Source organism: Arctopsyche grandis, chromosome 9 (assembly GCF_051622035.1).
Source record: "Arctopsyche grandis isolate Sample6627 chromosome 9, ASM5162203v2, whole genome shotgun sequence".
Lineage (NCBI taxonomy): Eukaryota > Metazoa > Arthropoda > Insecta > Trichoptera > Hydropsychidae > Arctopsyche > Arctopsyche grandis.
In genome coordinates this window covers 26802587-27379302 of record NC_135363.1, presented here as the reverse complement: position 1 = coordinate 27379302, position 576716 = coordinate 26802587, and the positions used below count along the sequence as shown (strand labels likewise).

Sequence of the window (576716 nt, the reverse complement as noted above, 5' to 3'; positions counted from 1 at the left end):
TTAAACATACATACACGTTCACACATACCGGTTATGAGAGCATTTTCGACATCAATTGAGCGCAAATGTAGGGAAACTTACACACAAGATAAAAGTTCTACTTCCGGTTGTCGTATTTTGTTCGAAATTTTTTTATTACTTAAAATCAGTATAATTATTATACACATTAAATATCAAGAAAATAAAAATAATTTAAAAGGTCAAAATAAAATAATGAAATATTGTTTTACAGAAAAATACTACTTCCGGTTTACGAATTCTAGCCACAACCTTATCAGCTCTAAGTTAGTACATAAAGTGTGGACAGAATAGTGGCCACAACATTTTTGATCTTTCTAGGAGGAAAAAATCCCACTTCCGGTTTATTTAACCCTCCAGATTTTTTTTTATTATCATCACATTGACACAAGAATTATAGTTGAATTTTTTCGTGAAGAGCACACATGTTTAAGGGGTCGAAAAAATAGTGGAAGAAAAATCGAACAAGAGTAAACTGCCACTTCCGGTTGACGGATGCTTACCAAATTTTATACGTAACTTTTACTTACGCTTAAACTTGTAGATATGAAATTTCAGTTCAATAAACCAAAAGGTTTCTGAGAAAAACATAAAAAAAACCCCCGATTCTCTAGAGTAAAAGTACTACCTCCGGTTCAGGTAAAAATATTACGTTATAAAATTTATAATTTCTATTACATGTAAAATAAAATTCAGTCCGATTGAGTTAGCGGTTTGGGAGATAATTGAATTCAAAAACTTAAAAAGAGGACACCTATTAGGGGAAGTACCATTTCCGGTCAACTTAAAAATTTGAAAAAAATTTACGTCGTATCGATAAGAATTTCAGTAACCGATACTAAGTTTCAGTTTGATAGAACTAACGGTGTTCAAAAAATCCCCAAAATACACCGACACACACACATTTTTTCTAGACGTTTCATTAACACGTGATCAGTGATCGCTTTTGAGTTCGAATCAGTCAAAATCTCTAGTTCGAATTTTCTTCTGCAAGCTTCATCTATTGTTACTACGTACACAGATAAAGTAAAAAGTTAAGATGCATCATCATTCTTATCATCTAAAATAAATCCCATTACTACCTGATAAGTATACTTTGCTCCGATTTGTTCCGGGAATCGTCCGTGTGGGGCATTTCCTAAATATTTATACAGCTCTCCTCTCGGTGAATATTCCAGAGCGAGGTAAATCCTCGAATCGTCGTGAAACCATGTGTACATTCTGAGTATATGAGGATGTCTGAAAGGAACATTGCAATAAGCAGTCTTGGGTAAAATGTAAAGATTATTTCAAACAACAAAATAGGCATACTTGAGCCGCGATTGAATTTCTATTTCTCGGAGCACTTGTCGCTCTATCGAATAATCGACCAACTCTTTTTTGAACAGAATCTTAAGGGCCACAATGTGATTGGACTGTTTTTCCTTTGCACAATACGCCCGTCCGAATTTACCTCGGCCCATTAAATAGCCCAGTTCAAAATCATTCATAGACCATTCGTAACTGAAAAAAAATACAACGATCGACTTAAAATCAGCGGCGACTAATACAATGGAAGAATTTATGAAAACAATTACAACACATACGGTTTATTGTAAGCTTCGTGGTTCATCATTTTTGAGATCATATTTTCACACATTGTTCTGTATTTTTCAGGAACATCTTTCACCAAATCGGTGATTGTCTCTTCAGACATGTCTGAAATTAAAATGATTTGTTCATACAATATTGTTATTTAAAAGGCTCAACTAATCAATTACTATAACTCTCTTTTGCCAAAATGTAGGTTGGCTGATTGACCACAGAATCGGGGAGAAAAGTTAAACGTAGACAAAGACAACAGATAGGTTGGATCATTTGATAAAAAAAAGATCTATCCTACACAAAAAAAAAAAAAAATTTTTTTACTCTCATCTTTTTATTTTTATGCAAATATTATATGTACTTAATCGCAATGTTTTCAATATATGTGGGGTTTTTTTTTTTAATTAAAAGACTAATATTCCATCATATTAAAAAACTCCTGATGTGGAGTTGGATCTTTTTTGCGAAACTGTGTGTATTCAAAGGAAATTCTCATATAAAAGCATCAACCAAGCCATTTCAGTATACAAATTCAAAATAAAATAAATATTCAAATAAAAAAAAAAAACAAAAGAATATACTGAATATATGAATATTCAATTAGACTCACTGATGTGATGGGTTGCGACGAAGTTCGAATACACAGCGTTGGTGGACTCGCTGTGGTTCGGTTTGTGGCTTGGATCGATCAGGCGTGGTTTAGTTGTTGACGAGAAAATTCGTTGCAAAACTGCAATGAAGATGATTAACGTGCAAAGAGATGAAGAAACGCGTGAGGAACGCAGCAGCCGTCAACACAGTTGGCAGTTGGCAGTTGGCAGATGGCAGTTCAAAAGTGAGAGGCGACAACAGGCAACGGTCTTCTCGCAGCTACCATTCGCTTCGAATCGAAAGCCGCCACCCAACGGTAAACTCAATAATACGAATTTCGTAACAAAATTACACTCCTTGTACAACAATGCATTATCGCCAATTGACGATAAACTTATATTATATATACGTATGTATATACAAGGTAAAACTGATAAATCATTCGCTCATTGGCTACGTCCACACTACCGATATCTACACCCGATATTTTCGAAATTTTCCATATCCAGTTCCCATATTGCAACCTGTGGTTGCTATTTAGGAACTGGTTATGGCAAATTTCGTAAATATCGGGTGTAGATATCGGTAGTATGGACGGCGCCATTGGCCTTTTTAAATAGCCGGCATATACAATAGTGGTGTGAGTTTGGGACTTGAAATTTCTCAACATTCGTTTTCTCAACTTTTACAAACTTTTTGGCGACTATATCTCGTTTTTGCTCCGACAGGAGTTGTATATGTAATATACAATTGCAATATATCATATATATATTGTATCGGTCTCCGTGACGGGTCGGAATGTGAAATGCCGGAAAACGCAAATATCGGAAGGCAAAGATCGAAAATCGAAAGATCAAAAAAAAGGGTGCATGGTAAACGGTACATACTCACTTAATTTGCGCGAGCAGGATACAACAGGAACAAGAGGAACAGGCTTTTCCTCCCGTATTCTGCGCGCGCACATTAATACGGGAGGAAAAACCTGTTCCTCTTGTTCCTGTTGTATCCTGCTCGCGCAAATTAAGTGAGTATGTACCGTTTACCATGCACCCTTTTTTTGATCTTTCGATTTTCGATCTTTGCCTTCCGATATGTGCGTTTTCCGGCATTTCACATTCCGGCCCGTGAGGTAGACCCATATTGTATTACTTATTTTTAATTTTAAAATTTGTTTATTTATTTTTCATTAGTGGTTTTACCCGGCTTCGCTCGGTATTTGTAATATAAGCCGCTTAAACATGACTAATCTGATAGTTTTATTTTATATAAATTTATTTGAATACTGATTTGTTTTTTTATTAAATTGACTGTCACAAACAAACGAACATATATACTGTCTCTTTCGAAATTATATGTATACCAGAATCCGGCGCATGCGCCCCCGGAGCTTTCGCCTCCGGCAGCGCCTGCGCCCTCGGCACCTTCGCCCCCGGGGACTTCGAATCCTTTGAAAAAAAATAAATCGATGACGTCACGGATATAAGAACCAACAATACATACATACAAAGTCTCTTTCGAAATGATATATTAGATTATTTGTTTACAATTCTTATAATGTTTATTGGGTTTGGTGATTACATCGCAAAAGTGAATTGCTTACAAGGATAACCGCCACAAAAGGCGCACGAAAATTCGGCGTACAGAAAACATGTTTTTTAATGATGATAATAAAAATCTCGTAAAAAAAGTATTCGCGCAGTTTTCTGTACGCCGAATTTTCGTACACTGGGAGATCCGCGCACGTGATTTTTGTAGCGGCGGTTATCCTGGTAGCAATTCACTTTTACAACGTAACCCGTTTACCATTTATCATGTTCTTTCTTGTTTTTTTTCTTTTCACGTGAATTATTTTTTTATTTAAATATTAGGTCACAGTGTCGTTTCGAGCAACTGTAAATACACTGAGGCAAAAAAATCTTTAAAAATAAAATAAAATAATATATTATATATAAAATTTTTATTTTTTTGGTTACACGTACGTATGTAATATCTTAAATATACGATAAATATTGTGAACATCCATAGGTTTTTAAACTATTAAAATGCCTTAAAAATATTTAAAAACGTTTAAAAATCAATTCTTACCAAATTTTTTTAATAGTTTATGTAAGCGTAATTTTCCATATAATTTTTTACTCTCGGTAATGGCGCGTTCTCACGAGTCAAGTCTGATTGAATGATTATAGTTGATCAACAAAAGTTGAATGAAATCTGTAGTGAAGAAATCTTTGTTTCAATAAAGTTGATCAAAGTATGTGTCAAATGATTGTCAACTTCGCTGTCAACTAGTCTCCCCACGCGTGTATGCGTTTTTTTTGGGGAATATATAATTATGCGATCTATTTTTATTTTATTCGTGAAACGTATCTTTTTTAAAACCAATACTATTTAAATTAATTTGCTCTCTTACTATTACTTACTTTTTTGTGTAGGGCTTTAAAAATGGACCATTTTTAGTTGAATTTTTTTTTTTTTTTTTATCCAATTGAATCAATTTCTATTGAAGCGTTTTAACAAAAACTGATTTAAGTCGTGTTCAACTCTTGTTGATCAACTATCATCGGTCAATCAAACTTGACCCGCGAGAACGCGCCATAAACGGATAAATTCGCACATGCAAAATAAAAAATCGTGAATAAGAGATATCTGACACTGTTAGTATGATAGTTCGCGTGAATAGCTCTCGATGGATGGAATTTTCGGGTGCCAGATGTTCCGTGATCGAGATTTTAGTGACGTGTGCGAGATCGCTTTGGGCGGAATTATCACCGAATCTACAAACTCGACATACACCGAAAAAGTCGAGAAAGTTTGTAGTCGATGGAACGGAACGGGAGTGCCTAAAGGACACAAATGATAGTTTTTTGACTGATGTTACAGGTGTTTTGTTTTTGAGATTTAAAATCCAATGAACCAACGATTTTAGCATTTCTCATGATTAGTGTCGACCCATGTTTATCAGGTATGGCCAAAAGGTAGAACGCGATCTTATTTACAGTTAAACACCATATATTAAATATAAATCTTGATTTCTATCGGTTATATTATATAAACACTCGCACGGCAATTTTCACCTTTTTACATCTAAATAAAAGAAAGACATATTTCGGGGACCACTAGTATTATACGATGTTTGTTGTATTTCCAGTTGACATCAGGGCAGTAAAAATTCTTACTATTTGAAAAAAAATTATTTTCCTCTTATATTATAGTATCCCATGGGTAAGTATGACAAAGGTGGTTATTATATTGGCGAGAGTAAAGAGATTGAAATGGCAATGGGCGGGTCACGTAGCTAGACGATAACGAATGATAAATTGACGAAAGAAGGCCACAGGGACGATAGGTGGATAAAATCAGAAAAAATTGTGGGATGAGATTGATGATAGTTGCCCTAAACAGAGACGAATGAAAGCGTGTTGAAGAGGCCTTCATCCAGCAGTGGATGGCGAATGGCTGTAAATGTTGAAGATGATGATGATACTATTCCAAAGAATCCAGTTTCTTTTCGAAGTCTAATTTCTCCCTTAAATCTCCGTTTAAAGCAAAGATAGATTTGTTTTTAATATTCAAAAAGAATCGGGAGAAAGGTGGTGTTCTGAGTATTTGCAAAATTTATTTTCATCGATACACAGGCGTAAAAAATGCGAAAGTCATTGGATTAAAATATAGGTATGTACGAAAAATGTAATCGCGATATGGGTATCATGATATGTGTATATATGTATGTACATATATTGTATGTTTAATAGTGTTCGGATAAAACCAGTGACGAAAAAATACAATAATTCCGTTCAGTAAATTGCAAACACGAAAGAACCGGTAACCAAAAGTCGCGGACATAAAAAAAACCGAACACTGAAAAAAGCGGACGTATAAAATGACGCACATGAAAAAGCCGCAAACCTCGATAATACCATATATGTACATACAAATGTATGTTTCCCTATTTTCATTTTACCTTTAGTGTTTCAAAACTTACCACATTTTTTTACAATTATGTATCTGGTCTTTTCGGTCCTCTGTTCTTTCGTATCCCCAATTTTCGTGTTCGGTTTCATCATAGAACCGATTTTTTACACACAAAAATGATTTATAATAAAAAAAAAGTTTTTAAAGAATTACGCGTTGGTTACACTGCATACATACAAATATAGGACGTTTAAATAAAAGCAAAACAAAGATTAAAATAAGTGGGGGATAAATAAAATTTTAAAATATTCAAAAAAGATTTGAGTCAAACAAAGCCGTCGCGATAGATCGGTTAAAAATATACAGCATTTGCAAAGCACAGTAACTGTCTAAAACATGTTAGTGGGACTCAAACCACAAGCTGATTGGCTAATATATGTATCTCACTGATGGTTTGGATCCCACCCAAACATAAAAAAGTATGTAAAGCTTCAATAGATTCATTAAAACAAAACGGTGCCACTTTAGTATGCGGTCTACCTTGGCATATCTACTTTAGTATGCGATCTACCTACACATTTTTACTTTAATATGCGGTCTCACTGTCTCAGTTCTCGCGTGTGACAGTGAGACTGAATAATACCAACCCTAACAACCTAATCTTAAATGAATAGGGCCAACCCTAACCTAACCTAACCTAACCTGACCCTTAAATAAATAGGTGTTGGCTGCTAAGATATATATTTTTTTGTGAAAATATTGATGAAATAAAATATATATTAGCAGCCAACACCTATTTATTTAAGGGTCGGGTTAGGTTGGGTTAAGTTAGAGTTGGCCCTATTCATTTAAGATTAAGTTGTTAGGGTCGGTTTTTTTTCTTCGCTGCTGACGATATTTTGATAGAAATGCTTCGACAACATTATGGGGCGACAAAAAAAAACAAAAAAAAATAATAAACAGGTCGTTGCTACGGTACAAAAATAAAAACGAGTTCGAATTTTCGCATGATCGAAAAACTTCATCTATTGTTACTACGTACATAGATACAGTAAAAAATAGTCGATTGCGATTCAAATGTAGATCACATGCTAAGGTAGACCGCATACTAAAGTAGCACCGACAAAACTACATCCATACAAAAAATAATAATAATAATAATCAGCACACCTTGAAACGTCAGTGGACCTTCGCCGGAACATTGTCATCTTAATATTAGAATTAGAAAATAAATCAACAAAAATATGGCACAATATATAAAACATTTGAAATGATTCAATATTCAAGTTTGGTGTGGTAGCGTTTGAAGCACCGGTTGTAAATACATAGAGGCACTTTGCATAAGTCACAAGAGATTTTCGTTTTCATGAGCTTCTGGCGTTTCTTCTGGGTATTGGCGCAACCGTGACACCAATCGTAGGGTTCTCGACGAAGCAGTTTCGTGCGACGAGACCGTTTACTCCCAAGTTTGCGTGCTTTGGGAAGTCCCAGGCGACGTCTAACCACCACAGCCCGAGTATGGCCATACCTTCCCTTCGGAACTGCTGGAAAATGTCGACCGACCAGACGACAAACCCTTCCGTCGGAGCATCCGCAACAGCACCGGGCATACTTATCCAGCATCTGATACCCCAAGTGCTCGAAGAATCTCGCAGATCGTTTCTCAGTCTTTTTTCCGATTTTGTAACACACTAGGGCGTTTACCAATGCCATATCGAAAATGCGCAACCCCAACTTCTTATGCCACTTCAGACTATGCAACTCTGAGCATTTCTTCAATTCGGCCAAAGGGGTCACTCGAGGCACCACGTCGGTATCCCAGTCGCAAAATGGCGGAAGATCCGAGTTCAGAGACGCGCGTCTGTGATTTTTATCATTCCAGACCAAATGCTTGGGCTCCCTGCTCTTCTTAATCCTGCGGCAAGTGTTAATCTTCTTCGAGCGGATGAATTCCAAAAAGTCTTTATTTGTATTCCAGGAGTCTACGTACAGGCTGTGTCCCTTGTCGAAATAAGGCTCGATCATGGGCATCAGTCGCTTTCCATTTATGCTCAAACCTGGACTATCCGGACTCTCCACCCCGCAAAATATGTCGAAGTTTAGAATGTAGCGCGTTTTGATGTCGTACGCCACGTACATCCCGACTCCGTATCGATTGCTAGGTATTGTCCTAGTGATGAAGACGTGGCCCGAGAAATAAACGTCCGCTTGGTCTATGGCTAGCTTCTCGTAAGGGTAGTAGTACTTTTGGAAGTTTTCCAAGATGATCTTGGCGAACGATTTCACCCTGTGAAGCATGTCGTTCTTATTCTTCTGGGGCGTGTTGGAGAACTGAAGCATTTTCAAAATACAAGAGAATCTGTGCAAGGTCATGAAACTCTTAAAGTTGAAACTTCTCGAGGGCGTAAATAAAGGATCGCCGCGAGTGATGTTCATGATTATGACGAGGGCTAAGAATACGTGCATCTCGTCTCGAGTTACGGGACTCCATTTTTTGAAGTCAGATTTGCTGGAGACCCTTTGATTGGTCAAAGTGAACTGGCAATAGGAGTTGGTAGCTTGGACCATCGTGTCCACGGCCTCGTCGGTGAAGAACAATTTGAAGTAGTCCAACTCGCGAGCGTCTTCACCCAGTCGAAGCGCGCGATCCTTCAGGCCTGAAGCGGTTTCGTCGAAGGGAAAGGTGTCCGTGTGTTCGGTGTCTTCGGGCGTGAAGTTCTCCAGTTTGGCCTCGAGCACCGTCTGCATGACGAGCTCGTCTGGCACGAACAAGTCGACCACGTGGGACTCTTCCGATAAGTACGACAGGTCTTCTTCTTCGTCGACGTCAGACGACATGTCTGCGGCGGCGAAGGGTCCGAGCGAACTGTCCGAGCAACTCAACTCCTCCATGTCGCTCTCACTCGCTTCACCCACTTGACTCACTCGACTCACTCGACTCACTCGACTCACTCGACTCACTCGACTCAATTCCTCGTCTCCATTGACAACGTCCCCGTTCATGACTGTCTTGTCTTGTCTTCTCTCTCGGTGTCCGAAGCGTATTCCGTACGGACGAGGATTTCCGCGCGCACTCGTCAACTTCACTTTCGCAGTGTGTCAGTGTTGCCAGCCGCGAAAAATGCATGGCCGCGTACCGTATTGCGACTTACGCGTCCCATTCAAATGTGCTATTTCAATGGCGCCGTCGACACCAACAGTATTTACTTCAATGCTTACAATATTTTCCGTATCCAGTTCCCAAATAGCAACAAATAGGAACTGGATATGGTTAAATATTGTAAGTAAAAACTGTTGGTGTCGCCGGCCCCAATGGCGTGTATTTAATTGATCAGTAATTTATTCAGCTTTTGATCAGTAAAAATAACTGACAATATAACCATAAAAGACGGTAATTGGACTATTCGTCACAAAGACAATTTTTGCCATGAAAATCGCGAATACACAATATTTGGCACTCAAGTTCTCGTTACTATGATAGTTATCGTTAGTATGATGGACTTTTCGGCTGCCAGATGTTCCGTTATAGAGATTTTAGTGACTTTGTGACGAGTAATTTGTGACCAGTAATCACCGAACGATAAAAGACATTTTAAGAAAGTGATTATATCAATTTCTTGTATTTTTTTAATGTTAAAACATTAATAATATAATTGTGATTGAAAATTATTAATAATATAGTTAATTGATTAATAATGTAATTAATTAATCGATTTATTAATGACATAATTATTTAATCAATTGATTAATAACATAATTAATTAATCAATTTATTAATGACATATTTAATTAATCAATTGATTAATAACATAATTAATTAGCCAATTGATTAATAACATAATTAATTAATCAATTTATTAATGACATATTTAATTAATCAATTGATTAATAACATAATTAATTAGCCAATTGATTAATAACATAATACATTGATTAATAACAGAATAAATTGATTTTGATTAATAACATAATACATTGATTAATAACAGAATAAATTGATTTTGATTAATAACATAGTTAATTGATAAATAATATAATTACTTATTGAAAATGTTGATAATTTTATTTTCATTTGTTCGAGATATTAATGAAAACATTATTTACATTTATCATACCTTCCTAAGTAAGTAAACATATATTTTAATTCAATAATAACGACGTCTACCAATATATATTTTTTTTTATAGCGTGATTAATTATTTTTACTCTGGCAACCCTCGATACCCGACAAAAAATTAAACTTCATGTAGTAAAGACAAGAATTTTTGAAATTATATATAGATGTCGTTAGTAAGCACAATCGGAAAATTCATTTTTATTTGTTATTTTTTTTACATACCTCCTTTACTTTTCATTCCATATATGTACATATATGTGCATAAACAAAATACAAAAGTACATATTTCTATCTCACAGTTGAGGTACATATGTATGTACTTTGAATTACTCGCAATACAATACAAAACTCGACGCTAGTTTACCACCTCTCTTTGCTCTGTCTAAACATAATTCTCAGGTACCTGTTCTGTTGACAACTAGCAGTTGTCAGACTTTGTTGTTTTTGTTGACACACGTGCACAAACCGAACAATAATGTACGACCTATTTTTGGCCGCACGTACCTGCCCATGTTTTTTTTTTATTATTATTATTTTCTCAAATCAACAGGTGATAAGTGGAGGAGTGCGACTCTTTTTAACTCAGGTATATACTCAGATACGACCTAACAGCCCTTTGTGTGTCACGAACCTGTACAAGAGCGGCATGAACCGATCTTATCTCATTGTACAACGCACGAAACATACATAAAAAAAAAATAATAATACGTAAAGTTATGTATGAATATGTTTTGGGGGAGTTTTTACTTTTATTTTTGAAAGCATAACTGGAGCATGCGTTCGATTTTGAATATTTCCCACACAAATGTGTATAAAAAACATACTGGTTTAGAAAATGCGAGTTCGTTGATATCGATATTAGAAAATAGGACACGACTACTATACAATAGATGTACTTTCTCTGGGTCGTTCGTCGTTGGGTGCTGCCGGTTTTCAATCTAACAATACGTACTAAAAACGTCTGACTAAAAAGAAGAAAATAAAACTATATATTTGTATGGACTTGTGTGTGTGTGTAACACGGCACGTGTGCATCGATTTCAAAATTCCAAACATGACACTTTGGATTTGTTTATGACGAATGCAGCGTTTTCTCGCTATGAACATAAATAAATACACCTGGTTCGGATTCGATTCTCGGAATACGTCGAAAGAATCATTTTACCATTTGAAAACGACTGAGGATGAATCGAATGTTTTTGAAAAGTCAGTAATTATATTCGTGTTCAAAAATAGGATTTAGAGATAATGCAGATACTTAGTGCATTATGTATGTAGCTGACTAACAAGTTTCACAATGCTCTCGGAAGGTGTGGCCGTGCCAATTCATCAAAAAAATAAGAATTCGATTATAATTTTATTGAAAATAGAAAACCAAAAGATGTACCCACAACAAGTTTAAAGTTAATGTACATATAGCTACCTACATAGTATAGTTTATTTCCAAGAACGGGGCTTTCTTTCCACAATTACGTACATATGTATGTACATACTACATATAAATTTTCGATGAATCTCAATATGTCGAAATCGAATCATCAGGAAGACCCAAAGTGGCTAATAGCTCGTTATTAATTTAAATGTGGATAGCTAAAAACAGAACAGGTGAAGCAAATTATTATGATTATATCTCCAATTACATATTTAGTTCTCATATTCCTATAGGAATTAATTTAACTTGCAACTAAAACAATTCTGAATTTTGTAAATTATTAAATAAATTAATTATCAACTGAAACATCTTAACAATTATTATTTTGAATAAAAATACCAATAATTTTATTTTACTACCGCCGCCTGTGTACAAAACTAAAGACTACATAGACGTCACCCCGATTTCAAATTCGCAAACTTCAATCGCGTCTTAAACGATATTTTATATCTATCGTATTGGTGGAGGATCCAGTTACTTATATTGATGACCAAAATGAGCAATATGGCAAAGTATGAAAACGATCGGATAAGAGGCAAATTTTTTCCTGAATTGTAATCGTAAAGGAAGTTTGTAAAAAATTATAAATCTTTTATCAGGTCTAAATTAGAATACGCTTTTTGGTATATGGAATCGTCATTTTAAAAAGTGTGCTATGTGTATTGAAAGGGTACAAAGGAGAATTACTAAAATACCTTCCGAATTTAAATCCCTAAACGAATCCTCCGAACTTACAATACATAAATAAAGTTGTTTTCTGCATTTCCATTGTTACTAAAATGCGAAAAATATTCTATTAGCGTACTGCTTTTACCATCTTATTATTATTCTTTAGAATATGGGTTCTTTAATGTGTCAGGTGCTTCTATGTACATAATACTTAAAAAATTTAGAGGAATTCAAATTTTGGCTAATATAACGCAATATCAATAGGATTTTAAATATAAATTTATTAATAACTGGTGCTGTAAGTACGAGCTATGTCAACAAACAATGCATGCGAAATATATGGTTTCCATCATCTCCCTTGTTGTGTTTTGCTCTAACAACTATAATTTCCCATATTATGATGTTTTTTTAGTGTAATGTACATACTTGTATACATATTGAAATCGTACAATGGGACACTTGTCCCACGGTTATCTAATGTGGTAGTGGTTACACGTTGAAGAAAACCGTTCAAGCAGACTTTTGACCGGTGGGTTCGGTCACGCTGGACGGGCACCGAGTGACCAGGCGAGGAGATCCAGACGAAGATCTGCAACCAAGACCAGGTCTTGAAAGGGGCGAGCTGCCGTGACGGTCACGGAAGACCCAACACATCTTCGGGTCTCTTCGAAAGACTTGAATACGTGTCAAAAAGCGAAAGCACAGCCAATTATCAAATACATTGTTTCAAACCTAGTCTCTAGTATGACTAATGAAAACATTCATAAGCGAAATATAACGCCAAACATGTAAAAGGATATCTTAATGCATTCACTGCAAAAAATAATAATGAAGAAGCTCGTTTCAAAGGAATGGCAACGGGCGACCCTGGAAAACGAGAATCTCACAAGAGAACAAGGGCAGCCGTTTTAAACCCTTGTTCGTATTGAAAATATCGCGTGAGCCATTCATAAAGGCGGTCATTCACGAAGATATTTGTCGGCTTATAACTGTAGAGGTAGGACCGGAAGCGTGCCGTTCTTTGTTTATTGTTCCCCGTGCATTGCTCATTTTTATGATGAACCTTTGTTTTTTGCACTCTAGCTTTGTAGTTTGCTCTATTTCCTGGAAAAAGCACGCTTCCGGTCCTACCTCTACTTATAAGTAAGGGACGGCGGTCGGTTTCTATTTGGACAAAAAAATGGGTTCACCATTGTAAATTTCTGTTGTCAACCTTTTTTTTGCTCTCTAGCTTTGTAGGACAACAGTAATTGACAATAGTCAACCCTCTTTTCTGGGAAATGGAGACGCCACGCCGAACTCTACTTATAAGTAGTGAGCGGACCGGAAGCGTGCCGTTCATTGTAAATGGTTCGCCGTGCTTCGTTAAAGGTTCGCCGAACTTTTTTTTTGCACTCTAGCTTTGTAAATAGACCCAAAACGCCCCGATTTCTGGAAAAAGCACGCTTCCTATCCGCCCTTTACTTATAAGCTTTGGCGCAACCATGCGCACCATTGTTCATTTTTATGGTGAACCTTTTTTTTGCTCTCTAGCTTTGTAGTTTGCCCTCTTTCCTGGAAAAAAAACCCCCAAAAATTCGGTCCGCATAGAGCTAGGTCTTTTGTGTTCTATTATCTTTGCGACTGCCAGAATTTCTTTAAAGCCGTTGAATATTGATTGGTCATCGAAATAACAATGTCCTAGATGTGGGATTGGGGGTAAAAATACTATACATATTTTCATGAATGAACTTGAAACCGTTCAGACTCTCTTGTCGTCTGGTCCTGTTCAGCACTTATCGTTTTGGTGTTTTGTCTGTTTTTCTGGTTAATTTTTATTTTGATTAAAATTTTTAACACTACTCCGAATCAAAATGATTTATACAAATGCTGATAAAATTGAAGAGCGGCCGATTAAAGTTTGCACACAGGCAGCCGAACTCCTAGGCGCGGCCCTGCACCTGACCAATTGTGCTGTATTGTGTTGTGAACTAAAGACTTGTCTGTTGAGTGCAAGTTGCCAGTGGCTAAGAAACAACCACGACAAACAAATTTGACTAGTCTTGTCTGCAGAAAAATCACTGCGTGAATTCTTACCTTAGCGTAATTCCAAGCTTTGACGTTGAGTTCAAATCCATACAAGAAGCACCATATGCGAATGTCAAAAGCACTTTCTCAAGAAGACGCAGAACAGGTCGTCGAATAATGATCGGAAAGTTCAACGGCCAACGCGAGTGCGTCAAGTGCTGCTTTTTAGAAGACGACGAGGATGATTCACATCTTCGTCTGGTGCTGCTGCTGCAGCACCTTTGGAAAGTGGCCACGCGAAGAGAAATCCTGACACCGTTACGACCGCCCAAGAAGAGATCGATCACATGTTCACATCATCGTAAAACTTGATCACATAAGTGCAACCATAATCAACAGCACTTGCAGTTGATACAGCTAGCACTGAAAGGCGTGCTGTGAGAATTCAATTCGTAGCAAAACTATCGATGAGTTAGCAAGTATTGGGTCACTTGTTGAATTTGTATAGGTAGTAAGTCGCGTTTGAGCTGTTGTCGAACTCCTTGCTCTCGATTCGAAAAGAATTCGCTTGTGAAACATTTCGAAAGGCACCGCGAACTTATTGATCGGTGGATTCTGGGCGAAGAGTTACCGATAGAGCATATTTTGCAATGCGATTGCGAATTTCGTCACGAAACGAGGACTCCAACATGATAATTTGCCCCAAGCGGTGAATTGCAGACGAGAACGATCGACAGGTTGCAATCTGCTCCTTACTCCACGAGTTCTGTAAAAAGCTCTTGGGTTTTGGATGAAGGAAAAATATCAAAATGTATATGTATACATTCGAGTAGTTCTTTACTTTTTTTTCAATATAAATTTTTGTTCCAGATGTCTCAATCATACACTCAGTTGCAATTAAAATTTTGAGCCTCGTTTTTTTCTTATTAAGTTTTAATTAATTTTTTTCGTTATATAAAAATAAATAAACAAGTAAAAAGTAATACTGTTGAAATATGAAAATAAGATCCATCAAATATACATATGTATGTATGTATGTACATCAGTGGTTCTCAGGCGAAATTTTACCGTGGCCGCACACGTGATAATAGTGGTCTCATGGAAATTTCTGGTGGCCGCACCAACTTTAATCAAATAAATTAAAGTTACAAAAAAAGTGGATCAATTTATTCATAAAATAATTTTTTTTTTTAACATTTTGGTATCTATTTATTTAATAATAATGCAAATGGAAATTGCTCAATACTCCTTTCTTCCAATGCAAGCCGCATTGCTGCTTCTAAGTTTGCGTCTGTCAGCTGGTTTCTAAATTTGTTTTTAATAAAGTGCATTACACTTAATGATCTTTCGCAATATACGGCAGTGGGAAAAATAGACAATATTAATAAAGCAATTGTTGCCAAATTTTTATATTGGTTTGTTTCATTGTCAACGTATATTTCCGACCAAAATTTAAAATGGTTATTAAGTACTTGATCATGACTAATATCTAATAATGCATATTTTACGTTAGCCCAGTTAATTAATCTCAATACTGAAAATGATTTCAATCTATTTTGTAGTACTATTAAATTTTCATTTGTCATCATAATAAAAGGGGAAGATACAAAAGAAACAGTTTTAAAAAAATTTAGTTCTTCGAACCTTTTATCAAGTTCCAGATTCAGAGATTGAAGACACTCTTAATTTCATTTTTAAGTTGTGTCTGTCATCTTATCTATCAAATTACTTACAGAAGATAAAATTGAAAAATTGTCATTTTCAACTTCTGTCACAAGGCTTTTCGCTATATTTTTTTGTCAATTATGAGCTTGGTTTCTATTATTGTTAAGTTACTTTTTTGTAGTTTTTAAAATATGTTTATTTATTTTTAAATATTAGTATTATTTACTATTAATTAAGTCGCTGGTGGCCGCAGTAAAATCTACTAGTGGCCGCACTTGAGAGCCACTGATGTACATGCAGAGCCGTATAAATGATTTTAGCGCCCTTGGCAAATATCAAATAAGCTCCCTTTATGTCTTTTTTACAAGCCTCTTCTATACTTTATTTGATAACTAATTGGCAGAAACAAAATTAAAGAAATAATTATATTACGAAAATTATTCATTGTATTTAAATTACGTTATATAAAAAAAAAAAATTGTTTTTAAACAATAAAAAAGTAAAATATAAATTTATAATAAAACATTATATTTATTCGTGCTACTAATTTGACTATTCATAGATAAAATTTAAATGAAAAGAAAACGCATCTAAGTAAAGTTTTATTTTTCTCGCTTTTAAATTAGCAAGCTCATTAATTATACCGTCAAATTTTAAATCACTCATTAATTTATGTTCTATTGACAAAAGGCTTAAATAAAAAGTGCGCTCTTGACTAATTACTGATCACAAATAATTTTTGATTATTTATTTACTGAAACTTCTTTCGGTCGTTGGCATTGTCAGAAATATGCGTATTACTTGTATAAGATTCTTGTAACTCCCACTCGCTCAGTACATTCCAAATATCCATATGATAAACAGTGCACGGTTCTTTATTTTCAAATAACAATGTGCAAAGTGAAACTAATAATAAAAAGCTCTTAAAAACCTTGTAAAAATAGAGTTCTTCCGCAATCTGTCGAATGTACTGAAAGCGTTTTAACCCTCATAAAAGTAGATATAATTTGATGAAATCAATATCTTCGGGTTTCAGCTGCTCTTTGAAAAAAAATCTGCGTGAAAGGGTACCCAATAACTAACGCCCCTTTTAAGTGCGAGCTTTTGAATGAAACCTTTAAAATATTTTTCGTCGTAAGAAAGTTCTGCTTCTCGTTCCGAGCACCCTTTAAACTTTTGCGCCCTTGGCAAATGTCCCGTTACCAATACCTGGGTACGGTTCTGCATACATGTATTTTATACTTACAATTTAATATCATAAAATTAGAATGACTTTTATCAATTGTGAGAACAGTGCGGTTACGCGTTGCCCCAAAGCATCACACCAGTTTTAAAAAATAAAAGAAAGAAAATAACAAAATAAAAACAATAAAAATTCCAACCATTCGTTTCATTCAAATAGTCTCGTGTTGAATCTCAAGAAACTAACCAGCTCATCAACATGAAAATTTAACATTAAGGAACCGGATAGCCTTTACAAGAGACGAGTTATTGAAAGCAGGCGTTTTCACAGGAATAGGTTGTAAAAGTAAATTATGACTTTTCACAGGATGCGGCAAAGCTCTACCGCATTCAGGCGCCGAAATTTTAAATTCCAATAAAATCGAAGGGTTGTCGATTCTTATATTTGGAAATAGCAATAATTCTTCTCGAAGATAGTGAGTCAAAGCCTAGCATACCTTGTAAAAACTAACAACTAACGGTCCTACCTCATATATAGAGGTAGAACCGGAAGCGTGCTTTTTCCAGGAAACAGGGCGTTTTGGGTATATTTTACAGGAAACAGGGCAAAAATACAAAGCTAGAGAGCATAAAAAAAAGTTCATCAAAAAATGAACAAAGCACGGCGAACAATAAACAATGCATGGCTCAAAGTTGGTCCGCTCTTTACGATTTTTTTTTTTTTGATTTTTAAATGCTTTTTATTATTACGAAATTATGTTCACAATACATCTTATATCTATTTTAAGCTACTGATCTACTGATCATTTTCTATTTTACAATTTAATTTAATTTGGTTAGTAATCACAGTATTATATTATTCTAATGTTAATCTAAAGCATAATAGGAAAAAGAGTTCAAAAACCTATTTACAATCCTTCCTCTTTACGATATGATATCTCTTAAATGTAGGGTGACCATACGTCCCGTTTTGGCCGGAACAGTCCCATTATTTACGTGCTTTGCGTTCGTCCCGTCGTTTTTGTAAAATTGTTTGATTTGTACCGTTTTTGTCCTTCTTTTTTCAAATCAATATTTTCCCAAAAAACATAATATATATGTATGTATAATATGTATGTATGTACATAGGTATACAAATACAAATTAACAGGTTTACGATAATCGATGAACACCATCTTCTGGAAGTTAGCCTTCATACACACTCGTGCATTTGTATTGGAAAAAAGTCCAATATGCAAATGACCATTTCAGTTAATATTCCGAGCTGCAAATTCACCATGCTCAAAGACACGACTTCTCGGTATGGAATCTGATAGGCACTTCTCTACGTAGAAGTACCTACAAGTTGAACAATTGTGGTATCATCACGCCGCGGAACGAAACGTGTAATTTAGAAGAGCCGCTACGTCGCTCGTCCGAACGCAATTTGTTGTACTACCATTACCCGTAATGAAATACTAGACTACCAGAGCCAAAAGCGAGTCGTTGAATTGCCATCCACAACTACTACTACTACTATTACTACTGGTACTCGCTTACTTTGGGCTGGCACGTGTTCTGTTGACTTCTCGTTGCTCATCGTTGAAAAATGGCTGCGCGGTTCGGTGGTCACGCTCCTCCGGGCAACTCCCTTTTCCGTTCATGAATCTTGTGGATCGGTCTAGATTTGGAGGATGATTAATGGGTTGTTGGCTGGTGATTTTCCGTGTCGTACCCACGTTTCGTAGTGGCGTAATTAGCGCCGCCACTGTAGCTCCGTAGGGATTGACAAGTCCTTCCAAATTAATGTTTCGCATCAAAAGCAGGACTTTCATACTACATAATGTACTTTGAATTAAACGATGAGGTTGAGGAGGGAAAGGATTGATTTTGAATATTGAAATTTCTTATGTGTTTATTGGAGATGTATATACATACATATTTTGAAAGGTCCGAATAGTTGGATACAAGTCAGGAAAAGGAGGAAGAAGAAGTTCATATGTAAATGGTATAGCCGTATGAAAATGTATAATGTGAATCAAATATGCACTATCAAAAGGTAAAAAGAATCGGCTTTCAGTTCGAAAGAAGCCTTAAAAATACTGGCTAACCTTCGACGCAAAACAACACTACTCCAAATAATTAATGTTATCCAGTAAAAAGCAGGTGTTAAATTAATGAAAATATTGCTGTGTAGGATAGCACGTACTTATTTAAGTACGTGAATAAATTCAATTTGTCATTAGTTTTTTCTCGAAAATTAATAGACGTGTTATCATGTGTGAAAAGTCGAAATGTTTGAATACAACAGAAGAACTTTGAAGTTTTTCTTTATAAAACAAATGCGCATTTATCGTAAGCATATCATAAAATTTGTGTGAATTAAAAAAAATATTGTGTCATTAAAAAAAATATTGTGTCATTAAAAAAATAAATGTACAATTTAAAATAAAATAATTTTTAAAATATTTAAAAAAAAACAGCAACACAAAAAAATTATAAAACAAAATAACACATAAAAATAACACATATAAAACAAAATAACACATAAAAAGTTTTGTTTCAAAAATACTTTTCCATTGCTTTAAAAAATAATGAACCAGATACAAAGGTCTTAAGTTTTATTTGTATTAACAATATCATATTACTGAGTACTGGAAAATGTTAAAAATAATTAAAGTCCATCGCTTTAATTAAATCAGCATTTTAGTATCAAATGCGGGTGTTTGATTAGTCAAAATTTCATAGCAGAAAAATATAATTAATTCATTTCAACCTAAAAATTAATGAAATGCGCATTAACGTTGAGCATTAAAATTCTCGAATATAGGATCGGCAACATCTCAACCGGTAAAGTTGATAACTCTTAATAACTCGTGAGTAAAGAATTTGGGAAATAAACTACAAATTTTTCAATTCTACCTTTAGCTGCGCACTTTTTAATTGTTATTTAACAATTAAAAAGTTAATCGAATCGATCGAAACATTTTTTTATTTCATTAACATTTTTTATTATTATTTAATGCGCAAATGATTCGTTTTAAGTAGCAAAGTTTTTTTAAATGCACCTTTAAATCGTTCCCTTTTTTTAATATACATATGTATACATATGTATGTATGTAAATTTCTGAGCAAATAGTTTTGACAATGGTCGGTTAATGAGCTATCAGCTATTGGGCATGTGCCCAAGCACAAATTAATTGAATTGACTAATGCAAAAGTCCCACAAACTACCTCGGTAGTTTGAGTTTTTTGTGGATTTTCTTTTATGCAGATTTTCTTTTATGTCAGATTTTCGAAGTCAAAATATCTCCATTCAAAGTTTTTCGACTTTATCTAACTTAATTATTGAGACGGTTGCATTACAAAATCGACTTAACCTCCCCTTTATTATTGCAATATGTTGCTCATTGGCATTACTGACACTTTGGGATTGAAGAACCTGCTATGTCATAAAATTGTAAGAAAGTAAAAACAAAAATTACTCGATATGATGGAAAACACGATATTTTACATAGTTTCTAGAAAAATTTGACTTTGTGGCTTTGACTTTGTGTCGGAGGCACACGTATGTAGACACGTTAGTGTGGATTTGGGCTTTTCTAAAAGTCCCGAAGCGTCTGGGACAGCACGTCTTACGTACATACAAGAGTTCTTCCCTAAAATCTCTCATACGTGACTGGGAGACGAAGTCTGTAGAACAGAAACGTCCTGGAGCAAACCCGGTAAGTCCATCGGCCTCTGAATATAAAGAAATACCGTTTTCAAGCGTAAAATAGTTGAAAAATTAACCCTAAGCGTGCGGTAATAGACCGTTTCCGCTCGCATGTCCAAGATTGCTTCGTACTAAATGCGTTAACGCTTTTTCTAGCGTGAGATAAGCGAGTTTTTTTTTTCATTGTTGACAGATCAACACTGTGTTGCACAAGTCTAATAAAGTAATGAATCAAGTCTCCAAGTGAAACCGTTTCCTTTGAAAATGAAACGCGTTTCCTTTTCAGTTGGAATCTGTAAGTTTTGTCAACCTTAGCTAATCTTGCGCAATGTCCTCGTTAGACCTTTGATTGAGTCTCGAGTTTTACTCTCGACCACTCAGAATCTGAGGCTTAACGATGATGTTAATTATTATTAGTAGTGGTCGTGAGAGCCTCTCACAGGATGTACCAACCGCTTACCTCCACACAACAAACCCAGAGATAAGTTAATGTTTATTAGCGAACCGGTTTCAAGACCATCCTTGTGGTTAACTTAAGAAAATCATTCGATCGAAGGGGTCGTCAAACACCGACAAGATTATAGCTTTAATAAAAAAGAGAAATAGTCTTTGGTAAAAATGACCGTTGGAAAGGTTCAAAACATCTGATGGGATCAATTTGAGTGGATTCCTCAAGATCGGTAATAAGGACTCTAGGCGCACAAATAGGAGCAAAAAAAACTAAATAAAATGCGGCTCGTATAAAACCTCGACAATATGTTGACCGTATAAACATCGCCACAATCTCTGAGGTGACCACACAATTCCACTTTTGGGCTCAAATTGTGGTTGGTGTTGTTGTTGTTGGAATCAAGTACTGGCACTCGTGCAAGTGCACTTCAATCGATTAAGTGCTACGCGCCCCGTTTGCTAAAGAATCTTCTCATTCGAATGCTTCCCCTTTTTCATTACTTATGTTCCACCCCACAAATGGTGTATTTTCCCTTTTCCTGGAGTGAGTGTGCATGTCTAACATTCCTTATAATATTTACAACTCGGCAGCAATTTTCTTTATTGCTTTCATTGCACGATATATCGCCATACTACATATACATATCTATATATATTATACATAAATACATATGTACATATATACATGCTTTGCTGTATATATACATAGCTTCTGACGCATTTCATGCCGTTCCAAACTTCGAATATATGTATGTACATGTGATAATAATTTGATACTATTTTAAATATCACAATTTTTTAATAGAGAATTTCTGTGCTTGTAAATGAAGATAGCTGCCAAATTAATGCTTATGAGAAAAAACATATGATCCAGTTTGAAGTCTTAGAGCGGAAACACACTGAGACAGATAAATGTTATAATAATAGAAGGGCCTTACGAATAAATAATTGTTGTGAATATTACGCGGTACGTCTCTATAAATACGCTACAACGCACGGAATACAATCGGATCAATTTACTAATTCACTTATAAAAATGTATCCCATGTCGTTTATTGTGTGTTTTTGAATGCATTGTGCAATTTTTAACGATGCACTTGCCCATCTTGCGAGTAATATAAAAAAAAACAGAGAAGTTTTTATCGGACATACGTCGAGCAACCAAATACGACTGAAGCTAAAATTATTTAGGATTGTCTATGGACAATCGTCACTTGACAACAATATGACGCTTAAAGCCACTTTTATATTATTATAACATTTTTCTGCACTGAGAGGCACGTGCACGTGTTTTTTTTAAGATAGTTTTTTTGAACACGTAAAAAAACCACTAACACGCATAATGATTTTTTAGGTTACCTGACAACTCGTTCACAGATTTTGCGTAAACCGAGGACGCGCTCCAGGCATTACGTATACGGCCATCTCTTTCTTACCCCGTCTGTTCACCAAGATCTCGTTTAATATGCCATTACGTATGCAGCCATCTCTTTCACAGACCGTCTGTTATCGGTGAACAGACGGTTTGTGAAAGAGATGGCTACATACGTAATGGCATAGTAAACGAGATCTTGGTGAACAGACGGGGTGAGAAAGAGATGGCCGTATACGTAATGCCTGGAGCGCATCCTCGGTTTACGGAAAATCTGTGAACGAGTTATCGTGTCACCGATTTTTTATTGTATTGACATAGGTTTGACATGATCGATAACGGGGATTTGAATAATGTGTATTATAGAAATTTGGGAGAACTTATCGAAGATTGTACGAATTTACAATGAAGGAACGGTCTGTCAAAAAGTTTCAGTTTATAATAGGTCACCAGGTTCTAAGTAGGTACACCTAAATGACATTTACATACATGTTCATATACTCAAAACAATGTTTGTTTGAATTTAACCTTTTTTTTTAGTTAACATTTTCCAGTACTCCAGTAATATGATATTGTCAATACAAATAATATTTAAGACCTTTGTATCTGGTTCATCTTTCAACAAAAGACCCATCTTCTGAAGAGAATTCCTGAAATGTATTTGGGCGAAAACAAACAGCGATACACGTGGCACGTGGTTTTTTTTAGATACTTTTAAATATGCGAAAAAAATGAGCTGTGCCTTTGCACATATTCATGGAACGCCCAGCACGCCCTGTCCCAAAGTGACCCTCCGGAGTGTTTTCGGTAAAAATTTTATCCTTGCTTGACAGTGATCGATAGCGGTGTATCCCATATTTGAATAAATGTAGGAGACCACCCACAGCGGGGAGCCATGCACACGACGTGCCGTTCTTCCCTGTGTGATTTCGCCCTTAATCTATCCTACAATACCACATACATCAATGATGACCACGCAGGCTTTTTTTGGATGTGCATGGTTCATTTTTCCAGTATTAATTTACTGGCCTATTTTTTCTATATATGCGTTGTCAGAGATAAAATATAATACAATATGTATTTTAATAAAATGAATAAACATCTATCGTTTACTTTTTCTCTTTGCCAGGGAGGTTTATACCTACTTTTGTATTTAGGCTTGCACTTACATTTAATGATAATGGTCCGCCCGTCTGTAATAAACACTATTTCCTATTTTCAACTATTCGGCTCCTTTGAGATTATTATTAATAATAATGAACATCCCTGCTGGCAGCTAAATACTTAGAGAAAAAAGTATTTAGTTAACAGTAATTTCATACGAAAATAGTCCCAATGAACGGGAATAGCAGGTACTAATATAGCATAAGTATTCATTGCAGTTCTTTCCTTTCAAAAGATGTGACATGCGAGAACAATATCATTCTCTTGACTGTTATTCGTCTTTTATTAATCGAAAAAAAAGGTTCACGCCCGAAATATAAGCTTCGCTCAACATAACCAGCAGCGTGGTCTAGTGGTGAATGTTGAATTATTTCGTACTTGATGTTACGAGTTCGAATCCCCGCTAAGTCTCGCTGTTGGCCAGGGTTCCCGGAAAGGTTGCTCGAAAGCGGTACCCGCACGGGAAAATTTGGCTATTGTCGCAACCCACTATGGACAATTCGCCACTGCGATCCGCACAGAAACCGGTTTGAATTCTCGCCCGTCCCCACAAATTCTCGTACGCGCAAGTAGAAAATTTGACTGAAATACTATTGTCCCAAACGCCCATCCCCACCTATCGCCATATACACACCATTGAAAGTTCAACTGAAATACTTTTCGCACTCGCCGAAATTTTTCCCTAAGGCATACATATATGAACGCGTGAATTTTTACGAGAATTACGAGAGTGAATTTGGAAAATAATAATGATTTCTATATTTTACAATAAAATATAAACAATAATTAATTAAATTAGATTTAAAGTTTTTTGAAGGAGAATATTTTTAATTCTTTTGGGAGAAGTTAAGGTAAGGGGGTTGAGCAAATGAATATGTTTTTGTTATTGCACGAAATAAGAATAATTTTAATTGTGAGAAAGGATAATAATGCGACCTCTCTTCAAAAAAGAATGGTTCAATTTCTTTGAACACAAAAAATATTGAATTAATTTAACAAAAAGCTTTTTGAAATAAACGAGCTTCATAAAATTTACAGTTTCTTATCATCACCTTTTAATATTAATGAAAATAATGTCCAAAGTCTATCAAAAACCATAACAATGATTGTTCCAATGTACATATTATACGTGGGAAATTTTAAAAACAGTTGATTGAATTGTAAAATGAAATGACGAAAATTTTAAAATAATTTAAATATGTATTTGATTTTAAAAATAAATATTTTTAGATTTTAAGAACTAAAAAAAAACAACAAAAGTCGATTGCCGTGAAAATTTAGATGTAAAGTAGCTCCAAACCTCAACATGGAGAATACCAATTTTAAATCTGTATTTCAATCAAATTTAATTTTTCTGAAACGTTTTTAATGTCAAAAAATAATAATATAAAATGAAAACATTAATTTGACTTTATTAAAAAAAATATTTTGATTTGTATAAGAATTGATATGTATAATAAACAATTATGAAGAATAAAGGACATATGTATGTATTTTGATAACATAGCTAATTAAAATAAAAACCACCTAAAATACCAAAACTATAATTTTAAAAGCATCACCCGAGTTTATTATCATTTGCCAATAGCCCTTAAATATACTATGTACTTCAACTTTGGCTATTTCACACTATGGTAGTGTGAAAAAGCACATTCATATTTCAATTAAAATAAAGTTTGTGTTTGCATCCTTAAAGATCTGTCTTGAGATAAGCTTTTGCAAACAAAAAAAAATGGGCCGCTGTACGATGAACGATTATCGGTCATAGCAGGTATAAAAAAAATGCACCACTGAGAAACCAACAAGAAAAAACAAAAATAATCGAATTTCAATGTAATATATATTAATCAGTCTGGTTACTTCCAGACACCCCAAATGCCGAGCCACTGGACAGGATACGATGGTATTTGGCTGATATTAATTTCACCGCTAATTGTTGTTTAAAATACAAAATTGAAAATCAACTAGAATGTAAAATCGAATAAAAAATATAAAAAAGTAGTAAGTACATATGTTAATATTATAGTATCCTACCATAAAAATACTCGGCTAACTATAAACCACACAAACTAGTGACGAGAAAACAAACAAAAATTCACGCGTTCATATATGTATGCCTTAGGGAAAAATTTCGGCGAGTGCGAAAAGTATTTCAGTTGAACTTTCAATGGTGTGTATATGGCGATAGGTGGGGATGGGCGTTTGGGACAATAGTATTTCAGTCAAATTTTCTACCTGCGCGTACGAGAATTTGTGGGGACGGGCGAGAATTCAAACCGGTTTCTGTGCGGATCGCAGTGGCGAATTGTCCATAGTGGGTTGCGACAATAGCCAAATTTTCCCGTGTGGATACCGCTTTCGAGCAACCTCTCCGGTCACCGTTGGCCAGACCTTGATTTGTCTAGGTCGATCGTTTCTTATCAGAATTTGCCAATTTTTCTGATTTTCATTGAAACGATTCTTGTAAAATTGGCGTTTCCTTCCCCAATTTTCTGTTGCGAACCTTTAGTTATTGTTATATCTTAGATTTCGCCATATTGCTCACCATAGATGTCTCTGTGGTTGTTTATCGAATATAAAATTCGTATTGATACATGAAAGTTTTTCATCGTTATTTATCGTATTAATACGATGTTTGTAATACATATATACTGACCATAGATGTCAGATATTTAGATTTACATGTATCTATGTAATAATTATGTAGGCGCATTTGGGGCTTACCTGTTAAGCCTTCCTGGTATATTTGTATATATGTATGTGAACATATGTATGTAAAATAAAAATAAATAAATAAAGCCCGCGTGGCCACCACTACTATGCGTACATATTCTTGCTGAACCAATCGTGTAACATTTCCTTTTAAATTTTCTGCCCCTCATTAGGAACCGATCCATATTTCTAGGAAAACTTCATCTCAATTAACATAAACATCGATGTTTCTAAACCAAAGTGGTCTGGATATTGCAGTCACGCCACTAATAATGCACACATTCAACGGTCGGGTCAAAATATTGCGTGCACGAGTGCAATTTGCATCTGCGTTGCACCCGAACTAGTGCTTTGTTGATCGGTTGCACAACTATTACTACCCTGGTTAGGATCGGGATCTCGCACATTTGCACGGTTTGTTTGACGCGTATTTAATGGATGTCAACCGTACTTGTTCCGAGTTTACCGTTTGTTGGTCTGTGACATTTTGCCCCACCGGGCGAGTTAGATCACGCAACTGTTGCTTCGCGTTAAATTCGGATGAGCATGGGATCCAAGCGGCAGCTTGTCGAGGACCATTAAGCCTTTCATATGACACAAAACTTTTGAGTCATTGAACCAAATTCGGCAGTTTGTTACTTCTTCGAACCTAGTACCTACTTCTGTTGTGTGCAAAAAGCACGTTTCTTGACCGCTAGACCGCAATCATCGATGTTTAAATTGTATTCCATCTGTAATTCCACATCATGGAAGTGACTGAAATGAGCATTTACTTCGTACTTGAGATTTCAAGACCGCAATCCTACGCATAAGTTAGTCCCGCTGGATCGATGCTGTGCTAGTACGGTTAGTTTTCATTTTATAGACTATAAATGTTTTTATTGCTTACATATGAGGTTTCAGAGGCGTTTACGTGTAGTATGGGATTTTATGCTCTCTATCTAATATATAATTTCGATAACTTATACATATAGAAACATTTAAATCATCCATACATTAAAATTGACCGTTTCTCCTCTGTGATATGATTTAAGCTATTTACAAGTTTTGTATGGTAATTTTCTTGTGACCAATTTTCGTGCGACAGAAGATCCGCGCGAGCGATTTTCGTGCGAGCGGTTACCGTGTTAGCGATTCACATTTGAGAAGTAATCACTAGAGGTAAGACTAGAAGCGTGCTTTTTCCAGGAAACAGGGTGTTTTGGGTCTATTTTCCAGGAAACAAAGCTAGAGGGCATAAAAAAGGTTCGTCATGAAAATGAACAAAGCACGGCGAACAATGAATAATGAACGGCTCAAAGTTGGTCCGCTCTTTAGTAATCACCGAACCATTTATATACATACATACATATGATATATCAGTGGTTGCCAAGCGGGCTACTATCGAGCGTAGTTTATATTTTGGGCGAGAACATTTTTTTCAACTAATAAATGACGAATACCAATCAAGAAACTGATATCGTTCTTGTATATTTTGAAAATAAATAACTGGAATTAATATATATGGTATATTATTACCGGCTATGCCCGTTCATTGAGATTATTTTTGTATGAAATTACTTTTAACTAAATATTTTTTTCTCTAAAGAAGACATTATTTAACTGCTAGCTGGGATGTTCATTTTATTTTAAAATAATATTCTCAAAGGAGCCGAATAGTTAAAAACAGGAAATAATGTTTATTGCGGACGGACGGACCGATGTCATTACTAGACTACGGATAGAGAGCGTGTTTTTTCCAGGAATCGGGGCGGTTTGGCTCTATTTACAAAGTTAGAGCTATTTAAAAGGTTCAGCGAACCTTTAACAAAGCATTTACAGCAATTGAACAATAAACGGCGCGCTTTGGGTCCGGAGTCTAGTCATTACATATAAGTAAGTTTCAAAAACTATATACAAAATTAGGTATAAACCTCCCCGACAAAGAGAATGAGTGAAGTAAAAATATATGAGAGATAATAAGAGCCTATAATGCAAATTTTATAAGATATAGTGTGAAAAAGATAAAGCTATAAGCTAAAGCTATAGAAAAAGATAAAGATAAAGCTAAAGCTATATTTAAACAATTAAAATCTGACAAGACGAGTGGGTGGCGAAAAGGGAAAAAACGATCGGAATAGTGTGGATAAATCCGGCAATATGGACAATAGACGTCACCGAGAAAGATAATGGAGTATTTTCAAACGTGTCTATTAAGATTATTTTTCACCATCGTAATGGCGGAGTTGATTTCCACATATGTATATTGATGACCAAACCGAGCAAAATGGCAAAGTTTTAAAACGATCGGATAAGAACCCAAATTTCGTCAGACGAAATCAGACGTAAAATAGAAATCGAAAGCGAAGTAAGAAGAGGCTAGTAAAAATAGGCCAATAGGATAATACTGGAAAAATGAACTACGCCCAAAAATAGCTCGCGTGGCTACCAGTGGTATTTATGGATGTAATCCATGTACATAATTAATCATTAAGTTCAACGTTTTTAGTATTAAATAATATGTACATATGTAATGTTCTTACGTACATTAAACAAAATTGTAAACAAAAAGGAAAAGTTTATAGATTTATTATTCAAGAAAGCACAAAGTATTCTATGAACACTTACCAAACTTCTGGAATTGGAAAACGAAAAAATACCATTTTCATGAGTCACATCACACATATGTAAGTTGGGCGACTATTTAAGATTCATAGTGCGCGGGAGTAGACATCGAGGAACGTCTCGAAACAATGGAGGAAATGTTCACTAGTACATACCACCATTCAATTTATGGTAATTCCACGACCTGATCTCGGCTCTCCTGGGCGTGTATGTCGAATCGCAATCAACCTATACAATGGTGCTGTACTTTCAAGAGTCGAAATTGAATATGGGTCGGCTACAAAGGGTTAACATTCGACGCTTTTGTACTGCGCCCCATTATTCGCTCGCCGCATTCCGCATTCGCGATTTTTATTGCACTGTAGTTGTTGTTGTTGCGAAAATCGAGATCACGCCTCAAGTGCATGCTGTGTGCAACGACAATAGTAATTATTGCGGTTTTTGCGAGGTCAAGCGATCGCTTCATAACCATAAATACTTATTTGAATATGTTGGGTATTTCAACATATGAGTAAGTTTTTTTCACATACCACCGACATTTACCCAAGTCTCCTTTTCTGGGTTCGTCTGGGTTATATCATAGGGACGCTAAAAGTTTGATGAATACGTCAATTATTTACATTTGTGGTTGATGTACAATATATGTATGTATTAAAACGTGTGCAACTCTGTAAAACGTGTGACCAGGAATGGGGACACATCTGGTCATGGATCTCAAGGGAGAGTGGTCAGAGAATTCAGGGCGTAATAAAATATAATTTTAACACCATTGTTAGAATTTCGTAGGAGTGTCATAATTAGAGGTCGGAATCTGAAGGGGCCGGAAACGTGCCGCCTATTGTTCCATTTTTGTAAATCCTTTGTAAAAAAGGTTCGGCAAACCTTTAACAATGCATTTACAATCTTTGAACAATAAACGGCCCCTTCAGATTCCGGGCTCTAGTCATAATTAGACTACGGATATATAACGTGAATTTTCCAGGAATCGGGGTGGTTTGGCTCTATTTACAAAGCTAGAGTGCAAAAAAAGGTTCGGCGAACCTTTAACAAAGCATTTACAACGATTGAATTGAATTGAATTGGTCAAATATTGATTAGTCTCCGCTCTGGTATTTTTTGTTGCTCATAGAATCTAAGCGCCACTTATATTACATTCGGGTCTACCTCACGGGCCGGAATGTGAAATTACCGAAAACGCAAAAATCGGAAGGCAAAGATCGAAAATCGAAAGATCTTATGTCGAAAGATCAAAAAAAAGGGTGCATGGTACAAACTCACTTAATTTGCGCGAGCAGGATACAACAGGAACAAGAGGAACAGGCTTTTCCTCCCGTATTCTGCGCGCGCACATAAATACGGGAGGAAAAGCCTGTTCCTCTTGTTCCTGTTGTATCCTGCTCGCGCAAATTAAGTGAGTATGTACCGTTTACCATGCACCCTTTTTATTTGATCTTTCGACTTAAGATCTTTCGTTTTTTGATCTTTGCCTTCCGATATTTGGTTTTTCGTGCATTTCTAATTCGATCCCGTGAGGTGCACCCATAATACATGTGTAGATAGATGTAGAAGAATGTTTTTTTTTAAGTTTCCTTTGCTTAGTAGATTTAAAGTTTTGAATATAAAAAAAAGTATGAACATATTGATAAAAGTTCAAATTTTGGTACACGCTTCAACAAGATGTTCGCAATTGAACAGAATATTATGTTTGAAACTGCGTTGCCTTAAGCTGTCAGATCCTGTATGATCAACTGACTTTTATCTATAAGATTATAAACATTATATAATATAAAATATCACTGACCATCATACAAAAACACAATTGATACTGATTACACGTTGTAAGTGAATTAAACAATGAATACTTAATTGGAATGTTTCCGCTATATAAAAACACATGCCCAAATTATTACACGCACACTTGACAATAAATAACACGTGATTTGAATCACAATACGAAAATCACGGGCCACTAAAAAGTAATAGAATATTATATCATTTCCCCTATTTTTTAACCCTCTCTAGTACATATAATATGTATGTACAATACATACTAAGTAAGGACATTCAACAGATCGTCACCTATATATGTATATGTAGGTACACATTCAACAGATTGTTTTTTTTTTTTTTAAATAAATAATTTACAGCACGCCTAGTCATATTTATAGAACTTGTGATTTATTTAAAGTGCATTCGACTCATTCAGAGTGCAGTTGACACGCAAACCTCGCATACACACATGGGATTATCCGTTAATTAAATGAGCACGCTATTGTTTGTTTTCATGGTTTGCGCGAGTTGCATTGTGCAGAGTGACGCGTGCGTGCGCGGGGTGAAGCTGTCATCTGCGTGGTGCGCGAGAGCAATTGGTAACTTATGGGATTCACCCTTATTTATATTTATTTATTCGGCTACTGGCACCCCACTCTGTTGTCGTCTCGCTCTGCCGCACATCCGTTCCGTTCTTCCGTCTCGCTCTATCGCACTTGTCGCCCGTATAGCCCACTCCGCTCGACCGCGACCTAACCCACCCCAGTACAGGTGGAGTGTTTTTGAGTTATGCTCTTTTTGACTTTATTTGGTTTGTTTTTGGGTGAGTGATTCCACAGTTCAATTATGAACTGTGGAATTTGGGTCAACTTTGATCCGTACGAGTATTTTCAGTGCCGGCCTTACACCCTATGGCGCCCTCGGGAAATTTTTTCTAAACGCCTCTAGAAAATTGTGATAATATATATTGTAGACCGGAGATAAGTTACAATTTCAAATAATCAATTTAATTTTCGCCTTTAGCATTCTGATCTAAATATTTTTAGGGTCTTTGGCGCTCTAATTTTAAATTTTAAAGGGCTTTCGGTGCATGGAGTGGCGCATACTCGGTGGTGCATACTCGGCGCCCTCGGGCGCCACCTGACGCAGCTCCCCCCCTAAAATGAGAGCTGAATGAGGTTGATCTATTTGGTATTTCCCTACATCAATTCAGGTCTAACATCAAGAGAATCTTGACCGATTGATTCATTTCTTCTCCTATTCTATTTTTCCAATATTTTTATACTTTAGTTTAGTTATGTAATGTGCTATTTAATCATATTATAGCTTTCATTCTTTTCCTTTTCATTTGTTTATTTTGTATTTACCTTTTTCATTTTTTTTATATTTGTAAATTTCAATTTCTTCTTATATTCCATTGTTGTAAATCCTTTGTAAAAAAGGTTCGGCAAACCTTTAACAATGCATGTACAACCTTTGAACAATACGCGGCACCTTCGGGGTCCGGTGACTACTTATTACAAGACACCGGATAGTCACAGTGCTATCCATTGTTCCATTGTTGTAAATCCTTTGTAAAAAAGGTTCGGCAAACCTTTAACAATGCATGTACAACCTTTGAACAATACGCGGCACCTTCGGGGTCCGGTGACTACTTATTACTAGAGGTAGGATAGTCACAGTGCTATTCATTGTTCCATTGTTGTAAATCCTTTGTAAAAAAGGTTCGGCAAACCTTTAACAATGCATGTACAACCTTTGAACAATACGCGGCACCTTCGGGGTCCGGTGACTACTTATTACTAGAGGTAGGATAGTCACAGTGCTATTCATTGTTCCATTGTTGTAAATCCTTTGTAAAAAAGGTTCGGCAAACCTTTAACAATGCATGTACAACCTTTGAACAATACGCGGCACCTTCGGGGTTCGGTGACTACTTATTACATCTCTCTGCCTGGGACGTACCTACTTTACAATTTTGTGCCCGAATATCCTGTATTTGAATGTTTGCGTTTGGCATATTTTTCAATGAAACATTGAAACATGCTGGGGATATCGGAAGCAATTAATTAATTTAAAAAATACCGGTATTGTTATTTTTTATTTCGATAATACCGGTATTTTTGCATTCCCTACGTGCCACTGTGCACGTACAAGTTGACCACAGCCGATAGATCATGATCGATTGTGCAACCGCGACGTATCAAATATTCAAAGAGACGACCGCAGATGAAAATGGATACAGTGCGCGATATGCAATATATGGGAAGAAGGGGAGGATGTGAGCAGTGAGCAATGAGCAATGAGCAATGAGCACGTGTGCGTGGTGCGTGAGCTAGATTCTGTTTTACGCTTGGCGGTATAGTAGCGTACGGAGCGGCGCACTAGCGCCCCCGCCCCCGCCCCCGGCCGCCCCACCCCGCCCCTCCCCGCCCCGCCCGGACGCACAATCAATACGGAAATCAAATTCCGCAAAACGCGACCGGCTACCCCGGGGGGCGGACGGACGGACGGGAAGCCCCCAGGAGCCCCGGGCATGTGCGCTACGCCCCCTGGTGCCCCCCGACGCCTCCGCCCCCGAGCCCGCGATCGATCCGAAACAACCCCCCCCAACCCCCGATCCCTCGATCCCCCCACGCGAGCGCCCACGTCTCGACCGGAAGCCGCGTGTTTTTGTAAACAACAGTGATTCCGATTGTGTATGTTGTGAATGTGATTTATTATTTATCGATAGGCTGGTCGGTTAATCGCAGTGTTGTGTTCTCCTCGGCGAAAGTGTCTCCTCATATGGCCACTCAGATTATGCGTTACGACCCAATCAATCCACGTTTAAATAATTGCGTTTAAATATCGTGACAGTTCATTTGTTTTTATATGCGATTTTTTCGTTCAAATTTTTCAAAACACATACACAATTTTAACCAGTCTTGTGTAAAATTTTATAAAAGCATTCAAGAAAATGAATTATTTTTTTCATAAATGTGCTTCCTGTAATTCGTTTATCTTTCTCGTTCTTTAATATTCGCTTGAAATAATTGAATTATTTAGAAATTTTGGAAAAAAATGTAGTGGTTTTGAATTTGGAAAAAATTTATATAATACTAGTTGTTTTACCCGGCTTCGCTCGGTATTTGTAATGTAAACCGTTTGATTTTGATTTTTAAATGCTTTTTATTATTACGAAATTATGTTCACAATACATCTTATATCTATTTTAATAGCTACTGATCTACTGATCATTTTCTATTTTACAATTTAATTTAATTTGGTTAGTAATATAAACCGTTTAAATGTGGCCAATCTAATAGTAAACATTTTATTAAATTTATTTGAATAGATTTATTTTATTTAAATTTATTTGAATGTTCATTCGTTTTTCTACGAACCACCAATAGTTACATACTCTCATTGGAAATTTGCATTCGATTATATTTGTTTCGACCAAGACACTTCTTAATTCGGAATCGATTTACTATACATGTGCTGATGTGGTTCTGCAAAAAAGATCCAAATGTACATATATATGACGGTTACTGTTTCTATATTTTTATAAAACATGTTTGGCCAACTATATACATACAGAAAAAAATATATAAATATTGATTTTCCTCCATATTCTGCTGAAAAAAGTGTTTTATGGTTCGGTGTTTGCGTTTATGTTTAGCACTGAGAGGTTACCGGGTCCGATCCTGTGCTAATCTTTACATAATACTGCTGGTCAGATTTGGATATTTGTGACTCCAAGTCGGTTGTTTCTTATCGGAGTTTGCCAATTTATCTGTTGTTTCATTGTTGAAACAGTTCCTCCATCAAATTAGCCAAAACCATCCTAACCGCTGTCACAAATATCTGAATTTGATTTATGTACAATGTGTAGAAATTTATGTACAAGTCTAAATCCATGGATGTCTCTTTGGATCAATTAATTAATTGTTAATTTCGTGCTCTTTAGCTTCTCGAAATACAGAGATTTATTTAATAAAAATGCTGCAATGTTTATAATTAATTGTCTAGGAAGGAGCATTAGGCCTTCCGGGTATATATATACATATGAAAAAAAAAAAATATATATATATACACATAAATAAATGGCGAATAATATAATGTCCAATTTCCAGTGCGCAAAAGCTCAATACATATGTACAATATGATTATAATTTAAATTATTTAAATTATAATACAAATTTACTTTTGAAAATTAAATCATATAATTAAAATTGACTTTAAAAAACAAAATTTAGGATTTTTAAATCGTTCTGAAAAAACATTAGACTAAAGATACGTTAATTTTGAATGCTATTAGATATTGCATCAATCTACGGATTTTATTCGTATTTTTCATAATGCTCGCTGAATTTCAAACAGATTTCTAAAGTATACGTATGCAGTTTTATATTATTTCATTTAAGTTTTCTTATTCACTTAAAATACCTACGTTTGTACATTGCTATTGATACTATGTATCTCGGGGGCATTTTTACATTCCATTCGAATTTTTGTTAAATTAATATAATTAATCAATAAAATATACCTATGTACATAAGTATAGTCTATGCAGATGTCTAATGCGAAAACAACGTACAAATTACAATTGTAAATGAAACACATTCGTTGCCGAATGGAAATTATTCCGGATTTGTTTCGGAAAAGCGTGTCAATTTCCATTGAAAAGCCTCGAAAGCCAAACCAATCGACACGTCGTCTCACCGTGATTCGTTTAATGTTTCATAAAACACGTGCGAATTAATTAAGTACAAGCCCGTGTTTGTCAATAAAAGTTACGCAACCTGACGATTTGACAACTGTTGAATTGCGTGCAAATTTCCCTTCAACACACGCCGTATAATTTTAAACGCATTTAAACTACAAAGTTGTAATAAAATACTTTACCGCTAAATATAAATTAATATGTTTTATTACCACGTGTGGTTTTTGAATAAAAATAATACTAATTACTCGGGGGAGTTTCGTGGCGATCTATCGACCGAAATCTTCATGTCGAGATTATTTTTTCGGCATGTTGAAAAGCACGCACGGAGCGTTGGAAAATACATGGAAAATGAGTTAATTTTCTTTCGGAAAATTTTCGTGGCACGCGATTCGGCAATACGATATCGATTCGGCCGTAGTGTTGTCTTCGCGTGTGACGTTTTGTTTCATGAAAAGTAGGGGGTGTTCGGGGGTGTTTTTCACAAGGCGGGGAAGGGGTTAGAGGTGAAAAAGAACGATAAATTTTATGCCGAAATCCGCGTGCGACACTTACCCATTTACCATTATTTATGGCCGCGCCATGCTTATCGATAAATATTGTACGTTTCAATTAACTATGTGATTTTGGGAAATGTCGCAGCGTCGATAAATCTGTGCTTTAGGCCCATCTAATAGGGCTTATGTCTCACTATCTAGGATTATAAAATTTTGTCCATTTTGGCACTTTCCTGTTCATAGGCATAAACATTCTATAAAGGCTAATATTTTATTGTGATATTTGAAATTGATTTGATTATTTATACCCATCTCTTACCTTCACTATTGAAGGTTTTTTGCAAATTCAATCATTTCTGCACTAATTTGCAGAAAATCGAATGTGACCTAGCTAAATTTAGCTTGTGCGAAATGAACCCATCAGCTTGATTTGACTGATGCCAGTCCCGGCCCGTGAATATATGGCACCCCTAGGCAGATTGGTTTCAGCCCCACCCCCACCCAATCTTAAGATATTGAAGAAAAATATATTAAGAAAAAGACATTAAATTAAATTAAAATTTTTATTAAAAATAGACACGTTTTGAATTGAATGAATTGGAGGATTTTATAGACTAATATTCATTGGTGTATAATACACTAGATCCGCCCTCACGTGTTATACTGGTCTCCCTTTTGGCGCATGCAAAATACATGGCGCATGCACAGTTTCTCTTAGTAGGTAGGTAGGTACCGCTGCGTCGTAGGGAAACAAACCCAACTTCCCCGCTAGTTAAACCCCCCGCACCCCTCAGTTAGTGAAGACAAGATCTCCGACCAAAATCACACGTCAGGGCCCATCTATGTGTATTATACATCAATGCTAATATTTCTTCATTCGGATATAATTGGTTAATATATTTAATTTTGTGAAGTAAATCCATCCCTGACATATGTATGTACACATGTTTCAGCGGTATTTTATATAATATACAATTCCAAATTACCATTTGTAAGTTTTATTCGTGAGTCGTTGATATTTATTTATTTATTTATTTGGAAAATTTACAGTTTATTAAGTTACATAGATTGATAGTAAAAAAACATAATTATGTTAAGTAAACCATTAATAATTTTCACATATAGGTAAAAAAAAAAGAAAAGCTCAAACATTTAAAATAAGAAACAAAAATGATAATAGAGTAAGATAGTTAGAGAAAACAAAAAGAAAAAAATAGAAATAACAGTATAATAAAAATATCAAAATAATAAGAATAATAATATGATAAAAATTATGAAATAATAAAAATAATATAATATATAACAAAAAACAAAAAGACAAAATAAATACATCAAAATAAAAATTCATAATCACAATCGTAAATTTTCAATAAAATTAATCATCGAAAAACAAATTTGCAATAATCACTCTAGCTTGTATAGCATTAATATTAAATAAGTCAAACATAGAAATTGTTAAAATTAGTGTGTTGACGGTGGAGCTTGCACGCCAGATGAATGAGCTTCTTCCATAATTAGAAAAAGTATTAACATTATAATCAAAATTATATCAAAAGTATTTACAGTCAACTTCCTGCGTTCCTTATTAATTATAATATTTTACAATCAGTATTGTTACTCCCCGGCCGTGCAGATTGGTTTCAGCCAATTGGTAATGAAAACAGTAATTTAAATTCAATTGTGAATTGGTGAATTTTATACTATTTTATAGACTAACATTCCTCCATCCGAATATGATTGGTTAAGATATTTAGATAATTTCATGAAGTAAATCCATCCCTGACATATGTTTCATCTTTAAGTTTTATTCGTGATTCGTTGATATTTGTCAGTCAACCTGCGTTCCTCGTAGTATCTTATATTTACAATCAGTATTGTTACTTCGAGTAGAAAAATTCAGTTAAATATAAAATGTTTTATAAGTTCAATGAAATCTGAATAATTTATTTTTATTTTTTCAATTTAATAATCAAAAAAAAGAAAAATATGCTCGTCTCGCGGCGCCCCTAGGCAGGTGCCTAGTCTACTGCACCTTTGAGCTGGCCCTGGTTGATGCTAGCTTATTTACAAGCCTCATATCTAAAGCCCGGACCCTGAGGGGGCCGTTTATTGTTCAAATGTTGTAAATGCATTGTTAATGGTTTGCCGAACCTTTTTTACAAAGCATTTTACAACACTTGAACAATAAACGGCACGCTTCCGGTCCTACCTCTACTCATATTAGGTTGCTTTTTTAATAACTGAACAGATGTCTACATATTTGCTCGTAACTTTGATATACTACTTACATATGTATGTAAGTAATCTAATAGTAATCTTCACATTGTAAATTTAAAGCAATGATTAATTATATTGGTCCTCATCTTTCATTTGATCAAGACAGATAATAGACCAAGACAGATAAAGTAAAGGAAAATTTTGCATTTGCATTGAATGTAAAATTAAATACATTGTACTCCTGTATAATTTATTTTATAGAACTTTTTCGTGTGTTTAAAATGCTATCTTGTATCTATACGCCAAAAGAGAAAGAATTTCATAATTTTTTAATTTTAACAACCAAAGTGTTGAGGCCTAAAGCGAGGCCCAAAGCATCGGCGTCTTCGTTAATAATTTCGAGACTTGAGCAAAAGTTTAAGATGGAACACCTTATTAATCTTGAAAAATTAAAATTCAACACCTTTCCAGACTCGTTCCAAGCGTTTGAATATTCTCAGAACGTTTTAAACATAAATTTTAAAAAATGATAAAAAAGACACCCTTCAAAAATGAGCTCCTACAGTCTTTGTACAACGAAGCAGTCGATGTAAAGTTTGATACTATCATGCATAGTACCTATAGATACATATCAGAAATAGCTATCGGAAAAACTGAACGTGATAGTTCTACTTACCATATATAGGAAAACATCGAACACGTCACATTGATGGATCCGTTCACGAGCGGCCAGTGAATTTTTCCCAAGTTTTTCCTGGAAATGGTACATATTAGACGACTCTTGAGTTAACGACTTCACAGCCGACGATGTAGTTTCACATCCGGCCACCGCTGTGTCAACATTCCATCATCCGTTTGACAAGAGATTTAACAAAACCGCGACAAGGTGTGTCGCTCGATCCGACCACTTGACAATGGTGCTTGTGTTCGACAAAAAAAGTAATGGCGAATTCAATGCACGGAAACATTCCACGGATGGGTCTGATTTCGCGCATTATTATTATGGAGCAATTGACATTATTGTAGTGGTGCAGAACGTAGAAAGATGATGATCGAGAACCAACATACCCAATTTGTCTTCCATTGTCCCATTCGACGATTCTTCTCACGGCGAACGGTAAATTATGAAGATGGGTAAATCGGGTTAGTCGATTGCTAGATTGGGTTTATCTGCACATACATATTATACATAAGTACTGTGACTTTATAATGTCGCATTTATCTACATAGATGAAAACAGTTTTCGTTGGGTTCTAAGTTTAGACAAATCTCGGGGCGATGAGAGACAAATTTCCTCCTCTTAAATGCTGTACCGCTGAACTAACACGGAAAAGACTAATTGAAAAGTTCTTTTGCCTCGTTTATAGAAGCGTAAAAACGTTCTTCACGATTTATCGTACTTTCAGCTCAGAAGCTTTTTAATTTGTTTTCAACACAACCACTTGCCTGTCCTTTAATTTAAATATAAGAACTTAATTTTGAATATACGATCTTCTCATTTTGGAAGCTATTCCTTCATTTTTATTATCGAATTATACCTTCTTCATTTACTGCCACAAATTAGATTTAGAGTGTGAGATATACATACTATTTATTTACCCCTTTTTTAATGTGCAAGACGATTGTATATGTTACAGAGAAATTGTTATTGTCAGTGAAATTATAATTTCACTGACTTAGGTAGTGAGTACGGGGACGGGACAATTGGTTCAATTCCAAAAGGTTCAACGACACAATTTACCCGACAGTTGGTTCACTGCCAAAATGTACACGCGACAAAATCTTCATGCGACAATTGGTTCATTAACAAAATATTTCCACGAAAATAGCATTCACGCGATAAAATGTTCAAAAGTCCTCAAACATATCGAAAATTTTCGTATTTTAATAAAAAAAAGTAACTTTTTATTGTATTATACATACATATATATCGTGGATTTCATTGAATTATTTTAAATGTCAGGGGTTCACAACCGTATCCAATATTTTCTTATTTGAATTGAAAAATTTACTTTTTATCGTAATATGTTATTAAATTAATATAAAAAAACAGGTGTTCTCAACCGTATTCAACATATTCTTATTTAAATTGAAAAAAATACTTTTTAACCGTATTGCAGATGTCATTGAATTAGTTTATCAGGGATTCTCAACCGTATCCAATATTTTCGTAATGAACCAATTATCGCGTGTACATTTTGGAAGTGAACCAATTGTCGGGTACATTGTGTCGTTGAACCAATTTTTGCGGAACCAGTTTCAAAACAATTGGAAGACTGTAGGAACTTTTAGCACAATCGTTTGCGAAGGCAAACATAAAAGAGCCTTGTAAAAATATAATAATTTAATCGAACAAATTTTAATTCAAATATCGAACATAAACAAAATGTATGAACACCATCATTCACATCACTAGCAAGTCCGCTACCTAAATTCACAGCTCGTATCAATTTCTATCAGCATATCCTTCAGCAATCATTGAATTTCCTCTATTCTACTATATTGTATACATATGTAATATTAGATACCATTCATATGTCAACCATCTCATTTGGTTTTCTAATATTTCCTTCACGGTTCCAACTTATTTTTGCTCCTTTTTCAACAGCTGTCGTAAATACAAGAATAAAGAGGTGTATTCGAACACACACCCGTGAATATAATGATAACACCACCATCCATCGCACATAAAGACCAATTCGAACAGTAAATCGAATCGTGACCCAGTAGTAAAGGAATAGGACCCAGACCAATACAGTACAAAGGTGTCGCTCGGCGCTTAAGAACCATTTAACGTAGCTCTATCGATTTCTCAGATTTTGACTCGATCAATCATTCGTTTCACGACCCAAGCAAGGCAATGTGAACTTAATGACGCTTAGATGACACCGCGTCGTTCTTGTACTCCGCAGTTTACGTGCTTCACTTCTTTGTCCATTGTCGCAGGTGCCACTCCAAACGTGACAACGGTATTACAATCGGGCGAAACACACAAAACGGTTAGTGGCGAAACAATGGTGTGTTTTATCGTTCACGTACTGTGTTACTTCCAAATGAAGCTAACTAAACATTCGACGTTCAAATTTGAAACAAACGTTTCCATGGTGGGTAAAGGGGCATAGGTGATTGGAAGACGTATCTTAACAAACTTTTCATTGTACTTTTGGAATAATACTGTAGCTTGGTTCTAAAAGGAGGGCGATGTTGAAATATATCCATTCTTCTAAATATGGTCCAGGTTCAGTTGATTTTTTGTAAATACGCATTACATATTGGATAACTGTATTCACATTATAGCATAAAACTATAAAACAATCCAATCGTATCTACACACCTGTCTGACGGTGCATGAACTGACCATCCAAAATCGGTTAACTTGAGATCCCAATATTTGATGACTAGAATATTTTCAGGCTTCAAATCTCTGTGCATCATTTGATTCCAGTGGCAGTAATGGAGAGCTAAGGCAATCTGTACAACACAAAAAATAATAATTTAAACATAAATTCCGGTCCCTAAATAAAAAAAATTCGGATGTGACGAATCCACGACTATATCTATGTATTTGAGGAATATAAGAAGTGTACAAAACAAAATTCGATAATTAAACATACATACACGTTCACACATACCCTCTATAAGAGCATTTTCGATACAAATTGAGCGCAAATGTAGGGAAACTTATACAAGACAAAAATTCTACTTCCGGTTGTCGGATTTTGTTCACACTTTTTTTATTACTTAAAATCACTATAAATATGATACACATTAAATATCAACACGATAAAAAGTCAAAATAAAACAATGAAATATTGTTTAAAAAAAAAATACTACTTCCGATTTACAAATTCAGACCAAAACTCTAAGTGAGTACATAAAGAATACAAATATAAATTTTTAGCTTGAAACGTTCACGGGTTTGGAAAAAATCGTGACATTTTTGACATTTCTAAGAGGAAAAAATCCCATTTCCGGTTTATTAAATTTAGTGATTTTTTTTATTGTTAACACATTGATACAAAATTATACTAGATTTTTTTTGTGAAGAGCACACATGTTTAAGAGTCCGAAAAAAATAGTGGAAGAACAATCAAACAAGAGTAAACTGCCACTTCTGGTTGACGGATGCTTACCAACATTTAAACATTACTTTTTATTAAAATTAAAATTCTAGATATGAAATTTCAGTTCAACAAACCAAAAGGTTTCTGAGAAAAACATAAAAAAACTCGATTCTCCAGAGTAAAAGTACTACCTCCGGTTGAGGTAAAAATATGTGGGTATACAATTTATAATTTTTATTACATGTAAAAAATTAAACGATTATTATTATAACATTATAATTTATACTGTTATTAATAATAAACTGTCAAAAATTGTGATATCACCTCTTTTACAACAAAACTACCGAATAAAAGGTTTTCTTTCGTGCAATCCCACTCCAATCATCGCCGTCTCTTTCTTTCGGCGTTCTATTCTGCTATCTATTATATTATAATATATAGAGGCATGGGTTGCGCCAAATGCGACCAATTATCGAAAGCTGTCAAATTCGTAAGCTCAAAAGTATTTGTGTCATTTATTCTCTTGGACGAGTGTTTAAGGTTAACGAGCATCGCTTTTTGTCTTTTTTTTCTTTTAAGCGCGAGAACTTTTTCTCGACAAAGCGGCATATTCTTGTTATATTTTTTTCTTCTTGCTTACAAAATAAAAATAAAAAAAGAAACAAATAAGAGAAACTGTCGATGGAGAACGGTCTTTAAAACGTTTCTTAAACGACGGAACAAATCGGCTACCGCTTGCTTTGTCCAAATTCAAATTAGCCATTCTAGAATAAGTGGCTAATGCGTTCAGTAGTTAATTTTGTAGTATTGGCGCCTCTCGCTTGCTTAATAGCTAGGATGTGGTCAAGACATTCTTATAACTCAACTTTGATTCGTTTTTAAATTTAAACTTTGATTGCATTTCGTGAGTGTTTTAGCCTTTGATGGAAAAAAGTTTTGCTCGCAGTATCCTCGATCCATCGGCCGTGATTGTGTGTAATTTTTGTTATATCCTAAAACTTTTGTATGAATAAATCTGTCGAATCATTAGCGTGACTATTGCCGTACAAGGTTTATCTTAGTTTACTTTTATTGTTATTAAACGTTTTGGCTGTTGGGAGACTGCCAGGTAACGGATTCACATAACATAATTGTTCTTAAGAAAGAATAATTGTCGTTAGATTATACGTACATGTGTAGTTCGCATACATATATTAATTTTTACTCAGATATTTTTTTCTACTGAACCTTATCTAAGCTTCTGTGTGGCTCTCTATTTACTCCAATATATAAGTTCAGAGTGATTGGATAAAACTGCTTTTCTAAAGCCCGCATAGACATATCGCAATGTCACACCGTAATCTTCTAGAATTTTCGGAGCATTTTTTAAATTAAGGCCATTTTTTTCATCATATTAAAGAGTGCGGTATTTTATGTCAATTTTATTAAATATTTTGTGTGTGATTGTTAAGAGCAGACTTTTTTTTAACTATTATGTACAATTTAAATGCGCATTTTATAAAACAAATTCGTATTTATCGTAAGCTTTCATAAAATTTATTTGATTTAAAAATATTTAAATTTAAAAATATAAATGTATAATTTAAAAATAATATATGTAAAAAAAATTACATTATAAAACAATAAAAAAACACATAAAATGTCTGATTTTCCCTTAATATAATATTTGTACACTTGATAATTAGAAAAAAATTAATTAAAATAAAAAAACATGATAATTAGAAGAAATTACAAATCCATTATTTTAATTATGTAGGTCAGCATTTTAATATCGAATGCGAGCATTTGATAAGTTACTTTCGCAACAGAAAAAATAAAAGGCAACTTAAAATGAATGAAATGCGCATTAAAGATCTCGCATATAGGATCTGCAACGTCTCAATCGGCAACCATACAAGTTGGCCCACTCTATATAGTAGGTGTTAAATCTTAATAGCTCGCGAGTTAAGATTTTTTTTATTAAACTGCGAATTTATTGTATTTGAAATCAATCAACACGTTTTTCCCCACTTTTATACATTTTGCAAATAATTTCAATATTTCAATAAACACGTAGTAAAAATTCATAGTTTGTCATGTTTTAATATCCTTATGATCCTTATCATCGTTTAATAAACTTTTGTACTGAGAATATCGCTACATATAAGAGTAAAATCAAATTTCATAGAAATCTCAAAATCAGCTTTTTTTTGTCGCTCACTGTATTTATTAAAGCGCAATTTATGTTATTCTAATGCGCAAATGATTCGTTTTAGGGAGCAAAGCTTCATTTTAAATGTACCGTTAAATCTTAACGTAAAAAAATATGTTGTTGTTTAATATCTTGTTTTGAAAAGTGTAAACAATTGGGTTTATCTCATAGTAGTGTATGTAAGCTTGTTCTTAACGTTCATATGTATGTACATAGAAAAGTGGCTCAACTGAACAACTTAAGTCAGACAAAGCCACACAAGCTTGATGAAAGTCACACAAGCTTTAGTTCGATGCATTCTGGATTCCAATCCAGATCGACCACTCCAAATTCTCGACGCGCACTTGACAGTCGTTAACGGTAGACTCTTTTTATAAACGTTGCGTCTCCTGTTTACAAAATAATGAATTAGCCATCGAGAATTCCCAATTGAATCAATTGTGCCGGAACGCGCTCCGATTAACTGACCAGTCAGCCGTTCGCTCTACTTTTGGTCGACAACTTCTCCATGCCAGCGAGTACCCAGTAGGTAGTACTCGGTGTCTGGTCGAATTTGTCAAATCCCACTCATTTCGATCGAAATGCGCAGCATCATCCGAGCTAGCGAGTCGTCATCGGCATGACGGCAAGTGAAAATGTGCAGTGAACCGAATAGAATAGTGTCTAAAAATCTGACGTGTCAATGAAAATGCCTGGGTCGATGAACTACAACATGGACGGGGGTTGCATAGCGCTCAACTGCTTCTGGACGCTCTGGGACTGGTGAGTACCTTAATCTTACTTGGCCTTTTTAACTGATGAGAAATTTGCATGTCATGAAACTTTTATTGAGCTTTCTGGAGTTTGTTGAACTTTCTGTAATTTCCTCGCTCGCTTGAGGGTGGGAAACAATTCTGCGACAGGCTGCCAAATCTTCTTTTTGTGCTATCGATTAGCTGAAGGTTTTGGCATCTCCAAAGATGAGCTAGACCTTATGTCGTGGAACCGTTCTGAATGTAGAGAATGTTTTTAAATTGACTTAATAATTTTAATCTGGTCGATAGTACTGAACTTTATCACTTGGCTTATGCAGTAGATTTAATTTTATTGGTAAGTCAGGTACAATATTACAAAAGTACCCGAAATATTCGGTTGGAATAAATTTTCTATGGACAAGTATAATAGAAATTCTACTCAGCTGAGCCTATTTGCTACTTAAAAATCTAGCTATGTACATATCAGCGGCGTGCGGTCAAATTCTCTCTGTTTTCGTCGCACAGCCTTACTTACGTGTGTGCGAGCAGGACACAAGAGGATGCGGTATGACGTCACAGCATCCTCTTGTATCCTACTCGCGCAAATGTAAATAAAGCTGTGCGATAGAAACAGAGAAATTTCCACCGTACGCCACTGGTACATATGTATGTACCAGTATCGTGTTGTGGAAATCTTCCTATTTTTGTCGCACAGCCTTATTAACGTGAGCGCGAGTAGGATACAAGGATGACGTCATACCGAGTCCCCTTGTATCCTGCTCGCGCACACGTAAGTGTAGCTGTGCGATAAAAGCAAGGAGATTTCCACGGCACGCCACTGGTATGTACTTACACACATATGAGTATATGACAAACCGATTGAGTATTCTGTCATAGCATGGCAAGTAAATAAAAAAAGAACCACTTTTACATTGATGCATGGTTGGTATGAAAGTGGTTCAGCTGATCAATGCTTAAGTAAGTACATAACGAAGAACAAAAATGGAGACAATCAGTATGTGGCCAACACATATTCAATAAATAAAACACATTCAATACTGTCGCTTTTCGAGAACATTGTGAAGTTTGAGTTTGCTTTGTAATAAATTTAACTGAAAAATAATTTAAGAATGTGGTTGAAGTCGAATGATCAGTTCCAAAGACACTATTTCTGTTTGACTCATGTATAACAATTTACAAATTGTTATCACTTATTTTAATTCCATATGTCCAGAATCTCGCAAAGGCAGACTAAACGTATTACAGACCAGTATTTACAAATATTGTAACACATTACATTGAATGTTTTCTCCATTTTTTGAAATGAAGAAAAGTGGACTTACGCCAATTTCAAATATAGCGGCTCATCATCATTGTTAAAAAAATACATAATTAAAGTATTTTAAATTTAATACGACATTTTATAGTGGTCTGACTCATGATTAAGATTTAAACTAGCATATTATACAGCTAACGATCTTGCACCCACCAGGATGTCATCGATGGTTCATCGTCCTCTTCTTTCAATATAATAAACATTTCTTCTAGCGACCATTAAATTCAACCAGTCGGCTTAAGAGTGGTAATTTTGTCCATTTTAGCTTACCGTTTTGTCTAATTGAAACGACGCTAATGACTACAAATTGAACCCACAAAAACTGTATAAACGCCAACCTGAAGCCATAAGATCAAACAATCGAATAAATTCCCACCAATTAATCACCTGAAATATTGTTATTACAGATTTGTAACATCTCTACATCCAGTGTGTGTTTGTTTCGGTGTAAATAATCCATTATGATAATCTGTTTCCAGTTTGCGAGTCCCTCGTGCATCCGTAACGTGCAATTAGCCATTTGCTCCGGTAATTGAGCGTGAACGAATGATCATCTTTAATATGCTATAAAACGGTCAATTACCGTACAGTGGTTCACGCGTTATGAGAGTAATTAAATAATATATTCGGCATGTTTCTGCAAAATGCTCTATTGAATCTAGATAGTGGTAAATTTGGATAATTTTCCATTTCACATTCCCAACCAAAACAAAAAGTGAGCGCAGATCTCACCATTGGAGACCCAACCATTCAGTGCGACAATTAGTACATAGTTTCGTCTTTTGAATTATGTTATTGAAATAATTTCTAAATACATAATTCCTGGCGTAATCTCTTGAGGAGGTGCCATTTGAATTTAAGCGCTGCCACACACAATATATATCTATACTTCTCTATTTGTATAAAGTGCCAACCAGGTACATACATATACCTATACAATATTTTATTTTGCATATATATGTATATACCAGGAAGGCTTGACAGGAAGACCCCAATGCGCCTTCCTAGACAATTAATTACAAACAATGCACCATTTTTATTACTTAAATCACTGTATCGCGAGAAGTTGAAGAACACGATATGGATTAAGATTTTGTACATAATTTTTACAAATTGTACATAGATTAAATAAAGAAGATTTGTGACAGCAGGTAGGGTGATTTTTCTGCCAATTTTGAGGACCCCTTTTCAACAATGATCAGATAAAATTGGCAAACTCTGATAAGAAACGATCGACTTGGACTCACAAATATCCAAGTCTAAACAGCAGCATAGCGGGATCGAACTCAATAATCATTTGGTGCCAAACATACACATTACCACTGAGTCATACTGCTGGCTGTGTGGCTCAGTGGTAGTGTGTATGTTTTGATTTTTAAATACTTTTTATTATTACGAAATTATGTTCACAATACATCTTATATCTATTTTAATATGTAGCTACTGATCTATTGATCATTTTCTATTTTACAATTTAATTTAATTTGGTTAGTAATCATAGTATTATATTATTCTAATGTTAATGTACAGCATAATAGGAAAAAGAGCTCAAAAACCTATGTATATAGTAGTGTGTATGTAAATATGTATCTATGTATGTATCTCGACCTTTATAAGGATTTTATAGTCCCCTCCGTCAAAATAATTCCTTTTTAGATGATTGTATGAGAGATGTGGTCCCGTTGGAGGTGTAGCCCTGAAACCCTGCAGTAAAATTGCTCCTCGACAACATCCTTTCCTCTTATGTTTAATCGCCCAGAGGCGTAATTTTAACGGGGAAAGAACACAACTAGTTTTAATTGCATAAAAACAATCGAGCCACTGCCAAATTTCACAAAACAATGATATTTAGCAAAGATACAACCCGGTAGGTCTCTTCCATTTGATGGACTGTTAAGATTAAAAGCCCTCTAGTGCTGGGTGTTCCCTAGTGATAATGAAATGAGGTGCAATTATGTGTGTGTTTATCGAAGCTACTCTGTAAAGATAGATATTAGATGGGTCTACCCCACGGGATCGAATTAGAAATGCACGAAAAACCAAATATCGGAAGGCAAAGATCGGAAGTCGAAAGATCAAAAAAAAAGGGTGCATGGTAAACGGTACATACTCACGTACATACTCACTTAATTTGCGCGAGCAGGATACAACAGGAACAAGAGGAACAGGCTTTTACTCCCGTATTCTGCGCGCGCACATTAATACGGGAGGAAAAGCCTGTTCCTCTTGTTCCTGTTGTATCCTGCTCGCGCAAATTAAGTGAGTTTGTTCGTGAGTATGTACCGTTTACCATGCACCCTTTTTTTTATCTTTCGACTTAATATCTTTCGATTTTTGATCTTTGCCTTCCGATATTTGTGTTTTCTGTAATTTAACATTCTGGCTCGTCGCGTAGACCCATATTAGACACACCCTTCCTTATTGTGTGCGACGTACAAAAAGAGCCAATCTGCTGATAATATAATATTTTGTGGCAACCTCTTTGCAACTATCTTATTAATATTATTGGGCTATATACATGGATATGTATAATGGATATGTATAATGGATATATAATTGGTAGCGCTTAAAATTATACCGAATTATGTCCCAAAACGTTTATGTACAATGTAAAAAGGCGAACGAAAGTTGAACGATGAATAGTGCGAAATAATCATCATTATTATGATGATGAGTGTATAAAGTGGAGTTGATCGAAATGTGCCGCACGATTTCGTCGAGTTGACACAGTTTTCCAAACGAGCGGACAGATTTTTACGTTCCATCAGGTGCGGTGCGGTGCGATGCGAACGTGACAGAAATAAAGTGGATTCGAAGAAAAGCACCGGAAAAGATGAGTGTGGCAGAGGAAAAAACATAAACACAAAAATGGCGCGTAAAAGATAAACTGGTATCGAGCCGTTGGGAATTGCGAATATGCCTATGACATACAGTACGTATTCGAAGTGCGTATATACATATGTATGCAGTGGTGTAGTCGGGCAGGTCGCCGCCCTGGTACTTATTTTTGAGTTAGGTCGCCACCCTGGTACTTTGATATAAAAATTTGATTGACGAGTACAATTAAAAAATATGTTTGCTTATATTTCATATAACATTTTGTATACCAAATATTGTGACTTTCGACTCTCGAAAGACTCTCGTTTTAACATTTGGTGACTTCAAACGGGTCTACGTGACGAGATTTCTGTAATGCCACAATGGTCCAAACTTAAATAAATAAATAAAATAAACTGGTAACAAATTATAATTTCTCTAATGGGGGCTAGTAAATATGTAATTTCCGTACTGAAAATATAACTACGCCCAGTGAAAATGTAATTATGTAGATATCATTTCACTGAAACCTCAGTTTAATTTTATTTCACTGCTGTTATAATTACTAGAGATGGGATAGCCACAGTGCTATCCATTATTCGGCAAACCTTTAACAATGCATTTACAACCTTTGAACAATACACGGCCCCCTCGGGCTCCGGTGACTAAATTAATTACACTGTATGTACATTGTGATCGTTTTTTTCTTGATTCGTTATTATATTCGTTATTATATTCGTACATTATGTTGGCAGTGCTTTAACTGTGAATGTCGAATCAAAACGATTATTATAATACGGAGAGCGTTACTTACACACGCACACATTGATTTTGTGAAGTGGAATTTTATTTAATTCTCATATAAAGACAATTTAATATATTATCCCTATTGATTCAATTCAGATTCGTGTAAATACGAGTAAATACTAGTAAGAGCTTTTAGCTCGCAATTTTACCGATTTAAAATTCAGCACACTTCCAATTAACCCTTTTAAACGAAAATAAAAAATAGTGTGGGCAGTACACTATCCCACTTAATATCTTTCAATAGAAAATAATCAATATTAAATTGTATTAACAGTGGGAAAAAAATCCCAAATGAAAATACGTACTTTTGACTTTTGATTTGAACTGGATGACTACTTGGAGAGATTTGAAAGCTGAAAATAACTACAAATGAAAGATAAAATACCCGCCTATAGATTTTAATATTAATTTTGAACAGAAAATTGACAGATATTGAGACATAGATCGAACAACACGAAGATATAGAAAAATCGCGCGATTTAAAAAACACATATATCTCCAAATCTCAAGCCAATCAACATTTTTTATTACCAGATTCGTGTTCACTGGGCATAGATCTATAAGAAAAATTATATCTCGTTTCTGAACCAAAAAACAGTCGTCAGTTGTCGAATAGTGTAGTTAAGCAGATAAGTGGCTGTTAGTAGTTAGTACTAGTGTTGTACCGTTTTATGACTAATGTTATCACTGGTATCTTCTTCACTTGTAGTGTCACTCTCATTTTCTTCCTCTTGAGAAACAAAAGAAACGATATCTGCATCATCCATGCGTTTAAAACCTGGATCACTTAAATAATGATTGAGCCAATCATCGATGTTTTCCTTATTCATGTTTTCAAAACATTTTAAATTTTTCAATAATCCACATATTTTCAGATATATCATTCGCTTCTTTCTCTTCAGAATCCACTAAATCTGTTTCCATGTCAAGAAGAATCCTTCTCCATGATCAAACAAGTGTTACTGGCTTTACTTTTGACCAAGATTGTGTTATTCCGTGTATATTGCATCCATTTTCGTCATTTTTTTCCAGCAATTGATCAGGTTGTCATCTTTCTCAATAAGATTTTTCAGAAGACTTTGACAATAAACACGTTTCATTGTTGATATAATACCTAGGTCCATGTTTCATTGATGTCACATTAGGTAGCAACAATTTTGTAACCATAAGTCCATCGTTTGTCGGCAAGCACTTCCAGTACAAGCCTGTTTCATCTGCAATATACTCGTAGATTTGATCGGGATCGTACTTTAAAAATTCAATTTTCCGATATGACTATGGAGGAATTTTGGATTTCTGTCCAAGAGGAATGCATATCCAGTTCTCTACATGAGGGCATAACAATTTTTTTTGCAGTTTTCAATATCACATTTGTGTGAGCTTGGTTCTCAACAATAACTAATAAAAAGACTTACGAATTTAGACGAAGGATTGAGGGTAGCTATATCAAATATTCGACCTAATATTTCTGAAATCTGCAAGCTCAGGTATTACATTAATTGATTTTTACATCAAATAAATTCCATTTTGTTAAGGGTAATTTTGGTTACAGTTTTTCCGTATATGTATGTATATATCATTTCTTTAACTATTATGTATAGGTATTCCTCGACTTACGACAGAGATACGTTCCTGAATCTCGGTCGTAAGTCAAATCTATATATTATATAATATATGTATTTTTTTTTTTTGGTGAGTAGTAGTGATAAATAAAAAAGTACCAGGTCGGTGTTTAATTTTTACGACCCCCCCCCCCGCTTTTTTCGATACTTAAAAAATGTGTATCCTAATATTGGTAGTAGAAATATTTATAAAAAATCAAATGCTAATTAGCTTGAAAAGCCAATCAAAGTGGTCTGAATAAAGCTTATAATTTTTTGCAATATAATTTACAGTTCTGAAAATTCGGTTAGATGATTCGATTTCGGCATCATTCAGTGTCTCTAATTTTTTCAATGGATTGTTGGGCTGTTTTTAAAAATTTTTCTGCACTCATTTTTTCATACGTTTGAAGCGGTCTCCGTGACGAGCCAGAATGTTAAATTACAGAAAACACAAATATTGGAAGGCAAAGATCGAAAATCGAAAGATCTTAAGTCGAAAGATCAAAAAAAAAGGGTGCATGGTAAACGGTACATATGTACTCACGTACATACTCACTTAATTTGCGCGAGCAGGGTACAACAGGAACAAGAGGAACAGGCTTTTCCTCCCGTATTCTGCGCGCGCTCATCAATACGGGAGGAAAAGCCTGTTCCTCTTGTTCCTGTTGTATCCTGCTCGCGCAAATTAAGTGAGTATGTACCGTTTACCATACACCCTTTTTTTTTTGATCTTTCGACTTAAGATCTTTCGATTTTCGATCTTTGCCTTCCGATATTTGTGTTTTCTGTAATTTAACATTCTGGCTCGTCACGGAGACCGCTTCAAACGTATGAAAAAATGAGTGCAGAAAAATTTTTAAAAACAGCCCAACAATCCATTGAAAAAATTAGAGACACTGAATGATGCCGAAATCGAATCATCTAACCGAATTTTCAGAACTGTAAATTATATTGCAAAAAATTATAAGCTTTATTCAGACCACTTTGATTGGCTTTTCAAGCTAATTAGCATTTGATTTTTTATAAATATTTCTACTACCAATATTAGGATACACATTTTTTAAGTATCGAAAAAAGCGGGGGGGGGGTCGTAAAAATTAAACACCGACCTGGTACTTTTTTATTTATCACTACTACTCACCAAAAAAAAAAAATACATATATTATATAATATATAGATTTGACTTACGACCGAGATTCAGGAACGTATCTCTGTCGTAAGTCGAGGAATACCTATACATAATAGTTAAAGAAATGATATATACATACATATACGGAAAAACTGTAACCAAAATTACCCTTAACAAAATGGAATTTATTTGATGTAAAAATCAATTAATGTAATACCTGAGCTTGCAGATTTCAGAAATATTAGGTCGAATATTTGATATAGCTACCCTCAATCCTTCGTCTAAATTCGTAAGTCTTTTTATTAGTTATTGTTGAGAACCAAGCTCACACAAATGTGATATTGAAAACTGCAAAAAAAATTGTTATGCCCTCATGTAGAGAACTGGATATGCATTCCTCTTGGACAGAAATCCAAAATTCCTCCATAGTCATATCGGAAAATTGAATTTTTAAAGTACGATCCCGATCAAATCTACGAGTATATTGCAGATGAAACAGGCTTGTACTGGAAGTGCTTGCCGACAAACGATGGACTTATGGTTACAAAATTGTTGCTACCTAATGTGACATCAATGAAACATGGACCTAGGTATTATATCAACAATGAAACGTGTTTATTGTCAAAGTCTTCTGAAAAATCTTATTGAGAAAGATGACAACCTGATCAATTGCTGGAAAAAAATGACGAAAATGGATGCAATATACACGGAATAACACAATCTTGGTCAAAAGTAAAGCCAGTAACACTTGTTTGATCATGGAGAAGGATTCTTCTTGACATGGAAACAGATTTAGTGGATTCTGAAGAGAAAGAAGCGAATGATATATCTGAAAATATGTGGATTATTGAAAAATTTAAAATGTTTTGAAAACATGAATAAGGAAAACATCGATGATTGGCTCAATCATTATTTAAGTGATCCAGGTTTTAAACGCATGGATGATGCAGATATCGTTTCTTTTGTTTCTCAAGAGGAAGAAAATGAGAGTGACACTACAAGTGAAGAAGATACCAGTGATAACATTAGTCATAAAACGGTACAACACTAGTACTAACTACTAACAGCCACTTATCTGCTTAACTACACTATTCGACAACTGACGACTGTTTTTTGGTTCAGAAACGAGATATAATTTTTCTTATAGATCTATGCCCAGTGAACACGAATCTGGTAATAAAAAATGTTGATTGGCTTGAGATTTGGAGATATATGTGTTTTTTAAATCGCGCGATTTTTCTATATCTTCGTGTTGTTCGATCTATGTCTCAATATCTGTCAATTTTCTGTTCAAAATTAATATTAAAATCTATAGGCGGGTATTTTATCTTTCATTTGTAGTTATTTTCAGCTTTCAAATCTCTCCAAGTAGTCATCCAGTTCAAATCAAAAGTCAAAAGTACGTATTTTCATTTGGGATTTTTTTCCCACTGTTAATACAATTTAATATTGATTATTTTCTATTGAAAGATATTAAGTGGGATAGTGTACTGCCCACACTATTTTTTATTTTCGTTTAAAAGGGTTAATTGGAAGTGTGCTGAATTTTAAATCGGTAAAATTGCGAGCTAAAAGCTCTTACTAGTATTTACTCGTATTTACACGAATCTGAATTGAATCAATAGGGATAATATATTAAATTGTCTTTATATGAGAATTAAATAAAATTCCACTTCACAAAATCAATGTGTGCGTGTGTAAGTAACGCTCTCCGTATTATAATAATCGTTTTGATTCGACATTCACAGTTAAAGCACTGCCAACATAATGTACGAATATAATAACGAATATAATAACGAATCAAGAAAAAAACGATCACAATGTACATACAGTGTAATTAATTTAGTCACCGGAGCCCGAGGGGGCCGTGTATTGTTCAAAGGTTGTAAATGCATTGTTAAAGGTTTGCCGAATAATGGATAGCACTGTGGCTATCCCATCTCTAGTAATTATAACAGCAGTGAAATAAAATTAAACTGAGGTTTCAGTGAAATGATATCTACATAATTACATTTTCACTGGGCGTAGTTATATTTTCAGTACGGAAATTACATATTTACTAGCCCCCATTAGAGAAATTATAATTTGTTACCAGTTTATTTTATTTATTTATTTAAGTTTGGACCATTGTGGCATTACAGAAATCCCTGTAATGCCACAATGGTCGAAATATAATAAATAAGAGAAAAAACACAAATAAATTAGTCAACTTTTTTTTGCTCTCTTGCTTTGTAGGACAATAGTGTACCATTTTTTGTGTATAAAGTAATCCTGGCCGCCGATCTCGGTTTATAACTTCGGGTTGGGGAGGGGGGTGATACCCTGACTTACTGCACCAACCCTAGCGACGCCACTGGCCATTTTGTAAAGCACTTTAGTGAGCTACATATGTCTTTTGATTTTTAATAATAAATTTAATAAAAAAAAATGTATATGCATGTGTATATTTAAAAAAAAATGTAAATTTAAAATTCATTTTTGGTCAGCTGCCGTCGTCAACGTTGCTTTTGGCAAAGCGATAAAGAACAAAATCCAGATTTCTTTTCTTATTACAAAACTCTTAAACCCTTTGAAGAGTGTGTGCGTATCCAGTCGTCAGCGCCTAATTACGTCGGTCTTGTTTTTTCGAAAATTGTTTTTCATTTCTTCTTTTGTTTCGGGAAGGTTTCACTGATTCAGACATTATATGATAAAGAGTACATATGTACATATATTGTGTAACAATTTCATGTAAAGAGCGAGAAGTGTCGTGTAAACATTTATGAACCAGCTATCAACGGATGCGATTGATTGCTTATCTCAGTTTTTTCCTATCATCTATGTTGGCGTGTAATTTTTGCGCTGTGACGCCAACATTGACTTTGACCGGTGGCGATGGCATTCGATAGTTCTACCATTGGCCAATAGATGTCTACAGGTGTTTGAGTACTACTTAGCAGTGATGTACCTGTTTGCCATAAGAACCTGAAAAAAAGTGGTGACACTTTAGGACTGTACTCCACAGGATCATTTCTGTAGTACTTTCTTCACCGTCAAGCACGCTCCATAAGAGAGTGCACGAGTCACGATGACGAGGCGTGGCGCGGTTCCTTGAGCGTGAGGCGGGCTATGAAATGATTTTATCGATCATCTCATGGCTATCGATGACCGTTCACTGCCCGTTTGGATCACGGGTGGTTTTGGGAGCCGTCGCTGTCTGAGTGGCTTATTTTCTAAACATATTCTATCACACACTTAAAGACTAAAGATCACTTGTTTTATTTAGTACTTACCTCCTATACTTTCATAAAGATTACTTTGCACAAGTGAGAAACAAAAGTAAACACTTTTGACAGTTGACAGTTGGCAATCAATAGCGGAAGACTGCAACGTTGCCCCTTTTTACTTACCGCTTATTAATTTGTATCTATTCTAATCATTGAAGAAGTATACTTCAATGATTTTAATGCTAAAATCTATTGTTTCGAATGATCGTTTCATCCCGTTCTACAAACCTAACCTAACCAGTAGCGTGGTCTAGTGGTGAATGTTGAATTATCTCGTACTTGATGTTACGAGTTCGACTCCCGCTAAGAGCTCGCTATTGGCCAGACCTTGATTTGTCAAGGTCGGTCGTTTCTTATCAGAATTTGTCAATTTTTCTGATTTTCATTGAAACGATTCCTGTAAAATTGGCGTTTCCTTCCCAATTTTCTGTTGCGAACCTTTAGTCATTGTTATATCTTAGGTTTCGCCATATTGCTCACCATAGATGTCTCTGTGGTTGTTTATCGAATATAAAAAATTCGTATTGTTACATGAAAGTATTCATCGTTATTTATCGTATTAATACGATATTTGTAATATCTGACGATAGATGTCAGATATTGTTTAGATTTATATGTATCTATGTAATAATTATGCACAATACGAGATTGTTTAATGCACCGAAAATAATGTAAATTTTTAATGCACAAACATTTTTTTTAAGATACAAAGTATTTTTTTCAATGTAAAGTCAAATCGCACCCATAATTAATTATATGTTATGTTTAAGGGCCGGCGGTCGAGTTGCTTTTGCCCAAAAAAAAGAGTTCACTATTGTCAATTTCTATTGTTAACCTTTTTCCATGATCTTTTATTAGTATTTTCTTTATTACGTATGTATGTGTCAATCAATAGAGAGTAATTTGCTACATTCAGATTCCACACAATCACATTATACTCTATGTAGCTTGCTTCTCAGTAGCAAGAAGATAAACGGTTAGAGAATAACCTTGCATATCTCGAGACAAATTCATTCTATCTATCATTATCATAACAATTTATCTATCATTGCTTCCATTCTATTGGAATTCTGTTAAAATTAAATCTTTTGACACTTACTGATCAGATATTTTTCCACTGTACTCATTCAGTTTAAAGATAGTTTAAGGTAAAGATTCTAGATGAAATTTTTGCGTTTTATCATCATAATTCATGATAGGGCTAATGTACGAAAAGTGTCATCATTAATTAGTTTCATTTTAGTATTTGGGTGACGAATTTTATGCAAACAATACACCCAATGCAAACATGCGTTAGTTATGTACATACATATGTAGTAACACAAATAAATCATAAAGGTTTCGTACTTCGGTTTATTTAGCAATAATTCACAATATTTACATCTCATTAACAATAATTACACTATGAGCAAATAACCTCGTTGTACGCCTTTGCAAATTCTGCTACATAACAAACTGGCACTTCATCCAACGACACATTCATCATTTTTAACGGTTATTAAATCTCCATCAGTCGTTGGATGCGTATTATAATACACGTACCGCAAGTGCTACATCAAAAAGTCATTTGCAAAATCGGCTTTTGTACATAGATGATGTTGAAAAATAAAACACAAGACGACAAGAGATGTTCGATTAATTAACCGCATATCTTCCTCTATCGTGCGAATTCCAACCGCACGCATCCTCGCTTGTCTCGAAACGGTTCAACAATCAACTAAGCAACTTTCGATGGAACTTGTGAGTTTACGTCGCTAGAGCAACGATCTCTGCTTAGTATTCTAAATCCGAGTTTACTGTACGGAGATTTTTTTTTTCATGTCTTATCTCCTCTACGCGGAACCGGTTTGCACTTGGAAGAAACGAAATGAAATATGTTCCGCTTGTGGCCAGCACGTGGGTCACCCGTTACGGTTTGGAATTTCGGCGCCAAAAAACTTGAATTGTTTCGGAATCGATCCGATGCGAAAATTTGCCGTGGCGAGGAATAGCCATGATCGTCCTGCTTATCTCTTTTTGTCTGGGTGTGGAAAATCCATTGAATCAAGTCGCAATCGAGGATTTTGGGGTTGTTGTATAACCGAAGCTAACATGGGTCAATCCCAGATTAGTTACGTTGAATGTTTTACACCTGCTTCCCGTTCTACTTTTGATGGATTCTACATACATATGTACTTCCAAAAAATATTCGTTTGATTGCGTTATAATCATCACATGCGTCATAAGTTAGTTATCAAGCTTGAAGTTAATGATGATTTGATGTGTGAATCTCAATTTTAAAGGACGTCAAAATGTTTTCGATTCAAAATTAAGATGTAATGAAGAAAAAAATGAGTTTGAATTTTCTCACAATCACTCACATATACAGATGTAGCATTGACTAGTGATTAGGATATAATGCTTTCGAATAAAGTGGTCACGGGTTCGATTCCCACTGGTTGCTGCTAGCCAAACCTTAAATATGTGACTCCAAGTCGATCGTTTCCTATTATAGTTTTTCAGTTTATCTGAATTCTAGTCATTCAGCATCTCGATTTTTCGCTGATATGTATGTATAATTGCTACAAATTTGTCCATATATGTCTCTGTAGATTTTGATTGTATTTGCTTTGTATAATATTTACGTGTTCGAATGTACAAATGTTCGAACATAGATGTCGTGTTTAATGTAAAATATATAATAATCATGTATTTATAATTGATATTTATTATCTGTATAGTACACTCTGTAATGACGAGTTTGCATTATTGATTAAATAAAATAAAAATAAATAAATATGTAGATTAATCAAAAATAAACATAAATTTCGAGTTTTAGAATTCATTTAAAAACATAGTTTTACAATTGACAATTATCGAAGAGATCCAATAAATTGATAAACCAACTCCTCTCCAATTTTTGTACGAATGACATGTCACCAAACTCAATGAGTAAGTTCTTCTTTAAAAAACAAATTATAGATACTAAAAGCAAACAGTTGTGAAAAATATTGATATTGTTTCGAAATAGATTGAATTTTAAATGTTTTTACCCAAGGGAAGGCGGTCAAGTTGCTTTTGCCCAAAAAAAAATGGTTAACTATTTTCAATTACTACTGTCCAATAAAGCAAGAGAGCAAAAAAAAAGTTGACAATAGTGACCGTTTTTTTGGGCATATGCAACTCGACCGCCTTCCCTTATTTTTACCACTTATTTCGGGTTGACATGATACGAGTACACTCGGACCGGGGCGCTAATTTGTTCAATCGGACGTTACTCGGACGCTGCCACGTTACGAATGACCAAATTAGCAAACTCCCAAGTCTGAGTGTACTCGTATCGTGTCAACCCGGTATCAGCTTTTATTCAATATTTCAAATTGTATTTTATTCTAAACATATGTAGATATAGAAAACATTACATTTAACTCAATAATGTTAAAATACTATTATAATTGATGAAATTATATTTATTCTTACTTATGATATGTGATGCCATCATCTTTGTGTTCTCTTGAGTAATTGTAACACAATTTCACTGAACACGTTGGCATTTTCGAAAATGTCAATCAACCTTCTTACTTAGAAGCCAGCTAGCTACTGAGTTACTCAACAGGGTGACAAGTAGTCTTCGGCGGACGAATGCGCCGAAACGGGATCCTTTTGTCAATTTCTATTGTTAACCTTTTTTTTTGCTCTCTAGACAGAATAGAAATTGACAAAAGGATCCCATTTTTTCTGTGCTGGCGCATCCACGCGCCGCGCTCTAGTGCGTCACTAGCTTAGAGCGTCAGGCCCTATCTATGTTATTCTATATCTATGATCGTAGATATAGAATAACCTCATCCAGCAGCATAGCTCGGTCGTTAAGCTTCTGCCTAACACCGAGAGGCGCTGGGTTCGCTCCCATGAGCTGACCTCAATTGTATATGTAGTGCTGCTGGTCAAACCTGGATATTTGTGACTACAGGTCGATCGTTTCCTATCAGGGTTTGCCAATTTCCTCTAATTTCATCGTTGAAACGGTTCCCGATTAAAAATCTTTACTACCTACTATGTCACTCCTATTTGAGTATGATTAATGTCCAATCAAATTTATGTACAATTCATAGATGTCTCCTTAATTTGCGAGTTTTCAGTGTCTCGTAATTCAGCGACCTGTATAATAAAATTGCTGTATTGTTACAGCTAAAGAATAACCCTCATTTTGCACCATCGAGCCTACAAGATAAAAGGCTAAACCAACAAGGTTGAAGAGCATTTTAGACTTTTTCAACACCGGAAGATACACAAGACTGTTCCACCATTGAGTCGACAAGGACCCTCGAAAAACGAAAAAAAAACATCGAAGGTTCTATGTATACATACCTACCGAACACAAACACTACCGTCGGCTATGAATTGATCCTTTCGGCAACTGGGCAAGGCATATTGCCAAAATTTGCAGACAATAAGTTCCACTGTATATTTTTCCGCAAAAACCTGTGTGCAAGGATAAGCTGCGATAAAAATGGCCGTTGTAGAGATGTTAACGGCTGGTATTGCAGCAGCCAAGATGGGCGCGGCATCAGGTAGTCTCAGATAACTCTGTCTTTTTCTCGCTCATTGCCACCTGCATTCTTCTGTCCCGCTCTGTCCGGCAGCAATCCAGAACGCAGAGGCGCCTCGGACTCTTCCTTGCACTATTGACCCGCAAAGAATTTAGCACCAAACCCAAACGTGAACTTATACCTATATCTTATATATGCCAACCGTTCAATGAAAGTCTGCACCAGGGTAACCACATTTACCATTTAACAAGTCAATCCCAAATTAATACAAAGTACAACAAAGACTGGACAGATGTAGCCACTCTCCCTTCTCTCTCCAATAAATTATCCTTTTTTTTAAATACATTTTGATATAAAAAATATGTATAGAGATTAAATACAATTTCTGGTAATAGCCGTTAATTATTTTATCGCATATAATTAAGAGGGCTGGACACCAGCGCCTTGTCCAAACAAACGTACTATACTTCTCCCTACCTCAATTATGGCACTAGAGAAATTATTTTTTAATATGCTATGGATATCCACCATTGGGGTGCATCTATCGTTTTATTTTTTTGATTAATTATTTTTTATAGGAGCTAGGAGCCGCCAAACATCTATAAAATCGCCTCTTTTTTACACCCACGAAAAGAGTCTAGTGTGGTTATTTAACGGTCGATTTAAAAAAAAATACGCCGATAGATGCACAGAAAATATCTTTCTCATACCGATGATGATTTTTTTTTTAAAATTGATCCAGTTTTGGAGGAGAAAATAGGAGAATACGAAACCTCGATTTTGTCGATTTTTAATACGTATTATCTGGTGGAAGCGCAACTGTCGCATTCACTCAATATTGATATATATATATTGTCGCATTCACTCTATATAAACATTCATTCAATATATATATCGAAGAAAGGAACGGCAACAAAATTAAGGTGTACAGCCCTCTTAAGTACAAAGACAGACATAATATTGCATTAAAAATCGATGCAAATGTGGATTAGGTAGTTTGGAATTTGTTTATAACTAACCTCTTCTTAATTCAGAAACGATTTGGTCGTGTGACGAAGTTTGGGTTCTTATCCGATCGTTTTCAAACTTTGCCATTATGCTCTGTTTGGTCATCAATATAAGTGGAAACGACGTCCGCCATTACGATGGTGAAAAATAATCATAATAGACACGTTTGAAAATACTGCTTCTTCGTTCACGGTGACGTCTATCGTCCACACTGTCGCATTTGTCCACACTGCTCTGATCGTTTTTTTCCCCTTTTCGACCCCCTCTCGCTATGGCAGATTGAGCACTTTGTCTTACTCATGATCAAAGTTTACGGAAAGAATTGGTGATTTATCAATTAGGTTTTTTTATATACAATTATTTTCAGTATTAAATGTGCAAAAAAGATGCATTCGTAAGAGTGGTTACGCTGATGCCTGCTTAAGAGTAGTAACACAGACCAACAAAATCGTAATTAAACCTGCGAATGCTAACCAACACCGATCGGCGTTTTGCCAACAAGTCCATGGGCCTGAAAAACGCCGATAGGCGTTTAAATTTTGAGCATTTACAAAGTAAACAAGAATACTACCCGATAAGCCTTTCCAGGTACCAAAAAAATGCATTGAACATGGGTCGTGTAATCCGTGTCATTCATTTGTCAACGGTTATAAAGACTGGTTTACATTGGAATTTCTGAATTTATAACTTATCTTCGACGGTGGAGCGTGCTTTTGGAACAAAAAATGGGAGTTTTGGGGCTATTTTCCAGAAAAGAGGACAAAATACAAAGCTAGAGAGCAAAAAAAAAGGATCACCATAAAAATGAACAATGGTGCGCAGGGTTGCTTTTTTTAGGAAAAGTTACCACATACAGTTATCTAATCCACGAAGGTTTATTAACCGGTAAATACCGATATACCGGCGGTGGGAAAAATTATTTATATAAAATTTGACGGTAAATTGCAACCTCCACTTAAAACTTAAGAATGTTAAAGTTGTATTATTTTTGACATATAAAAAAATGAATATGGTTTTAAATTTATTTATGCTCATAAATATATGTATTTTCGCCACACACTTAAGAGAGCTGGACAGCAGCACCTTGTCCATACAAACGTACTATACTTCTCCCTTCCTCAATTATGGCACTAGAGAAATTATTTTTTAATATGCTATGGATATCCACCATTGGGGTGCATCTATCGTTTTATTTTTTTGATTAATTATTTTTTAAAGGAGCTAGGAGCCGCCAAAAATCTATAAAATCACCTCTTTTTTACACCCACGAAACGAGTCCAGCGTGCTTATTTAACGGTCGATTTTTAAAAAAAATACGCCGATAGATGCACAGAAAGTATCTTTCTCATACCGATGATGAAATTTTTTTAAAAATTGGTCCAGTTTTGGAGGAGAAAATAGTAGAATACGAAACCTCGATTTTGTCAATTTAAAATACGTTTTATCTGGCCGAAGCGCAACTGTCGCATTCACTCAATATATATATATTGATATATATTGTCGCATTCACTCAATATATACATACACTCAATATATATATCGAAGAAAGGAACGGTAACAAAATTAAGGTTTCGGGTGTACAGCCCTCTTAAACAGTCAATACGCATACGCTGACGTACTATTTTATTTGTGCTCTTGTTTTTTTATTTTATATTCCTTTTAACGGCACCACATTTGGCAGTTCGCGTTTACGTAGATATCTTCAGAGATTAGATAAGAAGAGGTGGGGCATTTATTGGGGGCGGTTATCTTTTCTTTTCGTGGAATTAAAATTCATCATGGATTTAACAGGTGTAAAAATGTGTGCAGCAGGCCACTAATGTATTCGTGACGAATGTGATGTTGATCCCTTCTATTACTTGAAATAAAAGCAAGTTTTACATATCGTGCGAAAGAGACGACACGAGACACGGCGCGTGCTCTGGTGGGATAAGACCGCCAATGATAGAGAAGCACGGTTTTTTGTGCACCGAACCACTAGTATTCTATATAATGCTTTTTTCTTATAATTTGAGATTAGAGCCCCTCCTCCGTCTTTAAGAGGGCTGGACAGCAGTGCGTTGTCCATACAAACGTACTATACTTCTCCCTACCTCAATTATGGCACTAGAGAAATTATTTTTTAATATGCTATGGATATCCACCATTGGGGTGCATCTATCGTTTTATTTTTTTGATTAATTATTTTTTATAGGAGCTAGGAGCCGCCAAACATCTATAAAATCGCCTCTTTTTTACACCCACGAAAAGAGTCTAATGTGGTTATTTAACGGTCGATTTAAAAAAAAATACGCCGATAGATGCACAGAAAATATCTTTCTCATACCGATGATGAAATTTTTTTAAAAATTGGTCCAGTTTTGGAGGAGAAAATAGTAGAATACGAAACCTCGATTTTGTCAATTTAAAATACGTTTTATCTGGCCGAAGCGCAACTGTCGCATTCACTCAATATATATATATTGATATATATTGTCGCATTCACTCAATATATACATACACTCAATATATATATCGAAGAAAGGAATGGTAACAAAATTAAGGTTTCGGGTGTACAGCCCTCTTAAACAGTCAATACGCATACGCTGACGTACTATTTTATTTGTGCTCTTGTTTTTTTATTTTATATTCCTTTTAACGGCACCACATTTGGCAGTTCGCGTTTACGTAGATATCTTCAGAGATTAGATAAGAAGAGGTAGGGCATTTATTGGGGGCAGTTATCTTTTCTTTTCGTGGAATTAAAATTCATCATGGATTTAACAGGTGTAAAAATGTGTGCAGCAGGCCACTAATGTATTCGTGACGAATGTGATGTTGATCCCTTTTAATACTTGAAATAAAAGCAAGTTTTACATATCGTGCGAAAGAGACGACACGAGACACGGCGCGTGCTCTGGTGGGATAAGACCGCCAATGATAGAGAAGCACGGTTTTTTGTGCACCGAACCACTTGTATTCTATATAATGCTTTTTTCTTATAATTTGAGATTAGAGCCCCTCCTCCGTCTTTAAGAGGGCTGGACAGCAGTGCGTTGTCCATACAAACGTACTATACTTCTCCCTACCTCAATTATGGCACTAGAGAAATTATTTTTTAATATGCTATGGATATCCACCATTGGGGTGCATCTATCGTTTTATTTTTTTTGATTAATTATTTTTTATAGGAGCTAGGAGCCGCCAAACATCTATAAAATCGCCTCTTTTTTACACCCACGAAAGGAGTCTAGTGTGGTTATTTAACGGTCGATTTAAAAAAAAATACGCCGATAGATGCACAGAAAATATCTATCTCATACCGATGATGAAATTTTTTTACAAATTGGTCCAGTTTTGGAGGAAAAAATAGTAGAATACGAAACCTCGATTTTGTCAATTTAAAACACGTTTTATCTGGTCGAAGCGCAACTGTCGCATTCACTCAATATATATATTGATATATATTGTCGCATTCACTCAATATATACATACACTCAATATATATATCGAAGAAAGGAACGGTAACAAAATTAAGGTTTCGGGTGTACAGCCCTCTTAAGGAAAAATTTAAGTTGTCCACCTGGACTAGACCACTATCCAACTAATCTGCGCTTCCAGTTATTTCTGCTTAGACATTATATAACTGTTTGGTTTGTTAAATTCAAGTTGTGTGTTCGTAGACACATTTGGGCTTTTTGTTAATAAGTGCGTCAAAATCGGTTTGGGTTGTGCGATTACGTGCGGCTTTTCGCATTTGCGGCTTAATCCGTAATTAGGCCGAGAAAGGGTTAACCTTTATGACCCCGACGGCGTATACTTTTACCGAGCGGAATGTTGTCCCTTGATACCTCTGAGCATAAACATACGAATCATAAACAACAATGTTGTATTACCGAGCGGTGATAAGTGGTATTGTGGTAAATGGGCGGGTGATTTTTAAAATATGTAAAAAGAAAAAAAAATTCTACACATTTCACAAGCATCGACATTTTCAGTATCATTAGGGATAGTGGGCTGATTAAAAATGTCAACTTAAGAATGTTTACACATATTGTTAACAAAATTATACACTCGTACAGCACATGTTTGCATACTGGATTAGGGATTGCAATATACCGTCAAAGTTCATAAAACGGTAAATGGTAAATGATTACCATTTACCGTTTTGCCACTACCGGTATGCCGGTATTTACCGGTAAATGAGTTTTTTTCTTAAAATGCACTTATTGGTCAATGGTTTTAGTCCACGTGGACCACTTTACTCTCATTGACAACATATGACATACATACATGTATGTATGTCGAATCGAAACGACTTTTATAGTACGGCGAGCGTTATCTCATACAGACAGACCGACAGACAGACGGATCAGCGATATTATATAATTATATGATATTATTTTTTCAAATATTTCATTTATTTATTTATTTTTATTTTCACATACATATATTTATTTATTTTATTAATTGAAAAATCAACAGACAGGATGTATATAGATATGTATAAAAAACAAATAGTAAATAAATAATATATGTAACATCCGAGTCCAATAATAGATTTTTACATAAATGAAAAAGATAAATATAAGGAAAACAAATTAAAAAGTAAATAATAAAGGCATGACAAAATATGTAGAACAATGCATAATTAAACTATAGTATTAAAATATTTGGAAAAGGTTATAAAATAGAATTTAAGAAGAAATTGAAATTTACAAATATAAAACAAATGAAAAAGGTAAATACAAAATAAACAAATGAAAAGGAAAAGAATGAAAGCTATAATATGATTAAATAGCACATTACATAACTAAACTAAAGTATAAAAATATTGGAAATATTGGAAAAATAGAATAGGAGAAGAAATGAATCAATCGGTCAAGATTCTCTTGATGTTAGACCCGAATTGATGTAGGGAAATACCAAATAGATCAACCTCATTCAGCTCTCCGTTAAACATACGATAAACGCGCTGCAGATAAAAATATTTTTGGCAATTAGTATTGAAAGGATCAAGTGAAAAGAGTGCAACCCGTCTAGAGTACCGAACTGGGATTCTGAAATTAACCTTATTCAGTAAATCATATATGTATGTACATCAGTGGTGTGTACAAGAGGAACAGATTGTTCCCCTTGTATCCTGCTCGCGCACATTTAGTAATGCTGTAAAACAATAAAAAGAAAGAGAATTGTATGTGAAAATAAAAATAAATAAGTAAATGAAATATGCGAAAAAATATTCACTCCAGGTTGACCGTTTCCTATGAGAGTTTGCCAATTTATCTGATTTTCATTGAAACGGTTCCAACAAATTGGCGACCTTACCCATTTTCTCGCAAATCTCGAGTTTTCAGCAATCTGGAATTTCGCTGAATTGTATTAAATGCTGCAAATGAATAAATCTGACCATTAATGTATCTATGAATGTTAATTCATGGGTCTACCTCACGGGACCGAAAGTGAAAAGCCTGAAAAAGCAAATATCGGAAGACAAAGATCGAAAATCGAAAGATCAAAAAAAATTATCTCTCTTTCTGTCATACAGCCTTGTTTAATGTGCGCGTGCAGATTCGGGAGGAAAAGCCTGTTTCTTTTGTTCCTGTTGTATCCTGCTCGCGCAAATAAAGTGAGGATGTACGACGAGGGGAGAGAGACTTTTACCGCACGCCACTGATATACCGTAACGGGCGATGAAAGGTGTCCACCTCGAAAAAACTAATATTTTCTTGTTTTTCGGACTGATTTTATTTTATTTTTTTGTTTATTAAAATTGAATTTATGAAGTTTGAAAGAAATTCAAGTAGTAATGCGAAGAAATTAAAACGAAACTACAATGTTATTCAAATTATTAGGAGTCGGTGATGTGTGGAAAGATTTAGTAGTGTAATAAAAAAAAAATTTTCATAAAACTTAAGTATTAATAAAAAATCACATTTCATTTATTATAATAATACTTATATATAAAAATTTATTTCAATATTTGATTGGCCCCACCCTTATTTTTTATAACAGCCTCAACTCTTCGAGGCATTGATTTAATTAAATTTTGAACATATTCATCTGTGATATCGTTTGTTCGGTGATTACTGGTCACAAATTACTCGTCACAAAGTCACTAAAATCTCTATAACGGAACATCTGGCAGCCGAAAAGTCCATCATACTAACGATAACTATCATAGTAACGAGAACTTGAGTGCCATATATTGTGTATTCATAGTAAATACTGTTGGTGTCGACGGCGCCAATGGCGTGTATTTAATTGATCAGTAATTTATTCAGCTTTTGATCAGTAAAAATAACTGACAATATAACCATAAAAGACGGTAATTGGACTATTCGTCACAAAGACAATTTTTGCCATGAAAATCGCGAATACACAATATTTGGCACTCAAGTTCTCGTTACTATGATAGTTATCGTTAGTATGATGGACTTTTCGGCTGCCAGATGTTCCGTTATAGAGATTTTAGTGACTTTGTGACGAGTAATTTGTGACCAGTAATCACCGAACCAACGATATCACAGATGAACATCTGGCAGCCGAAAAGTCCATCATACTAACGATAACTATCATAGTAACGAGAACTTGAGTGCCAAATATTGTGTATTCGCGGTTTTCATGGCAAAAATTGTCTTTGTGACCACCCCAATGTGACGAATAGTCCAATTACCGATAATCCCATATATATTTTATTTTTTCAATTAATTCTAATTTAGAGGGAAGGTTTTTTATTATTAATTTTAGAACCCATTATAGCCCACAGGTTCTCTAACAAAAACAAAAAAATAAATAAAATCGTTTATAAGTCCGAAAAACAAGAAAATATGAGTTTTTTCGAGGTGGACACCTTTCATCGCCCGCTACTGTATACACTAACCGTTTTTCATTTGTATGCATGGTAATCGAACATTTTCGACTTTTTAACATTCGATGCGTTGACGGTCACCACTATATGGACATACATATGCATATTGAATATTCACATTTATGTACGATATACATATGTACATACATATATAACATACATATTGGGTACGCCACTGCAAGTACGGGTTTATAAACCTCTCGGCTCTCGTTGACCGAAAGCCTTCGAGAGGCAAAGGGAGGGGGGTGAGGTGGGGAGGCGGGCAGGCGGGGGTGCACAACTGCCAAGGCAGAGGGGGGAAGAGGGGTCGAGCGGGCAAAGAAACGAGCGCGGGGAGGGAGGGGGTAAACTCGCAACTCGCAACTCGCCAGTTGTCACCGGACGTTCGAACCGGGAGGCTGTTCGCGTCGTGCGCGCGCGGTCGCGAAAAGAATTTCGCCTGCCGCACGAAACAAAAGTGAGAAAAGTTCGCGCGAAAATTTTACGATGTGCACAGTGGCGAAGGGCGCGCTTCCGCCACGCTCCAAATTCAAATCCGGCCGCCAATTTTGAATACAATAATTATTTTCGACCAAGTTTTTAAATCAAGGTATATTGTGCTTAATGTATACTAGTTAGTGTACGTGTGTCTATAAAATAAGTAGTGCGATTGAAGTTGCAATAGTTGCACTTTTGGTGCGTTTCCCGGAAGGGACCGTGCGCAGGTACAGGTACCCTGATGGCAGGTGCAGGTGCATCGACGTTCTCCCTGTGCTTCGTTTTGTTATTTTTTCGCGTCGGTTGCATTGCGCAATGGATTTATTTATTAATGCATTCGTTTTCCGCACCCGAATTTGCATTCTGCGTCTAGGCGGAATGCTCCATTTCGCAAGACCGTTGATGGAATTCGACCGGAAGTGGGGCTTTAGCGCTGTTTTGTTGACGTGCTTGTCGGAATTGAGATGCATTTTATAATATGTTTTATGTTCGTGCTAGTATTTATGTAGACGATATACGTACATATATAGTCAGGGCCGACGAGAGGGGGGGGGGGGAAGACCGGGGTAGAGTTCCAGGGCCCGGACTAGTCGAAGGCCTCATGTCAGGTCGTCCGACTGACTAATATTGATTTTTAATATTATTCGACGTACATCAAAATACATGTATTTATTTAATGCTAAATGTGTATTATTTTTCGATCCGGGCATACTTTGTGTACAAGTGAAATCGTGCCTGTTATATAATAATTATTTTAAAAAATATCAACCAACATATGAGACGTTACATTTGAAAGTGGCCGATATTAGGTTCCAAAAACACTATTTCTGTTTGACTTAATTCACAAATTGTTATCACTTCTTTTAATTCGATTTGTCCCGAATTAGGGGAAAGCAGAATAAACATATTACAGGCCACCATTATTTTTAAATATAATTAAAATTTCTCGAAACGAAGAAAAGTGGACTTTTGAAAAGCCACTTTCAATTACAACGGCTCTTCTTATTAAAATAGTTATTTTTCTATTAGTTCTGATATATTTTTCACGGTTCCCGGAAATATGCACTGAATAGTAGCGCAGTTTCGAGAAGTCATAATTTTCAAAGGCGCTCAAAAAGAACTTACTCAATAGAATTCCACAAAAAAATCGTGGAAGCTTTGTGTACCTACAGTGCTAATATTCGCTAGTAATCGATGGTAAACGGATCATTCCGCAAAAAGCGATCTTGCGCAAAACACTAAAATCTCGATCACGAAACATCTGGCTCTCGAATTTTTGTTAGTACAATATTTCGCGTGATACCTTTCGATTGATGGAGTTTTTGGTGCCAGATGTTCCGTGATCGAGATTTTAGTGCCTTGCGCGAGATCGCTTTTTGCGGAATAATCACCGAACCCTAATCGATAGTACTATTTATGTATGCGATTTCACCAAGTGATGAATTACCATACATATTGTGCCAGCTCTATACAAAATTTACGAATTTTTTTATGGCTATTTTAATCATTTGTTATCTGAAAACCGGAAGTTCAACTTTTCGTTGTGATATACTTGAATAGATGACCTGTTATCAATTGAACAAAATATAATGTTTTTTAACAGTTTCAATACATATACGTATATAGATCATTTCTTTGTCTTTATCAGTAACGAAAATATAAATTATAAAATTCACAGAAATGAATTCGTCTAGACTAGACAACCGGAAGTGGTTTTGAATAAATTTTTGTTAAATGTTCCGCAACAGGTACTAAAAAAAGCAGAGGCGTATCAATTTAATATTATTTCCATATATGTATGTATCATACATATGTAAATTAAAGGTCTATCTAATCTTCATGCTATTATTTATTTAAATTTTTGATATGCTTGCATTGGCGTGCCATTTTTTTGGGGGAGGAATTTAATACGACGTTCAATCTCTTTGTTTATTTTTTTTTGTACTGCAAAATACGTATGTATTGTATCACACATGCTCATTACAATTTTTTGTCATATACGAGTAAACAAATTGTCATACAAAGCCAGTTTAGCGCGTAGATTTTTTGTAAAATCTACAGCCATTCACCATCCACTGCTTGACGAAGGCCCCTCTAAAACGCTTCCATTCGTACAAACTATTTTCTCATTTTATCCACCCATCTCCCTTATGGCCTTCCTTGCATTCTTTCGCATTTTGTCGGGTACCATTCGAGCACTTCTTTCGTCCGTTCTTCTAATTATGTGACCTGCCCATTGGCATTTCAATCTCTACACTCTCTCCACTATTTCAACTTCCATTGTCATACTTCACACCCACTATATTTTCATTTTCAAATTAAATTTAGTATATAGTGACTTACTGGTTGCCCCTAGGTGTATGGCCGGAAACATGTAAACAGACTCATTAAAAAAAATACCACAAAAAATATAAATTAATACATATATGTGTATAATAGAATAAATTTAAAAATAAAACCATAACAATCGTTGAAAATATCAACATATCAATATAAAACCATAAGAATCGCAAGACTGTTGAGATGATCAACTGCCTTAGATATGTATGTATGTAGAAGCGAGTTCATTAAGATGTTAGTATATATAATAGTTAGTAACTTTGTCGGCCGACTAGTTGCGCGACACGAAAAAATGTATGGAAATGCGTGCGACAATCAAGTTGACGGGTGTAGCATGTCCCACCTACCTGCATGCATTAGTTTGGTCGCCCTCAACCTAGTCGCTCGCAAGTCGCACGGTGCGGTCCGGCCCGTAGGCGCTTACAGGTAGAAACAGAGTACGGGAGCGAAAACTCCTTCAGAATCGAGGGATTATGAATATCACCCCTCAGAATCTGTAAGGGGTGCTTGACAAGGCGACGCATCTTGTGCAAGCCAATGAATCAAAACCCAATGATCCCAGCACAAAAGCTCTAGGATACAAAAATGGGTATATTCCCAATTCCTTTGCGTTGCACCCTTTCGAGCTCCAAAGAACGAACGGCCTCCGAAGAAATCCAGATTCTATAATAGAATACTTCTAACCAGGGCGCTATACAAAACGCGCAAAACTGAAGAGTTATTCCGAGCATGCGTCGTTCCATACTTCTTTCAGTGTATTGGACATTCTGGCGGGTTTTTAACATTATTACCGGTATATTCACGGCCTGACACCCAGGTATTATTATTATTGACCTTATCTTCCACAACAACAATCCCAGAATGTAAAACAGCAATAAAAACGCTCGTCTAAACATTCTATCTACATAGTTTCGTTGTTTAGTTTTGTTTTGTGACACGTAACTCGTTTTAATCACGAGTATCCGGCACGAATCGCGAATATATGTACGTTGACAGCGGCGAGGTGCAGTTTTGCATTAGTGACTCACACGTATCCGGATTCTGTCAATGAAATTGACATTATTTTATTAGTTTTGTTTCATAGTTTTGGGCATTACGGCTACCGGCAATTTGTGTTTGAACGTTTTCGCTGGAAAACATTCTGAACGTATCGAACCGGTGTAAAATACGTATTGCAGGAGAAGGTGTGGCGTTTAGATAAAGTAACGGTTATTAGAAAGACAAGATTTATATATAACCTGATCGTTAAGTGCCGGCCTTGACGATTGACTAAAGTGTTCATTTTATACGAGCCGTCAAATTTCAAAGGATTTCGATATCCTCCATGGATTAAATGCCTTTCAATGTATTTTATAACTCATGTTGTCAGTTTAACATATGTATGCATATTTTGAACTATAAATCCTACGCCTACAAGGTATACGATTCGATTTGATAATTTATTCATTGGAAAAAAAAACAGCGATTTTTCACTCTTGTACCGAAAGGCTATTTAAAAGAAGTACTATTTTCTGAAATCACTGTATATGTATATGTAGATGTACTTCAAACAGTACTACGAATGTACAAAAGAATATTTACTTTTTGTAATATTAACGTGTGACGACACTGCACTGAATCTACTTCAACGTGCGATATCGCGCGGTCGTAAACCTTTTTTTTTTTTTTAATTTATTACGTTATTTATACCGGTATATAAAACGTTTTTGCAGAACATTCAACCAGTCGCAATAGTAGGCATGTATGTTTCCGTATAAGGATTGTTAGCTGCAGTGCAATTTCCGCTAATTAATTTTCGTGTTAGACTAATGGTTGATGCCCAATAAATTTATGAAAGATTTGCCGAATTACCCGGCGTTGCTCAAGCGGGGAAAAGTTAATTTTGTTAACTAGGGACGCTTGAATCGAGTCTATTTCGAATTTAGTCTATGCTAGATCTACAAGATAGTATATAAATCGATGGTTCTATATCGTCATCTTTATATAAAATTCTGTACAGTTATCACTAAAGAGCGGACCAACTTTGCGCCGTTCATTGTTTATTGTTTGCCGTGCTTTGTTCATTTTTATGATGTACCTCTTTTTTATGCTGTCTAGCTTTGTAGTTTGCCCTGTTGCTTGAAAAATAGACCCAAAACGCCCTGTTTCCTGGAAAAAGCACGCTTCCGGTCCTACCTCTAGTTATCAGTCTAGAGGTAGGACCGGAAGCGTGTCGTTATTTGTTTATTGTTCGCCGTGCATTAATTTTTATGATGAACCTTTTTTTTGCACTCTAGCTTTGTAGTTTGTTCTATTTCCTGGAAAATATACCAAAAACGCCCTGATTTCTGGAAAAAGCACGCTTCCGGCCCTACCTCTAGTTATCACTGTTATATTCTGTGCAGTCAAAATTATCTGTACAGTTTTGGATGTGGTGGATGGTTGGCGGAGAATAGCAAATATTCTAAATAAGTAGTTTGAGAATTGCCTGTAATTGTTCTGTAGGAAAAGTTGATATATAACATTCGGGGAAATAAATTATGATTGGAAAAACATTGATGGAATATTGTGGGGAATTTTTGCACTAGCGTGTCAAGTAGATTATTATATATGCACTCTCTTAATATCGATTAACAACAGACTTAAACTCCTCGGTAGTCTAAGCCCCAAATAATTGTTAGTTTTCTGATCAAATACAACGTACTCTCGATTATCCGGGTCCGAACTATCCATGCTTGAAATAAATTGAATTTTTCTTCAATTTCATTATTTTTTAATGTGAGTACGCGTCTGTTGCGATTTAGGCATTGGTTGGTTAGTGGGACTTATTCTTAGTATGTTCAGTTATTTATTTATTAATTAAGTTAAGTTTTTCCAATGCTCGTGTTGAAACTGCTGATAAATTCTGCATCGAATTTCGAAAATATTTGTAAATAGAAAATTTGCATCCCGATGAGATAATTTATAATGCAGATATTGGAAGTGTTTTCCAACGAAAAACCTTTCCATCTATATAAAAAGATAAAAAAAAATCTTCCTGTTGATTAATATGACCTAAAAGAAGCATCGATTGATAGAGAGATCTATGAGAGAAGATTGGTTCAAGACTAAATGGATTCCTGAAGTGAGGGATTTTTAAAAAAGTAAAGGGCTGCCATAGAAAGGAAAGTATTGTTAATATATAATGCTCCATCTCATCCGAATGAAAGTGTATTATGTATTATTAGTTTTTACTGTCAATTTTTACCGCCTAGTGTCTAATTCAACCCATGGACCGAGGTGTCATTTCATCAATGAAACGGCTTTGCCGTGTTAGACTTCTCAAAACTCTTGCTGGGGAAGATGATGAGTCATCATTGATGACTTCGAAAAATGTGAGTGTATTGGATGCTATACACGGAATAGCAAAATCTTGGTAGAAAGCAATACCAATAACACTGGTTCGATCACGGAGACACATTCTTCCTAATGTGGAAATAAATTTATTGGATTGTGGAAAGACCGAGGCGAGTGATATATCTGAAATAAACGGATTAATTTTTTATTTTTGATTTTTAAATGCTTTTTATTTTTACGAAATTATGTTCACAATACATCTTATATCTATTTTAATAGCTACTGATCTACCGATCATTTTCTATTTTACAATTTTATTTTATTTGGTTAGTAATCATAGTATTATATTCTAATGTTAATGTACAGCATAATTGGAAAAAGAGCTCAAAAACCTATTTACAATATTTTTATTGTCATTAACAATAGAAACGATATCCGAAATCGATACTTCAGATTATCCGTGTTTTTCAATTATCCAGCCGTGAACTCCCCAGGGGGGGTTATCTCGGATAATCGAGAGTAGACTGTATTGTACATATTTTGTCCATCCATTGATGAATAATAGAACAGGCTTTTCTTTCTATGAAGATTAGGTCGTACAACTTACGTGAATTATACATATGTCGACTTGCATCACTTGGATGACAGATCAGCTAAGAGATCGATGGAATCTGCACGTTAATATTTGCTTAGTGACCAATGAAGCGATGCACCTTTTTTTTCGATTCAAATAAATTTAATAAAAAAACAAACGAATATTCACTATTAGATTCGCCATGTTTAAGCTGTTTATATTACAAATACTGAGCGAAGCCGGGTAAATCAACTAGTAAACTATAATATGTTTAATAAATTGAATATATTTCGAATGAGTTAACAATGTTTCATTTTTATTACACCCAATTGAAGCGTTAAGTAAATATTATATGGAAATTGCAATTCTTATCAAAGTTTAAACAGGAGAGTTGCGATGAAATTTCGTATGTTTATTCGCACACACCTGCTTTGCAAACATTGATAAGGCGTAGATAAATATTCAATTTCTTCGCACCTACGTACATAAATACAATATGCAATATTAGAAAATACATAACTCGTCGGTTTCGAAGATAACGTCTATTTCACAAAACCGGGCGTAATAAAAAATCGTGTGTAATAATGTTCAATTACGTCTAAATTACTATTTTCGGGTCGTGTGTGTGAATTTTAATTTAGCCTTTTATCTTGAGCTTCGTCGTAAAAAAATCACCATAAAAACTGCAACAAAAACAGCATTTTCATTGTAGCAAATTGGGTGCTGTTTTGTTGACCCGCTTCACCTCGATCATCGCTAAATGTGAAGAGTAATTTGGTTACGATTACGTGTGAAGTTAACTAATCAATGTGAAATGTTAACAATCGCAATTTATTTATTGTGATTTTCCCTTTCAGACAGAGTGCATCGACTGGCAATCTAACATCGGACAATACGTCAACAATTGTCTCGATACAATCGCGTTTTTGAGTTCAATACAACAATTTGATCAAGTCATTTCATCATAAAGCGAGATACTTACTTGTTTCGGTAAATTTGTATATAAAGTTCAAGCTCCTGTCAGATATTTTTAGCATTTTTTAAATAAACTGTCTAAATTGAATTATAATTTGGCAACCGTTTATATACATACACTATCGTACCAAAATCATTTGGCATCCTAATGATTCGAATATTTTTAGATTAACTTAAATATGTTTATCTAGCAACCAATTATATGCAGCATACATAAAATGCAACGTGTAGTAATGAGGTAGTGGATATAGTGGATAGAGCGAAGAGATCGAAATTGCAATGGGCGGGTCATGTGGCTAGATGAATGGAAGAAAGAAGTACTAGAATGCTACCCGAGAGAATGCAAAAAAAAGAAGGGTAGACGAAATTATTGAAATTACGAAAATCGCAAGCAAAATCAAAACATATTTTGTTTCGAATCCATAAATCAACTAAAACCACCAACCTTAGCATAAAACTCATCCGCATTATTCAATTAATTTGGAAATGCTCTGCGTTGCTTTCTAAAAAAAACCTTCCCTTTCTCCATCATTGAACTGTCACCAGATGGTAATATACGTGTGAGAAATTGGTCGAATTCTCTCTAATTATAAAAGGAAATACTTGTTTTGAACTGTACGGCCTTGTTTATTTTGTAATTTACTTATAAGAACTCAAAACCAAACTGATTTCAAAGAAGAGGGTACGGTTTGTTCAATATATATCCCTAAATAACCATTTAACCATTTTTTCATAAAACTCAAAGACAGCAGTTGTATCAGTAGAAATATAGACGAAGGCATAGTACATTTTGGCATTGATGTATAATACACTAGATGGGCCCTGACGTGTGATTTTGGTCGGAGATCTTGTCTTCACTAACTGAGGGGTGCGGTGGGTTTAACTAGCGGGGAAGTTGGGAAAAAAAAAGGTTTTTTTCCCTACGACGCAGCGGTACCTACCTACCTACTGAGAGAAACTGTGCATGCGCCATGTATTTTGCATGCGCCAAAAGAGAGACCAGTATAAAGCGTGAGGGTGGATCTATGTGTATTATATATCTATGACATTTTGGTCTTTGTACTGTAATTTTTTGAAAAACTGATCAAGGACTCTTGACTAGATTTACCCTTTTCTATTTAGCTTGGTAAGTAGGCAGTCTTTGGATTTAGTTTTTTACTATTTAGAACAGCTAACAAATGGAAATTATGTAGTTTTCTTTCTACCAAGCTAAAAGAAATGAGTCATATGCAATATGTATACAGATACACAAATAGGCCAGGAGTGGATGAGTAATTCAAATTCCGCAATGGTTATTACCTAATAAATATGCACAACGCATTCGTGCCAGGACTTTAGTAGTAATTTGAGTTCGCATTCCAACCGTGCATTATCCCTGATCTGCTCTCTTCTCACGTTGTGCCAAGTGGCAGCAGGTGTTCTTCAGAGTAAACACAGCCCTGGAAGCATATGGCGTTTAAAAATTTACACTCCGACACATAGGTACACTTCCTGTCCCAGAACTGGTGCACCATACATTTCCACTGGGTCTGTTGTGATTCCGTAATGGCTTTCTCTCCCCTCGCCATCAAAACACCCCTCGAAAGTGCACCACACCCACAACAGTCCATTTCAGATCGAAATTTATTTGCCACTCTTATCTAGTGTGACTTAGTGAGTATGGCTCAGACGAAGCACTTCACCAACTTAAAGTCTACTTTGCTTTAATTCGAAACTCGGCGTATACCCAGTATGAATATATTATATCTATTTCCAAAGCTCAAACTGGATTTTGAACGCACGTACATGTCCTTGACCGACCCGCAAGTCCGCTGACCCAACGGATGCTGAGTTTTCGAATCGATTATTATTGCTATCATCCGTGGTCCTTCGAGGAAACAAAGAAATCTCTCGCTAATGTTTGAGCAACAGTTACCCGTGTGCTTTTTCTGAGAATGAATGAATAATCGCTGGATAAATAAATATGAATCTTGGCAATGTTTAAATTTAAACATTACCAGGTATAATTTCTTGGAATCTATTTGATGGATTTTTTTTTACAAGGCTCTTAGTTTCACTGTGCTTTTTTTTCTACTCAATTTGGAAGCTGCGTTAATTACTCACTTTTCAAACCAGCGTTCGTTAATTAATTACATGATTTTAAATACCATAAAAAGGGGTAAACTCAGTCTTGAGCTCAACAACAATTAGTAATATATTTACCTCAATTTGTTTCATTGAATTGAAGGGAGAAGATTTTAAGCCTGGTATATAAATACATATGTATGTAGTAGTTGACTGCTTGATTTTAAAGCCAAAAGTCATACTGCTATCGATTAGTAGTGTATACAAGCATTAATGTTTGCACACAAGGTTTCCACTGTTATTTGTGAATTTGAAATCAAGTTAGCCAAATACTAGAAAATAATTCAATAGTGTACTGTGGTCTCTACCATTTTCCATGTAGGGAAGTGGAATTTAGAAAAAAATTCCTACAAGATTGTCTAAAGATGACCCACATGTAAAATGTTAAGGTATAATATCTACATAGCTTTTTATCAAAATATACTAACAACCATCAAAAAAATTGAATACATTCAATTTCTTCTTTGATTTGAAACCAAGAGCTCTTAATCAGCAGTTAAATTTAGCTACGTTGTGGCTGACATTATACAGGCAGTATTAACCAAAACAATGGTATGACGAAGGCATATTTAATTAAATAATATTTTACCTGTCAGTTTGTTCTTATAAGATGACCGTTTGTAATTGTATTATTGTTTAGATTCAATCAAATAAGATATTATCCATTTTGAAATCTTCTCTAATTGCATTTCATTTTGGTGCATGCGATTGCATATTCGACGCCTAACGACCCACAATAAATCGACCCTCGGTATACGAAGATGCATCATTAGAAGGTCGAATGGACGCATGACTCACATGTACTCTAATGGAAGCTGTAACGTCATTCTGATAATATTGCAGTGTTTTTTTCAAATCTAATTGATCATCACATTCAGTTATTTTGCCCGCACAGTACAGTTATGTAGATTCTGAGCGAGTTCCTTTTATGGCGTCGAAACTGTTATTGGGTTATAAAAGGGACCCCACATGCAAAGTACAATACATATGATGTGGGTGGTTGAAATTTCATCCACTTAAATGCTTTCAGTCGGTTTGAGGCCATTTGGGGTTATCAACAAAGGATTTTTGTAAAAATGAGGTAAATCGCGTGACGACCCATTCCGTACTCGAGAAGCGAAGAATCAGAAACTCGCTTTTAGAGTGGTTGAGGGCGGAATTATACAATCCTTAATTATATACATAGTCGGTCTGGCACCACCGCAGTCTGAAACTGGTCACACACATCTGAGGTTAACCCTTCGGCTAACATTTTCGATTCGTGGCCCTGTTTCATTGTTGCCCGTGTGGGTTCTTGGAATGTTAACGACTGTGGGATGTGCCCGTGGCCTCCGAGGCACTCAGGTATCTCCCAATGCTCGTCCTGTATAGGCGAAGGTTGTACTTTGTAGAACGAGAGAGGTTCGACGAACTTGCACCGCTTTTAATTGCAACTTTGACCCTCCGTTGCGTAATCCAACCATATTCTCCTTCCAGATTTTTGTCCGTATCATTTTGCCGGTTTTTATGCACTTATGTAACATGATCTAACAGTGTGTCTTGGTTTTGTTGTCGCTCCTCTTCCAGTTTGCTGGCAATCTACTGTGCAATGCTGGGTATGGCGACCGATATGTAAAGAGTTTTGTACGCATGCAAGTCTTGTTGATTTGAACAAAGGATGAAGGTTGGCTCTGAACGTACTAACGGTAAATCGAATGATTACCATTTTAGACGATTGTCATGTTAGTTGTTTTTTCTTCCCGACTGGTTCTATGTAGTGTCGTTCGTTATCTGTGGTTTTTTTTTATTTCTTTTGGATGATAGGATTCTTTTGATTTTTGCCTTCTTTTGCGGATTAGATTGAATCCGCCCACTTGATCGATCGTGGATTAATGAGATATTCCGCTCTTATCGAACACGTCCAACTGGATCAGAGATAAATTGTCACCGGTGACAAACGACAGATACAGTTTTTTGCGCTAAAGCAATTAGGGAAGCATCCATCTCATTTTTTTACACACCTACCATGTCTGATTTTGACGTCTTCAATTAGACTTTCTCCTTATGTTATGTGTCTATGCAGAATTTACATAAACTTACTCGCGAAATTGAAAAAATATGTATATGTGGAGAAAGTTGCATGCTTAACAAAAATTGTTTTCAAATGTTTTATGCTTTTTATGATTGATTCACAAACCCGTTCCATGATTCACTTGATAGTGTCACCTTCTTGAACGCCGAGAGTTAGACCCAGACCTGAAGTCCAAATTGGAACACGCGAAGAATGTCCGAGGGTCATTCGGAATTTTTGAATCTGCTAAAAGTTCGAACATATCGAGAGGAGATCGTCGACCGGCTATTACAGCCGAAGCGAAAAAAACACCACTTGGTATTTGAGATTCGTCATCTGCTGCGATGCTTTTTTTGGTTGCTTCGATTTTGCTCATCCAGCTATAAAAGTGTTGAACTTGTTTTGTTTAATATAAATCACATCTACTTTGGGAGCTCACGACACGACACCCACCCGATGTATATCATTTAATAGTTACACGAGTTTCCAGGTGTTATGATTTGTTTCCCAAAACGTCTCAATCCACACTTGTCCTTCCTCATAATATGCCATTGTTCTTTTAGTCAAATTCTCACATCTAATTCGAATTTGCACGCTCATTACCCAGAAACACAGAAATGTTTAGTCCCAGTGTTGTTTGTTTCCCTTTCGTTTTAGAGCATTTTTACCAGTGGTTCCCACATCACGGTGCATCGTCGCTGCTCAAACCGTGCGAAGCGACCGCATTCTTCCATTTTCATTTTCACTTTTCTTCCGTTGCGATTTTTCTTCGCCTTTGAGCGGTTGCTCACCGACCTCAACACCCACAATAATTGCTGAGTTTACACGTCTGGGTAGACACCGATGAATTGCCTGCTATCCTTGTTTGGATTCCAAAGTGCTGCTGCAGCGATGAGGTCTTAATTTCAAGTGGAAGTGTTTACAATACAAACAGCTACTGCAATTCCACCCACTTTTCCTCACTTACCAAAATATATCAATCAACTACATGAAGAACTGTTTGATGTTCCGAAATGATAAATGTTTTATTCGAGTTTAAATGATATGCTTTCTTCTGTTGTTATTTTGTCATCGATAAATGTAATCGAGTTTTTGTTTTGAAAATAATTAAGTGTATCATAATTAGGGTGAATGATTCAATCACTCGACACATTACGACTTCAATGAATCTGTGAAGAAAACAATCTGAAAGTCATTGATTATGTTTTGAATGCGTGTAAATGAGATGAAAGTGAAATTATCTCATCAATTGTTTTTTTATGTTATAATTTTAATTAACCCAAATCGCATTTAATCAAATGTTTAGATAATCATTATTTTTCCCAGTACTTTTGTAACGACTGTGATGAAATATCTACATCATTTCTAATAACTAAAGCTCGGACCATGAGGGGGCCGTTTATTGTTCAAATATTGTAAATGCATTGTTAAAGGTTTGCCGAACATTTTTTACAAAGCATTTACAACAATTGAACATTAAACGGCACGCTTCCGGTCCTACCTCTACTAATAACTAGACTTCGGATAGAGACCGTGCTTTTTCCAGGAATCGGGGCGGTTTGGCTCTATTAACAAAGCTAGAGTACAAAAAAAAAGGTTGGGCGAACCTTTTACAACAATTGAACAATAGCATTTACAACGATTGAACAATAAACGGCGCGCTGTGGATCCGGCCACTACTAATAACTAGTCACCTGACCCAGAAGGTGCCGCGTATTGTTCAAAGGTTGTAAATGCATTGTTAAAGGTTTGACGAACCTTTTTTACAAAGGATTTACAACAATGGAACAATGGATAGCACTGTGACTATCTTACCTCTACTAATAACACTTGGCAATCAATTAGTATTTTTATACTAAACTAGTTGTTTTACCGGGCTTCGCTCAGTGTTAGTAATATAAACAGCTTAAACATGGCGAATCAAATAGTAAATATTCATTTGTTCATATCGAATCGTCGTCATAGAAACTTTGATTTGTTTTTCGATTACCAACAAACCTTATATACATATGTACATACAAAGATTATACAGTTCGTTTTAAACAAGTTTCGCTATTCTTTACTGTTTTACTTTTTTATTAATTCTGCTAATTACCTAATTTTATTAATTAATAATACGAATCTTCACCTACAGCCATTCACCATCCACTGCTGGATGAAGGCCTCTCCAACGCGCTTCCACTCGTCTCTGATTTGCGCAACTCTCATCCATCTCACCCCACACATTTTCCTAATTTCGTCTACCCATCTTCCCTGCGGTCTTCCTTCCTTTATCTTGACGTTCGATGTCTAATTTAATACGAATATTATAATAAATTTTGTCGATTTTTAGAAATAAGCCTGCTTAAAAAATTCCAATGATCACAGTTTTTGGCCTCTAGTGGTTCCTAAATAACATATGCTTTTTCTTGATCTGCGCCCCGACCACACGACTTGTATGAAAGTCTTCTAGGCTTCCTGGAGCATTCTTTTGCACTGCGATGATTTTTCATCATTCAAATTCTATGTAGCTCAAAAAAATGGTCGGGGATAGCTAAAAGCGGTCTCCGTGACGAGACAGAATGTTAAATTACAGAAAACGCAAATATCGGAAGGCAAAGATCGAAAATCGAAAGATCTCAAGTCGAAAGATCAAAAAAAAGGGTGCATGGTAAACGGTACATACTCACTTAATTTGCGCGAGCAGGATACAACAGGAACAAGAGGAACAGGCTTTTCCTCCCGTATTAATGTGTGTGTGCAGAATACGGGAGGAAAAGCATGTTCCTCTTGTTCCTGTTGTATCCTGCTCGCGCAAATTAAGTGAGTATGTACCGTTTACCATGCACCATTTTTACTTACTTCCTTTTTTTTTTATCTTTCGACTTAAGATCTTTCGATTTTCGATCTTTGCCTTCCGATATTTGTGTTTTCTGTAATTTAACATTCTGTCTCGTCACGTAGACCCAGCTAGAAGATACGTGTCGTCGAGTGTAAATATTTTTTTCCTATTTTATAATGCATTTTTTCACGTCCTCCTAAACTTATGAATCATCACGAAATTTATTACTTTATAGCTTTATAGTTTATTGCCTTATTGTATTATACATATAATATTAGAACTTCATGCTCTGCCTGTTTTTAATCATTTTTTTAAATCTTTAACTCATTTTAAGCTTTAACGCGATTGAGTTTTGTTCACATACAAGGAATCCACTTCAACGATCTGACTATTGAAAAGATCTCAAAATGAAATCCTTCTTCATCATTACGTTGCAAATGGTTGTCTTTTTGCTTCATTTTTTAAGTTGTCCAAATCCTTTTCAACCATTTTGCCTGCAATGGCGAGTTCGGCAACCTAATTTAAGCACATTTTTTCACCATTACCCTTTTTAACGTACTAAATGACAAGTTGAAGAGGGTTTCCATTTCCGATCTCAGATTAGATACGTATCTTTCCATTACCGCGCGCTTTTAGCACTATACGTACATAGATAGCAGTCCAACACATATAAATTGGTCGAGCCACGTTCAAACTTAAACCCATACTGTAGTATACTAATTTTTAATTTCCAAACTACGACCTACATACATACATATCTCCTACTTGATTAATTTATTATGTATGCATATTAATCGGATATTCAACCTTCGTATGTGTGCGTGCTTTCGCAACGGTGCAAGTGTTGTATGCGGTTATTACGAGGAGCACCCAGAAACTGGTTGGAACCTTAGCTCGAAGGAGCAGTTGCTTAATTGTTTCTGAATATCTGGGGAGGTAGATGTGTACTCTCACGTCGAATAGATTGAAGTTTTCAACGTGCTCTGTAACCGCACAATTACATCGTTTCAAATTCGATCGAGCCGGGGTACCCAAACTAGTTTTATGCTTGTATATTTAGACTGGCACACTATGGCGGACCCCATGGGTTTGCCAAAAATTTTGCATTGCGCAACTTATTCGGGCCGAACACGTGCTCGTTTCCATTAATATGTGCAATGTTTGATACTATTCTAATGGATTGTGATCGGTTCGTCTTGTTTTTGTTTTGTATTCTCGCGTGACACTAGAGGTCAGTCGGGCATTTGGCACGTCTGCTACATTTTATTTTATATATTCATTTCAATCTTCACGCACCCAGTGTTTAGCTCAATGTTTAGAGCACATACGCAGCAACTTCATCTCAAAAATTAAAAGATCCACATATAAATGTTTTAAAAGTATGAAGAGAATTATTTTTATAATTGTACTAGTGTTGTACCCGATGAAATATCATCGCATGAGTGTTGGCATATTAAGTTATTAAATAAAAAAAAAATAAAATAAATGTGTTGATCCTGTGTTCGATCCGTTCGCGGTCGAATTTTTTCAAATACCTTTTAAATATATTTAATTTGATAATTGTATTTAATTGTTTAATATGAAAAAAAACTGTTAAAAACTACCTACATATAAACAATATAAAACACCAAAAGAAAAATTAATTAATTAATTAAATAAATTTATAATAAATGACGGTTAGATGGCAATAGATGTCTATTTTCCTAGAGGAAACATTGGTAGCAAACAGTATATATAGAAGTTTTTTTCTTTTGTTATTATATTCGTACGATTTGTTGGCAGTGTTTTAGCTGTGTCGTTCATATGAAACGCCTATTATAGTACAGCGAGCGTTATCTCAGATACACAGACAGACAGACAAACAGAATAGCGATATTATATTATATATATGATATGATGTACACAGTGCCGGCCTTAAACCCGATGGCGCCCTCGGGTAATTTTTTCTAAGCACCCTTGGAAAGAACTTTCGCCTTTGGCACTCTAATCTAAAATTTTGAATGGCTTTTGGCGCTCTAATTTTAAATTTCAAAGCGCCTTTGGCGCATCATTCGGCGCCCTAACTTATTTGGCGCCCTCGAGCACCACCCGACCTAGCCCCCCCCCCCCTAAAACCGGCACTGGATGTACATATGTTCTATATGCCACATGTGTGTAAATACGCCTACCAAGCAAACACCTGCTTCATAGTTTTTAAATATAAACGTTTAGTTGTTCCATGAACTGTACGTTTGACCAAAATTTGGTTTAAAGTGTAATTCAATTTTGTCAATTTAGTTATATGATTTAATAATCTACTGTTACACTACTGCGTGTAGAACATGTGATAAACTTCTTCCATTCCTGTTCTTGTATATTACCTTATCTCCCCGTTTACCTTATCTCAATACTATTTTTGATAAGATTCAAGATAGCGAATTTCTCAAATGATTGTACGCCAAAGTACATATATATGTTGCACCAGTTGAAAGTTGTTTTTGGTACTTGGAAGTGTGTGTACTTACTCATCTCATAGGTGAGACCTAACATCAGGAGTCCTCTTTCAAAAACAACTCGTTGAGCAAGTGATCTTAGCCAGAGTGAAAGGCACACACTGCGATGAAAGGTCGCTCCATCATCAGACCAACTCGAGCCGACAACTTTTTTCTTCGTTTTCGTTGTACCATTCCCTGACAAGTGAGAGCGTCAAGGTTGATTAGGGAAACCAGAGATACTAGATATTCGTAAATCATTCCGAGTGTTTTCGAAAGAATATTGGGTGTATAGGACATGGTTGTTGAAAGTCGAAACACAAACTGTTGCCAAAAGTATTTTCGTACTACATTCACTTCACTCCTGACAGATTAACCAATATTTTTGTTATAAGCACGGCAGTTTTGTGGCATTTTGCAAACGTCAGCATTCCTGTAAAACTGTGTCATACGATAATTCACATCAGCACTTGTTTATTTTTGTTTTTTAACTTGAGCAATATTAAGTATTTTGGTGCTATAGCAGCATCAATACCTATGATATGTAAAGGCACTGCTTTTTGGATATCATACATATGTATGTAGGTACGTTCCAGTTTTATTGGTACTGTCCCAGTTTCAAAGTATGGTCCTGAAGTACCTTTTTTGTTTTGTCAATTGGTAAAAACTAAAATGTGCTGCCTCGGAAAATGACTTGACAGAATATTTGTAATCTTTGTGGAACTCGAATCATATTTTATTACATAAGAACACTGTCAGGTGATGATAAAACAGTTCTATGATAATGCTTGTGGTGAAATAAATGTATTTGTGGTTTGGCAAAGGCAACTCAAATTGTTTTGACAAATCCATCTTGATTGTGGATGTACAAAAGCGAGTACAATTGATATTGTCAGTGAACTTAAAATATTAAAAACAAATGTTGAGGAAAGGCGTTATTAGTAAATTTATCGGATGCGGTGCATCCGCTCTAAAATCGCCAGACAAATTGAACGACAGCTTAACGGACGGCTGCTTTAAATGCAATTCTCATCTTCTCGAATGATAGATTGCACATCAGATGACGAGTAACCTTTCGATGTGCGCAGATGCAATTATTAAAATGGTAATTATTAAAATTGAGTTGGATCTTTCGGGCGAGTTTAATAAGGCAAGATTCGATAAGTTCCGAATCTTGCCTTATTAAACTCGCCAGAAAGATCCAACTCAATTTTAATAATTGCATCTGTGCACATCGAAAGGTTACTCGTCATCTGATGTGCAATCTATCATTCGAGAAAACGAGAATTACGTTTAAAGCTGCCGTTCTGTTAATCTGGCGATTTTAGAGCGGATGCACCAAACCCAATTTATCCTATATAATCCTACAAAATTTACAAAATTATATGACTGATGTCTTTCTTACATTGAATTATGAGAAAAACAGTTTTGGTGGAGCAGGATCTTTTACTTGGACAAACAATGATTTAATTATGTAGGTGTGAAATTGTAGTAAATTTGAAATTATATTTTGAGCAAGTTGTCCTGGTTTGGGAAAAAATTATAAGGGTCAATGACAAGTCTCCATATACTTGGCATTGACCCTTTTAGTCGTGACCGATTGTGCACATGGTTCACGATTGATTGATGGCACGTATGTAAAGTTTAAATAACGCATCGAACTACAATTGCAACTTACAAACTGTGGTACCCGAAAATTTGAATACACTGTTTACACCTGAACATGGAACAACTGTCATTTGTCATTTTTACATTGCCATGTCGAAAACTGGTTATGACGTGGATCGAATACTCGCCGTAGTTTCCAAGCCCATTGTCACATTTTATATAGCCATTGTGCTATCTCGTTGATTATAGTGTTTTGAATTTAACACTGTCGAGTGAATTTGAATGGTCTAGTTTTTTTTTTTCATTATTTATAGTTATTATTTTTATACTTCATTTCACAAACTGCTTTCTCTCAAATTGCTGCTACCGTTTACTACATATAATATAGTAGTGGTCTTACATCGATTGTGACATTTCCTTGATTTTATTATTTAATATCTACAAATTGGAGTCGAGATATGTACTTAAATGTTAAGTGCGACCCGTTAAAAATGCTTAGTATTGCAAAAAATTTCACTTCTGCAGACTTAAATTCATTCCTGCTCCACTCCGTAGTTTTTCAAGTGCACTCTCCTGTAAATCCTTCACATACAAAAATGCGCTCCAGTTAAGTTTTCAGCTCGTGCTTAAGTGAAACCTAACGAGGCTCACACTACGTTCTATAGATGCAGTCAGTTTAGTCATAAAAAAAATCTGGCCCGTTTGCATATTTAAAAAATATTTTTAACTTAACTGCATTATATTTAATGTGTTTTCATTAGCAATCACTCGAGAATTTTATACTCGGTCATCACAATTAATTATATTTCAAAGGACTGATCATTGTGTGTGTGAGATGTATGTATATATGTACATATTATATTATGCGACACGTGTACCTTATGCGTGCGCACTGCTCGCACTTACACTGAGCGAAATCTACCCGAAGTCCCGACATACCTACCCTGTATACGTTCTGTGCTTCTGATACTTTAGTTCCGAATTTTGCCTCATTAAACTCGCCAGAAAGATCCGACTCAATTTTAATAATTGCATCTGTGCACATCGAAAGGTTACTCGTCATCTGATGTGCAATCTATCATTCGTGAAGTCGAGAATTGCGTTTAAAGTAGCCATCCAGTTAATCTGTGGTTATGTCTGTCTGGCGCTTGTCGATCGTTTGCACCGCATCGTATATTATATAATGTAGATTAGTGGTTAAGTTTGCAAACTGAATATGCTGTAATTAAATATACATATGTAATTATTAGTGCAAATTTACTATGTATAAAATCATGTGTTGAATTTTTATATCAAATATATATTTTTATCACAATCTTATGTATTTCCAACATTTTACCTAAAAGCCTTAAAAACTTGTCACTCATTCACTTTTGTTGCAAATCTCGATTACTTAATATTGTTATTTTATATACTCATCTCCATTGAAGTAGATTGGGTAGAAGCGCTCTCAGCTTCCAAAAATGTTGCTACAAAAACTCCGTGCAGACGGAGATTTCGGCTGTTTTGCTCAGTTGTTTGTTAAGCTCTGTAGCAGTAGGATCTCTTTGAAATAGGCTCTACTAGTGAAATTGTGTGGTAGTATTAGTTCGACAAAGTCCGAACAACTGTATGTGCACGTGCTAGATGTTCGGACCAGCCTCACTCATTGAAAAACAGGGCCGTACACCGTATTCTTTTTTAAAACTAATTATTACTTTATCTACATTGAAGTAGTATGCATAGAATTGCTCTCAGCCCCTAAAAATGTTGCCACAAAAAATCCGTGTGCCCGGAGATGTCAGCTGTTTTGTCCAGTTGTTGTAAGGGACGAATTTTTTTTCCTCACTCTTTTGTCTCTCTTCTGACTTTCCGTCTCTCTCTTCGATGGCTCGCTTTTAAGCGATACTTTTGTTAGGAATGACTATTCTATACATTATACTTCAATGCTCATCTCCCTTCGAATTTCAGAAACAATTAATTTTCTATGTGATTTTAATATTTTTACTTTGTTGTTTCAGGTTAGATCCACCGGTTCTAACGTCGTCTGCTTCAATGGACAGCATCAGAATGTCACCGTCTCCAGTACAAAATCGGACGACTCAGTCCGTAGTCCAACACCACCAGCAGACTAACCAGCAGGGTATGGAAATGCAGTACCAGCAGACCAACCAGTATATCCAGCCGTCGCCTAATGTACATCAGCCGCAGCTGAAAATGCAAAACAACATCGTCAACCAGCCACCGCAGAAGATGCAATTGCAACCTTTGGGACCAAGATCGCCCCTGCTTGAAAACCACCAAGAATTGTATGGCACGAAACAACCTAGCGAACTTTCGAGACAATACGCTCTCAGAGAGCAAATGCAAATGGCTCAACAGAGGGCAGAACAACAACAACAACAACAGCAACATCAACAGCATCAACAACATCAACAACAACAACAACAACAACATCAACAGCAACAACAACATCAACAGCAACAGCAACAACAACAACAACAACAACAACAACAACAACAACAACAACAGCAACAACAACAGTCTATTCCTCTTAGCAATTCTTCGTATTCGCTTCCAAGTCCCAATCAAGATCCTATCTTAAACGCTGTCATACCTCCTGGATTTAATGCTTCTGTTCATCAAGCTTACTTGCGTAGAAATCAACACCAATTCGATCCACAACAAATCTACCAGAACCACCAAACTATGTATTCTCCCACTAGTCCTAGAATGTACCAACCGTACACTACTAGAGTGCAATCGACAAATTATATACCGACAGGGCACAGTCACACTCAAATCCTTAGACAACAGTATAACGAATTGCAACAGATGAAATTACAGCAGCAGATACAGTACCAAACCCAGGCTCAAATCCAACAGCAGCAAACATTCGCCCAACGGCAAATCTTACACCAGCATTTGCACAGTAGACAACAGTCCCAAGTCAACCTATCGCAGTACGGAACGGTACCGAATATGATGCATAAAGACTCTCAAATGACTGACTCACAATACATGCGAAAAAATGAGGAATTGTCTCCAAATTCGGATGACTACGCCTACCATCACTCTCCTAATTCTAAACCGGTGCAGAAACAATTCATACAGTCGCCGATGAGCTATGGCACAAATAGAAACGAACTGGAAGTCAGCAGTCCGAGTTCAAAATCTCCGAGTGGATCCGAGAGTCGGAGGAGTAGTAGTGGTACAACCCAAGCTCTGAGGTCTCCAATTGCTCAAAGACCGCTATCTGCACCTGTCACAATGGCCGGGTGGTTATATAAGCAAGGATCTGAGGGATTGAAAGTTTGGAGGAAGCGGTGGTTCGTCCTGTCTGAATATTGTCTATTTTATTATAAAGGTATTCAAAATTATAAATAAATCATATGAGATGTTTTAGGTTTATTTTATATAGATATACTATTGTGGATTTGAATTTTAGGTCAAGAAGAGGATAAGCTCTTAGGATCAGTTCTATTGCCGTCTTATCAAGTTTCTGGGTGTACGCCTGATGATAAAGTCCTAAGGAAATTTGCTTTCAAGTGCGAGCATACGAACATGAGAACATACATTTTGGCTGCTCCCGATCGGGAACAAATGAATCGATGGGTTAAAGCGCTGACTATGGCTGCACTTATGCAGGAAGGAAGGTATGAAAGATGTTTAGTAATTGTTTTATCTTCATATCTATTTTAATTTGACACCAACTATATGTATATTATCCCAGTTTCTTATACGCTAATTATAAATCAACCGTATTAACTCAAAATGTACCCATATACTGGATATACATACAGATGTATATTAATCATTGATTCTTGATTTCAGTACTGCTGGGAAATTGACTCAAATAATGCATACTGCTCAATCTAATACCAATAACGATAGGAGAAGTAAAACTCCTAATAATATTGTTGATCAGGTAAATCAAGTTTTCCTATAACTTTTTGAGTTTTCTATACATATTACCATTTATTATAACGAAATTATTGTTTGGATTAGGATGAAATAGTACAAGAGTCAACTACTGGTATACAACCAACCTATGAAAATGCTCCACCAAAGCCCAGAAGATCTAATGAAGGATACAGCTCTCCGAGTCCTGAACGAGCAGTCAATAGGTAACTATATATGTACATATGTACTTAAATGTAATATGAGCATATTTTTTGGATTCAATTACGACAAATAAATCGTACGTTTCAGACGAGATCCCACCTACGATTCATCGAGAGATCTCAAAGGTCCAAATGGTGCTCCTCCAAATTCAAAAACATCAGATGCAATCTACGAACAAAAGCCGGGCACCAACAATGTAAGCAACTATGCAAGTCAGAGGCAATTGTCTAAATCGCCAGAGCCAATTTATAACGCTCACAACTTATCGCTACCTCTCAAAAACACAGCCACCAACCGATTAGAAAATAACAAATCACCATACAATTATCAAGACGCCACACCGAGCAAAGCAATAGAAAATAGCGACAATAGATTAATTCAAAAATCATCGGCCTATGTAGACAATAGAAATGTCAGTCACCAGCGAGATCATTCGTCATATAATTATCCGAAAGAGAAGCAGAACGTTTACGGCGAGTCTGGTTACCAAAAGATGATCCAGCAGCAGCAGGAGTACAAGGCAGAAGATTCTAGAGAGCAGTATATGCAAGATATATATCAGCAAAATGTATCTAATCATCCTGCTCCAATTGAACGGCAAGCCTTTGAACGAAGGACTCCTGATACGTACGGTAGATCGGCTGTAATACCTGGTTATTATAATAAAGGTAGAGCAGGGGATTATGAAGACGTTTACAACAATTCAGCCAACGATCAAAATTATATGGAGACGTATCAGAGACCTTTGAGTCCGATGGCGTACGAAGATAGAAAAATTTCTGCACAGATTCAAAATCAAAGATACGAATCTAGTAATAACGATAATGTAAGTATTATTGTTGATATAATTCAGCACTATAATTAAATACCCGTTATCTTTCGGTCCATATATTGTAATATGTATATTAGGTGAATGGGTTGGGTTATTGGTAATAAATTAAGATAAATAAATATTACCCGTTTGCCCGCGGCCGTCTTTTATGGAAGCTTTGGGCGACAAGTCTGTAGCGCGGCTGTCTTCCATAGAATTTCTGAACTTTGCACGGGATTTTGAGCCTTATATGCGTCTATTTCAACTGTTTTAAGGTTCAAAACTGGTTGAATATATTACTGAGAGTTGAATGCCATCTATTCAATTTGCTTAAAATGAATATATACCAGTCAAAATTAGTTTTTTGTGGAACCATACTGAAATCTCGTTTATGTGACGTCACGTCTGTTGAACAATGGCGACGATACGACTCAATTGTATGAAGAATGATTATTTGACAATTAAGCCAAAACTACGAGATATATTATGTATTTTATTGTTTAAAATAATAATTTATGTGTTAATTAACATATCTGGTTACTTGAGTAAATATTAAAATCTGCATTTAAGGTCGAAAACTCGATTGCCAAATTCGCGAAAAAGGTGCTGCGTACAGGGCTTGTTCGCTATATTTATTGCCACAGGCAAAGGGTTAATAGAAAGGACAGAAAAAAATTTGTTTCTATTGTGTTCTTTGTAATAGATGATTAATAGATCTTGCATTACAAATTTGTATGATTTCATAAATATTAAAAGATATCTTATATTATTTTCAGAGTCAAATTTATCCAACTTCGGCACCGCAAATGCGACAGAAGAAAATTCCGCACAATTACACAGCTCCAGTTCTTCCTTATAATACGGTTCCCCGACCTCACAGTGCAGATTTCTTAGAATATGAATCCAAAAATCCAGTACGTGATCCGGCAACCTCCAGCAAATACTCTTCGAATGCTAGTCGGCAACCGCCGAGACCGAAATCCAGCCTGGACATCAATAATTACGAGCACAATGGCGACAGTTACTACTACTCGGAAGCAAGTTACGCAGAGAAAATGCGACAGTCAGCTCATTACTTACGGAGTAAAACACCAGGCAATAGCATGGCAAACGTCAAACGAGGCAGTGTCAAATCTCCCGACTTTGTCAGTCAGCGTAAAATGTCGGCACCGACTTTCCGAGCCAGTGACATTGCCAGCTACGAAGCCGATTTGAGGATGGAGAGAGAACCGATCTACGGAATTAGAGATCAGAATAAGAACTTGAGCTCCGTGAGCGAGTTTAAAATACATGATGGCACCGGTTTGAATTCAAATTGGACATTACGGAACAAAAGCCTGTCTCACATACCTTTGCAAGATGATGTATATAATAGGAGTAACAGTGCCATGAGTGATGGATCTACAGCCAGTGGATTCAATAAGGAGTTGGTTAATGAAAACGGTGATTTGTTCATAAGATCGGCAAGTGCTAGGTTACCATCATCGGATCCCATAACTTCTAGGGATGGCGAACGTAAAGTTCAACAGGTATTCAATTACGTAGTGACATTTTTTTTTCCAAAAATGAATTGGTCTTATTTAGCTAGTGAATATTTAATTTTCAATTGAAGTGTTCGTTTTTAAGTTGTCTAATTGTCAAATTGTTTCCATCTTACTGTGCGAATGCTGACTAATTGGTGTTTCATGACTTTTCCAGCGTGAAGAGTCGATGAAGCGTCTGTTGGAATGGAAACAGAGAATGCTGCAGTCTCCATTGACTCGTAAAACAACGCCAGCTACGTTGTCGTTAGCTCGCAGTTTGAATCATACAAAACCGTTGACTCCGAGTCAGATCACCGGCGACCGATACAATGGTTCTGGTCAAACTTTCCCTAAATCCGTGACGAAGCATTCAAATCATAATGCTGCATATAATAGTTATTCATCTGATGATGAAGGTGAGTCCTTGATTCGTTTTTTCTTACATGTGATGATTATCCATAGCAAAGTGACCATTTTTGCAAAATTGATTTTAAGTGTTGAAATGGTCGATTTGCTCGTATGAGTAAATTAATTAAAACGTTCGAAACTTAATTCATTTTAGTTTTTATTTAAATAGTTTTTTTTTCTACTTAGATTTATTATTTATTATGAATTGTATTAATTTGCATGATTCGTTTAATTTTTTTGTTTTATTATTATTTTAAATACATCGGTGTAAACATTTGATTTTTTCTACGTCAAAATAATTCGATTTTTAACTTGATGCGTTGCGTTTATTCGAGGCCGTCTCGATAAGATGATGATAATCAGCAGGCCTGCTGAAGAGCTGTCAGTTTAGAATATATGGCCGATCGGAATCAAACTAACAGCCGATTGCTGATCACATATTAAGAACTCCATTAATGTTGCATTGCGTTTATTTGAGGTTGTCTCTATAGTGTGATATTGACAGTTATGTAAGACAGGTCTGATCCTGGAGCTGTCCATTTAGAAACCATGAGGCAAATTTGACTCAAGCTGACAGTAAATCATCTATTAATGATCAGTTCAATGAAAACATTAAGGTCATGTCTAATTTGCCCAAAAATCTGCAGTTTTTAAAGAAAACTGTTTCATTTGCAGTTGAAATAATTTTTCTTACATGTGAATATGTAGGATTAGGCCTTAATTAGAACCATCATTCTATCGTGACGGCCTCTGTTTATTTCAAAATAAATTACTAGTTATATTCTGAGCATACACTAATACAATATTTTTTAATTATTTTATTTTAAACATATACACATTGACATAATTAATTTACTTAATAATTTTTTTTATATTTCATAGTAGTAATATCTGATTTTGGTTTATTTGAAAGACAATCTTGACTGAATAAATATAGCTTTGCAAAATTTTTACCTTCCTGCCTGCTTGGGTTCTACTTACTAACACGGGTGGAAGATCAAGTTTACACGACGTCACTATATACTGGTTCAGGTTCAGGTGGACGGGTTCAAAATGTTTGTACTTTTATTAACTATTTTAAATTTAATCGTAGATAATGATAGTTATTTATTACTAACAATACTGGGATATGGTTTATAACTTATCTTATAAGTACTCTTGAGTGAATGGTATGTTGCGAATGTTGAATCAAACAAAAAAATAATAGAAAAATAACCGTAAATACTTTTTTTCATTGCTCTTGTACGATTAGAAGTCTGTATTTAATTGATAATCATAATAATAATAAATAAGATGGTGTATGAAGTGAGTTAATGTAATGTATGCCTGTCGGTCGGTTCAGAACGGTTGGCGGACAATATCGGGGGCGAACCGAGCACAACGGCAGGGCAAAGGCAGGCAGGAAGGTCCCCCACTCCCCCTCCATTACCCACCCCCATTTCCACCAACAAGCTTGATGCGGCGACTCTCACATGCACCCTTGACACAGAATCACAAAATCAACTCCCCAAAAGTGAAAGTAATTTTTCTCTATGTAGTGCAAATTTGACGGATACAAATAATCAAAACAATCAACAAACAAACGATACATCGATGGATCCTTCGACAGAAAATAAAACCAAAGACGAGTCCGATTTGGAATTGGAATACACAGACGCCGATTTGGACGAAATCCTAGATTTGTATAATGATCACGAAATATCTGAAGATGTGCCAAGCGGAAGAAAGTCAGCCGTAGATGAATCAATGCATACTAACAAAACGGGGGATGCCACTAACGAATCTATTATAAGTGAAACGTATCCCGATTACGAATTGTGTGAAATAAACCAATCATGTGTAAATTTGGAGGAAAATCCAGTACGAAGTAGGGCTTCAACTCCCCTTTGCACTCCGACGAATCCTGATCTGTGCGAGGATCACTATTTACCCATGTCTCCGAGAAAGGCGGTAATGAAATCGGAAGCGCCTCATATTGAAATAATTAAAAATTTAAGCGTGTTCAGCGGTGGTGCTAAGCAGCATGAGGATAATCCGTATGTTGAGATGAGTCAAGGTGGTGTAGAAAGTGCTTTCAGCAATGAAGAGACGCAAGCTTACGAAATCGTGTGCGTTTCTAGTGGTAGAGTTGAGCCTGTATACATGGAATTGAATAACCTTCCGGACAAGAATGTATTGAGCGACACTCCTAAAATTCAAGAGCCAGAACTTCCTGAAAAGAATAAAGAAACACCAGTTCCAAAGTCAATATTGAGAAAACAAAAATCGGATAGTAAACTGAATGTAAAAAGTTCTATTCGGACTGATGTTAAATCACCTTTACCTGATATCTTAATCGCGTCTCAGAATAAAGGGTTTTCGAATAAATCCGACAGTTCTGACGCAGACGATGAAGGCTCTAAGGACTTCTCCTTACACACCGCTTATTCTAGATTTAGTCTGTCTGATAATTTCCGACCAGCTTCATACTATTTACGATCCAAAAACTTGACTGATATGCAAGACAGTTCTGATAGTGAGATTTTATCACCACCACCGATACCAATGTCTCCTCCGCCGATTGAAGACTTAGAGGTATCCGACACGTCTCTTCAAAACATCAAGATTGAAGACCCCATTAAAGCGACTATAAACATGCCTCAAACGGAACTGCCAGAAAGAAAAAAGTCAACATCTTTAATGGACTACGGCAACACTCCATCCATGTACGATACCATATTCAAAGGAGAACGAGTCAAACGTAACCGAATAAGTCTTCCTGATAGTGAAAAAAGCTTCCGTAACTATAAAGATAACGAATGCAATCAGCGCTCCTCTTTAGATTTGAAATCAATTCCGCCTAGTTATAAAACAAGCGGCAATGCAGAGACCGATTCATTGTTGAGCTATAATGCCGATAGAGGCTCGTCGAGGATGTCAATAGAGTCTGATATAAGCAGCAAGTTTGACATATCTACCATCGGAGGTTCGTATCAATTAGAAGAACGACTGCATTCCGATACGGTGAGCTTGAACGAGTCCGAAGATTTTATAGAATTGCGCCATCCTCATCCGCCGTCTGATTTAGAATTGGAAAAGATGCTCAAAAGGCGACCCCTATCCGAAGAATCTTGCTTTGAGATCGAATCATTTGACGCACACTTGAACGACACGTCCGATGATATCAATTTAGATGAGTATTTAAACGGACTACAGTCTGGCAATCTTTTCACCGTTCAAAATGTATATCCTTTACAAGCTTTCAGCAGCGATCCTAACATTAGGGAATACCCTCTAGATAATAAAACAGTCAGTTATTTGAATGGCCGTATTGCTGCAATCAAAGAAGAAGTTCAATATGAAAACATAACCTTGAATGAACGTAGTAGAAGTAGGAATTCGAATGTATCGAATGCAACGAGTGATCCTGATACTGTTAATACGTTTCAAACTGTATATTCGGTGCAAAAACAACCGGCACCATCTCCGCTAGGGTCACCGTTGATCTCAAAGCACTCGTACAGAAGTGATAGTCGAAGCTCTCTTCCAATACAATCCACCATCAATACATCGTTGCAGAATCAAGACACTTCCAGTCACACTAGGCATTCCAGTTTTGAGCAACCGACGATATCATATTATTCCAAAAACACACCACTTACAGATAACGATGAGTCTCTTTTAAAGAATCTGAATCGGTTCAAAAATCATGACAATTCAGCTAATAAAGTAAATATATCAGAGATGACTAAAATAAAATCGTCGAAGAGTGCAGAAAATTTATACCTATCGGATTCACTTCAGAAGTCGTCGTCGAATTTAATATTCCACAACAGAGAAAACTCTGGTGAACAATCGGCACCATATTACTATTCTGATCTGTCGTCACAAGACAATTTAAACCTATCTGGCTCCACCACCGGTTCATACAGTAAAAATATACTCTCCGTCAGTAATAAATTGAATAATCAACGCAGAAAAGGACCCGTTGCTAGAAAGTGCGATATAAGTCACATTCACAATCCGATTCATTCAAGCGTAATGTACAATGACATTCCCGGACCTGACGATGCTCCAAATTTGATAGCGGCGGCTGCTCGTTGCGTGTCCGTTGAGTTTTTGAGCGCTGCGGATAAAATGGCAGACATTGATGATAAAAATATATACGAATCAAGTGCTTTGAAGCAACAAAAGGTTAAAGACTCAACGAATCCCCACACATTCGGCTGTAAGAATATATACCCAGCAACGCATGACAAGACAAGTACTAGCATTCAAAATTTGGATGAATCAACGTCTAGTAATAGATCTTGGGAGCAGATAATTCACAATGTTGTAAACCCATTGCCCCCAACTCAAGACGTTAGTGTGTTGACGCATTCGAATAATTTAACACCGAGACCATCGGATCAAGATAACAAAAATAATAAGTCTCCGACTAGTCAAAATGTGAAGAATTACGATGGGGAAATGATGTGGGATGAGGATGCACTGTGGCGGGAGAATCTCAGAAGAGTGTCACACCGTCATGCCAGGTCCTTGGATCATTTGGATTCGTTGGCGAGCGTTGAAAACATATCGGGAAGATGCAGCGTTGATCTCAAAACGATGCTGGTCAATTCGACAAATTCAAACGAAAGACCTCGGCATTCTAAAATCACACGGGAGGTGACGTATGTTAACGATAACGTGAAAACTCAGAGGACGTTGAAGCGAAAGCAGCATCGAAAGATCAGTTGTCAATCGGTTCAGTCGCTGCCGTCGGTCGACGCGACGAATGAAAATGATGTTTACGTCCAGCTCGCGCTAGACACGGATGAAAAAATGCACTTTCACGAGGCTTTGGACGACGGGGTGTACGAACAACTAACGGTAGACACTACTAAGTGTGAAAAGAATAACTTTGAAGAGAACCCAACTAACGGTGATGGATTTTTTTTGTTAGAAGACGATACTAAAAATGAAATTCGTAAAAAATTTGAAATAGATAGAGAAAAATTACGGCAATGGGATCTGATGTCGAGTGGATTGATGAAAAACGAGAGCTCCTGCGTTGAGTCTGAGCTAAATGGGGGGGCTGCGGAGGGAGGGGGCGCACACACTACCACCACTCCACCAGGTATCGCACTCACCTTTTATTTTCTTACATAAATACAACAAAATCAATCACAATGATCAATTTAAATGGAAACTTATTTTTATACTACGAGAAAGTTTATATGAACTTCATGCTTTGTGCATTCAAGTTGATGTGGTTTCATTTACGAAGACTCACCCCTCACCCTTCAGAAAACTTGCGCTAAAGCAAAGATCAGTACACGGTCCTAACAGTGGTGTCAACCCAATTTTGGAACAACGGGTTTCCAATTTTTATATATACTAATTGTTTTACCCGGCTTCTCTCGGTATTTGTAATATGAACAGCTTAAACATGGCTAATCTAATAGTAAACATTAATTTGTTTTTTTATTAAATTTATTTTCTATGACAACGATATTGATATCGTCGTCTTTGATTTGTTTTCGTTGCTCCCATTAAATCTTACATACATACAAAGTCGCTTTCGAAATTATATATATAACCAGCAGAATAGACCAGCGGTTAGCATATAATGCTTTGAACAGAGTGGTCACAGGTTCAAATCCCTCTGGTTTCTGCTGGCCAGACCTTGGTTTGTGACTCCAGGTCGATCGTTTCCTATCAGAGTTGCCAATTTATCTGATTTTCATTGCAAGGGTTCCAACAAATTGGCAACCTTAGCCATTTTCTCGCAAAATCTCTGCAAATATACAAAAAAATGTAGATGTTAGTTGATATGTATTTACTGAATTGTTTAAATTCCTGAAAATTTACAAATTTGACCATATGTAGATGCTCTGTGGATATTAATTGATATGTATTTATATACTTTGTATAATACTAATAATATTTGTATCGTATTTACAATATGTCTGGCAAGGAATGCGCATTGGGGTTACCTGTTAGGCCTTTCTGGTATAAATTAAAGATAAAATAAATATGTATGTATATATATATATATATATATATATATATATATATGAAAAAAATTGGAGCCTTCTACTTTCTTGGGTATATACAGAACGATGCAATAAAGTTTATGACTTTTATTAGGAAGGATGATTCCGAGTGCAGACTGGATATACATATGTATATAGAATAACATAATAAGTTATTCTATATCAATGCTGCAGACACATTGAACGGTTAACAGTTAATTTTGCTTGTGCATAACGGAAAAAAGGTCTTTTCTCTTTACTTTAATCGACTGCGACCTTTTCGAAGTTGTAACCGTCGAAAACAATTTTCAAGATTTGTATAATTTTTGATAAAAATTATATGAATTTTTAGATTTCTAACAACGGGTTTCCGGAAACCCATGAAAACCATTAGGTTGACACCACTGGTCCTATTGTGCGCATCCTTTCCATAGATTAGGAGTAGGCTTTCATAAAAGGAACGACCTCTAATATAAGGGAAATCTTAATGTCTTTAAAATATGATCACACTTAATTTTTGTTCACACTTAAGTTTTTTTCAAAACAAAAGTGCATTGAATGTATTTTTGAATTGTTTTTGTTTTTGGTAAATTTATTCATAACCTATATATTGCTCATTTTAAATCATTATGCTTATCTACAACCTCAAATATATATCGTATAAAGAAAATTATATAATATCATGATACTCCGAATACCAATTAAATCAATCGGTCTATACAAAGCCCGAGCCATTTGAAATTTCGTCCAAATTTAATGTTTCCATTTTAGCAGATCATTATGTACATTGAACACACCTCGTGCACACAATCAGACACCTATTCGATTCAAACTTTCATTTCACAATTCCAACACTGTTAAATAATTATGCGAAATCCTATGAAGTGTAAAAATTGTTAATTTTTGTAATATTGGTTAATTTCGTAATGTTAAGTACAGTTTGCAATATTTTAATAAGTTTGTACTTACATTACAATATTAATCATGTTTCTCAAACGTAACAACTCTGATGTAAATAGATAATAAATTGTGAGGCTGTGTAAAATCGTTGCTATTTCAATATTATAAATTGCTAAAATTTTACTTAGCGTCTGTTTCGATGAGTGGAGTAGAAAATGCTAGAGCTATGAACCACTCTTTGCCGACGAAGAAACCCTTCACTGGAAGCAATCCTTCTTTGGTTCGCACCAATTCTCGGGACATATCCATTCCCGTGAGGGCTGTGAGTCCTCGAGTGAGATCTTCGAGCGCTCAGCCATGGAACAGTCAGAGCAATCACGATTTTGATACGTGTAATGGACAAACGGTAATTTTTTTTTATTAAATTGTAATTTTTCATATATATAATACGAGATTTAATATGAATTGAATCAATTTTAGCCAATGCAAAATCACGTGATTGAAGATAACTGGTCGACGATGAGATCGCCTTCTTGGCAGAGCACACAACCTATCAGAGCCGTGAGTCCGAGGATTCGACGAGCTTCCGATGTAGATGACAGGGTTAATAATGTGATTCAATTTCATGTTTTATTTTTGTTCGATTATTTTTATTTTGGTTTTTTTTAAATTTTAATTAGACTAATGCACCCTTACCGAATACTTTTGGCACCGAACATGCTTTAAGCATGAACAATTTATCTGCCGGTGAACTTCTTGGAAGAACACACGAAGAACTTGTATTATTGCTGATACAACTCAGGCGAAAACATACGGCTACAGCAAATGCTATCGATCAATGTTGCACGCAAATAAATAGTGTTCAGGTTTATTATTATTTTTTTAGTTTTATTCTGTTTTAATTTTCTTTAAAAGAGGCTACAAATCTTGTCGCTATCATGACGGCCTATGTTACTAATTTATTCATCTTTTTTGTGTGATTTTTCAGAGTCGTATCAACATGAGCGAAATGATGGAGCACAAGCAAGAAAATCTTCAACGCTTGGAACAGTTGAAGCATCATCTCATGGAATTGGAGAAACATTACGAGAAGAGTAAACCGCTTGTACATTTAGTCGACAATATGGTGAAGTTGGGAACGTTGTACAATAGGGGCCCGGGAGGATCCGTTCCTTCCACTTTGGACCGACTGGAATACAATCAAATGATACGGGAACGGGCGTTGATGGAACAAGCGGCCGAACAGAGACGGTTATTATTCATTTTATTATGTGTTTCGTAATGTATAATCTATTCTTCTTCTTCTTCATGTGCCATGTCCTCCTATAACGTCGGCAACTATGTAGATGTCCCATTCTTATTTTGTCCATTGCTGCTCAGAATAGTGCTCAGGTGCTGAGGCCGTACCAATGCCAAAGATTCTTTAGCCATAATGTTTTCCGCCTGCCCCGACTGCGTTGGCCTACGATTTTCCCCTGGATTATTAGGCGCAGGAGATCGTATTTTTCGTTCCGCATCACATGGCCGAAGTACTCCAATTTACGCCTTTTCACACTTTTGAGCACTTCGACATGTTTTCCCATCAGGGCAAGCACCTCGGCATTGGTACGACGCGCCATCCATGAGATTCTCAGCATCCTTCTGTATGTCCACATCTCAAATGCCTCTAGTTTCTTGGATGTGGCATCCGTCAGGGTCCATGGTTCTGTTCCATACAGAAGGATGCTGAAAACGTAGCATCGTAGAAGTCTCAGTCGGAGTGCTATACTGAGATCACGTGTGGTTAGGACTTTTTTCAATTTCAAGAATGTAGCTCTTGCTTGCTCCACTCTAACGAGAATTTCCTTTCCACTTTCACACGTTTCACCCAGATAGCACCCAAGATATCTAAAACCATCCACTCTCTCCACCACGCTGCTATTGATCTGTAAATGAGAGCTGACCGTATTGTGCGCCGACTTGCTGAATATCATCCATTTGGTATTTTTTGTATTCAGCTTCAACCTCGCCCTAGAGCTATGCACAGCAACTGCGTCCAGTGTTGCCTGTAAGTCGTTGAAGTTCGTGGTCAGTAGTACTGTATCATCCGCGTACCGAATGTTATTAATTACTGTGCCATTTATTGTAATTCCGGAAACTATCTCTTCCAAGGCTTCAGCAATAATATTTTCTGAATATAAATTAAACAGTAGCGGTGATAGCACACATCCTTGCCGAACTCCCTTCATTATTCTTACGCTCTCTGTTGTATCACGTTCGACGCGTACTACGGCTGTCTGATTATAATCTATTGGATACGTTAATTTTTTGGTGATTTCTCCTAGGTGGGCCGAATCGTCGGAGAGTCTTCCGCGCGAGCATGTGGAACGGCGTGTGGAGGAGCTTCGTGCTATGGAGCGTTGGGTAGCCGGAGAAGCAGGCGCATTACGAGGACTGAAACAGGAGCGGGAAACGCTAAGCGGTCCTGCTTTGCAACAGGATTTATCTCGTGTGCATGCAATGCTTGCTATCAATTCTAAGGTAATTTCAATGTCTGATTAATTCCTCAGAGGACAGAGGTGAAGTGTTAGTAATACCAAATTGTTCAAAGCATTAGTTTTATAGTTCGAAACAAAATTAGGTTTATAATTGTATTTATACTTTTATAGTGTACTAGTTTTTTTACCCGGCTTCGCTCGGTATTTGTAATATAAACCGCTTAACCCTTTGAATTCTGACTAACGCTAATCGGCGTTTTGCCAACAATTCCACGGAACTGAAGAACGATGGGCGTTGTTTTTTGAGTATGTAAAAAATAAACAAGAATACTACCCGCTAAGCCTTTCCAGGTAGCATTGAAAAAATATGCATTGAACATGGGTCGTGTAATCTGTGTCAATGTTTATAAAGACTGGTTTACACCATAGGGTTATTATTAGAGGCAGGATAGTCACAGTGCTATCCATTGTTCCATTGTTGTAAATCCTTTGTAAAAAAGGTTCGGCAAACCTTTAACAATGCATTTACAAGTCTGGTGACTAGTTATTATATACCTATGATTGACGCACGATGAACAAAAGCGCACCCTAACTCAGGTATACGGGTTTTTTTGTACCTTAGGGCCGGGCCGCACCGCTCAACTCGCGAACAACTTGGTTGAGGGCGACCAGACCAATGCATGCAGGTAGATGGGACATGCCACACTCGTCAACTTGTTTGTCGCACACATTTCCATACATTTTTTCGTGTCGCGCAACAAGTCGGCAGACAAAGTTGCACGGTGCGGCCCGGCCGCAGATATACATACAAGATAACTGTATTTGTACATAGTTTTGAAGGATAGTGTTATGGTAACAACATACAGAAATAATAACTTAGATCAAGTTACAAATAACGAAGTTATGATTAGAACAAACGCGTATGTCGCAAAACTCGCAAAGTGTTCCTAATTTTTTGAGTAGGGACTGTACTAGTACGGCAACTATTATATTAACTCTTGCTAAATCATCTTACATGTTGCTTGTTATTTTTTGGCTATAGAAATTAGAACAGACTGTTGCCGGAAACGCTCGTCTCGAACAAGAGCTGATGGTCCTCAGACAAAAGCTACAACAACAGCAAATATTGAACAATGGACATAACTCCAATTCCAATTTGTCAATTAGCGATTCTGGGATCGATGCACGCACAGCAGCCGACGCCACAGCTCTTTTGGAAGACGGTATTTAAACAATTTAATTTGTGCACATAAACTTTAACCACACTGTGTTTAATTGTATATAATATGTATTAACGTCAAAGAATTGAGACGAGTGCAACAATTGGTAGGAGATCTTCAAAAGCAACGGCAGGAACTGAGTGTGGCTGTGAGGCAACTGACTGACAAATCTCAAAGCTTGGGCCTATTGACTCCATCACAGCAGAATCAATCGTTATCTATGGATACGATGAATGGATTAAAAGGTGTGTTTTTCTCCAATTTTATAACGTTCATATGATTTCCTCACATGAATAAATGGGATTCTTATATGTAGACTCATCTTGCAAAGTTCGCAACAATTCAATATGGCTCGAGACAGACCTTGACAATAATACTTTCGTCGAGCATGGAACCAGTGGTAATACATCAACGAAGAAATTGACCCCTCTATACATCGATACACAATCTAATACCAGTTTCTCGAACGATAACAAGGACAATGCACCATCTCCGATTGTCAGCGATGAGCTCAGTCAGAACAATATGTTCAGTGAGTATTGATTCTATCTAGCTGTACTTAAAATCACTACTAATTTAAAGACAAATATGATACTGTATTTTTAAATATTTTAACCCTTTGCCCGCGGCAATAAATATAGCGAACAAGCCCTGTACGCGGCACCTTTTTCGCGAATTTGGCAATCGAGTTTTCGACCTTAAATACAGATTTTAATATTTACTCAAGTAACCAGATATGTTAATTAACACTTAAAGTATTATTTTAAACAATAAAATACATAATATATCTTGTAGTTTTGGCTTAATTGTCAAATAATCATTCTTCATACAATTGAGACGTATCGTCGCCATTGTTCAACAGACGTGACGTCACATAAACGAGGTTTCACTATGGTTCCACAAAAAACTAATTTTGACTGGTATATATTCGTTTTAAGCAAATTGAATAGATGGCATTCAACTCTCAGTAATATATTCAACCAATTTTGAACCTTAAAACGGTTGAAATAGGCGCATATAAGGCTCAAAATCCCGTGCAAATTTCAGAAATTCTATGGAAGACAGCCGCGCTACAGACTTGTCGCGCAAAGTTAATAAATGGGTGTACACCTGTTTTAATAATTAATAAAATAATTCTTAATCTGTATAGTACACTTGTTGCATTGGAACAATCTTTTAGACGATTGTGCATGATTGATAGAATAAAAAAAAAGTATCACATTCGTGTAGTACAATTAATAAAAAGCGTTCTTTAGTATGATCATGATGTAATAATCAATGGTTCTTTATTTCTAGATAACTTAACGAACGTTGAAAAGCAAGAAATCAAAACGGTACGCATTGTCAAACGTGAAAGTGAAAGACGCCAACGGGACCGAGAAAGGTCTCTTCAGCCAGGCAATTCAGACTGGAGCAGTCAACAAACTGGAAGCATCCTCGATCAGTTAGTAGAAGAAGACGCACTCTCATCGTACCAAAACAGATCTACTTCATTGCCAAGAGGCTTCCAATCGAACCAATCACAAAGTTCTTACAGTTCCTCTTTATATGCACATGACACCATAAGTTCCAAATCCTACTTACCAAGCGATAGCAACACATCATTGAACCATCAATACAGATCTCACATGAACCCACCAAACACACTCTCGCTGACAAATGTAAACATCCCATTCGAGAACATGTCGGTATCGAGTGCGAATTCCAGCAACAAGTACCTTTCGAGTCCCTCGTTGAACAACAACGACTATCTAACCAACCATAAGGATACGTCAAATTACTACTCGAGTAAGTACGGCTATCCAGATCAGTACTCTACCAACTACGTATTGCCTAAAGACACTGTGTCACGTTCAATCCCATACTTGGATAGTCCTGTTGATATAAATCGACCGTTGACAAATGGACCGCTTATTTCGGAACCTATGAAAAATGGCAGTGTGAATAGTTTGACTAAAGGCAACGCAGAACTGTCTCCAGTTTTTACTAGCGAGGCTGCTAGACAGATTATCATCGAAATGGCTGGTGAAAAAAACGGGTTCGTTCAGAATAATAACGGATCCCAACATCGGAGACAAGTGCCTAAAGAGAAACGGCGACATTATACAGCTCCTCATGATGTAATTTCGAAGACTTTAGAAAAGTCTGCCGATGATGATATATTCTATCAAGAGGTATGATATGGCAGTGACTGTAGTGCTGTATTTAATAATTAAATTTATAATCTAATAATTGTGAATGTTTAGAAATGGTGGAGAGCTCGCGATGACGTTGATATGGAGCGTGTTTTAAGGAGTGGAGGAATTACTGGTAATAAACATGGTCCACCACCTTTAGTCGCCCCACCGGATGTGGTTCGTTCTACGCTGCCATCTGGACCTCTTCCAGAGCATTATTCAGAACACACTATTGACCGATTGCTTGCGGCTCCAAATAAAATACTGATTCCAGAACGTTATATACCGGAACAGGTAATGATCTCATAAAAATCTGACCCACATCTGTAATATTTTAACAATTGCAACTTTGATCTATCTTTATACATAGAAGTCAATGAACCTTTGTTATGAATCAGGGGTACTACTTTAGTATGCGGTCTACCGTCACGTATCTACTTTAGTATGCGATCTACCTTCACATTTTTACTTTAATATGCGGTCTCAGTTCACGAGTGTGACACTGAGACTGAATAATACCGACCCTAACAACCTAATCTTAAATGAATAGGGCCAACCTTAACTTAACCTAACCTATCCTGACCTTTAAATAAATAGGATAAGATATCTGTAGGAATCTAGCACAACTTGTGCTATTACGAATCAAAACCTGTGATCTCATACATTTCACACCAATCATCGTCGCTCCTGTACAAACATGCACAACTCAAGGGCAACGTCCCCTTCGACCATTCCATAAGAAAGAGTGCATCGCTCGATCGTAAAACGAACGAAACCCAACAGTGATGTCATCAGGAAACTGTAACACGTGTCCTAATAAGTCGTTTACACGTGGCACACGACCCCATTCTCAAACGAACGACGTCCTGGCGCTGACCCCATAGTTATAAACCAAACGTGTACCGAAGACACGTGCCTCGAAAACAGGTCAACACGTGTCCTGGAAACGAAGAAAAAGCATCTGCACACGGCACGCTTCAAGCCAGAACGTATATAAAGCGACGCACCAGCTCCCAACACCAGAGCGAACCTCTGGAGTTCAACCAGCTCACTTCTCCGAAGCTCAACCTCTTCGTACATACAATAACCATTATAACAAATTGAACAAAAATAAACGATCCTCTTACAAACACAACCGGTGTTTTCTTAGTACCGCGTACTAAATTGGTGACACCGACTACTAAATATCTTTTTTTTTTTAAGTTTTATTTCATCAATATTTTCACAAAAAAAAAAAATACATATATATCTTAGCAGCCAACACCTATTTATTTAAGGGTCAGGATAGGTTAGATTAAGTTAAGTTGGCCCTATTAATTTAAGATTTGGTTAAGAGATATGTATCTGCTGACGATATTTCGATAGAAATGCTTCAACAACATTATAGGGCGGCAGGAAAAAACAAAAATTGCAATAAACATTTCGTTGCTACAATACAAATAAAAAAAAATAGTCGACTGCGATTCAAAGGTAGATCGCATGCTGAGGTAGACCGCATACTAAAGCAGCACCAAATCAGATATATAACAATTGTTTAATGTTTTTTATTTAGGCTCCCGAGTTGTCTCCCGAGGAGCAAAAGAAACGTAAGGAAAAAGTTGAATCTATCAAAAAGATGCTATCAAATACTACTTCGTCTTCCATGGATCCTAATAAAGTAAACTGTTGTTTTGAATTTACTTGTATTTTATTATATTTTGAATTGATTTATTTATTTGCTGTGTTGTTTTTTTTATATAGAGTCCTGACGTTGAGGATAAGCGTCAGCGTGAGCATTTGCTACAATTAAATCAAATATTGGCCAAACAAGTGATGGAGATGAGTAAAATTGTCGCTGGTAAGGACACTTCACTGTTATGAATATCTAATTCGATAAAGCATGTTTTTGATCGTACTTTTTCCTAATGTCATTGAAGTTTTATCATTACTACTGTTGTTTTTTAATCGTTATATTACTAGAGAGTTCTATATTGTTATTCCTTGTAAATTTTGGGCGTGTGTTTGTATGCCAAATGTACGTTTTTCATTGTAAAATTATACTCTGCATACCTATTCATAGCTTGACGAGTGTAAGTGCATCACACTTAACTACATACTTAAATGATTCATTACTCGCTGCCCAGATTTTTAACGTTTATCTGTATTTAATTCGGATTTCTTTACACTTTGAAATATATTTTCCATATGGCAATGTTTGCTCACCAGCACTCACATTAATATTTTCATCATATATAACAATCAATCAAATATTTCACGCAAGAAGAAATTGAAAATGATGAGTTTACAATTTTCTCTTGGCATCTATCGGCACCGTCGCGATAGAATGACAGTTCATTTGCTATAATAACAGGCCCAGACCTAGACGTTTTATGAACCGATTGCTCTAGCCTACAGTTATTAGGTCATAATCGCGACAGCCTCGAGCCATTTTTTTATTAAAATATGGGGTAATATAATTCAATTTTTTTTTTCCAATCGTTTATGTGTGTTAAATATTTAATCCTCTTCTCGATGGTAGTATTATATTTCGTATTTAATGTTTCGAATCCGTCAATACGATATTTTAATGGTTGTGGCTATTTGCAGATACTATATCAGCAAATTATTGGCTATTTGCAGGTACTATCTCTGCGAATTATTGGCTATTTGCAGGTACTATATCTGCGACAGGCGCAAAGCCTTCTGCGCATGCGCGTGAACTGTCACTGTCAGCGTGTTTAATGTTAAAATTTTGTTTTAAACCTCTTAAAATTTAGTTCGAACTCTTAAAGTGACGTAGAGTAAAAAATATAATCCAAATTAGTTAATATTATTAATTGTTAGAAAATTATTATCATATACAACGTATAATACCTACATACAAGTACAAGCCGCGAACTAGCTAAATGATATAAATCTATTATAATAACGTGCGAAATTTATTTGCCTCGTGTATAATGAACGATTGATTAAACAAGTCTTGCATATATTAAATGTATGAAATTATAATCGGATTATAAGTTCACGCGCATGCGCAGAGGGCTTTGCCCCTGTCGCAGATATAGTACCTGCAAATAGCCACAACCTATTTTTATTTGAAGTAGATAGAAGTTTTATAAGCCGCAGCTTTGCTGTAAATTCGTATACTCTTCATTTTATATGCGAAACATTATTCAACCGTTATTTTTACACTTCAAATTAATAATATATAATTTTATTACTTTGCTCCTGTACGATATCGTTCTGAAAACATCTTGCGAAATTTTTCATTGGTGATTTTCAATTGTTTCAACGGACGGTGATTTTCAATTGTTTCAATTGTTTCAATGCCCCAATTAATTTTGGATACAATTGAGAATCATCAACTTTTGATATTTTATACAATAAATACAGAAATCTCGCCAAAGATTTCTGTGTTTAGTATACGAGGATATGTTGAAACGAGGCCTTTGCAATCTTAAACGTCAGGCTTCATTTGTAGAATACATAGTTTTGCAAAAACTCTCACTCAAATTCAAAGCCAACACAAACTTACCTTTTGCAGAACTACATATGTTTACTATGCTCACAAAGCATGTCGATTAGACTAATTAGTCCAATCGACTGATGGTTCTACAATTAGGCATTTTTTAACTGACGGGGCCTCGATTCACCACATCCTTCTGTATTTCATTATTACATACATATTATATGCGCATGATCCTTTTTTGCTTTTATGTGTTTGTGTTGTAATTTTTTCAAAATTAGGTACCGGAGTTGATAATCCGCAATCAGTGCCCGCACCGAGTTCGGCCAATCAAAATCCTAAATAAATAAAAAAAAATACATCCAATTATTGTTAGATTATTTGTCACCCATTCCACCATCACTACCACAACTGCTCCACCGCAAGTGCATTTAGCAAATAACTAATGCTTGGTTTTTTCATGTGATAAAAGCTTGACAAAAATTATGTGAGTTTTTTTACTATTATTATTATTTAATTATTATATACCTATAATATGTAGACGTTAATTTGAATATTTTTTCATGTTTTTGCTCCTATCTATATTTTTAATGTAGATTTTATTTCAACTTTATACAAACAATATAATTTATTCGCTCATAGGTAATGTACAACCATAGATGTAGAATAACCTAGATATGCCTTTACATACAAATTTCGTTGGAGATCTTGTCGCCATTAACTGAGGGGTGCGGGGGGTTTAACTAGCGGGGAAGTGGTGAAAAAACATTTCGACGCAGCGGTTGGCAGTGGTCAGCAACCAGTTTATGTACATATGTACATGCACTGAAGTTTTATTTTATTTATAACTTTATTTTATTGTACACTCCGCGTGACAGTAAGCCATATTAAGAAAAAAATATTTAGCTGTACACACTATATTAAACTACAAATGTATGTTACTATAAAAAACCATCATTGACTATTACAATATTTAAACATTAGTAACTTCCACAAGGATCAATTTTAAAGCTGACACTTTAATATTTAGTTCATTGTTTGTAGTTTTAAACTAAATGTCGATTTCTGAATTTCCTTCAGTGCCAACAAGATATACGCGTACATTTAGAGACACCTGTGGCAGAGGTTGTCGACCGCTGTTCCATCACTGCATATAACTAGAGGTAGGATAGTCAAAGTGCTATCCATTGTTCGGCAAACCTTTAACAATGCATTTACAACCTTTGAACAATACACGGCCCCCTCAGGCTCCGGTGACTACATATAACACTACGTACATCGCGCCGATATTTCATTATATGTTAAAATACTACTATAATTGAAGACATTATATATTAATTCTTACTTATGATATGTGATGCCATCCGCCTTTTTATGTTTTCTTGAATAATTGTAACACAATTTCACTGAATACGTTGACATTTTCGAAAAATGTCAATTGACCTTCCGACTTAGAAGCTAACTGGCTACTGAGAGAGAGTGTGCATGCACTGTACTTTTTTTTGTGTGTGCATGCACCAACAGGGTGATCGGCTTAGAGCGTCAGGGCGTATCTATGTATTCTATATCTATATGTACAACATAACTTATAAGAATTGAATACCAATTTTTGCTTTCCTACAAATTAATTTAATCATTACGTATTGGAAATGTTAAACATTTAAAATTTTGTTTCAGTCAAAGCTCTTGAGAAATTACCGGATGAGATTGAATGTAATTATGACTCTGAAGATCTATCACCTGAAGTTGAGCTGCCCTTGTACCAACAAAGAGACAACTTTTTCTCTTGAAGATAACAACAAAAAATAAATAAAATGAAAGCCATTGAACGAAATTGAACTGGATCTTTACGAACGAAACACGCGGTCTAAATGCATTTGCAACATTGTCATAACATAATCATCACGTTTGCATTAGTTTTAACCTACCAAAATGTAGACGAGTAGTCACGAGTGACTCACGAACACGAGAAAGTAGCATATTCTAAATTTCTCATGTGCGTTCATATGTATGTGTATCCAAATGTTAATAATTCACCGTTGAATCAATTTAGACATATCATCTTATCAATGTTTTTACACTTGGACGTCTTCAAGATGCCCGTGCAAAATACATAAATGCATGCAATCTGACTTATCATCGACACTGACAAATCAGTTACTTCCATTTTAAACTTAAATTTGATTCATTGCACGTTTGTGTGACGTTATTTGTGTATCCAAACTATTGTGATTATTATAATTATATAATATAATATAAAAATACAATGTATATCTGTAAGTGTATTTAAAAATTACATTAATAATTGTTACACGTAATCGTATCGGCCTTCATTGTTAGCATATTGAATACGTGCCGATCTTTCATTATATCATAATTACCAAAGAATGTATTATCAATAGTGAAATGTATCTATGTATGTAATATCGTATTTATATCGTCTTTTATTTAGTTTATTCATCTACTGATTTCAACCGATATACTTAATTAATTTATTGAAATTGTGAACTGCTCATTTTTTTACGGATATGCCACAGATGAATTGAATTTTATGTACTTATTGTCAAACTATAACAATAATCAATATCGCTAGCATATATGTATGTTATTACTTAATATTGATAATAGTGAATAGTGCTTATAATGCATCGTATCAATTATGTATTTAGTCGAAAATGTTTATAATCAAAAATAATACCATTCTGTCAATGATAGCGTCAATTTATAAATTAATTTTCATAGAATAAACCCTAGTAGAGTATGACTATCACTCGTTATTCGACGTTGAAGCGTCCTGATGACTTAATAATACTGTGCCGTCTCTGTTATGAAAGTGGTAAAATTTGAACAAAATCTAATTGTAGGAAATCAGACACATGATTCGTCTTTTATTATTTTCCACATAAAAAGAGAAAACCAATGGAAAATTAGAAATTTTCCACTGTGCTATCTTTTTTCCTATGTGTTTAATATTGGAGGTAGACCTAAAGTTGAGCGAACCGAATAACATTAGACCACTTTCATAAGAGTCATACTCCGGATAGAATTCCAGAGAAGAATATTGTATATCTACTAAACTTTACGACCTTTTCCAGGCCTTTATTAATATAAAATAAACATATATTAAATTCGAAAGATTGAAATCATTAAATATGATAATAAAAACTATCCTTAATACATCGTAAGACCATAACATATTAATATTTCTAGTCAAAATTGACTCACTAATTTATGTATGAACGGTAATTGGCCAGGATGTGTTGAATGGTTGGCCGCTTGGATTTTGAACTAAAATAATACGTACGAGTAGTGAATTTGAAACTACACTCTGGGCACACTGATGTGATTATCATTCTTTTAATTTTAAAATCCAAACGGCCAATTATTATGATAGGTTGTGGCTATTTGCAGATACTATATCTGCAAATGATTGGCTATTTGCAGGTACTATATTTGCGCATTATTGGCTATTTGCAGGTACTATATCTGTGACATGCGCAAAGCCTTCTGCGCATGCGCGTGAACTGTCACTGTCAGCATGTTTAATGCTAAAATTTTGTTTTAAACCTCTTAAAATTTAGTTCGAACTCTTAAAGTGACGTAGAGTAAAACAAATAACCCAAATTAGTTAATATTATTAATTGTTAGAAAATTATTATCATATACAACGTATAATACCTACATACAAGTGCAAGCCGGGAACCAGCTAAATGATATAAATCTATTATAGTAACGTGCGAAATTTATTTGCCTCATGTATAATGAACGATTGATTAAACAAGTCTAGCATACATTAAATGTAAGAAATTATAATCGGATTATAAGTTCACGCGCATGCGCAGAAGGCTTTGGGCCTGTCGCAGATATAGTATCTGCAAATAGCCAATAATTCGCAGATATAATACCTGCAAATAGCCAATAATTCTCAGATATAGTGCCTGCAAATAGCCACAACCATCATTATATACACAAAGGCCGGCCGATTGCTGTGATCTCTCCCTCGATATAAACACAATAGGCACGAACCTTCACATTGAGCAAAAACGATTCCTCAGTATTAGTATGATAATTTACAAAATCCAATGTCAATTTTAACGCACGATAATCAAAAATGTGTTAACATATGTACGCGTAGACCGAGCGGTCGATCGATTGGGCCGGTCGTCGTCAAACCCTTCGTCGATTCGAATAAATGTCTGATTAAAATGAGCTTATTTTTACACGTGTTATTTAACAAATGATCACCATCTACTTAATCACGCATCTCTGAACGATATTTGTGAAACATTGTCGTATTCAAACTTTTGTATTTTGTATACTGTGAACCAGTCAAATTTCTATGTACTAAAAAAATAAAATAAGCCTTCTGCATAGTTGACCGTCAGAAAGTAAGCTTCGAATAGTCGTTAAGTTGTGGTGTTTTGATTTTTTGCGGTGGCATAACAGCCTAAATACTTGCACAATGTGATATGGGTTTGGTGCAAACGATCGACAAGCGCCAGACAGACTGAATCACAGATTAACTGGATGGCTGTTTTAAACGCAATTGTCGACTTCACGAATGATAGATTGCACATCAGATGACGAGCATTGAAGTATAATGTATAGAATAGTCATTCCTAACAAAAGCGAGCCATCGAAGAGAGAGACGGAAAGTCAGAAGAGAGACAAAAGAGTGAGGAAAAAAAATTCGTGGAAGTTATCGTCCCTTGACGTTCAGGGACGCACGGGAACATACAGATGTTCGGACTTTGTCGAACTAATACTACCACACAATTTCACTAGTAGAGCCTATTTCAAAGAGATCCTACTGCTACAGAGTTTAACAATCAACTGAGCAAAACAGCCGAAATCTCCGTTTGCACGGAGTTTTTGTAGCAACATTTTTGGAAGCTAAGAGCGCTTCTACCCATTCTACTTCAATGATGACGAGTAACCTTTCGATGTGCACAGATGCAATTATTAAAATTGAGTTGGATCTTTCTGGCGAGTTTAATAAGGCAAAATTCGGAACTAAAGTATCAGAAGTACAGAGCGTATACAGTATAGGTATGTCGGGGCTTCGGGTAGATTTCGCTTAGCGTAAGTGCGAGCAGTGCGCACGCATAAGGTACACGTACAGTTAATCTGTGGTTCAGTCTATCTGGCGCTTGTCGATCGTTTGCACCGCATCGACCTACCCTGTATACATTCTGTGCTCCTGATACTTAAGTTCCTTATTAAACTTGCCAGAAAGATCCAACTCAATTTTAATAATTGCATCTGTGCACATCGAAAGGTTACCCGTCATCTGATGTGCAATCTATCATTCGTGAAGTCGAGAATTGCGTTTAAAGCAGCCATCCAGTTAATCTGTGGTTCAGTCTGTCTGGCGCTTGTCGATCGTTTGCACCAAACCCTGTGATATACATAGCTTCATTGTATTTACAAACACGTGTGTTATTAATGTTATATGAAGTTATGATTTCGGCGTGTTTCTAGTGCATTTGGATTCTAAAGTACGGTTAGTTAAATTATTAGGAATTTTGTCAACTCGATTTGTAAGCATATCATACATACATACTGTTTGAAACTTGCAATGTTGATTTTTCCGAGTCATAAAAGTCATAAATAGGGCGCTTTGACCGGCTGCTAGTTGGTATTGTGTCGTTTTTAATTTAGCGTTGGTAGTTTTTAGGCATAATGATGCACGCCTAGAGCAAATTTGCCGACACGGCCGTCTGTATTGACACTCGGGTGTCAATTAGCTTTAAATTTGTGTGCCGCGACACATCAGTTGAAATTAATTGCTTGTTCACACAATGCTTTGACGTTATAATAAATAATAATCTCAATTTAATTAAGTGCTTGATTGTTATAATCGAAACATTTACACCTGCACATATTGAGAGTGACCAATGGAGCGAAAGAATTGTTACTTTTTGATTTTGAACGAATGTATGTCATATTCTGATAATTGTTAATCCGATATTTCGATATGATAAAACGCTGTAACGTTACATCTGATGTACATACATACATATATTGTGTCGTTACAGCGATTTAATGCAATTAAGATTCTTAAATACAAAGATTTATAATTATATTTCATCAATGTATTTGGCGTGTATTCAATTGATCAGTAATTTATTCAGATTTCGATCAGTAAAAATAACTAAATTATCAGTAAATATTTCGAAATTATCAATGAGTATTCTGAGTGGTCAGTTGTCATATACTCAGTAATGAAACTAAATGTTCAGATAATAAAATGAAACGGTCGATAATGATTATAAGATGAGAAAAATAAAATGTTACATAAAAAAATACCGACCCTAACAACCTAATCTTAATGAATAGGGCCAACCCTAACTTAACCTAACCTAACCTAACCTTAAATAAATAAGTGTTGGCTTATTTACCGATCGTTTATTATATTCTACTGATCATTTACAATAAGTTACTGATCAAGTTTATAATTAATTACTGGTAAATTTCTCATTTTTTTACTGACCACAATTTGTTGCCTATGTATTTTGGTTGGTCTTAATTGCTATATCTGAAAATTCAAATCAAAAAGTGACTATTCTATAAGTTTAAAGTACGCCATGAAACTATATATTTATGTATAGTTATTATCTTAACATATAAATTATTAATTGTTGATTAATTATTGTTATAAAACACCCTAAAGTACAATCATGCAGATCATACCTATTTTCAATTGTTGACGTTGTTCTTCATTCAACCTTAAAGTGTGACTTATTTTACACTTTGTGTGTATATCTTTATATATATTATCATATACATGTAAAGAATGTTTAGGTATGTCTGTCCGAGGTCGTCGCGGCAACTCAAAACCGAGCCCGACTCCGGAGTTGTCAGAATGTTAGTGTACCCGGATTCAAGCCCAATGATTAGTCTACGGCGGCCTCGGTCTGTTTCGCTCTGACACCATTTCGTGGCACAAATAGAGAGTTACATATTTGCAATTAGTGTATTTTATAACCATATATGATGATTTACATACTGGTACGGTTAGTGAAATAGTGAGATCTTCCGAAGTAGTGATGCAAAGTCGACCAGTGTTTTTTTTTTGTTGATTTTTCGCACAGCTATGTCCATAAGTACTCCCTCCAGTTATACTTGTGAAATGTTACTGTATTTTAGACAATACTTTTTTACTAATTTTAACCCTAGGACTACTGACAAATTCAATTATTTCGACGGCCTATCGAATCATTGAGTAGTAGGTTTTTTTTTACATTTTGTAACTGTGGAGCTTAAATGGTAGGGAGAATGAAAGCTGCACCGATTGACATATTTCATATTAGAGCTTTAACATGTGGTAAATCGAACTCAAACCTCTATTATCGCCGGTTGCCAATTGTTGCCAAACGTTACGCAACTTGATGTCACAGATCAGCGGAAAGTTTTAATCAGATTTGTCACATGTTTTCGTCTCGGATTGGGCCTGACATTGAATATTACTGTCACTGTTGGATATTGCTCCATAAGTGACATGTTTATGACGAAACGTCAAATCTTATGTTGACTCGTATACTTTATTACTATCCGTTCGTTTTTTGTACGTATCGACAAAATCCATTCACATTGTGTCATATAGGATAATTTTTGTCTTATTTTGCATATTTTCATATAAATATGATTAATTATTATTAACATAATAATAATTATTATTATAATAGACGATTTCCTCGCAGTAGAGGGGATGCGTTGAATCGACGTACATATTTCACGATAATTTTAAGTCAAGTAGATCTCTACACGTTCACACGTTGAGTGTATTATATTATATTTATATATAATTATTATATATATATATATATATATATATATATATATATATATATATATATATACGAACATGAATTACCTACAAACACTGTATAGTACTGAGAATGTTTTTTAATTATTAATTTTTATTTTTATAATAGTGTTGTGCTCATAAAACAAAAGTCGTTTCGTCCACTTTATTTTTATCGTGTATGTTGACTGTACATTGTTGTAATATATTTGTATACGTATTGTATAAGTTTAAAGATTTGTTGATATACCTATATTATATTATTATATACAAACTTTTATTTTTATTTTATTTTTTTGTATTATAATATTAATTTGTACTTATAAACGTTATCGAGTGTCATAAATGTATTCCTGATTTATTTTGTTAATTGTATTTTTTTTTTTTTGTCTCGTTTTGTACAAAAATTATACCAACATCAAATGCCAGTTTTTTAAATTTAGTATTCAGTGAGCGTAACAATAAATATTTCATATACTTTATTACACACACAATAAAAAGAAACAAATAGAATATCTATATTTGCGTTGTTTCATTCCATAGCTGTAGCCTTTTCACCACTCTGTCCTTATTGATTCAATGCTTTGGGTACAAACTGTATCAATTTAGCCATTTTCCTGTTATAAATACTTCAGAAACAGCTATAAAAACAATTAATTGTAATTCCTAAAAGCCCTCAACTGAAGAAGTTTTTCAATAGAAAGGATACTACGATACTTGAATAAAAAATAATAACATTAAGCTATAAATGTATATGATAATGAAGCCTTACAACTAAAGAATGATTATCTTAAGTCGATTTTAAGAATGTTTCTCCAGCATATTGGTTATATTCAGGGCCACCGAGAGGAGTCCTGGGTTTTATTAAAAAAATGATAACTAAAATAAAGATCTTATAAATATATATATTTTTAATATGCGAAAAATCTATCAAAACTATTAAAAAAATACCTCTAAAAATTGGTTGTTATTTTTTTTAAATAATTTAATAAATAGGAATGATTTCAAATGGACACGGAGAATGCGTGGATCATAAAATAAACATAAGGCATTAAAGAAATACATATATTTTTTATATAAAATATCAATATCGGAAAGTCAGACGTCCCGAAACGGGGCCCCTCAAGTAGTCCGAGCCCTGGAATTTTACCCCCCTTCCCCCTCTCGTCGGCCCTGGTTATATTCATAGAAAGGTTTCCAGCTATATATATCTGTATGCAGTGGTGTCACCCTAATGGTTTCCATGGGTTTCCGGAAACCCGTTGTTAGAAATTTAAAAATTCATATAAATTTTGTCAAAAATTATACAAATCTTGAAAATTGTTACAACTTCGAAAAGGTCGCAGTCGATTACATAGCATGTAAAGAGAAAAGACGTTTTTTCGAAATATATATATGAATTGAAAAAAAATTGGGAACCGGTTGTTCCAAAATTGTGGTGACACCACTGTCTATATGTATGTATAATAATTAGAGAAGAATTGAATGGTTAATATGATGTAAAAAATGGCATTGTAAGGCAGGGAAGGTATGTTGACCGTATCCCGGCCTAAAGAAACACATGTTGTGTAGTTTGTAAGAGGATCGTTTATTTTTGTTCAATTGTTACAATGGTTATTGTATGTACGAAAAGGTTGAGCTTCTGTGAAGTGATCTGATTGAACACCAGAGGTTCACTCTGGTGTTGGGAGCTGGTGCGTCGCTTTATATACGTTCTGGATTGAAGCGTGCCGCGTGCAGATGCTTTGTCTTCGTTTCCAGGACACGTGTCTTGGGGACACGTGTTGACCTGTTTTCGAGGCACGTGTGCTCGGTACAAGTGTGGTTTATAGCTATGGGGTCAGCGCCAGGACGTCGTTCGTTTAAGAATGGGGTCGTGTGCCACGCGTAAACGACTTTTCAGGACATGTGTTACGGTTTGTTACGAGGAATGTTTTTAAAAGTTTTTTAAAAACATTCCTCTTCTATAATTTGTATATAAAATTATTATTTTGAATAAAAATACCAATATTTTATTTTACTACCGCCATCTATGTTTAAAACTAAAAACTGGATAAACGCCAGGCGCTTTTCAGAAATTCAAATTTCAAACGCGTCTTACACGATATTTTTGCACCATCGTAATGGCGGAGGATCCATTTACTTATATTGATGACCAAAATGAGCAATATGGCAAAGTATGAAAACGATCGGATAAGAGGCAAACTTTTTCCTGAATTGTAATCGTAAGTGAAACGTAAAGGAGGTATGTAAGTAATAAAAATATAGAAATTAATCTAAAAATTACACCGACAATATAAACAATAAACATGCTAAGCCGTTCTCAAAACGTAAAAATTATCATCCAATGTGAAAATAGTCCGCTTATGGTCGAATCTGCTCGTTCGCCCTATCGATGCACTGCTATAGATAGTCAACCTATCTGTGGGGTCACAGATACGTATGTTAACTTTCAAAAATGTCAAATATATGTACATGCATGCACATATCCTTCAATTGTGATTGTAAAACTGCACAATAATAGCCTCTTTATCGACACAATAATCATATAACTTAACATAAAATAACTTGTGTGTACTTTATTTATGAAAACAACTAATTTTAAATAATTAAACAGTATATATATGCATTTCAAAACAATTGAACGTATGTATGTAAGTAAGCAACTCAATCAATTATTATTTTGAGTGACGGATCTTTTCTTAATAGTTTGCCATGCTAAGATCTTTGGCCATTTGGATGTTAAAGTTGGAAAATGAGAGCACTCACATTATCAAGTATATCTTTTGTCCCGTTGATGTTGATCCTGTTCACTACTAACTTACATCAATTTATTTATTTATCATCAATTGAGTTAGATATATTATTTTAATATAAATTGCCAACGAGTATTGCATGGTCGATAATTGTAGTGTTCCTCTAAAGCAGGCTTAAACTATTTATATGTATATATAAATCAGGGGTGGCTCGTCTTTAAGGGCACACAAATTTTTCATAACCAAAAAAGAAAATAAAATTGTAAATCGTTGGTGATTCACGAAGAGTGAATAAGTGTTTCTTTATCCCGGCACACCATGAGTTAAGTTGAACCGGTTCGTATTCAGTTTGGGGCAGTTGTTTATGTGCCGTGGTCCCGTGGTCGCCAGCTTCGATTTGCCTGTTACTCTGACGCTTGACAGTCAGTCAAAGCAGAGAAAAATGATCCGTATTTCCATATACATAGGGTCACTTTTAGTTGGCTGCGTGCAGGTCTCTTTGGGGTAGAATACGTCTATCTTTTCTATATGATTCGAAAAATACACGACACCATCAATGTATTACGATACTTCAACTATATTTTGCAGGGTGTGCTTAAATTATCAATGCTTTGATTTTAATCATTAAATATTTTTTGTTAATTATATTTTTGCTTTTTTAGAACACATAATGAACGGAATCACTAATTTGATAAAAAAAGGGACTTTGTCTTGCATAAAATGTGACTAAAAATATATTAAAAGTCGATTTTTTGGAAAAAAAAATGTATATGTAGGAGGGGGTGGCTTCAGCTTCCTCATGTCCCAGCCGTTTTTAAAGTCACGAGCCGCCCCTGATTAGATTGAATATTTGTTCGCCATGCAAATCCACAGTTTTCAACTAAGGAGCATCAAATTTGATACATAATTTCACGGCACCCCAACTTATATCACAGGCGAATGCAAATTGAAAAAAATCCCTTCAAAGTGCTTCAACCAGTGGTGTCATCTAAATTCGGTAGCAACAGGTTTCCAACATAAGATTCTTTCTATACCATACATAAATGATATGCTATAGAAACTGCAAATGTGTACGTAAACTTGATACTCAATAAATAGTTGTACTCATAAAATGAACTCCTCAATAGAGACTTGACTTGTAATAAATCAACCAACTCTGACTCCTTTTTATTATTTTCTATAAGGTATTATGGTATTTGTTAACCAAAGTCTCCAATTTCATCGAAGTAAACTAGTGCTACTCAAACTTTTTCAGCTGGCGGACCAGTATATATTTTTCAATAATTCTCACGGACCGGCATCATATTTTAAAATAAAAAGGTTATATATGTATATGGTTGAATACTTGTAAACAAATAAAAATAAAATAAAATCTAAGTAGTAAAATTGCTTTTATTGAATTCAAAGAAGTACAATATGTATATACTTAGACAGAAAAAAAATGAAAATAAAAAAAAAACTAATGAGATATACATATGAGCTTGTTTGTTATTAGATAACTTATCCAGTCGTGGTTTAATCGAAGACAATGCCACACGAAATGGATCATAAATAGCCACACTATTACGATGTTTTGTTTTAATTATACTCATGGTAACACAAACCAGTCTCGCAAAGGTAAGTTGATGCAAATGATAAAAGAGTTTTCACTGCAAGTTCATAAATATATGGGAATTCTACTTTTAATTTGATCCAAAAGCCTACAATTGAAGTTTGGTTTCAAAACATTTTTTTTAATTCTTGATTTGCAGTCAGATCAATTAGTTTATCTTCCAAATTAGGTGATATATCATCATTCCATGGCAAAAAAGGATTTCGTATCCATCCTTTTCATCTGGTGGAAAATAGAAATCGAATTACTCTGATAAATTTGTCAAATGACAACTGATTATATCGCGCAAAGACGTCATATTAAGCTCCTCTCCTCCTTCGTAAATAATATCAGCCAAATTGTGAAACATGTCATAGCAATCTTTTGAAACACGAATCTTCTTTGCTTTTAGTTTTCGTTTCAACCCATCTGTAATGTCTGCCATTGTGAAACAAGATGACATTCTACCTTGCATGGATAAGTTAAGGTCATTCAAAATGCAAAAAATATCTGTCATATAAGCTAGCTTGGCTATCCAGTCTATATTTTGAAATAGTTCTGACATAAGCTATTGTTTTATTTTTTTTAATTACGTCTTTCTCCGCGGACCAGTAATGGGCCGCGGACCATAGTTTGAGTAGCACTGAAGTAAACCCAATAATAAACTGAAATTTAATAATTTCTTAATAAATATCATGAATTTAAATTACATTATAAATAAAATCGTTGAATTGCAATTCTCAATTTTTATTTATTAAACTGATTTGTTTGTGTATGAAATTCATACACATACACGACGAATGTACTTAATTTTTATTTATACCTATTTCATTAGCAATAAAATTCAATAAATTACGTGACACGTCAATTTTTAGTGATTTTTTAAATTCTTTTAATTTTTAATATTTTGAAGATTGCTATTATTTTTATTACTAACAATTTTAAACGTTGGCAAGAAAAGCCGATCTCACTAAAATCGTTCAAGTCGGAGTCGGAGTCGAAGCATGAGGTAAAGTCAGAGTCGGAGTCAGTAAATTTTGAAGCGACTCTACAGCCGTGCTTTATAGGTACATATTTTCAATGTCTCATATCAAATAACAATTATTGAGATTTAAAACCCCTATTAATACATTTTAATAAACTACTAAACATTACATATGTGCACGTATACATCCATACATTGGAATTTGAATTGTAAATATATTTTTGAGCTCTTTTTCCTATTATGCTGTAGATTAACATTAGAATAATACAATACTATGATTACTAACCAAATTAAATTAAATTGTAAAATAGAAAATGATCAGTAGATCAGTAGCTATTAAAATAGATATAAGATGTATTGTGAACATAATTTCGTAATAATAAAAAGCATTTAAAAATCAAATCAAATACATTGGAATTTCAATAAATTGTGAACTATTGATGCGTAGGGGTGGGTGGAGGATCCAAGTAAAAGGCCAAAGTCGTATCACAGCATTTATTGATGATTAAGGAGATACACACTCTGGCAGTGCTCAGTCCAGAATGTCTTGATATCGCCTAAGTACCGCCTTATAAGGGGCAGGTCACTCAGGAAATTTTCGACGTCTGATTTGTTTACCTATTGTTATGGTCACGTACTCGGATATGTATTCCCACGACATTCGGTTCCACGGTACCAAGGTATCGGTCACTTCTGAGAAGGGACTAATAACAGCCAACTCGGTCGCCATTGTTTAGCCTACATGCACTTAGAGTCTAGATATAATCCTTGAAACCAATTATAACGGTCACATAGTCTCTGGGATGCTAATCCGATTGCAACTAACCGGCGGCTCTTTTTAGTATACGTAACACTATTATGACCACGATCAACGATTTATCACGCCTACTATATAACATCATTATTTTTTATGCTAATATGATTGAACTATTATCTTATTATATGTGATTGTTTTATATTCACGTCAATACTAATTAATTATCATTTTAAGTTATTATTCGTATAGACATACATACATGTGAATATACATAGGTATGTTGTTCAACAATCACAAATCCAACTTCCAAGTGTTATGAGAACACTCTCGATAGATGCGAGTTGCAATTTCTTGGGGCAATGCAGCTGATTTGGCAGTCGAATGCGAATACTGGTGTTGGTCGGTTGTGATCGGTTCGTTTGAGAATTACAATACGTTGCTGATTTTGTTATTGGCGACAATCATTAACAACAATGGCGTTAAACTGTGTTACGGCTAAGAAAGTCGTCAAGCGCGACCTCAACAGCAACGTTAGAAATTGTTTTGGAAGTAGGAAGAATTTCGGTGAGTGTCATTAATTCTGATAAAACATACATATTATATTATGTAGGTACACAAACACATTTCATATAAATCAAGTAGAATTTCAAAATTAAATATTGCTTACAGATACAGAAAAGTTTTCAGATAGTGTATTTCTTTAATCAATATTTCAAAAGAAATGCCATAAATGATCAGTTTCACGGTTATGTATATGAATAAAATAAAAATAGTTCGATTGAATTAGTATGAAAGCTGCAAAAACTTTTATTTAGTGTTCGGTAGGAAAGCTCGGGTGAAATTAAAAATCAATATTTTTCAGCTGTGTATTTTATTTATTTTTATTTTTATTTTATTTTATTAATTGAAAAATCAACAGACAGGATGTACAAAGATATGTATAAAAAAACAAATAGTAAATAAATAATATATGTAACATCCGAGTCCAATAACAGATTCTTTAAATGTATGATTAAATGTATAAAAAGATATGTTTTATGACTTCCATATTATTTAAAAAACATTTGTCGTTTAAGTAATAGAAATTGAATGCTTATTTTGATTAAAATAATACAATTCTTGCTTTTATACATACATATGTGACTTGAAATATCTAAATTTTTAAATCTGAACAAAAAGTAAATACACTGAATCATAAAAAAGTATTGAAAATTATTGAAAATTTTTAGTAGATATGTACATACATTCTTTACAAATTTATATGTGCGTTCATATGAATAGTGTGCATTATATATACATATATAATTTCCAGTCGAACTTGTACAATAGTAATAGGTCAACCATTTCCCATAACTTTGATATTAAATTAAAACAAATCAATATTGAGCAATACTAAATCGTTAATATTTATATAATGTATGTATGTACATATATAATAATCAATTATGTTGACATGTTCGATATTGCATCTTTGATACATCACCAGTCTGAATATTGGCAAATAATTACGGTTAAATTTTATTCTATTACATTATAATATCGAGCGGTGGTTGTTTACTGTTGAAGTTTACATATTAGGTTTGTTATTAATAAAGTTGATTATTATTTATTTTTATATTTTAAATATGCCAACATTGTATAGAGTGTATCGCCAACTCGTAAAAGCTGATAGCTGCACCCATTGTTAATTGTTAAGAATATCACTGGATGACCTACGGGTTCATCATATGGAAAAAATAATACACTGCACACGTCTGTGAACGATTGTTTAAACGTTGAACCCCATTAGCGTACAATCAGTTTGATACGAGGCAATGGTTTGTTGAAACAGCTGAAATTTCCAACAGGAAATTAGTAAATATATTTCCAACTATGTGAAAAACAACTTTACACACCAATGTCATTGCCGTCTCAATCGAGTCGGTATTGCTTTTCAATGAGAATTATATTGTACATTATTTGTTTTCCTTCTCGACAGATAGTAAGAGAGATGAAGTCGAAGCAATTAGAAGCAAGTTTCCTACTAAAATTCCGGTAAGAGTTCTAAATTTATAAAAGTAATTAAAAATCTTATATTAGGAATAGATTTAATTATAATATGTTATTGTAAATCATATAAATGTAAACATTCTATATACTAGTATTGCATAGAAAAAAACATATATTTAATATTATGCATATAATATGTATGATACATATATACATAAATACATACAGATGAATGTTTTTGATGCCTATTATCTAATTCGCCTTATTTTTTTGACTTGTTTTGATTGTATTTATCTGTGACCAATTCAGAAAAAAGAGAGTATGATGTTTATAACACTTTTTTCCCAAATACCAAATTAAATAAAGAAGAAAATAGTTTAGTTGTCCGTAGTCTCTAAAAATAAACGCCTTATAACAGTGATCTCTAAAAGAAAAAGCTTTGTCTTGTATATATCTACAAATTGATTATGTCGAATACGAATTCACCTTGAAACAATTCAAATCGTATTATAAATAATGGGTTTGGTGCAAACGATCGACAAGCGCCAGACAGACTGAACCACAGATTAACTGGATGGCTGCTTTAAAGGCAATTCTCGACTTCACGAATGATAGATTGCACATCAGATGACGATGTGCACAGATGCAATTATTAAAATTGAGTTGGATCTTTCTGGCGAGTTTAATAAGGCTAAATTCGGAACTAAAGTATCAGAAGCACAGAACGTATACAGGGTAGGTGTATGTCGAGACTTCGGGTAGATTTCGCTTAGTGTAAGTGCGAGCAGTGCGCACGCATAAGGTACACGTACAGTTAATCTGTGGTTCAGTCTGTCTGGCGCTTGTCGATCGTTTGCACCGCATCGATAAATAATACACCGATTTTTAAATGTAAACAACAATTGATTATAAACTTTGTAATGAATCAAAGATAGCTGTGCTTATGAACGAATTTTCCCAACAGCTCATCGTGGAGAGATATTACAAGGAAAGATCATTACCGACACTTGACAAGAGTAAATTCCTTGTGCCCCAAGAAATTACAATGTCTCAGTTTTTGGTCATCATTAGGAACAGAATGAAATTACTTCCCAACCAGGTAAGCCGAAGCATTGACAGTACATATGTACATATATCGGAAACATTTGCATTTTCCTATTTTATTGTTTTTATAAATAGTGTTCTACCTTTCGCTTAATACTACTTTTAATGTTCACCAGGCGTTGTATCTCCTCATTGCCAACCGCTCAATGCTGAGCATGAGTCATACGATGGCACAAGCATACACCGACTATGCAAGCGATGATGGCTTCCTCTACATCACATACGCATCACAAGAAATGTTTGGTGGAACATTTTATCACGTAAATTGAAATTGTTATTATATTATAACATTATATTATTATTCTTGCTCCGGAAGTACAGCTCCTTTAGAAAATCTTATACGACAGTACAGCTTTTCCTACATGGGCCAACTGTAGGGCTGCCAGATTTATTGATATCCAAACCGGGACATTTTAATTATATCCCCCCCCCCCCCCATATATACCATCCGAAAGCGTATATGTACATTTGCTTGTATGAATCTTTTTTACATTTTACAAAATATTTGGGCTCTGTGGCCTTAATTAACCCTTTGCCCGCGGCAATAAATATAGCGAACAAGCCCTGTACGCGACACCCTTTTCGCGAATTTGGCAATCGAGTTTTCGACCTTAAATACAGATTTTAATATTTACTCAAGTAACCAGATATGTTAATTAACACATAAAGTATTATTTTAAACAATAAAATACATAATATACCTCGTAGTTTTGGATTTATTGTCAAATAATCATTCTTCATACAATTGAGACGTATCGTCGCATTGTTTGACAGACGTGACGTCACATAAACGAGGTTTCACTATGGTTCCACAAAAAACTCATTTTGACTGGTATATATTCGTTTTAAGCAAATCGAATAGATGGCATTCAACTCTCAGTAATATATTCAACCAATTTTGAACCTTAAAACAGTTGAAATAGGCGCATATAAGACTCAAAATCCCGTGCAAAGTTCAGAAATTCTATGGAAGACAGCCGCGCTACAGACTTGTAGAAGGTACATAGGCACAGATATTAAAATAATGATAAAAAACTTAACATAGCGTAAACTTAACAAATTACATTTAAGATCCTTCATTTTATAAACTAGTTCTTTTATAACCTTTCTTTTTTCCAGTTTATTTAGTTATTTTTATTTAAATATTCAATGAAATTATTTATATATTGCCAAAGAAAATTGAAAAAAAAATTGATTTTATCAATCTCGTTTTTCTTGCTTTTTTTTACCATGGATGTGGATCCATGGTGAGATTGAGATTCGTGCAATTTTTTTCAGTTTCATAACTGCGGGGGACCGGTATATCTGAACAATGAGAGGTCAATAAGCAACCAGGCGCGTAACTAGTATGCCGCACGAGCATGCGGCACATGCGGGCCTTTTGAATTTCGGGGCTGGAAAGGTTTTTAAATAAAAATACTAGACAATTTTCAAATAAAAATCTTGGAAGTCGTAAAACTTTAAACTACGTATGTTACAAGGAAGCACTAGTTAAAAGTTTATACTCCAAATTTGATACGCAACACTTAGCCCCGGTACACACTCGGCGCTTTCAATTGAGCGCTTTTGAAGTGCGCGCTTCGAGATACTAGATATCGTATGAAAGCGTCCGAACGCGTACACACTGTGTCGAATTTTCGATACTTTTTACTCATTCTCACGACATTTAATAATTTTCCGTTATGCCGTTAGCCACGTCACTGTGAGCAGCTATTGAAAGCCGGTACATTTGACTGTCCCGAAAGGTCCTTTCGGGACGCCGGGATCAGGCGTGAAACCAGGACAATCCCGGAAAACCGGGACGTCTGGCAGCCCTAGCCAACTGGCCTATTTTTTATTTTAAATTCAGTCCTAGAACATTCCGAAACTCACTTAAGAGGGCTGTACACCCGAAACCCTAATTTTGTTGCCGTTCCTTTCTTCGATATATATATTGAGTGAATGCGACAATATATATCAATATATATATTGAGTAAATGCGACAGTTGCGCTTCGACCAGATAAAACGTATTTTAAATCGACAAAATCGAGGTTTCGTATTCTTCTATTTTCCCCTCCGAAACTGGACCAATTTAAAAAAAAAATTATCATCGGTATGAGAAAGATATTTTCTGTGCAACTATGCGCGTATTTTTTTTTAAATCGACCGTTAAATAAGCACGATGGCGATTTTATAGATGTTTGGCGGCTCCTAGCTCCTATAAAAAAATTACTAATCAAAAAAATAAAACGATAGATGCATCCCAATGGTGGATATCCATAGCATATTAAAAAATAATTTCTCTAGTACCATAATTGAGGAAGGGAAAAGTGTAATACGTTTTTATGGACAAGGCGCCGGTGTCCAGCCCTCTTAAGACCTCTCATTAACTCTTAAATACTAAAGGATTTCCATAGTTAACTTAGTTCCATATTACACTAGTGGTTTTACCCGGCTTCGCTCGGTATTTATAATATAAACCGCTTAAACGTGGCTAATCTAATAGTAAACATTTGATTAAATTTATTTAAATATTCAATTGATTTTTTATAAATTGAACGTCACGGATTCTATGAACCAAATAAACAAACATACATACATACATACAAAGTTCTGTTTCGAAATTATATGAAATTATATATCTATTCTGTATAAAATTGAAATTTGACTACATCTATATATGTATATAATTGAAAATTGACACTCCCCCTTTAGTTTATCGCCCCCCCCCCCTCTCTTTCGGTCGCAACTGATAAGATACATATGTATGTATGTATGTATGTACATGAGGTCGTATGTCAACTATTGGCAAATCATGTTGCTATGCAAAATATGCTTAGGAAAATAGCTTGAATCGATATCGTTGTGTTGCTTAGAAAAAGAACAATATTCCTTCGTGTAATACACAGTTTACATTATTTTCTTCCATTCAAAACAGATATTTTAAATACAAACACAAATTCAAAGATAGCAATGTTTTTAATTTAGCAGTGCAAATGTCTATTGCATTTAAATTTGTATATTTTTTCTCATGATTAAGTCGATTGGACACGTGTATGTGTGATGTATCATCGGTTTGGGTCAAAAGTACAACAAAACTTTCAACTATTGTTCATTCAATGCACTTTTATCTCGCTATAAATAGAATTGTAGGATTTTTACACCGTTTTGCTTTTCGTTCAGTGGAATTTTAAAGTTTGTTCGCCAAACAGATAACCCCGGGTTTATTTTGTAGACCGGAATCGATTGTCCAAGCGTATCATGAACTCACTAATGTATGAATATTTCTAATTACAGAAATCTTGAAAATGTGTTTTCTGAAGACGTCCATTGGAAAAGACTGAAACTTGAAAATACAATCATAATATACCCTTTTTTGTAACAGTGGTCGTATTGAAGCATTTTATTGTTGTATAAGTTTAATTTTACCTTTAGTATATTAATGTATTTTGTTAGTATTGTGATTCAATAATAAAAATATATTACTCGTAGTTGTGAAATATATTTTATACATATGTATGTATATTGTGCATTTACATTTGTGAGTTTTGTGTTCAGTTTTTTTTTAATTACTGTCTCTCATTAGGATTAATATTGATTTACTTATTTATGTTACAAAAATGTAATAATATACAATACACTCGGATACACAATCATAAAATTATTTCATATCTACTCTATAGAATTTATTTTATAATTTATTATTTAGACTCATATTTGGGTGTATATATATATATATATATATATATATATATATATATATATATATATATATATATATATATATATATATATATATATATATTTATATATATATATATATATATATATATTTATATATATATATATATATATATATATATATATATATATATATAAATATATATATATATATATATATATATATATATATATATATATATATATATATATATATACATACAACATACTAATAACATAGTTTATACTAAGTGCTAAACACATCATGTACATAAATAAATTTATTTATTATTTTAATTAATTATAAACCATCTGTTTCTTTTGCAGATGAATAATTTTGTCTATTGTGCTTTTATTTTCTTAAAATATAGAAAATAGTTTTTTTTATAACATCACTAGCATTGATTTTGAGAAGTTATTGTACAATGTACATATTTAATGATTTCTTTTATTCAATAAATATATTTTTTAAGCAATAACTGAATTTTTATTTTGTTAAGTGCTCGTCTTTAAGAGGGATATTATTTTTAAATGTTGATAAAATGCAATAGACGTTTATGTGATACTTTTATTAACCTTTGATTATATATGTATATATGTACATACATACTATATATGTACATATATAAATCTAATGACGTTTGTAAGATGCACCGAGTTGATAAACTCAGATAATGATCCAATTAAATCGTATCATTAACAATATAAATAATATCATTCGAAAAACGGAACTTTCAAATATTTTTACTGGGCCAATATCATATGAAATGGGAAGTAAAGAATTACAATTTAAATATGATAATACATAGATGTAAAATATATGAGAAGCACGTTAGTATAATTGTTAAATATAATGCTTAATAGATAAAAAATAAAAATTTTAAATTGGAAATCAAGAATATACTTACAGGTCTGTTCATGCCTATCTAGCACGAACCGGCAGAAGCAGGTACCCTGCAAGTATGGACAGTATTCTTGTTATGTATATGGACGCATTCATACTCATACGCGTCCATATGTATGTACCAAAGAATACTGTCCGTATTTGCAGGATAGCTGCTGCTACCGGTCCGTGCTGGATAGGTATGAACAGGCCTTAAGTCGTTGGTCACTTAAATTTTAAAATTTTAAAAATTAGGATTCCCGTGACATTATTGTGCGTATTCATTTAAAACATTCTTATTCTTACTCATTTGCTCAATTCTGGTCATTAATGTCATTTGGAATTTGATGGACGATCCGCCTCCACGCTTCCCGGTTCTGTGTCAAGTTGGAGGCAGCTTTAATTAAGAGATGATCCCGTCAGTTCTTTGATTTGGTCTGATCAGTCAGTTCTTTGATCTTGGGAGACTGTCCTCTCGCTCGCCTTCCCTCCAGCGTTCCGGTGACTACCAGCCTCTCCAGACTTTCCAAATTCTTCCTGGCAATATGGCCAAAGTAGAAAATAACCCTTTTCCAACATGTTGTGGAGAGTCTCTCTGAAACTGTCAGCTCTTTGAGAATGGAGATGTTCGTGCGTCTTGCGGTCCATCATGGACCGATGCTGCGTATTCCATGGACCGTCCAAGGGATACGCAGCATTCGTCTCCAACACCACTTTTAGAATCCATCCAGTGCCGGCCTTACACCCAATGGCGCCCTCGGGCAATTTTTTCTAAACACCCTTAGAAAAAACTTTCGCCTTTGGCGCTCTAATCTACAATTTTGTATGGCTTTTGGCGCTCTAATTTTAAATTTTAAAGCGCCTTTGGCGCATCGTGTGGCGCCCTAACTTATTTGGCGCCCTCGGGCGCCGCCCGACCCAGCCCCCCCTAAAACCGGCACTGAATCCATCTAGCATGTCCCTTTCTCTCTTTTTCAGTGTCCATGTCTCGACTCCATACAATGCATTGGGAAACACTAGAGATCGCATCAGATGGATTTTCGTTCTTGTTAAACATTAATGGACAACAAGTATCACAAGCAACGACTGCAATGTTTCCCTTAGTTGAGAGAGCTTCCTCTTTGTATATTTTTATTAAAAACAAATGCGAAAATAAATTGAACACAGCTCCAGATTTCAAGCAACACATACATTTTCGAAATTTGATTTCGTAAAACTACATTTGTTCCTCAAAACAGACATGAGGCTCTAAATATTTTCTTGATTTGTAATATTTGATTTTATGTTTATGATACCAATTATATTTATCTATTAATTATATTTATCACTTATAATTTAATTATAATTATATTTATTTATATTTATCACTTATAAAACACGATATTTGAAAACTAAATAATCTCAGTAGTATTCCTATTCTAAATTATCTATCAAATAAACTACTGTATGTTTTTTCAGCTATGAGAAGTCTCTCTACGAGAAGCATCAGAGTTTAATATCATTTTCCGAGCTAAATAGCCCTTAAATATAATAGTGCAACTTTGGTTATTTCACACTACGATGGTGTGAAAAAACTAAATGAAAAAACACATTAATATTTCAAAGTGTTTGAATCCTTGATATAAGTTTTTGAGAACAAAAAAATGATGGGTCATCATGCGATGAACAATTGTCGGTTCGAGCAGGTATAAATTAAATGCACCACTGAGAAATCAACAAGTAATAATCGATCTCTTTCGTAATTGTATATTTTAATCAATCTGGGTATTCCCAGACACCCCAAATGCCGAGCCACGGGACCAGAGCCTTGGTCAGCCCAACCCCCCTAAGGTAGGGACATGATTTGATGATATTTGGCTGATATTAATTTCACCACTAGTATTTGTGTAAAATACAAAATTGAATCGGTCTTCAGCGGTTCGAAATAGTTCTCCGGCACTCATATCGGTCCACATGTGCATTTATCGAAGTTAAGACATCTTCATCCTGCCAATCCATTTTCTACCTTATATTTTTCCCGTGGTTATCAAATGGAGAAATTCATATTTTGGACCCCGTATCATGTATCTGAGGTACTCCATCTTTCTCTGCTTAATGACAGAAACAAGTACCCTGCCTCTCCTTATCATTAGTCACCGGAGCCTGAGGGGGCCGTGTATTGTTCAAAGGTTGTAAATGCATTGTTAAAGGTTTGCCGAACAATGGATAGCACTGTGACTATCCTACCTCTACTTATCATACTGAAGACAGTTTCGTTTGTGACTTTTTTGGTCTATACCAGCGTTTCCCAACCTGTGATACGCGTACCACTTGGTGGTATGCGGTTGATGGTTGGTGGTACGCGAAAAAAAATCAGTAATGGTGGACATGCAGGAATGAATGATTTACAATCATAATAAGAGGTAAGTAAAAATAGAAATATTTTTTATATCTAATATATAATTTGGAAAGAGACTTTGTAAGTTTGTATCTTTGTTTGGGAACTTCGAAAACAAAATAAAATTTCCATGGCGACAATTCAATTGGTTGAATATTATATTTTTTTCGATTAAAATAAATTTAATAAAAAAACAAACAGTCGATGATCGAAAATCTGGCAATCGATACGTTTTCCTCAGATCCGGCATGGATTTTGGAGTGCATTTTTAAATTTAACGTGTTCACGCTCCAATAAATAAATAACTTCAATTTGATAAATGAAAACAGTTCGGTAATAATCTTTAATGTTCCAGATAAAATTGAAAGTACATATGATTAGAAAATTAGATTTTTAGAATTTATGTATCGAAAATGATCAAACTGAAGTATTTGAAACTTTACATAATTTCTTATCTGAAAACAAGAGTCGTATGTCTCGGGATATTTGTACGTGAAAAAATAATTGAATATTTAATAGGGCTGAAATCGTCTTTTACGCAGTGCTTCCCCAAACCTTTTAGAAGCAAACAATTTGATTTCAAACCCCTTTGATAATGAACATTTTCGGACAGCTACCAAGGAAAAAGAGAACTTGATTGAACTTTCAAATTATAGCATTTAAAAACTGAAATTCGAAATAAATAAGGTTATTAATTTTTGGCTAGGTATTAGTGAAGAATATAAACAGCTTTATGACATAGCGCTCAAATTCCTGTCGCCGTTTACTAGCACTGAACTGGTTAAGAGAGCTTTCTCTTCATATATTTTAATAAGACAAATATAGGAATTGATTGAATCCAGCTCCAGACTTAAGGGTAAATCTCGCATCATTTGAACCAAATTTAAAAAAGCTAAGTACAAGGATCTCAATTATATGTACCTTGTAATTTTGTGTTTTTATTAAAACAATCAATAATATTTTTATTATCAATACTAGAAGTATGACAAGATAGTAGATAAATATATTAAACTTTGAGCATATTATAATTGTTTCCACAAAATTTTTTTTCCATAAAATTACTTTCCAAAACAGATCTACATATATATTGCGTGTATCCTGTCTTCACATTCCTTACCATGCAAATACTATATATAATAATTACACTTGCAAAAACAAATTTCATGAAATACATACAATCATTTTTATATGGTGGTACAATTTAGCGTTATGTACTATCAAGTGGTACGCGAGTCCGCGTTTCGCGGTTGGGAAACGCTGGTCTATACTATAGACTCTATAGGACGGGAGGTTATGTTGTGACCGTAACCCGGCCTATGGAAATACGATTGTGTTTGTAAGAGGATCGTTTATTCATATTCAGTTCATACAAGAGGTATTGTATGTACAAAGGAGCTAGTTGCTCAGCTTCGGAGAAGTGAACTGGCTGAACTCCAGGGGTTCACTCTCTGGCGTCTGGAGCTGGTGCATCGGTTTATATATTGTAGTTCGATGCGTGCTGTCTTTGTCTTCAGGTCACGTGCTTTAGCTGTATGATGACATCACGTCCGGACGTCGTTTGTACACGAGCGTGGTACTTACATTTCGACGTTCCGCTCGAATTAGTCGCGGTATTTCAGAGGCATTTAAATGTCGTTAATTTTGGAACTGGGTGATAACATCGGCGCTGGACGTCGTTCGTTTAACCCATTTGAACCCAGAGCTCGCGTGAAAACACATGTCCCATGTGCCCAGGACTATTTTTTCGTTTATTTTCCAAAATCTTTGAGTTATTTCATGGGAAATATTTTTTATAGGATAGGGATGGATAATTAATTGATTTTTCAACATTTTTAATTTTTTTCAAGGTGGTGTCGTGAACGACCTTTGGGGCTAATGAAACATGTTTTTTAAAATAAAACAAAAATCACAATGGAGTCACATAATCAGTTATAATACTTTCTCACTGGTTATTATAAAATTAATTTTAAAAATAACAAACACGCATCTCTTCGATAAAATGATATTTTCAAATCGCATAACATAACACACGTAGGTACATATATTGTAACATATACACATCGTCAACAAAAAAAAGGGTGCACCCTTTTAAAAGAAGAAATGTCATAAACGAGATTTTGGGTTCAAAAGTCGTAAAAACAAAATACGTGAAGACAAAATAATTAATTATTACGATACGGTACAAAACATTTGTCATGCAATGGAATTTCACAGTTATCACAAGCGGAAAACGTTTTATTTTTACAGTGTCCACAATTTCTCCTTTTCTGTTTGACCAATATCAAATGTCTTCCAACTTCCTTTTGATTTTGATTAACTTTGCCGGGTCTAAATGGGACCAATTGTTTTCGTTTTTGACCATAACACTTGCACAACGTCTCTGTTACCTGTCTGATAAATCCTAATTTATCAAGTTTACAACCAAAACTTTTGCTAAGAATCCAAGCGTTATTCACAGCTACATCGATGTTCCAAAAAAGAATAGGCATGTACCATTTTTTTCCCTCTAATACTTATGTTATAGTTAGAAATATGGTTATCCATTTGATCAAACCCACCCATATATTTATTATACATATTTATACTAAATGGTTGATTGATTTCCACCCTACTTTTTTCTTTAACCGAATATCAGTTTCCAGGTGTGGTAATATGTATGTATATGGAATCCGGAAGTTGAGACTCGTCCCAATTATCAATTTCTTCCCGTATCTCTGCAGTAGTAGAATTGCATTCTCTGGAAAAAAATATGTGTCATTATCCCAAGGAGTCATATACGACTCCGTCGACTTTGATTTTTTTTTTCTTCAGGAATATGAGATATATAAACGCAATTTCTCTTATGCATATTATACAATAAGTCCTACTGTATTAGAAACATAAAGATAAATAAAAAATATGTAAAAATCAAAAACTTACGTATGTAACGCGACGTTCTCCCGAGTGTCCCGTCAGTTGGTAGCGGTAGTAATCTTTAGGTTGGCACCAGTACTTTACCGCGCCAAACACCATACCCCTCTCGAGAAGTATCGAGACGCGCTCTCTCTACATCCAGCCGTCAGCCGGGACGGACCTCCCTCCAGCATCTCCGCCGAGCGTCTTCAGAGACGCCCAGAGATCGCCATCTTGTGTCCACACGAGGCAGTACGGAGTTTGTCTCCTGCCTCCCCCCTCCCGCTGCTGTGACCCGACCGCAGAGCCAGCTTCCGGAGAAGCTGTTATCAACGCAGACGACTTGCAGTCAGGAACCTCCCCGACTATATACACATATATAACTATCCCAAGGTTAGTCCACGTTTCCACCTAACTCGACTCTTGGAAGAATAACGACGTATCACGCCCTCTGCATAAAGACCCGCGTAAATCCGTTCATTACACGTATGTTTTCTCTTCGACATATCTGCAAGTCGAAAAGCGCTCGATGTTATTCCCTCAAAACTCCAAAAGGAACTGATTTAATTTCGTGTGACTTTCTTAAAATTCATCACCAACATCTAACCAAGCGTAACGAAAGGCTTTTCGGCCGGTCTGAGTGATCCCTTTATTTTACGACGCAAAATTGTAAAATGCCGTGAACGACCGCGCTGGCATACATGGTGTAAGTTCATAACTGACCGCGTGGGTTCAAATGGGTTAACGAGCGAGTTGAAATCTTTCTCTTGGAATAGTCGAATGAGTCGTTGCCCTCGAGTACCAAAGATAATTCCAGGCGAGATTAGGTCTGCATGTTTGTACAGGAGCACGATGATGATGACATCGTAAGACTTGTGTGTTGTTTTGAAATATATCAGATCACTGACTTTGATTCGAAATAGCAAAGTTGTGATATATCACAACAACGTGGACCTATAGGAGTATACTCCTACAGGTCCATGGCATCTTGAGCATACATACATCTAGAAGATAGACCCACATCTCAAAAGCTTCGATGTGGATGATCGTCATAGTCTTCAGAGTCCACGTTTCGCATCCATATATCAGCACTGACCAGACGTAGCTCCGCGAATCTCGAACAATATATGTATAATACGAAATTGAATGTTGAAACCTAAAAATGTTCGCTAATCATAATTTTAACCAGTCTTGTATAGAATTTTATAAGAGCATTCAAGAAAATGTATTCATTTTTTCATATATGTGCATGATTCTTTGATCTTCGTTTAAAATAATTGAAGTATTTATAAATATGTTTTTGGAACAAATGGTCACGTCATTCTTAGACCAAAACTTTTGGCGCATATTTGTTATGTTTGACATTTGACAGTTGTGAAATGTCATTGAATATATTATATTATACGGACAAATGTGAAATAGTGAATCTACGATATAATTAATCACAATTAGATCTTGATTCTGAAATAATGTCACAATCTGTACTATCGTTACGCCTGCATAAAAGTGTCATTGAAAAATTGCGTGAAAATGGCTATTTGTATTATGAAGATATCGAAAAATCCACTGTTCCATGGGTCAAAAAAGTACTAGATGAAATTCAACACAACAACTCCAAATTTGAGCTGAATTCTGCTCTTCATTGTTGGCAGTTAAGTATATTTAAAAATGTGTACTTCACAGGCCACATTTGGGTCAATCACATTGTAGATAAGCTTACATGTTAACATTTGTAGGCTGAACTCATCAATGAGAGTATCGTTACAATGAGTCAATCTCTAGATAGAGCACTTGGCAACGGTATTCCTTTGGGTCGAATTGTGGAGTTATGTGGATTGCCAGGGAGTGGAAGAACCGAATTATGGTATGAATTTTACAGAATTATTTATGATTACTATCTTAATTAGGTCAAAAAAAAAAAATATATATATACTCTCAAATGCGAGTTTAACAACTTGAATGTTCTGTTTCAGTATCCAGCTTTGCGTATGCGTGCAAATTCCATCAGAACTCGGCGGACTCGAAGCTGAAGCAGTATACATAGATACATCCTCCAATTTTAGAACATCCCGACTTCTAGGTTTACTGCGATCGTGTTTTGAATTTTTTTATGATATTATAGATACACTTTTGTATGTATATAATTTTTGACGTATTTTAGAGATTGCAGAAGGTTGCAGAAACTACGTCTTTGAAAATATCGATAGTTTGCATGAAAGTTCATGGAATACAAAAGTATTAAAGGGTATTCATTATATGGAAACTTTCGGCGTATCTGAATTTTGCGCTTCGATCATATTACTAGAAGAGTTGCTACAGACTAATGATAAAGTATGTAATATTCTTCCCGATGTTAACCGTTTGCCCGCGGCCGTCTTCTATGGAAGCTTTGCGCGACAAGTCTGTAGCGCGGCTGTCTTCCATAGAATTTCTGAACTTTGCATAAAGATTTTGAGCCTTATATGCGCCTATTTCAAGTGTTTTAAGGTTCAAAATTGGTTGAATATATTACTGAGAGTTGAATGCCATCTATTCAATTTGCTTAATATGAATATATACCAGTCAAAATTAGTTTTTTTTTGGAACCATAGTGAAACCTCGTTTATGTGACGTCACGTCTTTTGAACAATGGCGATGATACGTCTCAATTGTATGAAGAATGATTATTTGACAATTAAGCCAAAACTACGGGATATATTACGTATTTTATTGTTTAAAATAATACTTTTTGTGTTTATTAACATATCTGGTTACTTGAGTAAATATTAAAATCTGTATTTAAGGTCGAAAACTCGATTGCCAAATTCGCGAAAAAGGTGCGGCGTACAGAGCTTGTTCGCTATATTTATTGCCGCGGGCATAGGGTTAAATCAACAGGAAATTCTCAGCTTTTCAGTGCACATCTGATTGTCTTCACCTCATATATGTATGCACCTATATAATAAATATTCAAATTTATGTATGTAATTTAACTGTTTTAAGATCAAACTGATTGTGATTGATAATATTGCTTTCCCGTTCAAAGCTGACTGTTTGGAAACGGATCGTACTGGTATATTGTGTCGTACCATAACTACGTTGAGAAAAATAGCTATACAGAAGAATATTGCAGTACTATTTTAATCATTTAAAATTATTATGTTCTTTGATACATCTTTGTTTGAATATGAATGTATTTTCAGGTCATTTTAACTAATGAAATGACTACTAGAATAGGAATCGGTGTCGTGGGAGCACTGGGCGGTGTGTGGGCTCACTGTTCTGGTATTCGACTCTTCATGGCACCTCCGCACGTAGCTGTCACGCATAATACTGGAAAGCCAGATTCTGTCGCCGAGATTAAAGTGAGTAATTCATCAATTTATGTATAAAATTAATTGATATTTCAAGTTTATTTCAAACGTTGAATCTTTGTGTGTATAGTACATATATACATATGCTATGGTCAGAAGGAAAATTCAAATAAAAATCTGAACTGGGTAATTAAACCCTCAAAAAGAAAACATGTATGGGATAAAAAGATATATATGTACATATTTTTACATTCATATATACTAGAAAGATGCTACACAAAATCCAATGCACTCAACGAAGTATGGAACGATGTATGCTTGACATAACGAGGGAAGACAGGAAGCGGAACACGTGGGTGAGAAGCATGACAAGGGTAGTAGACATAGTGGATAGAGTAAAGAGATTGAAATGGCAATGGGCGGGCCACGTGGCTAGGAGAAAAGAACGAAAGGTGGACAAAATAAGTGATTGAATGGTACCCGAGAGAATGCAAAAGGGTAAAAGGCAGACCGCATGGAAGATTGGTAAACGAAATTAGGAAAAGGTGCGGGGTGAGATGGATGAGAGTTGCGCAAAACAGAGACGATTGGAAGCGTGTTTGAGATGCCTTAATCCAGCAGAGGATGGTGAATGGCTGTAGATGATGATGATTTTTTATTTTTATTTTACATATATACCAGGAAGGCCTTACAGGTAAATCCCAATGCGCCTTCCTGGCCAATTACAAATACAAATGCAGCATTTTTTTTTTTATTATAAGTCGTTGAATTGCGAGACACTGAAAAAACTCGCAAATTAACGAGACATCTATGAATTGTACATAAATTTTTATTGTACATCAATCAAATTTCAAATAGTGGTGACATAGTAGGTAGGAAGGATTTTTTAGCCAATTTTTTTTCCGGGAACCGTTTCAACAATGAAATCAGAGAAAATTGGCAAACTCTGATAGGAAACGATCAACCTGGAGTCACAAACCCAGGTCTGACCAACAGCATACGCTGAAAAATTCATTTTCATTCAGGGATTGAACCCGGCACCTTCTTGACGGTAAGCAGAAGCTTAACGTCCGAGCTATGCTGCTGGCTAGAGCTATGATATACTAGGAAGACCTAACAGGTAAACCCCAATGCGCCTTCTTGGTCAATTACAAACAATGCAGCATTTTTATTACATAAGTCGCTGAATTACTACACTGAAAACTCGAAATTAACGAGACATCTTTGAATCTTGTACAGTTGTCATACTCAAATAGTGGTGACATAGTGTGTAGGAAGGTTTTTTAGCCAATTTAATGGAGGAACCGTTTCAACTCTAATAGGAAGCGATCAACTTGGAGTCACAAATATTCAAGTCTGACCAGCAGCATTGCAGATAATATACTAAGAATAAATTCTTTTCAATCGAGGTCAGCCCACGGGATCGAACCCGGCGACCTCTCAGTACTAGGCAAAAGCCCAAACACTAAGCCATGCTGCTGGCTATGTATGTATGGTAATCCTGTATCAAGTCATGTAAAAAGTGAGGTGGTATTTTATGTACATACATATATAACAGTTGGTGCCACTTTAGTATGCGGTCTACTTTAGCCTTTGAATCGCAGTCGACTATTTTTTTTATTTGTATCGTAGCAACGACCTGTTTATTATTATTTGTTTTTTATATGGCCAACCCTAACTTAACTTAACCTAACCTGACCCTTAAATAAATAGGTGTTGGCTGCTAAGATATATATTTTTTTTGTTTTATTTCATCAATATTTTCACAAATAAAACATATCTTAGCAGCCAACACCTATTTATTTAAGGGTCAGGTTAAGTTAGGGTTGACCCTAATCATTTAAGATTAGGTTGTCAGGGTCGGTATTATTCAGTCTCACTGTCACACACAAGAACTGAGACAGTGAGATCGCATATTAAAGTAAAAACGTGAAGGTAGATTGCATACTGGTAGTAGATATGTGAAGGTAGACCGCACACCAAAGTGGCACCCAACAGTTTTTATCACTTAACACGTTCAACCCGGCGTGTACCACCGGTGGCCACGCGGATAGTGCTATAGCAGACTATAATTTTACGGTTCAGCTTCATTGAGCACCCCAACACAAAAATTCCTATAAAATTCTAAAGATTTAGGAACAACTCATTATATAAAGTGATTTAATGCCGTCACGCGTAATTGGATGCCGATACGCGTGCCAGTGCCGCCACATGGGCAAATGTATGAAATCATGCGCCGGGCTGAATGTGTTCAAGTAATTCATATTTGTATTTTATACTTTTAGACGAAGTGAAAAGCAAGGATTCAATGTTGGAATAAATTAGTTATATATGTATATATTTAGTATGTATGTAGTAAAATACTTGCCATGATTCTTATTGTATCTTTCAATATTCTTATTACAGATAACAAAAGATGGGATAAGGGATTGCGGTTGAATTAATGAAAGGCGAACGTTTCTGACACATTTTATTCCAACATGCTAGTATTCTTGTGGTTCAACAATTTTTTGCAAATTCTATCAGCACCAATGAAAAGCACGTTGACACAGAGTGTATACAAAATAATATATTATATATAATATACATATATGTGTATATGTATGTAGATTCGTGCAATAAAATTTATAAAAATATGCTTGTTACCTCCAACGTTTTACGCTTCGAGAAAAAGCTCCCAACACTTTAACATACATAGTCAAATTTTACAATACATTAATATTTCAATGAAATACATAACATATGAACATTCTACTCTATAACATTTCTTTTTTAGTTAATATTTAAATTAGTAAACTTTTTGTCTTTGACAGAATGTTTAAAATAATACAATTTTAAATGGGAATTTGTTCAAAAGTTAAGTTTTGTTTACTAATTAAGAGCACACTGCGATGGCGGAAGATGTATCTATGAGGCGATTGTGATTAGCGCGTCTTTGAGGTCTCCGGAAAGATCATCCTGGAAACACAGCCATCCATCAAATACCATCCAGGTTCCAAAAGAGTACACACAGTAACCATCACAAACCTATCCGACTGCCTCAAATTTCAAAGGTGCATCCCCCTCCTCTCACACATGCATTTATAAAAATACTTAATATTTAATTTAAAAAAAAAAAAAAAACATAAGAAAATGCTGCTTAAAATTGGAATGGAAACCGTGACTAAATTAATTAGCCAACGTGACCAACAGTTGACTGATGTCTCCACCGACATCGTCCTGTAAATTAAGAATAAAATTCGAAGATATAATACTCCATATATATATAATAGGAATTGATCTACGTGTGTAGTTAAGAATTCGATTTTTGTTAACCGTTTCAGATCATGCAATTTAGTGATTTTCAGAACATGGGAAGAAAAGAAAATTAGCCGATGTCATAATAGACAAAGCAGTGCTTAAGGATAGGTTTGCGTCCGGTGGGATAAATTAGAATTACAACGACAGGGACAACGTACTAAATATAGTACAACGAAAACAAAATGAAATATATATATATAATAACCTGACTTTTAGAAGAAAATTACACATACAAAAAAGCCTTGATTACAAATATTACATAAATATCAGTTCCACACATTTGAGAGATTCAAAAATATTCAAAAAATACCACGCATTGACTCTTTAAATTTGAAAACCTTAAATGTTATGTACATAGTGAAAAATTTTGAGGCCGACATTTCTGAAACGTACGGTTGTTTTTACTCGACAAGTGTCAGCAAGACCCGCTTGTAATCTCCGGATGTGTCCCCCTGGAAAACGTCAACCAAATCAACCATCAGCTCACTCAAGAGCTCAAATTTTCAAAAGAAAATATACAAATACGTCGCATCATGCTTGCGATTTAATTAATAAACACATTGATTAATTAAAAATTATGTATAATATTAATTTTAATTTAAAATTAGAATAAAAAAATATTTAGCAAGGCTTTTTAAAATGCATTCAACAATAAAAAATTAGTATATGTATTTATATGTAATTTTAAATATTATTATTTATAGTGCATTCAAATAAAAACAAACAAACGAATAAATTTATTCAAAATCGCTAAATAATAAACAATGAAAAATAAATAGAGATTGAAAAGATTTAATTTCGAGCATTAATTAGCAGGAAAATGTTAATTTAATTTGATGAATTTTATTTTATTGTAGAATTATAGAGCATTTGCACCAAATGGACACAATCTCAAAGTCAATAAAATATATATTATATCAGAGAACCATTATGAAATAAAACTCAAAATGGCGTTTTATATATTTTGTGCTACTTTGAAAATATGCGATGATGTAATGGCGCTGTTAAGAACATATTGTACATTTTGAACGTAGTTGACAAAATTTACAATATGCTCTTAATATTGGTATGTACTTAAGTACATATGTTAGGAGATGATAATATAATATTATGATGACGAGTGTCAAACTACGAATTAAATAAATAGTACTCCTTTATTTGACGGCTGAGAAATAGTACTGATTAGAATGATAATCTTAACCGTTTGCCCGCGGCCGTCTTCTATGGAAGCTTTGCGCGACAAGTCTGTAGCGCGGCTGTCTTCCATAGAATTTCTGAACTTTGCACGGGATTTTGAGCCTTATATGCGCCTATTTCAACTGTTTTAAGGTTCAAAATTGGTTGAATATTACTGAGAGTTGAATCCAATCTATTCAATTTGCTTAAAATGAATATATACCAATCAAAATTAGTTTTTTGTGGAACCATAGTGAAACCTCGTTTATGTGACGTCACGTCTGTTGAACAATGGCGACGATACGTCTCAATTGTATGAAGAATGATTATTTGACAATTAAGCCAAAACTACAAGATATATTACGTATTTTATTGTTTAAAATAATACTTTGTGTTATTTAACATATCTGGTTACTTGAGTAAATATTAAAATCTGTATTTAAGGTCGAAAACTCGATTGCCAAATTCGCGAAAAAGAAAAAACCGCGTACAGGGTTTGTTCGCTATATTTATTGCCGCTGGCAAAGGGTTAATATGTATATTTTAACTCCACTTTAGTTTCTACATATATTGTACATATGTATATTAAAATCAACGAAAGTGATGTAAGATATGAGGTTGTTATTTCAGCCAGTACAATCCTAGCCATACAGTACATAAAGGAGTACCATATAAATAAATTTAAGTCTAATATTATGTATATGCAATATAGTTTGACATAAGACTCCAAGTCGCTAATACATCAATTCAAACAATCATGCAATGGTGGAATGTATTGGGTTAATTATGTTTCAAAACAATGAACATGTATACTCATCACACACAGAAGCATGCAATCACAAAAATTCGAATACTTTCCAATTCAAAGTATGTACTTCAAAGCAAAACCAAATAAAATGGTGTACTTACAGCGATCCAGCTTTCTACGGACTTTCCGTACTTCTCTTCGAACGCTTGTTTAATGTCTCCCAAATCGATTTCGGAGCGGCTGACGACGATACGAATCAGGGTCTTGTCTTTGGTTCCCATACCGGCCATTGAATCATACAAACGTTCGGCGAAATAGCCTACTTTGCTCTTTACACACTTGACTAAAAATAAAAATCAATTAATTAATCAACCTTCAACATATAATGTAATTTAATGATGAACCGTGTGGATTAGTCTACTAACCAATGCCCAAAAGCCCTTTTTCAATGCTTCCGGAGAATTCGGTTTTGATTGTCTCTTCGATATCCTTTCCGGTGATAGATTCATACTCCAAGAAGATCTTTTGTGAAGAAAACAATTAGCATTTAAATTGATAAATATGTATACGTATTGTATGAAATGTTGAAATCATACTTGTCTCAGTTGTTGGTAAGAGCGGGTGATGAGGATTGCGTTGAAGGTGGATTCGTCAGTGCCCCATTGACCATCTCCGGCGGATGCGAGAGCTTCGGCATCGGCAACGGCTGCTCCTTGATCGATACCTTGGTTCTCATCGCGGTTGGCCATGCACAGAGACACACACAAACGTTTGAAGTGGCCTGATGTGTCACCTTTCAGATCGCTCTCTAAAGATTTGCCGTACACTGAAAGAATATGCACACATCTGATAATGCATTCCTAATGTATATTAAGTATTAATTCAAAAATAGAAACTTACATTGTTCGTAAAATGCGGAAATGGTACGAATACCATAGTTGGAAAGTGTGCAGAGGATTTCAACGATAGCTTCTTCGTCGGTTCCCAGTCCGGAAATGGCATTGTGCAATTCCTTGGCGTAAAAGTGGGGCAATGGGGTCATCAGAGCGAGGATCACATCTTCGAACTTTCCACCGAGTTCGCTTTTCAATTCACTGATCAAATCCTATACAAAGTGACAATAGACAAAATGGTTAATATACAATTTATAACTTGAGAACTGTCATTTTTCGATACAAATAATCAATATAAAATTTAAATGTGAAAAAAACCCATAAGTTTCAACAAAAAGTCTTTCCAAGTTGTCTTGTAAGTTTTGAATATACTCAGATAACTTTTCGGTTGTGGTCACCAAATGTTAGAACGAGAGTCTGCTCACAATATTTGGTACACAAAAATGAAATATTATTTATTTATTTAATAATAGAATAGGGCTTAACTTAATATAAATAATAAAAATAAGATAAAAGAAAAAAATACGATATAAGAGAAAATACCAAAAGATAAAAATGAGATGGTAAAAAATAACTAAAAGAACACAAAAATATATTGGAAAAGAAGAATTACAAAAATCTTCAAGTTTTAGAAAGACTTCTAGCTTGTTTTTAAAAATATTAAGGTTTTTAGAATTTACTACATTGTTGGGAAGACTATTCCAAACTTTAACCACTCTGTTTGAAAAGAAGGAATATCTGATCAAAATTATTCGATTTTTCTTTTTGGAGTCTGAGAATGTGACTTCTAAGATGAGTGTTTTCATTGAACGCAATGAGTATGGACATAGGACAATTTTGATAATTATTTATTATTTTAAATACTTCAATTAAGTCGCCTCTTATTCTTCTCGTCTCAAGTGTTAATATTAGGTAATATTAGCCAAAATATATTTTAAATTTTACTCATTAAACAATTTTCATATCAATCAAAGTGCCAGGGCGGCGACCTGCCCCGACTACACCACTGATAATAACCACCTGTTATATTTTAATGGAAAAATCATTGACATTTATAATTGATAAAATTATCAACGGGCGTTGCTCCACAACCACTCAATCAGTTCAGCACAGCTTATATTAAACATATAAGCTGTGCTGAATGCTATATTAATATGTAGATATCAATAAATTATTATGATAATGAACTATATTTAGTTGCTTTTTATTTCATCAATGATTCCAAGAAGATTTTGAGCATTTTTATGCATTATATACGGTGTCACGACAAATCACTCACGGACAAAACACTCAATATAAAGCATTGTCAAAAATTTTCAATATAAAGCGTTGTCAAAAAACGAATATGGGTAATACACTCTTGTTGTCGTCACTAGGGATTACAATACCGAAAGAACCGATACCGGTGGTATCGGTACTTTCAGTATTCGAACTATATGATTTGATACATGTGTCGTTTCATGAATCAAAAACTATAAACCGTTGAGTGTAAAGTCCGTGAGTGATTTGTCGCAGAACCATTATATACATATGAAGGAACTTGTACCAGGCTTCACCTAAGTCAAAATAGAACTGCAATAATCAGATTAGATTATATGATAAGAATTGATGACACTAATGTTATCATACCTAGAGTTGGCGGTTTACTTCCACCATTTACACTTTTTTCAGATATAATTGTTGATATATTGTTGAAGTTTAAATCTTATATACCTTTCCGTTATATAATATTCCGTTTGTTACGGACATTATTAGCAAACTAACCAGTAGATTCTATGACAGAATTACTAATAACCATACTAACACACTTGTGAAGAGTCTCGGTGATTACAACAAAATGTCTATACCCTTCAGGTATAAACACAGATTACCTAAACACAATCTGCTTTAGGTCATCGACTTTATAGTCTTTATTATGTATTAGATGTATTATGAGCATTTATAAGGATTGTAAATAGGTTTTTGAGCTCTTTTTCCTATTATGCTGTACATTAACATTAGAATAATATAATACTATGATTACTAAGCTAATTAAATTAAATTGTAAAATAGAAAATGATCAGTAGATCAGTAGCTATTAAAATAGATATAAGATGTATTGTGAACATAATTTCGTAATAATAAAAAGCATTTAAAAATCAAAAAATACCTTTCCGTATGCGGTTTTGAAAGTTTCAGCGATTTCCAAGCGTTGAACGATGCCACGACGAGCTAAGACATCGATGATCGCCTTCTCGTCAGTTCCGAAGCCTTTCATGGCTTTGCGAAGCGTAGCAGCATCAGCTTCGGCATCGAAAGGATCAGCCGGATAGACAGTTGGAGTGCACTAGGAAAGATACACCAAACATTTCAATACAATAGCAAAAAAATCACACAAAAAAATCAAGGCCTTCATCTACAACATACAATCAAGAAGCGATTCAAGGTTCAAGCATTATGTCATGCCATGAGGCGTACAATTTTTTTTTTTTTTTGGACAGTGCTAAACAATTACAAAGTTTTAATATTATAAACATACACTTGTTTTGTTTGTATGTTAGCTTATATTCCGCACCTTGTACGGTGTACTGATTTACATGCCCACACCAAGCCCACATATTAGAATGCAGACTTAACTGAGACCTTAGTATTGTTCAATGAACGTCGGTCGTGCCATGTTCATCGATGACGTTATGGTGGATTCTCATTTTCTCAGTGCTTATTTATAGCTGAATACATGATCCGACACACTGTCAAGTGCTCAGTTCAAACACGGCACAAGAAAGAAGCACATGAGAAAATAAAAAGCAGATGCTTACGTTTATTATTAGAAATCGAAAACGAATAAGAATGAGTCCACCTTGACCGTAGTAACAACGTGGAATTTTCTTGTATAATATTTGTTTTGAATAAATTTTCCATAGCACAATCAAACTCATGCTGCATAATTTGCCAAAGGCGAATTGTTTGATCATTATGACGGCAATGACTCAAATTCTAGTGTAATTTGCCATGACACATTCTATGAACAACCTTTCGTTTTAAATACAAATTGAACTGTAGAGGCATATATATTAAGGATGAACAATTTTTTTTTCATTTAACCAGTCATAAAGTAATGGTATATGGATTGAAAGTGGTAACCATCGATTAAAAATGTATAAACATAACTGTAAAACTGATAATACCATTATAATTATGTAGGTGTGCGATTGCGGTGAAATACAACCACTCTTATCTGAATTACATCCTTTCCACGAGTATGAGTACAAATAGCAGGACAAGTGGTAATAAAATACACGCAAATATTTGTACAAGAATTTTCTGAGGTACATTTGCCAAGTAGACGTATTTTATCTACTATATATCTGTGCTCCGTTCTTTTTTTTCTACTGTTTTTGCACTTGCGAATAGTTGAAAGTATGTAAGTAAAAATTTAGCGCACTTGTGATAATTGTTAGAATCCATTTCCCAAATTGAATTCAAAATAGTAAAGGTAAATGCGAAGGTGAGGTCAATTATAATTAATCGTAGAGTATAATCGATTGTGTAAAGTCATTATGCCACCCACTGGGAATGACCATTTTGTAAATTAGTTCTTGCAAAATTCATTCAACGATGGATGTCAGGAAAAATTATTGAAATACACGCGATCCTCATATTTTTTTATGATAATGGTTGAAATATTTTGTATGAAAATAAGAAATTCATTCTTCATAAATGGAAAACGTACTGATCTTAGAAAACCGATAAAATAAAGATAATTGTTTTTTAACTGGCTCATAATACACATAAATAAATATAACTCATAAGTAATGAGTTATATCTAATATTATATGAGTCATAACATAAATATGTACATTACATAGTAATGTTCTGCGAAAAATGAATATGTTATGCAAACAGTTTTGAATCATATACCCTATGAAGATATTCTTTGATGAGATTGACTTACCTTGAACTGGAAATATTGCTGGGAGTCTGCCATCTTGATTGGTATTGGTGATGATCTGCAAGCAAACGAAAGAAATCATCAACAATGGTCTACACTCGAGTCATTTGACCTTGGGGCAAATGTACCGAATAGTATAAAGACGCCCATCCACAATACTGAGAATTTATATCCAATTTTGATACTACATATTTGCACATGAATTTGACAAGCGGCTGAAGGAGGTTCTAGGAGAAGGCAATAATTACTCGGAAGTCAATAAAAAAGTACAATTATTATTTTTACATATATTGTACAAATAATAATGAAAATGGATAACAAATAACACTAGAAAGTGTTATCAATTCGATTTTAGATTTGTGGGATTAGTTATTTAGTTTTCTAAGTAGTCCACTAGCAATTTTCAACTTCACTAGCAATTTTATGACTTGGAACTCTTACAAAATGCATATATGTACTACCTCACGGGACCGAAAGGTCGAAAAATCAAATATCGAAAATCGAAAGATAAAAAAATGGTGCCTCGTAAACGGTACTATGTATACATATATAATATATATATATATATATATATATATATATATATATATATATATATATATATATATATATATATATATATATATATATATATATACACATCTTACAAAATGCATATACTACCTCACGGGACCGAAAGTGAATAGGTCGAAAAAGCAAATATCGGAAGGCAAAGATCTTAAGTCGAAAGATCAAAAAAAAAGGGTGCATGGGAAACGGTACTATGTATATATGTATAATATATATGAGTGGCATGCGGTGAAATGATCTATTTTTGTCATACAGCCTTGTTTAATGTGCGCGCGCAGAATACGGGAGAAAAAGCCTGTTCCTCTTGTTCCTGTTGTATCCTGCTCGCGCAAATTAAGTGAGGATGTACGACGGGGGGAGAGAGTTTTACCGCACGCCACTGATATATATATACTAACCGTTTTTCATATGTATGCATGGTAAACGAACATTTTCGACTTTTTCACGGTCACCCACTATATGCATATAATATGTATAGTTATACTCTGTATAGGCACTGTACTCCAAATTATCGATTCACTAGAATCTATTTACATAATATGTAACGGAAAATATACTACAGTACGGAAGTTAGATTTAGTGAATGAATCGGGTTAAAATAAAATCAAAAATCAATCACACATACGTACATACGTACATATATCATTAAACCTTCTCATCTATCAAAGCCGACTTTTTATGTCCAAATATCAATTAACATGTATACCAGCACCTGCCAACAAATGTATGCGTAACATTCTTTACGATTTGTCTCATTGGATTCACAATGTATGACACATGGTCGTCATGTGCATTTCAGATGAGTTTCTTCGTAAGAGTTGAATCATATTTAATTTTTACTGCACACTAAACTCAGGTGCATGTAAATATGCATAAGTTAATTAGTTGTTAAACGTGTGCATTTTCACGAAATATGTTTTAAAATCGTTTTATTTTAGTCGTATCTAATTATGAAAACGCTGAGCGATAAACCAAACCTATACTAATTGACCGTTATTTACGTATGCATGTACATATGTATATAGTAACAAAAATAACATAGTAATAAAGTGAGTCATAACAGATATATTTCGTATTATAATTTTGACATTGGGGATCAGTTGACATTTGACACTGAAAAGTCATCAACGAAATTTGATAAATCGAATGTATTTTTGTATTGACAATTTTTTTCAATAGCTTCAAAAGAGAAACTAGACATTGTCCGAAATTAATCGAGTTTCTGTCTTTAATTTATGGACCGGGCTATTCATTCCGATTCATTTTGTCGATAACACCCACTAGCTGGTAAAGAAAGTTTCGGTTTCAACGTTTTTAGTGCCATATTTTCGTGTAACATTTTATATATAATATATCTACTTCAATAAAATCCCACGTTGAGTTAAATAAATAAATTCAATACAAAACTTTGATGACTTTGGTGAGGTGCTAATAGACATTATTCGCACGCCAATTAACTTTTCTACAAAAATTTTGTCGAAAAAACCAACTACATACCGTTGCCAAGAACAGATTAAGTGTCCGCACAAATCAGGTCAACTGAGGTCAACTCAAAAACTTTGCGCAAAGTTACACAATCTTGCAAAATGCACGAATTGACTGAAAATTTTACACTTTATACTTAGTTCAAATGTGTCATAGATTTAATAAAATACATAGGAAGCCTAATCTGAAGTATGCATAATATACTTTGAATTGTATTAAAACGGTTCGGTGATTATTCCGCACAAAGCGATTTCGCACACTAAAATTTCGATCATGGAACATCTAGCACCCAAATATTTGAACTTACGCGAACTATCATACTAACGAGAACTCGAGCACCAGATATTCCATATTCGTGGTAACGATTGTCGTGTGCGCGATCGCAATGTGCGAAATCATCCGTATATCATTAAATACTAATAAAATCAATTGAATAGACATAAACTTTCAATCTAAACCCCCTCAATGCTTTGCTACGATTTCATTTTTTGAGTCTTCATCAACTCAGAGTTTGTGCCGTAAAGGTCTGACCGCACTGTACGGCCGTCGACTGCTGCAGCACGACACAACACGGCAAAGTTGATACAAAAGGCAACTCTGTCGCGTGACGCGTAGTGCGTTATATCTCATACAATTTCATACAAACAATATTTGGCCGCACGCTGCCATTCGTGTCGCAGACGCATAGTGCGGTCAGACCTTAAGGGCCACCGCATTTATGTATAGAGATAAAACGAAATTTCTTTGAAAGTCTTTAAAATTGACTTTATTAGTATTAAAAAACAATTTGCCTCCTATGAATGTTATGGTATACGAATGATTTCAATGACCCCTACTTCAATTCGCTAGGTAGTATTAGTGCAAAACTTCAAAAGCGATAGTATCAGTGCATTAATTTATACATTCACTAAGCCTATACACGCAATTTCGAAAAATTAGCTACAATAAACAATGATTTTAATTTTGCAATTTAACTAATACGACTCCAAGAATATTTTATTTTTGTACAGTACAAAAGCAGACATGAAATTTTATGATAACCATACTAACATACTTGTGAAGAGTCTCGGTGATTACAACAAAATGTCTATACCCTTCAGGTATAAACACAGATTACCTAAACACAATCTACTTTAGGTCATCGACTTTAGAGATTCTTTAATTAATATTAGGTATTACATAGGTGTATTATGAGCATTTATAAGGATTGTAAATGGGTTTTTGAGCTATTTTTCCTATTATGCTGTACATTAACATTAGAATAATATAATACTATGATTACTAAGCAAATTAAATTAAATTGTAAAATAGAAAATGATCAGTAGATCAGTAGCTATTAAAATAGATATAAGATGTATTGTGAACATAATTTCGTAATAATAAAAAGCATTTAAAAATCAAAAAAAAATGAAATTTTATATTACACCATTACCTAACATTACAAATGAGAAATGAGCATTTTTTACTGAACAAAAATTACACTGATATTTAAAGATAATTTAAACTATAGAACTTTTTTTTAAATTTGCAAACAAACTTTAAAAAATAATTTAAATAAAATTACATACTAGTGTAATCAACAAACGATTATGTACTCATAAAACGATATAAATGTGAAGAATCAACTAAAATCGAACAAATTAAAAAAAAATCCGAGCGGAAAATGTGCAACGTGTGGGACGCGCATTACCGCAAAGCAAGACCGCAGAAAAAAAGAGCAACCAAATACTACATACATACGTGGCTCGAATGAGAGACGCCGGCACAGAAATAAAGAGCCAAAAAATGAGCTAACTACGCCAATTCAAATTACGCTATCCACTTCGAATTACACGACCATCAAACATGCACAGCATCGGAAAATCTACTCATTAAAAATCATATTAAATCCGAAATTGGAACTAGGCGCGGCCCAGAGAGGGCCGGTTTCGTCCGGTCTACCTACCGGCGAAACGAATATCATTGATTTAACACATACATCGCTACTAAATCCGATTAATTTCACAGCGAATGTGTTAAAGACTATATTGAGATGATTTTCCACTTCCCACAATACGGATACAAGTGATTTTCTCTTACCGATTTGCTTGAGAACAAAGTGCGGAGACTGCGAACCGAACCGCTCGTGAAACGCGACTGGGACAAAAGGAGTCGACTATAGTCGGTTTCGACACTGAGTATACTACGTTCGTGTGTCATGTGTAAAAAACTATATATGCAAGCTTGACTTGATGTTCCGGCAATTTCGATCAAGTAATTGTATTTTGGGAAACTCGTTTGGGGCTTACTGTGAATTTGACGTGTGTGATGTGTCATTGACATATTATTAAAAATACATATATCTATGTATGTCACAATTGTTTGTTGGTATGATCTTATCTATTGTGTTTGCTGTCGGTTGTTTCACTTATTCGAAGGGTTTTTTGGTTGTTGGATTTAAAGTTAAAAATATAAGAATATTGGGTCTACCTCACGGGACCGAAAGTGAAAAGCCCGAAAACGCAAATATTGGAAGGCATATTTACATATTTGCACATGCATTTGACTTGAAGCGGCTGAATGAGGTTCTAGGAGAAGGCAATAATTACTCGGAAGTCAATAAAAAAGACAAGAGCCAAAATTTAAATTCATTTTGCAATATATTTATGGAGGATGAACGAATGAGACGACTGGCATGTTAATGCACGTGTTTATTATATGACAGCTGAAGACAGAGTGAGTAGCGGCTGTCCGAACCCAGCCGGGTTGGTCCCCACTCGCAGGGAGGCAACCAAACTCGACCATGTCGTATAAGCGAGCCGCCACATCACTCCCCCCCCAGCATCAGCGATACCAAAATTACAAAGAAACAAATTTTACAAAAGAAAAAAAGTTATTGTTACACAAAGAGAAAAAAAATTATTGAGTGGGGAGAAAAAAATTGTTGACGTGGGTTATCCGCTGTGTACATAGGTGTACCGCCCTGAATGGTCGGTAGATTCGAGGGCGGTGACGTCGCGAGCAGGACGGTGGCTGGTCCGATGGTCGCGCCGATACGATGCTGCGGCGGCGCCGCTCTTCCGAGGCTGATGTCGGTTGGTGGGGCGGCGGGGGCGGCAGGGGCATCGATGTGGTTGATGATACTCCGAGCTGGACCGTGAGTCGTTGTGGCTCGTGGAGGTGTTGTAGCGCTACCGCCCGTCTCGGCGTGACGACGCTCGTGGGGACGGACGGGGCCTTGATGATGATGATGATGATGATGATGATGATGGTGCTGAGGTGGTGTATGTCTTGTGGTGCTGGATGACCGTTCTATGTGTAGTGGATCGCGCATGACTCCACATCCAGCTGTCAAGATCGTCGTCTCATTCGCTCCCCCATTTTTTTAAGCACCTGTCATCGACGTTGTGGCTGGACGTCGGTAGGTAGGTAGGTAGGTAGGTAGCCGTGTCTGCTCGTTTATTGTCACCCGCGGGCCGCGACGCGTGTTGATGGCGATGGGGGCGCGGCGGGTAGCTTCCCGCCTGGCTCGGCGAGGCAGGGATGAGCGGCATGTTGAAATTGATCGAGGCTGCGTGGCTCGATGTCGGGGGTCACCAGTATGGAGGATGAACGAATGAGACGACTGGCATGTTAATGCACGTGTTTATTATATGACAGCTGAAGACAGAGTGAGTAGCGGCTGTCCGAACCCAGCCGGGTTGGTCCCCACTCGCAGGAAGGCAACCAAACTCGACCATGTCGTATAAGCGAGCCGCCACATATTGTACAAATAATAATGAAAATGGATAACAATTAACACTAGAAAGTGTTATCAATTCGATTTTAGATTTGTAGGATTAGTTATTTAGTTTTCTAAGTAGTCCACTAGCAATTTTCCACTTCACTAGCAATTTTATGACTTGGAACTCTTACAAAATGCATATACTACCTCACGGGACCGAAAGTGAATAGGTCGAAAAAGCAAATATCGGAAGGCAAAGATCTTAAGTCGAAAGATCAAAAAAAAAGGGTGCATGGGAAACGGTACTATGTATATATGTATAATATATATGAGTGGCATGCGGTGAAATTATCTCTCTTTTTGTCATGCAGCTTTGTTGAATGTGTGCGCGCAGAATACGGGAGGAAAAGCCTGTTCCTCTTGTTCCTGTTGTATCCTGCTCGCGGAAATTAAGTGAGGATGGACGACGGGGGGAGAGAGATTTTTAACCGTTTTTCTAGTATGCATCTAGTAACTAACCGTTTTTCATATGTATGCATGGTAAACGAACATTTTCGACTTTTTAACATTCGGTCCGGTGACGGTCACCCAAGAATATTATTTGAACCCGGCACGCGTTATAATGCCACAATAACGCATGCAATTTTCGTTCCCGTTCCAGTTTTTGGGCGATTTTATTTTACAGAAACCATCGCGGGCATGCACACAATAATTCATGAAAGTTTCGTCGCAATCGTTTGAATGGTTGCCTCAATAACGCATTCAATTCCCGTTCCCGTTTTTGGGTGATTTTTTTACAGAAACCATCGCGGGCATTCACACAATAGCTCTTGTAAGTTTCATCGCAATCGTTTGAATGGTATAGGAACGCATACGTGACATCCAGGCAGACGTACAGACATTGATTTTTATATACATAGATTGACATTACTAAGAATACCTTGTTCATGCTCACTACTAACTAATGGCAATACAATATTTTTCTGACAAATGCAATTAGTTTCAAACCAAGTGGCCAACAATTATATATATCTTGTTTGGTTCGGTGATTATTCCGCACAAAGCGATCTAGCACACATCACTAAAATCTCGATCACGAAACATCTGGCACCTGAAAATACCATCCATACACGCAAACTATCATACCAACGAGAACTCTTTTCGTGGCAACGAATGTCTGGTGCGTGTTGATAAGTTTATTATTGTATTTTTAGTGTGAGTTAATTGGATTTAATAAACTCAATGAGGATATTATTTTTGAAAATACAAAATTGCGCAGAAAAACATGTGAAATTTGTCCAATCCACTGTCTTAGAATTCTTAACCCTTTGAATGCCGACCAACGTATCGAAATAATTTTCACACATTTAATTTTGATTAGATAAACCAGATAATTTATAATATTTACAATCACATAATTACATAATTATGTTATCGATATTGGGGCTTTTTTATCGAAAACATTTTGTATTTATTTCATAGTAATAAACAGATGAAATTGTAAACCAAAATTTCATTAAATTACATAGTGACGACCCATTGTAGCGACGGGTAATTTAAAATCGATTATTTTCTCGACAAAACAGTAAATAATCGATTAGAAACAGAACCTATTAGATTCTAGTTAGAATCAAATATTAGAAAAAAATATTCGTCCAGCTCACCGATGGTATTCATTTAAAATTTAAATATTCGTCCAATTATGCGTACTTGTAAAATCGATAAATACGCATGACGTCACCCTTCTAGAACAACTAAAAATTATATTAACCGACACTCGCCGAACGAACGAAGTGTACTTGTGACGACGGCCTTCTCTCATCGTCACGCCCTTCTAGAGATGACATCATCGCGGGGATACCGCAATACCGATGCTGAGGATACCTTCAGGATTCCATCATCAGCTCAAAACAAACATGCCTTGAAAATTAAACTTAGGTACCCACCGTGTACACGTATTCTCATTAACAAAACAATTTGAAATTAAACTACTGCCAATCAACATACCTATCCCAGTGGGGCCTCTGCCGAGATTTAGTATGATTTAGCTAAGTTTTGCACGCCATATTTAGCACAAGCTATAAAACTTATGGCAAATGTCACTGACTTGACATCTTCGTTATAATGTTTTGTGTCAAATAATTATAAATATGTATGTACCAAATATGTTAGATGAATTAGGATGGATGAGTATTAGAATTAGTCTAAATATTAGTACATTGTCTTTTGTTTATAAGTTAGATCATAAGTTATTGCCTAAGTATTTTGATGATTATATAATAAGGAATAGAGATAAACATTTTTATACTCGAAATAAGGACAAACTAGTTGTAAGTAGAGTAAGAAAAAATAAGACAGCTGGGGGTGTTTTTCACAGGGGTGTGCTCATGTATAATGCCCTCCCTGAGTGCATCAGGTCTGCTAAGACCATGGATGCATTCTTGCGAGGTGCGAAGAGACACCTCTGTGAGGGACAGTACATATAAGTTAATTATAAATTTTAGAGCTAAGTAATTAAGATGTATTTTTAAATTAGCTTGATAGCTAAAATAATATATAAATAAATAAATATATCAACAACTGTGATTTTTTTGTGTTGTATGTTGTATGTTGAATATGGAGAATGTAATTCGGAATTTCTATATTCATATCTAATAGGTCTCCGTGACGAGACAGAATGTTAAATGACAGAAAACGCAAATATCGGAAGGCAAAGATCGAAAATCGAAAGATCTTAAGTCAAAAGATCAAAAAAAATTGTACGTGAGTATGTACCGTTTACCATACACCATTTTTTTTTTTTTGATAAATTAGTTATAAAAGCTATTTAAATAAATTTATATAAAATAAAGATATTCAAATAAATTCGCCCCCCAGCCCCGAGGGGCACCGTAGGCTCCGTAGATTCTGTATACATATAATTTCGAAAGAGACTTTAATAAATAAAAACAAATGAATATTCAAATAAATTTATATAAAATAAAGCTATTTAAATAAATGTATATAAAATAAAGCTATTCAAATAAATTTAATAAAATGTTTACTATAAGATTAGTCATTATTATATTACAAATACCGAGCGACGCCGGGTAAAACCACTAGTGTAGTATAAATATGCATGTGTATTATGTAAATGTTCTTTCGATTAATAAATATATTTTCGATTAATAAATATCAAGTAGTTTTTTTCTATACCAAGAATATTGGTTTTTATATAAAAGTGAATCAAACTCGAAGCGGATGAAACAGAAAATTTTAGACGGTTTCGGCTCGTTTCAGATTGTCATCATATTATCATAACACCATATGTTTAATTTATTCCAATATTCAGCTGGGTATTTTCCCTTAGTATCTAAGTGGTAAATTTTGCCAAATTACACATACAAGTAGCCACAGATTAGATCCCAAAAATGGACCTAATGTCTATTTCACTTGTCTTCTAAATTTACTAAATTTACTTGTACTTGAATGTGTTTCCCAGGTGTTAAATTGTACAAAACTTATATTGTATGTGAATGCAATTATTCACTTTTAAAATGTTACTTACACTTAAACTTGTTATGGCTCTTTGTTTGCCTTTAATATCATGGAACATTATGTATTTATATATTTTTTTTTTGATTTTGTAATGTATTTTATTGTTTATAAAATATGTTCACAATACATCGTAAATATATTATAACAGTTTCTGATATATTGGTCATTTCCTATTTTACAAATTATTTATTTATTGTTAGTACTTATAGTGTTATCTTATTTTACTGTTGGTGTACAGCATAATAGGAAAAATGTTCAAAAACCTATAATAAACATGTATAAAAATAAAATGTGCAACACATTAGGTACATTTCAACAAAACACTTATGAATTTAGTATTTTCAACCTTTCACATAAACAGTCGTATCTAAAAAAAATCCCAAACTAATATTATTTGTAGAATAAAATTTGATTACAACCGCATGGATAAGGAACAACATTCTTAGGATAAGGAACAACATGGATAAAGAACAACCGCATGGATAAGGAGTCAAATTAATATGGCAGACCTAACTAAAGTTACTATGATACATCAGATTGGTTGAATGGACCTAATAGCCAATGGACACATCCTGCGTAGAAGAGTTGCGAATGATGAGCTCATTGACTTGCCACCAAATCTATTGAAAGACGACAAGAAAAGATCAAAGAACATAATGGAGGAGGATATGAATAAGACGTACAATGTGTTTAATCTACTGTTGACACTGTGGGGGGATTAATGCCATTTTTGAGATGCTTGGGGTGATTGGCGAGGTGGGGAAAGGATGGCGTCGTTTTGTCGCAGGAATGGCCAGAAATAAGGTCATTTAACGTGAAATTACCCATGCCACGTTTGGATCAATAGTTTGGGAGGCCACGACCTATACTCGTAAATAAGTCCAAGGGTATCCCTTTTGGTATTTCACGCAACGCTGCTGCTTTTTGAATGGACCTTCACGGATAAAAGAATTTGATAATTACATATATTACAGTTTTTTTTTATTTATTTATAGATTGCGTGTCTTGATTTTACGCGTTCGGATATAAGCAAGTAGTGAATCACACGTACATAAAAAAATACTAGAAAGTATGTTGTATGTAGTACTACGTTTTTTGTTTGGGTAATGACTTCAGCAGTTTGTTGTGATATGTCTCACACTGGAGTGTTCCTGAGGTCAACTCAGTTCAAATGTTTCCTTTAATTTTATGTTTATGTATGTACATATGTATGTACTTCGTTTCATTTACCAATACGTACATATGTACTTTCATTTACACTATGGAGATAAAGAAATAAACGCTTTTGCCATTGGTGATTGCGATCCAAATGTGGTATCCGATATACAGCGCAACTTCCAAGCCATCCAAAGTTGAAAAAACAAGCTTTTATATATTGCATAGCCGAAACAAACAATTTTTTTGAGTTGTATACCGTGTTTTTACGAAGAATTGCGAAAGAAACGTTGAAAAATGAAATGATCTATTGTTCCATAGTGCTTATACAGGTTTTTCATTCTAAATTGACCCTTTTTCATTTCAAATTGACCCCTTTTCAATGTCAATTTGAAATTAAAAAGGGTCGTTTGAAATGAAAAAGTTTTAATTTGAAGTGAAAAAGAGTCAATTTGAAATGAAAAACCCGTATAAATAAAATTAAGAATAATACAAATAATAAAATCTTCTCAGTCAGTATAAGAAGGTGATTTTTTTTGTCTTGATTGATGAGACGGAAAGATAAACCAACAATGCTACACACCAAATCATCGTCAGTTGCTTTGTTCAAATAAGTAGCTTAACGCTTAACCACTTTGGGATTTTTTCCCACTGTTAATACTATTTTATATTGAGGTTTTTCTATTGAAACATGTTTATTGGGTTAGTGTTCTGGCCACACTATTTTTTTTCGTTTAAAAGGGTTAGTTGGAAGTGTGCTTTAAATCGGTAAAATTGCGAGCAAAAAGCTCGTACTAGTATTTACTCGCATTTACACGAATCTGAATTGAATTAATAGGGATAATATATTAAATTATCTTTATATGAGAATTAAATAAAATTCCACAATCATATTTCGACTATTCTTGTGGATTAATAACAAAAATTCGTTTATTTTGTCGAGGTAAGCCAGTTATCAATAGTCTTTTGTTGAAAAAAAAAAATATTGTGGTCAGAACACTATCCCAATAAACATGTTTCAATAGAAAAAACTCGATATAAAATAGTATTAACAGTGGGAAAAAATCCCAACTGAAAATACGTACTTTTGACTTTTGATTTGAACTGGACGACTGTTTTGATTTATATTTATAGAGATTTGAAAGCTGAAAAGTACTACAAATGAAAGATAAAATACCCGACTATAGATTCCAATATTCATTTTGAACAGGAAATTGACAGATTTTGAGACATCGACCGAACAACACCAAGATATATAAAAATCACGTGATTTAAAAAACACATATATCTCCGAATCTCCGGCCAATCAACATTATTTATTACCAGATTCGTGTTCACTGGGCATAGATCTATAAGAAAAGTCATATCTCATCTCTGAACCAAAAAAAAGTCATCATTTGTCGAACAGTGTAATTATAAATTTTTGAAAATAGGGTAATTGTATGTACATATATACAATATCATTTAATTTTTAATGTCAAATATAAATTTAAATTCAATTTAGGATTTAGTTAATGGGAAAAATGTTTTTATAAAAAATTGCGAAATAAAAAAAAAATTTCACATGGGAAAAATTATATTGTATTCCCTCATAAAGTGTACATATAGAAAAGTTTTTTTTTTTTTCGCGTTTCGGTGCTTGCCGTGCGTGGGTGTCTATAGTGTTGGTGCTGGTTGTGGTTGGTGCTGGTGGCTGGCGGCTGGTTTTGATTGATCCTGTGCCTTTTCTGGTGCTGGTGTCAATTTCGCAAGCTGTGTTGTTATTTATTTTATTTTTTTATCTATTTTTCGATCTACAAGTGATGGTCGCTTATCTGTGAGTATTGTTGTAATTTATTATCGTCGGTGCGAGACCGTCGCTTAACTGCGGTATTGTTTCGTTTCGTTTATATACATATATGTATATATTGTTTATTCATTTTTTTTTACATTACTTATTGCTATTGATGTTGATTTTTTGACGGGCTGTTGTTTGTTTGTTTTTGTTTAAATTAATTTTTGGTCAATGGAGAAATCGGTCTCCGTTGATCTTGATGGACTGCTGGTTGCCACTCACACGGCATTGAATGAAATTTCTGTTGGGTTATGGACTGCTAAGCTGAACAATGAATTCAGGGAGAAGGTGATTGCTTCCTCGACTATCGTCAGGGATGCGATGCTTTGGAGCGCGAGTGTGCCGAATTGCGCTCCCGCGTTAATAATGCTAGTGTTGAGGGTGCGCGCTCGTTCGCCAGGGTCGCTGCTGGTCCTCCTCCAATATCTAGGCCAGGAGTTAGCGATCGGAGTTTGCCTGCGAGACCACCTAGACCTGCTGTATTGGTATACCCTAAGGAGACAACTTCGTCTTCGAGTTCCGAAGTTACCAAGAGTTTGTTAACCTCTGCGGTCAATTTGACCAATGAGGGTATAGGCGTTTGGTCAGTGCGTCCGATCAAAAGCGCTGGCATCGCGGTTTATCCACGTACGGCTCTAGAAGCCTCTAAAATGGCTTCTTCGATCACCTCAAATAGCAATTTGGGGTTAAAGGCCTCGGTACCTTCCGCCAGGAAGCCGCGTATCGAGATATTGGAGGTTCCAGGTGATATGTCTGACGGCGACTTGGTCTCGGAGTTGTTGAGGGTTAACGCTGTTGACTTCAGTGGCTCTGATGTCAGAGTCGTTAGAAGGGTAAAGCCTGGTTACAGAGGCACTGGTAGAGCGATACTGGAAGTTGTTCCTGCGTTGCGACATTTGCTGATCGCCGCCAAACGCATATTTTTGAGTTGGTCTTCTTGCCGTGTTAGGGACCATATAAGAGACTTTAGATGCTACAAGTGTCACGCATATGGCCATTTTTCTGCGAGATGCGCTGAGAAAACCTGTACCTGTTCGCATTGCGCCAATACTGGACACGAGAGAAAAGATTGTCCTAAACTAGCTGATAAACCGACTTGTGCCTCTTGTACGCGTCTCAAACGTGAATCCAAACATAGGACTGGTGGATCGGATTGTCCTCTGTTCCGACGCTTTATGGATATGGGAGAATGCTCGTACTGACTATGGCGCATAATTACAATTTTCGTTTCGGGCAAATAAACTTGCGAAGATCTCGTGCGGCTACAGCTCTTATCTCGCAGGTGTGTTTGGATCATCATATTGATATTTTGCTCATCCAGGAGCCTTATTCTACTGAGGGTAATATTCGTGGTCTGGGGCGACACGTCCGTGTTGTCACTGGACACAAATCTATGGAGTACCCTTGGGCAGCTGTTGCTTTGTTTTCTCCTAATATCTCTGTTCTCTCCTTAGACCACCTGTCTGGATCACATTGTGTTTGTGTAGAGCTGTCTCTCAATGGTTCTTCTTTTTATTCTATTTCGACTTATTTCCAACCATCCATCCCTGTTGATATCCATATTCAGACATTAGATAATATTTTGTGTCATCTGCGGCCTACTTCTAAAAAGATCATCATTGGTGGTGATCTTAATTCTTACTCCCCACTTTGGGATCCTTGCCCCACAAATGATAGGAGGAGATGCGTTTGGGGTAGCGCCCTTGAAGACTTTATCTGTCAAAACGATCTATATATCCACAACAACAGAGATGATATTCCGACGTTTGAAAGTCCTGCTGGCTCTTCTTATATTGATGTCACTTTGTCTTTGGGTTTAGATGCAGGTGATATGAAAGATTGGAGGGTTCATTCGGGAGAAACTCTGAGTGACCATAACTTAATTACTTTCGATGTAAACTTTGATAGTCCTATTAATTTTGTGTCTGGTTTGCCCTTACCTTTTCGTAACGGCACCAATCTATCTTGGATAAACTTCAAAACTCGTCTCTGTAATTTCTTTGACATATTTTCTGCTGCAAACAGTTGCCCTGATTTTTGTGCTCCCGATTTGTGTGCTTCTGCGATTAACCTTGCCACTATTAATATAGCACAAGATGTCTTTGGTAGAGTTGGTGCTGTAGGTAGGCGCTCTACTTCTTGGTGGAATGACTACCTGGCATCCCTTAAATCCTTAGTCAAAAGGGCTATACGTAAATTACGCTCGGCTAAGCGTCGTGGTGTTGGTCCAGATTTGTTAATGCCCCTTGGTATCGAGGTTAGAAGAGCTTCTGCACTTTTTAAGCGTCAAATTTTGGTGTCCAAAAAAAAGTCTTGGGAGAATTTTGTTAGCTCGCAAGCAGGGTCAGGACCTTGGGGACCAGCTTATAAGGCCATCACTAGGGACCCCGCTTTTATTATGTGTGGAGTTCGTAGTCCTCTTGATGGTCACCTTGCTTTATCTAGTAGTGAAGCGGTTAATAATCTTGTGAATGCACTTATCCCTGTTGATCGTTTTGACAATGATCTACCTGCTCACGTTCTTATACGTAATATTGCTTCTTATGTTACTGAGCTTAGTTGCTATGAAGACCTTCCGACTTCGGAGGAAGTTAGTGCGATTTTTAATAACCTGGCTAGGGGTAAGGCTCCTGGAGTTGATATGATAGGCGGAGATATTGCCAAAGTTGTTTGGTCGGTGGGTAATTTTGAACTTCTCAACGTTTATAGAAATTGTTTTAAATTTGGAACCTTCCCTAGTTGCTGGAAGGTTGGAAAATTGTTTGTCATTAAAAAGCACAATACTGATAGACTGGCTAGTGACCCTAAGGCTTATCGCCCTATCAGTTTGTTGCCTATTCTTGGGAAGGTCCTAGAGAGGTTAATTTCGAGTCGGCTCAATAGTTTCCTTGACGATAACTCTGTTTTATCCGGTGGTCAATTTGGATTTAGATCGGGAAAGTCTACTGTTGATGCAATTCGCTGTGTCTTGAGGGAGTCTTCGGACTCTCCATCCAAGTATGTAGTTGCTGTTTTGTTGGACGTTGCTGGAGCGTTTGATAATGCCTGGTGGCCCATGCTATTGATCAAGTTGCGTCTGCTGGGACTGCATCCGAATTTACTATGCTTACTGCAGAGTTACTTGTCGGATAGGAAATTGGTTTTCGAACTCGGAGGACAGGTTGGTTTCAGGGATCTCTCTATTGGATGTCCACAGGGCTCCGTTTTGGGACCTATCCTTTGGAACATTCTCATCAATGACCTCTTTACAATCAATTTGCCGGAGGGTTGCAGGTTGGTTGCGTATGCTGATGACATCGTGTTGTTAACGCACGCAAAGTCCCGTGTTGAGATGGAATGTAGAGCTACTGCGGCACTTCACCTTCTAGACGATTGGGCCATAATTAACAAACTTTCTTTCTCGCCCTCTAAGTCCAAGTGCTTACTATTAAAAGGTTCTCTTGTTAGAGCCCCTAATATCAAACTCGGAGACTGTAAGATCAAATTCGTCAACGAGTACACGTATTTAGGTGTTGTTCTCGATGTCGGGCTTACATTCAATGGTCATATTGGGAAAGCATTAGATAAAGCTAAGGTTTCCTTTGGTCGTATTGGTCGCCTTTGTGGTCGCTCTTGGGGTTTGGGTTTCCATGAAAAACGCTTGGTATACGATGCTGTGTTTGTGAACTCTTTGACGTATGCATCTAGCATTTGGGGTCATCGTGTCGAATTAAAGACGGTCCGTCGTACATTAAATAGTGGTCAGCGTTTTCCTCTGATCGCTCTTACCCAGGCTTATCGCACTGCGTCTACTGACTCACTACAGATTCTTGCGGGTACATTGCCACTTGACTTGGTCGTCCAAATAAGAGCTGCTCGAGAAAAACTTCGTGGTGGGTTAGATGCTTCCGTCTCAGGCGTCCTTTTCCGTGCTCCTAATCAGTCACAGTGCGATTATCCTCGATTCTGGCAAAGTTTGAAGTCTGTTATTTTAAATTGTGCTATTTCGGCTTGGCAACTTAGATGGGATTGTTCCTCTAAAGGTAGACAAACCTATTTGTTTTTTCCGAGGGTCACTTCGCGCCTTGAGCGTGATTGGCTGTCGCCTAGTTTTTGGACCAGTCAATTTTTAACTGGTCATGGCCACTTTAACGGCAAGCTCGCATCTATGGGCTTGGTATCTGAATCCTTTTGTCCGTGTTCTTTTCCGGAGCAGGATGCAGATCATATTCTGTGGTCCTGTCCTGGGATGGAGGCTGAGAGGAGGGTTCTGCTGGACAGCGTCAGGGGTTCTCTCATTGGCCCCCTACATCATGGGGATCTAATAATGAGTAAAGCATCGTTTAGAGCTTTCGAAAAGTTCGCGGAATGCTTTGGGAAGCTGTGTTCCCCTGGATGCTACTACTCCACTTAATTGCAAAAGCATTTATGTGTTGATTTATTATTATTTTTTTTTTTATATTATATTCTGTGAATGTGTGTGTGTGTGAGTGTGCGTTTGCTTTTTAGGTGAGTGTATGTATTTGTGGTTTATGTGTGTGTGTATGTGTGTGTGTGTATATATGTGTGTGTGTGTGTGTGCTTGCGTGCTTATGCACGCATAATCATGCGTACATGTATGTTTACTTGAGGTGTGCGTGCATTCGCACGGCACATCTCAGGTTTTGTTTCCTACCGCATGCGCGCTTTATGTGTTCATGCGTTGTTGTTAATTTTGTACTTGGTTATGTACAGTGTGGTTTTTTTATTAGAACAGTGATGTGCGGTTGTTCTTGTGCGATATTCATGAACAACCGTCTCGTTCTCCGACGAAAGGGTCTCTTGGACTGTATTCGTCGGGGGGGTGGTGGCCTCATGTTGAGGGCTTTAAGGGTCAAATTCCGTGACCTTTAAAGCGGGCTTAGTATAGAAAAGTGTTCCGCGTTGAAACCAGATCGCCAGATTGCGGCTTTGCAATTTTTTGTCGATTTACATTCTCACACAAAAATTGTTATTTCATTTAAACTTTTGTAACACGAAAAACATTGTCAAATAATAATTTTTCAATAAAAAAACAAATGAGATTATTTTCTAGAGAATTCAAAATGTGGTTTAATGTGAAAAATTTTGGTGATAGCTACTATGTATTTTATTTTTGTTTTCGCTTGTACTCATAATTATGATTTCGTTTTTTCAGGTAGATATATCGATTTCACCATTTAGTTCGCGATAATGGTTGAACATCCGGCATTTACAATAGCTGACGGACACACTGAAACTTCAAAATACAAAGAATTTTCCAAATCGATATGTTACAGTTCGATGTGGTGCAAACGATCGATAAGCGCCAAACAGACTGAACCACAGATTAACGACACGTGTACCTTATGCGTGCGCACTGCTCGCACTTACACTAAGCGAAATCTACCCGAAGTCCCGACATACCTACCCTGTATACGTTCTGTGCTTCTGATACTTAAGTTCCGAATTTTGCCTTATTAAACTCGCCAGAAAGATTCAACTCAATTTTAATAATTGCATCTGTGCACATCGAAAGGTTACTCATCATCTGATGTGCAATCTATCATTCGTGAAGTCGAGAATTGCGTTTAAAGCAGCCATCCAGTTAATCTGTGTTTCAGTCTGTTTGGCGCTTGTCGATCGTTTGCACCAAGCCCGTTACAGTTGAAGTATATCTTCCAGTTGTAATATATTTTGACTAGTTCGAATATATTCATTCTAACTCACGTAAGTTAATTGATATGGTGAATTACATTCCAACTGGTCAAAATATATTACAACTGTAAATACATTTCAACTATAAGTTCGTATAGTCGATCCGATGCGTGAGACTCACGAGAACAGAGCATGCTGTCGCCTTCGTGCAATGTGTAAAACAATTACTTTATTTTTTTAAATTGTTTCTTATTTAACTTAATAATATTATTACTGAAAGCTATATAATAATTCTTTAATAATATTACTGTAAGCTTTGCTGTCCATAGCATGACGTTGACAATTACTTTTATCATTTAAAAAATATAAATTTCCAGTATTATAAAATATATACGTATTCGATAAATAAATTAATAATATCAACAACTTGCGTATTTTATATTAAAATTTTATAAATATTTTTGTAAATATTTCAAAATACGAAACACAAACTCAAAACTAACAAAAAATAAATCTCTAATTCTACCGACCGCTAACACATGAACAATGTTGTATTTTTTGACCAAAAATGCAATGCGAAACTGAAACGAAATGTAATTGGCCATCGCACAGAGTGGTATTTGGCCTCAAAGGCTGGCAAAAATCTAAAATTTAAACTTCCACAAATTGAGTGTATGTTGGGGTCCCAAAACAGGTAGATGAATATGATGTTACATTGCGGAGTCCTTACCTGGGCTAAGCTCACTAGCCAAATGTCGTTGCAGTCGAATCCTGTCATTTGTGTGGTACACTGGTTTTTGTTCTTTTTTGTGATTACTTTTAACCTTTCCTTGTGATTATTTATATGTTAAAAGTGATTTTGGTGGAAAAACTGAGTATATACGTGTACGAATAAAGGTCTGTTCATACCTATCCAGCACGATCCGTATCCTGCAGGTGTCCTGCAAGTGCGGATAGTATTATTTGGTACATTATATGGACGTATATTCATACTCCATTCGCGCATGCGCATTTACGCATTCATGCGCGTCCATATATAATGTACTAAAGAATACTGTCCGTACTTGCAGGATTCGGGTCGTGCTGGATAGGTATGAACAGACCTTAAAGTGTTCTTCATTCTTGAAATAAACTTATAAATGAGATTTTCAAATTCTTATGAAGGTGCATTATATTTGTAGTATTATCAAGTTTTACTACATAAATATGTAAACGAGTGACTTGGACTCACAATAAAATACGGAAAATTTTGAATTGAAATGTATGCATATTAAAACGTCGATAGCAATTACATTGTATTACGATATTCTGCATATTTATACAGTTTGATGATCGATGAGACGTTGCATGTGAGGTTTGCTTTATAATTACATACATACATAAATGAAAAATATACAAAACACTACCTAGTATACAATACGTGTAAAACGAATATTTGAAATTTTATACAGACCGTTATGTTGACCTAAACACGGTGCATTGCGACGTGTGAATTCGCACTTCAGGGCTTTTCAAACTATCATAACATTCTAAAAATACAACTAAATATCTACTAAAATATTATATATCTCCAATAGTGATCAGTGGGTTTATATGAGAACCTTATATATAAAGTTATCATTCGCTAGAGAAAGGACTTTTCCTGTACTCCATTCAAACAACACACACCCATTAATTGTATCGGTCCAATATGTGTTCTATCTTAATTACAGTAGAACCTCGATTATCCGCACTAATTGGGGATGAAGGTATTCCGAATAATGAAAAATCCGGATGATCGAAAAAATCACAACTGACAGAGAAAGACGAGTACATTCAGTATGAATAATTTTTATTTGTCGACATTTACATACATATATACAAACATGAAGATCAATATTAAATTATTCTTTATTAAGAAATAGCTGTTCTTTTTGAAGCTGCCAAATCGCGAATACTTTTAAGACACATAAGTTGTCTCGAGTTACATTCTTCTTGGCTCTCAAACCACTTCATGGCAACATCTAAGCACTGAAAAGCTTCAGAACGTGTAGGACCGATATCCTCCTCGCAAATTTCCTCATCTTGTTCCACCAAGATAGATATTTCTTTAATTATTTCCTCATCGTTCAAAATTTGGAATGTGGAATCGTTCGCAATTTAACCACTCAATGACATCTTCTTCGTCACATTCACCACATATGTATGTGTTGAAAGTTGTGCTATTGCTCCCGTAATGTCTCGCATGTCACTTATTAATGCGTTACTGGATCATATGTACTGTTACGTATACTAAAAAGAGCCGCCGGTTAAGTGCAATCAGATTAGGCCATCCCTGACTCTGTGTGACCGTTATAATTGGTTTCGAGGATTATCTCCCCCGAATGCACTTAGCGGCGATAGCAGTACTCGGTCGCATTCCCGTGGAGTTCTTACAAGTAACACCGATACCGTGGGACTGTGTGTCGTGGGAATACATATCCGGGTACATGCCTAAACAATAGGGAAGTAACTGAATGCCCTGAGAGACCGGCTCCTTATAAGGCGGTACTTGGGCGATATCAAGACATTCTGGACGGAGCACTGCCAGTGCGTGTATCTCCTTTATCATCAATAAATGCTGTGACACGACTTTGGCCTTTTACTTGGATCCTCCACCCACCTATACGCAACAGTACTTGTGGCATTTTCAAAATTTTGACACCTTTAAAGAATTCCAACTTTCTGCTGCCATGTAGCATCATGCGAAGTAGCAAAATCGTAAAATTTGTGTTTGTTTTTAACGATCCGGATAATCGAGGTTCTACTGTACATAGCTTGACAGGAATGACGTTTAAAAGCATCTGAACTGTAAGAAGATTGAAATAAACATCTAAATACATAGTAGTAAATATTGAAAAGCATTGCAAAAAGCAGCATTCAATGCCTACGAGCACCTTCATTGTGCAAGCTGTGAGTCACGCCATAAAAAGTCGATGAAAAGAGCACCGCCATCGATGAAAATGGCGACACTTCCGTCGAAATTCAACCGTGACTCCATTTTCCTCGTCGAGTCTACTCGACCGCTACGCAGTGATGATGATAGTAGAAATCAGACCCCACCATGCGAGCTAGTTTCCAAGAACAAGACAAGACAATCGTGGAGCATGAGTCATGATATATGTATGTTATATGCATTGCGTGACGTCACGTCCTTGTGACCTAGTGTTAGTCCACGTCATCTATGACTATCAAAACAGTCATAATTTACTTGCACGTTGACTACGTCATCATTCTGCTGTGTGTGTAGAAGGCTAACAATGTTGGCTTATCGACGTGAGAGTTCAATTTGGTTCACCTTTGAAATGATAAATGATGGTTAGCGCCGAGGTCTCACGACGGCTCCAAATGCCGGATAAAATATCATAGACTAACAGTGTGCTACTAGTTTGTGTTGAAATGATGAAGAAACTGACCTTTTTATTCTTAATAATAATCGATGGCGAGTGACCTGATCCTTATGATGCTAATCTCCATGTGGGACTGAATCTTCAGTTTATTAACAGTATGATATTCTTGGGTTTCTAGTTAAGGTTAAGGTTTGGGAAAAATTTAAACGTCCATTTTATAAAATAAATGTGCATTTAAAAAAAATTGTGTTCATTTCTAAATTACGGATACAGGTTGCATTTGAGAGTTTGCTTTAATCACTGAAAAAAATATTTGCTACTTAAAATGTGGATGAAATGTGCATTAAAATGACAGATGAACTATATCGGCAACGTCGCGAATACCAAAATACGAAACAACGTTTGGTTAGGTTTTATTTATTTGTGGTTTGGTTCTATTTATTTAAGATTACATTTCACTAGCGAGAAACAAAAGTAAACACTTTTGACAGTTGACAGGTGTCAAAAGACTGCAACGTTACCACTTTTTGAATCAATTCCAATGCTGAAATCTATTTTTTTTAATGATCGTTTCATATTTTTTAATGTCCACTTTAAAATGCCAAAATATTTTATTCAATGCACAATACGAGATTGTTTAATGCACCGAAAACGCACAAACATTTTTTTTAATATACAAAGTATTTTTCTCCATGTAAAGTTAAATCGTACCCTTAAGGTTTTCACAGACCATCATTTTTGGAAGAAAATTAATATTTCTGGGATTCTTTGAAGTTCTTGGATGTGACAAATGCTTAGTGACTCATTTTGTTTGTCTTTTACCATTATTGCAAAAGTGTGAAGTCTTTGTCATGAATTAATAAGGCAATTTTAATAGTCAAAGTTGAAGAAAATACTACCTATAGTTACACTTCAAATGATATTTGCAATTTTTTAAGAATATTTTTTTTAATATAAACTATACACTCCTAAGGCAAAACAAAAAAAAAGTAGATATTGTATTAAATTAAAGCAATTTTTTTTTAATTTGTAGTATAACGTGACGTTTTCCCAGCCGTCCCATCAGGGCAACATTAGCCGATATAACATTAGCCATAAGGAGACGAGACGAGACTCGTCCATTCGCATTTCGGTCGTCACAGGGTACAGGCGTACCCCCCCCCCTCAATCTCTCCTGAGCCGTCTCCATCGCAGGCGTGCCCAGATATCAGCCATTTTGAGTTATCATAACTCCCTCCCCGAGTTCGTCACCTGTATCTCCACGCAGCTTCCTACCCCTGTGCGGGTTAACCTTTCCGTGGTAGCCAAGCGCTCCAGAAACCCCAAAAGAATCAGCCGCTGGAAGACAGACCAGGTGACCCGAGAGCCAGCTTCACAACAGCTATAGACGAGACGAGGATTCTAATCAGGAACTTCACGACAACTACAAGACATCCCAGGTTAGCCATTCTGTTCCCTTTGACCCCCCACACGGAACGAACAAACGTATCCCTGGACGACAGTAACTCTCCCAGTGAGAATTGTATTCCCGCGTAAAAAACGTTCTATCACAATAGTGATTCTTCATTGAAAAAAGGACTTAGAAAAAAAGGATGTAGAAATATTTAACTGAAAAGTAAAAATCTTCTGCCATAACTTGGCTTTTTCACTGCCGTCTTTTTTTATTGATCTTTGAAATTTTACCGAGTTAGCGTTGATTTTTTTTCAGACTTGCTCGAAGAAGTCAAAACTCACAAAATTTCAATAAAATATAAAGTTTGTTTATTGAAATTAGATGAGTTGCACATTTTATTGAATTTATGTCAGCTTAAAAGTCAATCTTTTAGTTCGATTCAATAATGGAAAAAATGTAGTAGTACAAAATGTCATAAGACCCATTAACCTTTCCACCGCGTACGACTACTATACATGTCTTAGCGAACATGCCCTCAGCGCGCGAGACACGCATAGATGTCTTGGAAGTTCCAACCTGTATAAGAGCCGTCTATTGTGTTAAAATTTTATAACTAGGTTCAAAATATTACTAAATGTATACTTTACCAAATTCAATAGATGGCAGTAGTCAAAAAAAAATATATAGATTGTAAAATTCAAAAAAATATTACAACCTATATTTAAAGTCGAAAACGCGATAACAAAATCCGCAAAAAAGCAGCCGCGTACAGGGCATGTTCGCTAAATTTGGTGACGCGGGCAAAAGGGTTAAGTATAAGTGATAACTTTTATAGGACAAGGCCTATCCTAAAGATCCCGTCGTTAATTGGCAACTTTTCAAATTGCACATATGGAAGCACTTAATATGTAGAACCTAGAAATGATGAATAACCTTCATCTACAAAATCAAATGAAAAAGTCTCAATGAGAGAACATACATATTGTGGACGATAAAACACCACAAGAAATGTAAACGAATTATTCCACTGAAACAAATTGAGTATGATTGATATTCAACAGAAACGCAAAAATTGAATATATATATATAATATTATTTTATTCCATTTCCATTTGATATACAAAAGAGTAACAATTATTAGGATAATTTGAATTAATTGTAACTAAACAGTATGAATTGTGGCGATCGTGATAAACATAAATTAGTTTATAAATTAAAAATAATGCATCTATTCAATATAAACGCGATCACAGTTAATGCAATTTTTCGATTATGTGAAAATGGGATATCATCATATACACGTATTCGGTCAGTTGAGTAGTTTGTTCATTTAGTCCTCCAAGAAGAAATATTGGCCGGCACGTTTCTGCTCCATATCCTAACATATGAATTTAAATATAGTAACATTGCTCAATATTAAAAAAATATACGTACAGAATACAATTGATATACCTTGACAGATGCAGTTTTATTAATCCTCGGTCGGAAATTATTAGGATCTCTTCTGAACGTAATACTGAGTAGTTCCAAGAAGCGATTCATACCATTGAGGAGCGTTTGGGGAGTGTGTGCCGTCGCATGAATTGACGGCAAACCTTCAAAGACAATAACACGATCGGCGAGATAAGTCGCCATTATGAAATCGTGCTCTACGACAAATCCGGTCTTCTTTGCGTGCAAGATAAATCTGGAAAATTTCAACACAACCATTTTAAAACATTAAATGCATACTTTTATAATATATAAATTAACAAACAAAACAAAAAAACAACCTTTTGATGACTTTAGCAGCTACTAAACGTTGTTCAGAATCGAGATAAGCAGACGGTTCGTCAATGAGGTACACATCGGCAGGCTTGCCGAGGCACAGTACGAGAGCTACACGTTGCAACTCACCTCCAGACAAGTTCTGGACTTCTTGATCCATGATCTCTTCGATTTTCATCGGCTTCATTACGTCAGTAATAAACTGTAAAATAAATGCAACACTTAGTAAAATGTCCAAACACTAATGATTATGCGAATAATAAAACAAACCTGAGGGTGAACATAGGCATCCCTAATCTTCTCATGCAACAGTTGACTCACTAAGCCTTGAGATTTGGGTGAAATTTTCTGCGGCTTGTAGCTGATGTTCAGTTGTGGTAGTTTTCCGGATCCTTGAAATAAATATAAAAGCATTATGCTTTCGAAGACTCAAATGTGTGAATTTGCGCAAAAAATCAATGTTATATACCGTCTACTTGTGCAGTGCTTTGAGCGTGCATCAAGCATTTTTGGAACACGGGGTCGAAGAACAGTTCGAACAGGTCGTTTTTAGCCATTGTTGATTATGTCAAATACTTCTTCACGCGCAATTAGGACAATATGCATAGTTACTAATTCGCACTACGTACATAACCTCGAAATTATTCAGTGCAATGGCGGACGACCGAGAAGTCGAACTGGTTGGGAGAATCGAAGATGTCGAAGTACCAGAAGACGTTCCCGATCGATTGATCGAGAATCCTTGTGCAATATTGGGGAGTGAATGGATTAAATGGGTGACGGCTGTCGGCCGCAGAAACTGACAGCGCATGTCACGTCAGTGTGGCCACTACTAAATTTTTCATATGGTTGGGGATTACATATTAAAAAAAACTTCGGATGTGACCAACCTATGACTTTATCGGTAATTGGACTATTCGTCACATTGGGGTGGTCACAAAGACAATTTTTGCCATGAAAATCGCGAATACACAATATTTGGCACTCAAGTTCTCGTTACTATGATAGTTATCGTTAGTATGATGGACTTTTCGGCTGCCAGATGTTCCGTTATAGAGATTTTAGTGACTTTGTGACGAGTAATTTGTGACCAGTAATCACCGAACCGACTTTATCTATGTATTTAACGGTAAACGAACTACTAGTCATATGCGAACCAGTCATATAAAATCGAAACGAAAAACGAACTACTAGTCATATAAAATCGGTCAACCAGTTTTCTCGTGACCGATTTTAGGGTGTGACCAGTTTTAGTGTGACGGGTGATCACGTGTGACCGATTGTCCTGTGACCGGTTCACATTTGACTAGTAATCACCAAACCGTATTTAACCCTCCCTCACCGAAGTGGGGAATGCAAGTGCCCCAATTTTTACGTTTTTCGTAATAACTATGTGGTTTTCAAAGGGTGACACGACAACTCGTTCACAGATTTTCCGTAAACCGAGGATGCGTATACGGCCATCTCTTTCTCACCCCGTCTGTTCACCAAGATCTTGTTTACTATGCCATTACGTATGCAGCCATCTCTTTCACAGACCGTCTGTTATCGGTGAACCTACTGTTCACCGATAACAGACGGTCTGTGAAAGAGATGGCTGCATACGTAATGGCATAGTAAACAAGATCTTGGTGAACAGACGGGGTGAGAAAGAGATGGCCGTATACGTAATGCCTGGAGCGCATCCTCGGTTTACGGAAAATCTGTGAACGAGTTGTCAGGTAACCTTTTCAAAGCTATACACCCTATATTTCTTGTATGCCTAGAATGAACTACAAGAAATTTATTTTAATAGATTTTGTATGATTTAGAAAAGGGGTACATCGTAAAAAAAATACATTTCTACGTTCCAAAGTATGATTTTAACCTTTCCTTACCGGTGATAGAAACATAGTCGACATTTACTCTAATTGTATGAATATCTCTTTAAATATACTAAATACAGAGTTCATATTTTGGGTATTCCTCAGCAATACATTAATGTATTAGATAGAATTATTATAATATACACGTATTTATCTGACGCAACAGAAAAAAATATTTTATCGAAGAATCGGGCATAATGCGCAAATGCAGTGTGTGTTATTACGTTTTTTCCTTCAGTCGTGTCCCGTTCTCGGTGCGCGCGTGTTGTTTTTTTAGTTTCGGAGCTTTTTTGTACCGTGTGGACCAGCACTTTATTTGTGTTTCTTGATTATTATATTGTAAATACGGTAATAATTATTTAATGTTATTTTTTTTTTAATTTGCTATGCTACATTGTATATTATATTTATATTTTCAAAGACAATTTTAATTTTTGAAAAAAATGGCTGAAAGAAATTTGATGAATGAAGAGGAATATGATAGCGATCTCGATTTTGAAATAAATGATAATTTTACTGATACGGAAGATTTTATTGAAGATATGGAAGATACAGATTCGGAATTAGAGGCCAGTGAAAATGAAGACGAAGAAGTGTATACATCGAATCATGGATTTCAATGGAATTCATTACCACCATCATCCTCAAGACGTAGAGAGTGCAATATTGTTACCGAAAATTCAGGACTTATAAATGGTAGCACTACTGTAAATACTATTAGAGAAATGTTCTCTTTGTTTATAAATTCAAATATGGTGAGAGAAATATGTGAACAAACGAATCGTCAGTTACATCGTACATCCACGAAGAATTGCTTGCATTCATTGGAATAATGCTTGCGTCTGGCAGAAATAGGACCCGAAAATTAAGCTTAAATGAATTGTGGACTAATGACAGCGCTTTTTGCCAACCATTTTTTACGGCATCTATGTCTCGGGATAGGTTCATCACAATATTCAGTCAAATTCGTTTTGACGACAAAGAAACCAGACAAGAAAGAATACACGTGTCGTCTGATAAATTAGAACCTATCAGGACAATTTTTAATAAATTTGTAGAAGAATGTAAACGTAATAATTCTCCAAGTTGCAACATTACTGTGGATGAACGTTTGGCTACCTATAGAGGCAATTGCCCATTCCGCGTGTATATGAAGTCGAAACCCGGTAGATATGGAATAAAAATGTGGGTATCGGCTGACTCTTCAACAGCATATATATTAAATATACAGGTTTATACAGGTATGGTTAATAATTGCCGAGAGATAAATCAAGGGAATCGTGTAGTGATGGATTAAGTTCAACCGCAATATGGCACCAATAGAGGTGTAACAACGGACAACTTTTTTACTTCGGTGGCATTAGCTGATAACCTTTTAGATAAAGGGCTAACTCTAACTGGTACCCTACGTAAAAATAAACGGGAAATTCCTAAAGAATTTTTACCATCGAAACATAGACTTTTACACAGTAGCTTGTTTGGTTTTACATCAACCAAGACATTAGTTTCGTATGTGCCAAAAAAAAATAAAGCAGTTTTGCTATTGTCTACTCAATTTCATGACAGTGAAGTGAGTAGTCATGAAGAAAAGAAGCCGGAAATAATAATGTTTTATAATAAAACAAAAGGTGCAGTAGATACCGGCGATAAAATGTTTTTATGGAGATGCTGGATATAGCTGCGCTAAATGCATATTTGCTATGGGCGCAGAAATATCCAGAATGGAAGGCGAATAACAGAAGTCGACGAAAATTATTTATTAGAGAACTTAGTTTGGAATTAGCTATGCCCAATATTGTATTTTTTTTATTTACGTTTACTTCTCATTTTTTTTTATCAATTTATGTATTTGTGTATTAAAATTATTATTGTGAAAATAAATACATGAAAAGTACATATAAACATATTTTATTTTATTTGATGAAAAAATTGAATATATTTTTACGCATAGGTTTTGGATCATCGCGTAATTCTGGCGGATGTGGCGTGATTTCTGATCAGCGAGTCGCGGAGTGGGGGCCTAGTGTTCGTCCTCACTTGGAGATGGGCGGCCTTCTGGGATTGTCGTTCACGCGTCTTCAATTTCATGCTTTTTAGATCGTTTTTAGCAGTATATTACCAATATTGATACATATATATTAATTTATATAGATACGGACTATTACTATAGTCATGAATAGAAGGAAAAATGGTTAAATATTCATATTTATCAGACTTTAAAATCACGAATTTCTAGAACGACTGAGTCGACATCACCGCTGCACGCGTATTTTTTTAGCACCGTAAGGGAAAGGTTAAGGCGGTAGCTATAAGTCATGTTTTTGACTGTTCGCTTGCATATTCTTGTTGATCGATGAATCAATGCGAGAGAAAGACACAGCTATATCTATAAGCTATTGTTTTCATCGCTTTCGACGCATGCCTATTTAGTCATGCAGTCGCCTGTTGGCCTTACCTATGTGCGTTTGCGTGTTGATGCTTGTCGTTATTTTTTAATGCAAAGATAGTCAAAAACATGCTATAGGACTAAAACTTTTTTATGTTGATGTATAAATTGATTAATAAGATATATATTGAACCCATTTGTATTGAGAAAAGCTGTATTACGATAATTAAACATACATACACGTTCACACATACCGCATTTTGGAAATAAATACGGAAAACGATACGGCATACTGAAATTTTGCTAAATTTAAAATTTCAACCATATACAGTTTAAATATTTTGTCTTAGACTACTCTAGGAATTCAAGAGTATAAACATCGTTTCAACATTATCATCATCATCATACCTGATTTCGCTAACGGTAAGTACTTTATTTTAATTATTTCTTGTAATCCTCTTAAAAAAAATCAGTTTTATTCTTGACCGAATATAAGTATAGTTTTCATTATATTTTTCGGAAAACTACGGAATCCTATAATAATAATGATAGTAGTAAAGGGACAAAAAATATATATATTGGTATACCTCTACTGAGATATAATTGTTTTAAGAATATTAATATTGACCTGTATTTATTTGTTAATTAATTTTAACTTCAGTTATCAAATTAAAATATGCTATTAATTTTTATAACATATATATTCATTCTGTTTTACTGTCGATATTTCATATTATTTAACATAACTTTTTTTTTAAATGATTTTGGACCCGGATTCGTCGGGTTTTCAGAAACTATTTGAATTTCAGAACACCAATAAGTCTAAATACAAATCCAAGTACCTATACGAAATATAAAATTTGGAATGCTTAAAATACTCAACGTTGAAGTCTTTCGAAGAGTACACAGACGTAGGAACCTCTCGACAATGATAAAGTGATAATAATATACAAATTATTATCTAAAATTGCTATCCCTATTGCAATAGTATCTGATTGATCAAAGTCGATCCAATCTAACATTACTTGTTATTTAACAGTGCGAAAACGTATGACATATGATATAATAATTTTAGATGACGGTGTTTAACATCTGATACGATTCATAGAAGGTGCAAATTAATTTACACAAAATACATTTGTATGAAATTTCTTCCGTAGAGAGTACACTTACCCTCTTCCGGTTCCAATTTTCCAGCCAGCATTCGAATGAAAGTCGTCTTTCCTGTGCCGTTTTCACCAAGCAAGACCAAAATTTCGGAATCGGAAAATTGTCCTTTGTCTACAGTGAGTTTAAAATCATTACCCATGGTTTTAACCATTCTGGGATATTCGTAATGCTTCATACGCTTAATCTAAATTATAAATAAAACATCATTAGCATATATGTTTGCATGAATAATTCAAACAAAACTTATATACATTACCTCTTCTTCTACGGCAGACTCGGACACCTTGAATATGAGCGATTCGGTACGGAATCTCATATTTTCAGTCGGCACATAACCGTCAAGGAAGATATTGATACCTGACCATTAAGAAAAGTATTAGTACGATTTGAAAAAATCCATTAATAAAATAAACGTAAATATATTCACCTTCTCGGACTGAGAACGGCATAGTAACAACACCGTACACTCCAGGCATTCCGTACAGGCAGCATATGAAGTCAGATAGGTAATCCAGGACTGACAAGTCATGCTCCACGACAATTACGAACCTAAATTAATATATTGATAGTAAATACACTGATTACATAGTTATATTGTGCGAAGAAATGCGACATACTTATCGGGATCGATCAACGATCGAATAGTTTCGGCAGCATTCAATCTCTGCTTAACATCAAGATATGAAGAAGGCTCGTCGAACATGAATATGTCTCCGGCTTGTATGCACACCATGGCGCAAGCGAATCGCTGCAATTCACCACCGGACAGTTCAGAAATTTGACGATCGCGAATGTGAGACAGCTCTGAAAATCGAATGTATACAATTCATTTTAAAACTAGATTTTGGCTTTTACTAGGATAAACATATTTATAGTCTGGGGTGTAAAATAGTATCTCGGAAACTAATTTTCCAACAAGTCAACTATTTTGATAGCACATCTAGATGGACGGTTAATTGCATGCTTTAATAAATAAAAATCCTCGAAGATTCTGAGAGTCCTGAGTAAGAAAGAAAACATCAATTAACCGTTTGCCCGCGGCCGTCTTCTATGGAAGCTTTGCGCGACAAGTCTGTAGCGCGGCTGTCTTGCATAGAATTTCTGAACTTTGCACGGGATTTTGAGCCTTATATGCGCCTATTTCAACTGTTTTAAGGTTCAAAATTGGTCGAATATATTACTGAGAGTTGAATGCCATCTATTCGATTTGCTTAAAATGAATATATACCAGTCAAAATTAGTTTTTTGTGGAACCATACTGAATCCTCGTTTATGTGACGTCACGTCTGTTTAACAATGACTACGATACGTCTCAATTGTATGAAGAATGATTATTTGACAATTAAGCCAAAACTACGAGATATATTACGTATTTTATTGTTTAAAATAATACTTTTTGTGTTAATTAACATATCTGGTTACTTGAGTAAATATTAAAATCTGTATTTAAGGTCGAAAACTCGATTGCCAAATTTGCGAAAAAGGTGGCCGCGTACAGGGCTTGTTCGCTATATTTATTGCCGCGGGCAAAAGGTTAAAATACTAATTGAAGTCTGTCTCAATAGATTTACAGTTTAGATATGAGCCGTTATATTTGAAAGTTGCATAAGTCCACTTTTTTTCATTTCGAGAAATATTTCGCAAAATATTGTAGCATATGCCAAAAGGAGCCGCCGTTATAATTGGTTTTCGAGGATTATCTCTAGGCTTAAGTACTGTCGGCTAACAATGTACTTAGTGGTCGGTAACGGCATTCGGCCAATTCCCACAAGAGTTCTCAGAGCTGACAGCACGAGACCGTGAGACTGTATATCTGGTACATGAATATAATAGGTAAATCAACTCGTCGAGGAAGATGCAGTGGGCGACCTGCCCTTTATAAGCAGGTACTTAGGCCATATGAAGGCATTCTGGACAGAGCACTGGCGGTGCGTGGATCTCTTTAATCACCCAATAAATGCTGTGAAGCGACTTTGGCCTTTTATTTGGATCCTCCACCCACCCCTATGCAAAAATATTAAATATAATGTTTTGCGTTTAAAAATATTTAAAAATACCGGTGGCCTGTAATAAGTTTATTCCGCTCTTCCAAGATCGTTGACAAATCAAATTAAACGAAGTGATAACAATTTGTGAATTAAGTCAAACAGAAACAGTGTTTTTGGAACTGAAAATTGGACTTCCGTCACTTAAAAATATAACGGCTTAACTCTAAATGAAAACAGCCACCACCTAATTGGCCAAGTGTTTTTAAATTTATCCAAATGGATTAAAATTCAAATATATATTACCAAGCATTTTACAAATTTGATGTTGATTTTTTCTCTCATCCTTCTTATCTAACAGTTGACCCACGGTGCCTTTGACGGCTTTGGGAATTTGATCCACGTATTGTGGTTTGATCAAAGCCTTCAAATGATCTTCAAGAATCTTCGTGAAATAGTTTTGAAGCTCAGATCCACGGAAATACGACAAGATCTCTGTCCAATCGGGAGGATCCTAGAAAACAAAATACACAAACACACATGAAGAATTTAGTATATATTCACATAATATTAGTTGTAGAAATGAATTAACTTACGGTAAATCGCCCCAAATTGGGCTTTTGCTTGCCAGCAAGAATTTTAAGAGCAGTCGACTTACCAATACCATTTTGACCGACTAAACCGAGAACTTCTCCCGGTCTCGGAATCGGTAATCTATGGAGTTTGAACGAATTTTTGGAATAGCGATGAGTAGTATGCTTTTCCAAATTCGAAGGTAGATTAATAATGGTAATGGCGTCAAAAGGACATTTCTGGAAAACAAATTAATTGATACATACTCATGTACATATTAAAGTTAAAAATTTTAAATAGTGAATGGTTTACTTTGACACATATACCGCAACCGATACACAACTCTTCGGAGATGGATGCTATTTTGTTATTGGGGGTGACTTCAATGCAAAGTTTACCCATGCGCACCACCGGACAACTCCTCTTGCACTCCTGCCGACACCTCTTGGGTTTGCATCTATCAGGATTAACGATGGCAATACGAGTTTGCTTATCCGTCTCATCGTTGGACCTGTTGCGAGACAAGGCTGAAATCATGATAAAGCCTACATCAGAGGTAAGTCAGTCTGTGGGGGGGGGGGACACTTTGAGGTTAGTGTGGGGGACGATAGTTGATCAATAAGATATCCTTTAGACGATGAAATTCCAGGTTTTGACAAAACTAAAATATTATATCTATATATACACTGGCGGTCACATAAATTGCATCACTTTGAATTTTACGATTTTCGGGTCGTAAAAGCTCTACCCCATTCTGGGTTCGAACTTTTCTTTATGATTTTATTTAAATAGACCCTCCTCGATATTTTGAACACCTCATTTTCAAGTGTGATTTCGAAGTGGAAGCAGCGTTGTTCTTAATCTACAAATAGTAGTGTCAAAACGCCATCAAACAACTTCGGAAAACAATGTGAAAATTTTAACTTTTTTCGAAATGTGGACTTTCAACAAGAGACATTTCAAGTCTGTTGGGATATTCTTAATCAAAAATTTCAAAAATACTGAAGAAACAAGAAACTGGCAGTGTGACAGTGTGTAAAGGCACCGGACTGACTCGGAAGATAAATTCACGGGGAGATCGTTTGCTGACACGCCAATCTATTGAATATCTTTTCAATACTGCTTTAAATTAAAGAACAGACATTTTAAAAGATTTTTCAATTAATATTAGTGTTGAAACTTTGCGGAGACGACTGAGAGAAGGTGGCTTTTACACTTGGAGACATGCAAAAAAGCCATTTCTCTCATTTAGATTGAAGGAGACACGTCTTCAATGAGCCAAAACTTATGAAAACTGGACATTTTTGTATTGACAGAAAGTGATACTCTCGGATGAGTCCAAGTTCAAGCTCTTTGGATCGGAAGGATTACAGTATGTTCGATGCTTAAGTGAAGAACGATACAACGAAAAGTATACTGTCAAAACAGTAAAGCACCCTCACAGCCAAATGGTTTGGGAGTATATTTCATACTACGGAATTGAAGAACTTTGTTTTAATAATGGTTTTGTGAATGAAGAAATGAACAAATCAATATTGGAGGAAAGTTTTGTCCCATCGATGGAAGAACATGTTTCATACTGCGGTGAAGGAATATTCCAAAACGTATCCGCACCATGCCAGCGATCAAAAACGGTAAATAAATATTTTATTTTATGCTTATGTATGTTATTAATAAAATTTAAAAATAAAAAATTATATGGTTTTTTATAGGTAAAAAAAAATATACAGAAAATGGGAGTTACGACGTTACCATGGCCTGGAAAAAGCCCCGATATGAACCTGATAGAATATTTGTGGATGATTATAAAACACCGATTAAGCAAAGTGAACATCTAAACTGCATAAAAATGAAAAAATAAAATTTATAATGAGTGGTACAATGAAATGCCGCGACGCATTATAGAAGAACTGATAAATTCCATGCCTGCTAAGATTAAGGAAGTCATAAACGAAAAAGGAGGGTCCACTAAATATTAAGTTTTATTTTTAAATGTGTAAAATATGATTAAAAATTACATTAAAATGAAAAAGTACGAAAAACAAATAAATTATTGTTTCAATTATCTCTCATGTATATAAATGTGTATATAAATGAATTTCTGTGTGTATGTCTCGAACAGGCTTCTAAACCACTTAACAGATTACGATAGAACTTTCAGCATTTGTTGTATGCATGTCCGGGAAGATTACTGTGAAAAAAAACGGGAAAAAAAAGGGAACGGAAACGGGAAAACCGGGAATGTGTGTCATTGCAACGCTATAATTTCAAATATTTTCGCGTCGCGACCAACGTGTTCGCTACCTGCGTTTTTCCGACAAATGGGAACGGGAACAGTTCTCTGTGGCTATTAATTGATATGTAATTATGTACTTTGTATAATACTAATAATATTTGTATCAAATGTTTCTGGCCAGGAAGGCGCATTGGGGTTACTTGTTAGGCCTTCCTGGTACAAATTAAAAATACAATGTGTGTAATAATTAAAAATAATATAAAAGAAATGTAACTATTGAAGTTTGGTACGGTGTAGTTATAGAGTTTAACACGGAAACGTTTTTTGTATATTTCTAATACAAATATTATTTTTCTTCATATAATTGCAGTGAAAAGTAGGGCATCGAACATAATCATATAGAAAGTAAAACAGTGCTGATAAATTTGGTACATTTATATATTAGTATACACACACACTGAACGCTAATGGAATGATATACAACAGTACGAAGATTTGTCGTGAAAATGATAAAAAAAAATATAATAAATTTAAATTGAGGAGTGAAATATAATTGATCTAAAATTGAATGACAAGCAAATGAATTGGCAATGTAAGTGAAGCTTAGCATTTTGTAAATGAATAACGAATGAGTGTGGTGTGAGTGAGGTGATGATGCGGAGAGAATTGTCCCATATGTGCACGACATAACCTCAAAGTGAACCGAGTGCGGGGGGCGTGCGGGGGAGGGGAGACGGGTCCCCTCTCCTCACTCGGAAGTGGTTACCTGTCAGCGAGCTGTCAGCGACCCGTCAGTGACCCGTCAACGACCCGTCAACGACCCGTCAACGTCAACATCCACTGGCAACGCGAGCTCACTCTGAAAGGGCCGTCTATTGCATGTGCATGTACAATTGTACACATGTCAATGGCAGCGTTAACACTAGCGGTTGATACCGCGGTATTTGACGGCGTGGAAACATACAGCGTGTTCCAATCTTTCACCAATCGGCGAGCCACACGACGCCCCTCCATAGCTCGCGCAGTACCCCTAGGATTGCCTTGGGGGGATGTCGTCGATATTTCAGAGAGCGTGTCGCGAACATATTTACGACATTTGCTCGGCTCATTACTTTATTCAATTATCTTTCTATTTACCCGGCTTCGCTCGGTATTTGTAATATAAACCGCTTAAACATGGCCAATCTAATGTGGCAGCTCCCCAGGTACTGGCCGTAAACCATCGTGTGATACCGCTTCTTCTGTCATAACAAAATGCAGTGCATACCATCACCTCATAACCACTTTATTGTTCAATTATCGTACTCTACTCATAACTGGTCATCTAAACACGCAACTTTTATTGTTCGCAGCACACCCACACCCACACCACAGCCTTCTACCAATCGAAACTCCAAGCGAGATGACATGACGAAACTACACCGTCACTTCTCTCGCCCTTCTCCATATATATGTACATATATACATATATGGGGGTGGTATATGAGTACAAATATATATATATATATATATATATATATATATATATATATATATATATATATATATATATTGATTAGGTAATATCGGACCATTTACAGAAGATAGAATATGTAAAATCAAAATTGTTTTATTTTAAAAAACGGACAGATTTATAGAATTCACAAATATCAAAATGTCAATATTGAAGTACCTACCTAGTTCGTTTTGTGACCCTCATTTATTAAAAAATGTTTCTAATTTATTGAAAAATGTGATTTTCAGGAAAGAGTTGAAAAAAATAGAGCAATCTAAAAGGTCGGGCTGCGGAGCTGATGAGATATATACATATACCATCATCCTCGACATTTCACGAACTGAGCTTTTTGGCCAACGTAGAAAAACCCGTGCTGACTATGATAATCATCTTGATTATATTACTACTTTTAGAAAATAATTTATTTATTAGGTACTATTCGACCACATCAACTTTAGTCTCGGCCCGATGATAGTAATTCGACAATGGACTGAAAACAATATTAAACACCATGAAGATGGCATGAGGGCGAAATCAGACAGCGGTGAATGTGGGACGTGGTTTTTTTAGATACATATAGAAAAAACGTGGCATTCATCGAACGCGTACATGGGATAGTTTAGAATTTTATAAAGAAAATAAGAAACTTTTGAATCAAATTAGCAGTGTATAAATAAATATAGCAACAGAGGTGATGAAATTGAGTGAGAATGAAGATGATTAAATTCAACAATTAATTTTTAAGCGCACTTTTTAAGTTCCTAACTACATATGTATATTCCGGTTATTATGAAAGTGGAATAAGTCATATAATATTTCCTTTGAGATAATTGGACTTTTGTGTAAATTTGTTTTAAAAATTATTGTGATACCTTAGCCTTATGGGGGTCTACGTGACGAGCCGGAATCTGATATTACCGAAAACGCAAAGATCGAAAATCGAAAGATCTTAAGTCGAAATATCAAAAAAAGAGGGTGCATGGTAAACGGTACATACTCACTGTATGACCGGCCTTATAGATATAATCTTTTCCCGCACAATTATAAAGAAAATTGTAAAATAAACATTTTTTTGTTAAATGTTCTCTTTTTTTGTCCATGACACTTGGCAACCCTAGCTTATGGTGATTTTCGATGATAGTGCGATATAACTAGAGGTAGGATAGTCACAGTGCTATACATTGTTGTAAATCCTTTGTAAAAAAGGTTCCGCAAACCTTTAACAATGCATTTACAACCTTTGAACAATACGCGGCACCTTCTGGGTCCGGTGACTAGATATAACCATGTCTTTGAATATATGTATATAAATATAATGTAGCATAGCAATATGAAAAATTATTACGGTAAATAATAATTACGGATCACAAATGAAATTATTTTATTTAAAAAAATCAATATAATACAAATATACATAAAAAAGAATAACAAAGATAGTAAAAAAATAAAAAGCAAGAAAGAAATATGTATAGTAAAAAAACAAGTAAATAATAATGATAATTATATAGGTTGACCTACCACGGTGTCTACAAGGTTACAAGGCTGTTCTTTTTTTCTCATCGAAGAAATACTGTCGAAACTCGTCTCTGACTGTTTTTGCATCTGACTTAGCATTTCGATTAAAAGAAGTGGAAAGGCTAGTTATTGTGTCTTTGTCTTCTTCTAATGCAATATCATCAGCTACTAATACATATGGAAAATTCGTCGTGGTGTTGGGCAATGGACATGGCTCTGGCAAATTTAATTTGCGTTGTTCATAGAGTTCCCAAAATTTCGTATAGAATAAAACTCCACCATCTGAGATTTTTCCGTTTGTTCCTACATCAATCATGATGAACTCTTTTCTCGCATTAACCAAAGCCATGAGGATAATGCTATAAAAGCCTTTATAATTGTAGTATGAGGGACCTGAAATTCGAGGTTTAATAATTTCAATGTGTTTGCCATCTAGACTTCCAATGCACCTGGGATTTCGATTTCAATTTCAATCGAAATGCATTTGCGATTTCGATTCATTCTGCATCTGTTGTTGGCATCTGAAAAATTTTAAATTATTTTTTTTTTTTTTCAGGAAGATTATTCTCAACAACACCAAAATGAAGTAGTACAAAAAGAGTCTTTGATATATTCGTCTCTTAATGATGACGATGAAGGTGCCGAAAATAACAAAGAATAGGCCGAACAAAAAAAATGAGCTGCTTGCACAAGCATGCACTATACTGTCTCGGCCCATTGTTGAATCTCCCCAAACTTCTTTCGATCTAATGTGTGCGTCCTGGATTGAGAGTTTAAAAGGCTTAAATCCGAAACTAAAATTAGATAAAGCACATGCCATAAACAATATAATATATGAAGCTCAAACGAAAAATTTGTATTATACTGAAATTAATAATTCATTATCTCTCACATCTTTATCAAACTCATCGCCACATGTTATCCACATACCCGAGAATACTAGCTTCAATTTACCCAAAATACAAGTAATAGAAGGGTTGGAACCATCAACACACATTACCAAACGTCCGCCAATTATCCACATTCCTAAAAATATTAAATACAATCCAGGTATATGAATAACAGAAGGGTTGGCTTCAAAAAATTTTATAAAACATCAAACAACATCACACATAAACATAATCATCTAGTCATCATTTATTTTTTACATACCTCCTTTATTATTGTATTTCATTATAATTTGTTTTTTTGTTTATGTAAAATGTTTACTATATAATAAGTAATATAAATAAAGTTTTTATATTACTTTGGTTTCTATTTTTACCTTTATATACTTCTTGATCATCGGGCCGAGACTAAAGTTGATGTGGTCGAATAGTACCTAATAAATAAATTATTTTCTAAAAGTAGTAATATAATCAAGATGATTACCATAGTCAGCACGGGTTTTTCTACGTTGGCCAAAAAGCTCAGTTCGTGAAATGTCGAGGATGATGGTATATATATATATATCTCATCAGCTCCGCAGCCCGACCTTTTAGATTGCTCTATTTTTTTCAACTCTTTCCTGAAAATCACATTTTTCAATAAATTAGCAACATTTTTTAATAAATGAGGGTCACAAAACGAACTAGGTAGGTACTTCAATATTGACATTTTGATATTTGTGAATTCTATAAATCTGTCCGTTTTTTAAAATAAAACAATTTTGATTTTACATATTCTATCTTCTGTAAATGGTTCGATATTACCTAATCAATATATATATATATATATATATATTTGTACTCATATACCACCCCCATATATGTATATATGCAGTGGCGGACTGGCCATACAAGCGTACATGCCCGATGGCATGTGGGCCCCACTATCCGTTAGAAAATATGGGCCCTCAGTAAAATTAAATAACTTTTTAACTATTTCACGTGTGTAAAAATGTATAGGATATTGCACTTTGGGACCTAGAGTTTGGGTATTTCAACAAAACAAATTTCTTACGATATACACAAACAACTAATACCTGCTTTTACGAGATAAACAAACAACTAATACCCAAGGATCGGTTAACTTTTTTTATTAGGCTCGAAATGTAAGTTTCAACATTTGCGTGGGCCCTTTTACCGGGCCCATTTCCAACCTCAAGGTTATGTAATATTTCCAACCTATGTAACAACTACCTAATGAAATAAAAATGGGAATAAACAAATTTCCGTGAATAATATAAACTGAATTGCTTAAAACAATTTTGATAGGACGATTCATCATCAACCAGCGATTTAAATTTACTTCATACATACTTTCAAAATAATATTTGATTATACTTCGACGATATAGTAAGATTAAGCCCCCCCCCCCCCCCCCCCCCAAGAAAAAGTTGAAATGACGTCCCTGATTGTTTTCTACCGAAAGTAAAAGCCGCTTTTATGCCGCAATCTTTTATGATGCATTCTATTTACCTAGGACAAGGATTAAAACGAAATATACAATGTAATTTATGGATCTATTTTGCTTTTGCCATTTTTCTTGTACCTAAATTTGTTTATTCCCATTTTTGAAAATTTTATTTATTTTTTGCCCTTGATTTTTAGCGTGATGGAAAGAAGAAAATTTTGTTATATGGGGGGGGGGGACAAATTTTTTTAACCCTGGGTGGGGCCCCCTTTGACTCCTGGCATGCACTGATTTCAGTCCCAGTCCGCCACTGTATATATGTACATATATATGGAGAAGGGCGAGAGAAGTGACGGTGTAGTTTAGTCATGTCATCTCGCTTGGAGTTTCGATTGGTAGAAGGCTGTGGTGTGGGTGTGGGTGTGGGTGTGCTGCGAACAATAAAAGTTCCGTGTTTAGATGACCAGTTATGAGTAGAGTACGATAATTGAACAATAAAGTGGTTATGAGGTGATGGTATGCACTGCATTTTGTTATGACAGAAGAAGCGGTATCACACCTTGTACCTGGGGAGCTGCCACATTAGATTGGCCATGTTTAAGCGGTTTATATTACAAATACCGAGCGAAGCCGGGTAAATAGAAAGATAATTGAATAAAGTAATGAGCCGAGCAAATGTCGTAAATATGTTCGCGACACGCTCTCTGAAATATCGACGACATCCCCCCAAGGCAATCCTAGGGGTACTGCCCGAGCTATGGAGGGGCGTCGTGTGGCTCGCCGATTGGTGAAAGATTGGAACACGCTGTATGTTTCCACGCCGTCAAATACCGCGGTATCAACCGCTAGTGTTAACGCTGCCAATAGCCGTCTACCGTAACATCTCCAACTACGGCCTTGTCCACTCTTCTTCCATATAATAATTATATTTTATTTTAATTCGTCCTTTCCGAAACCACCCGGTGAATTAAGCGGACGCAACATTAGTATATTATAATGTTAAGGCGACTATTCGTGCTGGTTTTATCAGTAGAGTACTGTAAGTATTGTGTGTATGAATCTGGCGAATCGTGAGATGAAACCAGGGCTGTGGAGTCAGAGAAGGATCATTTTAAGGTCTGTTCGTACTTAACAGCACTGCACGGCTTCAGCACTGCACGACTCCGTTTCAAATATGTCATTTTATTACATTTCTATTCATATCTACCTACACGTCGCGGTCATGTCACGTTCACAGCACTTTGGCCGAGTGCAAGGCAAAATCGGCTTACTTATACATTACAGGCCATGACGATACGGCGCAATATTGCTTACGTCGTATTGTCGAGTACTTACAATATGAATGAATACAAGTCAGCAAAAATGTTTCGGCGTTTATCGTACGAAAAATTATGTATAATCGCGTTGTTGTTGGAAGAAGAAGCTCAAGAAGGCAATAAAAAAGCACGGAGGCGTTTTGATGTGCATCCCATGTTAAAAAATAGAAAAACCGAAGGAAAGTTTTGGACACTTTATAAGGAGCTTGTGGATGATGGACAATTTTTTTTTAAATATTTCCGTTATGGGGATGGACGAATGAGACTGTGGCGGCTCACTATACGACATGGTCGAGTTTGGTTACCTTCCTGCGAGTGGGGACCAACTCGGCTGGGTTCGGAGAGCGCTACTCACTCTGCCTTCAGCTGTCATTAATAAAACACGTGCATTAACATGCCAGTCGTCTCATTCGTTCATCCCCCATAAGACGACGCATGTTAATGCACGTGTTTTATTTATGACAGCTGAAGGCAGAGTGAGTAGCCGCTCTCCGAACCCAGCCGAGTTGGTCCCCACTCGCAGGAAGGTAACCAAACTCGACCATGTCGTATAGCGAGTCGCCACACCGTAAAAAAATTATTATTTTTTTAAATATTTGCGCCAAACCCATGTCGAAAGATTGAACAGCTGTCAACTGTCACTATCGATACTTGGTCCAAAACAGCAAAGCGGCAGACTCATGGCACGTAATTCGCGTGTATATTTCCACGATGGCCAAAAAAACGGATACGATACGTTGACGGATGTTGCTGTAAGGTATGAACAGGAAATGTCGGGTACTGCTGTAAGCCTGCCGTGGCGTGAACGTGACGGTTGGTATGAATATATCCATACAAAATGTACCAAAGAATACTTTTCGTACGGCCGGATACCAACTGAAGTCGGTACGTGCTGACTAGGTATGAACAGACCTTTAAGCGTAGTCATAGTCGTATTTTTATTATTTTCTTTAATTAATAATATTACGGTTTGTGTAAACTGGTTCGGTGATTAAGTAAGTAAGTTTAACTAAGTTCAGTATTTAAGTTGGCAGAGGGAGCTGGTCGGCTTGGGAGGTCTTTGCTGCCTCCGTGATCGGGGAGAGTTTGCAGTCCGAAAGGGAAAGGAGACGCCGGGGCCCCGCTTCTGAGTCGTAGAACTCGATAAGAGCACCGCGACTTGAGGTGGGTCTCTGCTGTCTCCTGTGTGAGCCCATTGCGCAAGGCCAGCTGCTGTCTGGTAATGCTTAAGTGCGGGTCCGGCAGCAGCTGAAAGAGAGAGGGGTTTTTAGTGAGTAAGAATCTCACACTCCCCCTGGAATTTGGGCCGGGGGGGCCTATGCAAGGTTTTCCCCTCTCACAGAAAAAAGTATTTGATTTTTAAACGCTTTTTATTATTACTAGATTATGTTCACGGTTCAGTGATTACTAGAGGTAGGACCAGAAGCGCGCCGTCTATTGTTCCATTATTGTAAATGCGTTGTAAAAAAGGTTCGGCAAACCTTTAACAATGCATTTACAACATGTGAACAATGAACAGTGCGCTCTGGGTCCGCTCTTTAGTGATTACTAGTCATATGTGAACCACTCACAGGACAACCGGTCGCTCTAGATCGGTCACACGTGATCACCCGTCACACTAAAACTGGTTACACCCTAAAATCGGTCACGAGAAAACTGGTTGATCGATTTTAGGGTGTGACCAGTTTTAGTGTGACGGGTGATCACGTGTGGCCGATCTAGAGCGACCGGTTGTCTTGTGACCGGTTCACATATGACTAGTAATCACCGAACCGTGAACATAATCTAGTAATAATAAAAAGCGTTTAAAAATCAAATACTTTTTTTTACAAGGTTATTCTATGTTTCACTTCGCTAATCGTTCAGACAAAATTCCCACATTCTTCCATTCGTTTTGAAACTGCTATCTTGCCATCACGGTTTGGCCATCGATAGAAATTTATTTATTCTCATTGGTGCCTGCTATACTATCAATACATATTAATGATTCGGTGATTATTCCGCACAAAACGATCTTGCGCACGTCACTAAAATCTCGATCACGGAACTGGCACCCGAAAATTCCATCCATTGAGATTTACACACGTGAAATATACTAACGAATATTCTGGTGCCAGATAAACCATATTCGCGGCAAAGATTGTCGTTTGCGCGATCTCAATTTGCGAAATAATCCATTTACCATTATTAACGGTTTCACGCGTATCAAGATCCGTATTGACAGTGTAATATATTAGTAACGTGATAATCAGTAGTGTATCCAGGCTGGTTTTTAAATCATGATTCGTATTGACTGTGTAGCATGCGCCATTGATTTACTTGTGTATTAAATTTATACACATGCAATACTAAGGCAATAAGAAAAAGGCTATAGGAGTTAACCCATAGATATAGAATAATTCTATATACATATTAAGAATCGTTCTTTTATTCATTACTAAGCGATAACAATATATAACTTTGAAATCCAAATGGCTTATTAGAATGATATCAATAATTGAATGCTTCGGAATCGTTAGTCATCATATAATAGATCGTATTCTCACTAAAATAAATCGTACACATATATTTGAGAAATAAATCAACTGTATTTCGATATTTCGTTTACAGGTAAATAATAATAATTAAAATAAGAGATTAGAAATGAAACATACGGTGATCAACGCTTCGATTTCAATATATTACAAATTTATCATTATAACATTAATTGAATATCATTTGAATGAATACATACATACATAAATGTTAAAGAAATAAATTTGAGATAAAAAAAAAACAAAATTATCTCATAATAGAGTAAGTAAAAACCATAAACTAATAAATAAGCAAACGAAGGCAATTACTATTTTTTTTTACAGGTAAAATATTAAATGCTTGAGAATATTTTTGTACAGAGTACGGTTAATCGACGTCTAGATTTGCAGCGGGAGTCGGAGTCGAGTTGGGGGTTGCGTCGGCACTCTCCTCGTCTTGTTTAGCTTCCGGAACCCACAAACCGGCGTCCACGCATCTCTTCATATGATACGCAGCTTCTTCTTTGGGCATTTTAGCAATCGTCTCTTGCAACAATGGAATGTTCCTCTCGTTAAAACACTTTTGTAATTCCTGTATTTAAGACAAAAACAACAACAAACAAAATATTACTTTAACTCTAAGCAACCAGGAGTATTAGAGTCGATGTATGTACATAGTGGTATATTATATGTTTAACCTCTGGTAATTCCTCGAATACTTCTTGAGGATCGAGACCTCCAGGTCCGAGACGGGCTTGCCTTTCGGCTTCTCTTTCAGCTTCTTCCTGTGCAAGCGCTTCGGCAATTTTTTCTTTGGCGCGCTTTTCAATACGTATTTTAAACTGTCGTAATTCATCGTCGAATGATTCTTTATACGATTCCATAGCTACTTGGATCCTAAAAAATATAATTTTTTTAATAAGAATGTTTACATATTATAATATCTAAATCGTATTAACCGTTTGCCCGCGGCCATCTTCTATGGAAGCTTTGCGCGACAAGACTGTAACGCGGCTGTCTTCCATAAAATTTCTAAACTTTGCATGGGATTTTGAGTCTTATATGCGCCTATTTCAACTGCTTTAAGGTTCAAAATTGGTTGAACATATTACTGAGAGTTGAATGCCATCTATTCAATTTGCTTAAAATGTATATATACCAGTCAAAATTAGTTTTTTGTGGAACCATACTGAAACCTCGTTTATGTGACGTCACGTCTGTTGAACAATGGCGACGATACGTCTCAATTGTATGAAGAATGATTATTTGACAATTAAGCCAAAACTACGAGATATATTATGTATTTTATTGTTTAAAATAATACTTTATGTGTTAATTAACATATCTGGTTACTTAAATAAATATTAAAATCTGTATTTAAGGTCGAAAACTCGATTGCCAAATTCGCGAAAAAGGTGCCGCCGCGTACAGGGCTTGTTCACTATATTTATTGCCGCGGGCGAAGGGTTAAGCAGATCAAAAGTAATTTATAAATAGCGACATTTAAAACGGAAAGTGGAATTCAGAGCAGTGTTGTTTTAGTTCGAGGGAAAGATCGAATATCCTTTATAAATATAATGACTCATTTAACTCGGGATGTCCAAGAAAGAATTGCCAAAGATGGTTATTTTATGCAATACTGATATGCAAGACTTATACATATACAGGAGGTTGAGAAAATCTTAAATTGTGAAAGGCTGAACTCTTGATTCATTTTTGAATAAGGGAAACAGAAAGCGTTCTTAGAATGCTTAAAGAAAATTGATCAAAAAATACATTTTTCACAATATCAGTAAGTAATAGGGTAATGCCAAATACAGATAAGCCAATTTGTGAAAAGCTAGGCTATACACACAGCGGTATCTAATGTGGTATGTGGAAATTTAATCATTTTTATCTTCAATTTATACCAGGAAGGCCAGAAACATTGTACATTTGATACAAATATTATTAGTATTATTATACAAAGTATATAAATACATATCAATTAATATCCACAGAGACATCTATGGTCAAATTTGTAAATTTGCAGCATTTAATACAATTCAGCGAAATTCGAGATTGCTGAAAACTCGAGATTATGCGAGAAAATGGGTAAGGTTGCCAATTTGTTGGAACCGCTTCAATGAAAATCAGATAAATTGGCAAATTCTGATAGGAAACGATCGACCCGGAGTCACAAACCCAAGGTCTGGTCAGCAGAAACCAGTGGGATTTGAACCCGTGACCACTGTTCAAAGCATTATATGATAACCACTTGTCTATTGTGCTGGTTGATACATAATAATACAGTGGATTCCAATTGTAAAAGAGGATATATGAAGAATTCACGTAACAAAATGATAATATAATAGTAGTAGATATATAAAGAATTGTACTAGAATGTTAAAAAATTCATACTTAGTGAAGAACGATGATACACAAGCTCTAGGATCTACGCTAAGTTCTCTGGATAGTTCTAAGATATACTGCATGCAAATAGTTTGATGAGCTACGTGTTCCATTAAATCGTGTTTCTGAAAAATTAAAATGAAAGTCAGTACGGCGTTACGAGTATAGTTATTCAATCATAATGTAGATGGCTCACTTCTTCCATTTCTAAATTGATGCACCATATTACGAGGTAGTTGGCGGTCTCTTCGCACACAAGTTGATTGTGGTCTTGCAAGAACTTTTTAGAATCGTCGTACCGTCTCAGCATACCGAACTTCTTCAATAACTTTTCATTCTCTTTGATGAACTTCCGCATGTTCTCCTCCCGTTGCTCGTCGGTCAGATTCTCCGTGAGCTGTCTTGGCAGATTTTTATTTATGACCGTTTTCGTAAAGCCGGGGTTACTTATGGTGTCGACGTTCCAAGGCGTTGACTTTTCCTTCTTTTTCATCTCCTCCTCTTTGTTTGTGATTTGCTCGGCTTCCTTCTCGAGTTGCTTGAGAGCCTTCTGCAACTCGTCCATGTTAGTGGCACCGCTCTTTTCAGCTTCGGCCAGCTTCTGTTTTGTTTCCGATAGTTTCTTATTGTTTTGGGATTTGATTTTGACATGTTCGTCGGTTTCCTTTTTTTTTTCTTCCATTCGCTCCAAACGCGCCTGATGTCGCCATCGGAACAGCGAGCCGGTGTCGATGTTTGGATGCGTCTCGTCTTCATCGTCTGATATCTAAACATGTGCAATTAAAATACATTCAAAATGGACGTTAAATGATTTACAGTTCATATGGATTACCTGTATGCATAGTCGTCGGTGTAATATTGATAGATCCCGACTCGATTGTAAGACTTGTTTAATTATTTTAAAATGATCAACTGTTTGAGATGACAGTAAATCATGTCAAGAATGTATGATAAGGTAGTCTGATGCAGTTGGGATTGACCAAACAAAAATAAATAAATGGCTTCGATTAACCTCAAAGATAAGGTATGAGTCGGCAAGGTAGTCGGGGTTACGTACCTCGATGTCTTTCCATTTGCTGTAGTCGACCATGGCTTCGGCTTCAGCAGCAGCAGCAGCAGGAGCGGCAGCAGCAGCGACGACCCCGAAGACCAGCGCCAAAATCCAGAGGAGAGGAGTCCGCGTCCCGCCCTGACTGGTTTTCTAGCAAAATCGTCGGAATGCCAGCAACTGCAATCCACCACCAAGCGGTCAATTCAAGAATTAAATTACTTCAGTGACATCTATGCAATAGTTAGAAAACTTTCACGAATTACATATTGGTTGCAGTCTTTGCTCAATTTTATTGAAAAAACTAAAGCTGAAACGTTTCATTCGCTTGTGAGCATGGATCTGAACCGGAACCTAACTGAAAACTGAAATCCGGACTACCGTTATTTTTGCCGGAACGAAAACCGAAACCGAACCGATTTTTTTTCGGTTCGGTTAAATATTATATACATATATACAGTGGCGGCTCGTGGATAAGATATATGGGGGTGCTGCGGTTGATTAAAAATAAAAAAAATGTTTATTTGGATTATATTTTACTATTAACATCAAAATTATCACAATTAAACATTATATGAATTTTATTTCATTTAAAAATTGATTCTTCTGTCTTTTTTCCTTGAAAAAAGGTCATCACCTTTTCGTTAAATTTTTCACTGTTCATAATCATTTTTTTTTTCAATTGACGGCATAGACAAAGCCGTCAATCTTTCTTGAACCATTGTGTTTCTTATATACATATGTATGTCTTTATTCTATTTATTGATGAAAAACACCGTTCTGGCTCAGAGGTAGTTGAAGTTGTAAGCAGAATTTGAATAAGTTTTGTTATTTCCTTACGAACTTTGGATAAATTGATTGCAAAAATAAGTTTTAAAAATATTAATAAATCATTAATACTATGCATTTCTTTCCTTGAGTAAAACACTTCTAATTCAGTTTGAAGTTTTTCTTTATCTAGCATTGGATATGATTCAACGGTTAGTAGTAGATCTTCCATTGGCATTTTCTTTCAGTACTTTTCACAATTTTCTTTATTAAATAATATCACAGCTTTTCATTCATTAGAAAAAGTATATCTTGCTTTTATATCCTTAATAATAACATCGCACATATTTTTGGATTCTATAATATGTGCGATAATATATGCATCACATATTTTTGGTTTCTATTCGCTATAAGAATCTCGTATTTTTATAATGACATTAGTAAAACTTTTTAAGTTTTCTTTAATTGAAAATGCATCGATATTACTAGATTGCATCTGGTTATAAATAATTTCTACATGCGGCATTAACTTTTGAAAAAGTTCTGACTAAAATAAAAAATTGTATTCAGTAAATTGGAAGAATCTGTTATTGTTTCATCAGTATTTTCGGAAGAATATTTAAGTTCTTGAAAACATTGGCTCAGCTTCTCTTGATTTTGATTCCATCTTAAATACTTAAAGTGACGTGTGGAAGGAAGTGTAGAAACGTAGAAAGTGTAAGAGATGTAGAAGAAAAGGCAAAAGGTTCAGAAGAAATGAGGAAAAGTGAGGAGCGTGTCGAGCGCACACGAACGCAACAAGAAATATGTGTATAGCACTGTTGGGAGTGCAGTACGGACCAAGCTTCTAGCTGCCCCCGCGCCCCTCCTTCGCCCACTCGGCATATTCCATCGAAAACCGTACTGCACAAAATCATAAACGATGCCTCACTTTCTGATATTATTACCGCGATGTATGATCATTATTGGATGTATCGGTGTGCGGGCGAGCTTAATACACGCTTAAATAATATTGATATTTTCATATAATATACATACATTTATGTATATTTTAATATTATTTTTTTTTCAAATTCCTTGGGGGTGCTGCAGTACCGCAGTGCGTATGGACGAGCCGCCACTGCATATATGTATATTATACTTTGGGAATGATATAATTAATGGACATACATACAGGAATGTATATTAAAAATATGTTTTTGAAACTTTTAGAAAAATATAATATCGATATAAACAAATCTACTATGTTACAACAGACGATGGAGCTAATATGATCAAATTTGTCAACTTGTTAAAAACCTAAATAGACAAAGAAAACCTGAATATGTATTAATTATGAATGAGATTATGAAGCAAATATGCTACCTTCCAATGAGAACTGTTCTTTCCCTCATCTCATCGGAATAAAATGTGTGGCAGATACTTTACAATTAGCAATGAAAGGTTCTATTAATGATTCTAATTTAAATACAGTATATTCTCGATTATCCGGGTGCGGATTATCCGTGCTTGAAAAATAATAATTATTTTTTTTTAATTAATTTTTTTTCTTATACGACCGTAAACACGGGTATTATTTGAAACAAATGATGTCAACAGAATGTGTTTTTCGTTCCCTTTTTAAATGTCTTTTACTATTGCGTTAATTCTTTCAGTCGCTTTTGACCATTGAAGAAGTACATAACAAGTGCGTGTATTCGAGCAGATTTTTTCGTAACATACATATCTATGTTTAATTATTTTCAATTTCTGATGAATTCTGCATCGAATTTCGAGAATATTTGAAAATAGAAAATTTGTAACCCGATCAAATCTATAATGCATATGAAACAGGCCTGAACTGGAAGTGCTTGCTGACAAAAACGCTGGAGAAACGCTACTCAATGAGAGAAAAGTCCGATCTTGGACATAATTCGTTCAAAGAAAGGATAACTGTCATTTGTTGCAGAAACGCATCAGGACCTCATGAAATGAAACTTTTAATGATTGGGAAAGCAAAGAAACCTCGATCTTTTAAGGGAGCTAAAATGAAAAATCTTCCCGTCGATTATTATAGTCAGAAAGAGACATAAATGAACATGGAAATTTTTGAAGATTGGTTCAAAAAGAAATGGGTTCTAGAGGTGCAAGATTAAAAAAAAAATAAGGGATTGCTACAGAAAGCAGTATTGTTATTAGATAATGCCCCTTCTCATCCGAACGAAAGCATATTGTAAACAAACGATTAACTTATGTTTAAAAAATTTTACATCTTTGATTCAGCCCATGGACCAAGGTGTTATATCATCAATGAAACGTATTTATCGTCAAAGTCTTCTGAAAACTTTTGTTGAGGAGAATGACAAATTGACAACCTGATCAATTTCTGGAAAAAAATTTCGATATTGGATGCTATACAAGGCATAACATAATCTTGGTCAAAAGTAAAGCCAGTAACACTTGTTCGATCGTAGAGAAAGATTCTTCCTAACATGGAAACAGATTTAGTGGATTCTGAAGAGAATGAAAAAAAAAGATAAGTCTGAAATATGTGGATTATTGGAAAATTTAAAATGTTTTGAAAACGTGGATAAGGAAAACGTCGAGCAGTGGCTCAATCATGATTTAAGTCATCCAGGTTTTAAACGCATTTATGATGCAGATATCGTTTTTTTGTTTCTCAAGAGGAAGAAAATGAGAGTGACACTATAAGTGGAGAAGAAGACATAAAACGGTACAACACTAATACCAACTACTAACGGCCACTTATCTGCTTAACATTTCTTAATAAATAATGATTGTTAAAATTATGAATAAAAAATTTGTGTTCTAATATGATATTATATTCGAAACCAAGTCAAAATTTTAAGATTCGGATTATCCGTGTTTTTCAATTATCCGGGCCCTTCTTCCCCAGCATTAGCCCGGATAATCGAGAGTATACTGTACATACAATTATATGTAAATCTCGCGAGTTGTCAATGAACTCATTATACATATATATCATAGGGGTCTACGTGACGAGACAGAATGTTAAATGACAGAAAGCGCAAATATCGGAAGGCAAAGATCGAAAATCGAAAGATCTTAAGATTAATGTGCGCGCGGAGAATACGGGAGGAAAAGCATGTTCCTCTTGTTCCTGTTGTATCCTGCCCGCGCAAATTAAGTGAGTATGTACGTGAGTATGTACCGTTTACCATGCACCATTTTTTTTTTGATCTTTCGACTTAAGATCTTTCGATTTTCAATCTTTGCCTTCCGATATTTGCGTTTTCTGTCATTTAACATTCTGTCTCGTCACGGAGACCGATATCATAGATATCAATGAATACATTATAGTAAATTGGCTATCCAAAGTACGCGATTCAAACACATGTGAAAGTAAATACACCCATACATGTAAAAATGAACTTCTAGAATAAAACAAACTACTAGATTCTTTCTAAACTGTTGTCACACTTTTGTACCTAAAAGCAGGGCCCGATGAAAAGTTGGTAAGCCTAGAGAAAGTCAATTAAGTATGAATAAAAAAAAGTATGTTGTCTGCATTTTAGCTACATACATATATCAGAATTCATCCTCTATTCCTCAGTGCACCAGCGGCAAGCTGCACACGCTAGGAAATATTTTCTTTTGACATTTTAATTATGCATATGATCACAATAAGTTTTAGCGAAAAGCCATATAAATAGAGGTATATAGACAGTGTGGGTGTACATTAACTTGCTAATATTTAAATACAAGAGAACCGAAAACCGAAAACTTGAAACCGGAAGTGAGCCGATATATTTTTTTACCGGACCGAAACGAAAAAATAACGGTTTGGGTCCATGGAAAAAACCAAAGACTGAAACGTTTCATTTACTTGTGGGAATTCATTAATAAAAGCTTTTAAAAACATTCGAATTCTGTTTTAAATATCCATATACATATTAGATATATGTACCTGGCCTTGCCAAAATAATCTGGCGTCCTGTAAAAAAACAATCACCGCAAGTAATTAGAAGTTAAGCGACCCTTCGGTGACATAATTTTTAAAGACAATCATCAATAAATAATGGAACTAATAAACAATAGATCTTCGAATAAATTCAAAAAAAAAAATACTGGCATTAAATTTTAATTAGGATCGTACCAGCAGTCAAATTACACTGAGCAACGAAAAATCACATGTTTTTCTTACCGAAGCGGAAACTTACCAATCATTACTAAGTTTGACCCACTAAATTCGAATATGAAAATGATTTTTGTTGACTTCTTCTCATTTATGAGATATAAGCGTTTAAAAAAAAGCACTTACAGATTTTTGGTTTTTGCAGTATTTAACTCAAAATCTAGCTCTAAAAAAGCTCATAATATTACGGAAAAACTAATTATCAAATATTTTTGACTATTATTTGATAATTAATTAAAAATATTTTAAAGAAACAAATTATCACAATCAATATAAACACGTCTGACTATGGATTCGAATACTCACTTTTGGCACAGCAATACTAGATTTTGAGTTAAAGACTGCAAAAGCCCAAAATCTGTAATAACTGTGATTTTTTAACGCTTAACGAGAAGAAGCCAACAAAAATCATTGTCATATTCAAACCAAATGGGTCAAACGCTTATATCTCATAAACGAGAAAAAACCAACAAAAACCATTGTCATCTCAAATACATATATTTGGACTTCCAAAAAAGGTTTTTCGCCCGTGGTTCCATTTTTTTAAATAAGGTTTTTACTTTTTAAAAATTGCTACACAAATTCCCTGTCAAACAATCATGTTTTAAAATAATAATATATAAAGGTGTGACAAAAGTTGGGCTTTTTAAATTGAATTATTTTTAAATTACACTGAGCAATAAAAAATCACGTTTTTGAGTTACCAGAGCAAAGACTAACCAACCTTTACTAAGTTTGACCCACTAAATTCGAATATGATAATGAGTCCGACCGCAGAACTCTGTGAGGTGGATTACATGCCATTTCGCTTGCACCAACACTAGCCGCGTTACGAATATCTACACAACGAAAGCATTTCTATTGCAATTGCCGCTCGAGTTAGTACGTTTAGATAAAAAAAAATATTGAGATAGAAAACTAATCCTTATAAACGTGGTGAAATAAAAAAACCTGTCCAAATAAACGTAACATAGCACGGAGAAAAAATCCCTAAAAAATATATATTTTTGACTTTTAAAATTCGCTAGACAATTAATTGTAAGTATTTTAAAGCAATGAAATATCACAATCAATAGGAAAAACATCTGACTATTGATTCCAATGCTCACTTTGAGCATAGCAATACTATATTTTGAGTTAAAGACTGCAAAAGCCAAAAAACTGTAAAAATCGCGCATTTTTTTAAACGCTCATATCTCGTAAGCGATCACCAACCAACAAAAATCATTATCATATTCGAATTCAGTGGGTCAAAGTTAGTAAAGATTGGTTAGTCTCCGCTTTGGTATTTTTTTTTGTTGCTCAGTGTTATCAAGCGCTCCCATTCGTGAAAATTTCCATTTCGAGTCCTGAATTGGGATAATCAATTTTTGCTACAACTACGAAACCATTGACCTTCATAATTAGTGTATTTCTTGAAGTATTGATTTTTAAATAAGAAATTAAAAAGTTCGTTCTCACCTTGGAAAAATGATTGATTACTCTTCGAAGAGAAGTTTTTCGAATAATAGTTAATTATTGCATTATTAACAAAGGTTCCCATTAAAAACGTATCGCCTTACCAGTACAGCTAATGACCTTCATATACAGGCACTTAACAATAATAAAATATAATATACAATTTTATTTATATGAAAAAATAGTCAGACATGGAACAAATATGAAAATATTCATATGATTGAATTTTATTTTTAAATTTTGTCTTCTCAATTATTTCAAAAACAACATATTTTAAATTTAGAGCACCCTTATCAATCTAAATTTTTGATCCGGTAATTAAACTGCCACACCAAGTTCAGCTTTCTCATTCAATGTCACTAACCGACATCGGTGGTTAGTTAAGGTAAGATCAATTCGACAATAGACTCATTGCTCTGGCATTTGACTCCAAGTGTAGTCGATTTCTTCGAGATGTACAACAACAGAGTATCGATCATCGGAGACCGGGTGGCTCCGGAAAAGCCAAAAGTGGTTTTCTTGGATGTAAAACCGATAAGTTCACCTGAAGATAGAAGATTAACCGTTCCCAGTAAAGATACAGCATTCCAGGACCATGGCGGAAATTTTATGTCCCAGCCCCAAAGAGATATAGTATATGAGAACATTAAACCTGTTGTAATGATTTTGAGAGCTCTCGGAGTGCTACCGATCACACGGCCCAAGCCAGGACTTACCATCTTCGCCTTAGTAAGTCCAGCTATGGCTTACTCCTGTTTCATCTTCATTGCACTGATAGCTTACATAATATACATTTCCATGCACCGTGGCAAAGTGATGAAGTCGGCAGAGGGCAGGTTTGAGGAGGCCGTTATTGCTTATTTGTTCACCGTGCAATTGTTTCCACTCGTGATGATTCCTATAATGTGGTACGAAACGAAAAAAATCGCTGAGGTTTTAAATAGTTGGAGCGATTTCGAAATTTGCTACAGAAGAGTGTCGGGGAAATCGTTGCCATTGGGATTGAATAAACAGGCTTTTATAATAGCCATTGCAATTCCTTTGCTGTCCACGACTTCGGTATTTGTTACTCATGCTACTATGATACACTTTAAACTGCTACAGGTGAGCTTTGCTTGTTTAAATGTGATGATTATGAATGTTTTCATTTGTAACCATTGTTTTTTTTTTGTTGCAGATGATACCATATGTGTTTTTAGAAATGCTCACTTATATTCTTGGTGGGTATTGGTATTTGCTGTGTGAATCTCTAAGCTCGTCTGCTACAATTCTGGCAGAAGATTTTCAACAGGTATAAATAGATTCAATAGATACAATGGATTTTTGATACTTTTTGGGGACAATTTAAATGCACATTTTATGAAACAAATGTGCATTTATCGTAGGGATTTAATAAAATTTGTATGAATTAATAAAATAAATGTACAATTTCAAAATAATTTTAAATGTAGTAAACAGCAAAAAAATTATAGTTAAATTATATGCCAGCGGCATAGCTCGGTCGTTAAGCTTCTGCTTAGCATCGTGAGGTGTCGGGTTCGATCCCAGGCCCGGGCCTCGAGTGAAAATTAATTTTTCAGAGTATGCTGTTGGTCAGACCTGGATTTGTGACTCCAGGTTGATCGTTTCCTATCAGAGTTTGCCAATTTTCTCTGATTTCATTGTTGAAACGGTTCCCGGTAAAAATTGGATAAAATCCTTCCTATATACAATATGTCACCAATAATTTGTGTTTGAAAAACTTGCAAATCAATGAGACATCTATCAAATTGTACACAAACTTATTTATTGCACATTAATCAGTGTCTCGTAATTCAGAGACTTATGTATGTAATTAATAAAAAAAATGCTGCAATATTTGTAATTGGCCAGGAAGGCGCATTGGGGTTGCCTGTAATGCCTTCCTGGTATGTTTAAAAAAAAAGACACATTTAAAAGTCTTACGTTTCTTTAATATAGTATTTGTAAATAAAATACGAAATAAGACTAAAAACCATTAAAATAAATAAAAAATATTTAATCATTAGAAAAATTACAAATTTATTGTTTTAATTAGGTCAGAATTTAAATATTAAATTCAGGCATTTGGCTGAGCATTTAAGATCTCGCATATATCATAGGATTGGCAACCGTACAAGTTGGCCCACTCTATAATAGGCGTTTAATCTTAATAACTAAAGAATTTGTGAATTAAACTGCAAATTTATTGTACTTGAAATCATGCAAGTTTGTCAATTGTATCAGCTAAAGCTGAGCACTTTTTAATTGCTAAATGATCGAAACATTTTTTTTATTTCATACTATTGCTCAATGTAACATTTTTTATTTAATAGAAATATATTTATTTAATGCGCAATTTATTTTATTGTAATGCGCAAAAGATTCGTTTTACGGAGCAGTTATTTTTTTAAATGCACCGCTGAATCATACCCATACTTTTACCTTTCATTTGTGACTTAAATGGAATAGCATTAAAAGACAAATCACTACATCTACCGTCAATGAAAATTGCAGAGGTAAATTTGTGTATTAAATATTTTTATAACATTGTAGGCATTGAAACACATCGGTCCAGCATCTTCAGTATCGGAGTATCGTGCCTTATGGTTGCGTCTGAGCAAACTCGCCAGAGACACCGGCGTCGCCAATTGTTACACGTTCACATTCATCAACCTGTACCTTTTCCTCATCATCACTCTGTCGATTTACGGATTGATGTCGCAGATATCTGAAGGATTCGGAGTAAAAGACATCGGTCTAGCCGTGACGGCCTGCTACAGCATCTGCTTGCTGTTTTACATTTGCGATGAAGCCCATTACGCATCCCAAAATGTAATTAGACAACGGACACATGTTATATTTTCACTGTAATTTGATACATGTTATTTAATGGTGACCATTTCAGGTGCGTACTAACTTTCAAAAGAAATTACTTATGGTTGAATTGTCGTGGATGAATTCCGATGCACAAACAGAGATCAATATGTTTTTGAGAGCAACTGAGATGAACCCTTCCGCAATCAGCTTGGGTGGATTTTTCGACGTGAACCGTAATCTATTTAAATCCGTAAGTAATTTATAACATAACCTAACTAAGCATGATAGGGGAACACTATAGTTGCTGGCCACTTACATTAAAATAATACATTAACCTCAAATTGATATACTATTGCTGGACAACTACTTAGAGAGATTTGAAAGCTGAAAAGTACTACAAATGAAAGATAAAATACCCGGCTATAGATTCCAATATTCATTTTGAACAGGAAATTGACAAATTTTGAGACATCGACCGAACAACACCAAGATATAGAAAAATCGCGTGATTTAAAAAACACATATATCTCCGAATCTCCGGCCAATCAACATTTTTTATTACCAGATTCGTGTTCACTGGGCATAGATCTATAAGAAAAGTCATATCTCATCTCTGAACCAAAAAAAAGTCATCATTTGTCGAACAGTAATCTTAGCATGGCCAACAACTATAGTGTTTCCCATATTTGCGATTAAGACACAAAATTTTGTTGATACTCGGTCCAAATTGTTGAAATGGAGGCACAGTTCAATCTATCAATCTATCGTTTTCTTGAATGTCAGTTCTAAGGTTAGGCCTAGTTTAGCATTATATTGCAATGAACTCAGTTAGGTTAAAATCTTTGAGAATCCACATACTATTTAATATTAATTTGCTCATTTATCTTTTTGATAGTTGCTGGCAACCATGGTGACATACTTAGTTGTCTTGCTTCAATTCCAAATAAGTATACCAGAAGATACAAGCGTATCAACAAATATAACTATGGTGGACGAGGAAGCTTGAGCTACTGTATCGGCAAAAATTTGAATTTTTATACAAAATTAATTTTTCTACCCAGTTTTGCTCGTCATTTGTAATATAAGCTGCTTAAACATTGGCTAATCTATGTAATATGTAGTTGACATTCATTTATTTTTTTAATTAAATTTATTTGAATATTTGACGACAGCCAATCAGAAACGAATTTGACGACAGCCAATCAGAAACGAATTTGACGATAGCCAATCAGAATCGAATCAAACACATACAAGGAATGAATATAAGATTATAAATGTAATATTGAATTGAAACGACAGTCTTTAATGAAATATATTTTAATTGATCGTTATACAAATATCGATTTGATTTGCGTATCACATACGGAATATCTCGAACGTTAACATTATTTTAAACATAAAATTTATATTAATAATATCGCTCAATATGAGCTACACTTCAGATATAATTTCTAAGAAAAAAAAACAAATAAAATGGCACTGTTAGTGTTATAATAATAAAAAAATATGCACACACATACAGAGGTAGGCCGATGGTCGCAATGAATGAATCGGTCACATTAAGCAATGTCAAACAAACAAACAATTATGAAAACATGTAAAACAATGACTTCAGATTTGTATTAGAATGATGTCCATATGTACATATAAACGTCAATGTAAAATTATATATTTTAATTTAATTTTTACAATAAAACTATCTCAAATATATTAACATTTTTCTTTTAAATTTAATAAAAATCAATGATAATATCTAATCAATAATATTATATGTGTGTACAATTTTTCTGACATATTCTTTTCGGGTTTGGTGCATCCGATCGACAATCGCCAGACAGACTGAACGACAGATTAACTGGATGGCAGCTTTAAACGCAATTCTCGTCTTCTCGAATGATAGATTGCACATCAGATGACGAGTAACCTTTCGATGTGCACAGATGCAATTATTAAAATTGAGTTGGATCTTTCTGGCGAGTTTAATAAGGCAAAATTCGGAACTAAAGTATCAGAAGCACAGAACGTATATAGGGTAGGTGTATGTCGGGACTTCGGGTAGATTTCGCTTAGTGTAAGTGCGAGCAGTGCGCACGCAAGGTATACGTGTCGTTAATCTGTGGTTCAGTCTGTCTGGCGCTTGTCGATCGTTTGCACCGCATCGATTCTTTTCATATATTGGGAAGAGACTATAAAAACTGGCCATTTGTCTATTTAAGTAAAAAAAAAAATACACTAGTGAGAAGCTTGTGCGCCCATAATGGTGCTCTTGTCCTACGCTAATTGATAGCAGAATATAATTGAGTTCAAATTCAAGCCAGTTATTATGGTCTCTCTCATACATATTACATGATATATTTTACATTTTGTGTTAATAGATTATAATACTGTAAAGCCTCTTTTAACCGATTACATTATATTTACATTAAATTATTGTAATATTTATACATTATAAAAATAAGTGATCGTATTATGATTTACTCGTTATAATATGAAACTGTGTGAAACTTTCTATAAATACATTTACATAACGAAAAAGAATTATATGATCAGTCTTCAATTATAAAATATATAATCAATTTGTCAAAATCAATAGTACGGATTTGGACCAATTTATAGAAACTAGTTACTTTTTGCAAGCAAAATATTTTATTGTGGTTTATAATCGTTCTGTATTATGACAGCCCATAATAATAATTCTGATAAAACTTCATTTCCAATCGATGAGCGGCTATTGTGAGATTCAGTAAATGTTCATATAAGGCTTTCACCATAGACTGATCGCTCTAACAATAGACTAACCGAGACAACTCTACTTTTATAGCCGTGAGTTAAAAAAATCATCAAATCATCCGATTGCAGATTAAATGATGTTTGATCGAGTGCAGCGCCATAGTGACAAAAAAGAAAACAATCACGGTATAAATCAACATGTCAGTCAGATGGCGGCTTTACTTTAATTTAACAGATATTTTGGGTTAAAATAAGGTATGTTATTGGAAAAGAACTGTCACTTTTTATTATTCACAATGGCTTCAGTTCGTAACAAATAAATTTGTCGACAAGTTGAAATCATTTAAGTTTATGATTTTCAAAATGGCGTTTTACCCCACTTGAATGACTTTTTACTGGTCATTTCAAAGTCAAAAGCTTTTTCAAACTTCCGACCTCATACGAGATAATAATCTCATGGTTTTGGATGCGAAGACTAGACACTATCCGTACCCTTCAACGGCATAACCGATCGTCCCCGAGCAGATTGTCAATAAAACTTCTCCTGTTCGAGGTCCAAATTGTTCCGACAGTTGCCGTTCCCGTGAGCAGTGTTCGAATTCCTTTTCATCGTAGCTTCATAATCGGCGACTAACGATTTTGGATACAACTTGGGTGTCCCCATCATAATGTGATTCTTATCACTGTTGATATTGTTTGCTTTAGTCAACGTTCCAGTGCTGGGTGCTCCGGAAAACGAGGGTTTCCGTTTCTTAGGCACCTCCTTCAGTGGAATGCTGACGTAACTGTTTGGCTGTGACATGTAATGAGGGCTTGACGGGATTCGATTCCCGTGCATATTTCTGTGGCGCAGTTTGTATACATAGACGATCAAGAATACGGCGATGATGGTGGAGACGGTCGACAGAACGATGAGGATATTTGTAACATATGCTCGTTGAATGTTCCCGTTGGCCATTGCTAGGACGGGTTCAGGTCCGTACGCACCTGATGCGTTCAGATCTGAAAAGAAATGTAAGAATTTGTAATAACTGTGACATTATGCTGTACTGCGGTGGTTGCCATGTGCATAGTTTATATTTTAGGCGTGAACCTTTTTTTCGACTAATAAAGGACGAATACCAGTCAAGAAATTGATATTGTTCTCGCATCGTTTGAAAAGAAATAACTGCAATGAATACTTATGGTGTATTAGTACCTGCTATACCCATTCATTGAGACTATTTTTGTATGAAATTACTGTTAAAAGGGCTGGATACCCGAAACGTTAATTTTGTTGCTGTTCCTTCCTTCGATATATATATTGAGTGAATGTATGTATATATTGAGTGAATGCGACAATATATATCAATATATATATTGAGTGAATGCGACAGTTGCGCCTCGACCAGATAATATCTATTTTAAATCGACAAAATCGAGGTTTCGTACTCTCCAGTTTTCTCCTCCGAAACTGGACCAATTTAAAAAAAAAAAATCATCATCGGTATGAGAAAGATATTTTCTATGTTTGAGTGGTCGTATTTTTTTAAAAATCAACCGTTAAATAAACACGCTGGACTCTTTTCGTGGGTGTTAAAAAAGAGGCGATTTTATAGATGTTTGGCGGCTCCTAACTCATATAAAAAAATAACTAATCAAAAAAATAAAACCACAGAAACATGCCTATGGTAGATATCCATAGCATATTAAAAAATAATTTCTCTAGTGCCATTATTGAGGAAGAGAAAAGTGTAATACGTTTGTATGGACAAGGCGCTGGTGTACAGCCCTCTTAACTATGTAAATACTTTTTTCTGTAAGCAAGACATTATTTAGCTGCCAGAAGGGATGTTCATTTTATTTGAAAATAATACTCTCAAAAGAGCCAAGTAGTAAAGGAAATAATGTTTATTATTGAACAGACGGACCGATATTGTAACATGCAAGTGCAAGTCTAAATATAAAAGTTGATATAAACTACCCTGACAAAGAGAAAAAGGAAATAATGGTTCTTATTTACAATATTTAGCATGAAAATATTTACATTGTTATTGATTTATTTTATTGCAATACATGGTGCTTGTTTATTTATTTTATTAAAATACATATCATATTTTGTATTGAAAACCCCTATCCGCTGCATCTATATATATATATAAGAAATAGACCAATAGAATAATACTGGAAAAATGAACTACGCCCAAAAACAGCCCTCGTGGCGACCACTGCTGTACTATGAATGTGGTTTGGTTTAATTTAGTGAGATATTCATTTTTAAGATACTACTATTGTTTCCGTCCCATTTTTTTTTATATTCACATAATAATGGAGACTGAAATTGATCTATGTTTATTATTATGATATTCATAGAAATACTTACCATTGCCAATATCATCTTTGCAATCTCGATTTTGCTCAGAAAGTCCCTGACACGAATCGCTATCGGACAGATCGTTAATTAAACATTTTCTCGTTCTTCTCTGGTTATAGTCATCGCATTCTGACCATTCAGACCATTCACCCCAACCGGTCGAATCTGAAAAGATTTTTTCCATTATTATACATGAAGATAATTAACATATAATCAAAAATGTAAATCTATATCTAACCTATGCACGGCGGTTTGTCACACGGTTTGTAGTCTTCGTGATTACCCTCGCAGCCGTTGGGTAAGAAGCATATTCTAGATCGTCTTGATTGACTTTCGCCGCACGTGCCGGAACATTCAGACCAGTCAGACCAGCAACCCCAACCATCTAATAGATTAAAAAAATAATCGTAAGGAAAGTTTGTATTTATTTCAAAGATATTAGGAAAGCACGTACCGTTGCAAGAGTGAGTATTGCAAGCAGATTGTTTTAATGCGATTCCTTTGCAGCTTGAAGTTAAGCATTTGCGAGTAGATGTTCGGTAGCCTCCTCCACAACTAGCACTACAATCATTCCAAGAGCTCCAATCTGACCAACCGCTCGATGAGGAATTTGCTCCGCACGCACCGTCACTTGTACAAAATCGTTCTTCTTCCTTCGACGACAACATCTATACAAATAATGAGTTTAATAATAGGTTTAGCTTGAATGATATGTATATTGGAATATTTTTGAAATGTTACCTTAACTGGCTGAGTCGTAACTAGACCTTGCGCTTTACAAGTGAACTTGAATCGTTTTTCTACATAACCATCGTCAGTGTTATCTGAAAAAAGAAATAAAACTAATGTATTCAATCTGCATACAATAACATGCTTAACTAGTGTCCGAAAACTGTTATGATGATATTACTGAATTTAAAACAATGCTCACTTGATAATATGGCAACCCAAGGAGTCCACGCTGACAGTCTTTGAGTGTCACACGCTTCATTGTTGCAAGTTTCAGCTTCAATGGAACAACCGGGACAAGGTGGAGCACCTTCGCCAGGTGGAGGATTGTCACAACGGCGGTGTCTCCAACGTACTCCGCCACCACAAGGAGCTGTGCAGCGCGTCCAAGGACTCCAGTCAGACCATTTGCCTTCGACTATAGGAGCGACTGGTTCTATTGAAAGCGATACAAATTGATTATTTCATATTAAACACAACCTTTATATATTTTTCATTGAATGTGATGATGATGGTACCTGGACACGGTGGATTCTGAGTGCAGTATATCTCACTGCGATCAGGTCCGACGCAAAGTCGACCGCCGTGGAGAGGAGCCGGTGCTGCACAAGTTCGCCGACGCCATTTAACGGCGACTCCACAAGTAGCACTGCAAGCTGACCATCCTGACCACGCTGTCCAGCCTCCGTGGACTGTGCAATTGGTGACGCTGATTGACGCACCTGAATATTTTGAATTCAATTTTAATACATTTCTTCAGATATTAATACGTATATGGTAGAATGGTGCTTGATGTGTATATGATAGTTACCATCACACGATTTTCCGCCATTTTTAGGTGCAGGGTTGTTGCACTGCCTGGTTTGACATAAGCATTTGTCGTGACTATCTTGAGGAGTTTCATCCATTAAGAAGTTATTGTTTTGAATGCACACTTCCCATGTCGACCATGTTGACCATCCGCCATCCACTAAAATTATTTTTTAAGCATACAATCAGTATTTTTAATAAAGTTAAGTGACTTACAAAATAAGATAATAGTTTTGATTGACGACAAAGTATGCATCTACATATAAGAAATTTTAGCAGACTGATGCTGACTACAGAAATCGATTTTGAACCTTGACGAAGAATGTCAAATCCTGGATCAAGGCAGGGAAAATAAGATTTAGGGAATGATGAGATCAAATAAAAAGTGTAAATAGAAGGAAAACATTAACCCAATGCCGCGGCAATAAATATAGCGAATAAGCCCTGTACGCGGCACCTTTTTCGCGAATTTGGCAATCGAGTTTTCGACCTTAAATACAGATTTTAATATTGACTCAAGTAACCAGATATGTTAATTAACACATAAAGTATTATTTTAAACAATAAAATACGTAATATATCTCGTAATTTTAGCTTAATTGTCAAATAATCATTCTTCATACAATTGAGACGTATCGTCGCCATTGTTCAACAGACGTGACGTCACATAAACGAGGTTTCAGTATGGTTCCATAAAAAACTAATTTCGACTTGTATATATTCATTTTAAGCAAATTGAATAGATGGCATTCAACTCTTAGTAATATATTCAACCAATTTTGAACCTTTAAACAGTTGAAATAGGCGCATATAAGGGTCAAAATCCCGTGCAAAGTTCAGAAATTCTATGGAAGACAGCCGCGCTACAGACTTATCGCGCAAAGCTTCCATAGAAGACGGCCGCGGGCAAACGGTTAAGAGATCTTATATAAACATGCTTAGAATGCTTGAGGAAAGGTTGTAGCAAAAGACAAATGGAGCGACCCAGGAGTTGAGATAAGCAGATGAGCTCAATTTGTAAAAGGCTGGGATTTTAATGGAATCAGGTTTCAGTTATATTTAGAAGAACTTTCTGAATTTATTATGGAGCAAATAATATTAATGGTTTGTACTCAAACTATAATTGATTTTATTCTGAGCTCGTTTGTATGCAAAAATCATGAGGCAAATGAGCTTCAAATTTTCTATTTTACAGTATCATCACACTAAATATAAATATAATATACTCACAAGGAGTTTTTGGATCAGGACAAGCAGGCTGCTTTTGATTCCAATATGTAGAAGAGCCACTCGGTGAACTGGCGCATACCTCATGCATTTCGTTCCAACCACAGAGAGGATCTTGAGCGCCTAAGCAACTGGAACGAGATTTATACCTTCCACAGCTAGCAGCTGGTATTCGGATCACGGCCATCTCAGTACCAATGTACACCGAATTCTAAAAATAAAACAAACTAATAACACCTATGCAATACCATATTAAATTAAAAGACATAATAAAAATAAACATACAGAGTCTTTCAAGTATTGTATAGTCTTGATTGGTGCCAGGGCATTGTTAGATTCCGGCTTCCAAATTTCAATGACACACGTTTTATCACCATCGGGTAAAATTGATATCTTCTTAACGAGACCACTATCGGTGGCTACGAACAGCATATGCATATCAGAATGTTTGGTAGTAACTATGGCTGCTGTCAAATGAGTGTAACGTTCCAAGTTTACAGTGTGCAAAGGACTTGCAGATGCTGGTTGAATGGCGTTGTCCATTAGCTGGTACCGAGATGAATCAGCCAACTGTTGTGATCTGTGAAAGCAATGGTACTAATTAGCAATGTTTTATAAACTATATGATAATAATGCTTTTTTTATAAATTAGTAAGAACTTTGATTGGCCGCTTTGACAGTGTGTGTGGAGTTGGTGGTGCAGGTGTCGGCTCTCCCAAGCGCTTCCAGGATTTTCCTGGTGTTTGAACGGACCTTGGAACGCTTTTTCAATTGATGACATGTTGAAAACGCATATGGCTGAGCCTGCGATGCCGTTGCTGTAAAATAAAAATAATTTATAATGAATATTTTGATAAAACTGCATTAATATGTACACAGTTTGAATGGAAATGGTCTTACATTGGCGTTGTAAATGTTGCATATAGAAGACGTTGATCCGGCAAGTATTCCATTCCTTGAATTTCGTCATAGTAGAAAGGATACTCTCCAGGTACTGAGCAGTTGAGACGAGCTTTGACGAAAGTTGTCCAGTTGTCACGCAGCATCAACTGTCCTCCGGCATCATTTTTGCAGACTCGGGCTATACGAGAATATATTCTCTGAAAATAAAATTCATAGATATTTAGTACTGCATAAATATACATATTAGCCAGCAGTATGGCTTGGTGGTTGCGTTTATGTTTAGCACCGAGAGGTTACCGGGTTCGATCTCGTGCTAATCTTTAATATAATACTACTGGTCAGACTCAGATATTTGTGACTCCAAGTCGATTATTTTCTATCAATCACAGTTTGCCAATTTATCTGATTTCACTGTTGAAACGGTTCCTTTATCAAATTGGTAAAATCTCATTCTACCCGCTATGTCATAAATATCTGAATTTGATTTATGTATACGTAAAAAATTATGTACAAGCAGAGAAATGTTATAATAATATAAGTGGCTTTAGGCGCCATATTGTTGTCAAGTGACAATTGTCCACAGACATTCCTAAATAATTTTAGCATCAGTCGTATTTGATGCTTGGTGCTCGACTTATGTCCGATAAAAGCTTCTCTGTTTGTTTATATTACTCGCAAGATGGGCAAGCATCGTTAAAAATTGCACAATGCATTCAAAAACACACAATAAACAACATGGGATACATTTTTATAAGTAAATTGATCCAATTGTATTCCGTGCGTTGTATCGTATTTATAGGGAGGTACCGCGTAATATTGACAACAATTATTTATTAGTAAGGGCCCTTCTATTATTATAACATTAATTAATTAATTAATTAATTGTTAATTTCTTGCTCTTCAGCTTCTCGAAATACAGCGATTTATGTAATAAAATAATGCAATGTTTGTAAGTAATTTTCTAGGAAGGCGCATTGGGTTCTACTTGTTAGGCCTTCCTGGTATATATCTATGTAAAAATAAAATAAAATATGCATTCATATACATAGTATGTCGTGAATTCCACTTAATAAAGATGTCTAAATCTAGTCTAATCTAGGCCTTCCTGGTATATATCTATGTAAATTAAAACAAAAAATATTGAGATATCATCATCATACATTTTTTTTATTCTCTTCGAAACCTTGTCTAATAAATCACATTACATTTTTTCCGGTAACAACTTTACAATCTCAATTTGAAAGACAAAATTGGTTTAAATCCAATGTCGAGTAAGAAGTTGATTCAGATTTTGTACATCAACCTCAAATACCTCACATATGTATTATTCTCGAAAGCATGTAAACAATAGCTAACCATTTAAGGTAAAATTTACAAGTACACAAGTCAACTTTTCATTAGACAGAACTTTGACAAGAAGTGTAGTAAATTGAACGCTAGGAACAAACGCAGCACAGGCATTATCGTTGAACTCAATACTAAAAAGACATCAGAATAGGTAGTGCGGTGCGAGAGTACAAAATTATTATAACCTCAGCAATAATTTCTCATTAGAGTAGACGGCCTACGCATCTAATATCCGCAGGTCGGTGAGACCACAAAGACAGACCACCGATATAAGGTGGTTCAGAGAGCATAATAAACACAAGAGATCCGACGGAACCTTCACTCATCCTACACGCGGTTCAACATTCCTTATATGTATATGTGGGTTCTGGGTACTATTGTACACTAAACACGGCGAAATTATTGATGAATATGTACACACCCTCGCTAGTGGGACAGGAACATCATGAGTACCACGATGTTGGAACCATTTGGTATGTATCAAATCTATTATACAAAGTTTGGTGTTAGAGGTTTCGTTTCCTATCACATTGAACTGGTATTTTGTAAAGTACTTACACATTTATCGATTTTGACGTGGAGGGAACAAGAGGGGGAAAAACGGTGTCCTGTCTAAGTTCGTTCCTCAACTAGGGAAATTGGGTACGACAGGCAGTTAGTCATTGGGCCACGCAAATCTTTATAACTCGAGCTATGAAGTTACAATAATCTAGTAGAATAAACTAGCTTGGAAAAAACTAACAAAACCTAGCTTACGTGCTGTCAGTTGGTTAGTTGAATAGAATATTTTATATTTTATAACTCGAAGTTTGGAATTTAGTAGACTTGTAGATAGCATATAATGTATAAACTAGTTCGAAGCATTATTTAAGTTTATTGAATTATATAAGTATTTTTTATTGAACATTAATTTTGCCTTTATTAACCAACAGCATAAACTAGTGGTAAGCATATAATGCTTTCGAACAAAGCGGTCACGAGTTCGATCTCACTGGTTGCTGCTGGCTAGACCTTGGATATGTGATTCCAGGTCGATCGTTTCCCATCAGAATTTGTCAATTTATCTGATTTTCATTGAAACGGTCCCTAAAAATTGACATATCTGTCATATCTCTCTCGCGAAATTCGAGTTATTCAGCATCTCGATTTTTTGCTGATTTCTATAAATGCTGCAAATTTGTCCATAGATGTCTGTGTGGATATTGATCTTTGTTTGAATTTGTCATGTATAATGCTTACAATTCTTATTATTAGCATAAATTGGTTTACATGCAAACAGTCGTTTAATTAATTCGTAATTAATTTTACAACTCGACCCCTATATCTACATACATATATTATATAAAAAAAGTAGTTAGGATTTCATACTACTCGACTAAATGACTAAATCGATCCATGAGAATTTTAAATTCAATTCGAATAAATAACGTATCAGAAGTAAGAACAAATTCGTAAAAAGAAATAATAGTATAATCTAAATTACAAAAATAAAATCGGAACCGGACACTGAAGAATACGATTAAAAAGTTCGAAGCTGCATAATCTCAAGTGCCTCGGGCCAAAGTGTGTATTTAAAGACTGGCGTGTGCTTATTCGTTGCCCATCTAAAAGTTTAATTCAAAAAGAAAAACAATTGTACAATAAAAACATTCAATGGGCATTTTAAAACCAAATTACATACAGAAAGCAACGGAAAAGCGGAAGAAGAGAAACTAGCGGTTTCTATTATTGATACGTTAGTTTTTTTACGAGCGTTTAATTGATATGCCTCATTCGATATAACGTATATATGTATATAAACAAGATTTATAAGATGGCGATCAATATTTTTGGTGTAGGAGGACGAGAGGTTTGGTCGTTGCCTCACAATGCGCGTGTGTGGCACTTCAACATCCATCTGTTCTGTGTACGAAATATTGTTTTTCAATTATGAAACTGCTATGGAGGAGAATTGGGCAATCGTAGATCTGAATAGCATATGAGCTGGGTCATGGGATCTATTATTGTATGTACCTTTCCGCAGTTGATGTACTCTACGGCTGCTTCTCTGAAGACGAAGAATACGAATTTGTCATCTTCGAAAGATCCGACGAATTGCGGTTCGTTCAACCACTTGGAGTCGTACTGGTGAGTTCTTAAAGTGTGGCTCGCCCCTGAGTGGCTACCCATTGCCCTAAAGTTAAAAATAAATCAGTTGAAAGTTATAGATGAGATGTGCAGATAAAAATGAGTATATTATTTTACCTGTATATGGCAGGATCTGACCCTGAAAAATCTGTCGGCGATCCAACGTAGTATTGACCTGTCATTGTCATAAGTGCTGTGATGTTTGCTTTGGGATTGTATGGGCATTTTGCCACTCCGTTGACCCACTCGATCACAGTAGACACATTCTCCAACTGAAATATGAAGAAAAAAAGTTTCTATTAGTAAGGTATTTGTATATGTATTAAATGCCCGAGTCCTGATTCTGTATAGAATCTCTACGGATTCTGTGATCAAACAATGAAGTTTCCGAATTGGCGTCGAGTGGCCGTTGTTGTTCATTAACATAACGACAATTCAGATCGGAGACAATGAATTCGTTCGCGTTTCACAACTTTGTGCGAGAAGATGGGGCACACGTGTGCCGCCTCAGCACAATGGTGGTACGTCTTCTGAAGAATGAGAAGTGAAATAATAAATGCGCGCCTCGAGAGAAACTCTTGTCTTCGGCCGTGGCACGACGACAGACAGATGCCAAACGGAGGAGGAGGACCACCACGCCGGGGAGGATCGACCGCTGAGAGGGGTGTGCATAACAAATGAAGGAACCACACAGCAACAGGTCAAGTTTCCAAGTCGGTTGGAGCATTGTGTGATCGATGATGATCAGGATTGAAATAAAGTAGCGGCAGATTTGATGTATGAGGAATAAAGATACTACAGATTTCTTGATAACAACACGCTGTGTTAACCAATGAGGAGGTGGTATAACACAATTTTCACACAAAAAATGTATCAATTTCGAAGTAGACAGCTTTATCGCGTATTTTCTTTTGTAATATCCAATTTTGAATATGCAAGAAATAAGACAGACAGACTTTGAGGTTTATATTAAAATTGTTTGTATATTAAACCAATATATGTATGTACGTTCTGTACGTATGGAGACTTGAAGCATGACCCAAAGGAAAAGGGGACAATTTAAATGCCCATTTTATAAAACAAATTCGCATTTATCGTAAGCATTTCATAAAATTTGTGTGAATTAAATAATATATTATATCATTTATAAATAACTTCTAATATATTAAAAAAAAAGCAATAGAAAAATATATAATTGGATTACAAAGCAAAAGAACACATAAAACGTCTTATGTTTCTTTAATATATGTAATATTTGTACACTAAAAAACTTAAATAAGTAATAAGACCAAAAACCTCTAATAAATAAATAATAAAAAAAATACTTGATCATTTGAAAAATATCAAATGTGGGAATTTGATAAGATAATTTCACAACATAAAAATACAAAGCAACCTAAAATGAATGAAATGCGCATTAGCGCTGAGCATTATGGTCGGCAACGTCTCAACCGGCAACCATCCATATAATAGGTGTTTAATTTTAATAATTCGCGAGTTAAGAATTTTTTAATTAAACTGAAAATTTGTTTCAAACTGACATCATGGGAGTTTTTCAATTCTACGTTTTAACTGTGCACTTTTTAATTGTTAAATGATCAAAATATTTTTTTTTCATACTACAAATAAAATATTGCTCAATGAAACATTTTTTATTTAACAGAAACAATTTTATTTAATTAGCAATTTCTTTTATTCTAATGCACAAATGATTCGTTCTAATGAGCAAAGTTATTTAGCAACATTAAGTGAGCACCAAAGTTAAAGAAAGTTGAGAACAAAATTCGGACCCGTCAAAATGACGATGGATTCTACAGCTGAAGAGATGAACCACGAAGTGGAAATGCTGGTTAAAAAATAACACTTCAAAGAAAAAGATTTGTAAGTCACGTCGAAAGGATACAGACACGTAGAGCGCTTAAAATACTAAAAAAAAACGAGCAAAGGAAGAAGTGGGATGATTGATTGAAGGATTAAAGTAACTAAGGAGAAAATCAAGAAATAGAATAAAGCAGCACAATATAAATAGATTGACAAGTCCTTCAAATACTACTACGGAATATATCAAGATCTGTATTGTAGATTTTAAAAAAGTAGAAAGAAGACTTTTCTTTAAGAACCAAAATATATTTCTATATCATTCTGTTCAAATTACGATACATATATCAAACTATGCCTATAAGACACGACGAAAAATTCAAATTGCACCATATACTCGTTTACTTGCCGTATAAATCATCATCGTATCTTCCATATTTTGGACAGGAGAGTGTTCTATACTGTGATCATTGATCAAGGTGTTCCCTCCACTCCGAGTACCGAGAGGAAGTTCAAGTGGGAAATTAAGTATTAAATAAATGGGTCACACATAGTCACAGTACGTAAGCAGGAAGATGCGAGAGAATAAAAGGGACAAATTGCGAAATAAAGTTCGCCTTTGGCAAAGTTGAAGCTGTCGACGTGTGGTTTGAAATGGTTCAATCAAAAAAGTTTGTCTCGATTGGTCTATTCGTGCGCCAGAACTTTTGTGTCCGACGAACAAAGTCCTGCGACTTTATGTATGTCTGTGGTGAATTTCAAACTTTTTGGGAACATCGATTTTGTACATTTAAACTTATGTGTAAATTTTTCTACTTAAATGATGTATAATATTACAGTTTGAGCTCGTAGCTTTTAGCCCTATTGATGTGTGTGAAAAACTAGTGGCATTTCTCTACGGACAATGGAGTCAAACTTGCGCTAAATAAAACGAATGCAAATGTGGAGATTTCAATCCTTTCCCCTTGAATAAAATTCAGGACCACTTCAGTGTGTATTCTCCTCTTGAATTAATGGGTTGTTGAGGAAAATGCAAAGAGAGTTCCTTTGAAAGGATTTCAGTGGAAACATCAGTCACAGTTTTAGCAATGATAAAAAGTATATGCGTTTTTTCAAGAGTGAATAAAATTAAAACAAGCAATAGGTATACAAGCGATTGAAAAGTTTAGTTTTATATAAAAATTAATGCAGTGCCGGCCTTACACCCAATGGCGCTCTCGGGCAATTTTTTCTAAACACCCTCAGCAAAAGCATAGAAACCCAAATGTTAGGATATAATTCCTGTAAATTGGACTGTTTTATTAATTTTACCTTGAACTTTATTTGAAAGAAAGGCTTTTAAATTGATAAGTTCATTGCTAATAATATGAATTCGCTGTGAGCTTAACTTGAAGATTGGCTTTTTCCAGTAAATTGTTTGAATATAATTTGCCGAGTACAAATGTAGGACCTTTGGCGCTCTAATTTTTAATTTTAAAGCGCTTTTGGCGCATCGAACATCGCCCTAACTTATTTGGCACCCCGGGCACCACCCGACTCAGCCCCACCTCTAAAACCGGCACTGGACGAATGGTAAATCGGACTCAAATCATCAGTAACTACCCATTTGCTGATCTTTGTAGGTGTGTGTGTGTGTGTGTGATTGACTTGTCGAATTTGTCACTTTGTGTCATGTCGCATCGCTTCACTGTGCACAAACTTTCAATGCCGATTGAATTAAATATTCATTTTTAGCTACTAAGACCGCTTTCATAATTACCGGCACCGTGTACAAGAATCTAAATTACAGTTTCCCTTCCCTAATTTGAATTTGATCTAAGAAAACATACATACGACGAGCATAATTAAACTCGCATTATACTGAATCGAATTATGATACATTGAATCGAGCATAGGATTGTGAAAGTGGTGATGACTTTGTCAAACGTCCGACGACACGGCACACATAAATTTCGAATCACAGCATCCCAAGAGATGACGGGACGTAATAATATATGTTTATGTAAATCAAAAAGGCGGGCAGGTAGGTAACCTGTTCAATTTTATTTTGCGGAATAAATTTCGGCTCTGTGTCACAAACGTGACTGACTCACTTAAGTCGTAAGATCCAATAGAAGAATGAAAAAAAAGTGAACCAAGTGCTAGATGTAAAAAATGATGGAACATTAGCGCAATGCAATGGTCGTTAGTAATAGAAACGTTGGGTTAATTAAGGGCTATACGAATCGTGATGCACTTAATGATGCACTGACCTCCCGCCACGAGCACTGCGGGGAGAAAGCATTGGTCCCGCACGTGAAGAGTCTGCGTCCTTCCGTCAGCAGGACCTTCACGTAGTTGTGGCAATTGTCCTCAGATTGGCCCTTGTCCTGGCACAAGGAAGTCTTCTCGACGGGGGCTAGCCAATTGGCTTTTTCCAATTGGTTCAGACCACGAAGCGACAGTCGGTATAGGTTGTCCCTGGAACAAAGAAGAAAATCAATCAAAAAATGGCGCAAGTACTTAATAGCTGATTTATTATTTATCATACATACATATGGGGTCTACGTGACGATCTAGAATGTTAAATTACAGAAAACACAAATATCGGAAGGCAAAGAATCGAAAGATCTTAAGTCGAAAGATCAAAAAAAAAGGGTACATACTCACGTACATACTCACTTAATTTGCGCGAGCAGGGTACAACAGGAACAAGAGGAACAGGCTTTTTTCCTCCCGTATTCTGCGCGCGCACATTAATACGGGAGGAAAAGCCTGTTCCTTTTGTTCCTGTTGTATCCTGCTCGCGCAAATTAAGTGAGTATGTACCGTTTACCATGCACCCTTTTTTTTGATCTTTCGACTTAAGGTCTTTCGATTTTCGATCTTTGCCTTCCGATATTTGTGTTTTTTGTAATTTAACATTCTGGATCGTCACGGAGACCGATACATATGTTACAGAGAAAGCATATTTCAAGTGAAAATACATTTTCACCGATTCAAGCAGTGAAAATGTATACATATAACTAGACTGCGGATAGACAACGTGCTTTTTCCAGGAATCGGGGCGGTTTGGCTTTATTTACAAAGCTAGAGTGCAAAAAAACAAGTTCGGCAAACCTTTAAAAAAGCATTTGCAACAATTGAACAATGAACAGCGCGCTTTGGGTCCGGACTCTACATATAACCCTAACAACCCAATTTTAAATGAATAGGGCCAACCCTTAGTTAACCTAACCTATTCTGACCCTTAAATAATACCAACCCTAACAATCTAATATTAAATGAATAAAACCAACCCTGAAAATGTAACTGGTTATGATTTCAGTTATTATTTGTAGTTGTTTCTTACATATTTATTGAAACTGGCTGTAGGTGCAAGGCATTACTTATGTTATATTTTATTTGATATTTTTACTTTATCTGTTATTATTAAATGCTATTTTTTATGTTTATGTATGGATGTATTTATGTTTATGTTTAATTGTTTTTTTTTTTTTTTTTTTTTGTGTTGTATTTTTTGACCATTGTGGCGCTTTAGGAATTCCTGTTATGCCACAATGGTCTGTTTAGAATAAATAAATAAATAAATATGTTAAATATGTTCACTGAAACGTCAGTGAGAATATATTTTCACTTGAAATATAATTTCAATGTGACATATGTATATATAATTACGCTATTCCGTCTGTGTTTCTGAGATAACGCTCACCGTACTTATAAAAGTCGTTTCGATTCGACATATGTACATGTGTACGTGGCTAAGCTTCCAACAAAATGACGTACAGTGTAATATGAAAGATAACAAAATAAAAAAAAGTTCTATATATACTGTTCGATGCGAATGATTCCGCTAGGAAAACAGACCGAAGTAATATACCGCCATCTATTGAAAATTCAATTAATTTAAGTGTTTTATATTTTTTATATGTAGGTAGGTAGGTAGTTTTTACCATTTTTTTCATATTAAACAATTAAATATAAATATATTTAACAGGTATTTGAAAAAACTTGGACCGCGTGGGGGATCGAACTCATGACCGATGACAAATTTCTTTTAATTTAATTTTATTTAATAACTTAATATGCCAACATCCATGCGATGATATGTCATCGGATACAACACTAGTGTATTATAAATCTGCAACCAAATTAGAAGACACAAGACACATGTAGTATCCTCATTTGGATACGAATTCAGTTCCATTTGCATATTCGTACTCGTTGAATTAGGATTCGTTAAAAGCATCTTCAAGCTGAATGGCAGCAATTGGTCCTATGATTGGGAACTTGCATTGATGTATAATACACATAGATGGGCCCTGACGTGTGATTTTGGTCGGAGATCTTGTCTTCACTAACTGAGGGGTGCGGGGGGTTTAACTAGCGGGGAAGTTGGGAAAAAAATGGTTTTTTCCCTAGTGTATGATAGTGTACAAAGGTATATAGATTGCATCCATAGGAGTTGTCGAGTGTCTCGGATTGATTCTGGGCTATGTCGCACGGTTCTCAAACTGGATTGGCGATTAGTTAGTGAGTATGAATAATTGCGATATGTCAGGGCGTTTCAAAGGGACCGCGTTCGTGATCCGTCAGGTGTTTTGCAGGAAGGGCCCGCGGTCGGGCGACTCTGGTCTCAGATAAACAACGTTTGACAGCCCCGAGCCTTTGGCGTAATGTGCACTTTGCCTGCACTTTGCTCACTTCACTTTATGTGCAACGAACGCGTCTTAACAAGTTGAAATTTAAATCAAACGCCCATGCCCCTCGCATTCCTGTCGCACACCGCACTCCGACGTAAATCAAACGGGTAACATTGCCTTCGGACAGCGCCATTTTGTTTTATATAAAGAAATCGGATGACGACACTATCGGTTGACAGTAATCATAAGGAAGGGTTTTGATTGATATGAATGCTTCGCCTGCATGCAGTTGCTGCCACCAGATCGTTACTTTACGAAACAAAATACTCTCTTTGTTAAAAATAATAGGAATTTATATCGACCAGAGCAGAGCGGTGAAGAATCAATCTCGATCTTTAAGTTTGACTCATTGAATTCGAATATGACAATGATTTTTGTTGGATAATTCGCGTTTAAAAATGGGCAATTTCTACAGATTTTTGGCTTTTGCAGTCTTAAATTCAAAATTTAGTTTTGCTTTAAAGTGCAATTTTGAATGTGAGGAAACGTAAGAATGTAAGAAGTATGTTAGATGAATTGAAATGGTTCGATATTAGAAATAGTCTTAAAGTAAGCACTTTAAAGTTTATATATAAGCTAGATAAGAATCTATTACCCAAATATTTTAATAATCATATAGTTAGGAATAGAGATATACATAATTATAAAATGAGAAATACGAATAAATTAGTTATAGGTAGAGGTAGGATAGTCACAGTGCTATCTATTGTTCGGCAAACCTTTAACAATGCATTTACAACCTTTGAACAATACACGGCCCCCTCAGGCTCCGGTGACTAGTTATAGGTAGAGGGAGGATAGTCATAGTGCTATCCATTGTTCGGCAAACCTTTAACAATGCATTTACAACCTTTGAACAATACACGGCCCCCTCAGGCTCCGGTGACTAGTTATAGGTAGAGTTAAGAAAGCTAAAACTGCAGGAGGTGTTTTTCACAGAGGTGTTCAAATGTATAATGCCCTTCCTGAAAGCGTTAGAAGTTCTAATAACATTGATGCTTTCTTGAAGGGTGTTAATGGATACCTGTGAGGAAGATGATTTATAATTTTTTGTTGTTATTTTGTGTTATATGTATTAGCAGTTTGCTATATAAATAAATAAAAATATATATATATATATATATATATATATATATATATATATATATATATATATATTGGGGTGACCTGTAAAGACACTGTGGTATACTTGTATATTAAAATAAATAAAATTAAATAAATACCAAAATAATTTTTCTATTGATTGTGATTTTTTATAGCTTTAAAATACCTAAATTAATAATCTAGCAGATTTTTAAAGTCAAAAATATACTTTTCTTTTTACACATTTTTTCCGTAATACTATAAGATAATTTAAAATTTAAAATAGTTGTATGGGATGATGCAAGAGCGAGATGAATAATGGAGAATGCATCACTCGATCCATCTCTCCGCCTAGAACATTTCATATTGTAATTTAAAATCATTTACCACTTCAATATTAAATATACGTATTTTAAAGCAATAAAAAATTACAATCAATAGAAAAAAACATCTAATTATTGATCCCATAACTCGCTTTTGGCACAGCAATACTGGATTTTGAATTAAAGACAAAACCATTGCACATTTTTTAAACGCTCATATCTCTTAAACGAAAGCAAGCCGACAAAAATCATTGTCATATTCGAATTTAGTGGATCAAACTTAGTAAATATTGATTAGTCTCAACTCCGGTAAATAAAAAACGCGATATTTTTATTGGTCAGTGCTATTTTCAAAAAGTGTACAAAATAGTTATGTATATGGAATAGTAAAAATTGAAATTTCCATTTTTATGACTAAATAAAAAGACAATGCATACTAAAAACATGACGTGTTCTTAAAAGTTTGCATGCTCAAAAACAGCACGTGAGCGAACGGGATTCAGTGTCACTCATATGTATGTATAGGTACATTCATATATAGTTATGCTAGTTACTATTCAAAAGCATACAAGCTACTGTTATAATATTGTATGTTCAAAACAAGTATGTGAGTGAATCATAAAAAATATTATAATAATAAAAAATAAGTAATGTTCGTTCATGCGCACATTGTATGTTCGAATTCGTCTCTGCGCGCCTTGCGTGTTCATGTTTGGCTGGTTTTGTGTGTCTTGTGTCATATTCATATATTATGTCAGGAAGCAAAGCGTGCCTTGTGTCTTAATTTCGAACTCAATAGATTTTAAGTACGAAATAAAATAGTAATTCACTATGAATCAGCAAAGTTTACGAAGCTAATACGTTTATTAGACCCGATCGTAGATGACAATCAAGTGATAAATCAGACGCCAATCTGACAGCTCTGTGATTAGACGGCCTCGATATCTCACACATAAAAATGATAACTTCAGACATTTACGACTTCAACACTCATTACATATAAATTGAAATTGGTCACAAGATTGAGTGCATTAATCGATAAAATAAATGGAATACAATGCAATCATGCATATTGAGACAGGTCATGAATGCAGTTTTTGGCGCGAATAACGAGTTGTCATCGATCAAGGTGAAATTTAATATGGCGGGTTATATCAGAACAGTTGTCCGAAGCCAGGACAATAAATACAATATGATGGGCGGACGTGTCGAGCTGGTCTCCAACTCTTGTACCACCCTCACACTACGTGGAGACACCTCCACATCCAGATAACAATCCTGAATGACGTTGGAACGTCTATAAACCGGAGAAAAACGGATCAACACACAAACAACACCGTGAAAATTCAATAGTAAACGCGAAATTCTTTCACTATTCACATTATTACTAGCAGTGACCCAAAAAGAAACACACTTGTATACGAAAGTGTACACAATTGTTGAAAAGGCATGCGAGTAGTTGAATGAAAGGGATTTTTCCATTGAATAGAGGAAGATTAATGAATCACACGAGATGAGTATAAAAGAATGATATTAGTGGCAGAAAAAAATTGTATCGAATAAAATGTTGTTTGTGTGAAACTGTACTGGTGGTTGGGCACATTTGAATTGGTCTTGTTATAATATAATATTATTGTTAATGAATTGTTAAATTTTGGTCACGAATGCTCGTAAAGTGTAAATTAGTTTCTGTATTATTCATTTTAATGTGACCTCTAAATGGAACTTTTACATAATATTCGCATTTGCAATATTAACTAGTTCAGATAAAATTATACATTATCATACATTAGCGTTAATATTAATCAAAATTATTTAATAATTATATGATAAAGGCGGCTCTGCGCCTTTGTTCTTGCGCGTGTGAAATATTTTAATGAAGAAAATTTTGTATAAAGTCATAAAATTCTTGTCATTAAGATAAATAAATATGTATATAAAAGTCACGTTTAATTTAATAACTTTTTTTGCTAAAAATGAGTCTATTGAGGATGTGAGAAAAAGTTCATATAATTAGAATTGTTTTTAAAAGGTTGTATGTATGGAATATCGACGTATCTACATGCGAAGTATCCGTAAACCGGTCACGTGGCTATAGAACGTGAATTCTTTCACGTAGAAGACATTTGAAAGTTATCTACTATACTTAGCATGAATTTAAACTGAAAAAGATATAAAAATTCCAAATCAAAATATATGCATAATTTGGGCAAGTGTCGTTTTAGAAAGTCTTATGGGTGCCATTCAGTAGGACTTGGCGCCGTTTAATCGTGTTCGTCTAGACGTGTTGCGATGATGGGTTTATTTGTTTGCTCAACGTAATAGGAAAAGCACCCGAGAGGATGTCAAGACACCAGAGAGCACAATGGGAGATGGGTAAACAAGATTATGAAGCGATTTGCGCACGTGGAATAGGTGCAGCTTACCTGTCAGGAAGACGCGTCAGAATCGCGCGAGAGAACCAACATCAACGTCAACGCTTCAAGTCAATAAAAACTATCGTAAACAATGAAATGCAGTATAATACAATGGAAGAGAAGTGTTGTAGATAAAGTGTAGTCTAGTCAGGGCATTTCTGGGAATGCGACATAGTTTGATAGCGTCAATTATGGTCATTGGTCTGAGGTCAAGACTCTAAATATGGATATGAATATACATTTATCGAATTTCATGAATGCATTTACGAAGGCAAAGAGCATATATTTAATCTAGTATAGTGTAAAGTTCTTCAAAAGTAGAAAAGAGTGCGCTGGTCGTTTGGTCAGTTGTACTCGATCAGATTTCGAGCTACCATATATGTATGTATGTATGCAAGTTGACTTTTAGTTCCAAGTCGACTTAATATATTGAAATGGATAGAGCAACAATAGATAGATCATATTATGATAAGTGGCTTAACTGAACGCAAATTATGGTAAGGAAAGAAGCAACTGGATGCGAGCAGGCTGGATCATAGTGAAAAGCAAGCTTTAAATATTGCAGGTCAATAACTTGATCATAAATAGAGGTCGGAATCTGAAGGGGCCGGAAACGTGCCGCCTATTGTTTTATTGTTGTAAATGCTTTGTAAAAAAGGTTCGGCAAAACTTTAACAATGCATTTACAATCTTTGAACAATAAACAGCCCCCTCAATAGACCCAATACCCAAAACGCCCTGTTTCCTGGAAAAAGCACGCTTCCGGTCCTACCTCTAATCATAAGTAGAGGTCGGAATCTGAAGGGGCCGGAAACGTGCCGCCTATTGTTCCATTGTTGTAAATCCTTTGTAAAAAAGGTTCGGCCAACCTTTAACAATGCATTTACAATCTTTGAACAACAAACAGCCCCTTCAAATTCCGGTCTCTAATCATAAGTATTTAGAAAGTTCTTCGAAAATATAAATATTGACTTTCATCCCACCCCCCCTCGTAATTTTTTAAAATTATAAATTTTATAAAAGGTACATGTTGAAGGAAAATATATTAAAAATAAAAACATAAAATTGAATTAATGTTCAATATACAATATAAATAAAAATGAATTGAAGAATTTTATCGAATGACATTTCTTCATTCGAATATGATGTGACAAGATATTTAATTTTATAAAGCAAATCCATCCCTGATATATAAATATGTATGTACATATATTTCGATTTTATTAAAATATAATTCAAAGTAACCATTTGTACCGACGATAGTTTTTTGTTTGACAAATTTTATTTGTGAGTCGTTGATATTTGATAGTCAAGTTCCTGCGTTCCTCGTATATTATAATATTTTATAGTCAGTATTGATACTTAGAGTAGAAAAACTAAGTTGAATATACATAAAATGTATAAATATACATAAAATGTATTATAAGTAAAGAGCGGACCCAGAGCGCGCTGTCCATTGTTCACATGTTGTAAATACATTGTTAAAGGTTTGCCGAACCTTTTTTACAAAGCATTTACAATAATGGAACAATAGACAGCGCGCTTCCAGTCCTACCTCTAATTATAAGTTCAAAGAGAGTCATTTTTTAACAATTTTATGACAAAAAAAGAAAATAGGAAGGCGCCTCCTAAAAATTGGTAGAATCGGGTGGTCATTCCAAATAATGGGAACATAATAATAGTCTTTATTTATTTTTTATTATTATTCAATACTATTGTATGTATTTATTATCTGGGTGACCGTAAAAAAGTCGACAGTGAAAAAGTCGAAAATGTTCGTTTACCATGAATACATATGAAAAACGGTTAGTATATATGTACATATATTAGTGGCGTGCGGTAAAAGTTTCTCTCCCCCCCCCGTCGTACATCCTTAATTTGCACGAGCAGGCTACAACAAGAACAAGAGGAACAGGCTTTTCCTCCCGTATCCTGCGCGCGCACATTAAATAAGGCTGTATGACAAAAAGAGAGATAATTTCACCGCATGCCACTCATATATATTATTTATTTATTTATTTATTTAATAGTTTTGGACCATTGTGGCATTACAGGAAGAACCTAATGCGCCACAATGGCCTACATTTGAAAAAGATATAAAAACATGATATAAAAACAAGTATACTGTAAATAAAGGAAAAAAGCAAAAGCAGAAAACATGGTAAAATAAAATAATAAAAAAAAGTAACAAAAGGAAAATAATACCTCATTCAGAGAGAAAAAAAATAACAAAAGTGTAAAAATTAAAAATAAAATCCATAAATCCCATTCTTTGTTTACACTGAGCAAAATTAAAATAGTATATAAAAATGTACAAAAGAGAAAGAAAAAATAAAATAAAATAAAACAAAATATGAATAAAAAATAAAATCACAGCGAGGTCCAAATGGAAGAGAGTAGATTAAGATTCCACTCATTCATCACATTCAAATTAAGAAAGTAATGATGAGCGCAGGTTACCAGATAAATATGTTAAGATAATATCCGACAATCTACGCTCCCCAAGGTGGAAAATATCACATTCAGGGACAGCAGCAACGATTTCATTGAGAAGTCGAATAGCTCTTGGAATAGGAGTCATTCGAAAAAGAACTGTGCGAGCAGCAGGTACAACCATTAAATGATGATGTCTACCACGCACATAATTATTAGGGACATAAAGTCCCAACTGTTCCAGCAACAACGGGCATGACGTATTACCACGCAATAGCTGGAGAACGAAACGAATTAACGAGAAGTTTCTCCGAAGTTCAAGGGAATTATACCCAAGCATGCCCAAAAGGAAAGGAGTAGGATAGAGATATGGGTAGTACCCATACTCTTTCTTATAAAGAAAACGAAGAAATGCTTTTTGCACTTTTTCTATAATAAGAGAGTAGTTTGCTTCATGCGGATTCCACACAATTGCATTATACTCTAGCTTACTTCTAACAAGTGAGTTGAAAAGCAAGCGAGAAGACAAGGGGTTGGAGAATAATCTAGCATATCTCAAGACAAATCCAAGTCGACGAAAGGAAACGTCAGCGATTGTCTTGATGTGGTTGTGAAATTATATATATATACATTGTACCGTTTACCATGCACCCTTTTTTTTTGATCTTTCGACTTAAGATCTTTCGATTTTCGATCTTTGCCTTCCGATATTTGCTTTATCGACCTTTTCACTTTCGGTGCCGTGAGATAGACCCAGAAGTAAGCTTTACCTTGATAGTTCTAGGAAAAATCAAAGAAACATGGGTGGAAAAGAAAGTTGAATTCGATCAGATTTCTGTCTATAGTTGTAAAATCGAAAGCTACAAAGCTGTGATTTCTTTAGTTGTAATTAAATACGCGGCACATAAGGCACCTATTGTCCAAGGTCAAACTTTCAAAACGAATCTGCGTGGGCGAATCAGCAAAGTCGTTAATTGGTCGGCAAATCGCAGTCAAACAAGTGTCATCGTGATAAAACAAGAAACCCCCCTCTTGTCCATAAAGCTCGCGCGAACAAGTGGGTACAACAGCTAGCTGTTAAACGAAACACGGTTCCGCCGACGTAACGAGCAGATGCTGGAAGATCTGCGATCGACAAAAGGGGGACAACTTCAATAATAACAATAATAATAAAAGGACTGAGATGCTAATCGACGATCAATACCACGGCGTGGGCGAGTGGTGCTGTTTTGATCGCAGCTCCAGGACAGCATAGGCAAGTGGAAGCAGCAGGTTCTGCTGCCCACCACCCCCTCGGTTTGATAGCCGAGGAAGGCCGGTCGATTACGAACCACCTCCAACTTTTGTGCAACTTGTCCGACAACCAGACGACAGGAAATGCCTAAAATGTCAAAGAGGGGAAAAGTCTTGGGTAGTGCGAAATTAGCTCGTGTGTCGCGAGTGGGTGAATCATTGCCATATCGCTAACACGTGTGCTAATTCGATCTACTTCCGGTAATTAAAAGGTTGCTCGATGAAACTCTATACTGTAGAAAGTCATAAAAATTCTCATATGCAAAACACGCTGGTGCCTAAGTATGTAGTCAAAATAATTTTTATGTATATGTTTAAAAAATAGTTTTTTTAAAACTAAGCTCTTCTATATTTTGTTTATAAAATTAAGACAATATATAAAAAAAAACCTAATTAAGAAATCACCAATTCTCTCCAAAAACTTTGATCATGAGTAGAGGTAGGATAGTCACAGTGCTATCCATAGTTCGGCAAACCTTTAACAATGCATTTACAACCTTTGAACAATACACGGCCCCCTCAGGCTCCGGTTACTAATCATGAGTATGGCAAAGTGCTCGATCTGCCATAGCGATAGAGGGGGGGGGGGCGAAAAGGGAAAAAACGATCAGAACAGTGTGGATAAATGGGACAACGATTGACGTCACCGTGAAGGAAGATGCAGTATTTTCAAACGTGTCTTTTACGATTATTTTTCACCATGGTAATGGCGGACGTCATTTCCACTTATATTGATGACCAAACCGAGCAAAATGGCAAAGTTTGAAAACGATCGGATAAGAACCCAAACTTCGTCAGACGACAAAATCGATTCTGAAATAAGAAGAGGTTTGTAAAAAACGGGTGATATTTCTTGAAGTTGATTCTTGAGTTCATGTCGATATTTAACTTTGTTATAGAAGCTTTAAGGCTAGAAGTTGTGATTGAAAATGTTCTATCAAAAGATTTTGAAGAAGTTTTTTTTTATTTATTGAAAAGTCGACAGACGACAGATGTAGAAATGCATACAAATAAAGAAATAAATGTAACAAAATAGCATCCGAGTCCAATTAGAGATTAGTTTTGAAGAGAACAGAACAGAAATCTCCCTGTTTTTGTCGCACAGCCTTACTTACGTGTGCGTGAGCAGGATACAAGGCAACTAGATGACGTCATACCGATATGTACGTATTTGAAAATGACACAAGTCTACTTTTCTTCATTTCGATAAATATTTCACTCTTCTTCGCGTTTAACAATATTTAAAAACATTGTTACGTATTGGTGGCCTGTAATACGTGTATTCTGCTTAACATGTCGAATTAAAATAAGTGATATCAATTTGTGAATTAAGTCAAACAGAAAGTGTTTTTGGAACTGAAATTTGGACTTTCAAATATATCAGCTCATATATTTGAGTCAATTTCTACAATACAATGCTACTCTAATTGCATAATAGTCATTGGATACTAAAGTTATAAAGAAGTGTGCAATTGATCGGTATAGCTTTGGGTATTGGAGGAGGGGTACGAGGATGGTTTTACTGGAAATGAAGACTCATCTCGTCATTGCTTTCGAAAGAATGGTCTAAAATTATAATTAAAACAATGTTCTCTGAGATTTTTTAAGCAAAAAACTCCCCAACGCACGATAGAGTGAATTGGATTTACGCAGCTGAACATGTTACGAAGCGTCGCACCCCAAATCCTTCAATACCGGGAAGACACCGACAACTCCCCACTGAGAATTACTTCACAGACCTAACCCGTTAGTTACCTGGTTATGAATGTATGTAGATTTTACCTATTTTGGTGAGGGCTTTACCAATTTCCCAAGTTATATTAAATTCACATAATAAAATACACTATAAACACCGACAGATGATCACTTCTTGTATTTATATTACACCCATGTTCATTTGAAAACGAATCAATCAGAATTTCAAAACCTCGCACTGCCACCTAATAACAGCCATTATTAGTAATAATCTGGCTGGCTATAAAACCTTCCAAAGACATAAACACTCGTTATAAACTATGTATGTAGACTTTCATCATAGCGACGACGACATGCAGCATGCAGACGAATTTCAATATTTACACATCCACAAGTCGACGACAACGACTTTCCAAGTGCATATTTGAGAGACACGGCTCGGATGAAATACGATCCCCGAACACGAGAACCATCGTCACAAAATATCGGCTCCTATCTTTCGGTATCTTCGCTCGGCGCCGCGATATTGAACATTTTCCCCGGCAGAGCCGCGCTCTTCGAGACAGTTCCGTCGGTATTATCGAGCGTGTTAATTGATCGCGTGTCGCCGTTGTCTCGCAACTTGCTAAAATCGTATCTGCATAGCAGTGGGTGTTTGTTGCTCGTTGGTTGTTCTACACCCACGTTCGATATCCTCACGTCGAAGCTGGAGCACCTTGGCGCCACACCGTGAGAGATCAACGTCTCCGATCGATCGGTGCAATCCAACGATAATAGGACAGGTGTGCGAGACTAGTTTCCATCCTTGGGGTAAAATTTTTGCACCTCTGTGTCCTTTTCCTGCTATAAAGTCCTGGTATCATTGATAAAAATGACAGGAAGTGGTGACATTCTAAAGTGTTGTTTGTGTGCTTGGATACCACATGGTATCTATTATTGTAATGTTAGTCACATAGATGAAAACCGCAACTTTGATAAGTTTTAGCACGTGATAAATATAATACTATTGTAGTATCTGTAATACTATTGTGTCTAGAATTGTATTATGATATTATCAATATAAAAAGAAAAACATTAGGATTGGTATGAAACAATAGTTAAATTAATCAGAGCTAAAATACTCGAATAGTTCATACGTCTTTACTTTTCATTATGCTTTTAAAAGTGCTAAAATTAAAAAAAAAAATACTAAGCAATTTCAAATATGAGATAGACTAGGGTGACCATACGTCCCGTTTTTTTTACATAATTTGCGTTCGTATTCGTAAAATTGTTTGATTTATCTCGTTTTGTCCGTTCACAGATGTACAAAATAATATATTTGTAAAAATTAAAAGACCAAAATTTGTAACGAAAAATTACTTTGCGGGGAAATATTCTTGGCATACTAATAATATTAATAGTTAAATATACACAATTGACCTCTTCATTTACTTACCGAAGAATTATTTTAAGCCAATAAAGATGAATATATTTTTTTAAATTTTGATATTGTTTTATTTCCATATTTTTCCTTGTTTTCCCAAATCAATTTTTTTCCAAAAACAAATATTATTATAAATTAATTTTAAAGTAAATATTAGGTGATTCGTTTTACACGTTTCTGAACAAAATCGCTTTGTACTATTATTTCCATCATAATTATTTTTAAATAACTGTAAACTACAATATTATACTACATAAAATTTTTTATCTTGTTTAATTTTCTTCTTTTCAAGAAATGTACGTTCTGGTAAAAATTATATTACTTAACAAAAGAAGAAATGAAAATTAAAGAAACGAAAATTTTCAATTGCATACAATTTTTACAATTGAAAGAAACTGAATATATATTTTTGGTAAATTTGCAGCTATTGTAGCTGTTAATTTTACACGCTTCAGAAAAAAATATTTGCCTGCGGCGTATTAATATCGAATATTATTTTCTTAGAACACAAGAATTGTACATTCAGAACAAAAAAAATATAATTCCATGACAATGTTAATGGTTATTTGAGGGAAAAATTGTAAAATTTACATATATATAGGGGACAATTTTTTTCTCAGCGTCCAGTTTTGAGGCCTGGCAAATATAGTCACCCTAGATACGACAACAATGCTGGGTCATCAAAAAGTTGAAGACGTCATTATGCAAATATTACAACTGACAATTAAGATTTCTTTGATAAAAATTGAGTTCAAGGATCTGTAAAGTAAATAGAAACTGACAAGAATATCTGCTTCTAAACGAAACCAATAAGCAGTTCGGATTCAAATCATACATGCTTTCTAAACTCAGTAAAGAAAACATTAGTCTGAAGTTACATACGTAGAGTTGAATACGGGTACTAATAAATGGAGGAGTAAAGCAAGATATACATATCATACATCATATACTAATTGTAAGAACAAGGATACCATAAATGGATAGAGTTTCACCCTACATGAGTGCCGATTATAGACAAGACTAATGTGGCCACATTTTTCAACGCTTCCCCTTCACATATCCTTAAATAAATAAAGGAGAAAAAAATCGAGACGAGTGAGCAGCAATCGTTTTTGTAGCCGGGAGTATATCGGCGTTTGATTACTCCATTAGAGCCCTTCGAGGACTAAATACATACATCAAACATTTTTTGTGTGCATTGTTTGGCGATCCCTTTCTTGTAAGTCGTCCATTTTTTGTCGCGTCGAAATGACGCTTTTAACAGCGATTAGATAGTAATGTGACGACCCGTCAATGTGCTCGACCTTCTTCGTCTTCTTTTTCATCATGTAATCTGGGTTTTTATTCGAACAGACAAAAAAGTTTAACGATCGCAGTGTGTACACACACACACGTATGTATATATTCAAACAAGCTAAGGATTCTTATAATCTTAATAAACTTGTTCCAAAAGTTCAGTCGGTAGAAAGTTCTGCACAAGGTTTATATGTATGTAGAGTTTGTTCTTAGAAATCAAGACTAGTCTAGTGACGAGTTTGATTTTAAGCAAATATGTACATATACTAGACGAGACATTTGACTCGTTGATATATGATGTTTGAAGTAAAATAAATGTTGCTTTAAGGGATTGAGTATTGAGTATCAACTAAGCCTCAAATTATTTGGCAACGAAAAAGGGAGAGTCTGGAGTAGAGGAAACTTACGTAACTTATGGAAGATATGTACATGCTGTCCCTTACACCATATCTCGACCAATAGCATTTTGCACGTAAAATGTTCTATTCATGGGCGTCATTTAGGGGGGGAGGGTAGCCACCCCCCCTAGATTTGAACGGAACTATCCACGTTGTTTAATATATTATTATGAATTTGAATTAAAATACTAAACCAACAAAAATAGAATATTGAAACACTGTCAGGTATAAACACGTCGATTTTTCCCAAAAAAAAATGTTTACTCTCAAATATATTTTTGTTGTTTGTCTTGTTTTTAAAGACTTTCAGGAGATTATTTTGTACTTTATACATATGTACACTCATTTTTTTTTAAATATAAAACACCCCCCCCCCTAGAAAGACATTCCTTACTGGTCAAAAATTTTGCCCCCCCTGGGAAAAGCTAAAATGACGCCACTGGTTCTATTGTTTGTACGAAATGCAATTGGTCGAGAGGCGGTGTAAGGGACAGCATGTACGTTTTTCCTAAGTATATTCATACAGCGGACCAAATATAGATATCTGTATATCTCTACAATAGCAATTCTCAACATATGTACATAAGTATTAGCTCCAACACTAAGAAATGTAGGTAGGCAGTTTTTTAATTAAAAAATTACAAACAGCATTAAAAAAAAGCAACGTCAGCAAGATCTTACTCATATGTAAATAAGCATACATCGTTTTTGAATGCGCGCTTATTTAGACGTCCGCGGAACACCAGTTACGAATCCCTGACATGGAGAAATATCTCCGAGCGTGTTTTAATTGGACATTTGTCTTTGCGAATATGCACGTATATAATAAAACATGAAAATGAGACACATTATAATGATACATATGTTTCCAACGGAATTTTAGCGTCGGGCGATGGGAATATGCATTTCGCTTTACTATGCAAGCACGTTGGGAATATTGCGTTTTGATGAATTTATAATAGGATTATGATAAGCGATAAAGTGCCACTGAGCTGCCGTGGAATTTACACGGTTGAATATTGTGAGTATCGATTTAAATTTTAAGCGCATAACGAAGGACTTACTGCAGAATAATGTCGATACTTTGAATATACCAATTCCATATACATATGTGCATATTCCAGCATTCAGATTAATATAGTCTATAGTTTATTATTTAATTCGATTATAAAACCGTCACCTCACACTCATACGAGAGTTTGAAAAAGTGATCTCCAATAGAAAATACCATTTCGACCATAACTATGTTTTAAAATAGAGTTTAACTAAATGTTCTAATATGATCCGAATCTAAACACCCAGTGCTAAGTCCAGAGACTCGTTCTACCGTGTTATAATCAGTTGTTTATACGATACGAGCGATTGATTGATGGCGCGATAACAATGCCAGTCCAAGCTGACCCACGGGGCACACATTTTTGGACGCTCGTATCGTGGAAACGATTTTACGGATAATCACACGAACGATGATGATATGTTGCTCGATCCGCCATTAGATAATTATATTATATTATCGATTACGGCGTGTATAGACCTACCGACGGTTAAAGAGAGATGCTACTGAGCGGTTAACGAGAGAACGAGCCGAGTTCATATCCGGGACGAAAATTCATAATAGATAATAGAGGTATACGGAATTGGATATCGGCTCGTTCCGATCTCATAACTAAAGATAGATGTCCAGTCAGAAGATTGGATATGTCGAGTGGGTGCATTATGCAAAAGAGGGGCTATAGATAACAGATGTACATAACTTACTCAGATTGGTATCGTCCACTTATTGGTTTGGTCGTGTGCGACCAGAGACGTTGTTGGGTATTTTTACAGGGTTTTTATTAGTTTCACTTCGTTCGAAAATAAGTGGTCCCTTCCCAAACTCTTTCGATCGCTTTGAAACTTGCGAGGTTTGGCCCCCGATAGAAATTTCAATTGTTTTCGAGAGATATCTAACGTCATAGATGTGAGCAAAGACCGAGAGTTTTTTTAGTCTAAATTACCTCAATTAAAATTGTGAAAACTAAGAAACTATATATTGTATTAAGAATTTGATCCAATTTTAATTTTAGTTTTAAATTTATGCGACCAACATTTTACGGTCCTGTCAAGTCTTTTTTTTCCAACACAAAAAACATTTTCTAACATCAGCAAAGAAAAAAGAGAAAACTTAATCTGCTGTAAGATCGTTTGCGATTGCATCGCAACATTACATTATACCACAAGTGCCTTTTTTACTACAGAAATTACAGTACCAAGTGACGATCATGGAATATTAAAACGGGAACAACTTCCATTCCATCAATGGATAGAGCAATAAAGATACTGGCATACAATGAAGACATTACACAGAGCTTAGACGACTGTAAAATAATTTATAAACAGCCATTCCAGTCGTGTTCTGCAATACTGCAAACCCTCGCTGAAAAAGCAAAAATCGAATCCAACCTTGCCAGATACATACAAGGCAAACAAATAGTGTTGTAGCCTTAATATTTTAATACGAAATCGACACTTCGATGTCGAAATGGATTACGAACCATATTTGCCTACTTACACGAGTGGAAATTTATCTAAATCAACGACACTTTACATTTTGAAGGGTCCATAGACCTGTAACTGTACTTTATGTAGTACATATGCATACGACTTTCGCAATTGCCGCAGACGATAAATTCATTAAAGTGGCGTAAATTGTACGTTAAATAGTATGCATATGCGTACACAAAGATTTACATGAAGTACGCGCGTGAAAGTACTTTGAAGTACTTGAAGCATTTCATTGCGAGAGGAAATACTTTCAGACTCGGATAATGAAGACTAAGTGGCTTCAGTTTCAATTGGCTCTTTGGTACTACGATATTATGTATAATTAATGCAATCCTTTGAGTCTTATATGTCTTAAGTACCTTAGGTCTAAACTAATGTCTTATAATCTTAATTATATTAACCATATAATTGTTATATTGTATTGTTTTATAGATTTTACGTTGATGTGATCTACAAGGATGCTGGAATTAGCTGTCTGTTTTTGATAGTCATCAATTTTCATGTGTATTCAACCAAGTTGACGTCGTGGTCGTGGTCATCGAAAACGGACCTTAAAAGTGAAAATGTTTGAATATCAAACAGACACGAGATAAACTACACTAAAAATATTATCCCTCGTATGATACAAAAGGTCACTTAAAAAATATGAAATTATGAGACCCAAGTGTGTTTCGAATACCGAAAAATCGGAAAAACAAGTCTCGAGAAATTCGACGGAACGAGGTATTTCGAAAAGGCAAATTTTTATTTTATTTTACACGACATCAATGGTCAAACATTGCACATAATTATTGTAAGTATTATTCAAGGCCAATTAGAAACATCAATTAACAATCATAGAGACAAATGTTTACAGCATTTTAAATATCAACAAATTTAGAGAAGCTGTAAACTCAAATTCTGTGAGATATATGTAAAAGACAAGATTGCCAATTTGTTGGAACCATTTCAGAGTCACATATCCAAGTTCTGGCCAGCAGCATAGCCAGGGGTAGGACCCATGACCATGCACTTGGAAGCATTACACGCTATCCATTGATCTATGCTGCTGGTTTAACTATAGCTTATAAATTATAAGAGGCTGATTGAAGCTGTGATAAATTTTGCGTTAATTCAAATAAATATAGATCAAAGATCTGGTTCGATTTCTTAAAATTTTGATCTCGAAAAAAGTTATAGCTAAAATTTCTGATAGTTTTCTTACATTTCCTTAGTACTAAATGGTTGTTTATTAAGAATTGTAAATAGGTTTTTGAGCTCTTTTTCCTATTATGCTGTACATTTAACACTAGAATAATATAATACTATGATTACTAACCAAATTATATTAAAATTGGAAAAATAGAAAATGATCAGTAGATCAGTAGCTATTAAAATAGATATAAGATGTATTGTGCACATAATTTCGTAATAATAAAAAGCATTTAAAAATCAAAAAATGGTTGTTTATTCCCTTGAAGAATTTTGTATATCACTAATTGATACATATTATCCGAATTCTAATAAACGAGTACATAATAGTTATGACTTGAAAGGTCTTGGTTTCAAACTTAGATTATTTTAATACATACCGTGATTAGCAAGCTATCGCAAAAATTAGTAACCCCGATCTCTCAGAACTAGATATTTTGACATTTGAAAACTAATACAGAGATGTAATCTCTATTGTTACGATTGCAATCAACCAGTCTTCTTACGGTGTGGTGGTACATAAAGCAATAGCAAGAATTACTGTTCGCACTCGAGCGATAGGAGAAAGGGTTAATCGCATTCCGAGCGAATAGCCGCGAGAGTACAAAATTATAATCAATTCTCGCGAAAAACCCATAATCGCCGACATCCTGAAGAAGCGGACTAAGACGCGAAATTCACGAGAAAACCCATATATGGGGAAGAGTGGAAAAGCTCGAACGATTCACACGACGATGGGCTTCTTCTGCTTCTTCCTCCAGCACTGCTCCAATAATAAAGTGCAACTTTCCAACGACACGACGACGAACAGACGAGGTGAACTGAATATCAAATATGACGGGGCCGACGGTTTTATCTGATCGAATATTCAGACAGGAACCGATAGACGGTGTAACAGTAATTGGAGACAATGGAATAAGTTGTATACACCCATCTCGAGATGTTCACTGAAGAACTTGGCATAGACTGATGTTTCGTTTCGAGGATTCGAACCACTTCATGGGATCATATTATCAAACACTTACATAGTCAAGGAACATTATTTGTATAATATTGAATATCTTTTTGAACCATGTTATAGTGAAAGCCTGTAGATACTTTTAGGTAGTCCTTGCCGAGCTGAAGCTACTAAGATAAGTCGCACTTTTTACGTAATATTACAAGGATTAATCGAAAGTATGAGTCAACCGAACGATTGCAATCAATCTCGCATACACAAGGCCCACATGAATTCTTTCTCAATATTCATTCATACAATAATATAAGAGAATTTCCGCATAAAATAGATACATTCTATGAGTGCATTGACATTTAACAATTATTCGATTCCTGATTGTTGAAATAATCGCTAGGGAACGCGTACAGGTGAAATGTGTGTCACATGTGATACGCCCACAGTACTGTGCGTGCACTAAGAAAGCGCGATCAATCTTTTAATCGATTTTACGGTATGAATGTGATGATTCGGGTCACGTGGATATTACGGAATGTCTAGAGATGATCTTGATGTCGCCGATAGTATGTATGTACGTAAGTAGTGGGTAGTGTGAAAGATTTTGCAAACACCTGTCTGACATTTCTATTAAAATATGCGAGAAACTCGTTAAATACATATCTTCAGTGTTGGTATCGGTTAGTTATGTTTTTTTTTTTTATTTCTTAGCAAATATCGATCGGATGTTGCTAAACTGGGACGAGTCTCGCGAAATATTTTTGGCCATATGGCCAACAAGGCCGTTCGTGTCCATATTAGCAACTCATCTCGTACGAGAGAGCTGGGAAGACAAGTTGATTGCGATTTTGAGAGACAAATTGCCTCGGGAGTACCTGTGGCACAACGAATCAAAGCGATGAAAGTGTATGTAAATTTAATTACAATTATAACTTTTGGGTACTTTGACTAAAAATTATTTGAAGAGACCTACTCCGCATACTGAATAACATATGTATGCCGACTTCATTGAATATAATTATAATGTAGAGGAAATCAGGATGGAGTAAGTGCTTTTGAACGATTGATTGATTCGGAATATTTAAATCTCATGTCCCGTTGAACTTGAAGAAGAAAGTTATTACTAATGAGATATGGTTGTGAATCTTGTATGCTGAATGTTGGAAATTCAGTGTGTGGAAATGCATTCAGAAAAGTGCGGAGTGAAGTAAGAAGATGAAGAATATGCTACTCAAGTTATATCCAAAAGAATATGTATAGAGAATGTTGTATTGAGCTGAAAAGCATTAGTTTGATCCCAGAATAGAGTTTTTTTTACGTATACTACAAATATTATATCATTAATGCCTAACAGGTTAACCACAATGTGCCTTCCTGGCCAATTATAAACATCGATAAACAATTTACAGAGTATTTTTTATAGAGCATCATAGAGACATCTATGGATAAATTTGACAAATTTTTGATAAACTTGTAATTTTACTGCATTGGAGATGCTGAAAAACTTGAAATTTGCGAGAAATTGGTAAAGGTTGCCAATTTGTTGGAACCGTTTCAATGAAAATCAGATAAATTGGCAAACTCTGATAAGAAACGATCGACGATCACATATCCAAAGTCTGGTCAGTAGCAAGCAGAGGGATTGAACCCGTGACCACTTGGTTCGTAAGTATTACATGCCACCACTCCTGTATAACTTTTTACGGTTTAGAACAGCATTTTTAAGATCTACATACATACATACATACATAGGTACTATTTGGAGTACACGAGAACATCACGATAGAGTGAAAGAAACAGCTACGACAGGCCCACTCCAAGAGCTGTCAACTTGGCGATTTAATATACGTTTTCAATTTGGATCACTAGGTACCTACATACGTAGAATTCTTTTAGGGAAACACTAATTAGTAAAGTCTAAACAATTATCGCTTGTAGACTGCATCGACAACATTTTAAAAGGCAAGTCTTTCAAGGATATTATTAGACAACTAATAGCCCGCTGCTCACAATCGGGCACTTGATAAAATGTGAAGTGGAGATGAAAATATAGAACATTTCATAAGAAAATTCTTCCTAATTATGACGTATGTTCATACTTATTTACTGAAAAATCAAAAGATAATAGATGTAGAAATGCATAAAAATAAAGAATAAATGTGACAAAATAAAATAATATCTGAGCCCAATTATAGATTTTTACAAATTACATAAAATGGTACATAGAGACAAACAAATGCAAAAGAAAAGAATAAAAACTAAATCATGAATAAATAGAACAGTACAGAACTAAACATAAGGTGATATAATATTGGATAAAGATTTATATAATAGAAATAGAAAATGAATCAATCAATCAAGACTCTCCTAATGGCAGTCCTGAATTGATGCAAGGAAATACCGAATAGATAAACGTCATTCAGCTCCCCTTTAAACAACCGATAAACACGCTGTAGATAGGCATATTTTAGGGAATTGGTTTTGAAAGGATTAAGGGAAAGAGTGCAACGTGTCTATATAGAATACCTAACTGGGATCCTGAAACCAACCTTACTCAGTTAATCGGAACATTCAAGGAAACCATTAAGGAGCTTAAAGAAAAAAAAGGAATATAGCATCAGTGAGTAGTCGCCTGACTCACTGATTCGTATGTTCTGTTTAACTGTGCCTTGTTTGAAGAAGTTAAAGGACCATCACACACAAATACTCCGAGTCGAATCTTCTGGGCTACGGCTTCAAAGCAAATTCTCATAGTAGCACGAGCACAGGAGTATCGCAGCATGCACCAGATCGATATGCGCCAGGACTAGTTGACTCCGATCGAACAATCGGTCCGAGGGCGAAGTCATTATACCGTTTTATCATCACCGTTGGCGAAATTTAAATAACTGAATCGTTTAAGAGAGCAAGCAGCCTCCAACGCGGTCGCATACCGCAAAACCGACCGACCAACCTGCCTCATGTAAATCAGAAAGCAAAGATCGCGACTATCGATTGTAACCCCTATGCACTACACGTATTGTACAACGAGGTGACAATAATTTCGATATAAGTCGTACAAATAAATATCGGTGGAGAGTCGAAAAACTAATTATTTCTTTTGGGATTGCGACGTGTTTACGAGCCGATTTTACCGGTATGCTAATTTCATCCTTATTATCCGCTCGAGCGCGTAATCGAATTTTATTGTCGTAAATATTTCATTTGGTCGTTTTTAATATGTCTAAAGTGGAACACGGACATGTTCAGGTTACTCGGATCTTGATTGTATGCGAGTGTCTTCTGTTCCGTGCAAGTATGTATGTTTTCTTCTCCAGAATTTTAAGATGGTTATAACTAGTCACCGGAGCCTGAGGGGGCCGTGTATTGTTCAAAGGTTGTAAATGCATTGTTAAAGGTTTGCCGAACAATGGATAGCACTGTGACTATCCTACCTCTAGTTATAACTGAGTAGAGGTAGGATAGTCACAGTGCTATCCATTGTTCCATTGTTGTAAATCCTTTGTAAAAAAGGTTCGGCAAACCTTTAACAATGCATTTACAACCTTTGAACAATACGCGGCACCTTCTGGGTCCGGTGACTAGTTATAAGATATGCGCATCAAAGGAATTCAAAGCCAAGAAAGTCTAAATTTGAAAAGCTTATTAGAAGCGCAGAAGTACAGAAATACACGGTCCCAGTAAGAAAGAAAGAAATAGTACAAATATAGTTAAAAATATATATTTTTAAGATGAATGATTTAAATGGTATATTTAAACATTCTTTATTATAACAAATATGTTAAGTGATTTGATGAGAATACTCTTCAGTGGTTTTATCAAAACCTATAGTAGATAGTAGATAAAAGGCATAAAATTAAGTTTTCCACACATAGCCAGCAGAATGACTTGGTGGCTGCGTTTAAGTTTAACACCGAGAGGTTACCGGGTTTGATCCCGTGCTAATCTTTAATACTGCTGGTCAGATTTGGATATTTGTGACTCCAAGTCGATAGTTTCTTATCAGAGTTTGACAATTTATCTGATTTCATTGCTGAAACGGTTCCTCCATCAAATTCTCAAAAATCATCCTACCGACTATGTCACAAATATCTGAATTTGATTTATGTACAATATGTAAAAAAATATATACAAGTCTATATCCATAGATGTCTTTATGGATTAATTAATTAATTAATTGTTGATTACGTGCTCTTCAGTTTCTCGAAATACTCGCATTAGGTTTTACCAATTAGGTCTTCCTGGTATATATCTATGTAAAAATAAAATAAAATATGCATTCATATACATAGTATAACGTGAATTCCGCTTAATGAAGATGCCGGTTAATTAGGTCAGCCGGTTGTTTGGGACAAATCCCAATAAAGGAAAAACTGTTAGTAAAGCTACAACCAGCTAGCTACGTATTTGGGACCGTGCTAGCTATTCTTAATATATTTTTCTTCAAATATATTAAGAATAAAAGGTACATCTTTTATAAAATTTATTGTTTAAAAAAAGGGGGGGGGGGGCTGAAAGCCAAACCAACAAGTACACCATATACCATCGGACTTGGCCATAGCTATAGGAATAATCATAGTAAAAAAACGAAAAATATATTCGACTTTCACTAGGATATTCTGAACCCAGTGAATTCCGTTATTTTTGAATACGTCAAAATACTCCAATACAATACTTATTTTTGAATACGTCATGTCCAAATAAACGACAGTATTAATCGACCGATAAATAATTAAAAATACATACGTATTACTATTATACTTCACTAGTGTTGTGCCCGATGAAATATCATCGCATGGGTTATGGCATATTAAGCTATTAATTAAAAAGAAATTAAAAGAAACGTGTCGTTCCTGTGTTGAAAAACACTTGTCACATGTAAAGACATTCTGCAAATACATACATATGTACAACATAAGCAAAAGCCACGTATTATTCAATCGCGTTTCCCAGTTTAGAAATCAACATTAGTACATCATCGGGCGTTGTCACAGTCGGTTTCACGCTCGATCGAAAACTGTCGTTCGAAATTACATACATATGTATGTATGTATACCCAGTAGTATGCGTAATTTGCGTATGCATAGTTGTACATATATAATATAATATGTCGTTAAATGAGATGTCGAATTATCGAATGCGTGCAAAAGTAAATGTTTGCCTTGGAATCCGATACCGTCGTTAATATCGCTTTCGAACGAATAAATTTCACACACTCTCCTCATTTACATATGTAAATATTAAATCGATTATATTTATTTCGCCGCAAACGAACGCACCTCTTCCGAAAATTGTGACTGCACCTCGGCTCGCGAATCGAATTTCAAGTGTTTATGGGATTATTATTAATTCATTGTCGTTGTCGAAACTGAGCGTGGATGAAATTTATTGAATATTGGATGCACCCACACTCTGCAGGTAGTCCGTTTCACACAATAAAGGCAATTTTCACGTGGACGCAGACGCGAACGCTGATCGGGAAAGAAACTAAGGCTTATTCAATTTACACTAAGGTCGAATATGACGTTATAGTAGCAATTAAACAGACTTACCCGTAGAAGTATCAAATTAGAAATCAGGTTCATTCCAATGGTTGGTTGTCAATCATTTGATTAAAATAGACGCAATCAACTAAATCATTTACAATCACACATAAGCTGTATATCTTAATATATAATTTCGAAAGAGACTTTGAATGTAAATATGTAAGGTTTAATTTAAGGTTTTTGGTGGTAGAATCCGTGTCGTTAAATTTAATAAAAAAAAAACATATGAATGTTCAAATAAATTTAAATAAAATAAAACTATATAAATAAATGTAATAAAATGTTTACTATTAGATTGTAAGCGGTTTATATTACAAATACCGAGCGAAGCCGGGTAAAAGCAGCAAATCTAAGCTTCTGACTAGCGTACTTTTGTGATCTGTCACATAAGAAATCAGATTCATTATTACCAATTATACGAATTATTCAACTGTTTTAAAATCATATGGTAACAGAAGACAACCCAAAGACACTTACGATGAATTTATAATATATGTATGTGATCGATTATTTTACCTACAATTGGGTTTGCAGAGTCGGTTCAAAGGTGCAGCAAACTAGGTACGTGTCTAGGAGCGCCATAGTTAAGGGGCGCCATGAGGCGCTATCATTTTTTCTTTTTTTTGATTACAAAATTGAAAAAAATTGGCTTTATTTAAAATAAACTAACATAACATATTTTATGTACATACATTCAACTTAATTTTTCTACTTAAAGTAACAATATTTACGATAAATATTATAATTTACGAGGAACGCAGGAAGTCGACTGTAAAATATCAACGACTCGAAAAATTTTCAAATAATTAACATTTTACTAAAATGCAATTCCAAGTACAATGGTTACTATGTACTTACTTGAAATTGCATTTTAGTAAAATACTGCTGAAACGTGATGTTTGATAGAAATGTGTATCTATGTATAGCAGGGATGGATTTGCTTCACAAAATTTAATATCTTAACCAATCACATTTGAATGAAGAAATAAATGTAATACACTTTTGAATTATCCGTATTTTTCTAACGTTACCCGTTAGCTTTATAGGAGATTTTCTAAGCTGAAATTAATAAAAGCCAGTTTAATAAGATTTACTATGAATCAGATGTGATTAGACTATAATATTCATACGATGATATCCATTGAACGAAACCTTTTAAAACAACTCGATATGGAAGAATTGATTACAAATTTTGCACCAGCAAAAGCCAGAAAAAATTTTCTTTTAAATCTCCGTTGTTATATATATTATTATCACGTAAATATTTTTAACATTGTAAAAGTTTAAAATTCAAAATGGAAATGAAATGTATCATTTTATGAAATTTATTGTTAGAAAAAATTAAGTGTGGTAGGGGGGCGCTGGAAACCAATCTGCCTAGGGGCGCCATATATGTATGTATGATATCTTCGGGTCGGGCATGGGTCTGATATGAGAAAATTCCAAACAATATTCAATCTGGGACTTCAAACCAAACGATTCTATCATACACCTATACATATATTTACGTATATAATTTACATGCTATTTTCCTAATGGCACAATTCCTTGAGTATACAAACAATACTGATCACCACTACAATTATCATGATAAGCTACATTTACTCAGCTAACTGGACACTTCAATTATGCCATGAACGCCACGGGGCCTCGCATTATATACATATATACATAGGTAGCCCTCAAAGTGATGACGAAACGAGCTGAATTTTCAGATGAATAGTCGCCATCGTCACCCGAAGGCACTTTTGAGTTTTCCCGGTCGTCGTCGCCGTTTAGGCGCGAATCTCGGTTACCCAATGCGTTCACAATCTCGTGGCAATTACGAATGATGATTGTCTGGCGCCTTGACGGTTGCACAAGACAGGTTGCCGTCCCCGGCGACAGGTTACCCAGACCTGCTCCTATCTATTTGTGTGTGGGCAGAAGCACTCTGTCGACTTGTCGTTGTCTGCTGTTTGCATTGCACAAATCGGCCGTTTTTCTTTTGACTTTGTTTTTCCGGCTGTCAATGCGGCTTTTCGCAGAGAACGGAGGCTGTGAGCGCTCACTGTGTAAGTACAACGCCCGAGGGAAAATATCAGATGTTCGATTTTTCCTTTTAGTTGCGTTGTGAAACTCTTCAGGTGATGTCATACCTGAGTGTTTTTGCGTTGCGAATTGTCGTTGATTTTTTACTAACCTCTTATACGTTTCACATGGTTTTCGTGTAAGCGGTCATTTTTTATATCCCTTATCTCTTATCCGATCGTTTTCATACTTTGCCATATTGCTCATTTTGGTCATCAATATAAGTTAAGGTATTGTTGCGTAAGGGTGGGTGGAGGATCCAAGTAAAAGCCAACAGTCGTTTCACAGCATTTATTGATGATTCAGGAGATACACGCAGTGTCACGGCTAAGTCCAGAATGCCCTGATATCGGCTACGTACCGCCTTATAAAGGGTAGATCTCTCAGGACGCCTAATCTGTTTACCTTTTGTATAGTCACGTATTCGGATATGTATTTCCCCGATATTGGGTCTCCCCGTACCGATTCTGAGAAATAACTTATATCGGTCATTGTTTAGCCTAAATGCACTTAGAGTCCAGATATAATCTTTGGAAGTAAGTGCATGCATTTAGTTAATCCGATAACAGATATCCGTTGGTCTAAGTACAATTCGCTCAATCCACGGCGTACGTAACAGTATCATCCGCAATTACGATGGTGAAAAAATATCGTATTAGACACGTTTGAAAGTACTGCATCGTATTACACGGTGACGTTTATCTGTCACATTCTCATTCACATCGGTAGTTTCATTACTTTTCGCCCTGCCATCTCGCTGTCAAATTTTAATTATTTAAACGTCTATAACTTTTTCTTTTTTCACTCTATATTTTATAAAATTTGCTTTATAGGTTCTCGTTATCTCTAATATATAAATATTTATAGTTTTGTGGAGGCTTGCTGAGCCAACGGTCTTGGGTGTTGCCACACCGGCCTTTATGCAGGGTGGCAACACTGTTCGGTGAGTCTGACAGAATGACGTTTAACCCATAACCTCAAATCAAAACAAACTTTCTAACCAATACAGGCTTAATATATGTACATAGATCAAATAGTGATAGTTTTATTTTTAGTTATTAGTTATTTAACAATTCGATAGTTGTTTGTGTTTACTTCTTACCATTGTATATTATACAATGGGTTCGGTGATTATTGCGCACAAAACGCTCGCGCAAAAGTCACTAAAATCTTTATCTCGGAACATCTGGCAGCCGAAAAGTCCATCATACTAACGAGAACTCGAGTGCCAACTCGAGTGAATAAAATGTTCTACTTCTACTAGAATTCTAAATCTGAACTTTATCAGAAATCAAGCCTGTATTAAGTCGATGATTATTTGCAACACTCTTAGGAGCATGTGCTTATGAAAAAACTCATCTTGGATACGTTACACTTGAAGTGTATTTTCAGTTGTAATATACATATGTATGTATGTACATATTTAGGTCATTCATATTCGAATACAATTCAACTGATAAATTATATCTCTACAAGCGCAAATACCCTCTCAACAATGTACGCCAGTTTTTATATAACATATGAGTTTTGACAGCTCTGACGTTTTTACGAATGCTTTAGAATTCAATAATGCGTTAATATTTGCTAGGTATAACGAATAAAGGTAATGAGTACCGATATTACGATAGTCCTAAGAATGTGTTCAAAACAAATATGTGACTTTCAAACTCAATTTAATAGTCGAGTGACGTATTCACGAAAACCTAACCTCTACATCTTACCCGGTACCAAATTATAGTTGAACTTTATTTTCAGTTGTTATATATTTTGACCAGTTGGAATGTAATTCGCCATGTGAATCAACTATATATAACCCAACTAGACAAAATATATTACAACTGAAAATATTCTTCAATTATAACGACAGATATAACTAGTCAGAATATATTACAACTGGAAGATACACTTCAACTGTAACATATATACATAAGTTCGTTGATGAGCGTTGATATAGTCTGTTTGAATTGATTTTCACCAACATCGTTGTCTTATTTATTTCTTATTTTTAACTAAGATACGACTATGCACATTTATAATGCGAAACTTTCGATCTCTAATACTGAACCTGCCCAGGTATTAGTCAGCCTAACAATAGATGTATCTTATTTGTTATATGGCTGTGTTGTACGTACTCATTGTTGTGACAGTTTATTCGATGTGTCAATCACGCTCAGAACTACATATATTGAATGAGAACTGGTCGTACTATACAATTGAAGCGTGTGTAGTGATTTAGATTTAGATTTTTTTTTGGTGTTACTATTTCATTTTCATTGTACTATTCAATTTATGTGTGTCAATATTGTGGTCCGACAATGCGGCGTGTTTTGATTTGTGAGTATTCAAGTTTAAATCGTAATTAGTTCATTTGAAAAGTAGATTCAGTTCACTTTTTTCGCCTTCGAGTGTGTCGTTGTCGAGTTTTGAAGAAAATTGAATACATGTTGATTTATTCAATGGTTGTGTTACTTGTGTGTAGTGTTTTGAGTCTGACGTTCGAGAATTATCGTTAGAAATGATCTTATTTGGATTGATTTACACGATCGGTGGCGTTTAGATTAGTGACAAATGTTTTTTTTACAAGGTTTAATTACATACATATGTAGTTTCACTTTGCGATTGTTTTAGTTTATGCATTATAATAAATGCAAATTTATGATATTATAGGCATGAATAACAGACATGAAAGATCAGATGTAGAAGTCCAGAAGTCCATGATATGCCTTTTCCACTCTGGGTTTTTTCCCATTGTATTGTAAATAAGTTCCAAGCTTTTTTCTCAGTATGCTGTATACACACAGATAATAAACGTATACATGTATATATATTTTTTGAATTTTTGAATTATAATAATCTGTCTTGAAGTGATGAGTATAGTTTATAATTTTTGTACTAACAGAAATATCCTAAGTAGCTCTTCGTGAGCTACGTGAGTCCCTTGTCTAATGAGACGATTAAATTAAAAAATGTTTTATCTTTGACAAAATGCCTATTTAATAACAATTTGCTAGTATCACGTTGGGAACATATGTAATTGAAACGGCGAGGCCGTGCAAGCGAATGAGGCGGTGGACCATACCATAACAATTCACTACCACTACCCTCAGGTAGGGCCTATTCCAGTCTCTGAACTTCGCTAATCCGAGTGAAAAATATCAATATGGGCAACGTTTTGAATTTATTGCAATTAAATTGTTGATATTTTTAAATTTTTGGTAAAATATTTTAGGTAATATAAGTACCTTTAGTCCAATGATGGCACGCCACTGGTATGTATATGTAAAAAAATTGCTCCATTTATGCACTACATGGATGTATAATACATATATGTATTTCTAAGTTAGGTCAGGTTAGGTTAGGTTATGATTTGAGCGTAGAATTCCGGTTCACGTGGCGTCTTTCCATATACGGGGGGTGGATAGGAGATATGCGCTCAAAATGCGAAATTAATAGACAGGGTTTTAGATATCGACAAAGATGGCGCGTAAATCAAACTTGACACCTGCCGGCCACTTTGCGACGATAAATTCAAATGCGAATAACTGTGCATAATAGTAATATCCAGTTAAATCGCATTTTATTGGACCAAGTCGTTAAATATCGCAGTCGATTGTCGACCATCAAATCGTATACGTATTGACTGACTCCGATCGCAGTTTAATTGTACGCGGAGGAAATTTATTACGTGCTATTTTATGAAAAATACTACATATAAACAGCTCGAATAGTAATTTCGCTATCGTATTTTGATCTGTGACTGGGTTGATTTATTTGATTGGATCGGTTTATTTTATGCACTTTTCGTGTGGATGTCTTTATAGGTATGTACGAGATTTATGTACGAAGAGTGTGTGTGTTTTATCGAAGCAAAACTTCTTTACGGACGGCAAAGTGCAACAACTTCCAACCTTTTTTGACTCGTACATTCAATACTAAATATATTACTGTATTATTTTAGAGATACAATTTTGAGGGACATACATACATACATTGAAAGGCATTGAAATATTACGAGTAGATATGTTTATCGCTGCTTGCAAGATCTGGATAATTATAGAATTCAGAACGATCGTCTTACATACATATATCAGATTTTGTTCATTTTTATGTGATTTAGTCGTTGAGATGGTTCCTTACAAAACTGTCCTCCTTCCTCGGTTTTGTAACAATGCGATTTGCATTCGATGATTATATAAAATACTTGGCACAAAGTGTTGATGTTGACAAACATTGAATGTTTAGAATATGTGATTATATGTAAATACGTACATATACGGTTAGCCATAGTGAGGCCCTGGAGCAAATTCGCAAAACTATGGCAAAATTGTAATACATATAAGTTTAATTAGTTTTATCAGCGGTAAGTAGATGGCGCGTGAATTTATCTCCTTAATTTGGCAGATGTGGCAAAAATTTATTAAACGAATTTTTTAAACATATTTACATACGTGTATCTTGCAGTGTCTCTATTTGGTGGTTTAAGTTAAGTGTCAGCCAAGTCAAGATGCCAAGAAAATTCATATAATTTACTCAGTGGCGTGACTAGAAAAATTGGGCCAATGTTAACAAAAGACTCCCATAAGTATTTTTTTTTAAATTAAAATTAAAGTCATAATAAACTCACATTATTTATTAAAATGTTCTTTTTTATCGGCTTCACAGTCGCAAATTCTACGACTTCCAAAATTTTTATTTGAAAAATGTCTAATATTTTTATTTAAAAACCTTGCCTGTGCGGCAATAGTTGTTACGCGCCTATTTATTTACTCAGCCTTTATCGACAATTTTTAGATATATAATAGTCTAAAACAATTATTCGGCTTTCATTCGACAGATTACTTTAGTAATTTTATGTGTATTACAAGTTATTATATTTCGAATTAACGAGATGTTGCTGAGTTTGCAGCACCGCATTAGAACGAGAGCTAAATAATCGCCACATTACGTTACGACGTTTATTGAATTTACGTAATTCCATATGTTTTATTACAAGATAAAATATTATTACGTGAGTAATATATTACTTGGAGTCCGAACCCAATTAAACATGATCTATGTATATGTATTTGTAAAAATTAGTAAAATAGAATCAATGACAAAGTTTGACTTAATTTGTACGATCGTAAATCATAGGCAATTTGGTTGACGGCAAATCGAACGGCACTAAATTAACCAAATATTTATTACATCACTTTTGACGAGAATATTGCTATTTGTATTCTCTACTAGACTAGTAATAAATAATAATAATATAAATGAGTCATTGCGTGGTCGTCTGAAGAGAGAGAGACGCGTACGTACGTTGTTACATAAATATTCATGAATTTAGCAAAACTTTACACGACAATTTGTTAGCGTTCGTTTGCATACGTTTACAAAACAACATGCCAAAAAATCATCAATGAAGTAAGAGATAAAATACGAAAAGAATAAATAAAAAAAAATCAAGTAGTTATACGACCGGTGATAAATTAGCCGATACGCTATTTGGGAAACGTAGGAAGACACCCGTGCGAATTAATTAGATAGTGAAGAGGCGGATGCGATCGAGTTTCTTCAATGTAAATACGTGTATAATAAACAAATAAAATATATAAAATTAAGAAGGTTCAGAATCTGTGCATCCTTTTTTGGAATTCAATCTCCCCCTCCCCCAAACACAATTTAAGTAGCTGTTTAAGACGGGAGATTTGTTTTGTAAAGTTTTGTAATGATTAAGCATCTACATATGTACATATTGATATGATATTTTAGCTAGCAGTATAGTTCGGTGTTGGCGTTTGAGCTCTGGGTTGACCTTGATTGAAGAGAATTCATCCGGAGTATTTCTGCAGTGCTGCTGGTCAGGTTTGAATATTTGTGACTCCAAATCGATCGTTTACTATCAGAGTTTGCTAATTTATCTGATTTAATTTTTGAAACAGTTCCTCATCACATTGGCAAACACCACATTATCTAATATTTGTTACCACTATTTGAATACGATTTAAAATTTATATAAGTATATAAGTTTAATATCAAACGTGTCACTCAAGGGTAAAACCCATAATGGCATCGTGGTAAAATATTAAAAATATGTACATATGTAGTATATATGGGAAAAACTCGACCAATTGTAATAAATCCAAGATTAGATTGTGTTCTGAAGCGCCAGCGTTCAAAAAAATCACACATGAATAATATTACGATCACTAAACATCGGATGGTCATTAGGGCAATTTGCTTTTGAGGCGTCAAGGCTATTGATGACTTCGTAAAAATCTTTTTTATTGCTCTCTTGCATTCTTTGCATTGCATTTTTTATTGCTTTCTTGCACGGTTGAAACGTGTATTGTTTTTGTTCCATTGCCCTACTGATCATCCGCACGATGTATGTGCCTTATATCCGCCCTATATAATGACTAGAGGTAGGATAGTTACAGTGCTATCCATTGTTCGGCAAACCTTTAACAATGCATTTACAACCTTTGAACAATACACGGCCCCCTCAGGCTCCGGTGACTAATAATGACTAAATGGCGGCGAGTCGCTAATGTTTTTGCAAATGACAATAGAACGCCTCATTAGTAGTATTCGGCGGTGGAGCGTGCTTTTGGAACAAAAAATGGGAGTTTTAGGGCTATTTTCCAGGAAAGAGAGCAAATTACAAAGCTGGAGCAAAATTTCTAGGAAAAAAGTAATTAATAATAGTGAACCATTTTTTGTGGGTGAAAGCATCCTGGCCGCCTAAGTCTAGTGATGACATCTCTATCTGTCCGGCGACTAGGGTGGGCTCTTTTCTTCAAGAGCTTCAAGAGCTTCAAGAGCTATTACGTTAACACACTGCGGTCGGATCGCAGCAGCGCGCGCGACCTTCGGTTTCAAGCCCATCGACGCGAATTTCCGCATTTAAAGGGATCGCTCAAGTGGAAAGTTCACGACCCGCACGAGCTTTCTTCTAATCTGACACACACGAAGTCGACGATCACGGTACACGCGTGCGTAATTACCGAGACGAGAATTCTCGAGATCACTCGGGCACGAGAACTTTCGCGGCCGACAAAGCTCTCGTCGGCATAATAGAGGTCTGTCCGTACGTACGAATACGTACGCACGGATCGACGAGAACAAATAATGCCATTTATTGTTTATAAATACGTATTTAATAAATAATCATCAGTTTGTCTTATGCTAATTCGACGAGGTTAAACAACGTACGGATTAAATGTCGGCTTTTGAATAATGAAACAATCGGACGTCTGTTGTTCGATTAATCAATGTGTTCACATATTATAAGATGGGGTTATAATTCTTATCGGTTGCTTGATTTTATGTAGATTTGAACTATTCAAGGTTGTGTTGTAAAAAAATCTTACTTGGCTCCTACGAAAAGTTGATCTCTGGCTACGTCGAATAGTATCTTGCCGAATGATGTGACTCCGTTGTCTGTGAATCTGTCACTGCCGTAAGACATAAGATCTGTAAAGAAGAAATATGAATTTTAAGTATGAATGTTATTGATACAAAATGGTGTTATCTTAAAGGCATTATATAAAACAATAAAAATGTATACGCATCAATATCAAGCTTTATACATAATCGGAATCTCAATACTCCATCAAGAACTTCTACCATTATATCTTAAAAAGCGGATAATAAGAATTTGGAGATGTAGTCGAAATTAAAGTCGAATCAAATCGTTTTGAGAAAAGAAATTATATTCCGAGTATGAGTCGCAGTATAAGTGTTATGGTCAAAGATCGGTGTTGGGAACATGTTTTTTGCAAAAAAATGGTTCACTATTGTGAACCATGATTTTTGCTCTCTTATTTTGGTAACTAATGGAGAGGTCTATTGTTATTTAAATAGCACTAAGTCAATGTCGAAGTCTAGTTATGGTATCCATATTAATTATCCACATAAATTAACGACCGGCAAGCAGTTGAATATGAAATATTATTATTATTATTATTAATTTATGCCTGGAAGGCCTAATAGGTAACCCCAATGCGCCTTCCTAGCCAGAAACATTGTACATTTGATACAAGTATTATTATATGAAGTAAATACATATCAATTAACATTCACAGAGACATCTATGGTCAAATTTGTAAACTCGCGACATTTTATACAATTCAGCGAAATTTGAGATTGCTGAAAACTCGAGATTTGCGAGAAAATGGGTAAGGTTGCACAATTTGTTGGAACCGTTTCAATGATAATCAGATAAATTGACAAACTCTGATAGGAAACGATCGACCTGGAGTCACAAATCCAAGGTCTGGTCAGCAGAAACCAGTGGGATTTGATCCCGTGACCACTTTGTTCAAAGCATTGTATGCGAACCAATAGTCTATTCTGTTGGTTATATTAAATATGAATGAGATGTCTCAAATTATAAATAAAACCCCAGTTCAGATTGCAGTATGCAATTACAAGTGTTTAGAAATTTAGCGTATTTAAGTTTAACGGTAAATTTTTAAAAGTTCGTCCCGGTAAAATACATTTAGAACAGACCAGACATACAAAAACACAGCTTTATATACATTTTGAATACGTAACTATTACAAATGGGTCACCGAAGTAATTCTAAAAACGTTTTCGTGTAAGATTAATCATTGATTACTTTTATTAATTTCTGACTCCCCATAGTGCTGTTCCACGGGAATTCGGCCCTTAAATCAAACACAGTTTCCGCAGCATGAATAAATCGAATCCGGTTGAGACTTTTACGAGTGAAAAGTCGTGACTTGCCGACTTATATTCTTATCAGACACACACAGCCACCGTATCTTAAAGTTGTGACATTTATTATATCGACGGGAGGCAACAATAAGCACCCGACCATTTCGGAATTAATAAAACCACATTAACAACAGCATTGACAGGATTGTAAACGGTTAAGAACGCACGGGATGCGATTCGCGCAATTTTGCGTCGTAAACTCCGAAAATTGCATAGCACGTGGTGCGACAGAGGTATACCAATTACAAAACACGATTGATCCTATTGCGAGATAAAGGTTTAACACATCTGACAACTGACAAGTCACTGCCATATTTTTTTTGCTCCGAAGCAGGTCGGAACAGTTCGTTTGATCAACAATCGACTAATTGATCAGATCGCGACATTTTTTGTTACGATCTCTCTAGTCATTACACCGTTATGATAGTCTAAGTGTAGTTGATTATTGATCAATCAAGTTTTTTATGTGTGTAAGAGGAATGCGAGCTGTCATCTCTAAATTAGAAGTGGATGCGAAGAATTGGGATCTTCAGACTCAAAGGTGGGCTTGGGTACAAATGGTGATACGCTCAATTAAAATAAATATATGTAAGGTGGGTGGTATTAGTGTTAACGAACATTAAAGGAAATGGCTTTATTAATAAAGGAAATATTACCTACTTCTAAATTATGCCACTTGTTTTTGATTTAGAATATAGAAGCAACAGTGAACTGAATTCTATAGCAAGAACGTGTGTTAATTCCGTTGTAATCAATTTGAATTCTGGTGTATATTTATAACTAATTTCCGGTCAATGTCGCACTGCTTTGGAAATTAATTTCAAATTAAATTTGCTCCTAATAATGCCTTTCGGTGTGAGTCGTGTTCTAAAAAATTTGAATTACTTCCAAATCAAATTAAACTTACGAACATTATCAATTAGAATTAATTAAAAGCTGCCTGCAAGCAATCAGTTGATATTAATCAACTGGAGTTTCAATTTTATATATATGTATATGTTACAGTATGAGTGTAAAGTTGACTGATGTATACATTTTCTAGTATGTATATGCATCGTCAAAATCATCTAGTAATAGTGTACACTAGAGGTGTCATCTCACATAACCTTTAACCACATAACTTTATCATAAACTAAAATTGTAGGTAATACGGATGTAGTAGATTGAATCTTATTAATTATTGTTATCAATCCAACAATAAATTGGGTATTTGAATCGGTTCAATTTTTGAGCATGAAATTCATTGAAAGAGTAACTTTGAAACCAGCTTATCTGTCAAACTTTGATCAGCTGTCTTTGATCAGAATATTTACTAATGCACAGCGGCATGTGCATGAATTTACTAGCCAGTGCATACCATGTCTAGTAAGCATATCTGTGAAATTTAGCGTTGTAAGCTTTACCTAAAAACCAAAGTTGGTGTGTATTCACATACTAGACAATATATACATCTGTGAGACTTGACACTTTTACTGTAACATATACATAAAAATAAACCTAGATTTAATATTGCCTTCTCATTTATTGTGTTAAAAGTGTGACGAAATGAAAACATTCCCACATGGCAGCGGAGGCGGGCTTAATGCCTATTCAACGCTATTATTTGGAGACCATGGACCCATATTTCATTATGCATCCTTATTAATAAATCAAATTCAATGTATGTATGTACATTGTATATAGAAGTTTAAATCCATTTTGATACTTAAAAAATATGATAATGCTTTCAAAAATGAATTCAAGTTTTACTAATCTATACGCTGAATATGTTTTGAATAAATGGGCAGCTTAAGTTTTAACTGAAGTGAAAAATAAATAAATAAATAAAACTCATCGAACAATTCTAACCATTAAAAAATTGAACACATACCGAGATAAACTGACGGATTACAATACGTTGAATAAAATAAGCATACAACGATTGAATAACATCTCTAGCTCGTTTAAAATAATTGAGGGGATGTCTTGTGTTTCCGATACGTGAGTACACTTCCATTGTCATGGGTCGAATTTGTCCTTTGTCCGCGACGAAAAGTGGTCAACGACACCTCAATGAATTCAACTTTTTAGTCGACAACAATAACAATGGGAGACAGGATCTCCAAATTGGCTACGGAGGAGAGCGCAGGATCAATCAAACGAATAAAAAAAGAAAGCAATGAACTTGCTCATGGATCTATCTGTAATGTGAACTATAATAATGGCTTCATCGTCAGAAACGTGTGGTGCCCTGAGAAGGATGAAATCGTGTCAATAGTTCGATAAAATCATTATGTATTTCATTGTCAACATAAAACCTAAATCTTTCTTTAGCCTTGTTTATTTTCTATCAATTGTATCGCATAGTCCATCTGTTATTACAATTGACTCAATACTTTTTATTTTATTTTACTTCATTTTGGGTTTCTTTAATAAATTCAATGATTTTTCTACTCTTTTGGTTAATCGTTAATGTTATTAGTTTTTTTTAAACTTTCATTAACTTTATTCCTAAATGTCCTTCTTTATTTTCTTCTATTATACATATGTATTATTGGCAGTGGCGGCTTGTTATATAAAAAAAAACTAATAACATTAACAATTAACCAAAAAAGTATAGAAATCGTTAAATCTATCAAAGAAAGCCAAACTGATCCTGATTATTGGAATACATTCAAGCACTGCCACTACATACTAATATCATTAATTTGTACAACTATTTGTACCTCTTCCTAGATGTCAATAGACACTTAATAATAATTAAGCAAATGTTAGTAAATATTTATATGTTTAGCATACTTGATGCACATTGAATCTACATATAATACAATCGTGTATTGAAATCTACATTTAGCACTTTCTTTTATTCTTTTACTCTATATTTTAAGAGATTCCCAATCAATATACATACATATGTATGTATGTATATTATATAATTGAAATATTGTTGCGACTGTAGGTTTTTTTCAGATCTGAGCCCCAGGGCTTTGAATCTGCCAGCAAATGCTCGGCACTGCAGTGGTTTCGAAACTTAGCTTTCTTTAATTACAAACGATCAATCTCCAGAGATCACAGCAACCAGTTTTCGTGACTATCGAACGGTGCACACGTCTCTTATCTACCAATGATAAATTGGGCCGGTCTAATTCGCGACAATGGCGTGCAGAAGTTCAAGATTGGCATTGCTGGAAATGTTTCAAGAGTGAACGACATTCTTGAGTTACATAAGGGAAGGTAGAGAGACGTCCGTTCGTACGAGTGGATTGACCCCACAGTCGGTGGAAAAAAAGCTGAGGAATGACCAGATCGCATTGTCGAGAACTGGTCCAGCAGGGCGAAAGCCATAGATGGTGTGCTACCGTACGTGTGGGGTTTAATTCACTTAACCGATAAATGAACCAGGGGACCCGCCATGAATGGCCGCTGAAGAATCCCGAGGGGACAAAAAAGGAGACGCGCTTGAAAACGAGAGGATTGATGCGTAGAAAGAGGACTCAAGGAGAACGAGTTGTCCTTATGCGCGGTAGCACGTGGATGGACTTTGAGATGAATTCACCCGCAGATCGAACCTGAGAATTTCGCTATAATCCAGAATGAATAATGCTAATAGTGGGGTGAAGTTACGAGATGTGAATTTAAAATAAGTTGGTGGTGATCTGCAATGTGGATGGACGGAGAAGAAGGGCTAGATCGAGAAAAATACATAGGTATTGTTCGACAAATATACAAAATTGCATTTTTAAATCCACAATTTTCAATTTAGGACCACCGAATTTAATATTTTGATTTTCTTGATCATTTTCTATTTTAAAATTTAATTTAATTTGGTTAGTAATCTATAGTAGGTATTATATTATTATAATGTCAATGTACAGCATAATTTGAAAAAGAGCTCAAAAACCTATTTACAATATTCTTATAAATGCTCATAATAAATCTAATACATAAAATTAATTAAAGACTCTCTAAATTCGATGACCTAAAGCAGATTGTGTTTAGGTAATCTGTGTTTATACCTGAAGGGTATAGATATTTTGTTGTAATCACTGAGACTCTTCACGAGTGTGTTAGTATGGTTATTAGTGATTCTGTCATAGAATCGACTGGTTAGTTTGTTAGTAATGTCTGTAGAATTTAATATACGTATCTATGTACTATCTAGCCATAAGACGTAAACGGTTTTTATAATACTCTGAGTTCGGAGTTAAAGGGCTCTCATACAATAATAAAAAGCAACTGTGTTTCAACTTTCACCCGCCAGAGCAATGCCGGGCATTTCGCCTGTGCGATAAAATTGTTTGATAAGGATATGCATGTGAATGTGAAATAATCAGTTTGGTGACAAAATGAAAAGTTTAAAAGCAACCCCGTCTGCCGTATATATGTAGGTACATATATAATAATCAGCGTCAACCGAGTGTGATTTACAGCCTTAAAAGTTAAACACGCGATTGTGGATGGAACCGGTTGATTTTTCCACGGGGCCGATGATGCGGGGGTGTAGAGCGGCTCAAAAAGTGAGACGATATGCAAATTAAACGATTTATTGTGCACGAGAGCGACTTATCATCAAAAGAAAAAGACCGAACGGTATGCGACGCCTACTGCATCAATCTGTACGTTTTATTTTCACGACAATAACCCTTACTACTCACCGCGTAATGACACAAAGCGAACGATTTTTGCTTCATTATGTATGTTCCTACATATGTACATATGTACAACTTTGTTTATGTTTTTGATGTTAACTAATTATTTATTGAAAAATCAACAGACAAAAGATGTAGAAATGCATAAAAATTAACCATACTAACACACTTGTGAAGAGTCTCGGTGATAACAACAAAATGTCTATACCCTTCAGGTATAAACACAGATTACCTAAACACAATCTGCTTTAGCTCATCGACTTTAGAGAGTCTTTAATTAATATTATGTATTAGATGTATTATGAACATTTATAAGGATTGTTAATAGGTTTTTGAGCTCTTTTTCCTATTATGCTTTAGATTAACATTAGAATAATATAATACTGTGATTACTAACCAAATTAAATTAAATTGTAAAATAGAAAATGATCAGTAGATCAGTAGCTATTAAATAGATATGAGATGTATTGTGAACATAATTTCGTAATAATAAAAAGCATTTAAAAATAAAAAAATCAAAATGCATAAAAATAAAGAATAAATGTAACGAAATAAAATAGCATCTGAGCCCAATTATAGATTTTTACAAATTACATAAAATAGTACATAGAAACAAACAAATGAAAAGAAAATAATAAAAACTAAAACATGACTAAATAGAACAGAACTACATATTATATAATATAATAGATACATATGTATGTTTGTGTCAGCATTATACAAAACATGTTAATATTACACACATAGATCATTTTATATAACATCTACGAGAGTTGTTTGCATTTAAATTAATCACAACAGTTAAAAATAATTTTAAAGCCAGACTGTTTGCAATAGTGATGTTGACAGTCCTATTCTTCAGTGTATAAAACTTGCGATAAACCGAACTCAAATCACAAACTGATACAGGTTTTTAATTCCGAATTGACCCGTTTTCATTTCAAATTAAACCTTTTTCATTTAAAATTGACATTTAAATGGATAACTAATGCGCGCGACAATTCAGGGCACGGACTATTCAGCGCACGGACAGTTGAGTGCAAAATCGTTTTTTTCAAAAAGTTTTATATGCGTTTTCGAAAAGAATTACTCTATTGAAATTGTCGGCCATATCTACATAATAATTTCATGAAATGCGAATAAACTTATTTGATAGTCTTTGTGCCTTTATGATTTTCTAATTGGGGTCCACGAAATATTACGCAAACAGGGTTTCTAAACTAAGGCCGCAAAAACTTATTCTGTTTTTTACCTTTTAGCTATCCAAAATCTTACGTATGTAGGTTTTCCTAATCCAGGTTCGCAAATCGTCATTATGGACTTTGCTTGTAATAAAAAAATGGAAGAATTTTTGGTTTTCGAGATTCTCCCCGAAAATTATCGTTTCAAATCTTACGTATTCAGGGTATTGCAATGGTGTATTCAAGTATATGTATGTACATACATATATTTATGAGAGATCTAAAATATTTATATCGTGTTAAAATAATCGTCTTTGTTTAACATAATCCACTTTTATATAACAATTATCGAATCAAATAATAGCAATTCAGGTTTTTCAACAATACTTCCCAACCTGCCAAAGTCAAATGTATGATATCATATCACCGATGCTTTAACTAAGAGCATTCCTCTTCATTAAGTGTAGTGTAAACTGGTCTACAGAGATACTTTTCATACAATGTAAGTAATATATGTATATTTTAAAGATTCCTATCAAGGGTCGTTATAGACACGTTGTCAACTTATAAACAACACTTGGGTAGACTCTATCAGTACATAAAGTATATATTTACGTTCGTACGTCAAAAGTCAGGGATAACAGGCGATCCCTTAGTAGGCGGTCCTGTCCTCGGTATCGAATCTACGCCGAGATAAAGCATAACATACAATATAATAAAGGCGGACTCACATAAACCACACACATACATAGAAATAATATGATATTACATACACACGTGTATGCCTGTGTTTTTTCGAGCTAGTGATTTTATTGTGCGTCTCCGTCTTCTTGGAGCCATCGTTTAAATGGAAATTTTATACGACGACCTTGCGTTTATGCCGAGGTTCTATCTATGTAGACTTATGCGTGATAGAATATGACTAGACTTTATGGGGGCTTTTAAAAGACTGTTTTAGGATTTTCCGTTATAATTCAAAACATAGACTTTGTATCTACATACATATATAGTAGGTAGAATTGATTTAGAATGTGGGTAGAAATGTATGTACGAGTGCTTTATAGGTTGTTAAATGTATTACAGGTTCAGCTAGGTATACTAAGCGAACTGCCCGGCGTTGCTTAGGTTACTTTTTCAGAAAAAAATTGAAATTTAGATAAGTAGAAAAATGGTCAGTAATCATAATAGATGGTCAGTACATACATATGTAGGTGTATAGTATGTATAAGTTCGAAGATTGCCTTGTTCTGATTGTGCAGAAAAGCTCGCTGACCTTTTCGCCACGGCTAAATTTGACGAAAGTCGACTTAACCGTACAAGGATATAACTTGTCGCCGTTCATCATCGAACACCCCCATATTGAGTTGATTGTGTCCTTCGAATCGTGTGTATCACGAAACGCGCTGATTGATCGGACTTAATGTGTTTGATTGAAGAAGGACGTAACTGCAATGTAAACTTTGGCATAGTCAATTTTTAGCCAACCATACATATCTAGGTACAAGTTCAGTAAGTACAATTCAAATTCAAAAAATATGTACATATTTAAAGTGAAAACATATATACGCACGGAATAGCGAATTGGATCGAAGGTGTTACAAAACGTTGCACTCCCCACACTTTTACAGTGTTGAACTACATAAAGTAAGAAGCTGAAAAGCCACCTATGGACTTTGTAGTGTGTAGTGTTTAGTAGTTTTTTTTTAAATATTAGTATATAATGGCGAAGTTTCGTCTGCGTGTCAATATGTAGTGAAAATTGCATTTGACGAAATATCTATGCTCAGAAAAGAAGTCGAGAGATTTGTCTTTTGGTATGTCTGTAGATGGAAAGTCGCCTCTGGGCTTTAGTGTGTAGAGTTTAGTAGTACTTTTTTTTTTTAAATATTAGTATATACTAGTATACACAGTGATGTAGTCGGGCCGGGTCACCGCCCTGGTACTTTGATACAAAAATTGTTTTTCGAGTACAATAAAAAAATAGTTTTGCTTATATTTCATTTAAAAAAATGTATACCAAATATTGTGAGCAGACTCTCGTTTTAATATTTGGTGACTACAACCGTATCCTCACTCAAATGCTCATTTGAGTGCCGAAAATATTTTAAAAACAGCCCAACAACGACCCTTTGAAAAAATTATAGACATTTTGAATGATGCCGAAATCGAATCATCTAACAAAATTTTCAGAACTGCATATTATATTATGTTGCAAAAAATAATAAGCCTTATTCAGACCACTTTGATTGACTTTTCAAGTTAATGAGCGTTTGATTTTTTATAAATATTCGATCTACCAATATTAGGATACATATTTTTTAAGTAACGAAAAAAGCGAGGGGGGATTCGTAAAAATTCAACACCGACCTGGTACTTTTTTATTTAGTACTACACCACTGAGTATACATAGAATGGCGAAGTTTAGTCTGCGTGTCAACATGAAGTCAAAATTGCATTTGACGAAATATCTACATACATATGTATGTTCAGAAACGAAGTCGAGAGATATGTATGTATAATATTTCTGTAGTGGGTCTAACTCGTTCCACCAACTTGCAATATCTCAAGATTCGTTTTCCCAACTATTTCGCTATATTTCGTCGTCGAGATTGTATACATACATACATATATGTAGGCCATTGTGGCGCATTAGATTCTTCCTGTAATGCCACAATGGTCCAAAACTATCTATACAAATAAATAAATAAATATATGTACAAAACACATGTACGATAATGTTTTACATAGTGAAATACTTATTTTACGAGATAAACTATTAAAAAAATATAGTAAGAATTATTTTTTTGATATTTTAAAGATGTGTTAATAGCTTAAAAATCTATGAATCATCACAATATGTCTCGTATAATAAAAATATTACATACAAAAACATTTATGTATACAACATAAAAGCTCTTTTTGAAGCAACTTGGTAAAACGAAGAGTTGAGAAAACGAGTCTCAAGATATTGCAAGTTGGTAAAACGGAGCGCACCGGTCAGTAGTAACGTAGATATGTATCTACTACAAACTTAATTCTACTAGCTATAAACTCAACACGAGATTTGTCTCAACGTGAATGCCCAACTTTATACTAAAGCGACTATTTTAAAAGCCATTATATCATATTTGACCACAGTATTAGCACTGTATGAATGTTTGGACGTACATACTATGTGATATTGCATGCCTGAAACAGTTCAGATAAGCACTCCAGTACTACACAATAGGGTTATGCAACAAAGAACGTCTAATACTGCAGTTATATGATATCGCATATACATACAAAGTATGTAGGTATGTTCGAACGAGTACCTACACGTTAATAAATATGAAGTGCACGCGGAAAGACAACCGCAACTAAATGCATTATCATTTCCCCGAGCATGAAACGTGTCTGTTGGAACCATGAGAGATTGAAATTAAAATTCAATTTGGTCGAAGGGACTCTCGGCTGACCCTTGGAGTCACTCAGAGGGCATATCTCGTCGAAACGGCGAAACCTCGTGGCAAACGAACGGCAAATAGAGCCTTCGCGCGTCACGAGTTGCACTCGGTGTCAATCCGTACGAAATGTGGATCACGAGCTTCGCTGCAGGATTCACTCTGACAATGGACAAATATGTTTAAAACAATATGCCTATGTACAATGCACGGTATTAAATTTAATCTAAGTAATGTCAACTCAGTAGTTGTGGATTGAAAGGTTCACAGTTCAGATCTTGGTATATATGTGTTTTATTTGTTAAGGAGGCCATTCGCGAAGTATTGCGCTATAAGTTGCTTACTGCGAAATTTTTCGTAACGAGCGATATTATGAGTGAAAAAATTATTTTGCCAAATACTTTTTTGGAATCAAATTGATATAACTCTTGAATGAGTTAAGTTAAAACGTTCGTTCAATTATTTAATAAAATCGTCCATAAATGACAGTATGTAATTCTCTTCATGGAAAAAATCTGCTGGCAGATAAATTATTCATCGTCACAAGATTTCTACGAGCAAATTGTCACGCAAGAAATCGAAAAACAAATTGCAACGTCAATGGGCTACATCAGATTTGTGAAAATCGAAACTTGTGGAGTATTTTATGAGCATGTGCTCGCGCAAGTGTTTTAAATAAATCGCCGGATTTAAAAATGACAGAAAGAAATAAAATAAAATGATCGTTGATAGTTGTGTAGCAAATTTGAATTAAAAAATGTATTTTAAATACTAGGCAATGCTTTTCGTTGTGCAACTTTGAGACGATTAATTCCACGTGTTGCAAGTGTTCAAATTATAAACTAGTAGGTAATAATCTGTCAAGGATTCGAAGTATTATTACAAAAAACGAATGTACCAAACGGTTTATTATTATTAAAGACCTTTTAGCAAACAATGTATGTACATATCTAAATTTATGAACTGTATATTTTATCAACTACAAAGATTTATAAGTATCCACAGCAACAAGCAATAAGTAAAACGATTAAAAATTTAATGAAAAAAAAATTATCAGCAAAATAATGATTATGAAAAAAAATAATGATATTCTCGATCCATAAACGGGCGCTGTCCATCAAATTATTTTTTTTATGTGCGACGTATGCAATAAGAGGATCTACACACTGGACCAGGGATGTGCAAATAAATAGCAACTTAAATTTTGCCATCTTCTACGGAAGGAATCATATTTGTCTTTGAATTCTTATAAAATTGATCAATAAATTATCAACCTTCTGAAAATATTTCTTCTCTACATTTCGTACCACCATTCAAATGGGATCATGTGGGAAGACACCACCAATAAATAAGATTGGGATAAATTGATTTTTTAACTGAATAAGGAATGTAGGCAGAACTTTAAAGTATTGGATGATTGAATTATTTCAAAAGATGACTTATAATATATGAAAGTGGCTGAAAGAAACAGATCAGTGTATGAACTTTTCTCCTGGAGAACCCTTAGATAATGAGATCCCGATCCGATCTTGGAAAAGAAGAGGTAAGTAAAAATAACATTTTACATGGGAGTAGGTACTCAATTTTAATTAATACTAGTGGTTTTATCCGGCTTTGCTCGGTATTTGTAATTTAAACTGCTTAAACATGGCTAATCTAATAGTAAACATTTTATTAAATTTATTTGAATAGTTTTATTTTATTTAAATTTATTTGAATATCCATTTAGTTTTTTATTAAATTTAACGTCACGAATTCTACCACCCAAACCTTATATACATTAAACCTTACATAGTTACATACATACATACCAAGTCTCTTTCTAAATTACATATATATTAGATTGCTATTTCTGTCGATCTTAACACATCGAACTCAATGGTTAAATCATATACTGACTTTGAATTACATATAACTTATATGTAATTCAAAGTCAGGCCAAATACCATATTTAATTCCAATTGCATTATTATGAAATTGTCAACAGTTATAATAAAACTTTTTCATGCTTGACTAGCGATAGCTTAGTAACAGAGTGAAGCGAATAAAGAGCTTGTAAAAATGAGTGAAATATATTTAAGCACCCCTGCATAATACTATTGAATAATCCAATTTTTTTCAGGTCCAGTATCTGATTTGCGGCTAGACCAGATCCCGCTCTCAGATTACTGCCGGGTTTTTACCTGACCCGCGCGTTGAACTCTCCAAAATACACATGCATACATACAAACATCCATCCATACAAAAACCAGGCACTTAAGCTCGTAGTGTTTCTTTTATCATTTCCTCGAAGATCCTTGCAGCGTCCTTCGGAGCAACAGGCTGTAATTAACACAGCGTGCGTGAGGGCCTCAATCCCTCCGAGGGACTTCAAGAAGATTGATAGTGTATTTATTAGCCCTTAATTCATAACGCGCGACGTCGACATATGGGGACGCCTTTCATTCGAACAAACGTTTAATTTTGTCTCGACTCTATTTTATTTTATTTTTTACTTCGAATAACGAGACCGGTCAACTTGAGGTAGGTACTTGCGCGGCTTAAAACGAGTACTGCGAGATAGATACGTTTAATGAAGAACGTGTGAGGTCCTCGTCTAAGCCGAAGAAAAAGAAGAAGTGATGCTGCATTTCTCGAAGACATCAAGTAGTACAGTAAGTAAGTACATTTGTAAGATTGATTTTGCAAAAATGCCTTTCACATGTCTCATTTATCAAAGTGCCGCTGTCGAGTGTCACTTTTGCATAAAAATAAATATTTGTACCTACTTATCAGAGGTTGAAAAATTAGCGAACACGTCTTCTGGAAGGGTGAAATTTGACTTATTACTGACCTGGCAAAGTTGACAATAGGTCAAAAAAATTTCTACCACACTTGTTATTTGAATCCAATGGCATACCTTCATCGTAATGTAATTTTTTTATATAACTAAAAAATCTGTATTAAAAATTGTATGGGATTTGGTTTAATGAGAAGTTGCTAATTTTCTATAAATTTTATATACATTTATATTGGAATACATATATTCTTTGTTTCAAAACCATGAAACAGATGAGAGTAAAGCTTGGCACTGAAGATATTTGATGGTAGATAAATCTTGTGGGTTTTCTGGCAATAAAATTTGTCGTAGCTAACAAAGCTACAGACAATACGAGGGTCAAAATTCTCAATTTAATTTCTAAGAATTTTGAGAAAAAATTCTTAACACATTCAACCCATTGTTAAAAAACATTTTGATTTCTTCAAAAACAGTTACCATTCCACACAGGATCACCCGGCTGATTGTAATGTGTTGTCAACAAAAGTCTCATGTATTTTTTAGGAGATAAGTTTGTCATCGCTGAGATATAGCTACGGCAAAGTAATTAAAGATATATATATATGTACATATATATGTCTGTACACAAATCACGTCATTGTGGAATAGTTAACAGTATGAAAAGCAATATGGAAGTCCAGCTATTTTCTACTTATATGATTTATAAAAATAAAATAAGTACTATTTAGAAAATGTGGGTTCTTTGCCCTCTTAGTATTAAGCAATATATAATTCTCTTGAATTTAACACAGCGGAACCGACGCCTAAAAGAACCAAAGTCCTTCCGGATAGAGTACGTGTGGTCACCTTATCGTAAATCTCTTTAATTGATCACCATAATTATAAAAAAATCAACGAAACGTTACAAAAACGAAACGCGTCACGTAGCAAACTTGAAACTAAGCATACGAAAGTCGTTAAAAACAGCCTAAAAAAATAATGATATTCGACATGTATGACAAAAAGAATCAATCTTGCGCGCAGAATATAAATGAATCAGTAACAAACAAAAATTTAAAAAATAATATTAAAAATATAAGCACATACGATTGATTACGTGCTACAGTGAAAGGAAATAAATGAACGAAAAGAATTGTATGACATGTAAATAAAATAAAAACTCCGTTGTCTATGTGATTTCACATCCGAAATTATACTGCAATTTATTCCACTGCACACACGTAGGTACATATTTAGATCACTGGTTTAAAAATAAAAAAGGTCAAATTTAATTTCATATTTACGAAGACGCCGCAGCACATGTGCATAATGCGTATTATTACGCCATTTCGGATGGCGTATCGTACGCGACCGGTGCGATGATGATGATGTTGATGACGGTCGTGGAAGAAGTCACTGTTGTAACTGGTCATTATGCATAATTCTGTTTATTCTCGCGCGTTTTGTCCAACTCGAAGATCGCACTGTGTGTGTGCAATTATAACCGGTTAGCCAATTACATATGTGATCTTTGTGTTAGGCGAAGAATATTATAAAGCTGTGTTTATACTGAATGGGTGTGCATTTTCGATCATAAAAATATTTCGATTGACAATCGCTTACAGTACAGTAATGCTTTTTTTTTGTATAAAGCTTCATTGAAATCGAGTGAATCAAAAAATAGTTACGAAAATGGGGTAACGAAAGTTATCCTTGAAAATATACATATATAGGAATAATTTTCGAAAGTGCTGAATGTGTGGTTTGCTAACCTGCATGGTATGAAGCGTGTGTAGGGTGCATGAATAGGAACGGGTGTGTATAGGACTTAAGTTGCCGTTAGGCTAGCCCGACGTTAAGACGAATAAATAAAGACTATCTAAGCAGAAAGTCAGTTTGATAATGTAGCAAGAATTTCAGACTATTATTTGGGTTGAATCAGTAAGACTGCCAATTGACATTTATAAAGACAATTAAAGTGTAATAATATATAATAATCATAATACTCATATAGATACATACATATTTATAATTGTGACATAAAGTACACAAAAAAAAATTAAGCCAAAACTTATGATGATGTTTTACGAAGGCCTTTCGATATAATTTGAGTTCTTATCTTGACTCTTTACTGCCTTTTATGGGTTGACGTTGTACGTTTTATTTCGGTCATGAAATTGCTAGCCTCTAGCGAACACATGTTGTTCAAAATGGGGTTGTTGAAAAAAAAGCGCTGTGCAATACATTTTTTTTCTTTTTGCATTTAATATGTATAACCTGATCGTGCGGCAGCATTGAAAATTACTTTAATTGTTTCCGAAGAAACGGTTTTTAAACGAATGGTCGAGAGGATGCTGTGGGTTTTGCAAATCATCCGTCGAGGGTATGAATGAAAAATTTGCATAACACTAAGTCTCGATTTTGAAAAGGTTTATACGCAATTTAGAACGACTCGTCCGGATTAGTTAAACGTCTCAATTCAAATCAACCTTGATCATAATTTATGTGGCATATCGAATACGAAAAGTCTGTGCGTACAAATAAAAATATTGCATAACTGATTGAGAGACGTGTGAAATGATCAATATGCAACATTTTGTTTTGATTATTTTAATTTTGTCCAATGAATATAATCGAATATTTACTGCTTGAATTTCAAAAACGTTAAAGAGCGTAAGTCCATCGATTCATTAGGCACGTAGATATAATCGCTAATTCGACATTTCCATACATAAGGTATCCATATTTATTATACAAATGACGCGTAGCTAAAATAATCATCAACAGTGATCATTAGATAAATTTCTACAAAATTGGTGCTATGTAGGCAATCAAATTGTATGGTAGCCACAATTTTTTTTCTTATCTACATATGTATATGTGAGAATTTTTATAAATAGTTTATAATTATAAAAATTGAATAATTATATTTTATTATTATTTATATTTTATTAAAACTGTAAATTTTCCGAAATAAATAAATAAACATTTGAAATCACATGTACACACTCCGGAAAATGTGAATATGTATGTATAGCTCGCGCAGCGAAAGCTGGCACGTACCAATACAAACACGTATATTGTATCCGTGAAGATATGAATAAGATTTTTTGTATCTGTTTTCTAGGACAATCAGTTGGTCCCTTTCATACGCACCCACTTTCCGAGCATGACAGAAACAACAATTATTTTTTGTATTGCTCGGTGATTTTTGCTCAGTGATCAAGTGTGCACTACAGGGTGATTTTTTCCAGTTTCACTGGTCAGTCACCGATCAACCCCCACAAACTGACGTAACGCGTTCTTATATTGTTTGCTAATTGGTTAATTGGAGTTACATAGTTCATTAGAATTAGTGGATATATGATAATAAAATGCTTTGTAATAAAATTGGATCTGGGAAAACACTAACGGGACAATCTCGCGAAATTGTGTATAATGTTTTCAACTATTTCATGCATCGTATAGTGAATAGTGAAAGTGACGAAAGAAATAGTTTTATGAAAAATTTATATGCTTCAACTGCGGAAGCGACTGGTGTTTCTAAAAGAAGTGTTCAGCGAATTGTTTGTGAAGTACGAAATCAATTTGTGGTGGCTAATAAACCGCCAACATCGCAACCTTCAATATCGGAGCCATCAACGACACAACCTATATCTTCAGAGTCATCAGATCCAGCAGCATCCACATCTTCATCGACTGTGCGAGTTGTTTTAAGGACACCGGGCAAAAATCGTGTAAGGTTATCAAAAATAACTACAGTGGATAGTTTTGATCAAGAGGTCATCAGGCGAACTATCTACGATTTTCATCTAGTTCATAAGACATTTCCGACGCTACAAAAGTTATTAGAAGTTTTGAAAGACAGTTTAAAATTTAAAGGTGCAATTTCTTCGTTAAGAGTTATCGTTCGTAGGCTAGGTTTCAAATGGAGAAAGATGAAAAATAATAAACAAACACTTATTGAAAAAAATGTAATTCGACTGAAGAGATCCATATATCTTTCCAAATTAGAAGAGTATAGATTGCAAGGCCGCCATATAGTTTACACGGATGAATCCTATATAAATAGCTCACATACGATGCCAAAATCATGGTCCGATGAAACTAGCAAAGGTTGCAGAGTACCGATTTATAAGGGTAATATGCTAATAATAGTTCACGCCTGTTCTGAAAAAGGATTTATTCCAAATGCGTTACTTATATATCCATATAAAATTAAAACCGGAGATTATCATAATAATATGAACGCGATTAATTACCAAAAATGGATTAAAGAAAAGCTTGTTCCAAATTTACAACCCCAATCTGTAATTGTTATTGATAATGCGTCGTACCATAATGTCATGTCAGAACCTATGCCCACATCTAATTCCAGAAAAGCTGACATGCTAGCTTGGTTAAGAAAATTTAATATACCTTATCCAGAAAAATGCACAAAGCCTGTTTTATATGGAATAATAAAAAACAATAAACAAAATCATCAAGAGTTTGTACTTGATAAAATCTTGGAAGCTCACGGACATAACGTACTACGCCTACCACCCTACCACCCAGAACTAAACCCTATAGAATTACTGTGGGGCATTATTAAGGGTAAAGTAGCTTCAAAAAATGTCATGTTTGACTTAAAGGTCGTTGAAGAGCTGTTTAGGAAAGAAGCAGAGTCAATCACTATTGATACATTCAGAGACGTTTGGAGACATGTGAAAAAACATGAAGAAAAATTTATTGAACTGGAACCAAAACTCGATATTTTAACGGACAATTTCACTGACATTATAAAAGTAGAATATTCTGATAGTGAATATATGGATTCTTCAAGTGATGGAGAATTAAGTGGCGTAGAAGAATTATGATACGACATTGTATAAAAACAGAAGACTATCCAAAACGAGCAAAGAAGTAACGAATTAAAGAAAATCAGAAAAGGTTAGTAAAACTAGAAGTACGTTTAGTAGTAGAGTAGTAAAAGTAAAGTCTTATAATAGAAAAGTTTGAAATTGAAATTCAAAAATAAGATTATAAAATGAACAATGTATTTATTTAGATTAGAAACACTTCCGGTTCGGGTAGACTTTCTGGGTGTAAATGTACTGCGGCATTATCCAAAGATCGCCGCAATATTTTTTTTGTAAGTTTATTTTATTATTATTTATGACAAGTTCTGACTTGGCTACAAAATTCTGAAGCCGACAAACAATTCTATGCAAAATAATGAAAAAATATTTTGATGGTCTAGGCACCCAACAGTAAACAAATTTGAAGTGAGCAAATAAACAACAAAGTGTAGCGCTTTCTTTGCGAATTTATTTTATTATCTTTGTAACGGTCGGGACTTAATACTAGCCGACAAAGAAGAATGTCTATATATAATAATGAAAAGGACTGCATTATTATCAAAATTCGAACACTTTTAAAATCACTTATTTCCTGTTTAATATAATTTATATCCTATATTTTTTTCTCATTTTTTAATTCGTATTAATTTTTGCATACGTACGTTTGTTTTACTTATAATTTAAAAAAATGCTATTTATCATTTTATTCGTGGTACGTATTCAAATATTAAATAAATATGCCACCCAAATTATATCATAGATCTTAAAAACATTACACGATCGGTTGAAATAAAATATATAAATAACAGCCTGTATATGAAAAATGCATTTGTATGAGTACTGTGCACGCGCCTTCTGTAGCTAATAGACCTGTATGTACATACATATGTACACAAACCATCAGAAATATATTGTATAATGCATTTTTTAATGAAAATTTGACACGTGCTCGTCGTGTACTTGTTTAAAAAACTACTCATGTCTCGCGAATATAAATGCGCATACTTATTTTTCACCGGTCGCATTTCTTGAATAATAATGCTTTAATTTTGAGTTAACGTCGTAACCACCGTAGAATGAATGTTCAAACATATAATATATGCACTCCGTATAATCGGTTTCGTTGTGAACGGGTCGTTTTTTCCGAACCCGATATAAATTCAAAGATTATCCTGCAATACGCGGGATCTTAGAGAGTAAAAAATAAATTTCCTCGAAAGACTGTCCTGTAGCCATTCTATTCAAAGAAGAGTGGTTGCAAAAAACGAATCTACAGGCACAAAGGTTATAACTTATGGCTTTTGTTTTGCGTTATTTTTTAGTGCTATATATGTATGTATGTGTGTATGTAAGTAGTCCCTTGTGCTGTTGAGTAAAACGAAAGCGCGAAACATATTCGCGAAGAGTATAAATAATAAAAAAAATCGAAACCTGTTCGGAGGCTGCGGCATCGAAAGGGTTCAAAATTGTTACCAGATGTTGGAAATAATATGAGATAATGATCTAATGCCGGTGAGCTCACGAGTCTGAATGATACGTCAATTTTTCGGTATACGATTTCGAAATTGTATGCAATTACGTGCAACAAGATTGCAAAAAAAAAAATGCTAATTGAAAAACCCTCTCAGTGCGGGCGAATAAAAATTCAATCAAATTGATTTTCAATTACAGTAAGTTCATTATTTTTAAAAAAGGTACAGCGAACATACACTCGGCGAGAAAAAAAAAGGTTTTAAACTGCCTTCAGATGAGGTATATTGTATGAAGTATACATGGAAATTTAAATTTAATTTGTAAGGAATTTTCATGTGATGGAAAGTAGGACACAAGGAGAAAGTTTTATTTATTTAATGCATTAAAATGAACATTTATCATTCTTTACAAATTTGTAATATTGGACGCAACTGCAAGGGGATTCAAATTTTTAATAACAATAATGACTATTGCACATTTAATCATGAATAAAATAGGACACATGGAGACACAAAGCACGCATGCAGGAACAAGGAGGTGTAACCAGAGCCATACCAATGATTTTGGCGCCCTTAGCAAATATCAAATAAGCTTTATGTCCCTTTTTTAATAGCTAAATAGCAAGAACATAATTGAAGAAATAAATTTATATGAAAATTATTTATTGTATTAAAATTTCGTTATTATACAAAAATAAGCTTTTTAAAAAAAAAAAAAAAAACTACTACTATTAAAACAATAAAAATGCAAAATACAAATTTATAATAAAACATTATATTTATTCGTGATACTAATTTAGCTATTCATACTAAAAATTTAAATAAAAAAACGCATGTATAGTTTCATTTTTCTCATTAATGATATAGAAAATTAGAAAACTCATTAATGATATAGTCAAATTTTAAATCACTCACTAATCTATTGACAACAGGCTTAAATTAGAAATGCGATCTTGACTATTTACAGATCTCAAATAATTTTTGATGATTTTTAATTTGTTAAAACTTCTTTCGGCCATGGCTATTGTTGCTGGCATTGTCATAAATATGCGTATAATATATATATATATATATATATATATATATATATATATATATATATATATATATATATATATATATATATATATATATATATATATATATATATATATATATATATATAAAAATTGACGATATGTGGGTATGTGCCGGAACGTGGAAACAGCCAATCAGAGTCAAGTGGTCGTGCAGACGCGGGGAAGCGTGGTATCGGGGAAGTGGGGGTTGTGGAGCATCATGTAACGTTAGGCCGAGCGACGACAGGCATGTGCGACGTCAGGCCGAGCGACGGGTGACATATACACACACCCACGAAGACACACACACACATTCATTCATCATTTCGAACAGGTTTGTATCGGTACAACAAATCGGGCACAACACTAGTAGCTTGTTTAATATTTGAACAAGATTCTTGTAAATCCTACTTGCTCAGTACATTCAAAATATCCATATGATAAATAAATACTGTGAAAAAAAATTAACTGCGTGAATGGGTACCCACTAACCAACGGTCTTTTTAAGTCTAAGCTTTTAAATGAAACCTTTAATGAATATATTGTTCATATTGTATTTTTCGTCGAAAGCTTTGCTTCACGCTCCGAGCGCCCTTCAGATTTTTGCGCCCTTGGCAAATGTCCCGTTTCCAATGCCTCGGTACGGTTCAAGGTGCAGCTGTTACGTAATACGATCAAATTTCATCATGTATTGAGTTGAAATATTGCTTACTAATAAAATATTGCAGAACCACGTATATCTTTATATTAAACATAGTACTTCAATAACTAATATTATTGATAATACAAAACTTTAGTCAACCAACAAGCATACAAACTTTGACTCATACAAGAGGAAAGGAAATATAAATACGTATCATTAACGCCTCCCTAGAATATTGCATACGTTGCAGAACCAGCCCGTAGCTTTACAGGTAAGCCAAGTTGCATTGAATGGACTATAGATGAGTTTGTAAAACGAAAAAGACGATTTATGTGTGTACCTGGCAGCCGTGGTCCAGCAGAAGCAGCGGGCTTGTCGACCTGTTGATTTAGGATGCGAGACACGCAAACGGCAGCTCGAACCAGTATACCGGCTACCGGAAAATACTGTCCGCAGTATTGTTTAAAATATATAATACAACAAATAAAAAATACATAAAGAAGAAACCAGGTGAGCCACAATAAAAAAAAAACAAGCAGAATCTTCACAATACAATGCGAATGTCTACTATAGAATCTTTATCTATACGTTTACGGAAAGAGGCGCTCAAACAGTTTCCAGAAAAGGTATTATTTTTTAAAAACATGTTCTATTTGAGTTAATACATTTTTAATACTAAAACAACAACGATATATGAATCATTTTGTGGCTCTTCATAGCTGGAATTTCCCCACGGATCGATGCCTGCGTGTTTGTCTGTCATTTTACTAGCCTCTTCTTATTTACAAAGCACTTTTTATTATATTTCACTTCGCAAACGATTCAGCGGAAATTTCTACATTCTTCTGATCGTTTTGAAACTTCGCCATTTTGCAACGATAGATATTCAAATCGAGTGAAAAATTATTTTAAATATAGCTGGTGCACTACAAAGCGCTTCACTTTTAAGATTTATATTCTAGAATGCTCTTTGCTAGTATGTCTAAAGTATGAGCTATCATCTGCACTGTTATTCAATACTTCAACATGATGTTCTTCTTCGCGACCGTCATCTTTGATATTCTCTCGACCCTTGTTGGAGCGATTAATCTTGTGGATTTAATAATACCCAATTTAGCTAAGAATTTAATATAAGCGCAACAAATCCTCGCAAATGTTCGCAGATACAAGGGTAATTTCAAATTCACGCGTAAGCATTGTACAGAACGTTGAGAATACCCGTTAATTATAAATATATACATACATACCTAGTTTTATTAATGACAAATCACCATTTTTTATTACTAGCCTCTAATACGTTTCACATGGTTTTCGTGTAAGCGGTCATTTTTTATATCCCTTATTCGAGAACTTTTAATCGCCATAGTACAAGTCTACGATTCTTAAGATGGGAGGGTATTGTTTCGGATTAAATTAAATATAACAGTAAATCGGTTTCTCGTCACAGTCGAATGGCAGTGGCGTTGCGTCGTGTTGAATCGATTTCACACGTTTTGTCATATGAAGAGTGTTACAAGTACCGGCCTATTCAAGTTCACTCGTTCTTTGAGCCGTTTTCAATTTTTCTCGATTTACGTCGGTTTATGGCGCATTGCCCGCGTACCATGACGGTAAATAGGTTTTAAGTCTGGTTAAAATACGTGGTACACGTGTGGAAAATCTGCACAATGACTCCGACGAGGACCGGTTCCAGGTGTAAATTTGTATGGAAGGTATGTAATGTAGGTGTATGTATGCAAGTGTGTGGATTTGCTTCAGTCGAAACATAAATTTTTGTGTGTAATTTGTAGAATAATTTGTATGTCGTAATAAATTTTCCGTTTTTCCGTAACCTTAGGGGATGTATTCGAGTGTCCATCGCTAATATTTGGAAAGGTTTAAAAAGGTTTGAAGGATGGTGTATTTATTTTGCTTTTTCATGGCATTTAAAACAAACAAAAAATATATAAAACGTAAAAAAGTGGATCGTTAACTTAAAAAGATGAAGAATTGCCTGTCTAATTCTTTAAAATTTCAACATTTAATTTTGGGTATATTTTTAATGCAAAAAAAATAAAGATTCATTTAGAGATTAATTTATTTATTTAGAGATGGAATCTATTTATAGTAAAAATCAGGGCTGTCGAGTCGGAGCATTTCAAGCGAAGAATTTTTTTATTATTTTTATTATCACGGTATTTGTTAACTAAAGTTTCCAATTTTATAAAATAAATTGAAATTTAATCATTTCTTTATAAAAAATCATGTATTTAAATTATATTATAAATAAAATTGTACGTATTTTGATGCGTTTTTCGTTTATAATAACCGATTATTTCCTCCGTCTCATACTTTTATTTCATTTTCAAGATTTGTTTGTGTATGAAATTCATAAACACACACTATATTATTTATACCTATTTCTATTTTTAGTATTTTTCAATTCCTTTAATTGTTTATATTTTAAATATCAATCAAGTCGATTTTACTAAAATCGTTCAAGTTGGAGTCGGTAAATTTTGAACCGGTTGTATAGCCTTGGTAAAAATTCAAAAATTTTAAAATATGTCTCGTATTTAAAAAACATATTTATATTCGTCGGCAAAATTCAAATAATTTCGTTAAAAAATCTAAATTCATTTTTAATAAAAAAGTATTTAAAGCGAACGAACGGCAGCTAAAGACAGGTAAGCGCGTCGAAGACCAAGATTTTCTGCAACCAATGGTAAAACGTTAACGTTAAGAAACACTAAGTTTTCGTTTTGAAACGTTCTATCAAAGTCGTCTAGTTAGCACGTCCATCCGTTTCTTTCGATTTTACGTAATTATTAATTAAAAGTATACAAATTGCACTTCCGATTCTAGCATATTAAAGTTAGTATCGCAACACAACTTAACACTTTGTATGCGGGCGATATTTCAATTGCTCATCGCCTGACAGCGGGCGATTTTGATCGAAAAAATGTCGAAATGTCGAAATTTGTATGAATTTTTTTCATACCGACATTCACTCGAACGCAAAGGAAGTTTACAAATGTCTTACGATTCAATTTTTTCCATATTTCAAAATTTGATGGACGTGCCGGACGAGACGATGTGGGTTACCCATCGGCCAAAAGGTATACTTAACACGTCGACCGAGAAGGGATGTGCTCGAGACAGGTCGGGTCTGTTCGTTAACATTGACAATAAATAAAATGAAACGTCAAAAAGTCAAAAGACGGAAACTTTAGAAAGAAGACTCGCCTTCTGGCTATGATGATCACCTTCAACCCGTGATGTCATCGTCGAAAGTCGTGATCACAAAAGGCAATACGAATCTTCGATTCCCAGGATTCTTCAGTGATCAATCGGCTGGGTTATAAATCAGTAGTGATTCAAAGAATGTTTTAGGAACTAAGCCAAAGTCTGAATGTAAGTATTTAGAATTTAAATATTTTAATTTTCTCAGGACACAGTTTTAGATGCTTCCTTATTTTATATATTTATGGATATATATATGAATCCTTCATAATATTCATTTCACGGTGAATATTTTATTATACTACATGTATATATTTATTTATTATTAAATTACTAAAACTAACAGCTATAATTTATTTATTTATTTAACGTTTTGGACCATTGTGGCATTACAGGAAGAAACTAATGCGCCACAATGGCCTACATAATAAAATAAGAGTTAACAAAATTAGCTAGTAAGTGATTAGTAACCCTAAAATAATATAATATAATTCCAAACATAGCATTTTATAAAACTAACATATATAAATATAATTAAGTCATCTTCCACAGAGATATCCATTAACACCCATCAGGAAAGCACCATTGTTACTAGCACATCTATGTAATGCTCTCAGGAAGGGCATTGAATATTTGAACACCTCTGTGGAAAACACCTCCTGTAGTTTTTGCTTTCATAACTCTACCTATAATTAAATTATTCCTATTTCTAGTTTAATAATTGTGTATATCTCTATTCCTAACTATACGATTATTAAAATATTTGGGTAATAAATTCTTATCTAGCTTATATACAAATTTTAAAGTGCTTAATTTAAGACTATTCTTAATATCGAACCATTTCAATTCATCTAAAATACTTCTAATATTCTTAGGTTTCCTGAAATTCAAAATTGCACGCATTGCTCTATTCTATATACATACATATGTATATGAAGAAGAGACAATTTAAATTTCAACAACATACAACCGAACTGTCTAAATCTACATAATGGTTCCATGATCGTTGCGTAAACATAAATATCTACACCTGGTTCGGTGTGAGTTGAAAAATCTTGAAAATCACTTTCATGAATGTATTGAGTCAGAAGTAAAATATCCAATCGAGCAAAATAACTACGGCACGTAGCGCAGGAATTTAGGCGATTGATACGTTAACATTTTGCATACTCCGGCCGCGTCAAAGGGTTAACGACACGCCACTTTCGCACACGTCAAATCTTCTGGCATATGCAAGTAAGTACGTAAGCACGGTCCATCGGCCATACATCAACGCTGTGAGTCGAGAATTAGCATAAATCAAAAAGTCAATCAGAAAATCAATCATGTGTTGCGCGAAACCCTCGTCAGTTAACTGGTTTCGCTCGAAAACCACTCGCTATGCGCGTAATGGAGCGCGCGATATCGTTAAATTGCGCTTATAACGAGCAACAGAACGGACATAGGAAAAAATCCCACTCTCCTATGTAATGCACGGACACTGCCACCACCACCGACATTGGGTATGTATGTACATACTCTGGTTAAGAGGACCAGTTCATTACTGGATTTACCGTGGCAGTTCTGCAGTGGTTTCTATTAAAGGCTCTCTGTGGAAGTAATTAAAATGTTTTAACTATCAGTATAATCAATATTTGGACATAATTAATTTTATATACTGAATATTGCATAAATCACGGTAGTGTGAATCGGATTTATGTGGCTAAACGCGTTACGAATCGTTGCACCGTTGAGCTAGAGTTATACCTCACAAATCTAACCTGAATTTTCCTCGATTTGAATATACGGTAAACGGATTATTTCGCACATACGACAATCGTCGCCACGAAAATCCGGGATTTAGGGCGGTCAAGTTCTCGTTAGTATGATAGTTAGCGTGCGTAACTATCGATGGATGGAATTATCGAGTGCCAGATGTTCCGTGATTGAGATTTGAGTGATGTATGCAAGATCACTTTGTGCGAAATAATCACCGAACCAATATTGTTTAATTTCTAAATTTATGTTAACTTTTAGCTGATTTGTCTGCGGCGTATGTATGCGCTTTTACACATGTCTGGACAAAAATGTTTGATTGTCTGTTATATAAATCCACACTTCTTAACTTAGCAGTAAGACAGTAAATTTGATACACTATTCAATAGCTCTATAAACTGTAGATAGATTCTGGAACAGTTTGAGTCATTTAAAGGGCTCTTTTCAAAGTGTTATCCGAGCGAGCAACGCCAGCTATTTTTATCGAAAATATTAGTATATTTTTTGTATTTTATAATAATGCAATTTAATATTTTAGAAAATATATTAAACGTCTATATATCACCGAATCTTAATTTCGTTATAGTTTAAGCACATCAATTCTAGCACCTAGTATAACTAACGTGACCATACGTCCCGTTTTAAACGGGACCGTCCCATCTTAAGGTAGCCTACCCCAGTGGCGTAGCCAGGATTTTGTCAAGGGGGGAGTTTTGACAGGAAAAAAGGCAAGATAATTTATATTTAATTAATATAAAATCACAACATATAAAAATAAAGTAAATACGTAATAAAAATATGGTATGAAGAAAATTCAAATAAAATAAAAATAATGAATACTTTAAATTGAATTCGCGTATTTATCTAATATTTTTTCTGCACTAAAATTTATATCCCTATGAATATCTAATAAAGCAAGTCCATTTAGTCGATTTTCCGACATCGTATTTCTTAAATATGTTTTTAGTCATCGTAGTGTGGCTGTTGTCACCGGAAGTGTAGCTAGAATTTTTAGAAGTATGTATGTAAATATTGAAGGATTGCAAATTGCAATTGAAGCTAGTGCGTTTTTTGGTCGATTTTTACTAGTACCACCACATTTCCAACTCTCCAGTTAGAATGCAAGGCCCACAAAATATATCTTGGTTGTAAATTTCCCCCGAAGTCTTTATCTTATTTCTTATTAAGAAATGCCAATTACCAAAGTAAATTTTAAGAAATCCTACCGAGAATTTCATTATTATTTACATAAAATCAACACCTCATACTTAACATACTTAAGCAAATTTGTTCCTCCGAAAAATATAATACCACATAAATTATTTATTTTCACGTGATCATTCCTGTTCTTTTCATTGATAAATAAAAACTATGAAAAAATATGCGTTTTCTTGAACACATGTACATACATAATTAAAAATTGGTAGATGTCCCGTTTTTAAGAAAAAAATAAATGCTCACGTTAATGTTTAACCCAGCAAATCCAAAAACTTGTGGGTACTTATGTAAGTTTCCATATACGTCTTTCAAAACTCTCGATTCACCTCCAGTGAGTTATATGTATTATAAAAAATAAAGCACTTCATTTAAGTCGAGGGTGAAACGCATCGACTACACGAAAACAAACTTACGACTTAAACGAACACATAAAGCCCAAGAGAAAGCATGCTCTCACAATAGCATATTTGCTCAGTTGAACACCGAAGAGGCGAAATATAAAACAAACCGTAGTTTTGCATACGAATGGTTTATAATCCGCTTCGAGTTTATTTACATTGCCTGTACCGAGACTCGCAGTACATATGTATGTGTGTATGTACCATCGAGCAGAGCAGATTTCAGCAGAGCGAATCCGAATAAAGTGGGTAGAAATAACACGATGGGAAGGCAACTTTAGCACGTTCTCTCAGTATCGAGATGGGGGGGGGGGGGAGGTGGTTCTGAACCTATTAACGTTTCATTAGACACGGGTTATTTGTGACCCCCTTGTTCAGAACGAATTTAACTTCTGCAGCTTCTGATGGGTACCTCTGGGTCTTGGGGATATTGCTGCGGTGCTCGCAACTTCATCTCGCCGGTGGACGATGATGGATTTTGCAGTTTCGTTAACCTTTTGCGGTCGAACTCGCACCGGGATTTTACCCTTTGCTTGTATGAGGTGTGGTCAAAAATTACGGTAAACGACGAAACTAATGAGCTGAACTTATACCTCCTGCTCATTTGTGTCAGTGTAATTTGTTCATAAAGTTTGTTGTAAAGATTTTTGTGAAATGTTTTCGGTCTTTGAAGCTCGTCTTCCTCGTCAAGTAGCAATCAATATTGTCTCTCGACTCGAAGTAAAAAGTTATACGTAAACGAATCTGATCAGTTATGTAAATGTCCCTCTTCTTCTTGTTCCAAGATTATGTACATATATCATCATTGTTAGCTATAATGCACGCCACTGATACACATACATGTGCATCAGTGAGGTGTCGTGAAAATCTCTCTGTTTTGATCGCACAGCTTTAATTACTTGTGCGCGAACAGGATACAAGGGGACTCGGTATGACGTCACCTATTCGCCTTGTATCCTTCTCTCGCACACGTAAATAAATCTGTGCGAGAAAAACAGGGATATTTCTACGGCATTCCACTGATATGTACACTGATATTACATACGAGAAACTATTGAGTGAGATATTTCCAATATTCTTCTCAATTTTCGACTGCATTCAGTCAACTACACAGTTTCTAACTTTAAATCATTATTCTTATGTTCTAAACTTGCTTCCTTATTACGTATTTCTTAAAGTTCTTATTCATCTTTCGCCAAATCTAAGAAGATATCTAATCAGTAATCACACCATTGTGTTGATTTCTCATTCAAAAGCTGTTTTCTGAGTTTCATTGATTTCCATGATTCTTTAAAGGGCTGTGGAGTCGGAGTCGAAGTTGTGAAGTTGGAACATTTCAAGAGGAAAAATCAACCAACTTCGACTCCTTTTCATTATTATTTTTTAATTAATAGTATTATGGAATGAACTAGAGTCTCTAATTTCATTGAAGTATGTTGTTCCACCCCCCACTCCTCAGAAAAGGTGCACAAATGCAAAAATCAGTACGGAATCTTATAGTGTGCACTTTTCCGTGGAGTGGGAGTGAGCCTTCATAAGTGGAACGACCTCTATATGTACACAATAAGGTTTGAACATATAATAAAAATGACTTATATTATATGTTTATTTTCCCGACAACAAGCATTGTTTTATAGTCAAAATCTTTTAACATAATTAACTCAAAGCAATGATTCATACAGTGAATGGAACTAATTTGTATGCCGACGATATATCAAACAATTTTTAGCAATGCCAATACTCTTCATAGACACATTTGAACAGATATTTAATACATTGCACACACACCATAAAAGTCAAAATGGAGAAAATAGGAGAACCGATCGCGGAAAACAACGAGTTTCGCTCAAGCAGACTAATGATACATTGTAAATCTCGGCGAAATGTCTTCACCGGTTAATAATGCTCGGCCGTGAATAATTTCTAATGACGCGAGAGGTCAGGCCGAGCGTGAAATACGTTCGAGAAACTGTGGGCGCCATGGGGGAAGAGCATGCTAGATAAATCGCACTTTATCTTTGATGTTTATATCCACGTTGTGCAGAAATATACTCGTAGATTAGATGACTGACAATATATGTACAGGGTGTCTCCGCTAGCGAACCGTATCTGGCTTCGAGGATCAACAGGTCATCTTGGATAGAAAGTACTGTGTGGTAATCATAATCAAAATATTACATTAGTAATGGTTTTTTATATTGTGGTAAATTGTTGCAAAAATCTTCTGGTGAGATTTGTACGATGTTTCTGCCGGTATAAAGGTAATTGATTTTATTAAGTTCGTTTATTAATAGATGAAACTTCGTGAACTAAAATATCTTTTAGTACTATGAGTTGTCTTATGTTTGTTGGATCAGTCATTGGCTGGTTTCAAACATTAATAAACAGTAAGGGATTAACCCGTTGAGTGCTGACGTCTTTTCTGTTGAAAGCCCGCCACGCTGAAAATTTCGCCAACATTTCCAACTAGAATTATTTAGAAATCCAATAGAAAGCAGGTACAAAAATTGTAGCTAATCCAAACAAACCCTAGATAACTACTGCCGAGGATTTCGAGTTTTGTAAAGGTGTGTTTAGACTCTCTAATGTATCTTGCAACAATATAAAATAAACAAAAGAAGTCTATTAATGAATGTATTTTTCCAAAACTAGTTCCATCTTCTTCATTGATGTTAAAATGTAATGGTCACAATCTATATGCCAAGCCACAATTTAAAATACTCAGCAGTTAGAGATTTACCAGTCCAGTTTATAAACATTAACACGGATTACACGACCCATGTTCAATGCATTTTTTTTCAATGCTACCTGTAAAGGCTTAGCGGGAAGTATTCTTGTTTATTTTTTACATACTCAAAATACAACGCCTATCGGCGTATTTCAGGCTCATGGACTTGTTGGCAAAATGCCGATCGGAGTTGGTCAGCATTCAAAGGGTTAATAGGCCTACTGACCAACTAAAATACAACATATATGTATGTATGTATGTACTACAAGTCATATCAAAGAGTTGAACGCAGTCAATCATACATATTATCAAAGAGAAAATCATCGCAGACAGATCTCACTGAAAGACAGGCAATCGTTTAAACTGGAAGTATTGCTAAATTGACATTAATTACGTCAAATCTATCCATCAAGTCGATCGCCCGACAGCATCTGAGATTTCCATGGGTAATCTAAGCCGAGTCACGCAAAATAATGTTTAATTTTCCATAACAAAATATTGAAACTGACCAATATACGTATGTACATACATATGTGTATACGGATATGTACGGGGACGTAGCGGTCATCAGCTCGGCGTCGACCATGGTTGTTGAACTTGCACATCATGCAAATCGAGACGAAAGAGCTGATGATGTTCCACTTCATCGGATGAAATTATATCAGAGCGATCCGTTCTGGAAAACGACCGTCCGGTTTCAACACACTGATTATACGCGCACCCAATAATTTTTGCACGAGATTATTCGTGTCATTTGATGCTTTATCGCGTTTAGATACGGTTCGAATTTGCATATTTTAAAATGCCTAAACGTACACTTAACGATATTTATGTGCTTGCCTATGTAATTTGATCGATCCTGCAGGATGGAGACGGGATTAACATGACATGATAACGAGTTTGTTTTAAAAATATCTCATACACAGTCAGATCAGCAATATTTAAATATGTACAGTACATACATATGTACGTATACTATGCATTTTTTCCAATATTAATCTTTACAAATCATTTGAGAACAATGCATTCGAATAAATAAAACATGACATGTACATACATTATTATCATTGCATTCGATCAAAATTTACATTTATTACAATCGCATGCATAACAGTTTCGTTCGCTTTCATAATTATAGTTTTGGCTTTTAGATTGTTCTCAAACGTTCTATAATATAATATCAAAAAACAATTTTGCCTAATAGTAACACTTTCAAGAAACGTAGGTAGCTCAAACACAAAGAAATTTGTTGGCAAACCTGTTGGCAGATCTGTCTACACAAATTCATCTGTCCCACAGGTTACTTAGAGACTTAACATCATAGCTGTCAACCCTCCTATATATACATAGGTATGTACATACATGTTTCTCTACAAATATCTGCATTGTTTGTACCACATAGTACTAGAACTAATAATCCAAACAAGTTGGTACTTCGAGTCAAAATAATAAGGTATGTAAATAATAAATATTAGTAGATAATAAATATTAATTCATAATAAAATTTAATCGCATTATCCAATTAATATTTGAATAAAAAAAACATGAATATAGACGTTAAAAATACATATTACCTTTTTAATAATAAGTAGGATTAAATATTTATATCATTATTTCCGATAGAAAAAAAGCACAGACGGAAAATTGCCCGCAATTACGACAGATCGTTTAGAAATAAACATATTCATAAAACAAGTTTATTTATCACTTCGAATTAGATCAAAAGCGATATCTAAATTAATCAAATAATAATATGATAAAACTTTTAAATAACTTTTTGAAGTGTAACTAACCTATACAACAATATACAAAAAATTCGACAGTTGATAACGTCAACGCTTTACAGCACGATTGTCAAAAGCTGGCCTATTGTTGGTCTATCAAAGATCAAAATCAGTTATTGATTGCATTATGCTTGCTAATCGATGACTTTCAACATTACTTCGAGCGCAAAAAGCGAAGGAAATCATCAACGCTTCACGGAAAGCTTAGACGGGAAGCATTACACACAATTAAGCGTGAGATCATATAGAAATCAGACATGATAAGAAGGAAGAAGTGGAAGCTGCATGTATACATATAAAGCATAATTTGAAGGAATCTCTAAAGCGGTAAAACGTTTTGCGATTATCTCGAGGCGTAAGATACGCTTCGTTCGATTGAATAGATCGCATCTTGGTCGCAGGCGGTCTACGGGTGAGTTTCCACAGGTAAGTACGGTTTAAAAAGCCAATGCAAATTATAACATATTAGAAAGTCGTTATAGTATGTGTGCTGTGCGTTCAGGTCGACTCGTATCGGACATAAATCACCGGTGTATAGAGTCTTCAAACTTCATCTGTGTCGAGTTTCAGATAAAGTAGGTATGTATCTATGCGAGTTGCTTCTATAGCCGAAGAAAGTTCGATCGTGATGCTGTACGGTGAAACGAATCTATGATGTTGCTTGTAATAAATAAATAAATATGACATTGAATAGTGTATCAGTGCTTTTGTATGTATACTGAGTAAATATTAAAGTAGTGTTATATATTCTCTACGGTTCTATAAAGTGTTCTTATATCAAATTTAATGTAAAACTTATATATGTAATTAATGACATTGACAGCAAAGACAGACCTGTTCCTAGCGGTGACGGATTCAAGCCACCATGAGTGATGATTATATAAGTGACTAAATTTTATGTTAAGCACACGCTTACTGTTACGTGTGTGCTTATGTGATGAAATTATGAATGCATTCACAATCACAAGTGGTTTGAATCTGTCAGGTGTATTCGTCTAGGATTTGTCCGATATTGGAGATGAATTTGACTTATCGCCCTCTTTAAACTTTTATAAATAGTAAATAAAAACTAGATATGAAATCTCAATTCAATACGCCGAAAGGTTTCCTAGAAAAACGTAAAAAAGCTCGATCTTCTACAGTAAAAGTACCACTTCCGGATGAGGTAAAAATATTTTTAAAATATTAGGGTATAAAATTTATAATTCCTATTATGCATTACATATTTTGCATATTATATGTGATAATTTTTAAAATGGTTTTTCTTCTAATAATTATTTTTTGTTATCAATTTTGTAATTAATAAAACTGTAAATTTTCGTAACAAAATAAAATAATATACGTGTGCAGCTGATTTGTGCAGAAAATGAGCATACAAAAAAACTCAAAGCGAGATACATATGTATATGAAATCAATTCACTGAAAATAATGTCAAAAGGTCTCGACACCGAAAATACATACATAGACAAAAATCGTCATGCGTGATAACAATCGACGATAGCGGTCGTTAAAAGCCAAAGGTAACATGTACCTAGGTAGACACAACCTACCTAGAGGTATTAGAGCGTGATTAGCGCTGTATAACCTACTTGGACCACGGTCTTATCTCGCCTCCAATAGATGAATGCAGGCAGATAATGCCACGAGACGTGACGTTCACTATGTAATTTCAACACCTATATACCCTACACTCGTGGGTTATTATACACAAAAGCGTGTTGACCAATGTCTGTAAGCAGTACATTATCAATGGTCAATCTGGCTGCCAACACCTAGCCCAGACCTTAAAACTTTGAACCAGATGCGAAGTAGTAACCAGTAGTAATTGCATAAATTTTCAGTTCTTCTTTGAACTTCAACCATACAATGATTAGATTGGGTTAAGTTTTCTTATTATAACTCATAGAAGAAGTGTATAAATGTAACCATTGGACATTTGTCCGCAGACAGGTCCTTAAATCAGATAGATCCTATGAAAGATATATTGAGAGACAAATCATATTGCAAAAATCTAAAGTTATGTACCTTATATATGTATGTATGTTATAGTTGAAGAGTATCTTCCAGTTGTAATATATTTTGACTACTTGTAATATATTCCATCTAACCTGATACCAACTACCGTTATATTTAAAGTGTATTTTCAGTTGTAATATATTTTGACTACTTGGAATATATTCCGTCAAACCCACGTAAGTTGATTTATATAGCTAATTACATTCCAACTGGTCGAAATATATTACAACTGAAAATACAGTTCAACTATAAGTTGGTATCAGGTTAGACTATAAGTTGATACCAGGTTGGTACCGACTATTAAATTGAGTTGGAAAGTCACATTTTTGTTTTGAACACATCGTAATACGATACTCATTAGTTATTACCTTTATTCGTGTAATACCTAGAAAATATTAACGCATTATTGAATTCTAAAGCATTCGTAAAAACATCAGAGCTGTTAAAACTAAACTGTTATATTAACTGGCACATATTGCTGAAAATATATTTGCGCTTGTAGAGATATAATTTACCAGTTGAATTGTATACGAATAAGAATGACCAAAAGCTCCAGTTGGAATATACATATATTTATATTGCAATTGAAAGTGCACTTCAACTGTGACATACAATATACTACATAGTATATATGTATAAAATCAAGATCACTCGAAGTTGGGAGATAAGTTGCTGGTCTCTGAGAAACCGCTACGACAGAAAAATGGGAAGAGATCTGTTTCCAGACCTGTCAACACCAATAGCCAACTTAATAGGGATAGCAAATCCGTGGCGACGGAAGTGCATCACGTTCAAGTGCAAGAGCGAAATTAAATTCACTCAAAATTGCAAGCGAATTATCCCACCGTCAGTACGTGAGGTGGGATAGTTATGGGTGCTGAGACCCTGTTCTCCTATCTCTCAAGACCTAGGAAACTATTACTGAGCCATGCTCGTTGAATACAAATCGAATTATCCACTCGACGGCCTCAATTTGCAAATCGTTCGTACGCATGCATGCACACGAGACATTATCGAGATGTGTCCACTGATGATTCTGGAAACTAACGGGGCGTTCACACCAATATTCACCGATGTAGCATTATAATATTTCGAAACGGATACAATTACGCGATATTGTGTGATGATAACAGGTGACCTGAAACGGTGTCGTTCAGGTGGAAATGCCGCAGGAGCTAATTTAGAACGTACCTTCGTGTGAAATGTATCTGGCGTCCTTTTCGACATCTTCGCAGGATGTTTGGGATAGGATGATGCACAGGGTGACGAATATCGGGAATCTTCTTGGCTTCATCTCCGAATATTTCCTGAAAAAATAAAAAAATGCAATACACATAAGTAGACGTAGAAATCAATAATTGCACATTTGGTCAATGCAGTTTAGGAAAAGGTAGACTGACACAACACAATGTGCATAGAATCAACACGTGTCGCAATTGTGCGTTAATTACATTTTATTTATTTATTTATTATTATTCCACATGATGTCATTGCGGGTTTCTACTAATCGACATCTATGGTATTAAAATAAATTTAAAGATTATAAATGTGTGAAATCATATTCAAATAGTGATGACATAGTGGATAGGATGGTTTTTGCCAATTTGATGAAGGAACCGTTTCAATAATGAAACCAGATAAATTGGTAAACTCTGATTGGAAACGATCGACTTCGATCGTCACAAATATCCAAGTCTAACTAACAGCACTACAGATTTTAAACCCGGAATAAATTCTTTTTAATCGGGGTCGAACCACGGGATCGAACCCGGCAACCTCTCGGTGATAAAAATTAACACAACTACCGAAGATTAACACAACCTGCACGAAGAGACAGAAGGCGTACACAGAAGCACAACGTACAAATAAACTTTCCAACAATGTGCGCTAGTTGTAATATAAAAGTTGAGTTTTGACAGCTGTGATGTTTTTACTAATGCTTTAAAATTCAATAATGCGTTAATATTAGCTCGATATTAAGAATAAATGTAATGAGTACCGTATTATGATAGCTCTCAGAATGTGATAAAAAAAAATTGTGACTTTCCAACTTAATTCACTATTAGAATGACGTTTTTACGAAAACCTAACCTCTCCATATAACCTGGTACCAATTTATAATTGAACTGTATTTTCAGTTGTAATAGATTTCGAACAGTTGGAATGTAATTCGCCATATGAATATATTACAACTGAAAATATACAAATATAACGGTAGTTGAGACCAGGTTAGATGGAACGTATTCCAACTTGTCAAAATATATTACAACTGTAACATATTATATGTATGTACATATCTATACACACTTGGTGCAACAGAAACCATATATGTAGGTTATTCATCCAAGCACATATCCTAGAAATCGTTGAAAGTTGGAAGAATTCACTGGGCCGAAAGTTATATACATACATATATACTGACTATTACCAACCTTGAGGTCACGACTTCGTGATTGGCTTTTAATAGCTTTTAACTGTTAAATAATAACAATAAAAACAACGAACCGTAATTTCGGAATAAAATAACATTTATATCACCATACCAATTTTATCGATGCGTGAAGTGCTTCGTATTTAGTGCACTTCAGCAACGGGTAACTAGCACGCGAAGTGTCCATCACGAACCACGAAATAAAGCAAAAAAAAAAACACATACAAGAAGGGTAATAATTACCCCACGCCGCTAATTACAAGGTTGAAAATCGTTTTACATTTGTAATAAACATGAAGCGAAATTTTAAGACCAATTCGTCGAGTCGCACTGGTAGCAGCAGCAGCAGCAGCAAAATTGCAAATTAACTTACAAAGTGATTAATGCTCGATAAGTCGACCTGCATTTGGTGGATGTTACACATGTACATTTTTCATTTGGGATTTATTTGACATTTGTAAATGAAAGGAAATACTTCAACTCAAAAACAGGTCAAAATCGAAAGAGATTTGTATAAATATGAAAAACTGCTGAACGAAAACGACGTACATATAATATATTTCAAAAATTCATACATACATAATATATTATATACACCAAAGTTTATATTAGTATGTTATTTTATAATGAGTCTGATCAATATTGTAGCGATGAGAGATAAGCAGAACCAATTGTTAACATTGCATACATTATGGTATTCGATGATTGTCGAAGAGATCGAGAGTCTTCGAAAAGAACCTCAATTCAATTGATATATCAGCGGACTTAATCTACCATACCATTGCCAATTTGACAGCTATATAATCATACTTCATCATCAACAGCAGCGCTATGGATTTGAACCACTTGAACTTGTATCAATCCTTTCTTATATACAGTAAAACCTCAATATAACGAAATATTTTCCAGATTGACTTCTTTTCGAGTAAAAAATATACGAATGATTGGACAGTTGGAGCAGTTTTGACGCGTGCTGGCCGATTATACATATATCGCATTTTAATGGACACCCCTTTAGTCTTTTATATCATGTTTTACCATACAATCAAACCAAAAATTCTATATGGATCATCAAACGACCAGTACATTGAACCTAAAACTGTTATAAAAACAAAAAGCGACAACCAAAAAGGAAAAGGACTCAATACCTACCTCATACATAACTACCCAATTTGTATTTATTGATCGATAAATATTTGATGTTTGGTTTGAAACACTCAATCTCGAGACTGGCAGCATGTAATCGATAGTGGATAGCACTAGAGTCGACGATAACGACCCCGGTGTTTAATTTCCATTTATTTACTTTTTCACTTCTGATTGGGAAAATTACCGGTTTACAAAGATGCCGTTACCCACACCACCAAACGAAGAAATTAATTTTCAAACCACACATATTTACAGACCACTCTTGGCCACCGCGCACTTATCTCTCGACTACTATCTATCTATCTCCAGCTTCCGAGCACACGAAAATTTTATAATATGCAACCATCGTAGATACACACTCCAGAGAGATGTGTCTCGTGTGATTGATCGAAGATAGGCGTGGAGATAGATGATGATAATTATAACTGTCTGCGATGTCACGCGCGACAAACGTTTCCAGAAGCATCGATCACGAGAGGTGAACAGATGGGAACTGGAGTAGAATAAAATTTTAGACGGTTTTGTATTCAAGTTGAGAAAATATCGTGTGTGCTTTGTAATCCGGTATCCAGTGTGTGTGGTGGACGATATGCATATTTGGGATTAGTTTGGCCTTCATCCTTCAATCTCTGATGTTTTGGAAATGAGTTTTTCTATCGTAAATATTCAATGAAAGAGTTAAAATGATTGATTTTCGACAGGCTCGCTTGGCTGGCCTTTCGGCTATTAGTGTGATATCGATCTTTTGAAAATAATATGTGGAGACCTTCAGGTATCAATATAATAATCATGATAATGCAGTGTGTGAAAAAAATGACTTCAGTCGTTACACTGAGTGCGATAATTGAGTGAATATGTTATTGGTTTGCTAAGGTTGTGGTGTCGGAAATACGGTCATGTACATCTACATATGTTGTTTAGTCAGATGAAAGTATCAATACTTTTATGAAGTAATGATTGATGAGTAATAATAATAAATTACATATGTACTCAATCTGGTCAAAAATATTTGGGAATTTATATTGAATTCTATAGCAGTATATCTTTTTCTTATAATTAAAAAAAGTGTAATTAAACTGTACGATAACAAACTGAAATAGAATATTTTAATGGAAATGGCGTAATAAATTCACAACCATAATCATTTGAAATTATTGAATTAACTGTTTTTAAAGTATTTTTTATTGAACAGTATAAACTAGTGGTAAGCATATAATTTTTTATTTGATATTTTTACTTTATCTGTTATTATTAAATGCTATTTTTTATGTTTATGTATGGATGTATTTATGTTTATGTTCAAATGTATTTTTTTATGTATAATTGATGAGTATATTATTTTCGTTATGTATTAATTTATGTTTAATTGTTATTTTGTTTTTTTTTTTGTGTTATATTTTTTGACCATTGTGGCGCTTTAGGAATGCCACAATGGTCTGTTTAGAATAAAAATAAATAAATAAATAATGCTTTCAAATCAGAATCAGCATATAATCGTTTCCTATCAGAGTTTACCAATTTAACTGATTTTTATTGAAAAGGTTTCGACAAATTGGCATCTCTGTAATATCTCTCTCGCAAAATTTGAGTTATTCAGTATCTCGATTTTTCGCTGATTTGTATATATGCTGCAAATTTGTCCACATAATGTCTCTGTGGATGTTGATTGTATTTGTCTTGTACATATAATGCTTACAATGCTTCTGTACAGCGGTTGACCATATGCAATTAATAATTATGTATTTATAATTGATAATTTTTCATCTGTATAGTACACTGGTCGCATTGGAGCGATCTGTAAGACAAGTGTATACGATTGATTGAATAACAAAAAATCATTACGACATTTAATTGCATTTTATAACAATAAATCTCCTGAAGGACAAGAACGAAGCTGAAGAAAAAAAATGTATTATGTCTAAAACTTACTTTTATATGAATTTAAGTTATAAAGTCGAAAATAGAGTATTACAGCTCTTGATTATTTCTCCACAAAAGGGAAGCGAAGGAAACATAGAAGAGAATCCTACCCAATGTACAATTATGCACTATATCGATTTTAACCAAAATTCTGCATACTTGTACGGTTCAAAGGTTCAACTTTTGGCATCTCGGATTCCAAAGTTTAAAATAAAACGTGAAAAAATTCAAAAAGAACACAGTTTGACAAGCAGTACCTATACGTATGTGTGTATGTACATATGGACCATACACGCAACGAAAGATGACATTGCGTTAAAGCTGGAAGCGGTTTAAAAGCGACGAAAATATGAATCTTAACGCTTTAATTAGTATGTAAACAGGTCGCTAGTTAACACCGTAACGGCCGGGTGACAATTGGGTAACACGGTATCAGATTTTTTTCCACCATCACGACTATCTATGCATTGCGCAACCTATCAATAAATAAATCGATTCTCGCATATCCTGCGGTCACACCGGAGATAAACAAGCGATACATATTGTATATGTATAATGAAAAAATGAGAAGTAAACTAGTGACACGATTACGAAATTATCGCCATATGGCCGAAAGTTGCAAGAAGGCACCCACGAACCTCAACACACCCACCCACCACCCTGTCCTATGCCATATATGGCACACGGTGTTGAGATGCTGCAGCTGATGATGAACACGGATAATCGAATCGGGGACGAATAATCGAGATGATGGACGAGGGTTCGGTCACATTCGAGTTTGATTGTATCTGAACATGCGTGTATATGTTGACTTGGTGTGAGGTATGAATGTAATTGACGTTGTATTTGATGAAAAAATTAGTGCATATGCTAAAAAATGCATTATTATTCGGTTTTTTTTATAGAAAGGAATTAAAATGTTAGTAAAACGTTATTGCGATAACGAATGTTTTGTTGAATTTCATTAGACTAATCGAATTAAAATTTGTCCTTCGCAAGGCGATTAGAATAGCTATTATTAAATATTGAATGTTGACTTTGGTAGTTGTGAAATAAATGTTAATGTCAAATTATTTGTCTTAGTATAATAAAATTTAAGGACAAAATGATCGATCATTACTTTGAGTATTTGTAAAAAATGTTATTGTATCGATTATTTCAATGTGAAAGTTAATTATGTGGCAAACAATTTTTCTTTTTTATATTTATTGTGTTATCTGTACTTGATTTCAAGACCAGTCAACTCTCTTAAAACGTGTTGGATCAGTTAGATCACTTACATCAATATTTAAGAAATGTAAGAAAACAAAAAATAAATAACAATTTCATTATTTTTCTTTCCCCTTATTCCTTTTTGTGTTTTCTCGTGAAACAGATCAAACCGTTATATGAGGGTTGACTGTATGTGTTTTTGTTGGAATTGCATAACTATATGTCGATATTAAATTTTCCTTTATAAAAAAGTCTGTACTGAAAGCAGTTATTAATTACATTCCAGCCGTTTAATCAACAATCCACGCCTCAGTCGCAATTATCCAAATTGTACCTTAAAAAGGGTTACATACAAAAAAGTACGTCGATTTATAAAAAATTATACCAAATGACCTCAAAAAGTTCGAATATAAAATTACATATATTATTTATTGAACACAAAAGGCACATTTTCGACTGTTTTGAAGCACAAACCTCTTAAAATGAGGAGTGAATCGAAAAATGATTAAGAAAATATTGTAACGAAAGAAAAATAGTAGGGGGTCCGGTTGATTTAATTTATGGCCTGTTTTTACATACAGTTGTAAACGTCAAATTTCATTCTTTCCTTTGGAAAATTTGACAATTTAGTCTGAATGGTTAATTTAGAAACCACTGTCAAGTATCATTTACATAAATGATTAGTATCAGATTGCGATGAAATAATTATACAGAATATAAAATAGATAAAAAGCCAAATCGTAAAATAGCACATATACATAGTTACATAAATAAACACGTACATTGAATAATCAAACTGTACAAAATTACAACAAAAGGTGCGAAATAATGACACGCAACTTTACAACAAACTAATGATTACACCAGAGAGACTAAAAGGTCACACATCAATAGAACGGGACGCGTCATTAAATTTTCAATAAAACGATCAAACGGCGAAAACCCATCAACTGATCGCCGAGAAGAACAAAAGTACTTAAACTAAACTATTATTATATGTATGTATGTACGTTCGCTTATTAAAATTAGACAGATGCATCTGAATAAATTAGCCATTAAAATTTATCATTTAATATAAAGAAGAGAGGTGCTAGCACAAATACAGCTTCTCTCCAAGCTATATTACAATACATATAAAAATAAACTGGTCACTGTACAACTTTGGCTCGAGCTAGGAAGTCGCATTGGAAAATACCTCTAGGCAAAAGTCATAAACGATGATTATTGCACCGATAGATACGTAGTAGATAGATGGCTAGATAGATAGTCGGTCCCACGAGCATTAAGGTATGGATATTGTACAATAATAATGTATCGAAATAGGAAACGAAAGTCCAGCCCACGCCTCATTGCTTGCGAATACGATCTTATGGATATTTATGACACTTGTAATTAGATGTTGGGATCCAGGGGGGGCGTTACTTTCGCACGTATGTATGTGTGATTTAATTAAGGTATGTCGCTTAATGGTGATAATGTTCGATTTCAATTGAACGTTTGTGTGATGGAGTGTGTAGGCGTATGTAGTTTTGGCAAGTATTCGAGGTATGTAATGTTCGATATTTTTTTCGTGGTTCATTCAGATGACATTGCGATAAAAATACGTTGACAATGGATCGAGTGAGCTTTGATTGTTGGGTTTTTTTTCGTGTGAGTAAAAAAAGTTACGAACTACTAGCTAATGAATAGTTAGTGAATGCTTTTGATATGTATGCAGTATGTATGGAGAATTTCAATTTGTAATAATTCATCTATTAATATGATATAATCTTTGTGGGTTGTAAAATGAGTGGGAGTGAAAAAAATTGCATTTAAAGAATACAATATAAAAATAGTTTTCTCTAATTTATATTTACATAAGACATAAATTACGCAATTATAAAAATACTAAAATATTATGTCATTAAATTACACATTATGATCTAAAATTTACTATAAATCTATCAAGCTAATTTTTATATGTAGATATGTTGACTTGTGTACATATAATCATTGTCGAATTTTTCTATTATATATAAATTTTAGATGCAGGTATTCTTCTAGCTATATGATCCACCCATTGCCATTTTATTCTCTATTCTCTCCAATATTGAACAGATATTAGGCTAACGGAAATTTGGCCGAATTGTTTAAATTTATCAAAAATATTAAATTTTAATGAGTTTGAGATGATTTTTGAAGGGGACAATTTAAATGCGCATTTTATAAAATAAATGCGCAATTTTTGTAAGCATTTCATTAAATTTGTGATAGTTATAACATGTCATGTATGTATATATGTATGTCATTTAAAAATAAAAAGGAATAGAATAAAAAATGATTAGATTATATGTAATACAAAACACATTATGTTTTTTTTTTATAATAATTGTACATTTAAAAAATAAATAAGACTAAAACCCTTTAATAAATAAATAAAAGACTTGATCATTTAAAAAACTACAAATCCATTGTTTTAATTGGGTCAGAATTTTAATATTAAAACCGGGTATTTGATAAGGTAATTCAACAGAAAATATAAAACAACCTAAAATGAATGAAATGTCTATTAACATATCAAATATGAACATTTCGCATATGTATATTCACTTTCGCGACGTTGTCGCGTCTCTCGAACTTATAATGCCCAGTTAATGTTTTTTAACTGCGCACTTTTAAATTGTTAAATTTTTTTTATGAAATATTACTGTGTAAAATTTTTTATTCAATGGACTTATATATTTATTGAATACTCGATTACTTTTATTGTAATGCGCAAATGATTCGTTCTAAGGAGCAAAGCTATTTTTTCCTAATGCAACGTTAAATCGTACCCATTTTTGAATTATGCGTCTGTTTTCAACGATTTTTAAGTAATTTCGAAACAGAATCGGCCAAAAATCCATCGGCCTAATGTCCGTTCGGCCAAAAGTTCGCACACGGCCATTCTTTTCAACCCACGTATTATGTTTTCTATCTCTCCTCGTTAAGCCAAACATACAGCGCCCTATACTTGTTATTGCGTTGGACTATATTAGTAAACAATTAATTTTCATTGCAATTCAAATTAATATGTTAAATCCGTCAAAGTGAATTTATTAAATACAAACTGTAATCCAAGCAAACTTGACCACTTTGGCTATTCCTACATGCATATGTAGTAATAATATATTTAATACTGTCAATCAAACATGTTGCAAATAAATACATATGTACACTAATAAAACATTCAACATTCACAAATTAGACCATTCCATACACACAACCACTTATGAAGTTTGCGAATGCGAAAATTCAAAACAACCCAACATCGAGACAGCTCGAATTCAAATAGGAACTTTTACCCAACTGATTGACGACCACTCGCAATAAAACGAATGCCTTACTATAAATCACGAACGAATTGAGAATCTGCTGAAGATGTGTGTGGGAACGAACAAACCACCATTTCGACAACCGCAAAATTAGAATTTGCAGAACACACACACACACACACACACAGATAAGAATGACCAATTCGATCAAGTTCCGTGAATTGACCATCGATACCGCGACATTCCTAGAGCTAGTACGCCCACGTTCTCAGGCGCCACAACTTTTTACCATCTGGACCCCCTTGGGTGGCCTCAAAAAATTCTACTTGGGTATTGGAATATTTGCAAAAATTTAGCATAAACAGTACGCGCTCGCTTGACGGATGGCGTGTTTGGACAGTGGTAATGGACGCTGGCGCCAAGTTCTAATCGATCTTATATAAATAATGCAAAGTGCGCCTAACAATGTGCGAAACTGGTGCTAAAAAACTAATTTGAAATGTGTGCTCGAATGATGTATCGTTCGCATTTACTAGCAATGAAAAAATTTTATTATGCAAATTTGTAAAAATTGTTTGCATAATTTAAGCGCAAACTAATAATGGTATGTGGTCTAAATTTGCATTGATATGTAATGTACCGGTGATTGTAATCGATCGAAGTGTGCATGCGTCGTAAAGTAAGTCAAATTATAATGTATCCATAAAAATATATGTTTTTATTTTTTCCATTAAAAAATGCACTTATTATGTATTTACTCGCAGTTATTAAAATTTAACGATCCGTACTTGAATATTTAATCATTTGCACACGCGAAGCTGGGACATAATTTTGAGGTAAATATACGTATATTTTAAATACGATATTTTTTGTGACATTAATATTTTTTAGATTCATAAGGTCATTGTCTTTGTAATCGTAATTCACATTTTAATCAATTTTGGTTGAGGAAGTTCGACCCACTTCCACTTTTTTCTGGTTTGAGCTGCATTGATTTGTCTACCTCCGCATTTTTACCAATTATACTACGTTGGACCGAAGCCATACTCACTTTTGCGTTATTTATTTCGTGCCTTATGGAAAGGATATGAAGTTTTGAACGAAAGGAAAATTTCCCCGACTCATTTAAAATTTTGTACTAGTGAGACCGGAAGGACAAAAAGCTTGCATGAAACCTAATGAATAACCTACCTATGAAGCTAGTTGTTTCAAAAACTATTCGTTCACGAATAGAATTTTCGTCTTAGATACGCACACATACATATGTACATATAACCCAAGGGTTAGTTATTTTGTCTTAAAGGACATATAAGAACTATGAGATAGAAAGATAAGGATGAAAAGGATAAAGGTAAAAAAAACTAATGATAAACAGATTAAGGGCAGAAAACAGAAGACAAAGGAAAGAAAATTATTTGAACTGATAATAATTTTACCAAAAATAATAAATATAAATATACTAAAAAATATATTTAGAAAAAATTAATAAAGCTTTCGAACTTATACAAGATATTAAACCAGCGACTTCTCATTTGAGACAGAACTTGATAAGTTTTATGAACACGTGTGTACATAATGGACGAACATACAATAAAACCCCAACCTTTTTCATATCAATGAAAATTGATATGATTGAAAATTGATATACCCGAAAGATGTCATTTGAAAGGGCTCCAATTCAACCACAGAACCACTTCCAATTATTTACAACGCAAATCAGCACAAAAATGCAATTTTCCACATCATAAAAAATCCAATTCGTATCAACACAAACCACTTTTAGTTTCATCGCCGTCATAAAACTAGACGTAAAAAAAATGTAATACACAAGTAATGCACCTTTGCATGCGTGGTTAAAATAAAGTCCAACACTTTATTTCAAACTATAAAAGAGCACACTTCAAATTTTAAGTGCGACATAAAAATAAATCCATTGTCCCAACACAAGTATAGTACATTCGTATTCGTACCCACATAAAAAAATCAAGAATAAGACCAGATGGTACGTCTCGTTCGAAGTTCTTCATACCGTTGCTGTCGAGCACGTGTGCGAAATGGCCAATTTTGAGAATTGCACACAACCCTGTTATTCACATCTCGCATAATAATTGCCGTGCAAGTCCATTTAGGGATGAGACAGGCGAGATTCGAAGCGATCTGGTGTACGTATGTATAATAGTATGTACCTACCCACAAGTTTTGGGGTACGAGACCTGTTGTACACCGCAGGACGCTAATTGGTAATGCGGCCCACACTGGTCGAATGCTTATTGTGCATTGTGAAAAAAACCCTCGCAGAGATCAGAAGGTTGGTTGTCTTTGTTGTGGTCTTTCAATACGACCTACGAAAACAAAAAAGTGGTTGTAAATCACTATCGCTTTTCGCATACGTCAGGAAAAAGTTCGCGAGCGAAAGCTTTGATTGACATTGTATGGGAACTTTTATATTGGATTTTTATCTATAGATTCTAGGAATGTAATAGGATTGTTTTTATTTACATACGACGAAGTGCTTTATTGCAAAATTAGTGTTGTAATCAGGGCTGTGGAGTCGGAGCATTTCAAACGGAATCGGAGTCGTAATAAAAAACAACCGACTCTGACTCCATTTTATAATTTTCTTTATTACGGTATGCGTCAACCAGAGTCTCTAAGTAAATCCATAAAAAATTAAAATTTAATAATTTCTTATAAAAATCATGAACTTAAATCTAATATATAATTTCGAAAGCGACTTTTTAACTATTGTTGATTCGTAGAAAAACAAATGAATATTAAAAAAATAGAACTATTCAAATAAATTTAATAAAATGTTAACTATTAGATTGGCCATGTTTACGCGGTTTATATTACAAATACCGAGCGAAGCCGGGTTAAAACACTAGTTACATTATAAATAAAATCGTTGAACTGCACGTATTTTGATGTTTTGTGGCCGAAACCGATTATTCCTCCGTCATATACTTTTTTCTTATTTTCATTTTTACTCTCATTTTTTTAATTAAATAGATTTATTTTTGTATGAAATTCATAAAAATACACCATGATTGTACTTACATTTTATTTATACCTATTTCATAATCAATAATCCAATAAATTGGATTACATGTCAATTTTTAGTGATTTGTTTCATTCCTTTAATTTTTATATTTTGAATATCGCTATTATTTTCATTACTAATTAACAATAAATGTATACATTGGCAAGAAAAATCGATTTAAACAAATATCGTTCAAGTTGAAATCGCAGTCGGAGTGGAATCATAACAAAAAGTACGATTTGGTAAATTGTGAACCGACTCCACACTCAAATATCTGCAGTGTTCTAAGGGTTAATATATTTATATAATCTAGTCTTTTCATATTTTTAAAACTTTTCTCTAGTTTACCGGATTCAGACTACGACTTAAAAGTAAAACGTCTTTACTTTTGATTTCATTTTGATGAAGCGTTGTATGGCTGAAACTGAAGAAAGTGCAGAATAGAGCAATGCGTGCAATTTTGAATGTGAGGAAACGTAAGAATGTAAGAAGTATATTGGATGAATTGAAATGGTTGGATATTAGAAATAGTCTTAAATTAAACACTAATTTATATATAAGCTAGATAAGAATCTATTACCCAAATATTGTAATAATCATATAGTTAGGAATAGAGATATACATAATTATAAAAATAGAAATAGGAATAAATTTATTATAGGTAGAGTTAAGAAAGCTAAAACTGCAGGAGTTGTTTTCTACAGAGGTGTTCAAATATATGTATAATGCCCTTCCTGAGAACATTAGAGGTGCTAGTAACATTGGTGAGGGGTGTTAAATGGATACCTCTGTGGAAGATGACGTAATTATATATGAAAGTTTGATAAAATGCTATGTTTATTAATTTTGTTAACTATGTTATATTATAGTTGTTAGTTTAAGTTTGAAATTGTTACTTATAAATAATTCATTAGCAATTTTCTATTTAATAAATAAAAATTAAAACATATGTACATAAAACATGATATATTTTTAATGAATTCTCAGTTTTGATTGCTGCAATTATGTATGTTCGTAGAAGAAAATAAAAATTGAGTACATTAGGTACATATGTACATACCTACATGTACATACCTACGTATATTCCGGAATATTATCATCGCGGGAATGTCAAAAATCAAACAAGCAATCGAAGGTCACCGTGTTGAGCTTCTGTCATTTTTGTCACCGACCAGTATACATGTCACCATTACGAAACACAAATGCGTACTATGAATTTCGTCCATTGACAGGCTGGACTTGCACAATTTGAAATTCTCATTCGATCGACTTGTAATACAATAGCGCTATATTAAATTCGGAATTTGCCACACTTTTATCGCAGAAAAAGTCAACGGTCCGAATCAATCGCGACGCGCAATAAATATGGAGGACAAAGATGGAAAATGGCGATAAATTACCATAAAGCCGCCGCCGGCTATAAACGTCCATCCGACCTAGCAAAAGATCACACTTTCGCAACTGACAAAAGAGGAGTAAAAAAATACATTAGTAAGTAGGCAGTTGCCTCACTCTTTCCGTGTGAAATAACGTAACGTCCGAAATAAAAAATAAAACGCATTTGTCTCACTATCCTTCAAAGTGAGAATGGAATATACGAGACGTTACGAAATCGCGAGTTCCGTTCGTGGTTTTGAATTTGGAGTTTAATTTAAAGCCACGGACTGTCGCTCCAGACTGTAAAAGCAATATGGGGGCGCCAGTTATGCTAGTAAATTTGAAAAACCCGAAGATTAGACGTGTCGTTTATTCATGCATGAAAGTACATAAGAAAAGATAAAATATTTAGTGCGCGATCGTAAAAGTGAACCAAAACATATTTAGGCAATAATAATAACAGAAGCGTAACTCCATAGAGTCAATTTCTAAAAATAAGTATACGACTTATTGTCATATATAAAGTTGAACTTATGGGTGAATATTTTAGGAAGTGTATTCATACATATATGTATTCATTACTGTCGGACAGTTGTTAAGCTTGTGAGTAAAACTGATAAGTGGTGGGGGATACGACTTGTGTAAGTAGACCGCGTGTGGCCACATCTACTTGACTTATTATATGTATATATGTGTATGAATGATGCAAGTAACTATAAAGGTTCAATAAAGCAGTCTGACTTTATTCTCTATTTGCATCGTATATAAAGTTCTTTCCAAATTAGGGCACACGGAGACATAAAGCGCGCACGAAGACACAATAAGGTGTGTCATTGTGTTCCGACTAGGTAGGTATGAACAAAAAATATATTAGTAGATAAATATTTTTTTAATTTTTGAATTATAATAATCTTTCTTGAAGTGATAAATAAAATTTTTCATTTTTGTACTAACATAAATATCCTAAGTAGCCTACCTTTCTTAATGACGTCTTGTTTGTCTTCAAAAGATAATCGTCTTAACGATTTGCCGAACAATCGATCGAGAGTGCAACATTCCAAGGCTTCGTTATTTGCCGAGTCCCTTTCCATATTTGTACTCAATAAGTTCTGTCAAAAAAATCAGAATAATATTCAACACAAATTAGAATGCTCTTAGGGAAAATTCCATAAATGCTTGAAAAGACGACCAAATTAAAATATGTTTTGTATTTAACGGCACACCCATACTAACAATTCGCCGGTACCGCGAAAGGAACAGAATTGAGTCCGTGCAAGCCGACGACGCGGCGGACCATACCATAAAATTCCACTACCATTACTTCAGGTAGGGCCGATTCCGATTTTTGAACTTCAGTAATCCGAGTGGAAAATATCAATTTTGGACAGCGATTTGAATTTTATGTTATTGAATTATTGATATTTTAAAATTTTAGGTGAAAGATTTTAGAGAACTAGCCTAGTCGGCACGCCACTGTAATACATATGTATACAACTTATAATATGTACAAGTATGTATGTAGATCATTGTGCGATATTGTGTACGGCGGACGCACGAATTCCATTGAAGATTCCGATGGAACATTTTATTTTCATGTTGTGTCACTCCTTGTCCTTTTATTATTTAACCACTTAATCGCCACACGTTTTTAGACACCGATTCGATTAGTTTTTTTTTATGTTTGTGTTTAGTGTCAACCCTTGACACTACCTCTTGAATATATAACAAAAATATAAGGAAAAATATTGACTTTTTTCAATTTCATTAGTATCACAGAATATTTTTAGATGTCATTGTGAAGAAAAAAAAATAATTTCGAATCATAGTCTTAAACACGAAAGCGCTTGTCGATTAAGTGGTTAAATATAACTCGTACAACAGACTATATTCGACTACAAATGTTACATACATATGTATGTATGTGTATCATTTACAACGTTTTTATAAAAAAAATCATTTAGCTCTTTGGATTTAAAACTCGGCACAAAAAACTTTTTTACGAGTTAAATTAAAAATTTCAAAATTCCATCAGTTCAAAACGAAACCGCCTGATGATGATGATGATTCGAGAAGCTCCAAATTTGATTACACCTAATGATCCACAAAAAAATTGGACAACTTTTGAAGGACGCACTAGGTGAACTAGTCGAACATTAATTTCGACTGACCCACATAGTAATTACGAACATACCCAACATACATAATATGTACATACATACATACATACATACATACGAGTTATATCACTGACAGACGAACACTCATTATGAGCGATTCGGTAATAAGCAACAACGTACAATGTACATACTTTAACATGTGCATATGTATACACCATAGTTTTTTTCGATAATTCGAATTTGCCATGTCTACTCATTGTGTAGGTGATGTTTCGTTAGCGATTTGCACTGGCTGTTTTCTTCGTAAACGTAGGACAATCCATCACCCCCAGTCTCGGTCGCTTTCGCAATGTCCTGGCGCTGAATTGCTAAATGTCGTGTGTGTGTGTGTGTGCGTTGCCACATGTAATTCCCTTCCTGTTAGGCAAAAGGCGCCCACTTGCCAAGATTAAATAATAGTCTCGGCTCAGATCATGTTCATCATCAGGTCCATGCTTTCGACGAGAGTACCTTTGGAGACCGTCTTGTTTGACTGCGACCCAATTGCATTAAGCTTGTTTGCTAGTTTGCCGTCTTAATATAAAGTGCATAATCTAATCTTGGATTACTCAAATATATGTACACACATTCAAGTCTGTTTGTCAGTCCTTTGTATGTATGTAATTATGCGTCTTTACAAGTTTTTGCTTGATTTCTATCATAAAAATAAATTACGACACTCAACTTTGTCATATAGTTCATATGTAGCAGGTTTTTAAGGTATCCTTTAGCTGCATTGCGATTAAGACTAACTTTGATTAAATTTCATTGAAACAAATTACCTAACCAAAGTTGGATAAAATCGCCACATATATCATCGATAGTGGTCTTCATTGTGGATAAAACGTTTTTAAGGGCGAAAACACACCGCGTGGTATGGGACGACATGTGTCTTTGACTTCCTGCTGTGCACGTGCGGAATGAATATATTTGGGAGGTCGCACGTGTATGCATATTCATGTGCAACCGACAAGTTTCTCCTACATTTATCCAAATTTGGGATTCACCGATATCGATCACTGCCAAGCAAGCATAAATACAAGGATAAAATATCACTGAAAACACTCCAGGGGTTGATTTTTGGGAACCATGAATATGGACTAGGGGTGCTGCGTTTTTTTCGCATGTCCCACTCAGTATGCTTTCGCCCTAATTTGCGAATCTGCACAACTATTGTAGAATTCGGACATTGATAAATAAAAAAGTAATGATTTCATATAAAAGTTATAATACTAAAAAATAGGTTCTCAACTAAAGACCTCATTTGTAAAATTAAATATAGCGGGCATAAAGAGCCAGCACTGAAATGTACATATAAATAAATAAATGATTCCTTTCTACACAGTTATTAAAATTTTTACAAAATAACTATTTAATACTGGTATAAAACCTAATTATTTAAATTAATAAATACACACATATTAGTTAACAGTACGTACCTCCAAACTAAACAATCGAGCTCATATTTCCACATTAGAAACTTTTAAAACGGAACAATATAAATACACAGATAAAATCAAAATAGAAATAGAAGATAAGAAAGCACTTACAAAAAGCACACACTGAAGAAAATTCTTATCAAAATTGTACAATCACAAAGAACACGCACAACTAAGGAGTTTGTACATACATACATATATATGTATATGTATGTATGTATGTTCATACAAGTGGCTAAAATTTAAAGCCAACTCGTCTACTTCTGAAGAGCGTTTGAATGCCGAGGCTCATCCTCGAGGATCGATTATCTCGTTTAGGGCCATCTAGCATGGAAGGGTTCTCAAGCCTGTATAAAGTCTTTTGATCTTTCCTATGTACCCAGAGAGAGAGAGAGATAACCGCAATCGCCGATGTGAACGATTCCCCATTGTTCCCGTAATCGAGCGTATCGACAAACGTCCATATATTATAATTATTGTGTGTGAGCTCTGAATTACAACCTCCAACTATGTATCTATCTGCTCCAGCATCGCAGCGTTTCGATCCTTGAAATAGGTGAGGATAATTTATTTGAAACAGAAAAAGGGCGTAGAACTGGATACATACTTTAGAGCTATTATTCATCACGGATGAAAACACTTAAACGCTCATACACCCGAAAGTATAATGAAAGTCGTAAAAAAAGAGGAGATTGGATTGGACCACGCGTCCCAGGATGCGTGTAATGTATTTTAGGCCTCCTACTGCTAGTTACATTCCTTCCAAAGCTTATTTTCTTATTTTATATGCGAGTACTTGTGAGGTGAATGGGTATTGTTTAACGTTTTAATTACACGTGCTTTGAGAATTGGTCTGGACAAAGAGCGTTTTTAATTGGGATAATGCTTATATGCTCATATGAAATTATGAATGCATTGTACATTAATTTCTTAACGAGCCACATTTTTGTACATACATAAAGAACCCTGGAATTATCCATACAATTTGAAACAATGTAACATATACATAAATTGTAGACTATGCACAGTGCCTACATATACAGATGTATGCCGAATTATGTACATTGTAGGTACATCTCTGTTGCTTTCTTTGCTTTCAAATACTATTCACATTATTGAAAATCGGGGCATAACCATCAAGACGCCTAACAAACAATGATCGGTGCCATTTAAATATTAAAATATAAAAGCTGCGTCAAAATGCTAGAAGTTAGCATAAAATCTAAGAAATATGGAGGGCAGTATGTTAAGTATGTAGAGTGTGAGCAAGTAGAAGTGAAAGAGATGTATTGAAATATTATTCAAGAGAATTTACTAAAAAAGGTTCCACGACGAAACATCCCCTAACAAAACGGCGAACGACACAACGATAACGCGACATAATGTCTACGGACAAAATGATAACCCGACAAAATGATAACGTGACATAATGTCTACGGACAAAATGATAACGCGATATAATGTCTACGGACAAAATGATAACGCGACATAATGTCTACGGACAAAACGATAACGCGACAAAATGTTTACGGACAAAATGATAATGTGACATAATATGACATTTACATGTTAAAAGGTAATTTACTCGTTTGTTATTTACAATTAAATTTCGATTAGACTGGCTTATCTTATCTTATTATTAGAGGTAGGATAGTCACAGTGCTATCCATTGTTCGGCAAACCTTTAACAATGCATTTACAACCTTTGAACAATACACGGCCCTCTCAGGCTCCGGTGACTACTTATTATTTATTAATATGTCAAAGGACGTGTATAGACCTTCGTCATCACACGTTTTATTGAATTCTTGTACTTTTTTTTCGATACTAAAATTCGTTTTGGAACATATACATGTCATATTATGTCGCGTTATAATTTTGTCCGGGGACGTTTGTCGTGACACCCTAAAAAATATAGCCCACAAGTACATATGTATGTGTTACGTTTTAATGATTTTGACAAAATGTATGGATTGATAAACGTAGCCCAGAATTGGTTAATAGCAGTGGATAATAATGGAAAAATTCTGCTATAAATGATTTGTAGTTGCCTACTACGAAGCTTATTTCGTTCCTTTAATTTAACTAATTGGAAAATGGTTCCATACAAAAATCGAACCAACTAAAGACTACAGTAATGCAATTCCATCCCTTTGAATACACAGCAGGACAAACTACCCTTCCAGAACACTTCACACGTATGTATATAATACAAGAAATTGCAAATTAAAAATAAATCTACCTACTTTAACTGATCTACACTTAACCTCTGGATTAGTAATGACTAATTAAAACACCATTGTGTAAAAAAGTTGCGGTTAAAATTTGAGAAAAGTGCGGAAATTTTGCAAGGAGTTTGATAACATGCTTAATACTTGCACGTACATATGTATGTCTTTAAAACCTCCATCTCGCGAAACGACGGGATGGTTCGTTCAAAAAAGGAAAACCTATGTAGCATCTTGGGTATTCAAAATAAGAGAGAGAGATATACAAAAAAGCAATGCAGGGCGTACTCGACCCGATATTACGAGCACATCTTGATTTATCGCCATCCCCGATTTACATAGTGTGTTTATTTTTCATAGCTTTTTCTGTATTTTTTAGGTGCTTATCGATTATTTGAATAAGGTATACGCGATTTCACACGAGCTGTAAGAGCGGCCAAGGCGTGGGTGCAACCAGCACACTCAAGGATAACTCTCCATCGTACGATATTACATATATTTGAACAAAAATTAACATAACAATGCCCAGTATAAATAGTCGTCACTATTGAAAATCTAAATTGAATGATAATAACTCGTCGACTTCCTCGTGTGGCATTAATTTATGCGTTTTTTTTTCGAAATGAGTATGCACTTAAGTCTTACCCACACGAAATTACCTAAGATTTTTAAGATTTTGTTAAATAAACTTGTAATTCGAATCGAAGGTGTATTTGTAATTTTAATTCATCGATTCAGCACTCGAATATATTGCCGTTTTTCCCGGATGAGTGCATAGTGTAGTGACGCGGCGCGACGAGGCACGTTCAACTTTTATCAAACTTACATAACTATATTAATACAAAGCTTGTAAAAAATAGCATTAGTAATACAAAAGAGAAACCATTTTAACACTCGATAAAAGTTGTTGCTTTATCCACCAAAGTAAAATATATATTTTTTAAATCATAAACGATTTATAGTAAATTGAAAATAAAACAGTCCTTCTCAGAAGGCTTGCATAATAATCCGTTATAAATTTATATTTATGACCAAAAGAGCCATTATTTGTCAGACGTTTTCCATTATTCATCGCATTCCAAACATTTTCTCTAAGAAGTCCATAAACGAAGAGACCATCGCCAATATGTCTGTCGTAGAATTGCTACCTACTATATCTATATGTAATGTCATATGTTTCTCTAATCAAAATTAATTTTTATGTTTACTTCTTCTAGTATGCCAAAAATGTGTCATTTTACAATTTTCAAATATATTAATGTTTATTCAAGCGAAACTTTTAGTATTTGAATAGCAAGCCACATAATTATTAACTTCTTCGCGAAAGAAAAAATGTTAACGGTTATAAATATTTGTATACAGTAAAAATTACACGGTTTAATTTTTTTATGTCGAAAGCAAATTTATTTTTCAATGGCGCCAATATTTTTAGTGAGAAAATGGCGACGGCTAGGTGTCAAATGAGAATTAAAAGCATGTCATCATCATCATCACTGGACAGCAATGTGACTAATTATTTCAAATAGAAAGCGTGTGATAATTATATTAAATTGCAGACATCAATAGCGATATTTCAAATGCATACCATATATTAATATACTTTAAATTACATATCAAGTCATATACAATAAAAAAAAAATTAGAGCAGAACTTTTTACTAATAACTGTTCATCAACACTGAATCAATTGTCGTTTAGATGGAAAGTTTTCATCGAAATATTATTCATCAAAATTAGAAATATAGCTAATCTGGCAAACAGTGGTACCAGACTCCACTATATTAATAATGATATCAATAGAAGTTTCAATACCGTCTGTGAAGTTTCGCGTTCGACGAAAAAGTTGAGACGGCCAGATGTTTACGACATGTTCTACAATTTACCATCGATTATAATCCCTAATGAGAAAAAAATTCTCACCATATCCTTATTCTACAAGAATAGATCAATCGTTACATGTAGCAAAGCAAAATACGCTTGTATAAAACTTCTCCTTCCAAACAGCAATGGCAAAAGTTAAACGTTTTGTAAATTTACTACTTAACGTATAACTTATAATAACCCACGCAGAGCTGTGAGCTTTCGCCAGTTCTATTATACAAGTTAGTACAAACATTTTGATAACTTACAATAATAAAACTAACAGTCCGCAATTTAACCCTCCGTTGATTTTAACCCGTCGAGAAGATCGTTTCCGAGACAATTTAACCCATTCACCTCGGCCTTTGTCAATGCGACACGAAATCGATTTCGAGGCAAAAACCTAGTAAGCATTGTGTCGCAGTCGATTTGAATTCGTCGAAACAATGCGACGATTATCTATTTCGCGAAAGATATTTCAATAATAAAACGCGTCGGATAACAAAAGGTTTTGCGTTACCTTTTTAATGGCGACTTAGTTTCACCTTTGGGCTATAAAACTGGCACGTTCGCACGTAAAAAACGATGTTTACACTTGGGAGCAAAATGGAGGGAATTTAAGATATCGTCAATTTCAGTCAGGCAGCATACATTTGCGAGGCTTTTCGCTTAATTTAAGCCCGAGACTTGGCGAACGTGTAAATTTTTCACACGTACGCGTTTCCATTTGCATGCTTTTCCACTATCAGTTAGTACATACTACTATACATATATTCTATGCAGTCGTAAGTATCTTGGGTAGCTAGTCGATGTTAATAGCGTGGAAGGAATAAGGAGAAGAGACTGATGCTTCATACGATTAGTTCCGTGATATACGATAGTGCTGTAAAATTCAGAAAGAACTAATATTTCATTATGATAGAAGACTTCAAATATATGTATCAGATAGTATAAAGGACTTTTTTTACAAGCCTTTTATATGTTTTAAAAAACATATTGTATATGTAGTGAGAAGAATTGCTAACACTACATATTCTTCCTACAAATTGTGCATTTAACAAGTTCCAGTCCTCTCCTCATCGAGAAGCAAAAAGAGAAGTCATCGGATGAGTGATGAGATCTCTATATGTATAATCATCATCATTTTTGCTATTCACCATCCACTGCTGAATAAAAGCCTCTCCAACATCCCACTCCTCACACTTTTCTAATTTCATCCACGCATCTTCCTTGCAGCTTTCCTTTCACCCTTTTACATTCTCTCGCGTATCATTCTAGCACTTCATTATTGTAGCTACGTGACCGATCCATTGGAATTTCAATGTCATTACTCTACTATGTCAACTAACCTTGTCATACTTCTCACCCACATATTCCATTTCTTAACTCTCTTCGTTATGCCAAACATATAGCGTTCCATACTAATATAAAATACCTTCTATATTCTAATAAAAACGATTAACCATGAAAATGTGAATATGTAGATACATACTAAATACCAATCAGCCAAAATCTTAAGTTAAATTTTCTCACAATCACAATACTTCATTTATTGAAAGGTACTTCATATAGTTAAAGTAAAAATTAACCTGAACATTTTAATTTGATGATTTATCTATATATATATATACATATGAGTTCGGTCTTTCGTGTCATGCGGGGAAGACGTGCTTCTGCGTTCTTCCCGCTATTACTCGCTTAAACCCGGCTATTGCACGAAATTTAATCTAAAAATTTAACCATCTAATCACTTATTTTACTAATTGCATCCTAGTATAATTTAAGTGTAAAAATAAACAGACGATCGGCCGTTAACAGCGTTTTTAATATCAGTGATTGCGAAAAATTTTGTGTTAATTTTGTGTCAGTTACAAAAGCGTATACGAACGAGATACATCTCCCTACCTGAATACAAAAAAAATAAGGGTCCCTGCTCGCCAGTCAATTCGGCCCCACAGAAGCAATAAATCTTCCACATAATTGCTTTCAGACAAAAATTTTTAACGAACTTTACTTAATAGAATAATAGCAAACAGAAACGGTGTTTCCCAACTGTCTAATAGTTCTTTTTCATATTTAATTTATATTAAAGTAATTCGTGTAATTTTATATTCTTTACTAAATTTATTATTAAAATATTAAATTGCAAACCGCACTCACATATATAAATCCGTTGTCTCCAAAGAGGCGTCTCACGATAAAGATCTGTAAAAAAGTAGTATAACAATTGCTAATCTATTATTATCATAACTAACTACTTTCACTTACAAAGTAACCCTGTTAAATGGCATGTAATAACTCATAAGTGATCCAAGTGATACCTGGGATGACTATCTGTCAAAGCTGACCACAGAGAAGAGTCTATGGCGGTAAGAACTCACTCCTTGAATGGAAATCTCTCTCAAGTACCGCCTTTTTCTCAACACATCTTGGATAAATGCGAGAAAAATAATATCCAAACCTCCAACAAGGTAAGAGTGACGATGGATGATAGCTTAGCTAATAGAAACCTGTATTTAGCCACGTACAATGTAAGAACGTTATCGAGTGAAGGAAGTGTGCTTGCATTAGAGAATGAATTAGAAAATATCAAATGGGATATAATAGGACTTAGTGAAGTAAGACGAAAACAGCAAAACCAAATAATCCTAAAAAGTGGTAACTGTCTCTACTGGAGAGGGCTACCAAATGGTAGAGTAGGAGGAGTAGGGTTTCTTATCAATAAGAGAATAGAAAGAAATATTATAGAAATAAGCGACATATCGGAACGTATATGCTATATAGTATTAAGAATCTCGAGCAGGTACACTTGTCAAATCTTCCAAGTGTACGCCCCCACATCTAGCCACCCAGACGAGGAAATAGAAGACTTCTACGAAAAAATACAGGACGCATACGATAATAGCCGTCACCACTTTAAAATAATCATGGGCGACTTTAACGCAAAAATAGGACAAAAGGCAAATACTGAAAGAGCAGTAGGCAATTTTGGTACCGGCCAAAGAAACGACAGAGGCGATCGCCTCATAGAATTCGCAGAACACAACAGGCTCTTTATCACTAATTCATTTTTCAGGAAAAACACCAACAATAAGTGGACTTGGGAGAGTCCTAAAGGAGACAGAAACGAGATCGATTTCATCCTAACAAATGCCCTGCACTCCGTTAAAGACGTTAGTGTTTTAAGTAAAGTAGATATAGGTAGCGATCACAGATTAGTCCGTGCCAAGATGGCCATTAATATAAATTGCGAACGTAGGAAATTAATAAAAGGATGCAGTAACTCTCCAGATTTCGCTCAACTAAGGTCTAGGAAAAAGGAATTCGAACTCGAACTTGGAAATCGATACGGGAAATTAAACCCAGAAGCAGACATCGAGGAATTGAACACTGTAATTAGTTCGGTTCTAACCTCAACAGGTAAGAAATTAGGTGGATTCAGGAAACAGATTAAATTAAGCAAAATTTCAGCGGAAACAAAAAACCTAATTAAGCATAAAAGGAATTTAGATAGGGATAATAATAAGCAAGAATACAATCTAGTAAATAAGGAAATTAAAAAGAGAATAGTCAGGGATGTCAGGGATTTTAACAGCAAGCTAATAGAAAATACCATTAAGAATAACCGTAGCCTGAAAAAGTGCAAACAGGATCTTTTCTTAGGCAAAAACCAAATGATCGCAATCAGATCAGAGAGCGGAGTAATAATTAGGAATAGAGAAGAAATCATAGACAGAGTTTACACGTTCTATGCAAAACTATACGAGAACGACAACGGCCAATTCCCCGCTCTGGAATCGACACACGGCCAAAGGGTTCCTGCAGTATTGCCTAGCGAAGTAGAGGCCGCGCTAAAAACTGCAAAGAACGGTAAAACCCCAGGGGAAGATAATATTCCCATTGACTTACTAAAATGTGGCGGCCCCCCCCTAATTAATATCTTAGCTAGGCTTTTCAGCAAATGCATCCAGAACCAAGTTATACCAGAAGGATGGAATAACGCAACTATCATTTTAATACACAAAAAAGGCGACAAAAGCGATATCAAGAACTACCGACCCATTAGTCTACTTTCAGCGGTCTACAAGCTCTTCACGAAGGTTATTACAGAAAGGCTGAAGAATATCCTCGACGAGAACCAACCTATAGAGCAGGCAGGGTTTAGGGCAAATTTCAGCACAATGGACCACCTCCAAGTAGTTGGCGAACTAATCGAGCGCGCCAACGAATATCAACGGCCATTGTGCCTAGGTTTCGTCGATTATGAGAAAGCCTTCGATACAGTTAGTCATAATGCAGTACTTAACGCTCTAAAAACACAGGGAGTGCCGGAACCCTATGTGGGACTGTTAGCTGCAATATATAAGAATGCCACAGCTTCGGTTAAAATTTTTTCAGGTACAGATAGATTTAGCATAGGAAAAGGAGTAAGACAAGGAGATACAATCTCGCCCAAGTTATTCAATGCGGTGCTTGAGGGAGTTTTCAGGAAATTGGATTGGGATACAGCCGGAGTAAGCATCAATGGTCGCTTTTTGAGTCACCTTCGGTTCGCAGACGATATAGTTTTAGTAGCTCGTGATTCAGCTGACCTACTTATCAGACTAACACAGCTGGACAGGGAAAGTAGAAAAGTAGGATTAAAAATTAACGTAGATAAGACTAAACTAATGTTCAATAGTTATTGCATGCCTGATAGCATCCCCTTAGATGATAAACCAGTAGAAGTAGTAAATAATTATTTATATTTAGGTCAAATAATTGACATGTCTGGTAGTAAAAATGAAGAGATAAAGAGACGTATGAAATTAGGGTGGAGTGCATTTGGACGGATGAATGCTGTTTTTAAATCAAAAATGCCACTCTGCCTGAAGAAAAGGATCTTTGATCAATGCGTTTTGCCAGTGATGACGTATGGATGTGAAACTTGGACACTGAACGCCAAGATGCAAAATAAAATCCAATGCACTCAAAGAAGTATGGAACGCTGTATGCTTGGCATAACGAGGAAAGACAGGAAGCGGAACACGTGGGTGAGAAATATGACAAGGGTAGTGGACATAGTGGATAGAGTGAAGAGATTGAAATGGCAATGGGCGGGTCACGTAGCTAGGAGGATGGACGAAAGGTGGACAAAAGAAGTGCTTGAATGGTACCCGAGAGAAGGCAAAAGAGTAAAAGGAAGACCGCAAGGAAGATGGGTGAACGAAATTAGGAAAATGTGCGGAATGAGATGGATGAGTGTTGCGCAAAACAGAGACGAGTGGAAGCGTGTTGGAGAGGCCTTCATCCAGCAGTGGATGGCGAATGGCTGTAAATGATGATGATGATATATACATATAGAAATTTAATATTCTTCTCAGCTACAAATTCATAGCCTCATCATATTGAACCAACTAAAAGACAACCGACACTTGACTATGATGCAAATGGTTGTAATAAAACGAAAATGCAACTCTCAAAATCATATAGATACCTACATTCGCAATTTCAAAAGTCTCGATTGCAGACAAACACTGCAACGTAGTACAGACGACTCCCAGAGCAAGGAACTTTCGTTATCTCCGCCTCGAAGCGTAAAGAGGGTTAAAGGTTATCCGTGACCGTGACCGATGTCATCGACAAACAACAAAAAAGGTGAAGACGACGAAGAAGATCATTATGGCGAAGCGCATAAAAGAGTTGTCGATTCACGCTTCTTCATTCGAACATGTCTCCCGATTTGGAAAACGAAACCGCACTGGAGATTTTCCTACTAGATATATTTATTTTTATTTATTTATTTATTTTATTAATTGAAAAATCAACAGACAGGATGTACAGAGATAGGTATAAAAAACACAAAAAGTAAATAAATAATATATGTAACACCCGAGTCCAATAATAGATTTTTACAAAAATGAAAAAGATAAATATAAGGAAAACAAATTAAAAAGTAAAGAATAAAGGCATGACAAAATATGTAGTACATTGCATAATTAAACTATAGTATTAAAATAATTGGAAAAGGTTATAAGATAGAATATAAGAAGAAATTGAAATTTACAAATATAAAAAACAAATGAAAAAGGTAAATACAAAATAAACAAATGAAATGGAAAGGAATGAAAGCTATAATATGATTAAATAGCACATTACATAACTAAACTAAAGTATAAAAATAATGGAAATATTGGAAAAATAGAATAGAAGAAAAAATGAATGTATGTACGTATGTATATAATATAACAATATCATAACAATGTGAAATGTGAGCCGATACTTCCGACGCGTCTGCTCTCTCTCTCTCTGTATACTCAGATCGTTAAGTTTTATGCGATCTATTGTACAAAGTATTTCCTCGTGGTTTTCTGCCGGGACGTAGAGGGTGGTACTCGAATGAAGTATGTATTGTACATATGTATGTATGTTACTCGTGTTACTTATTGTATGTATAACCCTCGTTCGACGACGATTCGCTTATTTTATGGCAGTTGTGAGAGGGTTGAACAAGACAATTTCTACCCACGTATTTCATATGGGATAGTGCGAATGAAGAATGGCGAATGTTGTTGAAGAATTTCTTGATTAAAAGTAGGGACTATGGTTACATTCTACATGGGACTACAAATGGTGCACATGTAGATTTATTGCACCCCACATATTTATTAATTTATTTATATTTTGCCATAGTGACATTACAGAGTAGTTCCAAGTCGTCACTATGGGTATACAAAAAGAAAAAAAGGATACAATAATAAAAATAAAAAATTACCATAAATATAAAACAAAAATAAACAAATCCAAGTTAAAAGAAATCTGGTTGAGCAGCTTGATGCCCCTGGCAACAGGCGACGAAACCATCAAATTGATATGTGCCCCAAGTGAAGAGAATAAATTGCGGTATCCAATGTATCTGAGTTGGCTAGGAATATTGTACAATTAGCTAGAAGAATTTGAGGATTGCTCACCAAACCAACCAGTAATTTATAAAAATTTTCCCCAAATATACTCTACGTTGTGACCAGGTGCGTCATTTGGGGGGGGGGGGGGCAATAAAGGCAATCCTACGAAACATATTGTTGAATAGGATTGCCTTTCTATTACTGTTCTCACTTATCTCAAAAACAGATGTGCATAATACACAAATAATAATACACCCCCCCTTACTGTCATTCCTCACTGGTCAAAAATTTTGCCCCCCCCCCCTGTGAAAAGCTGAAATGGCGCCATTGGTCGTGACTCGAGGGAATTATAACCTAGTGCTCCCAGCAGGTAATCACCAGGATAGAGCCAAGGATAGCGACCCTAAACTACCAGGTAGGTACATCTGTGAAACCTCATCTGTACTCTCTCGATTCTCAAACAATGGACCTTATCACTAGGGCTCCATATAATAGAAGAAAACTCAAGAATGCTTCGTACTAGCGAAACATATAGGATACGGAGTATAATACTAATGCACTCTGTAAAGGTTTACTTGCATGCAGTATGAAACCCAACATTTGTGTAACTTTTGCAATATCATCAATACATTACACATATATGTAAGTGACAAAACTCAAAAACTGCAATAAAGTTTAAATTATTCAACTTGACTAAAAATCGAATAATATTGGCGAAATGAAGATACTAGATGCCCCTTTCAACCTAAAACATGAAGGCAGTATTTGTAAACCTTTTTAATATTTATTATCTAAATGAAAATTAAAAAAAAATTAAAAAAATTGTTCATTTTTCCTAGAACATAAGATTATAAAATTCCCATCTGTGGTGTATTTGTGGTTTTGTGTAAGTTTAAGTTAGATGACTATAATATTGATATATAGAAGTAATAAAGGATTCTTTCAAAATTTACCCTCTGACAAAAATAGTTAGGCAAACAATGAATCAAAGGGTTAAAATCCCAATTGAACTAAAGGGTTATAACGAGTTGAATAATCAAATATTCAGACATCTACTGTAAAATTTTACTCGTGGAACAGGTATAGTTAATATTTTATTCAGGTTTATTGGAATTTCAAAATGAAAATAGAATATGTGTATATAGTATATACATATAGATATGTATGAAGGTATAAAAAAGTTTTAATTTGATTAAATATTTACATACAAATTAAATATGTATGATAAAACTTTCAGTATATTAAATCGTTTTTTAAAGATTCGCCAAGGGCGTAGAAACACCTAGAGACGACCCCTAATAAATCAAGGGCGTCCCGACAGAATTTTCCTGAATTGTTTATACTTCAATCTGAGCTTAGACGACCGTCTGATTAAGTTAGAATATTAAACGGACAATGAAATTCGAGACTATTTTAATGCGAAAATTAAGAAAAGACGATAATATTAAACAAGCAAGGTACATATATACGGAGAATGATAATAATTACAAAGCTCTCCGCAAATCATCAAACTGTGAAAATTCGCAATATGATAATGCGTCAACACAGAGATACGACCTTCGCCTCTACAAAAATGGGTTGTTTTCGAACTATCGACTCGAAACGCGTTTAGAGACTTGTATGGCAAACAATAATATTAGCGCGCAAATATTGAACCGAAAAAATATAATACAATACATACATATGTATATGAATAATATTGAATCATAAATTGAATAACATGAATTGAATGTGATAAAGATGTGGTTGCCCGCATGAATAGCGAATTGCGTAAATTGTGATATTATCTACGACACATTTCCAACAGGGTCTATGTCAAAATATGTATTTGTAATAGTTCCGAGTAATCGAGGTTACGAAATTTGACTACAATGTATATTAATACGAGGATGAATCGAAAGGATGATACTTAAAAATTGGCAATCAACCTGAAATTCTATACGTTTGAATGTCTATAATGAAAATACGTGTAGACTAGAAACTTTCAAATTGAAAATTAGTTGACCATGTCAAATCGCAGGCGATGAAAACACACCAAAATCGACCAAATATTGAATTGAAATCAAATCAACATACACAGAACAAACACTGAACCGCGACACGATTCGGAGGCGACATATTCAGAAACTACCATAGACATACATATGTACATAAATACTGACCCAATAAATAAGAGTCAAGCGAGACTCTGTATGTATTGTACAAAATATATTTATATACGCAGCGGGGTGGGTATACAGTGTAAAATATAACGAACCTCGTAGCATATAAATATGCAATTTAAAAATGCAATTGTTCATTGTGCAGCCGAATGGGTATATATATACGTATATGTATATTACAATGTAAGATAGGTAGGTATTGGGTATACGTAAGTTGCGGAGAACGCCCCTGAATCGATTACAAACGTCAGTGATAAATTAAATACGTATTGCTAAACGCCCGTTTTACGGTTGCCCTCTTGCAATTATTATAGCGGATCGTGTTACCGAATGCAATATAATACTTTAATTGCACACAAGTGCAACGCGGAGGCTTTCCGAAAACGGACAAGCGGGTGGATGGATGTGTCGCGGGATCGACTGCAAGCTTTGAGGTGTTTCGCAAATGTGTGACGTGATAATTGTATATGAAGGGATCGGCGTGAGAATACGTTATATTAAAATACAAAGTTTATTGTCACTATTATAAAACATTAGTTATTGTTATTATTGGTGTCGAGTCTTCACGTTGTCAGTCGTTTAGTATAAAATTTAGTACACGCATACGTACGTCTTCCTCTCAATATGGTTTCCTTAAAGATAGATCAATTACGAATAACCTTTTGCTTCTATACAATAAATATTCTCATTCCCTTGATAATAATATTCCTGTAGATGTGATATATCTACTTAGAAGCAGCGTGTCGTGACTTTTTAAAACAGGAGACTAGATATGGACAAAAAAAATGTTCTGAGGAAATCATTTCGCGAGTCTTTTGCCATATTTGTACTCAAAAAGTTCTGTATAAATATGTGTTATTAACAACAATAAAAATAGTTACCTATCCTAAGCGGAGTACCCCAAGGTACAATTTTAAGCTCTATATTGTTTGTTATTTTAATTACATTAAGACAACCAATTTAACTGAGATGAGACATAAACGCGTATTTTATGAAACCGAAGCTTTTTGGAACTGAAACAATTTTACAAACGACATTTTGGCGACTTATCAATCACAAAATCTTAGCTACCAAATATCAATTTGAAAAACTAATCATAGAATGTGGAATATGGAAAAGATTCTTTTGAGTTATGTATAACCTCATATACACAACAAGGACATTTGAGACACTCATTATGTATAATATGTATAGAAATTTTTATTGTTCTTTTGAAAGCACACAACTTGAATGAGGATTTAAAAACAGGAAATCATCTACTTATATTAACATAATGAAATTAGATAAAGGATGGTAGACCTCGAATAACACAGTTAAAATAATGAACCTTGTAACATAAAAGGAATCTTTTGATTAGTAGTGACTTATGAATGTGAAACACAGACCTTGGATATTATATACTAGTTGCAAAAGATCAATTATGATATTATGAAGAAAAGCACGACCGAGATAACGAGTAGAAGCAACATTTTCCAATAGTATAAAGATAAAGCATGCAATGAGATGCTGACACAATTAAGAATGCTATGTAAGAATATTTTCCAGATAAAAATGAATGATAGTTATATATATGCAAACTGTTCTACTTCCAACCAGGATCATCCAGGATGATTAGTTTCCCGGCTTCTAGCCATGAATAGACTTTAAAAGTCGTTTCGAGCGAACAATGGGCGTCTGTCGCGTGTGTTTTGAAAGATAAGGACCAAAGAAGAGGGTTTTATTTGCGTCGTAAACAGTCGTCGCGCAGGTGAGTGAGGGTTGTCCATTCTTTTTGTGACCTTTTCGCGGTCAAAACAGGTAAGTTTGACGAATATCGTGTAAAGCGTCGTAAATCAATTGACGCGGGTGGTCCTTTTGTCAGCTACATAGATGCTGTGTGTATGTTGTTCGAGAAAAGGCAGATAAATCAATCGAAAATGCGTTTCGTGTTCAGGTAAATGGAAAGAAATCAGATACACACAATTCTTGTGTAAGCCTTTTTTTAATGGCATTTTCGACTTTTACTATATAAGAAGATTGAATTATTGGCAAAAGTTTTATTAATACTCATACGTAAAGGGTTGGACTTTTAAAAAGTGTCATTCCTTTTTATATAAATTTACGACAGCCACGTGCGTTATAAAATGGTAATAACGTATGAGGATAATCATAAATGTAAATCATCGAAAGAATCACTCAAACAGTTATTTTCAGCTTGAATAATGCATACAAGTAATACAACTGGGAAAATTACAACACTTTAACGGCTCTGATAATTAATATTAATTACATTTATTCAGAAGATTACATCGGTGATAATAATATCTGCAGCTACGGATTGGAATTAGTTTGCTGTTCGTCTTATTATAATAACATATTTGACGTTCTGTAATTGAATGTGTGCCAGAAGTGAACTTAAAAAAAACAGTTGCCTTAATTATTTGCTGGTTTAAAGATTTAACATCGAAAAGACCGAGTTTTTATATAATTAGGGAAGATAATTTATTTGCAACAATGTTTGGACCAAAGTAATATGGCTAAGTTTCATGAACTTAAATAAGACCGTGACATGAAACATGGCAACACAATCATATGGAAAGGCAACAAATATAATTTTAATAATTAGATACATTAAAAATATACATACTCGTTATCAGGTTCGCCGATGATACATGAGGTAAATCTTGAAAATCACCTGTAAAAGAAGAAAAAAAAATTGATAATCACACACATATGTACATATATATACCTATCGTGCGTACACGTGTAGCTACGATCAAAAATAATTACTACCATACACAAGCTAACGACACACTAGTTCTAAGAAAAGTTGAAACTTTACACAAGACAAGTTCGTAAATCTAATTTTATAGGCTAAGCAAATTGGTCAATTTACACGTCCTGTTCAGAAACACACTGAAGAATCTTCTGGAGTATTCAAACTTTAATGCAGAAAGTAAAGGTGTTCGGCAATTTGGAAACGGTCAAAACTGTACGACCAGTACGTGACTCAGACAAAATTAAACTTGTGGGTTGAGGTGTGGTATTTGTGGCAAGGCAAGAACAGCATCACCTGCTCCAGAGTCACGTACTACGATACATCTGAATAGTACATGTTCAGGTATTTGAACGAGGTACCAAAGCTGTCGCGAAAACTTTGCATAGCATCACGCGCGACCAACAACTGTGTTTGACTAAACGGTTTGTTTGAACGTTTGACGAGAAGTCGTCCTTGTGCAGGTCGTATGCAAAAGCCGTTATGTGGGATAGCTTCATAGTTGAAAGTGCAGATCTTCTCTCAGACGACCGTTTCAAGAGTTAGTTTGTCATTTTGTAAGTACTAGCAAAAATAATATACGCAGTTATTCAATGTAATGTAGTATGGTATGTATTAATTGCTCAAAAATAACTGCTGGGTCAAAGAAAATGCTTTGGTCAAACAGCTAACTTAATTATCCTAAAATAAATACGAGTCCCATAATGTCCTTTGCTACTTGTAGTTGCGTAAATTCTAAACCTTTCATTGTCGCTCTCTTATCTCGATTCCCGTGAGATTATCTTTGGGTGGCATAACTTTGCTACTAGCAACTGAGTGATTCTTAGAATATTTGGTTTTAATTTTTAAATTCATTGCATAATATACCCATTTAGCATGCAGGTCCTCTCTTTCTGCAGTGTATGCACATGTAAATTCCCAACTGCATACTGGTCAGTGTGCAAATGATTTAAACCAGAGCAAATATTTTAAAGTGGATTTGCCGTTCTTTGTACTAATTGTATCAAAGTATGTAGTAGAATCTATTCTAAAAAGTTGAATATCATTACAGAATATATGTAAGTCGAGGCTGATTTAGAAGTGGATTTCACACGGAAGCGTATTCATACGTGTTACAGATACATAGTTTGGGGTGCAAAGTTTCGTAACACGTTTAGCTGTATAAATCCAATTGACTTCAGACGATACTACTCAATGCAAGGAAAAAATATATTAAAAAGGAAACACAGTTCCAGGTTAATAAATATGTACATACCTATGTATATATGTACATATATGAATGAAAATAAAAAACATTGATAAAATTGACTGCATTGCTTTTTCACGTTGCAACGTTGGAGCTGACATCAAAAGCCTCGAAAAAAAATCGGCAGTGACAGTCCGAAAACAAAAAAGCAATTGAAAAACTAAAAGCCCTCGTTAGTTCGGCGAAGGCCGGTGGAAAAAAAAGCGGGGCAAACAAAAACCGAAAAAGATTGAAAAATGTGTACGGATGCATAATTTGAATGTCACGGATTACGTTCGCTTGTAGAAATACATCAAGGTTTACGTCACCGAAAAAATCATTTCATACATACATACATATCATTACACGTACGATTTAAAGGGAAAGTATGTATGTAGGTAAGGGAGCGTAGGTAAAAAACATAATATGTAAATATATACATACGTCTCATCTAAGCGTATCAAATGTTAGATTTAAGATGTGTCCGGCTTAATAAATATAAGGATTTGATGCTACGCGGTGTAATAAACCCGGCCCCGGCTCGAGAAATATGATCTCGATTTTGTTTATGATGTTTATTTATTATGTGAGCATCAAAGTGTGATTTGAAAGTACATATGTACATATGGAGGACACGGGAATTTGAGACGAAGAAATTGGACCGTGTTATTGTTGTAAGGGTGCGTTAAGATGCTGCGACTTGTGTGAACTCAACTTGACAGTTGTGATTCGAATTGAAGAAAAAGTCGACTATATGTAACACCAGAGAAGTAAAACTTCTTTATGCAAATTCTACCACATACACACCAGGTAAAACACAGGTTAGGTTCATGAGGTAGTTCTAAACAAGAGAGAAGGAAGGGAAGGAAAAACTAGGTCTGTTAAATTTGGAAACTTTGTTTTTCAATCGATGCATTGATATTTTAACAAATTCTTTATTATTTTCTTCCTGTAGTTGTGGCTAACATCATTGATAAAACATATTATTTTAATTTGGAATTTTTAACATTCGTATATGTAGGGTTAATCTCGAGGACATTATTTAACTATTACTTTTATTGATAAAAAAATATAAATAAAAAATGAAAAAAATAAATAGTTAAAATTCATATACTCATTAGATATACATAATACACCCCCCACAAATTTTGCCCCCCCTTCCCCCATGGGAAAAGCTGAAATAACGCTCCTGCCTATATAATAACATGATAGATGATAGATACCTATATATATATTTTTTATGAATCGTACAAATGTATTCATTTATGTATAGTTTGTTTCTTTTGTGTTATATTTTTTTTGATGATATTTGGATGAAATTTAAATCTGAATCTACTTTTTCTGTTGTTGAGATAGTGTCATAACTAGTCACCGGAGCCTGAGGGGGCCGTGTATTGTTCAAAGGTTGTAAATGCATTGTTAAAGGTTTGCCGAACAATGGATAGCACTGTGACTATCCTACCTCTAGTCATAACTTTTCTAGAAGAGCTAAAAAATAAAGGGAGCGATTTATCTATAAATTATGCTACGACTAATCCTATGAGAGATTTATTGATTTACAAATTTTTCGATTTCACTTGTGAAATGGTCCTTTAAAAACAAAAAAATATTTTGTCAAATACAATTTTGGAATCACAAAGCCATTAACAAAATTTAATAATATTTAAATGTTGAATGACAGCACATGTTTTATTTATGATTTAACAAATTAAATCTAAAAATTGACTTATTTGTTGGAAAATCCCTACACCAATGGGCTTCATAATTAATAGAAAAATACAAATCAAGTGGTTTTTTCTATTCCTTCTATCTCATAAAGAAACTTATTGAACACTTGTCTAAAACCTTTGAACCAGCGGCGTGCTGCGAAAATCACCCCGTTTTTATCGCACAGCCTCGTTTACGTGTGCCCGAGCAGGATACAAAGGGACTAGGTGACGTCATACCGAGTCCCCTTCTATCCTGCTCGCGCACAAGTAAGTAAAACACGACACGCCACTGCTTTGAACTATTAACCAAAAGCTCATAGCCATTAATGGCAAAACATTATCCATCTTATTGACAGTATCAATAAGAGAGATGATAGAATTGACTGACTACACGACGTTTTACAAATTGGAATTTTCGACTGGTTACCTACCTACGTGCGTAAATCAAGGAGAAGAGTTTGAAACAGGATGCTGCGACTCGTCGAGTGAGTAATGGACGCTTCCTGCAATTGAAGTGCAACAACAAAGATGCAACGCACGCACGGCCAGCGAGCCACTATTTATGCACTCGTTAACCCGGCCCAACGAGATTATACCAAACGAGCTTTTATAAATAAATAAATAAACAATTAAAAAAAATGCATCAACGACATACGAATGCACAATTATTTACATCGGCATAGGAATGCACACAAAGTCAATATTAATAATTATACATTCATTATTATCATTAAAGGTCGGTATACACGTTCGATGAAACGCAATGTGCAATCAATTAGAGATGCCGTTGAGAGTTTCGTTGCAATTATGCACATCATAATTATTATGCTTGCATCCTGTCGCAACGTTTCATATGGAATTTTTGCATTAGTGTTCAATTTTCATAATTTGTATATTGGATTGGTTTTTTTTCAACATATGTCGTGTGAGATTTTATTCGATTTGAAACTATCTACATAGGTATAGGAAAAAACCAATCTCGATACAATAATACGTTTCCGCTTTGTTACTTCCGGTTTTTGTGATTACGATCTGCTAGAAAGGCGCGTAGTTACGACACACTTTCGATATTGGCTCATTATTTTCCGTTTCTCCAATTTGCTATGTGTTAAAAAATGTAAAAACGCAATAACAGTAAGTGAGTTTAAATTGTCGAAGGTAAAATTTTCGTACGAATGTACTTTCAATTTTTTTTACATACGTATATAACGATGTAAATCGATTATTATTAATGCGAAAAATCTGTACATAAATGAAACTGATGAAGATTGTTTTTGAAGATTTGAAGTTGATGAGCTGACAAAGCTTTTTTAACACGTTCAATTCCAATATCTAAATACTAAAACCGTATTTACGGCCATGATGCGGTTTTAATAAGAGACCATACAACTGTCGAATCCAAATTTACACCTAAAATTGTATGTATATCAAAGTCATGTCATCATTATATAGATGGAATCATCACGAATAAATTGTCTCGACTCAAATACGTACATACATACAAATTTTGGAAGTGACTATATGTATTAGTATTGCATCATATCTGTCTCATACCTACAGTATTTTTGCATAAAATAATCAAGCTACAAGCTAACAGCAACTCTGCGAATCTAATAATATACATGACATCAGTAGACAGTACTTTAGTTTGTTTTTACATTGTTCAAAAAAAATCAAAGAAATCTGATGAGAAACTCGCTAGGCTTATGAGATGATTCTCAAGAAGAAAGGATGGATTTTGCTTCCCATATCCTATTCCATGTAATTTCATGCAATGTTTCAGCTTTGTAAAATTTCGTGACGCATTCAGCCGCATAAAAACAATTAACTCTACTGCTCTTATTTCAAGTTCTACTTTCAGAAAGATTCACGAATTTGCAAAAGATCCGAGTTTCGATACTATTTAAAAAGCTACTTATGTATGTAGTTTAATAATAATAAGAAGTGAGGTTTAAGACATTTCTGATCTCTAATTCCATTATCTTATAATAAACCAATCTCCACGCAAGAAAATGCAAGCAATAATTCTCAGCCTCAACTGTTCACTATAAATAAGTTCAGCAGTTGGGTTTGCATCTAGAATACAAAATTGAAAGCAATCAAAAACTACATAATATATAATACATACACGAAGAAAACAAAAGCGTATATTACAACTCAATTACCAATCCGCTTATAAAATTCACAGCGCGTATTTTCTACTCGGTCGATTTACCACTTTTTAACGATATATTAATGCAAAATATGTAAAGAAAAACGTTACACGGTGTATTTTAACACTCGGGCGATTACGCATTGTATTCTGAGAAATAAATAATAAAAATAATAGAAATAATAGTACGGGGATAAAATTCAGAGTCGTTTCTATGCATAAATCGTCATACGATCTGCATACATACAAAGTGTGCAAAATATATTGAGATAAAACGAAATAAAATTCATTTAACGCAGTCTCAGCACTCGGCAATCTTGCAACGACGATAATTTATTTGCATTTAGCAAGTGAAAATAAATTATTGCAACGCAAATGCATGTGCGTTTATAATAACATACGCAGAGAAACGTATACAGAATTTGTTTATGGTTGCAACTGACTATGTTTTCTATTATTTTTTTTTAATCTCACGAGATTTAATAGAAATGAAGATTTGAAAGCAATTTTTATTCAAATATTCGGTCGTCAACAATCAACAGAATGTGAAATTGAAATGAAATATTTATAACACGCAAATAATATATTCATCGAAGTGATTTTTTTCTTTGTATGGATTTACAAAAAAAAGATGGCTGTCATTCTACTGACCCATAAATTTACACTTTAATGATTTAAGCAAAAATGTAAACGTCATAAGCGATAAATAACAGTCCGAACATCAGAAAATCTTTTGGCGGTCCGTCACTAACGAGTCAAGAAGGCTTCCCAGAAATTTACGTCTCGGCAATTCTAACAAATTATGAAGATGCTAATATGATTCTCCAAAAATATCTTGACTGAAAAAAAAACCAGACAGACAAAAAAATCTTTTGGTATAATTTATGACAATCAAAGCGAATGAAACAATGGATCAAGACACGCTTTTTATAGAACAGAGTTCATAATGATGCAAAAAATGCAATTCACCACCTAACGATGATTTGATTGATACTCAGAATGAAGATTCAAATAAATAATAATTCAAATAATAATTCTTTGATCATCGGACGTAAAGTGACAGCTTAGTGTCCTTGCATCTAATACAAATAATATAATGAATGCAATTTTTTTTAATAAAAAAAATGGAAGAAAACGGAGCTTAATGCGTTAAAAAGAAACGAAACGATAATCCCTTTAAGATTTTAATTTTTTTTTTCGATATCCTTTCAAACTATTCGACCGAGCGTAAACACGGTACGTATTATCATTTACATACAATCTAAACGGTTTGACGTCTATATCAATGATTAATTATGAATTAAAAATTCAAGAGCGAACCATATAATAATTATTTTAATGGAATAATAAAAAGTCATTAGTGAATACAAATACCTATTAATTCCGTATTATAATCAATTTGTAAAACATTATGTAGATTCATAGATATGATGTTTGTAGTTCGATACGCAATAAAAAACGTTGATGTCATTGAAATCTCGAAATGATAATTTAATATGAATTTGCACAAAAATATTCATAAATAATTGACACAATTCAATATTCTTCTTTACCATCGAATCATTTCCGAAGTGAAAACTTCCTTAGGTACAGTAGAGTAAAACGTTGCACTACCATTCCTCTGAGCCATTGAGCTGCATAGAAGTGGACTACCTCACAAACCGAAACTTTTTTTAACAGGCTTTTATATCTTTCACTTCGCTTTTTAATGGTTAAGGCAATACTTCTACATACATTCTTCCGACCGTTTTGAAACTTCGCCATTTTTTTTGACCTGGTAGGTAAGTAAAATTTGAGTAATAAAGTTTCATTTCTGTAGTGTGTAGTGAAAAATACAAGGTATTTTAATGGCTTGAATACTAGTATCGGTAGAGGAGATTTTTACCTAGACGGCAAACAAATAAATTGTAAAACTATTCAGAAACGAGTAGCAGTTTGCAATTATATTGATGACCAAACCGAGCAACATGGCAAAGTTTTAAAGCGATCGGATAAGAACTCAAACTTTGTCAGACGACCAAATCGTTTCTGAAGTAAGAAGAGGTTTGTAAAAAGAGGTAAAATTTATAAAAAATCTTCTTAATTTTTAATACCGTAATATGTATACTTTAACTTAGATATAAATTATAAAATATCATGTCAATATAAAGATTAGAATAATATAAAGTAAATAGAAAGAGAAAGTTGTGACTAAAAAAACATGCCAATGATAAAAACAGACGATGACATCCTTACTCAATACGACAGTTGACACACAGGAAAGAAAAAATAAGTCTAAATTTGACGATCTTATACATGCGAATATTTTACAAGCTTTTTATTCATCATTATCATCGTCTACTGCAAGTCACCATCCACTGCTGGATTAGGACCTCTCCAATACCCCACACATTTTCCTAATTTAATTCACCCGTCTACCCTGCGCTCTTCCTTTTACCCTATTGAATTATATCGGGTACCACTAAATGTAGCACTTCTTTTTGGACACCTTTCGTCCATTCTTCTAGCTATATGGCCCGTCCATTGCCATTTCAATCTCTGAACTCTATCCACTATATCCAACACCCTCGCCATACTCTCACCCACGTATTCCGCTTCCTGTATTTCTTCGTTATGCCAAGCATACAACGTTCTATACTTCTTTGAGTGCATTGGACTTTGTGTAGCATCTTGGCGTTCAATATATTATGCAAATGAGAACAACAAAAATATTCATCCTATGGAACAAATGTTTGTATTATTTCTCCTTAACAAAAAAACTCTAGACAGGCAGCGAGTCAACCACTGCAGAAGTACCCTTCACAAGACCACTAGTCGTCAACTAGCAAATACATACATAAGTACATACACTAACGAAGCTGCATTTGAACTATAACATAATACAAGTTTGTAGAAAATAACTGCATAGAAAAAAAAACATAATACAAGTTTACATTAGGATCAGTCGACAGTTTCAGGGCGATCGTGAACAACATTCGACGTAATCGGTCGTTGCATCTTTGCGCAAGTGTAATAGAATAATGCACACGCCACAGGTACATACATAGGTGCATTATATACCTGCATTATATATGATTCATCTGTGCATATTGCCCCCGGGGCCAGAAGACCGGCTGGTGTTAATGGCCAGCAACACCGGCGGTCCACGCCAACGTATGCACCAGTGCAGCTTCCACACAGGACACGGATTCGCAACAGCTTCTCAAATTCCGTTAAATAATTGCACGGGACTTCGATTGACCCGAGCGTTCGATCGAATTAAGAATCAAACCGAGTTCGATTAATCAAATGAACTGTCAAACTTGACGATCGGACCTACTTACATATGTACATATGTACGCATCTGTCATTGCGAACGGCTCCGACTGTACCTTCGGTTCAACGCTCCACTGATTGAATTGAACTTTATCTACAACTTCTATTCTAGGTAAAACGAACAATAGATTGTAAAACCTTATGTTATGCTATCCAAGACTTGCATGTAATATTTTACGCTAGAAATTGCAATATTATTAAATATGGTACTTGATTTTGAACAAGTATAGTATAACAATACTCTAGCTATTTCTAAATATCAATAGTTTGTGAGGCGACTTTCCAGCATCCCACTCTGGTTCAATGGCGAAAATGAGCGAATGTGTAACACGCTCAGTATAATAAATCCAATTCTCTCTACCGGTCGTAAAGAATTTTTCACTCCATTATCTAAAAATGTATATGTTACAGTCAAGTGTATTTTCAGTTGTAATATATTTCAACTGGCGTTTTAGGTCATTCAAATTCGAATACAATTCAACTGGTAAATTATATATCTACAAGCTCAAATATACGTACAACAATGTGCAATACACGTCAGTTGTAATATAACAATTGGGTTTTAACAGCCCTGATGTTTTTTACGAATGGTTTAGAATTCAATAATACGTTAATTTTAGCGTGATATTACGAATAAAGGTAATTAGTACCGTATTATGATAGCTCTCAGAATGTGTTCAAAACAAAAATGTGACTTTCCAACTCAATTTACTATTAGAATAACATTTTCACGAAAACCTAATCCCTCCATCTAACCTGGTACCAACATAGTTGAACCGTATTTTCAGTTGTAACATATTATATTTTGACCAGTTGAAATATAATTCGCCATATGAATCAACTTACATGGGTTAGACGGAATATATTCCAACTATTCAATATATATTACAACTGAAAATACACTTCAACTATAGCAGTAGTTGGTACTAATCAAAATATATAAAAAACTGGAAGATACACGTCAACTAAAACAGACATACTGAATGTTTGCTTTTGAAAGGATAATTAAATAAAAGTGAATTTAGCAGAATTTGCATAGGCAAAATTCTAGATTAGTACATAACAATTTCATGAATCCGCAGATGCATCAATGGGCAGATGTGTTGTCACGATTTACCTGCCGTAGAGTATAACATACACGTGTACATGGTTACGAGTAAACGGACAATTTCGCACATGGCAATCTCGCATACGAGTCGTTGCCACGAAAATCGCGAATGCGAAATATCATCATTATTTTGATAGCTCGCGTGTATAACTCTCAATGGGTGGAATTTTCGAGTATCCGAGATTTTAGTGACGTGTGCGAGATCGCCATGTGCGAAATAGTCACCGACATAAAACATTACTGAACAATAAACGAGACGTTTCATATACTAGAAATCCGACGACTGTTAAAATCGACCGACATATCACCGCGTCTACGAACTTATGTACAACCATTCACCATCAAAATCTTAGTTAGATCCTGTAGTACTTGTATTTAGTTTTATATACCAATAAAACCATACAATACAAGTTTGCTTGTAATGTTGGTCATCATATTATTTTATAGCAGATAATTCGCATAATTAAATTTACGATTAATTAAAATGGACAACAACGAGTTAATTGGAGTACAAATAAAATCTAACAAGCTACTAAGATACATATGTATTTACGAATGATAAGATGAGAAAAAACCGTTAAGCCATTTCACTGGATCTTCATTAAGATTGGACAAACTGAACTACAACAGCATCTGTCTAATCATGCGGCAAATTAAACAGGATAAAAAGTACGCAGTATATTTTAGGTGTACAAGTTAAACCTACGCACGACAAGTCGATAAGGATTGTAACGAAACGTGATTGGTTCGAATTTTTTTATTATTTTTTAACGACTTTAGGATACGCCAACTGACTACGCATATCTATGAAATTTGATCCTCACTTAAATTGTATTAGTTTGATGCGAGATGGACCGGTTTAGAAGTTCGTTGTTAATAATTTAGATATCCAAGGCTCGTTCGTAATTAAATAGTTTCGGTTCACCGTCGTGTGTCGATAGTTTTATAACATGTGGTATTCGTTGTTGAGTTAAAAATTTAAGATAACACCACTTATTAAAAAGGCCTCTATTACAGCATCAAAAGAGTGGAACGTTAAAATAATCTCAAACTACTTACTAAATCGTTCTCACATAGTCCATATAAATGTAATAGTAATATGAAAGTTTTAGAATCGCTGCAAAATCATAAGTGTCGCGTGTGGGCTTAGAACAAGTACCGGGTATCAGATTTACGTAGGATAATATTTTTATCACATCTTCGAATTGCAGTGAGTGTAATTTGCTAGGTGATAAATTTAAGCGAAATGTTCGTAGGTTTTATGTATATGCATATTTTTATAATGATTGATATAACGGCATAATTCGAAATGTCATCATCATTATAACGACCATAGCAGATATCGGACACGTCGCAATAAAAGACCATTTTTATTGCTACGTCACGATAAAAATTTCAGTGTCAGTTATGCCTCGCGTTCAGACATAGTAAAGTCACAATTTTATATCATAAATAAATGTAGTGTCACCGATAATATGTGTGTATATTCAATAGTAAGTTCCAAAAAACAACTTCCAAGTAAGATTTCAAGAAGAACAGGTCAAAAGGAAGTACAATTTGTGAATAGTTTGCTGCCACCAAATCGTCAATTATTGAAATGATCACTCTCAAACTTTTAATTAATATGCATAACATAAGGATAATTGGAAAAGAAAGTTTGGACCATTTGAGATTTTGATCATAATTTGAAACAACCGTCTGATCGCATTTATTACGATTTGGTTGGTCTGTTTTGCCAATTTTTCAATTAAAATTACCACATTTAATACTGAGAATAAACAAATTCCAGACAATCTAATCCAAAATACGCCATTTGCATCGACTTTTAATGTAATAATATGCAATTAAATGTGTGTTTATGTACTTAATTACCGGTAAACTTTAAAATTTGCCGGTATTTACCGATGGGAGAATTTTGGCGATTCACTAGTAAACCGGAATACCGGTATTCCTATCCCTAACCTAGATGGTTACTAAATCCAGATCGCCCGTCTGTTGGAGTTTGCCAATTGATCTAATTTAAATCTTAGTCAGCAGCATAGCTCGGTCGTTAAGCTTCTGCCTAGCACCGAGAGGCGCCGGGTTCGATCCCATGAGCTGACCTCGATTGAAAATAATTTTTCTTTATATATATATATATATATATATCTGTAGTGCTGCTGGTCAGGCTTGGATATTTGTGACTTCAGGTCGATCGTTTCCTATCAGAGTTTGCCAATTTTTCTGATTTCATTGTTGAAACGGTTTCCGATTAAATTGGCTAAAAACCTTCCGACCTACTATGTCACCACTATTCGAGTTTGATTAATGTACAATAAAATTTATGTACAATTCATAGATGTATCCTAAATTTCGAGTTTTCAGTGTCTCGTAATTCGGCGACTTGTGTAATAAAAATGCTGCATTGTTTGTAATTGGCCAGGAAGGCTCATTGGGGTTTACCAGTTAGGCCTTCCTGGAGCCGTTATATTTGAAAGTGGTGGCAGTCCAATTTTCAATTCCAAAAACACTATTTCTTTTTGACTTAATTCACAAATTGTTATCACTTGTTTTAATTCGAATTTCAGAAAATCAGAATAAACGTATTACAGGCCACCAAAAATCTTAAATATTGTTAAACACAAAACATTGTATTTAATGTTTTGCGAGATATTTCTCGAAATGACGAAAAGTGGACTTATACTACTTTCAGATACATATAACGGCACATATAAACTGTAACGTTATATGTATGTATATATTGTGCAACTTTCAGCGTGCATTAATGTTGACACTTGTGGCATCTATAGATATATATACATATGTATGTAAGTCGTACATATTATACAAATATTGGTCAATATTATATGTATACATATCCATTTCCGAACAATCTCGTTTATATTAGATAGCATGTCGAGTGAATTCAATTTTTATCACGAAAGTCGAGATAAAAATGAAAAATAAATTGTACAACGGCAATAAAACCCAAACATTGCCCAACGTCCAACGACAGAAATCCAAAATTATCATCGATTTAGATCAAAACCGGCGAATTTATGCATAATCTCCAGCATCCGAGTCAAAAATACGGAAACTTTCCATAAACAAGAAGAGCGAACGCAGTGAAATTTATTGCACCGTAGAACGTTATTTAGTGTGCGGCTCCTTTAGTGTCTCAAAATTGGTCCGCGTTTATTTATACGGTGCGTCATAAAAGCCTGACAAACTTTAGCAGTTTATAGTTTCTAGCCATTCGTCGATTTTTACGACTCAATCAAATCGAACCGAAAAGAAAACGTTTCTCGGCGTGTCAAAGATTCGGTTTGTTATGGGTTTAAAAAAAATCTTACACTCTAATGGCCGCGTTATTAATTTTATTCAGCATCGTTTTATTTTTATGGACTCTCTAAATCGAATATTAGTAATGTGAGTCAAAACGTAAATTGATCGAGGTGAACGTGCGGTGAGCTATAAAATAAATTGAATATCGAACACGGACGACCTTTTGGGTCAAATTGAACGAGAAGGATTTATAAAAGCGTAAATTGTAAAAGGCTTGTCTGCATATTATGTACATACACACATACATATACGTAGAAAAAAATAGCAACGCGCTGACGAGCTGTTCGAATTAGACCGAATTGATAAATACGATGTGAGCTTGAGCCTGTTTGGCAATATTATTGTGTAGTTTTGCGTAAAGGATCCGAGCCACGTGATAAATATTTGAAACTAAGAACTTCATTATATGATTTATTATTTATCGATTTTATACCAGGAAATCCTAACAGGTAAACCCCAATGTGCCTTCCTAACCAATTAAAAACATTGCACCATTTTTATTATATAAGTCGCTGAATTTAGAAATAGTGAACGTCACGAAATTAACTATTAATTAATTAATGAATTGATCCATAGAGACATATATGGATTTAGACTTGTACATAATTTTTTACATATTGTACATAAATCAAATTCAGATATACATAGGTGAGATAGTGGGTAGGATGGTTTTTACCAATTTTATGGAGGAACCGTTTCAACAACGAAATCAGATAAATTGACAAACTCTGATAGGAAACGATCGATTTGGAGTCACAAATATCCAAGTCTGACTAGCAGCATTAAAGATTAGCACGGGATCGAATCCGATAGCCTCTCGGTACTTAACATAAACGCAACCACCGAGCCATACTGCTGGAATATTTCGTTTAATAGATTAATCAAATATACATTTTGACAGTTGCCATTTGGATGTTAATAATATAATATATGTATGTACGATGCTTATTAATTAGCATGTCAATGCGTAAAGATAGCATATTAATTGATATATTAATACAACTCAATTCATCCAAAAAAACATACAAATATATCATCAGAAAATTTTGTAATATGGCAAGATCAGATTCGACAAGCACTCTCACTGTTTTCGTTCGTACTGCCGATTCGAAATACTCTCACTGATGATTGTATTATACTTCGAAAGAAAAGCCCCCGTAGCAATATTGGATCGGTATAACTTGTATTTGGACACGGATTAAGTGGAGAGTGTGGAAGCCATGTTTTGATTAGTAGAGGCCAAGAGATACGCCCACGTATGGTAATAATTGACCCATTTTAGAAGACAGATCCTAATAATGATCACCCAAGGTGACGACGGAAGAGGAAAGAGGAGTGGGCGAGCTGGTGAAAGACACTTTGAAGCACGACCTTTTAATTGGAAACTCGGCTTCTGAATGATGTGGTGTGACATAGCACGCCATCGTCTCAAAACGCTTTTGCAGATTAAAAATAAACCGCTATGTGTTGTACTTCCTGGCGAACCATATTTGTTACAATGAAACTCCGGAAGATTTCAGTTTCTGTAGGTAAATAAGCAATGTAGAGAAGAAGAAGATTAAGTGCCGTATTTGAAAAGTTTTACTGCTTGTACATTTCATTTGATAGAATTTAAAATGAAAGTTACAGATAAGAAGAACTTTTAGAAGACAAAAATGCAGATGCAAGATAAAAAGGATACCTGCAAAAATAAAGTGCTACTTCCTGTAGTTAGAAAAGTTCAACCATAGATTTTTAACTGAAATATATATAGTACCTACATATATAGTAATAAGATATGTATTTACGTATATCCAACAGTTTTGACGTAAGACTACATACATATATTAACATTATATGAATATACATACATATATATGTATACATCCGAGATTATCTCTGAAATAACAATAGAATATATACATTGTTGAAGGATAATTGGTTGGCCTGATGATCAGTGGTGTAGCTAGAAATTTTGGGCCCTCATGCAAAATTTATCCAAGTCCCCCTCCCCCCTCAACTTATTTTTTTTTTAATATTATACGAAATAATTCAAATTGTTTGTTGTTCCATATTTTCATAGAGCTATTAGTATAAGAATTCTACAAAAAAAAAAATTAAACTTAGCTCATCAATTTTATAAAATCATCTTTCTCGATTTAAGGTTTACAAAATTGTCATTATGGATATATTTCCAATTAAGTATTTTTTTTTTAATAATGGCGTTACGTGATTATCCAACCCAAATGGCTTTTTATGGTCTGCAACGATAAAACCACAAATAGTTTTTTGGATCTTTTTACATTTCTGGGTCGTAAAATAAAGGTGAAGCAAAATAATATTATATATGAGCCTTTATATGTATTTGAAAGAGGCAGAAGTCCACTTTTCTTCATTTTGAGGAATATTTCGTAAAACATTAAATGTGATGTTTTGCGTTTAAAAATATTTAAAAATACTGAAGGGCTGTAATACGTTTATTCTGCTTTACCGAGATGTAAGTGATAACAATTTGTGAAATAAGTCAAACAGAAATAGTGGTATTTTTCTTACTTTCGATATTTTGAGTTTACCAATGTACATATGTATGTATGTATGTATATAAATTTGAACCCTGTCAAGCTGAGCTCTCGTGCTTTGCATGACTTTACTATGAGGTAGCTACGCCACTGCTGATGACTTACATATGCAGTATGTTACATAAGTTATGTATGTACATTGAGTACGTAATATTGTCTCAAAGTTATGCAAAAAAAGTATAAATACCTGACACTATAGTAAATTCAACGAGAAAATGTATCATACAATAATGAATTGAACCTTTTTGTGTTTTTCGGAAAACTTAAAATTCTGAATGTCACTCCGATAATTTTTCAGGTATGATAAATTCGAGCGCAACCAGAGCATGTTCAAGGACGATAACTGATAAAATTTAAACTTCTACAGGACGTTACTTCACGGAAAGATAAAAGATAAAAACTGTGTCCCAACAGAACACAAAAAAAAGCTTAAAACGTACTAAAAAAGTGAAGCAACACAAATCCAATAAGTCCAAAACTAAAAATAACAACGACAAAGCACACAATGTTCTTTCGTTTAGAACTCCTACTCGAAACGATGGAGCAAACATACGCGACCGGTAGGAAAGTGTCACCAGAGTGTGGTCCAGCTCGAGCGGGTCATCTTCGGTCAAAAAGAAGACCCACGAGAAGAAGAAGAACATACAATTCCGTCAAACTTCTAATGTTTGCACCCGAAGTTAGTCGGCAAGTGTAATGCGCCATAAAGACAATACTTACCAGTGCACGCCGTGTTAATTGTGGAAGTTTGTACTTCTCAGTAGGTACATCATATGCACGCTGGAGATGTTTACAGATATGACTTCGTATATCATGCATGTTTGTCGTTGGAATAGACGAGTAAGTGCGAGATCGAGAATATGTACTGTGTCAGAATATAAATCGTGGGTTTTCCACTCTGCGTATTATAACGTTTGCTCTTTTTTTTTCCCTTCTTCTGATAACAAAGCGAGCAAATTAAGTGTCTATGTACATACATACACATAATAGGCAAGATTTAAACTTGGTATCTAAATTAGTGTTTGAATTCTGAATAACGCTTGAAGATTAGATTGCAGTATGTGCTTTCATCATACATATGCAAGTGTACGAAACGTGGGTAGTTCCAGAAAGTGTGTGTTTTAATTGAGCAGATCAACCTGTATAGTAAATATGTCACGTGTTATCTGTTATGTTGTTTATGTGTGTACTCAAGTACTATGTATGTGCTCGGATAGAATAATCGAAATGTGTAACTTGGTTTTAAGAGGGCTGGTATCGAATTGAGTGATACAGTACGGATCTTTAAAATTGCATCATATTTTAAAATAAATTTATGCTGTTGTCCAACTTTATAATTATATTTAGATTATTCAAGAGTCGTAAATTTTAATATAATAAGATAAAAACTCCTAAAAATAGATAGTATTTTTTGAGAATGCGCTTTTATTGAACTGGTTGACATTTTATCACTAACTCGATTTATGTAAAATAAAATTTTATCACTTTTTTCATGAATAGAACTATTCGGAGTATGCATACGTGTGAATATAACAAGTATGCTAAAAAACTACATTTTTAAAATTTTTATAAATATCATATATCACACCAAAATTTGAAATTGTATATTAAATCAATTCGATAAACTTAAAACGCGTAAAATACGTTGAATTTAAATAATTTAAAAAAATAAAAACGGATATTCCCTCCACTTATGCGGTTAATTGTTTCAATGGAATGCGTGTAAATAAAATTCCTCTTTGTAAGATAGGGAATTACAGATCATCATCAACAATTGACCGTGAAAAATTAAACCCGCATTTGAAATATATTTTAAATTTAAAAAAATATATATTAAAATCAGACTCGATTGGAAAGTATTAATTACTACGACTTGGGGGGCCTTCTGTTAACAAATGATTGAAAATAATGAGCTCGATTAATTAAATTTGAAAGTGGAGGAAGTCCAATTTTCAGTTCCAAAAACACTGTCTATGTCCAGAATCTCGGAAAAGCAAAATAAATTTTAAAACCACCAGTATTTTTAAATTTTGTGAAACGCAAAACATTATATTTTATATTTTGCGTATTAGATCGGATTAAACATTTGTAACGCATTACCTACTCATAAAATACTCAGTTTAAACTTTTCTAATATTCTTAAATTTAAATCTCTTAAGAATTTGGTCAAACTGAGAAGTTTATGTATAAAATGAATAGCCAGCTTAAGACATTTAAAATCTAGTTCATATCAATGATGTAACCGTGTAAATGAAATCTACAATCTGATTTTACAAATATGTAAATATAGCAAGGAATTCGAATGAATTCAAAATAAATACATATAAAATATGAAACAAACAATCGTGCAAAAGTAAGACTAAATAAAAAAGTAAAACTTTTATAACTAAATAATAATTAAAGATTTGTAAAAGTGGTCGATACTGCACATTAATCATTATGTACAAATTCGACCCATTTTCAAACATAAAAACAGACAATAAGCTCGAATCTCAACACAAAAAACAATCGATTTACAAATTTTACAATGAAAATCCATCTCGAGGGCACATGGGCCCTTTTGGAAGCGACGCATCTTATTCGCCTACCTCCAGGCAAGTTAGACGGCGTGTTATCGACTCCAAAAGTGAAACGTTTCACAACCGAAACGTGCGAGTGTGTATTTTCGGGTATCATCTAAATTCCAGGTATGTAAGTGTATATCTTATTAACAGTCAAACATGCACGATGTTAACACAATAGTCGAGTCGGACACGTGTATAAACAACGTGCGCATACTAAGCGTGTCATGGGACTTGCATTAGGTCTTCACACACAAAGCCCTAAACTCCACTAATCGGAATCGTATTGGATATTCGGTCGGACTGGGGTTGCCAACCATTTCTTTTTAGAAACTCACAAGAGTAAAAATCACACAACAAAACTCCTCTTCATTATTTTAAGAACATATGTATATGTATGAATGTGCATATGATCAGTACTGTTATCCAATTACTATAACAACAGGTTTTAAACAAAAAATACTAAATACGCACTGTAGTTAACGATTATTTTCAATAACTATGCGGCCGATGCTACATAATACATAGATATTATTGAATTATACTATATGATTAAATGCGGTCTCCGTGATTTGACAGAATGTTAAATTACAGAAAACGCAAATATCAGAATGCAAAGATCGAAAGATCTTAAATCGAAAGATCAAAAAAAAAATGGTGCATGGTAAACGGTACATACTCACGTACATACTTACTTAATTTGCGCGAGCAGGATACAACAGGAACAAGAGGAACATGCTTTTCCTCCCGTGTTAATGTGCGCGCGCAGAATACGGGAGGAAAAGCATGTTCCTGTTGTTCCTGTTGTATCCTGCTCGCGCAAATTAAGTGAGTATGTACCGTTTACCATGCACCATTTTTTTTTTTTTGATCTTTCAATTTTCGATCTTTGCCTTCCGATATTTGCGTTTTCTGTAATTTAACATTCTGTCAAGTCACGTAGACCCGATTAAATGATGCTATGTATATTATTAAATGGGATAATGTTTTTGGCACGGCTGTGAAATAAATTACACGACAAATGTCAAAACGACATTTGTCATGTCAAATCAACATCTCTAAAATAGCTCGCACGACAGAATCGGCGTTCGCCCGGCAAATCAAACGTCAAACGGGTTGCCAGTAACAAAAATAAAATTTGACGTTTCAGTGAAATCATAACCAGTTACATATTCACTGGGTAATCGTAATATCTTAGCAGCCAACACTTATTTATTTAAGGATTAGGTTAGGTTAGGTTAAGTTAGGGTTGGCCCTATTCATTTAAGATTAGGTTGTTAAGGTCGGTATTTATTTTTGTTACTTACTGGCAACCCATTTGACGTTTGATTTGCCTGGCGAAAACCGAATCTGCCGAGCGAGTTATTTAAGAGAGGGGCATTCTTTTTATTTTCCGGGCCGATAAATGGTACCCAAAAAATAATAAACAATTCGCACGTACATAATATGTACATATGTATACGCGTCTTAACGCGCGAATTTCCCAAGAGTCGCGAACGCTATGCAAGTTGTCTATCGAAGATGAATAAATAATACGCATGGGAAAAAATTCGAGAAAGTGGTTTCTTACGATCGATACATACATATGTACATGCAAACATAAAAATTACTCTTTATCGCGTATCATACGCCACACTCTTCTTCTTATCGCAGCTTTAATCGTCGTGTACACGACGAGAAGGTGTAATATTTGAAATGTACTGTCGCATGTATGCATTTGACGATTAAAAAACGTTGATTTATCGCCGACTGTCAGATATGTACATATATATCGGTCAATAGTATTGCACAAAACTGTATTTATGTATATACATATATGTATGTAAATATAATATATTTATGCGATCTTATTTAAATTGCTGTTTTTTTCTCTCTCTCTCGTTTCATCGTTAATGTAAATTAATTCCGGTTATGCTAATCGAAATCCTGATTATAAATATATTATGTATATAAAAAAACCGAATGCTTAAAAGCTTGAGAAATTCGAACGATTAAAAAAATCTACTGTGTTTTTTCCCTTTTAGGATGAGAAAGTGTGTTTCAATATATTACGTACATATGCATAATATGTACGTAATGTATAAAAAAATGTTAATATTCCGGACAAACGTAGTACATACATAATATAATATTATCAAGGAACAATGAGAGGAGAATAAATTTTATAATTTAATTTTGATCTATGATAAATCATTCAAACAGATGTACATAAATGTTTACTAAGAGTAACTGTTATTCTTGTTGAGAAACTTCCCAAATTTTAAAGTTGAGATTTAACATAATTTTACACTTGCCTAGACAGAATCTAAAAATCAAATGTAAAAAAAGTCAACAGTACTTACCATATATACCAGAAAAGAGTAGCAGATTAAATAATAATTATATTTATATTTTGGGGTGGGGGGGGGGTTACATTTTTTTTAAATTTGAGTTTGTAAATCGGTTAAGTTTTAGCCGAATAGGACAAGACAGAAATGTAAAATCAAAAACCAATGAATTATGTGCATGTAACCAAACTTTTCCAACTCAGACATACATATATAAATCGACCTCGAATTTTGGACAAAGCTAGAAATTTCATTTTAGCCATATTCCTCAAGAAGTTCAAAATTTCTGACACAATTCAATTAATATGTATATTCGAGCAAAATTCATTACAGCTAATATTTCCTTGAACTAAAAATAATTATCACATTTAGGTATGCTCAATCACAAATTTTAATGCTGGAACAGACCCCGCCATGTACTTATAAATTTACCGTAAATTCATCATACATAACTTACCTATCTAAGACCAAAGAAAACCAATTTTGAAAATGTTTTTATACAAATAAATAAAATCGCAATCTATGATGACTAAAAAAAAAACAGCTACATACTATAATATAAATTAGATATCAAATCGACACGGTGTAAAAACGTATTAAAAAAATTAGATCAATTTAAGTATTCGACGTTTACGCATTTAATAAATATAGTAACGGCAATAAAGCGACCATCACGTCCAACACGTCCCCGTCAAATGTGACGGCTACTTAAACCAGTTAGGCACACAGTTAAAACGGCCAATTATTAATTACCAAACAATATTAGCATAACGCGAACTACATACATTTGTTATACGTTTTTATTTTAGAAATTTGACCGCGATATGTTTGTTGCACATAACAAATTACACGTATTTAACCGCATTGCTTTATATTTATGAATAATAATAATAATAATGAACGCGTAATATTGTATTATAAGTGAGAGATTAATAATCACCAAACGCGTCGTTAGAGTCGACGTATCTTACGTTCGTTGCATAATTAATTAGTTACGCTTTATGGAAATTACTGCGAGCCGCTCGCGGTTCAGGAGTTACATTTTTTTTGGGTAATTTTCTGTTGCATTTACATTTATTCTTGTAAACTGAATATTTAATGATTTTTAAGATATTTTAGTTCCCCTCTATACTCTTGATTTAAGGCCTCTATAAATTTTACATATTTATATCATGCGTACCTACAGTACCGGTCATCTATTAATGAAAATGTATTACATTTTATAAAATTCGAAAGGATATTCATTTTGAAGCAATTTTATGCACTGTATCAGTAGAACATTTATTGAGAGTCAAGTCTATGTAGTTTCTATGTAGGCGCAGATTGGTCCACTAAGAAGCTGAAAATTTTCTGATGAGCCGCAATCGATCAAAATCTCTACTCCTTATTATTGATCTTTTAAATGTATATCCACTATTAAATTTTCATTTCTTCAAATGAGCTACAACGAATACAATTTTTTTAAAGAGAATTTATATAAAATTTGACAGTACGAGACAACAACTAAAACAATAAACTGTATACAATTAAATTAAATTTTGCTTCTATAAACTACAAAAAAATCATTAAATTTAATACAAGTCAAACTACGCCAAACTACGGCTCGCGAGCAAAATGCGGCTCTTCAGGATGTACCTGTGGGCGTGGCTCTTATATTGCCAAATTTACAATTCACAATTTTTATAATAACTTTCGCAAAATTCACAATTTTTATTTTTGTACAAAATTAGTATATAATGACCAGATATCGGTGTCTAAGTTGTCTAAAATTCACTATTGTCAATTACTATTGTCCTACGAAGCCAGAAAGAAAAAAAAAGATTGACAATAATGAAAAATTTTTTGTTCATAAAAGCAACTTCGACGCCGATCTCTGATAATGACGTTACCGCGAGGCGCATACATACATATGTAAAATAGAAACTACCCCTTAAACTCCAAATTTGTAGGTCTTGCCACTGAAATTGAAAATTTGGAGAGAGAGAAACTTAATTTCACAAAACAAGTGGAGTTGTTTTGAATGATTTTCAATACTTGGAATAGCCGAATACATCTTTATATACTATAGCCGATCATGCATTATATACATATACTATTTAATATTATTTTAGTTAGAGACATTTGAAATAAATAAAAAAAAATTACCTACTGTACATGTTTTTTTTAATTCTCATGTAAAAAACTCGTGTATAGCTACATGTAATTAAAAAATAAACGAAAACATCGAACAATTGAAGTGTGATGCGATTTCAAAGCACGGTACTGTATATATGATGTGTCCGTTCCATCAGCCAAAACTACGTCAACTGTTTATAAAACATTACAAGATCTAAATCTACATAGACATCAAAGATGACCGCAACTGTGCAGTTTTCCTTGGCGCTAGTGAAGTTATTAATAAAGAGCGGACCAACTTTGCGTCGTTCATTGTTTATTGTTCATGGTTCGTCGTGCTTTGTTCATCTTTATGATGAATTTTTTTGTATGCTCTCTAGCTTTGTAGTTTGCCTTGTTTCCTGGAAAATAAACCCAAAACGCCCTGTTTCCTGGAAAAAGCACACTTCCGGTCCTGCCTCTAGTTATGAATGCATCGACGTCGGATCATAAATATAGGTGAGACGCGATCCTCACATTACCAGTTGAAAATTCGAGCATCGCAGAGGACAAAAGAGTGTTTTCCGTGTGACGGTTGTTTGTCGTCGGCAAACGAGCCTCGGAGTTTGGCAGACGGCTCGACGCCAAACCGACAAAAGCGTCTCGACTCGCCCGAAAGTAAAGCCCATCTAATTTATTATCGCTGAAAGAGGGGTATTATTACGCTCCTCCACAATGGATATCGCCTCGTGCCAAACCTGAAAGAGTTAACGTTCCGAAAATGGAGTTATAAATCTTGTTTACGTACTGTGTCTATGTACGCAATGGGGATTTTTTGCCCTCGACCCCCCTCCACCCATTAACTTCATATATATTATATTATATTATATTAACCCACAGTAATGGCTGTTTGTAAATAAATTTTCATTTGCATACTACGTAAGAAATTGTTACACAAACATTTCATCGCATGACCATTTCACCGTGGTGGCTTTGTATCGCGGTGACAACTCACTAACAGATTTCATGCATATATTTTTTATCCACAATCTTTAATTTTTATGTTTACTGTACTTTTGAAATTTATACTGAACCAGTTATTCAAATAATTAGAAAAATGATATAAGAGTAACGACATATTCATGCATATGTCGTTATTTTTTTTTTTAATAAAATTAATTAAAAACTTTCAGGCTTTCTTTTATCAACAAAACAATATATTATATATTTTGTTCGAATTTTTTTATTTACACTATTATATTATTTTATATGTAATTACATACATAAATAAATATGTATAAAGATAAATCAAATACTAAAATTGCCTGTCTACATACATACATATATAATATGTATGTACATATAGAATTGCCGATTTTATCATATTTAATTAACTCGAATAAATAAACTGTTTTGCGTAATGGAGCAAACCGTCACGAATTTTTTTAACAATTGCTATTTTATGATTTTTTGTACATACATATCTAGGCAATTTTTACTTCATATTACGCAAAAACATCATGAATTTGGGTATGTTGAAACACTTTTCAGGGTTAGATCCATTTTTTATTTAAACATTTTAATTTTCTTGTTAAAAATTTTGTTTTGTATCTGTAAGATTTACATATTCATTAAATCAATATAGAATGTATCTGTTTTTATCGCACAGCCTTACTTACGTGTGTGCGAGCAGGATACAAGTGACGTCATACCGAGTCTCCTTGTCTCCGCGCACACGTAAGTAAATCTGTGCGATAAAAACAGGGATATTTCTACAGCACGCCACTGATATGTATTTATATGTAGTACATACATATGTAATATAAATACATAATACATAATAGTAAATACATAATATATGTACGTACGTACATATATATTATGTATTTACATACATATGTATGTTATCTATCCATCTATCCCAGGGGTCGGCAACCTGCGGCTCGCGAGCCGCATGCGGCTCTTTGGATGTGAAGCTGCGGCTCTTTAGTTCCATACGCAAATATTATTTATTTTCGAAAGACACGGCACAAGTTGCCCTTTTTTGTCAGGTATATGTCATCCCAAGGTTCAAAAGAAGAACTTCTAGGATTGTTACCGCTCTCCGGACAAACTAGAGGGGAAGATATAGCGAATGCCGTGCAAAAATGCCTTGAAGACAATAAGATCGATTTAAATAAAATCGTTTCAATAGCAACTGATGGAGCCAGAAGTATGACAGGAAAAAATAAAGGGGCAACAACGATTCTTCAGAGCAAAATAAACCACGAAATTCTTACGTTTCACTGCATAATACACCAAGAAGCGCTTTGTGCCCAAACATTTCCGGCCGAAATAGTTGAGGTCATGAATTTGGTAATCAAGATTGTTAACAGAATCTTGTCAAAAGCACTCTACCATCGTCAATTTAAAGAATTCTTAAATGAAATGGAGACTCAGTATTCCGACCTCCTTCTTCACAATAAAGTGCGATGGCTTTCCAAAGGTAAGGTGTTGAAACGTTTTGCTTTGTGCTTGAATGAAATAAATACATTCCTAAATGAAAAAGGCATTAATCACCCTGAATTAGAGAACGACAAATGGTTGCAAAAATTTTACTTTATGGTGGATATCACAGTGAAATTAAATGAGCTGAATCTAAAACTGCAAGAAAAGGGAAATGTTTTGGTAGAAGAATTGGTTTGTTTTGAAGAAAAATTAATTATTTTTGCAGAAGATATTCAGAGCGGTAAATTACTTCATTTTCAATTTCTAAAGCAATATCGCGATAAAACCAGTGCAACTGTTGACACAAATTACTTCAGCACAGTTATAAAAAAAATTAAAGATTAATTTTCTGACAGATTTCAGCAATTCAAAACCAACAAAACCACTCTACATAGCATTCATAGTAAATCCTCTCAACACAAATAGTAACGAAATCCACATTGAGCCATTTGGAATTGATACTGGATCTCTAAAAATGCAATTGATCGATTTAAAAAGTAAAACTTTGTGGAGTGAAAAATTTACAGAGTTGAAAAGCAAGTTGGAAGAGTTGGAGGTCCAGAAATGTATATACGTAACGCAAAAAAAGTGGACAGCTTTAAAAGAAATGCCGCGAGTTGAGGCACTTATATTCGACGCATGGAATAGTCTTCCAGATTGCTACAGTGAGGTGAAGAAGTTGGCATTTGGAGTACTGACTATCGTCGGATCGACATATTCGTGCGAGCAAGCGTTCTCTTGCATGAATATAATTAAAAGTAAAATAAGAAGCCAACTAACAAATGAAAATTTAGAGTCGTGTTTGAAACTTAAAACAACAAGTTATGAGCCAAATGTATCCAAACTTTCTAAAAACATGCAAAGCCAACGCTCCCATTGAATTTGTTTGCTCAATTGTTTGTTATTGAAGTACAAGTTAGTGTTGTAAGTAAATGTTTAATTGTTTCAATTTTTTACTTAAATAATAAGTAATTATTTAATAATGCCATATATGTATATATATTATCTAATTTGTTGTGAAAACACTACTTACATATGTACGTATGTATGAATAAATAGATATTTTTTCTTATGAATAAATAGATTAGTTTTTTTTATCAAAAAACTTTATTTATGCGAGTACTATTTATTGTTGGCAAGAAAAAATTTTGTGGCTCTTTAAAAACTTTGAAATTTTGTAAATTGTAATTTTTGGCTCTTCCGACTCAAAAGGTTGCCGACCCCTGATCTATCCGATTCTACGATTCACCTGATTGTTTCGGAAAGCTCAGCTATATGTAATATAAGCAAAAAATGTAATAACCAAAAATATGTAATATAAGCAAAATACAAATACACACATCACACTTCCACTCCCAATGCTGTCCAAGAATAATTACATAAAAAAACATACTAGGCTCAAATTTAACATCATACCATTTCAATTATACAATAGCAAAAAATCCAATGACTACGTACAAATATAATAACACTATGCAAATCATCACAATAACGAAACGTGCATTAGTCCGCGTTACAAAGTAACAGTATTATATTACGCAATACTGTCAAATTTAACCGTATTGTACAACGCACATGTCATACAATATATTCAAACAAAATTATACCTACATTCTTATATATGTACATATGTATATATATATGTATATATGGAACACTTTGAACGTCATGCGAAGAAATTTCCTTAAGTAAAGAACACAGGTGTGACGTGAAGTCTCTGGGGAAAACGTTACATCTCACAGTTAAACTCGGCCAAAAGTTTCTTTTCGAAAATTGAATAAAATCTTAACATGAATTATGAAAAAAAAAAATCGAAATATCATTCAAAATACATCGATGATAAAAATACTTCGTTTCACTAACTTAGATACACACAAATATGTACGTAGATAGTGTCAGTCAAAAGTGATCGAGGTAAATAATTTTAATCGATTTAAACATTTTTCCCAGAAACTGCACAATCTTATCGAAAACATACATGTATTATTTACTTCAATAAATAAGAAAAAAAATGCGACCAAACAAGTGCCGGGAAGTGATACAAACCATTACGAAATATACACGATGTGTGATATTTCGTAATGACAAAAAAAAAGAATGTAGGGAAAATTATTTTTGGTTTGACCCTTTCCTTGACAGGTTGCTTCGAACAATCGGGTTTTACCGTTTGCTTATAATATTTTATGTGTCATTAAAACGTCCTACGGTTATCTTCGGATAACCGGACATATCAACTTTTTAATCATTTCGCGCATTGACTCATTCGAACGGAGGCAAATCTATTATATCTGGGCAAAGTTTGATAGTAAAAACAACCAAGTATGTGATGCTCGTCACATACTCGATGCACTTTCAACTGTTTTTATCAGTCGAATGCATATTGATTCATGAGGAAAATTTTAAGAAAATCACTCCGGGAAAGATAGATGTACGAAGTATATAAGAGCGGATGTGAGTCATCGAATGATTGCGGAATCATTATGCGAAATGTCAACGCTACATATTTAATAATCAAACATTTTGCATAGAGGCGTAACGTTCGCCTCTGTAGTAAGGATCCCAATCGAATATTCGAATATTCGAAATATTCATTTGAGTTTCGTTATTCGAATATTTCATCAACTATTCGAATATTATTCGAGTATATATTTTGCAAAAAAGTTACTTTTTAAAAGTTTTCATAAACAAGCTATATTTCGCGATCTTACAGTACATGTAAATTTATATCTAATTTATAATGCCACGTATTGGGATTGGTGAATATAAAAGGCAAAGTAAGCGCAGAAAACAGAAATTAATTGAATTCAATATATGTATGTAGATGTAAATAATGATGTTATTGCATTAACCAATGATGTTTGTGTAGAAGTTTGGAAAGCATTTAAATCAACTCATTATATTTTGTAAATTTATTTTTAATTGCAATTTTCTCAAGTTTACAAACTATCTTTTATTTTATGTGTGTATTTTAGATTTATGTTTTATTAATTTGAATATATTACATATATAAAGATGCTTAGTACGTGTGTAATTACCTTTTTTTAATTTTAGAATATATTCGAATAGCTCTTGATTTACTATTCGATATTCGAATAGTTGCAGTCGACGAATATTTGGGATCCCTACTCTGTAGCTTTGCAAGTGTTAGAAAAATATTGGTACAAGGATGAGATTGTGATTTTATTCCGCATTCGTTTTGCAATTTTTTTTATTCCAACAATCAGATGGCTTTGAACTCTACATACTATCAACAGTACAAACATCTATCAGTAGGTATACTTATCATAAAGAAAAACTAGCAGTTACAGGCCTTCAAAGATACATTTTCACTTTGGCAAATAGGATGATTCCGGAATAAACGGACACTTAAGCAAATGTACGCTTTCATTCCCCAAACTCCATACAAAATGACACTTTACCACGGAATCACCCTATTTTTAGTGTCCAACGTAATGAGGTCTCGTGGGAAAGCCACTTCAGTGGCTTTCCTATTCCCAGCCTTTTCTTATAACCAAAGGACAAAGAAAGAAATCTCAAACGCGAATATTTAAATCACACACATACACCTATCTTCAACGCCTTCACTAAAACAACCGGAAGGACAAACGCAAACAAAAACCAGATAGCATTGTCTAAAAATCAATCTTACATCAAAAAATTAAAAAAGCACACACACAATACGCGCGTAACTAACGCCATATCAATCGGACACGAATCGATCGCGACAACACAATAGAAGTTGGCGGCATCGAAGCACTTGACCTATCACGAGGCATCTGCACGGTTAACTTCCAATATACATACATACATATCTACACACATACATGTATATATATACCCAATATACTGAGTAAGTATGACCGTGATTTACGCTTGGCGAAGTTCACCTCCGGGATTCGAAACGTGGACCGCCCCTCTCGGTAAACTGGGAGATCTCACGGAGACCACCCGACTTTGCCGTATTTAATTATACTTCGCAAAGTAGCACGAGAGGAGAGTTAAGTGACTCTGTGACACTCTCTGTATGTGTGAGGCCACTTCTTCGAATTTGACCTGAAATGTCAAGATTTGAGTGTGTGCGCGACAAGCCGAGCAAAAGAAGTGGAAGTGGACCCAGAGAGGAATAAAAAATGAAGATAAATCGTAAAAAAAGTTAAGTAAACGATGCAAATACCAAAGCAGATTGAAGTGAACCTGCGTAAGTTAAATACACTTTGTAAACATCCTGTCAGTTGCGTACATTGAACTACAGTGAATATTTTGAAAACGTCAATTCGATGAAACTGCGCGCAATCTACTCGCTCGTGCAGACTGAAAACGGAAGTTCATCTGCATCCTCAACTTGCGTAGTTCACTGCTTGCCCTTAGTAAGGTTAAGAATTTGAGTAAATACATATGTACTTAAAAAAGAGTAAAAGCAGTTGTATTTACTCCCACCCTTACTCTACGCACTTATATTGACTAGGTATTGCAATTGACTGTCAAATTTCATTTACCGGTAAACGATAAATATTTTTCCCACTACGGTATACGGAAATGAAAAAAAATCGTGGATTAGATAATGTGGTTACTTTACCTTAAACATTTTAGGCTAAATTAAATTATAAATAGTTAAAAATAAATATTAGGTTAATAATGTCATATATAATAAATACATTTATTTATTTATTTATTTTAAACAGACCATTGTGGCATAACAGGAATTCCTAAAGCGCCACAATGGTCAAAAAATATAACACAAAAAAGAAAAAAAACAAAATAACAATTAAACATAAACATAAATACATCTACATACATAAAAAATAGCATTTATAATAACAGATAAAGTAAAAATATCAAATAAAATATAGCATAAGGAATGCCTTGCACCTACAGCCAGTTTCAATAAATATGTAAGAAACAACTACAAATACAAAACATCCCTGTAAGGCCCAAATGGAAGAGAGTTAATCAAAATTTCACTCATAAATCACAATCAATCATGAAAACAATGATGAGCGCAGACTACCAGATAAATGGGTTAGAGTAATTTCCGACAATTTACGCTCACTAAGGTGGAAAATATCACATTCAGTCTCGGCAGCAACGATTTCATTAAGAAGTCGGATAGCTCTTGGAATAGGAGCCATTCGAAAAAGGACTGTGCGGGCAGGAGGTACAGCCAGCAAATGATGATGTCTACCACGCACATAGTGAATAGGGACATAAAGCCCCAACTGCTCCAGCAACAACGGGCATGACGTATTACCACGTAAGAGCAGGAGAACGAAACGAATTAATGAGAAGTTTCTCCGAAGTTCAAGGGAATTATACCCAAGCATGCCCAAAAGGAAAGGAGTGGGGTAGAGATATGGGTAATACCCATATTCTTTCCTATATAGGAAACGAAGAAATGCTTTTTGCACTTTCTCAATCATCAGAGAGTAATTTGCTTCATGCGGATTCCACACAATCGCATTATACTCTAGCTTACTTCTCACAAGCGAATTGAAAAGCAAGCGAGAAGACAAAGGATTGGAGAATAATCTTGCATATCTCAAAACAAATCCAAGTCGACGAAAGGAAACGTCAGCGACTTTTTTGATATGGTTGTGAAAGGTGAGCTGAGGATCAAAAGTGATACCCAAATCGACAATATTACAATACATAAAAATTATTACAAGCCCAGTCGTAATAATTAATGTGTTAACGGTTAACCAATCATATTTATTTAAGTTTGGATGATATATAATTGAAACAACCGTCTGATCGCATTAATTACGATTTGGTATTTCTGTGATTCTAATCAAAGCTAGCCGCTCTTACGAATGCAGCTTTTTGGACATTTAATACTGATAATAAACATATTCCAAACTACCTAATCCACAATACGCCGTTTTCATCGATTTTAATGCAATATTACTGGTAATTGGCCAAACTATGCTGACTTACCGGTATACCGGTATTGCTAACAGCGAAAACACACTGAGTGGTACGTGGTAGGTGTTTTTTTTAGATAATTTTACACACACGATAAAAACGCAGCACCCTTATCCCATATACATAGTACACAGTCCCAAAAATCACCCCCTGGAGTGTTCTCGGTGATATTTGATCCGTGTATTTATCCTTACTTGATAGTGATCGATAACGGTGAATTCCATATTTGAAGAAATATAGGAGAAACTCGTCGGTTGCATATGGATATGTATGTATACACGCGCGACCTCCCAAACGGGTCTACGTGACTGTACAGAATGTTAAATTACAGAAAACGCAAATATCGGAAGGCAAAGATCGAAAATCGAAAGATCTTAAGTCGAAAGATCAAAAAAAAATGGTGCATGGTAAACGGTACATACTCACTTAATTTGCGCGAGCAGGATACAACAGGAACAAGAGGAACATGCTTTTCCTCCCGTATTCTGCGCGCGCACATTAACACGGGAGGAAAAGCATGTTCCTCTCGTTCCTGTTGTATCCCGCTCGCGCAAATTAAGTGAGTATGTACATGAGTATGTACCGTTTACCATGCATCATTTTTTTTTTGATCTTTCGACTTAAGATCTTTCGATTTTCGATCTTTGTATTCTGATTGCCCACTGTTTACGATCACAGCGGGAAGCCAGGGACACGTGACGTCCCATACCGCTCAGTGTGTTTTCACCCTAAAACTGACAATTGCTTTTGCGCACCCATTCTGAAGAGCGGTGGTGGGGCTTCATAAAAGGAAAAACCTCTACAAGTTTCAACGCACACTCGAACCGTTTCAGCAGTGTGCATTGACATGGAAATATACAATATTGGAAAGCTTTAAAAGAATCAACAACAAATAATAGCAAAAGGAAGACGACTTGTAAAAAAAGACAACTGTGCGATAGATATGTAGGTTGCGCACGATAGAAGTGTTACTTTTTAAGTTGTAAATGTAGAATAAATTTTTAATTCAACGTGTTTTTTTTTATATCAGATTAGTTTTCAATCAATCCACTCCACCAGTCTCAATCAAGAACGACCGCTATATGTGTGGAGAGAGCAGCAGTTAAACGAACTACAAAAAGGACAGGTCCCGTTCTAAGATGGTGGGCGAAGGAAGTCGTCACTCGGCAAGATACAAAATTAAGATATTGTCAATTAAACAAGCGCAAGTAGTGGAATCATCGCGCCGGTTTTGACACCTCGTTTTTTCTCCTCTAGCGCAGATACAATCGAACTCGGCCTTGGACAAATTCATCAACGTCAACTACCATGTGGAAGCACACCGATGTATACAAATTACATAGAACCGAAAGAAGACGAGAAAAAAAACAAATTCCCAACATTTGAGAAGCCATCTTTCAGAAGAGCCGCGCAAAAAAGCACAATCGACACGGACCGTTTGCGGCGGAAATCATTACCAATCCACCATTCGGGTCCATCCAGCGTTTGGCCAATCGCTAACATCAATTTAGCACAATAATACTTTTCGAAATATGTTTTTTGTCGTCGTCGTGGTCCACCGTTACCGTTATAACAATGGATTGTCATTAATTAATTTCGCTTTATAAGAAGTTTCAATTAATCAAGTCGACTATACAGAAAGAGAGAGAGGGCGAGAGAGAGATTGCGACGTCAAGATTAGCGGAGACCGACCTGGATGTACATATCATTCGTACAGTATTAACACCATCATCATCATCATCATCATCAATGTCTCGGCAATCTGCGCTCAACAATAAAGATTAATTACAATAAGGAAAAAATCAGCGAGTTCGTATCACATACATATGTATGTATATCGCTCTTATTAAAATCTACATACATACCTGATAAATGGGTCACAATTAAAATAATAACTACTGTTACATGTAATATGTACGAGAGTTTTCATTACAAATAGAAATTAATTACATATTATTATGTATTTGGACGTTGGTATAATGAACGTGATGATATAAGAAACGGTCCGATGAATTGCTAACAGTTTGAAAATAATTAAAAAAGGACCTTGAAGGTTATATACCATATATTGGTATAACTTTCATGTAGGGGTGCCCTCGAGGTGTCATGAAACTTTTTGGTGGACTTTTAGTATATTGAAGGCACCCTCTTAGATCGCCTAGTTATATTATGAGCACTTACATATGTATGTATAGGTATATACATAGGTGGATATTCACGAAGATATATGTATGTACTTGCAACAAGCCTCTCGTTGCTGGCGAATCTACTGCAGACTCCACAGGAGATATATCTATACTAGTGATAAGTCCGATAAAATATCATGGCATGACATACTAAATTATTCAATAAAAAAATATTAACAGCACCACAAAAAATCAAATTGATATTAAGGAATCCGGAATCCGAACTAAAAAGAAATCCGGAACTGAAATTGGAAATCGGATCCGGAAATGAAATAGGAATCCGAATCTGGGCCTGAAAAAGGAATCCAGATCCGGAACTGAAAAAGGATTCCGGAATCGGACTAAATTTTATAATTTTTCCCTAAAATAACCATTAAAATCGTCAAGGAAATATACATATAATATTTTTTCAGAATGTACAATTCTTGTGCACAAGGAAAATAGAAACAACATAAAAAATAATTAACATACTTAATGTTCATGCGTCGCAGGCTGATATTTTTCTGAAACGTGTAAAATAACTAAAAGTTTTCCAAAAAGAAATTCTCGATTTCTTTTAATTGCAAAAATTATGTCCAACTGAATTTTTTTTTGGTAAGTAATATAATTTTTAACAGAACGTACAAAACTTTAACAACAAAACATAAACGTACAGAACATTTAAAGAATAAAATGAAACAAGATAAAAACCTTAATATAATATACTATTATATTTAACAGTTATTCAAAAATAATTATGATAAAAATAATAGCACAAAGGGATTTTTTTTTCAAAAAACTCTTATTTCCATCAATGATCGGACAAAACGGGACAAATCAAACAATTTTACGAAAGTGAAAAGATGAACGCAAAGCACGTAAAAAACAGGACGGATGTCACCCTACGCATTTTGAAGTTCTAAGCCCCGTCTTCTATCAAAAAACAGCTACGCTACGACAGATAAATTGCTAGAAACTTGATCGTCAAATTGTCTCTACGTCAATGGCCACCATAAGAAATTTTTATGTCGCACTTTTGCAGTAGAATGGGCCGAATAAATATTAGGTAGGTAGACGGACGATCATTAAAGGCTTGATTTACAGCATGTTTTTATACAATATTTGTGCCGAAAATCGATATTACTACATATAGTCACACTACACTTTCATTGTTAATCGCCTTGACTTTAATGTTACTCGCTATGGACATCCCTGTGGGCGACATCTATAAATAAATTCACCCTTCTTCAACATTAGAAAATAATGTCCAATAAAGACACAATGTTGAGGAATTGACATATTATGTATATGACTTGCTCTGTGCTCATTTTCATGCTTTCATTCAATAAATTTTATTAAAATTATAAGAAGTAAAGACAATAATGAACGAGTATTAAAAAATTCTACGTAAAAAGCATCTCAGCTTAATAAGAAGACAGTGTTTACAATAGATAAGTATATTATACTTTTAATATTATTTAATTTAAATAAAAAGGTTCTATAACGTCTAAAATTACGTATTATACCTATAGTATGTGTGTCTATGAATAATTGATGACTTCTCAAAAATGTAATTATGTCAACAACGACAACGAAAAAAAACTGAAAATATCACGTTACCCACTACTATATACATACATACATATGTACATACTTCCTATTATAATAGGGCAATGTTCGTTGTAGTGTAAAACAAGGACCGGCACTAGACATCGTCGTACTCGATGCGAGAATTTATAATTAATTTTATGTAAAATCATGTACATTACATACACTATATAAGTGCGAGGCGTAGGACGAAAATTAATAAATGAAAAACAAATCGTAAATATTCTCAAAGTGTGCCTAAGCACGAATGAGTACCTCTCGATAAGAGAACTTTCCCAATGCATTATGGCGAGTATGAAAACGAGCTAATTTGCATATTTATTCGTATCGATGTGGTAAAATTATCGTAATTTTAAACGTTTAGAGGGAAGCCATTCCCGGTTGCGAAGTTGGAGAATCGGCGGTCAACGTTTATTGCGAGATTAATTTAATGAATGTGCCGTGACTAAACTGGATTAAACTTCCATGATTTGGCTTTAACACTCTAACATTAATGTGTGGCGTAAAGTATGTACATAAATGTCAACTGATATTGTACATAATATTGTAATGTGTTTATCCCTGCTTACTTTACCGGACGTACTGCTAACATTGATAAGATTGATTCAAAAAAATAAGATATAAAGACGGAAAGATTTTTCCTCCGATAAATCTATGCCTGCGAAATTTTCCGTAGCGAGTGATGCTACCTTTCTAGTTTGATTCTGAGAAACTTTTACCAGTGTCGATTAAAAGTCTGTGCAAAAAGATTTCTACCGTAATAAAGCTTTCAACAACAAAAAGTATCAATACTAGAAAGACGAGCAGCATCAACTTTCCAAAAACAATATTAGCAATGTTTTGAAATCATAGCCTCCATTTCATTAAAATTGACATTGATCATTTTAGAACTGAAATATTATATATCGAGTATATCATATGTACAAGATCGCAATCATTTGAAAGCTATAATTACGTCAATAAATTAATATCACATTGAGGTCACTAGGTATCGTAAGGATCGAAAGACTTTCATCTACTGGTCATATATTACACAACTAATTAAAATTTGACGTGAAAATTCATACATACGAGACATTAAAAATGAGGTCGGCTTATTTTTCAAAAAAAGTCCATTATATAGAGTAAACGGATAGAAAAGCCGATGTGAAATTACGAGTTTCAGATAGTGAAGAATGCCGAATGAAAGTCAATAAATGTGAATAATGGACATAGGTGAAGTTCAACGGCGTAAATAATGACGTCGTAGCTATTATAACCGTCGTCAATCACCATGGGAAATATGGCGTGATGATTACGCCAGGGAAATTCGTATAGCATTCGTATGATACAAAAAATAAATAATAAAAAAAGGTAGGTGCGTCAACTGATGCGAGATATGTACAGAAGACACCTGAAGAATAAACACGCCGAAATTATCGATCGCCGAACTTTTTACCAACGGACATTTGTTTAAAATCATTATTATAATTTCAATTTTTAATAGTAACTAGTGTTGTGCCCGTTGAAATTTCAACGGATGGTTTTGGAAACAAATTGATACACGATTTACAAGAAAGTTACAATACGAATAGTAATAATGAATCGGAATCGTAACTGAAATATAAATCAGGAATCGGGAGTCGGAACTGAAACAGGGATCGGGATCCGGAACTGAAAATAGGTCCCGATCGATGGGAATCAATAAAATTGGATAACCTTTCACATGACAATTGATGCTAGAGTTTTAAACTTAAGCAAAAACTTTTTTCGCTGTATTTTTACCCGTATTTTTAAGTCTAAAATGTCGATCGAAAGTAATAATTTAATATGCGCATAGACAGAGAAATTTCTCTACAGAAAGTTCGGCAGAAATTATCTGTCGGTTTTATCAAAGAGAAGCAACTAGTCTTTCCAACGGATGATGGACCTTTTATACAGCAAATGTTTGGTGTCGTACAACGCGAAAATACGTTAGGACATTGTCAACGGGCGTGTTTACATATAACTTGTAGGAATGCTTGCATAGAAAATGTACTAAAGATATTTATATCTAACGCAGTGGCGAAACTACTATGACGCGGGGGGTATGCGGTACATGCGAGCCCTTAGGGTCGGGTGGGCCTTCAAGAGTATCAACAAATATTAATGCATAAATTAAAAAAAAAAATAGTCATAAACAAAAAATATAGGAAATCAATTCACACTAACTGAAAACAGTCAAATGTTCGTATATGCAAATAAAAATTCAGTCTTAGCGAACTTGCAATATTAACATGAAGAAGGTAAGGAAATGTATTTAAAAGATGTGATTGCAGAATTTTTAAATTGACATATAAGCTAGGAAGGACATTTAAAATTTGCAATTTTATTTATTTCATTGAAAAAATAACTTTTAAGTTTAAAAAAAAAACAATAAATAAATTTGGTAACTATTTCTAGTTCGCCACTGATTTGAATTTGGCAGACATTTGCCGAATGAATTAATAAATGAATCTTACGCCATTTATTGACAATACAATACAATCGGTCGGATGATCCAAATACTTGTATTCATTTCTAACATTTTAGAATTCAAAATTTATTATTAAATAAAAACAACTGGATACTTCAAATCACAATACATTTTTAGCAGCGAGTTTTACGTTTTTTTTTAAATAGCTTTAAATAAATCGATATACATATGTATAATACGTAACGACAAAGTTCAGGTTTTGAAAATTTGATTTCAAAATTGCATTCAACGATAAAGATTCTTTGATAAGAAATGAATTTGAAACAATTTTTCTATAGTAGGGTCACAATTAGAGTAGGTACAAAACATACCGAACGGGACAGACTGCAACGTACTAAGTAACCATCCATACTGAATATTTGTCATTTCAAATGTTTAAACGAAACTGACTCAAATTATTAAAAATAGTCAATATGAACAATTCATCGTGAAAATGTCCATATACGAAATCATCACAGGAAGTAACATTTTTGTGCTGTACGTCTAATGTCGGCGATAAATATAAAATTAACAAATTGGTGATTTGAAATTACTCAATGGACGGTTGGGCACGACTGACTTTGCAGGCGATACAAATCGACATGTCGTATCTCGTTCTTAATCTGAAGATGGGTTCGCTTTATCGGCGTGGAAATCGCCGAAGAGCGGAAGAAAATTCGATCGCTTCATTAATCGGACTTTTGGAAGCTCATATTTAAAAGCTTGAAATGAATCCGCGTGCGAACAGAAACGAAAAAGAGAAACTCGAACGGAGTGGGAATCGGTTAAAATAACCGAACTTGAAAAGGTTAATTATCGTTGTGAATTCGTATTGTGTGTGTGAGCTTCTTTTCTCTTCGTGAACAAATTGTAGTCGTCAACGTGTTAAGAACTTCAAATTTCTCTTCTGGCGAATTAGCACTCGAGTATTAAGTGTCCGACAGTAATTTTAACACTATTCATTCGTTTGAAATGTACATACATACATATACATAAGTATCATATGTAGATAAGATAGGGGTATGGAAGAGCTTTACAACGTGCGCAAGTGTTTATTTTTGGTTTGAAATAAAAAGTTGAATAAAAAAAAATAATTGTAGGGATTCCTATGAATATAAAATAAAATTCGTTTACTTTGGTATAAGGAAAACAACGAATAATAATAAATAAAGTGCTCATAGGAAAATATTCTACGAAAACAATATACACGTTTACATATAGTATATATCTAATCTATAATTTGGAAAGAGACTTTGTATGTATCCTTGGTCGTCGTTTTCGTCCGTAGATCGGTGACGTCATCGAACACGTGATTCGATTTTTTTTTTTTCGATCCATGGGCGCCGATTTGTTTTTTTCGTTTCAATGGATTCACCCCCGCGGGGGCGCAAGGCGAGTAGTTTCATGGGGCCCCGCCAGGGGCGCCACAAGGGGCGCAGCCCCGTGGGGCCCCAGCCTCATGGGGCGCAGCCCCATGGGGCTCAAAAGGGGGCGCCACAAGGGGCGCAGCCCCGTGGGGCCCAGCCTCATGGGGCGCAGCCCCATGGGGCTCAAAAGGGGGCGCCACAAGGGGCGCAGCCCCGTGGGGCCCCGAATGGGGGCCCCGGGGGCCCAGCTTCATGGGGCGCAGCCCCATGGGGCTCAAAAGGGGGCGCCACAAGGGGCGCAGCCCCGTGGGGCCCCGAAGGGGGCCCGGGGGGCCCAGCCTCATGGGGCGCAAGCCCTAATAGGCATTAACTAAGGGGGGCGAAGCCCTAGACGGCAATTAATCATGGGGGCGCGGAGGGGCGAAGCCCTAAAAGGCAACTGATCATGGGGGCGAAGCCTTAGACGGCATTTAATCGTGGGGGCGCGGAGGGGCGAAGCCCTAAAAGGCATTAACTAAGGGGGGCGAAGCCCTAAACGGCAATTAATCTTGGGGGCGCGGGGGGCGAAGCCCTAAAAGGCATTAACTAGGGGGGGCGAAGCCCTAGACGGCATTTAATCATGGGGGTGCGGAGGGGCGAAGCCCTAAAAGGCATTAACTAAGGGGGGCGAAGCCCGAAACGGCAATTAATCTTGGGGGCGCGGGGGGCGAAGCCCTAAAAGGCATTAACTAAGGGGGGCGAAGCCCTAGACGGCTTTGAATCATGGGGGCGCGGAGGGGCGAAGCCCTAAAAGGCAACTGATCATGGGGGCGAAGCCCTAAACGGCAATTGCTCATGGGGCGTGGAGGGGCGAAGCCCTAGAAGGCAAAGGCTCAGGGGGGTGCCGAGGGCGAAGCCCTAGAAGGCAAAAAAAAAAATTGATTTTTTTTTTTGATTTTTTTAAATTTTTTTTTGATTTTTTTTTTATTTTTTTTTTTATTTTTTTTTTATTTTTTTTTAATTTTTTTTTTTATTTTTTTTTTAAATTTTTAAATTTTTTTTTTTTTTTTAATTAAATTAGCTTAGTCATGTTTAAGCGGTTTATATTATAAACACTGAGCGAAGCCGGGTAATACAGCTAGTAAATATATAAAAAGCAATGTTTGTCTGTCACGTATTCGTTCCTATACTATTCAACCGATTGCGATGAAACTTACACGAGTTATTGTGTGCATGCCTGCGATGGTTTCTGTAAAAAAAAATCGCCCAAAAACAGGAATGAGTGGCAGTGCAACGCAATAATTTCAAATGTGTTCGCGTCACCACCTGCGTTGTTACGGTAAAATAAACAAACAATTGAAAAATTTCAAATGTGTTCGCCGCCTGCGTTTTTTCAAAAAAGTATCATTACTGTGATGTCATTTGATTATTAAGTATTAATTTAAAACTGAAACATTCACCTATTGAAACACATCGAGAAACGGGTACGGGAATTGCATGCGTTATTGTGGCATTGCGACGCATGCCGGGTTCAGCTAGTAATAAATAAATGTTTTCATTTATTGTAGTGATAACGTTCTGAAGGGGTATCAATTTCTATCTACATATGTACATACTATAATATTTCTGAGAAACGAATAAAAACACTGTTCTTGTGTTTATCTTTGCTCCAATATTTTATTCGTACAATATAATATTATGCAAAAAAAACTTAACTTAAGAATATTACTAAGACTTCCATTTACAAACAAAAAATAAATAAAAATCACAACCAATTCGAGAAATTGCTCATTTCATGGAATATAAAAAAAAAAAATTTCATTAACGAGGCACGTCTAATGCTTTGAACAGAGTGGTCACGGGTTCAAATCCCACTGGTTTCTGCTGGCAAGACCTTGGATCAGAGTTTGCCAATTTATCTGATTTTCATTGAAACGGTTCCAACAAATTGACAACCTTACGCATTTTCTCACAAAATCTCGAATTTCTCTGAATTGTATAAAATGCTGCAAATTTACATATATGACCATAATGTTGATGTCAATTGATATATGTATTTACTTTGTATAATAATACATATGTAGTATCAAATGTACAATGTTTCTGGCCCGGAAGGTGCATTAGGGTTACCTGTAAAGCCTTCCTGGTATAAAATAAAAGTAAAAAAAAAAAATTAAAAAATCAATTGATACGTGAACACTCAGTGAAGTACACCTCGACTGACTCGTCACCAAAAATGCAGACCAATCATCGATAACGAAAGACGACACCATCGGCACATATTAACGACCAGTCAACACATCATTCAGTGGAAATCGGACACCGTTCACACCACTCAAACGCAACCTGAATCCAAAAATCTAAAGAGAAGAAGAAGCCAAGTCGGTGACCAGATAAGAGGTATACCATCCAGAGGAGATTTGCGCATTCGAGAACATTGTTGACACACTCCAACATATCGCACATTATACATATAGTCTTCCTCAAACATCTGAAACTGCCAAGAATGTCAAGACTACTTCATATATGTACATACTATGTGCATCGGTAGGTGTTAATTAACGCACGGCGATACCGTACGTGCCTACACGTGGATTCAGTAGAGCTGACCCTAAAAGCGAGGTTCACCTTTCCTCGACGCACCTCTGCTGCATGTGTATTATCATTATCGACTACGTGCGAACTTCCGAAATCCAACCTACATATGAATGTAGGTGTGTGTATGCAATTGTGATCGTTGCATGTGAATTAATTGCACGGGTTTTAAAATCGTGTGAATGGATTTGGTGACGTCATCGATAAAAAATTGGCAGATTTGACAATTCAAATGTATACATATATACATACTATTCGTTATTAATAAATTTATTGGAAAAGTATATTTTTGGGAATACATATTTTGCATGGGAATAAATCTATATATTAAAATATAACGGCTCATATGTTTGTGTGATTCAAACATTTTTTAGCTAACAAAATTGAAAAATTTAGAGTGAACAAAATTGAAAGTCCGTAAATATATATGATTTGAAAATCATATCATTTTGATATAAAAATTTGTCAGCTTTCCCTGACAAAACGTAATCCAACATCACTGCAAAGAAAACAAATATGTATGTATGTATAATAAAATCATCAACCGATTTAAACCTCAGCCACCCGAAGCGACCTTTGTGCAAAAATTTATTACGATCCTTAAAAATTTTCAAATAAAACAAAACCAGTGTAATTAAAACGTTCGTTTAAGCGAATCGCATTGAATTGTATAAATTTGACAGGCGGCAACTTGACACACCCCCGCCTGCCTTCATTAACTTTCACTCGATTTTAATAGCTTTTTTATTACACTGTGATGGGGAAGGCACTATACAAGTATACCCTCACACCAATAAGTAGATCGGTTGGTGTGTGTGTGTGTGTGTGTGTGTGTGTGTGTGTGTGTGTGTGTGTGTGTGTGTGTGTGTGTGTGTGTGTGTGTGTGTGTGTGTGTGTGTGTGTGTGTGTGTGTGTGTGTGTGTGTGTCTACAAAATTTGGCGACTTTCTTTCCAGTGCCTTTTTTAATATTAAAAGCGCCTTTGCGATATCGGATTCTCGCTAATCTTTCTCTTTTTTTTTTGCTGGTACTTTATTTTATTTTTCCGGGGACACGCGTACAGAAAAGAAAAATCCGAAGGGAAAATTTAATCAAAGTCTTTTCGGCGACTGAGCAATACACAAATTAAAATAGTAGCCGATCTTTTGAGAAGCGTCGCACCGGACCGTGGACCCTTCGAGCGTCGGTCGTTAATCTTCCGGGAAATTTTTCGAAATTTTCGAGTGCCTATTTGCGTCGAGAATGCTTACACTCTTACAGTTTTTACAGGTACAAAAATAAAGTGAAAGAAAACGAAGGAAAAAAATACATGAATGAATTAAGCCGGATGGCGCCCACTCCGACGATGAATAGAATTATTTTAACCTTATCGAGTTTAAATCTTAACCCCATTGTTCTGGAAAATTTCACGCATATATTTGATACGCAAAATGGAGAACAGTGCGTAGAATAAATAAGCATATAGTGAAATATCGTATTTCAATTAGTGCTTCGGATGAAAGATTTATAATATTGTTCATAAATACATATATTCATCCAATCAATATATACTTTCGTTAATCGGGACACATAGGCTGGAACACTTTGGCACAAGGGCGCAGTCACACATTTCTTTTAGTTCGCAAGGGTGCAGTCACAGCATCGTATTTTGTTAGATAATTTTATGTGTAAAAAAACGATAGCACACCGGATCTTAGCAATGGAGACGAAGTCCAAAACTCACCCCCTGGAGTGTTTTCAGTGATGTTTTATGCTTGTATAAGTTTGACAGTGATTCGCATATTTTAAGAAATGCAAAAGAAACTTGTCGAAATAATAATATCGTACGAATTAGTAATGTAATGACATGCGGATACCATTTGTTTTTGCGCCTTAAGGATTTCGCACTAATTATGAAAACACATGTTGAATTTGGGTACGCCGTGTATGGAAAATTAATTTTACGAAAGCGTAATTGTAACATTCATGTCTAAAGAGCGAAGAATCGAATTAATGTATAAATAATAATAAAATTCGTATTGAAAAATATCACTTTTTTTTAATTTTTCATACACAGCACACCCAACATCAATACCACCGTACGCCAATGAATTCCAGAGTATACTTCAAAACGCAACGAGAAATCCCCGTAGACATGTCCATTGAAACTGCATATATAAATATGTATCCTAGCGACCATATGTATTAAAATTACTATATATTATTAATTTACTATATATTATTAATTTACCCAATACATACAAATGTAAAAATCTTACATATGTATTGGGTAAATTCATGGAGATTTTTATGGTCCGTTGATTACACTGAGCAACAAAAAATCACGTTTTTGAGTTACCAGAGCGGAGACTAACCAATCTTTACTAAGTTTGACCCACTGAATTCGTATATGATATTGATTTTTGTTGGTGGGTGATCGTTTACGAGATATGAGCGTTTAAAAAAATGCGCGATTTTTACAGTTTTTTGGCTTTTGAGGTCTTTAACTCAAAATTTAGGATTGTTACGCTCAAAGTGAGTATTGGAGTCAATAGACAGATATTTTTCCTATTAATTCTTATATTTCATTGCTTTAAAATACTTCTAATTAATTGTCTAGCGAATTTTAAAAGTCAAAAATATATTTTTTTTTTTACGGATTTTTTTTATCTAAGCGTACTAACTCAAGCGGTAATTGCAATTTAAATGCTTTCGTTGTGTATATGGTTGTAGCGCGTAATATTTTGGGGTGCAAGCGAGATGGCATGTAATCCACCTCACAGAGTACAGCGGTCGGACTACATGCCAGCTCGCTTGCACCCAAAATATTACGCGCGATTTTTACAGTTTTATGTCTCCGCTCTGGTATTTTTTTGTTGCTCAGTGTTATTGGTCACAAAGCGCTCTCCCAAAAGTCAATAAAATCCCTATAACGGAACATCTGGCAGCCGAAAAGTCCATCATACTAACGGGAAATCGATTGCCAAATATTCCATATTCGCGATTTTCATGGCAAAAACTGTCTTTTGGGGGATCGCAATGTGACTCCATGTGAGGGGATCCAATTACCATTTTTACAAAGGGAAAAAAATATGTCCCTCACCTAGTTTGATTCGTGAGTTAAAATACGCCATCGAGAGATACATCCTTCACAGCCTTCAATTACAATATGTTATATTTTTATAACCTTTCGCGTTTTTCCGCGTCCGCTGCGTTTTTCCTTATTTTTACTTACCTCTTATTAAGTTCACATGGTTTTTACGTGATCATTTACGATTATGGATATCAGTTATGTATATCGGTGAGACATTAATCCCAAATTTCCATGTACAATTGCACTCTGACCGACTCGGCCCATTCGACCCCGTATGGTGACTTCACAGCTACGCTAGCACAGCTAGGTCTTCACTACAATTACATATAATATATCGTAATTCGGCTTATTATCATATTAACAATCGAGAAATGTAAGGAACATAATCTATGGATCCAAACGACAAACGCACAAATCGGACAGCAGCGAATTGAATTCAAGTTTAATAAAAAGAAGCCGAAGAAATTTATGAAGGTGCATTAAAAAAAAGCTCACCCATATAACTCGAGAGATAATTTCATACGATATATAGCTTTCATAAAAACAATTTAATACTAGGGCAAAGTTTTCGACTTAACAATAACGATCGAACACTGAGATAACTCAAAAAATAATTGAGACCGAACATTGTTCGCAAAACTATGTAGCTAGAACCGAGGAAGTCAGCGAAATAAACAAAACATCAACTTTTATTAACCACGTAACGGCGATCAAATACAACACCAACTGCAATCGCAAAATCAATAGCAAATAATGTTATAATTTTTTTCTAAATGCATTCATCCGGTAGCTTTTGACGTAAACTGATTTATTTACGTAAGTGGCTCTCAAACGGTTTAGCCTTGACGGAAGCCGTACACTACGAGATTTGTAACATTGACCTCATGCGTTGCCGTTTTTACTAAATCGAACGCAAATTAAAGGTCAACCTCTGTCTATATATTACATATGTATATATGTAGAGGTATGTATAATAGATAGTGATCGACCGATTATTTCCTTCAATATCAATAAAGACATGACCAAATAACCAACGAATCGACCGTCTAATGAAAAATTAACTAAAAATAGATCATCTGACATTTAGACATGGAATCGCAAATGTCAATTCCGGTAGTGAGAGCGTAAAAGATCGGCCGTCAAAATATACTCATTAATCTAAAAATAAATCATATTATCAATATATAGAGCTCGTTTCTACTGCATACAACATAAGATTCTATGTCGGAAATCAAGGTTGCAAATTTCGGTGAAAGATGTTTAATTAAAAATCGAGTTTATCATATTTTAACCTCCCGTGTCGAGATACGAGAGATATGCGATTCACCTTGCACTACGTTCGAATGATTATACTTCGCGCACACAATAACACAATAATAGGAATAAAATAAATTTTAGCACCTTTTAACAGTATTAAACAAATTAAGCAGTAAAATTGGGTATATAAACTATCTCTTTCTTAAAAGTGTGTGTCAAAGATATATAATAGTCTGCATGACGTTTGTAGTACAGAAACTTTACAAAGCGCTGTAAAAACCACATCAAAATCAGTTCAAATGCTTGTTTAGTTGGCATATCAATCCAAAGTTAGTCTAATAAAACTCTTCAGAGATTCATTACGCTTACAAAGCGACAAAACGCGACACAAAGCGACAAAACGCGACACAAAGCGACAAAACGCGACACAAAGCGACGCAACGCGCTGCGTGCAGAGCGACGCGACACAGCACGCCGGAAGACGTCAAACTGTCATTGGGAAAAAGTGAATCCTTCGAATAAAAATTACGATTTTTTAGGATGATCATCCAAATGGGCAACGTTTTCGAATCAAATGTGCGTGTGATTTCGTTAAAAATGGACAAGGAAGTGATTTTTGACAGTTTCGCCGTTTTGCATTAATCAAACTGACGGGACACAATCGATCATGACCTGTTGTTGTCGATTCGAGAGTGATATATCTGCGATGTCCTTGCCGATAAAATTATTTATATTTCTACTTATTTATTGAGTATTTATTGTATATGTAAGTTTCGTTCAATTTTACATACGTCGAATAAAGATTGATCGCGTACTCGGAGGGATTGAATACTCGCTCCTTTTTTTTTACTTTATTTTTATTTGCTATGCAATTTGTTCGAAGTAAAAATGACCGGCTAATTGTTTGAAATAGTAATAATATGTTTCGAATTAAATTATACACATTATTCGTACGAATGGAGGTAATCCTTCACCTGCGTTAAAACTGCACGTTGACATTTTGACCTCAGAACACGATTTGTTTATTGTGCTTTCGAACAATATGGCCATTATAGACATCGAAAATCGATTGTACAATTGTGCGTCCTATCGGAAACTAAAACTATTATTATACAAAGGCGACAGCGTTTCTCAAACTATAATATATCGATCAACGTAAAAGCCTCTACATATTAAACGAGTTGCGATTTACAAAGAATCATTTATTACCGTTGTCTTGTATGTACATAGGTACATTAGCTTTGTAAACATGATTAGAATTAATGATAGTTTCATTTGTTGCGGCAATTTACGAGATTTGATACAAAATTTCGCACATTTTTAGCATAACTTGAACGCAACCTGTACTGTGAACTGACTGTAAGTCACCATGTTATCTAATTATTACCATTACAAAACGTAATTCTTGTTCTAATCAAGGAGCCTATTATAGATATAATTAAATACATATTTGATCAAAGTATAGTATAAAATAATATGAAATAAAAATCACAATATGAAAAAATAAATAAATAAGCGTGGTCGCGTATAGTTGCAGTTCTACGTCAAAAAAAGCATTATTTTCAAGAAATTTTGAAATAAATTTAACAGAGAAACATCAAAACATCCAATCGATGCGATTTACAATTTACAAAAACGAACGCAAACCGTCAGTTTGGCGCGCAGGCCATCTTTTAAACTTTAAATGTAACCTTTTGAACTCGGGGCACTTTATCAGCGGCGTTGTAAACTTCGGCTTGTTTTTGTTTTATTTTTATCAACAACAAGTCGGAATGTTTAAAGCGAAAAAAAAAATACATATAATACTAACAATGTAGCAGAAACGCACGAATTATTTTTATTACTGTCGTTATTTATTTACGCCTTCGCGGATAGAAAATACATATTGAAAGAACATATACAAAAGCGAGTGCGTACGTATAATATATTATATATGATACTATAGATAAGGTAGAAGTAATTTTCAGGACTATAATAGAGAATTTCGGAAGATCTGAAGTTTCCAGCACACGCGATCGAATCTCGCCGGACATGAAAGCTACATGATGTATAGTATCTCTCTTTCTCTGTCTCTTACGCGCTTTCCTTTCTACGGAAAACAATTACTATGTGGGGTCGTTCGTGTACCTTAGCACAAAAAAACCATATATGTACATACATACATATGTACATATATACATTATAGATTTTTCTGTACCCACCTATGTTTATATGGTATAAAAATAAATCATTGTTGAACTTTCAGAACAAAAGCACAGGACGTCTTTTATTCGTTGTGCGTGAGATGCATGCACATTGTTGTAATTTAAGATTGTTACGGCAAAATTGCAAGGCTTTTCCTGGATTCGCCGTGCCTAAATGCACTTATGTATATCTTAGATGAAAATTGAGATACATACAAATCACGCCAAAATTTTAATCTAAGAAAATTGTAAACATAATTTTAGTAAATAATTGCAGATAAAAAAGTACTTAAACCAAATAAAGCAATAACAATAATTATAAATGCATTTTAAACATTGACATACATAAATATTGACATACATAAGATTTCGTGCAACATTGAAAACAAGTTGAGATAATAAAGTATTTTTGTAAAAAAGAAAAAATTCTATTTAAGTATATAATAGTGGCGTGCCGTGAAAATCTTGCTGTTTTAATCACATAGTTTTACTTACGTGTGCGCGAGCAGGATACAAGAGAACTCTGTATGACGTCGCCTAGTCAACTTTTATCCTGCTCTAGCACACATAAGTAAGCCTGTGCGACAAAAACCAGGAGATTTCCACGGCACGCCACGTTGTATTTTGAAATACGCCGATAGACGTTGTATTTTGAGTATGTAAAAAATAAACAAGAATACTACCAGCTAAGCCTTTCAAGGTAGCATTGAAAAAAATGCATTGAACATGGGTCCTGTAATCCGTGTCATTGTTTATAAAGACTGGTTTACACCGGAATTTCTGAATTTATAACCATAGCAGAATTTCCCGATGGAAATCCCTAGCTGCTGAGTATTTTAGATTGTGGCTTGGCATTTAGATTGTGAGCGTTACATTTTAACAACAATGAAGAAAATGGAAGTAGTTTTGGAAAAATACATAAATTAATAGACTTCTTTTGTTTATTTTATATTACTGCAAGATACATATATAAGAGAGTCTAAACACACCTTTACGAAACTCGAAATCCTCGGCAGTATTTATCTAGGGTTTGTTTGGATTAGCTACAATTTTTTACAATGCTTTCTATTGAATAACTAAATAATTCTAGTTGGAAATGTTGGCGAAATTTTCAGCGTGGCGGGCTTTCAACAGAAAAGACGTTAGCACTCAAAATGTTGATAACATAGAAACGGCATCTGATGCAAAAGCGGGAACAGAAAAATCAAAATTTTATCACATTATTACAGTGTTCCATAGCCAAAAATTATACCTATGTATATATAAGAACATTTTTGAGTTCACTTTCCTAACCTAACCTAGCCCGAATAATTACACCGAAAAAAATCCAAAAAATAAATTGAGTCACGTAAAGGGTTAACCCTCCCACTGGCCGCCTAGAAAGAGATCATATCGCACGCAACAACATAGTTTATTATTTTATCTATTTTTAAAAAGGCGTGATTAATTATTCATCAGATATAAAATTCAACCGTTATTTTCATATGATAATATATAACAGCACGAATTAACACATTCGTTCACGACTTACCACACATACATATAATGCACGATTTAACCACACGCATTTTTGCACACACGCAAATTTCCCAAAAAACAACAACAAACTAATTACACACACACACACACAAAACGATAATCGGATCTGAGGTACGACAAACAACCATCAATTTTAAAAAAATCACACGCGTGACGATTTTGAAATATTAGCCACAACGTTTTAAGATAAACTAATCTGAATGTTCGAAACAGTCATGATCTCGTGACCGTGTCATTACTCTCTTACATACGATGGTCACAAACATGCTCGGACGTATTAGCCCGTGTGCTAAGATCATCATTCAATTATACAACGTTGAACTTCCGAGGTGAAAACTGGTCTCGGTCTGGATGGGTATGTAGTGTTAAATGCGATCGGACAAATGACCGGCATTTAACAGGTTAGTTACGCTGGCTAAACCGCGTGTGTCAATCTGCATAATTAACTGTATGTAATATTCAATGAGAGACTGCGTTTCCTTCCTGTCACGCATTCTACATGTGTATGTATGAATGTACATATGTACATACATATTTAGACGAGCCAGTTTCATTTTGCGACGATTTGCATGGTAGCGAAATAGGCACAAATCTAAATTTTACACACGTGCTCAAATTTGATTGAGAGATTATTTCTTCACCGCACAATAAAAACAAAAGTAAAGAGCCACTTCCGGTTGACGGGTCTTCACCAAATTTTATATATAACTAGACTTAAACTTCTAGATATGAAATTTCAGTTCAATACAACTAAAGGTTTCGGAGAAAAACATAAAAAAACCTCGATGCTCTAGAGTAAAAGTACTACTTCCGGTAAAAGGTAAAAAAATTCTTAAAATTTTTTGTTAGAAAATTTATGATTTCTATTACATATAAAAACAAAATCAGTCTGATTCAGTTAGCGGTTAGGGAGATAATTGAATTCAATAACTTCAAAAAAGAGGCCACCTATGTATACGGGGAGGTGCCATTTCCGGTCAACTTAAAAATTCGTATAGATAAGAATTTCAGTGACCGATAGATACTAAGTTTCAGTTCAATAGGACGAACGGTGTTCAAAAAATCCCCAAAATACACAGATACACATACTAACACACAGACACACACACACACACTTTTTCTAGATTATGAAAACGTGATCAGTGATCGATTCCGAGTTCGAATCAGTAAACTTACATTCAAATAAATAGTAAATCGTTTCAAAATTAATATAAATTGAGGTTAGCTTTCGCATATTAATCGCCAATAAGGCTTGACAGATGTGAATGACGACTTATCGTATCGACGTTACATTGCAATTATATACAAAATAAAAATATGCAAAAAATGCACTATGTATATCCATGCCGAAATTACATCACAAGCAAATTTTGAGCTTAGCGAAACTAGCGCGAACGATTCTCAACCATCTGTTCGCAACAAAACATTTTAAGTCGTATATTTTGTATGCCTTCTCCATGCAAAATATAAACCCGGAATCTATTGATGTTTCGAAAAAGGCATACATAAAGCACACAATTTACACAACGCAAAACATATTTTGTTGCAATTTTTTTTGTATATAGAAATTGCAAAATAGTGAAGGTTCACTCACGTACCCGGAGAATATTCAGTGCAGTATAATAAATGCCATATGATCCTTTCGAGACTTCATAATAAGAAAACGCTTCAAAATTTTATTTACAAAGATATTACATGGCATTTTATGTACAGTAATGAACCTAATTGGCTTATATAATAGTGTATTAACAATGTTCGGATTAACAATGTATGTACACAATAAGATTGAAGATTCAGTTGAGTGAATCCTTGCTCCTGATTATGCATAGTTCTAACTAAACGGTTAGAAACACAACAAGCCTTAAATACTTGGTTAAGATGTTATTCGAAGCGACTCGGGAGTAACAGCATCTATAATTATAATATGTATGTATAACATTGGATATAATAAACATAAGAACGGAATTTGAAGAATTTCCGACCACTCGATACCGCCTACTCGGTATGTGACATGTACATTGTACATACATACATTATAACAATTTAATCTCAATGTCAAAAAACCGATTCGTAAACATTGAGACACGGTACCACATAGCATAAACAAATTTAATGGATTTCATATAGAATAAACAAGCATTATGTATACATATATGTACATACATATGTGTATGCAAGTGTCAGTTTGCTCAAAAGAGCCACTGTTAAAGAAATAATTAATCATATAAAATAATCTTGAAAAACTGTGTGTACTTTGATATTCACGTACTTTGATATGAAACAGAGTACAAAAATTTGAACGATAAACAGATGAGTAATATAATACTTTTAGAAGTATAATAATCATAACGATAATGTGCAAATTTATCTACTGTTAATCTTTCATATCTGTAAAGTAGATCAAACGTACTTAACTAAGTCAGTGTCTTAAGAGATTGAATTATATCGCTCGACATGTTTAAAAAATATTTTATCGATTTGATTTTTATCATAATTAAAGTAAGTAGAAATAAGTGATACTAAGAAGAGCTTTGTAAAAAATACGTCAGCCCTTAAACACTGATATTAAGTAAACTGAACATATCTCGAATACAAGTGAAAAATATGCAAACATTTTAAATAGCAGTAGTTTGGCTTAGTGATAGCGTATATATTTAGCATCACTGAGGTCATAGGTTCGAGTCCTCGCCACTGCTGGTTAGATTTGGGGGTTTTGTGACTCCAAATCGATCGTTTCTCTATCAGAGTTTGCCAATTTTATCTGATCATTGCTGAAAAGGTTCCTGAAAATTGGTATTAAATCTAATCCTGTTGTCACAAAAATCTGCCTGTGTATAATTTGTATTAATTATACACAGTAATCTGAAATCTATAGATATCTCTATCGACATCTCTATAATTTCTTATTTATTGTATGTATAAAAATTGTATACAAAAAAAAAAAAAAATCTAAAAATAATCCATAGATGTCACTATGATTATTATTTCTGATTAATTGTTATATTCTATATATTCTGATTGTATATGTATGTATTACTGTATTTCTGATTTCTGATTGTTTATGTATTTCATTAACGTACACCCGTCGCATTGGAGCAAATCTGTAATGGCGAGTGTGTATTGATTTGTGACAATAAAATAAATAAATAAAAATAAATAAATATAATATCTATAGAGTGGATTAATGCATTAATGCAATGAGTCATCAATGCAATCACAAATAACAATACACGTTCCAACAGTGCTGAAAGCAAAAGAGCAAAAAAAAAACAGTTTTCTATGTAGATAACAATGACCATAACGCCCTAAAAGCATTTTGCACTTAAAAAATAAAAAGAATCCAACATACACTGTCGGTCATATAAATTGCATCACTTTCAGTCATACAGATTTTGGGTCACACAAGTAATTTCGGTTTTAAATGAGTAATTTTTAAGATGGATTTGTATAATATTATATAAGAATAATGACTAGCCTTTAGTATTTTAAGTTGCTGACAAATTAAATACAGAAGTTCAACTGAAGAAAAAAAATCAACTGAAGATCTAAATGGCGCCATAAGTACATAGACAAGACATACTGGTCAATTTATGTAGTATACCCAAGGTACTTACAGTCGAGGCGTGTTTCTAGTAAATTAGCGAACGATAAGCGGGGACAGATTCGAACGAGAAACGCATTCGTCACATGCGACCACTTATCTAATTCAGTGTCGCATATAAAGTGTTGAGTTTCGACACGAAAAACTGCATTCCTGTCTAGTTTTTTCTTCTTCTTCTTCTTCTTCTCATTTCGGTTCGTACATACATATATAATTCTCGTGCACTTATCACGCGATTAGAAAAGGTCGTTGAGGTGTTAGAAGATATTGTCAAAATGTGTGCATGAATGTCGTTTGTCAGAGGCGCGTGTCTGATTACATACACAGTGTGCATTTAACGTTACTAACTGGGATCAAATGATTCAGATAGTTACGCGCTTTCCCGTCGGATTAACCGTCCATTTAGCGGCGTCACGGCAAGAGGAAAGGCACATTAATCAAGACTTGGACAATTAATTCGCAGTGTCAAGTTTAAGGCACTACAAAAAACTTAAGTTCATCAGGAGCGGGAATTTGCGACAACACTAAATATACGTTTTTATTTTGCGTTCTTTATTATTATATAAAAATAAAAAAGATGTATATATATATAAGTGGCTTATTTTAAAATTCAAATAACTTCAAATATCGTACCTAATTAATCATATTTTACTATTTTTTATTTTCATACAATTAAAACTTTAAAAAATTAATTTCGATAAACGGATTTTATTAAAATTCCAATAATAATCACATCGATGGCTTGGTGCACAGATATTGTCTGTACATTTTTGAATTTTAAAATTGCAGCTGCTGGAATAATTCAGGCTTTTCCTTTCAAGGTAATTTATGTGTATATAAATTACATTGAAAGGAAAAACCTGAATTATTTCAGCATCTACAAACTTAAAATTCGATACATATTCAAAAATGGACATACAATACCCGTGCACCAAGCCATCGATATACGATTTGCTTTATACGTTTTGATAATGTATGTAAATGGGCATAAAAAAATTTAAAAGACCTTAAAATACATAGAAAAAAATAAATAAAGTAATTTTTGTTGAACTCATTATAGATTTTGAGCTGGGAGAAAATTTCACTTAAAAATTCCGCATAATAATGAGCCGCGCTCGATACACATCGGGTCAAAACTAGAGTATCAAATTAACGGCATGTGAATAAATTTACACATAAAAGCGATAATAAAAATCAAAAATCTCACCTTAGGCAATTCATTCAGCGGACTTCGCGACGCATTGCGAATCGCCGAAATAAATCAAACACGGAAAGTTTCGCATAAATTTCCATTAAAATGCGGATAATCACCAGACCACTTTCACAACACTCGCGTATTGATAAACGAAGAAAAAAATTAATATCAAAAGACGTATCACTTCACTTAGGTAAGACCCGGAAGAAAAATGTAACAAAACACGAGCCTCACAGTTTTTGAAGCGGCGGACGCGTCCGAGTTTCAGGTGCGTGCTTCAAGATAGCAAGAACACCTCAACAACACGCAGAATCTCCAACCTGTAATGAAAAAAATAATAAATTAATAATAGAAATCCATAAAAATGTTAATACTCACTAAAAAATATTTTAAAAAATCTTCAATATATCTAATGAAGATATAATTTAAGCAAGATGGACAGTATCCATAATTACAACCCAGGTCAAAGATACCACTAGTCAAAATTTACATAATAATAATTTTTGCTTCAAGTTCATTTATACATACCCAACAGTATATAATATCTAATACCTAACGAATAGGCATGTCATCGCATTTGTAATTTACGATAAATTTTCCTTCAAATGGGTATATTTCATCTCATAATATACACTGTCCGTGTGTTTATATCTCATTTTGACATGTCTTGTAAACGTTCATCTTACGAAATCACAACATTCGAAACGCTTACATTAAAAAAAATCCCAAACGGAATTTATTCCAAACGAACGTTGGATCAAAATTCTTTGGCTGGTAAATATTTTTGCAGCAATACTAATTTTAGTCATCAATACGTTCGAAAATGAGACCAGGAGACGGTTGCAACTGGAATTGAAAGTCTTTGATCAATGCGTTTTTCTTGGAATGATGTGAAATTCCAAAATGTTGCATAAAGTCAGATGATTTTGGAATGTTGTATGCTTGTTATGACGAGAACAGACAGATAACAAAACATATGGATAAGATGTATGACTAAAGTAGCTGACATAGCTGACTAGTTGACATGTAGTTAGCAGAATACATGAGAAAAGTACTCGAATGGTACCCAAGAAAGTGTAAGAAAGACCACCTGTGAGACGGGTGGAAGAAGTTAGAAAAATGTGTATAATTAGACTTTAAAATGTTGCTCAGAACAGAAAAGAATGAAAACTTTTTCGAGAGACCTTCAATTAGTAGTGAATGGTAATTTTAGCAAATTTATTACGAAAGGAAGCTGTAAAATGTACGATTCAATAAAACTTTTAAATACTTCCTCGGATAAAAATAATAATAAAAAATTCTTACAAATAAAATATATAACTTTCATACTTAATCACGCATAAACAGTACCACTTTAACAAATACAAATTACGATACACAGTATATACATATGTATATATGTACATATACATATACGTACAATACAATAAAAAAACAGGTAATTTTTAACGAGAAGATTGGAAGCTGGCGATTTAAGTTTCACCGTTTCGAATACAAAGTATCACGAAATCGACGAATAAAATCTTATCTCATTCGAAGATAACGACTCGAGATAAGATAGAAAGAAAGAAATAAAAAAAAAGAATAGCATATCGAGGTTAAACACAAGATGTATATGTACGCTTATAAAAGGGACCTTAGAGATGGAAGAGCACACACGTATGTATGATACGTAGAGTCGTGAACAAATCTCAAGATTCATACGAAATCCCGTGAGCGTAATATAATAATAAAACGTGTTATATTTGGGGTCGAGAAGCGCGCAATAATATAATTAGAAGATATAATATGCATGTTGGGGCAATTTATTACATTAAAAATCGTGACGCTCGCTAAACGCATGAGATCACTCTTATGGAGTGTGACGTCATTATAATCGATAATGGTGCATTCTGTTGTGCGAATTTAATGTGTCCATTTATCTACTAAATGCTACCGAGCACGCAAACACTTCTAAATTCGCCATAAGATACGTTCATATATGTATATGTAGGTACATATGTACGTGTAAACAGAGAATTGGAGCGGAGCAAGAGCACAGAGCACGGGGCAGTGGAGCGATGAGATTTTGCGCGGAGCAGGAGCAGAGCTCAGCACGTAAAATTTTCTCGTGCTCCACTGCTCCGTGGAGCACGAGATATATTTTTTTTTTCAGCTTACTTATGCCGTTTTTTTGACTCGAAAAATGTTTCATAATGTTGCCATTAACAAATATTAAATATAATAATTCAACAATGGAATTATTTTGACACGGAGAAACTGCCGCGCGTAGAGATAACCTCTCTTTGGTGACGTTTAATGTGACAGCGACTGGATTCTGAATTTCAAATATTAATAAAGGAAAGATTATATTTATTGTTTTGGTATGCTGATTCTCACTCTTTAGTTTCACTCTGGTTTTGTTAAATTTATATTATCTGTGTATTTATATTTTATTTTATCAATTTATAAATATTTAAGCAAACATAATTGAAACAGTCATGGCATGGCGCTAATGTCGTGATTGCCGTGTCGGAAACCATACCTGTTGTATCATACTTTCTTATTAAATTATTTTAAAAAATAAAAATCAACATAGAGGTGTGTTTCTAATAGTTCTGATTTGAATGCTGACATTTTTTCTGTTGAAAACCCGCCACGCTGAAAATTTCGCCAACATTTTCAACTCGAATTATTTAGAATTTCAATAGAAAGCAGGTATAAAAATTGTAGCTAATCCAAACAAACCCAAGATAACTACCGCCGAGGATTCCGAGTTTTGTAAAGGTTTGTTTAGACTCTCTAATATATGAATCTTGCAACAATATAAAATAAACAAAAGAAGTACATATATTAATAAATGTATTTTTCGAAAACTAGTTCCATCTTCTTCATTGTTGTTAAAATGTAATATGCTCACAATCTAAATGCCAAGCCACAATCTAAAATACTCAGCAGTTAGGGATTTACACTGAGAAATTCTGCTATGGTTATAAATTCAGAAATTCCCGTATAAACCAATAGTTTAAATAAACATTGACACGGATTAAGGACCCATGTTCAATGCATTTTTTTTCAATGCTACCTGGAAAGGTTTTCCGGGTAGTATTCTTGTTTATATTTTACTTACTCAAAATACAACGTCTATCGGCGTATTTCAGGCTAATGTACTTGCGTTGGCAAAGACATGGACAGCATTGGTCAGCATTCAAAGGGTTAAAAATATCTATAGGATTTTTTTTTTTAATTTGACATAGGTCCCGGGATTCCTCTCGGCGGCTCTGATTGTGTGTAAATAAATGCATGGCAGACCTTTTCTTCTATCTAGTTTTCATATAGAACGGGGAAAAGTTCGAATGTCACCATAATAAGTCGTTATCGATAGTCGACTCGAGATGAATTTATTAAATTTCACGTTGCGTCTTAATCGTAACGGTCTCGGGGTAAAGTAAAAAGAATAAAAAAAAAAAAAAAACAAGTTAAAAAGTAGTACTTCGCAGGCCCCAAAGGCAAACGTTTTCTGGTACCCAAAATTAAAATAGATAAACATCACGAAAACTGGATACCTACATTTTTTGAATTCTCGACAATCAGAAAGCGATTGCACTCACTTCCTTCACTTATATACACACTTTGCATGGGCCCATCGGGGGTGGGTGGGGGGGGGGGGGGGTTAATAAACAAGCAAAAATAACAATAAAAAAAGACCCAGGGAAAAGGTAGTCGCGTGCGGTTAAAAGCCGGATGATCTTCGTCGGCTATGCACCCGAAGGCAAACGTATTTAAGTGCACCCGGCCTTTACAAATTGTTTTTAATAATCGCGTGAATACATACCTACATACATATATCGACTAGGTAAAGTGGGCAACTAACTTAACAGGTGTAGTATTTTATGGTCGATGTATTTTTACCGCATCAGGTGTCATAAGTTCATTTTTATTGCGTCAAGTTGTGTGGTTTGCCACGCGTCCTAGTTTCCGGAACGTGTCCTATTTTTTTCGGGTCACATTATATGTACGAACACGTTGGGAATTGTAATACGACTTTCAGGATTTTTCAGGTCTAAAGCAAGATGTATTATATTATATGCTTATCATATTCTATATTATATACATATGTGTATTATACATATAATATAAATGCACGTAGTGATATAATGAGTAGTTTTAGATACCTACAAATGTAAATGTTATTTTGTTCTAATACGATTTAGTATTTATCAACGACAGGTTTCGTATACCGGAAAAACAAATTATCCTATACCTTGTGCATATAGTATTGAAGTATGTCTCAAACAATAAAAAAAGGTTATTTTACATTTTTATTATATGTAGTACATATACATACATACAGTATATTACATATACATACAAATGTAAGTAACTGGGTTTAGTATTGAAATTACTGGTTCTATTGAAAATAATAACTATTGTGACACATACACATGTACATGAAATTTTAAACGTACATATACATATATGTAATTATTATACGAGTATACATATGAAATTTCAAATGACATTTTCCCCAAAGTAATATTTCTAAATACTGAACTTATTAAAAAAAAACATTAACGAATATTAGAGAACCATGGACGCACACTTATGATAGGAATGAAACGTAAAGGAGGTATGTAAAAATAAATCGATTTCAATTTTTATTAACAGGTCCATTCTATTCCTTTCTGAGGTCGTCAAAATCTGACGAAAAAAATTTATTAATTTTTTGAATGCTCTTATAAAATTCTACACAAGTTTGGACAAACATTTTTAAGTTTAACTTTCAAATTCATTTTTTTGTTCCCGGTAAAAATATTTCAATCAAAACAATAAAAGAGTGTACTGGTTTTATTTCACGACTTACTATGACAGATATCCAAAAAATGGTACTGCACTGTTAAAATCAGTACGTAAAGTCACATTATTATCCATATTATAAATATAATTATAAATTATCAAATTATATTATAATACCTCGATCATATTAACCAGCAGCATAGATAAATGGTTAATGTGTAATGCTTTCAATTGTGTGGTCACGGGTTTAATCCCTGGCTGTGCTGCTGACCAGACCTTGGATATGTGACTCCAGTGTCGATCGTTTCCTATCAGAGTTTGCCAATTTATCTGATTTCATTGAACCGCTTCTAGCAAATTGGCAACCCTGTCCTATTTCTCGCAAATTCGACTTTAAACCATCTCGAATTCGCCGATTTATAAAATGCTGCACATTTTATTCATATGTGTCTTGCATATTTCGAGTTTCGAAATTCAGCGATTATTTATTATTTATCGCGAGGACGTCTTGATTGTGACATCAAGGACCTGCTCTTAGAGGTATGTATCAGCGTAGTGAATCGGACTCAAAACGTCAACTGATCGATCAAGCTTTACATTTGCATTTGACAAAACTACAATAAAGCTGACCATAATCAATCACATCAACTGTTGGTTTGGAAAATAGGATTGGTTTCCACATTACATACTATCATTCAATTGCATTCGGCCTCGGCTCGAAAAGCTAACTATAATATACCAAGTTCGCAATCCAATAGTTCTATTGAAAACAGTAATATATTCAGTCCACTCCCATATCGCCAGCGACAATCAAACTGAACGACGACACGGAGTAATCCAATTCTTCAAAACTGATTCCAGCATGCAATGAAATTCAATTAGCACGACAAAAACCGTAACTTTGCACATTGTAACGCCATTCCTCACCCGACGACGCGAGATAAACTTTACGATCGCCAACACGTAATATGCAATGTTTACGTTTTTTCAACACGCGAAAGCACGCACTATCCGACAGCCGGTAATAGGTGTTAAATATTTAAAAGGCGACGGGCAAAATAAAAAAAATGCGGCAGCCGTAACCAGAATCGAGTAATATACGCCAGTGGCGCTCAACCTAGGACCATTTGACTACCCCCACTTAACCTCAACATTTTCTTCATAAACCACTAACGAAGAACCACCCCGAACTAAAAATAAGCTATCATTTTCGGGGGGCGGGGCATTTTTTTGAGATGTATTAAGAAAATAATATCAAACTTGTACGTTAATCTCCGCAGTCTTGACTTGTTATTTTTTGTAAAAAATTTTTTTTATAGAATTATTTTACTTAGTAGGTACTTTACCTCTACATACATAAATGCATTAAAAATATATTTTTGTATTTTTCTGGATTTATTTGTGGAAAATACAGAATGCTATGTAATTGACTTTTTCATACAAAACAACAAAATAAACATGACATACCTGGGGCGGCGTGACCGAGCGGCGACACAATTCATAATTATATATACATATAATATACTCATATATCCATATGACATAATTCATAATCCATAGAAAAAAATTATCGTACGCTATATATATTAACACTGATAAAATTCAACGAAATAATATGGTGTACACTGTGATATACAAAAGATCCGGGTGAAAATAAATCGAAAATAGCTTCAATATCAAACGATAAAATTATTATACAGTCTTTTTCAAACTGTAATGCGGTTTGTTAGTAGTATGCGTATGCAGATACCTACAGATACTGAGCGTACGCACGATACAGATACTGAGTGTACAAAGGACGACTGAGCGTACGTATATATTCAAGAAACCGCATCAAAGTTTGAAAAAAAATACTGTACATTGGGTCTGAGGAGGTTAAAGATACGAAGAAAAGTTTTAATGAGGCAAAAAAAGCTTGCTAAAATAATCACAAAACAAAACCATCACACTTCTTCAATGATCAAATTGATGCATTAGAAGCAAGGATGCAATTAGAACAGTCCTAATATATTGTAACTGAACATACATTCATAAATGAAACCGGAACTATCAAATGCTACTTTGATGGCGTTTAGTTGCTTCCGAGTATTGGAATAAGTACATTCCTACTTGAAATACACACACGTTGGATATAAAGGAACGCGTTAGACAAGAATGACGTAAAAACGTCATCAAGCAATACGAGGGAGAATTTTCAAACGTGTTTATTACGATTTTTTTCACCATCGTCACCACTTATATTGATGACCAAACTGAGCAAAATGGCAAAGTATGAAAACGATCGGATAAGAGCAAATTTTTTTTTTGACTAGTGATCGTAAGTGAAAGTAAGAAGAGGTTAGTAAATAGAACGAGTCCAAAAAGCGTTCAAATCCAGAGCTGACTATTACATACAATACAAATCAAATGTAACAACCATACACGAAGAAAAATTGTTAAATGACGAGGCTATTGAAATTAATGGGACAAACGTGGGTACAAACCCAGGAGAGGACCGGAGTGCACTTGCACTGGACGAAGAGCAAGGGACTGAAAATGACAGTGGGCACCACAGAAGCAAGCCGCGAGCGAAAAAAGATTGAGAACAACTACTCAGCACACAAACGAATCGAAAGTGGTATCTCGCGACCAGCTACCAAAAAACCTCTTTTGCCACCCACGCGCCTCGCGAGCTAACCTGACGATGGAATCTGCGCAGGTAGGCAGGTAGGCAGGCAGGCAGGCAGGCATCGAGGAACCTCACCAGAGTGAGAGACCTACTCCTCAGGTTCTCTCGTTGTTCGCTAACAAGAATGCGTCATGTAGGAGGACCACTTTGCAGGCCCCAAGACGATGGCCCACGCGTCGCACTACCCATTTTATGTCCGCGCGAGAGAAATGCCGCACAACCTGGGATATGTATGTACATATCTTTGTGCCGCGATTGCCCAATCGGAACTTTATGACAAGTATGTACCGAGTATGCGTATACTCTTGCTCGGTACCAGCATCTCTGGCAGAGCTCTTGGATGGATTTGGATCGGTGTAATGTATGTAATGTCGGGTCGTGTTTTACCAGTGGTTGCCACTTGTAAACTGGATGAAACAACTTGATTCAATACCTGCGGTTCGACAGGGCCGGTGTAAGCGCATAAACTGTATATGTACATACTCTCTGTACTTACCTACCTACATACATACTTGTTTTGGTATTCGGTGGCGTAACTATCGCTTCCCACAGTGGGGTGCCTCTGTACCAAAATGGATTTGACAGTGTGTAAAACGACTGTTTTAAATCAGGACTTTGGATCAGAACATGGAGGTGAGATAGGAGTGGTAGCCAGCTGTATACCCAGAAGTTGAATTGAGTACGGAAACTTTACTAATCTATGTATGTATGTACTACTCAGTCTATGTAGCTCCTTTACTTGTGTCGTCATTTATCTTTTCTTGCGATAATTGATGATCGAATATACATATACTCATTAAATAGACTATGATGAGCGTAGCTTCCGTTTGGCACAAGCACACAATGTTGCTATTGCTATAAAATAGAACATCCAATTAAAGAATAAAAAACGACATTCGATAATGAAAAATTCATACACGTTCACAAATACCGGCAATGAGAGAATTTTCGATACGAATTGAGCGCAAATTTAGGGAAACTGACACAAGACAAAAGCTCTACTTACGGTTGTCGAATTTTGTTCAAATTTTTTTTATTACTTAACATCGCCTTACGTATTATAAACATAAAGTATCAAAATAAAATATTGTCAAATGTCAAAATAAAATATTGTTTTAAAAAAAATTAGTACTTCTTTAGCACTACAAGAATACAAATCAAAAATTCCAGCTTGATACGTTCAACTAACACAGCCGTACAAGGAAAGTGGGAAATGTTTAATAGTTATTGCATGCCTGATAGCGTTTCATTAGATGATAAAACTAGTAGAAGTAGTAAATAATTGCTTATATTTAGGACAAATAATAGACATATCCGGTACTAAAGAAGAATAAATAAAGAGACGTATCAAATTAGTGTGGAGTGCATTTGGACGAATGAATGGTGTTTTTAAATCAAAAATGCCACTTAGCCTGAAGAAAAAGATATTCGGTCAATGCGTTTTGCCAGTGATGATGTGATATGTGAATGTGCTCAGTGATGATGTGATGATGTAAGTGTGCGTATGGATGTGAAACTTGGACATTGAACGCCAAGATGCTACACAAAGTCCAATGCCCTCAAAAAAGTATGGAACGCTGTATGCTAGGTAAAGATAGAAAGCGGAATACATGGGTGAGAAGTATGACAAGGGTAGTGGACATAGTGGATAGAGTAAAGAGATTGAAATGTCAATGGCCGAGCAACGTAGCTAGAAGAAGGAGTGAAAGGTTGACAAAAGAAGTGTTAGAATGGTACCCGAGATAATGCAAACGGGTGAAATTAGGAATATGTGTGGGGTGAGATGGATGAGAGTTGCGCAAAACAGAGACAGAGAGTGGAAGCGTATTGGAGAGTCCTTCATCCAGCAGTGGATGATTAGTGGCTGTAGATGATGATGAAAGAAAAATCGAACAAGATTAAACTGCCACTTCCAGTTTAAGGGTATGTACCAAATTTTATATATGTATGTACAACATGTACATTGGTATTATGTCAGCTTACACTTCTCGATATGAAAATATTAAACTATTGGATGCTTCGTGACAAGACACAAACATCGCTTATTTAGTGTACGTGTCCCGAGAAGAGTGCAACTGCATTCGAGGCTCATCATCAAGAGGAAAAGGTTGACAACCTTACGGGAGAGGACGCGTTGCGTTGTTTCGGTGAAACCATGGTGGAAATAAAAAAATGACTCGTTTCTTGACCGATAATCACGGGCGTAATAAATCGAAACTGACCGACAGGTGAAGGTGTAACCGATCAAATAATGTTTCCCGCTGCAGCCAACGATCAATTAATCACCCACAATATTTTTCGATGACGATACGAAAAGGACCCACGCGGACAGATTATTGACAACCGGCCGCGTCTTAAGACGTGTTACGACGTATCAAAAAATAAAGTAAAAAAAAATCATCAAAATAATATGTACACACACGTACAGACATACATAAGTGGTCATCGCGCGGTGAAAGGTGTATTCACACTTTTGTCCCGGAAAGATCTTATCTCTCTACTCTACGGCCACATCTCACCTTGTCGTTTATCTTTCGCGATTATTGATAGCCGTCACGACGATGACGATGACGATGGGAGAGATTCGCCGAGTAAACGGCATCTTCACTTCTAGCACGGTGATGATGCACCGTCGAGATACACTTACATATTATGTACTATATGTATATTCGCTTCTCGAATTACGCACACCGCAATAAATCTACATGGTACACTTCCACGTGATATAAATCAACACTTGATATTATAGCCGCCATCGCAAGATTACATTTTTGCAGATTGATGAAGAGAAATCTCTGCCTACGAAATTCGCCGTAGCGAGAGATTCCACAATAGACATAACAATTTTCGAACGACCGTAAAATATTTATGCTATTAATAATATTTCGAATCCTTGAAGAATAACGCTTTGATTATCCGATCGATTGTATCGTATTGTGAACAAAAGCCAAAAAATCGGTTGGCACACAAATTACCAGTCGCCGAAAAACACATTCGACAGACAAATTGCTAGATTTAACGACAAACTTGTCTTTCGTTAAATATTACATTCAATAAAAACCAAACTACTTACCATAATATTGTTTCAAAGTAAAAGAATCGCTTAAAAAACTTACACATACATATGTGGATCTTGGTGCATAATAAAAAAAAAATGGCGATGGCTCTCTTAACGGTCTGATAAGTGATTACAGTTGCCATAAAATTTAACGGAAACAATCGGTAAAATCGTATATTATGGCATAAAAAAATAATCAGATTGTCACTTGTTTACACGTTTACGGAAAGTAAAACACCTACACTGAAATATGCACATTAAAACGCCTACAATCCCACACAACACAATTCCGATTGCAATTATTTGAACAAAGATTCTCAACATATGTACATAAGTACGTAAAATATAATGATTATAATATTTAAACAAGTTTTTTATCAATAAGTAATAAAATCAAGCGGATATGTGGTTGCGTTTTTCCCAAAGAAAAAAAAGTTCATATTATCAAAACCGACAAAATGCCGATAATAATAATATTATACAGTAGCAGATAGACCAGGCGTCGCCCGAATAAATGCTAGCTAACACGTTGCACATCATTGACCCGCGATGTGTAGATCAAGGTAATCAAAAAAAATTGTAGACTGGTGTGACGCTTTGGGGCAACCTCTCATGTCACACTAGTCATTTTATTGTTATTATTATTATTATATAATAAATTGAATTAAATAAATAAATACGTAAGTTTAATAAAAATGCTATGTTGAATTATATTATATTATTTTAGGTTAACTAATTATGTTATATTAAAGTTGTTAGTTTAAGTTTGAAATTGTTAATTGTGAAATAATTCATTAGCAATTTGCTATTTAATAAATAAAAAAATAAATAATGGTCTCAACTCAGTATATTTTAACAATATGCTCACGAGTCAGTCGCCACATTAAGATTTCATGTTTTCTCCAAATATTAAATATATATGTACATATGTAGGTAAGTTCATACATACACTGTACCAAAAAACTATTGATTGAGTTTATTAAGAATATAATTTACAAGACGTACTCCAAAATTTGCATCTACACTTAGGTAATAAACAGGTTAGCTTTGTGAGGTAATTTTAAATGTGAAGGGAGAGCCACTGGCGCATTTCCAGCATCTCAACTTAGCTCACGACACAGAAGTTTGGGGTCTGCAACGTTTTGTAACGCGTCTAACCGCATAAACTCAATTCACCCTAACGTGCATAAAGAAGTTTTCATTTCAATATCAAATACATTAAGTTAAAAGAGAGGCAAACTAATTAAATTTCACAGTTAATAATAATAAGAGAATTTCATTATATTCTTCACATCAATATCAAATACATTGGGCTTAAAAACATGCAAGCTAATTAAAACTTACCTTTAATGAATAAAAAGAAAACTTCATTATATATTATCAAAATCGTATATGAACTTAATTGAAAGCTACATACAATGTGTATTAAATTCAAAAATATTCCGATAGCATTGACATATTGTGACTAAAATTTGACGAGACCACAGGCAGAATCTATGAAAATTTTCAAGCTTTCAAATTAACCAAACTACATACATATATACATAGAATGCAATCAAACGTAAGTTTTAATACAATACAATGCGACAGGCCTTCTACGTGTCTAGACTTCATACGTTAGGTATATTGAATTTTCTCCATACATTTGGAAAGTTTTATTTTAAGAGAATGGGATAAAATATTTTATTTGATTAAAGGTTTTCACAGTCCACACTCTGGCTTCATTCGAGCAAGTTAAGAAGTGGTTGAAGAGGGTAGAAGACACGCCACCACTTTCGAGAGACTTCTTCAACACACTCGCACAGGATGTGGAATTTTATAAAAAAATATAAATTAATAAAAAAAAAATGGTTTTGAACATTTTTAAGCTACCAAAAAAGAGGGCACAATTCTTTAGCATCGCAATCAGCGTTGCGAAATTCGATTAAAAAAAGGTTAAACGAATATCATCGAATAATCATAAAAAAACTGAATATAAATATATATCCACAAAATCGTTCGTTATCGACGATTTCATCGAAAGCTTTTAAGCTTCTTTTTTTGAAGGTGAAATTATATATCTTTTACGTTTTATATTATTACTATGCATATGAACTTATACATATGTATCCATACTTAAAATAATTTGTCGAATTGTGTGTAATTTTACGACCTTTGATGCGGTACATAATTTTATTTAAAGTATAAAGAGTTTCTTTAGTAGGTACACACACACACACACACACACTTGCGATTGCTCTGTGAAACTTTTCAAAAGGTCAAATCAACGCGTATTTTCAAAAGTTAGCCAACAATACGTTAATTAGATCTTTCGCTGTCGAAAAGTTTGCTGCATCATCTTTCGACATTATTTTTTTGAGAAACTTCAAACAACACGTTTCAAAATAAACCCTGAAAATATAAACCTTTTATCAATTAGCCGTTGCTTCATTGCGATAATATTAAAAATATACAATATACATACATAAATGTATATTGTGTATTTTTAATGTACTTAATGTAATGAAGTACATAAATGTACCGCCGCCGAATTTTTTCTGCGTTAAGTAAATCGAGGCCGTCTAATACATTTACCAGGTCCAGTTTTAGATGACATGTTATTATTAATAACTTTTCATCTAATACTGGGCCTGGTAAATATTAATAACTTATTAATATTATAACTTATTATATGATATTATAATATTAATAACTTATTATTATTATACATGCCAAATGATGGTAGCCGAAGAAGTCACAATTACATACATACATACATATGTACACAGTATATCCATAATTAAAATGCACTATTGAAAAAACGAGTTTACCAATTTATTATTATAAACGATAGGACATTAACCCATGAAATATGTATTTGGCCTATTCACAGCCGCGTAATTATTTATCAATTCATTGTATTATTAGCCCGATTCGGTGCGAGTCAAAATAAAAAAAATACAACATAGTAAGTATTTACTAAAGAATAAATTAACATTAATTGTTCGATTGCCCACTCATTGCATTATGATTCGACAATGTTGAAAAATTCACTCGATAACGAGACTAAACACTTAATCGGCGTGGTTTTTTTTTTCGTCAATTTAATGCGAATTTTTATTGAATAAATAAATTGAATAGCGGTCTATCAATAAACTTATGCCTCGTTTTTACTAAAATTTTATTTAAAATACCGATGGCGTAAAGAGCTTTTAAGTCGTTAATTGCATATTAAGAATTTCGTTAACTTCAAAATCTAATCGGAAAAAAATAAATCTCTCGACACTTTTATGAATGTATTTGCATACGTTTAAATGCGGACGGACCCATAATGGCGACTATTATTTGCAATAAAATTATGCATAAGCGGTGGTGGGGTCAGACGCAAAAAATAATACGCACGTAATAATAAACAAAGGCTAGGTTTTAATTTTATGCGTGTCGACAAATTTTTAGACTGGTACCCGTCAAAAATGACAGATAGTGTATCGTTTAAAAATAATTTAAAACCGTACCTACTTTATGGCGATAAAAATCTGCATAAAATAAATCAGCGGCTGATTTTAATATGTAATAATAGCTACATAGAACCTAAGTTTAATTAAATTTTTGACTGAAACATTATATGTACATACATACATATCATCATTAGATTACCATAGCTAATAATGAATCACTTCGCACTTCTTCCATTCTAGCAACTTGGCACAAATTATGTACGTACATTCAACATGTTCCATACGCTCATTCGCACGCCCTATCTAAATTAAAAATGCCACTTTGCCTGAAGACGAATGATAGGAATCGGAATATGTGGGTGATAAGTATGACAAGTATAATTGATATAATAAAGAGAGCGAAGAGATTGAAATGTCAATAGGTGAGCAACGTAGCTAGAAGAATGAATGAAATGTTGACAAAATAAGTGCTAGAATGGTACCAGAGAGAATGTAAAAGGGTAAAAAGAAGACCGCAGGGAAGATGGGTAGACGAAATTAGGTAAATGTGTGGGTTGTTGGAGAGGCCTTCATCCAGCAATGAATGGTGAATGGCAATAGATGATGATGACATCCTCTTGGGATTCATAAGCACTACGCCACGCAAGCTAAGCAAAGTTTTTGAACAATAGATAATTTTTTTTTTATTGTACAAAAATTTATTTTTTTAAATATATGTACATACATTGTAAATCCATACATACATATGTAGATACATATATATGTATGTACATATATCCTAACGTACTTGGATTTGGAAAATACTTTAATTCCTTATGATTGGCTATATAATATATGCATATATGTATACACAATCCGACCTACATACATTAAATACTACATAGGCATATATAATTATCATAAACACATTAGAAAATAATAAAAAAACGGTGTAATAAAAAAGTTTTACATATGCCCAGTGACTTAACACCGAAGACATTTCAAAATTTAACTAATGATTTCGCGTAACAAATTGTAATTACAATTAATTTTTTTTTGTGATATCATCGCGCAGAAATATTGGTCGAAACAAATATGTCCTCGGGCATTAATATTTATCGCGTGCGCATTAATGAAATTAAAAGCTGTACAGCCCTCCCACAACGTGGGCGGGGATTTACCATTTATTTTCTAATACTGACATTGTACTATTATTTATTTTATTGCAATATAACCGACGCCACGGTGGGGGAGTAAATAGTTTTGAAAAATTCCAAAAATATTTTTTTCGCGCGTTCACGATTTCGTTTAAAAACGTGAAAGAATTTTAACGATACGTCGTAATTATTAATTAATCCGGTAATTAAAAGGTGGCACTTGACCCGGCCCTGTGCGGATTTTAAATTCGTTTAACCTTTCCAACGTCATTGCAATACAATAGTAGTACACAGTATATACATATACATATATATGTACATACATACGTACATATATATTGATGTATATAACTAGATTTAATTTACTAACGTACCTAGTATACCTACACATATTTAACTGAACGTAGTTTTGTAAAATGGATCCATCACCCTTTCAAACTTTCCAAGCAAAGCTAATTCGTGAACCTTTTATTTGCACAATGTAGTAATAATAAAAAGCAAACTTTACCTTTAACATTCAATTTCCAACATTCAGCTAAAAGTTTGTGATGCTATGGCAAGATTATCTGAATTAAAATGCAAAGTATCCTGTTTAAAGTGGCAAGTATTGGAATTAAAGTTTATCTTACTTCAAGTGTAAAATAGTCGAATTTAAATTCCGTTTACTTAGTGAATACTATCTAAAATAAAGTACAAGTATACATTCCCCTTAACTTTATGATATTTATTAATCAAAACTTGGTTATGCAAAAACTATCCAGTTAAACTTGATGGAACCAACCCACGTTAGTAACTTTTCAGCCCTGTGATCAGCATCATGATTTTTGTCATACTATCGTATTTGGGCGAATGAACGCCGTTTTGAAATCCAAAATGCAAATTTACCCGAAGAAAAAGATCCTCGATCAATGTCTTGCCAGTGATGATGTAGGGATGCGAAACTTGGGCATTGAACGCCACAATGCTACATAAAATCTGATGCACTCAAGAAAGTATGGAACGTTGTATGATAGAAAACGGAATACGGAGATTAGTGGATCAAATTTGAATAAATGTGTGGGGTGAGATAGATTGCGAGTTGCGCAAAACAAAGACGAATGAAAGCGGGTTGGAGACAGTGCCGGCCTTACACCCCAATGGCACCCTCGGGCAATTTTTTCAAAACACCCTTTTAAAAAAATGGAGCTCCTTTTTCCGGGCTTGGGACCTTGCTACAGTTTCAGGTATTGTCAGCATTGAAGTAGAATGGATTATACTTCAATGGTTAGGAATGACTATTCTATACATTATACTTCAATGATTGTCAGCAAAAAGATAGCAACCCAAATGTTTGGATATAATTCTTTTAAATTATGCTGTTTTATAAAATTGAATACAATGAGTGGATTCATTTTACCTTGAACATTATTTGAAAGAAAGGTTCATTGCTAATAACATCAGATTTTGAATTCGCGGTGAGCTTAATTTGAAGATCAGCTCTTTCCAGTAGATTGTTTACAAAATACAAAAAACCCCACATCTTTGAATATTCGTTTAACTGCTGGAATCAAAGATCATTTTTTTAATATAATTGTACGTAATCAGCTAGAATCTTCCAGCGATATATTGAAGCTGAAAATAGTGTAAACAATCTTCGGAGAATATCAAAAAAAGTTTGCGATGTTACAGAAGATTTCGCAGCGTCGTATAGCACAAGATTTAAATTGTGGCTGCCACAGGGAAACGTTAATTATAATGCAGAAGGGAATGCGCCTTCACTCAATGAATAGAATTTTCCGAGTACAAATGTTTGAGTTTAGTAACAAGTCTTTGGGGCTCTAGTCTAAAATTTTGTAGGGCCTTTGGCGCTCTAATTTTAAATTTTAAAGCGCCTTTGGCACATCGAGTGGCGTCCTAACTTATTTGGCGCCCTCGGGCGTCGCCCAATCAAAACTCCCCTAAAACCGGCACTGGTTGGTTTATCCAGCAATGGATGGCGGATCTCGCACCCCATGGGGTGCGAGAAGACATATAAGGGGGTGCGGGTGGCTTTTCTAACAATATAAATTTGGTTTTGTGATTTTTGAAAACTATTTTAATATTCGATGACATCGGCCTATTTTTGACGAAAGCGCTTGGGTAGCTATAACTAAAATAATATAATTTATGGCAGGATATCGCGTCAAGCTCTATGCTCCTTTCTCGCAAATAATAACGACAGTTTTCTCAGAATTTCCACACCGTCGTCTCCACTGGTATACTGTTTACATTTGCGACAGTGGCAAATAGCAAAAAACTATAGATAGATAGATAACAAAAAACTTCATTGTACACACACGACAGTTGAATTGCAAACGATATCTACCATTTTAATCAGAAATAAATTCAAACGACCTCAATGCATCTTATGTTCCAAGATGTTTTCAAACTTTTTATTGCATTGAATGTCATATTAAATTCTTCATTGTCCTTTAACGGTTTCTGATTTTCACTATCACTACTGAGAAAGTCTTCATCTGAATTCGAATCAATTCGTGATTCGACTTCAATATCTTGATTTTTGTATTTTTGATGAAAACATTCCCTCTGGAAATGCGTCGATTTTTTGTTCCTCCCGCACAAATAAAATATGGCGACAAGGAACAATGTATGATTTCCAAAAACTGCATGTGCAGTTTTCTGGAGATGTATAATATTTTTTACTGCTACCATCTTTGAAATTTTCCCAGACTTCGTCATTTTCCCTTATCGACATGTCTAATCTTATAATTAGACAAACACCAAAATCATCAACAAGCACGCACATAAAAATCAAAAGACTGAACAAAATATCAGACTATACAGACTCGTCTATAAAAATAAAGAATAAAACTCATTCCACCAACTTGATTCCAGAAAATGAGTCTTGAGATATTGCAAGTTGGTAGAACGGAGCGTACCGAAAATAAATACATATATATACAAAAACACATAAAAAAAATAATGCAGATATTTAAGTATGTACTACCTGAAACGTCCGTAAGCTTTCAAAGTTTTTCAAAAACACAGACAAATCACTAGAAATTTCCTCAAACGCATAAGAATTACGTTACACATGTGTTCGTTCGTCGAAAACACGAAAAAAAGTTTGACGAGCGCGCCAAAGTGCCGCGTAAACTTTTTTTACCTTACGACGAAATATGTATTTAAACACTTAAAAAAGTCCCCTCTCGTCGCGAAATAAACTACTCACACACACACACACACACAATCACAAGCACTCGCGAAATACTAATTATTATACGTAATAGTACAGGTAAATGAAAACATCGAAAGTGCGAGCTATCGCTTAAAAACGAAAGAGCATGCGATCGCAAGCAACGAACGTCCTTGCCGTACTAAACAAATCTAAACAAACGAGCCGGTTTGCGAGCCACGCTGTATACCCCACTCGCTCCACAACTGTGGGCCGTGTAGCCGATCGCCACCTCACCAATCTCGATAGATTTTCTCAGATAGTATAAATATGTATGTACGATAAAATAAGGCCGATACACCATTTTCATCATCGCAAACAGATATGAGATAAACTGAAATAATATATGTATCTTTGATATATCATTGAATGAAAATAATTTTATTGTATACTAGTGTTGTGCCCGCTGATTTCACCGGGTGGTTTCGGAAAGGAATTGATACACAAATAAAAATAAAGTTATCTTTATATATAAAAATCAATGTTTGTCTGTTTGTCTGTCACGTATGCGTTCCTATACCATTCAACCGATTGCGATGAAACTTACAAGAGTTATTGTGTGCATGTCCGCGATGGTTTCTGTAAAAAAAATCCCCCAGGAATGAGTAGCATTGCAATAATTTCAAATATTTTCGTGTCTTCACCTGTGTTGTTAGGGTAAAATAAACAAACAATTGAATAATTTCAAATGTTTTCTCTGCCTGCGTTTTTCCGACAAACTATCATTACTGTAATAACGGGAACGGGAATTGCGTGCGTTATTGTGGCATTGCAACGCATGCCGGGTTCAGCTAGTATGTTTTAAATAAATATAATGTAAGGTAATTTATAGGCGCGCGCACGTATTAATCGTAATTAGCTTAATCTTTTGCGAAAGCAAACTAATAAGAGCCTTGTAAAAAATAAGTTGAGTGCGCGCACTACACGCCCACCGATTCAAACCGTTCACCCGTTCGAAATGATGAATGAATGTGTGTTGGTCTTCATGGATGTGTGTACGCTCCCGTCGCTCGGCCTGACGTCGCACAAGTCAATCGCTTCACCCCCTCCCCCCACTTCCCCGCGTCTCCTCGACCACATGCCTCTGATTGACTGTGCGCCTCTGTGACTTTGATTGGCAGTGTCTCCACGCGTCTGCCACATACATACATACACACATCGCGTCCGTTTTATATACATATGTATATTATTTTTTTGTGATTTAACTTTTTTCACCGTCAATTGTTCACTTTCACATACACACATTTTAAAATTCTTATACCCCCATAGATAGATGAAAATCTTCAAACAACTTATTCCAAAAAGCTGATTACGCCCCCGGTATGTACAATGGCGCACACACAGGGGGCGGTCCACTAGAATCAATTGATATATTTTTAATTTTGAAAATGAAAAAATGAAAAATAAAATTTGCAAAAGTTCTGATCTTTGTTTTCAGAATATGCACCTAAAAAGAGATATAAATCGTTTTATTTCCGAGTCCAAGTTCAGAAACCCCGTTCATTTACCTTTTTAGTTTTAGTTTATGACATTTTACATTTCTACATAGGCCACAGTGAAAAAACAGATAAAATAAATATGATATTTAGCTTGTCCCAAACATGCGTCACCTTAGGTTGGACCACCCCCAGGATATTTCAGTGTCTTCGTATATTGTTAACTAGTGTTGTACCCGGTGAAATATCATCGCATGGGTGTTGGCATATAAAGTTATTTATGAAAAAAATGGTAAAAATCACCTACCCAAAAATTAATTAATTAATTTTCAATAGATGGCGGTAAATTTTCAGCCTAGATGAAACATTAGTAGCGATCAGTATAAATAAAAGTTTTTTTCTTTTGTTGTTATTTCTTCGTATACGTTTTGGCAGTGGTTTAGCCGTGACGTAAATCTATACATATGAATCGAAACTATTATAGTACGGCGAGCGTTATCTCAGACAAGCACACAGAATATCGATATTATATATATATGATTACGTAATATAATAAATATGCCTTGTGCAAATATGCATTTTATAATCATGAAAAATATTTTATTTGTTAACCAAAAGCGAACCAATGAATAAACTCGAGCTACTTTTTGTAATTTCAAAACTAAACAAACTGATAAGAAAAAATATTGAAATTTAAATAAACGGGAATTAGTATTACATATAATTCCATTTATAGTATCTTTCTAATATTTTGAATTCAGTATTATTTTCAAATAAGAAAAATAAATGAATGTCTTAATAATAAAATTTCGCCGGAATTAAATTTATCAAAAAAAACTGCAATTAGATTACTATTAAATTAAAAATTGGGCAGTGTAGTTAGTGCCTTGAAAAGTTTGAGTATCGCCGGGATGAATGAAACCTGCGAGCGGGCACACTACTGAGTTTTCTGATTACCTATCCGGACATGCGATATAAGTCTTTATGCCATCGTCAATACGGACTATTTTGGAGGGCGATGTCCACCACTCGAGACCGATACGAGTTGGGTGCTTTTTTTTTCTCAAATTTGAGTCTCGGGGTCCAACTCCAGGTATATTCCTACCTCTTCAGATGCAACCAAACGTTATTTTCTTTCGCTCGCTCGTGAGGTCATCCGTTATAGTTCAAGGACAAACCGTTTTCGAGGCCATGATTATATCACAAATTTAAATTAGCGCCATTAATATAATATGTAATAGTTACCAATTTCAAGTACAAACTAACTGATTCATTGTAAAATAAATGAACTGATTTAATTTCAATTTGAATAAAAGTCTACGATCAAACGAATCGATGCGGTCGTAATATGACTTAAATCGTCCAGATTTTCAGAATTCATTCTAAATTTACATGTTAAATTATAATTCATACTCGTATACCTATTCGTCATACTAAATAGATTAATTTTTAATTACCTTAACATGGTTTTAAATATTAATTGGCATAAAATGACATGAATATGCACGAGGTTGTGCGATAGAACTCAACGTTGCGTTTTCACTTTTGATGAATGATCTTAGCATCCGTTTGCTACCGATATTGCGTTCAGATTCAAATCTTTAGCTATATACTATTCGCCTCCGGCTGATGAAGGTTCTCTTTCGTTTAACACTCATTAAAAATGGAATTAAACCAAAACTATAACGGAATAGTGAAAAAAGATCCTATGAATTCAAGAGAATAAGAAAAAAGTCGTTTCCCTAAATTGGAATTTTCTGTTGCACCTGTCTATTTCGTTTAGTTTAACGGTTAACTTGCATACATCTGCTAAATAATATAATTATAAGCTATTTTTTTATTTTATTTATTGAAAAATCAACAGACAACAGGATGTAGATATGTAAAAAAACAAATAGTAAATATATAATATATGTACCATCCGGGTCCAATAACAGATTTTTACAAAGATTATAAAAAAAATGAAAAAGATAAATATAAGGAAAACAAATGAAAAAGAAAAGAATAAAGGCTATAACATGACAAAATAGAATATTGCATAATTAAACTATAGTATTAAAATATTGGAAAAAGGTTATAAAATAGAATATAAGAAGAAATTGAAATTTACAAATGAAAAAGGTAAATACAAAATAAACAAATGAAAAGGAAAATAATGAAAGCTATAACATGATTAAATAGCACATTACATAACTAAAATAAAATATAAAAATATTGGAAATATTGGAAAAAGGTTATAAAATAGAATAGGAGAAGAAATGAATCAATCGGTCAAGATTCTCTTGATGTTAGACCTGAATTGATGTAGGGAAATACCAAATAGATCAACCTCATTCAGCTCTCCGTTAAACATACGATAAACGCGCTGCAGATTAGAATATTTTTGGGAATTAGTATTGAAAGGATCAAGTGAAAAGAGTGCAACGTGTCTAGAGTACCGAATTGGGATTCTGAAATTGACCTTATTCAGTAAATCAGAACAATCAAGGAAACCATTTTTGAGCTTAAAGAAGAATATAGCATCAGTATGTCGTCGCCTGACAAAAAGATTGTTAAAAGATAGGATTTTTAAAATGTCGGAAACAGTAGAATGGGTATAGGTAGGAAAAAGGTAGCGTAAGGATTTAATAAATTTAAGTTGAACTTTCTCAATACAATTAATATGGGATAAATAAAAAGGTGACCAGATAATTGAGGCAAATTCAAGGTGAGACCTTACAAAGGAAAAATAAAGTAATTTAAGTACATAAGGATCATTAAGGGGTGTTGTTGAGCGGAGTAGGAATCCAACAGATTTAAATGCTTTGTTGGTAATAAAAGAAATATGTTCAGAGAAATCTAGTTATAACTTATTGTGTTAATTGGTAACTTTTTCTCTATTGGAAGTTTCGTTTAAATCAATTCATATGGAACTGAAGTTTTTACCGTCATTAAAATTTGTACTGTCACTAAAAAACATTTCATGATTAAATTTATTTTATATAATTAGTGTATAATCAAATATAATCTAGACAAATTCCGAAAATATTGGGAAGGGGCTGGGTTCAAAGACTTATTTTTATTTAATCTTTATTTTTAATGCAAATGCACTCAGCTTTCTTTTATTACAAAGCTATCGAATTAATAAGATTTTTTTGGTAAAACTTTTAGTATGCTTTATTATAATAGGCAGCGTTATAATGATGGATTAAATTAAAGGTTCATTTTAGTAAGATGAGTCACGGTAAAGAATAAATGTAAGAGGTAAAATAAACTATATAGTTTAAAAAGCTTCCAAGTCTTAAAAGCATTTTAAATTGAATTTTTTTAATGATAAATAAATTCATTATGCTGATTTATTGTCAATCAAGTCTTATAAAAATGATTTATTGTTATAAGCTAACTCCTTAGTTCTAGCTGTATGAATGTATGTATATACATATGTAATTGTGAACCTTTTTTTATTACAATAAATTTTTTTTTACACAATTTTAAATGACTCAATCAAATGTATAAAAATAAATTTCAAAGTAAAAAATTTAGTTGTTTCCTGAAATATTACGTCAGGGATTGACAGACATGGTGACCTTTGATGTAAATATATGTATGTAAGTTGCAGTTAAAAAATTAATCAATTTCGTAGAAAATTTGTGTTAGTTCTTATGAACTGAATGTATTTCGAGCTCCTTGAAGTCCTTGAAGTTAGGATGTAACCCATAAGGTCATAGGATATAGGAAAAACCCAAGAATAATATCCTAATAATTTGCACTGCTATTTGAAAATACCGCCATAATCGCTAGAATATGACACAATTATCGTGAAATTAAATTATAAGTAATATAGTTATCGTATACGCTCCAATTAAATCGTGTGTTATTTATTATTTACATATTGTGTCCCAGATTTACATTATTAATAATGCTTGTTTATTCCGTTTTGGACATCAGTTGCAATTTGTGTGCCACATTTAATACACCTACTAATCATTGGGAGCAAATTAGCATCAAAATGATCATCAAAACTGCCTTTTGTTATCTTTTTTTGTTAATTTTACAAACGATCGAGTGTAGAAGTCCTACACATCACCAACAATCTAATGGTGAATATAATCAATTATTTATTGTCGATATGTATATTATTTATTGTTGATGATAGGAATTTATTATTGTATGATTAAATAGGAGGTAGCGTTTTTGCTGAAAAACAAATTAATTTTGAACGTTCCAAAAGGTTCATCTCTTTTGGAAGATTTCAGGTATTATTATTATAAAAAGATGCTAGTACTTATTATTATTAGATTGTGTTTTTATAATTCATATGTGCTTATTTTCAGGCAGATCAGTCTTTTCAACCTTGCATGGCACCCGGTAATCGTACAGGTCACTGCAAATATCTTCACAATTGTTTTATGAGCGAATTGAGTGCAAATCTAGTTCAATTTATCAATACTTTTTGCAGGATTGAGAATTCGTAAGTTATCATTATCGCAGATTCTTGTTTTGCTTGTATTGTAAATAAGAATGTTTAGGACTTCTTTAGCTAAGACTTGTGTTACTTAAATTATAAACACTGTTGAAGTGATGAATATTTGGTCGTAGGTTTATTCCAGGAATTTGTTGTCCAGATCAACTTGAAGAAAAGGCAAATTTAATTCAAGATCCTGATTTGAGTCCCAGGAACGATATAGAGGAAAATGAGATAGAAGATAATAATGTTGGCATCACTCCATTTAGAGGTAATTTTCAATTCAAGTAGGTGTAATTCAAACCGAATATAAGTTGGATGAAATTAATCATTACAATGTGGTAGGTTGTGGAATAAGTTCTCGATACAGACCTAAAATAGTGGGAGGCCAACCTGCAGATCCAAAGGAATGGCCATGGATGGTAGCACTTCTCCGCAGTCAGAATATTAATTTTTGTGGAGGAGCCTTAGTGACTAACAGACACATCATTTCAGCAGCTCATTGCACTAACGGGTAACTTTTTAAACTTAAAATCAATTTATATATACCATATGTATAACAAAACATGCAGTTTACATTGACAATACAATTGTGTTAGGTTTAAACCTCAAGACATAAGAGTAAGACTAGGAGAATACGACTTTACTCGCGATGGAGAGACAAATGCAAAAGATTTCAGAGTTATAAATGTTAAAGAACATCCCGAATACAATGCTGAAACGTTCCAAAACGATATATCGATGCTTGTAATTAATCGCCCGGTGAGATTCGACGATTCAATCAGACCCATATGTCTACCTACAGCTCTAGACGACTTTGCAAATAAAATGGCAATAGTTGCTGGTGAGTGATCATTGAACTAGAATAACATTATGAAAGCAACGATGCTAGAAGTTAATAAATTGTTCAGGTTGGGGTACTCAAGGGTTCGGCGGACCAACCAGTGATGTTCTTCTAGAAGTTGATATACCAATATGGCCGCAAGACAAATGTGAGGCTGCATTTCCTCAAATTGTTATTCCAGAAACGACTTTGTGCGCCGGAGCTCTCGTAGGACGCAAGGATTCTTGCCAGGTATAATTCAATTGTTTAGAAGTTTCAATCTTATGCTTATTATATTATGTTTATTATATTTATAGGGTGATAGTGGAGGTCCGTTGATGCATCAGTTAGAGAGTGGTCGTTGGATCACTGTTGGAATAGTGTCGACAGGTCTTCGTTGCGGACAACCAGGACGGCCGGGATTGTATACACGGGTCAACCAATACTTGCCATGGATTGTTCAAAATACACTTAAGTGATTGATGCCTTAGATTAAATTAAATTATTTTGTAAATAAATATTTGATATAGAAGTAAATAAAAATTCGATCAGTATTTAACTACATTTTTTTTAAATATAATTTAAATATAATAACTACATTTAATATATTTTTTCAGTAATTGATTACAAACTACATAGCTGGCCAATTTGTTTATAAAAGTAAAGGTACTTAGTGTTGTTAGCAGTGAATATGAATACCATTATGTGCTCATAGAGTTACAACAATGTACTTAATTTTTTTAAAAGCATTTTTAAAGTCATTTTTACCTTAGAAACTACATACTGTGGTCTATCTTTTACATCCAAGTCCTTACAATTAATCGGCAAAATTCAAATTCAAAATGAAATAATTTTTTGTAGTCTTGCCTTTTGGAATTAATCTTTGTAAATAGTGTTTTGATATGGGAACAATATAAGCGTCCATTTTATAAAATAAATGTGTATTTAAAAATCAATTTGTACATTAAAAAAATGTTTCTGTACATTACAAAAAAATTATGTGCATTTCTGAATTACAGATACAGATTGCATTAGAAACTTTGCTTTGATCATTGAAAAAAATATTTGCTACTTAAAAAGCGGATGTGTGTACTTAAATGTACATATATTACAATGAGCTAAATACGAACCGATAACGACCAACGCTTCTCTCTACTGGATTCCTACTTTTTTACTCTTTTGCTTGCGACCTACGAAACCTACGACCTTAGCTTCGACTCTACGATCTGACATCATTATTTATATTCATACTTAATATGTAAACAAAAGTAAACACTTTTGACAGTTGACACTTTTTGTATCTACATATTTTAATACTAAAATCTATTTTTTGAATGATCGTTTTATAGTTTTTCGTTTGATTTCATTTTATAGTGGCAAAATATTTTATTCGATGCACAATACGAGATTGTTTAATGCACCGAAAATAATGCAAATTTTTAATGCACAAACATTTTTTTTAAGATACAAAGTAGTTTTCTCAATCTACATAAAAAAAATTGATATATGTATTCAACCGGTCTCCGTGACGAGCCAGAATATTAATATTATTATATTAATAATAATATTATTATATTATATATTAATGTGCGCGCGCAGAATACGGGAGGAAAAGCCTGTTCCTCTTGTTCCTGTTGTACCCTGCTCGCGCAAATTAAGTGAGTATGTACCGTTTACCATGCACCCTTTTTTTATCTTTCGACTTAAGATCTTTCGATTTTCGATCTTTGCCTTCGGATATTTGTGTTGTCTGTAATTTAACATTCTGGCTCGTCACGTAGACCCGTATTCAACTCAATGGGACCGTCGACACCTACAATATTACTTACAATATTTTCCATTACCAGTTCCTAAATAGCAACCGCAAGTTGCAATATGGGAACTGGATATGGAAAATATTGTAAGTAATATTGTTGGTGTCGACGGCCCCAATGAATCGTTTTTCAACAAACTTGATAATATTTGGCAGCAATAATGTGATATTATTTATTATCATTCAATTTTTTGAGTCGACTTTTTCAAAAATATAGATAGAAAGAGATAAGAGATATAAAAAAGTTCTCTTAATTGTAATAGTAAGTGAAACGTAAAGGAGGTTTGTAAAAAGATATTCGCGAAGTTGTAATTTCAAAAATTAATTATTCATGTGGAATAATTCTGTTATGCAAATCTGCACTTCTGGTTATTATACATTATTTTGATCCTAAGCTATCACAGGTTCCGTAGTGTAGTGGTTATCACGTCTGCTTTACACGCAGAAGGTCGCCGGTTCGATCCCGGCCGGAACCACTCTTTTATTATTTTTAAATTATTACAATGACGCTTTTTTTCTTTAAAATTTTTAATTTAAAAATAATCTATATAGTTTTTTTTATTAAAAATTGATTTAAAATAAAAAAAAATAATATAATAACATAGAAAATTTATTTTGATCTTATTATACAATATATTGAGACATCTATTAAAAAAGTATAAAAACACTATATAAAAATGACTACTGGCGCAGTTTTTAAAAATATAGTACAATAGTAATTATTACGATTTACATTAAACAAGTACTATAACTGTGAGCCTTACTTTTCAAAAGTGATACTCTTACTCAATACTAATTGATAGCTGTATACTTGAAAATCTAATTGCCCAATTACCGTTCATTCTCTATATGTAAACATTTTGGTCATAAAAGTAAATATGATTTCCATAGAACATTTTATAGATTTTCAGCATACTTTTCAATCTGACCAATAATGTAATCCATATCAGCGGTTTTTGGTGGTGGATGGCAAGTCAAAACAAGCCTGAATAAGTTTTTCAGGTTTCTATGCGTTATTGGGTTGTATGCAATGACGGCTATACCATTCAATATCAACTGTTCCTTGACTTTCGGTGCAACCTGTAGAATAATTTTCGTTGAATATTATCACAATGTCATCATACTGAAAATATTAATCACATCACATAAACTTACCTCGCTAATTTTATTCCACCATTCTTCAGTCCTTTCCTGGTTCCTCATATTAGATGGTATATAGTAAAAGCACACGTTGGTAAGCGGTTTAGTTTTCGTCACCATTTCAAATCCTGGACGACTTGCCATCTTGTTCCTGAGATAGTCCGAAACGGACATGGCGTTATCCACGAGCTTCGTCAGTCCATTATCACCGCGAGCTTTCCACATCAGCCACAGTTTAAAAGCATCATCCTTAAAAAATGGCATAACTTCAGTATTCCTCAATACTTATTCTAATTCAAAGTACTCACTTTCATTGAAAAGTACTCACTTTCCTTCCACATTGTACACTTTTATCTCCAATATCATAAGATACGTCGTAGAACTTATCCTGTTGGAAAAGATAGTTGGCGGCTGCTGAATTGCATGCATGCATTAAGCCTTTATGTCTAACGAGGAAGATGGAGCATTGAAGTGGAGCACCGAGAAGTTTGTGCGGGTTCCAAGCTAGTGAGTCAGACCTGAAAGTTTTGGGACACGTGTAAGAATCTAAATTTTGACACGAGCTAATTGTGTTGTGTATCTTTTTTCGTTAAGTTTAGGCATTTCCGGTTATGTCATCTGTGCTAGCTTATACATACAATAGTCTACCTTTCGATTCCTTTCAAAACAGTCCCGTACTTCTCGGAGAACTTCAACGAGCCGCCCCAGCAAGCCTGTAAAAGAAAATAGTTCTGTGAAACTGTAAGAAGTTAAGTGTAAACATTATCAATGAAAGTAAAACGGAAACTGCTCATTGATCTCCAGTTACAAGAATGTAACCAGACTGGCTTTTTGCTCTTACGATGTAACTATGTACATGAACTGCGCGTGCGCACATGAACTTCCTTAAATGGTAACTTGATTTCAATTGTAAATCGTATTTGAACACATTGATTCAACCAATGCGGTGAAGATCCGGGTTCAGAAACAGTCAAAAGTGACAAAAGAAGTGTTTGGTTTAGTTTGAAAGAAAATTACACTCGCACGTAAAGTGCTTTGTGTTGATATTTCGTGGGTTACATTATCTGCGGTGACTTTTACCTGCTTCCAATACAATAAATGAACACAAAATATCTACCTGTCCATATCGATTCTGTCCCATCTTTTCACTAGTTTGGAATGTAAGTGGATTAAAAAACTGCATCGATAGAAGGTGACCTAAACTTTTTGTGAAAAGTGCATTCCATCTCGCAGATAGATTTTTCAATAAAGATAGAACTACTTCAATATAATACTTGTTGGATCAATTACGAACTCACATCTACGTGCATCCAAACTCCATACTTCTTGCAAATATCTGCAATTTCTTCGAATGGATCAAAAGCCCCTAAAACTGTAGTCCCAGCTGTAGCATTGACGAAGAAAGGTGTCATACCCTCTGCGACAGCTTTCTTCAGCTCAACTTCTAGCTGTTCTGGAATCATGCGACCTTCGTCATCGCTACGAACCTTAATTAAGTTCTTTGTTCCGATACCCAGCCAATTGGACAGCTTCAGCAAAGAGTAGTGACTCTGAAACAAAACCATATTATCAACAAATATCCAAAAACGCCTAAAATTTTAAAGAACTTCAACTGACATCTTCTGAAGCAAATAGAGCCAAACGTGGTAGAGCAGCCATTCCATCTTCTTTTATATTCGGAAAAGCCTTGTATCTTGCCAGTACTAATCCATACATGTTAGATATACTACCGCCTGGGCATAGTATACCGTCCGTTTCTTCAGGATATCCAAACAATTTTGTTGTCTTTTTAAGCACTTCTTGCTCGACCAGTATCAGAGCTGGAGCTACTTCAAACGTGTATCTAATTATTTAAACAATTAAGTAATTTCGGCTTTTACTCTATTTGGAGGAACTAGTACATTAAGAAACTTACTGGCTGGTATTGAGAGCGTCTGTTATCCAAGACCCTGCCAACCCATAATAGTCCGTACCACCATATAATTGAATATAAAAATGTCTGTGACCAGTCTTCACACTGTACTTCAGAATGTTTTGGCAGAATTTTTTCAATTTCTCATCATCAACTCCGTCTGCAGCATCGTCCAAAGATAATTTTAAAATGGCCTGAAAAAAATCAATTATCATTTAATTACGTGTTATTATAATATTAATTTTTCAGACCAATTGGTTTATTTATTTACATTGACCTAAGATTGTTTAATAATTGCTCAATAATAAATAAATTGTATTTCCTCGTACAATTAATGCATTATTTAATCAAAAGTTCAACGTTCATTTTATTATGCGGTGATTTTAATGTTTTAATTATTATTAAATTAATTAATTAAAAATGAACAATTTAAAATCTAAATATGGACATATGTACATATGTAGGTGGAAAACTTATAATATTTTTTAGATTTTTAGCAAGAAAAAAATTCCACTTCTACATATGTAGTTAAGCAATATCAACAATTCTTTATACATACAATAATTTCATAATATCATGAAACACAATTATTAATTTGATTTTATGGAATATTTATATATATTTAATTTTGGTATAATTTTATGTCATTTACAGATATGAAATATTAATTCAACAAATGAATCAGTTTCTGAGAATCAATAGTGAAGCAAAACATGGAATCGCCTTGTAAAAATCTGAAAGTCTGAATTTTAAATGAAAAAAAGTTTCAGTTTTCAGTTTATCAAGTAAAAATTTTATGGCCGATATTTTTTTGGTGGAAACATCATTTTATCTAACTATGATATACATGTAATCACTTCGTGTTACGATAAAAAAAAATTTATATAGTATACGCACCTACGTCCATTACCGGTTTACCTGTAAATGGCCTGAAAAATAGCTCAGTAATCTATCGGTAAAATATTACTTTTACCGGTAAATCAACAAAATATATTCGCTGCGTTTTATCACATCCCCACCTTTATTTTATATTCTGGCAGCACTGGTCCGACCCAGTGCTTCATCCGGTAGAAAAAAATATACAATAATGAAAATAATAGTAGTAATTATAGAATTTAAGATTCCGATAATCATATTACAGTAAATAGTTCCATCTACGACTATTTTTATGTTATTACTAAAAAAGTCTTCATTTGTGAATGTAGCTATTAGAAATAAAATTGAAGTAAGGTAATATTTTGTCAAAAAATTATCGAATTACCGGTAAATGGAAATTACGGTAAATTGGACTCCCTAGTACCTAGTACATATAAAGTGGTTTAATCAAAGAATCAAGATTCGAATCAGGTGCACTTTAAATTAATTGCAAAATTTTTTTCTAATAGTATCTATCTCCTCTGAATATTATAAAATTGAAGAGAAAATTTCCGCAGCGAAATTTTTCTAAGTGCACTTATTTTGGTTGAGAAAAGGGGTTCCGATTTCTAATACATATCGATAAAAACAAAAGGCTTTTTAGATTCACGCTTTAGACAAGCGCTAATTTTCTTATCTTTTTTTGGGCCTATCTCTATTATACACATATTAGATAATACACATTCTGTATTTTTAATGTACATTTAAAATTACAGGTTAACAAAGGCCAAAAGAAAAACCTGACGCAAAGCTGAACCCTAACAGCCATAAACAGTTTTATCGAAATATAAAATACCTGCATAATATATATGTATGTACATATATAAAAATTATAATTTAAGTGCGTAAAATAAATGCGCCGCGGTTAAAATTTTCCCTAAACTAAGCAATTCAATATCAAAACAACTACTATGTAGTCCAAATAAACAAGGTCAATGCGTAATTTATGTATGTATAAATAAATAAATTCGGGAGTGTGTCCCCACCCACTCGTAGTTTCCCACTACACATTTCATACACATGGCTTACATTTAAATTGGTCGGATGCTCGAAATCGACAACTTTGACATTGCTGTTATCGGCACAGATGAATCCGGAACTCTTCAGCATTCCAGGAATTGAATCCAAAAAATCTGATCCATCTCGATCCATGATTTTCACAGATAATTTGCTAACAACGGTGTCGAAAAGAACGTTTGGTAACGACTGTTGACTGTCAAATATACACATACGAGTATGTTACTGAGTACTGTTGAAAAAACACGATGACATAACTCACAGGTAGTCAAACTTTTTCGGCACAGTATTTGAATATTTTATGCGACGCATGGAAACATTTACATACAATGTACTGTGGGCCGAAATTTCGGTAAAGAAACTTTTAAGAGGGCTGTACACCCGAAAACTTAATTTTGTTACCGTTCCTTTCTTCGATATATATATTGAGTGTATGTATATATTGAGTGAATGCGACAATATATATCAATATATATATTGAGTGAATGCGACAGTTGCGCTTCGACCAGATAAAACGTATTTTAAATTGACAAAATCGAGGTTTCGTATTCTACTATTTTCTCCTCCAAAACTGGACCAATTTTTAAAAAAATTTCATCATCGGTATGAGAAAGATACTTTCTGTGCATCTATCGGCGTATTTTTTTAAAAATCGACCGTTAAATAAGCACGCTGTACTCGTTTCGTGGGTGTAAAAAAGAGGCGATTTTATAGATTTTTGGCGGCTCCTAGCTCCTTTAAAAAATAATTAATCAAAAAAATAAAACGATAGATGCACCCCAATGGTGGATATCCATAGCATATTAAAAAATAATTTCTCTAGTGCCCTAATTGAGGAAGGGAGAAGTATAGTACGTTTGTATGGACAAGGTTCTGCTGTCCAGCCCTCTTAAGGATGCAACGAATTTTACCTGAAACCTCTTGATGATACGAGTGCACCGGATGAAGGTTTGATACAAATGTAAAATAGATCGATTTTGTTCAAAAGCAAACCGAACCCAATCAATCTCATAATTCAAAATAAAAATTTGAATCATATTTGCTTATTTTTTTTTTTTTACATATATACCAGGAAGGCCTTACAGGTAAACCCCAATGCGCCTTCCTGACCAATCAAAAATTACAATTACAATTACAATGCAGCATTTTTATTACAAGTCGTTGAATTACGACACACTGAAAAAATTGGAAATTAACGAGACATCTATGAATTGTACATAAATTTTAATGTACATTAATCATACTCACAATAGTGGTGACATTGAAGGTAGGAAGGATTTTCAGCCGATTTTTAAACGGGAACCGTTTCAACAATGAAATCATAGAAAATTGGCAAACTTTGATAGGAAACGATCACCCTGGAGTCACTAATATCCAAGTCTGACTAGCAGCACTACAGATGTACTCAGAAAAATTATTTTCAATCGAGGTCAGCTCATGGGATCGAACCCGGCGCCTCTCGGTGTTAAGCAGAAGCTTAACGACCGAGCTATGCTGCTGGCTATAAATCTATTATTTTTAAAAGATAGATCACATAAGTTGTTCGATGTTCATATGTATGTATAGTAGTTGGCCTCTTCGATGGTTTTTCAATGGTGCTAATTAATTGAACTTTAATTTTGACCATATTCACTTTTTTAAATTAATGTAGCGTCATAACTAAGCTTGTGCTATTTACCATGAAAGATGGTTTGCCTATTGTCAACCTCCAGAGCAAAAACAATAGAAATTGACAATAGTGAACACATTTTGCACGATGAGCTGAGCTTAATATGCCAACGTCCATGCGATGATATTTCATAGGGTGCTTTTTTTTTCTACCAGTGCCGGTTTTAGGGGGGGCTGCGTCGGGCGGCCCCCAAGGGCGTCGAGTATGTTGGGGCGCCACTCCATGCACCGAAGGCGCTTTAAAATTTTAAATTATGGCGCCAAAGACCCTAAAAAATTTTAGATCAGAATGCCAAAGGCGAAACTTAAATTGATTATTTGAAATTGAAACTTATCTGGTCTACAATGTCACAAAATAATTTGTCACAATTTTCTAGGGGCGCTTAGAAAAAATTGCCCGAGGTTGCCATACCGTACCATACCCATACCATACCATACCATTCGCCATACCATACCCAGTACCGGCCTTACACCCGTAAGGCCGGTACTGGGTATTACACTAGTATACTTATAATAGGTCCAAATTTAAAACAAAGAAATCTAGTAGATACTAAGTATCATGTTGCGTAGGGGTGGGTGGAGGATCCAAGTAAAAGGCCAACAGTCGTATCACAGCATTCATTGATGATTAAGGAGATACACGCACTGTCACTGCTCAGTCCAGAATGCCCTGATATCGCCTAAGTATCGCCTTATAAGGGATAGATCTCTCAGGACATCTTCGACGTCTAATTTGTTTACCTATTGTTATGGTCACGTACGGATATGTCTTCCCACGACACGGTACAGGTCAATTCTGCGAAAGGACCAATACCAGCCAACTCGGTCGCCATTGTTTAGCCTACATGCACTTAGCTTATCGCTAATCCTTAAAACCACTTACACCGGTCTCACGGTCTCTCAGGACGCTACCCGGCCTAATCCGATCGCAATTACTCGGCGGCTCTTTTTAGTATACGTAACAGTATCATATAATGAAAATAAATTGAAGTATGTATTTTATGTATTGGTATTCGCCATACGAGAGTCAAAATGCATTCATTGAAAATAATCATCACATCGTTATAAACATATGTATGCGTGATTTGTTTACTAATCGCTGATGGTTTTATGCTTTTTCATTGACGTTGGTTCAATTTTAGTTACTGCGAGATGGACAGTCACATTTGCATTTTTTCACAGAATTCAAATTACCAGGTTGTACTCTAGTAAGGAACATGTTGTAATTTGAGCCCATCGAAGACGGATGATTGCAGATAACAGCCATTAATGGCAAATCGTACTCAAGGTCTTATGATGTACTCTCGTCAACTCAATTCATCAATGTATTCAAGTTGACCCAAGATTGCCTCCGTTGTTTGATAATATGCATTAATTGCACTTCCTCGCACTATGAACGCATTCGTTGTTTTTTTTTTAAATCAAAAGTTCAATGGTCGTCATTTTTAAGTGCGACTCTTAATATGTTAATTTTTAATATTTGGCGACCGCGAATATAATAATAGATTCACAATGTAAAAACGTCGGATTACGCAAACTCGAATAGCAGATGGTGACAATTTATTATCGTCGGATTGATTCCCATTATTGTTTGCACATGTGTCTGGATTAAAATGGCGGTCTCTGAATTTATTTCATACTGAACGATTGTAAATAAATGTTGGAAAATAAATGCAAACGTCAAGTTCGTGTATTGGTGAAAATACGTCAAGGTCATGGTAGAAAAATCGTAATTTAAATAATGAACTTTTGACCTCCTTGTAAAAAATGTGTAGGAATTTTCTTTTGACTATTTGAAATATTTTCCACGCGGTATGGTGTACTTTGAAAAATTTACTATTATATTTAAACTAGTGGTATGTGTGCACATAATTGTGCAGTCGGTAAAATTTAAATCGATTTAAAATTTAATTAATTTCTTTTAAAAAAAATTTATGGTTTTTGTCGGCCGATCATGTGAACGATGTGATATGCCGCGTCTCTTTCCATGATATATGATTCCAATGGGCAGAAAGAGAGACGGAGCGTTTTAGCGAACATTCACACGCATTTTACACGCTTGGAGGCACGCGGGCACGCACGCACGCACGCACGCACGCAATAAACTATTATTATATATGATAAAATAATAATAATATTTTTTTTATTCCAGACGAAAGGGAGAATAGTGCAATCCCCATCGTCTATATATAATATATAGATAATAAATACAATAGTATAGAATAATAATAAAAAATAAGAATAAAGTTAGAAAGAAATAAATAAATATATAAATAATGAAAGCGCTGCAGTCGAATTCTTTTGATAAAATTAATTTCGATAGATTTATAATATATTTATGTAGTGAAATATATAAATATGCTCTGTAGATTTATTTTTTATCATGAAATTGAATATACTTAATTGTACATACATATAATATATGTAATTGAAAACTTTATTTTGATTGAAATTTTTTTTTGAATATACATACATACATACATACATGTAGATATTTTTCAAGTAAGAAAATATGTAATTATTATTTATTTTCATTTTTCTTTTTAGTCGTATTTTCGCCAAAAATTAACATTCAATAACAAAAAAAGTGTAGTGAACAGAAGTTTTTACGAAAAATGATCACATTTTCTGTAGAAAATCATGTTAAATTGTACGTAATTATACTACTGTTTTGTTATTATTATTATCATTTATTTATTAAATAGCAAATTTCTAATGAATTATTTAATAACAAAACAAGGGTAGTGAACAGAAGTTTTTACGAAAAATGACCACATTTTCTGTAGAAAGTTATGTTAAATTGTACGTAATTCTACTACTGTTTTTTTTATTATTATTATTATTAATTATTTATTAAATAGCAAATTGCTGATGAATTATTTAATAACAAAGCAAGGGTAGTGAACAGAAGTTTTACGAAAAATTGCCACATTTTCTGTAGAAAGTCATGTTAAATTGAACGTAATTCTACTACTCTTTTTTATTATTATTATTACTATTTATTTATTAAATAGAAAATTGTTAATGAATTATTTAATAACAAAACAAGGGTAGTGAACAGAAGTTTTACGAAAAATTGCCACATTTTCTGTAGAAAGTCATGTTAAATTGAACGTAGTTTTACTACTGTTTTTTATTGTTGATTATTATTATTATTATTATTTATTTATTAAATAGTAAATTACTAATGAGTTATTTAATAACAAAACAAGGGTAGTGAACAGAACTAACAACTATAATATATCATAGTTACCAAAATTATGATTTAATATGCAAATATATACCCATACATACATACATATGTATATGTATATAAAATCAAAATACATTTATTCGCAAATAAAATTGTGAGAATGGATCCACATAAATCGTGAGTTACCACAAATCATTTGTGTTATCACTTACTTTTAAATCATTCGGCTGTTCGAATCTGACGACTCTGACGTCGTTATTATTGGTACACAAGACCTCGGCATTTTTCAGAATTTCAGGCACCGAATCCAAAAAAGCTGTCCCATCTCGCTCCATGATTTTAGCACTGCAATAGCCACGGGAAGAAAGTCAATCTACCACTGTCGAGTTTAGTCTGACAAATGTGACTGCTCGATCGTCAATGGGGTCTCACACGCTTGCAGTACTAATATAAGGTACTTTGAAGGAAAAATACGATGACCTAACGGTTAAAGCACTCGCTAAAATGGCGAATTTTATTCGAAAGCAAGTATCGGGTAAAATTTCGGTGAAAAAACTCTTAGCGGAGCGATATGGTATGCCTACCTGTAACGGGGTTTTAACCCTTTTGATAATAATAGTGTGACGAACGAAAGTTTGATAAAAATGCAAATTGGTCCGTCAATTTATGACGGTTTTCGTTCAAAAGTACACCAAGTCAAATTCTTTGTTCTGAAAATACGAGTTTTTATGTACATATGTATGTGTAAGTATGGGGAACAACAATACCGATTATCGAGATGATTTTGATATATTGAACATTCCGTATCATTTTATAGATCTTTATATGTAGTGATACAGTAATTTTAATTTTAATTGCTGATAAGTCCATATATTCAAGTTTTCAGATATCAATACGATATTTAAGCTAGGTGTTTTTTTTATAATATAAATTTATATACAATATTTATGTATATTCATTTAAATATTTCGTTAAACGATTCATTTTACATGTTTTTGAAAAAAAATCACTTTGTGCTATTATTTTTGAGGTAAACGGACTACTAGTCATATGTGAACTAGTCACAAGACAACCGGTCGCTCTAGATCGGTCACACGTGATCACCCGTCACACTAAAACTGGTCACGAGAAAACTGGTCACACGCTAAAACTAGTCACGAGAAAACTGGTCACACCCGAAAATTAGTCACGAAAAAACTGGTCGCACCCAAAAATTCGACCAACTTTTAATTTTTGGGTGTGACCAGTTTTCTCGTGACCAATTTTAGCGTGTGACCAGTTTTAGTGTGACGGGTGATCACGTGTGACCGATCTAGAGCGACCGGTTGTCCTGTGACCGGTTCACATTTGACTAGTAATCACCGAACCATTTTTGAATAGCTGTAAAATAGAATATTAAACTATATAAAAAAATTTTATCCTGGTAAAAATTGTATTACATAACTAAAGAAGAAACAAAAATGAAAATAATAATAATTTTCAGTTGCACTTAATTTTTGCAATTAAAAGAAATCGAGATTATTTATTACTTTTTGGATAATTTAGACTTGTTTTGTTTTGTTAACTTTACACGTTTCAGAAAAAAAAAATCAGCCTGCGGTGCATGAAAATCAACTATTACATTATATTGTTTCTATTTCCTTTGTAGATTCTGAATAAAAAAATATAATTGACAATATTAATGGCTATTTGAGGGAAAAATTATAAATTTTTTGGATGCACCACACATTTTTACTTTATCTATGTAACTAGTAACAATAGATGACGTTTTGTAATCATGCGAAAATTTGAACTCGAGATTTTGATAGATTCGAAATCAGAATCGGTCATTGATCACGTTTTCATGATCTATGTGTCTGTGTGTCAGTGTATTTTGGGGATTTTTTGAACACCGATCGTCCTATCGAACCGAAACTTAGTATCGGTTACTGAATTTTTTATTGACACGACATTGACCGGAAATGGTACCTCCCCTTATAGGTGTCCTCTTTTTTTTAAGTTTTTGAATTCAATTATCTCCCAAACCGCTAACTGAATTGGGCTGAAACTTTTACTTTATCTATGTACGATTTTGACTGAGATATTTTAAATATTTTTATCTGAACCGGAAGTAGTACTTTTAGAGAATCGAGGTTTTTTATGTTTTTCTCAGAAACCTTCCGGTTTATTGAACTGAAATTTCATATCTAAAAGTTTAAACTTAATACCAAGTTATGTATAAAATTTGGTAAGCATCCGTCAACCGGAAGTGGCAGTTTACTCTTCTTCGATTTTTCTTCCACTATTTTTTTCGACATGTGTGCTCTTCACGAAACTCCTTTAACATGTGTGCTCTTCACGAAAAAATTCAAGTATAATTCTTGTGTCATTGGCTATGTCCACACTACCGATATCTACACCCGATATTTTCAAATTTTCCATAACCATTTCCTAAATAGCAAACACAGGTTGCAATATGGGAACTGGATTTGGAAAATTTGGTCCATACAAACGTACTATACTTCTCCTTTCCTCAATTATGGCACTAGAGAAATTATTTTTTAATATGCTATGGATATCCACCATTGGGGTGCATCTATCGTTTTATTTTTTAAAGGAGCTAGGAGCCGCCAAAAATCTATAAAATCGCCTCTTTTTTACACCCACGAAACGAGTCCAGCATGTTTATTTAACGGTCGATTTTTAAAAAAATACGCCGATAGATGCACAGAAAGTATTTTTCTCATACCGATGATGAAATTTTTTTAAAATTGGTCCAGTTTTGGAGGAGAAAATAGTAGAATACGAAACCTCGATTTTGTCAATATAAAATACGTTTTATCTGGTCGAAGCGCAACTGTCGCATTCACTCAATATATATATATATTGATATATATTGTCGCATTCACTCAATATATACATACACTCAATATATATATCGAAGAATGGAACGGTAACAAAATTAAGGTTTCGGGTGTACAGCCCTCTTAAGCATCGACGCGACCCTACGCACCATTGTTTATTTCAATGGTGAACCTATGGGGGATGAACGAATGAGACGACTGGCATGTTAATGCACGTGTTTATTATATGACAGCTAAAGGCAGAGTGAGTAGCGGCTCTCCGAACCCAGCCGAGTTGGTCCCCACTCGCAGGAAGGCAACCAAACTCGACCATGTCGTATAAGCGAGCCGCCACAAACCTTTTTTTTTTGCACTCTAGTGTAGGAATCTCGTCATCGTCATCGTCATCGAAACATTCGAGAATATTCCGCAACAACAAACCACATTCCTTGCAGAACTCACACACGTAAACAAGCGGAACGAAACCCAGACGACGCACACCTGCAGCCATTATATCAAACTCAAGCGAAACGCCCCTACCAGTCGAGCAGAACCAAAACGGTCGAAACACGCCGCCACCATTAAACTACATCGAGCGGAACGGCGCCAATCATTCCAGAAAATTCTACCCCTCGACAAAAGCAAATTCCTCGCTTACGCATCAACAAACCACCACCATCGGTCAGGTGATTCCAGAAACACTATAAAAGGAGGTACAACCCAAACAACGCCAGTCGACCCACAGCAGCAAGCGTCGACACACAGCAGCAGACCAGTCAACATACAGCTCCTGACCAGCCACCACTACACTACGCGGACTTGGAAGATCAACCAGCCGGACGAGCCAGCAACACACTGCCGTATCCAGAGACCTTCCGAACATAGCCGAACAACGAGCCAGCAACACACTGCCGCATCCAGAGACCTTCCGAACATAGCTGAATGCCGAGCCAGCGACACTCTACCATATCCAGAGACCGCTGAACGACATACTTTTGCCCAAATATAATACTATGGAGGATGAACGAATGAGACGACTGGCATGTTAATGCACGTGTTTATTATATGACAGCTGAAGACAGAGTGAGTAGTAGCTCTCCGAACCCAGCCGAGTTGGTTCCCACTCGCAGGAAGGCAACCAAACTCGACCATGTCGTATAAGCGAGCCGCCACAATACCTTTGTACAACCATAGGCAAACAATAAAACTTTATAAAACTAGCACAACAGTGTTTCGTTAGGCTGGGATACGGTCAACACTTACCTACCACGCCTACACTAGCTTTGTAGTTTGCCCTTTTTCCTGGAAAATAGCCCGAAAACACCCTCTTTCCTGAAAAAAGCACACTCCACCGCCGAAGACTAGTAATCACCGAGCCGAAATATTATACTAACGAGAGCTCGAGTTCGAGCCAAATGTTCCGCGATCGACATTTTAGCGACTTGCGCGAGATCGCTTTTTGCGGAACAATCCGTTCAGTAAATTTTCATCGGGCTTATCGCCAGTAATAAGCAATAACTAGAAAAGTCGATCGAGGCGTTCGCAAAGCCGTCCGTCACCTGAGCGGCGAGGCGCGCTCGCGAACTCCGTGTGTGTGTGTTGTGTGTGCGGGCGGGTGGTGGGCGCCGGCGCTGCTGCTGGTGCTCTCGTGCTCTCCTGCTCTCGTGCCCCCCTGCCCCCCCGCCCCTCTGCCCCCTGCCCCCCTCTCTCTCGGGCCCTCGCGCTCGTGCCGCGTCTCGCCGACGAGCTGTGCGGAGACCCCGCGCCCCGCTCCCCGCACCCCTCCGCCCCCTCGAGCGCCCCGCCGTGGAGTGGAGGTCGTGAGGCGGGCAGCGGCTGCGGCCCCCCACCCCGCCCCCCTCGAGGGACCATGGTGGGCCTGGCCCCCCCCGCACCCGCACCCGCACCCACCCCCAACCCCAACCCCAACCCCACTTCTCCCGCGGCTGCCGCAGCCACCACTGCTCAACACTCAGGTACACACCCAACCACCCAACCACCCACACCCACACTCCCACTCCCACTCCCACTCCCACATATCACCATTGTTTATAAATACGCACATACGTACCCCCCCTCCTCGCCCACCCCTCTTCCCACCACCTCCAGCTCATACTTCCATTGTTGACGTTGAACTTTCTAGGTTATGTTTTGATGGTATAACCTCTCCTTTGTGTCAGTCTGTTGTGCTTATTTTGTTTGTACAAATTCAAATCAAGTCAAAGTTGTATATGCATTGTGTGATATTATTCATACGGTGACCGTTCGTCCCGGTTATACCTGTACGCTACTGATTTCTTATCTCATTATACCTGGACAGATGTGTCCTGGTATGTCGTGAGATCACCACACTTTTTTTGTCTGGTATTGTCCAATCTTCTTTTTCAATGGTGTCACTTCTTTCATCTGGAATCCGGTGGACGATCCGCCTCCACGCCTCCCAGTTTTGTGCCGGGTTGGAAGCGGCGCTTAGGAACGATCCTGTGAGTTCTTCAATTCGATCCGATCATCCTCTCTAGCGTTCCGGTGATTGCCAGCTTCTCCAGACTACGTTTTTCCGGTCGATATGGCCAATAACTTTTTCCTACACGTTGCGGAGAACTCCCAGCTTTTTGAGCAACAAACACTTCCAACAATTCCCTAGACCTACTGTTTGTCTCATTATAGAACGTTTTTTCCATATATTTATCAGACTGATCTTCGCTATTCCTATTCTTTTGTAGATTTCCGATTGGCATCCTCCTTCTCTTGAGATCCAGGCACCTATATATAAATATAATCGTTGACTTTCTCATAGTCTTTTAAAACATTAAACTTTACAAGAGACTCGAATCTGTGAAAGACTTGGGTTTTTTGTTTTTATATATCTCTATTTCTATTCTATGAAGTAGTTCCATCTATTTCATTCTCATTCCGAATTCCTCGGAATATTTTATATTAGAAATCTGTCTGCCGCCTATTGTTATACCACCTTTCCATCCATCCAATATTTTTATCATTATTTATTCCCCCATATTGTTTTTCAGCTCACTATGAGCCATGAACACTTACACTGTATTTTTAATAAAACTTAATTCAATGGCATTTTTAAGCACTCCAAACTTCATACAAAGAAAAAAGTATTATTTAAAAGATTCAGTTTCAAACTTCCATACATACGTATTATACCGGCATATCTTTATCCAAAATATCGATAAACAAATTAAAAATAATTATGTTTCTTTGGTTTAAAACTTAACTTTGTTAAGGAATTTATCAATAACATTCAGAAAGGATTTCAAATCCTTAGACAGCGACAGACAGACACTGGTTTCATACTTCTCAAATTTAATCTTTCATTGTTAATGTTTTGAAATATTACGATTTTTAGAATATCTGGTGAAATGAAGGAAGAGATTCTTCATGACGAGACTGACTTGTATTAATAATTTTTGGACACCGACATCTTCATCGAAATTCGATTATATTAGACAATATTATAATGTCATTCGATGCTACACATTTCCTCTTATATCCGTTTGTTTTCATATCATACAAAAATGATTCATGAAGTTCCAGATGTGAAAATTGATTAGGTTAATTCAGTTAGGCAAAATATGAAATTAGTGAAACAAAAATTGGATTAGAAATCGTTTCATTTTTATGCTATGCCACTTCTTAGGCATCGGAATTAGGGTTGATGATACTATTTACTGGTAAATAGCCCGGAAACCTGTCAAGAGCATTTTTGTGTTGACTACTGTGTACATATATATACGTATATTAATTTCTGGATTGCTATTTTTTAAAAACCAGTACTGTTTTCAGTCAGCTAAGACTCGTACTGCATCTCTTGATTCAATAAATAAATAAAATAACTATAAATAATGAATGAAAAAGCATTTTATTGATGCAATTTGTGATGACATCGTATCTCTTAGTCCTATCATATTTTGATGGTATTTTTTAATACAAATAATGTACCAATCGATAATATTACATAGACATGTGTAAAACCCTTTAAATATGTAATGTACATTAGATAAATTAAACGAAAATTAATTTGAATGAATGAAATTGAATGAAACAATTAATACCAAGTAAAAAAAATGGTCTATTTATTTTATCTGATTCATTGGCATTTGAAAAACGTTTCGAGCATTGATATCACTTCATTTAAATTTATCAAAGTCTCAAAATAGATTAAATTCTATAAATACATTTAAAAATGACCTAGAATAACTACAATTTAGATTACGACACAATCTCACTCTATTTCGTTCACCATTTTCTGTTCCTCACAGTACCATTTCCTCGATAACCTTCACACACAAACACATACACTCCAAAAACAACAACAAATATAATCAAAATTTCAATCGATATTAAAGAATATGGATGAAAATTAATCAAACCGATGGGAATGTTTCAGTTCGCGAAATGACGGCGATGACCACAAACGCGCCGACGTCGGCAGACGCCTGTCTCAGCATCGTACACTCGCTGCTGTGTCATAGACAGGGCGGCGAGAGCGAAGGTTTTGCCAAGAGGGCCATAGAGTCACTGGTGAAGAAGCTGAAGGAGAAACGCGAGGAGTTAGATTCTCTCATCACCGCCATAACGACGAACGGAGCCCATCCGAGCAAATGCGTCACCATACAGAGAACGTTGGACGGACGCTTACAGGTGAGTTGTATACACATGCATATTCACATGTAATATTGAGTTACCTTTTGCTGATCTTATTGTATGTTTTAGGTTGCCGGAAGAAAGGGATTTCCCCATGTTATTTACGCACGCATATGGAGATGGCCCGATTTGCACAAGAATGAGTTGAAACACGTTAAATATTGCCAGTTTGCATTTGATCTCAAGTGTGACAGTGTATGCGTCAACCCGTATCACTATGAAAGAGTTGTATCGCCCGGAATTGGTAAGGAAGAGTCTGGTATCGCTCGCTCTCTCTTCTCTTAGCATTTCATTTGGGCTCGGCTAGCCTAGTCTACATCTCCGGGATCGTCTGCTTTGAGTTGTCTCAAGCGGAATTTTGGCATCTATAATACCTTTCATAACAAGCCTAATCTACGTGAGCTTCAGCCTACCGTGTCATCTTGGGTGTTTTGAGATTTCCAACACTCTGTGTACCATCTGAGACGACTTTCTTGTAGCTTATCGGGGATTATTATTAAGCTGCCACGACCATATTTTTTATATGGTCCAGCATGGTTACCCCTCAAGCCCATCTGCAACATCTAATTTGTCCACATTTCTTGACTGGCCAATATTCCGCACGGTTGAATGTAGGTCACGGTTGAATGCACCACTGCCTTATATACATTTCCTTTTATTTGTACTGGCATTATTTCGTCGCAAAGTACCCCCCCATAATTCGCGTCAATTCATCCAACCGGTGTTTATTCGGCTAGTGCCATCTACATCAATTGTCCTTTCGTTTTGGGTAATTGAGCCGAGGTATTTGAAGTTTTTTACCTCATTCAGAGGAACATCTTGCAAGTAAATAGTGCCTTGGTTATTTGCACCATTAAAGCGGCAGTGCGTTACTCAGTTTTTTGTTGGCTCACTCACAGACGCTCTCCATTCATCAAGAATTTGATGTAGATCCTCTAGTTCTTCACCGATAAGAACTATGTCATCTGCATAAAGGAGATTCCGCCGGGCAGGATGTTGCAGATCTGGTGTGAGGTGGTTTATGACTAAGTTAAAGAGCGGTGGGCTCAGTACTAACCTTTGGTGGACTCCGTGCCGAACTCATCGCTGGTACCAGTTGTCCTGACATCTCGGTACATGTCCTTTACGATCGAAACGTAATTCCAGAACACCTTTAGCCCACATAAGTTTTTTCGGCATGCAGTCGAAAGCCTTTTCCCAGCCGATGAATACCATATGACGGTTGGTTTTGTTATCTCTGTACCTCTCAATTAGGATTATCAAAGTATTGGAGGGCATTTGTGGTAGATTTACCGACATCAAAACCGCATGGTTTTCTGAGACATTCGTCAGTTGGGGAAGCCTTTTATTTATTACCCGTTCCCATATCTTGAAGGCGTGTGGGATAAGCTTATGGCTCTATAGTTTCCACATAGAGCAAGGAAGAATCATATAATGTTGACTTATAGTTGATAATAATTATTGTAGAATTTTAATCGAATTTTGTTTTACTCGTAGTAATTCTGAAGTCAAATTATTAATCTTGGCCACCCTGTGATAGCCAAATATTTACTTTGGGCACTTATTGGTTATACAGGCGCATTTGAGCATGGAGTATACACTCATATACGGCAGTTACGTGAATGGCTTCAAGGTTTACACAAACCGATTTAGTAGAATGACAGTACACAAGTGGTGCTAGCCAATGATTCTCGGCAAGCCTATCAAATAACCAAATTCGAGAGAAAAGGTTTAAGCCATTTCAAAGTGAACCATAGCTACAATTTCGTTGATCCATCTTCACGCGTGCATAGTATCTTCGAAATATAGAAAGATTGTGGGGTCTGCAAAATGGCGTAACGTAAAACATCGTGATACGGCTCATCAACACATAGAAGAAAGTTATTTTGCAGAGTTTATGTGGCATATAATACGAAACGAAGATCTACAAATCTATAAAGTTTTAGTCACTTTACTAAAACTGTATACAACAACTAAAGGCCATTCATGTATTTGCTGTGTGTCGATGCTGGGATGCGCCCGTATAATCAATAAGTGCCTTATTTTGTTTTACATGGTTTGACATTGCAGTGTTTTGTCAGTATTTTTGAAGTATGGTTCTAAAAATCTGATGGAAATTTATTAAACCTACTGAGGTTTTCGCAATGGAGTTGACAGTTCTCCGTCAATATCGAGTCTACTCTTGAATTATATCAGATCCAAACTATTGGGTGATTTAGCGTAAATGCAATGACATCTTGTCAAACCTGCACGCAGTTTGTAATCAGTTGTAGGTTTTAGTGCTATTTACCATGTATTTTTTAAACCGAAAGCTTCAGTAGTGGGCCTTTCTTAACTGGCAATGACATTCTACCGGTCATTCGAATCTTCGAAAAAAATTTAATAATTCATATAATTTTAATATAATTGAAGTAATAATGCCATCACCATGGCAAGAATATTTACTCAGTGATTTGTCGATCATTTATTGATCATCATAACATCTGCAGATGTTATGAGTCAGATTTAACCATATTAGGTCTGTTAAAGGTATGAAATGTACAGTATTTTTTTTTACAGTCGATATTGATTAAATATGCCATCACATTTAACATGATATAAACAAATGTTTTGAAATTAGGATTATCAAAAATTAACACGATAGTGAGTAATTTGTTGGTTTTTTTAATTTAATAGTGTTTGATATATTAAATGTTGTTATTTTAGATTTGTCTGGACTCACGTTGCAGTCAGGACCGAGTCGACTGGTGAAAGATGAATATTCGGCGGGTGCCGTCGGATCTAGTGCCGTCCCTTCGGTGGCAAGCGCTGGAATGGAAGTCGACTCGGACCAGATGGTTGTGCAGCAGACGATTCAGCATCACGCCCAACACGCAACGTCTCCACACCACCATCATCAATCGTACGGATTGCACATGCAACCCGCGCAAGGTTCTGCCATTGAATATTTAAACGTCTTTTCGTTTATTGTTACTTTTAATGATTTTTTTTATTATAATTTTTTTATTTATTATTTTCGTTATCGTGTGTGGTGTGATAGGCATGATGCCGGTGCGGCCGCTGATGCATGCAGGTTCCGGCGAAGGGGGGCCTGGCGATGGAGTGGGGGTGGTGGCGGGGATGTTCTCACAGCCCCGTCCGTCACCCCCGTCAAACTTAGCCTCTTTAGGACCTCTGTTAAGAACCAAACACGAGCCACAAGACAATTCAGGTTGTCAACGTGCCACTTGGCTGCCCACCAGGATGGCACATTGTGAGGATATGTTTATTTTTTTGTTGTTTAATTTATTTATTTGATTTTTTACTCAATTCATTTTGTAATAATTTTGAATATGAATTTATTTCACTTTAAATGTTCTTCGCTGATATTTGTACGTAGTTCTTCTAAAAAGGATTTAATCCACCATTTTTATTGTACGATTTAAAAGCAAAAATATATTATGTTATGTTATATTGATCCAGTGGTTTTTCGAATGCGGTATTTATATAAGGGTTTCTAATCATTGACGTGAAGCTCCATAGTGTCTTTGTAAACGAAATTGGATGTAATAATTTTATGGATTGAATCATTTTTGCAGAACTACTTCCATTTATTTTTCGTATAATTTTTTTCCACTTCTATCGGCAATTTTTTTTTATTGCATACATTCATCATATGTATGTACGATGACAGGATTTACCCCAAGGCGAGAAATATGGTTAGATTATTTTTGTATATACATAGATAAGTACCAACAATTTTTAAAACATTACAGTACATAAAATAAAATAGAGACATCTATGGACAATCAACAATTATTTTTTAAATTTTAAAAACGGAAAATTTGCGAAAAATACATTACGTAGGTAGCATATTTATATAAGATTCAACAAATTCTAGATGCTAATAACTCGCCAGTGGCGTATTTGGCCGGGACCTGAACCCACGATCTTTATTGGTATGCAATAGCTCTACCAGTGCACTGCGCTGTGGCTGTACTTATTTGAGTCGTCGTCATAGAGTGAAAGTCATTATATAATACCAGGCCTGATCCTAAGTTAAAACATGTTGAATTTGACTCCAAGTCTTCCAACTGATCGATGACTTACATATGCGCACTGTTTCAAACAAAAGTACATACAATCGGCATCAGATTAGTATCTTTTAGTCCAATGCGTTGTCTGTTTTATGTAGAAGCTGCCAACGTCAATCTATTGTGAAGACTTTCATAGAGTAAAATGATTATATGTAATTCTGAATTTCAGCCGGTGTCGGACATAATATAGGTCTATCAGGAAATACGAACAACACGCTGATAGATCAATCTGGAAACAACACATTCTTCCCAACCACTGAGCACACACCCACTGAAACCCAATTGCCGCAGACTTTAGGTATCAATCTTCCCTCTGAATGTAATACATGTATTTATGTATATAAAAAGGAGTGTTGTAATACTGTGGACCGTTATACAGGAAGCCCAGGCACAGCTCCAGTCTCCACACGCCAGGTCTCGCAGAACGGATATGCAACGACAAACGGCGGGACGCAAGCTGTTTCGGCTGCCAGTGTGACGTCAGTCGTGCCAACACCAGCTCCGTCCCTCACTTGCGAAGCCCCCGCACCTCCATCGGCACACGCTACGTGGACTGGATCGAGCACTCTGACATATACCCAAAGTGCTCCTCCTGCAGATCCGCCGCGTCAATCTCACCATCACGCATATTGTATGAACGCTTTGCAGCAAATTTTGTTTATAACGTTCGTATAGCAAAGTTTGCACACAGGTTTTGATTTGAGCTTGTGTTTGATTTCAGGGCCGCATTCCGGTAGTGTGGGTGGAGAGGCCGGAAGTATCGGCGGCGGAGGTCTCCTGTCGTCTCAACCCGCACCCGAGTACTGGTGTTCGGTCGCTTACTTCGAGCTCGACACTCAAGTCGGAGAAACTTTTAAAGTACCGTCAAGTCGGCCGAATGTCACCGTACGTATTCGACTTGTCGAATTGGAGTTGTTATATGTTGTATGTTGAATTATTTTCGTTTTTGTCGTTTCAGGTCGACGGATATGTGGATCCGTCTGGTGGTAATCGTTTTTGTTTGGGCGCTCTTAGTAACGTTCATCGGACCGAACAAAGCGAGCGAGCGAGGTGTGACACACAAAGAGTTGTTCTTTAATTGCGTTTTGCGATCGATTTAATATTAATTGTGCGGTGTTCCAGGTTACACATTGGAAAGGGGGTTCAATTGGACGTGCGAGGAGAAGGCGATGTGTGGTTGCGATGTTTGTCCGACCATTCTGTTTTCGTGCAGAGTTATTATCTCGACAGAGAGGCCGGTAGATCGCCGGGAGACGCCGTTCATAAAATATATCCCAGTGCTTGCATAAAGGTATTATATTAAATTGTTCGTCATATGCAATAATTGGTGCGTGCACAGTGGCGGGTTTGGTGCAAACGATCGACAAGCGCCAGACAGACTGAACCACAGATTATCTGGATGGCTGCTTTAAACGCAATTCTCGACTTCACGAACGATAGATTACACATCAGATGACGAGTAACCTTTCGATGTTCACAGATGCAATTATTAAAATTGAGTTGGATCTTTCTGGCGAGTTTAATAAGGCAAAATTCGGAACTAAGGTATCAGAAGCACAGAACGTATACAGGGTAGGTGTATGTCGGGACTTCGGGTAGATTTAGCTTAGTGTAAGTGCGAGCAGTGCGCACGCATAAGGTACACGTGTCGTTAATCTGTGGTTCAGTCTGTCTAGCGCTTGTCGATCGTTTGCACCGCATCGCACAGTGGCACATGATGCGACAAACTTTTATTTAACACTTCCCACACTGTGATGGATAGCGAGTGATCAGGACTTAATATTTGATTTTATTTCTCCAAATATACTGAATGCAGGGTCTTCGTATTTAATGTATTTCTCATCAAAACTTCTATGATTCGAATTATGTCATTACGAAATATTTTCGCGGGAAGCCCCGTGAGAATGATATCCACTTTGGAATGACAGCTCCACTCCAGCAGTTATTTTTTTTCATTTCTAGTGATCATTTTATAGTATTTTACTTTTAATACATGATAAAATGATTTTTGTAGCTAACTAGCTGAAACCGGCATGCGTTGCAATGCCACAATAACGCATGCAATTCCCGTTCCCGAGTTATCATGCAAGTCGTGGTAATCTGACTTACCGAGCGTTTAACAGCGGAAAAACGCAGGCGGCGAACACATTTGAAATTATTCAATTGTTTGTTTATTTTACCCTAACAACGCAGGTGGCGATGCGAAAACATTTGAAATTATTGCGTTGCAATGCCACTAATTCCCGTTTTTTCCGTTCCCGTTTTTGGGCGATTTTTTTTTTACAGAACCGTTAAGGACACAATAACTCCTGTAAGTTTCATCGCAATCGGTTGAATGGTATAGGAACGCAAACATAACAGACGAAAATCGATTTTTAATTATACATATATAGATTACAGTAATTAACCTCGCAGATTTTGCATTATTTTAACTTAAAACACACATTTGTAACTGGACGATTGGCGTCCAGCACAGTGACTAGCGGATTTTATTTAGCATAGTAAGGCAAATGTAAATAAAGGCATTTGTAATTATAGTTAATACCTTCAATGTTGCATTGTATATGCACAAAACTTTACTTGATCGAATGTCAATTATTGTATCGTGTTGTGTTACGCCACTATGCATGAAGATAAAAAAAAAAGTTGAAAATGGATTCAATCGAGACTTGTTTGGTTGTAGAGGAGTTAAGATGAATTATATTTTAATTTCAAATAGGTATTCGATTTGAGACAATGTCATCAACAAATGCAGAGACAAGCGGCATCAGCTCAAGCTGCAGCAGCGGCTCAGGCCGCCGCCGTGGCTGGACATGTAACTCCTCAAATACCTAATATAAACAAACGTAAGAGTTGATAATTTTGTATGAAGTAAATATCAAGTGGAATGTTGTGTATCGACATTGATTTTTTTTTTAGATTTGACCGCAGCCGCCGGTATAGGAGTGGACGATCTCAGGCGCTTGTGCATAGTCCGATTGTCCTTCGTCAAGGGCTGGGGACCGGATTATCCTCGAACATCTATTAAGGAGACACCGTGTTGGGTCGAAGTGCACCTGCACAGGGCGCTTCAGCTGCTCGACGAGGTACTCCACACGATGCCCATAGACGGGCCGCGTAACATGGAGTAGGAACTGTTAGGCTTCTTTTGAGACACCACTCATCCTGAAATTCTTTGACGCAGTTGCTTCATTTCCTGAACGACAAAACTTCAAAATGATTACAAAACTAACGAATAAAAAAAAAAAAAACCACAAGAATCAAATCAAATTTGTTGGGTTTGAGCAAACTAGTCAAGAGACAATTATTGTTATGAAAAATATCAAGTAATAAAAATGAAAACAAGGGGACTCAAAAACCATCATTGATCAGTCGTATGATTTGAATATGATTTTCTTTATCTGGCTATTTTTACACAAACGAAGAAATCCAATGTGTAGTTATTCGTTCGATTTTGGTTTGCCCTTATCGTCCCACGTAAAGACAAGAGTGCTCACAGTAAATTGATTTTTGTGTGATTAATTAAAACCTAATTTGTAATGACACAATAAGTGATGAATTTTAGGCTTATATTTGTAATATATTTTATTCTCATGCAAATGGAATACAATGAGAAGTGATCTTGTAAGAGTTATCTTTCAGTCTATATATATATATATATATATAGACTTCTAATTAAGAAATTTTACGGTACGAATGTACGATAACAGAGGTATAATTTGCATTCAGTGTGAAATTTTATAAATGCACAAATTCAAACTAAAAATTTTGTCTCGTAAATATTTTATATGACGGTTTGAAAGTGTACTAATTGAGATTTGAAAATATGTATTGTAGTTATCTATATACGATTTATAGTAAGAATTATGAAATTGTTGATAATCAGATAATCGGGGGTGCTAAAATGTCAGATTTTGTTTCAGTTTTTTTTTATTGTTAAATGTTTCGGTGTGGGTTTGTTTGAAACCGGTCGGGGTGATATCTAGACAGTCGTCAGATTTAAATGCAGTAGCTAAATAAATAGAGTTGTCCGTTTGTAAAAACATACAACGAAAGGAACTCGAATTGATAGCCGAGTCATCATCAGCTGTTGGTTTGAGTTCGGTTCGCAGATATGTATTTTTTGGAATGACTCAAGTTGCTTGTTGTCAAGTTGTCGAGGCCTGGTACGATGGTGTGTGTATGCATTTAGTGTGATTTGTTTTATTATTTTTTTTTTTTGTAGAAGGGGGGAATAAATGCAATCTTGAAGGTGTTGATAAATTTGTATTTGCAATTTGTATTCAAAGTAAAATTAGTTTTAATTCATAAAGATCTCATTTTATGCAACTGTAATTACTGTTATAAATCTGTAACTTAAAGAAAGATTTCAAGTGAATAACGGAAGAATTATTGTATTCTCGGCATTGTTTATATCTACGTACCAATGAATATACTGACGTAGATGTATACAATACGCATGTCCTCGTGTACACCTATGCTACAAACCAATGATAATTGTTATCTTATTTATGTTACTATTAAAATAATATTTTTCTACTGATATTGAAATGTGTATGGGGGGGGGGGGGGGCTTGAATGTTTTTTTGACGTTAACCGATCTATATACATATATTTGAATATAAAGTGAATTTTAATGAATCCAGATCTAGTTTTAAATAAAAATGATCTCTAAAGTTTTTTTATTAACTGATTATATAAAAAAAAAAAAGAAAAATGGCAACGTTCGACGAAAAATTATTATGAATTATTGTGTAAAAATAAAATTACAAAAAAAAAGAAGAATTAAATAAACGTGAATCGTTTCAATACTGTGTGATTGAATACCTTATATTCACTGATTTGGTACAAATATATTAATCGATATTTTTATATCAGTTGTAGTGTGCCGTTTGCGACACAAAGGTACGCGTTTTATATTTTATATATAAATATATATATTTATTTATATATACATATATATATATATATATATATATATATATATATATATATATATATATATATATATATATATATATATATATATATATATTTATGTGAAATCAATTTACAGTGGGATTTACTTAAAAGAAGCCACAGAGTTTGTGTAATGAAATAAAATAGCTATTATATATCTATATATATATAAAATTAAGCTTAGCTTGTAAAAGTTTCAATGATCATTTTTTATAATGACAAATGTAGCTGTATGTGCCGTTATAAGTCATAATAATATAAATAAATAAGAGTATAGTAGTGATAAAATGCAACTGCGTTAATGTGGTATGTGATTATTTGGAATATATACAAAGAAAATACTACTTTTTTGTTTGGTTTATACGAATCGGATGAAGTTTTTTTTTATATATATATATATAATATGAAATGTACATTTATTTTTAATTTAGTTATTTTATTTATGTATATCAGTATATTGCCTTTCGTTTTTATTTGTTAATTTTGAATTGCATTTTAGGACTGTATCTGTAGGCTTTTTTCCGGAATAGTAACTTCTTATCGATTAATGCTTGAACGAAAATTTTATAATGCATAATTAATAATTTTTTTTAACGTTCATTACTTAGTGTGTTTTGTTGTCCATTATTATTTTTCTCTTTTTTGTGTTTGAACTCACTTAGACAATGTATTTTTAGTACATTATCGATTGTTGTTATTGTCCTCGCTACGATGCATTATTTGTCCTCGACTAAGTATATTGATCAATTCACCTTTTTGTATTTGTCGTTTTAAGTTTGAAAGCTTTTAAAAATCCCAGTTTGTAAATTATATTTTGTACAACCGATCTGTTGGTCCCGTGTTTTAGTTATTTATCTAAATCAATAAGATCTTAACAATGCCGTCATGGGTACCACTTGCAAGTCTAGTTCTGTTTTTGGATGCCTACTAATTCACATTTCGCTGGAATAATTCCCACCCAGTGACGTGGGCGGTCCTAAAACCTTCCCTTTTTTTTTAATTGTTTTGTTTGCCTGACGCATTCATGTATAGAAGTGTAGTCTTTTATGGCCGAATGTTTTATATGAAAAATTACTTTAAAAAAAATAACCATAATGTTTATTTTTAAATGTTTAAATGTAGCGATTTTTATTGCGTATAAAATAGACAGATAAATATACGGCGAGATTATCGAAACGGAACGGGAATATTTCTCGTATTTTAAAAACAGTTGATAATATATTTCGTGTATTCAAATAAGCGAGTCCTTACCAAAGTAATTATGAGTGCAAATATATGTGATGTACTCTTTGAATGAAATGGAATATGTATGTATGATGAATATATATTTATGTTAATACATGCATACAGTAATTGTTGAAGATTGTTAATGTATACAAACACTTTTTATTATTCCGTTTCGTCAATCTCGCACAGGTGATATATGTAAACATCAAAATGTAAATTTTTAAACACGTTTAAAATGACAAGAAAAACCAAAGTTGCCCTTTATACGATTTTCATTTTAGAAATCGGTGGTGTGCTTTTTGATTTTGCATTATAAAATCGGTTGTGGCTATTTGCAGGTACTATATCTGCGACAGGCGCAAATCCTTCTGCGCATGCGCGTGAATTGTCACTGTCAGCGTGTTTACTGTTGAAATTTTGTTTTAAACCTCTTAAAGTTTAGTTCGAACTCGTAAAAGTGACGTAGAGTGAAAAAATATAATCCAAATTAGTTAATATTATTAATTGTTAGAAAATTATTATCATATACAACGTATAATACCTGCATAAAAGTACAAGCCGCGAACTAGCTAAATGATATAAATCTATTATAATAACGTGTGAAATTTATTTGCCTCATGTATGTATAATGAACGATTGATTAAACAAGTCTAGCATACATTAAATGTAAGAAATTATAATCGGATTATAAGTTCACGCGCATGCGCAGAAGGCTTTGCGCCTGTCGCAGATATAGTACCTGCAAATAGCCAATAATTCGCAGATATACATAGTACCTGCAAATAGCCACAACCTATAAAATCGAGGAATGATGGGCACACCACTGAAGATATCAGTATTTCGTACGTTTATATTTTATGATAGCTTTCGTCACTGATTTCGCCGCAACGTACGTATATAGGAGTGCAAATTTTGCTGTAAATACAGTTCGTTTCAGGCGTTGACTTTTAATTAAAAAAAAAAATAGTTTATTATTCATGTATGTAACACTTTCGTGGACATAATGGCTGTGTCTTAAATACAATTTTTAATTATTTTCTGTCGCGGTTCTTCCGACCGATGCGATATTTCTCCAGAGTGCACCGCTGACTTATGTATTTAGCTTTCAGGGAAAACTATCCATTGGGAATATACATACATTTGCTTTGCTGAAAGTTTTAGGTGTATAATTCAAACATAGTGTGTTTATATTTTTTAACGATACACTTTTGAATGTCGGATAAACGTAGTTTCTACCGTTTTATGCTTAGTTTTGTTTTTCTAATGACTATTTTCGTTGTACTTGGGATTGTAAGTAATCCTTTCTATATGAGCTGTTATAGTTGAAAGTGGCATAGGTCCACTTTTCTTTCGAGAAATATCTCGCAAAATATTAAATATAATGTTTTGCGTTTAACAATATTTACCGAATTAAATTAAGTGAATAATTTGTGAAACTTGGACTTTCAAATATAACGGTTCATATGTTGAATGTGCCACCCCAGTTTATTACTTATTAAAATAATATTGCATAAATTGAAGAACTGCACTAAATATATAACAGTTTTTGATGTTTAGATTTAATTATTTTTTTCTTCTGTTCGTTTAGAGATTTATGTTTATATAGCTTTTAATAATAATCGTAATAAATATTGCACGCGTTCGTTATCTCATCAATGACTAGGAAAGCATTTGCCAAACGTTTTTATATATGATTTATTTGGAAAAGAACTACATATTTTAATGAACTAAACAGTTGTTAGTTTAATATTATTATTACTGTATATTTCTGTGAATTCGTCAAATTTGTGTGTATGTTTATTTTTGCATTGGACATATTGATTTTTCGACGGAAGAAATATTATTTTAATTATGTTACGTTGTTTTGTTAGTTTATTTTTAATTATTATTGTATTATTATTAAAAAGAATTAAATCGATTAATTATTAAAAATGAATTTAATGAAGATGTTTGTACTATAAGGCTTTTATGGATGTATCGTATATCGAATGATGACGTATTTTTTTAAAATTGATAATAATTATGTACGCACACGCAAATTATAATAATATTCTTTACATATATGTGTATATGATTAACTAAATAATATGAGAATATTTTGATTTTACCCGCTTAAGTGCTGTTGTGCCTTGTTTGTCAATTCATTGTGATTATTTTTTTTATATTAAACTATCGTACGTACGTGTGAGTGCAATTTTGTTTTCTGTCCCGTACCGATTTTTAAATATATTATTAATAATAATTTTACTGTCTCCGTATAAAAATTGCTTTAATAGATGTAATAGTGTACGTCGATACGATTATAGTTGTTTGCGTTACGTTCAATGAATATTTTTGTGATTTGTTATATTTTAATTCTGTTTGTTATAATATTATGAATTATGCTTGAAATTTTATCCTAATCTGAATTTCCTCTTCTGTATATATACATACATATATATATATACGGCAGTCTGATTTTATAAATATGGTAGATTCGATCAAATTCATCGTAAGGTCATTCAGTTTTAATGTTTTGTCATTTCGTTTGACGTATGCATGTATTTTTTTTTAATTTAATTTAATTAATATAATGGATCGTCGCCATTTTTTTTTACGTTTGCCGTGTGATTACTTTTTATTCGAAGCTATGTTTTATCATGTAGCTTGCATTTTTCTTTTACAGTTATTTTCTTTCTCTCTTTTTTTTTAATTATTAACGATATATTTATGTTGATTCAAGTTAGATAATTATTAGTACACAGTATAAAATATTAAGGAATGCTAAAATTTATAACTCAAGAGATTCTACGGGCTGTGAATGGTACGGTACGGTTATAGGAAAAGTGAAATGAAGCGATATGTGAGTGAAACGAGAGCTTATGGAAATTAAGGACGTATATATTATTATCTAAATTATAGTAGGAAGTACACGCGTGTATATTTATCATTATCAACTCAAAAACACACGCGATAACATAAAATGTACCTCAGTAATTAAATTGTGTGTAGATAGAATGCCACATGTATTTTTTTAAAGTGCCAAATGATAAATTGTCCGTTGGAAATGTTAAGTATTGAAAATATCAGTTCCGGTGTACGTGTTTTTGGCATTTCTCTTGTTTTTTTTTTGTTTTTTTATAATATTTCGTTTTACAAATTGAATCTGTTGGAGATGGTTGATTTGTTGATTTTAATTTTGACTCGTAGCCCATTTTTAGAACACGGAAACCTGCCCAAGCAATTTTTGTAACAGAAAAATATGTAATGTATTTATAATGACATGGAAAATGTGTACTCTAAATATTTCTGAATAAATATTATTCATGTATAAACTCTGGCTTTTATTTATTGTAATAATAACTATTGTGAAAGCATTCACAAATTTTTATTAATTTAAGGAATTGTGTTAACCTTTTGCCCGCGGCAATAAATATTGTGAACAAGCCCTGTACGCGGGGGCACCTTTTTTGTGAATTTGCAATCGAGTTTTCAACCTTAAATACAGATTTTAATATTTAGTCAAGTAACCAGATATGTTAATTAACACAAAGTATTATTTTAAACAATAAAATACATAATATATCTCGTAGTTTTGGGTTAATTGTCAAATAATCATTCTTCATAATTGTATGAAGACGTGACGTCATATAAACGAGGTCTCAGTATGGTTCCACAAAAAACTAATTTTTGACTGGTATATTTTCATTTTTGGCAAATCGAATAGATGGCATTCAACTCTCAGTAATATATTCAACCAATTTTGAACCATAAAACAGTTGAAATAGGCGCATATAAGGCTCAAAATGCCGTGCAAAGTTCAGAAATTCTATGGAAGACAGCCGCGCTACAGACTTGTCGCCCAAAGCTTCCATAGAAGACGGCCGCGGGCAAACGGTTAACTAGCTTTATATGTACATATATATATATTCTCAGTGTGTTATCGAAAGGTATGCTGATAACCATGAGCGACTGGGTCATGTGTTTTTAAGCCGAGTGCTGAATTTTTTGAACTTTTTTTAACAGGAAAAAGTGAAGGTAAATGTTCGCCACGTCAGAGATCATCAACCAACCTCATAGTCATTTACTATGTAATGACGTGGTATTACTATTTTAGCTATGTGAATCACCTCAACATGTCAGACACCAGATAACCTATGATATTTGTCTTGAATAAATTTGAAATGTATTATTATTACTGTAAATGGAATAGTTTTCGTGTACACAAGTGTTTGTAATGAGTTCTCTTTTTAAAAGTTTTTGTACAATATTTTTGGACTATGCAAGAGAGATCTCGGTTGGTTTCTGATAGCTGGCCAATGGATGTTAAAGCTAAAATTATATCATTTATTATACATAGTCAAGTTAATTATTATAATATATTCAGCTGAAATCTGAGCAAAACATCTATTGGAAGAAAATTTAGAAATTAAATCTACTTACGTATATTAAATTATGAAATTATTATTTTAAGACTTTCTTGGAGATTTGAACGCTTACATTAAATAATATTATATTCTTAAACGTGGTAGTTTTGTCTTATTGTTAAAATATGCTAATATTATGGTGTGAAAAAACACGTTCATATTTCAATTAAAATTTCTAAGAGTATTGATATCAGCTGTGATTGAATCATGTAAAACTTTACAGTTGACCAAGAATGGGCTTGCATCCTCAAATAATTCTTGTTTAAGTGTTTGCATCCTTGATATAAGCTTTTTAGAACAAAAAAAAGATGGGTCGGCGTGTGACGAACAATTGTTGGGCATAGCAAGGTATAAAAAAAATGCACCACTGAGAAATTACCAAGTATAAACAAAGCTAATCGATCTCTTTCGTAATATATTTTAATCAATCTGGACCAAAGCCTTGTTCAGCCCCACGCCCCCAAGGGAGGGACATGAAGTGATGATATTTGACTGATATTAATTTTACCACTAATATTTGTTTAAAATACAAAATTGCTAAACAACTAGGATATAAAATCAAATAATAAATATAAAAAAGTAAAAATAATGTAAATAGTATCCTGCCATCAAAATATTCGGCCAATTATAAAGCATAACAGCTAGTACACACTAGGCGCTTAACGCGGCGTTGAGCGCCGGTGAAGTGCCCGACACACGACGCGCTTTTTGCCGCGTTTTTTGGACTAGAGTAGGGTAGTCACTTGGGAATTGGGAAATAGGAAAAGTCGAGATATGTGTGTGGCTTCTCTATCGTCGTTTTTATATTCGGGACCTTCCATGTTCCAAATTGCAGGTCTATTTTGAACTTATATAATGTAAGATAATTTATAGGCGCGCGCGCACGTAATAGACAAAAAGTTGAGAGCGTGCATTACACACGCTTCGATCCAACCCGTTATCCCGTTCGAAATGATGAATGAACATGTGTTTGTGTCTTCATGGATACGCTTCCGCGCAGCGCATTTTAAATCCTCATACTTATCCACGCGTCCGCCACAAACGATCCTACATACATCGCGTTCGTTTTTATATATATTTTATTGTAGGATAGCGTCGGTGAATTCACCCGCATACCGATTGAACTTTGCTCTATGTATTTTGTGCAAACTTGAGATGAACGAGAACAGGATGCGCGTACGTTTAAAACGACACGTATGTAGTTGCGAAAGGGTGTCAACTAATTTGTGAAATAACGGACATGGTCGTTACGCGTGGTCTGTAGGCCTGCTTCAGCCGAGACGCGCGGCGCATTTTGGCCACCGTTCAGTCGGAGAGATTCGGTTGGTGTGCAAGGAGTGCATGCGTGGCTGCAGCTGGCGTTTGTATGGGTTTGTCCTGAAAAGTGCGTGCGATGTCGCTGGACAGCAGCGTGGAGACGGCGGCCAGGGCGTTGGTGTCTCTGCTGGTGCTCACTCCGCTGGTCTTCGGCTACTTCGGCTCCGAGCTGAAGGACAGCGAACCCTGTTTCTGCCAGGTCAAAACTACCCCACCACCCCCACCCCCACACCCACCCCCACCCAACACCTAACCTCGGCTCGACAGTACACTACAGTACACGTCATCTCATTTTCTTCCCTTGCACCACAGTACACGTCAAAAAAGTTCGCCTGCCAAATTCAAACCTTGTCGATTTTGACCCAAATGATGATACTTTCACAATTGTTTTCGCGCTTTCTCTGCTTTTGCCATTCGACACACATAGTGTATTACATTTCTTTTCTCTCATATATTTTATCTCGATATAATTTTCATTTCAAACGTTGGAAAATGTTGTACAATTTGTTTTGAATCGAATGGATTTCATTTTACGATTGTTGATTGTTGATAGTTTTTATTAACTATGAGGTGAAGTATAGTATAGCGATTGATTTAAGAAAATACATAGTTTATAATTTTAATCTTCTAACTATTTGTATTAAAAAATCAACTTACTAGTTGGAAGTTTTGATACATAAATATTTAGTAAATAATACAATGGATGACTATTTCCAATTTTTACTATTATTGAAAACAGTTTTTTTTCTATTCACTTAATTGTTTTAAGTTTATGTTATATATATATATAATTAAATATGTATAATCAATGTGGCACATTTATTAATCTTAATCTGTTTTTAAAATAATACTAATACAAGGTTTTATTCTAAACGATAGGAAAGTCAATGAAATTCTTATCATTCATATATGCTTGTATTTTCGTGTGAATCAATATTTACAATATATTCGATATTTATTATTATCAAATCAAATAAATTATTTATTTGTTTGATAATCCACTTCTTGATTAAAATAATTCTGATAAATTTAAACATTGCTATTATAAAATTTGAAAAATGACACCTCAACTATATTAAATGCCTTTTAAATAAAAATAGAAAATAAATTAAATTAAAATTTCCATCATTATTATTAAAAAATTTCATACATTTTTTTTGCAGTAAATGATTTAACCAGAATTAATAATTGTCAATTTAATTTACAGTTACAAGGAAGTTTGGACGACTGCAGCTGCAATGTAGATACTGTGGATTATTTCAACAACGTCAAAGTATTTCCTCGCCTTCACAGTCTACTCACCAAAAACTATTTCCGATTCTATAAAGTCAATTTGCAAAAGGTTAGTCTATTATCTCTCCATCGGTGCATACATATTATAATTAAATCAGATTTCCCTATTGTATCTAATCGAACCAAACGCATTATATTACAGGAATGTCCATTTTGGACGGACGATAGCCGGTGTGCGATGAAATATTGCCACGTTGAAGCGTGTCACGATGAGGATATACCACCAGGTCTGAAAGAAATAAAAAGCGACAACGTAGCACTTCAAGAAGAACCCGCTGCCAAAGTATGGCGAATCCCAGCATAAACACTAGATACAATTCCGATGAATATTTTGTCATTTAAAACTTTAATTTGCAGTACACTGAAGATGCCAACTGCAATTCAGATCATAACGAACAGCTAAGCTATATCAATACGACTATCAGTGCTGCTAAATATGAGGAATTTGAAAAGTGGTCTGCATATGACGACGCTCAGGTATCAATCGGTGAACTTTATATTAGAGCCGTCGTTGTTTACGATTGATTTATGATGATATATTTCCAGGATAACTTTTGCGTTACGGACGATTTGAACGGTGGAGAAGAATATGTTGATTTGTTGTTGAATCCAGAGCGTTATACAGGATACAAAGGTGCTTCGGCTCATCGTATTTGGCGGAGTATATACATGGAGAATTGCTTTAGGTTGTCATATTAAGATTCAATTGAATGTGTTTTTTTTTCTTTTATCATTTTTATATCGTTTATTTTGTTTTAGGCCGAAAAAAAGTATGTTTCCGTACATCGAAAGCATCGACGTTAAGAATATGTGCATCGAAAAGCGCGCTTTCTATAGGGTGATCTCCGGATTGCACTCCAGCATCAATATTCATTTGTGTTCTAAATATCTTTTATCAGGTAATGGACATTGTGGGAAATAGGGCGTTGAATTTTTGATTGATTTGCCTAATCGTCCGTTTGATTGGTGTGTGTAATACAATACCGATGTTGTGACTAATGTTTCTGGTAGTCCACTAATGTTGTGTTTGTCATTGATTTTGTATTATAATACCGTGTTCATTGCATGTGCCGGTCTCTATAGAATCAATAAAGGCTTGTGCAAATAGCACGATAAAAAAGTAGCTATTATTACGTTCGGGTATTTATGAATAGTCTGGAAAATGATTATCTGTATGTCATTCGTTTCTAGATTGTTATTTATCGAACGGCTTTAGGTATGGTCGATAAGGTTATGCGTTAATTTTTTTCGATAGCTACTAAAGCTCTTGCTTATATGAAGCGATATATTGTATTTGATTATTTCGATCTATCATTGTTTTTGATTCAGAGCCAAATTTATTTCTATTATCATTTGTCGAAAGCTCACAAGTCGTTTAGTTTGCCGTTAGCAGATAAACTTGGCGTCACCCGAGCCAAAATTGATAGTTGCTTAATCTCTATTAATTAACCCTTTGCCCGCGGCAATAAATATAGCGAACAAGCCCTGTACGGCGGCACCTTTTTCGCGAATTTGGCAGTCGAATTTTTGACCTTAAATATAGATTTTAATATTTACTCAAGTAACCAGATATGTTAATTAACACATAAAGTATTATTTTAAACAATAAAATACATATATGTCTCGTAGTTTTGGCTTAATTGCCAAATAATCATACTTCATACAATTGAGACGTATCGTCGCCATTGTTCAACAGACGTGACGTCACATAAACGAGGTTTCAGTATGGTTCCACAAAAAACTAATTTTGACTGGTATATATTCATTTTAAGCAAATTGAATAGATGGCATTCAACTCTCAGTAATGTATTCAACTAATTTTGAACCTTAAAACAGTTGAAATAGGCGCATATAAGGGTCAAAATCCCGTGCAAAGTTCAGAAATTCTATGGAAGACAGCTGCGCTACAGACTTGTCGCTCAAAGCTTCCATAGAAGACGGCAGCGGGCAAACGATTAATAATTAATTTTACTGGCCGTGCAGCTAAAATTGAATTTGTTTGCATAAAAATAAAATTATTTCATTGTTAATTTCTACTAACTGATTATCGCAATGCGAATCTGAAACAAAATTTGTTAAAATCAAATAATCAACAGCGAAATGTTAGCGTGTAAAGAAATTATCATATGTTATTAGTATCAAGTTTATATAATTTTTTGAGATTTTGCCGAATTCGTTGATGTATGTGTATATTATATTGAAAATGGGGTTTGATTTGTAGGTAAAAGTCTGAATTCTCGACAGGGCGGACTCTAGGCTTGGAAGCGAGGCTCGGTCGATCCGCTCCTTTCTATGATTGGCTACTTTTTGCGATGCCAATACTATTGCCATGCCCTGAATTAATTCAACTTTACCTGATGAAATACTCCTACATATACTGCCTGGTTCACATATAATTTCCCATATAAGTAGCCAATCACAGGAAGGAGCGGGTTGACCGAGACTCGCTTTCAAGCCTAGAGGGTCCGCCCTGTCGAGCGGTAAATGATGTTAAATTGAATTTTGAAATATTGCTGCTTATGACTGCATGGATGGTGCAAGAGCGAGATGAAGTATGAAGAGCGCATCACTCCATCTCACTCGCTTAAGCTCAATGCCCTGTCTAGAACATTTTATATTGTAATTTAAAATAACTTACCGCTCAAATTAGTACGTTCAGATAAAATATAAATATATTGAGATCGAAAACCAACCCTTGTAAACGTAGTAAAATATAAAACTGCCCCAATAAATGCATGATAGCTCGAGAAAAAAATGTATGTAATAAAAAAATATGTTTTTGACATTTAGAATTCGTTAGATAATTAATTATACGGCTTTTAAAGCAATAAAAAATTACAATCAATAGAAAAAAACATCTGACTATTGATTTTAATACTCACTTTTGGGAATGCAATACTAGATTTTTAATTAAACGCTGCGAAAGCCAAAAATCTGTAAAATATGCACATTTATTTTAACGCTCGTATCTCTTAAACGAGAGCAAGCCAACAAAAATCATCGTCATATTCGAATTCAGTGGTTCAAACTTAGTAATGATTGATTACCGCTCCCGGTTAGTAAAAAATGTGATTTTTTTTTGTGGTCACTGTAATTTGCCAGATATATTAAATGTAACGAATAATATACATATGAGTGGTATAAATTCGGGAGTCTTTAAATTTGTTTCGATATTATAAAGTTAAAATTCTTAAAAACTGCATTTGTTTCATCACACATTTAATTGACTAAAGCTAAAAGTAAGAAGCCGACAAGGGCTTTTACCAGAATATGCAGACGATTTGGTGACTTGTTTTTGCTTTTAAATCTCATCTTAGATATATACATATATATATATATATATATATATATATATATATATATATATATATATATATATATATATATATATATATATATATATATATATATATATATATATATATATATATATATATATATATATATATATATATATATATATATATATATATATATATATATATATATATATATATATATATATATATATATATATATATATATATATATATATATATATATATATATATATATATATATATATATATATATATATATATATATATATATATATATATATATATATATATATATATATATATATATATATATATATATATATATATATATATATATATATATATATATATATATATATATATATATATATATATATATATATATATATATATATATATATATATATATATATATATATATATATATATATATATATATATATATATATATATATATATATATATATATATATATATATATATATATATATATATATATATATATATATATATATATATATATATATATATATATATATATATATATATATATATATATATATATATATATATATATATATATATATATATATATATATATATATATATATATATATATATATATATATATATATATATATATATATATATATATATATATATATATATATATATATATATATATATATATATATATATATATATATATATATATATATATATATATATATATATATATATATATATATATATATATATATATATATATATATATATATATATATATATATATATATATATATATATATATATATATATATATATATATATATATATATATATATATATATATATATATATATATATATATATATATATATATATATATATATATATATATATATATATATATATATATATATATATATATATATATATATATATATATATATATATATATATATATATATATATATATATGTATATGTATATAGATGCAACGGACTTTCATCTAACAGGTTTTATTATATTAAGACACTTCGAAAATAAACAGCCATTGAAGATTTATGTCTTTTGCAATATGCTTTGAATCGCATTTTGCAATGGGTTGTGGCTATTTGCAGGTACTATATCTGCGAATTATTGACTATTTGCAGGTACTATATCTGCGAATTATTGGCTATTTGAAGGTACTATATCTGCGAATTATTGGCTATTTGCAGGTACTATATTTGCGACAGGCGCAAAGCCTTCTGCGCATGTGCATAAACTTATAATCCGATTATAATTTCTTACATTTAATGTATGCTAGACTTGTTTAATCAATCGTTCATTATACATACATGAGGCAAATAAATTTCGCACGTTATTATAATGGATTTATATCATTTAGCTAGTTCGCGGCTTGTACTTGTATGTAGGTATTATACGTTGTATATGATAATAATTTTCTAACAATTAATAATATTAACTAATTTGGATTATTATATTTTTTACTCTACGTCACTTTACGAGTTCGAACTAAATTTTAAGAGGTTTAAAACAAAATTTCAACAGTAAACACGCTGACAGTGACAGTTTACGCGCATGCGCAGAAGGCTTTGCGCCTGTCGCAGATATAGTACCTGCAAATAACCAATAATTCGCAGATATAGTACCTGCAAATAGCCAATTATTTGCAGATTTAGTACCTGCAAATAGCCACAACCTTTTGCAATATCGCATTATTAATTATTATATATTACTATATTAACCAGGATTTTAATTTTTACAATACGAAGTATTGAACCGATTGAAATTCAAATCGATGCTTATTGATTTTTTTTTAGAGAAGGTCGGCTTTCAATTCTCATTGTCCAACCCGGAATGGGGTCCGAATCTAGACGAGTTCCAGCGCCGGTTCGATCCCTCGCAGACCAACGGCGAAGGACCCAACTGGCTGAAGAACCTCTACTTTGTCTATCTGCTGGAGATGAGAGCGATAGCCAAAGCGGGACCGTATCTGGACAAGATCGAGTACTACACCGGGAACGAGGCCGATGATGCCGAAGTCAGAGCGGCCGTGAAGAATTTACTCGGCGTCGTCTAGTGAGTAATATATTTTTGCACTCGCCTCGCACCTGAACAATCATTGAGATTGAGATGCGATCGCCGTGTTGTCGCTTCGACAATATTATCGTGATGGAAACAAATAAACTTTTTAAAATAATGCAAATATATTATGAAATTTTTGTTTGCAGTTCGTTTCCTAATCACTTTAACGAGACGGCGATGTTTTCCGGCGGCGATAAAGCCATCAAGCTAAAGGACGAGTTCAGGCAGCACTTCCGGAACATTTCTCGGATCATGGATTGCGTCGGATGTGATAAGTGCAAGCTGTGGGGGAAGTTACAGGTGTGTTTTGAGCACGTCTTGAAATGTACACGTTTGAAGGTGATGTTGGTTATATTGGATTGTTTTTGTTTAGGTGCAAGGTTTAGGAACGGCTTTGAAGATTCTTTTCTCTGGAAAGTTTGACGACGTCGATCCCACCAGTGGTAAGCTCGCTGTCCGGCATAAGAATCGTTTCCAACTGGATCGGCGAGAGGTGGTCGCATTGTTCAATGGATTTGGAAGGTATTATGAGCTCATTTCGATTGTTTGCATTGCTCGCGAGATCACTTGTGTCAATAATAATGGCGTTGGAGTGGTTTTAATGAATACAACATGATGATATGTATCAGGGTTGTGTGCAAAATCTGTTGTTTAGTTTGTGCATACTTCAGGAAAGGAAAGTTTAAAGAGATAATTCGTCTTAATAGTTTTGGATCTGTTTGTCATTTTGTCAATACTTTTGAGTTAAAAATAATAATTGTTTGCATTCTATATATGTATATACGTAAGTATCTTATCGTAAACGTATTTCAGTGTCGGTAATCTAAATCAAACATAGGCTTATATTATATTCTGTAAAACGTCGATTACACTGAACAACAAAAAATCGCGTTTTTTACTTTCACAGAGCGGATACTAATCAAATTTTACTAAATTTGAATATGACAATGATTTTTTTCTTGTTTATGAGATATGAGCGTTTAAAAAGTGCGCAATATTTACAGATTTTTGATTTTTGCATTCTCTAACTCAAAATCTAGTATTGCTGTGCCAAAAGTGAGTATTGGAATCAATAGACAGATGTTTTTTCTATTGATTGTGATTTTTTTTTGGTTTCAAATATGTATAATTAATTATCTAACCAATTTTAAACATTCAAGTCAAAAACATATTTTTTTTCATACATTTTTTTCTCGAGCTATCCTGCATTTATTGGGTCAGTTTTATATTTTAATACATTGGTTTTCATTGCCAATATATTTTTTTATCCGAATGGTAAATAATTTTAAATTACATTATTTGAAATGTTCTACACTCATCGCTCGTGAATCTTCATAATTTCTTCATCTCGTTCTTGCATCATGCATAAGGTCATCAATAACGGCATTTTTAACTCAATTTGAAATCATTTACGGTTCGAATTAGTACGTTCAGATAAAAAAAAATATATTGAGATTAAAAACCAATCCTGGTAAACATAGTAAAATGTAAAACTGGCTCAATAGATATATAAAAAAAAAGTATATTTTTGACTTTCAAAATTCGCCATATAATTAATTATAAGTATTTTAAAGCATTAAGAAATCGCAATCAATAGAAAAAACATCTGACTATTGAGTCCAATACTTACTTTTGGCATTTGAATAATTTATATAGCATATTTTTCAAAAATCTCATCTATGCATATTCATTTAGACTTATAAATTTGATTGTCATTTATTTAATAAAAAAGAGAAATATAGATCCTCTGAAAACCCTAAAATAAGACTGATCCGATTATCAGTTTGCTGTTGATGTATGTGAATAAATACGGCATATATTCAGAAGTCACTCAAACGTCGAATTAACGTCAATACAGACATTGACAGCGTAATATTGATAATTTTTCAAATTTCAGGTTGGCTACGAGCATACGGGAGCTGGAAGACTTCCGCAAGATGCTGCGGTAACATCGGTGACTAACCTCAAAGTCTGAACGTCTTCACCGCAACGTGTAGACTTCAATCGAGACCAAAACTGTGGCTGTGGTTGCTTTGATACTTTTCGCACAAAATGACGTGTTTTTAAACATACGTAGCTTTAGTTTAATTTATTCAAACCCCCCCCAGTGTTTGTCGGCTTCGTTTTTATAATGCAATTTGTATATATTGTAATCGACAAGTACGACTATTTTTCCATGTAGATAATTTTTAGTCAATTTGATTAGACGTGACTTTGATATACATATGTACGATGTATTTATTGTAATATACATATGTACTGTGAAAATTTGTCGTGTTCGACAGACAAAGCAACGGAGGCTTTAATAATCGACGTTACATCGGGACACATTCCGTGTTGATTGAAAAGATTATTTATTTCCTATATACATAAGTCAATTTGTTGAACGATTATATTGAAGAATTTTGTTATTGAACATGATATATATTTAGAAAAATTGTATAGTATCGGTGCTAAGTTAACAGTTTGAGTATTGTAATATTGTTTTTTTTTTATTTACTACTTACATATTTCTCATTGCTAAGTATTACTATCATAATGAATTTATTTGAAGAATTCACTAATTGAAATTTTTGTACGTTTTGTGTATACGAACGAGTGTTTAGATTTATTACCATTTGTATAATAGTTACTAATAAATAGTATTGAAAATATATCGTCTTCGGTATATGAGAGAAGCCTCTACCGGGAACGGGAAATGTAACGTAGCAATCAAACTGAATGAATATTATTTCAATCTCGTGAGTCGACTTGTATATTGGAAAATGTGGTATCAGATTAGAGTCTATAGTTAAGATTACATGCTGTAATCGGAAGCTTTGTCTCGTTCCCGGATTCAACGAGAGATTTCATAGTATGTCGCTGTAACATTTCTTGTTGAATTTCTCCACAGAGTTAATCTTTTAAAGTTTTATAAACATATTTTAAAATGCAATTATTTTATTATAAAACGATGCGTTTCCTAAATAAAAAAAAAAAAAAAAAAAAAACATTTATATTTCTGTGATATGATCTATTTTTGAAATGTAACACATAGAACATAAATATAATATATTTTGAAAAACAAAAGAAGAGAAAAAAAATTGAGTTTTTGTTTTTGTTTTATTTTAATCATGCATTTTGATTAATTCACATTTCAAATTTTATATATACCAAAAAACAATCGAATTATTACATATAATATAATAATGTAAAATGTCATCACTGTAAGGAACATTCGCACAGTTGCAAACAAATTAATATGTTTCAATAAAAAATATAATTTATCAATACACATATTATGGGACGTTTGTATTCTTGAATAGTATCATTATTTATTATTATTGCATCACCATATGACTGATGATATGCTTTGAACACAACAAAATTGTACATTAAAATGTATAATTAACACAACGACGTAGAATATATCGCATGTACATACATATATATATATATTTCATCTATATTGGAAACACCTTCACAACTAACACAATCTGTAAATAAATCAACGTATACATTGTCATAATAAAAAAAAAGGCTATCATTCTTCACTATTGCACTTATCCATTTGAAAGCCTATTTATTCTATTCACCTAAAGTCGAATGAAATTTACAAAGTCAAATGTTTCCAATGATAAAATTTAGTATTTTCTTATTTTGCTCCCAGTGAAAAAGCGTGTTCGTATATATACACATATATATATTTCTTAATCAAACACACACACTCATACATATATGAATAAATATCACAGATTTAATTTTAATATAGAACGTTGCTTTCGTGAACATTTTTAATTCTTCGTATGGTCAAATCATCGACTAATATTTTTTCTATTCATTTTATACATAAATATATATATATATATATATATATATATATATATATATATATATATATATATATATATATTTAAGATATTATATTATATATATTGACTGATACTTGCGCATTTTATTCAATTTACATAGATATTGAAAATATATTTGTAAAATTTTCTATACATTCAAAACATGTAACATTGATTAATTTCACAGCATATTCGTTAAACCTATGTTAATTGTAAATTATTAATAAAAATACACTCTAGATTAGAACGATTTAAGTTTCTCCGAGTGAACCATCCCATGCAGCCTCACGATTCTTGGCGGCCAGGCGTTTCTTCTCTGGAAACAAATAAGTATACGCATTGAAAAATTTGTGAAACAATATACATAAACATGACTAGTATGCATGCAAACGCCGTACACACCTCGTGCTTGAGTAAGCATCTGGACCTCTTGTTGACGCTCTTGCGATTGTGTCGGTAATCTCACACCAAGCGCGCCCGTCACGAGACGTCTGGCCAAAGCTACGCACGTTTCTGGTCTCGGTCTACAATGAAAATACAATCTATTTAATTACATTGGATTAAAAAAAAAACAGGGACAATTCGGGAAGGCCTGTTAGTACCAGCTGTCGAAATACGGTAAATCGGACTTGTCGTTTAATTGCATATATGGACATTTTGCCTCTGAATGTACATATGTATGATACTACGATTTAGTGAACATGATTGATAACACTGACAATAAAAATCACATTTTTTCACTTACTGGAGAGGAGACTAATCAATCGATCATTACTAAGTTTGACCCACTGAATTCGAATATGATTTTGATTGGCTTGCTCTCGTTTAAGAGATGAGAGCGTTTTATGCTTTAGCAAGTCTTTAATTCAAAATCTAGTATTGCTGTGCAAAAAGTGAGTATTAAAATCAATAGTCAGATGTTTTTTCTATTGATTGTAATTTTTTATTGCTTTAAAAGACGTATAATTAATTATCTAACGAATTTTAAATGTCAAAAACATATTTTTTTATTACATACATTTTTTTCTCGAGCTATAATGCATTTATTGAGGCAGTTATATATTTTACTACGTTTACAAGGATTGGTTTTCAATCTCAATATATTTATATTTTATCTGAACGTACTATATTTTTTATATTGATTGTAATTTTTTATCGCTTTAAAATACGTATAATTAATTATTTAACGAATTTTAAAAGTCAAAAACATATTTTTTTTATTATATACATTTTTTCTCGAGCTATCATACATTCATTGGGCCAGTTTTATATTTTTTTTGGTTTTCAATCTCAATATATTTTTATTTCATCTGAACGTACTAATTCGAGCGGTACATAAATGATTTTAAATTACAATATCAATGGGGCGTTGAGTTTGCGCGAGTGAGATGGAGTGATGTGCTCTCGATTAAGCAGCAGCATTTTTTAATTAAATTTAAAATCATTTACCGCTCGAAATAGTAAGTTTCGATAAAATAAAAATTTATTGAGATTGAAAACCAACCCTTGTAAAAATAGTAAAACATAAAACTGACCCAATAAATGCATGATAGTACGAGAAAAAATGCATGTAATAAAAAATATTTAATCAACCGATAGATTTATTTTGATACGGAATTAAAATTGAGAAAAATGTACTTTATATACTTCAAATATTTTTATAAAAAATGTATACATATGTACGCGACAGCTCTAGAAGATAAACCCACTTTTGAATTCAGAGATTAATATTTATGGCAAGAATTATTAATATAAGAAGCTATTAATTTAATTGAGAATGGAAGTCCTACAATTACATACAAGTTTTTTCATGATCTCAGGGATAACTGGTTTTGTATTTGTAGAAAATGAATGCAACTATTATATTAATGTGGCCTCAATTACATATTTTTCGCATATAAATTATAGAAAAAAAGGTACTAAATATGTACTTTTATCTAGAGTTTTACCTTCAATTTACCGTTTTTTGTCTATTAATATATATTGTTAATAAGAGAAAAAAATACCGATAAGGTTGCAGAAATTCAGCACACTTCTTAGCTTTCATTCGAGACTCGTGAGTGGCCTCGTGCAAAGGACGAGTCTTAACCATGGGATGATTAACCGACAACACTTCAGCAGCTACAAAACAACAACACAATAACAACAAAATCCTCACAAAAAAAATACACCAATACAACTTAACAAAATCTACCTATTGCCGTACTGCTGAAAACGGCCAAAGCGTGGTTATCATCCACCCACTTGATCTCGAACCCCGTATCTTTAAAATCGGAGAACACAGACAGCAGATCATTGGTTGTAAACTCGGACGGGAAGTTGTATATTTCCAACACGTGCGAGAACGCTTGCGTAGCCAACGTCTGATACTTGGCATATGCCATTCTCGGCTTTTGCACAGAAACTTTACCGACAGTAGCCGTCAGCTCTTCCATCAACTGTGGAGCCAACCACTCTCCGCCCTCGTCGAACATAGCCTCCCAATCCTCTTCGTCTGGATTGAAGATACGCGAAGCGGCGTGATCTTCAGAGTTTTTATCATTCTCGGCACTGCAATACTCATCGCCGTTGTTACAATTGGCCATAGACTCCGGAGAGCCTTGCCTCTTGTTCGGATCCGATATAATAAGTACGTCCGACACAAAACTCTGCTTGATGAGTCTACGGTTGCTTCTGTTGATCTCTTCGGATGCTTTCATGAATTCCCTCTCGTCGCCGTCTTCATCTTTAGCATGGTTCCAATTATTGCTTTCTAATATAAGGTTAGAGTTTGGAGATGGGTTTACGACGATAGGTTCGCACTCCATCGTAGGGAGATGGTTCGGCGCTAGATATTCCTGAGGATCATCGGCAGGGTTATCAGAATGCTCAGGATCTGCAGGAGTATCAACAAGACTGTCAACACCATTTTCGACGGGTTCTATGGCACACTCTGGAGTTTCGGGCGTTGACGTATTCATGCGTTCGCCGGTCGATGGCAACGGGGAACACTCGATATTTGGCACTGTATTATTATCATGAATGTCCTGAGGCACTTGAGAAGATTCACACGGTGGCGCAGTCCGAGGGAGCGATTCACTTATGGCAAGGTTCACATTCTTCGAATGTATAGGATGGTTGCTCTCGTCGGTGGAGCGGGCGTGCGGCGGCTTGTACACATTGCAGAAGTTCCGGTCTATCGATCGCTTCGGTTTCAGTCGGAACTTCGACGGGCTAGGGGTGGTGACTTCCACTTCGGAAGCAGCTGGAGGTTCTGTAGGGATGTGCGGGGAGGGCTCCGGCTCCGGAGGGGCGATCGGTGATGATGAGGCGACCGCTCGACGCGCACGAGGCACGTACACGGCGCGATCTGGTCTCCTTACCCTCGTCGGAGGGGTTTCTCTGTAACGCATATATGTTTGTAATTAGTAATGTGTTAACTCGGCTGAAATAAATTTCAATATACATATTGAGTAGGCCGGTGCGAAAAATGCTAATTTTGGATGAACCTAGTGGAAAACTTGAGTCGTATCAAGAAAACATTAAATAATAAAAATAGTCATCAATTTTAAACAATGTCTTATGCCTCCAACCAATCGATTTGTTTTGACGATAATTTCAAAATATTAGGTTTTTTGCATATACATATTGTTGCGTGGACGTGAAGAGGGGGCTTCCAGAATCGGAGAGAAAGACGCAGGAGGTTTGTAGAATTCGTTTATTAGTCTGCTCTCGTCGGCGCTCCAGGTCGGAATGGTTTCCAGGCTGAGAGCGCCCCATATTTATACCCGTTTGGGCTCAACAACTATTGGTCGATGAGTCAGACGATCCCATTGGCCGTTGCATACGGCTCATTCATTCGTAGAGGCCATTTTGGCGGGAACGAGAGATCAGGTGATCTGCGCTAGTAAACCATCGGTCCACGAGCGCCACTCGCCTAATCTCTACGTAACAATATCTACTTTTTTTTTAGAATAATTAAGTTTTTTATTATTAAAATAAAAATAAACGCTTAATATTTACATATCGAAGTTTATCTGGGTCGATTATGATAAGTTTTGGCTGATTAAAAAGAATTTAAAATCACGTTTCGCCTGAAAGTCCCCATACAAAACGCGCCGCGCTTGCAATAGGTGTTTGTATGGGAGAAGCGTTCTTTTCAGAAAATCGCCATTTTTTCATGTTCCCGATTATTTTGAAAAAAAAAGTCGTTGCGAGCTTCCTACCTTTAATTTGAAATATAAGACGGCAAAAATGACCCGTTTTGACATTTTGCGTAAAAATAGGTCATTTTGGCCTACATATACATATGTATATTTCATAAAATTAGTAAATTTGTTGGGTATTTTTTATATTCAAAAATAAGCAAGGCATAAAAAATACACCTAAGGAATTTTATTTCCAAAATAATCACGGGAACATGAAAAAAGTTATGATTTTATGAAAAGAACACTTCCCCCATACAAACACCCATTGCGAGCGTGGCGCGTCTTGTATGGGGACTTTCGGGCAAAGCACCGACTAAATTCTTGTTAACCAGTCAATACTTATCATAATCGACCCAGATAAACTTCAATAGGTAAATATTAAGCGTTTATTTATTATTTAAATAATAAAAAAATCTAAATTATTCTAAAAAAAGTAGATATATGCAAAAACCCACAAGACATTGTTTAAAATTGTCAATTTTTTTTATTTAACGTTTTCTTGATACGATGCAAGTTTTCCACTAGGTTCATTCATCGCAAATTAGCGTTTTTCGTTTCGACCTAATATTGAGTCATGAAGCATTATACCAAGAGAATGTATCATATGAATTTTAACGAAAAGATTATATATAAATAGGTATAATTAAGGAGTGTTAATAATGAAGAATGTTTTGATAACAAATATTTGAAAGTAGAATGAGAACGAGCATGGTTAGTAACATGTGTAAGAAAGAGATGTATGTACATATGTAAAATGCAAATTTTCATTTGTTTGATTTAAAAAAAAAATTCTATACAATAAAAGTACTTGAGTAATTTTGTATGCAACAGCTTAGATCTTTTTTATAAGCCTCATTACATAAATTTGCACGGTTTATATTGAGGAAAAATATTTTTCGACATTGATTGAGGTCACAAATTACAGCTGAATCGATTGAATAATTAACTCATTGATAGATTGATTGATATATGAAATTATTTCCTATATTAACTTATGCACGAATCAAGTTTATCTCTAAAAAACTGGTTTACGAAATGTTAGTAGGGGAATTTTGTGCATAGTTTATTTTTGCTAACAAAAGTTGCTTTGTTTTTGTTATGATACACACACTGACATTGTGGAACAATTAAAAAGAAAAAGTTCAAAATATTACGGCTGCGATGAGTGAATTGGGTCACTTTCATAATCACCAACACACGAGGAAGAGTAAAATGCAGTCAAACATGGCCAATATGAAGATGGGATAATTTCTTTCAAATTCAACGAAAAGAAGGGATAGTCAATGATTGACACATACATTGTAAGTTAAAATCAATGAATTATTACTTCATATTCACCGGAAAATGAATATTATTAAAAAAAGAGTCGAAATTCTGACAGACCAATTAAACTTATGCAATTATGCAAAAATGATCCAACCCACATAAGTAAAAATAAAATAGATATTTTATTTTTTACATAGATATGTATTATATATACCAGGAAGGCCTAACAGGTAGACAACAATGCGCCTTCCTAGACAATTACAAACATTGACCTAACTTAACCTAACCTAACCCAACCCTTACATAAATAAGCGTTTACCGCTAAGATATTACGATTACCCAGTGAAAATGTAACTGGTTATGATTTCACTGAGACGTCAAATTTTATTTTTGTTACTGGCAACCTGTTTGACGTTTGATCTGCCTAGCGAACGCCGATTCTGTCGTGCGAGCTATTTTAGAGATGTTAATTTGGGCAATTGGATTACCACGCACATTGCGATCGCCCAAAAGACAATTTTTGCCATGAAAATAGCGAATACGAAATATTTAGCACTCGAGTTCTCGTTAGTATGATGGACTTTTCGGCTGTCAGATGTCACGTTATAGAGATTTTAGCGACTTTTGGGCGAGCGCTTTGTGACCAATAATCACCGAACCGTTAATTTTGACATTAAATGTCGTTTTCACATTTGTCGTGTAATTTATTTTACAGCCGTGCCAAAAATATTACCCCTTATTTATATATATAAGTTTAATAAAATGCTATGTTTGGAATTAAATTATATTATTTTAGGGTTACTAATTATATTTTTTTATTTATTTAGAAGATATAGAAATGCATAAAAATAAAGAGTAAATATATAATATATATATATATATATATATATATATATATATATATATATATATATATATATATATATATATATATATATATATATATATATATATATATATATATATATATATATATATATATATATATATATATAGCATCCAAGTCCAATTACAGATTTTTACAAATATAAACAAATGAAAAGGAAAAGAATAAAAGCTATAACATGACTAAATAGCACATTGCATAACTAAACCAAAGTTTTAAAAAATTGGAAAAAGGTTATATAATAGAATAGACGAAGAAATGGATCAATCTGTCAAGATTCTCTTGATGTTAGTCCTGAATTGATGTAAGGAAATACCGAACAGATCAACTTCGTTCAGCTCCCCGTTAAACATACGATAAACACGCTGCAGATAAGAATATTTTTGCTAACTATGTTATATTATAGTTGTTAGTTGTTAGTTTAAAATTGTTAATTGTTAAATAATTCATTAGCAATTTGCTATTTAATAATAAATAAATAAATTTTACACAACCCAACAAAGGAATAATAGAATTAAGCTTAGTTAGGCAAAAAGGATTTAGCCCGATTGAATAAAATTAAAAAACTTCAATAAAAAATAATTCTGAATATAATAGTTCAAAATTTTAACAACAAGATAGAGTAGAAGAATAATTAAACTCGGTTATGCAAACGGAATCCAACCCACACAAAGTATAATTGAACAGTATACAAACACTATCAACAACAAAAAGTTTAAAAGCTCCCTCCGAGAGCTATACTCAAACGGGTCACGCACCACTTTTTGCAGAACCCGAAAGAGCAAAGGGAGAATGTTACCTCTGCGGCTGCTGCTGCTGAGTGTGATGAGGACGACACGCGCCTGAGCTCTCCCCACCTGCGAAAAGACAACGGAGAACTTTCACTCGATGTACTCCAACGTAGCCATCTTACACACACCAGCATAACACTTACGGCCGTGTTATTTAACCGCAAAGTCGACTAGATTGCACAATAAACACCGGTCGGTTGCATCACACGTTCGGTAACACCACCAGGAAGGAAGTCGGACGCTTATGGGTACCGAAACCGAAGTGGAACACGCGCCGCCGACAAACGGTGACACTGTACCGCGGTGCGTGTGCTCGTTACCCGTGCGAGATCTCAATTGTGCCAGATTACCGTGGATTACGCGAGGTTCCAGTCACACCAGTCTCTTTTTGCACGCAGCTCTAATGGTGCGCAAGGTCGCGTCATAAGATCAAAAGCCATATTTGAAATAGCCGATACGTCAAATTTGACTAAGCCTAAATAGGAAGTCTAAATGCTGTCTATGCATTGCATATTTGACATTGACTTTTTCGATAATTGTATGTATTATTAGGTTTAAGACTACCGGGTGTTTGAGCGTCATCGTTAATTATCAAATTTTAAGCATTTCTGGGATACTTTTTGTTAGAAGTTTAGAATGCATCACATGCATGTACGGGTTTGGTGCATCCGCTCTAAAATCGCCAGATTAACAGAATGGCAGCTTTAAACGTAATTCTCGTTTTCTCGAATGATAGATTGCACATCAGATGACGAGTAACCTTTCGATGTGCACAGATGCAATTATTAAAATTGAGTTGGATCTTTCTGGCGAGTTTAATAAGGCAAGATTCGGAACTTATCGAATCTTCCCTTATTAAACTCGCCTGAAAGATCCAACTCAATTTTAATAATTGCATCTGTGCATATCGAAAGGTTACCCGTCATCTGATGTGCAATCTATCATTCGAGAAGAACTTATCGAATCTTCCCTTATTAAACTCGCCTGAAAGATCCAACTCAATTTTAATAATTGCATCTGTGCATATCGAAAGGTTACCCGTCATCTGATGTGCAATCTATCATTCGAGAAGACGAGAATTGCATTTAAAGCAGCCGTCCGTTAATCTGTCGTTCAATTTGAGTGGCGATTTTAGAGCGGATGCACCGCATCCGTATGTACATATATTGATTAATGCTGTCTACGCATTGCATATTTGACATTGACTTTTTCGATAATTGTATGTATTAGGTTTAAGACTATCGGGTGTTTGAGCGTCATAGTTAATTAAGAAATTTTAAGCATATTTTTTGTAAGTTTAGAAAAGTTGGACATTAACTCGCTAGTGTCTCACGAACGGGTCACATCAGTCTCTCCTCCGAAACGTACAATATTCAAGGTCTACTCATACTATCGTAGGGCTGCCATACGTCCCAGTTTTCTATTCAGCAGTCGGACAAAAAACAACTGAAGAAAACCAGGTAAATGTGAGAATGAAAGGTGCAAGGGCGATAAAGCGTCAAGGACAATAATCACCGGGTGATTTATTGCAATGCAATTACTCAATCGTATACAAAGCGAAAGGAGCGACGACCCCGGCCTTCAAAATCCGGGGGCGCCAAAATCGTCATCACACATTTGCTCATCCATCCATCCATCTCACCTGACACATTTTAATAATTTTGTCCGCCCGTCTTCCTTGCAGGATGTGAAACGTGGACTCTGAAGACCAGGATGATCAGCCGCATCGAAGCTTTTGAGATGTGGGTAAACAGGCGTATGCTGAAGATCCCGTGGACCAAAAAAGTATCAAATGAAGCTTTCCTCGGCATGATAGGGAGAGGCAGGGAACTTGTTTCTGTCATCAAGCGGAGAAAGATGCAATATCTCGGATACGTGATACGGGGTCCAAAATGCGAATTTCTCCGTTTGATAACCATGGGCAAAATAGAAGATAGAAAATGAATTGGCAGGAAGAAGTTGTGTAGGCGTCGATATAAGCGCTGAAGATCTGTTCCGAGCCGCTGAAGACTGATGCGGATATCTTCAAATAACACTGTTCGACAAATGACGACTTTTAAAATGTTTCAGAGAGGGGTTATGACTTTTCTTATAGATCTATGCCCAGTGAACACGAATCTGGTGATAAAAAGTGTTGATTGGCTCGAGATTCGGAGATATATGTGTTTTTTAAATCGTGCGATTTTTCTATATCTTGGTGTTGTTCGGTCGATTTCTCAAAATCTGTTAATTTTCTGTTCAAAATGAATATTGGAATCTAGAGTCGGGTATTTTATCTTTCATTTGTAGTACTTTTCAGCTTTCAAATCTCTCTAAGTAGTCGTCCAGTTCAAATCAAAAGTCAAAATTACGTATTTTCACTTGTGATTTTTTCCCACTGTCAATACTATATTATATTGAGTATTTTCTATTGAAACATGTTTATTAGGATAGTGTTCTGGCCACACTATTTTTTGATTTCGTTTAAAAGGGTTAATTGGATGTGTGGTGAATTTTAAACCGGTAAAATTGTGACCAAAAACTTCGTATTAGTAGAGCACAAATTTGTGTTGTGTGCGCTGCATCATTTTACGCTGCATCATGTGTATACAACGATATAGTGGTCACAAACTTTTTTCAATGTGTTTTTAAATAATTTTGTAATGAAATAATTAGAAGGATTTGAATTTAATAATATATTTATTGAATACGAATATTTATAGTGTAAAAATAAGTATCAGTACATTTTAAGCACCCGAATAAAAATAAAAATAGACATGGAAAATAAAAACAAAAATCAAAATTAAATTAAATATGAAGATAATGAACATTTCAAAGATAAATAATTGTGAAAAAATATCTCCGAATCTCGAGCCAATCAACACTTTTTATTACCAGATTCGTGTTCACTGGGCATAGATCTATAAGAAAAGTCATATCCCGTCTCTGAAACATTTTTCCTGTCGAACAGTGTAATCAAAGAAGTGGTCACCAACGTCCGGATGCGGACAGGACATTAAGAAGAAGAAGAAGAAGTCTTCTTTGCAATCTTCCTTTCACCCTTTTATATTTTCATGGGTACCATTCCAGCACTCACTTTGTCCACTTCCTTTTCCTATGATACCAAAATTAAAATACAAAAAGTGCTCCCATAGTTCAGTCTAAGTTGTTGATTGTAGTTAAAATCATGTGTTTTTTTAATTCTACCTTCTATCATTCAATTTCCAAACGTCCCGGTCGGCATCTCGACAATTATGGCAGCCCTATACTATCCAGCAGTTCACAGAAACACTACAGCACAGCATCTCACGTAAACGACATCTTTTATTCATACTATGCAGCAGGGCACGTTCGGACAAGTTTTGGCCGAGTACACGGCAAAATCGGCTTACATATATACAACATTGCTTGCGTCGTGTCAATATTGTCACAATTTGACGTTTCCGAACATATTCATATGCACATTTTCGTTAGTACGCGTGCACTCGCTACAATGACGTCGTGACGAGTGAATATTACCACAACGGCCAAAGAAAACCGGTTTTGCTTGATACGTTACGGTGACATGTACTGCTGTATAGCATGAATAGATTTTGTCAGCTACTGCTGTTACGTCTACGCTACGTAATACATGAATGTGTCCATATAAAATATATCAAACGTCCATAAACGTCTTTTCTAGAGACTTTTCTGCTAATTTGACGAAAATACTCAAATATACATATGTATAAGGTCGTACATATAACATCGTATCAATACCACTCTCTCATGGCATTACAATATGATAAGAAGTCAGTCTTGTCGCGTCTCTATGCACGCAGCCTAATTCTAATAAATAAATAAACAATCAAATTAAATTCAGCTAACAGCAAAACAGTTAGAGAGTGGTCAAACAAGGTTCTTTAACGTTTAAGTGTCGGAATTTATTTAAAATTACATTGATCAACACCATAATAATGACAGTTACAGTGAGTTTTATTCAACCAAAGAAACTGTTGGATCAAATAACATACGGTAAATTGAACATATTCGCATGTTTAATTGTGTCAACCTTGTTTGGCTATCGGCCTGATGGACCAAATCCCACATACCATGAAATCGTCAAACACCAGACATTATATTTATTGCATAATTTACCTGCATTGTTAGTCACAGAGTATTCCGAAGGCTTGAACGAAGATTCGACGACCATTTTGTCCGAATTATCGTCGACGTTCCTACAACATATGAATAATCTATGAATTACATCTGTTACACTACTTACTGATTAGTATTACATGGGTTTGATTATAAAAAATTACTTGATGATCTGATTCTCATAGCAGACGACGGTCCGTCTGTCGTCGCCCTGACCTATAGAGAAGGTGGCCAATTGGCCGTGCTGCTGCTTGAGCTCCTCGGCGGTCCTGTGGATGAGGAAACGGCGATAGTTGCTCACGGGAGGGAACACCAGAACGCTGAAACGAGAAGAGAGCAATGTGATTCATTGTCGGATTGCGCAATGGACACCTTCCGCAACGAAAGACCACTTCTATAGAATGCTTTCACTTTCGATGGCGCCGGCACGTTGTGACTACACGTCAAGTGGAACAGTGCTTACTTATTCATAAACATAATAATAGATGTACGTGTAAAAAATAAACGCCAAATTTACATAATGGAATTCTTACACGCGTCATGTATTTTTCACATGTTCCATATCAATGCAGTAAAAATCAGATGAAGGAAGTGAATCAATGCCTCTCACCACCCAATCAACTAAGATGACTTTTAATACTCTATAATTATGTAGCTCTACTTCAGCATGCAGCGATTAACAGGTATCATCTTGCCATTCATATTTGTGCATGCAGTACTGTGAAAAAGATCGAAATGAATGAATGACCCATAAGTCTAAGCAACGACAACTATGACAGATGTGCAAAAATAATTGGCTATAATGTTGGATTTATATTACTATTCTAACCAAAGGGCCACCCAATTGGCATTTGAGACAGTGAAAATATTATCATATTATAATATATAAGTATTTGTAGTTCCAAAGCATTCGAAAACATATGATTTTGATTGGGGAATATATAATTGAACTTTATTTTTGATATTATTCACTAAGTTTGGATAGAAATCAACTTGATATATTTAGAGCAGGATCCAAGGTAACTAGGTGACGTAATACTGAGTCCCATTGTATCCTGTTTGCGCACACGGAAGTAAAGCTGTGCGGCAAAAACAGTTAGATTATTACATGTATATATATATATATATATATATATATATATATATATATATATATATATATATATATATATGTATGTATGTAAAAGGAGGTTATGGACACAAGAGGACTATATTGGAAAACTAGTGGTTTTACCCAGCTTCGCTCGGTATTTGTAATACAAGCCGCTTAAACATGGCTGATCTAATAGTAATCATTTTATTAAATTTATTTGTTTTTTTATTAAATTTAACGTCATGGATTCTGGTAATTGGATTATTAGTCACATTGCGGTGGTCACAAAGACATTTTTTACCATGAAAAACGCGGATATGTAATTTTTGGCACTCAAGTTCTAGTTAGTTATGATGGACTTTTCGGCGGGCAGATGTTCCGTTATATAGATTTTAGTGACTTTGGGACGAGTGCTTTGTGACCAGTAATCACCGAACCATGGAATCTACCATCCAAACCTAACAAAGTCTCTTTCGAAATTATGTATTACTAGCTGTTTTACCTGGCTTCGCTCAGTATTTGTAATATAAACAGTTAAAACATGGCGAATCTAATAGTAAATATTAATTTGATTTTTATTAAATTTATTTGAATCGAAAAAAAATAATACTCGACCATATCGAATCGTAGTCATAGAAACTTTGATTTGTTTTTCGATTACCAACAAACCTTACATACATACATACATACATAGTCTCTGTCGAAATTATATACATATTAGAAGAAGATTGCCAGTAAAAAACAAAATAACGTGATTTTTTATTTTAACTGAATAAATAAATTAAAGTGATAATAATTTTTTTCACGTGGAATATGTTTGTTTAATGTCAGATTTTTAATTCACATAGTTTATTAAATTTAGAATTTTTTTTTTATTAAAGTTGAATAATTTGTTTTATTTTATTCAACTATATTAGTTATTTATTTTATCTTATTTTATTGTTACAAATCAATACACACTCGTCATTACAGATTTGCTCCAATGCGACGGGTGTACGTTAACGAAATACAGAATACATAAACAATCAGAAATCAGAAATTCAGTAATACATATACAATCAGAATATATAGCATATAACAATTAATCAGAAATAATAATCATAGAGACATCTATGGATTATTTTTAGACTTTTTTTGTGTACAATTATTATACAAATAATAAATACGAAATTATAGAGATGTCTATAGAGATATTTATAGATTTCAGATTACTGTGTATAATTATTACAAATTATACACAGGCAGATTTTGTGACAACAGGTATAGATCTAATACCAATTTTCAGGAACCGTTTCAGCAATGATCAGATAAAATTGACAAACTCTGATAGAGAAACGATCGATTTGGAGTCACAAAACCCCCAAATCTAACCAGCAGATGGCGAGGACTTATTTATGATCAGACTTCGTCGTTGGCTTGGTGCTCGTCAAGTAACAATAGACCTCTCCATTACCGTACAAAGCAAGAGATCAAAATACACGGTTGACAATAGTGAACCATTTTTGTACATAAAGCATCGTCCCAACGCCGCCCTTTAGTTATGAGTAGTGGCCGGACCCACAGCGCGCCGTTTATTGCTCAATTGTTGTAAATGCTTTGTTAAAGGTTCGCCCAACCTTTTTTTTTGTACTCTAGCTTTGTAAAGTCTAGTTATGAGTGTACATTATTTTAATGAAAGTGAATATAATCTAAATTAAAGATCAATTAATTAGCACCCATTTTGATTATAAAACTTGTCAAACAGCTTGAATAAAAATTATCTTGACGGCCTCGACTTTATTGAATGACAGCTATTTAAGTCAAGCAGTAGCTATGACAGGCATTTAACACGTTTAAAGAGTCAATTAAATCAGGGTAGATTTTGAATAAAATTATAAACTAAGGTAATTTTTTTTTTTTAATTAATAAATTCCCAACACCGCTTTTTTGCCATCGCTGATCTAAATTTTGATTCGACCTCAGAGAGCTCAAAAGGTTAAAACGATCTCGGACAATTTATAATCTGCAGACAGGAGACGTTATTATTAGAACCGTTGTTTCACCATCAACACAGCTTCTAAACGCCACAAAAACGAGAATAATAATCCAATGATTAGAAGAAAAAAAATCTGCATCGAAATTACAGTCACCCTAGCCTTCCGTGACAAGTAGACCGAGCAAACTCTTCCTGTTCGGCTAAAAAATACAAAAATCTCTCGACACATTTCTTCCGTAGAAATTATCTACCTTATATACATTCTAAACGAGTCGCTCTCAATCATCACCATAACAAAAACGCCTACAAGTGCAATGAAGTTCACGACGGTCATTACTCAACGCCATGTTTGTAACGAGCGCGCAAATGGCATCAATTTGAGCCCGGGAAACGCTAGGTAGCGCTGCGAACGCTTTTCGATCAACAATATGGCGACATCTATATTAGCACTAGTCTTTGACAGGAAGTCTTTAAATGTATAAATATATTCGCGTAATCGAAACGAACGGACAAGCTTCGTATGCTGTGCCGGCAGTTGGCGCTGCGAGCGATTTTAAATGGCGGATTAGTACAAATTAATCAGTTCAATACAAGTTCAACTTTTTCGTTTGAGTTTGCAGAAATCCTACTTGATGAAAGATCTACAGATTTAAACATTTTATACGATGACAATTCGTACAGTCGTTGAGAGTATGGACCAAGTTTCATCATTTATTCGAAATTGTATCGGATTTGATAGTTATAACTAGTCACCGGAGCCTGAGGGGGCCGTGTATTGTTCAAAGGTTGTAAATAATAATAATAATAATAATAATAGCTTTTATTCCAGACGATGAGGAGAATAGTGCAATCCCCAACGCCCATATAAATAATATATAGATAATAAAAAAAGTATTGAAAAATAGTAAACAAAAAATAAATAAATAAATACATAAATAAATATATAAATATTACTGATAATAAATAGTAATAATAATAATAAATAATAAAAATAATAATAATTTTATGTCTATTCAAGGCGGTCGGTGTAGCAGTTCCATCCATCGAACATACAATGAAGAATGCAAATGAGAAGATGCAGCAGCAAGAAGACAATTAGGCGATAAAAATATACGAAGACGTAGAGAGGCCGCTCTCATCCTGAGAATGGCTTCAAAGTGAGGCACATGCCCTTCTACAAACATTTGCGACGCGCTACAGCTCCTAGGTAACCCGAAAAGAGCACGGTAACAGTTGTTGTATTGTACTTTTATCTTCCTCATCGTCTCCCGCTTGTATCTGGTCCATAATTCACCAGTATAGAGGCTAGTACAAAAGGACATAAATAATTTTTATGCATTGTAAAAGGTTTGCCGAACAATGGATAGCACTGTGACTATCCTACCTCTAGTTATAACTAGACTATTTCCTATTTCCAGGAATCGGGACGGTTCGGCTCTATTTAAAAAGCCAGAGTAAAAAAAAAAAGGTTCGGCGAACCTTTAACAAATCATTTACAACAATTGAACAATAAACGGCGCACTGTGGGTCCGGCCACTAGTTATAACTAGAGCGCGGATAGAGACCGTGTTTTTTCCAGGAATCCGGGCGGTTTGAAACGATCGACTTGGACTCACAAATATCCAAGTATAACCAGCAGTATAGCGGGATCGAACCTAATAATCACTTGGTGCTAAACATACACGTCACTACTGAGCCATACTGCTGGCAATTAACAACAGTGACCCAATCCCTAGTTACAGCCTAGATAGGCTGCACTGTTGTTAATTTCTTATAGGAGGACATGTTTGGACATACCCTTCAGGTATAAACACAGATTACCTACACACAATCTGCTTTAAGTCATCGACTTTAGAGGGTCTTTAATTAATATTATGTATTAGATGTATTATGAACATTTATAAGGATTGTAAATAGGTTTTTGAGCTCTTTTTCCTATTATGCTGTAGATTAACATTAGAATAATATAATACTATGATTACTAACCAAATTAAATTAAATTGTAAAATAGAAAATGATCAGTAGATCAGTAGCTATTAAAATAGATATAAGATGTATTGTGAACATAATTTCGTAATAATAAAAAGCATTTAAAAATCAAAAACAAGTTATTTTTGCTCTATTACTTTGAGCACTAACGTTTTTTCTAAAAAAAATTGACGGCTAGTTGCAGATGCTTTTGCAAATAGCACACCGCTCCACTAGTGTTCAAAGCAAGACAGCAAAAAAGCAACTGTCCCTACCATAAGTGTGGTTATAATTAAAGGGCGGCTAGTCGTAGTTGCTTTTAAGAGAGCAAAAAAGCATGGTACGAAAAACTTGCCTATAGCGATTTGTTCGTCGTAGCTATTTCTCGGCGAATATTTTGGGCAGTTTACTGCAGCATATTCGTCATACATTAATTAACGTTAGATTAAATTCGACTATCAGAAAAAGAAAGCAAAAACGCACACTGCGAGTGGGTAATGTATATTTATATTATTTTATGCAAATGTCTTAATACTACATATAAAGTAGATGCAAAAATATTGGCATTCGTATTGGTATATATTGACATATCGTACAAGTATACCCAGCCATTCTATAGTTTTGAAACATCTGTACAAACGGTAGAAATAAGTATGACTTTTCAGTCATTCAATGTTCCGAGCGTTGAATGGCAACAATACCAGCATCTGACAAGCAACTTTGCTGGTGACATCTTCAACGCATGTTGTGCATCATTATCAACATGTCACAGTGAATATGATTAAGTTACGCGAAACGCCATTCATACAAAACTAGATGTAGTATTGAAAAAACAGTAACATTGAAAAAAAGACCAATGACCAGAGTAAAAAAAATACATCAAAGTTAATGACGTTCGATGTAAGAAAGATGACGCGAATATAGCGTCGTCAATGAAAGTGAAAAACGAGAGCGGAACCGTTGGGAATCGAACCCATCGCAATGCCATAACATTTTAATCATACCACAGATTCACTTTCATTGTATATCACTCGAGACAATAGCAACAGCGACATTTAATAACTACATATAATAATTATATATATATATATATACATATATATAAAAACGGACACGAAGTATGTGGATATGTGTGTATGTGGCAGACGCGTTGACCAGTATGGAGATTTCAAAAAACAAAATTGTGGAACACCAGGAGTATACATATGTTGTGCCTAGAGATATTTAATAAAATAAATACACGCGAACAGGGCGCATAGACAATCAGAGTGAAGTGGTCCACGTGGACTTAAACCATTGACCAATAGGTGCATTTTAATGCCGGTAATATATGCGCGTGAATACATTAAATTCGAAGAGCACGACTTAATTAATGCGCATACATTAAGTCGGTGAACATGATGTAGCATATGGGTGTTTAATAAAAATAATAGATGCGTAATAATTGAGCGACGGGTGACGTCATCGTCAGATGCGCTGCGCGGGAGCATACACACATCTACAAAGATGCATACACATTAATTCATCATTTCGAACGGGTGAACGGCGCGGCGCATTCATACGCCTATAAATTACCTTACACTATATTTATATATAACATATAACTTTATTTTAACGCAGAACGCTAGTAATACATATATATATATATATATATATATATATATATATATACATATATATATATATATAGTAATACATAATACAAATATTATTTCGGTTGAAAGACTTAGTCATCTTGAGGACATTCATGAATGTGTATGGCTAAAACTAAGATTTGTTAACATTCCTTTTTTTATATACATATGTACTATTTATTTTCCACCAAGATCTCCACCAAATATTTATAAGCGATTTTTTGATTTAATTATATCTAATTATTCACATTTAAGTAATGGTCGCATTTTTATATCTGGAGATTTTAATCTGAATTCTTCTAACTGTTTTCCTGATGACCTTAATTTTTTTATATCTTTATTCAACTTAAAACAAATTAATACTATTCGAAACTATTTTAATAATTCCATGTTGGATTTTCTATTAACAAATTTAGATTGTCAGAATATTATTATTTCAAATTCAGTTGATTCCTTGGTTCCTGAAGACAGCTATCATCCTGCTCTTGATATTCATTTAAAATTAACTATAACTTATTCCTCACTTCGTTTAATAAATAACTGTCTTAATACCTCTGTCCTAAATGGATGGTTATTTACAAATGTTGATTTCAAATATTTAAATGATATTCTTTGTAATTGTCAATGGGAGCGAGTTTATGAGTGCAAAGATGTTAATTTGGCCCTCTCTAATTTCTATGACATTATATATTCTATTTTTAATGATTGTTTTCGGTTGAAAGGATTAGTGACGAGTAAAAGGATTTATCCGCCTTGGTTTACTAAAGAAATTATTAATCTCTTAAAAAGTAAATATCAAACACATAAACTCTGGAAGAAATCGAGCAATCCTCTTATCTTAAATAATTTCCGTATTTTACGTACGGAAATTAAGAAATTAATTAATAATGCATATAATGTTTATGTAGCTGATTGTGAAAGTTCCATAGTTAAAAACCCTAAGAAATTCTGGAACTTCATCAATTCTAAACGTGTAAATCGTGTAAAGTCGACCATTATGTACAATGATTCTGGATTGTTAGAGGGTGATCAAAACATTGCTAATGGATTTGCCGACTTTTTTAAATCAGTTTTCAATAATCCTACTGATTCCATGGAACCTACCAATGACTCGGAATTTACTTTCCCCACTTTAGCGATTAATCATCTTGACTCTTCCGATCTGAAATATGGCTTTCTAAAGTTAAAAAATATTTATTCTTCCGGTCCTGACTCCATCCCTAATTACATCCTAAAAGGATGTGAGGTTAGTCTCTTAGAACCTTTAAAATTCATTTTTAATTTAATTCTAAGGAACTCTTCATTCCCCAATTTATGGAAATGCTCTAAAGTAACTCCTATTCATAAGAAGGACGATAAATCTTGTGTAAGGAACTACAGACCAATAACTATCTTGTCAGCGCCAGCCAAAATGTTTGAGGTAATATTACACAGATACATTTTTAATCACTTTCAAAGTATGCTCATTGATCAGCAGCATGGCTTTCGTCCGGCCAGATCAGCTATTACCAACTTGTTATGTTTCTCTAATGACATAACCAGCACTTTGGATTGTAATAATCAAATGGATGTAATATATACTGATTTTGAGAAGGCGTTTGATAAAGTTGATCATAAAATTTTGGTTAGTAAATTAAGTTTTATTGGATTTACTTATAATCTTGTTGGTCTTTTTATTTCTTATTTACAGGATCGACGTCAATTCGTTAAGTTTGGGAGTTGCTTTTCTTATGAGTATGTTGCCACTTCTGGGATTCCCCAAGGATCAAATCTTGGCCCTTTATTATTCCTAATATTTATCAACGATATTCAATCTTCTATTCACCATTCTAAATTTTTATTATATGCGGATGACTTAAAAATCTATAAGAGAATAATTGATTTACCTGACGCTCTTTATTTGCAAGAGGATTTGAATTCTATTTATGAATGGGCTAATGTTAATAAACTTCCCTTCAATATCCTAAAGTGTCGGGTCATTTCTTACTCTCGTTCTCGTTCTCCTATTAATTATCCGTATAAATTTCATGATTCTCTTCTTCAGAGAGAATTATTTATATCTGATCTGGGAATAGTCTTCGAAAATAGTTGGAGTTTCAACATTCACATTGAGAATATCTGTGATAGGGCAACAAAAATCCTTGGATTCGTAATCCGTAATTCGTCCGAACTAGGGCTCACTGCCATTCGTCTCTTATATTGTACATTAGTTCGCAGTGTGCTCGAGTTTGGCTCCATTATATGGTCTCCCTATCAACTTCGTTACTCTCTAATGTTGGAACGAGTCCAAAGGAAATTCCTTAGATTTTTATATCTGAAGACATTTGGATTTTATCCATATCTGTTCCCTAGTGCCTTTGTCTTGGGATCTTTGGGTTTCAACTCCCTGGCAAAGAGAAGAGATTTATTTCTTGGGAAACATTTCGTAAAATTACTTAGAGGAGAGATTCACAATCCCACTATCCTGGAGAAACTAAAATTCTGGGCCCCGGAAAATCGTAGAGTTTTAAGAAAACATGATATATTTTTACCAATTAGGGCTAAATCAAACGTGCTCATGAACTCCCCCCTCTCGAGAGCTGTTCGACTCCTCAACTTACTGGCACATTACTTGGACCTATTCGATGCCAGTTATGTTGAGTTGGTGGAACACATCCTAAATAGCACGATATAAATTTTTCAATCTTATTTCTTTGTTCTTATTTTGTGTACATATTTTTTACTTGATTTTTATTATTTTTTTATGATGTTTTTTTTTTTATTTATGATTTTTATTATTTTCTTATGTTTTTTTTTATTTATGATTTTTATTATTTTTTTTATGGTGTTTTTTTTGTAATTTTTATGATTTTTATTATTTGTATTAAAATCACATTGACGCTTTGGGGCAACCTGTCAAGTCTCTGTGGTATTGATTTTTTAAAATAAAATAAAATAAAATAAAAATATAAAAACGGACGCATCGACAGATTTAAAAAAAAACAAACAAATTTTAGAATGCCAGGAGTATACGTTATGCATAGTGGTGTGGCGTGGCACTCGATCGTGTCGAGGAGACGTGATCGTGATCGTGGAGGCGGGCGGAGCGTCTGACATGTGCTCCTGATATTTATTTTATTTTATTGTTACAAATAAATACACTCGCCATTACAGATTTGCTCCAATGCGACGGGTGTACATTAATGAAATACATAAACAATCAGAAATCAGAAATACAGTAATACATACATATACAATCAGAATATATAGAATATAACAATTAATCAGAAATAATAATCATAGTGACATCTATGGATTTCAGATTACTGTGTATAATTAATACAAATTATACACAGGCAGATTTTTGTGACAACAGGATTAGATTTTTTTTTTTAATACCAATTTTCAGGAACCGTTTCAGCAATGATCAGATAAAATTGGCAAACTCTGATAGAGAAACGATCGATTTGGAGTCACAAAACCCCCAAATCTAGCCAGCAGTGGCGAGGACACGAACCTATGACCTCAGTGATGCTAAATATATACGCTATCATTAAGCCAAACTGCTGGCTATGGCTTAATGATATTAAGCGAGTTTGAACGGGTGGGGTCAGCGTCAGATGCATGGGAGCATAAAGACATACGCACATCCACGAAGACACACACACACACATTAATTCATCATTTCGGGCGAAAGGCGCATTATGTAATATGCGCGCGCGCCTATAAATTACCTCACACTATTTTTAGGTGGAAATGGATTATTAGTCACATCACGATCACCCAAAAGACAATTTTTGACGTGAAAATCGCGAATACGGAATATTTGGCATATGCTAAAAAGTATATGTAGCATATGCTAAAAAGAGCCGCCTTTATAATCAGCTTTCAAGGATTATCTCCAGGCTTAAGTGCTGCCGGCTAACTATGGAGACCCCCGAATGGACTTAGCGGTCGGTAACGGCACCCAGCCACTTTCCGCTAGAGTTCTCAGAACAGCGCGAGACCGTGGGACTGCATATTTGGTACGTGACTATAACAATAGGTAAACAAACGTGTCAAGGAAGATGCACTGATCGACCTGCCCTTTATAAGCAGGTACTTAGGCCATACCAAGGCATTCTGGACGGAGCACTGGCAGAGCGTAGATCTCCTTAATCACCCAATAAATGCTGTGAAGCAACTTTGGCCTTGTATTTGGATCCTCCACCCACCCCTACGCAACGATGGACTTTTCAGTTGAACTCTTCGTATTATGGACTTTTCGGCTGCCAGATGTTTCGTTATATAGATTTTAGAGACTTACGGGCGAGCGCTTTGTGACCAATAACCACCGAACCATTTATATATACACTAGCTGAACCCCGGCATGCGTTGCAATGCCATAATAACGCATGCAATTCCCGTTCCCATTTGTCGGAAAAACGCAAGTAGCGAACACATTTGAAATTATTGCGTTGCAATGACACTCATTCCCGTTTTTCCCGTAATCTTCCCGGACGTACACACAACAAATCCTGAAAGTTTCATCGTAATCGGTTCAGTGGTTTAGCAGCCTATTCGAGACACACACACACACACACAGACATTCATTTTCATATATATATATAGATATATAACTGTATTTTAATTCGTATATCAATTCCTTTCCGCAGCCACCCGTAGAAATCAACGGGCACAACACTAGTACATCCATAGTTGCCGCAACTTAAGACACGTCAACAAAGTTGCAACGGACATAATTGGGTTATGTAGCTTCTGCGTGATCGGCCATCGCATCCACCAATGAATATGCACAACTTTTTGCATTCGAATGCATTTTATTAACATTTCCCGGGGATTGTGCGAAACGCGCGCATCCGACAAATTCAGCGAAAGGCACAATGGAAGAGTGCATTCACTTCGCGGACCGGCGATGACATCAGATGTAAACACAAAGTGTGTGTAATAATGCAGAAATTTTTGGCAAGAGTGAAAGCGATATAGAAGAAAACCAGAAATGAAAGACATCGTGCTTTTGACATTGCGACGAATTTCCATTGGCAAATCTAATCGACTCAATGTATCTAATCACGATGCATATCGTATTTAGAACGTTATTGCTCTAACATGACGAACATGCTTTTGTAGTGAACTTTTCCAGTCTGTTGGCTTGAAGAAGGCTTCATTTTAATAGAAAAATCACCATTTCGTGGCTGAATTGAAGTCGCCATAAATCGGCCGATAGTTTGAGTGCAATTCAACACACGATATAAGATCCGTTCAATTGCCATAAACTGGCTAAACGTGAGTCAACTAATATATGTATACACCAAAACTGTTGTGATAGGAACAGTTCATTTCAAATATGTACAAGGCCTAGTAATTTACGAAAATATATAGAAATTCAGATTCAAACCACCAGCTGATTGTGTACTTATATTTATTTATTTACTAGCTGAACCCGGCATGCGTTGCAATGCCAGAATAAGGCATGCAATTCCCGTTCCCGTTTCAAGTGATTGCAACGGGAACGGGAGTTTACCAACTTTGCGCCGTTTATTGTTCGCTGTGCTTTGTTCATTTTTATGATGAACCTTTTTTTTATGCTCTCTAGCTTTGTAGTTTGCCATTTTCCTGGAAAATAGACCCAAAACGCTCCGTTTCCTGGAAAAAGCACGCTTCCGGTCCTACCTCTATGTAGTTGGGGCTCTACTAACGTCTCTTCAACGCCGTGACGTCATAAACCAACTGGTAACGTGGTTACCAACGAACACATTTCCTCGACTTCACAATGGAGCTTCAAACTTTCGCATCGGTAAAATCTTAATTACGAATATTAAGAGGTTTTTTCCAGTTTTTTATAACAATAAGCTTTCCGGACATATGTACATACAACAAATCCTGAAAGTTCCATCGTAATCGGTTGAGTGGTTTAGGAGCCTATACGAGACAGACAGACAGACATTCAATCATATATACATAGATTAACAATTTCGCCATAGTGACATTACAGATCAGCTCCAACTCGTCACTGTGGCTACACAAAAAGAAAAGATTTGCAATAAGATGAAAAAAATAGCCATAATTAAAAACAAATAAGGATAAATATAATAAAAAACATATACATAGAACATGCTACGATCCCAAACTAAAAAAATCTCTCAACCAGATCAGTATATTTTAGATTAAACAAATCCAAACCAATAGAAGTCCGGTTGAGGAGCTTGATGCCCCTGGCAAAAGGCGACGAAACCATCAAACTCGTACGTGTCTCCAGCGAGGAGAATAAATACCGGTATCTAATACATCTAAGTTTGCTGGGAGCATTGAAGTTCAATTCAGCAAGAATTTGATTATTGCATACCAATCCAATCATTAGTTTGTAAAAATGCTTCCCAAGATATACTCTTCTAGATATAACCTTCTCTGCACTCTCTCGATTCTCAAACAAAGGAACCGAGGGCTCCATTTAATGGATGAGAACTCGAGAATGCTTCGTACTAGCGAATTATATAGGATACGGAGTACCAAGGCACTCTGGAAAGGTGTACTTGCACGCAGTATGAAACCCAACATTTTTATAGCTCTCGAGCAAATAATATGAACGTGCCGTCCAAAATCAAGATTCGCGCAGAACAAGATTCCCAGATCACCGAAACTGTTGGAACAATATTCTCAGAAACAAAACACTGTAGGAACGTGTATCGTATTTGAAGAGTGCCTTAATGAGTATCCTTCTCTTAAATATCAACCGAGCCAACTTGTATATGTACAATGTAATTGCAAGTACATTTAATGTCAACTTTTAGGCGAAAACTATACGATTTTGCCGAATCTTTTCACATAGTTCTGGTCTTAAACCACAATTGAATAGGTCTCGCCCTTAGAAAACTTAATTAGGGGGTGAAATAGCCTTTAAAACTTTTGACGTTAAGATATTACTTGATCAATGTGCGAAAGGGATGCAGGATACAATCCAAACCTACGTTAACATGGGAGCCATATACTAGTGATTAGCATATAACGCTTTCGAACAAAATGGTCGCGGGTTCGATCCTACTGGTTGCTGTTGGCCAGACCTTGGATATGTGACTCTAGGTCGATCGTTTCCTATCAGCTTTTGCCAATTTATCTGATTTTCTTTGAAACGGTTCCTCCAATTCGGCATCCCTGTCCTCGCAAAATTTGAGTTATTCACCATCTCGATTTTCGCTGATTTTTATAAATCTGTCCGAACGTGTCGAGATAACAGCAAGTTTAATTATTCTTTTCCGCCACCCCCACCGAAAATGATGCATGTTGCAATTATCACATATGTATATACTGGGTGAAGCTCTATAGTGGACCTTTTTTCTATTTGCTTAAGAAGGCTAAAGACCCATCGTTTTTTGGTCAATCGTAGGGTCTCTAGCTACGACTATATCCAACTGTTAAAATCATAGATTTGGAATTAATAAAATGAAACTTACAACAGAATGTCATAGATCAGAACTCATTGCAGATTTATCTGGCACTTTTTTTTCAGCACGGTCTGCCAAATTCGGCATGGCAAATTGGCAGACCTTCGGGATATACCAGACGCGCTGACCTTCCCGTCAAATTATCATCATTGATCGGACAAAACTATTAACCGCAACGAACGATCTCGCGTGTAGCTCGCTCTACTGCGACAGGCACACAACTGGTACCCAACATTATCTACAAATTACAACTCTGCAAAGCTGCTCACACACTTACATACATAGTTCGATGAATTAAAATACATATAGACACCGGAGGGCGGGACAAGGTTGAGAACTTGAGGTAGAGAGTGACGTGAATACCGTTTCGAAATGTTTTTTTGATAACGGTTTATGTTACACAAGACTTGTGTGTAATTGCATTGTACAGGTTTTTTGTACTTTGTTTTTGTTTTGGTAGGCTATAAACGAGTTATTATACTGGAACTTCGATTATATTTTTATGTAGGCTGCGTAAATATTAATAGTAGTTTAATATAATAAGTAAGAAGAAAAAAATCTTGTATGCACTGTACGTATGAAGAATTCAATTGGTCATGGGACACGCGGTAGATGGTCAGTGAGACTCATTCGGCGCTTTTAACCGCTTAGCTGCCCAAAGCGCCTTAAGGCGCAAACAGCCGCTCTATTATACGCTCAGCGCGTCGGCTGGGCGTCTAAGCGGTTAAGCCTCGTTTATTTCTCGATGCGCCGAAACGAATTTGGTCACATTGTTACGCGGCATACCAACTTAAAAATATACTCTATCCAAGCATGCTATTTAACATCAAACGTTTAAGTTTTGCATTCATACGCAGAACACACAAGCGGATAAAACCTTTTTTTTACACACCTCCTTTACGTTTCACATTAAGACGACAATTTATATCTCTTATTTTCTTTTATATACATATGTTATAGAATATAACAGGGTATAAACTGGTCCAGTGTGTAATATAATATGATGGCGATACCTATATATGTATACATAGCATTTATGTAAAAGATAATGGGAAAAAAAGTTTTCAAGCACTAGTCCATGAAAATATCGAAAAAATATGAAGTAAATCCACCAACAAATTTAAATTTAATCATTCATTTATAAAAATCATGAATTTTAATCAAATCGTTGGTGACAAGTATTTTGATGTGCTGTGGCCAAAACCGATTGCTACCACCATCTTATGTTTTGTATTAAATTGATTCGTTTGCTTATGAAATTCGGTTCGGTGATTACTCCGCAAAAAGCGATCTCGCGCACGTCACTAAAATCTCGATCACGGAACATCTGGCAACCAAAAACTTCATCAATTGAAAGCGAACCACGCGAAATATTGTAATAACGAGAACTCGACAGCCAGATGTTCCGTAATCGAAATTTTATTGACGTGCGCGAGATCGCTTTTTGTTGTGGAAATGTTTAAGGGATTGTTTCCGGAGGGTGCTGAAGAAAAACATGTCTGAAATAACATGGCGGTATATCAATTCGATCCTCTTTTTTTAAAAGATCAGTATGTACGCTGCTAAAGAAAGCTGCGAGAATCATTTGAATCACGATGAATTTCTTAGATCGGATGAGGAATCGGAAGAGCTATTCCCTTCCAATGATAATATAATGATCAAAGAAGAATTTTCTAGTTTAGTAAAACACCACAGCGAGAATGAAACAGATAAAAGTTGCATCAGTTCAGTGGAAATACATTTGATGGAAGGTTCTACCGAGGTTGATATTGAGGATCCGTCGCCTAAAAAGGAAAACAAGAAATATCGGTAATAAACACGCATTTATTTTAAGATATACTTGGGTGCTTTAGATGTAATGGAGAATCTTGTATCTATTCCAGATATAGAACACCAATCACAAGAAGAAAAAGTAAAAACTCCACTGAGTAACGTCTTGGAAAATACATATTACGATTTGATGGCACTGACAGGTCTTCTGCCACATTTGAGGACGCTTATTCCGAGTCAAAAAGCTAGGTTTTTATTTAAAAACGCATATGAAATTATCTTCTGAGAACATATGTATAAAGCGATATGTATTGACATTGGATATACATATTTTTAAAATATTTATTTTGTACTATATTAGTACATGCAAGAATAAATTTCTAAAATAAAATGTAATTTGAATCCAATCATTGCATTACTTAAATAACAGTCTAAAGCTTTCTAGCCAAAGAGCCAGTCATACAATACTTGTGTACAAACTCTCTGTATGTCGTCACCCGTGCTTATGAACTACCTGTATATTTAGTGTATATTACATACAGTACATGTATATATAAATTCCATTTCAAATGACAGATATGTTAACGTGGTGGAAATTGATTTCTACTCTATGTATTGTGATCGTGACAAAATTTGTACCTAGTATTGATCACTGATCGCTAAAGGGCGGACCGGAAGCGTGCTTTTTCCAGGAATCAGGGCGTTTTGGGTCTAGAAACAAAGCTAGAGTGCAAAAAAAATTCTTCATAAAATTGAACAAAACACAGCGAACAATTAACAATGAGCGGCACGCTTCCGGTCCTACCTCTACTGATCACGTTTTTATTCAATATAAAGACACTAGAGTTGTGCCTGTTGATTTCAACGCGTGGCTTCGCAAAGGAATTGATACACGAATCAAAATAAAGTTATATATTTACATATAAATATAGTGTAAGGTAATTTATAGGCGCGCGCGCGTATTAATGCTCATATAAACGCTCCCCATTCACCCGCGTCGAAATGATGAATGTGTCTTCGTGGATGTGTGTACACTCCCGCGCATCTGACGCTGACGTCACCCGTTCCAAGTCAGGCGCCCAATATAAGGAGCACATGTCAGATACTCCACCCCCCCCCCCCCCACATCTCCTCGACACGATCGATCGTCACAACACATCCTTATGCATACTTCTGGTATTTTAAAATTTGTTTTTTTGAAATCGCCATACTTGTCGATGCACTCGCACATACATACATACAAACATCGCGTCCATTTTTATATATAAAATTGCAATCTTATTACTCTTTTACGATTCGTTAAAAAACTCAACCAGCAACATATCTCGGTGGTTAGCGTATAATACTATCAAATGAGGGATCATGGGTTCAATCCCTGGCCCGGTGTTGCTGGCTAGACCTCGGATATATGTATATGACTCCAGGTCAATCGTTTCCTATTAGAGTCTGCTTATTTGTCTGATTTCATTGTTGAAACGGTTCCAAACAAATTATCGCCATTTATTACCATTATTTGAATATAATTTCCAATTTATAATAATAATGTTATAAATATACATATGTACAAAATTTTACCATAGGCGTCGCCTTGGTGCAAAACTTGTAATCTAATCTATAATTTGGAAAGAGACTTTGTATGTAAATATCCTTGGTCGTCGTCGTCGTCGTCGTCATCGTCCGTAGATCGGTGACGTCATCGAACACGTGATTCGATTTTTTTTTTTTCGATCCATGGGCGCCGATTTTTTTTTTCGTTTCAATGGATTCACCCCCGCGGGGGCGCAAGGCGAGTAGTCTCATGGGGCCCCGCCAGGGGCGCCACAAGGGGCGCAGCCCCGTGGGGCCCCGAAGGGGGCCCGGAGGGCGCAGCCCCATGGGGCTCAAAAGGGGGCGCAGCTTTATGGGGCACAGCCTTATCGGCCGCAGCCTTATGGGGCGCAACCTTATGGGGCGCAGTCTTATGGGGCGCAGTCTTATGGGGCGCAGCCTTAGGGGCGCAGCCTTATGGGGCGCCGCCTTATGGAGCTTAGCCACATGGGGCCCCGAAGGGGGCGCAAGGGGGCGCAGCCTCATGGGGCGTAGCCTTATGGGGCGCTGTCTTATGGGGCGCCGCCTTATGGGGCGCCGCCTTATGGGGCGCCGCCTTATGGGGCGCAGCCTTATGGGGCGCTGTCTTATGGGGCGCAGCCTTAGGGACGTAGCCTCATGGGGCGTAGCCCCATGGGGCCCCGAAGGGGTCGCAGGGGGGCGCAGCCTCATAGGGCCCCAAAGGGGGTGCAGCCTCATGGGGCGTAGCCTTATGGGGCGCAGTCTTATGGGGCGCTGCCTTATGGGGCGCCACCTTATGGAGCTTAGCCGCATGGGGCCCCGAAGGGGGCGCAATGGGGCGCAGCCTCATGGGGCGTAGCCCCATGGGGCCCCGAAGGGGGTACAGGGGGGCGCAGCCTCATGCCTTATGAGGCGAGGCGAAAAAAATGAGGCGCAGCCTTATGAGGCGAAGCCCTAAACGGTAACTGATCATGGGGGCGAAGCCCTAGACGGCATTTAATCATGGAGGCGAAGCCCTAGACGGCATTTATCATGGGGCCGCGGAGGGGCGAAGCCCCAAAAGGCAACTGATCACGGGGGCGAAGCCCTAGACGGCATTCAATCATGGGGGCGTGGAGGGGCGAAGCCCTAAAAGGCATTAACTAAGGGGGGCGAAGCCCTAGACGGCATTTAATCATGGGGGCGCGGAGGGGTGAAGCCGTAAAAGGCATTAACTAACGGGGGCGAAGCCCTAGACGGCAATTTATCATGGGGGCGCGGAGGGGTGAAGCCCTAATAGGCATTAACTAAGGGGGGCGAAGCCCTAGACGGCATTAAATCATGGGGGTGCGGAGGGGCGAAGCCCTAAAAGGCAACTGATCATGGGGGCGAAGCCCTAAACGGCAATTGCTCATGGGGGCGTGGAGGGGCGAAGCCCTAGAAGGCAACTGATCACGGGGGCGAAGCCCTAAAAGGCATTAACTAAGGGGGGCGAAGCCCTAGACGGCATTTAATCATGGGGGCGCAGAGGGGCGAAGCCCTAATAGGCATTAACTAAGGGGGGCGAAGCCCTAGACGGCATTAAATCATGGGGGTGCGGAGGGGCGAAGCCCTAAAAGGCAACTGATCATGGGGGCGAAGCCCTAAACGGCAATTGCTCATGGGGGCGTGGAGGGGCGAAGCCCTAGAAGGCAAAGGCTCAGGGGGGCGCCGAGGGCGAAGCCCTAGAAGGCAAAAAAAAAATTTTTGATTTTTTTTTTTTTTTTTTTAAATTTAAAATTTTTTTTTAAAAATTAAATGTTTACTATTAGCTTAGTCATGTTTAAGCGGTTTATATTATAAATACTGAGCGAAGCCGGGTAATACAGCTAGTGATAAATATATGTATGTAGATAAAAAATATATACATATATGTATATTATAATTGCTAATGGGTTTAAGCCAGCGGTTTCCAAACTGGGGAGGCGCGGACTATTGCCAGGGGAGGCGCCAAAACTTTTTAATAAAAAAATAATTTTCATACTATAATATCTACAAATAAATAAAACTTCATATCGTAGCTTAACAGTAAAAATTCAATGCGTGAATGTTTATTTTTAATTAGCAACCTTTCTCGAAGAAAACCAACATGAAGAGACATGAACTTGCCTATTTGGTTGAAATTTTTGGAAAATTGAGCGGTTTAAATAAAGCAATGCAGGGATCACAAATACATCCACTTGTTTAAAAAGACAAAGTAAAAGCTTTCATTAAAAAGTTGAAGTTATGGAAATCAAATTTACAAAAGAATGAGTTGGATATGTTTTCACTTTCCAAAGATTTCTTGTCCACAGCCAATATTGAAGCAAGTAAAAATCTTTTTAATGACCACTTGGATGGTTTAGTGTTGCATTTTTCCAATTATTTCAAAGACCTTGATTTCTCAAAGTTTTTGTGGATACAGAATCTATTTAACTACAATGAAGAAGACGAATTCAAGCTGACAACCATCGAAAAAGAAAAATTGATAGAATTATCATGCGATAGCTCACTAAAACAAAAGTTTCAAAATGAAATTATAATTAAATTTTGGATGAATCTTAGTGGAGAGTATGAATCTTTGTATTGCAAAGCAATGCAAATGCTTCTACCGTTTGTAACGTCTTATTTATTCGAAACGGGCTTTTCGGCACTAGCCGCAATGAAAACCAAATATCGAGCCAGGTTAATAGTCGAAAAGGAGTTACGAGTGGCACTCTCCATATTGCCCCACAAGATTTGATAAACTTTGTGCCAATAAACAACAACATCCTTCGCACTAAATTTTGATGTGTTAGACGTAGTTTAATTAGTAATTTAATTCTGTCTATTGTAGTGTTCAGTATTTTTTTTTAAATAAAGGTTTATTATTTAAAACGTGTCTATATTATTATATCTATTAAAAAATAAAAGGTAGGGAGGCGCGGAAAAAAAAAATTTTTTTAGGGAGGCGTAGTAGCATAAAGTTTGGAAACCGCTGGTTTAAGCAATGATCTTCAGTTCAGTTTGGCTCGTTTACGATATGAGACATAATCATCGAGGAACTCGTCATTTGAAGGGCTGCAGGACGTCGACGAAAGACAAAACCTGCAGAAACATCAACAGGACTATTTCGAGCACCTATATAGATTCTGAAAAATGTTCAGAATCGCTGGTAGCAGACGTAAACAAACCGCCGCATTCTTAGCACGCGAGAGTTTACCGGAAATTCGCACAGAACTGGCATTTCTTCTACATGTCTATTTGAGAAGTGCATACTTGTGCACACGACGACCGCCATTACACGCACGCTTATACAACTGGGACGTTTCGCGGGAAAAATTCAACAAAAATAGAATTAAATTGGACCGAGGGGAAAATACAGGCAGACCGACAAGTTTGTAGGAAAAATTTCAGTGGTTTAGTTTCGGGCGTTTCAAAATAGCCCCGGAGACTCATTGTGTTTTATGGAACAGATATCGAAAATACATATAATGTATACAATTTAGCACGCGTGGGTGGTAAAGAGGTGATGATAAAGTTAATAATAGATTTCATGGCGCTCGCGATATTAAATTCGAATGGTTTTTTTCGCGTTTTCTTTTTGATCTATACTATGTCATCATTTGATGATGATGATGGGTTCAAATTGAGGACGAGCGCTGAGCGCTTTTTTGCCAAAAAGTGCGTCACTTCTGTCCACTCTTACAATTATAGCACATAATTTCGAATTACAGAAGATAAGAGTTTCTAAAACGTTACGACGATTTATACAATATTTTGCAATTTCGAATTTAATGCCTTGTTTAATACTGCGATACGTTTCGTGGTGTGATTTTCTTGACTGCTTTGTCGTGCCGAATGGTCGCAAAATGCACACTAAGAAAAACGATATTTGTGACCATTCGGCATATTATGGTTTCTGTCGATTAGATTTCATCGGATATATGTTAAATTAATTAACCCTTTGGGTGCTGATGTCATTGTGTTGAAAGCCCGCCACGCTGAAAATTTCGCCCACATTTCCAATTAGAATTATTTAAAAATCCAATAGAAATCAAGTATAAAAATTGTAGCTAATCACAGCAAACCCTGGATCACTACCGCCGAGGATTTCGAGTTTTGTAAAGGTGTGTGTTAGGGCCGGGCCGCACCGCTCAACTCGCGAACAACATGGTTGAGGGCGACCAGACCAATGCATGCAGGTAGATGGGGCATGCCGCATTCGTCAACTTGTTTGTCGCACACATTTCCATACATTTTTTCGTGTCGCGCAACAAGTCGGCCGACAAAGTTGCACGGTGCGGCCCGGCCCTTAGGGTCGCATTGCTGTCACTCGCATTACTGCAGAGTGTCGCATCGCTGTCGTTCAAGTGCGGTTTACCTAATATTGTCGCACACTGTTGTGAAGTTTCGGATCGTTCGTTTGACGCATAGTGCGGTCAGACCCTAATGGATGTAGTTCTGCTGAACAAAAACCAATCCACATAAGTAATTAATTTTGGCCACGGTGATGCATCGGTTTGTAACATCAACTCGAAAAAAAAATCAACACTAGAAAAAATGCAAAATCGTAAAATACACGAAAAGCTCGCATAAAATGTAATTCAACGATCAAATTGCATCACAAGTGATTCAGCAATGTAAATGATACAATAATAAATAATAATGTATATTATGTACAATACATTATTGTCATGGCTATAGATTTTGCACATTATGATCAAAAGCACAAATGGCCATGCTGAAAGATGAACATTGGAGGTGCGTCAAATTTCGATGAAAGATAATTAAAAAACAAAAGAATAGATTTAATTGAATAAAAAAAAATAAATGAAAGCAAGGACCACGCAGATAAGTTGGCACCACTACATGTCAAAGACGCGCGTGTGGGGTTGTTCGTGACGTCCGCCATTACAGCCAGATGTAAACAATGGCCAAATAGTGACGTTTACGCAACAAATTTGACAGGTGGGAAGTGGTGGCGACCACGAAGAGGGTGGGGTGGGGGTGAAGGCGATAAAGACCTGTTGTGTGGGTGGGCGAGTGGTGGTGCGTGCGAGTGGACGCGCACGAACAGTTGGATGTCCTCGGAAACGGAAGTGGTGAAGTCGGCGTCCGCCTCGCCGAGAAGCCGCTGAACGCGTCGCCCCCCCAGCGTATCGCGTCTCGCCGCAGCGCACGCCGGCTGCGACCGACACCACCGTCACCACCGTCTCACCGTCTCACCGTCTCACCGTCTCACCGTCACACCGTCACCACCACCGTACGCTCCGCCGCCGCGCACCCGACTGCACACACCGCACACCGCACACCGCGCACTCTTGCCAACCGCAGCCGACATCAACACAAGCTGTTCCTCTTCGTATCGAGACCCCGATAAAACGAATTTTCTGCGCTGCAATGAAAACTATTTCCCTCCTTGATTTATCTTCTCTACTCTACTCATGTGATGAGTCCCCACCCGTACTGTGCAGGGCCGGCCTTCTCCAGACAGCCCTGCCCGGATAATGTGTGTTGGTAATTGGATTATTAATCACATCACGACCGCCCAAGACGATTTTTGCAATGAAAATCGCGAATATGGTATATTTGGCACTCGAGTTCTCGTTGGTATGATAGTTATTGTTAGTATGATGGACTTTTCGGCTGCCAGATGTGCCGTTATAGAGGTTTTAGTGACTTTTGGCCGAGCGCTTTCTGACCAATGCATTATTTGGAAAAATCTGAATAATCGTATATTTGTAAAAAAGGTTCGGCATACCTTTAACAATGCATTTGAACAATGAACGACACCTTGGTTATCCGGGCTTTAATCATAACTGTCTATTGCGTGCATGTTGAGTGCGTTTGAATATTCATTTACATCTCTCTTTCTCCCCTTGGAATCATATATCGTTAAAAGAGACGCGGCATAGTGAACAAGTATGTGCACACAGGCCACTAGTATATGATATTAGCATTGTAGATATATGATATTAGCATTGTATTAGCGGTGCCATAGCCTCCTCAAGGGATCTCTATGTCAGGGCATCTTCTCCGTTTCGGTTGCAGTGATTGTAACTGCGCTACTCGTGTTCATGTGTGATGGTAGGAAAGGTAATTTTTTCAGGGCCCGAGTGCCTTGCATCCACCGTTTCTCCAATTTGGCCGGCCCTGCCTGTGACCACGATGCGATCGATGGATCGAGAAGTTTTTATAAAATTAAATACTATTTCTATGAAAAAATTTCAACGCGCCAAGCTCAGTAAAAATCTCGATTTATCGACCTTTGAACCGGTCTTGAATGTATTGGAGCGAGTAAAGAGATCGAAATGGCAATGGACGGATTCCGTAACTGGAAGAAGAGCTCGAACGATACCCAAGAGAATGTAAAAAGGTAAAAGAGAGGCCACAGAAGACGGGTAGATGTGCATAATTTGAATAATGTGTAGAGTGAGATGGACGAGAGTCGTTCAAGACAGATATAAATGGAAGCGTATTTGCGAGTCCTTTTTCAGGCAGTGGATAGTGTTAGTAAATAATGATTTAAAATTCCATATTTTTGTATGAAAATATGGAATTTACCACCGCAGCCAGCCATGTCAACGAAGATGGTTAGAAAAAATCTAAAAACACAAAGATGTAGCGGAAGAATACAGAAATGAGTCCCATTATACACAATAGGTTCATCGCGATTGTGAGATTCGTAGTTGTGCATAAATACAGGAATGAATACCCCACTTATGACTCTTATGCATAAACGTTTTTCTATTAAGGTGGCTCTCGAGTAGAACCATTTAAGAATGAATCTTCAGTCTGGTAGGCGTGTGTTATTCTATTGTGAAGACTTTGATGCATTCCAAAAATATATGGCACAATTTCTTCTACCCGATTCAAAAAGACACTGTTGCAAGTAAAAGATGACGAGACACGTTTGTAAAAATATATTTTAATACGATATTATAACAATTTCTTTTATCAGAGAAAAATAAGCAGTTTATACCGTTGGAGACAAATTGTACATAAAAATGACACAACAAATTGCAGACCACATAAATTGACATGACAAAGATTAACCAATCCACCTAAAGTTTGATATACATACATAAAATATTTTTACTAGTAATATAAATAATTCGAAATTAATGATGCAATTGAAATACTAATACGAATTTCATGCTTAAAATTGATATCGACATGTAAAAAATGTACAATTAAAATAAAAATTGTCTAATAAAAAATATAAAAATAATTTAAGATCGTAAAATGTTATTTAAGGCCAAATATGTGATTGCATCATTAGTTAACCGTTGTAAACATTACAACATTGAATCAAATTTGGATAAAAACTTAAATATTGCACTAATCTAAATTACACTTATACATCATAAGCATATGAATTAATATTATTGTTATTAAATTAACACAAACCTAAAATTACATCTTAAATTTAGACGTTCATACTTTGATAACATAAATCTCTTATAATAATAATAATAGAGCAAAAAAATATATAGTATATGCACTTAATTTATAAAAAAATTTGTACAAAAGAATAAAAATGATTAAAAATAAAATATTTTTACTAAAATAAATATTTTATTATTCAATTGATAATTAACATTCTCAATTTTCTTGATATGTTTAATTGAAAATTGTTCCTCACAAGTTAATGGCAATACTTGTATAGTTGAATCACAAATGTAATGTATTTAAATACAGGTAATTTTATAACTAATAGGAATTGAATCTATAATTTTGTTCATTATATTCCAGAACGTCATTATATTCGAAACTGAAATGCGTAATATTTTAATTTATTAATTCATAATTACAAGATAAAAGTGGTAAAATATTTAAAAGTGTAAAATATTTAAAAGTTTAAAATATTTTTTAGGTAAATAAAAAATAATAGTAATGAGCTACTTAAACAATACGAATAAAACATCTCATAATTATTCTCATAATGAATATACAGTATAATGCTCAAAACAAGATTTCAACATCATAAAATTCGTACCTAAAGAAAGTGTGATTCTCTTTTGAACAAAACCCTGATAACATATGAGCGATGATGATACATTTTAAGATGTGTAAGCCCGAGCAATTGGCCAGAAACTTGTAATTGATTTAGTTAAATTAAAAGTAAAATGTAAAAACTTAAAGAGAAATATAAATAAATACATACACATATACTACTTCATATAAGTACATTATATGTACATATCAATAATTACATTGAGGGGGGGGGGGTTGTGGGTAATATAATATATTAAATAGAAACTGTAAAATGTAAGTTAAAGTTCTATGCGTGGACGATATTGAAGACGCAGCGGTGGATCCCTAAATCGCCATCTTGTGACATATACGAATTTCAAAGTATGATCTTTTCCTAGAAGCTCATTATTACATAAAATATCGATCTGAAAAAAAAAAAAAACAATGAACGAATCATTATAAAACACTGTGCACTGAAGATCATTACAATATAAGTCGATATAAATGTAACTTACGTCTCTATATTTCTCTATGCCATTTAAAACTTTTTTAGCGATGAATTTCTTCAGGTGAGTAATGGTTGCTTGTGCTGAACATCTGATATATCTTCTCTTCAACGTTTTCAAATTAGCTGAAGTGCATTCTAGACACACGTTGACCTGAAAATCCAATTGAACATTGTAATTTTTATTATATTTCAAACATCGTAACAGTTTATCGTTAATATACGTCTCGGATTATACCTGTTCATCTCTACGATGATAGTCAGTCGAATCGGGATGATTTTCATCATTAGCGGGTGCTGTTCGATCGCCTCCTTGTCCACCATTGGCAGTATCGCCGAGTGCCGCATCCTTCGGACACGGTATACCCCGGATTCTATAGAATTCTCTCTCCCTGGCCATTTCATCTGAAATTGATTGTCGATTAGTATGTATTTGGTTTGATTGCGCAAATTGTATACGAATGAAAAAGGGCTAGTACTCACTTTGTTGTAAGTCTGGTACTAATTTGTAAACAATATCTTGCATAGTACGATCAAAGCTGATGTATTGAAGCGGGTGGGATTGGTGGATCACTATGTTGCATGTTGGACATGTATTATTATCTTCTAAGTGTTTTACGAGGCAACTTTTGCAAACTGAAAAAGAAAACATACAAAACTCTTTACTTATAAATATAATACTATGTGTAGAGATACGTATTTTGGGATAATAGATTTTATTTTATTTTTATTGTTACAATCAATATACACTCGTCATTACAGATCGCTCCAATGCGACGAGTGTACGATAACGGTCAGAAATACAATAATACATATACAATCAGAATACATAGCATATAACAATTAATCAGTACAGAAATAATAATCATAGAGACATCTATGGATTATTTTTAGATTTTTGTGTACAATTATTATTACAATATTTATACATATAATAAACACAAAATTATAGAGATATCTATAGATTTCAGATTACTGTGCATAATTTTTACAAATTATACACACAGATTTTGTGACAACAGGAAATGATCTAATACCAATTTTCAGGAACCGTTTCAACAATGATCAGATAAAATTGGCAAAATCTGATAGAGAAACGATCGATTTGCAGTCATAAAACCCCCAAACCTAACCAGATGCTAATAGATGCTAAATTCGTAAAATATGCGAATAGATGCTAAAATAACAAACAAAAGTGAAATTTGCATAAAATTAATAGACAATTTAGAAGGGTCTCACTTTTAGAAGGGAAGGGTCAGAAGTTTATCACTTTGCCCATTTATTATGTGAAGAAATTGAGGGGATAAAACAGAGCTTGCAGTTTACCATAGACAGTGTTTTTCCTGTCGAAACCAAGCAACTGCTTTTGTCTACTACTGAACTGAACAAAAGAAGACAGTTGGAGAAAGCTGCTCAAAAAAGCGTCTTAAAACTGGACTCGCACTGAAGACTAAATGAGACAAATCTATTCCTCCAAACATTGAGTAAATTATTCAATCCATCTATGGCAGGTACAAAATCTAATATTAATGTTAAAGAAACCATTTTGTTTTTTAGAAACCTGCCATTGTTTATTGTATTAACAGAGGCTCAATGTTTGGAAGGATATCAGCACTTTTTTAGACAATTAATATAGAGAATATAAAAAGTGAATCCACGCCGGATATATTGCTATTATTGATGGAAACAAAAATTAAATATGAAGAGTTTGGTTGTGCAGCTCTAAAATCTATTTGATGTCCCGTCAATAGTGTGGATGCTGAAAGGTATTTTAGTAAATACAATATAATTGTTAGCGATCGTCGCACGAATCTCACAAAATAATCTGTAGAAATATGCTCCATGTTGAGTTTTAATACATTTTAATTGGTATTATATTTTTATATTCATATTTTTTGTCTTTGTATTTTTATATTCATGTTTTTTTCATTGTAATTTTAATTCCAAAACATTTTTGAATTTTTCTATTATTTTTTAATTGTTGTGATGCCTTTAAATTGTATATATGTATATAAATTTTATTAAAATTCATCGAAATTTTTTATTATTTAAAATTGAACTCTTCTAACTATGTGGCTAGAGTGTATTGTTTACTTAGAATGAATTATATGTATAGTGAAACTGATTCGTTGCTGTCAAACCTTCCATCTAAGAACCTAACAAGCATCATAGAGTACAATTTACAATGGATCATTAATAAATCTGATTTACATATGTGCAAACATACATAAATATATACAAAATCAATCATACTACAATTGACTAAAGGAAAAAATACTATGATACATGTGCTTTCAGAGACGAGAGTGTAACGTGCACTCAATATTCAACCGTATTTATAATAGCATAGAGATCAATTTGGCTTGATATGTATGTACAATAATAAATAAAAGAACAATTTTTTAAAATTATTAATTAAATTCTTTTGTTTTATGTTTTGACATGTGTTCACATACGAGTATTCACGAAAGGAACACACTGACAGATAGATAATGATGAATGATGATGTGATGTTGACTTGATTCAGGTGTAGGATGTTCGTGTAATTGAATGGATGGAAGGAAGTAAGTATTACATGTGTGCAGGCACTCGGTGACGGTGGTGGCGTCTATGAAGTATCCCTTGCAGATTTTGCAGGTGATGTGTGTGTTGAGCGTCTTCAGCTTGATGCGCCGCTCCATGGTCATGGCGCATCACGACCGACAGTACTATCGCGTGACTATACTGTCTGGTCTCCTAGTCTCCTAGTCTCCTAGTCTCTTAGTCTCCTAGTCTTCTAGTCTCAGAACACACGCACACTCGCTCACTCGAGCGGACGCTCCGACCCGAGGAAACTTTCAGTCAAAAGTTAATGGAAAACGCATGATCCGAAAGAGGGGCGCCGCCCGCCGCCCGCACCCCACACACCACAGACCACTGACACCGCAACACCACACCACACCACACCACTCCACACCACTTCATTTCATTTCACACAGACACGACAGCCGACTCAACTCGCCTTCAAGACCGGCCATTGCCGTCGTTGATGTATTTTTATAAAAATTCATTTCACACATTTTATTGTAGTTTCAAATTTGTATGCATACTTATTTGCAGATAGAGAAGTTTTTAGTACAGTTCCGCCTTATGCGTTTATCAAAAATGTACATTTCAAAATATTAAATCACCTCACAATCAGCATAGCTAGGGTTGTTAGACGTCTCGATTTTTACCGTTTTCAAGTCACGTGTCTTGTTGGGTTCGGTGATTATTGGTCAAAAAGCGCTCGCCCAAAAGTTACTAAAATCTTTACAATGATATTGTGTATTCGCGATTTTCATGGCAAAAATTGTCTTTGTGACCACCGCAATGTGAGGAATAGTATAATTACCGTCTTGGTGGGTTCGGTGATTATTGATCACAAAGCGTTCGCCCAAAAGTCAGTAAAATCTCTATAACGGAACATCTGGCAGCCGAAAAGTCCATCATACTGAGAACTCGAGTGCTAAGCATTCCGTATTTGCGATTTTCATGGAAAAAATTGTCTTTTGGGCTATTGTGATGTGACTAATAATCCAATTACCGTCTCGTTGTTCGGGAAAATCCTCTCGAGACGCCCAAAGGATCGAACGGGACGGCGATAAAAAAATGCCATTAATATTTATTCATGGTGCAATTAAAATCCAATGAACATAAAATGAAAATATAAAAATAAAAATTAATATTATTGGGCGTATGGAGTGAAACGACGGAATTGTTAAGAGGGCTGGACACCAGCGCATTTTCCATACAAACGTATTACACTTCTCTCTTCCTCAATTATGGCACTAGAGAAATTATTTTTTAATATGCTATGGATATCCACCATCTGTGCTTTTATTTTTTTGATTAGTTATTTTTTATAGGAGCTAGGAGCCGCCAAACATCTATAAAATCGCCTATTTTTTACACCCACGAAAAGAGTCCAGCGTGCTTATTTAACGGTCGATTTAAAAAAAATACGCGCACAGTTGCATAGAAAATATCTTTCTCACACCGACGATGAATTTTTTTTTAAAAATTGGTCCAGTTTTGGAGGAGAAAATTGGAGAATACGAAACCTCGATTTTGTCGATTTAAAATACGTATTATCTGGTCGAAGCGAAACTGTCACATTCACTCAATATATATGTATATCGAAAAAAGGAACGGCAACAAAATTAAAGTTTCGGCTATACAGCCCTCTTAAGGCATGACTGTGATGGGCGGGAAGGAAGTAAAGTAGCAACAGACCAACATGGCCGAGTTGGTCCTAGCCCGCAGGATGATGACTGAAACTTGACCGTGTCGTAGAGCCGCCACAATATTTAAAACAATGTATCGATTCACTTTTTTAATACTATTGAGTACTGTGCTTGTCGCTCATATTTCCTAGAATCTGGGAATCAGGTTGCTCCTGACAAATAACAACTGTTTGGCGTATTGACTGTCCAGCTATAGGTGTCAAAAAAAAAAACAACCATATTGTACGCCTTCGACAAAAAAATATTAAATCAATATATAATTTTCAAACGGCAATGAAATTTAGGGGGGGGCGATTGAATTTTATTTCTTGGTATAAGTGGCCACCGAATTTCATGGATTTTTTTTTCATTACAACTTATAATATTACTGTATTTTACATTCTAAATATTGAAATTTGGTGTTGTCATACGAATATTTTGTGCTTCCAATGATGTTTTTGTTCACTTATCATCTTGAATAGGATACATGAAAACATTAATAATTCAGAGCCTCCACATTAGCTAGTTTTGTGAACTCATGTAATTTATATGTCATATTAATTAATATGTGTTGAGATTATCTCAGTGTAATAAAAGACTTTTAACATGTAACTTATTCCTGATTTTTTAGGCAAGTTGAAATAAAACAAGCAATTTAAGGGCAGTAAATAGTATGTGAATTAGTGATAGATTTGTAATCTTCAGTATTTCTTAACTTCACATTACTTTTTACATGCATAAATTCATGCTTATATTTCTAATTGTAAAAAATCAGGAATAAGTTAATGTAAAGTATTTTATTACAATGAGATAATCTCAACACATACTTATAAATATGACATAAATTACAAGGTTCACAAAATAGCTAATGGAGATTGAAATATTACAAACAATATACAATTAAAAGTTAGTGCACTCAAAAATTAAAACATAATAAATCAAAATACTGATTAGGTACTGAACATACATATTAATCTTTAGATTTACATAGGAATTAAAATATCATCAACAATAAATTGACAGTCATTAAGTTCTGTTTCGTCATCAGGCAGAAGATCTGAAAACACAACAATTACAGTAAAATGCAAAATCAAATACATTCAGATCACAAGGTAAACATATGTACCGTTAAAATCATCACAGCCTTGCATTTGAGGCATCAGCATTTTTGGTTCATCGAACATCGGAGTAAATGGATGGTTATTATTTGGTAAACCAAAAATAAGCTGATCTACCTGTTCTTTGGTGAATGCCATTTCATCGTCACATGCATCATCTGAAAACAATTAAATTTTATCATCAATTTTATGTATTCTTAGTTTCGTATTGGAGTCGGAGGATATGGTACCATCAACTATTGGCTTGCGATTGTATTCGATTTTTAACATTTCATCAAAATCATCTTCGGGTTTTGGAGTAACAATTTCATCTTCGTAGACTTGGAGGGTTTTTTTAAACATTGGTTGTGAAGTTTTTTTAACGTCACCGGTCTGACGGAAAGATTGAATGGATGCACCTTCGTTTTGGAAGAACGTTTTCCTTTTGGGATCGTTAAATTTCGGTGTCGCTATATTTCTGTTTATTTTAGAAGGTGTCACTCCTTTGGTAGTTGCACCGAGCTTTTTCAGAACATTCACTGTTTGTAAGTAGGAACACATAGTAAATTATGAAAATTGAATAGGAAAATAATTGAGAAGTACATCTGAAACAGTTTACCATTTTCACCGAGTGTTTTGGGGGCCAATTGTTTTTGTACAGAGAGAGAGCCAAAAATGTTGAATACCGTATCAGCCATGTTTGCTATATTATTGATAAAAAAAAACGTTACAGCGTAGATAATTTTTTTGTCAGTTGTATTAGAACTGTTAGAATTAATTATACACACGCATTTACATTGAAAATGTGGACTTCTGTAGAGAATTGGTGCGAAATTGACGAAAGCAATCGGTACGATAGTAAATATTCCACAACAATCGAACAGATGATCAACCGTCAAAGCGTAGGTAGTTTGTATGTGGCCTGTTCGCCAGTGCTTGCCATCTTTTTAAATTAGGTAAAATTGCAATGATAAATAGCGATGTAATAAAGCCATCGTGATAAACTGACTGAATTAGTCAATATTGACATTCCTTGTTAGTTAAGGTGATCATTTTTTATCAAATTTAAAACCAGGTCATTTAAAATGGTAAACAGACTACTAGTCATATGTGAACCAGTCACAGGACAACCGGTCGCTCTAGATCGGTCACACGTGATCACCCGTTACACTAAAACTGGTCACACCCTAAAATCGGTCACGAGAAAACTAGTTGACCGATTTTAGGGTGTGACTAGTTTTAGTGTGACGGGTGATCACGTGTGACCGATCTAGAGCGACCGGTTGTCCTGTGACCGGTTCACATTTGACTGGTAATCACCGAACTATTTAAAATAGCTCAAATTTTCATGTTGACCGGAAGTGGTACCTTCCCTTATAGATCTACTTTTTTTTATTACAAATTATTAGATTCAATTATCACCTAAACCGCATAATATAATGAAAATTTTAAGTATAACATACAAAAATGTACTAAGTATAACAAATTTCATACACAAGTATTTTTTAAATATTTTTATCTCAACTGGAAGTAGTACTTTTTCGTTAGAGAATCGAGTTTTTTTGAGGTTTTCTCCGAAAGCAAATTGAACTGAAATTTCATATCTACATATGAGTTTCAGCTTAATATCAAGTAACATAATAAATTTAGCGAATATCCGTCAACCGAATGCTTACTGACTTTTGAATTTTGCTGCAAAATTTCATGACACGCTCAGCCATATAAATCCAATTCACTCTACTGTGCAAAAAAAGAGTGAAACTTTCAAATTAATTTAGTAATTCTATTCTATCTAGTCTATTCTGGCGGAGATTGGCCTTCATGCTCCGAAGAGTTTGATCTAGACCCGCCATTGTTCCCTATTTCATATTCTTTTTGCATGTATGGGAACTGATCTAGTTGTGAAGGTGTTCTTCACCACCAGTCCGCCATGTATTATAGACGAGTTCGTCTGTGTTTTAGTAGTTAATACTGCTGTTTGTTTGAATAAAGTTGTTTTATTGTTTGCCTAAATATTGTACAAGTGTATTAGAATATTTGGGGAAGTTTTCTTAAATCGGCTATTGGCTGTTGACTTGGTGTCGTGCGGCCGCTGGATCTGCAATGTGTCGTTGCTTTGGATCCGGCTATGTTCAGATGTCTCTGGATATGGCAGTGTGTTACTGGCTCGGCATTCGGCTATGTTCAGAAGGTCTCTGGATATGGCAGTGTGTTGCTGGCTCGGCATTCGGCTATGTTCAGCAGGTCTCTGGATGCGGCAGTGTGTTGCTGGCTCGTTCGGCTGGTCCGCTGCTGTGTGTCGGCGCTTGTTGCTGTGGGTCGACTGGTCTGCTGCTGTGTGTCGACGCTTGCTGCTGTGGGTCGACTGAAGTTGTTTGGGGTGGACCTCCTTTTATATTGTTTTTGGGCATCACGTGACTCGTTGCAGCTGGTGTTTATGCGTGTGCGAGAAATGTGTTTTTGTCGATTAGGGTGGAACTTGCTAGAACGTTTGGCACCGTTCCGCTCGATTTAGTTTAATGGATGCAGGTGTTCTTTCGTTCTGCATGGGTTGTTGGGGTGGACGTTTCTCGAATGTTTCGATGACGATGACGATGAAGAGATTCCTACACAAGATTTGTAGCATATTTTAAATGGTAATTGGACTATTCGTCACATTGGGGTGGTCACAAAGACAATTTTTGCCATGAAAATCGCGAATACACAATATTTGGCACTCAAGTTCTCGTTACTATGATAGTTATCGTTAGTATGATGGACTTTTCGGCTGCCAGATGTTCCGTTATAGAGATTTTAGTGACTTTGTGACCAGTAATCACCGAACCATTTTAAATCTCCCATTCTCGAGGTGCCATTGAAATTTGCCACATCTCTTTTCATTCACTGCACCGCTTCCTCAGTTACGGGAGCTGCAACCAACTGGAGTACTCTTACTTTCTAATGTAACTAAATTAAACGCTGATGATACTTTTATTAAAACAACCCATGATATGGTCGTTGCAATTAAGCTTATGAACATATTCGAAAAGGGAATGCATACACGCACGTTTGACGTTTATGTGACAGGTGGTTGTGGCTGTCGTTCGAGTGGGCTTCTGTGCTCGAGATGAGCAATTCAGACAGTAAAATGACAAGTGTTGGTGACATTCCTGATGGCGTGGTGATCAAAACAGAGCCGGGAGTCGTCAACACCGGCAGACTATCATCTTTCAAACAGCCCAGAGATTTAATGTTAAACAACCTAACCTCAAATAAACAACAACCGAAGAAAGTTTTTACCCCCAATTTGAACGCCGTGAGAAATAAAAATAAACAGTGAGTGTTTGAATCGGTCGATTGATGTCTTCTGATAAAAATTTGACAACATAAGAATTTTTTGTTCTAGTTTGCTCATCGTTGATACGAGTAAACAACGGCGCAAAAATGAAAAGAACGATAAGCACGATCGCCCTAAAGGAAATCAAAACAAAGGACCAGGCGTTCTTAAATCTAGCGGTGTCTTTTCCGAAGGTTTGCATCCCTTTTTCAAACATCAATTGTTGGAAACATATTACAGAGCGTGATACGGTGCCTTCATTGTTTTATCTTTAGGTATAGCGGCTGCTCCGAAAAGGTATCATTTGAGAGAAAATTATTCTGGTGGAAACTCCAAAGACGGACCATCCACTCTAGCGAAACCAGTATACAAGGCGAAGAGCGAAAAAAAGGTTATTTCATATTACTATTCATTCGCTCAATTTTATGTTTGAATATTTTTAATAAGACTGTTTTGTTGTTAGATTGAAAAAGAATTTGAAGGTTTGGACATCAAAGGATTTATGAGCGATAGTGACGACGCTAGTGGCGATGAATTTATGGATACGCAATATTTACCAATTAGATTACCCATGAGTTGTGAAGGTTAGTTTGTTAAAATTTGCTTATCAATATTTATAGTGATTGTGTTTGTAATATTCAAGATGAAGATACTGTCGACAAATAATAGGGGAAAAAATTTCCACATGTAAAAAATCAGGCTTGATTCACATATTATTTCACCTTTTTAACTGTCGTATTGATTTCTAGGTTTATACTTGCCCAAGAAGGATAATAGTGCTATTAAGTCTGTACCATCTATAAAGCAGGAGCCCGTAGATAAGACCGAGTCAGTTGACAGTGTTTTGAGTAAGATAACAGGATTCGTTTTAATGTATTAAATTAATCCTGCATTCTCGTTTTACGTATCTGAAGTAATTGATTTACTTTCAGTTTGTTAAGAATGCAATAATATGCGGAGAATCGTATACTCCCACATGTATCTTTCGCCGCTATGTATCATAATACAGTTTCGCTTTTGCCGAATATAAAGGGTGATCAGTTAGGATAATGTTTAAAGCATTTTATTTGTTGAGAATGAAGACGAAGATCATTTCAGTTGCAGATGGCGTCGATTTGAGTTTTATAGGATCGTTTGAGCTGATCACCCGTTATATTGTCTTGTATTATACATAGTTCTTATCCGCATAAAACGTATCAATGAATTTATGTTTATGTTCAGATGAAAATTTGTCTCAACAAATGCACTAAATTTTATATGATTTTTAGTAAATTGAGCTTTGAAAGCCTACTTACTGCATGTTGTAAGTTTATATCAAACATTTATCTACATGTGTGAATATGTATGCATTTCACAGTGATAGATCCACTTCCGGAAATTTTTAAACATAAAATCAAAACGGAGCCTGAAGAGTCTAAGGCTGTCATTGACTATTTTCAAAATCCTAAAATGTCCCTTTTCATGTTGCAAGTGAGTGTTTTTTTTTTAAGTTGAAACATAATCATTGATGGGATGTAATCTTATCTTATGTATATTATAATTTTCAGTTCCCGGATAGTTTACCTGGAAGAGGTCCAGACACAGTTCCTGAAGGTAAAGATAAGACTGAAAAAGTCGATGAAAAATCAGAAGTAAGTAATTTAACGATTGCTGCAATGAAGTACGTAAAGTAAAATTTGAATTGTGATTTTGTTTCCGTTTCAGGCACTGAATGTGTGCAACTTTAGCCATTTAGAAGAGGGCCAAATTGGTAAAATCGTTATTTACAAATCTGGAAAGGTGAAGCTTCTGATTGGGAATACGTATTACGATTTAGCATTAGGTACACAAAGTCAATTTAGACAGGACGTAATGTCGATTTCAACGAATTCGGAGGATCGAACGGGAACTATGATCAATTTAGGAGACGTTCAAACAAAACTGACTGCCATACCCGACTGGGAGAAAATGTTCAATATCGACGACGACCATTCATAGTCAAATGCATACAATAGGATTTTTTAAAATTAAATTTAATATCAATTTGTGATTTTTCTATTGAAAATGTTATTTATAGTTTACATACATATATTATGTAACATTTATGTATGTGTAAGAACATATACATATGTGTATATATTATATAATAAATACATATTTATGAATATATATACCAATTTTTTCTATTTATAATTTATTGTGAAATATGCAATTTTTTTTTTACATATGTATATATATTGTTATAAAATAAAACTACGGATGTACTAATAATTATTAATTCTCTGCTTCGGCTGTGCGTGTTATATTTTCTGCATTGGTTCTCCTGCCGTTGTAGTAATTACCTTGTAAATCTATAGCGAAATTATAATCAACGGCGTCCTTCAAACATTTGTCTATGGCTTCGTCCAAATTTTCCAGTGTTATGAAAGTGCTGCTGAGTTCCTGCAAAAATGTAAACAGCGAAATAAAATAAATACACGCCTGTGACAAGATATATTACATATAAGAAAGTGATGGGGTTACAATTTGCTTTTGGACTTGTTCTTCGACGTGTCTCGATCGTTTTTCGTTAATCTGTTCAGTTTTCATAATGGTATTTAGAATTCTATCAGCCGTATTTTTCCTCGACTCTTCTATATAGGCTTCCCTATCGACGGCTATTTGTTTGTTCCAATCATCGTTGGCGGCGAAGCGTTTTTGCAACTCGAGTTCTTCTTCTTGCAAATATTTCTCCGAGTGGATGTTGGTTAGTGAATTTTTCTCGGCGAGATATTCCGTCCAAAAATATCGTCTGACGGCTCGCATCTGAGTTTTGTAGTGGGCGTGGACGCGCTTCAACTCTTCGTATTCGTCTGTCGGAATCTGTGGTCTTTTGGGTATGCGGAATAGTTTGGTTTTAGCTACAGGAAGCCAAAGTGGTTTGCGATAACTACGGCATAATTGTAATTGCACTGGACTTAGTGGTTGCAGAGCAAAACTAGCGGCTCGTTGACACCACATCGCAGTGGACTTAACCTCAATTCTCTCTTGACAGTTGTCTGTGGTGAATATTTTGGTCGTAAGACTATGCACTATTAGCATACTCATTTTTTTTTACAAACCTCTTTTTAGTTTCATTAAATAAATATGTGGTAATTGGATTATTAGTCACATTGAGGTGGTCACAAAGACAATTTTTGCCATTAAAATCGTGAATACGCAATATTTGGCACTCAAGTTCTCGTTAGTATGATAGTTATCGTTAGTATGATGGACTTTTCGGTAATTGGACTATTCGTCACATTGGGGTGGTCACAAAGACAATTTTTGCCATTAAAATCGCGAATATGCAATATTTGGCACTCAAGTTCTCGTTAGTATGATAGTTATCGTTAGTATGATGGACTTTTCGGCTGCCAGATGTTCCGTTATAGAGATTTTAGTGACTTTGTGACCAGTAATCACCGAACCAAATATATAGCCAGTAGAATGGCTCGGTGGTAGGACTTTTGCCTAGCACCGAGAGGCGCCGGGTTCGATCCCGTGAGATGACCTCGATTGAAAAGAATTTATTCCGAGTATATTATCTGCTGGTCAGACTTGGATATTTGTGACTTACAGTCGATTGTTTCCTATTAGAGTTTGCCAATTTTTCTGATTTCATTATTGAAACGGTTCCTCCATTAAATTGGCTAAAAAACCATCCTACCTATGTACTTTGTCACCACTATTTGATCATGATTTATGTACAATAAAATTTATGTAGATATCTTGTTAATTTCGAGTTTTTCAGTGTCTCGTAATTTAGCGACTTATGTAATAAACATGCTACATTGTTGAAGGTGCATTGGGGTTTACTTGTTAGGCCTTCCTGGTATATACGTATATATGTATGTAGAAAATAAAATAAAATAAAGAGGACAAGGCTTCTTACTAACCAGGGGCGTCATTTGGGGGGGGACTGGGGTGGGCAGAAGCCCCCCCCCTAGATGTGAACGGGTATTATTATGAATTTGAATTAAAATACTAAATCAACAAAAATAGAATATTGAAATTCTTTAGAACACTGTTAGGTATGAACACATCGATTTTTCCCAGAAAAAAATATTAACTGCTAAATATATTTTATTTTGTTGTTTGTCTTGCTTTGAAGGATTTTCAGGAGATTATTTTGTACTTAATAAATATGCGTTTATACCCAAATCTCTTAATAGATTTTTTAAAATTATTTTACTATTAATTTTATTTATAAAAATATATAAATAAAACGATTACAATAAATAGTTAAAGTTCATAAACACTATTTTTTTAATATAATACACCCCCTCCCTAGAAAGTCATTCTTTACTGGTCAAAAATTTTGCCCCCCCCCCTGGGAAAAGCTGAAATGACGCCCTGTTACTAACATTTATTGACATTAAATAATACGAATTACTGAAAAAACTTTTACCGAATACAAATATAATACGACTATTATTCTGGGATTGAAAATACTTACGTAGTTGTCTATTTGGATTTGAGTATTAAAAAAAATATGCCATTATATGTAGATATTTTGTATCGATAGCAGTACATACAGATGTTTCTTTTGACTTAAAAATTAAAGTGGACAACTCTTATGGAGTATGTTATTTACATATATCCCATAGTATCTTAGTCTTGCTTTTCAATTTATTTGTAAGAAGTCATCTTGAATTTGTTAACTGTTTGGAATAATTTCTATCAAGTATATATTATACCAATAATTTAGAACGCCTAATTTTTTTTTTTTGATTTTTAAATTATTTTTATTATTACTAAATTATGTTCACAGTACATCTTATATATATTTTAATAGCTACTGATCTACTGATCATTTTCTATTTTACAATTTTGTTAGTAATCATAGTATTATATTATTCTAATGTTAATGTACAGCATAATAGAAAAAATAGCTCAAAACCTATTTAAAATTCGTATAAATGCTCAAAATACATCTAATACATAATAATATTAATTAAAGACTCTCTAAAGTCGACGATCTAAAGAAGATTGTGTTTAGGTAATCTGTGTTTATACCTGAAGGGTATAGACATTTTGTTGTAATCACCGAGACTCTTAACAAGTGTGTTAGTATGGTTATTAGTGATTATGTCATAGAATCTAATCGTTAGTTTGTTAGTAATGTCTGTAACAAACGGAATATTATTTATGGCATGCAGTGTTTTCAAGTTAGTACACATATATATGGGTGTATTATAAATTATTTTTAGGGAAGAACGCATAAATAAAAAAATCGTTAAAAAAAGATCGTTTTGTTTTCTTACAATCTAGTAGGAAAATTTATGATTTATGTTTTTCGTTTAAGCTTTTGAATTATATAATTGATGGTAAACGGGTTACATCCCAAATGTGAATCGCTACCAGGATAACCGTCGTTACGAAAATCGCTCGCGCGGTCTTCTATCAAACGAAAATTCGTCGAAAACTGCCCAAATATTACTCGAGATTTGGGCAGTCTTTTCTAAGTATCACATATGGACATACATACATACATATATCCCATATACATCATTATTCAACGTTTTTCTTCTTTGTTTTTATTTTTTTTCATTGTTGTAATTTTTTGGAAAACATATTTGCTGTCAATATTATATATGTTCGTTTTAATTACGTTTTTAAAAAATATTTTTTAAATGTATTTATTCTATAATATTTTTTGGAAACTGATTAAAATCACCAGGAAGCGACACTGCTGTCAGGAATGGTATTGTTTAATATAATATTTTCACTTTAAAAAAAATTTGGGGGTTGGACAACTACCGAATTCAAAATATTTAAAGCCCACAGTAGTTAGCCACTTATTGCTACGCTCACAGTAGTTATAACTAGTCACCGGAGCCTGAGGGGGCCGTGTATTGTTCAAAGGTTGTAAATGCATTGTTAAAGGTTTGCCGAACAATGGATAGCACCTATATCCTACCTCTAGTTATAACTTATTAAGTTTTTGTAATGGATTAGCCCAACGTCAAGACATGCCATAAGGTGGAATCTGAAAGTTTATTTTTTCAACACACATTGTTAAGAAATCAAAATTTAAATTCCTTTAAATAAAAATTCATTGGGAAATGCCCCTTTTACCAAAAACTTGATCCGATTTTCGAGTCAATATTGACTACGTACCAATTTCTATTATTTATTTTAGGCTATGGTAAAATATGTATGTAGTAATTTATGTTACACAAACATAAACAAACTATGTAAACGTTATGTTTCGGAAGCTAATTTGGTGGAGGTTAAAGCTCGATTGGCTAGTTATTATTATTATTATCAATAACGTAGAAGAGCTTAATATTATGCACCAAAATAAACCTTCTTAGAGATGAAAAAAAAAAATGTCACAATGTCACATAAAATTACTGTAACCTTTTGAAGCGTGGAATCTACTCTCATAACAAAGAGTATTTGCTAATAATGATATACGCAGGTATATTCAGAGCGTCTCTTATCATCACTATTACGAACCAGAGGAATTCAGGTTTCGAAGGCACTCAGTGCATTGTCCTTGCTCAAGACCGTAACTAACGAACGCTGTTACCTTTTGCTTTGTGTCGTCTAATTTGACATACCTGTCTAATAAAAAACACACCTGCGATATTGAACGTAATATATATTTAATAATAATATATAATACATAATGCAAAGAAAATTGGCTTGGAACGGGTGCCTTTTTTGAAGAGATTTTGAAACGATATTCTGGACATGTGCCGTTTTGCAATTGCGTCGGTCTACAGTCGAATCTTGCAAAAATCACGATAGCATTTCAGTTATTAGATTTTCATAGATAGTAACACTTTTGTTATGGACATAGTCACGCCAACTGCTGTGGTCTTATGTAGGGAAAGTTTCCATTTTTAAAAAATTGTTTTAGGAAAAGGTTAATGTTTATTTTGTTCCACTTTTCTCTTATATATGTACTCGCAGTGTCGTGTGATCATTCCATCAAAATCCCTGTTTCTATTCTAATGCCTAATTGCATTTTCTTGGCAGGTTACAATGATGTTTTAAATTGATTGTGTTCTTTATTTTATGGTATACTAGCCAAACCCGGCATGCGTTGCAATGCCAGAATAAGGCATGCAAATCCCGTTTCCGTTCCCGTTCCTGTTCCCGTTCCCGTTTCAAGTGATGGTTGGAGTTCAACGCCGTGGAGTAACGTCTCTTCAACGACGTGTCGTCATAAACCAACCTGTTAACGTGGTTACCAATAAACACATTTCCTTGACTACACAATGGTGCTTCATACTTTCGCGCCGGTAAAATCATAATTACGAATATTATTATTATGAGGTTTTTTCCCGTTTTTTTTTTCACAGTAATCTTCCCGGACATGCATACAACAAATCTTGAAAGTTCCACCGTAATCAGTTGAGTGGTTTAGGAGCCTATACGAGACAGACAGACAAATAGACATTCAATTATATATACATAGATTAACAATTGAATATTGAATATTTTTACTAACATTTATATTAATTGGGACTAATAAATATAGTATAGAATTTCTGCTATTTACAAAAATGAATATAAAAAAATATCTAGGCCAACAGAATGTTGGAAATTTCCCGTTGAAAAGGATCAAAACTTCATATTTCAACGGTAAAATAGATAAAATAGACCTTGACCTGTATTGCTGGTGATTCACTGGATATTTCCCAGCTTCCCGGCGGCCCAGCACGTCCCTGCATATCCAGTGCAAATTTCGCAAACGATTGTACAAATTTACATGTAGTTTTTTGCACTCGATTCGACCGCTTCAAGATGTGCAGTTGTTTCAAAATGTTTCGCAATTCGGCACAATTTAGGTTGTACTACAGTCGCATCACGTCGAACGGTCACAACAACGAACAAAAAAAAAAAAAAAACAACCACAACAGAATAGAACAGCTTGTCAATTAGCCTTAAAATAGTATTTAGAATAGACAGGTTGGTTGAGAAATGTCTGTCGTATCCTAGATTTATTTAACGATCGGTTGCATTGAAAGGGTTGAAACGCGCACATTACGTCGAGTAATTTATTTGAGATTAATCTTTGTGTCTAATTTAATTTCTGCAAGATGCAATTTGAAATTACAATCAAAAAAGGAAATGTAGTGCAGTCATGCCAACCGAAATTAATACGCGGCAATTACGAACGTTTTGCAACTGTTGCGGTTTCATAAAAAAATATAGTAATTGTTGTATGAATCGTAGGTTTTGTCAATACTATAATAACATATCAATGAATTTTTAAGTCATTTTAGATTTTTCGATATTAAGTCGTTAAGTTTTTATTTTAATAATATAACATTATCGATTATGTGAATATTTTTTATTTTTTTATTGCAATCAGCTTTCACTTTCGCTTTCGCCTGCGTCTGAATTCCCCAAATGTGCATGTGCAAGGGGGTATCGTGGGATTTTGCATTGTTTTACTGAAACACTGAAACATGATTAATGTGTAGCCGTTCATTTCGTTTTGGTACGAGTCATATTCGACTGAAGTCTTGATTGTCCATTGTTTTCCGTCTCCGGAATGTTCCGAATTTCCCCTCGAAAATTGATGTCTGGTTGATTTTGTATTTTATTTTCAGATCGTCAGGCGATGTTCGAGGTCTTTGACACTGATTTCGATCGAAAAAATCGTCAGTTGTATAAAAAATATGGAATTAAACGTAATTGAAGAAGAAGTATGTGCGTATTCGCATGCAATGCTAGATTAGTGAATTGTATCATTAGTCAGAATTAGATTGAAGAAAACGAAGAGAAAAAAAAGGCACCAGTTCCCACGGCAGTATCCTTGACACACCTTCTATGCCATTTGTTAACTTGGTCGTATTTTTATCTCTTTTTTATTTATATTTTTTGTAAGATAAATACCAATTCGGTTAATTGCACGCTTCTGAATAAATGCCCCGGCTAGCTTTTGTTGTTCCAGATTCATGTCGCAGTGGCACTTAACAATGCCAGAATGGGTTTCCATTGCGCAAACGTACTATACCTATACAAATTCGTAATTTCATATTCGAAAAGAATGACACGAGTAACTGTAACGGCTCATTGAAACAGTAAAATATATGTACGTACGATGTTTGGACAGGTTTCACGCCTTTTGCGTGACTTTTAAATCATTTCACACACTGATCTAGTGGTTTTCGTATAAAAATATGTTTTTATTCCAAGTACGCAATCCCGAAGAACATTTTACCGAGGAAAACTTCAAATTTTATAAAGATTTTTTAACGATTTGTAAATAAATATAGCCGCATACAAATATACTACAGCGCGGATAGTGATTGGGGCACTATCCTTTTGGGGCGGGACAAGTTGCTAATGAGCTGAATTGGTACATTTTATTAAATTAATTTGAATAGTTTTATTTTATATAAATTTATTTGAATATTCATTTGTTTTTTTTATTAACTTGACTGTCACGAACAAACAAACATACATATATACTAAGTCTCTTTCGAAATTATATGTATACAAGAATCCGGCACCCTCCGGGGCCTTCGCCCTCAGCGTGAAAGCGCCTTCGCCCTGGGCCTCCGCCCCCGGGGCCTTTGCTCCCTTTGCCCCCTAAGCCTTTGCCCCCTAGGCCTTTGCCACCGGGGATTTCGCCTCCGGGGCCTTCGCCCCCGGGGCCCTCGCCGCCCGGGGACTTCAAATCCTTTGAATCGAAAAAAAAATCGAATTGGCGCCTATGAATCGAAAAAAAAAATATAAATGGAATGTGTTGTTTCCAACCAACCAAACAATTTATTTATTTATTTTTATTTTTACATACATATTTTCACATACATATATACAAATATACCAGGAAGGCTTAACAGGTAAACCCCAAATGCGCCTTCCTGGTCCACATAATTATTACATAGATACATGTAAATCTAAATATCTGACATCTATGGTCAGTATACATATATTACAAACATCGTATGAATACGATAAATAACGATGAATAACTTTCATGTAACAATACGAATTTTTATATTCGATAAACAACCACAGAGACATCTATGGTGAGCAATATGGCGAAACCTAAGATATAACAATAACTAACGGTTCGCAACAGAAAATCGGGAAGGAAATGCCAATTTTACAGGAATCGTTTCAATGAAAATCAGAAAAATTGGCAAACTCTGATAAGAAACGATCGACCTAGACAAATCAAGGTCTGGCCAACAACGAGACTTAGCGGGGAATCGAACTCGTAACATCAAGTACGAAATAATTCAACATTCACCACTAGACCACGCTGCTGGGTACATATATGCATACATACATATATACAAAGTCTCTTTCGAAAGTATATATTAGATTATAATACATTAAAACAAACAAAAGCATTTTTTGAAAATTATCGAGCGCTCCCATTCGTGAAAACTTCCATTTCGAGCTCTGGTTCTATATTTTTTTCACTAGGACATTCAAAATTTTTTAATATTCCTTATAAATTTTATTAACATTGGCTTGAAAAAGTAAAATATGAGTAATATGATCTTCACATGCACATTATTTTAGGTCATTCTATGTAAAACGATCTAAAAACTAACGAACACTGTTCTAAGGATTTGCAGAGAACATCCTCCCCTTAATATATGTATGTATGTATGTATGTATGTAGACAAATTGTAATGAAACAATGCATTTAGCAAACATCCAGATAGCGTTCACTTTCGAAGTCAACCGGAAAATTCGACCGTTAACATGCAAGCGATGCTCGAACAGTGTAAAAGCATGCTTTAACGACTAAACGAAATAAAATAGAAAAAATGCAAAAGCACGCAGCATGCAACAAATGCAATACAATTGTAATTCCACATGTCTAGGAAAGAATCCTTCCGCATTCTTGAAGAATGTACGAATGTAATCGAACACGGGGCGATTCGACCGGAACTCTCCACGATTCCACGATTACTCGAATACAAACCTTGAATCTTACATGCCATATACGCATGTACATACATACAGTGCATATCCCCATTTATGTATAGTGTATGCGTATTTACATTGTGGATCTAGATCGTTTCGTTTTAATAGATATATGCGGTAAAAACGAAAGCGAGCGTTTGCTTGACCGTTGCGCAATTCGCTAGTCAAATGTCTCATTTGTTGTCTCTAGCTCTACTGTAATATATCCATAGACTCTCGTGAAGTTTGTATGGGTAAATGTGCAGTGGCGTAGAGGCGATATTTAAATGCGCATATAATTATTGCAGTCGCCGCTTTCGCGTTAGAACACTTTTAGTTTGTATTTATGTATGTATGTAGGTATGAAGAGGTGATATTATTCTGTCAGTTAGGTCTGAAAGTGTACTGCAATAAATATTAATTGATGTGATGAAATTTTTGTATTTTCTTTGGGGTTTTGAAATGTTGTCTCGGAAATGTAATCGTGATATACTCAATAAGACTGGTAAATCCAGAGAAATGTTATAATTAGAGGTAGGACCGGAAGCGTGCTTTTTCCACGAATCAGGGCGTTTTGGGTCCATTTTCCATGAAATAGAGCAAACTACAAAGCTAGAGTGCAAAAAAAAGATTCATCATAAAAATGAACAGTGCACGGCGAACAATAAACAAAGAACGGCACGCTTCCGGTCCTACCTCTAGTTGTAATAATAGAAGTGGCTTTAAGCGTTATTTTGTTGTCAATTGAGGATTGTCCACAGACATTCCTATATCGTTTCCTTTCGTCGACTTGTTTTGAGATATGCAAGATTATTCTCCAATCCTTTGTCTTCTCGCTTGCTTTTCAATTCGCTTGTGAGAAGTAAGCTAGAGTATAATGCGATTGTGTGGAATCCGCATGAAGCAAATTACTCTCTGATGATTGAGAAAGTGCAAAAAGCATTTCTTCGTTTCCTATATAGGAAAGAATATGGGTATTACCCATATCTCTACCCCACTCCTTTCCTTTTGGGCATGCTTGGGTATAATTCCCTTGAACTTCGGAGAAACTTCTCATTAATTCGTTTCGTTCTCTTGCTCTTACGTGGTAATACGTTATGCCCGTTGTTGCTGGAGCAGTTGGGACTTTATGTCCCTAATCACTATGTGCGTGGTAGACATCATAATTTGCTGGCTGTACCTCTTGCCCGCACAGTTCTTTTTCGAATGGCTCCTATTCCAAGAGCTATTTGACTTCTTAATGAAATCGTTGCTGCCGAGACTGAATGTAATATTTTCCACCTTAGTGAGCGTAAATTGTCGGAAATTACTCTAACCCATTTATCTGGTAGTCTGCGCTCATCATTGTTTTCATGATTGATTTTGATTTATGAGTGAAATTTTGATTAACTCTCTTTCATTTGGGCCTTACAGGGATGTTTTGTATTTGTAGTTGTTTCTTACATATTTATTGAAACTGGCTGTAGGTGCAAGGCATTCCTTATGCTATATTTTTTATTTGATATTTTTACTTTATCTGTTATTATTAAATGCTATTTTTATGTTTATGTATGGATGTATTTATGTTTATGTTCAAATGTATTTTTTTATGTATAATTGATGAGTATATTATTTTCGTTATGTATTAATTTATGTTTAATTGTTATTTTGTTTTTTTTTGTGTTATATTTTTTGACCATTGTGGCGCTTTAGGAATTCCTGTTATTCGACAATGGTCTGTTTAGAATAAAATAAATAAATATAATTTAAGCATCAGTCGTATTTGATGCTTGGTGCTCGACGTACATATGTTTATATTACTCGCAAGATGGGCAAGCGTCGTTGAAAATTGCACAATGCATTCAAAAACACACAATAAACAACATGGGATACATTTTTATAAGTAAATTGATCTGATTATATTCCGTGCGTTGTAGCGTAGTTATGGAGACGTACCGTGTAATATTGACACAATTTATTTATTCGTAAGGGCCCTTCTATTATTATAACATTTCTATGGATAAATCAGAATTGATTGCTTATGTATAATTGAAACCAGAATGATAAATCAGAATTGATTGCTTATGTTATATAACCTGAAATGACGGTTCAAACATGTGTCAATTTTTTTGGTTGCGAATTTTCAATGTTATTTGTAGTATTGTAAAATTGACTAGCGTTCTTGGAGGATCTTTTCGTTATATATTGACCTTGTTATACTGACAATAATATTGACCGTGTCATCGTCGTCGTCATCTACAGCTATTCACTATCCACTACTGGATGAAGGCCTCTCCAACACACTTCCACGCGTGTTTGTTTTGCGCAACTCTCAACCATCTCATTACACACATTTTCCTAATTTCGTCTACCTATCTTCCTTGCGGTCTTCCTTTTACTCTTTTGCCTTCTCTCGGGTACCATTCAAGCACTTCTTTTATCCACCTTTCGTCTATTCTTCTAGCCACATATTTTTTTATTATTTTTTTTATACAGGTATACAATCATTTTTATCAACACGAAATCTACGGTCAACATTGTATATAAGTATTATTCAAGGCCAATTACAAATATCGATCATCAAAAATTTTATTTATGATCATCAAATGATTTAATTTTATACAGCGACATCGTGCAAGCTCAATTTATGGTAAAGACACATTAAAAAGTGCAGCACGGGACGCGCTCATGGACTTCATGCTATTTTTGATTCAAGTTTCTCCTTAATTTCTTCATATGAATATGGAAACTACCGCGACCGATCACTGTCAAACCTATGTCAAAACAAGGATAAAATATCACTGAAAACATTCCAGGGAATGAGGTTTATGAAAGGACGCTGCAGATCAGATTTGGCAGACCAGCGTTTTTGTTGCATGTACTAAACCTTTAACTTTATCATTTAAGCTAGACTATTAGAAGAGCTTGCCGTTAAAAAATATTTAGCGCCATGTATGAAAATCGGGCACAAACTTATGTAATCATCCAATGTTTATTATAAAAAATGTAGGTAGTAAAAATGATAAAATAAATAATAATGATAATAATAACATACATGTAATAATAAATTAATTAATAAATAATTTGTGGTGGTCGGTGAAATAGTTTCATCCATCGAATATACATTGATGAACTGAAATGAGTAGTCGCAGCAGCACGAATATAACTTGACGATACAGAGATACGATAACGCAGGGAGGCCGCTCTCATCCTGAGAATGGCATAAAAAAATAATTTTCGGAATTTCATTAAGTTTTTGTTTAAATTTCGAACAGAAGTTTGCAAAAGTCTTATTATTAAGTGTGTATTTAATAATAATGCATTTCATATTGAAATAATCAAATTGAACTGTTGCTAGTATTAATTTTGATTTAATTTAGCATTAGTGTGCTTGATTCATTCTTCGTAATTGCCAGTAGAAAATGATTGAATTTATATATAATGAATTTAGCCAGCAAAAAAGTTAACCGCACACAAATAAGAAATGTGAAATCTGTGCTAGGCCGTATCACACAATTTTTTTATGATGTTTCAATCTGTCAATTCGGTTTTTATAGATTGAATTAATTGATATAAAATTTTAATTTATTATAATGAAATTGAAACCTTGCTCGAGTTTTGTAATGACTAATTGAAAAACACGTTAAGCACATGATATTCATTACTTGCATATGCCTTTGCACTGGGAATGATCTGTAAAACCAAAATATTTTACACACGATTAATACCTGATGTGATGAATAAGACGTTTTTAATATACGAACAGGTCAATCCGTCAAATTTGACGGCATTATACCCGTCGCAATAAATTTTACACGCGTCGAATGCAAATATCATCGCCAAATTATGTGTATCGTTTAATTTCAGAAGAGAAAAAAAAAATCCAGACAATGTTATAAAACTTGATTTATAATTTGAATATAAATTAAATTAATGTTCTTTTATTTAAATTTGAGAAATAACAAATTATCGTTTGTGTTTTTAATATTCAGATACAAAAAACCAACGATCGTTAAATCAGCGCTTTCTCACGATCGATCTTATAATATTTTCAATGAATTATTATGTACGTTGAAATTATATTTTACTTGAAATATTTTGGTATGTAAATTATCTTCAATATGAATATATATCTTTAATTATATTGAATCAATTAGAAATATATATATTTCAATACAAATTAAACATTTTAAAATAATCATTCGACGGCAATGATATTCCGTTGCACGTTTGTTAATATCAACACCGAATAAACATCACGTATATATAAATAAATATACAACACATTATATAATAATTAATACAAGACGAAATTTAACATACTGTGATTATTATTTCAATAGAAAAGTGTCTATATAATTCATCGAATCTACAAATGATTTTGATTTTTGCAATGCGTAACGAGAACTATACGCAACGCGCTGTCAATTTTGTCTTGTTTGATATGTGTGCGTTTTTGCACTTAAAAAAAGTATAATTTTTCTATCGTTTGTGTTTCTTATTATTACAGATACGTTTACGTATAGATTTAATTAAAAATATCTGCGATTGTATCGAGAGATACCACTGAATAAATTAATATTCAAACGCGTTACTCTACTGCATATACATACATATCTATACAGAATATGTAAGAGTTACATCTGATTGCAAAATCTCGTTCGTGAGATCTTTGTAGTTCAGAACACATACACGCAAACTAGCTATGCAAATATTGAATATACGTATTATATGATACAATGTTTGATCAAAATAAACAACCAATTTTTTTATTTATTTATTTAAGAATACTTGGGAAAGAAGGCAAAGCCGATGGACCCAAGGGGTTCGATAATACATACATACTAAAATACAAATATTAAATGAGATAATGAAAAAAAAAACAAAAATCAACAAAGAAAACCGAAAAGAAAACAAGAGAGAATACAAAAAATAAACTTAAATTTAAAAAATGGAAGAACTACAAAAATAATTTTAAAGGAAATTATCAAATTTATTTTTAAAAAGGTTTAAATTACATACTAGAAGTTACTAATTCATCGAATAGACAATTTCAAACGTTAAAAACTCTGTTTGAAAAGAAGAATTCTCTAATTATTTTGTAATAAATATATTTTTGGAGTCTGAGAGTATGACCTCTCAGATAAGTGTTATTGTTAAACGCAAGGAGGTTAATCATAGGACAATTGTAAAGGTTATTTATAATTTTATAGACTTAAATTAGATCACCTCTCATAAAGTTTCATTCTTTTCAATCTCATATCATGTGAAAGTGGTTTAAGTTCGGAGAGCATTTTTGTAATTCTTCGTTGGACCATTTATAAACATTTTTGTAATTCTTCGTTGGACCATTTCTATCTATTTAAAAGAAGGGTTTCAAATGAGATAAGAGAATTCAAGTTTTGATAAAATATATGTTTTATAAATTTTGGCCAAAAGTTTGGCCATTGAGACAATTAAATACACGTTTAATAATATAAAGAAAAGAATGGCAGTTTGTTATGATATAATTATTAAAATATGAGTTGACCATTTTAAATCACAAGTGAACCAACTCCAAGATCAGATTGAGCTTCAACTAAATCAGAATCTAAATTATTAGATGTTAGATGAAGAATGATACATTCTTTAAAATTTAAAGTAATCAAGTATTTGTACGTCAAAAAATTTAAAGCAAAGTTTAATATTTGCTACTTCATCGTTACTTTAGACAAAATATTTTAAATAAACCTATGGAGGCATTGCTTTGAAATTTATCAAGATGATAAAGATGTATAGTAAAGATATTATCCGATAGTAGTTTCTGTAAGTGTTTGTATGCAGTGTATACCATATTTTCTGTCTTACGCAGTTTTAAGTCCACATAATACTTATAACTGTGATTCGCGCCGATTTAAACTGGACTAATTAAATTGCACGTAATCGAAACTCGTCGACTTTATATAGACTGAAAACGGTCTCGTTTTTCCGGTTGGTTATATCAGATTTAGATTATGTTACATTTAAGATTCTGCTTGAATAATAACCGAGCGAAAACTTTCAATATAAGACGAAAATAATGAGTTTGTTTTCGGCGCGGCAAAATTGGCAGTTTGTTGGAAAGTTTCGCTAAGTAATTTGGTCCGATGGATTTTTCGCATCCGATGCCCGTCACATACAGTGGGATTTTCCGGATTTTTCACACGATTATGTCTCACATGTCTTAAAAATTATCCGGTAAAAGTTTTCGCTGTATGCAAGTTGAACAAAAAAAAAACCACATTAAAAACGATTGAACGATAAATCACACAAAGCGTGACGGTTTGGGTCGTTCGCGTTGCACAATGGCACCTGGCAGTGAACTACAATTCGCAATATCGTGGCAAATTATCATAATGTGCTGAATTCAATGTAACAATAATAAATAGCAATTATCCGTTTCACATCCTTGTTCCGAGTGCGTCAAACTAATGCAATGAAAATGCATGTTATGTTTGTTTGTTCTTCAACTTTTTTCTTTGTCAGGTTCAAATGCGTGTATATCACCTGTCAAGGCTTCATTTTGCAGAATCTTACATGTGAAGTCTCACTGTAACTATACACAAGAAACTAAGAATTGTAATCAATATAAAAATATATTTTATATTAATTTTGTTTTGTTCTATCTACCATAAATTAATTTGTGAAAGTACGACGTAGTGCAACTTAAAGGAAGAAGCAGGCATCTTATCAGATTTGTTTTACTTACAATTAATGTTCTAATGACGGATTTGTGAAAATTTTAGAGTAATAATTAAATTTTATTATGTTTACGATGCGGTGTACGAATAAGGATTGACAATGTGTAAAGATCTCCATTGAAGGTGTGGTAATATTTCCTTTTTTGAAATGTCATACATATGTATATCAAAATATGCATTTAAAATGTAACAGCTGGAAAGATGCGGCATATTTTTTTTAGTCGGAGCGAAAAACGTGAATTTTGGATCTTCGTCGATGGACCTAGTGGAAAACTTACGTTGTATCAAGGGAACGTTAAATAAAATCATTGATTTTAAGCAATGTCCCGTGCCTCCAATCAATCGATTTATAAAAATTAAATAAATTTTTTTTAAAAATATTTATTTTTTCAAGAAAAGTTTCAATTTTTTTACTATTTGAAAAAAATAAACACTCTATATTCACCAATTGTAGTTTGTTTTGGTTGATTTAAGATAATCTTGACTGATTTACGTGAATTCAAAGTCGCCGTTTCGCTTGAGTCTCCCCATACAAACGTTTGTATTGGGGAAGCGTTTTTTTCATTAAAACGTCATTATTTTCATGTTTCCGTGATTATTTTGGAATTAAAAGACGTCAAGAGCTACATTGGTTATAAAGCTTTAATTTGAACCGAAAAAATAGCCAAAAAAATTGAAAATTTCATTATTTCATGACAAAATGTCATGTATCACGTCAAATCAGGTCATTTTGGTCTCCTTATATTTCTTAAAATTCGTATTTTTTTTTTTTTTTTTGTATTCAGATTAAAGGTTTATACCCTAGAAAGCTTTCAATGATATTTATTTTCAAAATACATACAATCACGGAAACATGAAAAAAAATGACTATTTTCCGAAAGAACACTTCCTCACTAATAAATAATACGTGAATATTGAATATTTATTTTTTTTTAATAATAAAAAATCGTAACTATTCTCGAAAAAGAGATATATGAAAAAACCTATTTTTTGAAATAAATTTATTGGTTGGAGGCGCAGGACATTATTTAAAATTAATGATTTTTTTTATTTGACGTTCCCTCGATACGATGAAAGTTTTCCACTAGGACTATCGATGAAAATCCAAAATTTGCGTTTTTCACTCCGGCCTAATGTACATATAGTTGCGTAGGGGTGGGTGGAGAATCCAAATAAAAAGCCAAAGTCGCTTCACAGCATTTGTTGGGTGATTAAGGAGATCCACGCACTGTCAGTGCTCCATCGAGAATGCCTTGACATAGCCTAAGTACCTGTTTATAAAAGGCAGGTCACTCACCACATCTTCCTCGACGCGTTTGTTTACGTATTGTTATAGCCACTTACTAGATATGTATTTCCCCGGTTTCGCACTGTCAGTTCTGAGAACTCAAGCAGAAAATGGCTGGGTGCCGTTACCGACCGCTAAGTACATTCGGGGCTCTCCATTGTCAGCCGACAGCACTTAAGTCTGGAGATAATCCTCGAAAACCAATTATAACGGCGGCTCCTTTTAGCATATGCTACAATACTAATGAGAACTCGAGTGCCAAATATTCCATATTCGCGATTTTCATGGCAAAAATTGTCATTTGGGTGATCATGATGTGACTAATAATCCATTTCCACCCAAATGGTGATCGTGATGTGACTAATAATCCAATTATAACGGCGGCTCCTTTTAGCATATGCTACAATATGTATGTATGTATATGATATTTGTATTTAATTATTTTCTTGTGAAAATTAGCATTGATATCAAAATATCAATAATTTTCATTTAATATGATCAACAAATGTATTATCTCCCTCAATTGTACTTGTATTGTTATATTTTTATCAGAATTGAAAGTCTTATTTTTACATGAACTTGGTTAGCTTCATAGTTAGTTTTGTTTTAGTATCGCGAGCATCGTCATTCACGATGATTATTCAAATCAATCCATCGAAGCATTGATTAAACCAAAAAAACGCCAGTTTAGTCAGATAATATTCGGCAATTCTTCCTCGTGCAAACCAATTAGTTAACCAAACAAACAAGCGCTTAAGCACATACATATTAGATAATTAATACGTAGGCGAAAGTTAAAACAAACATATCGCTCTTAATAATCAATGCGACGTTTGATCGCTCGCACAAAGCGCCAGACAATGTCATGAAAAATGATAATTGATTCTAATCGACTAAAAAAAAATGCAATTTATCAACGCTTAATCATGCTCCGTGTGTGTATAGCACACGTCAAACGATTTTTCAGCACGTTTTCACACTATCCGGATACAATTCATCGATTCTATTGTTGGCCATCGCAGACAATGGCTCGAAAGGAAGACAATCGCCACTATCTATGTACATATATAATATAATTATTGGCAAAACGGTTAAATGTATGATAATCTCAACTTTCTTTGGAAATTAAATCGGTCGTTAAATTCGAGCGGAAATCTGCGATCAATGGTTAAAATATTAAATAGGTTCGCACCGTTAGCTAATGTGTTAAAATCACGCGCTTATTACAGTTTATTTCTTATGCGATTATTACAAGTCAGTGGGGCTAGCTTTCGTTCAAATGTCAAGGATTAATAAATATAATAATTATTTTTTAATTTTTATTGCATAATCATAGGTATATATTTAGGTAATTTGACCTTTAATTGTGGCATTTCGTTCGTATGAAAAAAAAATGTTAATTTCCGAACGTTTCAAGTTTTATTTGAGTGATTTTCGGAGGCATGGGATTGTAAACTTAAAGGTTTATGGTTTGAATTACACTGAGCAACAAAAAATCGCGTTTTTTACTTACCGGAGCGGATACAAATCAATCTTTATTAAGTTTGACCCACTAAATTCGAATATTACAATGATTTTTGTTGATTTCTTTTCGTTTGTGAGATATGAGCGTTTAAAAAAATGCACATTTTTTACAGATTTTTGGCTCGAAATTTAGTATTGCAGTGCCAAAAGTTAGTATTGGACTGAATAGTCGGGTGTTTTTTCTATTGATTGTGATTTTATATTGCTTTAAAATACGTATGCGTACAAAAAATCATTGGCATATTCATATTCAATGGGTTCAATTTAGTAAAAATTTAATAGTCTCCGCTCCGTTATTACTTTATCTATGTATGTTATTACTTTAACTAGAATTTGAGTGATTTTAACTCAGAATCGATCACTGATCACGTTTTCATGATCTAGAAAAAATGTGTGTTTGTGTGTCTGTGTATTTTAGGGATTTTTCGAACACCGTTAGTCCTATTGAACTGAAACTTAGTATCGGTTACTGAAATTCTTTTCGATACGACGTTAAGTTTACCGGAAATGGTCTACCTACCCTTATAGGTGTCCTTTTTTATGTTTTTGAACTCAATTATCTCTCAAACCGTTAACTGAATCGGAATTGTATTAGATTAATTGAGAGGATGACACATAATGATTCAAATTTGTAGTATCATTTGGTGTCAATCGTCTTGACTGACACTTCTTTAATTATATCAATTATTTATCTTTTATATAAGTAAATGACAAAGAAAAAAACTTTGGTAAATATTAAAATATATGAGTTGAATTATCTATTTGAGATGTATTATTGTCGGTTTCACAGCAAAGATTTAACCAGTTGAGTTGATACTGAAATCTCAGCCATTGAAATTGCCGTGAAACCGACTGTAATACATCATGGTTACAAGACCACTGTCGGATATTGGAGTTAATATTGAAGTACATACCTGCATACATACGTATGTATAATAAAACTGTGGTCTGGTCGAACCGGGTGAGTCAGTAACTCGTGCGAGAAAATGAAAGTTAATCAGTGCGCGAGTTCGAGATCGAAACCGGTCATAGAAAATGTGCATCCGATGCAAACGGAGTGAAAAATGCACTAAAATGTGACCTTGCAATCTATGGACAGAGTCCGTTTTTAAATTGCATAAATAGCATCCGGTATGCGTTTACACCAACATGTTGATGAAGCAATTGAAATGGAAAAAAATCGCTCTCATACATTTGCGATCTGATGAAACTTTACGTTACGTTATTTACAAAAATAATTATAAAACAATACATACTTAACTTCAAATTTGAAAAAATATATAAATATAAATTGAAAAAAAATTATAACTCAAAAATAGTTTTAAAATATTTGCTTCAAGGACACATATTCTGCGAGTAATTTGCGCATTGTAGATTTTGATCATGTAAAATAATCCAATATAGACGAATTTCCTCATAATTTTGGGAATATTTCACACAATAAGATATCGTGGATCTAATGATGTATTTTTATATATATATATATATATATATGTTTATATAAATATGCCACTTAAAGCTATTATATGTATGTACATTATCAAAACTAAAGAAAATCTCAAGTTTACGCATACGTTTGTATTTTATTCATATGACATACGATGTATTATGTATATTATCGCGAATGATTTACATTTTTTCAGTTGGTTTACCTTTTATATTCCGCGCCAGACTCTTGGGAAACGTTTTCATAAATCAGTTATTAAAAAAATGATATCTGGAACGTTTAACGTCTCTAATTGTCGGTTGAAACGCATGAAAATGTGAACAACGATGTAGTTTTTTTCCCACACGCTGACAAATCATGGGAAAATGTTAAGCGGTTGACTTTCGGGGGCGTTCTTGTATGCAGATTTATCGCACAAATAGGTGGGTTGCACTTTTAGTACCTTTCTAATAGGCGTCTTAACCCTTTCAGAGCCACTAATGGTAATATTACATGTATAAACTACGGTAATTGCCATTTTAATTATTTTGAGTGAATTTACACATTGTAGGAGTAATCAATGAAAATTTCACAGTGACAATGTATTTTTATTGTGTGCTATGTAATATTTCGCCAAGTGCCTTGGGAAGGGCTTTCTATTGCTTTCTATAGGTAGGGATGCGCTACTCTCTAAATTGTGAAGAAATATTTATTTTTTAGCCGGGATTAATATTTATTAATATATACATAATATTACTATAATATATGCATGTATGAAAGTTTTTAATTTTCTGGTGATTTTTTTAGTATAACTTTTTTTGTAGTAACTTTTTTAACTATCAAGTTTTTAAACCAATGTTATTCAAACTATTCTAAATTATAATTTAAGCCGATTGTATAACGAATGAAGTATGTAGTCAAATGATTATGCATGATACGCGTAGGAAAATGTATTAAATAAAACTGATTAATAGCTTTCTACTAAGCATCCGTGATTCTATATTGAAATTCGTTTACATATATTTATTAATAATACAATTTATAAATTTTATGAATCAATTAAGAACAGCTCCTGCATTTCTATAATTACAACTACATACATACTTTATTGCATAAAAATTCATTATATGTACATAATATAATTAGAAATGCGCTTTTATCGCACCGATGTACATATATGTATACATATGTATATATGATATATATATATATATATATATATATATATATATATATATATATATTTTTTTTTTTTTTTTATTCGGTGTCAGTATATAAAATAAATACAATTGATTTAAAAAGTCGAGAGGGATACATATCCGTGAAATAATATACATATGTACATATATACTAGAGGTTTTACAAATACCGGCTTCGCTCGGTATTTGTAATATAAACCGCTTAAACATGGCTAATTTAATAGTAAACATTAATTTTATTTATTAATTTGAATCGAAAAAAATAATATTCAATGATATCGACTTTAGCGTCATAGAAACTTTGATTTGTTTTTGATGCTCCCACCCAAACCTTACATAGTTAGAAAGTCTCTTTGGAAATTATATATTAGATGAATGTATGTATACACATGAATGATTTAATTAAAATTTAATTTATTCTCTTTATACTTATGATATACCTACATATGCATATATTATATTTTAAATGTGTGCAACTGTTTCAGACAGAGTGCTTTTATCAGTTATAATATATTTTGACTAAATATAGTAAAAATATGTTCCATCTATCCCACGTAGTTATTTCATACGACAATGGATTTACAATCTGACTGGTCAGTATCAGTTTTCTGTTCTTCGTTGCATTCCGTTTCATTCATCCAAATTTTGAATATGATTCAGAGAATCTACGCTTCAAATGGAACCTCATTTTGTTGTATTTTATTCACTAGTAATTTGATTCGAAAAGTCACATTTTTGTTTTGAAACTCTTTTCCCTAATTCGTAATAGTAAATAATATTAACGCATTGTTGATTCTAAAGCCGTTCTGAAAAAAAAATCTGAACTAACATTGACTCAACTATCAAAGCTAATATGTATATGTTCATATGTACATAGGTGACCGTGAAAAAGTCGACAGTGAAAAAGTCGAAAATATTCGTTTATCATGCATACATATGAAAAACGGTTAGTATATATTATATATCAGTGGCGTGCGGTAAAAGTCTCTCTCCCCCCGTCGTACATCCTCACTTAATTTTCGCGAGCAGGATACAACAGGAACAAGAGGAACAGGCTTTTTTTGCGCGCGCTCATTAAACAAGGCTGTATGACAAAAAGAGAGATAATTTCACCACAAGCCACTGATATATATTATATATACATAGTACCGTTTACCATGCCCCCTTTTTTTTGATTTTTCGACTTAAGATCTTTCGATTTTCGATCTTTGCCTTCCGATATTTGTTTTTTAGACCTTTTCACTTTCGGTGCCGTGAGGTAGACCCATTATTTACATAATTACAATATAGTATAATACATACATAGTTCAAATTAATTATACCATTACGCATTAAATTTGATCGATTTTATTACTTAAATATAATGTTATTTATTTTCATTTTATATTATATTATTACACGTTACAAAAGTGCAATTTAACAGGGCATTATTTCAAACGGTGCGTATTGAAACAAAAATGTTGTTTCTAGTATATGATCATACATACGAATTCATAAAGCTGATGGACAAACATGCATTAATTTATATAGTATCATCATCATCATCTGTAGCCATTCGCCTCCCACTGCTGGATGAAGGCCTCTCCAACACGCTTCCACTTGTCTCTGTTTTGCGCTTCTCTGATCTATTTAACCCCACACATTTTCCTAATTTTGTCTACCCATCTTCCCCGCGGTCTTACCCTCTTTGTATTCTATCGGGTACCATTCTAGCACTTTTTTTTGTCTACCTTTCGTCCATTCTTCTAGCCACGTGGCTCACCCATTGCCATTTAAATCTCTTTACACTATCCACTATATCCACAACCCTTTTCATACTTCTCAGGTTAGGCGATGCGGGGTATATCCTCAATATACCCAATATTCAATCGCCATAGTTCTTTATCAACTCAAAATAAAATAAAATATCACGCGCTCATATTACCACTATTAACCTATGCTTCACCTGTATGGAATAACGTCTCGAATAATAACCTTTCCAAGCTTCAAGTAATATAAAATAAATGACTAAAAATAATTAATAATACACCCATATATACTGAACTTGAAAAAAATGCATGCCATAAATAATATCTCGTTTGTTACAGACATTACTAACATACTAACCAGTAGATTATATGACAGAATCACTAATAACCATAAACTAATAACACACTTGTGAAGAGTCTCGGTGATTACAACAAAATGTCTACCCTTCAGGTATATACACAGATTACCTAAACACAATCCGCTTTAGGTCATCGACTTTAGAGAGTCTTTAATTAATATTATGTATTATATGTATTATGAGCATTTATAAGAATTGTAAATACGTTTTTTGAGCTCTTTTTCCTATTATGCTGTAGATTAACATTAGAATAATATAATACCATGATTACTAACCAAATTAAATTAAAATTGTAAAATAGAAAATGATCAGTAGATCAGTAGCTATTAAAATAGATATAAGACGTATTGTGATTTCGTAATTTCGTAATAATAAAAAGCATTTAAAAATCAAAATCAATACTTCTCAGTTTGTCATATTCCGTCTCCTGTCTTTATACACTATGCGAAGCAAACAATGTTCCATACTTCATTGTTATATAGTGTTTAATTGTATGTAGATTTAAATATAAAATAGCACTTACTAATTTAAATAATTAACTGTAACGTAATTAATCAACTCTATCATTTAGCATTTGTTTAGTGGATACGAATCTATATGAAAAATCTTGTTACACCGATGTGAGTTTTCATATATAAAATAGTATAATGTGATTATTCAAATGTTGCACATTATGCAATACGGAGCATCGTTCGCAAGGAGTGCAAGGTCATCTTTTCCCGATCGGTCTATGTTGCATTCGATATCGCCTAATTGGAATGCGTTCGGGAAAAGCGGCACAATGGGCAAAAATTCGTGCGAATTTTCCGGAAAATTGGCTTGATGCCGGAACCTCGGTCATCCGGGGGCCCCTTTCTAGAGGGGCCCACGGTGTGGGGCGGCGTGGGGCGCCGCCTTATAAGCCCCCGCCGCTGGAGGCTCCGCCACACAACGTCAACACAGCCACAACGAACAACAACGACCGATTGCCAATAGTAAATAAATACTACTATACTACTAATAATATAATAATAGCATTGTGCCGCGTAAAAAATAATATAAATAATGATCGATGATTTATACGAGTGTTATATAATAATATGATAATAATTATTGTGATTGAGTGATTCGAAGCTTTAAAGCTCCGTATAAATACATACAAACGTTGATGCTGTGCGTCTTTTACATACATATATAAAATACATATGTTATAGTATGGATTTCGTCATTTTTTTACGGCGTCGGCCTTGATGTTTTTGATATTTTTTTTATCTGAATTTAATGTCGATATGGGTGTTGGTTTGAATTTAAATCCGGGTTTTGTTCGGTGTAAAAAAGTGGACTAATTTAGATGATTTCGTATTTTTTTATACTTTGAAAGGCAGCCGAAATGTACTCAAAAGTTTCATCAAATTAAATATTGTATTGTACAAAAATGAAACTGTAAAATATGCGGTAACGATAAAGCTTGTAATTATTTTTTGCAAATTCGTTAAGTTTGATAAAAAAAACATGATTTTTTTTATTGAAAAATGAGTTTCTTAAAAAAAAATATTGTAGTAAAAAATATTTGAAAAATCTTTGAATGACCTTGAAATATAATAATTCAAATTAAAAAATTGTATTTTTAAAATTTTTCGAGTACTGCACATGTATGTATGAACGTTGCATTTATCATTGGTTCATTTACCACTTTTAAATAGTTTTAATTGTATACAAGGATGTATTGAAGTTTATATATGATGAATTTTTGCATTTTGCTGCAAATGTAATATGTATGTATAGGTATATTATGTTAATAAAAATTAATTTGTTTTGTTTCAGCTACATATACGAAAAATTCGATAGGTGCAGTTCTTTAGAATTGTGTTTATATACATCAAATTAAAAGGAGTCGAAACAGAAAAAACAAGATGAAGATTGTGCTGTGTTTCATCTTTTTAAATGGTAAGTTTTTGGAAATTTTGAACTTTTATGGTTTGCCCCACATTTCATAAATCTCAGTAAAAAAGTGCGAGAAAATCGAAAGGTGAAAGAAAACGTCCTTTCACTATACTTGATATGTATTTGTGATGTACAAATTTATCATTATTGTTCATTCATACCTAATTAGCGTGTAGTTATTGTTTAATAAGTACGAATACAATTGATTCAAATCTTTATTATTATTGGATTAATTTTGAATTTCGCGGAAAGAAACAATCGGTCATAATGTATAAATATTCCACAATTGTATGCATTTACATCGTTAAATTTTCAATGAAAAGGAAGCAATGATATTAACTGCACATTATGTATGATCTATTTTCTAATATAATATATTATAAAAAAAAATGCTTGAATAACTCACACGTAATTTGTGTCATTTTTAATTGTCTATTATGTACTGAAAAATAATGAATATTCATTTCGTAAATTTATTGAGGAAATACAAATTTTCCTATACATTAACTTCACACGTTACTGTTTTAATTTTATTAAGCGTATCGATACGCACAATAAAACATAAAATATCTCAAAGAATTAAGTCTTTTTTTAAATTATTTTACTTAGTATACATTAATGAAATCAACGTTTGGATATAAAATGTTTAAGAATTTATAATATGTATTTTCGTATAGGTTTTGAGGTTTTCTATTTGAAAATTTATGATTTCATAACGAGGCAATTCTACCATATTGGACAGTATTAATGATACTAAACTAGAATTACTACACACATAAAAGCTACAATTGTCAATATTTATATTTAAACGAATACAAATAAATTTTTCATTAAAAGTAACGAATTGAATTACGTCTTATGATTACGCTGACCATAAGTCCTTTATTTAAGAGGACAGACCTTTATTTCACAACTCTGTCCTTAAGATTTATTTATATCCTAAAATTGCTCTTTTGTCTTTTATTTTGTAATATCGACAATCGCTTAATATATTAACGGCCAAATATTTAAAGACGCAATTCATAAATTTTATCAAACCTGTATTTGAGTACACTGAGCAACAAAAAAAAAAAATTACCGGGCGGAGACTAATCAATATTTACTAAATTTGACCCACTGAATTCAAATATGACAATGATTGTTGTTGTTTATGAGTTATGAGCGTTTAAAAAATTCATAATTTTTACAGTTTTTTTTACTTTTACAGTCTTTAACTGAAAATATAGAATTGCTATGCCAAAAGTGAGTATTGAAATCAATAGTTAGATGTTTTTCCTATTGATTGCGTTTTAAAACACATATAATTGAAATGCTAGCGAATTTCAGTATATCAAAAATATACTGAGCTTGATGAGCTTATTTCGCTAATTTTTCACTTTACTACGATTATTTTTATCTAAACGTACCCTAATAAGAGCGATAAATGTCTTTTTAATGTCAATAATATGTAAAACACGCATATGTATATGATTGTCTAAAATTCTAAATTAATGTTACTAACTTGTTATAAAACGATTATTTGTCCTTTAGTTTTTGCCAAAAAAATATGGTCACCGTACTTATGATACATTATTGTGTGGATATTAAGATTCATATCTACGTAACATGATTATTGATTATACTTCTATTATATTGCAGACTGATTTCTTAAGAATTAATAATATTAAATTACAAATTTAATATTGTCATGTATATTAGTAGAAATTTTCAATTCATATTATGGAAATACATTGTGAATAGCATTAAGATGCGAGTTAAATAATTTTAATTGAAATGTAACGACGTGTTAGTGACAGGTGCGCTGTCACACGAGTGACAATACTCACTAATGACATAAATCACTTTCGGATGCAAATCAATGTGGTTAGCTTAGAAAACAATAATAGCATAATCATTTATAAGTAATCTTCCTTAAACTACAAATGTTTATAAATGTTTACAAATGTTAATAAAGAATAGTCTACATATGTATGTATAATATATGAAACGTCTACATACTATAATATATAGCTTTCAATTTAGAACCTGGAAATTTGGTTTTCTATTTTAAAGTATTTTAAAGGAGATCGGAGTCGAGGAACTCGTATAAAAATTATGTTTTTAATTATTTTTTTCAAAACGAGCACCGCCGAGCAATATGAAACATCTCTACGTTGATGTTTCACACTCTGCAAGATGATTCACGATCGTTCAAGTGAAAATCGATCGAAGCGTTCATCGGTCAGTAAGTGCGCGCATTAGATAATTAGAGAAAGGTCAGGCGAAAAAAGTAAAAGGATCGTCCGAATTAAAATATTTACGAGGAGAAAACATTCAAATGATCCCACTAAACGCATACATAATGTAATCGGCGTGATTGATCCGTGCAATAATGACCGCGATGACGATTATATTGAAAAACCGGTGACGTTGGAAAAGCGTTCGCGACATTGACCGTGCTCTCTCGGTTCAACACACGAGGAAAAAGCCAGTTTCTTTTTATGTATTCGTTTTATGTTTTTGCCCTCGCGTTGTCTTCCTGAAAGAAGAACGGCATTTTTTCCAACTTTGAAGAGTGAAACTGACCGGTCTTGAAATATACATATCATACTACGTACATACCACATATCTGCAGTATTCATTATGGTTGGTATCCGATCTGCGTGCGGGTTCCACTTTCTCGGATTTACAATACAACGGCGACATACTAATCGAGTCGGTTATTAAGTGATTGTTCGATGGGTAAACGATGATGGATTACTTCATAGTGTTGCGTTACGTTTTTGTTGCTGTTTTTCATTGTTTTTTTTTTTGGTATTCATTGTGGGCGATAGTGGCAATGCGTTTGTAATTCGCTGACGAGACTTGAAAGCAGATCGATGTTGGATAATTCGGTTGAAGAGGTTCGCGTGCCGAATTTGGAGAATGGATCGGATGTGATCTGCTCTAAATAATCTAAGTGGGTATGTCGGGTGATATAATCTAAATGGGAATTCTGTGGAATGTTTGGTTTGGTTGAGGTTGATGTTATGTATTTACAAATTTTTATAATCTGTTCGAATGTTTTGCATATTCATATTTGTGGTACAAAGTGTGGTGGATGAATGCAGATAAGGTTGCTTTAATTTCAATGTTGAACCATTCATTGTTTTAATTACAAAATTGTGTTTGATTGAACGGCAAAGTCGTTTTGTTTTTAATTAAATTTGGAAGATGTTGTTTATATCTATAAGAAATATAGGGCAGGAGTATTGGTTGAATAAAAAAACGAGGATAAAATATTAAAAGAATTGTGAAAAACAGTTATGCGAATCTATGTGTGTCGATATTTCCAAAAAATGATGCTAGGTTAAATACATATTTATTTTTTGAATAATTATCATTAAATATATTTATGATTATTATATTATAATATTCATTTTTATGTGAGATTTTATATCACAAAATTAATTTTATATCGTATTAGAATATTAATTACCAGATATGAGGTACTTATATACTTATGTTACAGTCGAAGTGTATTTTCAGTTGTAATATATTCTAACTGGCGTTTTAGGTCATTCATATTCGAATACAATTCAACTAGTAAATTAGAACTTTACAAGCGTAAATACCCTTTTAACAATGTGCGCCATTTGTAATATAACAGTTGAGTTTTGACAGCTCTGATATTTTTACGATTGCTTTACAATTCAATAGTGCGTTAATATTAGCTAGATATTACGAATAAAGGTAATGAGAAACGTATTACGATAACTCTAAGAATGTGTTCAAAACAAAAATGTGACTTTCCAACTCAATTTACTAGTCGAGTGACGTTTTCATGAAAACCTAACCTCTCCATAAAATCTGGTGCCAACTTATAGTTGAACTCAATTTTCAGTTGTAATGTATTTTGACCAGTTTGAATGTAATTCTCCATATGAATCAACTTACGTGGGTTTGACGCAACATATTACAACTAATCAAAATATATTACAACTGAAAATACACTTCGAATATGACGATAGTTGGTACTAGGTTAGATGGAGTATATTTCAACTAGTCAAAATATATATATATTATATTATAACTGGTAGATACACTTCAACTGTATATATTTATTGTTATTGTACGATTGCATAGTTCGTTTCCGATTTTCACCAATGGCGATAAACGGACACGAATTAATGCAATCGTCTAATATGTAGGTTACCTACTATATTTAAATGTTTAATAATCATTTTTAGGTAGTTTATGAATATTGATTAATTTCCAAACTGTCATTTTAAGTCGAAATACACTTAATATGTAAATATATGTAATTAGGTATTCACTATAACTTAACAACCACAGATAACACATTAATATTTTTACAAATTTTAAGCCTAATCTAATTCAATAACCCCACAAACATTGATATAATCAAAACAAATGTATAGCTATAAACTAGAAAGTACATACATGTATGTATGTATGTACATATGTGTGCAAATGGGTATCAGTTAACTCGATAACATTTTGCTCAAACACATTCTTAACCCGTATCGCTCAACAATATAATTACAGATTAATCCACAACACGTGCACTCTCGTTATCATCATCATCATCATCATCGGTAATATCACATTATGTATGTACAATTATTGCAATGTGTGCATTGACATCGTCGGTTACTACTTAGCCGTGATAGGACGAGTTTGATCTCAGATCAGAATCGACCAGTTTGAGAAACTGGCTTTTGTCGATAGCGAAAGTGATATTTTTTTCACTATATATTATATATATATATATATATATATATATATACATATATAATGTTATCATTTATATTTTTAGCATTCAACCTGTTTGCTTCCGTTCGGCCAATTAAAGGAACGTTGCGATTTTAACTCCATTTTGACATCTGAACTGAATCGTATGGATAGTATTAAAATCACCAAAGGTGTTTGTTAACCCGCTGTAAACCGATAGGGTAATTTTATACGCGTAATGTGAGTGTTTTCACGTTTTAAAACAACTTTCAGTGCGTCTCCGGGGTCATCGCTTTCCTTTCCATGGAAAGTCGCGTGTTTTTTGAACCGCAAAAATCCGTAATAATAATCATCGGAATAATAATGGTTGTATACGTAATACGAACGAAGACAAATTTAATGACGTTAACTATGAAGATTGGACGGTTTGGACGATGGATGCAATTTGTCACTTTCCATTTTCATTTATATTGTTTTAGATTTTGCGGTTTAAAGTGTGTACTTACATACATATACAATATTATGTTGTAATTGTATTTTGTCGTTCGAACAATGGCAATTTAATTGATTGTATGAATGTTGAGAACATGTATAGTGTTGCCATAAAGCTGTTGCACACGACAATTGTATTGTTTTTTTATTTCTATATATTTTTTGAACAATAAATTAACTAGCAAAGGACACTGTCAATATGATTTACAGCGAGTAAGTAGGAGTCAGTTTGAAATGTTGCAATCGATTTTGATGCATTGTTTCTTTCACGTACCATTATATAATATGTTAATAAGATATAAGAAGCAAGGTAGAGTCTAATGAGATTGTTCGGAATCCGTATGAAGTACATTACTCTCTAGTGATTGAGAAAGTGCAAAAAGCACTTCTTCGTTTCCTATATAGGAAAGAGTATGCATATTACCCATATCTCTCCCCTACTCCCTTCCTTTTGGGTATAATTCCCTTGAACTTCGGAGAAACTTCTCATTAATTAGTTTTGTTCTCCAGCTTCTACTTAGTAATACGTCATGCCCGTCGTCGCTGGAACAGTTTGGACTTTATTTCCCTATTAATTATATGCGTGGTAGACGTCATCATTTGATGGCTCTACCTCCTACTCGCAAATTACTTTATCGGATGGCTTCTATTCCAAGAGCTATCCGACTTCTTAATGAAATCGTTGCTGTCATGTCTGAATGTGATAGTTATTTTAACTTATTTGTCTGGTAGCTTGCGCTCATAGTTATTTTCTTAATTGGATGTGATTTTTGAGTGGAATTTGATCTTCTCTCTTCCATTTGGGCCTCGCAAGGTTGTTTTGTATTTACAGCTGGTTCTTATATGAATACTGGTGCTGGCTGTGTGTAGATGCAAAACATCCCCTACTAAATATTTATTTTCATATTGAGAATAAATCGCTTTCGATAAATACACAAATGGTCTCTTAATTATTTTATGTATAATATATGTATATAATGTACTTAAAGAAGTATAGAAGTGTGGAACGTTGTATGCTCAGCATAATGATAAGTGGTACGAAACGGAATACATGGGAGAGAAACGTGACAAGCGTAGTCGATTTAGTGAAGATATTGAAATGGCAATGGAATGATCACGTAGTTAGAATAATGGATGAAAGGTGGACAATAGAAACGCTGGGATGGTACCCAAGAGAATGTAAAAGGGAGGATGCAAGGAAGACGGGAGAGTGCATTAGTAAAATGTGTGGGGGGAGATGGATGAGAGTTGCGCAAAATAGAGACGAATGGAATAGTGTTGGATAGGCCTTCATCCAGCAGTAGATGTTGAATGTTGATGATGATATGTTAAGATTTTCAAAACGATGGAATTTATTACATGTATGTAATTGTTATATGAATACACACATTTCCACTTATTTTAGTTTTGCAGCTAAAATTCGTTAAATCAATTGCATCTATTGAGCGTATGGTGCAATGCATTTGTATTATATTGATTGTATAATTTTGTTCGTTTTTTTTAAATATGATTATTGGCTTTCACTATTTTTTATTGATCATTCTTTAATAGCCTCTCTCTCAGGTATCTTTTTTCAACTACATACACATATAATACACTCTCCTTTTCAATTGAATAATCACAGAATGAAATAATATGGGTAAATCTGAAATGATATTTTGAATCCTTATCATCTTCACAATTGAATAAATATTTTAATGATGTTTCTACACTTATTTCTTCATTGGAGCACAGCTGTCAGCTAGTCAGCTCGGCATATCAAGGAGCTGTCTCTTCTTCTTGTTCTGTCCACACCATTAAATACATCTTGTTACAAACCTCCTTTACTTTTCACTTATGATTAAAATTCAAGAAAAAATTTGCCTCTTATCCGATTGTTTTCATACTTTGCCATATTGCTCACTTTGGTCATCAATATTAGTAAATGGATCCTCCGCCATTACGATGGTGCAAAAATGTCGTGTAAGACGCGTTTGAAATCTGTCCCTCGAGATAGTGCCTGACGTTAATCGCCTTAAATGTTCAGTGGCATTGTTCGCCCACTGCGCTCGCCTCGGCGTTTTCTTGGTGAATATCCGTTTTCGCCGTCATCTAGCTTTAATTGCTATAACTATTTATTTTTTCACTCTTTTTTTAGTTCACTCCAAGTGTTATTTGATTGTTAAACCTCGTAAAACTAATATGGCGGGATAAAATGTCCAATCTAAACAAACTCTTCAACGCTGGGCTTGCACACTCGTATGTTATGTAGATTCAGTCCGGACATGTATAAATTGACCTCAATACAAAATTATACATATGTACACACATAGCGCATAATAATACAAATACGAATTCATTTGACTAAATATAAACGTAAATCAATGTCAATGGCGATTTTTACAATTTAAATTTGATCACCGGTACACGTACTAACGTAACGGAAACGGGCGCTAACGGCATTCTTTCGACCGTGAAATTTACTTTCTTTTGACCACGTGCTCTCTATTTATATTTACAACTGTTATTATGTATGTACATCGGAACAATATATAAATAACATTAAAAAAAAAATCGTCTATACCTGTAAAACGAAATACATATGTACATACGTAACGTGTAAAAGTTACGCATTGGATAGATTATATTTCGTTAGTGTTTTTTCGTGCAAAATTTCACCACTCGTAATAAAATTGGCAAGCCTTCCCACGTGTCCACTACTACACAGTTTACCAATCGAAGATAATATTCACACAAGAAACTGTACGAGAAACAATAGGCCTTTTGTTGGTGATTTTTTCCTACGAAATTTTTCCGACACGTGTAACTGACACGTGGAAATAAATCGACATTCGATTTATGTAATAACAGCCACTGATTGAATTGTCTGGAGTATCCCATGCATCTGTCATGTCGCATATATTAATATATCATTTTCAATTGTTCACAGCGTGTGATACAGGCTTCGAACGCTAACTGCTGTTTTTTTTTTTAATAATTATTTATTTTCAGCGTGGACTGTAATTTATTATTATATTGGAATTGATTTAAAAGGTCATAGACTACATACGAGCGAAAGGACAGACTTTTAAAAACTCCTGTTCAAGGTCTGGTCTCCAAAAGCGTATCGTTCAATACTATGGGGTTATTGCGTGGTGTTTTAATTTTTTACATTGTCCGAAATTGAATTTAGCGTTCTAAAGTTTATATTGATGTTGTAAGGTCAAGGTTAAGTCTAAATTTAATATAGTGAATATATTAGTACTAGGATTTGTATAATGTATTGCAAATTTAATGATTTTGCATTACGCAATTACAGTTCCTGATGTTTGTACATAATATAATGTCGGTATTGATTGTAAAGGTTGTTTTGACGTGGATAACGTAATGCAATGTAAGATCTTTTATGATGAATTGCTCTAGGATTTGCATAAATTATTATTTTACATATAGAGTTATTTACCTGATATAATATTCCCACGGTTTTCAGTGTAGATAGTCATTGTTAGTAATTATGGAGGGTATAAATTAAAAATTAATTCTATAGAATCGCTGGGGATAGTGCTAACTATTGTTGGGTTATTTTTATTGTGTTACTGATGTGCTGTTGTGGATTCAGTTCAATAGGATTGATTATCCATCAAACCATCTAGGTTTCTTCTTTAGACGAATCTTCTATATTATTGTTTATTATCAACCATCAGAGAGGATCCGTCTGTGTTCCGAGAATATTCTATTTCGCAACTATCCAACTAAACTATCTCCATATCTGACGAAACGAGATGACCCTATCAACTACGTGAATCCATTCTAAATACTCTTTAACAACATATGAAATTGATATTGCATTGCTGTTGATTAATTTTGTATTACTTAGCTTTGAACGTATTCACTGTGAAGCAAGTATATTAATCAACGAAGTAACTGGTGCAATTTGCATGATCATCAGAAAAAATGAAATAATCAGTTAAATATTATAACGATTTAAATATGTAGAACGGTTTGTACAGCATATAAGTAAAGATTACGCGATCTAAATCAGTCATTTATTGGAAATGGAGAGTAGTTAAGTTTGGATTGCGGTTAAACTATCATAGAAATCGAGATTACATAGTTTAGTGAGTACATGCAATTAGAGAGAGAAACACTACAAATTGTATGAAATCTATCGCGGAAATGCAAGCAGGCAGTCTTCACTTAAATCCGAAACCTACATTTGATCACTAATTCCAAAGCCTGAGCTGTGATTAGCTCTAGGCGTATTTGTAGAGAGATCGTAGGCCGTTTTTATGAATTAACTATTCAATTTGGGTTATCCCTTTCCGGTCGAAGTGACCTCGACGTGGAATAGATATTATTATGAAATATAAAGCGTTACCAATTCATAAGTGCACAGTTTGATTTCATAGTATATTTTCACAATCTATTCGAAGATTGTATGTGTGGGAAAGGTACACTCGAGTACTAGCAGTGAACGTAAAATTGCATAGAACGACCTTCATAAGGTGAAATAGTACTACTGAGATAACTACTAGCCGGTTTCTGCGACAATTTGCTACACGCGAAACGTTACAATTTATTATATATTTATATTGAGTCATAGTGGTAATCGATTGTTTGTCGAAGGCAGGGCTAAAAACGGATCGGAAGAATACGGGATTATTATTGTGAAAAAAAATCTCGATGAATTTTCTAATGCCTTAAAAGGCGATTAGAAAATTCACTAGTTTGAGTTGTAGAATGCATTTCTCAGAACGAAAGTGTTATTTGAACTGTTTTTTAGCATTTGCTAGTTTGTGGGTAGACCTGTCACTTTTTGTGTTGGTATTGATTATTTTTTTTTCGAGAATTGTGACTTTCGTCGTTTCTGAATTAATTGATGAAGTTTTTAGTATATTTTTTTACATTTTCTAGATTTGGATAGAGCTATTTTTGAATAATCAAATGTGTCGAGTCTTAATTTAGCTATAGACTATCATATATGTTTTATTAATAGCCTTCAAATCAATTATTTATTTAAGAATACTTGGGAAAGGCGGCATAGCCGATTGACCCAAGGAGTTTGTTAATACATACTACATATACATAGTTATACAAAAATACAAATATCATATAAGATAAAAAATCAAACATCGAAAAGAAATAAAGAACTAAAAATAGAGGAAAATAAAATAAACAATTAAAAAAAAAAGTAATACAAAAACCTATGTATATATTTTAAGGAAATTATGTTTATTTTTAAAAAGGTTTATGTTACTAGAAGTAACTAATTCATTGAATAGATTACTCCAAATTTTAGCCACTCTATTTGAAAATAAAGATTTTCTAGTAATAATTATAAAATATATAATAACATGATTTTTAGTATGGATTTTGATTTTTAAATGCTTTTTATTATTACGAAATTATGTTCACAATACATCTTATATCTATTTCAATAGCTACTGATCTACTGATCATTTTCTATTTTACAATTAAATTTAATTTGGTTAGTAATCATAGTATTATATTATTCTAATGTTAATCTACAGCATAATAGAAAAAGAGCTCAAAAAACGTATTTACAAGTCTTATAAATGCTCATAATACATATAATACATAATATTAATTAAAGACCTAAAGCAGATTGTGTTTAGGTAATCTGTGTATATACCTGAAGGGTAGACATTTTGTTGTAATCACCGAGACTCTTCACAAGTGTGTTATTAGTGTATGGTTATTAGTGATTCTGTCATATAATCTACTGGTTAGTTTGTTAGTAATGTCTGTAACAAACGAGATATTATTTATGGCATGCAGTTTTTTCAAGTTCAGTATATATGGGTGTATTATTAATTATTTTTAGTGATTTATTTTATATTACTTGAAGCTTGGAAAGGTTAGTATTCGAGGCGTTATTCCATACAGGTGAAGCATAGGTTAATAATGGTAATATGAGCGCGTGATATCATTATATTTTATTTTGAGTTAATGTTTGAGTTATAAAGAACTATGGCGATTAAATATTGGGTATATTGAGGATGTACCCCGCATCGCCTAAACTGAGAAGTATGAAAAGGGTTGTGGATATAGTGGATAGTGTAAAGAGATTGAAATGCGAGCCACATGGCTAAAATAATGGACGAAAGGTGGACAAAAAAAGTGCTAGAATGGTACCCGATAGAATGCAAAAGGGTAAGAAGAAGACCATAGGGAAGATAAGTAGATGAAATTAGGAAAATGTGTGGGGTGAGGTGGATGAGAGAAGCGCAAAACAGAGATGAGTAGAAGCGTGTTGAAGAGGCCTTCATCCAGCAGTGGATGGCGAATGGCTACAGATGATGATGATGATACTATATAAATTAATGCATGTTTGTTCATCAGCTTTATGAATTCACTGTGCTGATTGTAATCTAAATCTTATAGTACTCCAGCTTAGATCGTAGACGGTTTTTGGAAAGGGTGAATATTTTAATGACTTTTAGTGACTTTTAACTCTAGTTAGTATATATGTGTGTATGATCATATTCTAGAAACAACATTTTTGTTTCAATACGCACCGTTTGAAATAATGCCCTGTTAAATTGCACTTTTGTAACGTCCAATAATATAATATAAAATGAAAATAAATAACATTAGATTTTAGTAATAAAATCGATCGAATTTAATGCGTAATGGTATAATCAATTTGAACTATGTATATATTATACTATATTGTAATTATGTAAATAATGGGTCTACCTCACGGCACCGAAAGTGAAAAGGTCGAAAAAACAAATATCGGAAGGCAAAGATCGAAAATCGAAAGATCTTAAGTCGAATGATCAAAAAAAGGGGGCATGGTAAACGGTACTATGTATATATAATATATATCAGTGGCTTGTGGTGAAATTATCTCTCTTTTTGTCATACAGCCTTGTTTAATGTGCGCGCGCAGAACACGGGAGGAAAAGCAAAGTATTAAATTTAGTATTAAATTTGTACATACATAAGGATTTTCATGGATACACTATAAACTGTTAATATTTACAACGACATAAAGTACGTATCAACTTTTTCGAGAAGTGTATTATTTTTTCTATAGAATATGTAATAATTTGAAAACATCGATTTTGTATATGTAATTTATATATAAACGGTATAATTAAATATATGTACATATATTTCAAGAGTAAAAATGAATTTAATACATATAAAGCATAAATAGATATGATACTAATTTTAACCCAAATTCACTAAATAACGTGAGTTTAAATCAAATAAATGCATTTTAGAAATGATTAATTAGTATAATAATGTACAAAAAAGATGAAAACTGAATTCGTTCATTTAATACGTTTGCATGGTCAATTTATTATTAATGTTTATCGACATAAAGAGTTGAGTCAATAAAACATTAAGACGAGCCAATTTTTCTGCATATAATTATTATAACAAGATTCGTCCATTGTTACACGAGGCGAAATTTTCACTTTTCAAACGAAAATAATCACAATGGTATTTTAGACTCGACAATCTTTGACCCAGGTAGCAAAGTATAATAAGAATATAGGTAATTTTAGCGGAAACAATAGCAATGTGAACTTTGTAGTCGTATGCACGTAACGTACGACACGATCGTGCTTTGCATTGTGTCAATTTTAGTAATTTATTTTACCATTATTTCAGAGATGCGTGTGCTTCTTTCTTTCTCTCCCTCTCTCTCTCTCTCACACACACACACATACATACACAGTTATAATATAAACAATTATGGCAGATCGTGAAAGTAGGAAGTGGGTGAGCAGAGTACCGGGCGATTCGTGATACAGATTCGATCGGTTGGGTTCAAGGATCGAGCAAATATCGTGGGACACAGATCGACACGTTGCAAAACCCGACACCCATTTAATTATTGACTTTTTCTTGTTTCAGTACTTTTGGTAACGTGTAGGGCCGAGGAGAAGGTGGCCAATGAGCCAAAAGAAAACAAAGAAGAATTGGCGCTGTTGGAAGTGGAGAGTGATGCTGATCAGGTGAAACCGAAGAGACAGACTGAAGAAGGTAGAGCTTTGGGTGCTACCCAACACTTTTTCGGATCAGCACCTGGACACTATGTACTGAGATCTTCACCCAAGGATGCAGCAGTTGAGGTACTATTCTTAATTTTTTTTTGATAAACTTTTGCTTTATTTTCAGTTAGAACAGATATAATCATTTTTTTTTTCTATAATTAGTTGGTTTTAGGAATGCATGTATATACGTATGTATATAAATAATTTGATTTGACTGATAAACACTTAGGGTATTTAGTGATTAGTCTTATGTGTTTTTTAGTTACGTGGAAGGAAAATGCTTATCATCTTTTTGGAATAGATTCGTTTCTCAATATTTTGAATTACCCGTGTATTCAATAGAATCAATATTTGGAATTACATAGAATATGAGTTTTATTTTCAAAGAAAAAACATCGTCTTTATACAGATCTTATCGTTTTGATTTGAAAAAAAAATTGTATGACTGAATTTATACGCAATTAATGTAGTGAATAAACTGTAATATGGTATTAAAATTATTAAATAAAACAGTATAAAATTAAAGATACGCTCCAAAATAGTATAATTAATATTTTTAGTTTAATAAAATAATCATGTCTTAATGTAATCAAAAGCTAATATTAATAAACGCGATAGTATTTATGTATTACTCGTTCACAGGTACTCAATGTATTTTTGTTCAATATGAAAATACATAATTTATCACACAAAATAAATATTTATAAATTAATTTTACATTGTAATTAAACGCAATAATGTGCGCCGTTTTATGCAAAATATTATTTTTTTCAATGTCGCATAAAAACTGAGATATATTACATTACATCCAGACAGACGAGTATTGAATCGTCTGAGTGGACAGCTTTTTTGAGTACGTTTTTGTGCAGTGAAGATAATGTCAATGCGACAAAATTAAATTCGAATAAAAAATACCAACAGTTTCAAGTTTATAGAAAGTTGTGCGAAAATTTGCGCAATATTTAAAACAATATTATAGAAAACGACAATGCGTGCTTTCCCATTGAATTTTATCGATCTTCACGTACACGTATATCAACACCTATTATGCCGATGAATATTTGCATCTGCAGTCTTCTAATTTACGTTACGTAACATTCGAAAGTTTTCTCATGTCGAAATTGTCTCAGTTCGATTGAAGATCTGATGTAAATTAATTGTTGTTTTAATCGGATTACGAAGCGGAAAGTTTTTTTTATGGGTTTTGTGCTTTACGAGATATACCGTCAACACTCGGTTGGTTTAAAGGTGAGGTAACAATGGTAGAGACTAGAGAGTGACAGTGATTTAGAAGTTAAGTTGCTCAACGAAGTCACACGTCGTGACTGGGTCACAGTCGTGTTTGCCAACGTTCGCTCAAAGGGTTTAGTTAACCCGTTGCCGACTTTATGTGTATCGTGGGCTTCTTTCAACTGACCATATTATAACATACTAGCTAATACTGTCATCCAAAATGTGTCCCATGGTTTCTGGAAGCCCTCTGTTCAAAATTTCAAATCTGGATCCCTGTACCAACAACATATGTATATTAAGTTTAGTATAATGTTACACTATACTATTAGATTTCAATGGAGGATCTGGAACAGGATATTGATTGTTTAATGCAGCTCTATTGACCGTAGAAAAATTGTAATCGATGAGAACTGTATCACACTCAGTTGCTTGGAATATTTGAATAATATTATAATGGAATGCAATTTAAAAATTGTATATGCAGTGTACTTATGTACAATAATCCCGATGCGGATTATCTAGTTTGCGGAGTATCTGTGTTTGAAATTAATTCATTTTCTTCTTTTAATTCAATTATTTTTGAATGAGTGTCCGTGATAATTCTCAGTTCTTGTTTCAGTTCAGATTTTCACATCCGTTTCAGTTCCGATTCCCGATTCCTGTTTCAGTTCCGAGTCCTGATTCCTGTTTCAGTTACGATTCTTGTTTCAGTTCCTATTTCCATTTCCTGTTTCAGTTCCGACTTCCGATTCCCGATTCCTATATCAGTTCCGATTCCCGATCCCTGTTTCAATTCCGATTCCCGATCCCTGTTTCAATACCGATTCCTGATTCCTCTTCAGTTCCGATTCCTGATTCCTGTTTCTGTTCCGATTCCGATTAATCATTGTAACCTATTGTAACTCTATTTTAAATCATGTATTAACTAGTATCCGAAAACACGCGCTGAAATTTCAAAGGGCACAACACTAGTACGTAATAATGAGTATATTTGGAGCATTGGTTGATCAGTGGGATTTTTTCGTTATATACTGAACAGATTCAGTTATTTATTTAATTACTTTTTGCATTCAATTATAATCTCTTACAAATACGCAAAAAGTTTGATATTTGGTCTAACGATAGCTAAATTTTTACCGTCCAATGTTACAAGGCTAATTCAACCTATGGACCAAGGTGTCGTATCATCAATGAAATGACTTAACCGTGCTGATTTTCTGAGGAAGATGATAGCTTGATCTGAGGAAGATGATAACTTGATCAATTTCTGGAAAAAATTGAGTACATTCACACGGAATAGCAAAATCTTGGTCAAAAGTTATTGGTTTGATCATGTGGAGATTAGTGGAAAATTATAAATGATTTGAGTGGTTTGATCGCGATTTAAATGATCCGGGATTTCAATGTATAGTGATGCAGATATCGTTTATATTGTCACTCAAACACTTACTCACAAACAACATTCACTTAAACAATTGACACAATATTAAAAATTGATAGTTCGAATTATCCGTGTTTTTCAATTATCCGCTCACGTAATCCCCAGCATAATCCCAGATAATCGAGAGTACACTGTAACTTTTAATCTCATTGCATGTTTTCACATAAATTTGGATTCCATCGTTGAACAAACTCATATTCAATTTGTACCGAAAATACCCAATAAAGTAAATAACCAATCGCGCCATTAAATTTAACCATTTTGTGCAACGTCAGATTTTATTATGATCGTTCGCTTTTTCATCCGCTGTGCAATTTATTTGCAGGTTTTTATGCCATGGCAAAAAATATAAGCAGTCAAGAATTCACTTGGTTAATAAGTACATACATAACATTGCAATATACGGTGAGCGACAATAATAATAGTGGGTATGCTTCTTTCGCAAATACAGAATAACATGACCGGATGCTGTAAGCCGGAAGTATTGAGAAAAAAATGTTCGCACAAGTCTTGACGATGGTCGAGTTAGATATAATATGTTGAAAATATTAATTGTGTGTGACACGAGGCGCTACTGGTTTTAAAATGTATTTGTAAAAAAGTGAAAATCTATTTAATTTATTGAGTGTGTACTCGTTGTTGGTTGATTATGTAGATAAGGATGAATTTGAAAGTGTGTTTAATAGAAAATGTGATTTCTCACGCATCTTATTATTGAATATTTATGAAGAGAGTATACATACATACATACATACATATATATTCGGTTTTAATTAAAGATATTATTATTTCACGTCAGTTTCAGAAGTAGCTTGTTGGATTTATCTGTCAATTTCTAAACGTAATTTATGCCATTGAATAGGTAATGATATCATCATAATTACGATGGTGTATTATTTTAATGATAATTCTCCTCTTTAACATGGCTAGAAAGTTTCAAAATGGTTCTTCAATTTAATATTTAGACAATAATATAAAGTTTTTTTAGTACACGATTGACATATGTAAAGTTACATATGTATTTATTTTAGAATCTTTGAATATTCAACTTCAGATTTTACACCTGTTTTAAAATTCAGTTTGTATATAAAACTAGTGTTGTGCCCGTTGATATTTCAACGGGTGGTTTTGGAAATGAATTGATACACGAACCACACCCGAGGCTATTGTCGCTAATAGTTTCAGCACACAAGGCAATTCACACCGCCCCTTCACTCTATCCCCGCATGTTCTCCCGGCCTTTCACGTATAAATAATCATTTATATGTGCTCTTGCATTCTTAAAATTGTAATATTTATTTTTTGAAATCTCAATACTCAAAATCCAATAAAACGTACATACATCCCTTCCCGTTTTTGTATACACATATGTACATATGTATACATATATTATATATTATTTTAATAAAGGCTTCCTTTATATTTTTGATATACTTATTTTTAGATATATGTACATACATATACTTAATTTTTCCCAATATATTTCATTTAACCAAATACGTATGTTCCAGTTTACTAGACTATGGATTGTCAAAATGTTTGCATTTTTTATTTGTCAAAATATTCAAAACATGCACATAAGAACAGTTCAAATTGATTTAAGACGAAGATGTTTTAAGCTTTCATCTTAACAGTTAAAATAAGAAGAGGCTAGTAAAAATCAAGTTAATATTATAATTATAAAGGCAATTACTTCCAATAAAAAGCATTTTTTTCAAAGATTACTAAAAAAAATATAATTTCATATGTAATTTTAAGTCCACTTTTATACTTATATATGTATATGTAAGTCCAATTTTATTTACATAGGTATACGTCCACTTTTCGTCATTCTGAGAAATATCTCTCAAAATACTAAATATAATGTTTAGCGTTTAACAATATTTAAAAATACTGGCGGCCTGAAATACGTTTATTCTGCTTTTCCGAGATTCTGGACATAGCGAATTTAAAGAAGTGATAGCAATATATGAGTTTAGTCAAGCGGAAACAGTGTTTTTGGAATTGAAAATTGGACTTCCGCCACTTTCAAGTATAGCGGCTCATATACATATATGTATGTATGTATGTATGTATGTAGATGTTTGAGTGTAAACTACTGCTTATGTTTGTTTAATGTTTAATACAGATATAATATATTTACTATATGTAAATATCTATTTAGTTCGTTATCTCTAATATGAATTATTTTATACATTTCAACACACTACCGGTGTGATGGAATCTAGAGTCGGTTGTTTGAAAAATTGAGTTCTTAGAACCGTTTGTCAAAATTTTATAAGAGGGACAAAATTACAAAATAATATAAGTGGTCAACTGTCTTATAAAATTAAAAAAAAAATTATATGTACCTTACTCTTTCAGATCACTAATGATTTTTAATCTATCGGGGACAAAATATTTTAGTGTTGAAATTTTCAATGCTTCAGTTGGTCCGCTATTGATTGAGAGGGGGGTTTAAGGGGTGGCATGCGGGTTTTAAGTGAGTATTTTAGTTTTAAACTACAGCGGATGGAATATATGTAGGTTCATAAACAGAGAACTGGTTGCTAAAAATTGGGCAGCACTCTGCTGTATGCATATTTGTAATGGAAAATTTCTCCTTGGAGTTACAACAACAAAGCCAGGGATAGAACCCGTGACCACACAATTGAGAGCATTACACATTCATCACTGATATAAACACCTATTTTTATTATTTGATTTTGAAATTATGTATCTAAAAACCGTTTATCGCTTTCTAAATTTCTTACTATTGCGAAAACGAAGCATTTAAAGCACTTGCACAAACCTGACCTTTCTCACTACATTGTTAATGCTATTGCAGTCTGAAGCCATTTAAATCTAATCAGCTGTATCCAGCATCTGCTCCAACAGAATTCTAGTACTCCGTACATCGAATTTGGACCATACACCTGTCTCCACGACATTTTGAGATGAAAACGAATACCAATTAGACAATACGGACACAGCATGCACATGCTAATCAGTTTTGATCGTCCAGTGTGCGAAGATTGAAGTGGAATAAGTTGATTTATTACGGCCATTATTACCTGTTCAGTTTTGCATTGTTCGCAAGGAATGGAAAGCCGAGAGAAATTAACACTATGTGGAATAAATTGTGGACACATAAAACGAATACGAGAGTGCAATAATGTGGGTCAAAACTATGTAAGCTAGTACGTAGACTCGAAAAGGGGAATTGGGTTTACGATTTTATACGTTTCGTATTTCGTTTCTGTGAAAATTGAGACGGATGCTGCTTTCACCGAAGAGTTCGGTCTAAAATTCAAAATGCATTTATAGATTTTTTTCGGCTTGTTTAAAAACTGCATTCGATTTCACTTTTACAGTTACGTGCGACACTTTCGTGTGTATTATCCGACGTTTTCGGCGATTGTGCGATTTAAAAACGCATTAGTTGCCAGATATGCATCGACAGTCACGTCAACTCGAAATCAACGGTTAATGTCAACAAAACATGGTATATTCTACTCTACTTGATTCGTCTATACTCGTTGACCGATTTGTATTCCGTATGAAATTTAACCGTGACACTTTTCCTCTCAATATCTGGGACAAAGGGCTGGTAAAAATAAACCGAGGTAAAGATACGAGTATTGAATACACAATAAACTATAAATAAATATTGAATTGGTTTAATTTTAGTACAGAAATATTTATCGTAATATTTATTTAACATGTTCGTGTCACTTTTTTCAGTCTGAAGCTGATTATTTGAGCATCCTGAGGCAGATAGAAAGCGGTGGTCTGCAACCGGCAGCCGCTCAAGTTAGACCCACTGTACAGCAGTTCCTCATTCCTAGGTAAATATTATATGAAAGGTTTTCCACATGTACATTGTACCTAGTACATTGATTTGAAACGTTTCTGTACAAGGAAGTTAGACAGGACTGTATTTAAAGTCGTCAGATTCGAAAAAATAAGGCAGATTGGCAGAATATATTAGCCAATCACCGATTGTTTGTAGATTCCACATTTAGGAAATCAACTTACAGAATGAATCTCATTTAAATGTAATCGACTATTGAGCTATGAGATATTGCGATTGGTTTTAAAATTTTTATATAAAATACGCATTAAATTAAGGTTTTTGTGGGGCTCGTATTTGATTTTAAATTAAATTCCAATAAAAATTCGCCTGCAGCGTATAGATTTATGTAGGTGCCACTTTAGTATGCATTCTACCTTCACATATCTACCTTCACGTTTTTACTTTAATATGCGGTTTCACAGTCTCAGTTCTCGCGTGACAGTGAGACTGAATAATACCGACCCTAACAACCTAATCTTAAATGAATAAGGCCAACCCTAACTTAACCTTGACTAACCTGACCCTTAAATAAATAGGTGTTGGCTACTAAGACATGTTTTTTTTTGTGAAAATATTGATGAAATAAAACAAAAAAAAGTATCTTAGCAGCCAACACCTATTTATTTAAGGGTCAGGTTAGGTTAGGTTAAGTTAGGGTTGTCCCTATTCATGTAAGATTAGGTTGTTTGGATCGGTATATTCTTCGTTGCTGACGATATTTTGATAGAAATGATTCGACGACATTATGGGGCGGCAATTATAATAAACAGGTCGTTGCTACGATACAAATAAAAAAAAATAGCCGACTGCGATTCAAAGGTAGATCGCATGCTAAGGTAGACCGCATACTAAAGTACCACCTTTATGTATGTACATATACTGTTGTATTTTATTTACATTTTCAGTTCTTGTGATTGGAAACAATGAAAAACCACTCAAAACTATACCAATTTATGCAGTTATACATATACATTGTGTTAAATTAAATTTAACATTTTATATGTTTGAAAGGGGGCAGAGGGGGGGGGGGGGTTCATAATTGATTCTAACTACTGTACAAAACGAGTTTATTTGAATACTTTCATGTTTATTTAATTTTAGAGAAAGAGAGAGTAATTTTGACTGGACAAAAAATGGACCATTTTACTACATACCACATAGGTAGATTAATATACCTTCAAAAAAGGTCCTTTATACGGATAAATATTTCAAAGAACTTCTTCTCTATAAATTAATTCAAATATTATATCGCTTCTACTGCTCGTATCCATGCTTGTGTGTATGTACATACATATATATGTAAATATGTATGTACATGCACATTCGTAATTCAATATTATTTAATCGTTAAAATATTATTATCGTTTATATAATTTTACGAAAATATTTCTGCACACATGAATAACATGCAGTCTGTATACTAACTGTCTTATCTGAAATTTATTTTTATACACACTTTGTCAATATTGGTTTTTATCGCTTGCACCAATCGCCAACAATATACAAATCCAAAATCCGGTCTTCGGTGAAGCCAGAACAAGCTTAACTATTGAGCAATTTTTATTTCCAGACAATCACAACCGACGTTTGCATCCAACCAAGCCTTAGGAAACGAGCAGAAGTACATTCAGATCCAACCAGGCCAACAAAAACAGAGACCGCTAGCGCAAAACTTACAACAGAACTTTCAAGGAAGAATCCCACTAGTATTGCGTCCCCAAGGAGCAAGGCCTACACCGACTCAGGCTATATATTCAAGCCCAGGATTCTTTGGAAACGCAGGAGGACATGCTCTGCACGAGGCTAGAGTACAAGCAGCACTTTCAGTGGGCGATGACAAACCCACAGCAGTTCAAAGCAACACTCAATTCCAATTTGCTCCCAAGCCCCAATCAGCATTGGGAGATTCGTCTTTCGAAAGGGAACTAGCTCAACTGGTTGCAGCAAATCAAGCAGCCGAACTCAAAGCTAAACCTCAAGTGCAATACATCCAAGCTGCTCCTCAAAAACAAGCGTATAACTATGTACAAAAGCCCAAACCTTATGCCTTTTTAAGACCAGACGCTCAAGGTCCCAAATACATAGCACCAACGGCTAGAGCGAAGTCTCCCAAGTTTCAATCTGTTCAGCCTTCTCAGCTTCCTCAACAATATTTGATCGAAACAACTAAACCTCAACCCGCATTCAGGCCTGTATTGAAAGCAAAACCTCAACAACAGCAATACTATCAAATTCAAGAAGAACCCAAGGTGTATGACTTCCAAAATTTCCAAGAATCTTCCCCAAATCCAATGAAAATTGTAGCTGCTCCTCAATTACATCAATCCCAAGCACCTTCCCAGTACAGATTGAGTCAAAAAGAAGTAAACGAGCCCGCAGCTCCTACTTATTTGCAGTATTATCAAGCAATTAAGCCTCAACCTGAAGATATCAGCTCGGTTAACGATGTTAAATTAGAATCATACCTATCGAGATTTAGCGCTCAGAAACCAAGTGCTTCCACTCCCAGCGAAGAACAAATTTACATTCCAAAATATCAGCAACAACAACAACAACAGCAACATCAACAACAACAACAACAACAGCAACATCAACAACAACAACAACAAACCAAAGTCGAAGAACCAGGCAGTTACGTCAGATACAAGGCAGCTAAGCCTCAACTGAGCCAATATTCGTCAGAAGATGACGCTTTGATACAATCGCTCATAGCTCAATCTTTGCAAAAACCCAGACAAGGACTATCCAACTATGCTTCATCGAAAGCAGCGAGCACCGAATCGCAACCCACAATTTCAGCTCCTTCCCACTCATCGATCTTCGTTTCTAAATCGTTGGTACCCAAAAAGAACCCAAGTCACTCAGTAACAATCGAACAAGCCGACGAATCCGAAGAAGACGTCCAAACTGTAAGATTGCCTCCTCCCAAAAACAACAAAGTGTACACTCAAGACGAATTCCAAGCTTTGCTAGCTGCCGGATATGCCGTCACTCCAGTACCAGTTACAGAAGAAGAAGAATCAAAACCACGTTTTAGCCCAGCTCCATCCAACTACCCAGGACACAGTAAATACCAAGCTTCCACTGTGGCTCCTGAAGCTGTCCAATCATACCAAAAGCAATCTAGCGAATCTTATGCTTCTGTAACCCAAGCACCCAGAACTAGAAAAGTTCAAAGGAGACGACCGGTCAACAGCTCTCGTTATAGGCAAGAAGAGAACCAAGCTGAAAGTGAATCCCAATCTCAAGCTTCGTATGCATTACCAGCAGAGAGAATTAACTACGGAATGAGGAAACAGGTTAGGACCAGAACACAGTCGAGGCAACAAGAAGCATTAGAAGACGAATCCGAGTCCTAAATTTTAAAAGGAGATGATCGAATTAGAATACTCAACATTGAACTGTTTTGTGAAGGGTTCGACTTTACCAACTATGTACATGTATTATTTATTAGAAAATTTTCATACGAAAAAAATTCAAAACGAGCGTGCCAGATGAAGTATGCATACTAAGTGTATATATAAAAAAATTACACATTGTAATTTTAAATTCAGTCCACTTTAGACAGTCAAAATGAAAATGGTTTTTGTATGTATGTATGCTGTTTATGTTTATGTATTGACTGTTTAGAGTGATAAAGATGAATTCAGGATGTAAATAATTTGAGACGAATTGTATCCAACGTGAGGCTGATTTATGAATGTATAATAAAAGACTTTTAAATACAATTTTTTTAACTATAAATATTATGCATTACATTTAAAACAAACTAGTTTTATTGTAATTTTAATATTGAATGTATGAAAAGTTTCACGCATACGTGTATTGTGTAATTTAATTTAATTATACTGTAACGAATTTGTGCAATAAATAGATACTTATGATTTAATATAAAAAATAAAAAATAAATATTATAGTATTATTTTGTATAACGCAACAATAACAATAATATAACTTGTGACATACTACGATAGAGATTGTAATCGCTGTAAGCGATCAAAACAACGGCGATCGTTCAACTGTGGGACTTGTTGATTATATATTTACTAGTGAATAGCCCGATGAAACATCATCGCATGGGTATAAAATTATTATATACTCTTATAAAACTAAAAAAAAAATCCGGAACCGGAACCGTTATTTTCGTAGACTCTCATAGATAGTTTTCAATTCTTTATTTGTAATAATTTTCGATTCTTAAAAATACGCAGACTCCCATGGAGAGTTTTCAATTATTTATTTAAAGACTTCCTATTTTTTTCTATTATTATTAGCTATCGCCCCGAGCGATACTGCAAATCGAAATCGATTCACTCGATCCATGACACCCGACTTCTCCCGACAACTACCGAAGATATGACTCCGTTTTGATTGGTTGTCCATACGTTCTGTACGATTATTGAATATTAACGTTATTTAGAGCAGCCTTTATATCCGTATCATGGTGTACTGGTCAGTGTATATTGATCTGGGCGCGATGGGGGTAGGTTCGAGTCGGCGTCCTGGAATTGATTTTATTTTTTCAAATATCGCTAAAATATAAATTAATTTCAATTTCAATAATTTCAATTAAAAATATATATTTAATTGTTTTATATGAAAAGAAAAAAAAATGGTTCAAAACTTCGATAAATGAAATTATTAAAATTACGTATTTTTATATGGCGAGAAGGAATATTTCAATTAATGTTTAAAAAAAAAAAGGGCGAAACGAAAAATTGGATTTGGCACGATGTCCGAGACCATTACCTCATTAGACCCATATTCAGGCTATTTGGGGTGATCGGTTCGAGTCGCGACAAAGTCGTCTCGTCGAAAAATGAATTAATCGATTTTTATCGATTCGTTCATTATGTTCGGCGAGAGTTAGGACACACACACACACCCACACACACACACACACACACACACACACACACACACACACCCACACACACACAGATTACCGTCTTTATATATATGATACTAATTATTTGTTTGGAGTTCGTCACTTCTAAAATGTTTTACTTTATTTTTAATACAACTGCATTACTTTCTCGATATTTTAATACGTATACATATATACAAATGTATTTTGACAAGCGTACCTGCATGAATCATATAAAGTTTGCGCATTTAATGTAGATAAGAAAAATAAATATTATATACCTATAGATATTATTGGGTACATAACACACTCAAGCCGATAGCAAATTTCCAGCAATTACCTTTTTTTGTTTACAGAAAGACAATCACTGATAATGAGGTCACAAGTTAAAATAAATTTATGATGTTTGCTTTTATATAAAAAAATCTATGTTTCCAACCCATGACTTTATTTATGTATTTGAGGAATATAAGAAGTATAAAAAACAGAATTCAATAATGAAATATACGTACATACACGTTCACAAATACCGACTTTTAGATACAAATTGAGCGAAAATGTAGGGAAACTTACACAAGACAAAAGTTCTACTTCCGGTTATCGGATTTTGTTCGAAATATTTTTACTACTTAACATCATTGTATTATATATACATATGTATACATGTATTATAAACATTAAATATCGAGAAGATAGAGATAATTTAAAAGGTTAAAATAAAATAATGAAATCTAGTTTAGGAATTCTAACCAAAACCTTATCAACTCTAAGTACATAAAGAATACAAATATAATTTTTCGGCTTGATGTGTTCAGTGGTGTGGAAAAAATCGTGTCGTCACAGCAATTTTGACTTTTCTGAGAAGGAAAATTCCCACTTTTTTAATTTCATCGCATTGATACACTTGTGTCGAGCACACATACATATTTAAAGGAAGAAAAACCAAATAAGAGTAAACTGCCACTTCCGGTTGACGGGTCTTCACTAAATTTTATATGTAACTTGGTATTAAGCTTAAACTTCCAGATATGAGATTTTAGTTCAATATACTCAAAGGTTTCTGAGAAAAAGATAAAAAACCTCGGTTCTCTAGGGTAAAATTACTACTTCCGGTTGAGGTAAAAATATTTTAAAAACATTAATGTATAAAATTTATAATTTGTATGACATGTAAAAAAATTCAGTCTGATTCGTTGAGCGGTTTGATAGATAATTGAATTCAAAAACTTAAAAAAAGGACATATATAAAGGAAGGTATCGACTAGCATTTCAGTAACCGATACGAAGTTTCAGTTCGATAGAACTAATAGCAAAATACACAGAGACACATACTAAATACACATAGATATTTTTTCTAGACCGCAAAAACGTGATAAGTGATCGATTATGAGTTCGATTCAGTTAAAATCTCGAGTTAGAATTTTCGCAAAATCACAAAACTTCATTCATTGCTAATACGTACATAGAATAAAAAGTAAGTATTACACTGCACTCACAGAGTGCATACATTTTATTATATATTCGTTTTAAACACACTTAGCATATTGCATGGACAGCAAAAGTCATCATTGCGAATGCTTTTAAAGCCCACTCATTGTTGACACAGACTGCAATGAGTCAACAGCTATCGATGTTGGGTGTTGAATGTCTGTGTACATATGTATTTTACAGTGTTGTTATAATATGATATTTTAAAACCAATATTAAAATTCTGATTACAAATAATTAAAAATAACACCTGATTGGGTTTTATTTTAAAGAAAAAAATCACAAAATCAAATTTTTGTATGAAAGAAACAAAAATTTCCATTAAAAAATATAAAACTATTTATAAATACATAATTCGATATATAATTTTGTTGTATCGGCAACTCTAAATATCGATACCTCGTCAACGATTTTTTTTATGTAAATATAAGACTTTTTCCTTCTTTAAATTGAAATTAAATGTGGTAAAATGGTAAATGGCAACGTATCCAGTCGACGCCGTTTTGATGTCCTACAGCTTCAATGACAAGATAAACATATTAAAAATCAGAATTATCAATACATGTAAGCTAGTCAAAGACGTTAAATTTAATTTTTTTCAGACAACATAATATGAATAATAAAAATATATGTATATACATTCATTTATCGAAACGTAACAATACTACGCATCACCGGAGCCACAGCTTGAGAAGCGACGACGGTATTCAACTGGCACTATTAATACGGCGTCACGTAGCACTTCGCACTTTGAACTTGACCATCGGAAGAGCTGGTACTCTTCACCGACCCACCTTCTGAAGATGGATTCCCCACCTGCTGACGCACCGAAGATGGACACACCCGTGAAGACCAAGAGTACGGAAGAAACACCCAGTAGTCCAGTAAGCAGCCAGCCTGAAAGCCCCACGTCTGAGACCCACAAGAACGCCAAGTCCGTGTACGAGTTCACGGTCAAGGACAAGGATGGACAGGACGTCAGCCTGGAGAAGTATCGAGGGAAGGTCCTTCTCATCGTCAACATCGCTTCCAAGTGTGGTTACACTCCTAGCAACAACAAGGAGCTCACGGAACTCAAGGAGAAATATGAATCCAAAGGTGAGTGCTCGCATGTGGTGTTTTTTTAATGATCAACTTGATTTCTGCCGATGTTTTGTCGTTTTTGACCTTGAATTTAAATCTCAGCGTTGATTTTTAATCTTCATCATTAAATATATCAAAAACGCCTTAATTTCATTATTTAAAAATCAAGTTGACTATTTTTTATGCGTATTAAACTATTTTTCCTCAAATTTGCAATAAAGAAGTCGTACATAGAGATGTTTAAGTGATTATTCCTCACAAAGCGCTCGCCCAAAAGTCACTAAAATCTCTATAGCGAAAAAACTGGCAGCCGAAAAGTTCATCATACTAACGAAAATTTGAGTGCCAAATATTCCGTATTCGCGATTTTCATGGCAAAAAATGTCTTTTGGGCGATCGCAATGTGCGTCATAAACCAAATAACCCATAGAGATATAGTCGATATATATTTCTTACATTATTCTAAGCAAGAAACTAAATACCATTTCTATATTATATAAATTTTCGTTTCACCATCCATTATTGGATACAACCTTTAACATTCAGGTTTATATAGTTTAACCTTCATTCACTATGCTAAATTGAAGTCTTTCTTTTGCATTCTCTTATATACTATTCTAGCATATATTTTTTATCTGCATATTAAACTAGTGACTTGAATCATTTCACTTGCTAATAAAAGATATTAACAATTTGAATATCTTTTATTTTCAAGATTGTATAAAATTTATTATAATTGTATAAATGTAGTTGTACATAAAATTCGACCTATATTGAAACTGCAACAACTTTAAAATTATTTCAAATCAACTGTTGTTGCACGTAAAAATTGTGCAATAATCATACTAAGTTTAAAAGGTCACATTTGCATTAAGTATCAATTCGATTATTCAAATTAGTATGCCAAAAAAAGGCAATTGTGGGTATTTTGATGAAAAAATCTATCCTTTCAGCGTACGTTTTCGTATTAAAATATTACAAAATGTTGAATTTAGAATTGACGATCTTTGGAATTTATGCAGTTAACGTGCATGTTTTCCTCCATTTACATTTGTTGAGTCACAGTTGTTATTCACGATTTTTTCAGAACAATTTTGCTGCAATTTTGAAGCGAAATTTAATATATGTAGTACGGGGCATTTTGAACGTTGCCAGTATTTATCAGCAATTAGATATCAGTGTATGTAACGTTATATTATATGTATGTACATATGTACAAACATATGTATTTATTTTAGCACGATTGAAAGTTATGTCTTTAACACTTTTTATCTTACTGGCGACTACGCGGCACATTTTACAACAATACATTTTGAACTTTCGTAATTGCCACAACAATAATCTCACTGAAAATATCTGAGCGAATTTAATGTAACAATAATGACTGGAAATCGACTGTAATACAAGTGGGTGGAAACAATTAATTAATTAATAGATTAATTCATTTAATTTTTTTTGATATAGCGCCCAATACGTCAAAATACATCATTTTGGAGAGTTTATATTTATTTGTGATTCTTCGTTATAAAATTTTATATTATAATAAATTACAATTTGCTTGAAGCCGTGACTTTGAATTGCCACTAATCAGTCAAAACTAATCATAATCGACCAATTTAAATTGAAATATGTTACAGTTCATCGTCTATTTTTTTTAAACAGCAAATTTTTTCGTAAAATACAATAAATAAATGACAAAAATCAATTTTCTATGTCATTTGTATGCTAGGAGGTTATCTTTATATTATGTAACTTTTCTACTAGATTCATCGTAGGATTGTCAAAATTTTAGCTTTTCGCTCTTGTTGAAATGTGACATCTTAATTAGGACAAATGACTTCCGGAAACATCGTGATTGATATTGTATTTACACTATTCGACTCACGAATTAAACTGTATACCCTACCAATTTAAATTAAGCAATAAGTAATTCATAGTTGCTTCGTATATTTCAGGCCTCAGAATATTGGGTTTCCCGTGCAACCAGTTCATGGGTCAAGAGCCAGGCAACAACGAAGAGATAATGTGTTTCCTGGCCAAGAAGAATGTCGACTTTGGTGACGTTTTCTCCAAATGCGAAGTCAACGGAGAAAACACCATACCTCTGTATAGGTACTTGAAGCACAAGATGGCCGGAACAATGGGAAACTTCATCAAGTGGAACTACACCAAATTCATTGTGGACAAAGAAGGACAACCGGTGGAGAGACATGGACCGAACGTCCAGCCCAGCTCTCTAGCTGCCAACATCGAAAAATATCTGTAATGGTGAATTAGTAATATTAGAAAGGCTGTGTAAATTTAATTAAATTAGGACAAATCAAATCAATCAAAAGACAACTTTAAATATCTTCAAGTTCATTTTTTTTTTAAATATATTTAATACGATTCGTTTCGAGTTGGTAGCGTTGAACGCGATCGATGGATTTTAATAATAATTTCAAATTATTTTATGCGAGAGTTGTCTAAATTTATTTTAATTACAATAATTGTTAGAATTCTTGAATAATAACCAAAGTTTTTTGTTGTATCGTATAATGTATGATATAATTATTTATTTTTACGTATGTGACGTGCGTGTCGAAATTGTGTTGAACTATTTTCATGATAGTTTTAATTTGTGATGATTTCAAATCGGTTTTCAGGTTAAATTCTAACCCGTTTGTGTCTCGTTTGATGCTTTGTAATCGAAACTTGAAAATGTGTTTTGAGTTTTGATTTCTTTCATTGGATCAAAGTTGTTTTAATCTACTGGAGTAATTGAAATCAAATAAACTGCCATTTCGGTACCATAGAAGGACCCACCTGTATCTTTCTGGAGATACGTCGGTTATTTCAGAGGCCATATACAATATTTTTGAAAACTATCTTTTAGGGATGAAATTTGAATGTTACGGCCGGTTTTCTCAACACGGTCGTGGCACGTCAAAGTTTGAAATATTAATGAATAAAGTAACCAATTTCCAATTCTTTTTGGCTAGGGAACATTATATGTAGCACTCTTTTTTTCTACAGCTGCTTAAAATGAGATTTTGTGGAAACGTCTAGAGGAAGATACCACTATAAAAAATACAAATTTCGGGTAGTTTCAAATTCACAATTCGAGTTTGATAAAGCAAAAGCACTTTAAAAACTTCACTTTATTGAGTTTTAAAATTCGCAATTCGAGTTTGATATATCAAAAGCACTGAAAAAACTTCATTTTATTGAGTTTTTAAAATTCGCAATTCGAGTTCAATAGAACAAAAATAGGCTCCAGTTTACATGGAATTTTTAAACTCTTAGCAATTAATAAATCGAGTTAAAAAACAACTCAACAGTAAAATTGCAATAGGAGTTCCTCTTTAGTCCCGCATTTTAGGGATTATGTGTTCGAAAAACCACAATTGTCCTAGCATTGAAAGGCAACAGTCCCAGTTTAAACATTCAATGTAATTGAATTTGTTTAAACACATTCTTTTGGGAGAATAACGCTGCTAAAATATATTTGTATCGATACTCACAGTTAGGTTTATCTTTATCGTACTCACGCTTCTGAAAGAGTGAAACGTACCAAGGTTAATTTTATGTTTAAAAATTTAATTTTAATTTTGCAAATTTAGTTTGAATGTGTTCTAATAACCACAATGTCCATCAGGTCGAATAAAATTCACAATTCGACTTGAATAGGACAAGTACCAAAGAAATTTAAATTGGTGTGGAATTTTTAAATGTATGTTTTCATACAATGTGCTCTATCTAGAGGCATGTAGCAATAAATCTCCCTCTCGCAAATAATATAAATATTCGTTTCCAGAAGGGTAAAATGAGCATAGCAGGCGCGGACGACAATATAAGTCGAATTAAAATATCTGCATATTCAGTGTGCTTTATTTTATTTTACCGAGATTTTTTTACGAATATATTCTATCGCTTCCGGTAGGGTATTAGCATGGCTTACGCGGACGACGGTATAAGTTTATCTTATTTTCCAGTATCGCTTCTTTTATTTTATAATTTAAAATTCTACAATTCCAAAATTAGGTGAATAAGCCCCAAAATATAAATTCTTGAGTTTTTGTTTTATTGTTTCGAGAATAGTAGACGCCAGAATCGGATGAACAGACGACTATCGTGGTTATGTAATTTTTTCACGCTATTCGTCATTCATCCGATCTATTTATTTTTCCTAAATTGTCTGGCTGTCTCGTCGTTGTCTTCGTCTTTATTTCATTACGAATATTTTTCTCTCAACGCATTTTTATGTAAATTGACGATAGGAGTGAATTTTTTATACATAAATATGTGCTTCTAAGTGGTTATAAATGGATTTTCTCGTCGTCGTTGTCGTTATTTCGTCACATTCATCGTTTTTTTTCGGATATACTGTGTGTTTTAATCGGAAATTTTTTTCTTATATATTTAAAAAAAAATTATCTCATCGCATTTTTATGAAAATTGACGATATGGGTGAATTTTTATATATGTACATACACATCTGCATATCATACTGCATGTACATATGTATGTATATTATACTTATTTCTCTTTTTGAAATAAAAAGCTCGCGATTTAGGTTTTCAATTGAAAACGTATATGGATTCACTATGTTCGTTAGAGTTTGATTAGAAGGCAATATTTTTTATGTGAATTACTAATTGGTCAGAAGCTTAACAGTTTTGAAAATCCGAAAACTTATTTTCTGATAAGAACGGGTATTGTTGATTTTTCTTCTCGGTATTTTATGTATTCCACTTGAAACTATTATAAATATAATGTTTACACATTGTGAATTATTATGATTTATTATTATATTATACGACAGATTGTTTCTTTTTTATATCGATGATTATTGTATTGTACATGTGAAATTGATAAAAATAAATAATTAAGCTATGGTATGTTTTATTTATTTTAACGTGTGTGTATATTAATGATCCTTCATTCGTGTATCATGTTTTTATATACCTATACAAATATTATATGTTTATGTTATTTAACAAATACATTCATTGAAAGTAAATGCATTTTTTTTTCATTTATTTAAAACAAATACACATAATATTATATATGTTCATATGTACATATACATATTGTTGACTAAAATAATGTCTAGTAATTTCATTGAGATTTAAAGGATTAATTTTAACATAAATATTGTCTCAAAGGTTAAATACATAAAATGTTTTACACTACTTAACCCTATAACATTACATATCATACATATGTACATATATTTTCAAATTGTTTTTATACTCTACTATTATGAGTTGTTTTAAACGATATCGTGTGATTTCACAAAAAAATTAAAATGATCAAATCACACTATTTAAATAAAGCAGACTTCTTTCAGTTGCCTATAAGTATGCTTGAAATATTTATTAATTACATAAACAGTAAATATTATCAGACGAAGGATACAAAGCCGGTTGTTAACTGTTACTGTTACTACTCACAAATGATATTTTAATCACAGGCCATTTGAGAACAACCGATTTAACGAATATAAATAATTTATAAACTAATTTTGCAATTATCCTGTTGTAAATATCTATCGATTATATAGCAATACAGCATTTTAAATGAACGACACAAAGTGAACAAAGCCATTTGAATTTGATCAATAATAGTTTGTCTTATTGTACGACCTCATTTATTATATTTATTTCAACAAAGACTTCATTCAAGTGAAATGGGCAGTAATGGTTTTAATTTTTCAATTATTAAAAAATTATGATAAGTATAGATACGTATGTACATATGTATTTATATCCAAAAATGGCGATCCTGGTGATGGTATGTATTTATATCCAAAAATTATTTTCCTTGGCTGACTTTTCATAGATACATATATATGTACATATTTATATCCAAAAATGGTTTTCCTTGGGTGATGAATTAGTGGATTCGATCATGATTGGTGATACAGATTTAAGAATAAAAAAATTGGATCAAGGTTGACTTGAAGCACTGCTTCCGTTTATGTTGAGCTTATACATACATACACACATATAGATAAATATAATATAATACTTTCGTTCGAATATGACTCAACTGCGTTTCCTTTTACTTTTTGAAGTTTAAATCGATTGCTTTTGTTAATAATTTAACCTTACAATTGGTGATAACCTTTTTGAATATTATGAGATCAAATATTCACTTTCTTAAATGTTTGTTCAATGCATTTTAGGTACTTACTTTTGAATATATACATATGTAAATATGTACTATGTACATCAAGGACTTCGACGAAAAAGTATGATGTATTGAAGTGAAAAGTTAAAGAAGTATTCACATTGGTACATTGGATATATTGATCATTTGTAGTTACATTAGTTGTATTGGATTTCTAATCCGTAAAACTTAATATTGATAAAAGGATTATATTATAATTTTCTCGTGAAGAAAATGACAAAAATAGAGGAAAAAAAATGGACAAGACTAAATTGCCACTTCCAGAAGAGGAATCTAATCTATAATTTGGAAAGAGACTTTGTATGTAAATATCCTTGGTCGTCGTCGTCGTCGTCTTCGTCGTCTTCGTCGTCGTCGTCGTCGTCGTCCGTAGATCGGTGACGTCATCGAACACGTGATTCGATTTTTTTTTTTTTTCGATCCATGGGCGCCGATTTGTTTTTTTCGATTCAATGGATTCACCCCCGCGGGGGCGCAAGGCGAGTAGTTTCATGGGGCCCCGCCAGGGGCGCCACAAGGGGCGCAGCCCCGTGGGGCCCCAGCCTCATGGGGCGCAGCCCCATGGGGATCAAAAGGGGGCGCCACAAGGGGCGCAGCCCCGTGGGGCCCAGCCTCATGGGGCGCAGCCCCATGGGGCTCAAAAGGGGGTGCCACAAGGGGCGCAGCCCCGTGAAGCCCCGAAGGGGGCGCGGGGGGCCCAGCCTCATGGGGCGCAGCCCCATGGGGCTCAAAAGGGGGCACCACAAGGGGCGCAGCCCCGTGGGGCCCCGAAGGGGGCCCGGGGGGCCCAGCCTCATGGGGCGCAGCCCCATGAGGCTCAAAAGGGGGCGCCACAAGGGGCGCAGCCCCGTGGGGCCCCGAAGGGGGCCCGGGGGGCCCAGCCTCATGGGGCGCAGCCCCATGGGGCTCAAAAGGGGGCGCCACAAGGGGCGCAGCCCCGTGGGGCCCCGAAGGGGGCCCGGGGGGCCCAGCCTCATGGGGCGCAGCCCCATGGGGCTCAAAAGGGGGCGCCACAAGGGGCGCAGCCCCGTGGGGGCCCGGGGGGCCTAGCCTCATGGGGCGCAGCCCCATGGGGCTCAAAAGGGGGTGCCACAAGGGGCGCAGCCCCGTGAAGCCCCGAAGGGGGCGCGGGGGGCCCAGCCTCATGGGGCGCAGCCCCATGGGGCTCAAAAGGGGGCGCCACAAGGGGCGCAGCCCCGTGGGGCCCCGAAGGGGGCCCGGGGGGCCCAGCCTCATGGGGCGCAGCCCCATGAGGCTCAAAAGGGGGCGCCACAAGGGGCGCAGCCCCGTGGGGCCCCGAAGGGGGCCCGGGGGGCCCAGCCTCATGGGGCACAGCCCCATGGGGCTCAAAAGGGGGCGCCACAAGGGGCGCAGCCCCGTGGGGCCCCGAAGGGGGCCCGGGGGGCCCAGCCTCATGGGGCGCAGCCCCATGGGGCTCAAAAGGGGGCGCCACAAGGGGCGCAGCCCCGTGGGGCCCCGAAGGGGGCCCGGGGGGCCCAGCCTCATGGGGCGCAGCCCCATGGGGCTCAAAAGGGGGCGCCACAAGGGGCGCAGCCCCGTGGGGCCCCGAAGGGGGCCCGGGGGGCCCAGCCTCATGGGGCGCAGCCCCATGGGGCTCAAAAGGGGGCGCCACAAGGGGCGCAGCCCCGTGGGGCCCCGAAGGGGGCCCGGGGGGCCCAGCCTCATGGGGCGCAAGCCCTAATAGGCATTAACTAAGGGGGGCGAAGCCCTAGACGGCAATTAATCATGGGGGCGCGGAGGGGCGAAGCCCTAAAAGGCAACTGATCATGGGGGCGAAGCCTTAGACGGCATTTAATCATGGGGGCGCGGAGGGGCGAAGCCCTAAAAGGCATTAACTAAGGGGGGCGAAGCCCTAAACGGCAATTAATCTTGGGGGCGCGGGGGGCGAAGCCCTAAAAGGCATTAACTAGGGGGGGCGAAGCCCTAGACGGCATTTAATCATGGGGGTGCGGAGGGGCGAAGCCCTAAAAGGCATTAACTAAGGGGGGCGAAGCCCGAAACGGCAATTAATCTTGGGGGCGCGGGGGGCGAAGCCCTAAAAGGCATTAACTAAGGGGGGCGAAGCCCTAGACGGCATTTAATCATGGGGGTGCGGAGGGGCGAAGCCCTAAAAGGCATTAACTAAGGGGGGCGAAGCCCTAAACGGCAATTAATCTTTGGGGCGCGGGGGGCGAAGCCCTAAAAGGCATTAACTTAGGGGGGCGAAGCCCTAGACGGCTTTTAATCATGGGGGCGCGGAGGGGCGAAGCCCTAAAAGGCAACTGATCATGGGGGCGAAGCCCTAAACGGCAATTGCTCATGGGGCGTGGAGGGGCGAAGCCCTAGAAGGCAAAGGCTCAGGGGGGCGCCGAGGGCGAAGCCCTAGAAGGCAAAAAAAAAATTTGATTTTTTAAAAATTTTTTTTTGATTTTTTTTTTATTTTTTTTTTATTTTTTTTTTTTATTTTTTTTATTATTTTTTTTATTTTTTTTTTTTGATTTTTTTTTAATTTTTTTTTATTTTTTTTTTTAATTTTTAAATTTTTTTTTAATTTTTTTTTTTTTTTAATTAAATTAGCTTAGTCATGTTTAAGCGGTTTATATTATAAACACTGAGCGAAGCCGGGTAATACAGCTAGTCTAATCTATAATTTGGAAAGAGACTTTGTATGTAAATATCCTTGGTCGTCGTCGTCGTCGTCTTCGTCGTCTTCGTCGTCGTCGTCTTCGTCGTCGTCGTCGTCGTCCGTAGATCGGTGACGTCATCGAACACGTGATTCGATTTTTTTTTTTTTCGATCCATGGGCGCCGATTTGTTTTTTTCGATTCAATGGATTCACCCCCGCGGGGGCGCAAAGCGAGTAGTTTCATGGGGCCCCGCCAGGGGCGCCACAAGGGGCGCAGCCCCGTGGGGCCCCAGCCTCATGGGGCGCAGCCCCATGGGGCTCAAAAGGGGGCGCCACGAGGGGCGCAGCCCCGTGGGGCCCAGCCTCATGGGGCGCAGCCCCATGGGGCTCAAAAGGGGGCGCCACGAGGGGCGCAGCCCCGTGGGGCCCCGGGGGGGCCCAGCCTCATAGGGCGCAGCCCCATGGGGCTCAAAAGGGGGCGCCACAAGGGGCGCAGCCCCGTGGGGCCCCGTGGGGCCCCGAAGGGGGCCCGGGGGGCCCAGCCTCATGGGGCGCAGCCCCATGGGGCTCAAAAGGGGGCGCCACAAGGGGCGCAGCCCCGTGGGGCCCCGAAGGGGGCCCGGGGGGCCCAGCCTCATGGGGCGCAGCCCCATGGGGCTCAAAAGGGGGCGCCACAAGGGGCGCAGCCCCGTGGGGCCCCGGGGGGGCCCAGCCTCATGGGGCGCAGCCCCATGGGGCTCAAAAGGGGGCGCCACATGGGGCGCAGCCCCGTGGGGCCCCGAAGGGGGCCCGGGGGGCCCAGCCTCATGGGGCGCAGCCCCATGGGGCTCAAAAGGGGGCGCCACAAGGGGCGCAGCCCCGTGGGGGCCCGGGGGGCCCAGCCTCATGGGGCGCAGCCCCATGGGGCTCAAAAGGGGGCGCCACAAGGGGCGCAGCCCCGTGGGGCCCCGAAGGGGGCCCGGGGGGCCCAGCCTCATGGGGCGCAAGCCCTAATAGGCATTAACTAAGGGGGGCGAAGCCCTAGACGGCAATTAATCTTGGGGGCGCGGGGGGCGAAGCCCTAAAAGGCAACTGATCATGGGGGCGAAGCCTTAGACGGCATTTAATCATGGGGGCGCGGAGGGGCGAAGCCCTAAAAGGCATTAACTAAGGGGGGCGAAGCCCTAAACGGCAATTAATCTTGGGGGCGCGGGGGGCGAAGCCCTAAAAGGCAACTGATCATGGGGGCGAAGCCTTAGACGGCATTTAATCATGGGGGCGCGGAGGGGCGAAGCCCTAAAAGGCATTAACTAAGGGGGGCGAAGCCCTAAACGGCAATTAATCTTGGGGGCGCGGGGGGCGAAGCCCTAAAAGGCAACTGATCATGGGGGCGAAGCCTTAGACGGCATTTAATCATAGGGGCGCGGAGGGGCGAAGCCCTAAAAGGCATTAACTAAGGGGGGCGAAGCCCTAAACGGCAATTAATCTTGGGGGCGCGGGGGGCGAAGCCCTAAAAGGCAACTGATCATGGGAGCGAAGCCTTAGACGGCATTTAATCATGGGGGCGCGGAGGGGCGAAGCCCTAAAAGGCATTAACTAAGGGGGGCGAAGCCCTAGACGGCTTTTAATCATGGGGGCGCGGAGGGGCGAAGCCCTAAAAGGCAACTGATCATGGGGGCGAAGCCCTAAACGGCAATTGCTCATGGGGCGTGGAGGGGCGAAGCCCTAGAAGGCAAAGGCTCAGGGGGGCGCCGAGGGCGAAGCCCTAAAAGGCATTAACTAAGGGGGGCGAAGCCCTAAACGGCAATTAATCTTTGGGGCGCGGGGGGCGAAGCCCTAAAAGGCATTAACTTAGGGGGGCGAAGCCCTAGACGGCTTTTAATCATGGGGGCGCGGAGGGGCGAAGCCCTAAAAGGCAACTGATCATGGGGGCGAAGCCCTAAACGGCAATTGCTCATGGGGCGTGGAGGGGCGAAGCCCTAGAAGGCAAAGGCTCAGGGGGGCGCCGAGGGCGAAGCCCTAGAAGGCAAAAAAAAATTTTGATTTTTTAAAAATTTTTTTTGATTTTTTTTTTATTTTTTTTTTATTTTTTTTTTATTTTTTTTTTTATTTTTTTTTTATTTTTTTTTTTGATTTTTTTTTAATTTTTTTTAATTTTTTTTTTAATTTTTAAATTTTTTTTTAATTTTTTTTTTTTTTTAATTAAATTAGCTTAGTCATGTTTAAGCGGTTTATATTATAAACACTGAGCGAAGCCGGGTAATACAGCTAGTATTCTCTAAATTTATCATGTTACATGATATTAATATATACATAGATATGAAATTTCAGTTCAACACGCAGAACGATTTCGGGGGACAATTACTATCTTAGGTTAATATAAAAATTAAAAAATACAATCCTAATGAAATTACCCATGTCTATTACACGTAAAAAAGTTTCAGCCGAGACTTTTGAAAATTAAATAAAAAAAAATGCGTGTTCGACGATCGATTCCAAGTTGGAATCGATCTAAATGTCGAGGTCAATTTCACAGATCTATTGTTGCTACGTAGTACATATGTACAAATATACTTATATACTGCGTAAAAAAAGAAAAAAAATACCTAAAGTAAAATGAAAGTACAAAGTTAAGAACTTGAGTTCCAATTTCATCTAAGGTAGAATCGTTAAAGCAAAGAACGTGACTCCAATAACGTGTCAATATCGTATAACAACATCATATCCTATAATATTAAACTAGCTATAATTATATAATTGTGTATACGTATTATTTATATATTTGAATTTACTTGGGAGAGACAAGGGGTTTGTCAATTATATTGTACACATTTGCATGTATGATAGTATCAAAAAAATATATGAAACAAAATAAGATAAAAACAAGAATAAAAATAAAAGGGAATCATCAATCATATTTTTAAAGAGGTTTAGTTTAACAGAAGTTATACATTCATTTGGTAGACTATTTCAAATTTTGACCACTCTATTTGAAAAGAAGATTTTTCTTTTGTAAGAAATATGTATATTTTTGGAGTCTGAGAGCATGACTTGGATGGATTCAACCTCGTTTATTTAGGGTGCAAAATCACCTCTGTAACCGGTGGACACCGAGTGAGAGGATAAATTGTTCAATAATTTCTTTTTGAGCGACTTGCTTCAAAATTGATCAAAATTCACCAAAAAGGTTGTTAACAGTTGGCCTACATATACGAAACATTATTAGAAAATAAAATAAGAATCGCGGAGGTCATCGACGGTATTGCAGAGGCACTCAATTAAAATTCTAGATCAACTTTATCGCGATGATTGCGATCGATGATTCTAAACGCCGTTTTCGATTGAATCGGGTGCAACTTTACGTGCGCTGTTTGATTCGAACATAAACCGAACAAAATCTGCATTTTGGCATGTGCAATCGAGAATGTGCAATGCACGAGGGAAGGTCACATGGAAACGTTTTTCGGGACAGAGCAACCATTGCAGTGACATGTGACGAACATAAGTTAAAGCGTTAGAATTGCATTAGAACAGGTGAAAGGTGTGTAATTACTGGCACGGCTGACTGAAGTGCAGGGACGGATAGAGCCTGGCGGATGCCAGGGAGAATCCTGGTGGGTCAGTCGGTATACCATACATTATTACTATTATATTCTGTGTGATAATGCCAATGCTTTGTCGTTTGCCAATATTTTTGATAAGTAGTCGCGTATTTAGTATGCGTAGCATGCGTCTACATGGATTATGTTCTACATATAATTTAGTGTGTAGTAACTGCTCCCTTTATGCAATGTTCATTAAAATTCTTGCATATTTGATAGATGCATCGACACGTTAAAAGTATAAATAATATAAATGTAAATCTAGTGGTTCATGTTTATAGATTAAATTTAACATTAAATTTTAAATATTTTTTTTAACCAAATTTTATAAAAATGTTCGTATGTGTGTCTCTTATGGAAATATAAAGCTTTTAATTTCGAGTCATCAAATTTTACGGTTCTACGTGACGAGCCAGAATGTTAAATTACAGAAAACACAAATATCGGAAGGCAAAGATCGAAAATCGAAAGATCTTAAGTCGAAAGATAAAAAAGGGTGCATGGTAAACGGTACATACTCACGTACATACTCACTTAATTTGAGCGAGCAGGGTACAACAGGAACAAGAGGAACAGGCTTTTCCTCCCGTATTCTGCGCGTGCACATTAATACGGGAGGAAAATCCTGTTCCTCTTGTTCCTGTTGTATCCTGCTCGCGCAAATTAAGTGAGTATGTACGTGAGTATGTACCGTTTACCATGCACCTTTTTTTTGATCTTTCGACTTAAGATCTTTCGATTTTTGATCTTTGCCTTCCGATATTTGCGTTTTCTGTAATTTAACATTCTGGCTCGTCACGGAGACCGAAATTTTACATGCCATTTACACTCGGAAATGAGGATAGTGTCGAAATTAAGACTCCGACTCTACAGCCCTGGTTAATAGTAATAATAATTCGACTTAAGTCTAGAAATCGGGATACTATTGTTAATAATCCATTTTTACAAGCGTTTTGCTCTCTTGCATTGAAAATGGATGGAATGCTATCTTGTTATTTGTAATTGCTTCAACACCTAGCCCAAGTCCTGTAATAATATACATATACAACTGTTCGAAAAGGGTATGCTTTATAAATTAAAATGCGAATTTCAAATCCCTGATTATCTCAACGGTATCGCTTTCAAGTTATCAGCAGGGGACTCACATGGGAAAACAGGAAATTTTTACCCAACCGGGGTGAAAATTTTGTTCGTTGGTTTTTATATCGTATGTGACATTATATATCTAATAGCTTGCCATAAATAAAGAAACAAACAAACGTACGAACTACATATGTACATAGGTACTAAAAAAGTGAATGCATATGTGCAAACAAGGAAATGACAATATTTGTATGTACAACGTGCATACAAAAAAATCAAATTAAATTCATTATGAGTAATTAATTGTGAATCTATCCTCGTTTGCTTTTACTTTCAACAGTCAATTGACATTTCCTAGAGACGTCTGTTTATGTAGTAACGGATTTTGTTTGTCTGTTGACCTGTCGTTGCACAACCGGTGCGATAGAAAGGTGAGGTGGAAAAAAAACTAGAGCACTGCCAATTTTTTTCGGCTGATTTGCGTCTGAGTTTGCTATTAATCGTTTTAATATATACATATATACATACATATATGTAATAAAAAATTGCTGCGTCTCTTCTGGTTGCGCGACCCGGGCATGCGTATGTAATTTAAATTGCGCGGATTGCGCAATGTTTTGAGCTCGAGCCAAGGTCACGATATATCTCGAGAATCATTTCGCAACATGCATCTCGATCGATATTGACACCGATGACTTGAGTGAGACGGATATTATTAATCTTTTAATTTTTTATATGGTCGTATTGCGGAAAGATTCTGCCTCGTCCTCGTCCTTAAGGACCATCAAATTTGGTATGCTATTTTTTCAATTTTCATCCGAGCAATGCTGGGCAATTAGGCTGTATAAATGCATATTATACATATCGGTCTCCGTGACGAGACAGAATGTAAATTACAGAAAACGCAAATATCGGAAGGCAAAGATCGAAAATCGAAAGATCTTAAGTCGAAAGATCAAAGATCAAAAAAAAAAATGGTGCATGGTAAACGGTACATACTCACGTACATACCAGACAGACAGACAGACAAACAGACATTCAATTTTATATATGTATGTAATATACATAGATAAAGAAACACGTCCGTCTGTCTAGCGAGACAAAACCTTGGAAAATTATAATATCAGAAATTTAAATTTTGATTTTTAAATCAAATTTTCAATTTGTACTATTATTACATATTTTTTTTTGTAATATTTTTTATTGAATTTTGTTTTCAAATTTTCGGCCATAGGCGCTTTGGAGCTATGTACATACATGCAAAGTCATTATGGTTTATGGTCTAATTAATTTTTTTTTAAATAAAAACTAAATAAAGAATGCTTTTTACTATTCATAATATTATACATTTGCCGTCAATTCTGTAATAATAGCTATTAATCTAGTGATCATTTTTATTTCTTCTAATTTTATATTTTGGTATTAAATGTGTTAAAAATATAATATATTTTTAACAAAAGTGAGTATTATGTATATAAATCAATGATCAAAAATTATTTTCTATTCGAATTAGAACTTTCAAATAAAAATATATACATATATATTGAGATTGAAAACCAATCCTTTGTAAATGTAGTGAAATATAAAACTGGCCCAATGGATACGTTTGATAAAAAAAATGTGTAAAAATATATTTTAGACTTTCAAATTTCGCTAGATAATCAACTATACGTATTTTTTTAAAGCAATAAAAAATCACAATTAATAGAAAAAACATCTAACTATTGATTCTAATACTCACTTTTTTGGCACAACAACACTGAATTTTGAGTTAAACGATCATGTGTCATAAACGAAAAGAAACCAACAAAAATCATTGTCATATATGGATTCAGTGGGTTAAACTCAGTAAAGATTGATTAGCCTCCGTTCCGGTAAGTAAAAAACGTGTTTTTTATTGCTCAGTTTAATCAACGGGTGATATTCTGCTAAGAATATGGCATAAAACGGGTTCAAATATTTTCTGTTACATTAAAGAAATATTAATTGATTTCATTTTATTTTTAACGAATTTTTCAGCAAATCGGTCGAGCAAACAGGGTATGACATAATCGCGTGGCACTCGTTTTTTTTTTCATTTTTATAAATTAAATCGTGAAAACCCACGCAAGTCCACATGCATAAGGTCAAACGTTTCGCCACTTGATTAGACTTAATCACAATGTTAATTCCAACAGTCAATTCGAAAGTAACGTGCAAAAAGCTTAAATTTTCATGCACACTTCGGTGGATACAAAAACCAATAATAGACATGGAAAAAATTGGAACATGCTTTATTTGTCCGGCGCAAATATCACGAGCCACATAAATACGTATGTACATATGCACATATGTATGTATGTTTGCGAAATGACAGTGCAACAGAAAATAAAAGTATACACACATAGGTGGGTAAGCGCAGGTACCAAATTATGGTATTTTTTTTAATCACATGCACGCGTGGTATGGAAAACATGGAGATTCGTCACGAACCTTGTGTTGGTGTATTTTGCGTTACACAGACATGGTCATTTCGTGATTTTAACACTTTCTTCCCCGGTTGCGAAACGCGCTGTGACCTTTATAAGCGACCCATATTCCGCTCAGGTATGAAAAGTGCACGCGATGACGAAATGCACTTAGACCATTCGGTTCGATGCAATTAGATTATGCGGAAAATTGTCGGAAAAATCGAAGGAAATCGTCAAATGCATATGTATATATGTATGTATGTATGAATATTTATTTATTTAAGGTTTGGACCATTGTAGCATTACAGGAATTTAAAAATATAACAGAAATAAAAGAAACAAAATAATAACTCAAGAAATTAGACAACAAAAACAAAACATATATACATATACACAAACAACACATATAACACTATCATAAAAATAATAAGCCATATAGCTAATAATAATTACAAATTATAAAAAAACAACAAAGAAGGGAATGTCTTATAAAAGAACAAAAAATAAAGAAAAATAAATATAAACATATGTATGTATGTACATATATACACAGACATAAATACATTTATACAAAATCATAAAAAAACAATAGCAATTATAATAGCAGATACGTAAAAACATCAAATATAAAATATAAGATAAGAAATGCCTTGCACCTACAGCACGTTCCAATAAATAAGAACCAACTGCAAATACAAAACATCCCTGTGAGGCCCAAATGGAAGAGAGTAAATCAAAATTCCACTCATAAATCACAATCAACCATGAAAACGCAGACTACCAGATAAATGGGTTAGAGTAGAATATACATATGTATATTATGAATGTCTAATGTTCAGTTTACACATTTTATATGTGTGTATGAATGTACATATGAATGTTAGAGTAGCACTAACGTTTAACATTAATCAAAAATTTTAGATTTTTTTTGGTACAAGTACAAGTCTTAAATTTAGATTTTTTTTTCGTTTGAATATTAAGAATGAGCATAAAAATCATAACTCAACCTTAAATGCCATTTTAGGGTTGAGATATATTTTTAAAAATTTTTTATGCTTCTTTAAAAAAAAAAAATAGAACATGAAATTTTTGATACGAAACGTATTTATTATATAAAAAAAAATCACAAATTATGTAATATATAATAAACAACTTATATGTAAATATGTATGTATGTACATACTAGTGAAAATATTGAATTATACTTCAGTTAAATCTAATATATTTTTCTATCTAATATATTAATTGATATAATATTAATATATTAATATCTAATATATTAAATGTTTACTATTAGATTAGCCTTGCTTAAGCGGTTTATATTACAAATACCGAGCGAAGCCGGGTAAAACTGTAATAAATTCACTTCGTAACCTAGTGAATAAATCGGAATTATAATGAAAGTAAAACCTTTAAAATATATTATTATAAAGAATACTAATATAATATAATACGTAAAATATATAAAGCGACTTAATATACATATGTATAATATATCTAATATAATAACCACAAGTCTTTCATCATACATATTCAGTATTGATTTCAACCTTTGTTTAAGTTTAATGTACTAGTATTTCTCAATCTTTTAATTCAGGTAAAAATTACTTAGACTTTTTATGCAGAATTAAATGCATACAAATATACATATGTATATTACTTAATTTTAACAGTTGATTTATTATTAACACTATAACTCTTCCCTACATATAATATGCTAAGATATGTATGTACATTTTAGATGATAAATTGTATTTTTTCTCAATCCAACTTTACTAATAAAGCATATTATATTTAACAAATTAATTCGAACAGTTCAATCCTGTATTTAACTTGAAATCAGAAAAATTACGAAACACTGATCGATCACATATTCAATTACTCGCTATAACGACATAAAACCCGAACAAAAGCTCTGAAACTTTAGAGCGCAGATTTCAATCTGAACGAGCGTGTCTCAAGGACTTTGCAACTGCAAAAAAGTAATACAAAATCAACAAGGATATACTTAAATTCTGAGAGCTTGTAATTCGTGACGCAGAATGACAGATAGGTATATCCTGCGAATACAATGTAAAAATATCATGTTTTACATTTATACAATAAATCAACAACAGTTTAAGTCGAATTTCACATAATTACTAAAATAACCCTAATGATTATATTCAAAGAATATAAGTCGATCTAATTAATTATATATGGATGTGACATTTAAGGAAGATGTGAAGATTACACCATGTATGTAAATTTGATAGAACTACAGATTGAATCCTTTGTATTATGCATACACTGTATTTTATAAGTATATGAAAGATAAGGCAGTGAATTTATTGTTGGAAACTGGATTGTCCATTGATATAATCAGTCTACGGTCACTGATATCACTTTTGCCACCTCCCCTTGCAATTTGGTCCAAAACTATAAAAAGACCGAGCGCTAACCCTTTCCGCTCACAACATCGAATCAGTTTTCAATCGTCGCACACAAAATCTACACGATTAAGGTTAGGCCAATTTAATTTAGCAGTTAAAATTAACCGGTCGATAGCCTTGACCGAACTTTACGATTAACGATAATTCGATCAATTTTAACAAAAAAATAATACGGTGAAATTTCGCAAGGATTCATTAATCACATTCGCCTTGTCATTCCTAGTGCTTGCAATTTGGATTGAAACATTCGTACTTAATTTTTAAAAACTATACATTTTTAAAAAATAGTCATTTTAATGAGAATAAAAAATATATTGTACGAAATTTTTTTTTTTGAAGATTGTAAAATACATGAAAAGCAAAAGGAAACAAGTGTGAGGCAATAAGAAAGTAAATACATTATATTTAAAAAGCTAATACGTATTTAATAACATTATTAACTTTGCTTCTTTTTATACTTTATATAATATATTATTTATACTTTTGAATGTAATATATGTAGTATTTCAAAATTTTGTCAAAAGAAAGCATGCTTTGAAGCTTTGTACTATTAAAATATTTTTATTGTTTATACTTCCGTTTTGGATTTAGTACATTTTAAAAATATAAATTTTGCATAATAAATTTATCAGAAAATTGAAAAATAAATAAATGCCATACATAATGTAGTATTAATCTTTACGGTTATAATTTTTATTTACATAAATTCATTAACAGGATGTGTACCAATTTCTGCATAGTTACTCGAAAGGTTAACCATTACGTTAGATTCAATTTTGCATAACTGGTTACAATACGAACATTTATCTGCCATTCACAATCAATCATCACGGTTAACATGTGTACTTATAAAGGAACGTAATCGTCTTTTTAAATAAATAATTCAAATTCGGTCACAGAATAAATAAACCACTCATATTCGTACCTACTTTTTAAGTAGATATTAAAATGATATCAGAATGTTGTGACGGTTCCAATTAACAATCTATCCTTGAATACCTGTAAATAGACACGTAAATTATATAAATATTTAAAAACAGTCGATTAAACTACATATACACGTGCTGATCATTGAATTAAAATTCAATTTTTGTTTTACCAATTAAGGTAAACTTGTATTGATATTGCGCGATCATGCGACCAATTGAAAGTGTATCATTTTTTTTCCCGATTGGCATTTTCGCATTAGTGCAATTGAATGTCGATAATGCTAATTAATATAATACGCACTGACATTTAAAATCTTGGTTCTTTTTTATTAACAATCCAAATTAATAAAAAATAAACTGTCGAACCACTTCTACATATGTATAATACATATGTAATGATACTTTGAACAATTCAAGGCATTTTTCGAAGCTATAAATCATTGTTTGAGAATTTCAATATCGTTCAAAAATTTGAAACAAACATTACTATTACGTATTAATGCAAGGTTTATTTGAAACGGATACATTAGACAGGTATTTTATTTATTATTATGAGGTTTACGAAATATTAGTAATAATAGCTCGAGGCGTGTAGGCTAAAAAGTCAAGAATGTGATTCGGTTTTTTTTTTAAATTTAATTTAATTATCCTGTTATTAAATATACAAATAATTAAGACAATAGTCTCAGTTTATGTTTTAATAATAATTTGATTAAACATTGTTCACATATTATAAAATTTTAATCGAAAAATATTATGTATGTAAAGTTTGTACTTTATTTACAATAAATTAATGGTTTCAAAAAATTTTCAACAAAAAATATTTCTTTAGTACAAAAAATACTTCATTTTTATTCAGATTTTTTAAAATAACATTGATTGACTGAAAACGTAAATTATAACATATTAGTATGGCAATTTATTTCTATTCAATTTAAACAATGATCAAATTAAATCTTGATTTCAATACAAAATATCGATGGCTTGGTGCACAGATATTGTACATCCATTTTTGAATTTATGTCGAATTTTAAGTTTGTTGATTCTGGAATAATTCAGGTTTTTAATTTCATGGTAATTTATGTAGTATACATAAATGACCTTGAAAGGAAAAACCTTAATTATTCCAGCACAGATACAAACGTATAATTCGATACAAACTTAAAATTCGATACAAATTCATAAATGGACATACAATATCTGTGTAACGAGTCATCGAAATAATTAGTACTAACCTAATATTTGTTTTTAAGAATTAAAAGCGACGATATTTATGTCATTTTCATCGGTTTGACCGACAACTGCCTTTTAATCACACTTTGAGACTGGAATCATACCATAACTGGTCCAACAATTCCATAAATCGCCCATAATATTTTAATTCAAGGTGTTCGAGTGTTGCAAAATTGAATGTTGCATGTTGTAAAATTGCTCTAATTTTGATCATTAAATTCTGCAGATGAGGCTGCTTTTGCTGGTCTCAGCTCTGACCCAAGTGGTTCTATCAGGCCATGTAGCCGTGAGGATGCCGTTCCTCAACCCAGCTGGCGTCACTTATACATCTTATGGAAATCCAGCTCCCCAATACAACTATGACTATAGTGACCATGGTTATGGATACGAAGCTCAAGCTCAGCTTGCTTATGCTGCTCAAGTCCAACACCAACAACCCCTATTGGCCAATGGTCCAGTTGCCGTGGGTTATGCTCAAGTTCCAGTCAAAACTGCAGTAGCTGTACCAACAGTCCATCACGTACCAGCTATAGCTGATGTACCAGTGACCAAATACGAAGCTCAACCAGCTGTGATTCAGAAGATAGTAGATGTGGCCAAGCCTGCTATCAAGACCAGAAAATATGAGGTATAGATATTAGCAATCTTATTTTTTGTACATCCTTTCCTTTCATTCTGTTACTATAAAATATGTACTAATACAATGTACATATGCATAAAAAGGAGTAAAAAGCTTTCATACGAAGTGATAGTTTGCTTGATTTGTACAAAATTAGCATAAAATTGAAAGAGACGAATAAAAAAGTAAAAACACAAAATTGACCAAAGAAACATAAAACAAGAGATCTTTGAAAAATGTGTTCACCATCATAAAGCCAACACGCATGGTACATTATTGAATAATGTTTGAGTCACTACAATAAATTGTCCAATTAATTGCGACGACAAATAGCTCCACCCGTAGGCTTTTTTAATAAGCAGTCATCGATCATTAAAAGTTTGGCCATTTATGATTGATACCAATTGATCGAATCATTTAAAACTATTCTTGAAGAATAAATCTAGAAAGTTTCTTAAATTTGTATTGAATTATTGGGAAATCTGTTCAATTGGGCCAAAACATCGTCTCTTAATGTATCCTCATTAAATGATTGCATATTTTTTGAGCTAAGTTTAGCACTTTGGTCTTTTGCGCCTTCCTCAGTTTTTGCGCCCTGTGCTCTTGCACCAGTTACGGCTCCATATGGTTCAAGCTGATCCAGCCTTGTATTGCTTGGTAACGTTCAAGGGGATCTAGTTTTTTAACGATCGAATTGTATCTAATGTAAATTTCACATGTGAGTACCCAGATTTCCAAATTAGAGAAAACGACCCAAAACTTAGTATTTACTAATGAAGTAATAACGGCTTGTGTAAGTTAGCTAATCCTCGTTATTCAAAGTAAATATTTTTTCGCAGTGAAATGGATCTTGAACGTTTGTTTTACTTTCGAAATGATCAACGCAATGTCACACGTCCGGCCTTGGATTTGCGTGAAACACTTACTTACATACAAGTAGGAGATAAAAATGCGAAAAAAGGCGTAATGAACGTTCTAGTGTTGTTAAACTTGAACCTTGTAAAGTGATTGTAAGCAACGCCCCTGCCTAGTAGCGTTTAAAATCAATCCATTAGAAGTATGTAGGTCCTGTTCATTGACTTCCTATTATGTTATTAAATCAGTTGTGAACTATGATTGGATATGGTATTGGTATGAGCAAAAACTAGAACAAATTAGATTTGATTAATATTAATCCATCCATTATCAACAATATTATGTATTGAAGAAAATTTTGATCCAACGGTTTTCTTCTGGAGAGGATTAGAAATTTGAAGATAATTGATTTAGTTTTGTTATCATCTTACCAGAAGTTTTATAAATCCATAAGCTTGCAAACATTAAAAGCTATCTCAGTACTATATCAGTTGGTGGAGCGATGGAACAATATTTCAGTTGATGGAGCTTCTCATAACCCTAAATTAAGCAGAGCTCATATTGTTTTCTCTGACTATTTTTGAGACGATTGAAGGAAAACTTTCAAATATAAACAAAACTTCTAATAGATTTAGGGAGATTATCACAATGATATTTGAGTAAACCCAATTGAAGTTCCTCGAAACGGCCTGAATACCTAAGAGGCTGTTGAAATACCTTTAGTTAGTTAAACTACATATGTACTATCAATTGAAGTTATCAGTTATCTACATATAAATAGCTGCTCGTATTTTCAGTCATTTCTGTACAGAAAAGCTTTCCTTCTTTTAAATCATCTCCATTCTTCTTTCTATTATTTGACTCAATAGCTGACGACCTTTTTCAACTAAGACATAATTTAAATTCTAATGATTTTGTTTATGGAATTCAAGGTACGCCGTCCAGCTATCCAGAAGCAGTTCTACGATATCGAAGAGCGCACCATTGTACGACCAGTCGGCTCAGCTCTTGTTGAGCTCGACGAACCCCTATCGAAAGCCCAAAAAGGACCAGCCATCGTCTCATCCCTCGATGAGCATCATCATCATCAAGCAGCAGTATTCGCTGAGCATGGTCACGCAGTAGCTGTCACACCCGTAGCTCACGCAGTAGCTGTCACACCAGCAGCTCACACATTAGCCATTACTCCTACTGCTCACACTGTAGCCATAACTCCAGTGGGACACCATTTCCATCAAGAATCTGCTTTCATAGACAACCGTCACTTTGCCCCAGCAGTTCAACACGTTGCTTATTCCACCACCCCAGCACCAATCCACTTCTCTACCCCAGCTCCATTGATTGTATCTACAACTCCTCACTATTCGGAAGATTCCGTCTTGGTTGAAGCTGCGGCTAGAAACGTAGCTGAAACTGAACACGCTGCTTATGAAGCTAAATTGGTACATGAAGAAGCCGTAGCTAGGGCTCAAATCAATGCCAAAAACGCCCATTTGGCCGTAGAAGCTTTCTCAAACGGAGCTGCTTTGGAGAACCATCACGCTCTGGAGCAACAGCATGCTTTGGAGAACCACCAAGCTTTGGCCAACCAACAGGCTTTAGAAAACCATCATGCTTTGGCCAACCAACACGCTTTAGAAAGCCATCAGGCTTTGGCCAACCAACACGCCTTAGAAAGCCATCATGCTCTGGAAAACCATAACGCTTTTGAGGCTGCCAAGAATGTGAACCATCTGAGCCACGAAGAAGCTCAAGAGAATCAGCAGAGGCTGATCAAGCTTTTGACTGCTAGAGGAGGTGTAGCTGAAGTAGGCTTCGGAAGAGCCGGTCACTCCGAACACATCGGTGATGCTGGAATATCTAGAGCTCGTGTCTTGTCTGCAACCCCATCTCCACATCATGCACCCGTTGAAGAAAAGGTCAACACCAGGAGGATAGTAGTGTCCAGGCCAGTCCAGACTCTTCAGGAGATTGATGTTGTCGAACCAGCTACCAAGATTGAGCAAGTGGCTATCAATACACCCACTTTTATCAAGACAGCTAGGGTGGGCGTACAGAGAGTGCATACGTCAGTTCCGGTTTACGGAAAGGCTCTTGCACCAGCCGTTGCACATGCGCAAGTACCGGTCGGTTACTATCATTAGTGTCGTGGTAGTTGTGTAAGTTACAGAGGAAATTGGTGGTATGAGCTATGAGATAGTTTCCGCTGGAGCACATTGTGAGCTTTGCCCGGCACTCCCAGTTCAAAGATCACAATGTACTTCGCTGAGACGTGTAGCTGAAATGTAACGATCTGTAACATGTCTAATTATTTTATTGTAAATTATATTGTATTTTTCGATATATTTAATACGTTTTGTAAATAAATTCTCACTTTCTCTTTTTAATAGTGCGTCAAATAAATTAAATACGAATAAGTGATATAAAGCCTATTTATTTAATCCTTATTTTCTACTTAATGTCTTTTTATTAATTTATTTCTGAAGGTGTATAAACATTTTCAAGCGATTTTCCTTTATCTTATTTTGTGTACATATACAATTTGGTAGAGTTGGAGGTCTACATCTAAATTAAATTGCGACAAAACATCATATACGTATGTACATATGTATGTTTCCTTTTCAGTTCATCTACCCATAGTTCTTGCATCCAAAGATTATATAATAGATAGTGATAATATATAAATAAAAAAAATGGATGTGATCAGCCCATGACTATATCTACATATGTATTTGAGGAATATAAAAAGTAAAGAAAACAAAATTCGACAATGACGCAAGCATACACGTTCAAAAATACGGGTCTACCTCACGGGCCCGAATGTGAAATTACCGAAAACGCAAATATCGGAAGGCAAAGATCGAAAATCGAAAGATCTTAAGACGAAAGATAAAAAAAGGGTGTATGGTAAACGGTACATACTCACGTACATACTCACTTAATTTGCGCGAGCAGGATATAACAGGAACAAGAGGAACAGGCTTTTCCTCCCGCATTCTGGGCGCGCACATTAATAAGGGAGGAAAACCCTGTTCCTCTTGTTCCTATTATATCCTGCTCGCGCAAATTAAGTGAGTATGTACGTAAGTACATATGTACCGTTTACAATGTACCCTTTTTTTTGATCTTTCGATTTTCGATCTTTGCCTTCCGATATTTGCGTTTTCGGGCGTTTCACATTATTACTAAATATTCCTATGAATATTATAAGCATAAAATTTCAAGGAGATATAAATAATTTAAGAGTTAAAAAAATATATATTGTTTAAAAAAATAATACTACGAATTTTAATCAAAACCTTATCAAATCTCAGTTTTTACATAAAGAACAATATAATTTTTCAGTTCGATAATGTGGAAAAAATCGTGTGGTCCCAACGAAAAAATCCCACTTACGGTTAATCAAATTTATTTATTTTTGTTTACACGAAATTGATTCATAGGTTATACTGATTTTTTTTCGTGAAGAGCACACATACCAATTCAAAGGGTCGAAAATAATAGTGGAAGGTTTTTAAAATACAAGCCATCTATCACCCTCCTTGCCCCTATTAATAATGATATTATAATTATGAAATAAATATTCGTTTCAATAACATCTCTTAAGAGGGCGGCATTTTGAATCCTTCCTAAGAGCGGCACATAGTGGATAGCGACTGTACACCCGAAACCTTAATTTTGTTGCCGTTCCTTTCTTCGATATATATATTGAGTGAATGCGACAGTTGCGCCTCGACCAGGTAATACCTATTTTAAAGCGACAAAATCGAGGTTTCGTATTCTCCAGTTTTCTCCTCCGAAACTGGACCAATTTAAAAAAAAATTCATCATCGGTATGAGAAAGATATTTTCTATGTTTGCGTCTTCGTATTTTTTAAAAAATCAATCGTTAAATTAGCACGCTGGACTCTTTTCATCGGTGTAAAAAC

General features: G+C 34.7%; 23 protein-coding genes, 2 long non-coding RNA genes and 2 other non-coding genes across 33 annotated transcripts in view; 16 read left to right on the top strand and 11 right to left on the bottom strand.

The window, feature by feature from the left end:
• The window catches only part of LOC143916601 (aurora kinase B-like), a 4727-nt gene extending 2053 nt beyond the window's left edge, over positions 1-2674 (bottom strand). The window contains exons 1-4 of the mRNA XM_077437782.1: positions 2213-2674; positions 1605-1716; positions 1330-1521; positions 1101-1257 (exon numbers count right to left, since the gene is read on the bottom strand). Coding sequence (XP_077293908.1) covers positions 1101-1257; positions 1330-1521; positions 1605-1714 — 459 coding nt within the window. The 5' untranslated portion in view covers positions 1715-1716; positions 2213-2674. The remainder of the gene's footprint in view (positions 1-1100; positions 1258-1329; positions 1522-1604; positions 1717-2212) is intronic.
• Positions 2675-56034: 53360 nt separating this feature from the next.
• LOC143917510 (small nucleolar RNA U3) lies at positions 56035-56252 on the top strand. Its single transcript, XR_013261072.1, has one exon. It is a non-coding gene; the product is annotated as a small nucleolar RNA U3 (small nucleolar RNA).
• A 29592-nt stretch (positions 56253-85844) lies between these two features.
• Positions 85845-112306, top strand: LOC143916670 (uncharacterized). Its single transcript, XM_077437868.1, has 22 exons — positions 85845-85891; positions 89456-90801; positions 90883-91090; positions 91269-91362; positions 91443-91561; positions 91647-92385; positions 93147-93899; positions 94069-94309; positions 95644-99399; positions 101386-101603; positions 101678-101800; positions 101878-102063; positions 102186-102448; positions 103522-103717; positions 104717-104897; positions 104978-105139; positions 105211-105426; positions 106191-107068; positions 107141-107365; positions 108624-108728; positions 108812-108908; positions 112194-112306. Exons 2-22 carry the CDS (start codon positions 89490-89492, stop codon positions 112304-112306), a joined length of 10185 nt encoding a protein of 3394 aa, XP_077293994.1. The 5' UTR covers positions 85845-85891; positions 89456-89489.
• Positions 112307-124803: 12497 nt separating this feature from the next.
• Positions 124804-131113, top strand: LOC143916724 (microtubule-associated protein 1 light chain 3 gamma-like). Its single transcript, XM_077437947.1, has 5 exons — positions 124804-124976; positions 126391-126446; positions 127366-127500; positions 127622-127765; positions 130783-131113. Exons 1-5 carry the CDS (start codon positions 124886-124888, stop codon positions 130789-130791), a joined length of 435 nt encoding a protein of 144 aa, XP_077294073.1. The 5' UTR covers positions 124804-124885; the 3' UTR covers positions 130792-131113.
• Positions 131114-138727: 7614 nt separating this feature from the next.
• On the top strand, positions 138728-143197 carry LOC143916664 (DNA repair protein RAD51 homolog 3-like). The gene is made up of 7 exons (XM_077437863.1): positions 138728-139013; positions 139094-139221; positions 139331-139437; positions 139519-139688; positions 140340-140468; positions 140540-140701; positions 143057-143197. The coding sequence occupies exons 2-7, from the start codon at positions 139124-139126 to the stop codon at positions 143087-143089; spliced, it is 699 nt and encodes a 232-aa protein (XP_077293989.1). The 5' UTR covers positions 138728-139013; positions 139094-139123; the 3' UTR covers positions 143090-143197.
• AnxB9 (Annexin B9) lies at positions 143104-154944 on the bottom strand. 4 transcript variants are annotated; one of them, XM_077437861.1, is made up of 9 exons: positions 154833-154944; positions 150702-150756; positions 148917-149093; positions 146775-146979; positions 146471-146700; positions 146300-146396; positions 146036-146217; positions 144344-144402; positions 143110-143608 (listed from the first exon to the last, which is right to left on the bottom strand). In XM_077437861.1, the coding sequence occupies exons 2-8, from the start codon at positions 150732-150734 to the stop codon at positions 144352-144354; spliced, it is 975 nt and encodes a 324-aa protein (XP_077293987.1). In that variant the 5' UTR covers positions 150735-150756; positions 154833-154944; the 3' UTR covers positions 143110-143608; positions 144344-144351. The 4 variants fall into 4 exon arrangements, 3 of the variants coding, with proteins under 3 accessions (XP_077293986.1, XP_077293987.1, XP_077293988.1); XR_013261001.1 differs by lacking the exon at positions 144344-144402 and adding an exon at positions 143678-143869 and having other exon boundaries at positions 143113-143608; XM_077437860.1 differs by lacking the exon at positions 144344-144402 and having other exon boundaries at positions 143104-143608.
• Positions 154945-155432: 488 nt separating this feature from the next.
• LOC143916668 (uncharacterized) lies at positions 155433-421303 on the top strand. The gene is made up of 2 exons (XR_013261002.1): positions 155433-156403; positions 420706-421303. It is a non-coding gene; the product is annotated as an uncharacterized LOC143916668 (long non-coding RNA).
• LOC143916667 (uncharacterized) lies at positions 170433-172119 on the bottom strand. Its single transcript, XM_077437867.1, has 3 exons — positions 172051-172119; positions 171532-171932; positions 170433-171443 (listed from the first exon to the last, which is right to left on the bottom strand). Exons 2-3 carry the CDS (start codon positions 171587-171589, stop codon positions 171157-171159), a joined length of 345 nt encoding a protein of 114 aa, XP_077293993.1. The 5' UTR covers positions 171590-171932; positions 172051-172119; the 3' UTR covers positions 170433-171156.
• On the bottom strand, positions 173014-186283 carry pix (ATP-binding cassette sub-family E member 1 pix). 2 transcript variants are annotated; one of them, XM_077437852.1, is made up of 12 exons: positions 186126-186283; positions 183436-183668; positions 183147-183362; positions 182857-183064; positions 181183-181369; positions 180993-181114; positions 180822-180922; positions 180569-180749; positions 175415-175536; positions 175150-175346; positions 174830-175064; positions 173014-174755 (listed from the first exon to the last, which is right to left on the bottom strand). In XM_077437852.1, exons 2-12 carry the CDS (start codon positions 183658-183660, stop codon positions 174708-174710), a joined length of 1842 nt encoding a protein of 613 aa, XP_077293978.1. In that variant the 5' UTR covers positions 183661-183668; positions 186126-186283; the 3' UTR covers positions 173014-174707. The 2 variants fall into 2 exon arrangements, with proteins under 2 accessions (XP_077293978.1, XP_077293979.1); XM_077437853.1 differs by having other exon boundaries at positions 183436-183689; positions 186126-186268.
• On the top strand, positions 184653-185039 carry LOC143916669 (uncharacterized). The gene is made up of 2 exons (XR_013261003.1): positions 184653-184757; positions 184854-185039. It is a non-coding gene; the product is annotated as an uncharacterized LOC143916669 (long non-coding RNA).
• Positions 194413-198277, bottom strand: Cdc37 (cell division cycle protein 37). Its single transcript, XM_077437502.1, has 5 exons — positions 197981-198277; positions 197120-197689; positions 196933-197048; positions 195231-195429; positions 194413-195124 (listed from the first exon to the last, which is right to left on the bottom strand). Exons 1-5 carry the CDS (start codon positions 198011-198013, stop codon positions 194921-194923), a joined length of 1122 nt encoding a protein of 373 aa, XP_077293628.1. The 5' UTR covers positions 198014-198277; the 3' UTR covers positions 194413-194920.
• Gr63a (Gustatory receptor 63a) lies at positions 204807-208623 on the top strand. Its single transcript, XM_077438818.1, has 5 exons — positions 204807-205457; positions 205531-205644; positions 206907-207185; positions 207259-207420; positions 208066-208623. Exons 1-5 carry the CDS (start codon positions 204807-204809, stop codon positions 208174-208176), a joined length of 1317 nt encoding a protein of 438 aa, XP_077294944.1. The 3' UTR covers positions 208177-208623.
• On the bottom strand, positions 209803-398585 carry LOC143916654 (semaphorin 5c-like). Its single transcript, XM_077437850.1, has 20 exons — positions 398213-398585; positions 380164-380471; positions 326210-326257; positions 293625-293740; positions 257919-258021; positions 223467-223674; positions 219514-219668; positions 219283-219442; positions 215920-216119; positions 215679-215837; positions 215305-215599; positions 215023-215230; positions 213794-213952; positions 213501-213704; positions 213185-213418; positions 212995-213077; positions 212708-212921; positions 212492-212638; positions 212263-212418; positions 209803-210902 (listed from the first exon to the last, which is right to left on the bottom strand). Exons 4-20 carry the CDS (start codon positions 293725-293727, stop codon positions 210430-210432), a joined length of 3261 nt encoding a protein of 1086 aa, XP_077293976.1. The 5' UTR covers positions 293728-293740; positions 326210-326257; positions 380164-380471; positions 398213-398585; the 3' UTR covers positions 209803-210429.
• Positions 350767-352078, top strand: LOC143917336 (general transcription factor II-I repeat domain-containing protein 2A-like). The gene is made up of 2 exons (XM_077438817.1): positions 350767-351439; positions 351555-352078. The coding sequence occupies exons 1-2, from the start codon at positions 350767-350769 to the stop codon at positions 352076-352078; spliced, it is 1197 nt and encodes a 398-aa protein (XP_077294943.1).
• On the top strand, positions 401372-405700 carry LOC143917335 (proclotting enzyme-like). The gene is made up of 10 exons (XM_077438816.1): positions 401372-401386; positions 401439-401521; positions 403759-403955; positions 404038-404111; positions 404190-404326; positions 404455-404591; positions 404666-404834; positions 404920-405164; positions 405232-405395; positions 405461-405700. The coding sequence occupies exons 1-10, from the start codon at positions 401372-401374 to the stop codon at positions 405620-405622; spliced, it is 1383 nt and encodes a 460-aa protein (XP_077294942.1). The 3' UTR covers positions 405623-405700.
• On the top strand, positions 407360-407432 carry TRNAV-UAC (transfer RNA valine (anticodon UAC)). The gene has a single exon. It is a non-coding gene; the product is annotated as a tRNA-Val (tRNA).
• Positions 407549-412200, bottom strand: LOC143916660 (acidic amino acid decarboxylase GADL1). Of its 2 annotated transcripts, none has more exons than XM_077437857.1 (8): positions 411953-412200; positions 410012-410202; positions 409714-409939; positions 409395-409646; positions 408745-408809; positions 408425-408614; positions 408112-408345; positions 407549-408036 (listed from the first exon to the last, which is right to left on the bottom strand). In XM_077437857.1, the coding sequence occupies exons 1-8, from the start codon at positions 412151-412153 to the stop codon at positions 407854-407856; spliced, it is 1542 nt and encodes a 513-aa protein (XP_077293983.1). In that variant the 5' UTR covers positions 412154-412200; the 3' UTR covers positions 407549-407853. The 2 variants fall into 2 exon arrangements, with proteins under 2 accessions (XP_077293983.1, XP_077293984.1); XM_077437858.1 differs by lacking the exon at positions 411953-412200 and adding an exon at positions 411720-411809.
• On the top strand, positions 421187-431682 carry Med (Smad/Smad4 homolog Medea). Its single transcript, XM_077437851.1, has 12 exons — positions 421187-421599; positions 424035-424288; positions 424361-424535; positions 426998-427222; positions 427332-427544; positions 428537-428665; positions 428747-428998; positions 429089-429252; positions 429326-429417; positions 429490-429658; positions 431087-431213; positions 431287-431682. The coding sequence occupies exons 1-12, from the start codon at positions 421494-421496 to the stop codon at positions 431496-431498; spliced, it is 2118 nt and encodes a 705-aa protein (XP_077293977.1). The 5' UTR covers positions 421187-421493; the 3' UTR covers positions 431499-431682.
• Positions 431683-440199: 8517 nt separating this feature from the next.
• Ero1L (endoplasmic reticulum oxidoreductin-1-like protein) lies at positions 440200-450262 on the top strand. Its single transcript, XM_077437859.1, has 10 exons — positions 440200-440475; positions 441484-441618; positions 441712-441852; positions 441927-442046; positions 442116-442255; positions 442329-442468; positions 446719-446977; positions 447130-447283; positions 447357-447505; positions 448881-450262. Exons 1-10 carry the CDS (start codon positions 440353-440355, stop codon positions 448930-448932), a joined length of 1413 nt encoding a protein of 470 aa, XP_077293985.1. The 5' UTR covers positions 440200-440352; the 3' UTR covers positions 448933-450262.
• A 503-nt stretch (positions 450263-450765) lies between these two features.
• LOC143916659 (uncharacterized) lies at positions 450766-484766 on the bottom strand. The gene is made up of 8 exons (XM_077437856.1): positions 484472-484766; positions 462224-462379; positions 462060-462139; positions 457952-458009; positions 453008-454194; positions 452820-452934; positions 451216-451337; positions 450766-451129 (listed from the first exon to the last, which is right to left on the bottom strand). Exons 3-8 carry the CDS (start codon positions 462112-462114, stop codon positions 451065-451067), a joined length of 1602 nt encoding a protein of 533 aa, XP_077293982.1. The 5' UTR covers positions 462115-462139; positions 462224-462379; positions 484472-484766; the 3' UTR covers positions 450766-451064.
• A 1588-nt stretch (positions 484767-486354) lies between these two features.
• On the bottom strand, positions 486355-490896 carry l(3)73Ah (polycomb group ring finger 3-like lethal (3) 73Ah). Its single transcript, XM_077437965.1, has 5 exons — positions 490505-490896; positions 488413-488565; positions 488168-488334; positions 487940-488083; positions 486355-487849 (listed from the first exon to the last, which is right to left on the bottom strand). The coding sequence occupies exons 1-5, from the start codon at positions 490614-490616 to the stop codon at positions 487724-487726; spliced, it is 702 nt and encodes a 233-aa protein (XP_077294091.1). The 5' UTR covers positions 490617-490896; the 3' UTR covers positions 486355-487723.
• Positions 490897-492852: 1956 nt separating this feature from the next.
• LOC143916666 (uncharacterized) lies at positions 492853-494183 on the bottom strand. Its single transcript, XM_077437865.1, has 5 exons — positions 494067-494183; positions 493890-493973; positions 493522-493809; positions 493300-493449; positions 492853-493230 (listed from the first exon to the last, which is right to left on the bottom strand). Exons 2-5 carry the CDS (start codon positions 493966-493968, stop codon positions 493157-493159), a joined length of 591 nt encoding a protein of 196 aa, XP_077293991.1. The 5' UTR covers positions 493969-493973; positions 494067-494183; the 3' UTR covers positions 492853-493156.
• Positions 494184-496306: 2123 nt separating this feature from the next.
• Positions 496307-498734, top strand: Polr3D (RNA polymerase III subunit C53). Of its 2 annotated transcripts, XM_077437626.1 has the most exons (8): positions 496307-496585; positions 496656-496780; positions 496862-496977; positions 497050-497170; positions 497336-497434; positions 497944-498056; positions 498134-498217; positions 498291-498734. In XM_077437626.1, the coding sequence occupies exons 1-8, from the start codon at positions 496377-496379 to the stop codon at positions 498561-498563; spliced, it is 1140 nt and encodes a 379-aa protein (XP_077293752.1). In that variant the 5' UTR covers positions 496307-496376; the 3' UTR covers positions 498564-498734. The 2 variants fall into 2 exon arrangements, with proteins under 2 accessions (XP_077293752.1, XP_077293753.1); XM_077437627.1 differs by lacking the exon at positions 497336-497434 and having other exon boundaries at positions 498291-498644.
• Positions 498621-499619, bottom strand: mRpS26 (mitochondrial ribosomal protein S26). Its single transcript, XM_077437628.1, has 2 exons — positions 499089-499619; positions 498621-499007 (listed from the first exon to the last, which is right to left on the bottom strand). Exons 1-2 carry the CDS (start codon positions 499563-499565, stop codon positions 498840-498842), a joined length of 645 nt encoding a protein of 214 aa, XP_077293754.1. The 5' UTR covers positions 499566-499619; the 3' UTR covers positions 498621-498839.
• A 22983-nt stretch (positions 499620-522602) lies between these two features.
• On the top strand, positions 522603-547260 carry LOC143916462 (uncharacterized). Its single transcript, XM_077437584.1, has 5 exons — positions 522603-522692; positions 523522-523644; positions 536719-536936; positions 543256-543359; positions 544938-547260. Exons 2-5 carry the CDS (start codon positions 523611-523613, stop codon positions 546724-546726), a joined length of 2145 nt encoding a protein of 714 aa, XP_077293710.1. The 5' UTR covers positions 522603-522692; positions 523522-523610; the 3' UTR covers positions 546727-547260.
• A 3157-nt stretch (positions 547261-550417) lies between these two features.
• Positions 550418-555810, top strand: Gtpx (phospholipid hydroperoxide glutathione peroxidase Gtpx). The gene is made up of 2 exons (XM_077437864.1): positions 550418-550820; positions 552761-555810. The coding sequence occupies exons 1-2, from the start codon at positions 550526-550528 to the stop codon at positions 553069-553071; spliced, it is 606 nt and encodes a 201-aa protein (XP_077293990.1). The 5' UTR covers positions 550418-550525; the 3' UTR covers positions 553072-555810.
• Positions 555811-569083: 13273 nt separating this feature from the next.
• Positions 569084-575240, top strand: LOC143916658 (uncharacterized). Its single transcript, XM_077437854.1, has 3 exons — positions 569084-569222; positions 571540-571941; positions 573720-575240. The coding sequence occupies exons 2-3, from the start codon at positions 571540-571542 to the stop codon at positions 574929-574931; spliced, it is 1614 nt and encodes a 537-aa protein (XP_077293980.1). The 5' UTR covers positions 569084-569222; the 3' UTR covers positions 574932-575240.
• The last annotated feature ends 1476 nt before the right edge of the window (positions 575241-576716 follow it).

Excerpts from the sequence above, each read along its gene's own strand:
- LOC143916659 (XM_077437856.1), bottom strand. The coding sequence starts at position 462,114 with ATGGTCGTCGAATCTTCGTTCAAGCCTTCGGAATACTCTGTGACTAAC. Across the intron at positions 458,010-462,059 it reads CTCTGTGACTAACAATGCAG|GTGGGGAGAGCTCAGGCGCG; the intron begins GTAAATTATGCA and ends GTCTTTTCGCAG. Across the intron at positions 451,338-452,819 it reads GAATTTCTGCAACCTTATCG|ACCGAGACCAGAAACGTGCG; the intron begins GTATTTTTTTCT and ends TTTTCATTGTAG.
- LOC143916654 (XM_077437850.1), bottom strand. The coding sequence starts at position 293,727 with ATGAAGCCAAGAAGATTCCCGATATTCGTCACCCTGTGCATCATCCTA. Across the intron at positions 219,669-223,466 it reads CGCAGTGCTCGTGGCGGGAG|TTGGAGAATGTGTCTACTGT; the intron begins GTCAGTGCATCA and ends TTCATATTTCAG. Across the intron at positions 212,419-212,491 it reads TGACAAACCGCCGTGCATAG|ATTCGACCGGTTGGGGTGAA; the intron begins GTTAGATATAGA and ends AAATCTTTTCAG.
- mRpS26 (XM_077437628.1), bottom strand. The coding sequence starts at position 499,565 with ATGTGGTGTCAACGAGCCGCTAGTTTTGCTCTGCAACCACTAAGTCCA. Across the intron at positions 499,008-499,088 it reads AACAAGTCCAAAAGCAAATT|GAACTCAGCAGCACTTTCAT; the intron begins GTAACCCCATCA and ends ACATTTTTGCAG.
- Polr3D (XM_077437626.1), top strand. The coding sequence starts at position 496,377 with ATGAGCAATTCAGACAGTAAAATGACAAGTGTTGGTGACATTCCTGAT. Across the intron at positions 498,057-498,133 it reads TGTCCCTTTTCATGTTGCAA|TTCCCGGATAGTTTACCTGG; the intron begins GTGAGTGTTTTT and ends TATAATTTTCAG. Across the intron at positions 498,218-498,290 it reads AAGTCGATGAAAAATCAGAA|GCACTGAATGTGTGCAACTT; the intron begins GTAAGTAATTTA and ends TTTCCGTTTCAG.
- LOC143916664 (XM_077437863.1), top strand. The coding sequence starts at position 139,124 with ATGAGTCAATCTCTAGATAGAGCACTTGGCAACGGTATTCCTTTGGGT. Across the intron at positions 139,222-139,330 it reads AGTGGAAGAACCGAATTATG|TATCCAGCTTTGCGTATGCG; the intron begins GTATGAATTTTA and ends GTTCTGTTTCAG. Across the intron at positions 139,438-139,518 it reads TAGAACATCCCGACTTCTAG|AGATTGCAGAAGGTTGCAGA; the intron begins GTTTACTGCGAT and ends GACGTATTTTAG.
- Cdc37 (XM_077437502.1), bottom strand. The coding sequence starts at position 198,013 with ATGGTCGACTACAGCAAATGGAAAGACATCGAG. Across the intron at positions 197,690-197,980 it reads GCAAATGGAAAGACATCGAG|ATATCAGACGATGAAGACGA; the intron begins GTACGTAACCCC and ends GCACATGTTTAG. Across the intron at positions 195,125-195,230 it reads TATTCGAGGAATTACCAGAG|GAATTACAAAAGTGTTTTAA; the intron begins GTTAAACATATA and ends TCTTAAATACAG.
- LOC143917336 (XM_077438817.1), top strand. The coding sequence starts at position 350,767 with ATGTCATCCCAAGGTTCAAAAGAAGAACTTCTAGGATTGTTACCGCTC. Across the intron at positions 351,440-351,554 it reads TGCAGAAGATATTCAGAGCG|ATTTCAGCAATTCAAAACCA; the intron begins GTAAATTACTTC and ends ATTTTCTGACAG.
- LOC143916666 (XM_077437865.1), bottom strand. The coding sequence starts at position 493,968 with ATGGCTGATACGGTATTCAACATTTTTGGCTCTCTCTCTGTACAAAAA. Across the intron at positions 493,810-493,889 it reads CAAAACACTCGGTGAAAATG|TGAATGTTCTGAAAAAGCTC; the intron begins GTAAACTGTTTC and ends ACTTACAAACAG. Across the intron at positions 493,231-493,299 it reads AGGCTGTGATGATTTTAACG|ATCTTCTGCCTGATGACGAA; the intron begins GTACATATGTTT and ends TTGTGTTTTCAG.
- Gtpx (XM_077437864.1), top strand. The coding sequence starts at position 550,526 with ATGGATTCCCCACCTGCTGACGCACCGAAGATGGACACACCCGTGAAG. Across the intron at positions 550,821-552,760 it reads GGAGAAATATGAATCCAAAG|GCCTCAGAATATTGGGTTTC; the intron begins GTGAGTGCTCGC and ends CGTATATTTCAG.
- pix (XM_077437852.1), bottom strand. The coding sequence starts at position 183,660 with ATGATTTCAGCCTTGTCTCGCAACAGGTCCAACGATGAGACGGATAAG. Across the intron at positions 181,115-181,182 it reads TCGTTGATCGATCCCGATAA|GTTCGTAATTGTCGTGGAGC; the intron begins GTATGTCGCATT and ends ATATTAATTTAG. Across the intron at positions 175,065-175,149 it reads GCTGCTAAAGTCATCAAAAG|ATTTATCTTGCACGCAAAGA; the intron begins GTTGTTTTTTTG and ends GAAATTTTCCAG.
- LOC143916670 (XM_077437868.1), top strand. The coding sequence starts at position 89,490 with ATGGACAGCATCAGAATGTCACCGTCTCCAGTACAAAATCGGACGACT. Across the intron at positions 91,562-91,646 it reads CCTGAACGAGCAGTCAATAG|ACGAGATCCCACCTACGATT; the intron begins GTAACTATATAT and ends CGTACGTTTCAG. Across the intron at positions 105,427-106,190 it reads CAGTCAGAACAATATGTTCA|ATAACTTAACGAACGTTGAA; the intron begins GTGAGTATTGAT and ends CTTTATTTCTAG.
- Med (XM_077437851.1), top strand. The coding sequence starts at position 421,494 with ATGGTGGGCCTGGCCCCCCCCGCACCCGCACCCGCACCCACCCCCAAC. Across the intron at positions 429,418-429,489 it reads GAACAAAGCGAGCGAGCGAG|GTTACACATTGGAAAGGGGG; the intron begins GTGTGACACACA and ends GCGGTGTTCCAG. Across the intron at positions 431,214-431,286 it reads AATACCTAATATAAACAAAC|ATTTGACCGCAGCCGCCGGT; the intron begins GTAAGAGTTGAT and ends TTTTTTTTTTAG.
- LOC143916667 (XM_077437867.1), bottom strand. The coding sequence starts at position 171,589 with ATGGCGGTGCTCTTTTCATCGACTTTTTATGGCGTGACTCACAGCTTG. Across the intron at positions 171,444-171,531 it reads TCACAGCTTGCACAATGAAG|TTCAGATGCTTTTAAACGTC; the intron begins GTGCTCGTAGGC and ends ATCTTCTTACAG.
- AnxB9 (XM_077437860.1), bottom strand. The coding sequence starts at position 150,734 with ATGGCAGACTCCCAGCAATATTTCCAGTTCAAG. Across the intron at positions 146,980-148,916 it reads TCAAAACCGCATACGGAAAG|GATTTGATCAGTGAATTGAA; the intron begins GTATTTTTTGAT and ends CACTTTGTATAG. Across the intron at positions 143,609-146,035 it reads CCGTAGAAAGCTGGATCGCT|GATGATCTTTCCGGAGACCT; the intron begins GTAAGTACACCA and ends CTGTGTTTCCAG.
- Ero1L (XM_077437859.1), top strand. The coding sequence starts at position 440,353 with ATGTCGCTGGACAGCAGCGTGGAGACGGCGGCCAGGGCGTTGGTGTCT. Across the intron at positions 440,476-441,483 it reads GCGAACCCTGTTTCTGCCAG|TTACAAGGAAGTTTGGACGA; the intron begins GTCAAAACTACC and ends TTTAATTTACAG. Across the intron at positions 441,853-441,926 it reads AAGAAGAACCCGCTGCCAAA|TACACTGAAGATGCCAACTG; the intron begins GTATGGCGAATC and ends TTTAATTTGCAG.
- LOC143916462 (XM_077437584.1), top strand. The coding sequence starts at position 523,611 with ATGAAGATTGTGCTGTGTTTCATCTTTTTAAATG. Across the intron at positions 536,937-543,255 it reads CCAAGGATGCAGCAGTTGAG|TCTGAAGCTGATTATTTGAG; the intron begins GTACTATTCTTA and ends CACTTTTTTCAG. Across the intron at positions 543,360-544,937 it reads CAGCAGTTCCTCATTCCTAG|ACAATCACAACCGACGTTTG; the intron begins GTAAATATTATA and ends TTTTATTTCCAG.
- LOC143916724 (XM_077437947.1), top strand. The coding sequence starts at position 124,886 with ATGGCGTTAAACTGTGTTACGGCTAAGAAAGTCGTCAAGCGCGACCTC. Across the intron at positions 126,447-127,365 it reads AGTTTCCTACTAAAATTCCG|CTCATCGTGGAGAGATATTA; the intron begins GTAAGAGTTCTA and ends TTTTCCCAACAG. Across the intron at positions 127,501-127,621 it reads TGAAATTACTTCCCAACCAG|GCGTTGTATCTCCTCATTGC; the intron begins GTAAGCCGAAGC and ends AATGTTCACCAG.
- Gr63a (XM_077438818.1), top strand. The coding sequence starts at position 204,807 with ATGTACAACAACAGAGTATCGATCATCGGAGACCGGGTGGCTCCGGAA. Across the intron at positions 205,645-206,906 it reads TGGCAGAAGATTTTCAACAG|GCATTGAAACACATCGGTCC; the intron begins GTATAAATAGAT and ends ATAACATTGTAG. Across the intron at positions 207,186-207,258 it reads CCCATTACGCATCCCAAAAT|GTGCGTACTAACTTTCAAAA; the intron begins GTAATTAGACAA and ends TGACCATTTCAG.
- LOC143917335 (XM_077438816.1), top strand. Across the intron at positions 403,956-404,037 it reads ACATCACCAACAATCTAATG|GAGGTAGCGTTTTTGCTGAA; the intron begins GTGAATATAATC and ends ATGATTAAATAG. Across the intron at positions 404,327-404,454 it reads TTTTGCAGGATTGAGAATTC|GTTTATTCCAGGAATTTGTT; the intron begins GTAAGTTATCAT and ends ATTTGGTCGTAG.
- LOC143916658 (XM_077437854.1), top strand. The coding sequence starts at position 571,540 with ATGAGGCTGCTTTTGCTGGTCTCAGCTCTGACCCAAGTGGTTCTATCA. Across the intron at positions 571,942-573,719 it reads TCAAGACCAGAAAATATGAG|GTACGCCGTCCAGCTATCCA; the intron begins GTATAGATATTA and ends ATGGAATTCAAG.
- LOC143916660 (XM_077437857.1), bottom strand. The coding sequence starts at position 412,153 with ATGTGTATATTTGACAGTCAACAGTCGTTACCAAACGTTCTTTTCGAC. Across the intron at positions 409,647-409,713 it reads CTCTATTTGCTTCAGAAGAT|AGTCACTACTCTTTGCTGAA; the intron begins GTCAGTTGAAGT and ends GTTTTGTTTCAG. Across the intron at positions 408,346-408,424 it reads GTGTACAATGTGGAAGGAAA|GATGATGCTTTTAAACTGTG; the intron begins GTGAGTACTTTT and ends CCATTTTTTAAG.